The sequence below is a fragment of the Lates calcarifer genome, linkage group LG7_1 (genome assembly GCF_001640805.2).
Source record: "Lates calcarifer isolate ASB-BC8 linkage group LG7_1, TLL_Latcal_v3, whole genome shotgun sequence".
In the NCBI taxonomy this organism is placed as follows: Eukaryota; Metazoa; Chordata; class Actinopteri; family Centropomidae; genus Lates; species Lates calcarifer.
This window is the reverse complement of record NC_066839.1, coordinates 15,672,649-16,163,065: the sequence shown is the minus strand read 5'-3', so window position 1 is coordinate 16,163,065 and position 490,417 is coordinate 15,672,649. Positions and strand designations below refer to the sequence as shown.

Genomic DNA, 490,417 nt, shown 5'->3' with positions numbered 1-490,417 from the left:
TATGATGTCCTCTGAAACCAAAGGAAAAAAGAAAACAGTTGTAAATGAATTGAATATAGTACAAATGTTCATACAAGCTATGGCATTCTAAGGCTGAGCTAAAAATAAATCAGTCTAACCTACATGTTGTCTAATAGATTATAACTAAATGGCATCATAGGGTGATGAACTGTACAGGCTACTGCATTTCTCAGGGTGATTCAAAGCTCAGATTGGTGGACTGGCTTAAATAAATCCCTCTACGACAGGCACTCTAGATCTACATCCTTCCACGACAAGGAGTGGACCCTTGGGAGCTCCCTGTAGTTGTAATAATACTCTACCATTCAGTCATGGCAGAGAATTACATCACTGCTTGGTCAGTCACAGAATTACAAGTACAAAGCCTGCCAAGAGTTATCACGCACAAGAACTGCAGAGTAGTAACATGTGGGGGTCACCTCAGACAGAGCTTTAGGAAAAATGACTGAGTCACACAGAAAAATAACTGCTGTCTAACTGTATTTTGGGCACATGCAAACAGGGCTTTATTTGTTTTGTCTCTATTACATGGTAAAATATGAAAATGTAAGACAGCATCCATTCATTAGATAAAAATGACACAATTTTAAGAAGCTCCCCAAGGTCACTGGTGGATATTAAGCATTGGTTAGAAATCAGTGTCTGCAATCTTTGCAATGACAATCATGGGAAACAAGACCCACGTTTTCTTTAATAGTATAGGCACAAGGAATAACAGGGAAAAGTACTTGCCAACTTGTTTAAGTTCATTTTGTTATTACTGGTCAGATATGTGTATATGGGGTTCCTTCTTGATATATTAGCCTCTCTTTAAGTCGTTTTTGTTGCACTTTTGGTGCCATTGTTATTACTGCATTGCATATGCTGTTTGTAAAATACCATGTAATCGTGTTATAAAGTCAATAAAAATCTGAAAATTCAATCTAAAACAAACAGCTTGAGTGGGACTGCATCATAACAGCATCTGCCATCATGGAGGTTTGCCAGACAGATATCAGGAGCCTGTGTGTTTTGGGGATTAACTCAGGTGTAAATGAGTGCACTGATTAATGTAACCATTTGCAGTGACTCATGCTGTAAAAACTGCTGTGTTCAAAGCAGTACCCTCACAGTCACTGCCTTGGGGATTATGGCCTTAGGTATGTTTGGTTCTCTCAGAGGAGGATGTCTTCCACCCTCCTCTGAGTTATTTTTCCTAGAGTATAAAAATAAAATCTAAGCTGAAATGAAATGGAACAGTAAAGAAACAACTGTTCAGAAAATATGGCATATATTGACGTATATTTACGCTAACATAATGCGGAGACTGGGTGCAACTACAGACAAGGCTGCCAAATAAAGTCAAAGTAGATACAGTCTACTGCGTAGCTTCCAGACCAACGCTGGGTCCAGGAGAGTCGTGATCTGCTGGCATGTTTACAATGATAACAGCTAACTCAGCTAAGTGACTTGCAAGAATTATTATTATTACACTGAATGTCACGTGTCGTCTCCCTCTGCTTTAATACACAACTTAATTAAACTACAATGTGTTGCCAGTTAATATATGGAGAACTAACTGGATGTATGTCTGTATAGAAACAGGCTGCGTGCCAACTTTGCTGCTCTAACTTAACGCTTGCTAGCTGTTTGTTCTTTGGTGCAGTGCTGTCTTACCCTCCAAACATCCCTCCCAAAAAAGAGCCGGAGGACTTGACTTTTTTGTCAGCGTCGGCCATTAGCTGAATTGCTTCCTTCTCTTTCCCGGAGTTGTCCATTTCTTTGCTGTAATTTGATACACGCGTAAAGTGAGGCAGAAAATACCCGCAAAGGATTCAGCTGTGTACAGTGAGGATTACAGTCGATGGGTTTATTTAGCGTAGGCGTGTACCTGCTTGTAGCTTAGGCGAGTACCGTGGCATCGCGGGAGTTGGAGTGCCGTACGCGAAAAACACACTTGGCTTCGTGGCAAAAGAAACTACAACTCCCAGTGAAACACGATGCTATTTTAATATTCCATGTTACGTAATATGTGATGGCAAGTCTCGAACGAATATTTTACGTTCAGTTTATTTTTTTGTCATTCAAACAGTATCGATTCATATTTTATTTTCTCTTAGATATAAACATAAAATAGCATATCTTATCATCCGAAAAATCATAAAGACGTAATACAAACAATGTACGTTCCTTCTCTGTACAGGCAGAGGGCGCTAATATATTACAACTGACTCGGCCCCCTTTCTTGCTGGAGTCCCAGTATGGCTAATTTATTTTGAGGATAAAAAAACATTCTAAAATACGTATTCATTTTGCAAAATATAGTCGACTTTTTCCGTAGACATAAGATGCAAGTACACTTCCACTACCATTCACGTCGTACTGTAGTTATGCAAAAGTTAATAAAGCTTCGTGAATTTTTACCATATCTTAGAGACTACAGTGTTTAATATGCCTAACCCTTATCGTGCTAGATATTTGCCCTTCCACAGGCTTCTCTGAGTAGGAAAAGCACAGGTGATACTAATAATGTAAATCAGTTGGGGAGAAAAATTACCATTTACTCCAAATCCATTTTAGGTACTTGTGACATTTTCGTTTTAATCAACAAGAGGAAAATTTGTACTTTTTCACATTATATTCTTTTTACAGTGACATTCACTTTGCAGATAAACATTACATCCTATGCTCAAATCATTAACATCATCAAATTTGACGCATATTAGACAGTACATTTCTCAACAGTATATAAGGTAGGTAAAATAAGCTCCACTTCAGCTTGCTACAACTAAAACATGACCTTACATGTTAATGTGCCAGTAATATTTATACAACAATGCTATAAAGGTATGGCAGCCACAAGGATAGACCAAGGCTGCCCTTAATTGGCCTCTCCCTACTCTCAGGTGCAGGTAGTTGTTATAACGAGCCACTCAGGCTCGCACATGAAGAAAACAGCAGAGCAGGAAGCCAGATGGGTGGACCAACTTTAACACATTTACTTAGAGTTAAACACCAGTGTAATAAGTATCTATGAAAATAAACATGCTGGTTACTATTTCTCCTTTATCAGTGTATTTGTTAAACTCACCCCTGCTAAAAGAGTATTCTTGTGAAAAGTCTGATCAGTAACAAATTAGTTTCAATGTTCACTCTGATAACCACTGCCCAAGACAGTCACCATGAGATAATAAATCCACATCATTAGTTGTGCCAACTAATACTGAGGGTACTTGTGTTATCTGATCAATCATTAACTATTATAATGCCTAAACTGCAGTGCCTACAGTGTTGTGTGAGTGTAGGCTATGTGGAGTGAGCCTGTACCTGCAGGACAAAGCAGCTACTGATACAGTCAGTGTGATTCTAATGCCTCCTTTCCTTACTTTATTATCTTATGTAAAATACATACACATGTAGATATAAACACTCTATAGCATAAAATCACAGGTCACTACAATTAGCAAGAGTCAAGCTAATGAATGGCTTTATTACCCAAAGTTTACATCCAAGTTTCTGATTATTACCATTTGACTGTTTGAGTGGTCTAACAGGTTAAGGCAGAGGAAATAACTGCCTTTGTTTGAATTTACAGACCTCTGCATACTAAAGATTGGTCGGGGTAATAACGCGCTTCACAAAATCAAACAAGCCGTCATCAACTTGTAGATTGCTCAGAGAAAAAAATCTTTAATCTTTAATCTTATAAAACCTATAGTTTAAAACTTAGTTTTGTGAATAATTCATATGTTGTATAACTGTGTCAGAACTAGCTGAAAGTGACCTGATAATGGCAATACAGTGATGTTACTGTGAAGCCTCTAAGTATAAGAGCAAAATACAGATCCAACCTCAAGTGTTGTGAAAGAGCAACAAGTCAGAGAGACAATGAGCAAATATAGGTATTGATTTTATTTACATTACCATTTACACTCTTCTGCCCTGAGAAGCAGTTAATATTACACATTAGATTCTTCCATTCTCCCAGGTTATTCACTCATACAGATATACAGACCATGCATGACTCCATCATTAGTTTCTAGTTAAGAGATTGTGCAATAAGACAGATATACAGACAGTATATTATAAATGGTTGTGTTTTGCTGTGCTCAAAATGCAGCATTACCATTTGCATTATTTTAATACTCAAATCATGAATTATTTCAAGTGTACTCTTTGCCCAAAAATTGCCATGCAATAAAAAGTGAAACAGGAAATATAGAAGTATTTGTTCATTCTGTACAGACATCCTAACTCAAGTCTACTCTAATAGATGTTGAGTGAGGTATTGGTGATGTTGAAACAAAAGGCAAGGAACAGAAACAGACATGATTTTTCCCCCTTTAAGGCTGTGGTATATGTGCACTGTTGCAAATAAAACATTCTTCAGTTTTTCCTCAAATCAAGTAAATGAAAACAATAATGGATACAGTACATCCAGTATGCATGCAGAATATAATTAATAATAGCTATTAATACTGAAAAGTCAATAAGCAGGAGTTTGAAGGTGTGGAGAGCAGGAGCGGGTACTTCCAACAGTCCATTTAAGAGGAAATTAATAAATCATGTAGGCTTCTTCTAAGTGCTGTAGTCTATCCACCAAGAGGTGAGCATTCAATAATGGCAATCTGCACAATCATCCAAATGCACATATTCTTGTGCTGTGCCTGGCATGCAAACCTAACCCAGCAATGGATATGCTAGACACACTCCCAGATTATTTGTCACACCTGAAATAGCAATCAGTAACTATTACTCATTGCTATTTGAGACAATGTAAATAACATGTATGTTCATGGCTACATGCACAGAAAAAAATATTACAGCAGGAACAAAAAAACAGCATAATCCTGTATCATCATAAACCCTAATGACAAACAATTTGACATCCTGTTACACGTTTACACCCGTAAAATATATACATTAACTTTTAGCACTTACACTACAGAGAGATGAAACATATTGGCTGAATAAACATCCTCTGTCAGGTTCCACTGTTAGAAGACCTCTGTGCAGACTGTGATGACCCCTTAATTGGTTGTTCACAAAAATGACTGAACTAAATGTTTTGGAAAACCATCCATCTAATTTACTATAAACATAAATAATAAACCTGTTGCAAAGATACATGACAGTAAACACAATATGCAACTGAGTAGAATGGAGTGGAGATGATTTAAGTGGTTTTATTCCTGTAATGATAAATTGTGTCAAAATTTGTAGTCAGTTTTAAAACATATACACAAACCTGATCTGTTGTTTTTGAGCAAGTATACCATGGTCCTTCTGTGTGTGTGTGTGTGTGTGTGTGTGTGTGTGTGTGTGTGTGTGTGTGTGTGTTGTGAGGTCTACTGAAAGGTAGTTCAGGTGTGTTTATGAGGAGCTGAGGCCAGAATCGGACTCAGCGCTGCCAGCACGTGCCTTGGAGGCAATGCAGGGAGCCATGGAGCAGGGGATGGAGTAGCAGGAGCAGGTGGAGCTCTTTAGGGTCTCCTCTGTAATAACCTCCTGCAGGGAGTGTTGCTCCTCTACTTGGAAGATATTTGGCTGCTCTCCCTGGTCCTCGCAGATACTACAGAGAAAGAAGAAGATATCCTTAAATTAGATGAGTGGTAGTTGGTGTATACTGGTGTCTAATGCGTCAGTCGTTCAAAAACCAAAGTGATAGCAGAGCAAGAGTTTAAAAACTATGAATTCACGCAGGTGAGTAGTAGGGCTTGGTGATAGGGTTGAAATGTAAACAGTACATCACAACAATGGTAAAAATATTTTTCCACTATTAACTGTATGAACTGCACATCGTGATATGACACTTGTAAAATAATTTACAAGATAATCATTTTAACTGTGTTCCATTGTTATGCATTACATCAGGCAAAACTTTTGACATCTCACATTTAATCTGTTACATTAAATTACAATTTGCTGGGAAGCAATCGAGTAACTTGATCGCCTAGCACTACTGAGTACTCCAGTGGAACAAAATCTATTGTCAGCATTAACTTTATAAAAATTATATACCATAATTATATCAAATAACTAAGGTCTATTGAGTCATTATTCATTTTTTGGAACTGTGTTTGATATAAGTGAAACAAGAATAGCAGAACTGGGCAAAATGAAAAATATAAAGACTATACCAGTTCTGCTCCCAACTAACTAGCAAAGGTGTAGTGTTACCATACAGCAGCTACAAACTCATTCATGCACCCAGGTTAATGAAAACAACAATATCCACTGCACTGATTTTGGCTAGGGGGATGATTGCACCAGTTGCCATTTTGGCAGTGAGAAGAAGCCTTTTCTAATTGTTTTCAATGAATTAAGAGGATTTTTGTCATCTGAGCAGGCAGGGACCTTGCCTTTTACCCGCCTGGCATGTGCTATGTTTTGTAAGGGAACGTCCAAGGGTGTGACTCACAAAATATGATTATAAGCAGATTACTTTGGGCTTAACCTGGCTTATCAGTTTCATTTGATGAAACTCATACAGTCAAATCCCATGCATGGCCAACACCCTTACCTGTCAAGCCTGGAAACTCAAAACATCATTCCATTGCCATATGGACAGTGACAGACACTATTCTATTAAGCTTAACAAATGTTCACACAGGTACAGTACATTTACCACAGGTATTCTGGCTTATGTGTAGAGCAAATGTCATTCATGTGCTACATGACATTGGATAGGTTTTATGGAAAACCTGGTCCCCTAGTGAGCTCTGCATTCTCCACAATGAGTCAATGATCAATTAAATGCTTTATAGTATGATACAGGTGGTTATGATTTGGATTCAAGCCATGGATGGGATTAAGGCCAGCCAATGTTAACAACAGAAGTTGAACTTGCACACAGATTCAAAGTACCACATGTCTTGGAGGGTGAACTCAGGGGAAAAAGTCCCCTAGTATCAATTATCAACTCCATATCTTAAAGTGAACATGCTCACAGAAGGAAGGTCATGGTCAGCCTTGTGAGCAATGTAATTTAAGATGGCAAATGTAATGATTTTTGTCAAGCAAGATATTCTGATTGTGTTCAACTAATGTCATGAGACAAGCTGCTAAAGGCTTCATCAAATGAAGACAGAAAAGTGCAACTCATTTTCAAGCCTACAGAGAATCCCCCCGTGCAATCACCCCTTTTCAAAGGAAACAACTGCAGTACAGGCAGGTCATATACAAACTTAATAGGAAAGCAAATAGCAAATAATAGAAAATATATTTGTGAAAAATATGCTGTGACATCTGGTGAATGACTACACACACAAGGCTTAAATGCAGTTCTCTTGGATCAAGGTTATTCGAGACAAATGCACATATTGTTTGGTTCATACAGAAGCCAGTATGTCGAGTAACACTGTCTCATGCACTAAACAAGCCATTCACGCTTGGTGCCACTTTTGCTTCAAAAAATAAGTATTATCAGGTAACGTACCAAGCACAAGATAAGGAGGCCTTTCAAAGAGTACTCAAAAACAAAAGTCAGGCATTTAAAAAAAAAACAGGAAGTGACTTAGCTATCAGCTAGGGAAACAGAAATGATAAACATGGCAGTTGACCAATCAAACAACCGTGTTTAGTACAGTCCATTTTTCAGGAAAATCCAAAAAGCTAAAAACCATTATAACTGAAAAATCAAGTGCTGCACTTTTAAAGCGTCGGACATATAGTACTCTGCAAAGGTTTAAGGTACTTCAGATGTTTATATTCTTATCCTTCTCACGATACCTTCAGAGAGACATCTGATCTGTCTAGAATTCATTCAACTGCCTGACAACCATCCAAAACATAAAACTAGAGTCATTAAGAGAAAAGGATAGGGGCCCTCCAATAGATGGTGGGGCCCCCACAGAGCCCTGATCTCAATGCCATGGAGTAAGTCTAGGATTACATAAAGAGAGAGAAGACACTGAGAACTCAAATCAAATCAAGTCTCCCAGGAGAATTGATGCAGTTTGAAAAGCAAAGGATGGTCACACCAAATATGATCTAATTTAGGTTTAACTGTTTACTGCAATTTGCATGACGTTAACTGACAAAAATTTCTGGATTATTTTTGAGACCATCTTCACTTGTCTTTTCCTGCCTAAAACTTTTGCACAGCACTGTATGAGAAGTCAACCGTCTTGCATCATTGTCAAGGAACATTATGTAGTTCCTGCTGCATTTTAATGAGTAAGATATGGACTTTCAGGCAATATTTGAGGGGTGGAACCAAAAAACCAGCCAAGGATTGTAGAGTGAATAAATTAACAAAACACAGACAGGAACCAGAGAGACATTACGGGAATCTGGAGGACTTGAGTCAAAATATGGCACCAAGCATTCACAAATTCTGTAAAAAAAGAGGCACAGTTATAACAACAACCTGGAGATGTTAAATGATGTTACATCTGGAATCTTCAGCGACTAGCAGGTTGTCACATAGAGTTTAAAGCCTATAGTCTGCTGTCTGCAGGGGCCTGTAAATGCCTGGGCCAAAGTCCAGACATTAATATAGAGCAAATGTCATGGTATAGTGAAACGCAGAACTGAAACAGCTGAGCAAACAGACTCTGATGACCACACATTTCGGCTAATACAAGAGAAAACTATTGCACCCTGCTGAAGACCCAAGCTTTATGTAACAGCACTGGAACATCTTGTGTACCAATTCCACACTTGCATACAAAATGTTCAATGAATAATCAAACCATTTTCATCAGCAGCTGTGGTAGGTGCCAAATGATTAACGTGTCTGCCAGTGCCTGATTATATAACCTTGAATCCTGAAAAACTGCACTGATAAACAAGGACGTTGTAATCATACAGTACAGTGGCATGACAAGGAGCAGCACTGTGAATGCAGTAATCAAATTTATGAAATCAAAAGCCCTGCTCAGTAACCCAGTGGTGGCTTCAGACTGAACACAGACAACAGGACAGGGTGTACTGTGCAGTTTGCAGTACAGGATGTTGAATAGCAGCCAGAGATTGTAGCTGAAAACACAATTATGAGAAGATTTATCAATGTGAAAATATACTACAGTGTGTTTTTATTAGAAGAACAAAACAAAGGGTTCAAAATAATCTCACTTTTGACTGGAGAAGTTTGTGCTACATAATGCCACTTTACCCTACATATGAACACTGGGTGTACAGTACATGGTGATCCGTGTTTGGCTCTGTGTGTTTCTAGTTTACACTACAAGCACGGAGGTCTTCAGAAGCTGCAAGGCTGCCACAAATAAGCATGTTGTATTTTAACCTACCTATCATAGATCAGCCCATCAATACCCTGCTCTCTCAGCGTCCGTCTGTTCTCATGGTCATTGTTGTCATCTCCCCAGCTGAACACCACCAGGCCTTTAGACTGGGCATCCGCAATGAAGGTAAGATTCTTCAGCAGCTCCTCAGTATGGGCACTGATTCCCTGCAGGAGCAGCCAAAGAAGTCCAGTGAGAAAAAAGTGGCCTTGCTTAATTTTTTCAAGTTCATCTCCAAATAAAATTCACTTATCTACTCACTCTCGTGTTGACTTATACAGTGGTACAGTTCTCATAACACATGGTAAGTACGCTAATTCAGCTCCAAATATGGCTTCAACAAAACAAGTGATATTGTCAGATTATGCTGTTGAAACTGTCTGGAGTTCATTTTTTCCTTGCTAAAACCACTTGTGATTTCTTAGAAACAGATGACACAGCTCTATGCTGTCTGACTTGTTTGGTATGTGGACTGCTGTTACTGCTGTTGAGGGTGGCGGCATATTTCTGCAGGTCCTTTGCATGGGGGCACTGCAGCATTGCTCAGTTAAGAGAGGGTGCAGCTTATTCCAATACAGGTGAAATATCCTTTCGACGTACAAATCCTGCTACTTTTAGAAATAGGAATTTGATTACAACTGAACAATAACAATCAAAATTTGTGCACTAAAACTAGCGCAGCACTCAAGGCTTTTTGATTTAGCTGCTAAGGATGAAGAGAAAGTTTCATATCCTAAATCACATTTTCTTATTGGATTGTCAGTCCAAATCATCACGTTTGCTTAGACCATCTATTGACACCACACTACATTTGCATTAAATGCTTATGTGGAAGTTATAGAAAGTCTGGAAAATCAGTGGATACATCATGATAACTATTTCACCAGCTCACCAGAATATTCTCGCTCTGGGCGAAACTTATGGCTATCTGGGTGGTCTGGCAGCGGATGTCCATCAGTTCAGGATACCTGTCTGAGATTCCCTGAGTAAGGAAGAGGATGGGGTACTTGTTCTGCTTATGCCGCACCCTGAGAAAAACATGAAAAAATGTCAGGAGCTGTGGGATGGAAGCTATATATAACTACATCCTGGAGACGTAGCATCTGTTCACTGGCTAACTTGGCTTTTCTTCAAAACTGATTTGTAAAGAACAGGAATCTTTTAAGGATGTTCACATTCTGAGATGACTTAGATAGTTTCAAATGTCTTTATCTAAACTGAAACTTTTTCAGAAGACATTCTACCATTGTTTGTCTGAAACATTTTAACGGTGGAGAGGGAAACTGAGTTAGGCACACTGACCCAGCATTAGTATACTATTTTTAAAAATCTAATTAAATTAAAATAAATGCAAATAAATACAAGTCATTAACTTCATTGCCACGTAAGGGCAATTGTGCTTACATGGTGCAAATATCCGGGTCAAAGCAAGAAAAGACGATGCGTCTTTTGCCACCTTTCTGCAGAACACAAGACAGGACAGTGTCGAGGAAGGTATTCATGTTGAAGTAGGACGACAGGTTGCCATCCCATGACCCATCCTGGCAACACAAAGCAATAATCAAATCAATTTATTATGAAAAGAATATATGATTTCACAATAATCTTATTAAATCAAAGTAATTGCTACAGTCCACTGTTAATCACCTTCATCTGGCAGATCCATTTGAGCTCAATGTTGAAACCCACATGCTCAGGAATAGCATGAAAGATCTGCAAAAGAGGCGTGAAAAAGGTTACTCATTGATGTTATTGTGACATGACAAAATACAGTGAAAAATACAACACAAAGAAGAGAAGCAGGAAACATTTGATAGACTGATAAACAGCTAGTTATTTAACAGGTAATGCACAGCAACAGTGTCATTAAATCTGGGTGTTCCAGGGAGCTCCTAGTTTCACTGTTCATCTAACTATGTGTGAAATTAAGGGGAACAGCTTATTAGACAAGTTATTTAATAATAATGATCACCATAAAGTATTTTACCTGTGAGAGTGAGGGGAATGGCTGATGCTCATCAATTTCATCTTCATCGTCCAGAAGATCTGAACAACAAACAGAACAGAAGACTGCTCATGCACATTATCTGCGGAGCTTGTTATACATACAAAGGCATTTTGCTGATATGCAAGATGAGGGCATACAGGTCTTTAGAAAAAACTAAACATTTCTAGTAGATGCATACCTTTGTTATCGTTTTCTTTCATTGCGGTAACATGGGCCAGCTGTGCAACAAAACATAAGCATACACAAACTTCTCAGTAAGACACATTCTCTTCCTTGTTCAAGCATGTCTATAGGTCACAGGGACCGGTTCTGTCATAAATGAATCTGCTTTTGTTTCCCTCATCACTTGGGTATGACAGGTTAGGGTTGGGCTAGTTTCAAGTGTTTAATTTGATTCAAGGTATTATTAAAGGAGTTAAGTGGAAGAAGTAATGCCTGACATTTTGCATTAGCTAAATAAAGACACTGTTATGAAACTGCTCTTTGTGACTGTGCAACTACAACTAATTTCTAGACAAAGATTTGCTTGCTGTTCATTTTGTCATTTAATTCATCTGGAAGATGCAAATTTCCCAATTGTAGGGCCCTAATCTACAGACATGTTGACTCTTGTGACTATTACCAGCCCCATGGCTGTAATGATTATCTAAAGAGCAGCAAAGATTTATTTCCATGTATTTGTCTTTAACTAGGCAAATACAACTTAAAATTTGCACAGTTTTGGCCATCATTCCAGGTTTTTACCTTCAGAAGCTGCAGCTGATCAAATGTCAAGTCTTTGACTGGCACCTCAATGAGCTCCAGCGAAGTCTTGTCATTTTTCTGTCAGAGGGATAAAAAGAATTACATTAAATGTTGTGATGCACATTTGTTTATGTTTACCACTTTCCTGGGAGTCACTTCTATATGTCGGGCATCAAGCACAACAGGCCTTAAATTTACCTTCTTGGTAGATATGCAGCATGTCAGATCATGGTATACAATAGGAACAGCATCCTTGGAAAGGTGAACATCAAACTCTACATAGGCTGCACCCTGCATGTACACAAATAAAACACAGATGAGGCAGAAGTCACATTTAAGGGTAATGTTTACTCATGAAAAAAAATCATCTGAGTAACTTACATGTTTGGCAGCACTTTTGAATGAGGCTATTGTGTTCTCCCTGACTCTGTGGTGCCTGTAAAATACAAATGAAAAAACAATTTTGTTTAAAGGGAGTGGATGTAGGTGTGTGATATTGACACACAAACTGTTGTGCTATTCACTAATATTTTTTTAAATTTCATATTCTATTTGCAAAGCACACTACTCTATCTCAGTCAAAGACTGTTGTTATGACTCACTTGGCTGCATGTGTGCTGCCAGCTCCTCTGTGACCCACATTCAGAGCACTTCTTTTCTTCCAATACTTGGTGAATGAGGAGCTCATGTCACACTGCAGCCCCTGAATTGGCCGAATCACCAAGTAATCCACTAAAACAGAGTAACAAATTACAGTAACAACCAGGTTTTTCCATGTACAATGTGTGAAGTCCAACAGAAGAAGATAAATATCTTCCAAACAGGATGTGCAGCTTCTCCCTTTACTTTGCTTTCACTTAGATTATTGTCAACCAGCGTGGAATTCTTTTGTACAATATCTTACCTCTAACTTTCCCAATGGTCTGTCTGGAATTTCGACCCATTATGGGAAGCGTGACTACTCCATTGTCTTTGCCGCTCTCCACAAAAGAGGAGGAGAGGAGACAAGCTGTGCCTACATGTCCTGGATGAGCATCCCCCTGAACAACATGCTCACTCAGATCCTCCTGTAAACAAACAAATGAGGTACAATTATGATCAAATGAAACCACATAAATCTAAATGTGATGACTGATTTCTTCCTTTTTCACTTATTAAGAATACAGATTTGTATCTTTTTTTGGAAATGGGTTTACTGGTATTTCAGAGGCAGCATTCCATGAGTTATTACCTCAAAGAACTCAAAGGTGAGCTCTAGGTTGTCTGGGTCCATGGTGTGGATACTGTACTCAGTCCACTGGGAGGGCTCCAGGGCGTACCCACACTCTGGCTGTGAGTGACGCGACTTATAGCCATTGGCACTGATCATACTGATTTCCAGGGTGGTGGTGATCTTGTTCCAAGATGAAGGACTGGGCACATCTTCATCATCATCTTCCTCCTCTTCAATGCCCTCTAATGTCAGCTTGATCCTGAAATGAGTAGGGAAAATACAGAGTAAATAAACAGATAGTCATATTGAGCGACACACATTTACAGAAGAAAGTGCACTATTGTTGCATTGTGTTCTACTTGCTTTTCTTACTATAATTATGTATGCAGGACTTGAGTTACTCTTTGGTAACAGGCAGGTAGGGTAATAGTAGCACTGTAACGATCCATCTCATGTTGCTTTCAAGTAGAACTTTCTCTGGCTGGTGTTGAAATCAGCCTTGGTGTCACCCCTACCTGAAGCGAGACTTCTTGAATTTCTTCTTAGTGATGGACACCGGAGACGTCTTAGAATAGTGCAGACGCAGGCGAATCTCTGTCTGGCATGTGAGCCACCCAGAGTCAACACAATTCACCCCATCTGTAGAAAAGAGAGGGACGCAGGCAGGAAGCATTTGAATTTGATGACAATGTATATTCTCTTTGTGTCCTGTGAATAGCAACCAGACAGCTAGTGGCAGCAACAAAAGCAGCGAGGAAACAATTGTTTTGTTCTGATGTAATGAACGACCTCAAAACCTCTGCAGTACAAAACACAGGAAGTGACAAAAATGTGGTCTAAGGGGATTTCAGTTATCCTGAAGGATTGGGCACATCAGTAAGCATTATAGTGTTTTTTATATATGTAGTGCATTAAAGAGGCATTACTTGTATCTGATGGAGTGTATAAGTAGTGTAAACCTATATAAAGTAATTAAAGCAGAGTTCCTTAGTTACAGTTGTGTTAGTACCCCCCCCCCCCAAAAAAAAAAAAAAAAAAAAAAAAACAAAACAAAACAAAACAAAAAAAAACTTACTGTTAATTCCAAAATGTCCATCATCAATATTCTGGTGCAATGCTGCAAAAAAGGAAAAAGACATTAGTAACAGGACAGAAAAATCTTAGCAGTACATAAATTGAGGACAGATCAAAACAGAGCATTCCCAGTCTTTTGCTAATTTTGAACTCTTAAACCAAATGCCAAATTTAACCTGCCATTGGTTTGCTCTGAATTTGATTTGCCTCAAATTCAAGAGAATCCACTCAGCAATAAGATACATTTGTTTGAGCATATCATTAGGGTTAATGTAGCAGGGTTGACTTCAGGGTTGAATACAAACATAAACTTCATATTTGTAATAAATTCTTATTCTAGTGGGGAAAGCATTAAGTAGGATGTGAAGAAAGTGGAGAAAAAAAAATAGGTGGAGTGACAGGCTGAGGTGAAAGAGGACATCAAGCAGGGTGTGGCCATGGCTTCAACTATTCTTCCTATAAAGCTCATTCTGAATGAGCTTTGTCTGTGTTAGGCAAACACAATGGGAGTTTAACTAGAGAGAGAGGACTACCATATCAGGTCATGACATATACTGCACTGCAGTGCTTCCTCTATGGCTATAGATTATTCCAGCAAGTGATCCCTGATCTTTGCCAAAAGAATACACACACGAAATCCATTACAGAGGCTACTAGTAAATTACAGACTGTGTCTGGGGAGGAAACACTGCAGTCAGGTCGCTGTATTTTAATTTTAATTTAATGTTACCCAAAATAACAAACCCAAGGTCAGATTTATCAGAAGAAGAAAGAGTAAGAACTGACTCTACGTTACTGTCGATGGGCACCTTTTACATGTAGTGCTAGGGGAGGGGATGGGAGGGGGTTTGAGTATGACACACTTTACCAAACCCAACCACACTAAGCACCATTTTTTGTTGTTCTATACCTGTGGGGCACATCGTGCGGGGGTGATGATGGGTCTCCCACATATTGACTATCACTTGACAGGGGCCACCTGCACTCTGCAATTCCAATGTTTGGCACAATGTTAGGGTTTTCAAATCAGATACATTGTACTACTTTTCAGTCTAGTCTCAAAGCTGCCTTTGGACCAGAGTGTGAGAAAGGAATTAGAGCCGGTATAGTCACCAATCCCCATCTAGGGCAGTCAGCCACCATGGGTTGAAATCTGAAAAGTGGATTTGTTAGTGAAGAATAAAACACATTAAGCTGATCTCTTTATCTGTAATAAAGCCATGATTCATTATAGCAATGATATGGGTGTAGCAACTCTTTTAGATATCTTCCCTTTAATTAGATCATAATAGAGTTGAATACAATATTCCATGGGGGAAACGGTATCCAACACTGCTCAGTTACACTGCTCAATTATGAAAAACATGGTACATGAGTTGTGTATTTTTAAAAAAGGTTTGCTGATACAGTAATTTCTTTTTTTTTTTTTATTAAAACATGATGACTCAGATTGCATGACTAGCCACAAAGAGAAATGTTAAACCTCTTTAACCTTGCGTCAGCTATTGTAAGCAAAGGGCACGTTTCAGCTCATGGGAACTTTGAGCTTATACAATTTACATAATGAGGCATCTCACAAACACAAGAGGAAGTTAAGTTAGAACAGGCCTTTAGTCTCACACAATGTGAGCTCCAACCCTGGAGTTCACACCCCTGGAAAACCAAGAGAGAATACTAAGAGAGAAATAGATACACATTTTCTTGTCTCTTTATTTTCAGGGACATTTGATCCCTGACTTATCTGTGTGTGTCTATAGATAGACGCTCTTACAGGAGGCTAAGGCAAGGCTCACGTGTTTAGATGTGTTTAGATTAGAGCAAGCCAGTTGGCAGTTTGTCTGGATCTGGTTATTCTACAACACTAACCCAAGGCTGTTTCTAAGGACGTAAACAATGATGTAGACAAACAAGTCTTATGAGTGGTCCTAGCTTAAAATGTGGCAAATGTAATGCTCTCTAACACACACTTTCAGTGCAACAAAAAAGAGCCAGGACGACCTTTTTCTCCCCTGCATGCCGATGAGCTATAAGAGGAAAGGTACCAACTGACAGAAAACAAAAAGCTGAAATCATCACAGCGCAAAACATGTAACAATACTTTGACATTTACAGTAACATTGAATTGAACAATATTCATCTTTCACAGTGTTAGCCAATACAGCTTTCAAAAGATTATCTTTGACAACTATGAGCTAATAAATCTGCAATGTCTAAAGCTATGCCATTTTACAGACAGGAGACTCTGCTCACCTTTGACTCCAGAAAGTAGCCTTTGAAATAGCGGTACTTGGAAACAACTCCTTTTGGTACAGTGATTGTTGTAGTCCATGTATTTCTGTCAGGGAATCAACATACACATTGTATTTTAAAAAAAGCTAAATGCAAAAAAAGCAGACCACCACTTGTAAGTAATCTGGTACAGAAAAAACACACACTGTCATGTTTTAAAAGCATGACTTTAAATCAGTGAGGCATTGCACCAAAGTTTAACCTACCCATCATTGCCATCAGGATGTAATGTCACAGCTTTTTGATGGCTCCAGCATCCCAGGGCTTCACAGCTGCCAACAACAGCAATCACCTCACCTAGAAATGTTAAAACTGACCTGTTAGCTGCTATAACTTCAACAGCAGAAAAAATACAATTACGGCAAATTTTTATAGCATACCTTGACAATATTTTGATTTAAACACGTTTGCAATGTCTCCTTAAACAAGGAAATGCTAACAAGGGCCACAAGTCATTTAACATGTTACAGCCTAAATGTGTGCAAACGTGGCAATTCCCGAATTTTCACATCCTCAATTTCTTCCAGGAACTCACTAAACTATGAGGAAGATGTTTGTGCACACATATAGCTCAAATAATGACTTCAACATTTGGGGATAGATAGAGTGATCTTTTGATAACAAAAAACACTTTACAACTAGATATCTGTGAAGACAAGCAAATGACAATGTCTAATGTCAAACACCATGCTGTGTGTCGACCCCCTTATCTTTACTTGTGTCTACAGTCAAGTCTAACAGGCATACCTGGGGACGTTTCTCCTCTGACAGCCAGAGTCACCTGAGTGGTCTCCATAGTTGACACAGGTACAAAGATTGGCGGTAGAAACAAGCTGCAAGAAAGTAAAGGGTTTTAATTACACGTTCTTAAACCTGATAAGCAATGCACTGTGTGTGTGTGTGTTTTTTGTTTTTTTTTTTGTTTTTTTGTTTTTTACCATAGAAAACATCACTTGAGTAGTAGTTCAGTCATCCTAACAGTTGCTAACTCGAATAACTCGGCGCTAAGTGACTAGCTAGGTACCAACCGGTGAAGCGGAGAACACCAATACATAAACAAAACAACATCTAAGTTAACTACCTTCTTACTTTTGGCGGATATGTGTCAGCTCTTGGCAGCCTCGGAAGACAGAATATCACAGCGAAATCATCTGTCTATCCCGCTGAGAGGCATCGGTCTGAGCGAAAACAAACCTGACTCGCCGGTCCACCGTTAGCCATCGCTGCCCTGTTTATGAAACAGCGAATCGATACTAGCTTAAACTAAAAAAAAAACCCAGAAGGAGCACAAAAAGAACGTCTGGTGTAATGCAGTAATTACAAAACTGCCGAAACTCCCCACCAGAAAAGATATAATCCGAGTATTAAACGTCAACTGACCTAGCTAGGACAGATGAGACTAAACAAAGCGAAAACTGTTATAAGCTACGCGACTGTCAAGTTAACCAAAAAGAAAGTATAAGACTTCCGGTATATACTTTCAAAGTAAAACGTTTACTGACGCGCTTCGATGTAGACCTGTTATATAGTAAACCAAATTATTCAAAGAAGGAACTGGAATAAACAATGAAGCAGTTGTGAGTGGAAATTCTTCCATATATATTAATGTAACGAGAACTCCCGTGTATTTTCAAATACTGTAACGCAACACAAAGCTCGCTGTTGGGAGTATTTATCAGATCAAAATAGCTTATTTGCTAATACTGAGAAAAAATATCCCGATGACATGAAGCTGGCAGAGAACACTGGGTAAACTCTGACAGCCTATTACAATCATAGACTGTATATGAAGAGTGCCGAGGCAATACAATCTCACTACCGTAGCCTGCAATGATGTCTTGGTTTCAGTTTACAGGTTCGCAATATTTCTGGGAATTTGGTGGGATTTAAAGCCGTCGGGAGAAATTTACATTCTATGATTATATACAATTATACTGAATCTTGAAAATCCCCCGTGTCTCTCAGATACAATTCCTCCAGATGAAATGTTAAACCCATTCTTACGGACATGTGCCACTTTTATTTTGACGGTGTTATTTCCATATTTCGCGGTGTGTTCTAACTTCCGCTGGCTACTTTACAAAGCTGGTTCATTCCGCCCTACTCCGGATTTGGGGTCTGTCTGCTATGATGCATTAATGTACATTTGGAAACGCTGCAATTGCGTGCTCTGCGCAAGTGAAAGCAATAAACAAACGCTAAAGTCATACCCTTTGCTACCAAGATGTTAGGAAAAAAAATAAAGGCGACACACTTAAGGACTTTTGGCGTTTTACGACTTATTAGCCGTAAACATTTTTTTTTTCTTTTCCAATCTCTTACTACAATACATTGTGATTCGATGTAAATTTCTGGAGCAAAAATGTAAATATTTATTAAATATGTATATAAAAGTTATAACTTTCGTTACTAAATCAATGTTGTTTTATTTACGAGTAAATGACGAAATATTACGAGAGAAAAATCTGATTTCCATCGTGTTACCTACGGCGTAGAAGTTTACGGGGTGTACACAATGCGGCATCAGGAGTTTGTTTATGTTTGCCACGGCCAGGACACGGAAACTCTGCAGCAACGTTAAAGCGTTAAAGAGAATGACACTGCGTGGAACAGAAGGACTTTTCTGCGAAAGTGTTTTCTTGTATAACTGAAATGTGATAACGTAAGTCAGCTGTTTGTCGCTGGCGGGTCAAGGACAAATGATCATTTTTCACTTACTGGCTCGCGGGGACAGACAGTGATCAGGTGACGTGGCCTTTAACCGCAAATATCCCCTTTCAGGTTCATATGCACCAATGAGTTTAAATACCGTCAACACTCCCACTTCACAATCCCTAAGATAAAATCATCTAACTGGAAGTTCAGGTTTTATCATGAGAAACGTCGCCTAAGGATAGATATTAATATTTCTCCTAGAAATGCGTAATTCAAAGGACATGGTTAATTTATGAACAGCTTTGACTCAGAGGCTGATGGATGTGATTAATTCTGCATCGGGATGATGTCATTTTTGCTACACTTCCCAGCTGTCCAAAACCACAAACTTGAGCTCTGAACTACTCTATGAAGATAGGTATTGAGTGCCTTGCTCAGACACTGGGTAGCTAATGAGGCATACTCTGGTCACCCAACTGTCTCTCTTGTCAGCTAGATCTGATTAGTGTGTATTCTGTTACTGAATGAAGGAACAGTCTAATTACTATGATCTATGATATTTTAAATTTAGTGTGACTCCAGTGCTACTTGACCTTACATATTCTGAGTTAACCAAGGCATGGATGGCGCTACAATAATAGACCCAAACTAAGTGTTTTAAATTATACACACATTACACAGTTACAGCGCAGAAACATTTGAATTTCACAAGAGTAAAAAGCATTTTTTTGATGACAAATCATAAGAACATATTAGTACATTAGTGCAAATGTCCCTGTTTATTCTTAGTTTAATTATCAATATCCCTTTAAATATGGTTGGTCTGTAAATAAAGTAAGAAATACATTTTGGTCAAAATGTTGTGAAATAACTCTTAACCATATTTGTGAATGATACCATTAAAGACTGAACTACCTTTTGAATCATAAGCATGATACTTATGATTACTATGCATACAGCCTCCAGACTCAAGACCAAAGTTAAGCCTGTAGCCCCCTCCAGTGTTCAAATGAAAATACTACACTGTGCCAGAGGGGGACAAAGGAGGAGAAACATTGCAGTAAAATTACAAGCAAAGCACACATGCTCAGAAAACACACCAGCAGGACTAAAGCTTCCTTACAAGTGCAATCCCTCATTTCAGTCATCCCCGTAATCAGGAATTACAGAATCCCTCTTGTTTTGGATGAGGGCAGATACAGGGGAGTACTAATGAGTGCAACGAGAATGATGAGACTTTTCATTTTGGGATGAGCAGCTCCTTAAAGCAGGCTGTCTTCATTTCTTCTCTGGCTTTGATAATGAACACCAAAGGGACCCCGCTGTGATGATGAGGCAGGTGCAGGTCTTGAGCTGGGAGAGAATTATCTATCTGACCTGAGAAAGTCCTTAAAATCTCTGATCTGGATGTGTTAAGAATGAAAAGTTTGGAGAGCTAACTTGCTGCCAGAGTGTTGATTTGGCACCGATTTCTCTGGTGTCTCTAATGGTGGATCAGTGCCGAAAAGTGGCATGAGATGGCAAGAAGGAGAACAGAGCGAGAGAGAGAGATGTGAGGACTTGATGTCACAGTAAAGGAAACAGAGAGAAATCATGATGAGTGAAGAGAGACCACAGCACTATGAATATTTAAGGTGATTTCTCAGCACCCACTGGTGTGCTCATCACAGACTACTTTTATCAGTTACAACCTGCTAAGCTCATTCATTTACATGTGGGTTTTTCTCTACACATGTTTCTGTCATTGTATTAGATTAATTATGGAGTAAAATGTCCTTGAAGCTGAAGCCAAATTACCACAATTATAGCTGACTCTACAACTGGTGGCTAAACGAAAAAAGTATGCCTAGTGTAGTAAATCATAGTTGCTACATAGTTGCAAGTTATTCTCAGTGCTACTGATCTTAATACCATAATTTTGCTTTTTTTTTTTTTTTTTTTTTTGCATATTTCATGAAGAACACAGATCTAACTTACTCAACTGCAATTGGTATATTCTTTAAACAAGATATGTTTTAGCTAACCATAGGCTGGAAATCTTATGTACTTTCTCATCATTGAAAAAGCACTAGTACAGGAGGTAGCAGCCATGATGTTGGGCACATGGTTGGAGCCACAATGTGGCATATTTTGTTGGAGGTGAGGATCACCCAGCTGCGTATCTGGGATGCTACAGGATGGGATGTTTTCATGAATAATTAACAGAGAATGACATTATTCCCATAATTTAAAAAAAAGGAATGAAACACTGGACACTGACACATAACAGTTAAAGCTAAAGCAGAGGATAAAATGATGAAATGAATTAAAAGTCACTGCAGACTCCTTCTCAGTGGGCTGATTCATTCAGTATTTCTGAATACTGAAGAATCATAAACTATATCTGCCACTGAATTTAGGAATTGAACAGACCTGACTCTTATTGCCCTCTAAAAGAGCCCAAGGCTTAACCTGACTTATACTGTAATAATCTACTATTGTTATTGTAACAAGTTGCTGCTGTGTGAGGGCATGAGATAACTCTTGTACTGAATAGGAACATATGGATATTCTCTTAATGTTAAGCTAAGAGTTAAAATCAACAGCATATTTTATTCTTGTGACGCTAAAATACAATGCTAAGAGCAGAAAAACAGGAGTTAATATTGGAATTGTAGCCCACAAGGCAAGGAAGAAATATTAAGACACTACATAACATATCCTTGTAGATTTCAAATAGAGATCAGTCATATGAATGAATATGGGCACACTTAGAATATATTTACATATGTGTGTATTCACTGAATAGTTTTTATTTACCCTGCTTGTGTTTGAATGAATGAATCATCGGGAGTGTGTGGAGCACATTTCCCAGCATTATGGTCCCATCTACCGGTCATGAATATACAATATCACTCTCTCCTTTTCTCTCTGTCATTTTTTCTGTTTGTCTCTCTCCCTGATCTCCTAACTCCATTAGCAATAATATGTATGTCAGAAAGATAAACTTGGCAGTTGAAAGCTTTCAAGAGCTTATAATAGATCCCATAAAGTGCCTGAAAGCTGAGAGGACGGATGATATACTGTAGAGTTCAAAAAGAAAATAAAAGCAATTTCTCAAGACTAGAGTCTCAGACAGGAAAAAAAAAAATAGTGCTGGTAAATTTGAAGCCATCCCTGATGAGCAGCGAATTGCTGAGTTATCATGATCATTTTCCATTGAAATGCAGATTGCTGGCACAGCGTTACATAAAACCCTTGTGTGAATTACGGTGTGAAATTCCTTTCCAGAACACCACCTCACAAAATTAAATATTCTGTAATGTGTTCTCATTGAGGCATAAAAAAAAGAAATCCACAGAAAATATGAGATTTTTAGGTTGCAACTCACACTCAGTACCCTGGACTATTGTACCGTCCTGAAATAACATTAGAATGTGCAGCCAACCATTGACTGGTGGACAAAATGGGCTTCAGGGAAAACTGATGGCTCCACAGATCAAAGCATTACACCATATCCCACCTGCCTATCAAAGCTGGTTAGACAGAGGAAATGAAAAGAGAGAGAAAGAAATGAAGGCATGAAAAGCAAAGAGAAAGATTGAGTAGATGTGTTATCTCTGTTTGCTTTTGCAAAAGGAAACACAATAACAGCTCGAGGGTTGCTTCTGTGGGTTTTTAAGCGGCTGTCTGGATCTGTGTGGAGATAGGGCTGTGTGATAATAAATTTACCCAAAGGCTAAATTTAATTTCCTTTGAAAGAGGAGAATGAAGAGCACATTATTCTAGTTTTCTGTCTCTTATGTGTGATCAGCTGTGAGTTATTGGAAGAATCCTGAGTAATGGTGGAACGTGGTAGCACTCTGATCGTTCAATATTTCCCTTTTAATTGGTGTTGACAGGATGTGAGTGCTAAAGTTCACACTCAGATATTTTTATTTCTCTCTCAGTGTAATAAGTCTCACATGGTGAAAATACAATTTCCATGTTAACATTTACCACAGTATTGACAGTTTTTCTACAAAAAAAACCAAAAAAACTGTAGGACTAAAAAAAGAGATTAACTTAATTTTAGAAAGAGAAAATGACCAAGATTATATTTTGCCAGAATATTATTCAATTTTAAGAAGCAGCCAGAGATATATAGCATAAAGATCAAAGCCATGAAAGTCTTGACAATATTTCTGTGGCTCCAGAGTGGTAAGAAACAGCAAAAAGTGCAAGTTGTTTTAATAAATTATATAACAACCTCTGCTTTAGACATTATAGTGCTATTTCATCAATGACCCCTGTGTTGTGCTCATTTCCATGGCTCTGTGACATGTTGTCGTCAGACTTGTGCTGAGATTTCTGGCCCCTCCATGGGCAGAAAGGGATGTAGCGAACCCAAGCCTGGGATGAGAGGCAAGAGGTTATGCCAAAGGGGAGGTCATACACCTCCTCAGTTCCCAAGGTGTTGCCAGAGTCCTCTATATGCACTTTGCTCCACTCTAAGAGGCCACGCTCACGTTTAGTCCCTGAATGGTATCAGAAAGACTGTTAGAAGAATAGACCACATTTGTCTTTATAATGACACACATAGTTTATATTCACAGACTGTAAAATCTGTGATTTACATAATGAATGGCATGCCCAGAGGCTACATGGAACTGCTGTAAGTATGAACATATGAATTGAAAGCAGTGTGATTCAGTGACAACCTTTTGCTTCAGCTTACCAGGAACTGTGTTATCGAGGAAGAAGCCAAGGAAACCTCCCACGAACATATGGGTGGTCAGCAATATGTGCAGCACTTGGTCCAGCTCTTTCACACCTGAGTCACACACCAAGGATGAGAAAGTGTCAGTGTGATACAGTCAAAACATCTTAAGACTGATATACATCACTTACTGCTCTGATCAAGTTAAGAAACTGAATGCAACTTCAGTTTGTTTGTTTTTTTTTTCAAAATGACAGCATAATAGTTCAATGTCAGCTTATAGTAGTTAAGGTGAAAGCTGTTAAAAAGTAATGACATTGTCTTGTCAATAATACCTGTTGCTATAAAACCAGGATTCTCCAAGATCCAGTGTGGAATGACGAGTGCACAGAACATGGAAAAACCAAAAACAAAGATATTCCTGGAGGAGTTCATGTCTGTGGACTGTAATATGAGACATGTCAGAAAAACAATCAGCAAAATAGCATTTGGGAACTGAAAAAAAAGAAAGAAAATGTCACGTTGTTCTTTACCTGCAGATTAGATATTCCAGCTGCAGTTATGACTCCAAACATGATCAGGAACATCCCTCCAATCACAGGGGTGGGGATGGTTGTGAAAACAGCTCCAATTTTACCCAGCATGCCCATCAAAATCATGAAAATTCCACTTAGGAGAATCACCGTTCGACTACCCACCTGTTGTCACGCAAAAACTATGGTATAGATTGTACTGCTCATTTGACATGTGAGTGAAAGTGACAGATTGTATGTAATTTTACAATGTTTGGTATTCTGAATGGTAAACTCTGGAGTTGGACATTGGTTGCAGTCAATATTGTTTTGTGCGCTGTACCTTGGTAATACCGAGAGCTGCCACATTCTCACTAAATGAGGTAGTGCCATTGCCTGTGCCAAAAGCCCCTGCCAACAAAGAGCCCAGCCCTTCAACGCCCCGGCTGATGGCGTGCTTGGGGGGAGGAGGTGCCCCTGAGAGCTTGGCGCATGAATGGTAGTCGCCCACAGACTCTGATATAGAGCATATTATTCCCGCCATCATGCCAAACACACCTGCCAGGCTCACAGTTGGCACCCCCCACTGACCTGAATGGGGAGTCAAATTAGTGATTGGTGAAGAATCTATAAAAACATTTTTCAGCAGTGTCATGTTTTCTTGTGAACTTACCTGGATAAGGAAATGTGAACCAGGAAGCTTCGTTCACCACATTTCCCTTCACATCAGTGCGGGCCAGGTAGCCATATTGAGCTGGATCAGATGGTAGGACATCATAGATGGTGAGGAGGTAGCAGACTAACCATGAGACCGCAATGCCCAGCAGAATCTAATCAACATCTAATATTAGTATCAGTGTCAGTGTTTTCAGTGTCGGTGTTGCTGTCAGTAACTTAAAGTTTTAGAGTCTAAACCTGTACAAGTGATTAGCTCTCACTTTATCTCTCAGTATTGGAGCAATAAGAAAGAGTAGTGACTTTCCAAAGAACATACAGGCATTATCTGGAAGATGTAGAACTTCGAGACGTGCAGTTTCTTGGTTTTGCTGTATGAAGGAACAGGGATTGGTATGCGACGGAGATACTGGGAGAACAGGATGATCAGCACTGTGGTCCTGCATGTATGAGAGGAACTGTCATTAGCATAATGATGTGCAAATTTGTGATTGATCTTATACTCGAAACAGGCCAGTGATGACACCATCTCCACTGCAGGAAAATCTGTGTCTTGTTTTGGCTACAGTTTACCAGGCAGAATTTAGTTTGTGTAATTTAAGACTGTGACCTCCTAAAAGAGAAGGTGTTCTTGTTCACAAAGTAAAAATGTTTCCTTCCCATCCAAGCAAAGAGGCATTTACCATGACAGCAAGTGGTTACATACATAGCAGAGATGCCCCAGTGGCTGCCTGTCTTGGCTCCGGCTGACTCGTACAGTGACAGGCCTATGAGGGAGACAGTGGGGGCAATGGTTAACGGTCCAATGAAGCGCATGAGGAAACCGATGAGGCCAGAAAAACCGACCAGGATCTGGAGGAGAGAGGCCACCATGATAGAGCCCTGCAGCTATGGACAGGAACATAATAATGGACATCATTAGCATTGACATCAGCACTCTTTCTTTGGCTGGGTGATAAGACTACTGTAAACATGATTGGTTACCTCCCAGAGTGGAAACCACATGAGTTCACTGAATTAATCATGAGTTCTACACAGGCCTTTGTTGACTTGCTTTTATCCAAAGCTGTGAAGGGACAGTGTTTGTGTTGGCTCACCATTCTAATGCGTGACTGCCACACTTCTATGAAGATAGGTGAGGAGGTGTTGACCAGAGTGGTGTTCTGAGTCCAAGCTGGGCACTTCCATTCCGGCATGGACAACATGGCCATGGCAGGCGTCACCAAGGCAAATGTACCCCCCTGTAGGATGGGAAGCCTACACAGTGTGACATAAACAGAAATAAATCTCTGCCAGAACAAATCAATCAATCACAAGTCCATCTGAAAACAAAGCAGGTAAACAGTATTTGATAGACTTTTAGTTTTTGTTCTTGAATCTTTTGTTGGAGTTAACCAAAACTGTATATCCAACAACATGGCCATTAAAGGCTTTGAGAATGCTAACATGCTGCCATTTAGCAGATATAATATATACATATTCAACAACTTAATTTAGTGCCCTAGCATGCTAACATCTGTTAATTACTGCTAAACCCAAAAGTATAGCTGTGGCTGATTCTTTGTTAAAAAATAAAACAAAATGTGTGTGTGGTGTGTATATATATATATATATATATATATATATAGTAGAATTACATTTTAAGCCTTATTAGTTTAAGTTATTTTACTAAATTGTAATGGAATTTTTCAGTTCACCAACTTGAAGCTGCATTATTGAATTTTTAGGCAATTTCAAAACAAGCTAAAGAACACACTGCCTTGATATATTACCTTGAAGAGTTGCTAACATGTTAACAGACACTTGCCTATTTAGACATGAAGCAAGGTCGGCATTAATTTGGATATGTGTTTTGGTCTACCTGTAAGCCCATGTATTCACTCTTCTTTCAGGTCTGCATTGGTCTCTGCCAACTGCTGAGGAAAAATATCTGGCTCTTCAGCTGCTAGCTTGGATTTGTGAGAATTTCTAGTCAGCTAATGTCATTTGTTTGTTGTTTGGCGCTGGACAGGTTTTTTGCCAAAAGTGGCTGCATACTGCTGCTTGAAAACAAGCTGATAAAACTGGTGAAACTGAACTCATCCGTAAATGTGACATTAAACCAAAAATAATGAGCTAAAAGAAGCTACAAAGCTACAGAGTTGGGGGATATATCTATGGGTCAGTCACTGTTAGCTCATTCACATTAAATACAGTCACTTAATTAATTACTCATACAAAAAAATCTTGACTATTGCACCTTCAATAAAATATTTCTATGAAATGATAAAATAAAGTGTAAGAGTAAGGAAGGGTCCCAGTTTGGGTCTAAATTAATGTATGTAAACAGAGTTCATCCCAACAGTCTTGCCAATATTTCCATACAGCATGGTGAATGGTGTAATGAACAAGTAGCATCATTATGACCTGACACCGAAGGTGACCTGTAGCAGGGTGCACAGGCCAGAGACGAAGAAAATAGTATTAATGAGGCGACTCTGGGTCAGGCTGTCATGTTGCAGACACAGCCCCTCGGAGAGAATGAGAGGGATGGAGATGATCCCACCAAATGCTGTCAGGTAATGCTGCAGAGGACAGGAGAGCAGCAGTGACAGTAATGAGCTGATGGCATTGATGATGCCACCACAAATATCACACACATTAAGATTACTGGTCCATACCACATTTAGAGTCACTGGTAGGTATGATATGCTTTTGCAGTGTTGCAATAATTATGTTTGCATGCTGAAAGGAGCAGATATTTTTAACTTAACTATTTTTAATATTTTTAACATTTCTCTGTGGAATAAACAGTGACAGTAACCAGGAAATCCAAAAGACATTCAAAGACATCATGTCACAAGTTAAAAACTTAATCTGCATGCTAGTATCAACAGTGGCAGGGTTACACTCACCTGAATGGCCAGAAAAATACAAAGGTACCAGGGAGGAACATCGGTTACACAATAGGTCGGTTTGTTTCTGTCATCCTCTGTTACACAGCTGCTCCCATCTGTCTTACCCACCTTTTCTCTGGGTTGATCATTGATTTGTTCATCCATCTGCCAAGTCATTTAGAAAACATTCAGATCCACACATAGACACAAATAGATAACAAATAGATAACAAAAGCCTTAAGACTTAAGTTAAGACACAACAGAATAACTTGTTCTCAGGTGATTTTTATGACTGGTACACACCAACAGTTCATATATATTTAATAGTGAATTACTTGGAAGTCCACTGAAACAACAAGATAGTTCAGGTGGGTAGACAACATAGATGGCAGATAGACATTTCTTGACATTGTGTCTCTCTAATGGTTGAAATGTGGAAAACTCTAAAGCAAAAAAAAAAAAAGATAGAAAGAAAGAAAGAAAGAAAAATATAGAGCTTTACAAGCCTACTCAAAACATGTAATAATAAGATATATTGTGATGTGTGTGTGCTGTGTGTGGGCTGGGCTGTGTGATCATGAGAATTTCTTCAGAAGTTGCACAACTTTTAGAAACTTTCAACCCAAATTACTCTCATATGTCCAAACCTTTGCCCACTAAGAACCAGCACTAATTAGGACTTGGTACAGTGCAATCCTTACTATTTAACACAATACGAAATCACAGACAATGTTTTGTCTGAATGCTTACCAGTGCCTGGTGATGCTGACATCCTTTAAAAAGAATGCCTGAATTGAGTATATTTTACATGAATAAGTCATTATACTCACATCAAATGCCAGATTGTCCAGTCCACTGTTTTCCTTCCCTGAAGCCATTGTGACAACAGTGTAACATAAAAACTAGGCACTGGTTTCCTGAGGCTGAGTTCTTCTGAGTTCTGGTGATTTGAGAACTAAAGACGGCCACCAATGCGGAGTCAGAGGAGGAGGAAGGAGTTATCTTCAGTTCAATCAGAAATTTCTCCCACATTACTAAATGAGGTAGGAAGGTGAAGTGATGACATCTTTAACTGGCCGGAATGTCTTGTGCTGTAAACATGATAATACAGCTTGTGCTGTAAATGTGATGTGTCCACCTTTGCACACTAATCATTCACAAAGTCAGTTTGTAAAGTCAGTTTGATGATTGATAAGATAAGTGAATGGCGGGATAGATATTTCATAATGGATCTAGAAGTGAAAAAAGGTATGTTATATACAACAACAGGCTGCTTATTACTTTAATTTATTCAATTCATGTTGAAGAAATTAGGAAAGTAGGAAGCTCTTAACTAAATGCTTGGAAAGAACACTGACAGTTTCAGCTTGATGGCTTGTTTGATCACAGTGAGCGTTTAAGCGCTCACCTCAAACTGTCACAGTCAGCTGACAGGACAAAATTGGGAAGATTGTTAGATAAAGAGACTTAGGCCTTCAAAGAGATGATGCTTCCTTCACTTAGAGGGGGAGAAGGAGTTGATATTATCTCTCTGTTTGATGCTGATAAATGTGTCAAGGCAGGTGCAGCAGAGCATCCTGGGAAATTAAGCGTGTAAAAATATGCTCCAGTCTCTGGTTTTATAGCAGAACGGATCCTAACACCGATAGGACAGCGACACAGTCAGCTGTCGTGCTTCCCCTCATCACTTGTCTTTGGGTTTCTGTGTGGTGTTTGATATCAGGTCATAGTAACCCAGAGTCACTTGCTCCCCAAGGCTCATGTCTGCAAAATCCATCAAGAGGACGTGCACAGTATCTCCTCTATTCTCACTAAGTTGAATTAAAGAAAGTAGAAACAGCACTGCAGGATAAAACAATATAAAAGTCAAACAGACACACCACTTATTAGCCTCAAAGTAGAGAGGAACTGATTTAAACTGGGCATGGAGGAATAATCAACAGCAACACAGGGAAGCACTTTGCACTTTGAAATATTCTTTATTTTTCTAATAATGTTAATATGTACTGGTTCATTTGCAAAGTGTAGTTAGGCACAACACTTAGGGAGTAATTTATTTTCTAAAAGACGCTCTTTACAGAACACCAAACTTTAATGTCATCAGCCAGGATCTAGCACATCATTAACTCCCTGCGACATTTTTAATAGATAATGCCTCTTTATCATTTTTATGACTTATTACCAGGCAGGTTAATTTTTCATGTTTTGAGTTTAGAGAGGCAATTCAGGCAACCTCTGGGGAAAAGCAGTATTCTGTTTTGAGATTTTACTCAGTTTTCAGCTCATTAAAACACAGGAGTGTACTCCTTAATTAGTAATGCTGTTTGTATTTTGCAGGAGATTGTTCCCACTCATTGCAGACTGTACATGAAAAAAATAAAAAGAATACAGCCACAAGTGACACAGTGCTTATAAAACATACTGCCCCCCCCCCTTCTTCCCAGTAATTCCCCCTCAGGAAATGTCACACATCACCAGCAGCGCTGCACCAAACAAACACGCATCATCATGTGCTGTGTGATATTTTATTATTTAAAGTATGACAGCTGTGGTGATGCAGCCACATTACATTTGCTCTTCAGATAACAGTAGTATGACTAAGATTCATGTTGTACATGTGTAAATACATTTTACACAGTTGTACAGACTCATTCTGACACATTCTGATGGGGAAAGGTAGGAGGCAGAGATGTAAACACAGTGGTTAAAAGCAGCAAAGAAGATTCAGTCAGCAGACATTGCAGCAGATGAAATATTTGTCCATGCGGCAACAAGCCATTGTCTCTCAGTAGCACCTGAGGAAACAAGTAGTTCCCACCAAGACTCCACATCTTCATGGAAACTCTTTGTAGCAACACATGGCAGTATGTATCTGTTCATTCTTGTGTGAAATATTAAGAGTAGCATGTTTCATAACTTGCATATTTTCAAATGTGTATGAGAGAACTTTTTAGATGCTGGCCCAGCAAAGATGAAATGGTTCTTGAAAACAAAGGTTTAAAAGGGCGTGTACATGTTTATCTACTTAGTAGGGAGGTTACCATGCTGTTACTGTTCCATGGACATCATGTTACTTTAATGTTATCACTTCTCATGCATCTCTGTAGGACTGATAAGTGAGCAGTGAGGCATTCATGCTTTCCTTCAGATGGGCCAGTAGAGACTGACTCCGTCTGAGGAGGATCTGCAAGTTTTACATCAAACATGCATGTGTTTCTTGCCCCAACTCCTCAAGCTGAGTAAAATTAGATTAAAGGCTGAATAGCTAATACTTGTGTCCAACAGAGAACCCAGACCTTTTCAAACCAAACAAGTGTCAGCACCAATCCATTCAGAAGTGAGTCAGGGAGAGAATAAACACAACTTTGTTCCCAAACTGCCATTGATCTTGACACCAGTGTGTGTGTTGTTGCAGAGAGGAAGGCTCAGTGCTATTGATTTAAACATTAAACTTCCTCTGTAGATTTTCATTACAAAAAGAAACAGAATCCTTGTAATGAAAATTAGAATCTGAAATGTTTCACAGCCTTTTTTATGCTAATTCTTGTCCTGATTTTAGTTATTTATTTAAATGCTTTTGCTTTCCTTTTTGTATCACTCCCTTTGTACCCAAGCAAGAGGCTCTTTGTGAAAAGTGCTACATAAATTAAGGTTTAGCCCATTTTATAAAAGCTATACAAAATATGAAACCATGCACGTCCAATACATACACAATCTCTAAATTCATTTTTGTCATTTCAGTGTTTTTTTTTTTTTTTTTTTTTTTTTTTTTAAGCGAACACAAATGGATCACAAACTGAGGCAGCAACCCTTATGTGCCTTGAATATTAGGAGTCAGTCTGCCCCACAGACACTGTGTCAGATGTCCACTTGGAGTCGATCCAGGTTTAGTGGTCATACACACCAAACAACATCCAGAAAGTTATGTAAGTGATTATTTTATGACTATATTTACTATTCAAATCCAGGACAAAGTTTGCCTTTCAAACCTAAAGGCCTCACTGAATGTCACTAAGAGGTCAACTTTGAGGCTCGGTCTAAGGGTCAATTAAAAAAAAAAAAACAAAAACAAAAAAAACACAGCTTTACACTTGACAACCTTTAAACCTGAGGGAGAATTGAGACAAAATAATCCAATTCTCTCCTGCTGCTGTCTCAGTCCTGAATCTATACCAGTTGATGTTATCACCCCTGTGAAGAATGCTTAACATCAGTGTCAATTTAACCAAAGAGCTGAAGGTCACAGCAGGAAAGATGCTTCAAGGCAGCATCAGTCATCTTTAATATCATGTTAATATAAGAGACTTAGATTATTAAGATATTACATCATTCTGTCTATTGTATCCTAGGGAGCAGTGATAATTCTATAAATCATTCTTCCTTTGTAACCACAGCTTATACATTTTTACATGTTTTCTTCAAAACTGCTACACTTTCCTGCGATAAAAAAGACACCACTTAGAGTATACTGAAATGTTTTACAATCCTACTCATCAGCCTAAGAAGATAAAATTGTTCTTGCAGGCATTTTGTGAGTGGTTTTCAAGTCCTTAATCCAGAATTGAAGTCCTAATTATGCAACACAAGATATTCCCCAAAGAGGAAACGGAAAGCCAAACAAACCAAGACCACTGAAAAGATTACCTGTAAACTGCAGCTCTCCAGCAGACTGTCTGTGTCTTGGGTGCATTTCTTCAGCAGCAATTAGTGGGGGAAAAAAATCAATGACACAGAAAGCCTGTGGTAATTTGCAATTTAAGGGAGCTCTTTAAAAAGAATGTCTCAAACTCAACTAGACACAGGTCTGTCTGTGCAGTCAGAGACTAGCCGTTAAAATGTGCATTTTGATTTATGGAAAAGCTAACTGGGTTTTAACTAAAACTGGATTTTTAAAACAACATAATTTCTGCTTTTGTTTACTGTGACTATTAAGAACAAACAGACTAAGGAGGAGTCTTCTGTTTAGTGCGCTCTTTCATGTGACATATTGGAGTCATATTGGCATAGTGCTGCTAACAAAGCTGCAGTAAGTCAGGGTTTACTGAAACAGTGAAAAAGGGAAGACTTGTGTGTTCCTTTAAATGTCTCTTATATTAGAAAAGGGGACATGTGCCTCAGCTTTATACGTAAAAGAAGAAGATCTCACACATCATATAATACAGTTCAATAGAAAATTATTAAGGTTTTAGAATTCGCTTCTCAGCTTGGCCTCACACGTTAATAAACTGTTTGATGGCCCTCTGTGGGAAGTTTGTATCGATCTCATCTTCACAATAGTGGATCTGCCCGGCTGATTGAGTTGTGTAATAGGGCTAGTTTGCATGAACACATCAGAATCAATAGCAATGATGAAAACCCAAGAGAGGGAAGCATATGCAGCAGCACTGGCCCATTAAATTTTCATTCGCTGCAGAGGTTTGGCACAAAAGGTTTGTAAACATCCTCAGATGTGTGGTGACCAATCTTTTGTTATGTTGATGATGAAAAATAAATGATGAGAAGCACCAGGAGGAGCAGCAATGTTTCGACTACGATAAGCTTTGTGTCTAAAAGTCATGAAAATGAGGTAAATACCATATTAAACTAGTTTTAATTATCTTAATAATTGAAACATTACTTCTTTCAGATTAAATTAAAGAGGCTTACTTGAAACCAGCTGTACCACTGGTACACTGTGGAACTTAAAGGCCCTAAAAACATATTTTCTCAATTAGCTCCCTACTAGTATGGGCAATTAGGTCCTACACGAACTTTGGTAGTTTTACATTAGATATTTCTGAGTTTGTGTTTTTGTCTTTATTTTTTTCACTGGTTTGAGGTGGGTGGGGCTCATTTGGGGAAACGTAATGTTGAGTGGCAAGAAAAAGGATGTGAACATCTTGGAATGATCTGGTTTTCTGAACTTCGGGAAGAATTTTAGACCACTCTTCCTATCAGTGTCAGCTCAGCCATATAGGATGTCTGCTGTGAGCGTTTCTTGAGGTTATTCTACAGAACTCTATTGAGTCAAGGTCTGGAATCATTCTGTAGTAGATTTACTTGTTACCTGTTGCATCACCCAGCTTCTACTGAGTCTCAGCTGGTGGACTGCCACTCATTGTGTGGAACTTAAAATTGTAAAAGAAAAAAACAAAACATAAAACTATAACTATGCTGCACAGAGATTAATAAGGGTGATAAATCACACCCCTCTAAATATTTGCATTTCCTTCAGTGTGAGCTATAATACACAGATCTTGCTGCTTGAGACATATTTGCTCACTGTGCTGAGTAGTGTTGACATTGCATCATCCATAACCCTGTGACTTTCATTAGCACATTTCAGTAAACAGCTAACCGCATTAAAAATCAGCTGGGCCCGCAGTACTGGAAGTGCTGCTGGTGTTATATCCCTCAGCAGACAAACCTCTTGGGCGATCTGGCTGGATGTATGGGTTTTGACATCCTCCATGACTCAGACACAGGCTGTCAAAATGTCAGCCAGTGTGATGATATTGTCTGGAATTGATTTTCTTCTGGATGTGAAGCCAACACAGAATGAGGGGAAATGGAGTATGTAGCCAAACATGATCACGCAACCACAATCATGACCTTTGACCAATTAGTTTGCTCAAGTTGCACCAAAACATGCATCTTCTCATTTTACCCTCTACATCATCCTTTACTGTGAACACATCATGCGTGGTGCAGTGCAAGTAGCTCAGTGTAATATGTACCACACCCAATCCCCTCAGCAGCCGGTGTTACTGGCCCTTGTAGGGGAAATTACACATACTATACATGCAGTCAAGTCTGGAAATCTTTGTTGCATGTTTGAACCCAGTTAATGTATATGTAATCATGTTGAATTTCCACATGCAAAATGAGAGAGCTTTAGCCTGCTGCTATCTCTTTAGAAAAGCTATGATTCAGCATCAGTCAGCAGCAAGTTTACAACAGTAGAAATAAATCAGAAATGTTTGATTCGGCCTTCAACTCCCAGTTCTCAGCAGATAAAATGTGGAGGCAGAATTCCTCCGGGGAACAAACACTGATAAAGAAATGAACACAGAGGGAACTGTTAAGTCAACTAATTCCTGACAGTAAATCTTCTGAGGGTGATGGAGTGCTGTGTAACTTTCTGTGGCAGGCGTGGTTACCACTATAATCTTAACTGTTTTACTGTGTTTATGGCTTTTTGTTTAAGGCACTGAGCCCATATGCATATGTGTGTGGTTACAAAATAAACCATTGAACCATTATTCCACTGAGAACAATATACTTTTAGAGTTGCCACAATATTCATAAAGGTTGGCCTGCTCTGCCCCATTCATAATTTATTCACATTTATCCTCCCTCAGTTGACCTCATTATTATTATAGAAATGAAACAATTTTACTAAAACACAGAAGGGATTTAAAAAATACTTATGGGTTATGGCAGAAGAACTCCAGTGTGCAGTCCCTCGAGAATGCTATTCACACACACACACACACACACACACACACAGATCTAACTTTTCAACACTGTCTTAAGACTCAAGTGGACTTTCAATTTTATTTCCATGGGTCACCTCAGGCTAAGGATATTTAATTGTGGAGCTGAATCATATTTTAATTCAAAACAGAGAGTCATAACTGTAATAAATAAGCAATACATGTTATAATTAGTGTCGGGTAATTAGGATAATTCAAATCCCGTATTACACAATAAATCAGAGCTGAATCCTCTTTATCAGCCATTTCAATCTTGCACAGGCCTTTTCAGTCCTATTGAGTATTGTATTGAGAAAGCGCCTGCTGCTGTAATAGTGATGCTAATAGCGTCTCGGTTACAGTCTGGGAACACAGAGACATTATGTGACAACTGCTTTTAGCTAATCAATTTGAAGATTTCTTTGGGAATGAGCTACATTTAAGTATATTATCAGCTGACATGATAAAAATCTAGTGGTCCTGTTTTATAACCTAATCTTAATGCCCTGTCTTGAGGGGGGTCCTTATGTGGATACAACTAAGAATCAACAGCCATGCTAGCAGCTCTGTGGGGCTGTGATTTGAGCTAAATGATAATGTAAGAATACTAACATGTTCACAATGGCAGTGAAATGTCATTAGTTTTGCAGGATTTGGTCATGAACCAAAATAAATAGAAATGTTGGTCTGATGATGGTGTCAGATGAAACACCAAGTGATCACCAAAGCCATTAGGATTCATCTTACGGAGAACATGAATGTACGGACAAAATTAAATGGTCATCCAGTTGTCAAAACATTTAACTTAAGACTACAAATGAAAACCTCACAGTCTCACCAAGTTCATACCAATCCATTCAATGGTTGTTGCAATATTTCACTAAAAACAAAATGGTAGGCCTCAAGGAAAAGTCAGTGACTCACCAAAGTCAGCAGGGTTCATCCTCTGGGAACCAAAAGTTCTAATGTTTACTGCAGTTTTCAGTTTTGTTTTTATTACTGCTTTTGTCATGAAAAGAACAGCAAACACAAGGGGCCCCTAATATACTTCTTGGGGGCTGGAAACAGCAGTATATTACACACTTTCTTGAAAGTTTACTCTTTTGGTTTTTTGTGGTTTGAATTACTTTCTTTTTTATTAAAGTCATTTGTTAATACTTTTTGGTAAATGTGCTGTCATATTGTTAGAAAACTATTTCAGCAATTATCCAAATAACATCATATTTCAAGTTAGAGATGGATAAATGTTTGCTACTTAGTGAGAACTTCTCTTTAGATCTTACATCAGATTGTGCTGAAAGACAAATAATAAGTGGCTCCACAAAAGAAAAATTAAACCTCCTACTTAACAAAATGTCAGACAGTAATTATACCTTAACCAGACGGACGTCAGCAAGAGTAAATGGAATTGACCACAGATGACCGTAGGGATACGCCCCATTGTTCTTGGAATATTATCAAAGTCTCTCAGTAGTTTTGAGCCAAACATAAAGCTTGTCCCCACCAAAGATCAAAGCCCAGCCAAGGCTTTCATGCAGTGCATTGCATTGTGCTCCATCATCATTGTGCTCATTTTGTTCATGCATGTAAATGGTTGTGATGAAAGGGGTTGTGTTGTTGCAGACAGGGACTGATCTGAGTCGTGCTCTCGGAGCCTGTCTGAACACATTGAGCTTACCCCACCACCACCACCACCACCACCACCTTTTGCTGCCTGTAAGCTCCTATATTTTCATGGCTCACTAAAATATTAATCAAGCCTGGAGCACTAACAGTAAAGGCCACAAAAACACATACACAGCGTTCACATGTGAGTGCACGCACATTCACGAGCACACACACATTGTTCAGAGCAAGGGACTTGTATAATTTAGTGGTTCAGTGCCTTTGATATCCAGTAACTGGATGGCTCACAGTGGAGTACTGAGGCTCAGTACTCACAGACATGACTTCCTCCTCTGGGAACGTGGAGGAAGCTGCAGAGCACTGATACCCTGCTGCTGCCGCTGCTGCTGCTGCTCCCCATACACAATACATGTAAAAACTGAAAGTTGTCCTGCTATCCGTCACACAAAAGACTGGGTTCACTGGCTGCTTTGGATCAGCGCTTATTGCTTGGATGTACAATTCACCATCTGACATTATTGTTTTATGCTCTGACCAGTAATTATTTCAGTTACCATAATGGAGGCTGTCTGCAGTAACAAAGATAGATGTCAGGGGTAACCAGTCATGTAGGCATGAGATGAACAGGCGAGAGAGCAGATTTATGGAGCGGGATAGGAGCAGTTTTGCTTGCAGCTGTTGCAGTTTCTGGGCTTGTAGTTTCCAAGACATGATTGAATTTGAATGTGCTTTGCCACATATATTAAGGTCAGCACTTGTTGTGTAAACATCTCATGAAAAAATACATTTTCTAAGCATCTACAGAGGCCCATATATGTAGATGAGTTATTTTACGTTTGTGCCATTCCGTGCTCATAACTCTCAAATGGGTCACTCTTCGACTTGTGTTTTTCTTGTGTCTGAATGAAAGCATATACAGTATGCACTGGGGAAGAACAAATTGCTGTACAAGGAAGCAAGAAAAAAAAAAATCATGCAAAGTGCCAAAAAGGAAGATGCCAGTAGTTGTCAGTTTGAATGTTCTGAGCCACGCTGAGCTGAGCCCACTACGCTTGGGCTCTGTTGCTGCACATGTCAGCTCATCCCAATCCAGGGTTTCTTATGAAGACAGCAGCAGTCACTGATTAAGCCACTGTTCATGCGCAGACTAGTTTCATGGAAAGTTGGGAATTAAAAGAGGAAGTCTGAAGTGAAGATCAGATTACTGTCCTTTCACATGAACAAATAGATCTACAGCTGTATGTGTGTGTGTGTGTGTTTTTTTTTTTTAAGGTATTGCCAGTCACATACTATACTTGATCAGAACAGCACTGTATCTGCAACTAGAAATTATCACTGGTACAGTGAGTGAAATTGGACAGTAATGGCAGAAAAGACACTCTTCTAGTGCATCTGTGTCACTTGGGTCTTCACCAGAACAGCTATTGATCCAAGTCTCCATTAACTAGCTTTCCTCTGCTGGTGCTGAAGCTCACTGATTCCCATGGGAAACTGGATGGGATGTGCTGAAGGTTCAATGAGTTCTGGAGTCAGTTGGGTTAATTCTGACTCATTGCCTTTACATGTCTACCTTTACTTTGTTTAATGTATGGTACATTAGCCTACATTGAATCATTTAAGCCAACATATAATGTAGGACAACATTGCAGTTGAGAATAAAGAGGTATTACATAACTTCAGCAGGAGTCTATTCTGAAACAAACAAACAAAAAAAAGATATCTTATTCTGAGTGAATAAACCACAGGGCACTATATCATGAATATGTCTGCAATCTAATGCAATCCAACAGCAACAACAGACCTGCAATAAAGAGGGCTACATTTGTGTGTGAGGATAACAGCATCAGCAGCATAAACATAAGCTGAGCTTTTCTCTGGCATAAAAAAGAACAGTATCAATCATCACGAAGTAAAGTTGCAGGGTTAAAGTATCAGATTGAGTAAGACTGCACGAATCTTCGTGATGTTATGTTCACCCCAGTGTCAGTCTGTCTGTCCTGGGGCATCTCATGGCATTTAACTCAAACACGCCAAGCGGCCTTTTTTTTTTTTTTAATTCCAACGTCTTCTTAAACCTGTTTAAAACAATCACCTGAACGAACTGTGACACAAACTAGGTTAACCTACTAATCCCCCCCCCCCCCTCCCCAAATGCCCACGTTGCGCGTGCATCAAATTTCACCCAAGTCACTCTCTTCGCAGGTCTAATGAGTCATGACATTAACGCAGCCTAAAGCGATCCACCCACGCTTCTCCAGCCCACTCCTCTCTTTATTTGAGGCGCTCCTCTGCTCCAGCCTTCAGAGCAGCAGGCGCCCAGTCAGCGCAGCTCTCTCCTGTCGGGAACGGGAGCTGGTGCTTTACATTTTGTTGGATTTACTCTCATCTCGCCAAGATGAGACTTGTTTTTGTTGTTGCTGCGGTTGCGGCTCTTCTGACAGGTAGGTGAAAGAGTGTCGGTTTTCCTCTAGCAGAGTGCTTTAAGTTAGTGGGATCAGTTCAGGACCATGGACAGTGACAACGACGAGTCCTCTACTTGAACGCATCTAAGCCGTCTCTGTTTGCAGTCTCAGTTTTGACAGAAATACTTTTTTTTTTCCTAATGCAGAAAATCTAGCGCTTCCAGTGGGAAAAGAAGGGCAGAGAGAAGATGTGGTATGCTTTTCTAATACAATTTGATGATTGCAAAAATAACTATTACAAAAAATGAATTTTGAATAAGAGCTACATATTCAGTAAATTTGATTTTTGCAGGTGACGAGATGTTTGGTTGAAGTCCTGTCCAAAGCTCTCAGCAAACCGGACTCTCAGCTGGATCAGGAATGCAAAGACATTCTCCAAGCAGGTTCGCAGCACAAGGGTTTCTGTGATTTTTCATGCTCATGCAGCCTAAATCAAATCAAATAGTGTAATATGTAGTGCATGCATGTGGACTGGGAGCATGTATATTTGAGGAGATTGCTGTTTGTTGATGCGGCACTCTTTAACTGTGAGGTTGCTGAGACACTGAGGAGTTTCAAACAGATAAAATACAGTCACACTGACAATCTCGCCAAACAGCTGGCGGCATAAATAGAATAATTCAGATTCACAGCTTTCATGCCTTCTCCAGTTAAGAAAATATACTCAGTGTAAATTTGATCTAGGCTGAAATCATATTACAAATCCATCTTTACTTGGCCTTTAGAGCTATTCTAAGTGGATCTTTACACCTCTTTTGATCTTTCTTTTTCACTGTCACAGGGGTTAAACATGCCCCACTGGACAAGAAGAGTGAGGAAGGGACAGTGACTCAAGAGGTAGTCAAAGGTCACCCTGAGGCAAAAACAGCAGATGTAAAAGACATTGAAGCGCTCCTGAAATCCTGTGGAGGAGAAGAGGGAAAACCCCGAAGACGAGCGCAGCCAAGAATCCTGGAGTCTGGGTGATGATAAGGAGAAGAGACGCGAGAACGAGGAGGAAGAGGAACGGGAGAAGAGGAGCAGCTGGAGGCCCAGATACCAGCAGAGGAAACACAAACGTGGCGAAGAAGAAGACAACGAGCGCAGCCAGGAGAGTTGGGGTGTAGAGGAGAAGAGATCAGAGGAAGAAGAGGAGGAAGAAGGTGAAGATAGAGAGAAGAGGAACTGGAGGCCCGGAAGGTACCACCAAAGAAAACACAAACGAGATGAGGAACCTCTAGGAGAAGAGAGGGAGGAGCCAGAGGAGGAACGTAGCCAAGAGTCCTGGGATGTAGACAAAAGGCACGGGAATGAGGATGAGGAGGAGAGATATAAGCGCATATGGAAACCCACACATCGCTACCACCACAAGAAAAAGCTCCACAAACGCGGTGACGAGCCAACCGAGGAAGAGGAAAATGGGGATCGCAGCCAGGAATCTTGGGGTCTTGATGATGAGAGGGACAAGAGGGGCTGGAGACCAGGAAGGTACCACCAGAGGAGACAGAAGCGTGATGAAGAGCTCTCAGAGGAAGCCAGGGAAGAGCCAGACGAGGAACGCAGCCAGGAATACTGGGATTTTGACACCGGAAGAGATAAGAGGGACTGGAGGCCCGGCAGGTACCACCAGAGGAGACACAAACGTGATGAAGAGCTCTCAGAGGAAGCCAGGGAAGAGCCAGATGAGGAACGCAGCCAGGAATACTGGGACTTCGACACCGGAAGAGATAAGAGAGACTGGAGGCCCGGCAGGTACCACCAGAGGAGACACAAACGTGACGAGGAGCTCTCCGAAGAAGCCAGGGAAGAGCCGGACGAAGAACGCAGCCAGGAGTACTGGGACTTCGACACTGGAAGAGATAAGAGAGACTGGAGGCCTGGCAGGTACCACCAGAGGAGACACAAACGTGATGAGGAGCTCTCAGAGGAAAAGCGAGAGGAGGCAGACGGGGAGCGCAGCCAGGAGTACTGGGGCTTCGACAAAAGACATGGAAAAGAAGAGGGAGAAATAGAGAAGCGTGTGTGGAAACCAACACACCGGTACCACCATAAAAAGAAATTTCACAAGCGTGGCGGAGGCTCATCAGAAGAAGAGGACGAACAGAGGGGTGATTCAGAGGAATATGAGGAGGCTGCAAAGGACAGGAACGAAGCTCTGAGGTACCTCTGTCTTTCATCATGTTTAACAACTTCTACCATTAAATTGTGCATGTTTGTATTTTCCACCCCCGGAGCACAGAACACTTCAGAGTTCAGTAATGCCAGCCAAATCAGCAGGGATCAAAACAAAATTTTGCACAACAAAATTAACACACCCCTTGAGCATGCCTCATGTGCTGACACGAAAAAAAAAAAAAAAAAAACTGGCCTGTTTTTCAGGTATCTGGCAGAGAAGCGCAATCCCTGGATTTACAGAGGCTACTACCATCCTGCCTGGTTTAAAAGGGATTCAGATGAACACGCTGCAACCTCCAACAAGGTAGGCATGCTGAGATAAATCCACTTTTCACCTATATATATGAAAAAGAAACAATATTAATACTAATTATGTGATTAAGCACAAAGATTAAATCTAAAAATGTGTATGGCAGGTAGTTATTTTGTCTTAGATTGTACAATTAAGACATATTGCCGGTCCTGTCTTGTGTTCAGATGGATGAACTGGCCAAGTTGCTGAGCTACAAGATAAACCAGCTGGCCAATCATTCTAATCAAGAGGAAGCAAAGAGAAGCACGCACCAGAGACCACTCACCCCGCAGGAGGTAAAAACTACGCTCACTAAACAGCAAAATTACCTTTATAACTGATGTGAAGCTGTATCTGCTGTCATGTTCACTTTGTTAAACCTCTAATTAGACCACTGAAGTCTAGAAAATGCACGATGTTATCCACAGTACAGACTATAATTACTCTGCACAGAATCTCATTTGTCTGATACTTGTACTGATGAACAGTATAGTATGTGGCAGCCAGGGTTAGAGAACATACATGCAAATCTTGAAAACTACAGTTAAAGTCAGTCTACCCTGAAATATAATTGAGAAAAGATAAATCATTCACTCTCCAGCCGCTTCCATAAACAGTTTCCACCATATATTCAGCTGACCTAGTAAAGCCATGAAGCACATACCTCTATCGAAGTGTTTTACTTGGGGAGAAAGCAGCCATGCTCGTTATGGAAATCTCTAGTCTACATGGAGATGTTAGGATGTTAGCCTTCAGAGCCACAGAGCTTCAGTGAATATGCATCTGTTCAAATGAACATCAAGAACTGCCTCTCATGAGCATGTCCCATGAAGGAAAAGTCTAACTAGTATATTCATGGGCAGTGACTCGTTCCTCAACTCTAACATATTTGGTATCTGCTATTGCATATCAGATCAGCAGGACTTCCCAGGTTGTATGTCCCCTTTCTCTCTTTGCTCTTACCAGCATTCACGACTGCTGCAGTAATCACACCAAGACTATCACGATTACAGCCTCCCAGAGCAATTCAAGTCATAATATGCCCATTAAAAAGAGAGCTTTGGCCAAGGCATATCTTGCTGTCTTGTCACATACAGTACTTTGACGCAGAAAAACAAATTGTGGAGGAGGAGGAGGAGGAGGAGGCAGCGGCATGGTGATTTATCAGCTCAAGGAGTAGGGGAATGCTTAACCTAAATGACCAATTCAGCATATTATGCAAATTTTGAAGCAGGCCTGGGAAAACAAGTGAAATTTCTGATTGTTTAACTGTCCAAATGTTGTATTTAGTTGCTAATGTATAAATACTGCATGTTTTTCAGGAGAAAGAGCTGGAGAACCTAGCGGCTATGGACTTGGAGTTGCAGAAAATCGCAGCCAAATTGCATGACAACAGTGCATAAGCCAAGATGAACAGCATTTCAAGACACTATCAGCTATCAGTGGATTAAAGCTGCTGTCTTAACTGTACGTCTGTCAATTTAGTGTGCTTACAGTGTTACAAAAAGACAAAAAAATAACCCTGGAGCCTTGCCAAAAACATGAATATCAACTTGTTTATCATCGTATTTGTGATATTTTGATGTTATCTGATTAATCAGCATGGGAATGGTTTTGATGTTTATACATATAAAGAGAAAATATGACAATAATATATATCTGAAACAGATTATTAAAATAATTGTGTTCTAAAGAGTTTGTTCAGTCTGCACTCAATAAAAGGAGTTATTCTGGGACCAAACAAATATCTCTCAAATTATTTCTTAATGGAAAAAAAAAACAATGTTCACATATCAGGCTCTTCAGTACTACTTTTTTAATTCTGTGTAGATACAGATGCAGCCCACAGTGAAGCTGCATAAGCAACTGTATCATATAACAAATGGCACTTTCTGCAGGGATAACAAAATAAAAACGTTATAACATAGATGCTGGAGAGGATTAACTGGAAAAAAAATAGTGTTTTTACACCTGGTCTCGAGGCATGAAACACAAACCTGTCACTTTACTCTCAACGCACAAAAGATTATTTCAGCAGGTCCTTACATAACACATACACTGAGCTCAGAGAGCCTAAACTGGCTCACAATTTACTCCCCAGCATTACGCCTTCATCCGCACTGATCTGAATACACAAGACGGGAGGTAGTGGTCTGATGAATGCAAACCAGACACTCCCTCTCCCTTATTCCAGATGTGTCAGATCAGTTCAACAGGAAGGGAAAGTCAGTGCTTGAGGAAAAAATCCCTATAGACCACTAGAAATGTGCCCTGAAAACATGTGATGTTTTTATATTTGTTTATCCCTCAGTGTCTGTCAGTTTCAGTCTCTTTGGATGCCGGTTCCTCAGCTCGCTGGAGCCTGCAGGTTTGGAGCGGTCCATGGCAATTGTTGTCCCTGAGAGGACGTAGCCCCCGCCCCCACTCATCAGTAGCAGAGGATGTGTCCTGTTAGGCAACACCTAAGGACATTACACAGAAATATAGTCGGGAGACATTAATTCTATGGGAGGGGCTTGGGGAAATAACACATTGGTCCTGAGAGGGGAGAACCTTTGAGTATGCAAACACATTGTTTTTACCCAGTTCCTACTTCATATAGAATTCTGAATGGAGGTCCAAGAAAAAAGAGCAGTGAGAGCACATGTAATTATGTGCAACACTGTTGAATCAATATTGAAAGAACTGCAACAATGATTTTCCTCTTGTAGAAGCACATGACAGATTTACTTGACACTAAATCAAACAGTGTATTGACAGAAAACAACCGTTCTGATAGCCCCGACTTATTCAAGTAATGAATTTTAAGCAAAAATGTCAAACATTAGCTGGTTTAAATTAATCAGATGTGAGAATTGGCCTCTTCTACATATTCTATGTCATGGCAAAGTGAATACTGGTTGGGTGTAACAACTAAATTGATAATGTCACTATAGGCTGTGGGAAACTGTCATAAGCATTTTAAACTATTTTCTGACATTTCTTTGACCAAACATTAAATCAAAAATCGACACATGATTTGCTAACGAAAATCATTGTTATTTATACCTCTAGACTTAATTTGAAAAAATCTCTAAACAAGTAGAGGATTAATGCTATTCACTATTTAAATTAGTTAATTGATTTTTTAAAATTGATTATTTGTCGACTTGAGGGCAGCAAAGTAAGCTGTAAAGACAACATGGTTAGCAAACAGTTGTTTATTTACACATCCAGCAGACACAGAGCAGCATTAGTGTCTTTATGTCCTCCTGACGAATGTAAGTCCAATATTCACTCTCCTTTTAGCTCTGTGGTTCACTTCACTGAGAGAAGTGTCTGGCACTTCAGCAGCTAAATGCTACGCTATGTTTGACAGCAAGTTGCTTGCTTTGTCTGTCTGCTGTTTGTTGCTGGTGAGATAGCTGTGAAACCAGTTCTTGAACCCTTCAACTTTAAAACCAAAACAAAGAGCTTAAAGATGCTAAAACAGAACATCAGGCTGAGGGGAATTGCTGAGTCTGGGGATAATTCTGTCTGTGTTTATCACAATCAGTAAGAATTTTCACATGACATAATCATTTGATTCATTCATTTTGATTTGCTGCTTGAAATGTACAAAAAAAAAATCAAAAACAAAATGAGACAAAACAACTACGAGCTTACCTGATAATGTCTGAGCCAGGTGTCTGTGAGTCTGAGGTTGACTGCACCGCCATGTTCCTTGAGCTTTGTGTAGCACTCGATAAGGGGCTGCAGACATCGAGGGGGAAGAGATGGAAAGAAAAGCATTAAGGAGGAGGACTGCATAGCACACGAGCCAACACACACACACACACACACACACACACACACACACACACACACACACACACACACACACACACAGAGTGATGTTTTTAGCAACATAAGCACAACAGAGGTAGTAAGTGCAGGGACGTGACAGGCACTGTAATTCCTCGGCAGTGACTGGGACGGATGAAATAAGGACATTACCCACTGGACCGCTAAGCAATAAAAACCTGTGCACAGAGGCAACTAATGAGAGATCCTTCTAAGATAGCAAATTATCCTCTCTCAGTAAGGGACATCAACAGTGTTGTGTGGTTATAGTAATTGCCACTAATCATGATAATCTTACCTCTTTGTATTGGGAGAAGACTACAAAAGGCCTTGAGGGGGAGAGGAATTTGAGCAGGCCCATTAGGACAGGACACGGGTGAAACCGACTGGCTATAACCAACCTGCCATTAGAAACAAACAGATGATCAAGCAAACCTGTCAGATATGAAATACACTGTCAACAACACACTTTGTTATTGGAAATGTGTAGGTAGGCAATATCGTAATTTAGCATATATCAGTGCTGTATGTGACTTATTACCTGGAAGACCTAAGGATTTAGTACCCTCCTACTGTGGACATTCATTTCATATTCTATAAAGCTGAAGGAGAGTCAGTAAAAGAGGCTGATTTAAGACAGTCTGGGAAATTGTCCTCTGTTGTAGTTTTTATGATATAGCTGCTATGGTGTAGAGGAGAGGTAAGTCAATAGGCTAACCAGATCAATACTTCTTCTGGCTCAGATGTCAGCCTCACAATGCTTCATCCATCAATCACAAAAAAGCTATAAAGCAAATTCTTCACTTTATAGGACAGGAAACTGCAAAGCAATCATTTTGTTCACCTTGTAAGGGCATCGCGTGTTAATAACTGTGCATGAGCTCAGAAGAAGGCACATGATTTATCATGACTTTTATGGGCATACTTAACAGTACTTTAATTATTATTAATCAATTTTTCATCCCTGTAGATCTATTCTAATTACTGTTGTTGACTACATGCTGCAATCCATGACAAACAAAACAGAGGTGGAAGAGAGAGAGGCTGATGCTGAAAAGAGCAGAACAGTGCAGGAGAAGAGGCAAAAAAACAAACAAACAGAACAAAATCTGACACCGACCCGTCGGCATTCCTGCCTTCCAGCAGGGCGGCGGCAGCTGCCAGCTTCCTCCGTTTCTCCTCCAGCTTCACCTTTTTTTCCTGAGCCTAAAAAAAAAAAAAAAAAAAAAAACATAAAGTAAGGGCACTGACTCTCTCTTTAGGTCTAATTTTGACATTTCTTTTTGTTTTACCATCTTCAAACAAGAAGTATAACCTTATTATTATCCAAAATAAATGATTTATATCAGGAAGGAAAAAAACTGATAATCTGCCTCACAACAAATGATTTTATAAAGATAGTGATTAGTTCCTGTTGAGTACAAGCATAAAAGGAAACAAGTAAAGAAGATTTTTGAATGTGAGGTTGGTAAATATCAAAACTATATACTTTAGCTTCTTTGCGCTTCTCCTTCTCTTTTTTCTCCTGGTCCTGCCCAGAGTCATCACCAGTACTGGTCTCCATGCTCTGTTCGTCTGGACCCTGCTGCTCTGTCCCAGGCTGGTTTTGCTCCTCCTCTACAGCCATGTCAGACAGCTTTTCATCTGGAATTTTGGAAGAGGTTATTAATATCAGTAAAATGTTACAGAATTAATACATATCACAATGAATGACTCATTTTCATTTTTCAGGATATTGAGTGTTTGTTTTATTTTCTGAATGATCTGATTAAAATAGCTATTATAGAAACACATGCAAATCTTAGCATTTGTTCAGTTGTAACAAGAAACTGTTTCTTCAGCATTTCAGCACCAGCTTGCTATAAGCTATAAACATCTTTTTTTTTTTTTTCTTATAAAAAAGGCACGTCCTACCAGCATTTGCGTCTTTGGCAGTGGTGTCCAGAGTGCCTGCCAGCAGAGCGTTGACATGGCAGATGGGAAACTCATGCAGCATATCGTGAAAATGTGCAGGGAAGCCAAAGCTCTCCACACCCGCCCGAACAGGACCACCTCCTGGGTACATTTGGATCACTGAGCCATAGCCTGAATGAGGAGGAAAGAGAGGATAATTATGCAGAGGGCAAAGAAAAGGTTTTGTTGAGAAAGTTCGGAAAAATACATTCTTCGTGCAGAAAAAGCTCAAATCCTTTAGTCAAATAGATAATAAAAAACAGCAGAAAAGTTAAGAGGACTAACGTACCCCCCATTCTTTCCATGACAGCTCCCAGCACGAGGCCAGCACAAGTTTCAAACACCAAAACTTTGCTGCCAGCGTGGATGTTTGCTAGAGTTAACATCTGGGCAAGTGTGTCATACCGGAGGTGGCTGCATTACACAGAAACATACACATTATACACATTGTCTCTTTCTGCTCATTAAAAGATGACTTTCACACATCCTGCTAATCCCTGTGCTGACTCACCAGATCTTCCCTGGTTCCCGGCCATGGTACATCATAGCCAGGATGCGACAGGACGGTTTTAGAATCGTCACAGTACTTTCATACCTGGAAAAGCACAAGATAGGAACAACTGATAACACTAATTACAGCACTCTGTATTATCTTTACTCTGTCACAGATTGTGCTTGTATAAGTAGAAGTGACTCACTTCTTCTTTTTCTTCTTGATGTACTTATCCTGGGCATACTCAGTCTTAACTCTGAACGTGGAGCTGTTCTCTACAAGCTGCTGAATGATTTCCTGTGGAGCACAAACACATACTGTCTCTAAGCTGGTTTTGTCACGCTTCATTATTTTATCAGATAATTTAAAATAGAATTGGCATTCCTCTGAGATGTTAATCTTTAAAAATAGGTCAGAAATATCTGACTTCATGTTTAAAAGTGCAATGTATCCACCTGAATCAGCAAAACCGTAAGTTTTAGCAAATAATATTCAGACTACGTTAGGCAGCAGATTATTAAAAATTTTGGGTGAAGGAGTGTGTATTGACTGTGTATGTGGATTGACTGAAATTAAACTATAGTGCCCACAGTCACAGAGTGTAACAGCATGGCTCATTTTTATATTCATAAATTCAGAACAGGATATGGCCAGCATTATCCTTTAATAAACAGACCCCAAACCTGGTAGTACCATGATTCTCTCCATTTCATGTGTGTAATTTCAAGGTTATTGATGTACCTGACCCTTCAGACCTTGCTCTTTGAGGGTCTCAATGTCATCCCTGGTCAGTTTCTGAGATTTTCCATCATCTACAATGTTTCTGTTGTCTGTGCCTGCCTCCTTCGCATCTGGAAAAAAACATATAAAGATATCATTCAAAGTGAAAATTAATATTCATACATACAGTGTAGAAATAACATATTTAATACAGATGAAAATGCCACTGGAGGCCTGAAATAAGTCAGCTATATAACTCAAACATTAATGTGACTGTTGTGTGGCATATAACAGCAGGTTACACACCACTAGCGCTCTCTGCGTCCTTGTGCTTCTGTGGTTGCAGGTTCCCTCCAGACACAATCTCAAATGTGGTGCTGTACAGCTGACCCACTGCATTGTCCAGGAAGAACCACTGTTTCTCAAAAATCACCTTCCTGTGAGGAAAACAGAAGAAGAGCAAATAATAATAAATCAGTGGAATGGCCTCAGTGCAGCATCCATTTTACAAACATGTTTCAACATCCACAGTCTTCGTGGGAGTTTCATTACTATCTGTATATTTATCAGTGCCTGGCTTCTTGGTGATGTGACATTAACAATCATTTATAAAATACAGTTGATTATCTATCACTACTAAGAGGTCAGTTATGGTTTACCCAGCCTCTCAAGAAATTATAATAAATGTAGCACTAATTTGAGTTCATGTTTGGCTAGTTAAAATGCGTATATCTGACAGTTTTAGACTTACTTCCTTGGTTGAATTTGCATAGCTTTGTAGATATCGCCTCGTTTCAACACAACATAGTCACCCTCTTTAATTCTGTACTGAGAATCGTCGTCTCCGTTGTCCGCCATGATAAGGCAGATAAACTCAATTCACCGGTGAGCTGCGAGGTAAGCGTTCAGCTAATGATACAGAGACGCCGTTGACAAGGCACAGTTCAAAAAGGCACTACACCACCCTGAAGTGAAAGCAAAATACGACAAATTACTATTTCCACGTGTTAGCTTTCATTTCCCTAGCTTCTCAGTACGACTAAACGATTGCAGATAGTGCCGTGCTTCAACGTAGTCGTCGGTGATTCGCTGGCTATGCGTTGCTGAGCTTGACAGCCAATAGGAGTGAAGTGCGATGACTCTAGGTAAAAATGTAGATTTTAGAATCATCGATAAACGTGGATTACTGTCAGATATACCTACGAGAGGGAGGGGGCGCTAAAACTGAGAGTTTAGCCATGGTTCACCATGCCATATAATTAATTCACTATGGTAAACATGTCACTGTGTCTTGCGTACAATTGATGAAGGTATATGGCTGAAGCTTTATTTATTATTTTTTATTAATGAATAAAAATATTTATTTTAGCTCAAACAAGCACTACACAGCACCTGTGAGTATTTCCATTTTTTTCATTACTTGTTTCTGTTTTCACAATATATCAGCATGTACACAAACTGTATCATCTTTATAAAGGGTGGAGTATAACTGTGTATTTAAATATCTCTATCTAGTATTTGTAATATATTACAACATATACCAGTTTATTTTGACCAATTGTAACAAATATTTCCATATATTGTATTTTCCACCGACCATTTACCATAAATATGTGAATAATTGAGATATGGATTATGTGCATTAATTCTGGGCATTTATTTTTCCAGTTGAGAATATGATAAATTCCTGAACACCATACTGAACTCAAGCTGGAGGTTATACTGAAGAGTACACTTAAAGCCCAAACTATTAACATAAGAGCTGATACTGCTAGATTGCCTTCCAACACAGTCAACAGTTTTTGGGTGCGCACATGGCAGATGTGTGACTACGTCATCACCCAGCCTGGGTGGGTGCGTTTCATTTCCCACCATGGGGCCACAATCTGGTGTTTTATAACTGCCTTTTAAATGGTGTGCCAACTCCACCTGCCCACCACTAGTGTACAGCAGTGTAGCAGTGAGGCGGTTGAAAGAGCAGAAGAGAGCATCCTACACAGCACAAGAAAAACATGATTTGGTCAAACTGGAATAAATGATGTAACCTGGGAGACATCTTATGTCACTAGGAAGTCTCAAGTAATTTTCAGTTGACCCAGTGTTCAGACAGCAAGTCACAGTAGCTTCAGTCAAAACCTCTGAGTTCTACTAGTTGTATTAAACATAACATTACTGTAGTATTAAGTTGTTGCGTTAAGCCAAAATGATGACTGTAGGATGAAATATGTCAAACATCCTGACTGAAGTTCAGCATAGGGCAATTTATAATTACTTCTTTTTATATTTTAATTCATCTTTGGGTTGTGTATTCCCAATATAGAACAGATGACATGCCAAAAATACATAGGTTCAGCCACCCTACAAGGTAAAAATAAAGGAGCCATTGAAGCATCAGAATTGAAGCTGATCTGGTTTCTCAACACTAAGAATGTATTTTCTGAAGTTTTCAGTGTTGAAATTTTAAGTCGCATAGTTTATGAATTCAAGACATCCTCAGGGTTGTTGGGGGTTTTGAAGCTTGTATTTTCAAGCTGTGTGGCAGCTGTTAACAATGAATTCTGTTTTCTATGAGCACAAAATATCATTTAGTTTAACCTTCAAGATAAAAACTGAGTTCAGTTTGCATTTCAGCAGTTTTTCAACAAATTTGAAACAAGCTTTGAAATATAAAAACACCCTTTAATAATCTTTTACAAACATTGTGTCTGTTTGAAATGAGGACATCTCTTCACCTTTAAAAAAGCTTAATTCTTACAAATATATCATTGCAGTCTTGAGAGAAAGACAAATCTTCACAACATATTTACATCACACCATTATTTTTTTAGTGCAGGGTACACTGTTATAACTGATTACAGCAGGATATATATGTGACAGGAAAATGATGCTACTGTTGTTCTGTGAGTGACAATGTATCATTTCTCTGACTGTGATACAGTATTACATTTTCTTTGGCAGTGATGTGCTCAGTGTTTAGGGTTATCACTGCAACATTGAACTTTCACATTGTAACATGTACGTAAATACACTTCTATATATATTTGACAAAGCACAATACTGTGTCTTGTCTCATTCCTGGCCTCCAGTAAGTTTATGGAACAGTTCTTCATCCAGTGTCTCATTCTGGTCTTTAGCTCGTGTGGACAGGAAGATGTAACCGCCAATGAACTCATGGACCACTTTGCAGTCACAGCTCAAACAGCAAAAGGCTATTGTCACATTCTGGTCGAACTCTATGGTTACCTGGAATTACATTAAAGATTCATGTCATTCATGAGGTAATGCTGTCTGTATGCATTATTCCAATAATCATAATATATCATAATATACTGTATTGAACAAAATTCCTCAGCCCACCTGTCTTATCTCCCAGTTGACGTTCCACTGCTTCATGTTGGCAAACCTCCATGTAGTGACAGGAAGGCCGGAGGACATGTCAATACGAATCAGACGGTTGTAGGAGATCCCCAGAATCTCATCCTTCTTACCGCCTTTGAATCTGAAATGCATATAAAAGGCTAACCTCTCAAATTATCACTCATAAATAAAATGCTAATGTATCAGATGCATGTGTATTACACCAATACATCTATAAATGCACTGTACCTAACAATGTAGTAGTTGATACCAAACTCTGGAAGTGACTGCCAGGCCTGGATAAAGCGCATCTTGGCATCCATTAGGGACAGCCGTGCTATGTTCTGATGGGCCTCCAGGATACGTGCTGTCAGCTTGAAACAATCACCAAAGGCAGATTTAGCAAACACATTTCATTAAAACAGTGATGCAACACTGATGGCTGCTGGCAAAGTCAAGTATCTTGCACGTAGCCCTTAAACAGACCTGTTTGGTCTTGTGCTTCTTGGCGTAGCGTGGAGAAACAAAACACTCAGCGTTCATCTCCATGGTGTCGATGTCGGGAGTCGCCTGACCAGGAGGGGGCGCCAGGCTCTTCATTTGCAGGAAGGACTGGATGTTCTTCACTTCTGACTTGTAGGAGCTGTAGGCCATTGTCTTGCCTTTGGAGGCGAGGATGCATGCAGCTTTCCACTTGGCGTACTGTGTCTCCTGCAGCAGAGAGAAAATAACAGTTACGCAATGAGTCCCACATTTGTTTATGTACACTGTATTATGCATTATGTATATGTTAATCACAAAAAATGCTCAGAAGCATGTAGATCAGGGGATGGGACCCTACATTGTCACATCGGATGTACACCTCATTCATCCCATCAGCAACTGGGAGCAGGAGCTTGATGCCAAACTTCTTGTCTGTGACATTGACATCAGGAACTACCTCACAACCTGTCAAATGTGGAGAAATATGTTTTATTGACTTTAGCTACAGCTAAAGTCACGGTGGCGATTCAAGGGAGAGTACAGCAGAATTTTTGACACTGGTTTGGACTACAATCATTAACATTAATTGTTTTATCTTATGACCAATACCAGGATAAAATAATGAATCTAATGCATTATCTATGATGTTACATCATCTTGTATGCCCCTCCTAATCCCAACTGTACAGTCATATGACCTCATATTATTATTAAGAAATGAGAATCTGTTCTCTTTCCTGGTAGGGAAATGCTAATGCTCACAAGGATGCTTGAAGACATAATTGTGAATCATGGGAATGCTTAAATTGAGGGATATTAATCCTAAACAATACAAAACACATGAAATAGTGTTCCCACATCATTAATTTTCACTGACCTCTGAGGTGAAACTGCTCTATGGGCTCTCCACCAGCAGCCTCCTTGTTCTTGAAGTAGGAAATGGTGGTGTCCTTGAATACAAACCAGTACTCTTTGTACGGCCGCAGTGTCAGTCTTTTGGGCCTTATTTAAGACAAAAAGAGAAATATTTTTTAATTTTTTTTTTGCCTGCAATACAGTTTATGACATTATAAAGTAAGAGTAAAAGAATGAAGACTGTAAGTGGAATAGAATACAGGTATTAGAGGTTTTATGAGGTACATCTTTTAAAAAAACAGCACAGGCTAAAGTGAGCAGCTTGACAGAATTCATCTCCTTTACAAATTATCAGATGGCCAACATGTCATTGCAAGACAAAAGCAAAATTCAGAAACGTAAATACACACACTACATTTATGTAGAGAATATTCTACTATTCCCATCCCATAAATTGTCTCATGACTTCCTCTTCCTCTTAGGACAGAAAAAAGTAATATCAGAGACAGGTATTTGAGATTTTACTACAGTAAGTACCAATGGCATGTTATCTTCATGTGATACAGTATAATGTGTATAGAGGTGGGTTTACCTAAATAGCCGGAGGGAATCTGCCAACTCTGGAATGTCTGTAATATCTTCCTGGGGGTGGGACAAGCAACATTCAATTATCCTGTGTCTTCTCGTTACATCACCATGTTAGGACATGCAATCACCAGAGGCCTAGCTATCAACTACAGCTTAAAAACAGGTGTTCTACTGTACCACACCAGAAAACCTTGACATTATGGTTAATATTCACTCCAGTGTAGTCCCGTGTAAAAAAAAAAACCATATGTTTACCAGAATTCTGTCTGGGAGTCCGCCTTCAAGTGTCACCTCCAGGCTGGATAGGGCAGCCTCAACTTCATCTATTTCAGGTTCATTGGAGTTGTCCATTGGTTCACTTGACATAGTCAGCTTACAAATGTGATACTGAAAAGAAAAGAAAAAAATGTTTTTACTCCTTGCTTTCGCTAAGACTAAACATTATTTTTGTAAGTAACAAGTATAAGTCATTATGAAGTTCTGTAACAATACTTAAGAGGTTATGCAAGGCTGGCATGAGTCAGAGGGAGGTTTGAGCGCAGCCCTGTGTGCCAGGCACTGCATCTATGTGTAGGTGAGTGCAACACTGATCTCCTTTTGAATCACTGTGGGACAGTGATTCAGAAATCTGAATCACTGTCCCAACAGTTGCAAAATAACAGCTGAATGGATCAGAGAGGGGCTGTAGACACAGGGAATGTCACAGCTAAAACTTTAAAGTTATGTCATGGCAACCATTAGTTCCTTAAAGCAAATTTTTACCATACTCCTTTTCCCGCCACTCAACCTCTCTTCCTATACCTCTCTCTTTGTCTCTTCCTCCCATCCCTCCTCCTCAGTGGAGGTTTTCTCATATCTTGACATGTCCTCATCCAGACCCACTGCCCCACATAGATAACACTCTGGTCAGCAATACACATACTGTATATACTAATTTAGCACACATTACTGTGCCACTGGAAATTGTTGCTCATGGTTACGAGCCACTATGAATCAGGATTTTTATAATTTACTGTGGATACCATTAGCAAGTTTAATTCTAAAATACAAAAATGCGTGCAAAAGTTAAAGCTATATCTTTCATAACAAATAACAGATATGAGTGTGTGATTTATACAGTAAATCTGTCATCAGTGGTGTGGTCTTAAAGATCCAGATTTAAGCACTTCTCTCGTGATGGTCAGCCATATCTATAATAGTGACTGTTAAAGTCCTATTAGCTGACACAGTGGCTTAGTGGTTAGCCTTGACACTGCAAAGCAAGTTCTTTGTAAAGGAAACTGGTCTTTTTACACCTTGCCTTCTGCTGCTCGCTGTTGGGAAAGGCTAAACCCACTGCTATACTCTAAATAAGAATAAGAAGGTATGGAAGATGGTGTTATTATTAGTTGTTAATAGTAGTAGTTAATATTTACACTGCCCAAAAGTTTAAATATATAGGACATTTTTACAGTTTTACACATTTGAAATACAGCCTACAAATACAGCTTACCACCTACAGATATCTAAACTATTATTTTGGTTTTACTGGCTTTGAATTGTAAACACATATATATCACTTTTACAACTGTGATGAGGTAATGTTCCACCTGTAGTGAAGCGAACATCAGCATTTCCTCCTCAGTGCAATCTATCTCCTCCAGCAGGATGGACCAGCGAGCCTGTTCATACAGCTGGGTAATCCTGACAGCATCATACTAAAATACAAAGACATGTACACAGACATACACACTCCAGTTAAGTTCAAGAACTTCAAACCATGTCTGCCCTGCTGTTATTTCAGCGGGTTTCAAATGGATCATTTTGGGGTCTCTTACTTTGGGATTGAGGTCAAAGAAGACATTGTACTTAAAACGAAGCAATAGCTTGTCTTCATCTTGAATGTCTTGCTCCATGAGAGAACGAGACGAGTCCAACCACCTGTCAATCACAGCAATAACCAATCATATGAGCTGTGGACAGAAATGTCATCCGAATATTGTAACACGACCAACTTTGAATCAACAGTGTCACTGAAAGTTTTTCGTTTCTACCCTGCATTGTTGACTGCTTTGTCCACTAGTGAGAGTGGCTGGTACAGCTTGGCCAGCTCAGCAGGCGGCAAGTTTGGCTGAGATTCAGCAAGAGGGTTTTCTCCAAACCAAAGGCTGGTGGCCGACACCGGCATCCCGTTCTCTGGATCGTAGGTTGCTGTCATGGTCTTACTGTACATGGGGCCTTTGAGGGAAAAATAAAAGATTATTAATTACATTCCATTAATTACCAAAAAGTGAATTTTAAGAAATTGCTTGGAGTTGGCACTTTAAGTCCAAATCAACTACCTGACAGATAGCATAGGTGGTGAGTTGAAAGAACTTATGAAACCAAAAGAATATTTTTAAAGAGGAAACAAGTGTTTTAAAATAAAAATCTGATAGAAAGGTTGAGAGAGATAAAATAAAGCATGATGAAACTCAAAGGTAATAACTGGGTCGACATTAAAGGTAGCAGAGATTAAAGGTCTTAATTAGAGTAACTTTTAGTTTGGTGTAGAATCCTTCCTGGATATTCAGTCTAAGAGTGAGAGAGTGGGTGTTCCTGAATAGAAAATCCTTAAGAACATGGCAGCACACTGAACAATTCTTTCAGATCTCAATGATGAAAACTGAGGCCTGGTAGACCTCAGTGGAAAACATATAAGCTGCTTACTTCTTTTCCTACAGGCAAAGTAACACATAGATATAAAGATGTTATCCTCTCTAAGGTTGAATCTGAATTTATCATATTTCAGACATTATGAAGCTCCATAAATTTAGTTGGTCTACTATCCAAATCCCATATAATAAAAATTACACTGACTATAACAACCAATAACATTTGGTTTGAAGTTCAAACAAGAAGTTATCCCATAGCCCAGTCCAGCAGACCAGATTCTTTAACTAGAGTTTTTCTGTCATGCCCCCCTTCAGAAGCTGAACAAAATAAATAAAACACTAGTATCAGAGACTACTCTTGTTTTCTTAATCTATCCAAAAATAATCAAATTCATAGATTTTTTTACACAGAGGAAATTTTGATTTGTCATAGCAGGAAAAGCATTGGTGGACCTGATCATATTAACATTCCAACCATTACTGCAATGCAGCAGTTAATATTTTCTTAGTTACACATGTGTTTTACAGGTCAAAATGTTTCCTTTTATAACATCTATCTTTCTACTATCTAGAAATGTAAAACAATGTAATTAATCTGATGTGACCCATAGTCCAGTTCATAAATCCATCAGTGTGTCATTGTTGTGCACAACAAGTTTAAATTATTGTGGAAAAGTCATGATAACGATTACAGTTTCCATCTCTGCTCATTTTAATCATGATGTGCCCCATCAAATGAATCTTTTTCTTTTCATTATGTGAGTATTAGTCTGAATCTTTCCAGAAACACCACAGACTGCTTCTGAAACAAGATTAGGTGGTTCTGTGATGTGAAACTTTCTTTTAACCTTGCTAAGAAACAGCCCTGTGTTTCATAGTACCTGTGCCTCCTGGTCCCCCGCTAAGTAAATCGATGTCCCAGATGTCATCCTGTGGCGAGTTCTTGTCTTTCTTCTTCTTCTTCTTGGATGGATCATCTGGGGGCTTCAGCAGGGACAGTTCCTCTGATCTCCTGATGTCTGACATGGAACAAAAAGTAGAAGGTGTGAGGGATCAGTAAGAATATGGGAGTAGGGTGAGCCTTAATTTTAAATCACACCAGTATGTTTCTGTCACAGCAAGTCATTACAAAAGCAGCTAGGAGAGAGGGGTATTCTAATCAGAGGAGACAGAGGAACTCACTGAGTAATCGACAGATCTCTGACACTGTCTTGAAGACCACAGTGGAGAAGCTCACTGTCATTTTGATGGTTTTCATATTGGGAAGCTGCAGCAACAAGGGTTTGTGCTGGGGTGTGTAGCGCAGGAAAGCATCAGCCTGTATAGAAAAATTATTTTAAATCCTGTGAGCTACACATGCAAAATCAATATATATGTTCTCTCCTTCCTCACTGGGCTGATTTGGAAACCTTGTAGTCTTGTCCAGGCTATGGGGAGCCTCCCATGTCCCTTTATGTTTGCTTTTTTCACATTTGGTATCAAGTTGGAATTCTTTTAATATCTGTGTTTGCACACAAAGGGTATATGTAGAATTAAGAGATGTTTACATAGTTAGCCTCTTTTTGAGGGGGAACTTTGACATGAAAATGTACATTGTATTCATTTTGCAAACATTTTCCTGATTTTTTTCAGCATGACTTCTGTTGCTTTAACAGTGGATCTTCTCTACAGTTCTATGGTTCTTTGAGTTAGAATTATACTTGGCTGTACAACCCATGTTTGAATTACAAACCCAAAAAATGGTTCGGGTCTAGGCAGAGGAGGTTTATAAAATTGATCTTGCTAGTAGGCAGGATGAAGCTACAATTTTACTTCAGAAGCTTCCATGGATGGCTCTATAAAACAACTAATGGTTCTCCCTGCCCTAAGGAGCTCTGAACACAGAGAACTGAATTATCATGGCTCTGAATGGAATATTCTACTGTGCCATGAGCATTCAAATAGTTTTTGACTTTTGTAGAAATACAAACTGAATTGTTTTTTTTTTTTAATCAAAATATTGACATTATAACCAATCAAAGATCAGCACAACAATAAAAACAGACTAAATCACTTTGGCATCTCTATATTACCTGAATTCCATACTTGTCCAAGGTCCAGTGTGTCTTCAGCAGCCAGCATTTCCTCTGTTCCCACCATAAGGCATGGTCTGACCAGTCCTGAGGAGCCCCTGCAGACAGACAGATTCAGTAGAACATATTACTGCCTTTATTAGTACCATATTACTGTCATATTTCAAGTTTAATGGGTAGTTTGCACCAAAAGTTACTGCACACATTTATATGTCAAGTTCATGGGTTCTTGAGCTGGAGCTCTGGTTTTTATAGCTAAAATATTTCAACAGCTACCACTGCTGCTACCAATACAAGCACTTCCTGTGCCCAGTGTTGTGTAGGTGGCTGAGCATGATCAAAGTGTGGTTTTATGAGTCTACCATCATCTCTTTTGGTCCTGGGCTAAAATCTGTCACTTGATGATAAGCCACTATAGTCATAATAGTCATCTATTATGTCTCTTGTTCTTTACACCACCTTACTCAAGTTGCCTTTATACTATATTAGCTCCTCCATGTTTATAGAGAATTGTAAAGAGATATTAGATCAGATCCTGGCTGAACTTTGGCCCCTAAGGCTACACAAGCCATTGCACTGTAGCAAAACAATGGTACTGCGGTGTAGAAAAATCCAGGGCAAACAAGGGTGTGGCCTGACTAACAGACCTGTTGTAGCGGCAGGGAGAGGGATTGAAGCCCAGCCCTGTGTTAAACTTTTTTTTTTTTTTTTTTACAAGGAATTCAAACCAAAGTTGAATGTTTTAAATAAAAGCAATTAGGAGAGAAAGAGAACTGAATTCCTCTAATGTATTTAAATTAGATGCTACACATATAATCCAGAATGTACCATGTGCTATGAGTTTTTCACCCATCAAAGACACTTACTGATCTTCTCCACCAACTTAAGCATGAGGCCTCCAATGTGTAAGTCTCCCTTCACCCTCATCTTAAATTTCATGGACTCATCTCCATCTTTTTGATCCACCTGCACAGACAGTTCCCATGATGTTTCTCCAATCTCTGCTGCTGTGATCATCGCCCTGTTCTGAAAATACAGAGGTGAGACAGAGCATAGTTTACAGATGCTTTATTGCTTTAGATATCCCTATCACAGAGGGACACTACAAGGAACACTGGAAGGAAAAACCTACAGCTATTGCTAATTAGATACATAGTGGGGGGAATTCCACTAAAGGATGTTGATTCATTGCTTGTTCTCTTTTGTTTGGAAGATTAGGAAACATCTGGGATGAAAATATGAGTCGCTGGATTAAGTGTTTCTCAACATCCTGTGGGAACGTTCAAATTAACTTGGCCAGCAGTTAACAAATATAGATCTCCCAGCCTTTTCTGTTCCAAGTGGCCTGCAATGGAACAGATTTAAACCAGCTTCTTCTGCAGTATTTCTGCAATGATACTGCAGCCCCTGAAGTACTCCTCTCAGCCGATCCATTTATGAATAAGATATCAGCAAACACACAGACTGGCAGATGTAGTGGCTTGTGCCAGCAGGAAAAAAAAAAAGAGATGAGACTGCAGAATACACAGTACACACAACAGACACAACACAGCTGAACAGCTATGCACATAAAAGGTACAGATATGGTGGATGGTTGTTGGATTTTAATTATGAGAAAGAGTGAATGGATGAAAGACACCAGGCAGGTAAGAAAGGGGAGAAGAGTGGAGGAGGAGCAGGGAGGGTACAGCTGTGGAATGTGTGACGAGCAGAGACACGAATCTAGTGCAGGAGAGACCATGAAAAAAACAACACTCTCCACACACTGCACCAATCTCCCTGCATTTCTTTACTATGGAAATCTGGTGAACAAAGAGATGTAAACTCATACACACACTTGTCTTGACTGGGGCTAACAACAGAAATACCTGTTGGTTGCTAATTGTATGTATACACTGTGTAAAAATGTGTTGCTGGCAGGCTAGGTTTAATGAACACACTCTGCTTTCTTTGTGCTGCTCCCTCCCTGTGCAGCTGTAGGGTACAGTTAAAAGTTTGAGCTTGCATGTCTGCTGAGGGAATACTTGTTGAGATGTGTTAGGGTGTGATGAATTGACTCCCAAAATATTTCACTATATTGCAAAAACAGACCAAAAGGTGATGGAGGGTACAATGATGCAAACAACAGAAAATCAAACACATTTTTCATACAAAACAGTCACTGTTTTAAAGAGCGCTCACATTCTAACTCCAAACTGATGTGAACAAAAGTTTTATTATAAATCTTAATCTATTATTTTTGATTTATGGATAAGCATTTAGGACTTAATACAAAAAACAAAAAACATGAAAGTGAGCCATGTGGAAACAACTACTACTACTAGTGTTGGGCCTCTCATTTGAGCCATACACAACAGATAGCCTACTACTGTTAAGTGTTACTATTCACAGAATACAGTGTCAGCCCAGCCTTGGTATAACAATAACGGTACAATGAAGTTGTATAAATCAAACATTAACCCCTGGTTTATGTAGGCCTACTACAGACACATAACATAATCGCAACTGGACCAGGGACATGAGAGTCCTCCTTGAATAAAGCCCAGGTGGATAATGGCCCATGAACTAACGGTAACGTTTTCCGCGCCGCGAGAACCTGGAAGTCAAGAGTCTGAAACCGCTCTTACCTTGGTTCAGAGTTTTCTGAACGGTGATCTTTTCCTAGAAATTTCCTGTGAAGTGAAGTGACCCAGGAATGAGCCTTCCTTTGGGAGTAAAAGACGTAAGACACGCCCAGTTCATACAGGTAGACAGGGAGAGGTGGAAACGTAAGAGGAAGTGGGCAAATAAAGGTGAGTTTGTTCACACGACAGTGGTCGTAACACTGATATGTGAAGTTTAAGTTAAGTTTAGGGTGTAATTTATTTCACCGGCTTGTGTCGGGCTACAGTGTTGTTGTTTTGCTCATATTATTTACTAACTAAAATGACTACCAAGGTGTATGACATACAGAGCTTGTCTGTAGCTAGTAGCCTCACGTGTACCCCAAAATTAGCGAAGATAAACACGGTTAACATTAATGCTTGTTAATGTTACAAGTTGTGGTAATAACAACAATGCAGTAAGCTAATATTCCCTGGAAAACATCGCTGTTTGCCATAGCCGAAATAAAATAGTTGTGTTTAAGAGTGATTTAAGTGTAGCAAACTATAGAAATTAACCAAAACTTAAACCGGGACAAAAATGATATAGTAGTTAACAACAATCATCGTAGGTTAGCGTTGGCTTAATAAGAAGAATTAGCTCTTTTATTGACGCAGGTGCAATGATTAGTATTCTTAGTTCGGCACTGCAAAATAAGGTAAAGTTATACTTAATTTGGTTAGGCCTTTCACTGGCTTACCACCGTCTAATAAACCGAGAGCACGCTGAATTTAAACTGAATACATACAACAATCAGCCTGTTGAAACAGCTGTGTATTAGTATTTGTGCTTCCTTAGGTCCAAAAAATAATCTAGAAAAAAAAAAATTAATCAAGTGCAATTCTAAATCGCAGGAATACACCTTTAAGAAAGTAACAAACTAATTATGCTAGCAGCAACTGTGCTTCATTAAAAAAAGAGCTCTCTATGTTGAAATACTGTTACAATCTTTAAGTTTCTTTTTTAAGTTTAAATATCAAATCAGGGGTGTTGCTTCAGTTTAAGTGGATTTAAAGAGAGGCCCACAACATGATGAATAATGGTTTACCTTGGATGAATCAGCCCACCTTTCTTAATGCCCACATCACACCCAATGAACTAATCAAGATGAATCACTAGAGAGTGTCTTTTCCACAAAATAATATTGCCAGCTCATGAAACTACAATAACGCATCAATAAAACTGATGGCTAGCATTAAAAAAAAAAAGTATTTGGACAGATGGTGTCCTCCTGATAATCAGCCATCCACACAGTGTTGCAGCTTTTAATATGTAGGTGTGTTTCTTACGCAGTCTGTGCATCATGTAGACTTCTCCTCTGTTACAGTGACATAGTCATGAGGTGAACCTATGTGTGAAGCCTGCCACCCCCTGGTTTCTGTTGGTAAGCTCATACTATATCATTTTGCCTCATGTTCCAAATGAAAATTATGTTCCCAGGGGTTTATCACCCAGCTGGAGCACATCCTGAAGTTGAAGATTGAGTTATGTTTTGCAATGAATGCCTGTATTTTGAATAAACGACAAACTCTAAATTACAACTGAAAGTAATCCATATTTGCACACAGTCAGCGCTAAGTTTACTAAAAATGCAATATTTCAGTCACAGACTCTTCTTGGGCATCTGATGTCTCAGTTACAAAAATAACTTTTTTTTTGCATGATTTCATTTTCCTATTCCCCTGTCTACCAGGTGCATTAGGCAATGCCCAATTTAACATATAAATTAAGTCTTGGGGGACAAAGAAATTTTTTGTTGATTAATCATTTTTATAGTCTTTAGAAGGGAAATGAGCTCTTAGTTATTAGTCATACTGTAACTGGAAAATGATTGTCATAACTCCAGCATCACAGGAATAGTCACACAACCATACAATAGTATTTTAAGGATTCCGATGCATGAATGCATTCATCAGTAAATAATGATTAAATAAGTCTGTAGAGACACAATGAACAGTTTGACATTATGCAGTTAAATTGAATAATTGGTTAGTAGAAGCGGTGCTATGGCTATTAGTGGACTGGGATTTTCTTTCATCCGAGACAGCCTTCTTCAGCATACTGTATTAACAGAGCTCATTTGCTGCCACATAGTGGCGCCATCAGATCATGGCTGAGTTGGAGGGGCGAATGAGCTGAGAGTTTGTGAACCAGTTTGGTCATTGGAAGACAGCTGGGAATTCTAGGATCTGAGCTGTCTGTATCACAATATTAAGTGTCAATTTTCCAATATTATAAAATAGTCCTTTAAATGAACATAGTTATAGTAATGGACTGTTTTTGAGTAACGCTGTTAATGTAACTGACCTGACCATCTTACTTGTGATTTTTGCCATTTCAGTAAAAAACCACCACAAATTATATTAGAAGACACCAAGAGCAGTGTCTCCTTTTTTTGATGGAATAATGTTTTTCTTTATTAATTAAGTGATGAATTTGTCTTTATTTTGCCTATTCAGGGACGACAGATGTCAGCGTCAGCTGCAGAAGAACACCCCTAGAATTGGTAAGTATTCAAGGACATTTCAGCATGGTGTGTGCTTGCCAGAGCAAGGGCTTAAACTTGGATGCTCCAGTTGAGGGACAGTTTCTTTGACCACTTGGCCATTTTGACCACACCCAACAGAATAAGTGTAGCAAACATGCCTTTGAGTCTGTCCAAGCTCTCTGTTCCAGCTGAGTGTTTAGTGCTGGCACATGAAGTCGTCTTGAATCCTTGTGTAAGAGCGGAAATGTAAATTCCATGACAAAAACAAACAAATAAACCCTGAGCCTCATAAACTGTGTCATTGGTGGACAGACACATGGAAAATAACATCATTTGGACCTGTCAGGCCTGGATGGAGTACAGACAAAGTAACACCATGTCTATGTCATCATGACACCTGTGGTTCTAATGGCAACCTAGTACACACAGTCTAAGCTCAAGTAAAGGACAAATATCAGCTTTACTACAGTGCCTGGAAGAATGATAAAATGCAGTCTTTAGAGTGATGAGGAGAGAGAGAGAAGGAAAAATTTTGGACTGTGGTTTTAGACACAATAAATTACATCTACTGCCTGAAGCTGGTCTGAACCTACTTGGAAGCGGGTGGGAAACAACATCTGTAGAAGCCTTTGCCGGGTTTCTGTATTTATGGAAAGAGAAACCTCCCGGTGACCTGGGAACACGCTTACCCAATTAGCAGCCTCGCCGACGGATCAAATGGAAGTGAAAACATTCACTGCCGTGACGGAGACGCATCACAATGCCCCATTCATGCTGCTGAGCCCCATGCTTTTGGGGTGAGGTGGGGTGGGGGGTTGTTCTTCTAGGGATGTAGTGGGGAGGTAGGATAGACGAGAGGGACTAATGAATGCAGCAAGAAACTAACTTACCTCACCACCTTCTTTGACGTGTCGATTGAGACCTCATACATGGTTCTGAAGTAAACACTGTTCAAAGGTGTTGTTTTCATAAGGCTACCAACCACTGCTCACCTTGGCGCTCCACATCCCCTTCACCTCAGCCCCTATATGCCCACTGACGCTCCCACCTCTACCACCCAACACAACCACGGGTCTTGTCCTGTGGGACTAAGGCTGGGGGGTCAGGAGGCCTGAGAAACAGCACTGGAAGTGTCTTGACAGCACAGGGCTCTGGGGAATAAAAGCTACGCTGGCCCATGGCCTGCAAAATGTTACAGCTCTGATTCATATTCTCTCTTTGAGGCTGTCAAAATCATGTCTTTTTTCTGTTTCATACTTACTTTACAATGTGAAGTGGTTTATTCTTAAGCCACTGACCTCCGTAACTGTCATGAAATTCCATACCAGTTCCCATTTAAATAAAAAAATAAAAAGCTAAAAAGGACAACCTGCACCTGGCAGGTTATTTGTTTTACAAATGTCATCATAATGTAAAATTCTGTCATGATGAGAGTCAAACAGACCCAGGTGTGATGGTCAAGAGAGGAGCAGTGTCTTAGAGCAGACAAACTAAATATAGACTTTTTGTTGATATTTGCCTAAATATTACAGACCACTCCTCAGATAGACTGCACTGGCAGGGAAAGCTTAGTATAAAGTCTCTTTTATTTCTCAAATTAATTGTTTGTTTATATGGGTGGAGCTATAGCTGCTTTAGTAAATGGCATCTTACGTCGTTGCTTGTGGATGTTTCCATTGAAGCTTATAAAAACGTTACCAAGCAATGTCCAATGCCATTAAAATTCTAAAAACAAAAAACTTTTTAAAAAGTGAAAAAGAAGTAAAAACATGCAGAAAGTTCATGTATTTTCAATTACATTTGAACTTTCCATACGACACTGCCAAGACTGATATCCCTTTTTTCTATTCACCTCTCCTTGCATGGAAACATCTGATAGAAATAAAACTTTTCATGGTGTCAGGTCAGATAGCCATAAATACAGGTTGTCAGCGCAGTGTGACCCTCACATCTAGAGGAGAGGCTGCTCTGAGCTGTGGTTTGGAACAGGATATCACATGTTTGAATATTGCACTTCTTTCTGAAAAGTGGCTACTGTAAAACAACTTCCATTACAGACTATCGCTTTACCTGTCACCGGCAGTATTTCATCCCTTTGCTGCCCAGAGGGATGAAAGATATAGAGGAACACAGCCATATGGATAGTTTGTGATCATTCACCTCAGGAAGATACTCTGCCAGTTTAAGGTTGAAAGAAAGAAAAAAAGATAAATTGTCTTTTTCAGGTATTAAGCCCAATGAGGTCACAGGTCACTCCTTTTTGTTGGTAGGATTTATGATGGAATGCTGTTGTGTACATCCAACTGTCTCTATCCTTCTTTGTCAGTTTCAGCAGGTGCACATAAGTTTGAAGCAGCTGGCATTTTTGTGTGAATATCAAATGTTTTGAATAGAGCCATATGCAATGCTGTGACTTTTATTAGGTTTGTCAGAGCACACAGAGACACAGTGGGAGCATTGCCCATATTCTGTTAGAGATAAAATAACACCTTTCCTTGCAGGTCCTGTATGCGGAGGATGTTGGGTGATTTGGCCACATGTGCACGGAAGCGTTTAGATTCCATCCAGCCACGTCCTGTGCTACAGAGCGACATGGAAGAAACAACCCTCGACACTGGCCTTGAAGTTGCCGTGACTGATCTCACAGGTAAAGCGTAAAAGGAAGCAGGGCGTTGTGTTCCTTTCCTCCCCACATCAATTTGCCAACTGGTTGTGAATGGGTGCCATTTTGAAACATGCAAATGTGGGTAGCCTCTGCCTGTATCAGCTGATGCAGGTCAGTGTTGTTTTTGGCTGGGCCTTAAAGGCCTGAGGGGAGAAAGACGTACTGAGAGTTAGAAAAGGTCGCATAAACTCTAGCGGGATTACTTTACCAACACTTTCCATGGCTGAGATCCTGTGAATGGATCCATTGTGGGGTGGGTCTCTGCTCGCGGAAAGCAAACCCTGTCAGGATCCAGTTCATTAGCACCTAGTTTACTGTTTGAAGTTAGTTATTTATCCGGTGTCTAAAGGGGAACCCCATTCAGACACATGTAAGTGTGTGTGTGCGCATGCATGTGCATCCATGCACAGGCATGTGATGTGTACTTGTACATACGTACAGTACTCACAGGATCTACAGGGGGTTTCCAGAGCAAATTGCTCAAGAGCAAATAAAACTTTCCATGGTGCAATAAAATGTATGGAGAAGGAACAGGAGGGACATTGGTGCAGCTCTGAAGGTGGGAAACAACCTTGAGAATTTGTTGAGAAAATATATACATAAGGTTTTGATATATATAAGTTCTGACAGCCACTGACCTTGACTCTAAATAAAAAATAGTATCACAAGGATAGGAAATCAGAAATGTTAAACAAAGTACATCTACATTACATTGTTATATTTTTCAGGAGGCACTCTTCCTGAAAAATGAACAATGAGGTTATATTACATAATTTTATTTTCACCATTCAATATGAAATGGAATTGGTGTTAGTAAACAGTGCTTGAAACACTGTTTACTTGTGGAATAACACTGAAGCAGCAGCAGTCCGTCCTCCTCTGAGTTATTCTACTGTATTTCAAACTATCATGTGAGTGTGCTTGTGTGTTTTCTCTTCTCTTTTCTTTTGTGATTTGTTTGTTCTTTGGAAAGCATCCTTGTGCCTCTGGTCAGACAAAAGTGCCGCGTTGAGCAAAACCTCCACTCCACTTTTATGGTCTGTGTGGGCCGTCCTATTTGTACATGCTTAGAGCAAATTAGACCAGCAGCTGCGCATGGCCGTCCCATTCCATGTTGGCTTTTTATGATAAAAATATGCTTCGGTAAACCTCGCAGCTTGGATCCAGAAATACGCGGTTCATTTCTTCTGGCACTGACACCTCTCCATATTTACAATCAGCGCTTCCCTTTTCCGGCATAAAAAGAGAAAGACATAAGGAGACAGAGAGACAGAATAGAGGGGTGGGAGTAAATGAGGAGGGTGGAGAGAGGAAAGAGGAGGGGCAATAGGGACCACCTATGCAGATGTTTTCCACATGTAGAAGGAAAACAAGCTGTAGTAAGATGAGCATGAGAGGGAAGAGAGAAGGCTGCACCTGTTGTGGGGTGATGATCTGGCCACGGGTGACATCAGTCCTCGTAACGTGTCACGCTGCTTGAGTCATTAACCAACTACAAGCCAGTGAAGGTTGTTTGTATGTATTTCAGAACATGTTCTCAGTTTGATGTAGTTTGGAAAGTTAAAGAAAAGGGAGTGATCACATGTTCAAAGAAGTTGGTAAAAACAAAACATTGTAAGCTGCAAAATAACTAACTTGATGTGAATAACTTGAGTCAAGCAGGGCTTTTTTGATATGATTTGACTAAATGCATATACAGGAAAACAAGCATTTAAAGAAAAATAGTAAATACAAAAGCACCGGTTTATTTTGTGTTGGTATTTATTGAAATATGCAGTTAAAAAAAGAAATAGTTGAACTAGTGTAGAGACTTCTTTCAAAACTCTTTCTTCCCTACATCTTAAACTAAACTGAAACCTGTCATGAGATCATCTGTGTGTGCCTGTACATGACACATTCTGAAATGAGGTGTACTTTACTATTTAATATTTAAATCAATATCACACACCTGCCTTATTTCCATTGATCAGTCAAGTCTCCCTTTATGTCTTGGATCAGTTGGGAAAGGTGGTAGGTAAATATAATTTCTGACAGTGTGACAGGAATAAGGAATAGTCCCTGTTCGGAATTGAGTTCTTAGGCTAATCATCCATGATTACAGCCTTGGAAGCCAAAACACACTCCATGTGAAAGAGGTTGTTTTCATCTGCATGCTGCAGCAGCGCGGCTGGCTGACAGTGTTACCTATTCTCCTGAGGGTTCTCACTCTCCTTCTGCCTCTATTGGACTGGCCTGCAGCAGGTCTTGTAGCCCCCAGGGACTGTCCTGGGAGACCTGGACAACATTGGCAGCAGGCTGCTTAGTGGTGTCATTTCGCCATGGTAAGCTATGGACAAAAGCATCTCTTGTTGTCACAAGCTGTTTGTGGTGCTGCTTTCCCAGCCCTGTGGAAAGGAAAGGACAGCCAATGACCAATGCCAAACAAACCTGCTCCAGCTCACCTGTGCAGTGAATGTGGAACCGAGTGACCCAGATCTGGATGGAAACCATTGCAAATATTTCCCAGCAAGGTCTGTGGAAGAAGCATTTAGCAGGGCCTCTCAGCAGGGAATTTAACTAACTGTAAATGACTCTTACTCCCTTCAGTTTGTGTCATCTGTTCCTAAGAAGTAGTAAACAGTCGGTTTACCATCAAACCATGCAGCACGTAGCCCAGTGCAGTGCAAGGTGTGGACTGAAATGCAAAAAGACTTTAATGACAAGGATGATTGTGTGTTTATCTCACCACTTGTTGAAGAATTTATTGCACAACAGAGCAAGTAATGAGAATGACATTGTGATTAGAAGCAGAGTTGTTGTTGATGAGCAGTGAATCTGTTTATTGCCTTGTCTGTGCAGTGCTGCTGGCAAGGCAGACCTCTTTTGCCCAAACTACAGCTCAGTTTAGAAGCGTAAGCCATGCTGCAAATATTTGGCTTGGCCACAGAAATTGAATTATATTGGCACAGAAAGCCTAGAAATAAAAAACAGCAACCTTGGGAACAATTATGCAAAGTGAAACACAGTTAAACCAAGTGCTACTGGTTTTCCTTTCCATCCAAAGGAGAAAAAAAAGAAAAAGGTGCTTTAGTAAAGTTTATCTCCCTTAATAAATATGTTGACGCATTTATCCTTTCCATGACAACTGTAGCTATAGCTCATTTTTGTAGTGTTGTATAGCTTCTTGGTATTACACATGGCCTTTAAAGTGAACACATCTTCTGGGGAGTTCATTCATGTGAACCCAAAGCTGTGGTGACTTGATGGTCCATTTCAACCACAGATAAAACCCCATAACAAATAGCATTTAATAAATGTTTCCTCTGTTTCCTGAGAACATTTTATGCTCTGACAACACAATAAATATCATTTGAGATAAACAGCAATCATGTCTGCGCCTACAATGAAATAGATAGAGGATGATTTATGCATCAGTTAAAATATTCATTTCTTTTCTCTTCTCAAACTTGCTGCAGAGCAGTAAACAGAACCCAGCAGTATGATGGTGTACATGGAACTGGCTGATAAAAGTGATTATAGTGCTATGTTTTAACAGGTAATACAACCACTCGATACATTTTTCTTCACAGTGTTGGGTGTTGTAACTCTGACATGGCTGTGTGATACACAGACAGTTTTTCACTGACCGTGTAAAAGTTTGATTAATGTTTCACCACCTGTGACAGCCAACTGGCAAACAACATCTCTGCAACCTCTGAACAGGATGCATAGACTGAGTTTGCAAAGTAAACTGCAATGAAAGCCAGAAGGATACACTACCATACAAATCAAATAGCAATTATAATATACTGATACCCTAGAAAAATCGTATAAATTCACAAGTGATAGAATAGAGTAATATAATATATATTATAAAGTATAAAAAATAGTGATAGAAGGATACCTTGATATATTATATATATATATATATATATTTTTTTATATATATAATATATATATATATAATATAAAAAAAAAAAAAAAAAAAAAAAAAAAAAAAAAATAAAAAAATATATATATATATATGAATATATTAAAGGTATAAATGTGATGTAAGAAATTAAATGATGTAACTAAATATGGTCACTGTAAAAACACTAAACCAATAGGAATACTTGAGGAATATTATACAGTACTTTTTTCAGTGCATTACTGCTATATTTATCGATAATGCGGTTATCTGTTAACAGCTGAGTCTGCCAACATTAGTGATAATTCTGTCAAGCGAGAGACCAGAATTCTATCTCAAATCTAACTGTGGATTACAGGAAACTGAAACAGCAGTGTCTAGATTTAGGATACTTTTGGAAAAACTAAACCCTGCGTATCTGCTGGCATTTAACATTTCAACTTATAATAATCCCAAATACTGCTAACACATTGAGTGTTTAATTTGGATCAAATTATGAAGCATTGAGCTCTGCACCCCACTAACCACAAAAAATAGGGTTATTGGTTTTAATGATGGCCTCATCAGTGAGGCATTGACTGGGTCTTCTCTCATTAGCCATTGAAGCCCCACCTGCAGAACACAGGAAACACAAACTCCATTGCTCCATTGACACAAACACTAACGCGGCTAGCCAGCTAGCTAGCTAACCATCATGCAAACCTTTAAGCCAGCTTTGTTTGCTCACAGCTGAGGTTCAAAAGAAAGGCAGGACCAGTGCAGAAAAGGGCCAGCTTTGACAATTTTCACACAAAGGGAGCACTGTTGGCTAACAGTGAGCGGCCTGTTTCTGGGAGGTTTGCACTGTTCCTGGGGCCCATTTCATGGAACAGTTAGCAAGGCCAAAGGCAACCCATGGACTGGAGTGATAGTTAAGGCCTTCGGGGCCAAGCCTGGGTCTGGCCCTATAGCTCTCCCCTCTGTCCCCCACCCAGTTAGGAGGCTTTTACAAAGTCAACTGGGGACGCTGGGTGCTGCAGGTGTCCTCTCATAAAGACCCACATCAAATGGGCTGGCTGGCTGACTGACTGAGCTGGCATGTTAGATTGTTTTTTTTTCCTTCTCACAGGTCTCACAGGAAAAATCAAGACAATAATAAAGTGCCATGTACTCAATATAAGAATAGTTGAATTGTTAGTTGTAATAATGATTTTCATGTGTAAATTAACTAAGCCAAGCAGTTAGTACTTGAACTGTGTGTGGATTTAAAGAATGCTGTTGGCTTCGGTGGTCTTGACTGTCAAGGAAGGTGTGGTTGACTCATTCAGGTTAAAGCAAAACAGTCCAGGCAATTATTAATGGAGAGATTAATATTAAAAAATAACCTAGACCTCAACTTGAGCTGCTGGTACAATCCATCACTCTGGACTGGGCTAAGGCCAGATCATTAATTTCTTTCTACGTAACATCCACAGTGTTTTAGAGGATGCTTCCTCCAGCTGCAACTGCAGTTGCAATGGCTATCAAAAGGAACAGTCTCTGCCTTCGTTTGATTTAGCCTTAATGGAATGGAGAGCCTAGAAATACGGCTTGCGTGGTGAGAAGGGGAAAGAGGAAGAAAGCATGCGAGTAAAGACGAGAGAGAGATTAATATCCAGGCTTCTCTCCTCCTGACCACAGAGTGGGCATAAAGAGCCCGGCGCCTCATTGATGTCAGCCCTAGCTGTGCCTGTCCTGTAGTTTTCAGTTTGGTTTGGACAGAACAGGCGGCCTGGCCTACAGGGGTTGGGAGGACAGGGCCCAGGGTTTCCCACATCACTCAAGGGCCTCTGATAGGCGGTCACACAGACCGGTAATGACAGGGGGAGAGATTTAGTATTAAAGTCTCCTCTGCTGCCTCCTCTGCTCCTGTCTGACGTCAGACTGTTAAATACGGGGATGAGAGCATGGCATGGCCTATGGGGAAGGGAGTTAGACCTGTCTTAAGTATACAGCTTTGTGTGAGTGAATCCTGGCTAGGTTCCCTTGGAGTGTTGCTAAGGACACAAGCTGTGTACAGCAAGGGGGAATTTGGGATTACAGTCAATCATTAAAGGGATTTACATCTGCCATAAATATGAATTCAGTCAAGGTAAATGGTGATAAGATTGAAGGAGGAGGGACTTCCATACACTAACACAGTGACTCATTCTAAGTGGTTTGTAATTCAATGGGTGGACTCTGGGTTAGCAATACAATAATGTGGGCCAAGACTACCAGTTAAATTATTCTTCATAGTCTTTAGTTATTCGGAAGTCCTGGCTTTCCATCTTTTCAGTTTTTAACCACTATCCCACATACAATGTTGAGGGTTTTTCCCTGGTTATTTGTAGAGCATTATAACATTTGAGCTCATGACTAATGAACTTGGAAAGCCAACTAGATGGCTGGAGACTGTTTTGAAAATATCATATTCTCAGACGACATCATTGTCTTTGCCAGTTTTCAACTCATCCATAGAACCAATACCTAAAGCAGCTAACCAACATTAAAGCAGCCGATTGCTGCACCTGCACCCACAGATCATCACACCATTGTGGCATTTAAAGAAAAGGCCTCAGTCAAACACGCCCCCTGACCTTGTCCAGCTAACATAAACTAATTAGGCTGGCTCTGAAAGGAATGGCCCGCCATTGGATTAATCAGCCTCCACAGATCTGGACCATGCAATTCTGTTCTGGCCAGCTCTCCCCACCTCATTATCTCACGTTTTCAAAGGAGCGCTAGGAGCGCTATGGCAAATAGCAGAAGGGACAGAGAAATGGAGGAGGTGGTGGTGCAGGAAGGGGCTTCCCCAATTCCTCTCTTCTCACATTGGACTTAGAAAGGAAATGTCAAGCGTGAAGCTCTGAGAGTGGTCAGTACCGCTCAGTCCAGCAGGCAGCACAGAGGGGGCCTTTGTCCACCATCACTTAGCGCCAATTACAGCCCGTCAAAATAGTTTTTCTGCTGTGGGGCGACGTGTTAATGGGCCCGACGTTGGGTGTGAGGAGCGACCTTGTCCACACACACCAACCAGGGGTCAGGGGTTAATAGGGCCCCTCTGATGTGGCGGATGAGATTTCGGCAACCTTTAGCTGGCAAGGGAATACCAGGACAAAGCCTGTAGAATGTGATACAATTAGGTGGACAGCTAGCCATCCTGAAAGGAGTTGTTCCGTAGAAGTTGGATGGCTACATTAGCTAGGAGCAGATGGGCAGCCGGACGCTAGCCAAACAGGTGCCATGGAAGGTCAAAACCTCTCACAAATGCAAAAGAGGACCCAGGTGAGGATGCGAACACCAGCCAAACTCAGGGCTTTATTTGGAGTGAGCAGCAATTAAAAATCCTGTTGAACAAATGACTGCTGTTCTGGACACAAAGAAGGTCCCTTTGTACTTGTGAAAAGGTCAGAGACCATCCAGTGTTATGTAGCATTTCTCATCCCAATCCTGAACCCTTGGAGCTGAAGCCTGGCTCAACCAGAGGACTGGGCCAGCAGGCCTGTAGACCGCCCTCAGCCAAACTTAGAAGCTGTCTACGCTCCCATATGAGAAAGTGAACTTGGCACAATTGGCGTCTGACCTATACTGTGTTTCCTGAGTTTAAGTAATCAGTGATTATCTGATGCAAGATGAAAAAGTATTGGCAAAATTAAATGTTCATAACACTGAATTGTGCTACGTGTGCTTGGTCTGGGCATGTGAGCACAAAGCCAGGCCTCCGCTTACACCATAAGTGTGGGAACAGAACCAATGCCAAACTACCCATGGGCCCTTCGAACACTCACAACACTCTGCCAGGGAGAGCTGGAGATTTTTGAAAAAATACCCTACACCACACTAAGCAAATCCAACCACATGCAAGCCTGTGGGAACTAGCGGATGACATCTATCCGCATATAAATACTCTCAAAATACTTTCTGGACTTATTGGTCTACAGATCGTTCCCCCCACCCAATCCTCTTGGAAATGGTAGTGGTGATCTGGCCCCCAGCTTCATCTACTTAATGTTGAAATAAAGGAGGTGATTGAACTCAGCCTCCAAATTGGATTTGTTTAATCTGCATCAAGTTTGAACATCCTGTGTAAACACAAGCGTGTGCAGATGCCGGAAACACCACGGCTGGAGACGTAAATGCCCGTGGTTGACTTTGGCAGAGAATCAGAAGCATAGAAGGGGGAATGAGGCCTGAACAGAGGCTGGAGAACTTCCATTGTTACTAGAGGGTCAAAGGGTACTTAACAAATGCACAAATGAGTACATTGAATTGGTATGGCTGATTATGGGTGACACGGTGACAAGAATTTTACAAAATTTTATCATTTTGATCATTTACAGATAAGCATCACCCACCAAGTATAGCTTCTCTTGAATTAGATTATTATTAGCAAGTTTTAAGTGTTACTAGACTCACAGCCTCTGGGAACAAAATCTGCAACCTTTGCTCACAGCCTTTACACCAAATTCTACTTTGGCAAATGATGTGGAAGCAAAATTGAATAAACACAAACATCATTAAGAGTTCATGTGTTCCAGTTAAACAACCCTTTTCATTAGACTCTCATTTCCTTAATGGCTTTGCAGCCGCATTTCACCCCTGTGTTAAGTCACAAATCACTGGCAGCCAACATGATATCTTTTGCCCTGTTTTCCTCTGAGATAAGTGAGAATATGACTTTGCCTTGATAGGATTTATTTGCTTTACAGCAAAGGCTGCACCCCCTCAAGCCCAACTCATTAGGGAGTGTGTTTTGGGGAAGGGGGAGGAGAAGTGAAGGTCACTGTAGGTTAATTCCAATCGCAGTGCCTCCTTGAAACAGCGTGACAGCATGTCTCCTCTGCTCACAGATTGGATGAGTTCTCAGCTATCAGACTGGCCTGATGACAGCATGTGAAAGATTAAGTCTCTCACTCACATAGACACATTTTCCTCCTCCCTGCATATATGTGTATTGTGTTCATTATTAGGGGATTTGTACTGTGAGTGCACATTTGTTTATTGTATAGGTTATTCAGGATAGTAATGGTTGTAACTGCTAAAGGAATTGTGGTATTATGTCTTCTGCAACAAAGGCAATTCCAATAAATCAGGTTCTAAACCTAATTTGGATGTTTTGACAGTTTGACTGTTTTATGTGATTTGTTATGTCCAATGTCTGGCTGGGGTGATATGGGATTGCGCTGCCCTTGTTCTTGCTGTGGTCTTTTATTGTTTTCATCAACATAAGCTGCTGCTTTATGACTTATCAAAGTACTACACCTTGATCTTGAAAGAAGCAAAGAGAGCAAAGAGATGAATGAAAAAAAAGCATGAGGGGAAGAGATGAGGGAGACAAAGGAGTGACCACAGAATGGTGAAGACATAACAGTAAAGAAAGAGAGAAGGTATGTGAAAAAGAGAGAAAGAATGTGAGACAGAGTGAAAAATAAGAATGAAAGGAAGAAAAAAGAAAACAAAGACAGGCGAGAAAGAGTGAGATGTGGGCCATTCATAAGCAGACTTCTCCAAGGGATCTCGGGCCAGCACACCTGCTACTATTCACTTCAGAGGAAATAGACACTCTGTGGAAGAGAGGCTCTTGGCCTCGGGACAAAACCGCTGCAGCGCCAAATTAGAAACAGGAAGGACTGTGGGTAAGGCTCAGATTAAAAACGCACTCCCCACATGGACTCAATATACTGCAGCCCTGATCCCGCTCTGGAAACCCAAAACCCAACAGCACTATTTTATGTCCCAGTCAACAGAACGCCCGCTGTTTGCATAGTGACAGTACAGAGATTCAGTCCAATGTCAACCCCTGAATGTTGGTAAACTGAGGCTCTCTAAATGCTGCCCATTCTAATGAGGAAAACTCGTTTCTAAGTATACTTTATCAATTTCCACAGTCACAACTGTGGATACCTAATAACAGTGCATCACAACTGCATTTTTACCAAGACTGCTTTGTCCTAAACAGATCATGGATATACTTTATATGAGTTCAGTCATGCAGAAATTATGTGGATGTCAAAGAAAACCAGATTGGCCCTGAGTCTTCATTTTCTCTTGCACTGGCCTCTTTCTGGTCTGTACCATCTATCAGCATCAGAGCCAGATGGTTGTGACGCACACACCAAAAAGGAGGACACAGCACTGAGTTTCCCACAGACGACCATTAGAGCAGCTAATGTTGTCAACAGGCAGCTAGCAAGAACTAATGATCCATAGCACTCTTTATAAAGGAGTGAAACTAGCAAGAGGTCTATGAATGTACCACAAAAGGAAATGAATATTGATATATGGCTGCTGCCTTCCTCTTGCGACCCTTGACCTCTAACGGGTTTTGCCTCTGCTGACTGGACCTGTAAGGCATTTCCTGCCCGTTCACTTACATACTCATTCAATCTGAGGGAGAAAAGAGCAAAAAAAAAAAAAAAAAGTTGGTTTGGTTAAAAAAAAACATCACTTCTTACAGCCCAGGATAAGGGAAAAAAGTATGCACTCATTCTCATACAATATTTCCATTTACTCATGGGCCTGTCCAAGTAGTGTGTTCCCCTCAATCTATCATTTTCACTGCGGTCACCGATGGTAGAAGGGCCTACTGTAATTATTCCTACAGATATTGAGGACATCTAGAGGTTGTTTCTCCTCACTGGAAAACAGAAATACTCCTTTCTCATAAAGGTCAAGTTTTCATTATGTGAAGCTCAGTAAGGATTCACAGAAGGATTCTTACAAGTAATTGAATACACAGACACAAGGAGGCAACAAAAGGACATATTTGTATCTTAGAAAAGAAGGAAGCAAAGGAGAAAACAATAATCACAATAATCCAGTTTTGGAAATGAATCCATGTTCCATATACCACTGTCCTCTTCCTCCACTGTCTGTGTGATATGTCTGCAAAGCCGTTGCCTCACAGAAGAGGTCATCACTAAAGCCATGAAGGACCACATTCACCACAGGTCCGTTGACTGATGTCTGTCCCAGGCATGCTGATGGATGTACACACATAAACACACACGCATGCATACGTGCATTACGCCAGATGGGGAGTGTGCTCAGTAGTGTGACTCCAAGAGGAAAACCTGCCATGACATCACCCAGGGGAGTGCAGGTGCAGGGCTGGGACAGGAAGTGAGTCACAGGAAGCTTGGTGAGGCAAACTTTGCCATGCCACTGACAGGCTGTGGGAGAGCGGGGTGACGGAGTGTGAGTTACACTTCGTAGCAGCACTGGCTGGAGCCCTCAGGTTATGGACCTGCTCTTTACACAAACAGACTTCTCTCATCTGCCTCTGCGACCAGCTTGACGAAGCCTCCTTTGAAAATAAGTGCTGCATTTTTTAAATTGTTTTTCCCACATACCAAAACCATACAAAAACAATACATAGTATTCAGATTTTCAGCTCCCTTGTAGGAGTTGCATGATTTCTCAGTATTTCTTTTTGATTTGGTGTACAGAGCTGACATCTGTGCATACTACAATTGATCAGTAGTTTCTAATTGAGCATAGAGAATATTGCTCTATGCTTTTATAAATTTTACATACTTTATACAATTCATATACAGCACATTATATAAAACAGCAATGTGAATACAATAAAGCACACGCTCACTGGCTAGAGATTGTATGTACACAGGTTGGAAAATGTTCAAAAAGTGTTTGCAAGCATTCCATTTGAACATTTTCCAACCTACATTGCTTCAGCACAGAGATGTGTGACAGATGTACTGTATAGCTGGATGGATGGATGGATGGTGGAGATGGTGTGTGTGTCCTTGACAATGGCAGTCCAGTGGTTTATACAAAGCTTATTACGCTAATGAGAAAAGTGTGGGGAATGGATTTGTCCCATACCACCCAGGGAAGGAGAGCCTGTTTTCCCTAGTGCACTGCATCTGGAAGCAGCCTCCTGGTAATCTGCACTAAGTACAAAAGGTTCAGCACCAGCTTGTTCTCATAGACCACCAAGTGCGGCCCCCAACTCTATAGCAGGTCTCCTTTCATATCTGGGGATCAACTGATTCTTGGTGGACTGGGTTCTAGACCTGGAGCACCTTAAGGTGCTGCATCGACACTTTGCAACTTGCAACAATGATATTAGTGTGAAAGCTCTGTAATCCTAAACTGTGAAGACATGTACTATGCTCATACAGAGTCAAATTTACTTTACCTCTCTTATCTGTTGCTGCTGGGCAGATAGAGGGGGAGAGAGGAGGCTTTGTGGTATCACCCAAGCAGTGTTGGAGATAGGTTGTTGCCATCTACTGGCTAATGACAAAAGTTTATATAAGCATAAACACTTTATACTTACATAATGTAACAAAGAAATAGTTAAAAATTAAATAGTTAGAAAGTAAATAACATAGACAGGGGCCATCAGTTTTAAGTCAGATTGAAGAGTCTTCAAGATCTAGGCCATACTGCCAGACTACAACTAAGTCCAGTTGCGTTCGATTTAAATTTCCTTGAGATAACTATGATGGATGAATGGATGGATGGATGAGATGAATGAGAATATCCACAGGCTTGAGGCCATACTGAACTGCAGATACATATTTATATATAGAAAACGTAGAGATATTGGGGTGTATGCGTGAGAGAGAGAGTGTGAGCATGTTCTGTTTCATATTGTAGCTATTTGACATTATTCACGGTGTATTATGAGCTTTTGTCGACTATCTGTCATCAGACAAAACAGATGAGCTTTTTTATCATTGCCAGCACCAAATGAGAACATTACTGATTTGAAGTTGTATGCGCGATAACGTATTAGATTTACTGTGCTGGAGATTGACATTTATTTAACAGGCATGCTGGGGGATGTCATGTAGCTCCCTTTGATTGATCTCTTCACTTCCTGCTACAAAGATGGAGGCCGCTCCCGTAACCACATAGCCCCTTTCAAGTTCAGGGTGTAGGAGACGCCCTTCGGCAAAGTTCCAGGATCGGTCCAGTTCACCCTTCCCCCCCAAACCTAACTGTAACCATCAGAGGAGTAAACATGACACTGACCTTAGATCAGTGTCTAGAGGCAAATCCATCCTCAAGCCTGTTTTCGAAGCCCATATGTGGTCCACATGGAACTCCTTCCTGTATCCTCTGTGGAAATGTGTTAGTCCACAAAGTGCAAGATACAAATCCTGAAGTCTGTTGCTATTTGATTACAGAATAACAGTTGGAAATTGAAGGAAAAGGAAAATTAATTACCTAGTGAAAATTTACCCAAATCCTCCTGCATTTTCTCTCATTCTATTTCATATATATTTCTGTATTAAAAACACAGAGAGAAAACAGGATAGGGAGAGAACTGCACTCTGTGTCCAGATATGAGAAATGTGGGAGTTCTTGGATGAGACATGAACAGCTCTGATGTTATGAGGTTGTTTCCCCTGCTGCTGCCCCCCATAGTCCATCGATAAAAAAGTGTTTGGCTTAAGTTCTTGTCTGTCCTCTAAGGTTTCATTGCCTTGTTCTTGAGAGTATTATAATGGCAGACAGCCTTTTAACTCTGTTCTATAGCTTAATAGCAAAACTATTCTACTGTGAGTGTAAGGCTATGTAATGGTCTCTTCCATTCAGCCCCAGCCAGAGGTAATGATTTCAGCATGTCACTCCAGGCCAGCTCCACTGTGATTGCATGGATGATTAGTTCTTACAGTAATGGTAGTAGCAGAACATATTTCAGAAGCAGGTTAGTGATAGTTTTTTTTGTAATGTTGCTGTCATTTTCCCCATGCGTTTTAATACAAACATACCAGCATTTGAGAAGTCAAAACAAGTGCATTTGTGGCACATGTACTTACAGGTATGCTGTAATTCATATGCTTGTACTTGCAGACAAGCACGCGGAAGAATGAAAGATTGAGATTGTATATACGTAAAAGTACTATCATCTTTGCAGTCATTCTGGAAAAGTAATTTCCATATTTTCTCTGCTTCTGAATCTGTGGACGCCCGTCTGTTTGATGTGTTCAGAGCTGCAGCACAGATGCCACAGTCTTAGCTATGCTGGACGTCATCTCGCTGGCTGTTCTCGGAATACAGAAAAAACACCATGTGCACCACCTCTAAAATTAGTGTGTGCAGCACATGAAGGAGAAAAGATCCGAAGTTAGAAAAGACTCTAAAGTGGCTGCTGTCTCTCTTCACTTCTCTACATTTTCGTGTCCCACCTTGGCACAAAGCCAGTTGAGATCTCCCATAGCGACTGAGTCCTCTGTTTCATCAAAGATACACGGCATGCCACATACTTTCCAATTCTGGGCCAGCCAGAAATCTGGAAATCTGATTTTATAACCCTTATGATTTGGGTTGTTTGGAGCTGCAGATAGTTTTGGTGTGGTTTGCTGCGCACCAAACAAAATGAATGTGCCCTGCCACGCTAGTAGGTCCCAGCTCCCAGTGTTATGCTCATCAGTTGTGCGGCTGCTCTGTTGTGTGTTTGTGCGTAAACAAGGACAGCGAAGGACACCTTTAACTGATTTACCAGATGTTCATGGAGAATGAAGGGGGAAATCTGTTTTCAGAGTGACTTTGCAGAGGTCTGTGTAGCAGGTGAAGAGAACCTTGCCAAGTACACATATCTCACAGTTGTGCTTTTATAACTAAATCATGGAGTACACAGTCTCACACAGACTAAATTTTTAGCTCATCATCAATTCTTTCATGCCATGAAATAAGTTGTTTTACAGTCCATGTTGTGCACAAGTGGGATAAACAGAATAAATTCTGAAATGCAAACATGTTCTCAGTCCCAACCAGTGGCTGACCACACTTAAAGCCACTCGTCTGTGATGACGTGATGAGCCTGGAAGTCAGTCAGTAATGGTGGAGATAATAGGCCCTTATTACTTTGACCCCTGACCCCTGTTCTTAGTGAGAAGTTTAGGAGTGGTCCCTGAGGAGCCGTCTGATAATAATGTGGCTCTAAAGTAAGAAGCCCCAGAAGTCAGAGGAACAGTGGCCAACTCACAGTACAAATGCAACCCAGTTCAGCTGGGATCGAGTGCAGGAGGGGAGTTTCAGGAGTGCTACCCATGTGTCACCCACTCTGGGAGCAGTATTTCCACCTAACCCAATGAAAGGTTTATGGACTGGAACTATAAAGGCAAACCACTAAATCTCACACTTTTTTAACACAAAAATTTCCCCCCATCCCACTCCTGATGTTATTCCTGAACTTCTTGGCAGATATTTTTGGGGTGAAGTTTTTTATTGTTGATTTTTATCAAATGTTCATTAAGTGTGCCAGTGAAGTGACTTCCTCCTGAAGTCCATTAAAATGGTGCTGCTACTGACATAGGTATGTGCAGCCCATGTGCGGGGTTGTGGTATGGTGGGATCCACAGAGTTGAAATGGACACCAGATGGGACCAAGGGGGGTGGAAATGCAAGGTAGAATAAAATAACACATGCAGAAGATTGAAACTGAGCTGTGGTAGGAGAGGAGGAGGTGCATGTGTGTGTGTTTTCATGTGCATGTTGGGAGGGTATAAAATAATTGGATAGTTGCATCATCTAGAGTAAACGGGTGCTGTACACCCTTGGAGGATAAGAATGGGTAAACAGACATGATCTGAGGCCCATGAAAAAAATGTGACATTTTAGTGTTTTTACTGCCTGTGAATAAAGTCTCATGGCTCCTTCTAAATGTTTTGATTTACATTTCCTATATAAGTAACAAGCATATCTTTGTTCAATGCACATTTGTTTTTGAAGAGAAAAAGCCCACCAGGAAACCCTTGAATAGATGATTGAAAAAACAACCACGTTGGTTTTCCATGCAAGCGTATGCATGTGTCTGAGATTGAAAACCAACATTCCTTGGTCCCAATGTGCGCTCACATAAAAAACATTCTATTTAGAGCATTTTGAGCTGCCTTGTGATCCCTCCAAGCCCTTTCTAATGCAAACACAGCAGAAAATGCAGTCAGTCAAACTCTGCAGAACTCTCCCTCACTGTTTCTCTTCTCCCTCTCATTATCTGATCTGCTATTGTGGCTACACTATAAATTTTCATCTGTGTCTTTCTGGAGCAGTTTTAGTCAATTCAGTTTGGTCTACGTATTACATTGTTCCCACTGAAAAAACTGGAGAATAAAGATATTGACTCAGGTGTTCATACTTCAGGCTGTCTTACTGCAACATATGATATGTTTTGTTTTTGCCAGCCAGCCACCCCCGCTGTCTTAGTGAATAAAACATGACTCTTAAACTGTTTTTGGTGTCAGTGTATGGTATTGTTTCTGTTGCAGTTCATTATCTGCTGCTGCTGAGTCGTTTCGTGAAATATTCCTGGATTTTTTTTCCTTTAGTGCTGCAACACATCAGAGCCTTATGACTCAGACACGACAAAGGAAGGCAGCCAAACTCTGAAGTGGGGCAGAATCTGTCTGAGCATGTGCAGTATGTGGACAGGTGCAGGTGTGTGTTTGTTTGTCTTTAATAATTAAAGTGCCGGTAGGCTCCTTTCTTGCTGAGGGCCTGTTGTCTGTCTGCCATAGTTTGCAAGCTTTCAGTCTCAAATCTCATGATAAATAAACCTTGTGCCCTGTCAGAACTTCCTCAGAAGTGCTGTAGATTCTTTTTTTTTTTATTCTGTAATATGGGTTAGGGACAGAAAAAACAAGCTAGTTTTTTGAAGCGCCTTCCCATGGATCTTTGCAGTGACATGTAATGCATGAAAACATGCTCTGGTGTTTTTCTAATCCTCCCATGGGAGTCTATCACATTTGTGGGCTTGTAAGTTGTCACTCCCGTCCTGTGACCCTACACCCCACTACAGTTCATTATACCAGTGGCACCCTGACCTGGCCCTGTCACTTTCCTCTCTAGACTTCTATTGTTGTTGGTTTCCCATTACATTTGCCAAAAGAGTTCAGTGCTTGGTTTGCAATCAGTATAGTGTGAGCTTCTTGTCATGTGTTGTATTTTTGCAGCTAATTTCTGTCAGAATTTGAAACTTTGTTATTCATGTTAACCACTCATGTTTGCCCCTGACACAGATACATCAACAGTGGCTGGTTCACCCAAGCTGATCTTGGAAAATTGGAGTGACCATGTTTTTTCACGATAAATACACATTATTTATTTACAAATAAAGTGGTTATAATAGAAATAAATACAAAATAAAAATCTGAGCATTATTCTTCATGTGGTATTGCACCCATTTCGAAATGTACATCAGAAATACATTTTCAAAACCAGTAAAGGAATATTCCTCTGATTAAAATATTTATTTTTCCCAACTTTTACGTAGACATAAATATATTCATATATAGTTTTTTCTTCTTCCACAATAGCTCTGTTTGTCTCTCTTTCATATAAATAAACGTCTTCATTGGGAAACCGGGTGTCCGTAATAACCTCTGATGTCTCTTTCAGTCTTTCTTGCCCACTCTCTCTTTCTATCCATACCACTGTCACTTGCTCACCGGCAGCCACATCCCTCTACCACCATGTCCTGGTAGTTTTTCAGGATGACCTTCTCATATTCATCCAGGTAGAGCAGGGAGATGGGGCTGAGGTCAGTGGGCACACAACAAGCTCTGGGGATGTTTGAGTTGACTGAGTTGACCAGCGTCTGCACAATGGCATGATTGGTAGAATTGAGGTGGTCTGCTAGGGGGAATGGACATTCCCCATGGCAATAAAAGGCATGGTAACCAGGGGGTGCCACTATCCACTCGTTCCACCCCACATCACTGAAGTCCACATAGAGGGCATGCCTCTTGCAGCTTGCCTTGTGCTGTTGCTTTCTGCGTTGTTTGCGGAGTGCTGCCTGACGTTTTTCTCGTGTGTGGAGTACTGAGTCTCCACGGCCATCATGGCCGTACGTCACCAGCAAGGGCCGAGCCTGAGGCCATGAGTCCTGGTCCTGATGCAGGGACCGGCTCACCCTGACATGCCTACTACGTCTCTGGGCATGCTCCCCATCCATCTCCCCTTCCTCTGGGTGAAGTACCTCCACCATGAAGCCATGGTTGTGGCCTTTGCCGGAGGTCCACTGAGATACAGCGGGGCTGACATCAAAGCTCTCCCAGCGGCTTAAAGAGTCCTGCACTAGCCGAGTGTCCAGCAGACGTGCCAGAGGCTCCCCACTGTGAGTGGCAGGAACTCCGAATATCTCATAAATGTTGATGCGATGGAAGCCACCAGCAGTGCTGCTGTTTCTGGAGCTGTTGTTAGGGGCTGCAGCTCCCATGACCTGATCCCTGTAGATACGTAGCTCTGCAGAGGTGATGAGCTCCTCATCAGGGATAGAAGTGAGGTTGAAGTAGAACTGCTGGGTTGTTTTGCCTTTCAAGCTGGCCAAGGCCTCCATAGACTCTACAAAAGATGAGAAGACAAACATAATGTAAGACGATAGGGGTGTGAAATGCATGCCAAGGATGAAACAAAGAATTTATGCATGGTACAAGAATGAGAAGCAACATCTATGATTAAAGTTTAGTTGGCTTCATGGATCCACTGTAAGAAGAGAAAAATTGGAAAGTATGAAGGGACGGTTTCTCACATGGCTTCTTTTGCTCCCTCTCATTCACACACACACACACACACACACACACAAAAAAAAAAACAAAAAAAACTTGGAGCCTTCTTTCTGTGCAGCCAGCCAAGCTGCCACGTGGTTATAGTGAATGGGTGTGGGCCATTGTCATACAGGCATAACACATACATCAACACTTTGCGTGTATGACTCAACATAATAGCAGGCAAATTCTCATGGAGATGTAATAACGTCATTACTGCTGATAAATTTACCTGGTTAAATGTCAGAAGATGAAAGCAGTGTGCTTCCATCTATTGATAAGATCAAACATGCTCACTTCCAATTGCACGTTTTGCTCAACAAGAAGTTGCTGCTGGATATAATTCCCACTATCTGTGTACATGAAAATGCTGTACCATGTAATGCATCATCAAAGATCAGTATGGACAAAAGAGTCATATGGAAATCAGTTTAAAGTTAGATTAGATGCTAGATAAACGCTAACATAAATGCCAACTGTTGCATTAACCTTTGCAGAACTGGCCAGCACTTTAATATTATTGAGAATGTCTATAGACCACATTGATAGTGCAGTTATATATGTCTGTATGTGTGTGTGTGTATATATAATATATATATAGATATTGGTATTCCCCTCTTTTGTGTACAATCTCAGTAAAAGCTGCAATTTTCTTTACTGCAACTTTGAACTCTTACTTTATGAAGATCATAGACAATCTATAGACACTCTTTTTGATCTGTTTGGTGTGGTAAAATAAACACAAACTTTGAACTCTGTGCTTTAAAGGAGGCATTTAGGAAATTCCACCATCTCATCCTAAACCTCCCTCCAGAGGCACAAAGACCTCAATTAGGCCTATCACTCCTCATTTGGTGTGGGAAAGCCCCTTGTCTCTCGTTCCCTCTCGTCTGTCCCCAATCCCTCTCTTTCTTTCCTTCCTCAGCCCCCAAATCCCCTTCTCCTTCTCTTCTCTTAGCCCCAAATCCTCTTTTCCTTCTGTCTCCTTCTCTGTCACTCTTTCTGTTTTGCAGCAGCGCTCTCACTCTCTCCCTGTCTGTCTCTCCTCAGAAGAATGGCTGTGTGAACAAGTTGAGGCTTGTCAAAAACGTGTGAACCACAGAGATGAGTGTATCAACATTCCTAATTTCTTTTTGCGCTGCATGCCAAAACAAAAGATAAAGGCTAATGTTGGGTCATTCATCACGGACCTGTCTCTGGCAGCCACTTCCTGTGTAATAGTGGAAATGTTCTATTTGGCATGGAAAATGGTCATTTTTGAAAACCGATAGCAGTGAAACTAATTATCCAAGTGAAATTAATATCAGCAGACAGATGTGATGGATGATTCGAGCTGTTTGCTTTGATGTGCTGCAGTTACATCTGTAGATACATGCTTATTATATGGAGAAGCCATCAACTGCACGTCTCTTGACGAGGGAAGACTTACACCCCTGTTAGCATAGGATGAAAGAGCCAGGGCAGCACATGTAAACACACAGTCTGAACACATTTGCAATGGCCAGTGGTGTCAAGGTGTGTGCTGGCCGGGTGCAGAGGTTTCCAGTAGTGGGCAGGGAGCAGTCACTCAGCCCAACTGCCCGGGCCAGGCTTGTTTGTAGTGTGTCAGTGTAGCCACTGGGTGTCATTGCACTAGGCCTCTGGAGAGCACCCAAGCAACCACTCAGCCACCCCTCTGACTCACCCCTGATGGAAACTTCCCCACTCAAACACTTAGTACTCTGTATAAGAACTTTGTGTAGAGCCCCTATGGACTCAGTAACTTGTATGTTGTAAAAACTGGAACATGGGCCATAGGAAATTGAATGGTTGATACAGATGGTATATGTTTGACAGTAAACATTTCAGTCTTTTTTTTTTAATCATACATAAATCATTTTAATATTATGAATAACTGCACCTCTCTGCTGCTCAGCAGTTAAACATAATATATAAATAAAGAATTTGTTATATTTAATTTTCACCTGTTAGATTATTTAAGACAATTTTGAATAACCCACTTCATCAATAACATTGTATAAACACAAAGTAGGCCTACATGACTGGTGAACTAATGCACTTTACCCAGCCCCTATAAACCTTAGGTGTGTGACCGTTATTCATCTGAGCAGCATATGTTGCCTTGGAAGTAAAATGCAACTGAACTGAAGCACTGAATTCAACAATCAGTGGATATCCAGCATATAAACTAAGTGAGCAATTATGGTGTTATTGGAACGTGCGTAATGGCGCACAGCGCGGAGAGAGGGGTGATTTGGAAAGAATAAGGCGCGCAACCCCTCCTCCCCCCTTCACCAAGGACTAATTTCAGTCCTGTTAAAAATGACTCAGAATTCAGTCTGACACGATGACTTTGTCATAATGCGTGTTAGTATAATGTCATGTCGTGTGTTATTGAAGTAACGGGGTGATGACTATCACCTGCGCAAAGGCACACCGCCCTTTATCCTGCTCCTGTGGTGCGTGTCTGGAAAAACTGTTTTCAGAGCCCACGCAAACACCATCAATTATTAAGAAACAAATTACCCCAGGGATCCCACTGCCCCTTGATGTTTCTGACGCCTGTGACAGCTCCGCCACGGGGAATGTTTGCTTAAAGGTTGCATCACTGCATTTATGAGAGTTCATTTAATTGTGCGTGAGATGCTTGTTTGTAAATCCTGTCAGTGACTTTTAAGCTATTCCACACTTATTTAAGAGTTACAAATAACTTGGACGCGTGTCACCTGTAAATGACTAACCCTCCATAAAACAGTGAAGACTCTGAAGTTCAGTCTTGAGGCACTGAGTCATGTTTAAATATAGGTTTGGCTTGTCTGAGAGAGCCGATGAGCTCTCCGGCTGACAGGTAAAGGTATGTCACTAATACGTACCTTCATGGTGAAAGCTTCTAATCGTGTTGGCCTTGCTGGCGGCTCTGTCCGCGTGTTTCCCCATGCTCTTGGGTCGTTTAGTGCTGTGGTCTCCGTTTGCTGAGTGCATGCGGTAAAGGTCCACCATGTACTGCGGCACCACGGCTTGCTTGCTCGGTGTCGGCCTGCGCCTCAGTCCAAACATATTGAGAAGCCGAAGCTCAAACTCGTTGAGGAAGCTCTCCGACTGCTCTGGGGTCTGCTTCCCGGATTCGCTGTATTTCCTCCGGCCGACCTCGGGGATAAGTCCCGTAGCACCTTCCAGCAACACCTGAGCGAGCAGCAGTACCATGAGAGAGCGGACCACGGCGACCATGATCAGTCAGTCCCTGTGGAGAAAGTTGGTTTCTGTCAATACACTGGCGCTGAGGTATTGACATGAGGTAGACGCAGCAGGAGCTTCACTGCAGTATTTCCCAAACTGTGTGTGATCCCTCCATACAGTAGGAGTGATTGAAGGAGAGCAGGTTAAAAAGGGAAGACACCTCTTCACTTTGAAGTAGAACAAAAAAAAGGGGGGGCTGTGAATAGCAAGCCCGTCGGCAATATAGCGCGTCTAACTGAGGCAGAGGATTGATCTTAACATGAACAGAAACATGAAAATATCAAGGTGAGGTAGTTATGAAAGACACGACCAAAAAGGGGGAATGAGGAGAAAGACAAATCAAAGAAAGTTGCGGGGGAGACTGCAGACAAAAAGTCTCCACTTAGAAAAGATAAGAAATCATGTTAAATGAAATCATATGAAAGGAAATCCAAGTCTGCATAGCCCGAAAGATCACAAGAAGCATGAAAGAATGTACTGAGGAAAGAGTTAGAATACACAGCAGCAGGAGAGGCAGTCAGACGGTGCTACAAGCCTCTATTTGCAGAGGCTTTGACGGTCGTGTATAATCATAAGGGATAGAGTTACTTCAAGAGGCTCGCAGGTGTTAGATCTGACGTGCGTACCAGGGCCAGATGTAGTCCGGGACAGGAACATCAAAAACATAAAAAAAAAAAAACCTACGTATCATTTGAATAGTACAACTTCCAACGAAACAACGTTTTTTTTTTACTATATTTTTTCTTTTCCCTGTGTTTTCCCCGAGGTTCAAAATGGGAACGCTTTAACTTTTACGCACACACCCTATAAGCTTATATAGAGGAGAGCTGACGAGTCGCAGTTGTAAAGTAAACGTTTCCTCATGAAGCAAGTTGTTTCACACATGCTGACATTATTAATATTTCATTTCTAGGGGAAAACGTCAACAGTTTAATAAAATCTATAAGCCTTATTTTACCTGACGAGGAAGCGCTGTGTCCGGTCGTCGTTCCACCTTTGGGCTCCGATAAATTCCACATTAATTCGTGTTAAATCCACGCTGCTTCTCCTTGGGGGACCAAAGACAGCCCATGCCCTTCGCCGATCGCCTCTCGCACATATTCTCACCAGCTGCAGTTCGGGTTAGGTCTTGGTCAGTACGGAAAGAAAAAAAAATATGTTAAGTCTATGAGGAAGCGGGCTCGCGTAGGCAGGACCGATCTAAGTATAAAGCATCTTGGTTGAACATCTTCGGACGAGAACAATTCGCTGAGACAAAAGTTGAGCGGAGCTGGCTTTTTTGGAGAGATAAGCGCACTCAAGTGTCGCTCCTTTGGACCTTGTTGCTGCGAGTCAGGGAGCGCGTCGCCTCTCCTCTTTGCGCCACAGTGTAGTGGTTCAATTGATTGGTGCCTTCTCTTGCCCCAGCGACTCTTTTTGTCGTACAGTGATGTCACCAAGGGGCTGTCAATCATTTGTCCTCTATAACGCACCTCCTGTGGACTACTAACCCGGAGGCTCCAGACTTTTTCAAGTCTAACGATGTCAAATAAGCACACATTAGATCCAGGGAACCCTATTTTGATAAGATTCAGAAACACCCACAGGAATTGTTTGTTTTGTAATGGGCTATTGGAATAGTCACAATTGAACAGTCTCCAGCATGAATATATAAATATTCGTGCTATTTACATTAGAGTGAAATTTGTTTATTCCATAAAATGCAGGGGGGGCGCTTTGATCCATGTGCCCCCCCCCCCCCCCCCCCCCCAACTTTGAAATAGCCATTGGCATATATATTTGAAATAATAAATAAATAAAATCCCTATCCTTACTACAAACAACTTTTTTCTCTTGCATCTTTACATATCCTGGAAATTCACACCATAAAAATAGCTCTAAGTCAACAGTTAAAACCATACTGTTGCTTTTAGTTGTGTGTTTTTGGGTGATTTTCCATAGGAATAGCAATCGCCTGTTTGCGTAATGCTTTTAAATAACATCAAAATGGCTTGTTACAGTTCCTAGGAGGTGTAATATTTCTGTGAATTTGACCACACTGAGCAAAAAATATGTAAACCCATGCTTTTTTTCTTAAAAAAGAAATAGATAATGGCTCAAGAGGTGTTAACGGTAGGATCAAACATGTTTAGCTTTTGGAATAAAGCTAATAGATAATGGCATCACAGTACGTTGCTTTTGTGGTTTTAAAGGATTAGACCCTGCGGAGGGACTACCACATCCTCCTGCTGAACTTCACTGTGTGTGTGGGTGCTTGTTCATGTGTGTCTGACATCGGAGCTGATTTATCCATGCTTCCTCCTGGCTGGATTAATCTTTTCATTTCATTCCAATTCACAGCAGTTTATCAATATATCAGTGGCAGATTTTGGCAGCATGTATTGTTGTCTCATATCTACAATACTGTGTGAGAGCAAAGTGAGTCAGTCTCATGAGAAACCCCATCAATTTCCTAGGAAGGCAGGATTTTGTTTTTCTTTTACTTTTGATAAAACTCCGCACTCAGTGCTCACACAGTATCATGTCTTAAAGAGGCTGCTTTGTCCAATACAAATGGTGTGTATCTAATCTTTTTTAATATATGTAAAATATTTTTCACTTATGTTGAATGATTCATCCAGGCTTGGGAAAGTACCTGCTGCATTTGTATAGTGCAAAGTCTTAATGGCACTGAGAGGGGTAAGAGAGACTTTGCTGCGTTGTTTTTGGCCTGTGGGGTGTAGTCAACAGTTTGGGTCATCTCCATAAGAAAAGCCCCCACTGATTCCCTCTAGTGACTTCCATTAGGTGATGATGGTGGGGCAGGCGGCTGTGTTTTGGGCAAAGCACCTGGCCTGTTTTCTTCGCAGAGATGGCAACAGATTAAATCCCACAGAGATCACAAGATATCTTTGTCTCCTTTCAAGACAATAACATTTTATGAGGGATAATCCCAGATCATCCACTTAGCAATTAAAATACAGAGAGGCCCGTAGGAGCATGCCATTACCTGAGTGGCAGTGTGCAGTTTCTTGGCCTTGCCTTGGCCTTCCCTCTTTTATATTGTTTTAATAAATATCTTAGTTTACATTTCTTTCCACATTCTTTATTCTTTGTATTTATACAGAATCAAGGTGACGTATTGACTCATATACTTTCTTCCATTTTTTTTCCAATTAGGTTACTCCTCTCCACTCCATTCATTCATTAATTTATTCTTCCCTTCATTCATAAAGTCAGGGTGTGGGACAACATGTTAATTCATTCATACTGCTTGGATTTGCTCTATTGTTGTGTTAATCTGTTGGCATTGATAGTTGGGTCTCTGCTGTTGCCAAAACACCACTTGGTGAACCTAGTGCTCTAAACTCAAGCCCAGGTAAAAGCTGCTCGGCATTTAGATGCCTGTAGATTGGAGGATAAGGCCTCACACAGTAAGCCGTGAGTATCTTTAATTACCCGAGTGAGAGGATTAGAAAGAGAGGGCTTTATTTGATGCCTTTTCCCTCTTTTTCTTTCTGTATAAGTGTGTGTGTGTGGTTTGAATGAGAGGGCATGTGAAGGTGTGTGTTTTGAGTGTGTGTACATGCACACTTTGTATGCGTGTGTGTGTCTGTCTTGGCACAGCTTGTGTCAGGCCAGCACTGAGGAATGTGTCTAGCCACGGCTGTTGAGGGACTTGATCAGTGATGGCCAGAGTGGTTTGAGAAGATCATGCGGCTTTGCTACTGTATATATCATTGTTTTGAGCCAGATACATCATGCTTATCTAATCGCTGCTGCTGATCCAATTACATGCTGATTGAAAGGACAACATCACAGAAACCCTGGCAGCCAAAGAGGGCAGGTAGAGATATGCTATCTGAAACACAAATGAACGACCTACTGAGGAGGACTCTGAGAGGTTAAACTGTGACTCAGCCAGACAGTGTTATCCCTGCGCAACCATCGCCATCACTGGTGTCATTATTTCCTTCCAGCACACATTTGTTTGTTCGTGATAGCAGTAAATAATCTGAAAGTTGCAACGTCAAACTCAAGGCCAAGATAGACGTGCTCACACATTTGACTGTGCTGTAACACTGAGGAGCCACATGGCCCATTAGAATGCTAGTTTACAACCTTTTTTTTCCCCACAATATTTCTAGATGCTCTAGCTCTGTGAACCTACTGCTTATAGGAAGAGGAAACATTATTCAAATGAAAATGCAGTTTTGTCAAAACAAGCACACACACTGTAGAGGGTTTCCCACACTTATGTTAAACCTCCATTCCATAATATTTCTATAACATACAGATTGTACTAGTTTTACAATAGTTTTTATGAACCCTGTTTCAGTGTTTTTTAATCCACACAAGAAATCCTTAAAAACAATGCATTAGACCATCTGTACACCCTCATAACAATTATTTAGCTGTAGACCATAGTTATCAGCTTAAACTGGAGTTCTTGGAAATCCTTTTGTCCCAGCGGTAAGGTGGAATACGGCAGGTCTCTGATCTGACCCCCAAGGCCTCAGAGTCTATGCTTAGGATCAGAAATTTCTCAGACCCCTGAATCACTCCACTTTGTCTCATCTCTCTTTTTTCTTTATGTTACGTTCTGACCTTTGTCATCATAATTTATTGTCCCTTTTTGACAAGTGGAAGACAATATGGGGCTAGAATTCAGGTCAGTGGAGCTCGAACACCGGACTACTTTTGAGTTATGACACACACAGACCCTCACCTGCATATTATATATTTTTCTAATCATCTGAAAGTTGGATTTCTTCATTGGTATGTTCCATTCATCCTTCACCTTTGGAGAAATCATCTTCAGTAACCAAAAGAATAATATACAGTAAACCACTATCATGTGCTTTTGCTCGCAGGTAATAGATGTATCTTTTTCTTGTATGGAAACCCCCTTAAGGGAGAACAATGTGCAATACATAAAACTTAACAAAAGTATAATGAATCTATTCAAGGGGGAATGTTTGAGGTTATTTGAGGGAGATTAGGATAGAATGTGTTTTGTTGTTTTAATACGTACATCCTGAGGAGGAGAAGAAGACATGGTTTATTGTTCTCTGCTCACCAGGGTCCTGTACATGCTCATTTCTTTGCATGCCACAGTATGTGCACCGTGTGTGTGTGTGTCCATGCGCACATGTTATGCTGGATGTGGATGGTGCGGCCTTCTCTTGTCATCACGTACATTCCAGGAGTCAGGGGGCAGACGAAGCCCTGAGATGACACTGCAGATCCAACTATTAGCCTTTCACCCGCTGTTAACAGCAACTTGGCTAGACACAGGGCCTGCATTCCTCTGTCTTGAGCCAGCTGTAGTCTTAACTCACAGTAACATGCTTACAAGGAGATAATCTTTTGAGATGTTGCTCAAAATCAGGGAACAATTTGTTGCTGTGACTCACCCCTAATTCCACACTCAGGCTAAGTTGTCTTTTTAATTTGGAAACCAATAAAATCTTCATCAATCCACATGTGTTTGACAGCAGAAGCACGACTTCTGGGCAATGCCGAGCACGTGCACGTGGTGCATGAAAGAGATTGTGGGGAAACGGGACACATTTCATATAGGTTAGTCCCGAAATGGAAACCCACCAAGGTCAGAGACGGCCAGCTAGAAAGCCAGAGTCAATATTTATGGATACTGAACATGTGGCACACTTCTCTACCCACTAATTTGAGCAACAAGTCCACCTCCAGATTATATGGGCTCTCAGAGATCACAAGAGAGGGTCCAAACCTTGCTTGCATGTTTCAAATATTGAGAAGCACATTGAGGTTGGTCGCTGACTAGAAGCTGCACATAATTTGGCAAATTGGCACACTGTTTATTTGTTTGTGTTTTAATTTCCTGTGTATATAGGGGACAACAGAGCTTTGATCAGACAGTGAGGGATGCTTCTTTATCCAGATATGCAGTTTGTAATTATCAGTATCAGTGGCATAGATATAATTGTAATTATCACATTGTGAAATTACTTTTGTTAGGCTTAAGCCAAAAAAGGAGAATTCCATATTTAGGTTTTAAGTCCTGTGTCACTTGTCTTATTTTAAATAATGCACACACTATCTTTTATTCACAGGACACGTTTCTTTTGAAGCCAAAACCATGTCCTTATTGCTTGTTCTTACACATAGTGAACAATGTGAAAACAGTTTGATGCCTGATGCTTTGACTATACAACAGTAATAACACTGCACAGCTATAAAATCAGTATGCCAGTAAGAAACATTTAGTCCTGTACAGACCTCACACTTTAACAACTTACAATAGGAATCATATAAACACATGCTCCATTTGGCGAACTAGTTGGGATGAGAGGCAGCTACTTCCATTTTAGAGAGAGAGAGAGAGACATAAATACAGGGATCTGCCCTTTGAATGCAGCTCCACTCATAAAGACACCACGCGTCACTCAATTATACGTCTGCTTGATTAGAAGGTTGGGCTACATAAACAGCCAGCGTCAAGATTTACATTTTACTGCTTAAGCACAAGCAGCTGTTTACAGGCCAGGGAAGGAAGGAAAACACTTAGCAAGTATCTATACATGAGAGAGAATCAGAAGCCAGCACATTTCCGCAGAAGATGGTTTCAATTAATAGTTGTTTATGTAGATCTAATGCAATACTTGGTTGGAAGAGCTGATTGCTTTTTGAACTTCAGTGCTACTGATTCTGAGTTTTAAACATGTTAATATGTGTATGCAGCTAAGTTAAACTGCAGCGCTAAATGAAGCTTGTTTCCGTGCAATTGCAAGTCCTTTAAAGGTTCAGGAAACCAAAGAGACAAATAGAAACATCCTGATAGAAGTGTTGTGACCTTCACATGCAAACACAAACTGACAGCATTTGCAATCACTCGCTGGATAAGATGAAAGAGCAACGCGCTTCATATATTTCATCTGCAGTCTTGAGCCATAAGCAATAACATGCTCTCCAGCTTCAAATGTTCATCACTTTCACAAAAAACATTTCAGCTGCATAAGATGAGATTAGACCATTGCATGACGTAAGAAGTTGCCTGAATCTGTGGGTTTTATCATTTGTGAGATACCGAGAAGGTCAGATAAAGCTGAACATCTTATATCAAGCAGAGCAAGGCCAGTATATCACCATTTATAAGATATCTAGCACCAAAAGCTATGAAGAGATATTTTTTTTAAGATATTGTTAGAGAGAAACACATCATTACCACTAATAAAGCAAAACCACCATAAATGCTCTCAATTTTGAGTAACATATCTCAACTTCGTATATCCAGGTTCTGGCTGTGTTTCTTCAATAGCCAATAAGAATTGCGAATGTTATGTTCCCATTTCACCACCTTGCTACAGTCAGCCACGCAGTTCCTCTCAGCTATATTTTAGCTTCTTTTATGACTCACAACTTCACTGTGGGACCAGCTCTCATTCTTGTCGATTTAAGCAGGCAAGTGTTTTCAGTAAAAAAGCTCTGAATAAACTACCATACAGTGCCTGTCCAGCACTGAACAGCCAACATAAAAAGTTAGCAACTGGCTTATGAACAAAGTCAAGTGTTTTACTGCTAAATATGAGGATGTGTTCTAGGGAGCTGGCAGAGATCAAAACAGAGCCTTACGAGTTAATACTGGACTTACATTTGCTAAGTAGCCAGAAACATTATTCCAAAGGAATGAACTTAAAGGTGATTATGGTGATGTGTTGATGTGTATACAACCTGTTTTACTGCCCCCTAGTGGCCAACAAAATTATTTAAATCAGGTTTAAGGACGCGATTAGAGAAACTGGAAACAACTAAGCTACACTGGCGTTGCAACACAAAAATTAGAAGAAGAGCAGAAAATGACATGTTATCACATGCTGGCAGTGCTGTCGCTAATGTTTTATCACAGCCTTTTTATAGTCTTCAACATTGTGTTTTCTTTTGAAGCTAAATAGGTCATCTCTGACGTAGAAAACAAACAAATTGTAAACCATATCTGCTGACTAGCTGAGGTTGGTAACTATAAAATTATACATATATTTTCTTCCCCTTGGTTTGAACACCTACACAGTTATTAGTACTGCTGTGTATTGCAGGTGTGATGAAAAAACATCAACATCCATATACAAATATATACAGCTATAGCAAAATGCAGATATTGGCTTTCACATGGCTGAAGTTAGTCCAGAACAAACCCATTTTATTGTCACATTTCATTATCATGGTGTCCTGCTGAGTCTGATCCCAGCCATACAGCCTGTAGGGAACAGAACAACAGGGTTGTCTAACAGGGGGAGAGAGGAGGCTCGTAGGCTATAGGGAGAACCTGATTGTACTCTGGCATCCACAGAATGACATTATAGCTGTGTGGTTTCATGATAATAATAATCTTCAGAGCAGCTGTATAAACATTTAACTGACATCCACTCCCTGGGCATGCAGTATGTATCTTTAACTTCTACTAGGGCCAGTCTGATGCAACTATTCATATCTCCGCCCATCTCTCTCTCCCTCTCTCTCTCTCTGTCTGCTTGAGATACATGATCCATGTTAGTATTTGCTGTAAATGTCAATGGAAAATGAATGCTCACATCACATTAAGTTTTCAACATTTGAAAGAAAAGCACATCATGTTATGAGAACAAGCTTAGCGGGATGATTTACAGTGTGGACTCGCACAGAGCTGCGACAGTTGTCTTGTTTCATTCACTTTGAAAAACTTGGAAACAGTTTTCAAAAAAATAGGGACTCAAAAGAGGCCAATAAATTTAGACAAACCCTTGCTCTGGCCCCTCACAATGTAGCCTATTTCCTGGTAACATCTTGTCTTAATTCGTGGCAGTTTGTGTAAATATTTATGTCACTAAACTAACTGTTCTGTATACAGTAAGCCCCCCAATCTTCCTGGAATGTGATTTAATTGGCAGTTTCCTCTGTTTATCCTGTTTCATACGGTTATGGGTGAGCTTATTGTAATGAATTATCAGGTAGATAAAATGTGGCCTTAAATTAAATGTCCTTAAAGGAAATCAAATGAAGGTTAATACCCATTTTGTGCCCCCTGTCTGTAATTCACGCTCTCTCATCACATGCCAGATTACCATTATGTGTCATTTGTAATACAATAAACAGACTCCAGATGGCTTGGATTCTCTTGAATATACACAGAGCAACAGAAGCTATGGGGAGAGCTGCTGTATTTTGGTGTGTAGTCACTTTGCTTCAGATGGCCAGGCCAGCTCTCTTTCAGTGGCTGGCGTATTATATCCTGAAAAACTTGCTTACTCAGTCTCATAATGTGAGACAGAGAAATGAGGACAACCATTAAAAAAGGTTCAGGAATTGGAGATTAGTGTGTGTTTTGTCAGTTACAATAAGAGTAGATGACTAGGCTTGAACAAATGCAACCATATTGAGAGTTTTATTTCGGCACTGTTCCTCCTTGATGTTTAAATTTGTCAGGCTGGCAGTGTAGTGAGCTATATCAAAATAGTTCCCTTGTTCCTCACACATCTTTGACATTGTGCAGTGGAGCAGGCAATGTAAACGGAAGGCAAGAAATTAGAGTTTCTGATCTCCCAATTCATCTTGGCTCTTGCCTTGTCATTGCATGCTGTGCTTTTTATATCCGTATCATGGAGTTTTGCCACAGCACCATAAACAGACGTGTGTGAAGGCTGGTTCTTTTCCAAAGCACACTAAAAACATATGCATGACATATGAGATGTCAGCTGCTGACATACCTAAACACCTCTGTTATGATGGCTATCTCACATCCGACAGTGATTTATCTGTGATTATTTGGCCTCTCTGCGTTTGGGGCAAGGGACAAGGAAAAGACCACTCGTTTGGTTTATGCATGGATCATTGAGGAACACTGGGCCTCTTGTCAGTATGTCGAATTTTACCCCAGAATGAAACATTCTATTTTCCTAACCTGGTTAAGTAATCACATTACCTAAGACTCCATAAAGTGGAACAAACAGTAGCATATAACCCTGACTTCTTTTTATGTGCCTTGAGTGACAGATTGGTTTTCATCAAAGAGGCAAGCAAAGAAGTTATATAGTCATTTTGCTATGCTAAGAATACTAAATCGATCCTCATATGTAGAACATCTGGTGAAAAGCAATTTCCACCCAAGTGTTTTAGTATTTCCTCCTAATTAATTTCACATGTACATGACAAGAGTGAGCGGCCTCCCAGAACTAAGGCACAAAAGCCAGCTTTGTTTCACCATTAGAAAAGTCATCTGTGGTTCCTGGTTGAAAACTTGCTGGTGCTTTGACGCTTGAAATCAATGCTGAAAGCAGCATTTTGTGGAGAAAAGTAGCATCTTGCGCCTCAGTGGCACAGGGAGCTAAGGGTTTACCTTTGCATTCGGTCAATTGGTGATTTGTGGAGCAAGCAGAGCATATCAAGCAGAGTTGCATGAAACAGGCGAAGGTGAGAGAGATAGAGAGAGAAAAGGCGCAGAGCCTGCACAGGAATGAGTGAAAAGTGAGTGCTAAGCTTCCAATCCAAGCCATAATGAAGGAGTGTAGGTTAAAAATGCAGAGTATTAGAGGCAGTTCTTGGATCTGTGTGTAAAATGCATGAAATTGTCTGTCCTGACTCAGAGAGCCTTAAAGTAGGTATTATGTGAAAGCAGTGGACAGGGGAATCCCCATTAAAATGTAAATGTCATTTTTCAGTTGATCCTCCTTATATGCAACAGCTTTACGGGGAATTGGCAAACATAACAGCATGTCATGATGATGATCTTGAAGTAGATTAACCATTAATATGATGCCATACAGTATATCACAACTGTCTGGGAGACAGGCGTCTCAGCTGTTGAAAGGTGATTGTGAGACACAACACACCTTGTTATTACTTGTCCAGATGACAAGTCAAAAGAGCTCCTAGAACATTGGCGTCGACAGATGAAAAGTTGGCTTCATCAGATTAATCATTAAAGTGAGAGATATGATCATACTGTGGCATTGTTTTTACACAATCTTGATGCTGCTCAATCTGAGACCTCTGTTTGGATAGGGCGCCTGGGACCACCTGGATGAATGCAACTTTTGTTTGCCAAAACCGCATATTTCTCACCTGAAGGTCTCTTCTTTACAACGGGTTTCCCCCCCAGAGAGTCTGAGAGTCTGCTTTTCATCTCCACATGCTCTTCATCTTGAGAGGAGATGTGATGCATGGCTACAGAAGAAATAACTGTCCAGAGGTAGCTAGTGGAGGTCGTTGTCTGTACATAGGTGGAGAAAAATGGGTGGTATTTACCCACACAGATGCAGAGGTGAGATACAAGCAGGTGTTTACAAGAATGTTTGAAGTTGAAGGGAGATGGTGTGTTCTGATTAGAGCTCTGAGGAAGACCGACACTGTAGGTGTTTCTGCTGACACAGAATGAAAAGTCCTTATCCCTTCTTATCTTTTCATTTCTTCCTCCCATCTGCTATGTGTTTTTATAGCTAAGCTTGACTTTCAACTCAATTTGGCGCTGGGAAAGCATGACATATTGCCATTCCAAACATATTCTCTATTTGCCTTTTTCTACTACCAGTGGAATAGCCGCTGTTGGGCTCCTGGGAAAGAATCTGTCACTCTAACCTCCAGGTCAGTAGCTGTGTTTCTGTTTGTAGAATAAAGAGTTCAAGGATTTCTATTGTTCCAGAGATTGCTGTTGCCTCCTCTTGTTGTGAAGTTCAGCTGCTGCACCCAGTGCTGCACTGGCCGCAGCGAAGAAGTCCTCCTTTCTATTGCAGCTTCAAAGCATTTTTCCCTGGGCGGCAGAGTTACAGGCTCTTTGTGGCATGGGTTATTTGTCAGAGGGTTTGGAGAGTGACTTGTTTCACTCTGTTCTCTGAAAAAGGCCCGTGCGTGAGTGCTTGAGCAGTCTAAAGTTACAACCATGATCCCCAGTATTACAACTCGATGACTGACAGGAAAAATGGGGTGAGCTCTTTTGCTGGGCTCTAACAAAAACACCAATAAGAAGGAGAGGGAAACAACAGATTAGACTACTGATCTCAATCTGCTCTCCTTTGGTTATTGGGAAATAATAGCTCTGAAAAGGAAGTCATTTAAAAGGGCCTTTAATCAATTCTCCTTTGACGAGCAAGCGGCATGAAAGGCTGTAGTGAGAGGGAGAGGGAGAGCGTGCTCCTATAGCTCTGAACAGTTTGGTGTGGGGGAAGTACGGGAGAGATGGGCTCTAATTTGTGTTCTCATGGTGTCCAGGCATCTCCAAAGCACTTGATCACCACCACAGCAGGCCTTGATGCCATGTGTGAGTGTAAATGGTTCCAAGGCTCCCTGGTGGTAAAATCGCATTGCCAAAATGACCACCAACTCTAAATGAAACACTACCCCTTTTTTAAAAGGTCCCATTCAAAACCCAGTGGTTTTTTTTAAAAGGCGCATAAGGTAGCAATTTCCCTCAAATATGGCGTAGCCCAATAACTGTTGAAGTAACTGACACCATGTCAGGGTGAATGAAAGGATTTTTTACAATATGTATGAAGCATTAGCTAGATCGAAGATAGTAAAAATGGTATTAAGGAATGTTATAAGTGTATGCAAATGCGTGCAACCTCAGGAGTTGTACTGTACTACATTCTGGTCGTTGCTGTAATTCTTTGCCTCTTTTGTTGTACCGTTACAACCAGAGTAGAAAGGTCTGTGTACTGAGTGAGTGAGCACTTTGTTCATTCCAAGGCATGCACAAATCTGTTTTAAGTTCAAGAGAGGAGGAACCCTTTAATTTAAAGCCTAAAAATGAAGTCATTCATTCCCTGCTAAACTGCACTGTGACCCATAAGGTTAGGTAAACAAGTGTCCATTGCATTACTGTCAAAAAGACCCAGCCCCTCACTCTGCCATGATGTAAACTCCCGCGATCCTGTTACAGTTGCATGAGGGGAAACTGGAGGGATGGCAGAAAGGAAGGGAAGAAATGTATTCATGTGTGCTTTTTGATGACAGAGGGAGGGAAAGTCAGTACCTGAGGCTGTTCTCAGGAAGGTGTCCTACAAGGAAAAACTCTGTCTTGTTCCAAAGCAGAAAGCTGAGGAAGAGAGGACAGGCCACAATGCGCTGAGCCCAGCAGGCCTGCTCAGATCTATTACCAGCTCCAGCTCCAGCACGGGCTGGAATGTGAGGAATCCTACTGGGCTGGGGTTCTAGTGCAGGGGTCCAAACCTCACATTGCTGCTCACACTCATTTTTCCTTCTCTTTTTGTATTGTATTTGGATAGGTGATTGTAATGTAGCAGGAATGTAGAGTAACAGTTCTGGGGATAGCTGTTAACAAAGCTGAGGCTTTACCCATGAAGTGTACAAGAGATCTGTTCTGATACATCCCAAAAGGTTGGGAAAAAAAACAGATTTTAAAGATTTAAAAACAAGGTTTTGAGATAATGTACCATAAAATCAAAGAATGCATCTGTTTATTTAAAAAGATGGATGAACAACAGCACCAGCCTTGGCATGAATAAGAATTATACCTTGGACATCGCTAATGTGACACTAATTGCTTCTTAGTCTGTCAGAGGACAAGAGAGAAGAGACAGAAAGACAGAGGATGAGAAAAAAAGCAGGAGAGAGAGTACTGGGTGCTGACTGAGGGCAGTAATGACTGCCAATGGAATGCCTACACCCATAATCCTCTCTGTCACTGCTGACAGATCCTCTTGACCTCTGAACTCCCGATGTAAGGAGGGAAAAGAAAGGAAGTCACAACTTAATAAAATTACCTGGTGGTTAGCACTTGTTTCTGTGTGGCAGTTATCTTTGGTTGGTGGACTGTTGTACGTGAGTAATATATCTTAGTGACACTCTCTCAATATTCCAATTGAGAATCAGCAAGATAAAGTTTAACCTCCTGCTGGTTTGGATATGCCCTTTGATTGTTGCTCTGCGCATGTGTGCGCTCCAACACATAAGGTCAAAGGGCAAGGATTTTGTAACAATAGCAGTGAGTGTGAACACTGAGATACACAGAAGTGATATTTCACATATCAAAGCACCATAAAAACAAAAATCCAGATATTTCAGATGGCCATCTTTCTCTGACATGGGCACTATAATGCTTTCCTGTGGTTTGCCTAGCTAATCAGTTACATATTACACAAGCATCTGCAGACCTGACAGTGTATGTGTGTGTGTTGGAGGCACACTGTGATCTATATTTCAGCAGGCGGGCTAGGTCTGAAGACATGGGCCAGAGCTGTCAAAAGTTTGTCATCGATTCTCTCTGCCTTGTCATCAGTCTTATCTGATGGCACTGTGTTTCTCGCTCCATGTTCTCCTCCCTCATGGCTAATGGAAACACAGACTCCCTGTGCTCAGGAAATTCAAGGGAGGGCCTCCAGAGGGCCTCTTAAACAATTTGTGGGTTTCTTATAAAAAAATTTTCCCTGTGCTCTGGACACCAAGTGGTACTTTGAACAGAGAAGGAGATGTGTGCTGTCAGTATACTTTCAAAATGCACTGCAGGATAGATACATGTACTCAATTACATAGACTATCCTTTTGTTGATTGATACAGTTTGGTCAAACTGCCTTGCGACTTTTTTGGAAACTGTGTAGAATTCAAATTATTATTCTCGTCACTATTTACATGCACAATACTAAGAAAGTAGCTTTACGTTCTCATACTATGCCATGTAACATATGAAAATAGTAGTCAGTAGTATTAAACCTTCTAAAATTAGAAGTGGGGTGTAACTGATCGTCCTCAACATCCTGTAAACACTGTATCGAGTAAACTGCCACCCATCCACCAACAATACACATTTGCAACCTGTATCTGTTTGGACAGACCTATGGATCATATAGGCACTATAGGATGATACTACTGTGCACGTTCCTGTGTCATCATCATGTTTCTGGCCCTACACTCTTCCTCCTCCTGAGTCTGCTGCGCTGACAATTCGTTTGACAAACATGCAATCACCGTAGTTACAGACAGCCCCTTTAGTTAGGGTAGCGCGCAGTGTGAATTATGGTTGAGATGGAAACCTTTGAATTATGGGTAAGCTCTGAAGTGCCTCTCGTCCAGGGAAAGAAGAAGAAGAAGAAGAGGAGGAGGAGGAGGAGGAGAAGGAGGAGGAGGAGGAGGAGGAGGGATCTTTACAGACTTGTGCCACAGAGGAGTGCTGACAGAGACCTGGCTCGGCAAACTGCAGCAGAACCAGAACAACAAGAGGCTAACCCAAACACGGACCAGCAGAACCGGAGAAACCCAGCCTGGGCAGGGTCAGACGGTGCATCTCACCACGGAACAGTGAGGGAGGTTGACGGCGCGTAACCTCTCTCCAGTCGATCCGCCATTTGCTCCAGCCAGCTCTGCGAACACACGCTTGGAAAACAGCATTGCAGGCATTCCTGCCTAATTGTACATTTGTCCTCTTTCAAAGGGAAGAAGTGTTAGGCCAGATACAAAGAATCTTGGGATAGGGCGATAGGGCCAGCATCCGTCCCTAGCCTCCTGAGGGCTATTTAAAGGTACAGTAGGCTGTATTTTCCGCCGCACAGTGAGGCACCCACCCTTCCGCCTGGCTCCATATTGGAACCAGATGCTGCTGGATGCGAGGCCCCACTAATTTAAGTGGACAGGGCAGATGGAAGCGACTCGCCCTGCATGCATACCACCCCCTGTTGGCTTTCATGTGATGAAAAATCTCTGCAGTATGGCGGGGGAGGTCCACTCAGTAATACACACATGCGCCATACACACACACATATTATTACAGCATGAACACACATTGACATACGCACATGGTCTTGTACTTTCAGTAACTGCTGTACACAACCACCGAGACATAGCAACACAACACACACACACACACACATATCCAAACACACACAAGCACTCTGGAGGTTATGTTGGACTTTTTCAGTTAGAGAAAAAGGGTTGAAATAGCAGTGTAATCATGACAGTAATTTTGATGGGACTGAGCAGTACTGTACTGTTGTGAAATTGAAAGCAATGAAAAGATACATTTTAGTACAAAATCTGTTCTCTAGGTAATGTAAAAAGAAAAATCTGCACATGAAGAGAAAAGTTTTGACAGTCTCAAAAAATATGTGATATTGTTGGCAAGCATGTTACTAGTTGTTTGGCAGCTTTCTCCTTAAAATTTATATTAAATTCCATTCAAAATCTGAGTCAGTCCAAAAAAATTTGTGCTAGCCTCAATAGAAAAACACCACCCACTAACTTACTTATAAAATTTCTCTGTCTTGTTTATATTCCAAATATTCAGCAAGTGCTGAGGTCTCTTCTCTCAGCTGTGTATTATGCTCAATATCGCCACTAGTTAGAGGAGAAGTGGTAAAGCCCTGTCTGCAAATGCTCATCACCTGGTAGGAAGACACTGATGCGGGGCTAAGCCTGCAACCTTATCCCGCCATAAATTACAACAGCGCCTAGCAACCATAAGAACTATTATATTGTCCCTCGGTGTGTGTAAGCGTGTGTGTCTGCATTTGTGTGTGTGTGCAAGTGCGCATGTGGTGTGAGTGCATGCGTATACTTACGTGTATGTCTGCATAAGAAATAGCCCTCCATAGTGTGTCCTTTGTCTGGTGAGGTGACAGGTAATTGAGTCAAAGAGGATGGAGGAATTATGGCTGGGAAGCAATTTGAAACGTTGCAAGGCTTTAGAGCCAAACCCTCACTGGTGGTTAATTGCTGTGTGACACAGCCACATGCAGTCCCTCTGCTGGGTCTAACTTAGCGTGAAATGAAAATGTAATGCTTATATCTTTGAATACAGTTTTTCAGTGTAACAAAGCGAATCAAATATCTTTTTATAGCAAAGGCCTTTCTCAGGGTTCTCATAAAAAAGCCAAACTGGGACTCAAAAGTTTGACAAAATCTATTTATTCTCTCTGCTTTTTACTGTGATAATCTCAACATAACCACTGCATAAAGTGACCAATCAACAGAGTTCCTTTGTACTGACAGTCACTTACACACACCCGTAGTCTCATCCCTTGGGATCATCTGGTGAATGTACACTGTGAAGAGAAAACTTGCAGATTGGACAGGAAATTTCCTCTTTGATAGCGTATGTTTGTTTAGCTGGACTCGGTTGACCTGTGTTGACCTATCTCCTCAAGCTCAGCAGTCCACAGCCAGAGCCCTGCCTTGCACCCACAGCCATCCACTAACAAAACAAAATTTACTACGCTGCTTTATAATACATTATCCAAACTGTTGCTTTTCTATGGTACTGACAGGAAGTGTGTGCATATAAAATGGACATTCAGGAAAAACAAGAGTGGAACGTCTGTGATTGCTGGTAAAAATCGATGTGTTGATTGCAGAAATTTGTTACTCTTGTCTCAGGAAATGCATTAAAATTGATTTTATGGCATTACTGATTAACTAATCGAATGAAACAAATCAAAATCAAAGAAATCAAATATGCTTTCAAGCAATGTTAAACCAACATTATATTTGAAGTTAGTCTTCTTGTACTTTACCTATTCCCAGTGTAGTATGCCTATATTTTATGTCAAATACAGAGGCAAAGCTCATCAGAATTTAGAAATGCATCAGATTAACACTGTATACTGTGTTAAAATTGTCACAGCTGTATGCCCTGTTGGTGTTGATGAATCTGGCTTTGTGAGTTTTTTGCCATTGCATGACCTCAGGGGCATGATGGTTTTTGATAACTCCATTCACGGTGTATATTAAATAAATGTGTTGGGAATCCCCCTCCAGGTGTACAGTAAAATATGCCTGAACTGTGTGGAATTACATGTGATTATATGAACGGGATTTGTGCCCAAACCCACAGCTGACTCTGAGAAAATAAAGTAGGTGACTCATTCAGAATTAATGTGCTGTGGACCCTGAATCCCTGTGTTAAGAATGAGGGCACCTTTTGACCAAGCAATCTGACACACACACACACACACACACACACACACACACACACATATATGCATACATGCATTAGGGAACGCACACAAACACAGAAGGGTTAAGGGGTTGCTTTGTTATCATGCAGGTGCCCTGTGGCTGTGATTAAGCGATGTTTTCACTATCCCTCTGGTGTCCTAAAGCTTAGCTAGATGTCACAGCTATGGCAGGAATGCTTGAGGAGAGAGGCCAAGAGGGGGTCACAGCTAGGATGTAAACATCAACATTTTCTTTCTTAAAGGGATTTAGGTACACTTAAAGGGAAAAAGCTCTACCATAGCACAAAGCCTGATCCCTAACTACACACCTGGCCTTAGGCACAGACCTATGACCAGCTTACCTCCACCTAATCCTCCATTTAAAACCATCTGTGGGGCACAAAACTGACCTTAGATCAGCATCTTACTGCAGCCTAGGCTTTTTCAACACTAGGTTGTTGCTGCATGTTGGGATTGGGAGAAGGGCTTTAGCTACAGATTGCTATCAGAGCAGACAGGAGTTTTACGCCCTCTCTGGAACTGTGCCATAGTGGGCCATGGACAATAGACCCTTTGTGCATTGCTGATTGGCAGATCTACTCATAACAAACACACTAAATAGTAAAGTCACAATGGGAGGTGCAGGGGTCTGATAAATACTGGTTTTCATTTAGACACAATGATGTCTTTTGCTTCATCTCAAGATGTCAGTTTTGAAATGACAATTGGACATTGTGTAACTTAAAGACGATTAGGGGAATGCCATGATATAGGCAAGCTATGACTATGAAAACAATAAATGGCAGAATAGACATAAAACATGTTTCTCTCCAGTTTATTTCTCTCCAGAGGAGAGCCCACTTCTCTTTTCCAGCTGTGTGGAGATGGTTTGAATTAGCCCCACCATCTCCCCAGAGGATGAACTGTAATGATGCAAATTTAGGGCCTTTCTGACAAGACCTTGACACTTGATATGTTGGTCAACTCCCCGTTCCATGTTGGTTTTACCAATCCATAAATATTGAGTCCACAGGGACTGGTGGAAAGAAAAGAAAAAAAGACAAGAAACAAGGAGACTGGATAAAATAGCTGGACTCTTTTCTGTTGTAATGTTACAGACCTGCAGCCCCATCTACTGTTGCGCCACACAACAGGAGCCAAAGTTGCCCAGAGGCACAGATGTCTGGGGTGAGCATGTCTCTCAACCAAAGCAATGCCCAGCTGGGGAGGAAAATGGTCAAATGGATGGCAATCAATTTTAGCAAGACATTTCTTTTCTGTTTGTCATGTGTTGTTATTGTTCAGAACTGTCCTGCAAAAATGAGATTTCAGTAGCTAGATCTCTTTCTCTCTTTCTCCCTCACTCGCTCAGACTCTGCCTCAAACATGTGACCGTGGTTATGCTAACACAGCATGAGATGTGAACCATTTTTAGGCTGTGGCCACAACCATGGCATCTGCAACCCTTCCACTGGCCTCATCTGGAAGTTGCAAAATCTGGATTGGATGTGGCGGATGGATATATTTAAGTAAATATTAATCCAAACACAGAAAAGCAGGAGTTTTGTTTGCAAACCTGGAATGTAATAATGTCTGTTTTCATGACAACTTTAATGACTGTATTTATTTTGTTTGCTTGCAAGCACAACAATGTAAATAAAACAACACCATGACAACTGCTACCAGGCAGCCACCCTCATGCCTAAGAGTGCGGCTAACCTACCACCAAAACATAAACATTGTAAGACACAAAAACATGCAAAATGTAGTTCCTTCATCCTCTCCATTACTTCTCTCTGAGTTCTGGTCACTGAGGGCTAATTTACTGCAGGATCTTTGCAGACAAACTATTCCACTTAAACACTGATAGTTACTCCATATCTGCATAGGTGTAAACCGAACAATTACCTATTTCTCAGTGGTTTGAAGTAGCAGTGTTTTCCTTCTGTGATCATTTTGACATGCAGTTAATTAGTTCTTTCTGACAGAGTGAAACTGGCCCAGCTGCAGCCCTGCAGGTGAACGATGTCCTCTGCTTCCTGGCTGTGAAAGGGCTCTGTGTGGTCTTAGTTTCTTTACATCATACCAAAAGGTGCACAGATTGGGAACCTGTCATCTGTGTTGCCATTTGATATTCAAGAATACTTAGTTGATTGTTGACATTACCAACTGACCTTTTTTTGTTTTTGATACTCTCTGTGTGTGTGTGTGTGTGTGTGTGTGTGTGTGTGTGTAAAGCTTCTGTCAAGGTATATAGTATCCACAGCTGTGAGGTAACTGTGCCTATAATCTGTCTCACCAGAGCTGTGTAACCTGAGTTAGAGTGAGGTTAAGGGTCAGTTATTGAACTTGAATTACACTGGGAGAGGCCTCCCTCGGCCCCTCACCACCCCTCTCAGCCACCCCGTAGGGTTTGTTTGTTTTCTCTCCCAGTCTCTCCCAGAGCTTACCCAGTCCTCTGTAATGAGTATTTAATACACACCCTCAGACATGTTTACACTACATGTAAAAGCACTGGCTGTGTGATCTTGCAACACACTCAGACATGTGTGTCAAAGTATATGCTTGTGCATGTGTGTGTGTGTGTGTGTGTGTCTGTGTTGTTGTGTGCATGCGTATGTATACATGCAGGCCTGCGTGTTCCCTTTCATTCCAACTCCCACCCTCTATTTTCCTCATTTCTGAAGTCTGTAGCCTGAGGGGAAGAACACCTGCCAGTTTTTTCCCTCTTCAATCTCAGATAAGACAATAGAAGTAGTAGAGGTGTTTGGTTACACACAGAAACAGAGCATGGAATGAGAGATATTAAAACCTCCCCTGTCTCGCCCACAAGGTCGCTGCAACACTCCAGGTGTGAATAATGTCAAAAAAACAAATTTTTGTGTCAGTAGAGTCAGGTTGGGGAGCAAAAGAGCTTGAGAGTTTTGCTTTAAACTCATAATTTGACCTGAACCACAGGCCCTGGGCCCCCTCTGCAAGCTGTTAAGTTTTTAACATATCATTTTTCACTGCACATGTTCCGTGTTATGTTAGTTACCAGGAATTTGGATTGAATGGACAATGAAGTTCCTGAACCTTGAGAGAAGGATTATTCTTAATCGTAAGCAGAGGAGAGCCACCAGGGTAACATAAAGTTATGCTACAGCACTCTCTGTTGGTGAACTTGCTACATTGTCCCATTAGAGGCCTTGGAAGTCCCAGAGTGGCTTTGGTCTTTTTATAGTCAAGAAACCACATCCCTGGTGCCTTTGAAGAGCTCGTATTCACTAAGTAGTAGTTAGGCTTGCCAGTACTTACTCACTATTTTATAAGTATGAGTGGTGGAGGAACCCTTTGAACTGTACCCATTTAGAATCCCAAGGCTGATGGTTTCATAATACAGAAGTAAATAGACTATAGTCACATAATTAGCAGGGATGCCCGTGAATTACTGTTGAGTGTTTTCCCTTGCACAGGTGGATAAGAGAAATAGTCAAATCCACGTGGCTTAATAGCATTTAATCCCTGTCCCTGTAGTTGGCACCCAACACACAGTATGTTGATTTTGCACACACATGCAAGCATATAAATTTTTATCTTGACACACACTCCCAGCTCAGGATGTCAGTGTGCACCAGAGACTGTAGACACATCCTGCCCAAGTGTTTGTCTGAGGAGTGTTGGGTGTCTCAAACCACACTAGAAAGCAGGAAACAGGAAACAATAAAATTTGACCAATAAAGCTTTTCAACTCCAGTAAAACAATGACCACCTAAGTCTAAATTTGACAGTGTCCCATATTATTATATTGCTGACACATAAAAAGTTTTGCAAACTTCAAGTGTTTATTAAACAAATGATATACAACAACCTGACATGTCTTTTTATGGCTAATAACTACCTTTGATTGAGTGTATTTGAGTGAAGTCATACAGATTTTGTCATTCTGTTTTTGCTATTGTAGCTATCCTTCCAATATACGTGGGTGTATGACATCATTGTGGGTATTTTATGAGCACAACTGCTTTAGGGCAATATTGGATTTTTGCATGAGTTTACATCAGTGTGAAGAAGTTCCTTGATTTGACTGGTATTTAATTTAATGCAATGGAGAAGCCAGAAACAGACATTCTCATCTGGTTATTTGTACAATTAATCTTTCATGATATATCATGATAGTTACTGATATGTGCATTACCATTACTAATGAGTGTTTTATCCATATCGCCCACTTCCAGTTTCACTTAAGTGTCTTTTACACAGTTTGTCCTGCTATAATTTTCAAATACACTTGAAAAAACATCATGAAAAATAAATTATAAAATACAGTTTCAGTCACAACTTTGCAGAAGCCTTTTTTATCCCATGCATTTAAGCTGTTTAGGGCAGCACAGGTCGTGCAGTGGTTAGCACTGTCACCTCATAGCAAGAAGGTTCCAGGTGAATGTGAGTGTGAATGGTTGTTTGTCTATATGTGTTGGCCCTGCGATGGACTGGCAATCCGTACAGGGTGTACCCTGCCTCTCGCCCAATGACAGCTGGGATAGGTTCCAGCCCCCCAGGGACCCTTAATGGATAAGCGGTATAGATAATGGATGGTATGAATTAAAGCTGTTTACTGTATGATAAACATTTACCATTATTCAAAGCTGTATTCAGAAGTTATTTGCCTGAAGGGGAAACCATTAATAATTTTCTAAAGTTATGCCTAATTGATTCACTTGATACATGCTGTGTGGTAGACTAGTGTGAAACATGCTATCACAAAGTGCACTGGCAAGAGAGATCCAGGAGATGCTGCTAATGTACTGCCTTTATACCGCATGATTCTGGTTGGGTTCATTGAGAGGACAATGCGGGAATCAAATCAAACAGACCCTTTGCCATTCCCAGAGGCTTTGGTTATACATTCATATACTGTAGTCCTCAGTGCTCTCACCTCATCACTTCTTAAAGACCAGACAATTGATTTCAAAACAGTGATTCGGATATTAAAAACCATCTCAAATTTATTTGATTTGACTTTGTGGCAGAAACAGAAATGTTTTTTTTTTTTTGCATCCTGTCAGATTCAGTCAGCTCACTGGCAAAATAGTCAATATCCTCATCAGAGCTACTAATATTAATAATGGAGTGCTAGTTAGTTTGAATTTTCCCAAAATTTCATATGCAGATATTTAGTCAAGAGGGATATTACTGTACATGATTATACCATTTAAACTCCAAGTCAGTCTTGGCGTCTAGAGCTGACACAAACAGTTCATGTATTAAGGTGAAAGGACAGAAGGTCTTGTAGCTTCAATATGCTGGGCTTTGGCCCATAATTCAGCAAAGTTAATGGTATGCTGAATGTGCTACTTGGGAGATATCTTGAGGTAATATTGATAATGAAAGCTCCGGCAGGCAGTCATTTGAGAACACCTGTTCCTCATCATGTACATGTGGAAACACTAATACATTGCTGCACCGACACTCTGCCACTATTCATTCTGTCTTGTGGCAAATCAGCCATCCCACAACCACACCAGTAACCAGTGTAAGGGCCTAATAAAAGGTACTGTACAGTATATGTGGCAGGTTCTGCCTCACTCTTGACCTTCTCTTGAGGGTCAAGCATGTTCAGAGTGCAAATGGCATCACCACTGACCTCAAACACACCTTGAATGCTACAGAACCCTGGGAACCCTTTTCTTGAATACCAAGAAGCTGCAGCTCCCTCATCAGCAAATAGTGAGCCAACCAGTGCTCCTGCCTTACATAAAAATGGAATATCAACCTTGAGCACTATCAGCTTTGAACATGATGATCATGCTCTTAGCTTGGGCAATAGTCTTTCCTCAAACATTGACATCAACACACATATCTGCTATTGTCTGAATTGTGCCTGCAAAAGATTAATGTGGGAGAGAGAGTCCTTTAAGAGCACAAACTACAGGTACATATGTCACTGTTTCTTATGACAGTTGTCGTTCCAGCAGAAAATAATTCATCTTTACATGATTTCTCAGGGCTCCTAAACCTTTCAGGGTTCTGTAGGCCCCAGGTAGTCTGAGTGGAAGTTATTTTTTTTTTTTGCTTATTTGATTGAAGTGCAAAGTAGCTCCTGCATTTTTGCTTAATCTTGTGGCTTTGGTGCCCTGAATGACAATCACAGTTAATGACTTTATCATTTCATTTGATATTATACTTACATGGTGCACAGTCTGTTAAATTTCTGCTTAATATTGTTGTTTTCTCCAACTAGATGGTTAAGAGCATGTCTGGGTAAGCTAAGCAGGGGCCCACAGCTCATTGTTGCCCTAGGGTTAATCCAGCCCTGCACTGAAGAAAGTCAGTTTAAGAAGAAGCTGCTCTTTTTGAAATGAATCTTTACGACCGCACCCAGGGGACAAGTAGCAGTTCTGATGAGATTGATCCCCTCCACCAACTAGGCTGCTGCTCTCACTTGTCAAAGAACATTGTAAAACACAAGCTATGATGTGTGTGTGGTTTTGGGTCTCCTGACACACTGCTTATTTAATAAATGCCCTCTTTATATATCATCTCCCTGGTACATCACTGACTGTGTTTCCTACAGCAACATCCATATTATTAATTTCAACCAAAAGGAAAAAGAGATACACAACCGACAACTTGGATGACTTCATTGTAAAAGCTTAGTGTTTCTTAGAATGAAATAGGAAATGTGTGGTCTTAAGTGCTTTATATACTGACAATGCAATTATTTCTCTTTACTGTAGACCTTCTCGTCTTTCACACGAGTGCTGTGACCAATTTTAGAGCTTGTTGGAACCTTAGGGCTGATAGGAAGACAGATGATGGATTCCAAAGTCTGAGGCATGGAGGATAACAATGACTCATTTGCAGAATAAAAACATTTGTGTCTCTGCATTGGTATGACAGCATCTTGTTGTTGTTCTTGCTGAAATAAGTGCTCCTACTTTGGAATTGTGACTCCTTAGACAATATTGTCTTTAAATTTGATTTGTTTAAAATCTCATGCCTTTGTTTCTTTCCCATCTCTCTCTTGTTTTTCTCTCTCACACACAAACTCCAATCTCTCCCTCACTTTCCCAAGCTGTCACTGTGACACTATTCGGGGCCTGGTCCCCAGACTGTCACTGTTAATCAATCATTAATGACAGGAGGCAAACTCAAACAAACTCCTATTACGACTGACATGAAAAGCGCCAAGCAGAATTTGACAGGTTTGACTAGTTTGACGTGTTTGACCGTCAGCACCGGCCAGTGACTGACCACAGAGACACACAGAGGGAAAAGTGCTTGGAGGACTCGAACAGTCTGTAGTCTCTTTTTGGAAATGGCAGAAAATAAACAGTGTGGGTGGTACAAAGCCCAGAGGGGTTCTATGTTTTATTTAATAAGAAAGTTAAACTAAAAAAAAGTCCTGAAGGCGGTGACAGACTCTTGACTCATAGAACTTTGAAGAAGTTTAGTCATGAAGAAGTAAAAAGGCCCACAGCCGTGTATGGGCACTGAAACAGACATCAGTGTCCATTCTAGCTGATGGGTGTAGACTGATGTCTTAAATTAAAGAAAGCACCATCCTCCATAAAGGCATGAATGTAAAAGGTTGACATCTGATGAAGACAGATAACAATATCATGATGTCAGGACCAAATCCAGGATTTTATAAATACAAAGTTCATGCTTCCAAATTTCCTCACACCCATAAGAAATGTTTGAGTTGTTACAAAAAAATCATGTTTTATTTATTCATTCAACTATCCTACTATACTGTATTTAAATTTCATCTTGCTACACAATAGTATGAATAATATTTCAAAATCTTCTTGAACCCAACCCAAGATTATGACTGTGATGGAAAAAAAACAATTAAATCCCTCTGTTTTATGGTTATCATATTGAGTCAGCTGCTACACTCACATCCTGCTTCTCTCGCTGCAACATCAAACACACCTTTTTTGATTATGGCAGTGTGTCTAAGCTGTCTGTGGTCCTCATGCTGCCACACCATTTATCTGAGAACACTTGTCACTGCTGCTGCTGATAATATAACACACCTTCACCCTGTATCCACCTGTAGGGTCTCAAAAGGATTGATAATGTTGACATATTCCTACAGTAGGCTAATCCTATCAGGCATATAACAATAAGGTTGTTTTTAATAGGGACTCCAAAACACAAATTCTACCACAGAAAGAAAATCTTATCTTGCATTATGCATTTAATAATTTCTCAAGGCAGCATTAACCAAACAGAACTGTTGTTTACACCTGTTCTTGGTGTGACATCACTCCAAGTTTTTCCACACTCCTGGCGTCTCATCTGCTCAGAGCCTGGGGCCATTTGTGCCTATCATACTGCCTAGGACACACGGAGGCGCTAGATCACTTCAAGCATCGATCCTGTCCCTGCATTGACTTGTACAATTTGAAACCAGACGTGCAACTCATTCAGACCCCCCCTCCCACCTCCCTCTCTCTCTTTCTCTCTCCCTCCCTCTCTTCGTCTTCGCTTTAGCTGCATGTCGCTCAGTCAGTCAGTCAGTCAGTCAGTGGCCCCGGTTCGCTGCGCCTGCGTCCACCTCCACAGCTCTCCAAAGCCGAGACGCGCCACCGCCGCCGTCAATGCGGGCATGACACAGTGGCAGCATTAGTGGGCTTCCGTCAGCCTGCTTTTAAGAAGATTACAAAAGGAGAGGAAGATACATAAGAGTAGAAGAGAGTGAAGTGACTCATTTCTACCCCTGCCGTGCGTCGAGAAGAGTAGATGAGTCAATGGCAGGGGCACAGCCTGGAGTTCATGCGCTGCAGCTCAAGCCAGTGTCCGTGCCCGAGAGCCTAAGAAAGGGCAACAAATTTATGAAATGGGATGATGTAAGTAATGGCGAAAGAGACCGGCAGTGAATTTTCTTTTTTCCCACTATCGGCTCATTTCTGCACGCTTTATTTGCATGCATACACACGCCACTAAGATGTATTAGACAATCCATAGGCTACTCATGCAACAGTAGCCGATTGATGATAATTGTCAGTGGAGCGTTGATTGACAGGGGCTGCCTGCCTTTGGCTTGCTGGTTAACGTTAAAGAAATGTATCCGCTGTAGAGTCTGCTGACATGTGCCTTGTTTACATTTAACAATTCACAGTAGCCTAGGCTATGTGTATGTGCGCGCGCGTGAGTGAGTGCTCGCGTGTATGACTGTGAGAGTGTGTGCGCCGCTCATTAAATCAAATTCAACATTTGAACTAAGCTCGCCCCTCCCCCCCTCCTCTGAAAATGTTTTATCAATTAACTACAATTAATTAGTGTATCGGAGCTCAGCATGCGGCTCTCAGTGTAACCACCAGGCAAGACTTGAATAACGATTGTCTTTTTTTCTCTCTCTTTCGTTCTTTTTTTGTTATCATTCTTCTATACTACTGGTAGTCTAGCTGTATTGAAATGACCTTGATTAAAATTGATTGCACACTGCTGTTGAGTAGCCGGTGAAAACATAGCAGTAGTAGCCTTTTAACAGCCATGGCTGCACTGCACCTTCCTCAAACAACAAATCCACACGTCCTTGTAGTAGTCCAATAGAGAATGAACATATAGCGGCTGCTTCTTAAAAACTGAATTTAAATGGAGTGACCTTACTGTATTTAATGGTTGACTTCATGTCATATACTGTCAGTATAATAGGTCTTATATTCTGAAAGGACTTCTGCAATATTTGTTTCACATCTTTCCACAGATCATCTCATTTGAATAACTGCTTGCATTCCTCTGGTTTCTCCAACCTTGCTGCATGTTTATTGTGTGAGCATTTGAATATGAGTGCGTTGAGAGTGTATGAATATGTTCATTCTGGGAAACGCTTTTCGTGCACTGAAAATGCAGACGTGTGCACACCTGTAACTGCTGAGTGAACAGTTGAATACTGTTATTGTCTTGAATAACAGAGGGAGAATGAGATGTTTATCAAAGATCCCAGTGTATGCAAATCATACACGTCGATCACCGTAGGGAGTCGGGTTTTGATGATAAAGTGCTGCTGTGCTAGTTTTATATAAGTGACATTCTGAAATATGATTTTATGAGATCATCTTAACAAATACACACAAGTGAAAGATTCATATTCACTGAGCTCAGGTGATTCGTGCACAGCACAGATGGCATTAGTGGAGCAGTGTTAAAGGAGTGTGAATGTGGTCAGTACAGATGGCAGTGGGGAAATTATGCACCCTTACAAACCTACCACTCTGTCAATCATCAATCTTAAGCTTAAAGGAGAGAACTCAAGTATTTCCTTAACTTGTAATTACTAATGAGTACTCCCCCCTTCAGCTCTGTGGTTGGCATGTGTGAGAAGGGTTGTGCGTGGTGTGTGCCTGTTTCCCCTAACAGCCGTGTTTGTGTACTGCAGTTTGTAGATGAGGGCCATATCTCCAGAACCAACTGCCCACCAGGCCTTTCCTGCAAAAACACACACACTCAAACACAGACATACACATAGACACTTTCTGTTTCATTTCCCACGCACTCTTTCCTTCCTCTCTCCTATCTGTATCATTTCATGGAAAGAATCACAGAGGAACTGAGAGATAGACACAGAGAGAAACAGCTATAATACATTGTCAGTGGAAAAGGATTAAATTAACTAATTTTGTTCTTATCATTGCTTTGCTGTTGGGCTCTATTCAAACCTCTTTTTGTATTATTCAAGCAACAGACAATTCCAATATCTGAATGAGTTTAATTTTTTTTTATTTCACTCAAGATGGGGTTTTGTTTTTTCATTTCAGTGCAAATTGCAGATTTTGTCTCACTGCTGAACATTCAGTGGAGACAATAAAGGTATAAAGTTTTAATTACTATGTAGAGATGGCATACTGTACTGCGTGTACAACAGCCATGGGTTTTCAAGGGCAGAGTGTCTGAGAAAGTAAAGAGAAGCACTGCAGGCTTCAGTGCACATAGCACTTGGTGGTTGACTGTTGAAAAAGAATAGAAGAGCAATCAGAAAACCTCTTGAAATGTTTGCAAAAGGCTCAAAGTCCCAGACCTCCGCAACCTACCTCACACAGACATGCACATACACACCTTGTACTTTTGTTGCTGACACTTGCGCACAACTGGCTGCTGCTGGAGCTCATGAAATACCTGTTTGTGGTTTAAAACATTGTCTGGATTTTATTACTTATCAGTCACATGCGGCACATTGAGCAGCAGTGGCTGCTCTCTGTTATGAGAGAGTGGAGGATAGGCAGACATCCAAATCTGTGAACCCTTCATCATAAAGATCACTGACAAGAGACAAGCTAGATCTGAAATATGTGAATGGTGATCCCAGGTTCATGTAAACACAGATTTTTGTAAGCTTACTCTTGTATCAGGCCTTTTTGGTCTGGTGTGCATTGAATAAGATATAATAAGTTACCACTGGGGAACCTAAAATCCCTTAAAAGTCATAAGATGTGTCATTAGCATAGAGAACAAAAATATGCTGAGTTCAAATCTCCTCTCTAACATGCCCCCTCAGGTGATGGCTAATGGTAGACTCTTCTCTGAAAATAATGGCAGCTTCTCCTGTCTGGCATCGGTCCCTCAGGGTGTTTGCACTTTTGCAAGTCAGTTACTAATTTCATCTTAATTCAGCAAAGAGCAGGCCACCACCTAATGTCTTCCTACTAATGACAAATCCTCAGAATAGTGGAATACAATAATAATCATGTGCAGTACCACTTCAGAGGTAGCAATCTCAGCAAAACACTCTGAAGTCTAATCCACAATGTTATAGATAGTTCTGTGTATCGGAAATGTTCAGACCCATGAGGAAATCTTTGAGTCCATAATGGCTTAATGTGTTTGTAGCGGTGGCCATGGAGAGTTGGGACATTAAGGAAGAAGCTGGTGAAAATAACTGCTCTCACATCATTAGGCAGATTCCCAGTGGTTTCAAGCCATCTTCTTCCCATCTAACTGGCATCACAGATGATCCATTAGTCACCACATCTTGCCCACAGAGTGAATTCTTGACTTGGTTTATTGGAAATATAAAAAATGTACTGTAAAATTATTGATCTGACTCATTATCATTTTATAAAGTTTTCTAGGAGTAACTGCTATGTTCATTGAGGATGGGAAAGAGATGTTTGTCAGTAAAAACTAAACTGAAGAAATTGGGCTGAGGATTGTAACTTGACTAGAGATCAGAGATGTGTATGGGGCTGCAGTTGTTATGAGACGCTATATCTAAGAACTGCGAACATGAGCCCTCAGGCTGTAAGTACTGTGTGTGTGTGTGTGTGTGTGTGTATGCTGCATACGTTCGGTGGTATGAGCTGCGTCTTTTGTCATTCAATCAAGCCTGCAAAGATTGTGCAGTCATGTGAACAGAACCAAAACGATTCCTCTTGAGTCCCTAATAGATTTCGCGGGAATGGTGGGTTGCCATGGTAAACGTCACTATAGCAAATGCCTCTGATGCGGCAGGTTACCATTTCCAGCACTGAATGGGTTATTCCCTTTACTTTCCTTACACCTCCCCTTTTTTCTTTCTTTCTCTTTCTCCCTGTCTTTTCAGATTCTCCACGGGTTCATAAAGGGGTGGGTTTCAGAATTGGTCTGTCATGGAGCAGGTGTGCCAGGCTCCATAAACTGTGATTGTCTTATTTAGACAGTATGAACTGATTCCAGAGTACTAATGGTTCTCTACACCTCAGCATAGACTCCTCCGCTGTCTGCTAGCTCCCAGCTCAGCCCTTTCATGATACCCTACACTGCAAGTCGCAGAGTTGCACCCAAACATGACAGGCATGTAGCAGATGCAGGCCATTAGCTCTGTCTCCCAGTGCTGTGATAGGGACATCATTAGAAGCCTTGTGAAGACACTTTGAAGATTTTCTTGCTCTGTACAGCAAATGCAGCTTCTGTCACTGTGATCTCACAGCCATGGCTGATTGAGGAGGACAATACGCTACTGTTCAGCTGAAACACGGCCACTGTGGACACAGGAGGAATAAAAAGCAATGGCTCGTTCTTTTTATAGAAGCATCCAATAATATCTGGCATTGCCATGTATGCCTCAGGGTCAAACTGCGTGTGAGTGTTTGTATGTGTGAGGCTTGGAGCCGTCTGTATGTGGGAACTGTGGGAAAGCATTTGTCTGTTACAAGAGGGGAGAGATGGAAACATCAGCTGTGAAACGACCAGCAGTTCATGATAGAAGTCGTCTCAAATACACACACACACACACTCACAGTCACACACCCGGCTACTTGGTCATTTGTGGTGATGCCAGGTCATGGTGGGGAAAGTACCCTAGAAGGAAAGGATTGTGTGTATGCTCACAACATAAACAGCACTTTTAATGTCATTTCAGATTCTGGTATGCATGTAGTATTCCAAAAACTATGCTTTGATCCTGAGAAATGAATTAATTGGTTTACCAAGAGAATATTCTGCCACACACAAAAAAGCATGCACTTACATAAAAACACAGGCAGTGATACACAGACGTAAGAGGACACACATTGACTCCAGATGTCTTTCTCTCTGTTTTCCACCAGGATTCTACCACTGTGACCCCGGTGACTCTAACAGTCGACCCCAAAGGTTACTTCCTGTATTGGACTGACCAGAACAAGGTGAGGCACCACACCTACAAGAGCAAGTGAACTGTTTTGGTCTGGCCAAACACTGAAATGTGCACTTTTAAAGTTCACTTGAAACCCTTTTTGCTGTCTTAACTTTTTAATTGTTAGGTTGCAGTCAGATCAACAGCTACCCAAGAACATAACACAACAGGCTCAGTATGGATGCAGATAGAAGATAAGATTCAAACCAGGAAGCCCAAATTTAAAGTTTATTAAGCAGCGACACACCACGAGGCAGTTTATACTCCTTTGAGCCCTGATTCATTCACAGCAGCAATAATTGTTTTCCTCCATCTGAATTTGAAATGTTATACATCAAATTAGCACAATGCAATGAGGTACACGATACAAGGTATTCCACCTGGACTGCGTACTTGCATATATTTGATTCGCCAACACAGTGCACAGTGCATTGCCTGATAGTTTGCATTGCACTGTGGTGGAAGCAAAGCCAGGACTAACTTTTGCACTGTTCTCCCGACATATTTATCTCTGTACATATTTATCTGCAGTGCTTTTTTTTCGGTCTGACTGCTTTTAGTTAGTAGTGAAGGAAGTAAATCCCAGAATACATTAAAGTGCAAGGAGCTCTAGTGTTCACCAACTTGTAAACACCCAGATAAGCAGTAAAGTAGATTCTGTTTTGTTGTTACCTATAGTGAAAGTGAAAACTACCCACCCACAATCAGAGAAAAAAATTGAAAAGACCTTTGTGTTTACAATTTGTATACAATATAATCTTGCCTCACAATGCAGGTCAAATGTCAGAAAACTGATTTCCACAGTATTTGAATAGCATGGAAACCATGGAAAGTTACAGTGCTTCAGGAAAGCTGTTATACGACCACAGCAAAGGTATCGTTTGTTCACACGTTTCACAGACATTTGCCTGGAACCATCCAACTTTATCATGTACTACTGTGATCGCATCATTCAGTACTCATTACCATGGCAACACCAACAGAATTCTGTGGCGGCCACGTAAGGTGTTCCAGTTGTAATCATGGTACACCTAGGATTATTAGAGAAGGATCGGAAGCTCTCTGAGAAGCCTTTAAGCACTTGGAAATTGTTTCTGTTACTGTGCTGACATAAATACAGACCCATGCAGTTTGAAGATATATTTTTATTTGGCATCTCTAACATTGTGATGCTTTACAGACTGCTTTCAGGATTAGCTTGTGTCTTTGATTTGCTATTCCTGTTTTCTTTCGTTTTTGTTTGTTCGTTTTATGAGTAGAGTTTACAGTTAGCTTGTCTTTTATTGGTTGGCATTTTCGAATTTGTGCTTAACACAAACACTGCACCCATCTTCCATTCATAATCTCATCGCACACCAGGAAGCAAGGTTCTTGATATCCATTCTGAATTAAGCCACTAATAGAGCAGTGGTGGAAAAGAGTCAGAAATCTGAACTGCTGCACCTGCGGTGCTTAACCTGACACCTGTGAGAATATTCCACAGTGCATTGTGCTTTTTCTGTGCTCCAGTTATGGCTTTCATAATATCCAGGAACAAGGTTGTGAAATTTAAGATGCTATCAGACTCAGTCATCTTATCAAGCACTTCCTCTCAGTTTAACCTTGAAAGTGTGTACATAATTTGCAGAGGCTATGTCAGTTTGCTCAAGTTGTTTGCTTAGTTTTTTTTATATTTACAGTTTGAGTACATGTCTGCCTAACCAGCACCCTCTGTTCTTTAAAAACCAATCCAGCTCCAAATAGCTCACCGGGCGTAATGTGTTCCTGTTCTATTTGTGTGTGTAACTGTATCAGCACCGGCAGTCAGAGGTAGACTAATTAATAGCTGACATTGATTTTATGTTTGCCTAGATGAGGGTATTTCACTGAAGCCATACAAGAGCATAGACAGGAGTGCTGACCGAGATTTTACCCCTGTACACACACCTCTATACACACACACACACATACACACGTCATTTATGAGTGTACTATGTGTGAGTGTAGTGTTTGGTAAGGGAGACAGGAGCCTAATATGCTGGCAACCTACTATGAATTAGTACACTATATGTGGAAAAATGGGGGATGTTTTAGGGCATATGTACATTTCAACGAAACAATCAATGAGGAAGTATGTTTTGAAAGAGAGAAAGAGACAAATAGAAAATCAAGGAACACTTTTGATGTCTGGCTTGCTTGTGTATGTGGAAAAGTGTGTGTCTGTGGTCACAGATAACAAGCACTGAGTGTGATTCTCCACTAAGAGAATTGAGAGAGGCTCTTTGGCATGACTTTGTCATTATTTCTTGTGTCTCTGTCATAAGGCAAGGATTTTGAATGATGAGGCTTTTGTCTGTGTGTGTGTGTGTGTGTGTGTTTACACGTGTGGGTGTCTGTTCTGTCTCTCAGCATTGAGAGCAGTCCTGCTGCACACATAATAACTCAAATTGATACCAAGCATAGCCCAGACAAAACTCTATTAGGGCATAAAGAAAGGCACCCGCTATATTCCTCAGTGCCACAATCAACACAAAAGTGTGTATGTATTTATAAATATGTCTTGTGTCATGTTTTTGCTTGCATTTTTTCTTGATGGTACTGCACATCTGTTCAGCAGACCACTTTAAACAAGCTACAATGCTCTGTCCAGTTGTTACGTGTGTGTTTGTAAGAGACTCAGCATGATGGCCTGCAGAGTAAAAGCATTCCTCAGATTCTTCAGAAGCACAGCAGAACTGTATTCAGTGTGCCTACTGTGCCTACTTCCAAACACACATTGTCACAGATGGATACAGTTTTTACTATTTACTGTATTCTTAGTTTTACTACTTCCTGGGAGCCTTGCGTTAGGACTTTTTTTAATGTAACAAAAAGAAAAAAATAATTTTATTCATAATTATATATTATTTATTCATTATATTTTTGACTGCTGTGTCAAATGCCATTTTGAATGACTTTACACATGACTTGACAAAATCAAAAAAGACTAGCAGCTGCACCAGACTTTGATACCACTGACTTGTGACTTCACTTGGACATTTGCCTTTTGACTCAGAATGACGTGAAATTCTCTCAAAGCCCAGTGATTGAAAATTATCTTATAAAAAAGCATGTGGCAAATCAACTCACTGTTTTTCTGACAAGGGATATTCTTTTGAGTCAGCCCGAAAGAAGCCAGTGACATTGCACGAGCGAAGGAGTGAAAGGTGTTTTTGGCAGTGGACATCAGATCGACTACAGATGATAACTCAGACAATCAGAAACTTTGTTTGAAATTAGAGGTTGCACAAACAATTGTAAGATGAGGCTAACATGGCCAGCTTTGTCTAAACCTATTGTAAACTAAGAGCTTGCAGTAATTATTTAACTTTGCTTGGAATCAAATTGTATGAAAACAAAATCAGATCAATGAACGAATGAATACAGCCGATGTGGTAATGGAAGTTTTCATCCAAGTTTTCTTAGCATTAATGTTATCTCTAAGACTCAATAAGTAGTCGCAGATGTCTAACATTCGCTATCTGTTAGTGTTGGGTAGCCCAGAGTAAAATTAGTTGAACGTAGCCTATGTTCCTAATGATTAGATGACAAAAATAATAAAATTAAAACAAAAAAACTAAGCACTTAGACTTAGACTTAACTTACTTCATAGTAGAGAATTGAGATGCACTTGTGACTTGCAAGGCAATGACTATGTTTGCATGTGTGGGAGACATTGAGACAGAGAGTAGGGGGAAAGGTTGTAGAAGGACTGCTGTTAATCCCAAGGTTTCTCTTTTCCATCTAGTGGTGAGGTCCTCTGTCAGGGTCTGATCCAACTGTGGATTTCAGCCATGTTTAAGGTCAGAAAGGCAAAGTTTAGTTTTGACGGCAGCTGAAACGTAATGTCAGATCTGTTTAGGCATGCTGTTCTTTGCTTTTTCTTTCTGGCTAGCCTTTTAGTTGATGACTCAAGACTTAGGGATCCCTCTAGTCTTATCTTGATGCTTTTGTTGAAGTCATAGTAACTTTTGCTGACAATATGGCCTCAACTTTGGAATGATAGTATTCTGTGAAAGACTTGTCAGAACTTTAACAAGATCCTTTAATTGATTCTTGATGGAGCCTGTTAGGGTAATCGAGGTGACTTAACAATGGCAGAGAGGACATCTTGGACCCAGAGATAAGCTTAATTTGATTTTTCACGTCCCTCCCTCCACTGGTGGACGCTTGCCAAAAGAGGAGCTTGAACAATGCTACTCCTGTTGAAGATTAGAAGTTGAAGAAGTTGTTAAGTTAATATCATCTGATATAGTTGAGGGCCATTACACAATCTGTCCTTTTCCCCAGTGGATAAAAACAGGTGCAAAGTGTATGCATTTTATTGTGATGTGAGCTCTGTCTCCATTTCTGCACACTGCTGTATTTTTAAACAGGTCACTGCTATGTAAACTCCCACAGTCATAACTCTCCCATGTTTGTATGTGTTTGGTTCAGAGTCCATTTGGCTGGCTTTTTATGTTTCTGCATGCTCTCTCCTTCACCTTGAAAGACCCACTGTTTTGAATACACACACACACACAATACACACACACACACACACAAATTCACAATGTGATGTACAAACACTTTCTCAGATAGGGGAAGAAATATTTGAAAATAACTACAATGATGATGATGGTACTGACAGTGATGATCCTGTTGGTAATGAAGTGACCGTGACAACGTCAATAACAATGAAACTAGTGAAACAGAGGTGTGTTTCAAGTCAGTGTAAATGAATATCACGCAGTGACCTTATGTCAACATATTCCCATACTACATTAGAAATTCATTAACAACAGCATCATAAAAGTTTGTAGAAAAAGTCACTACAGGTGTCATCATTGTAAATCAGCAAACTGTAGTTACAATTCAGAAGTTGGCACATTTCCCACAGTTATAAATAACAACCCTTTCAAGTTTAGAAAACATCCAGGTGAGGTGCTTTCCCTTAATTGAGGAAATGTGCACCATATGTAAGAACAAGGAACATGAACATATTCCTAGCTTCCTTATTCAGAGTTTTGAAATAACACTGTCTTTTAGAGTTTTGCTAATTGGTTAATTGGTTGACATATTGTAAATTGCAGCAGTGATTTGTGAAATGAGGCAGAAATAGCCTACAAAATCATCATCAGTGTGCCTCTGACTTACTTTACATGATCAAATATTGTAGTGACAGAAGTCACCATGTCACCATTTCTACCCTCCACCGTGGTTGACTACTTTACATGTCTTTTACAGTGCCATGATAACCAGATAAAAGCCTGAGGCATTTAGACCATGCTCCTTTGTCCAATTATATATATATATGTTTATGTAATGCCTCAAATAACAAACTCACATGCACCACTTGTTGCCAGCACCCAACCCAACACAACCATGCACTCACTTAGTCAAATGTGTAAACACCTCAATGTACACTAACATTCCTGTAATGTCCAACCAGGAACAGGTGCTTCTTTAGTAGGTTAAAAATAATTTCTGCTCCTGTTGGTTGAGCCAGCTTTCCAGGGGAGGAGCTATGCAACAGTGAGAGGTGGACTGACTCAGTCAAATTAACAGCCTTTTGGTTTAGTTGCCATGGTTGCCATGCGACAGCACACACCTTGGAAATGTCACATTCTCTTTCGGCCCCCGCTCATATTCTGGAGAATGGTGCGGCTTCGAAACTGATATCATTGTTTCCTTGTCTGTGTGTGTGTGTCTGTGTCTGTGTTCATGTGTTTGTGCATTTATGTGTGTTCTCCCGAGCAGGCTGTGGTTACAACAAAAGGTTAAATGCTTTCTCTCGGGAGATTTATGTTTCAGCAGTGTGCCAATTTCGGGACATTCACAGGACAAGCACTCAGCATATGGCAGTGAATGATGCTCAGAGGTGAACGACAGTTCACCCCAGGCCAAAAGCAGACTCACATAGTTGGCAGCTGGTGTGTGTGGGACATTTCTGAATGAGCCTTGAATTGACCTAATCCAGAGCATGAGTAAGGCCATCTTGGGTTAATGTTAAACAGCATACACATTTGATGCACAAACACAAACACACACCCTCTTCACTCTGCTCTGTCATTGCAGAGTTCACACATCTGTTTCCCCCAACACAGCAATTTTCTGTGATTACCCGCTGCTGCTCCTCCACCTCCGTCAGCACTATATGGGAGTGAGAGACAAGGCATAAATCTGAAGCCAATCTACTGAAAGTGAATTGTGACCTCTGCCAAGTTATAGCTTGGTACGCAGAGGCCCTATTTCATCTGTACCTGTAGTGACAGACAGAGACAGAGGGAGAGAGACAGAAAAACAGAGAAAAGAAGAAGAAAAAAGAAAAACAATACAAAGATGAAAATGATGATGAACACGGTGAAGAAAGTGACTGTTGTCACATCCCCTTTGTTAGCTGTGGTATGGTAGTTCACTGAGTCACTTTCAAGGCACATTAGCATTTTGGTGACATAATTTAGGTTGACATTTCATTTGGATTGGCTTAAAAGAGATTGGACCTTTGCTGATGTAATATTGCCATGCCATTGTTAAAAATGGCCAGCTCTGTAGCCAGTAGAAGTCACTTATTTCATTCTGTGTGCAGTTCATTCATCTTCTGTGCTAATCTGTCTGTCATATGCTTCCAGCCCTTCAATCAATTGCCCTCATCAATTTACCTTTGCATTGTTGAATATCAATTAGATATAACTATTAAGCCATGATTTAGCTGTATCCAAGTGATATCTACCCTTTTATCAAGTATCCTGTCAATGACAGTGAGCATACACGGGTTAAAATGGCAGCAAACACTGAATCCACAATATCAGGATAGGCATAGATGACATGAAGAAATTCTGAAATTATGAGTTACAGCTATCACTTCAACTTCATGGAAACGTGGTCCAGTGACAGTTGATGGGGTTCATCAACAAGGGACCGTGTATCACATCTGTAATGTAGACGCATTAAGCACCATATTGCAAGTGTTTTTGCTTTTTGACTTGACAAAGTAGACTTTACAGGTGTTGGGCTACATCGCAAAGCAGCACTGAGCTTTGACTCAAATATCTCATGTTTCTCTTACACATGTCCTACATAGGTGAAATAAAACACTTTTTAGATGACAAGTCTAAAGTTAACCATCCTGCTTACAGGAAGTGTAGCTCTGATGATTGCCCTCACACATTATTACCTCTTAAAATACTGAGCTCTGGATTCTCTGCTGTGTCTTGCTTCAAAAAGCCAGGGTTTTGCCAAAAATGTTTTTCTCATGAATGCTGAGGAAAACTTTTCACACAGGGTAAAATTGCTCAGGTAAGATGTTCAGACAGAACTATTACCTGCTGTAGATAAGCAACACTGAATGATTAAAGCTTACTGCAAAAGGTCAGGCCTGGGTTCAGGAGCAGAAGAAAAATTGTCATTGTTGCCATTGCAGCATTTAAATATTATGACAGTTAAGACAGACACTCCATACGATGTTATTTAGGAACAGCAAAGGTTTCTACAACAAAATGTAACACAAGGATAGCTTTTTTACGTCTTGCAGTTTTTAATAGGTGGCATGAACAAATAGTGTGGCTCAGAGCACCCACCCTATAACAAGAGAATGTAAACTGTTGACCTGTCTGCTCAGCAAGGAATAACTTTAATGTAGAAAAACAGTGGCCTGTATATACGTGTGGACTTTATTAGAGGTACAAGTCAAAAGCAGAAAAGGAAGTGTTAAAAGAAGAGAAGCGTTGCCAACCTCTTTTGGATTAGCAGTTCCTGGGCGACTTCTGAAGGCTTTGTTTGCACTTGAGTTAGCCCTGTTTTTCTCTTTGAATTACAATTAGGGCTTCTTTTCCACACTGTGCTGGTCTGCGGGTAAACAAATACATGCTCAAACATTCAAGCATGCACACACATATACACACAAAGTAACACTGAGGAGGAACATGGTTCTGTTCGTTTCCTCTCCTGAACAACTGCAGCCCGTTCACAAAACATGAAGCTGCAGATCCGGAAAGAGGGCTTTTTTGTCCATTTAGAGTCTTTTGGCTCATTAAAGGCTCTGCTGGTGCCAACACTGTTCAGCGTGAATCTCAGTGCTTCAGCTGAGTCTGCCAAGGAAATGGAGGTGACTTAGCGACAGCAGCAGCTTTGACTGGGCAGCTCAGAAGAGGAGCTAAGACACCCTGGATTCAAGTGATAAGCTTAGCCGGTTGCATGGCTTGTAAGTGATGTTGATGGTGCAGCAGCGACTGAAAGATAACCGTTAATACAAGCCCCTAGATGGTAACAGTTAGGGATTTCAAGAGGTTAGACAAAATAATAGGAACACCATTAAAATGTAATGCAATCCTAGGATAGAAATAGTTCATTGAACGGTAAGACATTTCTCTTATTTTGTTCCTTCAGTGTATTACAGTTGCCTCTAAACAAAATGTTGACTCTGCTCAAACTGATGTTTAAAGGATAACACTGGTATAATTTTAGTATTCTCCTATCACTGTTATTAATCTGTTGTGTTCTTGCCACAGTCAGAACATGCAGCTGTTCCACTTGTGTTCCACTGTTGTTTTGCCCCATCTGCTGTACCCCAATGAAATACTACCAGGACTTAATAACACAACAGTTAGACAGATCTTTGCAATAGTATGCAAACTGTACCATTGTGTGGGAGCTAGAAGAGATCATTGCGTGTATTTATCTCTCTCTCACTTTGTGTTTTTGGTCAGACACATCACTGCTGAAAAGTAGGGAAGTGAAAATGGTATTTGAGTTTGTTTCGAAGACCCAAACATAATTAAATACAGCTGATAATAATCATTTTATGGCTGTGACATAAGTAATACTATAAGTAGTAGACATAAGTAGTACTATTACAGGCTGTAAACTGGCACAGAATAATGTATTCTATTCAGTGTACATTTTGATGGCCCTGTGTTGTAAATGTGACTGAAGGAAATAAGACAGTATTAGAGTAATTCATCCTAAAAAAAATCAAAATCTGAGATCTTGATTAGTCATAGATGATATATGAGTTTAGATCATAATAGTTTGTATAATATACTTGTTGTTAGACCAAGTGCTCATGTACAGTATGAGTTACTGCCAACAAACAGCTCATGTTGGCCCAATCAAAGGTGTTCTGTCTGACAGCAGAGTGAAGAGGATGATTAAGCTTCTCATTGTCTCATGGGTCCAGGTATTTATAACATTTATGCTGGCCTATTTCTGAGCCACTTATTCAAAAATGATCTCTATTGTGTTGATTCCTTTCATCTGATATAGTTCACACAGAATGCAGTTTGACACTGAGTGCTCAGTGTATGTATGATGGAGGTGCTGCACACAGTTACAGGAGTAGAAAGGCAGAGCAGGAAAGTAAGAGTGTCTGAAGAAAGAGAGACTTACCTTGTGTGAGGATGACTTAAATAATTACACTGCCTTTCTCTTTAGCTGTCTTGTTCCGCTCACTTGAACATTGTCAAAAAACCTCTCTTATTTCAAGCGTAAAAAATTTAAGGATGCCTCTCCGCTGCCGAAGAAAGGGCTTAATGAAATTTTGATGTGAAGCACTGAGATGTATGGTTAACGGTGATGCTGGTAAATTGACTTTATCTCCACTCAATAGACTGCAGTCAGCTGAAAGGTCTGCTTCATTCTTACTCTCCCTGTTTTTGTTTGTGTCTCTGTCACCGTCTTTACTTCTGTCTGTCTTTCATTGCCTGCTGTTACTGTCTTTGGATATGCTGATTACTTCTTCATTACTGTCTGCCTGATTCATATATTGAATTTTCTGCAATAATAAGATGCAGTGCTCGAAGGGCAGCCACCCCTATTTCACACCAGTAATTTTTTTCTTCATGAAATAACAGTTGCAGCACTTTTGTATTAACAACTGTTGTTAAAAGCTGATAAATAGCTCATCTTTGCCAGAGCCCACCAAATTGCTTTTTCTAATACCTTACTGTGTGCAAGGAATACAACTCAAATTCATATTCTCTATACACTAAGGTACAGTATTCTTAAAGGCAACTGTGAGTAATTTTATCACAGGCGATAGATAAGCTGAGCCAAACGTGAACCTTGAATATTTGAACCTTTACTGTGAAATGTCAGAAGTAAGGCTCTGTCGCTCATAGGCCCTCAGGCAGCAGCTTTTGCCAGAGTTCAGAGTTGTCACTCTGTCATAGCCATGATTTGAATAGATTTAAATGTGCAGCGGCGGCCAGGCTGCTTGCTATAGCTGTCAGTTAGATATTTGCATGGCTGAGACAGAGCTGAGCTGTTGCTTGAGCTCTGCATCACAACACAACTGAATCAGTCAGAGTCAGCTTGTTTGCGCTTGTTTTTTTGTTCCAAGCTGTCTGCAGTGCACCAGCTGAACAGTGATGCTGCGTGTAGTGCAGAGTATGTCATAATTAACATGTTTGTCTTTATGTTGATGCTCTGTCTGTTTGTCTGATTGTTTGTCTCTCTGTCTGAGTGTCTGGATGTGTGGATTCAGCAGGTTTCAGACACTGTTAGATGATCCGACAAACACTTAGTTTGAACAAACCGACACCTTTAGTCATATCAAGCTTTGGTTTGATAATCCTCCATGTTTGTATTTTGCTCCATGTCTCTGAATTTGACCTGATTATAAACAATGCATATGCTTATAAACAAAAATAATGAATGCATTGACTCAGCCACATACTCTCAGCATTGTTTTACCCACTCATATGTAACAATTATATGCCTAGAATATGGATATATGTTTGTACAAACAGTTTGTAATTTAATCTTTTATTTTTTCCCAATTATGATTTTGCTTGACTTACTGAAGCATTTCATAATGAAATAATGGTTTGACATTGATTTTTATGGTCACCAGTCAATAAAATGTGTAGACTACTGGAGAGCTGTGGTTGGTATGTTGCAATGCTGTGACCTGACATTTATATAGTGGGTCAGAAATCAGAGGTTATAGTCAGCCACAGTAGTTTATAGAGCTCTGATAACTGTTTCTCTGCGTACAACTAGCACAGGTCAGAAGGGATGAATTAAATCTCTCAGTCACTGATTTGCTGTATTAGTTGTAATTAAGCTTAATCGATTGCAGTATAGAATTTATAGCTCAGCCGTTTAAGCAGTGATGTTTCTTGTAAAATGTAAAATTTAAAAAGACTGTTTTATGAGTCACCTGGTGCACAGAGAGACTGACTCTGTCTCTCTCTGTCTTTTTTCTTCTGCCATTCCCTTCCTTCCACTTCAAATGCTAACCCAGCCCAGTTGCCATGACAATCCAATCCATGCAGCTTGTTTTTTGATGCTGCAAAGTACTCAAAACCCCCCTGCTGCTGTGATTTGACTGCCATCTGCTGTACCAAGCCAGGTGGCTGCTTTCCTCAGGGAGCTCTTTCAAATAAAGGCATTCAGCCAAAAGACTTTGAAGTCCCACTGTAGACAAGCTCTCAATAAGAGAACACACTTCCTTCCTGTTTCATCCCAGGCTTTGACAGGAAAGCTTAGATGGAGCACAACCTCATGTTGCTCATCAGTTTGTTGCGCTGCTAATGCTGGAAAAAATATATAAATATATATTGAGTGTAATTTATGATCCTCAGTCCAATTAATTTCCTTTCCAAATAAAATAGCAGTTTTTTAGTTGTCAAATTAGGGGCCTGGAAGGAAATATTCAAAATATATGACTAGATGGTGTTACTGAAAGCTTGTCAGCTGACACTAAAGAAAGAAACACCCTAAACAGATCTTACTCAATAACAAGTTTAATACTGGAGGAGACAAACACATGTAAAGAGACAAACATGTTAACATTCAAGCATTGCATCAAGGAGTAATGTAGAGTCTTCAGTTCAGTACTGGTCTTGATACTGTTGGAATAAAGCCAGGATCAAACTCCACAGAGGACCAAAGCTGGGATTTGAACCCAGGTATAAAATCTTGAAGTGCTAAACACAGAGCTACCCTGCTGTCTTTTATGATTCAAAAATAAATAATTTTAACACAATTGACTTTCATATGTTAAATACAGTGATTTCTAATCTAACACTAAATGAAGATGAATTTTTTTTTCAGCCTTACAACCTGTAAAAAAACGTGTGGTAAGGCAAAGAAATCTAGATGAAACAAGTATGCATCTTCTTTTTTCATGCTGGGTTTCAAAGGCTAGATAGCGTAGGAATACACCTCTCTTTTGTAAAGCAATTTGATTTATCTTTAATTTTCTTTGACTGTGCAGTACAGGTCACAAGTTCACCCAGTAATGAAGTTCACACATTCTTTTCTCTTTCATCTACACTGTCGCTGAGAGCAGAGATGATGAGAACTGAAATTAAAAGAATATTGAAGTCATGTCTTAAATTATTCCTTTCTCCTCCAAAGAATGCTGTCAAAATTGACAAAAGGTAAAGTTAGCTTTGATGGCAAATTCATGATTATTTTTTATTTAATAGGTGTTGCTGCTCTTTCATGCCTGCATTAACAAAATGGTTACTTTTCATCTGCTCATGGTGGGAAGGTTGATGTTAAAAGTTAAAGAAAACATCCAGTTCACGAAACACTTTTTTTTAAAGCCATTAACGAACAACACAAAGGAGTACAATATCACATGAAAAACTTACGCAACAGGCACCAAGAGCACATTATGTAGAGCACATAAAATAGGCACTGTTAAGCAGATACTGTATGAAATTTGACACACTCATTAAAGTCTATGCATCACATTCAGTAATGTTCCCCACATATAACATGTAATTTCATACAATCATTAGACCACACTGAGATGAGTTACAGTATTGTTAAAAACTATTCATTGCTAACAACACTAACAGTTAAAGCTTAGCACATATCTATAGTTTGTGTGGTTCTAGGTAGAATGAGTAGCCAAAGGCACTTTTCTGTTTGGTATTAATGAATTACAGTTGTTTTAAGTGAGAGAAATGAAATAAAATGTCAGTATCTCACAGTCAAAGGACACAAATGCACCATGTCTGACCTGCAGGCATTTAGTCTTATGAAGACATTTTGCTTTTCATCATGCTATTTTCTTGCTAAAAACAGAAAAACCATAGTGCATTTTATCCTTGTGTAGATCTGAGTAGTCAACAAGATTATCAGTTCAAACTAGGTTTTCCATATTCATTGAAAGGCCTCAATGAATTTTATTTAATTCATTTTGCTGGAGGAATCAGGGCAGTGGATGGCTTACATTGAAGTCCCATTTGCTGATAAGGCAATTATAGGCTTTTTGCTTTCGAACAATTTCCACTGCTTCCTGCACATTAAACGAATGACCAGTTGCTCAAGTGGGCGACTGGAAAGAAGAGGTTTTTAACTCCATTTCAAAGAGACAGATGTAGAGTGGTCAATGAGATAGTAAGTATGGATAATCACAGAGAGCAAAGAGTAAGTTTTTTTTCTGCTGGCTGGTCTTGTTAATCATTTACAAGCATTTTCAGAGAGGGCTACATATCTTGTGTTGAATTATACTTGTCTCATGTGAAGACAACTCTGTCAGACAGATTTTACTTTGTATTATTGATTGCTTTGATGCAGACTAATTGAAATAATTACATTAGATGTGCTTCTGATGTTTAAGAGGACTGTAATTCCCACCTGCTAGAGGTTTCTGGGTTTTCATGCCACCCTGCTGCTTTTCATTTTAAGCTGAATTCCTTTGTACTCTGTAGCAATTATCTTGCTGCTGTCTCTCCATTTCCAAATGTTCGTCTCAGAAAGCTTATTAACAACACACTGAGGGACTTATTTTGGCCTTTATTGTAGATTATTAACATCTCTACATAGACACATGTACAGAGTGGATAAAAGTTGGGAAAAAAAACAAAGGCATCTTGTTAAAACCAAATATAAAGCTCAAGGAAGGGCAGTTCCTCAATAGAAGGCATTACATTTCGAACCACAACCCTCTCTAACAGACTTTTTTAGGCTCTGCACATTCTTTACTCAGGCATATTACCCACAATCACAGTGTAATGTGTATCTTACATTGCAGACATGACCCGTCACCTCAGTGTTTATTGGCTGGTAAATATAGTGTTGGGGTGAACTTAGAAAGTTTTCTGACAAACAATCACTCTGTTGTCCATCCCCGAATTTCCCTCAGACTCCCCTCTTCCTTTTGCTGTTCCATTTCCGCTCGAGCAACTAAGTGTGTCACAAATGTGGGTCAGTCGCCTTTCTTTCCCCACTAAAGTCAATTCAATTTGGTGGAATGATAAGAAGGTATCAAATTTAAACAGCTTGGAGGTGCTCTGGGGCAAGACAAGAAGCACAGCAGTCTGCCATACTTAAAATACCAGCTCCTCTCCGAGAGTCTTCCTCGAGAGAGTTACATGATGGGAGAGAGAGGAGCAACACTTGGCCCATTAGAAGAAAAGGAAGAGAGGGACATGGAGAATTACTTTTCATCAATACATTAACAGACGAGGTGAAATCCAGGATGTCAGTGAAACCTTTTAGACAGACACTTTTCTCCACTTTTCAACCTCATTGTGCTTCTCATTGTTCTCTGCTCTTGTCTCTGTATCTGTGGCTTTGCTCTATTATTTGTATCAAACGCTTTTAGGACCTGTTGACAAACATATAATTGCCTGTGGTTTCTTTGACAGGAAAGAGGATAAAAAGGCACACGGCTCACAGTCAGCAGTGGGTTGAGTAGAGCTTACCCGATACATCGATCTGGTTGATACTATACACTAATTTGCAGGCTGATTTATGTGTTTGTTTTCTAATGATGCTGCCATGACTGTGGTGGCACAGTTGAAATGAACGCAGTTTGACTGACAGTGGTAGCATAGATGTTTGATTTAACCACTTGGCAATCACCTGCTCTGACAGATGAAGGTAGTCTGTGTTAATGAGGAAGTTATCCCATTGATGGAAAAGACAGTGGTGTAAAACTAAATTGTATTATAGCAGAGCTAGTACTTCCAAAATGTTTTGTTCTTATGTCTACAGTGGACTTAATTACCTTATTTATACCCTGAGTACTTCAGGGAGGAGGGTTATCGTTCATATCCATTACAGTCTTAACAAAGCGTTGCTCCTAACAGCAGCACGCTGCTCTCAGGTGTCCAGATCTCTTGGCAACCAGTTAAAAATGACAAATGGACATCTGACAGTGACACTTCCACTCCGTGATACCCGTTTTTTTGCATTGTAAACATATGAAGTACATACTTTCCTAGAAATAACGAATTATAAAATGGAAAGAACCCTGCAGGGAAACATTTTTGGCTTGCTGACTGTATGGATCACCATCGGTCTTAAGTGTTTTTTGTGAATTTTATTTATTATTTTAGGAGCAATTGATAACAGCCCAGCCCAGTAAATATAGTTTAGGTGATTTGCAGGTGGAAAAAAGCTAGCCTATAAAAGTTTATAGGTAGTTTACATTATTATATTTTACATATTACAATGTAAGCATAGGTGTATAGAAGATAACTGCTAACTCCGTAATCCTGACATATTTACTTCTACCTATAGCCTGCATTAGTCTATAGGGTAACTTAAGTTTATCATAGATATATTGGTATCAACATACTATATGCTGAAGGTTGAAGTAACCTCAAGTTGCAGCACAGAAAGATTAAAGATATGTTTGAGGTGTCACCATTACATAGTTTGTCCGCCAAAGATAACCTACAGATTTATTTTTCAGTTGTCCCACTCATCTCAGTCACAGCTCTGTGGTAACTAAATTTAAGGGATGCTTATCAAGATTATTCTTATTAATAAAACAAATATCGGCTGCTGTATTGTTGCTGTAGTATGTTGCCCCAAAAATCCAGTGCCAAGCTCTTGTCCAAAAAGCTGACATATTCTCAATAACTCTTCTTTTGTTAAAATGTTGTTTTTTTTAGTGGGTACTGGGTCAAACTGTTCTGTTGATGTCATGGAAATGATACAGAATGTTTACACAGTAGGTCCCTAACAAGTAAAACAGCACAACTTTGGGAGAAAAAAACCTTTCTATTCTGTTTACACTGGCGACTGAGTAAAACATATTTTGGAAAGTTTTTAGTTTTGCACTTAAGCCAGGATAACCAGAGAGTGTTTAATGAAGGATCTTGGAGAGGAAGAGCCGCAGACACAGAGAGGGAGAGACAGAGAGCTTTGCCTCCAGAAAGAAAGTGAAAAATGCATTTCTTTTAACCGTTCGCTTTGTCCTGACTTCAAAGGGCCCACGGATTGCTCTTAGGAGGTGTTTAAATGAGGTGATGTGAAAGATGAGAGCCAGAGCTGAACTGTATCTGCCACTGGCAGTGATTCTCAAAGGACTCCGGTGGGGAACCCCTGCACAAGCACACACAGGCACACTGATCACTTTCAGCCCGTAGACTTGGAGACAGAGATGTGGTGTGGTTGAATGTACCTTTTATCCATTGCTGGAATGCCAGGAATTTAATTTGTGAAAACCTGTAGCCTGCAAAGACAAGGTGAGTTGAGTATTAAGAAATATATATATATATATATATATATATATATATCTCAATTGGTCAGATGCCTAGAGGAAACTACTAAGTGTTTTTTAGTGTACAAGTGCATAATAACGTGTTAGTGAGAGGGAGTTAGTCTGGATGTGTATGTTCTTCACTGTCTGTCACTGTGTGATTATGCGTTCCTGCTTGTGTGGAGGTGTGTGTCACTCACTCCAGGACCCTGAAGAGGGTCTCAGATGTTCCACTGCAGCAGATAAGAGCCATCCACGGTGTGCCTGAAGGAAGCCACACAGAGGAGCAGACTTAAATTGTGTGGAGGAGTAAGAATTTGTGCGGGGGTGGGGGGGGGCAGGAGGGGTCAGGAGAGGATAGGGGAGACGAGTGAGAAAGAGAGGTGCAAGTCCAAAACAGCAGAGACAAGAGAGGACAGAGTAAGTGAAGGAAGGAGGAGGGGAGAAGCAAGAATCCAGCCAGAAGCATAACAAAGACACATAGAGAGAGAACAACAGAGGATGATGGACAGATGAGGGAAGCAGCTTTGCTTTCTCTGTCATCCCACTCAGTTCTGCTATCTATCAGAGAGGAGTACACTCCCTCCAGTATCCCTCACTACACTCCATCCGTCACTGCGTGTGTGAGCGCTTGTCCGAGCATGTGTGTCCACGATTTGATTGGTCTAGCACGCTCCAAGGAAAATTGTGACCAGCGTGAGCTGAAGAGCCGGTCACATCATTGCGCTTGGACCCGGGGTCCTTATCATGACTGAGCACAGCAGACACTGTAGATTGATGATACTGAGGAGTTAGGGTGTGTATATGCACAAACGTGTGTGTGTATATGCCTATAGAGTTGTGCTTGTGAGCGTGTGTTTTAGGTGAAGTGTGTGCAAGCATGAATGTGTGCGCTGATGTATAGAACAAAGATTCCTGCGGCCTTTATCTCAGTGTTGGTTGTTTTGTGGAGCGTGTCGGCCGCTGATAGCCACTATCAGCCACTACCATACTCCTCCACTGCTCAGCCTCAGTGTTTTTTCCTACACAGTCATCCTTCCCTCACTCCTTCCCTGCTGCCTTCCTTGTTTTTCCCTCATGACCTCTAATCCCTGTGTCCTCTCTCCATCTGTCTGACCATGAACCCTACTCAGATTACCAAAAACATGTGATCCCACAACTGTATGACTATATGACACTTGACAGGCTGCTCACGGAGGATGAGGAAGGAAACCGGAATCAAAGTCAATGCAAAAGAAACTGATAAAAAAAAAAAAAACTAATTCTAGCTCAAGCAGCATCAGGCAGGCTAAAGACCTTTGTTGCATGTCCTCCCCCATCTCTGTCTCCTCTAGTTTTCTGTTACGTCTGTACTGTTCTTGTCTAGTAAAGGGGGAAAACAATCCCCGCAAAATAGTAGTGGAAAAGTGGCCATAGGTACAGACCCATCAATTGGGGTCACATCTGGAAAGGCAGGCGTGTGGACCAAGAATGATTGCAGCTGTTAAAGATGACAGGTGAAAGAGACATAAATACAAAAGCAGTGACTCTCATAAGAAAAGCACAAAATCCATCTACCCATATGCAATGCTTTAGACTGTACAACAACGTGTCAACCACACTTTTTCATACACTCTCTCTTGTGACAACTCTCCAAGTGCGTTCCCATCCTTTAAATATCAAAGTGAATTTGGGGGCAGATAAAGCTGGAGTACGACACATCATCGCTTCAAGATGCTCAGAAGCATGCTGGCATTCACTGCACCAAGGGAGTACATGGTTTAGTCAAAGCTTGAGAGAAGCTGGAGACATTTCTGCAGAATTTGCAATAGTATCCAGACAAATAGTGGGAGAAAAAAAACTGCATAGATCCCACATGATGGCTGAGATCTCTGCACCGGCACACCACAGTTTGTTGGCTGAGTTGGAGAACTGTACTCTTTCGAATATGAACATTTTGCAGCAGTAAAGGTTAGAGATAAACTAGCCCAATGTTTGAAACATCCCTCTCTGAGAGGATACATGAGCAGCACCATCAACTGCACAAAAAAACAAGGAGAGTTGAGCTTGAGTCTATGTGAGTTAAAAATCAATTTTACAGAATGACAGTGCAGAATTCATTTTTTAGTGGAGAGGCATTTTACCTTCATATAGCCATTTTCCAGTGAGACTAAAGAAAAAGACACAACTGTGGTGGAGTATATGCTTTTTTTATTATTATTATGTTGCATAGGAATAGAAGTAAGGAAGAGAGCGGGAACAGTGGGACTTGGTAGATGGATGAAAAACAGAGTGAATTAGTTGCTCAGTTTAAATAGGCCCTCGGGCAGCCTTGTGGCAATGCCAGACTTTCCAATTTGGCTCAGGGCTTTTGTAACATGCCATACCTCATTTCTCTCCTACCTTTGCTGTCACTCTCCAATTCATACTGCCTAATAAAGCGTTTAATCCATGGAAATAATTTAAAATGTAACAGGTCCTCTTGTGAGTTTTACATACTAAGCCATCTTAGACTGCTGGTAGGACAGAACAGAACTCACATCCTCAGTGCAAGGTCTTTAGAGGCTGTGCACATGTTTATTTGCACAAATGTTAATGCAGAATGTACCCCAAATCACCTCCCCTCTATATACAAGCTTTCTGCTCTTTTGTCTGGCTGTTTGCAGCTTTTCCACTCTCTCTCTTTAGTTCAGCCACTTCAGGTGAGTAGGTTTGTGACTTTATCACTGTGGGGCTGTTAGAGTCACTCTATAGGAACCCCTGAGTGGAGCGGCAGAGTGGATGTGACTCTCAACCAAGTTCAAGCACAGCTCTCCATGAACCATTTTCCCTCATAACAGTACATGTTTCCCAGCAGCAGAGTGTTACATAAGGGCCACTTGCACAGCACCTGTGCAGCTTTAGTGTGTTTTGTTTCACATAAGTAATAGCTCTGTTTATGATTAAGGGACACATCCGTGCCCAGAATCCTCTGACCCTGAGTCAGTGGGCCTTTGAAGACTCTTATGCGTAGAGAATACATCAGTTTAATTGGTTATGCAATGGCTTATTTAGCTCTGCACCACACAAAACCCAGAATTTACCCTCTATTGTATCTGTTACTTCTGTTGCATTTTAAGTTGTGTGTGCTCTATGTATAGACCAAGCCTCCCTAGGCTTCCAGACAGTCCTGGGATACATACTACAGCAGCTTATTTTGGTCCAGGGGATGGCATGAAAGCGTTAAGGGCCATTCTGATATGTTATACCAGTATAGTCTCGGTGACCTCATGACACAATTTGGCAGCCTGTCAGCAATCCAGTAAGCAAACCACATCTAAATGGCTACAGCCTGATTCAAGACATGGGCATGCAGGGTTGTAGATGAAACATGACATAGTGGAATTAATCATTAAATGCTTGTCAGTGGATTGATGGATTTCATTAAACACATAGATGATATTATACTACTGTACATGATTGTTATTGTTAATTTGAAACACTCCTGAAAATTTGATCCATCACAAATTCCAGCAAGTGTAACTTGTCTTTCTTTCCCACACTGGCCCTGGTACAATAGGCACGACAGTCCTCTCTCAAACATGCCCCCCATTCATTTCTTCTTCTTCCTGCCTCCACTTTCTTTGCTCCTTGTCTCTGTTGCTCAGCAGTGGCCCTGAGTCCTGTGGAGTGCACATCCATTTTGAACCCAGAGGCTGTCAAGCATGCTGTTGGTAAATGAGCAAGCTAACCTGTGGCTGTCAGTCTCCCTGCTCCCACTTATTATTTTCTTCATTTCTACTTTCCATTCCATGTTTCCTTCACCCCCTCTCTCTTTTTTTCTCACACCAGCACATCCCTCCTTTGCTTTTACCACTAATGCTTGTTTCCTCAAAGGGCAAACTCAACTCAAATGCTTTGTTATAAAACCAACCAACATGGCCTTAATCTAACTGGATACACAGTAAGAACTGTTTCATTTAAACTGTCTTTTTTGTACCATTTAGCCTCAAATAAAGTTTTGTATATCACATTTCAGATGCAAGTGAACTCACTGTACTTCAGATTAAAAGATAATAAAGACTGGTCAAACACAAGAACATGGAACATTCTGTATATTAAATGAACAAAGTGCCTGAAGCAGAGTCACATTTGACAACAAAATGACTCACAGATCAATGATGAATTTCCTGAAGTGTCAGATAAACACCACCCTACTTACTTGATACTTGGAAAAGGAATGGGTTTCATTTTAAAAGGAAGGCAGCATGTTGCAGATGTTGTGTGAACAGCAGCTCCACAGCAGAAATAGACAAACAGGCACAGAAAACAGGGCCCAGGGCCAGCACAGGTTAAGCATGTTCATTAATTTCTGTAGTTTCTCTCCCGCTGGTCCTGCTTGCTTCCTGGACGTGCAGTGGATCTTAATAGGCTTTGGATCCCTGCTCACTGTTTTGATGCACACAGAAATGCCCAGAGAGAGGGAGGGAAATAAGAGAGAGAAAGACAGAGCAAGATGGAGTGTGATCAATAAAGGGAGATGACAGAAATGAACAGATAAAGAACATATGTCATAGGAAATAAATGAGAGAAATTAAGCAGGAAAAATAATGGCTGGACTGCTAGACTGAAAGAAAGTACTTTAATTAACTAACTGTGCAGTGTCTGCAGTCATAAATCCCAAGTCAATATTAATAAAATGTCGTTGCCATCAACTTTTATTTACATCAGCACAGTGAGTAAGCTGCTGCTCATTGTTGCAAATGCTGACTCAGACCTCTGGACGTTACAGTAATGGCTACACGTGTTACACTTTAGTTGCTCGCTGCGAGCAGCTTGTCACTCACATCAGGCCGATTGCTTTACCTTTTAAGAGGCTCTATAGGTTAACACTTAACCAATGACATTGAACCAGCTTAGAGCTGTGTTAACTGCGCAGAGCTAGAGGGCACAAAAAAAGGACCCCATCAACAAGCTGCTTCCTGAAGCCCCACTGTTCCACCAGGGCCCCATGCAGAGCTCCGTCTCTCTAAAGTGACTTCAAAGGCAGGCATTTGCAGACCTGATGTAGGCGCTGACCTTTGACTCAGAGGCTCTCTGTGTGCAAACAGGGTACAGCCTAATTGATGCTACACTTTGCAGAAAAGTAATAACTTGTCCTTGTGTACTATAGCTATAAAATACAGTGCTTTAATTTCTGCCTCTTATATGAAGACAGACAGTGGCTGTAAAACTATTGTGGCAAAGTGGCAAATGATCCCTAGTGATCAGTATTCATCACTAATGTTTCTATATGCAGCTGCAAGACGTGCTGGTCTGAATTTGTTTCTTATTCTGGTTTTCGTGGGTTAAATATGCCCTACAATGATATGTGTCATTCATGTCATCATTGTTCCAGCATAGTGTTGCAGGTAGCAGAATTTGAAGAAGACAAAAGCAAAAACAGAACTAATATACACTAAAGTTATATTCAGAATTTGAAATGGAAAATAATCCTGGGTGGCTACTAAGGTACATATGGATTTGTAGATAAGGAAGAAATCTGGGTGCAATTTTCTATCAACCTGATGGCCTTGAGATAGTCAGATACTGGCGTTTGCGGCTGGAGATTGAGTCAAGCCCCCGTCGCTACTTGTCTCCCCAGATAATGCTGAGTGGACACACAGTTCACTCTGGTTAATTTTCCACCTCATGTCCTGGCTGCCTCTCAGAGAGATGGGGCGAAAGATAATCCAGACTGATAAAGAGATGTGGTGACTGAAGGAAAGCAGCAGGGGCCCTCTGCACAATTGCCATTTTGTATATATTTACTGCTAACCACATTACTGGCTATTCAAGAGACAATAGGCTTGCAAATAAGCACAAAACAGTTGATGCATTGGTCATATGAATGGACAGTGTGGATGCATACTGTATGAATAGTAAGTGTCCACTTAGAGATGGACAGAGGTTGGCATACCAGCAAAATGCCAAGTTCACTAAGAGCAAGTTCTTCAAAAATTACATTTTGACTCTAATTAAAAGATTTAAATAAAAGGTTTCTGTCATTCTAAAAGAACAAAGTACACTGTATGCATTGTGGTAACAAGTTTCATGCGTACACATTACTTTATGGTGTCAATATTTTAGTGCACTTATTTTGAATTCTGTCCCACTTTGCCTCTGCATCACAATAGTGTGATGTGTAATGTTGGAACTGTAAGATGGAATAAGAAGCTCTGACATGGCTTCCCACACTGCTGTATCAATAATAAATGGAGCCAAGTTTTCCATTTACTTAAAATGCTTTTACAGCCTTACTTAACTTTTTGGTTAAATCATAATGATGATAGTCATGGTCTTTTCATCTCATTTGAAGACCGACTTTATTATCATGCCTTGTTGTGTTTCTTTGCTATTTGACTAACACACAAACAGCTGAGTATAGCCAAGGTGTGGCAAGGTGTTATGGCAGAGCATCATGTACCAGCAGAGAGGTGAGGTAGGTGAGAAGTGTTTTACATCCAACCATTTTTTTCCTTGCCAATAGAGATTCCAGTGGTATGTTGCAGATGAAGATATAATCTGCCATGAAACCTAATCACCACCTTTTTTGTTTTTTGTTTTTTATGTTTTGTGTCTGGTATGTTACACTAGTCCAGTACCTGGTTTTATGAGGGTACTCTCCAGAACCTATTTTGAGTATTTGTGCCAGATCATCAGTCAACATTGGAAGTTTGTAACATTTGTCCTAATTTTGTGCAGAACACTAGAATTTAGGGCAAAGTGTCAGTAGGCTTCCATTTATCTACACTGAATGACTCCCATGTGCTATTTGGTATTGAGGCTAATGTTGTCCCTATACACTCATGGTGTTTCACACAACACAGAATGCCTTCAGGTGCAGGAGGCAGGTTTGGAAAAGGAAAGGTGAAATGGAAAGAGCCACTGAATGTCTTTGTGTCTTAAACTATGTTTGAAGCCTTTGAATTACCTCTTGATCGACATTGATACTGATTTATCTGTGCATCTTCTCGTTTACAGGATACGGACCTACTGGATATAGCGTACATCAAAGATGCCAGAAATGGAAAGAGCACCAAAACACCAAAGGTAAGCCCACAATTAACATGAGCTGGCTGCCCAGCTGAAGTACTTGGATATGAATGAAATATGAAAATATATTTTTTAGGTGCCCTCTGGTTTTTTGTCTATGCAATAATATGTATTGATTAAATAACAATAGCTTCAGTATTCTTGACATTTTTGTCTTTTGAGACTCTGGGAACACAATGAACAGTGTACTAAGAGGCCAGAGGGAGGCTTATTTTGGGCGATGATATGCTTTGTAAGTGTTTATTTTTGCACAGAAATCAAAGGCATGAGTGGGTGTGAGCCCGACCATGAATCAGACACAGTCTGCATCCATCTAGCCAAGAGCTCTGTTATGGAGAGGATTGAAATTGGTTCAGGTGGTTGTAATGATTGACATATAACCATAGAGCATCTCTGTATATGTACAGAAATGGCAGCATTTTTTTCAGTTGGAGCTGTAATTAATGCAGTTGCCTTACATATAACCCTCAGAACAGGGGAGTGACATTTGGGTACATTCAGGTAACTCATTGTATTTGTGTGTAGTTTCATGTGCATCTGACTCTATGGGTAATGTTCACAATCCATCTGCACATATTTAGTGTAATTTTTATAAAGTGAGGAACTTAAGATCAACTGACACTCAAGACTGACAAACATGATTTGAAATCAAACCCACATACTAACAGTACATGGATGGTTTCCCAGGAAAATACGCCAGTTCAGGGTATCCAAATTGCTATTTCACAGCTAATTAAAATGTTGATGATTGTGTGCTATGAGCAAAGAATTTATGCACACATTTTTGAATCTGGCACACTGTAACTGTCAAGGAATTTGGCACATTCTGGTGCAATCACAGAGCCAAATTCATTTCTTGCAGTTAATTTCCCACTTACCAAGCCTCAAGTAGAACAATAACCAGCATTCTTTACTACTTTCTTATTACATATCTTCGCATAATAAGTCTGTTTAATATAGCTTTTGGACCTAGTCAGTCTAGTGATGTTGTTACATAGCAGCAGCAGTCATCATCAGTTTGACTCGCTGCAGCAGGAGAAGCAGGTGGGGGTCGCGCACTGCTGCTCTGTCTGGGGAGTGAGTAATGATGGAATGAGTACAATAACACAGAGAGGATTCATGCATTTCTAAACAGCTTACAGAGTGATGCTACCCAGGGAGGAGACATGACCACGTGACAGGTAAGATGGTCGAAGCATTGGAAATCCATTACTGGGAGATGGAGCGGTGATGCACCCTGGGCATTGTAATGGGAGCACCAGTGAGACACAGTGTCTGAGGAGTTGATGAGATGAGGAGAGGAAGGGAGGAAAGGGGGGTTGGTTGCAGAAACTGTGGGGAGGAGAGGAAAGAAAGCAGAGAAAGGGGAAGGAAAAAGGCAAGGAGAATTTTTTACAGGAGGACAGCAGAAGGAGAGAGAAATGATGAGAGGAATGGAGAAAGGACACAGAGATAAAGTGAGGTCAAAGCAAGATGTCAGGTGAGAAGCACAGATAATACCAGACAGCAGTTGCTGGAAGTGGACAATGCTTTTCATGGCTTTCTTCTTTCTTCTTTTCTCCTTCATACCCCTAAAGATCTTGTAAGAATGGTGAAGGTTTTGCAAAGATCACTACACTGTTAACGTCAGCTTGAGGAAAAATTCATAAAAGCTGTTCTTTCCTGTCAAACTAAATTCTTCTTTAAAATGATGGCACTGGTTATGCAGAGTTGTTGAAATCAAGTAATACTGATTTTTAAATTAAATTACAATACTGTTGCCGTACAGTACAAAAATACACCATAATGACTTTCATGACAAAATAACACTTAAAGCAGATTTGAATCAATAAAACTGATCAATCAGTGTACTCTGCTCAGTGTTGCATCTAAGTACACGAGAGGGTAATATAAGGAGGAAGCAGATTCAGAAAGAAGTTCCTTTTTTCTATCAGTCTTTCTATTCAAGTCTAACCTTATACTCTGCAAGTCATACCACTTCAAATTATTTTTTTCTGTGTTGTTGAATCTTTTGCCCTTATGCTCCTTCCTGTTTAAACCTTGTGCTGTTCCTCCTGCTCTCTCTCAAGGGCTCCCTTTGCAGCATTCATTCATTCATGCAAATTGCAGGAAACCAACGCACTTACCAAGACAAGATGAGATGTTGGACTCACGATGACATGTCAGTTAAAAGCTTCAGAAGTGCTTTCATTGTGCCGCTCAAGAGTCCTGTGTCTCAGCCGAATATTGTCAGAATCAGATACTATCATTCTCAACAGACTGGCTTGAAATGGGCTCCAGATGGAAAGCTCTTGTTTCTACTACAGCTCAAGTTACTTCATATTGTCTTTGAGCAGCATTGGAATTTCTGCCTGAACGTCATTAAGATTTGGAGCACGCCGCTGTGCTCATCGGGCTCGCAGTGTGTGGGCGACTCGTCTGACCTCTGATGAACTTATGCCACCCTGCCCACAGGCTCTAGCTACTCAGTTATGATTCATACATTTTCCCTGTGAAATCACACACACACACACACACACCAAACACAAATACATTTGACAAAGAAGAACGCTTACTATCACTTGTACATGGCACACACTGCATGGATACAAATCCCACACAGGAACACAAACACCCATGCACTGACTACAGTAACTAAGCACGACAAAAGCAATGTCCTTTGTTCTACGCTGCTCGGGCTGCTGATGCTAATTAGCATGTGTCCACCCCATCATCATTCAGGTTGATTAGATTGGCCGCTTGTCAAAATGACAAGAGGTAACCTTTGTGTGACGGGTGGCTCCAGAAATAAATCACACACCCTAAGGTCTGGTGAGCAAAGCACAGCGCTAATAATCATCCACTTCATATATCCACAAATAGCTGGAAGACTTGCCATATTTCCATGCAGAGAACAGGGGACCTAAGGCTAACAAAAACATGTGCTGTTGCTTCTAAATCTGTATCGTTATTTTTACTTGCTTTTGTGGATATCACAGAGTAGTCAAACTATGGTGACAAGGAAGTGAGTGTCTGTTGCAATTCAACAATTGCAACTCTGTCTCAGGGAGATGAACATGGATTTGTTTTTTCAAAGCTAACCAGGAGTTTAGTCTAACATCAGTTCATGTTCTTTGAAATAAGTGTATTGTTTTACATGTGTTAAAACCCCTGGTTCCAGCAGCAGGCCTCACTGTTCCACACCCTCCATTCATATTGTCTCTTTATTAAATCAGCAGATTAGCTTGTTCCTGAACAGCATGTTCCCTCTCCTCAGCACCAGCCAAACAGCTAAAAACCAATCATACCTGTCATCTCTGGTGAGCACTTTACCTGTCCAGTCCAACTTCTACATAAGTGTTCAGATAACTTCTACTCTCTTCTGCACATCATTCTGCCTCTCTCCACACTGTGAGGGACATATTGTAAGACTCTCTCTGTCCTTCTTGTCTCTGGAAATTTTTTTTTCTGTCTGAATTGTTCTTTCTTAGCAGAACTGGCGAGAGGAAAATGTAATCAGTATCTCACCATGTTGCTTACAGTAGGTGTCTGACAGACGAAATTACATGCTTTCTCTCTATCTCTTCGACAACTAAACAGATATCTGTCTATGAAATTCCCTGCCTGTTCAGTGCCTGTGAAGTTCAGGTTGTAATATACATCTTGAAAATGAAAAACCTTAATGATTTTGCGTTCCATACAGCAGATTTCATTCTCAGATCTTTTTATTTTGTTTTATAATGGAAGTAAGACATCAAGCACAGCTGCTGGTTACACTGTGGGAGGCCAGAATGTGCAGACAGAATGTGGTCTGATAATTCAGATATCCTTATCTTACCCCAGTCTGTGTCTGCCATGTGCAGGTGATTATTTTGTTGTGTGTTTATTAAACAACACACAAGGAATACATAGCTTATCTATCCCTTGATGCACGCATGATCAGACAAGGGTACTGCTGACTGAGTATAGCAGATGGCTGTAAAGACTCTCACACTGTCACTCAAGTTCTTAAAATGTTGGTTGGTTGTGATATTGGTAATACAAGTATACATGCTTGTGGAGGCTTTCACAAAAGGGTTAATCAGATGATGAGAACAAGCTGATGTCTGGAGTGTTGTCACAGAGGATAGTTTACAAAGGTGCATCGTCTGGACAGATGCAGCCACTGTTATCAGCTGAGACACTCATGGTAATCACTCCCAACTACAAAACAAAGCTGCAGAACTACCATAACGGGGCAGTTACAGCATGTGGTTAAAATACCAAATAAAGAGTGTGAGTGATTTTGAAAGATGGGCAGTTCATTATAACTGCTATACTGCACAGTGTAGTAGAATCAAGAGGAATCAAGGTGACAGTGCTCTTTTCCTCCAGAGCTGTTTGTTGCTTCAGACTTTAATTGTGAGGTGAGAGGAAGCCGCCACCAGCTCTGTTACAATCTAAGCTCCCAAGCAGCGAGGACTGCTGCTAAATACAGAGCAGCTTGTGTGTCCCCAGCAGTGTAACAGGATCTGGGAGAGGCCAGCAGGCCATTATCACCACCGCTCTGTCTGGCCAACAAAGTCAGCTAAAGCTCTATCTTCCACAGCAGTAAGTGTTAAACAGCTCCTCCGAGTACACAGCAAGCTACTGTATACTTTAGATCTGCCCTCTGTAGTACACTTATTCTATGTATATTCAAATTCACCTGTGTTATCGGGGTGTTTAAGGCTGTGATTACATAGTTGAGAAAGTAAACATGAAACAGAGCATACAGTATCAGTGTATTGGCACTTATTTTTGGCGCTGTGGAGCAGCGCCTTTCCAAATTCTTTTTCCTTTTTATTTTTCTTGACCAAAAACAGCCCCAGATTCTGAGTAGACTGCACTTTGAAAACAGTTTTTGATGTCACATCACTGATAATATGAAGCTTTCTGGAAAGCAAGGCACTAGCTCAGTTAAAACTAACTAAGAAATATGGGTTTTATAATATAGGTTTTTTAAATACAGTTGTACTAGTAAGGATTGCTTTTTGAATCTCCTCTTTACAGCATGTTTTTGGGAGCATGAAGGCTTTTGTTGTTCCAGTGTTTATTTCCATCGTGTGTGCTGTCTGCTGTGTATAGATGAAGGATGGGGTCACAGTTTGTGCTCCAGCTGCAACAATCACAGTCCTTCAAATCTATCGATGTAAGAGTGGGCAAGGCCTTTGTCTGACCCTGGACACAGCTAGAATGACAAGATGAATAGCATGGAAATAACATGAACACATGCTTGGTGTACTCTGTGCTCCACTGTACACTGTATACTGTCAATATAAGCATCTGCAGTTATGACAGCATGAGTCTCAACTGCAGTTTAAGTTTAAAATCTCTCACCAAATATAACCTAATAACTGCTTTGATATGTATGCATCTACATACATATTGTACATTGTGATACTCAACATTTATAGCAAGTCCTGTTGAGCCGTGTTTCAGCTGATCACTGAGCCAATGATTGATTTACTTGTGTGTGTGTGTGTGTGTGTGCGTGTGCAAAATGGCGTGTGCGGAGTAAGATCATATCTGTGCTATGTAGAAGTGTTATTTTTAGTATATCCCAGTGATGTAATGATGTGTGCGTGAGCATGTGTTGTAGACATAACACGGTAATATATGTGCGACTCCTCACGGCCGCCGTCTCACCCACGTCCCAGCGAGACAAATTGTAATTCAAACCCTGGTCTCACCTGCTGCACAACTACACAGTCCCCTTCAGCCAAAGAGAAATAATAGTTGATCCCTGCTTACAGGCTGACTTGCAGGGATCAGAGCTAACCTATGAGATTTAGTCAGATGGATGTTGGCAGCACATCTTGCTCACACTGATAGCCTGTAGATTAGTGTCACATGGCAGTGTGTTGAAATAGTGGACTTGAGACCATTAGTGTTTTACGCTGTATTAATGATCAAATTGTTAAGATTGACAAACGTGCAGATGAGCACTGATGGTTTGAGAGATGAACAGCTGAATGTAAAAGGAAACTTTAGGAGGACAATCAATGATAATGAGTCTCTCTAAAGGCCTTTGTTAGAAAGGCTGAGACAGAGAGAGATGGAGCGTGTGTCTGTGTGTACACACAGATGTGTGTGTGTGTGTGTGTGTGTGTGTTTGATTGACAGTGAGGAATAGAGAGATGTGTGTCCCTGGCTTTGGCACTAGTTGTGCAGAGCTGAAATTTATAATGAATGGTTTTGGATTCACTTACATTAATTGATTAATAAATAGAAAGAATAATAATCAGCAACTATTTGAGAATCAATGGATCATTTAGGTTCATTAAAACTGATTCATCATTGAAGAAAAATGTCAAATGTTCAGACAAAACAACTAATCACTTTGGGTTATAGGGAATTTTGATGGGAAAAATTATCAAATGATTAATCACTTAATAGAGAAGAATGATGATTGTAATCATTAGCTTTAGCCCTTGACCAATAGTCAAAGCCCATCCCAAAATACAAAGATGCCCATTTTGCTATTACAGAAAACTAAGAAAACCAGTAAATACTAACATTTGAGAACACTCATATGGTAGAATAGAACTGACCCATACAGTGCAATTAACTGAATGAAAAAGGGGAGAGATTTGTATGTAATAAATGTGAATGAATGTAAGTATGGCTCGTTCCTTCTTCCCCAGGCTCTGCTTCGAGACATTTTAGTGCACAGAGGCATGAAACAGTTTGTCAGTTGACAGGTCTGGAGAAAGAACTCCCACACACTCCCATTTTAGATATGATTCATGCACACATACACACAACACTCAGGCACACGCGCAGTCATACTCAGGACTCTTTGTGTTGTGGTGGTCTGAAATAAACATGCCATCACACTATCCAAGCATGTCGCATCCCCTTCCATGCCGGACTTTCCGTCTCTCTCTTCTTCTTCAGTCTGGCTCTCTCAATCAGATAGTCAGTTCAGTCAGTGCCAATATGTGAAGAAGAGATTGGATACTGTTGCTCCTGACTGTCGTTTCATCAGTAGAATTGGCTGCAGGGCAAATGGCAGCTTGCAGTAAGAGGTGATTAAAGTAAACGGGTATATGGACTCATTGATTTTCATAAAAGAAACTGCAGTACCATTTGTCATCAGTCAAAGACAAGCAATTGATCAGCATCACACATCTATGTAACCTCCAGGGGAGCAGCAGCAGTAGAGAATGAGAAAGGGCAGAGACAAAAAAGGAAGAAGAAATAAAGGTTAGCATGATGGACCCGGATTGGTTGGGGTTTGATTCTTTAGTCAACTACTTAGGTGATCCCTGCACACAGATGAATTCCCCTGGTGCGAAGCAAGCCATCTCATTACAGCTCATGGAGAAATCGAAGGTGATGCTCGCTTTCTCTTTGGACTACCACAGGAGCTGCTCCTGTTCCCAACTAACATGAGACTGAGCTACTGGACCAAGATGAATGAGGAAAAGAATGACTGAATAAAAGAACAGATGAAATAGAGACTGTAATGATGAACAGAGCAGGCTGTGTCAGCGCAGAGGGAGAGTTACTTAAGTGGGTTCAGAGATGACTATCTTGGTGAAAAGGCCCAAAGGAGCACAATGGTGCACCTGTGCAGGTAAAGTTCCCAGCTTTAGCAGAACCCCAGATGGAATGTCTCAAACAATTTACCCTAGGAAAAGAGAACGCTGTCCTGAGTTTGTGTACATTTACCTTTTCCTTGTATTATTTTGTTTGGTGATGAAGAGAGTAAGAGAGAAAACAAGAGATATGAGTTTGGTTGTCTGCTTTATGGATCCACCACAACAAATTAGAATCATTTTTCACTCTAAGCTTCACAAACAACTTGTAACATCCAATAATATATGATATCCATAGTCTTGTATTTGTTTCTCAGTTGTCCCAGTTATTGAATTTAGTTAAGTCAACTCTGTGTATTGTGCATTGTATCAAAGAAATTCAAAGAGAAAACCATTGGTTAGATGCAATCACAAAGTCTCATTAAATTACAAAGCAGTTGAGACACACAGCACCAGGAGAGGAAGACAAAACCAGTATCCAACAAACAAACAGAAAAGCAGTGAAAGATATTAAACATAAATTAACTAATTACAAGATGTGAAATGACTGATACCCATGAAAAAAAGTCAAGGTTTTTATGCTGTACATATAGAGGTTGCACTGATGGAGATTTTATTTGTATCATTGGAGGGAAAAACTATAAGTAATATCACGATCAAGCAGCCAGCGGCTTGACTGAAGGTCAGTATTGAAAACTATCTATGTGGAAACAAATGAATTTCTGGACTGCTGCCTTGTGATGACCCCTGTCTTCAGTCCCAGTGCTGGTTTCAGTCTATTCCAGTGGAACTTGGCACTCGTCTCCAAGTCACTTGATGCCCACAGTGAAATCAGATGTGACATTTTGTTAACCCAGCAAAGGTCGTCCCAGTGGAACTGGAGCTGATCAAATAAGAACCAGCCGAGGCGAGAACTCTCAGACAAGAGAGCAGGGCTGCTGCCAGCAAAGAGTCAGCATTTTAGTTTGTGAAGAAAAATCTGTGTTAACACAGACACCCATTCGTCTTTCATTTCAGTTCCTACAGGCAGGGGAAGGTCAGTCCCCACTTACAGTCTTGATAGATAGATGTGCCCACACATTCCTAAACTGATCTAAAATGGATGTTACAAATAAGGATATTGTTAAAATCATTTTTCATTGATTGGTCAAGCTTGCATTCCTATTGATATTGATATGAACCATTTATCCACGACTTTTAGCTAAGCATTTCACCTTTTTATCCATTAACTTAAAATGATTGTTTTAAGTGTTTATCCTCTCTTAGCCATCTATTTAAACCATATATCCACTACCTGTAGTAGAAGTTTTTTGTCCTCTCTACTGACTTGTCAACTCAGTGGCTTTAAGATGTTATAATACATTTACTGTTATAGGTGGACAGGTGTGTAATGTGCAATCAGCCTATTGTAACTGGTAGCTCACTATTTGTTGTGACACCAATTTGTAATCCTATTTCGGTGGTTGTTCTTGTCCCAAACACTAATATGTGGATAATATTTTTTAAATCAAGTAATAATTTCTGGCAGTAGCTGAAGTACGTTTCCCAACCAGGGGTTCTTGTAGCCCTGGTTGGGAATCAGCTGTCAAAGTATAACAGCGATGAATCTGAAATTGTTTAACCTGCCACTGATCATACTGTAAGTCTACAATCAGTGGCAGCTAGCAGTCCTACTATTGACTAATCTCTGACTCAACTTGGCTCTTCTTCTGTGCAGAACAATCAGTGTGTGACTGTCGATGTATGTAACCAGTTTTAAGACTAATGCAAACCTTGCACCTTATTTTGCACCTATTAGTTAGATTAGATTATATGTATAGAGTGATGAGTATCTTAATAAATCACTGCATGACAGTGTAATTATCTCACAAAATTATTCCTGTGTATTAATACCTGGTGAAAACACTAACATTTGAATGAACTTTTAGTGGACACACCATCTGTACACACATATGCAAACACGAATGCACACCAATACACACGTGAGGGTTATGGCCGGTCTGATGGGTCTGTTACCATGGAAACCATAAGGAGAAGAGGATGAACATGGAGCTAACAAGGGCAGGGAAGGTGCTGTGACACATGGTAGATTTCTGCCGTTTGACAGGAGAGCATAGGAACGATCACATCAACCACTAATTAACTCTCTTCTCTTCTCCCCCCCACCTCTCTTTCTCTCCCTATTTTGGCTAAAAAACATACAGCCTGTCTCTCAGTCTAGGGAGTTTGTTTAACTGCAGTAATTGGGCAACATTTGCTGAAATCTGTTAGCTGTTCCAGACTCATGATTCTCAAAGTGATTGAGGGACAACAGTTAAAAAAGTTTTTTTTTTTTTCTTGCTCGACTGAACACATCCTGTTTCATCAATTATCAAACTTTCCAAAACACAGTTTTCTGCAGCATCTGCTCTTAATTACACCCAGCAAATGTGACACTTAATGCTTGCTATTTTGTGCTCCTTCAAATGTTCACAAATCTACAGTAAGCTATTTGATGGACTGGGAGATTCAAAGCTCCATTGGCATGGCTTCAGAACCATTTTTGTAGTAATTTCCTTGAAAGATTTTTGGAGAAATGAATCTACCTTAAAAAAGTTGATGATTTTGGAAGCAAAAGTCTCAAATGACTCATAACTTTAATTGAAAACTATAATCTGCTTGACTTAGCTAATGATCATGAATGCTAATGAAGCAGCACTAATGAAGCAATGTTAATGATCATTGATCATTTCAAACTCCAAATATCTCATTCTGGAAACAGACTGTGCAATTGCATAGTTAAATAAACTTCCAGACATGCCTGCTGGCAGAAGCCAGTTTCTCCTCTTTCCTCTCTAATTTGTTCAGATTTAATTGGGGTGATCAATAGTTCCTCCAAGTTTCCCACCATACTGTTATCATCAATCTATTTCTAACAGATATGTGGTGAACACATTGTGGAGGATGGATGAGATGAGAGAACAGCTCTTTGGATTTCTGCTAATTGCTGACTCTGTCACACTACTCAGCTCCAAACACCCTTAATCACATAGGTGAGACTGGTGGACATAGCACACATGAGTTTGCTTGTGTGATCATTTCTGTGGCTGTATGTATAAATGTAGGTATTAGTTTGTGTGAGTGTATGTGTGTGTGTGTGTGTGTGTGTGTGTGTGTGTGTATTTTAGGGACCTTTCCAACACCAGGACGTAAGGAGACAAGTGACCTTTCTCACTCCCTGCAACGATCCCTTCCAAGCACACAAGCATGCCAAAGACTTAATTGGTTTTCGATAGTAAATCTCAGGAGGGTTAGTAAAGAAAATGTCTGATTCTTAATGCTGCTGCTCCAGAGACCACAGAGCTCTCTCAAACTATTTCTTGCCCAAAAGACCAGAGCAAATGGAGGTGGAAAACTCATTCACTTTTTTCTTCTCCCTCACTTGTTTTTCTCGAGTGAATGATATTGGGATAAACTAAGCTTGGATCTGAGAACTTGGATCCTCAGTCTTTTTTCTTCTTGAATGATTTCACTTTCTGGACATTTGTTTCCACAGGAAGTTGTATTACATTTGTTGTAGCCATTTGTTTGGCCCAAAAAGTCCCCCACTTCCATTCTGGACGCCACATGGTTTGGTAGCTGACAGACTGCAGGTGCTGTTTCACAAGTGTAACACTTACCAGAGATGCTGACAACACTCTATGGAAAAACATGTCCTCTTAACAAGTATTGTAGTCTCATGTGCAGTATTAAAATCCTATTTTCATAAAAGCAAGAGAAAATCCTGCTAGTAGGATAAGCCACTTTCATTTCCGTTTACAAACTTTTTGCTGCATTGCCTTGCCTCTCAAACATTAGCTTTTGTTAACATTCACTGGTAAGGCAGGCCAATCCATTAGCAGCAGGAAAACCACGCTTGGTTCAGAAATAACTTCAGTAAAGGCCTTCTGCATGAAACAGGTGGAATTATTTTATCCAACCCTGTAATGTAATGCACTGCAATTATGGAAACATTTCTCCAAGCCAAGCTACTTAGCTCAAAGGCCTATTGTTACATACTGTACTTCAGGAATCATTTCTATATAGAGCAACTGGCAGGCATTTAGCTAGAGTAGCCCATAATGGTCTCTACCACTAAATATTGTCATGGGCACCAGCTCTCCGTGCCGATTGGTCTTTTGTATATTGACGATTTTTAGAGATATCTACAGAACATTTTCCATATGCACCCTTAAGCAGAAGCAGCTGTAATTGTGTTCACCAAACATGCTGGCAGTTTTCATGTACTCTCCTTCAGGGTACAAAACAGTGTGGAAGAGGATGGATCTCTGATTTGATTTGGCTGAAATGGTTTGGCTTGGCATGGTAGACTGACAATGTTGGAGACAGAAAAGGCAACAAGATTGTGTTTGGGCTGCCTGTTTTGCAAGCATCTCTTATGACAGTAAACCATATATGTGCCTTTTGATTAGAATAATATCCCAGTAAAATAGGTGCATATTCGCTGAGCTGTTACAAATTACCGCAAAGGTTTGTTCATGTTCCTGTTACATCACATTGTTAATGCAGTGTACACTTTGATAGTGGTCAGGTTTCTGGAGTGAATTCTGGAGAGGACTGACAAACAAAGTTTTTATCCAAAACCCCTCTATCTTATTTCCATAATTTCACAATTTCTTTCCTGACCGATGACCAAGAATCAATAGAAGCAGTGACTTTGGTGAAAACTGAGGATTTTTTCTCTCTAAAACTTTTTAAGCACTGTTAGCAGCAGATTACAAGTCAGAAGTTTCTCTGATAATCAATTGCTTTGGATTGTCTGTCTTGTTAACAGACAACAGGCGTTTTGTCTAGACACATCTCCTGGTCTGCCATTAGAGACCGAGACTGGCTAATTAAGCTTAGGCGTACCATAGGTGTCTGTTGTCTGGTACAAAACAACCGTGGACTGATAATCATCTTTTATCAGAGATGGGTCAAAGAATCAAAGCCAATCAGACATGGAGGCCAGTTCCGCATTGAGTGTTGATTTCTCTCATCGTGTGTGTCATTAACACCGTGGCATCTTGAAATGGGATGTCCCCAGATCACTGTCAGCTCAGAGCGTTGGCTCAGACATCGGCCATAGGATTAAATGGCCATTTGAATATTGTTAAATATCCAAGAGCTTGTTTAAACATTCAGTAATCCTTTGTTGCCAGATCAGTGTACAGAGTACACAGATGCCATACCAAATGGGGCGTTATGTGAGGGTGGTAGGTGACTGGTTGGTTGGTGGCTGGCATGGCATGGCCTGGCAGATGGTCTGGGGATGTCGGGACAGCAGGCCCTCTGTGTCACAGCAAAGCTAATGATGACAAAAGGCTAAATGATGGCTACAGACAGAGGATAAGTCACAATTATCACTGCATGATGTTTACCAAGGATCCTTGAATGTTTGCAGAGGGATTTGGGGGCCCAATTAGGGCTGTTTATGCAATTACAGTATGTCACCTAGTAAAATTTCGAAAAAAAAAAAAAATGTGTGCAGTGGTAGAGTGTGTGCTGCTGACAGCATGGTGCTAAACAGCAGTTTCCTCAGGCATTTTTTATGAGGGCCTGAAGGACCCAGCATACTGTGCTGTCTGAAGCACATACCTCCTGACCTTCTCCCCGGAATAAGAAGAATGTAATAGTTCTGCCGTTATTTCACAGAAAAATAATGAGCTTCGACATGAGGGACATTCTGTTTCACTCAAGATCTGCCGTGACAATATGGTTCCAAAATATCTGATTAATTATTTCTCATTGGTAAGACACAATCATAGCTACTTTACAAGAGGTAGCACAACAAATTTCAAAACTTTTCGATTCAATAACTTATGGGCAAAAATACATTTCTCTATAGTGCAGCAGCACAGTGGAATAATCTGCCCACTAATTTGAAATGGGCTTGAAGAAATGGTTACAGTGTACTATGTAGTGTACTCAACTCATAATTTGAATGGATTGTGACCAAGAAAGTGTCACACACAAAGAGTGTTAAAATAGCTACTCACCACCTGCTATTTATTAAACCTGAGCTTCCTGCGTCACTTATGTGTTAATTGTATGTCCAGGATTGTTATTTTTTGTTGTTTGTTTTATTTTTAGTGTTATTATCGATGACCACGATGGAAATAAGCCTTCAGGCTTTTTTGTGTTTTTATCCTTGGTGATTTTTTTGGTGTTTGTAATGACTGCTGTGCAGTGTTGTAATTGTCTTTTAATCATCAAATAAATTCAACCATTCTATCAGACAATACAGTACTGTATTGTAACAGCATATTGCCACTATGAGACTTTGTGAAGCCACATTAGCATTTAACTCAAGTCTCAAATGTTAAAATATAAACTATAAAACTATGTTTGTATTTCAAAAGAATGAGGTTGAGTCCCTATTAATTAATTTCTCTCTCATTCTCATCCTCCTAAATCTTTTAACAGAGATGACGGAGGTGTGGGTGTAGCATGGCAGGTTATGCTTAAGTTAAGCAAAAGATTGAGAATGGCCCATGTAAGAAACTTTATGTATGTATCTCCACTTCCATATAGCTTTATTCTATATGTTTGTTTTCCTTCAGTAAACAGCATCTATTTCATATTGTATAAAGACCATATCATCACCCTGCCTGTGACTAACTCTAATTATTATGTAAAAACAAGAAATGCTCATGATGCATGGATAAACTTGCCTGCAGGGCACTAGCTCTACAATGTGTGTGTGTACTATGTAGCCTTATTTTAGCAGCCAATACTCTTCCTAAGAATTGTAGGCCATGTATTGTATTATTGCACAAGTCCTGTGCGTCATTCATATTACCTTCACAAATCAGGACAAAGCCACATCTCTGGGATGAATAAAGCCAGGTCCATGTGTGTGTCTCCATCAGGAGAAAGAGGAAGCACAGCCCCTTCTCTTCAGCTTCACTATTACTTTATACAATATGTCGACTGCTTCTGATGATACACAGCCCCTCTCCCTTATTCCCCCAGGAATGTCCCCCAATAAACCCAATTGGTTCTGGTCAGAATTATTAAAGATGTCATTGGGGCTGGATTCTGTTTAATGTCCTCTACACAGTGAGGAGCCCAGCATATTGGAGTGTTTTGTCAAGAGGGAGGGAAAGCGGGGGGTTGTAAGTAAAAGATGGCAAGAATGGAAACAGCCAGAGGGGGAGGACATATGCTGCCTCCTTACAGTGGCAGAGCATCTACAGCCTGAATGCACTGTGCCAACAGGGACTCATAAATTATTTACTCTTGGACCCCACTGTGGACATTTCCCCCGCGGGGCCTCTCTCCATGGGGCTCCTGGCTCTTGGAGGGCCCGAGCAGGGTGCCAGAGGGAGAACTGAAGGCTGGAAATGGCCCTCTTTTCAAACAGCCTGATGTACTGTGAGTCTTTGCAGGCCACTTTGGAAAAGAAGCTGGTTTTGATAGAGGAGCAGAAAGTGAAATTGTTTCTAGGTTAATCCTAGAAATACTGGATAAAACAAAATATGGTACTATAATGCTTGTGTCTACTTTCTGTCTGTTCACACAAATACTAATACTGAAAACTGAATTTATTATTGATCCCTTCTTGATTTTTAGCTCCACAGGGAGATAAGAGTTGAGGGTCACTCAGCAAATGGAATACAGCAAATGGAAATTCAATTGCTAGCCCAAAGATGCATCACAAATGTGGATGCTTTTTCCACCAGTCTTGACTGTTTCCGTTCTACCTCTATTTTTGCACCAACTGTGTTTATTAGTCTTTGTGTGGGTGTATATGCATCTGTGCCTTCTTAGATGCCAGTGCACATGCATGTGCCGCTTCCATGTGTGGATGTACTGTACATTCTGATTGCTGTCAGGGCTGTAAGCATTTTCTCTGGATTTCAAGAGGCGCTGGCCGCATTAAATTAGAGCCTCTGTACGACTGCAGGATAATTACTGTAGTTATGTACCTGCCGGTTTCTGGTGCCCAGGAGCTGTTTTTAGTGCCACCCCTAAAAGACTGCCACTTGATGGACAGCCTGAACAGAATGGGGTTCATCCACCTCGCAAATTGATGTGAATGAGTCACAGAGAGTGGGTGGGAGTAATGACCAGAATACCTGGGGCACACTGAGATGGAGGAAGTACTTTTCAGTAGCACAGGGAAAAAATAGCAAGCGAAGTTTTGAATTTCATACTGGTTACTTTGTGTGAAAATAAATGGGCATTTTATCCTGAGTTTATTCTCACTTATTTTTACCTCATGTGTCAGTTATTTGCTCATGTGAACCAAACTATGTTTCTTTGGGTATTCGAAATCTGGAAACATTTGCCTGTAAATTTTGTTTTTGGCAGTGTGCTTTACTAAATACTTTGACCAAGTTAGCTGTGTGTTTGATTTGATTGCCAGCTCAGCTATTTGACTTGTGTGCTACCAAGTTCCCAGTTTTGTTGGGTGCTTGTTCTAATGAGAAGTGCTGAGCTGGTGAGTCACAGCGGTTGATTATTTTTCTCCTGCTGAAGTTCATGTGGTGTATCTGAGGTCAGCTCCCTCCTGTCTGTGCCTCTGCCTTCCTGTCTGCCCAATGTGAGCTCAGCCAGTGAGAGGAAGAGTGCATGCCAGGTAGACTACTTCCACCTCATCAAACCTGCCCCTTGCCCCTGCCGTCTCTCCGTCTTTCCTTCACAATGATTCACACACAGCGTGATTCGTCCTCTTGCCTCTTTTTCTCTGTTTATTCTCTCTCAGTCCCTCTAACTATCTCTCCCCCAGACACCGGCCTGCTCTTAGATGCTCTTGTGTGTGCACACTCTCAAGTGTATGAACACATGTAAAATTTAGCAACCCTAATTTTGCTGCTACATACAGAACATGTGCCCTTGTAAGAGATTATTATGCAGGTTACATTCCCAGGAACTGAGGTGCAAAGGGATTCTGTGACAAAGATGTGGCTAGTCTCCTCTGTATAATTATCCTTATGCCCTGCCCTCCAAGCTTTTATGTTCCCTTTTAATCCATGCTGGCAGTCTGCTTCCCTACAGGTCTCTCATTCCCTCTGTTACTAAAGCATCTGCTGCAAGAGTCTGTTTTTGGCCCTTAATGGCAGTATAATTTTGTATCCTCTAATGGCGTGTCCAGGTGTTAGATTGAGTTATGATTGGGTTTCTGTGAACATGCACGTTAAGGTTCAAACAGCTGTTAAAAAACCCTATAATAATAAAACTTATTATTATAAGTTATATTATAACTTATAAAAAAGTTATAATGAAGTCATTCGGTAGAGAATGAAAGAGTTTACAGAATGACTAATGTCAACCTTGAAGTTAAGTGCAAAGTGTCTGCTTTGTGTCTATGGCTGTCATGTATTGAATCTGTGCTCATTGTATGACTTGAAAACTTTTGCCTAGTTAAAGAAAAAAACTGATCCACTGTAAGTAAAACCAAAAGTACATAATTTTTTTTGAAAAATGAAATGTTTGCTGGAAGACAGGGTGTCACATTATCAGAAATGTAGTAGTCACTGCTCTTCATATGCTTCTCATGTTACCTTGGTGCCAGAGCAAAGCAGATTTCTCAGAAATATTGTCCAATTTCCTCCCCATTTCTGGAGCATTATTCTCTTCAAAGCCCTGCGGTCAGGATGTGCAGTCAATAGAGATTCTTTTCCTATTTGTCTTTTGGGCAGGTTGTGGTCATGTTGACCATTAAATGAAAAACATTTGTTTAGTATGGTGGAATATCAGAGATTATTTCAAAAATGAAGATATGAAATGACATTGCAGCTATTACAAAACACTGATGGTATTTCAGTTATGTTGCAGTAATTGATGAAATATTTTCTTTTAGGTGGTTCACACACACGCTTATTCCTGCTCAGGAGATGAGTTATTTAAAAAAAAAAAAAAAAACGTGGCAGAGGAAACGTCAGAAGCGCTGAGAACTCTTCAGTGGCTGATTCTTTGTGACAGTGTCTGTCGGGTGACAGTTAAATCAGATGATTTAGTTATCGAGGGGGCTGTGATTTGCAGTCAAATTCTGTCAAGTATTCCTTATGCTTCCAGTGGAGAATGTGTTTCTCCTCAGTGACACGGCAGCCTGAATGAGATGTCGAGAGTTTTTATATGCAGGATGGCAGACTGAATTAGGCATTTCTGCCATTTTCTGGCCCAGGGCTTGCAGGCACAGCTGCCAACACCTGTCAGACATCAGCAGTTTTATTCCACTTAAACACTCTGATTGTGGGTAAGTGACTTTTGTCTTTCTTTCAGACTTCCTCAGAATCTTGTGTAGGTGGATGTCTTTTGTGTTTTGAGGTCAAGAATCTTTGTTCTTAGATGTATGATTACATTAACTTCACACACTTAAAATCACATTCAGAAAACCTGTATTGTGGTGTGGTTCCTGCTACAGGCAGAAATAAATAAATTCAGAATAAATAAATTCATTGTAGTTAGTGTGCTGGGTGGAATTAGAAGTAGCTTTGTGAAATTATGAAAGTTTTAGTAACAGTACCTCAACTTATGAATTTCTGCCTGAAGTGTCCAGCTGCCCTGCAGGTATAATGAAAGTTTGACAGAGGTCTAGCTGTGCAGTAGAATGTCTGATCAGTAAGAGGAATTACTATAATAAGTTTGTGCAGCCCATGATTAGATTATTCATGATAAAAATGAGAAATATAGTGATTGTATAACTGCTCTTTTAAAAATGTATTTTTCACTTTCGCCTCAAAGTCTGTGATGTTCAGTTCCACTGTGCGTCATTAGATGATTAGCATTGGGTGTGAATGTTAGGCCACTTCCCCAAGATATGAAAATGGGTGCCTGTCAGCACAACTTATTGCTGATGAGCTGGCATTTTGGAAATGGCATGATATGCGCTCTCCATCTCCCCTCTGTCCACCCCTCAGTCTCTCGTTTCATGTCTCGCTGCTTCAGGGGTTAATGAAATGCCCCTATTGAAGAGCTGGAATGAGGGATTGTTAAGTCCATATGAGCTTTTAACCTCCTCCCACGCTTTTTCTCAACCTGTGCCACGATGCATGAGCGCCAGTGGCACATCACCACTGGAGAGCTAATCATGAGCTAAAGCTTTGCAATCCTTTGATCAGGATTTTATTTTTATTTTTATTCCCCTCTTAACCATTGTAACCTTCAATCAAACATGTGTAATATAAAGAGATGTTTAGCCAAAGAGGGTTAACACCATCTCAAAATAATTCACGTTAAATCATGATGTTTTGCAGTTTTACACAGGCTTGTACTCTCAGCTCAGCATCCTTGAACTCACATAGCTGTGTTTACTGATGCTTAATTCATGGACAGTTGCCAGTACAGCTGCATTACAGGCAAGAGAGATGGCTTAAAGGAATATAAGTATCATTTCAAGAAATTAACATCCGTTTGTTATATTCAACCAGTAGCAAACCCTTATCCAAGGTTTTTGAGAAGGTCTTTTATGGTTTACTGTTGCAAAGCACACACACACACACACAAAACCAAATGTGTACATACTTGGTTCCTTTCAGTGGTCAGTGATGCATCACCTGACAGCTGACTGATGAAGCGCTGACCTTTTACTCCTGGCCTTGTGGGCAGTTCTCCGCCTCATGAAACTGTGGTGGTCTGAATCCACCGACACTTGAGTGCTCAGATGAATTATGACCCTGTGGGAGAATAATAAAAAGAAAGCAGAGACAGTGAGCCTTCCAGATGAGGGATGAGCGCGGGATGCAGATAGAGGCAGAGAGGGAGACGGATGCCCCAGAATCAAAGACTTGCTCCTGATCCCTCTCCGATTTCCTCACACCTTCCATCTCATCCTCTCCTGCTCTCGTTCATGTTCTTAGATCGTGTTTACAATGCAGTTATTTGTGTGAGGTTTATCTGTGGCTTATCCTCAGTCTGCACACAATGTGTTTCACTCCAAGCTAGAAAAATTAGTGAGGTAGTTTTCAAGCTGAGGAAGTTTAAAATATGGAACTTAAGAGCTGTAATGGGAGCAGACAGCTCTCCTATCCTTATATGAAAGGCTTCTGCTATTGAGGCTGAATCAAACAGGCTGTTTAATCAGCAGAAAAGCTTTAAAGCTGAACTACACAGTGTCCCCCTGTAGCTGAAATGCTCCACACTGTAGTTCCCATTGTGAGGGCGTGAAGTGTAACGTTTTTTTCTAAAAAATTGAAGGTGTCTTTGTGTGTTGGTGTACGCGTGTGTGCTTTTGCATGCAGCATCCACAATCCATTTAGCTGTAGGGCTATTTGCCTTGCCAGATGCTTAACACTGAAAACCTGTAATCACTACTGAGCATTTTCTAAGTTGCTTCATCTTTTACTCTGGGTGTATGGTCAGAGCGGTACAGTCGGTGAGTGGTTAGCGCTGCCGCCTCACAGAAGGTCCTGGGTTTGAACCCCCATTTTGCCGGGGTTTTTCTGTGTGGAGTTCTGTGTGCACATTCTCCCTGTGCTTCCTCCAGGTACTCTGGCTTCTTCCCACAGTCCAGAGAAAGGCGGGTTATGTTAATTGGTGATTCTAAATTACCCATAGGTGTGAATGTGAGTTTGAATGGGTGTCTGTCTCTGTATGTCAGCCCTGCCAAAGACTGGCAACCTGAATAGGATTCAGGGTTCTGCTTTTATAACCCCACCTCTTGCCCATTGTCAGCTGGGATTGGCTCCATCCTTTCCATGACCCTCAAAGGATAAGTGATATAGCTTTTGGATGGATGGATGTGTGTATGGTTACACTGAGATCTTATTAAGTTGTATATGTTGCTGTGAAGGCCCATGCAGCATGTATAGCATATCATTTGTAAGGCAAATAAAGTCAGTGATACAATACTTATGTGTGAGAACAGATAAAACAGCCCTCACCTCCATAGAATATACGTGTGTGTCTGCATATCTGTACAGACTGCAGCTTTAAATATCCGTATGCTTAAAGAATGTGATGTCTACATTTTTGTGACTGTACTGTACATGTGCATGCATACAGATGATTAGGAGGGCCATTTGCGGGAAATAGCTTTAGCCTAGCGAGAAAGACGGGGGGGGCTCTTTCTTCTAATGGGATCAATGTTTCAGTGCTTTCTGTCTTTGTAAATTATGATGTGGCTAATGTTTTAAACATGCTCTGCAGATGCAGCGTAACCCTCTTAAATAAATGACTGCATCGCCAGGAGAGGGAGTTGTCTTAGGATTAGCTTTGCTGAGGGTGAAATGCTCTGTACACTCATGTGACTCATGCTGGCTCATAAACAAGAAAGCACATGTAACAGCAATAGGCACGCACACAACACTTCACAAAAAAATAAATTGACATAAAGGTAATTGACTTAAGGCAGATCATCATCTAGCCACCGTTACGTATCTATTCCCACACATACTGTCGCGGCATATAAACGATAAAAAGCACGTCTGTAACAGTATTTGTGTGGCAGAATGAGCACATTACCCCCAGCTTGATATCCCATAATTTCCTGCCTAACGCCCTAACGCCTGAGGCTTTTTATTGCCCCACCAACAGCATCTTGCCGCTCTGTTAGTTAACAGGGCTAGCCAGCAGCAGGAGAATTGGTATCCTGCTTGTAACCTGCAGTGCTGCTCTGCAGTGTCGGAGCCCCATACATTAAGATGTGCTCCTCTGAATCCCTATACTACACACCCTGAAATCACTTCTAAAACTGTGTTTCTCAAACATCCTTGCATTTAACAAATGCAGACACTTTCAAATATGTAGTGTGGATTGCAACAAGCTACACAGCCTGGCAGGGTCAACTGAAGTGTAGCTGTCCTCAAGAAACCAACCAACATGTCTGTCTTTTACACAGTGTGCTGTGAACTGTATGTCTTGTGAGAGTTGGTTTATTATGGAGGGAAAAAAAGTACTTTTCACATGACTTCTGAAGAAACCATAACATCAATTTGTACAGCAGCGGCACCTTCTTTGAACGAGGCTCTGTTCACTTATTAAAGCAGCTCTCCTCTACACCTAATCAATTATTTCAACTGCCCCAGCACATTTTTGTAAGGGAAGCACTTCATAAAAACATGAAATAATGCCACTACTGCTTGTCCAAAATAAGAATTACAGTCTCTCTATTGTGAAATATCATCTATTCTGCTTAAGTACAGTTTGCATATTTCAATTCTACTGCTGTCCTTTTTTAACATTTTGAAGTGGATCTCTGTGGGTGAGGGGAAAACTCCAGGTTTATAATGTCTCAGATTAACAGCACCTATAATTTGGCATGCACTGACTTTAGTTTTAGATATACTGCATTATAGTTAGAAATCTGTCATGCAGTATATTAAAGGCAAGTGTTGAGTGGCCTGTGTGTAGGTAGTTGGGTTATCATCAATCATTCATATTGACATTTCCTTTGATGTGATGTCCCTGTGTGTGTATTTATGCACACACACCTGTGACTGTGTGTGCATCCGTATGTGTATGCGCGGTGATTTGTGCTTGCTTGAGTACGGTTTTATGCATGTGTGCTCTCATTGGGGATGTGTGTGCATTTGTGTCTCCAAGTCCAAGGTGTGTGCACGTGCGTGTGTGTGTGTGAGTTTAGACAGGTGCCCTGTTGCAGGTTTAATGACCTGAGGTGTAGCTAACTTCCCTTTGCCAATCTGAATCCTTTCCATTGTGCCCAGCAGAGTGTGACTCAGTTTGAGTGCATGGCTGGTAACATGTACAGCCTTGTGACAAACTTTAAGGCAGGAAGAGGAAGTCTGTGCGTTACCTCAGGCTGCAGCTCCACCTGAATGCTAAGTAACTGTGAAGACTAACCATACTGACACACTGCAGCTGCTGACATGCACCATCCACGCCTGAATAAGCAGATGCTCACTAGCATGGATACAAAGATACATGATATACATTCACACGCATACAACCTGGAAATAATAGCCATTCACATCAGTGGTCCGTGACAGTGGTACAGAGGAAGGGCTCTCACACTGAACTATGTAGTGAAACACGAAACCATCCTCTTGCCTAACCATAATCCCAGCCCATCCCCCACCCTTCTCTTGTTTGGCTCTGCATCTCCCATCTTTGTGGTAACTGGGACCTCAGGCATGCCTCCAACAGTTCCCACAATGCACCATCACAAATTACATTTCCCTCACATGTCTGAGCCCCCTCCTCTCTTCTTTGTTCCTCCCTTTTCATGGCTTTACTTCTTTTTCTCCTCTCCTCTCCTCTCTCCTCCTCCTCCTGTATAGCAGGTCACAGCTCTTTGACATCAGTTCATTTCTCTCCAACCTTTTCCAACATAACTGCTGATGTGCTGTGAGTGCCTGCAGCTCCCTCCCAGATGAGCCGTGCGCTGACTGCTTACATGGAGATGAGCTGTATGTTCAGCTAATGGCTACAAGTAGCATCAAAATAGCATCAAATTGTACTGACGTTCAAGCGCTGTAATAAATGAAATATGCATCTTACTGTCGTCTCTTCTTTTCTCAGAAGCCTTTCATCTTCGGCAGGCAGCCAAAGCATCCCTCAAAGGGTACTTTGGCATTGTGTGTTTTTGCAAATTGAAAATGGCTTTTTATGCTGTGATTGATGGGACTGGTGGCATTCAGAATGCATAAGTGGACAGTGATGGATCCCCATAAATAAGCACTTTGTGTCTAACTGATTGGTGGTCAAGCCCAGGGTCTTGTAACTCTAAACTTCCGAGTGAGAATTATCTGGAAATCACTCAGTGACTGAAAACCTGTAATATTTCAGTGGTGCAGTACGTGCAGTTAGTTAACGCTCCTTCGTCTCTTCTTGAAATTATAGCAAGGCATAATTTTTCAAGACAGTAGTTCTCCACGTTGCCACATAAATCTGTGAATGCTTATATGAAAGGCAGGCAGACAGACAGGCTGTCAGAAGGGAGAGATTCTTCAATAGGGAGAATTTATTGCCTCAGAAAAGTTCAGCTGATAATAATGGGCGCCACTAAGCCGCACAATTTGATTGGGGGGCGTGAGGGACGTGTAGAGGACATTTATCAGCGTGACACAGGACACAATGCTCTTTGTTTGATTGGTTAAATTAGTGGGAGCTCATTTGCTTTCACTGCAAAATCCTTTACAGAGCTTTTTTGTTGTGTTAATTAAGCCAGAGCAACCATTTTGTATGCTGCTGCCGTACTGGGCCGCAAAAGGAGAGAAAAAGATCATTGTTATTCCTCTCTTGCACCTCAGAGGCATTGTAGTTTGTTTTTTTATATGATTTTCACTGAAGATGAGCTGTTTAAATGTATATTTGCTAAAATTAGTTTGGTTTAGTTTTCCTCAGACAATTACAACCCCTGAATACAAATCCCTCAGAGTTTTTCTCTGTGTGAACTGGACTGTTGCCAGCACCCAATGTTTTGTCTGTTACAGACAACAGACTTCTTACAACAGACTCCTTGAACCTGCTGAATTTGTTGGATAAAAGAAGTTTGCAGGGAATCAAAAATTAAATCTGAAAATTGCATTGCTCAAGGTGGAGGTAATTCCTTCTCATGAATTTGCAGTGTTTGTGAGAACATTTATTAAAAAACTTTTCTGAGCAAGTGCGATATACTCATGAGATATCAGCTGAATCCACTGATGATTTTTCATGAAACATTTTGTTCAACACTGTGCATGTGCTTTCCTTAGTACCGTCCTCCACAGTTAAGCTGAAAATATGACAAGATGGCAGGATGTTTTACCACACTGAGGACAAGCTGGAAAGCAAGGTTTGAAAATCAGTAAGCTCTCGGGATTTGGCGAGTTGTCGTGGGGTCATGGATAGTAAATAACACCATAAATACCCTGCAGATATTTTGTGGTCTTTTGTGCTTCTTACTAAAAATCTCTGTTTTGTGCCACCAGTGTCATCAGCTCAATGCCTCCAGCACCGTTAATTAGTTTACAAATGAAAATGCCTCCTATCATAGAGCTGCTTAACCCACCTTGTTCACTGCTTTTATAGCTTCTAATATGAAACTTGCAAGTCACATTAAGATCTACTGGGACTGTGGCCTCCCACCTCGCTCCTCACACCGCCTGCCTCAGACAGCTGACCTCTCATTAATCACACAAACAAGCTGTCAGACAAGGTGTGAACTCCAAAATACTGAGAGATCTTGTTTCAGTTCAGTGCATTCAGGGCTGTTTTTGTTATGAAACAACAGTAACCAAAATACGATGACACAAAACAGCACTTCCTCTAAAAAAAATACCAAAAAATTCTGGGTCTGTTTTATGTCATTTGCCTCTCCACTGGTGGAAGTTTTGTTTGAGCTGCTAGGTTGTGGATGCAGGTGTGGGTGAAAGGTAGTCCACTGTTGGCATAAAGGTGGTATAGTTCACAGCGTGTAAGCAGTGTGTATGAGCTGTCAATGATTATGAACTGGGATATAAAAAGTCTAAAGGTTGTTGACCTGTATTGGTTTGCTTTGAACTTGGTTATGACATGCTTTCTGTGTGTTTCATTGTTAAGGAAGCCAAGCTGCGTGAGCTACTGGATGTCAGCACCCTGGCGGGTAAGATGGAGAACAGGATGCTGACAGTGGTGAGTGGCCCTGACATGGTCAACATCACCTACCTGAACTTCATGGCTTTCCAAGAGGAGACAGCTAAGGTAAAAAACTAAAAAAACAAAATGTTATTAAATGAAAACCTTGTTCCTCCAACCTGATGATTAAGTTGAACTGAGGTGTTCCGTGTTTATGTAATATTTCCCTGAAAAGACTGGAAAGCTTCTCAACTGAAAGAGAAAGACAAAACAGAAAAAAAAATCACTGAAATGAAACCTTGAAATGAAGGAAAGGTTAATTAAAATGATGAAAAGGCTGCATAACAATAATTTGATCAGTATCTCAACTTATTTTTTAGGTGATGATGAATATCCGGGATTAAAACAAGATCCCATTTATTATTGGTTTGTCTATTCTTGTTAGACTTTTAATGAAGGGATCATCCTGTGTTGGATCAGGGTTGAGGCTTAATGTGGAAGTAAACTATCACTGTAACAGTGTGTTTTCAGAATTCAAATAGAAATTATCAGCATACAAGCATTAATGAACCGATGATTTAATTTGTTGTGGCAGTTGCAGAAGACACATTACAGCCCTCAGAAGTTATCAAGACTGACTTTGTGTGTGTGTGTGTGTTTTATTTACTGCAGGAATGGGCAGAAGAGCTATTCAACCTGGCATCTAACCTCTTGGTACAGAACATGTCCAGAGAGGCCTGCCTTGAGAAAGCGTATGTCATCTACATACACATGCTTTGCACACACACACACACACACACTCGCACTCACACATACACAGTCACGCAAAAAATGTAAATCTCCAATCCCCGAGATAAATATGAAAATCAGGTCTGCATGAAACTAAAGAACGTCAGTAGTCACCGACATCACATCAGATATGTATTGTATTTTACATAAACAGAAACCCCAGAAAAAAGCAAATAAGGCATCTTATGTAAAAGAGACATACAACTGACTGTAAAGGCAAGTGTTAAACATATTTGCAACATGTACATAAGTGCACAAACTATGCTATAAAACATCATAAACCCTGCTACATACACACAGACACCTCTACACATATGCTCAAATAAATATGTACTGTACACACTGACACAGGAGCTAGGGAGTTGCTTTTTTACAGCTCTACCAGGCAGCCTGAGGGTTTGAGTTTATAAAGGTCACTTCACCTTACACCAATGGGGAGAGAAAGGAGAGAAAAGACAGACAGGAAGGAAGAGGAGGATAAATATAACAGCTGGAAATATGTATTAGGTCATGAACTTGATTCTGTGCATCTCTGTGCTGGCTCATCCACTTCCCAGAGCAAGAGTGCATATGTAGGTTATATTATTGTTGCATTAATGGCATAATGGCACACCAGTGAAAGTGGATCCTTAAACAGGTCAGCATGCTAACCTGTGCTGTGGTGATGTTGAAATGTTAAAAAGGTGCCACATTTGTCTGTTCCAGCATATTACGTAAATCACCCCTTGCCCTCATCAATGGCTCTTTGTCCAGCAAGTCAGTTTTTTAGCATCAGTCGCCCTCACATCACCTCTGATCTTGTATAATAACTGCGTTTGACAGCTTACAGCACCACATTTATATTGATCTGATCGAAAAACAGTGTTCTGTGGTCCGCAGATGATGTATCTGTGCAGGCAGTGACTGAGTGATGATGATGTTGAGTGAGTTTAAATATGAATCTGCAGTGTTGTTTTCAGAGAATATGCTGGGCTCTGCTCGGTGACAAGTCCCAGCTGTCCGATGTTTATCAGCGAACAGAAACCATTAACTCACACCCTTGAGGAGGGTGATTGACTTATGAGACAATAAAAGTGGCCATCGAGCACATAGTACACAGAGAGTTGAACAGAATTGAATAGAGCAGGTTTTGCAGTCACGCTGGTTGCTCACAGCAGCAGTTGTTGTGCACTGCTTGCTTACAAATAAGGCGATTCTTTGTCATACTACTACTGCAGCGTGAGGAGGCCTCATCCCTGAAGTGATGTTGATGTTCCTCTGCATGTGGTTAATTCTCATCGCCACCTCTTAAGGCTGTGATACATTTTTTGGGGGGTGGGGGTGGAACAGGAATCAAAGCAGAACCCAGCATGTCCTCAAACGGCTGTGTGTTTCAAGATGTTCTTTTGAGATCAATGTAACAGAAGTGAGGATACTCCTTGGATTATGTTGCCTTGAGCATCAGTGATGAGGGTTAGAATTGCACTGCATATAGTGGGATGACCCATGACTGTGCTAGAAAACTGGGAATTTATCAGCTGTTGCTCTGTGGTTTATGTTTTGTATTTCATCCCATGCCAGAAAAGTGGATGTGCAGAAATAAATATTTGTATTACCATAGATGAAATGGAAACTGACCCTCTTGATTAGAATTAACTACGGAGGGAGAGTAGAGACAGAACGAAGTAAGAGAGAGAAAGAGACAGCAGTGAGATAAACATGAAAGGAGACAGATGCAAGTAATCTGTTTTCCCCCACTCGTCTTGATGAATAATACAGGCACTTGTAAGGCAGATGAAGGCATCGAGAAACACCTAACTGCTCCCTCCGTCTTTCTTTACCCTCATGCTTTTCCTCCCTCCTTACCTTTCATTTCATCCTTGTTTCCTTTTCTCCGCCTTTTTCAAAAGTAGCTGTAATGATGTCAGCTGTACAGAACTAGCTTTTTCTTGGCCATGACTTTCCGTTTTTCACCTCACATTTCCCTCTCTTGAAAAAAAAAATGCTTCAGACAAAACCCAGTCTGGCCCAGTTAACCATTACAGTCATCTGTGACTTTGCCTGTAGTAGTCAGTCTACTCTATGGAGTGGACACTGTAATGGATATTAATTATTAGCCAGCAGCCACTTAAAGCAAAGCCCATAATGACGGCTCCTGTTGCAGCTAAGCTATTTATAGTGCAGGCTGCGCTGCGCTGCCTGTGTTGCTGCTGCATGGCGGAGTGCTGCCAATGCAAGACTTCCAGAGATTAGCCACAGTTCTAACCTGTCATGTAAACACAGCCAGATATTCATGGTATGCACAGAGAACTCTACACATGCAGTCAGTCGCAGGGTGTTGTATTGACATATGTATGTATTTCACCCCAGTGATGCATGAACTGTCATATGAATTTGCACTCTTGCCTGTACACAGACATGGCAAATGGTGATGTATATCAGTCATACATGTAAAGTCAAGCAAACACACACAGAAATTAAATTAGACCAAGCGCATTACTCACACAGACAAACTGCTGATTACATGTTGTGTAAGGCTGTGTGTGCTCCGTCCAATGCAGATACACTCGACTGAAGCTGCAGCTCAACCCTGAGGGGCGAATCCCCGTCAAGAAGTAAGTCTCTCTGATTCATCCTTGTCTCCCCTGCCACCACTCTGCTCTTTTGATCAATGCATAGCTTCCACTGCCGTCTCTCCTCACTTTCAACATATATACACTTAAGTATACACACATTCTCTGTGTATATGTGTGCATTTCTTAAAGTATGCTCTGATTTCTCTTCACAATATCCCTCTTTTATTCTTTCCATGACTCTTCAGCTCTGCAGTAAAAGCTGCTCCAATGTCGACAGCTGTCCTTTCCTCTATTTCCTCTATTTTTCAAGAGCCCACCCTTGTTGGTTTGTTTGCGTGTGTGTGTGTGTGTGTGTGTGCGCGCGCACACGCGCATGTGCCTGCATGTTTGTGTGTGTGTGTGTGTGTGTGTGAGCAGTAGCATACCCTGGGCAAGCCCCGTTTTGATGTGCCAAAATATGAGAATGTCTTCTGTTTTTTAAATTTAGTTTCCGTTTCACTTATCTGAGCATTTGTCATCAGCTCATTGGAAATCCAACTCGCTTCCATCTCCATTAGTCAAGTTGTGCTTTCAGGCAGGCAACAGTGAACTTCTGCGATAACCTCCCTCAGAGCCGCAGAGGAAAGCTGTGGGTGTTGGCGCAGAGAGGCAGAGAGATGCTCCTTGCCGTTTAGGGAATTAACCTCCTAGCTGGGAGGACATGTCAGTTTGACTAAAGTCAGCTTGACTCTGCTCTCCCACTGAGCATACAGTATGTGCTCATGGATACCTCTGCATGTAATTACAAACAGGCTATGGCCAGCGGAAACAGGCCTAAACAGCCAGTGGTAGCTGTAACGATGCTGGAGTTCATTGCAGTAAATCACATTTATTGTCTATATACACTAGAATAAAACAGAGAACAGCAGCCCAACCACACAGAAGCACTGTCTTTCTCTACACTCAAAATGACAGATGAGGCAGGACAGCATATTCTGCACTGCCTAGTGAAAACCTTGTTTTTCCAAAAGAGAAATAAATCATTCAAAAAGCCCTAGGATTGTCTGAAAAATGTGGTGTCACAAACCAGAAAACAGGGCTGTTTTTCTTACCTCATGAAATGTGTCACTGGAGATACATGGTTTTCACAGCTATGTTGTATGTATAGTGACGTTGCAAACATCTTATATGCATGTCCTTATTTACAAAGGAGAAAATACTAGTTTTGCAACTAGTGAGATAGAATTCGTGGAACTGCGATGTGATAACGATAATGATAATGATGATAAGAAATGACAACATTGTGGATGCAACTTAGTGTGCTCATCTTTATGAATACATTCGGGGCGATGTTGTCTTTATAAACAATTACAAACATTATCACTTTTTATCTACATATGGTGTTGCCATCTGGAATTTAGATGTGTGTGAACAGTAGTAATCAAATCAGCTCACTCTAAGTTGTACATACCATAATGAAAAGTTCTTACAGTGAATATTATTCACAGTGCAGTTGTACACATGAATCACCTTCGCTGAGATACTCTGATTTATCTCATTCTGCCTCTTTATAAGGGAGTGTCTAAAATATGTTAGAAACACTTCTCGGTATAACACAATGTATCGGAAACTACAGCCTTCAAAAAGTTGAATCAGCACCTTTCTACAACAGTTTCAACAAAAAGCAAACATTACTGTATAACCTTCATGAATATATGATTCATTGCAAGACTGCTAGACTGCATTAGCTTAAGCTAGATGTGCCTTCCTGTACCTCTGTCTTCTTACTCTGCATATATTACATTTTCATTTTTAATGTAGTCATGATCTGTGTCTCAATTCTGTCTCTCAACCTGTAATTTCTCCCTGGAGTTTGTGGTTGCATTCTCTCCCACCTAGCTTATGTTTAAGTCTTTTTATTTTCTGTATTTTCATTCCTTCCCTTCATTGTTCTGCTGTTCCAACAGACTTTTCTCACAGGATATCCTTGATAACTATCAATTAAAAGCTGTGGTGAATTCAACAGTTTGAGGATCAGAGTGAAAACTCCTCTATCTGTGTGGCATTTTCTGTTATTACTCATAAGCCTGTGTTTTTGTGTCCCCACAGTATCTTCAGGATGTTCTCAGCAGACAGGAAGCGAGTGGAGACAGCCCTGGAAAACTGTAACCTCCCCTCTGGCAGAGTAAGACACCAAAATACTGAAACTCCCTCTTTTTTCCAGTGTTGTTGTCTCCTTGTATTTCCTCTGTCTCTGAACCTGCTCCCATTTGTGTCCCTGCTTCTCTATCTGTGTCTGTCTCTCTTATCTAGTCTCCAAGCTCTTTCATCTTCTCCATCCATCCATCAGCTGTATCCTCTCAACGTTCAGCTCATTCTCTATTCTTCTGAAACAGCAGCTGATTGCTGCTTTGCTCATTTGTTTGGAGTCTTATTTTCTGGATGTCTGCATGACTTCTCACTCAGAACTGATTTAGCTTTGCTTGTAATGAAACAAAGACATAGACCCAGTGGGAGCAATAGAGATGACAAAAGCTGTTTTATCTTTACCTCAGTCAGATATCACAAGAGAGAAGCTGCCCCCTCATGCATAGAGGTGTAAACAGTCCCCCGACACAGTAAACAATCTTTGTATTCCAGTGGTAGCAAGCAATTTGCATGTTTGGAAGTGAGAAAATGCAGTTTAATGCAGCTCTGAACACATGTTGAAACATATGCACATACAGTAGGAGAGACACATCGTAGCTTTAATGAATGGCTTCTGAATACAAACAGAATGAAAACATACAGAAACACACACACATACACACACACACACAGAACAAGCTATACATAATTAGCACAGGGGGAGAGAGCAGGATGTAAGAACGTGTTGCTGTATGAAGGCCTGGTGGGATTTGCTGTTGTTCCAACGCGCAAGTAATTACAGCTAAATGGTAGTGCTGTTAATCCCTCAAACACACACACACACACACAAACACAGGCAAAAGTACATACACAGCGTTGCTCACACCAAGGTCTTTAAAATGAGTCACTGAGTTTCAGCGGGGCTTGACCTGCATCCCCCTCCCTCGGTGCATCCCTCCTGATCTTCTTTTCTCTGCTCCTTTCTAAGAGTGTTTGGTTCTGATCTGTTTCTTGCTGGCACAGTGGTATTGCCTGCTACTGTGCTGAGCATTGTGTCTTCATCAGAGCTGTTTGACTCTCATAGCTTTATAAGGAGCCCTTGTGACCATACCTTTTTTGTTTAAATCTAGGTGCAAATTGCAGGCAGTTGTCTTCTGTGAATTATTTGAGATGTATGTATGAATACAAGAGGTTGGATCAGCTATAGAGCCTCTCATGGCAATGAGAGATGTGTCTTTATTATAGGCACATCCAGTAGGGATGAGAGATAGGTTAAACAGAGGGCAACTTAAAACTCAGCACAACATGACTTGTTTAGAAAATATGATTTAATGTGCAGAGATGTTTTGGGTGGACTTGATCTAACAATAATCACACTATTGCAGACTATTAACCCCTTTGAGACTTTTCAGTTGCCTATAAGTAACAGTTTTGAAGGTTAAGCACCTGTGCATCACTCTGAAAATACAGTTGAACATGTTTTTTAGATATAAATTATGTTTAAAAAATCAAATCAAAGAAATTGAAGATGCAACAATACCTAAAAGAACCAGTGGTAGTATTTAGTTGAAGTTCCTCCGCAGTGTCTCTGCCCACTACAAGGCCACCTGCTGCCTCATGCATTTGTATTGCACCTACAGTTTATCTAACCATGTTGCTGTTTTCTTCTACAGAATGACTCCATCCCCCAAGAAGACTTCACTCCAGAGGTGTACAGCATGTTTCTGAGCAACATCTGCTCCCGACCTGAGCTGGACCACATCTTCTCTGATGTGTGAGAACCCTGTTTCTCTCAGTTGTCTTTTAGAGAATCTTCCTAGAAAGCAAAAATCTTTGCAACTTCTAAAGAATATAGAAATTCACAGTTTTATTTCAAAGTTATAAAAACTTGAAACATTGTGAGTGGGATTAATTAGATTTCTTTTTTCACCAACCATCTGTTGCTCTTTTCAAAGTAGCAGCTAGATAATGGCTGGCAGACCTCAGTGAGCAATATGGCTTTGCAGGGTTAAGGCACCTGCTTTTGTCCATTAGAGTCATCATAAGTAGTTAATTAGTACAGGAAAGTGTGCTGTAATGGTCCTGGTTGTGACTCCTCGAGCCCGGTTGTGTGGCCGCACGTGCTGCTGAAGCAGATCTGCCCCTTGGCCCAGAGGGACTCAGACCATCAGCCGAGCCAGCGTGCCAGCACGACTGTGCCCAATCCAAGTCATAAATCTAGATTTTAATCACAGTTAAGTGAGATGGCATGAGAGCCAGGAGGATATGGAGATGATAATTTAGTGGAACAGGCATAGATATGAAAGGCGTTTTAATCAAATCCCATAATTTACTCAACACAACATTTTATCCTCTGCTCCTTTGCGTGTCTGTTGCTCTCCCTCTCCATATCTCTTTGTCGTTTTAATTACCACTCCTCCCCTCCATCATCCTCTTCTCATTTCATTTTCTCATATCTCAATTTTTGAATTCTCTTCTTGCTCCCACATATCACTTAGTAACCCTTCCCAAGTTTTCTCTGCTTTTCCCTTTTTGTATTCCCACTAGTCACTTTACTCTCTCATCTCTTCTAATCTCCTTAGGGGGGCTAAGAGTCGTCCATACCTCACAGTGGAGCAAATGACAGAGTTTATTAACAATAAACAGCGAGACCCTCGTCTGAATGAGATCCTCTACCCTCCTCTCAAACCTGAACAGGTCCAGCTGCTGGTGGACAAATATGAACCTAATTCTTCGCTGGCACAGAAAGGTCAGTGGCTCAAATTTCAGTACAAACACAGCCACATTAACATGCTTATGTGTATATCTAAACGCACATAACACACACTCAGAAGCACCTTTTAATGCACAGATGTTTTATGGTGAAAAATAATCCCATAGTAAAAACACACACAGAAACTCAAAGATAAATTTAACCCACATGTACAATGTGGTTATTTAAGGCCCCCAGCCTTTTCCAGCCCTACTAAGACTCTACCCACTCCCAACCCTCCACTTCAGCCCCCACTACCAATAAATTTGGGAAGGGTGTTACCATAGCGACAGCCCTGCTGCCTAGTGTCCAAAAGCTCAAAAAGTGAGGGGACGTAGGGGGATACCAAGGAACAGAATGTTAGAAGTCTGTAAATACCACTCACACACACATGTGCATATGCACACACAATTTATTTATAGGAGTAGCATTACATGAGTAGAATCCTTGAGTAGAGCGTGAAAGAGTGTGAAAGAGAAAGCGTGAAAAGACAGAGAGAGGGAGGGTTGCTGGTGTGTTGTTTGTGCTTCAGGAGAGCTTGAACAAATAGCAAGTGGTAAGTGGAGTGCAGCAGGGAACTTATGCAGCACTGTTAAACACACATGTACATTCAGATACGCTTTCATACACACAAACATTGTTTAGGATGTTTTTCTTGTTATGTTTTACAAATCTTCATTTTGTCTTTTGCTGTAAATCCATTTCAAAAAATGAAACAAAAACAAAACAAAAAACACATCCCATATCTGATCCATACAATGTGCACAGACCAGTGATTTCATCAGTGGACGACTCAAATAATCCTGTGTAAAGATAGCTATGGTAACTGCTGAGAAAGCTCAGTGTGTTAGAAGAGAAGTTTGATATCACTCTCATATCTGTTAATCTTATATAACACTATAGCCAGCAGCTGGTTATCTTGTCTCAGTACAAAAACTGGAAACAGGGGACAGCTAGCCTGTTTCTGCCCAAAGGAAAAAAAAAAATATTGGCCACCAGCACTATTAGTAGTTTGGCAACTTATTGTTTCTATATTTGCTGTCTTTGTAGTCCTCTCAAATTGTTGAATGCTTAATTTGACATATGTGCTGGTCACGTGGTTAAATGTTTATTTTACTTGCCAGTTCACAACCACTGTATTATACTGTAGGCAGCAGTCATCAGTGCCTATTGTTCAAACTATCAATCTACCTGTTAAAAAATTCAAACAAACAATGTAACTAAAAATTACTATTAGTATCAAAAACTGCACTCATGTAAAATAAGTAAAGAAGTAGTTTTAGGTGTAGTCTTAGAGCATCAGGGGTGGCACAGAATAATTTATGAACAACCAGGAGGGATGAGCATAAGGGATCCATCACTCCTGGACATGTTGAGCTTTCATGTTGTCTGAGGTGTCAGTGGACAGACAGCTGCCAAAAATGGAGAACATCCCACTCCAGATATCAGACATCAAGGTCGGGTATGTGCCAATTCAAATTTTATCTCTGCTGGAAGGCACAGATAATTATACACATGTGCCAAAAAGGGCGACTTACTTTACACCATATTCTGTTTATTATCAAGCAAATCTCTGGATAGATTTTTTCTATTATATTAGACCAAAACATTATATAAATAATAACAAATATAGTAATAGATGTTGAAAATACTACTTCAGACAGCACCAAAAACTATACTGCACACTGTGTTTTACAACATCACAGTATGATACATGATTTGTAAAATGTTAATACCTTTGATGTTTTTAAAGCAGTAACCTTTATAGTACTATGGCTCACTAGATTATACAGTATACCTACATAGGGCTGTTGATGAAAACCTTTCGAACTATGCTGCAGGAATATGTGGAGAACAAACTATTTTGTCTGCAGGCTATTATTAAATAGAGTTTCTGTTTTAAAATTAAAAATGTTGCCATGCCGTGCCAATGAAGAGGTTGTTTATCTTAAAAACCTGTTCGGTAATATCATCATTATGCCACTCACATTTGCACATTTTATTACTGATTACACTGAAATTAAATTGACCCAAACTGACTCAAGCAGAGCTAGAGTGCCACTTTCATAATCTCCTCTGATTTAAATATCTACTTTACTTTTTTCCCAAAGTAAAGTAAAGCCTAAATTAGTTGAGATCATTTTTTAAACCACATGCAAGTATCCCGTTTGACTGCCCAGTGTTTGACTCTGATCACAGTGATGTGCTCATACCGTGATGTTGTGTGTTCGTCATGTCCCAGGCTCTCTGGAAGCGTGCCCTTCTCTGTCCCAGTGACAGATTTCCCCATGTGAAGTATTTATCTAGCCGGAGGAAGTGCTGCCATCTGCTCTGCAGAGGGGTCCAGAGCTCTGCATGCTACAATCACACACACATTCAGATACACATGCACACACTTTTTCCTCTATCAAGGACACTCATATATGCAATCAAAAATGTACGTTAAATTATGAGTGGCTATGTGCATATTAAACATGGGCTTTGAGCCTGCACTGAAAAAGCATTACGTGGAATGCAGGAATACACAGTATCCATGCATAAATGCATACACCTTCACTGCAAATATCAAATCAATGCCTTAGGTCTCTGCCCTCCAAAAAGCTATGATTAAGGAAGAAAAGTGAGAAAACACATACTTTTTTCTGCTCACTCTCTTTGTTGCACTTTCTCTTTCTTCTGTCTCTGTTTTACAGCTTGGATTTTGTGAATATAATACCTGTCATCAATCTCTTCAGTGCTCTATCATTGTCTTTGACTACTTTAGTCTGTGCTCACTCAACTGTTCCGACATTGTTTGAAGGCAGATGAATAAAATGCTAAATGAAACAAGACACTTAAAGTCTCTTACATCCAGAGTGGATAGTGGCATATCATCGCATATTTATCTTCAGTGATTGTAGAGAGGAAGCTCTTTGTCAAATTTTGTCAGTTTGTGTCCACTCTTGTCTTACAGCTTATCATTAAAATCAGAATACATTTCAACTGCTCTTTCCTCTCAGCTCAATAGAGTTCTTATTGTGGCCAAAAGCTGAACTTTTTTGATATGACTTGAATGTAGCCTTTCTTACTCTCTTCCCCTATAAGTTCACCTTTTAAATCTCACCATTAGAATAACACCTGTAGGTTCTCACTCAAGTGCACCTCTAATCCCGGACATGTTAACTCCTTTTTTTTCCCTGTTTGACCTACAGATGTCTTGGGATCTGGGGAAACTCTGTGTCTATGTCTGTGCAAGTGTGTGTGGTGCAGAGGTTAGGCCTCAGCCTGGCAAAGGGAGGTCCTGGTAGTCAGCAGGGAGTAAGACGCTGAGTGCGACTGAGCTCAGATGTCACAGACAGCAGCCAGCGTTAATTAGTCCAGCAACTCTGCAGAGGGCGGCACCGCATTAATTAGCATAAAGTGGCCGGAGGGACCTGCTGCACCCGTCGAGCTTGCATCACTTAGCATATTTATCATAACGTCAAGTGAGTGTGTGCGTATGTGGGTGGAGGAGGTTGCAAGTGGTTTTGCTTTGAGCACTTGCTATATGTTGTGCAAAATTGAATCCATGCAGGTATGGTGTGTGATGTGTATGGTAATGTGAATGGAAATTTTAATCTTGGATCTGGATGGTTGGAGATGTGAGCTTTTCATCTATGGCTTATTACTTATGTATTTGCCGTTATTCCTTTTATTGAGCACATTCAGTGAGGACATGAGCTCATTGATGACAGCAAAAAAGCAAAGTGTAACATGAGTGACCTTGATAAACAATCAAAACAAAGAAATAACGTCAAGGGCAGTTCAGCTTTTTCAGAACCTATTATTGACATTATATGGACATCAGAAATGCCAGTGGAAGCAAATGAAGCCTGAAATGTAGAAAATTGTGTTTGTATTATAAACTACCTTGTGAAAACTGAAGACTTTAAATGTATTTATCCACCTTGAAACCTTGAATATTTGTAATTAAGGCTAATAACTGAAGTATACACCTACAGTGTAAGAAACAGAAACACTAAGGCTCAGGTTGTAAGGATTAACCACAAAGGCTTTCAGCAAACAGTGACTTAGGCCTCCTGCTAAACTAAATTACTAATGTAATCTCAGTGTGGCTTTAATTAGTGATTATGAGCATTTTTGTAATGTAACCATTGAAGTATATTAATGCAGTCTTCCAGCTGCTGATTTGAATGCACCTGCAGGACGTGTACACAGTATAGTGTACACACAATCGCTTACTTTTTCTTTTTTCAAGTTATTCATGTCACATATTTCATAGAAGACATTACAAAGTAAAAAATATTCAGAATCTGTGTCACATTGTGTACTACCACATGCCATGCACCATGTTGTGTTTCGTTTAGTTTAAAAGATAAGGCTGTTGATATTTTATATGTTTGTTGTTGTCAACAAATTTTATGAAAAGATCAAAACCACAAATGTGTTTTTCTGTCTGGCAATGCTCTATATAACTTCCCTTCCTCTGTCCATGTATTCAGCCCTAAGGCCATTTCTACATAGTGAAAATATAAATCTTTAAAAAAAAAAGAAAGAAAGAAAGAAAGGTCACAAATAAATAATTTTATTTTTAAAGGAGGTTAAATAATTTTCTGGAACTGCAGGGTGATGTAGTTCTTCTTATTATTAATACACGGTGTACTAGTGAGCATTTACGGCAGCAGGATATACGTGTATATGTGAGTGTCAGCTCACATATACACATCAACAGGGTTCATCAAAGTGAAGGAAACTGTCACCCAGTGCAACAGTGTGTTTTTAATAATGTTTGGCACAAATGGAGACTCAGAAAAATAAACTATTGGATAATAAGACAATGCTTGTTGGTCATCTTGTCAATTTGTTGAATGAATGTAGAAGAATAGAGAGCCAGTCTTATTTTACTCCTCAGGCAATTCAAAGTTCAGGTTTCTGTCTGGAGTCAAAAATTTTCAAACACATCATCTTGACTAACATGTCTGTGTGCTGTGTTGTGCTCATGCAGGTCAAATCTCGACAGAAGGCTTTGCCAGGTATCTGAATGGAGAGGAGAACAGCATCATCCCCCCTGAGAAGCTGGACCAGAGCGAAGACATGACCCTTCCCCTCTCCCACTATTTCATCAACTCCTCACACAACACATACCTCACAGGTACACACATACATCCAAACACAAACCAAAAAGCTGTTGTGTGTGTAAGCAGCTCTGTCTGTCTCTCTGTCTGGTTCACACCTACATAGTCTCACTCAACTTGATTTTACTCCTGACTGATTGCACAGGCGCATCCTTTATTCTTCTACACATGAGCAGATCACTCGTTCATTTATAAATACAATTATGGTTGCACAAGTGAATACACCCGACTTTATACCTCGCAGGTCAGTCAATCAAATGCGCTGGTGCATATCAGGCCCCCTCTCCTGTGTTACCTCTCAAGAGGTTATCCAATCAAGTCATGCCATGAGACTCAATTCATTGATATTCATGAGTTAAATATTTCTTTAGACTGGTAGTCACAGTAACTGGCTCCCGGCAGTGTGTAAGCATGGCAGGCACAATACAGAGGCCATTTTCTCTTCAATGGATATTAGAATTCATCTATTCAAATCTATTCTGGGGGGAACTGGAGAGCATTGAATCTTTCAAGTGGATCAAATTTCTCCAGCGATGGAAAAAATGGAATTTCTGTAATAGACCAGCTTCATAGCCTGCAAAATGAAGAAATGAGAAAAGCAAACAACGGGTTCTTGATTCTCTCCTCACAAACACTGTTTTTCTTTAGGTATTTTCCTAGTGACACACTGTGATATTGTAATAGGAAAGAGAAATTTGTGGCAGTGCAGAAGGCAGTTATTTCCTTGCAGTGTTTATGTTTAACAACTTTAAAAGAAAGAACCATGCAAGATAATTGCACTGACATAGGCTTATCCAACTTATTCATTCATGTTGATGTATTTCCATCCTATCGATCCATGCTAAATTAAAGCAATGCTTCATGCAGTGTGCAACACATGAACTCATTTATTAGAGAAAGTGTTTCCGTAATGGGTTTGGATAAGGATGTCTGTCAGTTGAAGAAAAAGGAAGAGTGGGATGAAAAATGAGAAACAAAATGGAAAAAAGTGAGAAAATGAATGATCCCACCTGAAATGACAACACAGATCTGCCTCTCACTTTGACACAGTTCCCCTCATGTTGCAGGAAAGCATGCTGTTAATGTGAAGAGATAATTGCTTCGCTAATGGTGACCAGGTGATGAGATGTGCCTGGTTCAGATAACGACAGCTGAATTGTTTTTACGGCAGGGAAGCGCCTAATGCGGTTAATGAGCTCTTGAAAAGAGGGAGGACATGCTTTTGTAGGCATCCTGGTACTTTTGGGATCAATATAACAGTTACCTGAAGGTGTGTGTGTGTGTGTGTGTGTGTGTGTGTGTGTGTGTGTGTGTGTGCATGCTTGTGTTTGTTTGCTTGTGTTTGTTTGCTTGTGTGCGGGGTGCAGCCGGTCAGCTTGCAGGGAACTCTTCAGTTGAGATGTACAAGCAGGTTCTGCTGTCAGGGTGCCGCTGCATTGAACTGGACTGCTGGAAGGGTCGCACCACAGAAGAAGAGCCCGTCATCACTCACGGCTTCACCATGACAACTGAAATCTCCTTCAAGGTAAGACAAGGAGAGACGAGTGAAATCGATGTAGGCGAAGGCTTGGGTGGGGGGAGTGGGGAGCAGAGGAATAGTGAGTACAGACTGAAATATTCTTCTTTGCAGATACATTTTAATATTTTTGTCTTCTGAAACAGAGAGGGGGATTCTGGGTAAACAGACCTCATGGACAAATGATGTAATCCACTGCGTCAAACATTGATTGATAGATGAGTTGGACCAACATCTACATCTACTGTGCTTTAGTTTTTAGGTTCAAAATTAGTTTCCATTTTTGGGTCATTTCCAGCAGATTCTATTTGGTAAGCATTATTTTGCCTCCTAGTGCACACATGTAAGTGTGCTGGCAGCCACCTATGTGAACATCTTTAAACCTGCAGGCTTTCACCAAAATGCAAAAGCTTGTTTATGACTAAATAAGGAAAGCAAAGTGTAAAAGTAAGTTCAGTAGCTTAGATGCCTTTGCCTTCTTTGGCATCTTCATACTTCATTCTTTTTCTTGACACATGTATCGATGTTCAATATCGAGCAACACTCCAACAGCTACTTTGTCAGAAATCCAATATAAAAATTCAAAGAGTGACTGGTGTTTCTTTTCATAGTGCAGCCAAACAAACTCCCCTTATTGTATTTTTTAAAAAAAGTTAGTCAGTCTGATTTCAACAGAGGAGTTGGAGGTGTCGCCTGCAGCTCTTCATCTAACAGCTTACTGTGGCTGTTTATGCTTGTTCCTGTACTTCTTTGCAAAAATTAAACATGATCTGCTGATGAAAAAATGCTGAAAAGACTATGTCATGTTTTGCAAGCCACCCTGTGTTTCACTAGTTGAATGTTTTTAATGTGAAGCAACAGCAGGAAGAAATGTTTGGTTTGTAGTGACTTAATGCAGCCCTGACACAGTGTAAACAAAATGAGCAGTAAACAGATGCTGTTATCAGTAAGATAAATTTGGATTGGATTACATTCATGCATCATTCTCCTCTGAATCAGGAATGGTAGGCTCTGCCATTATCAACAAAAACTACAGTATCAAAAGCTTATTAGTGAATTTAAATGCATCAAATGCTGACCATAAATAGAATAAGAAACAGGGTTTGTTTTCATATGAATCTTCAAACTTTAATAGTATTTCATACAACAGGGTATGAAATACACAAAGAAGCATACAGATACAGAGTCAGACACAGAAGATAAAAGTAAGTATAGAGGAAAGCAGAGTCTGGGAAGAAGTGGGGGAAACAAAAAGTGGGGCATGCATGCAGCAGATAGCAAAGCGTAAGGGACAGGGACGCGTTGAATGGCCCTAAAGAGAAGTGCTAAGGGGTGCTTAATTGAAGTCTCCGAAGATGAAAAGACAAAATGCTTTTATAGCATGAGGAGGGTGTGATAATCTCAGGGCAAAGGAGGTGTCAGGAGAAAAAGAAGAAAGAGATGGGCGGATTGATCGATAGAGGAAATTTAGATCTAATGAGAGTAACAGAAGAAGCTGAACAAGCTTAATGGAATTAGTCTGCGAGTGAAATACAGAGTTGTGTATAAGAGTTGTGAATAAAGATGGAAGAAAGCTACAGATGGAGAGGGTTGAGTTACAGATAAAGAATTTTATTGGAGGAGATGGAGCAAATGGAAATGAAGGCATTAACTGAACTGACACTGTTGTTAATGACGGTGTAATTGACTTGGACAATCAGTGGCTTGGAAATCCGATATCAGATGCTGAACCGTCTTTACTGGAGTTGAGCAATGACACCACTTCATGTCTCAGCTCTCATTTCTGTGGACATATCCATGCTGGAATTTGTGGGACATGAATGACTGAGGAAAAAGGAGTGATATATTTAACAGGACATTATTATTCAGAACAATTACCAACATGTTGCATGGTGTTACAGAAGAATCCAGTGATTTTACACTGATATATCCATTTGATACACCTAGCCACAAAGATAAGTCTCCCTGCATCAGCATCCACAGTAGACTATAATGCCTTGCAGCCAGAAGACATGTTGGATTTGGAATGAATCTTCCTATCTCATCACTGTTGCTATTGCCTTATTGATTTCACCAGGTTTGGCCATATTCTCTGGGGGAGGCTCTCAGGCATTCTAGGAAATGTAGAGAATCATAACATTGTGAATAGAGATTATTCTGGCCTGTATATGAGCCTTTGGTGTATTTTGAAATATTTTATTGTTTGTAAATATATGTAGGATATTATCGCATTAACCAGCATTCCTTATTTTTAATGTGCATCACATTACACAAATAATAATTCAACATAAACATAACATTCTGCCCCATGTGTATGCATTCAACAAAATCTAAAGTTATATTACCAATTATTTTTCCTGTCTTTAATGTTTTTAGGAGGTGATTGAGGCTATCGCGGAGTGTGCCTTCAAGACCTCGCCCTTCCCCATCATCCTGTCTTTTGAGAACCATGTGGACTCGTAAGTCAGCAGATTTCACGTCAGTGGTGCAAAGGCTACAGTATGACCTTATTGATGAGTATTGTGTATCTGTGGATGGTTTAACATAAGTAGGCCCAATCAGCCATTGTGTTTATCATCTGTGTAAACATGTGCACAGCTTTAGGGAAAAGCTTCTCATTGGTTGCTTTGGCTTTTAATGGCTCCAAAGGGGTTCTTAGGAGTAATACATATTCAGTTTATATACACTGATATTTAGTACAGAAATCATAATGATTTGTCTGTGTGTTTGTTTTTGTGCGTGATGACTCCCAGACCAAAGCAGCAGGCTAAGATGGCAGAGTACTGCCGGTCAATATTTGGAGACGCATTACTGACAGAACCTCTGGAGAAATATCCTGTGAGTACATAAGATGTTCATACACAACATACACACACATGTGCAAGTGGTCACATACACATTCATGATTGTGTGTTTTCTCTCCTTCTCTTTCGCTGTTTTTTTTTTTTATCACACACACACACACACACACACACACACATGCATACGACATGGCCAGCAGCAAGGGATTCAACAGATATTATCACACAGATGAGTGCACCAAAGAAGTGTCCTTGAACACTGTTGCCCAGAATGTTACCCATGCACATATGCATTCAGGAGACAAAAAAACATGACTTATTGCACATTCATATGTACACACACACACACACACACACGTAATTCATTCATTTGATGACACACACTACTATTTCTCAGTGTTTATATATCTTTTTCTGCTCTCTCTATCCATCTTTCTGACACCCGGCAACATATCGACATGCCCTCTAGCACCTGGCAAAATGTGTTGTCACTGTTTTTCCTCTTTCTGTCACTCCAGGCACGTTCCTAAATGGCCTCCTAGACTTTATCTCTCGCTCTCTCTCCCTCCGGTTTTAATTCTCGTTTTCAATCACAAACAGACACACATACCTGTGGCTGTTTATGTGCCACAGAAGCCAACTTTTAATGAGTCATCCCAGAATCATTTTTATTTTACCTCTCTGTTATCATGGGAGAGACTGCAAATGACAGCCGTGTAAGATTAAATGGACGTGTTTTACGCTGTAATCTAAACATGGCTTTTCTTGGCAGCCCTTTATCTGTCTCTCCTCTGTTGCCATGGCTACCAGTCAAAAGCTTGCTTTGTCCCTTTGCGGCCAAACACCCCCCCCCAACCAAAAAAGGCGTCATTGTGTGTAATGACGCAGGCACTTACGTGAAGCAAATGTAGATACTTGTCACACAAACTCTCACGCAAGCACTCAGGCATCTCACACATAGAATCCTGTACACATATGTACTTAAACATACCACTTAACTCTGTTATTCACCAGGGATGACTTGTCCTTGTTGGTATAACGCTAAAGAGCAGCTAAAGTTCCCAGCAGTCAGATGCAGCATTATCTCACACACACAGGGAGCTCCTCCAGCGCTGCTGCCTGCCAAAGACACAGCCCGCTGAGAATTACAGCCTTCTGACTGGATTTGACATTGAAGTATTATCAGGGAGAAGTCTTTTTGAATGGAGTGGCAGAGGGAAGGAGAAGGAGATAGATACGAGGAGACCGACACCAAGAGAGAAGTTAGAGAGAGAGAGAGACAGAAAGAAAGAGAAAGTGCTATTGAGGAATCAGATTTCTACCACTGGGCATGTAATAACTGAGAAAGGTGAGTTCAATGACAACCACACCCCCTGGCATTGAGACAGCCATGTATACAGCGTATCGAATGGGATATCAGCTCTGTTAGTCCATAGGGTCAGGGGCAGATAGGGTAATATAGCTAGATTGGTTCCAGCTGAGCCTAAGGGTGAGAATAAAGAGGATTACAGTTTTCTTAGAGACTCGAGCGCCTCCTGTATCTCCACTCCACAAAAATGTCATTTGTATTGAATAGGAGAGACTGGTGACAGTGTTTTTAGTTTTTAGTTTTTTTTTTTGTTTGTTTTTTTCAATTAAGCCGAGAACAGTCTGCTCTTTCCAAAAAAAATTAGCTGAAATTGCTTAAAAATTGGATTCACCATGAACATGTTTTCTTGTTTGTTATATGGCTCTCATCACTGCATTCATTATGCTGATGAAGGCTGTATTGCCAAAACATTTTAATTATAACTGCTGACAAAATATGAAATATGTTGAGAAATAAAGCTATTTTTGTTGCAGTTTGTTCAGGCTTGTTGAGGCCGAGTTTTAAGCTGCAGACAGACCAGAACTGGCAAGATGAAACATACTCACATGCTCATGAAAGGCAAGTGATATTGAGAATACTGTGGGTAGAGTAGCAAGCAGAAGCTATTGAAACTAGCATAGGAGGCTAATAACAAGATTCCACAAATTTAAGATTATATACCTTTTTCTCAAACACTTGCTGTTGCTGTTCTTGCATGTTATTCCAACCAAGCAACATCTCTCCGACTCTATACAGTCCTATAATATAAACAAACAATACTTCCTGAAATAAAGGTTTACCCCTCGTTTTCTAAATATCTTGACATCAAAGAATTTTGATATTTTACAGGTCAGAGTTCAATAATCCAAATCTGATGTAGCTTGACAGAGACATGTAGAGGTTACACAGACACCTGAAACGTGTTATTGAATTTGAGTGAAGTACGCTTTACTTACTGTTAAGTAAAATTGGCTACACCTCAGTCTTAAGATACTGCTTTACAAGCCACAGTCCTGTATTCAAAGTTGTATCAAATGTATCTATTGTATATTATATTAATTATTAATTATCACTGATGATGTGTAAGCAGCATCTTACTGTTATTGTTGGAGCCCATTTTAACTCTTTTACACACTGGTAGTTTAATCTATACTGATGCACCATGTTAACATTCTGTTGATTGCTGTAAAATCCTAAATAACTAAAGCTGTCAAATGATCATAGTTTATTAAACATTATTCTCCACTTACATTTCCCTCTGGAATATAGTGAAGTAGAGTTAGTAGCGCAAAAATACAAGTACCTATAAATTGTACTTAAATACAGTCCTGGAGTAGTTTTTAGTTACATCCCCCCACTGGTCAGTCGTCACATCCTGAAAGTAGTGGAAGTAGTGGTTCCTGCAAACTAGTGCATGTGCAAGTGAAAGTTTAAGCTTTTTGGTTATTTTCTGCCTCCACTAATTCTATTGATGCCCTCTCTTCACACCATATTACAATGGAGCAAATAAAAGGTTTGGGGATTTGGGAGAAACAACAATAAATTGTAGTGTAATAAACAGGTTTAGTGCTGTGGATTTGAGTAGAGTCCAGATTATGTGCTTCATCCATTGTTGAACTACTTCCATTTAGGTGGAACTGTTCAATTGAGGCCAAGGCAAACAGGATGTTTTATCTTTATTTCATCACTTCCCAAAAACAACACCAGTCAAGAGGTGTAGATGGATGTGTGTGGTAGCTGGGAGAATAGGTTACTGGACAGAAAATCTTGGCTCAAGTTTGGTGTGTGAATCACTGTTTCCTTGTTCTTGAAATTTTTTAAGTTTTGTTATGTTTATAGCTGATAAGTTGTAAAGGCCACAGTTGTGTGTGTATTCAACATCACTGCTGACTTTCTTGATAATACATTATTAATATCCCTAAACACTGTGATCCAAAAGCAGTGTACCCAATAAATAAATCAGAGATCTGCCTACTTCTAGCCAGCTCCCTTGAGAGAGTATGTGTTTGTGTTTAATGCTCAGTTTCCCCCAAGGAAGCAGCTCTTAGTGTTGACAGTCTAAACTTTTGAGTTGTTACATCAACAGACTTTGTAATGCTCAGTGCTGATCCTCGCGGTCACTAACAAGCTCTACTCAGTAGAATCTTCCATAGTGAATTTTTAGTAGAACAATTTTTTTTTTTTCCTAAAATTGCCATGCATTTACATGTTAAATGACTCACTCCAGTAAACAACTCCTGCAATGAGCTAATTTGTCTCCAGACTGTCATAAAATATGGCTGTAATGGAGTAATCTCTTGCCATATAGCAACATTTTGGAATTTGACAGCCTTTATTTTCATGTTTCTCCTCTACTGAAACAATGTCTTGTCACAAAAAGCATTAACTCATTGTGTGCTTGTGTCTTTATTTATTTACATGACCTCTCTGTGATTTCCATGACTTATTTCACTGTCTCTTTCTACACCGTGTCCAGCTGGAGTCTGGTGTGCCACTACCCAGCCCAATGGAGCTGATGGGGAAAATCTTGGTGAAGAACAAGAAGAAACACCACAAGACAGACGGAAGCACCAAGAAGAAACTGTCGGAGCAGGTTTCTAACACCTACAGCGATTCTTCCAGTGTGTGCGAGCCCTCCTCCCCTAGCGCAGGTACAGCACTCCCTTAAGCACTCAAACACATGCACTCGCATCTTACTAACAGAGCCATCAAGTCACACTTGGACAGTTGAGTTATGATGTTTCAGAAGTAAAATGTAGCCTAACCGTCTAAGTCCATCTGCGCTATGGACCGACACTGCTGTGCTGTCCAGAATCTGAATCACTGGAGCGAAGCGGTGCTATTGTTTATCATTTGTCATTTTCATGGCCCTCTCCATCAGCTGAAGGTATTATTGGCTGTTGCATACGCTCTCTGTCAGGCATATACACTGCTAGTCACTGGGGTGTCTTAAACACTGGCCAGTTGTGGCCTTCAGTGTGTTTGTGTGTGTTCATGCAGCTATGTGTACATTATATTATAAATGTCTGGTGAACTTTTATACATCTCAATTTATGGATTTTTATATTTTCACAGCTGTTCTCCAGTTTGAGTTTTCCCTAATCACTCATATCTACACTGGAGTTGACTACACTTCAGATGTGTCATTTATGTGTGTGTGTGTGTGTGTGTGTGTGTGTGTGTACAAAAATGCTTCAGTGTTTTCCCTTTATTCATGTTTGTGTGTTCTTTCATCTGTAAATGATTATAGACCTTGCAATCAATCGCTTTCGGTTTTCATTGATTGCTGAGTTGAAAGCTTCACTCTTACACTAACACACACTGCCCCCTGGTGTAAGAAAATAAGTAACACAAGTGTTTCACTGTCACATACCATTCAAGAGGTGAAGTGGCGTGCACAAGGAATTTGCGCTGGTTCCTCTGTGCTTACACTTGATGAGACAATCAGGGATCAGTGAAAGGATGTAAGTTTGGTTTCAGGAAGGCCAATATGAGTCTGTGATTCTTCAGACAGACTGAAGAAATATGTATTTAATTGCAGTTATATTAACCTAGCAAATTACATATTATAATGAAATTAGAATGTGGCCTAATTTTCTGTAGTATTAATGCAGTAAACAGGAAAATTGTATTAATTGTAACTGATAAAGAGCTGAGACATTGCAGCATTTACATCCCCAACCACAAATCAAGAAACGGGATTGCGGGATTGCTGTCCAATCATAGCATTCTTTAATCCCAATATACTAACATATTTTCTGCAAAGCTTCCTGTCAGGCTGTGCACAATCAACCAAAAGTTTTGGTCTGCCTCTTTGTGGTCTAGCTAAGAAAGTACAAACTGACCTTGCTGCCATTCACAAAACTTCTTGTTTGTCTTCTTATTTGCCCTTCTTATATGTCTGATGTTACCTGGTTATGAAGCAAGTTGTTTAATTTAAAAGTGCTGCACAAGCACTGAAAAGTAGTTAATGATGTACTGTACTGCACAATGGCAGACTAAACACTACATTATCAACCCTTCAAGATGAAGCTTTATTTAGTTTAGTGGTTTGAGCCTGTATAATTGTAGGATGTTTGTTGGTTTGAGGGTTTGTTGCTGATGAGTATGTTTTTTTCCACACAGGTTCAACCAAAGAGGAGATGGCAGATTCCTCACAGCCCTCTGAGGGTGCTGAGCTCAACCTGAGGCCGCAGGGCAGAAAGTCTATTGGTGAGTCATACATAGTACATGACCTCAGACTGAGCTATAGGTCAGTTCAACCATTATGATGTTAAAATTAATTTCCTCAGTCAGTGTGACCTCAGATTCAGTGGGAAAATCTCTAGCAGATCTCTCATTATGTGGGCGCAGAGGCTGTGTCAGCTCCACCAAAACAATATTGAAATTAATTTCCTCAGCGCATGAGCTCTGTGCGTTCAGCTGTCGGTGCAAGTCTTATTTCTGTCGCTGCTTTACATGTAATGGAGGCAACTGATCCCAGATAAATACTTATTTAAAGGCTGACAGCTTTCAAACCAATCTGTCCACCATTGAGTTTGCATTGCGTTTTTGGAAATGTCAATTAAATTTCCACACATTTAATTTTGCTTCATTTCGCTTATGTATTGTAATTATGTGTGACCAAATCTCTGACACATTTTTCAGGTGAGGTGGAGGCAGAGAGTGAAGATGAAGATGATGATGATGATGACTGTAAAAAGGGCTCAATGGATGAGGTGTGTATGTTGCAAGTGACACACACTTGTGTCATTGTTTTCAAGGATTATAACAGACCTTTAGTTATAACATGGTGTGTGATTGTTGTCATGTACAGGGTACAGCAGGCAGTGAGGCATTTGCCACAGAGGAAATGTCCAACCTGGTCATCTACATCCAGCCAGTCAAGTTTAACAGCTTTGAGGCTTCTAAAAGTATGTGAGAATGATGAACATTTATTGTACACATAGTCACCAACAATCTACATGATAAAAATGATTGAGCAGATATTGCTTTGTTTATGAAGACATAAGCCATCTTAAGATATTTTCTTACAAAATTAGCAAGATTATATGTGTTTCCTGAATACTGTACTCACTAATGTCTCACAGCATGACTGCATCTTGGGAGAAAGCCTGGGAATCATTTTTAACTCTGTATGTCAGCTCAGTAGGAGCACTTTAAACAAGTGTTTTTTACAGCGTTGATAAATCTGGATCTTTATGTATCAATCTATCTAATGCACTTGCTAGGTAATTCTGATCAATTTATCACCATCTCTGTGCACAGAGATCAATCGCAGCTACCAGATGTCATCCTTCGTGGAGACCAAAGCTTTGGAGCAACTAACCAAATCTCCTGTAGAGTTTGTGGAGTATCCTTCTGAGAGTTACCCAATCAGTGCTTTTTACTGCTTTATATAACTCACAGTAATTGATTCTAATTTGGGTTTATGTATGTGTCCATTTACGTGCCCTCTTCCATCCTTTGCTTCAGTGGCTCATCTTGCTGAGTGGAAGTAACAAAAAGATAAAATACAGATTGGTGTTTAAAATCAGTCATTCTTACTTTGAAGCAGTAATACAAGTAGATGTTGTTGTATTAGCAGTAAACAGAAGACAGCAGTTTCAGTAGTACTGGTTGAATTTTCTGATGCAGGTCATGCAGCTTCATCCTTAACACAGCTCTGTTCAGATACAACAAGCTGCAGCTGAGCAGGATCTACCCTAAAGGCACTCGAGTGGATTCATCCAACTACAACCCTCAACTCTTCTGGAACGCTGGCTGTCAGCTGGTGGCTCTTAATTTCCAAACCATTGGTGAGGAAAAAGTATTTTTTCGTATTGTGCAAATCCTTTGCTCCTTCACATTGTTGGAACAAATCTTAGTTTGCATATTAGATTTTTGTGAGTGTTGTTGACCCATGCAAATAAACAGTGGTCATCCTATCTTTATTCCACAGATTTCTCCATGCAGCTGAACCTGGGCATGTATGAGTACAATGGGAAATGTGGCTACAGACTCAAACCGGAGTTTATGAGACGGCCGGACAAGCACTTTGACCCTTTTACTGAGAGCACAGTGGATGGGATAGTAGCCAACACATTGTCTGTCAAGGTGTGTATATGATTGTGTTGGTCTTTTTGTGTTTGTGTAGCTTTGCCTGCGTGTGTGATTAAGCATTCTCTTCACTCTGTCTTGACCTCTTGCTTTCATTCCTGCTCCTTTCTTCCAGATCATCTCAGGCCAGTTCCTGTCAGATAAGAAAGTGGGCACGTACGTGGAGATCGAAATGTACGGCTTACCAGTGGACACCAAGAGGAAAGTTTTCAAGACCAAGACATCTCAGGGCAACGCCATCAACCCTGTATGGGAAGAAGAGGCCATTGTCTTCAAGAAGGTGAGATGAAGTGATCACATTTTTATTGAACAATTGACATGGACGTATATGACATGGATGCATATACATATATATATATATATATATATATGCAACACATGGAGTACAAAATTTTCTTGAGAAATTAAAGTAATTGTTTCTTGGTGGTGTCATTTTGACACAACTAATGTGTTATAGTGTGGACAGTTTTTCACGTGGTCTCACATAAGTGAATGGCATGCATGTATTTTTCCTCAGGTTGTCCTGCCTACACTTGCTTCATTAAGAATAGCTGTGTTTGAAGAAGGTGGGAAGTTCATCGGCCACCGCATCATTCCTGTATCAGCCATCCGTCCAGGTGAGTTTTGCTTTGACACTCCTTCCATCTCTTTCCACTGTCATCCTAAAAATCATTTTGAAAATGCATAGGGGTATATTAACATTTGAACCTATAAAATGTACTGCATATTTAAGAATGCAGAGAGAATAACAGCATAAAAAATGTTGTTCTCTGAAATGTCTTCAACTATTTGAATGCTTTGCTTCCATGTAGGTTGATCCTGTTTTTTCTGTACTAAAAGACGTTAATCTTACTCAAACCCTCCAGGCTATCGCTACATCGGCCTAAGGAATGAGAAGAACCAGTCCCTGACGCTGCCTGCTCTGTTTGTGTATGTAGAAGTAAAGGACTATGTCCCAGACACATTTGCAGGTAGGTCAGGTGTACATATCAAAAAATAAAATGTTTTGTACAGAAGACACTGCAGCATCAAAACCAAGTTCAGTGTTACAAAAAGGCTGCTTTGTCTTCTCCCTGTTCCTCAGATGTCATTGAAGCCTTGTCCAATCCCATCCGCTATGTCAACCTGATGGAGCAGAGAGCCAATCAGCTGGCTGCTCTCACTTTGGAGGAAGGAGGAGAGGAGGAGGGTGACAAAGAGGTGTGTCTTTATTCTACTTGTTCTATCACACATACAGACACGTGTGTCTGCTTATAAGTGTTTGTGTTTATGCGTGGAAAGGCTCTTGTTCCAGCTGGCTGCTCCTCTCATTGTGAGGAAGTAACTGGTTTAGAAAAAACATATGGTTGGGAGAATGAGAAGATGCAGAGAGAGGCAGAGTTCCCTTTCTTTAGAAAGAGTCTATTAAGATGCAATTTAGAAGTAAGCAGCATGAGGAGGTCTTTAATAACACCACAAAGTACTTTAAAACCCACAGCCATCTGCCAGCACCATCACCAGTAGAATAGATGGATTATAAACCACATTTTGTTTCCAGCACAGATCCCCATAGATATTATCAAGGCACTTTGTTTGAGGCATTTTTCATTCCCAGTCCCTTTTATGATAAACTGTACTGCAGCCACAGCTGTAGCAGTGTTGTTGTTGTATTTCATCAAGCCTCTTCCAGCCTCCACCATCAGGCTCTGATACTAGGTTTCCACTGGTTTCCATTGTGACTCTGTGTACTTTCATTGTTGTGCTTTAAGGTATATGCTTGTAGGGGGTGACAAGTTTAATCACCAATGCAAATACCTGCATATGCTGGAATGATGCAGTGTCTGATAAGATTTTATGTGGATAGGCCACTTGTCCATTTTGACAGTCTGACCATGTTTAAAGTCCCATTTCCCATTTTTCGAAATGGGGTTTGACTTAAGATTCATAGACCAAATCAAATTAATGTTCAACAGCTGACAACAGCAGAGATTACAAAAGATGCAAATGACTATTCCGCTCTTGAGTTCTGTAGTTGCAAGGGTATATTGATATTCTGCTGTCTGGAGTTCAACAACAGGTCTTTTTCCTTTTGTTGCATCTAGGCTGTGGTAAGTCTAACCCTGACTATGCTTAATGTTGCTTTAATTGGACTTTTTATATAAACAATTTATGAACTGGCTAATGTAACAGCAGTTTTCTAATACTGACAAACCCGCAGAAAATTATCACCAAACCTGGCAGTTCCCCTCTTCAGAGCCTCTTAGCATATTTCAGTTCATCATTTTTGCTTTAATGGGCTGCAGCGTTAATGTTTTGATTGACTCTCACCACTCTGCTCAACCATTTTTCTAAAATCAGCACAGCAAATACTTCTGATAAACCAGCCATTAGCTACAGCAGCAAAAAGCAGACAAAGTTAGCGACTAGCTGGTGAACATAGTGGATCGTGTAGAAGCTAATGAGACAGATATTTCCCTCAGGAACTGAAGTAAATCAAAACAGAGCTTAAAAAAGAGTGAAAATTAAAATTAATTAAATTTTCCAGGTGGCCAGAAATACAAATCCAGTTGAATGCTAATGTTGCTCCATGTGTGCTCCTCTGTGTAAACAGCTTGCTAACACATTAGCTATATCATTTGCATAAAATGGTGAGGCATCAGTGTTGTGGTTACAGCTTCCTGTGCTGCCCCAGAGTCATCAAAAAACAGTTAGTGCTGGTTTAGATCTTAGTCTGGCATTGAGAATTAAGAAACTACTTTTCACACTAGAAACATATACTTAATAATTACTGAACTAACTGGCCTAATATGATGTAATTCACTGTAGACTGGAAATTAGCCAACTATATGAATCTAAACTAGAGTTGACAGTGACCTTTAACTTTAGTACAGGCTTTATGAACATAATCTGAATGCCAGGCAGCTCAAAGAGTTTTAACAAGTCATGGCTGCTTTTGTTCAAAGTGACATACAAGGAAAGATTGTACTGCAGATATCTTGCACTAATTGGCCATCAAAATTACAGTAATAGCAAGAGAAAGGGTTTTACTGAATTTGTTAACTTGTAAATTGGGCATTATGGCTAAAGTAGCAGCAGACTTAGCTATTTTTAATGGGCTTGATTGAGATTACAAGTAGCCAAGGATTACTGTAGGTGCAGTGCAGCAGGGAATGATATCTGAGATGTGAACAATTTCTAAGACTGAAGTTTAGATAAATTTAGGGTGAGAGGCTGGGCAGGACACAGGGTTATCTGAGGTTATTAGTGAAGAGTACTGGAAAGAAGGGTTGCTCCTGAGGGGCTTCTTTTATCTGATTTGCCAGCTGATACGATTTCCCACAAGGATGGCTGACAGCGAGCAGTTTCATGCTGTGACCATGGCAACAGTCGCCAAAAGAGGTAGAGCATGGAAAGGCAGAGCACAGTGCGGGGAGATGAATGTAGAGAGAGCAGGGGAGGATCTGGCTAGCGTGACTAGAACAGAGATTATTTAAAATTGCATTAACCTTTCAGAGATAAGAGCATATAGTTTGAGATTCAGCCGAGCTGAGGGGAAATTAAGATCTGCTGAGCACAGGCACAGGAAGCAATGCTGAGAGTGGGTTACCAAAGCTATGTCTACAAACTATCCTTCAGGACACAGGTACAACAGGAGACTTCTGAAAACAGATACCACCATTTGAGGGGGTTTTTGTTCTTCAGAAAAAATCTTCTTTGCTTAATTAAACTTATAATAGGCTGTGAATGCTCTGTGACACTGTAGAATGAAATCAGAGAACTTTTAATCAAATTTACGCAAGGAAGATGGGAAAAAAATATTGTAATGGCAAATTTTTCACATGCGCAGCACAGACATGTTGTATTTGTCGCAAGAGATGAGTGTGTGTGTGTGTGTTTCACAACTGTCAAATTCTGATAAATATGTTTTCCATTTTATTGTACTTCATATCCAACTTTATTTTATTACCATATCTAACTAAACAATTTAGCCTTGTTATTTAGAAAGACTGTCTTAATGTGAACAATGGTACTCATTTGGTTTTGTATGTTGTCTTGCCTTAAATTCCAATGCAGAAGTGTAAGTGGGGGGCAGCGTAATCAGTAATCAGTAATCTTTTCTGCGATGGACAGGTGGAGGCAGGAAGTGATGCCCCCTCAGAATCTAAAGTGGACCAGAGGGTAGCGTTGCCTGCAGAGAATGGGCTGAGCCACACACCCATTATCGCCCCCAAACCCCCATCACTGGTCGGCCAGACTCAGTCTGCAGGTGCTGTATACATAACCAGCCTGTAAATCCCATCACCACATGTGCAATAGCTAAAGTTTCACACAAAGTACTTTATAGGTACATTGAAAATTCTATGTGTATTGTTCTTACGTTACCTTAAGACATTACATTCACCTTAGCTAATAGTTTGCTTCAAATTAAATTTGATTTAAACATTAAAATTGCATAATGATTGCACTGTAAGAAAACATGCCTTTGCTTGCAGATGAGAAAATGCAGTATACAGTTTTCTGAAGTAAATATTCAAACACTTAAATTTTGCAATTAATATTCTGCTATTATTGTGATAATACAGATATAATTGAAAAGTTTTAGTCCTACATTTTAATTATGAAAAACACAAGTAAAAATATTTTAGTCTGGCTCAATTATATTGATAATATCAGAAAATATATGCTTTCTTGTATCTTATATTTATAGCTCTGATTTAAATTTGGGGGAAATGAATAAGGCTCTACTCTTAATATAATTATAACTTTTTTTTATCTGTATCAAAACAACATATGAAAAAACTTTCTCTGATCCATTTCAGTCAAGTTCCAAGATAATTTGTTACAGCTTTATTGGAAAACTAATTTGTAAACTTGTTTTTGGTAACCAGGTTCACTGAAGCCATCAGTGAAGACAGAAGACATCATTCACAGTGTTCTCACTGGTAAGATAATGTTTTCAAACTTCAACTTTGAACACTTATATTTACTTATATACTCTTATATCTGTGGTTACTGATTTTGTTGAATTTATTCCTTACTCTATGTGAAATCAGTTTAATATTTCTTTGACCTTTATCTTGTAGATTATACTCAAGAGAATGACTTTAGGCATAATCCGGTGTCAAGAAAATTAAGTGTCCTGTTTGTCTTCAGAACTGGAGGCTCAGACACTGGAGGAGTTGAAGCAACAGAAGGGCTTTGTTCGGGAGCAGAGGAAGCAGTACAAGGAGATGAAGGAGCTGGTTCGGAAACACCACCGCAAGACCAGTGAACTGATCAAGGAGCACACAGCTCGTGTGTCTGAGCTACAGAGCCAGCATCAGCGCCGGCGCTCTGCCCTGCAGAAGAGCCACAAACGAGACGGTAAGAAAAGGTAGGTAGCTCTCCTTTTCTCCTGTTTAAACTGCCTTGCTCTTGGCTGACCTCTTCACCTCTTTCCCTTGTGCTCTATCTACCCACAAAGGGAATCCACCAAAAACACATCAACACAGCAAAGAAAAACAAAGCTTTTAGCCAATGTAGACACAATGAGATACTTTAAGCAAAGCTACAGCTACTAGCAAACATTTTCGCTACATTCTGGGAGGTTTTGGAATAATGCACAAAGTGCACAGGCTTCTGTACAAGCTCTTACAAGAGTAAGACATTCAGTTTTCTCCAAAGATAAGAAAACAATGCAACTATAAGCATTTTGTTGTCAGTCTCTCTATCTGCACACACTTTACAAGTTTTGATAAGGTGATTCTCTTGGGGTATTTAAAAGTAACTCTGGGAAATGCAGTAAATTACCATCTGAAGCAGAAACAGATGAGGCAAGTTTTGTACAGGTGGGAATGCAGTAAAAAGAAAATTACAACACTACATCACAAGTTAACTTGTGGTACATCTTGATAACATGTAGTACGCAGTCCATCAATCTTCCTACCCTCCTCCTGTCTTTCTTCATTTCTTCCTGTCTTTCACCTACACAAACGCATCATAAAATACACAGTGAGATTCACTGTTGCATATTCTGTTGCTCAGAAACAAAGACTACGGGGCAGAAATTGCTCTTGTCAGAGATATAAGACTGAGCTATGCATAGAATAAGAATGAGTGGATAAGGCTTCCCCCAAGCCTTAGGGACACATTCAGGACCCAGTCATCCCACAGGAGTTCATCACACACTGAAGAATCAGAACTCAGCATACGCAGGACCTCAGAGGCCTACTGCAAAAGAAAGATAACACATTTCTACTGAATTACTTTGAGATAAGTGTCATTCATAATGTTTGAAATTACTTCACACATTAACATCAATGTTCTTAGCACCACTGCCTGAGAATGTTCTGCATCCTTAGAGAATGTTATGCAGTTTCATTTCATATAAATATGCATATGACATGCAGTCATTTACTCTCTCTACTTATCACTACCACTGACACTATCACTGATACTGGAACAAGTATTTTAATGTGCGGTTGTTCTGTTTGTGTGTGGCTGTGTGTTTGCGTGTACTTCTCCAGTCGGTCCGAACAATCTCTGTCGACCTTGGACCAGGAGCTGTGCGAGCTGGATCAGGAGTGCAACCAGAGGCTTGCAGAGCTGAAGGAACAGCAGCAGCAACAGCTCCTCACACTTCGCCAGGAGCAGTACTACAGCGAAAAGTACCAGAAACGAGAACACATCAAACAGGTACTGGCAAAAAGCAAACAACAAATAAACACATAACTATTGTTTGGTACACACTGCACATATATGGATAGAAGTCCACATGTCTGATTTCCTGTCGTCGCTGTACATCTGTTGCTTCTTTATGGCCACCAAACTTCCAGCTAATTTCATACTCGTCTCTACTGAACTTCTGTGCCCTTATTAAGCCCCTGTAGAGTGACAGATTGATTTCAATATAAACATTTACATAAATGTTTTCCTTATATGCACTCTCTCAGAGTTAATGATACCTGTCAGGGCAGTGAGAGTTCCCACGCAAACAGTATGCAAAGACATACAAAATATAAACAAATACACATTATAAATAGCAGTAGGATAAACAGACACATATATGCCACACACATATGGGAGCTTGTCCCTACTTGCGTCGGACTTAGTAAAGTGCTGACTGCGTCCTGCTGTCCCAAAGCTCAGACAGGCTAACGCAGATTAATCATATCAAGTAAATGAATAAGTGAATACTACAATAAACTCCAGGTCACCGCCCTCTAGAATATGACAGCCTTCATTCTGCTGCCTGTGCATATGGTCTGTTGTATGGTGTGGAAAAATTAATATCATCTGCTCCAGTACATCTGCACAGTGAGCACAGCTGAGGTGTCAGAAAGGTTTATCCAAGCAAAAGACAACAAGCATAATGGAGATTTTGTTGTTTCCCTGATCTGAATGCAGTTTGATCGGGATCAGAATGTCAACAAAAAGTGATATATTAACTAAAATCCTAAGGAATTAAAAGCAGATATTTCCTGTCTCACTCACTTTACAATATATTGTACTTAGTGTCAAATTATGACTCATCTTTGTGCGTGTGCATGTGTGTCTCTTTTTCTCTCTCTGTCTAGCTGGTGGAGAAACTGACCACTATAGCAGAGGAGTGTCAGAGTGCTCAGCTTAAGAAGCTCAGAGACATCTGTGAGAAGTAAGACTGTCTATAATATACAGAATGCACACATGTTAACACAATCACACAGAAATCCTTCAACATCTTTATCCTCTCTCAATCTTTCTCTCTGTGCTTCATCTTATACAGAGAAAAGAAGGATCTTAAGAAGAAAATGGACAAGAAAAGGCAAGAGAAAATCAACGAAGCCAAATCTAAAGACAAGAATGTGACAGAGGAGTAAGTATCTGTATTTGAGCTCAGTTTGCTTGTGAGTATGGAAGTTATACTTGTATGACCACTAGATGTCACTAAATACTAAAGATTTAGTTCCATTGTGACTGGTTGCTTGGGTTGACTGTCATTAAAATTCTCCCCATAGAGAGAAGCTGGAGATCAACAGATCGTTTGTTAATGAGGTCGTGCAGTACATCAAACGGGTAAGAAAAGACATGACTATGGTGTGATAGAGAATTTGAATGTCACCTCACATTCATGCCATCAGTTGCTAGATTCATAGTTATACAGTTCATAGTAGTGAATAAAAAATCCAATTTGTATTCACTACTATATTCCTATACATAAGCTTATAGTACTTTTTTTATGGATACAGTGATATTGCTGATGACATGCCTTTATAGTATATGTTTGTGTGTTTGTGTGTGTAGTTGGAGGATGCACAGAGTAAAAGACAGGAGAGATTATTAGAGAAGCACAAGGACATCCGCCAGCAGATTGTGGATGAAAGGCCAAAGGTAAGACATTTACTAAGAAACTGTTACATAAAACTTATTTGTGATCTATTGCACACTGATATTTTAATTTCATTACATGCTTATCACAAGGCAGTTTTTGTTACTGGTCTGTTGCATAGCAGGATCTATCATCTGGGTATCAGCGTGCAGGGCCATGTGCTTGGGTCCCTGCATGTGCAAAAAGTAAATACGTTAAGTTGTAGTAGAAATTTGTGTAGCTACAAATAGAAATCCAGCAGCACAAAGTTTCAAACAAAATCTAAACCAAATATATAAATAGTTGTATTTGGTTTGTGTATTGATTTTGGCACTACAAACAGCAGATGTTATTTTACACAGTTCTGGGGCAAGTGTTCTTGCTTTTTACATGTGCATCAAACACTATAACTAAAACACTAGCTGCTCAGTTTAACCACTAGGTGGCAACCTGGCCCAGATTTACTGAGATGCTGCACTGTCTGGCACTGTAGTGCAAAAATGTAAGGTGAGCATTATTGAATAAGAAGATTGTTGCAGACCCTGATTTCAAAATAATAGTAGTATAATATTTTTTGCCCCTTAAGCGTTTATGCTAATATCACAGCATGTCACGCCAGGTTTAAAAGTCAACTCCTGTTGTACTTTATGTGGTTGTCTGAAAAACATCAAAACTATGTTAAAGAGCTGTTGGTTTGTATATTAGTGAAGAATGGCTTGCTTTGTATCATCCTTTACTGTAGCTGCATCTTAGGCTGTTGTTATGTAATACTGGCATACTCAGCTATATGAAACATATCCATGGGTTTTTTGTGAGGTGAAAACTGTGGCTGTGGGAGTTTTAGCATCTCTGCTTGTCTTCTGAGTTGCACACTTCCCAACCTTGTCATTGTGTCATTGTAGGATGGCTTTGCAGCTGAAGAGCATGGTAAGACCATTGTTGCATCCCAGTGTTCAGCATTAATATAGCATCAGTGTGATATGCAAGCTTTTATACACCTGGGCTGCTGACTGGCAACAAGTTAATACACATTGCATCTCTCTAATGGCTGAGACCTGCCAAGCATTTGTATAAAGAATACTATATGAATTATTTTGCATTTTTGATAGGAACAATAAATACAGTGTGTCTGTATTACTGTAATTTAGCAGTAATTGGTATAGCATGGCAGCATATCAGCATAACAGGGGTAGCAGATTGGCCTGTAAAGTGAGATCACACCTCAGTTGGAGTGCTCAGATTTAATCCCACCTGTCAGTGTGTCCTTGAGCAAGATCATCTGTACTAATCAGAGTAAAAGGGAATGAACCTCACTATTTTGGGTTATTAATAAGGTATACCAAATCAATTGAACTGTATATTCTATTAAAGGCATAAATGTCTCAGGCACTATGGTGACACAGCATTTTGTGCAATTTTCTACAGACCCTATGAAGGGGCATAGCTGTCTCACTTAGTACAAGATATTTATGAAATCATAATACCAATTATTGACATGTAGTTTGTCATGATCATAGTACAAATATAATATCATATAGTTCTCCTGTAGTACATCTACTAAACAAAGGGTAGTAACACGTATTTTCTCTTGCAGTTTTGTCTTTTCTTCTTGATCTCTTTCAATGAGCTTGTCAAGATTTTTAATTTAACACAGTGCAAGCCATATTACAGCACACTGCCAGTATAATCAACATGACCCCTAATCACCAAGGAAACACTCTGTGTTGCTGTGATCCTCCGATCATGTTTTTGCTTCTGTTGTTTAATGAAGAGCATAGTCTACATTTACCATTTTTTTAAGACAGGCGTAAAACAGTAAAGTCTTCTGTTGAAGACAGTTCCATAACCACCCACTCTCAAAGTGACAGCTCCTTGTTCCTTTGAAACCACTTCAAGTTGAGTGTGGGAGGTGCACTACAGACATCCAGACCAGTACCTCACATACAGTAGCTCTCAACAGTTTGCCACAAAGCTGCAGTAGGAAGAAATGAAGTAGTGAGACTAAAATGTTTGCTAGAGGGAAGAGTTAGAAAGAGAATGACAGGGTAGAGTCAGATATGATCATATTTGCCTTGTTAACTATCTGCTTGCTGTGTAAATCACTCAGGTTACTGAACTACTCTCCTTTTAATGTGGCCCTGTGGTGACTGCCATCATCTTTTAATAGTTGCTAGAGATTCTTGTCAGTAACACCATCATTACAGTGATTTCACAAGTCAGCATCTCCTCAATATGAGCTGTATGAACTAGTGTCATCAGGGTGTGATCAACGTTGAATTAAGCAGGTTTTCTCAGATCTTAGAGAGAGGAAGATGCTTCACTGTTTTTCTTAATGTTGCAATCAGATTTCATTCTGTTGGCAAATCGCTGTTTCCCAAGAAAATTGTAAGTGATTATCCATCACCTAACCCGCTGTCACAATCACTTCTCTAAATCGACATCCGGGCCATGGCAAATTTAATTCGCCTGAAGGAGGCTATTATATAGCAATCAGCCACCTCTGCATTATCTGTTCTCATGCAACAACAATCTCTAGGCAAAATATACAAGAGATGTCAGAGGACACAACTCTGGAGACAGCTAGCAGATGATGCCCAGGGTTATGTTTGTTAAAAAAATTCAGGATGCTACACATAACACTGGAATAACAACCAAAGTTGAGAATACATTTTTGTATGACATGATTTAGTTAAATTGTGTTGAAATACTGCAACAAAACAAGTCTGTCCTCCAATACCTTAAAGGGGAACAGATCTTAGGGAGTGCTACTACTTGTTATAAAGCCTTTTGTGGCTCCTGAGGGAGTAGGGCGACATCTGATAAATTGCCTCAAACTTGAGTCAGCATTGGTTGGGGTTTAAGACTACAAGTTTGAGAATGAAAAACTATCTGGGGGTGTCAAGTTAGAAAGAAGTGATCTCACCAGACCTCTGTAGTCTGCCTCTCATCTCTGCTTCAGGCTCAAGGCTACGTTAGCTGCTAGCAGCATAACATGCTCGAATCTCCAGCTGAATTGTTTGTCTGAATTGTTGAATTTTGATAAAGAAGAGAAACACATTGAATAAAAAAAGATTATATTTCTGGTTCTCTTTTCTTTTTATTTTGAACTTTCCATCATGAGTCTGATGTTGTTATAGAAGAGCAATGCTAAATTGATAGAGTGATCTTTAAATAAAGAAGTTAAGGCATCTAGGCTGTAATCACTGAAAAAGCTGTTGTTGTCAGCAGGCACCACAATGGATGATTTTCACTTGACAGCCTCTGTCTTACAGTATGCCCATCACAGGAATGGATTTTTAGTACCTCTCAAACTTGCAGTAGTTGTTTTCATATAGTGAAATATAGAGGCTGTTACTGCTTAACTTATGATATCAGTGTCATTAAAATGTGTATCTAACTTAGCCGCAAGCAACACTCTTAAGTTGATCATAACTCAGTATGATATGATCACCAATATAAGTCAGTTAGTCAGTTCAGTCAGTATAGCCTTATAGAGAAAGAGTCTTGTTATTTACATGAATATTGGTCACATTCATCTGTGCTAAATCTGTTAAGGTTTCCATCTCTGTCTAAGATTATGTGGAAGTTCCAGCTCTGACACCATCTGTGTATGAGTGTGTGTGTGTGAGTTTGCATGTGTGTATATGAATATGAGGCATTGTAAAATGCCCAGCTGTCAATAATAAAGGCGCTATGTGAATGTGGTCCATTCACTGTGGTTCAGATTCCCCAAAATGATATTTAGGGCAAAAGGAGATATTGTTGACAACATCTGTTGGTTGGTGCATTAACTCTAAGGAAAAACCTTTATTAGTCCTAAGATGAATGTAAACAGCAACAGATAGATGGACACATAAACATAGAAAGCAAAAGGACTGAAAGACAGGATGTAGAGAGTTCCAGTGGGGGCTAATGGATGTGAGTGTAATAACCAGGGCAGGGCAAATATAAAAATACATTTGTTGTGTGTTTCTATGTTTGGTGTGTGTTTGTCTTTATGAATCAGAGACAGAAAGATACAACATACTTTCTCTCTCATACAGTTCTGACCCAGTTTCTCCTCTGTGCTCAGAGCAGCCACTAATGGACAGCTATAACCATCCTTGGTGGAGACCCTGAGAGCTGAGCAGCCCACAACACTGGTAGTTGTGTGTGTACATGTGTTTACTCACATGCATGTGATATACCCAACCCAACCTAAAAACTAGATACAGAATGTCTGCTACACAAGTAGGCAACTAACAGCTGTTTAGTACAAGCCTCAATAGGCACAATTTCCAAACGATTGAAGCTGGAGGGATGTGAAATGTTGGTGATCTAAGTTTAGCATTAGTGAGAAGCTGCTTTTTAAGATTTTAAGATTCTGAAGTCCTAGTTGGTGATAGTGTGAGGGTCACGTACGAAATAGAAAAAGAAAAAGAAAGACATGGCGAGGTTTGTCGTCACTCCCGGCATGTGCACTCAGGTGTCACTGTCCTGCTAACGATCCAATCAAAACGCCCCCCAGGAGTCAGCAGTACCCAGCACGATGGCGAATGCTGTTTCGGCACACCTCAAGATCCTATATCCTGCCACGTTGTCTCTTCTCATCTTCTCTTCTTATTTTCGAACACAAGGGTCAAGTGAAAGAAATCTACAATTAATTGGAGGAGGAGCTATTTCAAATATTTTCTGAACTAAGCCATTTTGACATCAAATTGGAGTATTTTCTCAGTTTATGTCTGATATACTATAGGTGGTATGATATAACTTTGTACGAATGTGTTCAGTTCACATTTTTGTTCAACCAATCAATAGATAGATGGACATCCAAAGTGAAAAGGATTCCAGCCTCTCTGAAGGTTTTATAGTTGGAAATCTTACCAAGCCATGCTGTAATTGCTCTGAACTAGTTATCCCCTCCACACATTTGTTGGCTGTGAAAGGGATATGAAATAGTGATAAGGCAGTATGTTTCACAACAGTGCTGCGTTGGTGTATGTGTGTGTGGTGTGAACGTACGTATTACGTGCGAGATATGCTGATTCGTTTCTTACTTCAATGATAAGGAGAATAAATCTTGATGGTGTCTCCCCATTGTGCAATCCTTGAATTAATACACAGAACCACACATAAAATGCGCACACACACTCAGTCGTTCGACAAGCAGGAGTCCTGTGCCGTCGTCATGGAAACTCGGGTCCCCCCCCCCCCTCCCCACCTCTCATATCCTCTTCTATCCGTCATGACTCTCTGCAATCTGTTAATTTGGAACTGAGTCCTTGTGACGCAATCCTAGGGAGAGAGGGAGAGCAAACAGGTTGGAGGAAACATGAAGGTCTGGAGTTGAAGAGGAAGAGAGCAAGTATGTGGCCAACCTCTCTTTTCCCATTCTGTCCCTCTCTCTCTCTCTCTGGGTGATGTAGGAGTGGCCACTATGTTCCCTTATCACAGACTTTGATCTGCAGCATCTCTGCCTGGCAGGTTTGCATCAATAATGCACTTGTGTCCATACATACACACACAAACACACACACCACACACACACTATACCCACAGGGAACACTGTGTGCGAACCAGGGGCAGTGAAGTAAAATCCATTGTGTATGTGTGAGTGCGCGTACATGTTGCACGCTTGGTTACTCTTCTGCTCTATTATGCTAGCTGCTATTTTAGATCAGTGCACTAGTGTTCATTATGTATGCCCACATGTGCTAATGAAGCTCCCTAGGGTTATGCTCTGTCTGAGGAACATTCACTACTGAACTCTTGTTGGAAACTGTCCCTTTCTACACTATGGTTTTGAGTTTTCCAGTTTTAGAGTGGGCAACCTTTTATTTATTAAGAGCAGAAGTAAAGAAGAGGTGAGAACAGCACAACGACTGTGACACCTGATAATGTACCAAAGGAGGAGTAAATACAGACAGAGAGGATGGTCAAAATTCAAAAAGAAAAGACCAATGATTACATAAATGTGTATAGTATATTATAGCAGCTAGTTTTGGGGCTACATACAGTCATTACAAATTGGACTTTGTTATAGGTGTCAACTTCAGTCTGTAGCATTTACCCAAGGCTTTACAGCAATGGGGTATTATTGCTTTCAGAATGCCTTGCAATAGCAGATTCTTTAACAAGTAAAAAGTTAGAGAAAGTCATTTTCCATATGCCTATCCTCACTGAATGAAAGAAAAGAAACTGTGGACAAGCAGCAGGGTTTAAAGCTGCATTAATCAATATTTCTATGTTAACAATAGATCAAATTACTACATGTAATGTGAAAGGGGTTGCTTGTAGTGACAAATTCACACATAATCATCAGCCAACTCTGCAGTTTCCCTCCACGCTACAAAGCATCTTTGATCTCTTTGTTTGGATTTTGTGACCTACACCTTTACTTTTTTGGTTCACTGTCACCACTCTCATCAACCTTGTTTCCAGCAGAACAATCTGATAAACCCACTGTACAGACTAAACTTGATCTGGTTCCAAGAAACTCATCTCCAAATGAATTCTATTGTTGCTCAGTATGTGCTAGGTATGTAAATAAGCAACTGTTTGCTAACACATCCACCATAACACCTTTATAAGGTGGTAATGTCTCAGTGTTTTATCTACAGCTATACTAGGTGCACTGAAATGATAAAATTATCATTTAAAGTAACCCATCACTCCCGTTTGTTCATGATAACTATACAACATTATCAAATTTCATTTCACAATCATGTAGCAATGTCAAAAAATGCTACAAGTAGCATTTTCTAGGTAGCATCCACATCTGAGTTAAAGACATCAAGATACTGCCTGGCACATTTCACAGCTAAGCTTCCCTTTTGAACCAGTCCTTTTAGGGGAAACTCTCATTACTGTGCATGCATGATGGAGAGTTTTTTAAATTCCTGGACCTGAAGAGAAGAATCTAAGAAAAACTCCTGATGAATTATCTGAGAGGAGTCGAGAAAGGGCACTGACACGCACACACACACACACGCACACACACAAAGAGAGATAGTAGATGGAAAAGGAGCATGCAACCCAGTCTGAGTAGCTGCGGCTTCCATCCCTCTTTCATTACTGATGTTGTTCTTTCTCTTGCATTGGGCTGCCGCAGTTCATTTTCATAGTTATGACCAATACAGTGGAAAGAATGTAAATGAAGGAATGGTGTTCCCCATCCTTGCTCTCTCTCAGCCTCCACACACACATGCGCACACACACACACACACACATTCACACAACTTATATCATTGCACAGCAAACTGCCTTTTTCTTCAAAATCCTATAATGCCAACAGGTGGTGACCCTGTCATGTGTCATGGACATGGGATCTTGGGTTTAGTCTAATTGGACTGTGTTTGGATATGCAGTATATCTCAAGGTCAGGATACACATACCTTTACACATCACACAGTCTCTGCGATGGCTCTGCTTCGGTGGTTTTGATCCGTGTCACAGAAAACTTTCAGCTTCATTGAAATGGAAAAGCGCATTTTTCCCTCAGACCACCTTATTGTGGGTGTAAGACGAGCCACAGTTAACATAGCTGCATACTGTAGATGCGGTGCAGCGTGTTGCCAGTTGAAGACTTTTTTGGCGGTGCTGCAGCAGGCGTTATGTCACGGCTCAAAGCAAAGAATTAATTTGGCTCTTTGGAGGCCTTCTCCGCTTCCCTCGATAGCTTCTCAAAACGAGGACAGCTGGTGAAGAAGGTCACTGACTGCTGTATTTTAAGAAAGACAGAAATGTGTGTGTGTGTGTATGTGTGTGTGTATATATATATATATATGTGTCTGTGTGTGTGTGTGCGTGTGTGCACATGTGGCTTGTTGACAGATGACAGGTCTTCAGAGATGAGAGGCAGATTTAAAATCTGGCTGGGTAACTGCTGGTGCTGGTTGGTGTCCAAACAGAAACTGGACCACATACTCACACATGCATGTGCAGTACATATATACATATATGTACATACAGTACATATATGTACTGAATACACAATGCAGAAGTACACACAGCAAAGCCACACATGCACACACAGAATAAACGGCAAAGTTCAAATGGACTGTTCTTTCAAACAAACCTTGATCTCAGGTTTTTAAAGCATCACAGTTGCCTCATTACCAAAATTTGACACTTTTGATGTCTCAATTCAGAATTTAGTTCAGGCTTCACCAGCTCCAGGAAGCCTGAAGAAGAAGTCTCACTGACGCCTTACTCTCTTTCGTGTACTCCTGCAAAGAGATTTCCTCACTGCCAAACTGATAAGATTTCAGGATGATGATCATAAAGCTATAGATCGGGAAAACTCTGCAGCTCTAGCTGTCTGCTCTCTAATCCCTCCATCTTTCTATCAATCCTTGAGATTTTTTAGAACTCAAACTATCCCTCGGTGAAAGCAAAAAGCCTTCTTTATCGCTCAGCACTCAAACTCTAACAGACGGTCATCACTGTTTGTTTCTGAGCTGTTGATTACATTCACAGCACACACACACATAGATGCACGTACATAGACATAGATGTCACATGTCTTTCCGAGAACTGCCTGGTGCCCCTCAGACTCTTCTGCCCCATGTTCCCACCTCCTTCTCATGTGCCAGGGTGTCATCATATGGGAGAAAGATGACAGCTTTAATCAGAGGGTGTTTGTGCCTCAGCAGGCAGGGTAAAGGGAGGGTGCACATGTACACACACACACACACACACACACACATGGTGAGCACTGTCCCACCCCTAAGTAGGTCATGCGCAGTGCAGAGCAGGGAGAGAGAGACGAGCTGTGGCGCATCTTTAGCCATCTGGTTGTGATGTGCTGGATGTCCGCTCTGTGAGCCCCACAGAGAGAGAGTGAGAAAGAAAGAAAAGAGGAAAAAGAGCAAGAGAGATGGAGGGAGGCAGAAAGAGGGAGGCATGTTTCTGAGAAGGTGACCTTGAGATGTTGTGCTTGGTGGAGACTTTCGCAGGCTTGACTGTAGCACGCAACATGAGAAAGAACACAAATCAAGAGCTCCTTCATGTCAAGCAAAGATAGACAGCAAGTGCAGTAGCAATTACTGTTATCTGGCCGATTGAGTCTTGAGTCACACTCTTTCAAATGTGCTAACTGCATGTGCCACTTATTTTCATTTTGAGAGTATAGTGAGGGTTTTATAGTGAAAATACTATTCACAGACAGTGGCAAATAGAGCTGACAAAAAATGGTAACCTGCAAAGTAACCTGGAGATTTCTGAGGAGTTATACTGATCTGTGCAAGATGAAAATACCAAATCAGAAAACTCTAAGTCAAGACAACCTGGCAACAGACTGAGAAGCTGCAGTATTAAACTACTGAATACCAGACAGTCATTTTTCCAACATAATTTCCACAGCCTTTGACGGGCTTTGACAGGGCACAGCTATCTGAGCTGTAGTCTCACAGAAAATAAGATATGTTATAACTGATGGAGGTCTGCTTTTACTTTTGGTATTAAGAACATTTTTTGACTTAAAAAAATCTCAATTCAGTTAAAATATGGCAAAAGCCTAAGAATATAACCAAACATCATTTGATACTTGACAGTTTTCAACAATACTATTATGCATTTTGGTTGGTCCTCACAGGCTATTGAGGTTTGATACCCAGTCCATTCTCATACATACAGTACATACTCATCTACATATGCAATCTACATACCTTAATCTCAACCTAATTTACAATATAGCCGTGTGCAGAAGAGATAAAGTACTTCGTAACAGAGTTTCTCATTTTGCTATGCAGTATTCTCAAATTAAATTGATGTGCCATCTCATAAACTGAAGTGGAGAGGACAGAAAATTGGAAAGTTGAGAGAGCATGATGGCAGTCCTTGACCTTCATCCCCTCTTCTCTCTTCTCTCCTCTCCTCTCTCATTCTGAACATTCTTGTGAACATTTCTTCAACAGTTCAGAACTTCTCTCTGGCAGCTGTAAATTTCATGGTTGCTGTATTGACTGGAGGCTAGGTGTAGGTGAAATCATCTAGGAGGAACCTTGTGTTTCATAGCTTTTTCTGTTTGATGTTCCTGCAGGAGTGTGTATGAGTCTCAGACTTTTTGCAGATTTATAGCATCAGTATTACTTTGATTTTTGCTCCAGTTCAGTTCATCGTGCATTTTCTATTAATATTGTTTGTGTTCACTTTTGAGTTGGAAGTTAGGTATGAGTTTGAAGTCAGCCTTTATTCGATTAACAAAGGCTTCTCAGACAAAATATGGATCCCAGATAAATCCTCTCTGAAACTCGCAGGTATTTTCGATCTCTCATAATGCTGACGTGACTGTATTGAGCTGTGAGACTCTGACACCATTCATCTTAGCGGCTTTTCTTTTAATTACTACTCTCCCATGGGAGCCAGTCGGGTAGTTAAACAGAGAAATCAGCATTACAGCAATTATTGGCTCACAATGAAATGAATACAATCTTGTCATCTGTAATCATTGGGGGCGTCTATGCCTGGGAGAAAACAGCTTCTCCTTTCTATTTCTCAGTGAGGAGGGGGGGTGTAGTACATGGTTGCAGAGGGGATCATGGTCTACCTCAGCAGACCAAGGTACCTCTTCAATGCTGAATGTCAGGCATCAAGGCCATTCCCTATGTATTACTCTGTCTCCAGTCTTTCTATTCAGTCTCTATTGTATGTTACAGAATAAAGCAGAATTCTTATGAAAATTATCTTTAGATAACAGTCATGGAAAAAAGTTTTGCAGCATTTACTCTGCAGTGATTGTTCAACAGTTTGAATGACAGTTGAATGTTAAATCCCTCTACTAAAACATGAATAGATCATATTCCTTTTGTCTAGTTTCCAAAGTGTATCCTTAATTGGTTAGATCGCATTTTTGTTTTTTGGGTTTTTTTTTTTTGGAATGCCAGTATGACATGCTGAATCTTACTACCTCAGTCTGTGTATGTCTCTATACAGTACTCACATAGCATTACATTAAGTTTACATGACATAGAAGCAGAAACTGTTCTGAAAACTGTAGCTGTTATACTGATGTCCAATATTTGGGAGAGAGGCTGCTATAAGACTAAAATAGCCTAAATTTTGCTGATGTTCACGCACATGACATTGTGAATGGTTATTGAGTGTTTTCCATTGGTGGCCGTTATATCTTTCAAACTTTAGCAAGGCATTTTATGATTGTTCACTTTATTTTCCTCTGAAATAAGTAATGCAAATAAGTGAAATTAGATGTTGAAATTTCAAATCTGTTGTTCTACACATTCAGACCTGGGTACTTTTCATGATCATGATCCTCTGTTGCTGGTTGTTGAGCAGCCCAACTTAAGTGGGAGGCAGTTTCCTGCTCAATGGAACAAGGCAGTAGCTTATAAAGGGGGAAATCTCTAATTTAGTTTCCACAATTTGCACAGGGATTTGATATTTTTGTCACAAGCTAGTGTGACTACTTGACTAAAACAATAGCTGTGTAACCATTTTGACACAGCCTAAGATGTTTTCAGTCCTGGCAAACTCTGCAAGATTCTGTGAACATCGTCAAGTACATAATGTGTAACACAGTCCAAATTAGAGGTTTAATGTTCTAGTTTTATTATTTTCCCTCACATAGGAATTGTTGGCTGATATGTCTGTTGTTTGTCTGCAGCTACAGAGCGATCTGGACCAGGAGTACCAGGACAAATTTCGCCGGCTGCCCGTGGAGATCCAGGAATTTGTTCAGGACAGCAGTAAGGCCAAGCTTAGCGACGATGGTGTCCATGGAAACCTTGTTAGCTCATCAACAACAGAGAAGCTCAATCACAAGGCGTCGCAGTCAGAGGACGATATGGAGGAGGGCTCCTCGGAACGAGTATACGACACGGCCCTTTAGATTTAACCTCGGCGCTTTGCTTCACACTGGGACACTGATTGGAGCATGTGTTTGTGACAGATCTATGATGACACTGCCCCAACTTTGGTCCTAATTTTAACCAATGGGAGGATTAGATCAAATCTGAGCCTGAATTGGTGAGTAGAGGTCCTCTCTACGTAGAGTGCAGTCTTGTCCAGAAAACCGTTTCATGTAAATAGTACTTTTTGTGTATTTGTATGTTACCTGTATGTTGTCGTCTCTTTCAGTACGGCCACAGGATGTGTTACAAAGCACTAACTATTTGCAGGAAATAACTTACTTGAACTATTGCACAGAGAGAGTAGTTTCTTTTTATTATTTTTTATTATCATGATATTGACAGTAGTAGTGGTCAGTGAGGTGTGTGGTGCCAAGGTTTTGAATTCACTTACGGTGGACATTGTCATTTAAGTGGAGTCAACTTGTACTGTAAAGAAACCACTGCATATTCAGCCTTTAAAGCTTCCATCTTTATAAGATTTAGATTCACTCTTCCATATTTGCACTGAAGGCTCACTACGTAACTATGTAACTCTTTTACTTTAACCCAGAGGCACTGGTGGCTTGCTGGTTCTCGATTTTGTTCTCACAGAACTAAGCCTATGTGTTGCTGCTATTTTGTTTTAATACCATCATTTTTTAACCATTATGTGGTTTGTATGATATTTGGCATGATAATATTATGCAGCGCTCTGTCATTCTTTTTTTTTTTTTTTTTTTTTTTTTGCTGGTTTTTAACAAGTTTGCATTGTTTGTGGGCAGCTCAGCCCAGAGAGGAAGTGAAGGGAAATTGTGCTGTACAGTATCTGCATGTATTTGAACAACTGTAAACGTTACAGTAGCTCTGTAGCAGAGACGTTTATTAAATGTAAATCTATTTTCTCTGAAACATTTAAACTAAACCTGCAAAACAGTGGACCCAGTATGGCTTGATACATTACTGTGGCATTAGCTGAACAGGACTTAAAATAGGTATCAACACACATTTTTCTTCAATCCAACTTTAGCTGGCTCAAGTGAACAGGTTGTTTATTGTATTCTCTACCTTTGTCCCCTTGAACTAACACAAACCAGGACATTCAAACAGAGGAAGAGGATCCTGCTGTAGTTTTATAGAAGTGGCCTTCCTCTTAACTGGTTCACTGTGTACTACAGGGGAATGTGTGTGCAGTTTCCCAGTACACAAAGCAGATGCAGGGGGACAACAGGAAATATGTCGCCTGCTGGCATTATTCTCAATATTCACCCACAACTGGTACTACAACTGGTAGCTGTAGTTTGAAGTGGGGAAATAGTTCAGTTATTTTTAAGCAGACCCCCGAACGCTCAGTTTACATCTGCAGAACACCAGCGTTAACATGATCTCATGAATAACTGAACTATTTCCTCTTTAACACAACTGTGTCCATTCAGTAACCATAAGGGAGCAGTTTTTTACTTCCTAACTGTCCAGTGCCATGTAACTCACTGGTGTGTCATTTGATATCAAATCATATTTCAGCTGATTTTCCTTTTAAAAAAATGTTGAAAGTGAAGGATTACCTGACATGTAAGTACAAACTACTTTTTAAAAAGATATTGATGTGAGAGTCCTGTGCCTTTGAATAGGTTTGCCTTGTTTGATGTTGAATGTGTGAAATGCATCATTGTTTAAATTGCCATTATATTATAATATATGAAGCTGTCTGATATTGAATAGACCGTGTGCACTTTTTAGTACAGTACCACTACTGAGTAATGCTTGTGATAAGCAGTATTTGACATGTGTCTCATAAGAAAAGCGAGACTTCCTTCTTTTATGTCTTGAACCACTTTATTTAACAGCCCCTCCCTCTCATCAACTTAAGTGTATGCACTCTGGAAATGTAAATGTATGTACGACATTAAGGATAAAACATGAAGTTGATTTAAAAAATATATAGTGTAAAGGGAATTTGCCTGTAATTAAAATAAATGTGGCTATTATTGTACTTTACCAGAGTGAAGTTGTGTATCTTTTAATTTGTCATTGGTCAAATTAATATTGTGTTTCATTGTTCTGTGTCATTTTTATTTTTAAACTTCTATATCCATGGATGTGATATAGTTTTGAATTACTGACATTCATCATCATTTTATTGTCTTTATTTTCTGAGCTTCACCCTCCTGTATTCACTTATCAAACAGTTCCTGTTTAGATCTGTTGTCTACTCTTTTCATCCAGTGCGTGATTGTGGGTTGTTTGCATTTTGTTTGCCTTCAGATGTGTCGCTTGTCATTGTCTTGTCATGGCTTATTGTTTTACTTGAAACAGAGATTTCATTGTCTTTCACAGTCTTTGAAACAAGGCAAACACTAGATAATAATGGTGGAGAAAGAGAATAAGAGCATAAAATGTGTGTAACTGCACTGCAGAAAGCAGGCAACATGTGAAACCCAGCTATAGAGAATGTGTTTGGAAGAATCTGTGGGGCGAGTGGGCATGTGTATGTTCTGTGTGTATGTAGGTAAGTGGATATGTATGTCACACAAAGGGGCAGAGGGAAGTGGGGAGAAAGCTTTGATGATCTACTTCCTATCATCTCCTAGGTAACAATATCTTTGAAATAACCCTGAGAGGAACATGAATTCGAGCACTTCCACTTGAGAGGAGCTGGAAATCAAACACAATTGTTATATGTACAGGACAACACTTCTAAATCATGCAAATTTGCTGTGATACTGGTCACTATGCAAGACTATGTGTCATAACTAGACAAGTGAGAATATACATGTGCACGTGCGTGGACATGTTTGTGGAAGATCCACCTAGGTTTCTGTTGAATTTCACATTGAATGGCATCAGCCTGTAGAGGGGAATATTACTGTGTGGACCGACTATGTTTTCAGCCACAGTAATATCTAACTATTTCTCTTGGAGCCTGACCAGTGATAACAATTTTTTACTGTTGACCACATTCTCAATGCTTGTTATACATTATGTGAGTGTTGTCAGAATGTGGCTTGAGTTTTCTGTGTGTAAACTTGCTTGTATCCATGTGCTTGTGTGTGTGAATTTTCAGCTGTGTGTACATATGTGCTTGCTTGTTTGTTTGTGTGTGTGTGTGTGTGTGTGTGTGTGTGTGTGTTTGTGTTTGTGTTTTAGAGACTTCATAAACACTATGTCCTTCTCAGTCTCTGTTCCTCAGCAGAATCCTAACAGGCAACAGGAGATAAGACAAGCCTGGTCGCCCATAACAACCACTGTGACCATTCAGAGGCCCCCATGCATACCAGCAACTAGGAAGTCAGCTAATTAACCCCGAGTTCAGGACGGAAGGAGAGCAGCTTTTTAATAAGAATCTCTGGGTTATATAAACAATGACGCCCCTCCAAACTCCCAGGAATATTATCACCCTGCGTCTGTCCATCTGCTGAATGAGAGATGAGGAGGAGGAGGTGTCCTGTAACTGGGCTTTAATGAGGCATGCCAGGACAGCAGAAGAGAAGAGGACCACAGGGTGCTGCTTAGAAGGTACACTGAGCAGACACACACATACACAGACAGACACATAAACACACAGACTTTTACAGACACGTTATAGTACTACTGAAAGGATCTTCACTGACTTCTTTCAGTCTTTGGCTTTAAATCACATTCTAGCCCTCGCCACTTTGCCTCAAATATTGATAATCCAGACCTAATCCTAAACCTAAGGGATAACCTTAAAGTGATGTTAACACTAAACCTAACCATAATCTAGCCTGGATCACATTTTGATTGTAATTCTAATATTATCCCTAAGACCATGGCCTAAATTCTAAAATGTCCCCTTTAAATGGACGAATAAAGGCACAGTGCCCTTGCTTTGCAGGGTTTTCCTTACCAGTTGATCCATCACATCTTTTATAGACCATTTAGTCCTCAGAGCTCAGAAACACTGGAGCATGAACAGTATCAAGGAACATTTTTTCCTCTAATGTTACAGTGGTTATTTTTGCTGTATCCTGTCAAAAGAGCTGTACAATGTTGCCTGTGGCTTTGGATGAGCCTTCTAAGGTCAGAGAAAATACTCTAATGATGTCATTTGTGTTATTTCAGGTTGGGTGTGGAGACTGCAGTTTTTTACCTTATAAACCAGGGGCAGACTTTGTGATACATGGGTGTGGGAGTTGCATTATGGGAACTCTGGGATCCAGTATTTTTGGAGCCTAACTTTGACTAAAAGTCATGACATCCTAACTTCAGCTGCATCTATATTGACGACTCTTTTTTATTTTTATCTGTTGAACTTGCTGTTCCCCAGACTTTTTTGTGTGCAATCCCTTTAAATTATAATGCAAAGGATGTATATCATTCATCTATAGCTCCCCAAAGACTTTGTCTTATCATTTTACACTGGCAGTAATATTTAATGTATAGATCCTGTAGCAGATTTGCTGTAAAATCTATTACAGCAAAAGTTACAAGTTAGGAAAAATAAGGAATTAGTTTACTATCTATGTATCTGTGATCTAAAAATGAGGAAAATCTTTATCCTCACATAAATGACTTTGTTTTGATGCAGATTCTGGTTATGAATTAATGTCTTAAAGATTCATGTCAGCCTAAAAAGACTCTGTTTAACATGACTGAAATCGAGAAACAAACTGTGCTGCATCTCTGCAATATATGAAGGGATGCCTTCCATAGAAAGAAAAGTGCAATGAACTCACCACTGTGCACCGCAGTCAGACACACGGTAGCCTCTAAAAGAAAAACAGTGCAGCATTACTGTGACTTTACAAAGGGAGGAGGGGGAGCCTGTGTTTGTCTTTATCAACGCATGGCGGCTACAGTAGTCAGCTGTTAGAAGCAGGGAGGAGCTGGATCTGGTTCTGCTGGATGACTCACTCTGTCAACGCAAGGCACACTCATTCACTCATTTGCACACACTCTTATATATACACACACTACACACTACACGCTACACACACACACACAAACGCGCGCGCACGTAGGCAATCACGCGCAGGCACGTTTGGTGTTGGGGGGGCGGGGGAGCGCGCGCTGCCGAGCTGAAGAGGGGTTCCTAATCAAAGCGCATCAGGGCCGTTCATTCTCCACTGGAGGGCGAGTGGTACAAGAGCACCGGGACACTCCGGCAGCACGGAGACAGAGCACACAGTCTGAGGGAGACGGGATAGAGCAGCAGCAGCAGCTGTAAGACACACAGGCAGAGACACAGACAGACAGAGACACAGAGAGAAAATCCCGACCCGGACTCTGCAAAGCATCATTTCTTTCCGCCGTCGGATTAAACCCGTCCCCGTCTCCAACACCGAAATCACGTAAGAAACAAACATAAATCTATTTGAAATGTGTTTCATAGCTGCTGATGGAATATTCAGTTACTGTGCTGACTGCTCCGTTAAACGCGGGCTAGATTGTGTTGAATTTAATGTGTTTAGCTGTAAGACGGATGCTGTGGAAACAGGACCTCTCGTTTAAACTCCATCACGCTAGCTTCCAGAGGCTCACGCCAAATCCTGCTCGCATCATTCAGATATCACACATCCTCTCCCTGCCTGTCTCTGTCACACACCACACACATACACATACACTCACTCTCTCACACACACACAGCTGGAGACTGTAGCCCTTGCTAGCAAGCTAGCTAGCCAGACGCATTAAAATGGACCTTTTGCAATTTGATATCGAATTTACTCTCGCTTCGCTCGGGGCTGTGGCTTCTCTTCCAGGTAAATACGGGACAGCAGAGAGCCGCCGCGGCTTGGAAACTTGATGAAATACAGGGGTTATTGATGTTTCCAACGGCTGGGAGGCTAGCCAGTGGAGCTAGCTGTAGCGGGACAGAGCAGAAGCCAGCCGGCCAATGACAGGCACACTGCACAGTGGCCATAAAAGTCAACGGACTATCCGACACAGACTGGCTTTTTTGGTCTTATGTTTGCACATATGTACTCACATTACGGCTCGCTGCACTGTAACATTTACAGCCTATTGACCTGGCAGACAATAGTCGTATTACGTTAATTTATTATGTTGAACGAGTGCATCCAAAGCTTGCTGCCGCTGCTGCTGGGGCTAGTCGGGTAGGCAGCTAAGTGAATCTAGGAGCTGCAGCTGCCATGCATATACATCCCAGACAGCAAGGTGTCATTGATTCACTGTCAGGGCAAACAAAAGTGCTAGTTTCTGACAGAAACTGTGTTTATGTTGTGTTTATTTTTAGTGTATCTTCAATGTCACATCAATAAGCAGTGAGATGGTAAAATAATATAAGATTTTGATCATATATCTGCCAAAATATTGTTTTTGGTCAGTCTGTTTTCAGTGTGATCACCCCTCCTGCATCACACAAATGAGTGAAAAAGATGTTGAATATCAGATTTCAGTGGTGATACCTTGATACTGATTTGAGGTTAAATCAATGTCAGTTTTCTGGATCTGGTTCTGCTGGTTGACTTGTCCATTTTTATTGAGCGGAAGATATATGTTTAAAAAAACTGTCTGTCTCTGATGGTAGTGCAAATGACAGCATCACTTAGTTTGACAGAGTCAGACAGCAGGTTTCTATTTTCATAACCTGTTTTATCGCATACACCCAGGAGGTAGAGAGGGTTATTTGTTCAGGAATAACCCGTAGGTTTATTTGCAGTTCAAATAGCCCATAATGTATTATTTTGTTCAACATTTCCCTTGGGTTGTCAGCCTCCAAAATTAATCACGGAATGAGTGTAGATTGTACCTTGACAAACCTGTTGCGTCAGCTATTCCACCTGTTCTCACGGACATACTCTGTCCTCTTATACATTCTGAAGCCTGAGCCGTGTTTGCAGAGGAGCTCTTCTTTCTTCTTGTAAAATGCATTGCAGGTGTGTTATATGTATTGTAACAGTTGTTTGGTCGCTATATCTTATCTCAACTGGCTTTTGGATGTGGACCACAGAGGGTGTCTATTATTGTAAAATTACAGAAGGTTGTCTCCCACCCACTTTCTTCCAACATTTGTCCTCTGTTGCCCGTGAAAGACCGCCACCATTATGTAAAGAAAAACAAATTCTGCTTTGGCTTATTGACATTGCCACGTAAACGTTTCACTGGTGATTACAGGGGCAAACATTACCCTCCCTCACCCAATAACAATCCCTTACCTGTGGCTTAAATCCGGACGGTGAAGCATTTTGATGAATAGAGGTGTACTAAGAAGCTTAAAGGCTAACTGAGGGTGTGCAGGTGTTTTTATTTTTTCTCTCTTTTTGGACCAGATGACATTGTAAGTGTTCTGTCTTTGTTGCACTCAGTGGTCAGTAACCTTGATAGAAATGTGTGGTTATTTTCAGGAGGTGCTGCACAACGCAATGGTATCCATTTGTATGTTTATTTGGTAATAGGATGGCTGCATGATTAAGGCTTTAATGATAATCCCTGTTATTTTTGTAAATACTGCTCTGTGATCATGATTATCATCTGCTATTATTAGTTCTAATGATTTGAGGAACATAATCGACTGCGCTTTTTGCATCCTATGATACCTTTTCGTCATCATGCTGGAGAACAACCATTATTACTTTACACATTGAATATTATTTTGGTATTGCTGATATTCTATAATATTCTTTGGAAGAAGCTGTAGATTTATGAGCACTGACTGAACAAATTTTGAGAGATTGCATTGCTAATTTTGCTATGCATCTTGCTTTAAGAAATTGAATATTTGATAGGTGTAACCAGAAACACTGTGGGTCTGGGTCTGTTTTATTCTAAAGTGAAATCATCTTATTGTGTCCTGTTTGAAATGTATAGAATGTATTTTTCTGTATGAAATGCAGGTGGTGGGGTTGCGATTTAATTTACTGTTCACAACTGGATGGATTGAAGGTACATTGAGTTTTTTTTTTTTTTTTTCAATATCTCTGTGTATCTAGCCAGACAGAATAACAATATCTTTTTTGAGCCACAGAGAGGCTAACAACAAAACTAGATTTTGACTCTTGATGAAAGGATAGCTAATAATGGAGGAGGAGGAGGAGGAAAGTAAAACAACATCTCAGAGTCCTGGCACACACATGCCAAGCCTGGCATCGCTTTTACAGTTACAGGTTTTACAAATGTGACTGTGTTGCAGCCACAGATATTACGGTGATTAGGCTATGAAATGCATCTAAGGCACACGTTTCCTAGTGTTTTCTTCTTGGATTCCTGTAGCGCTATGGTAAGTTTGTAGCTCTAGGGCTTTGTCCAAATGGCAGTGAAGTGAGAAAATCTCTTTTTCTCTGTTTGTATGTTTTCACAGTGGCATACTTGCCAACATCATATTGAATTGCTCGAAGGTTGGAGGTTTATTCTAGTGGGACTTCAGTTGGAATCCATCCCTCTGCTTCCAAGTTTACTGTGTATCTCAGCTGCTTGTTTCTTTTTTGAAGGCTGGCGTGCTCCATCACTCATTCCTTCTCTTTATTTATTCTTGTGCTTTTTCAAAATGTCTTTTTTATTAGAAGTGTCTGGTCTTGATTAGCCCGACTGTCTCTGGTTCTGTCCCTTTGTTTTGATGGGGCTATCAGGTTTTTTTTAATCACAGCGCAGTTTCTTCTCACAGCAGCCTTTACAAAGCTGTCAGTCATGTTTTAAAGCCTCACAGAGAGATCTATGAATGTGGCAGTGCAGACAGACAGCCAGATGGATTGATAAGCCAACAGACAAGCAGACTGGCACTCCGACTGACTGGCTCATTGTCATGGTACTATGTTGAAAACATGTTGAATCACAACCCTCGACATGTCTGCTCCTATTGTTAAAATCTGACAAGCTAAGGCTGCTCCGAAGCTCTTTGTCGATATTGTGATTTACTTTATGTTTTCCTTGGCAGGGGAGCACGGGGATGTGGTATGTGCTCATCTCTCTGTGTGGTTTTATCTCAGGTCCTGTCCTTCTAACTGTATAGCAGGGTTTTAGACCTCAGCCAAATAAGTCCAGATTCAGGCCCCTGTGATTTATGAAATTCTCTCTTCTTACCGTATGTCCTTTTTTGTCTCTGCAGGCCAAGACATGAGCTTCTCCCACTGAACATTATTGATGCTGAACTGGTGAGTTTTGGGGTTGTTCACTGCCAGAGACCACTGCAGCAATACACATTAAATTTTCTCGTGTTGTTTTTATTCAGGGCCTGTTAGGTTCTGCCTAACAGAACCATCTGGTAGCAATTGGTGAAAAGGCTCTCTTCCCAGAATTTACTAAAACACAGGCTACCTCTTCATTAGTTTATTCTTTCCAGAGCAACCAGTTCATGATTGCATATTAATAACCTAATCTGCATTAAGGCAACTGATTAAAGTGTATGCAGTGTATGTGTATGTGAGTGAAACATATGGCCTCATCCTGCCTGTAGGCCTACCTGACAAGTTATGTAATCTGGATGCCTCAGTGTGTCATCTAATGTGTTTCTGAACGCACAAAAAAAGGTGGGGAATTAAAAAACAACAACCAACAAGAAGGTGAGGGATGACGCCTTCTAACATTTAGCACAGATATTCACTTGATTCTTATTTTGCCTCTCTGTTATTCTGTCTTTGAGGTGGCATTAGGGAATACAAATGCTCTCTCCTCTGAAGCATTCGGCATAGCAAACAACTTGCATTGAGATCTGTAAAGGGCAGACATTTTATTGTATTTGTACTGAATGATGAAAGCGAGAGGCCTAATTTTTCACTGTATCTTTCATATGAGACTTATGTGCAACGTTCGCCCATCCACGGCCAGACATCACTCACTGATAAGCAGGTTGCGTGGCTGCTGTTGCTGCTATGTGCTCCTTCAATGCTGAGCTAGAAACTGTAATAGGGCTGAGAGGTGATTGTTCTGTATTAATGATGTAATCTGTATTAATGATGTAATGTGTAGCATGAAGGCTGTCTGTTGGCTGGACCTGATTAATTTTCATATGCTTTAGGATTAATTTTTATAGAGTAGAGGGGTATACATTTTCATCATCCCTACATTATATTTTCTTCATTACAAGTACTCATTTTAGAAAACAAAAGGTGACAGGTTAAGTCTAATTACTTAAATCCTACAAGTGATCAACTTGCAAGTTTTAGTGTAGCATTAACATGAAGTTATTTCAATAATAATAACTTTTGTTATTTTTTTAAGGCAGGGTTGCACAAGTATCACTACAGTCTCTAGTATCACACTAGAGACTTTCAAACTGTAAACTGTTTTTAAAACATAAAACATCATATGTTTATTTGTTACTGTTTTTGGTTGTCCCTGTAGTGTATGGTTCCCACATACCACAGAATAGCACTCATCAGTTTGTAAATATTAAACATGTTTTTAGAACTTTTCACTTTATCAGGTCACTGGTCCTGACCAAGCCTTTTATCGGGGGTTCCCCTCTTGTAGTGATTTTTAGAAATATTTTTTTTTTCGGCCCAAAATTCTCTGGTACTTCCAGACCCATTCAGAATGAGAAGAAACATACACTGTAACACTTGCAGTTCCTGCCATTTTGTACCAGTGTTGCTGCTTGCTATCAGAACACAGTTTTCCTCTTTGTAGTCAGTGAGGGATCAAATGGTGGGCAGTACACATGGTTCATGTGTCTCAGCTTTGTGGTCATGGCTCACTTTATTTCAACATGTACTCAATATAGATAGAACAAATTAATTACCCAGCTTGTAAGAATATTGCAAAATTATGTGAATACAGTAGAGTGACACAAAGCATGAATTACCTATATTGTTTGGATTACATCTGATCAAGTTTCTTTTGAGTAATAAGATTGTGTGTTTTTATGTAACAGAGCATTTCTAATAATGGGCATCTGTGTGTGTAATGAGAAGACAATCACAGAGGTCAGTGTTCTTTCACACATAGAACTAATAGTAGCAGACATTAGGGTCATCCATTGTTGTGTTCAGTAATACCTCTGATAAAGCATCTCTATCAGATTCTTTCAAACATCAAAAACTCAAATGCTGTTAGTGGCAGCAGCAGTCATACGTCAACACTGCCTGTACCAGCAGCAATGTCAGCAGCAGCAGCGGCAGAGTCAACATACCTAAATCAATTCCCATTGCAAATGTTTGCATGGATCCAGCACCCTGAAACACTGTCCTGCCCTCAGCTGCATTTTCAGACCTTGACATTCATTGAAAATATGGATGTGACAGTAACTTGAGGCTGCATCCAGGCAGAGGAGGTGTCACTTTCAAAAGAGCTGCATCTTTAAATGTAATCCTGTAATAGGAAGAAAATGGCGCCTCTGAAATAACAAAACCACAATTGTGTCATGTTCACACAAATGTGCTGAAGCAGCTTGTTTTGCAATATAAAAAGGGGGATGTTTTTCATTAGTGTATCATATATGATTTGTGCAGTTCAGTTATCAAGGATATATGTAGTTTCAAGGAACTAGTTGTGATAAAAGGTTTAAATGTCTACATCTACTTAAGTTGTACTAACTACACTTAATATGGACTCAGTTTGAAAATTTCTAGTCAGAGAACACAGTCTTTCAGGGTGAACAGGTCTCTAAGATACTACATGAAACACCTTATCATCATGGCTGTGCAGTTCTGCTGGTCTGTGACACAGCTAAAAGGCTCAGTAAATCCCAGCATCGCCCTCTGCTCTCTGCACAGATAAACCACTCCACTCTGCTCGCATCAGTCTCCGCTTCAAACACGCAACATAGCTGATCAAAACCTGACCTCAAACTTTACTGGTCCAGATGTTATAGATTAATATGGGAGTGCGCTGTTTGCTGCTTAAAGAAAGTGAGAGATCAGTGATGACAGAGTGTGTCTTCACTACAAGGGTAAATGTTGCTGGAGGGTGAATATAATGACAGGGATATTCTCTGCAGACTCTCAGCCAGCAGCACACACACACACACACACACAGAGAGAGAGAGAGAGAGAGAGAGGGAGAGCAGACAGAAAGAGAGGGAGCCGCTCACTCTCACACCAACAGATGGGAGCTGTAGTGATCAAGTCAATATTTACTCTTTCTTAACAAAAAATTGGCAGCATTAGCTTAGATGATTCAGTAGCAGGCAGTGGGAGCATCCTGGTTTGTGTGAGAGCGGCTTCGAGGAGTAAAACCAACACTTCAGTGATGATAATTGTAGCTCGGCTAAACACGTGCTCTCTTTGATCCCCCGCCCTCGCTCCTCCTTTTAAATGCACACACACTTGCGGTGTGCACATTCACTTTACCCATGGCTCAATCCACTATGGGGATACATGTGAACGCAATTTGCACTTCCAATTAAACTGTCGACCTTCGCTCCAGAATGCAAAACTTGATTTTGTACCATCCTCCCCTGGATAGCTATTATTACCCAGCTAGCCCAATAATAGAGAGAGTAATGCTTTACAATACACTGATGAGGATCATTGAAGTCAGCAAAATAATTGCTGCATTTATCACACTGTTCATATTTGAAGGGGAAAATTAAGAAACCGTAAGAGACTCTTTACTATTGATTGAATTTTGCATATTGTCAGTACCTATTTATATGTTTGTGCATTATAAGCAACAAAGTAAAGTCATATTTGATCACATCAAATGTTGAGCAGGTTGTGGTTTGATGTTTCCCAGAACAAAGGCTTCAATAGGCAGAGACAAAAAAGAGAAAATCAGGGATGGTTGTGGGATGATTGTGGGATGATTTATGGATTTAACCAGCAATATGAAATCAGTGAACTTCAGATGAATCAAACACAAAGAGGTCTTGAAGTCATTGTCAGTGGTGAGAATATTTTCTCAAAACAGCTCCAGCGTTTGTGTGATTCAGAGGGGACGCAGTGCATTTATATTAAGATAGAGAGCAGTGTGAAAGTATGCTGGAGACAGAGATGCTGGAAACAGTAGAATACATCAAGCTAGTGTTAGCCTAAAGCATGCTGCAGAGCCTCTAACACAGCTCCAACACATGACTCGCTGGCCTGATCAGATGACTAGATAAACAGCAGGAATGTTGCTTTTTCCTCTTTCTACAGCACTGCTCTTGTCTGGCTGGGAAAGGAGAGAGGTGTGTGTGTGTGTGTGTGTGTGTGTGGTGTGTGTGTGTGTGTGTGTGTGTGTGTGTGTGTGTGTGTGTGTGTGTGTGTACATACAGCATGTGCCAGAGGAGCATCTTTAAACAGCCCACTACTGTATGTGATAACAAGTCCAAGCAATTATGTAACATTTAGCAGCTGAGCTTATCACTTAACCTGCTCAGCTAAGTTGAAATGCAGAATAGAGAGCACAGCACAATTGTCTCTTATTTTATTATTGACTTACATAATCTAATGGCTGCGAGGGAATGCCTGGTTTTTATGCAGATATCCCAGAGTGGAACATTGTGAAGTATTTACTATGGGGCTAATTTATGTCTATTTGTTATATGTATTGAGAAACAAAGTGGATTTTAATGATGTTTTTGTCAACCGTCCTCATGAGTTTACATCTCATGAAATACAAAATGCTCCCTGAACTCCTAGGCTTGAGAGAAACAAACAAATTTTAGGCTGAGTATAAACACAAAGTATAATGGGCAAACAGTTCCCTCACATGGATTTCCAACCAGTTCCAGATATTTGTCAAAGGCCCCCGGCCATTTCTCATCAGCCACTTCTCGCATGTCATTTAAACAAACCTCTGGGCTTAGCACATAAATCCATTAGATGGCTATCATAACAAACTCTGGAAGTAATGTAAAGTTTAGAAAAGTGTCACAATCAAAGCACATTATAAGAGGAATATTGTAAATCTTCCTCTGGCAAATGCTGGGAGACTTTTTTTTTTCAGAATGACACTATCATACTACATGAGGAAGAATAGGAAATTCCATATGCTGTATATAGCACATATTATATGTACAGTTTTTTCAAGCTGCACTTACCCTCTCGAGCAGCTTCAACTTGCTTTGCCTCCATGCCCCATTAGTTACTCCTTTTTCCTTTCCAGTGACCTCATCTGCTACATCAAAACTGTATGCTTCACATGTATCCAGAATGTGTGACTTGAGAAATCCCATCAGGTCTCATAGAAAGCAGTGAAGTTAAAGAATAGAAAATAATGGGTGACATGAGCAGGAATGAGAGGTCTAAAGTGGTCAGTCAAACATATTGTAGTTGTTGTGTATTTCGCAAAGAGGTGGTTGATCTTTCTTGGCTCAGTTAAAATTGACTCAATCATTCTGTTTATAATAACCCCACTGATGCCAGAGTTTGAATCAACAATTAGAAGAAAAATTGTATGACTGGTTTTATTGTAGCACAACACACTGAAGGAAATTGTTGCAGTTATTTTAACCTGAGGCCTTAAATTAAAAGCCCCTTTCAGGCACACTCTTCATTATATAAATGTACTGACAACTTTATATGTCAGTTTCAGGATCGAATAGGCCCACAAGTCACTCCTGGAAAGGCAATGTCAGCAATTTTACAAGGTCAAACCTCAGATTACATCAGATCTGAGGTAAAAATGTGTTTTTTGTTCTTCCTCAGAAAACATGAGAAGCCACTATAATCATCACACATTAGGTCCTCATCCCCACCCCCATAGGTTCCCCCTTGCCAGCTGTTTATGAATACCCAGCACAACACTTAAAATAACTTATGTGTAATCACTAGAATGTCAGTTCTGGTTGATTTGGCAACACACTTTATTTTATTGTGGTCACAGCAACTGTGACATCAAATATGGCTCGAGCAGCTACTTTATCAGCAAAACAGAGCAACTCGGGTAACTGTTTACAATGTACCCAAACAAACTCCATGTTGTTTTGATAAAGCAGTCAGTCAAAAATAATTGCAACTGTGATCTGATTCCATGCTGCACATGGTGTAAGGAGCTGGAGGTGCAGCCTGCAACTTTTCAATCACATGGAACAAGAAGGAGCAGCCAAGTGAGCTGCTCATTCTTGTTCCCTACTTGCTTGCAAAAATAAAAATGTCTGATGAAAAATACCAAAGTGGCGATGTCTTGTCTTGTAGATGCATTTTTGGTGAATGATTGGTCAGAGCTAACCTTAGTCACAAATAGCTTTTTCAGTGACTTCTATAGAATAAAAGCTGCCCCACCCACCCCCAGGTGTTTCGGCAGTTGAAAACTTTAATGTACACTAGCAGCAGTAGGAGATGTTTGGTTTTCATTAGTAGTAACTTAATACAGCTGATACAGCTGTGGAAGAGTGAACAATGAGACTGTTATAATTGAAAGCAAAATTAAAAACAATAATGCTTAATTACATGTATTCTGCGTTTCCTGTGAACCTGCTGAGCATTAGTGGGCAGTTTGAATCCAAAGCGGGAATGGCAGACTCATTAACACTGATATCTAATTTACTGTTTATAGTGGAACTGACAGAATGCCAATACATTGAATGGCTATTGCTGAAAAAATGCATAAAATAGAGTATCTAGAATTGGGTTTAATTTTCATATATTTTCATAATATTTAGGATTCTTTCAACATGTGAGCAAATACAAATTACAAATTTACTAAAATCAGCTTATGAAAGAACTGAGAACAGTTTTCTTTCTTTTTATCATTCCAACTCCCTTCTCTCTCACACGTACTAGATGCTAAGTATCATGTGTGAATTACACGTCCATCTGTAATGAAGTTTGACAGCCAAAATAGTGTCACTTAAACAGATAGATGTTACAGATTTCATGGCTAAAAAACACTTTCTGCTTTCTGCTTTATTCATACAGTATGCCATGTAATACTGGCAGAAATTATGCTGTATAATAGCTATCAGTAGTTGTTGAGGTTGAATGGTTTCCTGTCATTGGTAGTAAAGACCATATCCTTATGACAGTGGCCTTGGATCCTGGACTCCATCACTGCAAATGTAATCCACGAATTAGCCAGCACATTGGTGGAAGAGGAGAGGTGCTCTCCCTGTGTGTCTGATGAGTGTGTGTGTGTGTGTGTGTGTGTGTGTGCACACTCACAGAGAGAGAGACCTAGACCTAATTTTGTCCTTGTGTTAAAGACAGTCGTCCATCATTCTCCAAGGCAAAAGGAGTGATGTTCTCTGTGCTCTCTCTCTCTCTCTCTCTCTCTCTCTCTCTCTCTCTCCTCTCTCTCTCTCTCTCTCTCTCTCTCCCCCTCTCTGACTCACTAAGTAGAAAAACTCTGCTGCTCACCTTTTCTCTATGCCTGGATTTTACTCTCTCTGGTTGTCTCTCTCTCTTTGGCTCTTTTTGACCCTCAGGGAGCTGGCTCCTGACAGCATCATACAGAAAAGGAAGAATTGAAAAGTCAAAGTGTATGTGAAATGTTTTAGTGCGTGTGCATCTCTCTCTTTGTCTGACTGCCTCCCTCTCTTCCTCCACCGCTCTCTGCTTCTCTCAGGACGCCTCTCCTTTTGTCTTTACCTCCCATTTCAATTTCACCCACATTCTACTGAGAAGACAGTAAGAAAGATCGTTGTCTCAAGTCATTCATTCAGTTCAAGTCAGTGCTGGTCTTTTGGTTGGTTTGTAGTTTTGATATGTCTGTAAAATACATAATGTATTATATTTGAGCCACTTGCATTTAACATATTTAAACATGGGGGAACAGGGAAAAAATATGTATAAAAATATGTATGAATATTAAAATAAATTCTTCTAGTTATTTTATATCTTCACTGGGTAACAGCACATTGTAAAATAAGAAAAAAAATACTAATAATAAAACCTCAAGTGAAACACCTTCAAAACAGAGTAGTGTTTTGGAGGATTTATGAAGAAACTGAAATGCAGAGATGCTCCACATGTCTGAATGTATGATTCATTTAGAATAGGTTCACAATCCTTATGTTCAAGTATAAATGTTAGCAGTTAACTGCAGACAGTAGGACCTATTTTTACAGATACCATAACAGGTGTTGCAGTTGTTGCACAGTTGCTGCACAGCCAAAAAAACTGTCTAATAGTTGTTTTGATCTCTTTCAGCGGCTGTTAATTATGAAAAGTGTATCCAAAAGTAGTTGCCCGCAGTACATTAATTTATTTTGCCCATGATTTTTTCTTGTAAAAGTAACATAATTGGTGTTCTCAAGAGTTAGATATGAAGAGTGATACCACTCTTATATTTGTATGATAAATATAGAGCTACCATCAGTAGCTGGTCAGCTTAGCTTAGCAACAAAGAGTGGAAACGGGGATTTAATAACTTCCTGGAGTCTTGCCTGGCAACCTCCCAGTGACAACAAGACAAGATGTAACCTCCAGTAAAGCCGCAGCAAGCCATTTTTACACTGAAGTTTGTGTACAGATTAAACTGAAAAATATTGCATCTTACTCAGTGAGCTCTAGATGTGTTGATAGGCAAATTTTGTTGCTTGCTAAGTTATGCTATCTTGCTGCTTGTGGTAGCTTTATATTCACTGTGCAGAGATGAGAGTGGTCATACTATAACAATAATATTTACTACATTATGAATCCAGTTCTGTTCCTGCAGTTAAATAATTTTGTTGTTTTCTTGTTTGTCCGGATTTCCATCTGACGGAAACGTGCTTTGAAATGAAGATAGAGAGAATAAACCTCTGCAGAAATCACTTTCCAATCTGGTGACCTTACGTCAACCCTCTTAGGAACCCCACCGCCCTATGGGGACACAGCTGTATGAAAAACAGGAGGCGGGGTTTTCTCAGAGTGCTCCTCCGGTCAGAGAGTTGGTGTTGTTTGATTTCTCCTTCACAGTGACTCTCAGAAGGGCTTTATAGAAGAGAAAGTTATCTGACATTAGGGGACAAAATGAGCGTTATTTTCTCAATACCCTGACAGGTGCTGTTCATGGCAGCAAAACAGCCAACAGTGAGTCCCACAGAGAGCTTCGTGTCAGGCTACGGGTTGGGTCGATTTCCTGAGGCGGGGACATATGCTGTTAGCTCTTGATCCACCCAGTCATTCTCTTCACATCTAATCTAGTTTATAAGAGACATTTTGGAGGTTGTCATCATCCCAGTCATTGTGGTTACTCTTTTAGCATATGAATATATATGTATACATGTTTATTTTTTAGATGGCACTACTCTGCTTTACTTTACAGCTATGATTAATGACACTTGTTTTACAAGCATATTTCTCCTGTATGTGTGTTAAAGTTTGTGTGTGCATGTGTGTTATTTTTAGATTAGGCTATTTCAGGTGACATGGATAATGTCACTTCCCCTGCCATATCCCATCTTGTAATACCTGTGGGAGTGTGTGTGGTTGGCTGTGTTAACAGTGCTGTCCTTTTAATCAGCACCCCTGTGTGTTTCCCCTGTAGAGCTGTCATTGGTTGAGTGATGATGGTAGAGAGGTGCTACTGTTTACACCATTTAAATCCTCTGGCAGGCAGGGGTGAGATTACCAGCCTCTTACCTGTTGCCCTAATCAAAGGAATTATTACCGCGCGGCTGGATGTTACTTGGAATAGCACCCTCTAAAAATACACACATACTCTAAACACACATGCAGAAAGGGCAGAAGGAGAGAGCTCAGGTAGCAAAGTGCATCCATCCTTTGTTTGATATTTTGTATCCGTCACTGGACTATACTGGCAGTGGTGCTTGCTGGGAGTTTCCATGGTAGTACTCTTGTACTCTAGTTTACTGTTGTTTTTATGGATAAAGGATACTTGGTGAAAAAATAGGACCAAAACATGGTTACACAACTTTACCTTAAATAACTTACTAATGCTGACAGTGTATACTGTTTACTGCTTTCATTTCACCTGTCTAAATCAAAAAAAGCTTTGGACAGGCTTTGAATCCACAGTCAAGCTTCAAGAACAAATCACAGCAATTGATTTTATATTTGTACTATTAACTTTGAAGGGATCTCATTGCCTTGCTACTTTACAGAGTTAAAATTTTAGTCTACATAGGGGCATCTTAGCTGCTCCACAGTCCAGACTGAAGACTAGGGATGGCTGAGCCTTTGCTGTGACAGCCCCTAGAGGATCCTGTTGTCTGTCTGTCTGTCTGTCTAGGCCTTACTGTCATGTTCTCACCAAAATGCTCAGCATAACATAAATACTGAGCTCTGTATACGTGACATGGCTTCCCTTTTTTGGCGTAGAGTGTACCCACTGATCCTCTCCCCTGGCTCAAGAAGCCTGTGAACAGCTCTTGTCCAGTGAGGCCACTTGACGTGGAATATTTGATCCACATGAGCTGCCACTGTGGGAGAAGCCCATCCACAATAGGGAGAGAGAGAGAGAAGGAGAGAGAAGGCAGATGACTTCACAGATGGAGGAGGATCAATATTTAGCTGATCAATGGCAGATTACCTGCTGAAGAAATATTGACTCGTAAAATCAGTCGTTGATTACGCATTGATTTTTTTTGTTTAATTCCCTCATCAAGTAAATTGTTATATGTCAAATATTCCACAGCATACCCTTGTGACCCTTTGGTATTTTACATGGGCTACTCATAGAATCATTTCATTCATAATCCTGTTCATTATGATATTATGCAGAGCCCGATTAGTAAACAAGGACCCCTTCATTGTATTACATAACCAGTGTCATAATTTTCCTTTCAGCACTTTTCCTCAGTAATATACTTTTATGTTTAATGTGGTATATCCTTGTGGCTATTTTGGTCCATATTTGCTTTATAACCTTCTATTTTATGGGCATACATGAGATTCAGATAGTTAAGCATTGCAGGAATGGTTTCTTTGGGTAAGACCCATCATTCAGGAAATGGTTCTACAGGAAGTAATAGGCAGGGAGCTTGTGTAAATGACCAAATAATGAAAATGACAGTGACAGACTTTTCCAGGATATCATCTTTAGCGTGGATTGATAAGCAGTTGGGTGGCTTAACTTGCTGCCTGTGTGAATATATGTCCAAAATGCACTGAAATTAAAATAAAAGTTGTAATAAATATTCAGTCATTAGATTAGTATTGCTACATTGTTGTTCATATAGGCATAGTGAATTAGATTAATATAGAGTAGTTCATGTTAAGTAGTTATTGAATCGCTTTTGTTTCATCCTCTTCAAAAAGTACCTGGAAGATGTACTGTATGATAAGCCTTCTGCAAAGCGGAGCAAAGGAGCCAGTCACAGGATACGTTTTTTTTATTGGGCTTACAAAAAATCAACATTAATAAGCCAGGATAATCCTAGATGTAAATAAAATCTGCAGAACAGCAACTTTCCTCACTTAGTTGTTGAAATCTATCCTGGGCTGTCTATCCTTATCTGGCAAAGTTTATCTTGCAAAGTGATTGTATAAAGAAACCATTACCGCCACAGTTCCTGTTCTGCACTAGGCAAAGCAAGATGGAGCTGTGACAATGAGGTGAGGAGAGACACAAGCAGAACATGGTCACTGCTAAGTACCGGAAATGTTGAGGAATTTGTCTTGTCTTTGGTGCAGACATAAGGATATAAGATGGCTCGCCAAGAGGAGGATTATCCCTCTTTCCATCTATAGTTTTGTTCTTGTTTCCCTCCTCCACTCTGTCTCTCTGTCTGTCCCTTTGACCCAATCTATACGCTACATTTACATTTTATGCTTTTAGCAGACTCTTTTATCCTCATTGATATACCTACCACGCAAAACCTACGGCAGAACAGATGCGGAGGTGGTGCCGTTTGTCTTATTTGCCAGCTCATTTCCACCACTGACGAAGGCGGCCTTTCTTAAGGGAAGCAGCCTCCTATTAAAAGTTTATTTAGCAGAAGCCAGAGGAATGATTAAAATTCTGCACAAGCCAAATAGGATGAGGAGCGCGAAGGGGGGTTGCAAGTGATTACACCCCAGTGTGTGTTGTTCACACAAATGCTCGTGTTGGGATGTGCTTGTGTGTGTGTGTGTTTATGTGTCAGTGCCTCCCCCGAAGGCATCACGAGCATCTGTAGTATTACAGTAAGTGTACAAGATGAAGCTGAATAATGAAGCCAGCAGCATGTTATACATATCTGCAAATTCAATGTCATTCATTTCTTTTTAATTTTTCCTCTCTCCCTTTTCCTCTGTTCATTTCTTTCAGAGTGGTCCAGTGCTGTCCTCCAGTGTTTCCCCTCCCCTCAGTTTTCTGTCCCTCTGTCTGTCACCTGGTAAGTACATTCAGATTCACCTCCCACGTTTACAGTGCAGTACAGAGGCTTGCAGTCTTTTTCAGCCCTTTACATAATCACCGGGTCACTGCCTGGCTTGAACTGCAAATTGCTGTCACCTTTATAAAATAGAGCATCATTTCCTGTGAAGGCAGTGTGATGTGACAGCAGTAATGTGGTAGGCACACAGTATACATACCTCAGATGAGTGCAATGAGTATTAGTGGGTTGACAATACTTGATGTAATGGTTACATAACGTCAGAAATCAGAGTGATTAATACGCAGCTTTAATGAATGAAAAATATGCACAAAGAGCACAAAGTTAAACAATATGCAAAAGTAGCAACTCAAATTTAAACAGAATTTCCTGTTGGTGTCTGCTCCTCAGGTGATATTTGTGACACCTTGTTCCCCTTATCCAACCTTTACCTAATGTTATTCTACCTTCAGAATTCTGGACAGGTCTGTATACCTCTCTAAATGATGACAGAGCAGCTTAACAGATCAGATTATGGTACAAATAGCCATTTACAGATGGTAATATTGTCAAACAAGAGACATCAGTTGCCAGCTGTCCTTACAGAGGCCTCACACCTGTTGCACATCAGTCCAATAAAATTCAGTTTAGATCATTATATATATATTTTTTTATGCAGGACAGGTGAAACAAAGTGTTTCACGCAAAAGTAATAACAACATGTCAAGGTGTGCAGTCAGAGCACTTTACTAAAACCTGGTGTTTGTACCAGGGTCAAAGGTGGAGTTTGATCTTGGTGCATGCTCATCTGCAAATATAGGATCAGTATGGACTAGTTTTCTGTCATCCTCTGAAGAAGGTCTTACAAGTGAGGAAACCAAATGATAAGAAATTATCATATGTTGATCTGTGTAAATTTTTTGGAAATAACCCACTGTTTTCCTGTATAACTACTTTAACAGGGTGTGGCCTGGTGCCGCCATCTGTTGACAACAATCTTCTCAAATTTTAAATGGAAAATATGTAGTGCAGAATTCAAATGTTGGAATACACTAGCATTGGTTACAGGAAGCTATTATCTGTATTAGAGAAAAGCTCAGTTTCTCCATGTTAAAATGGCTGCACATCTTAATATTCAGCCAGGTGCTTTTTGCACGTACCCGGGGAAAGCAACAACACAAACCAGCTCTAATGTATAATTCCCAGCTATCTGTTATCGCCAATTACAGGGCTTGTTTACTAGAATCGAGGGACTTGGTGGATCTGTTTTTATGGCTGTGCATGCGTGTGCATGCGCGTGTGTGTGTGTGTGTGGCCAGGGCTTTTAATGATGGGGGTAGATGGTCTCTGTCTAGAGATGTGTGCTCTGTGGTAAGGCCTGAGGGGGTGGCTGGGCTGGGTGGGCTAGTGAGTCCTTCTTTCTCTATAAATACACACTGGGATCCCATTCAGAGGCTGAAATGTGCCTGTTTGTGTGTGTGTATGATGTTTGTGTGTGTCCGTCTGCATGACGCTGCTGCAGCCAGGCGAGCTAGAGGCTATTACTGGCCAGCAGGGTTGCTATGGAGACCAGTGGTGTCAGAGAGGAGCAACATCTGTGGAGTGTTTGTTTGTCAAGACAGGTTTTCCTCTTTCTGTCTCTGTCTTCTCTCTTTCTCTGTCAGTCTAGTAGTTTAAAACTCACTGCCTGGGAAAGACTGATGCTGACTGAAGAGCCTGATGAAAAATCTACAGTTTCTCATCATTAGTGTTTTCAAACATTGGTAAACATGGCACTCGCACGTGGAACCGATTTAAAAGCTGTGATTTCTTGGGCAGTTGTTCAGCTGCCTATGCTCAATCATGCTCACAGTAGGCCCTCAGGCTGTGTCAGTCAGCAGGGACTCAGGGACTCTTTTCACTGGGTTTACGCCAGTGGAAAGCTCAGATTCTGGGGAAGCATTTAACCCCTGCCCCGTTCCTGGTCCTTCTCTCCACGGCTCCCCTCTCTATATGGACATGTTCTATTTCCACAACCCTTTTCTCCTGGCTGCCTTATCGGCAGCTCAGCAGGGCACAAATTCTCCTTTAATAGGTACTTATTTGGGCAATGGGAGAAATACCATATTTTTGAGCAGCCCCCAGACCCTCCCCCTGAGACAATGAGTCTCCTTGTCTCAAACTCTCAAGCTTCTGGGTATTACTCATTTCTCTTGCTGGGTTATCCTTCATTTTTCTGTGTCCCCCTCTGAGATGGGCAGCAGTATGGAGAGTGGGTAGAGGGCTGCATCTTTGACTAACATTTCAGATGTGACAGTGCACTCCCCAAACTGAATTTCTCCTTTTGTGTTCCGTTCATTTGTGGGCATTTTAATCCCCTTAATGCATTGTCCCAAGTTCCCTATTGTGCTGTTTTGCAGTCGCCTGCACACACAGGTTTTCATGAAGTCTAAGAGGCTTGAGTTTATCTAAGAAACATTGAATCCTTTTCAACTTGAATTCAGAGGCTTAGCAGGCACTTCACATAGGTCAACCAGAATATGTTGAGCGTGTATGTGTATCCTCACTTACTTCTTTGACCATGTTTGGGCAAACCTGCCCCAGAAGAGCCCTCCGCAGGGTATGTGTAGCTGGGCAAACCAAACCTTCGACCTTCTAATCTGGTCTAAATGAGACCGTCACACACACAAGCGCAGTGCCACACAGTGCAGTGCAGGACTGAGTCTGTGATGTAACAAAGTAATTTTGGGATAATTTGGTATTTTCCTTCTGCAGGCATCCCTCTGTAAAGGCCAGTTACCTAACTCCCCTGCTCAAATTAACAGGCTTTTTCAAGTTGCCCTGCACTTACCTTCATCACCTCTGAGTGAAACATCAATCCATTTATGCCAAGATTAGACTAAGCCTTACGTTAGATTCTGGCTGTGTCCTTACATACCTGTGGGAATATTATAAAACGGATGTCAAATAACCAAAGGTGCTTCTTCTTTATAAACTGATTCCGTTACAGGCCAACACAGCAGGGACTGATGCAGTGTTTAGAGAAAATGTGAACTACTGTATGTTAATTGGTGGAATATTTCAAATCATAAGACCAAAAACGATCCTAATGCTTGTGTTCAGTTCAAAAACATTTTCAGTGTTACTTCTTGAGTTAGAGCCTTGAACAAAATAGAGGTGAAACAGAAGATAGTTAAGTCTACTTCAGAGGTGATTGAGGTTCTTTTTTATCATCATCAGTCTGTCAGAACAAAAAATGTGTGCTGCTGTCTACACAGGCTCCACACTCCTCAATCATATCCACTGTCCATGCTATTTTTAATATTCACAACCCATGGTATGTCACACACTTTTTAAAATCAATTGCATACACTTTGAAGTCTCTCTAATACCAGTGTTCCGGTGTGATGTTTCTATTATTAACCAGACACGGACACCATCACTTCCTTGAAAAATGGTCTTTTCCATATTCCATTTGGTGGCTTCAGCTACACATATTCATCATGGAGCAATGATTGAAGATTTCTAGTTTTATTTTTAGATTAATTTTCCCATACACTACTTAAAACATCACTGAAATAAGGATTCCCTAAACAATGTAAAAGTGTTTCCTGCATTGCTGATAGTTTGTTCTCTGCCTGAAGTCTTAGCCCTGTATTGTTTTGCTCTCTTGTAATTTGTCTGCCCTTATTAACTTCCTTGTCAAATTCCCTATGCACCCATTATACTTCCAAACAAAAGTAACTGTGATTCGCTGCCTGTTTAGAAATTGTGAGGGAGGTTTCAGAAAGCTGTGTACCATTCTAAGGGTTGGATGAAGTGTGTAAAGCCTGGCCACTCACACATTACACACAGGGAACTCCCTGACTAAGTGCAGACAAAACACACACACATAGTCAAACATGCAGTACTTTAAATACCTCTGGTTAAGATTGCTGATAACCAAGGGACAGCCCTTAGTCCTCTCTCACTGCACCCCCCCCCCTCCCCTTCCTCTTGTACCCTCTAAGGGGCCTCAGTGTTCCCTCAGTGAGTCAGTGAGGGAAGTCACTGGCCCTCGGGTCAACAGACTCTCACTGATACACACACGCGCACACACACACACACACACACACACACACACACACACACACACACACACACACACACACACTAATATCCATCATTTGGGCTGTAGGCCATCATTTATTAGGTGGATGCTCCGTCCATTAAGCCATGTGTTAAATTCTTTGTGTAACTCAATTTGGCAGAGGGTGGATGTGGATGACTATATATAGAACTCTTTGAGTATGTGAGTGTGTGTGTCCTAGTATGGGTGTGTGTTTTGTGAACTAATTTACGTCTTAATCTCCTGTTCAGTAGGGATGAACCCTGGTGACTGACCTGATAAAGGTCTTGTGTTTGAAAGAGAGGGAGATCCTACTGTTGTATTTGAAAGTGTGGAAGTCTTATTCATACTGACATCCGTGCGCATCATAAATGATATTTGTGCACGTGTGGTAAGTACTTGTATGTGCCCATATCTTGTGTCAGACAGTTGACACAGTTGGGCACTGCAGTCAGTGTATGTGACTGAAAGACAGCCAGTTTCCATCCAAGGCTCAAGTCATTTATATAACCCAAGACCAAGGAGCTTGAGTGAGCAGGGTGATGCTCAACTATAAAAGGCAAGACGGAGGTTAGAAAAGGGTCATTTGGCTTGGAAAAAGACATTCTTCCATTCAACAGCATAATACTTCCTCATCCATAGTCCCAGAGAAACAAATGGTGATTATGAAGTTTTGTACATACAGCCCAAGAAAAGCATATATTATCCAACTGACATCAGAAGCTTTTTTCTTCTCTCTCTTAACTGCAATTTACCACAGTGCACATTTGCTGTTTTCACTGAGCTTAACACATTCAGACTGAGAGAAAAGTGGGAGCTGCCACATACGCTGGCACAGTCTACAGTTTGCCAATTGCCAGCTCCACTGGAGCAGTTGTTTAGCATGAGTTGTGTGTGCCTTGCTCAAGGGCATTTCTATGGTTGTGTTTTTGAAGGAAACATGAGTGGGTTGCAATAGTTCTTGTCCTTATGATGAGTCATGGGGCAAGAACAAACCTTTCAGGCAACAGACGTCTTCACAGTGAAGAAGTCACTCCCATGTTAATTCACAATAAACACAAAAAGTGCCATCAGTAATAGATTTGTGTGTAATCCACTCGTGTTTTAATGAGGTCTGTAAGGAGCCTGTAATAAGTTTAAGGGGAGGCCACTGAGTCCTGTTTTTCTCAGTAGTTGACAGAAGAAAATGTTGTTTCAAGAATATAATAATCATAATTGGGATCTTCTCATCACAACTCTGCATAACTGACCTCAAAGCTAACACTGTCTTCTGAATAAAAGTTATTTACATTCCCCTCTCTGGGCTTAGAGGACTAATTGGCTAAAGAAAACAAACTTAAACACACACAAGCTGACAGACACATTGACACAAACTTACTTAGAACACAGACAAACATGGAGACACCTACACAAACAGAGAATATGCAGCTACATGCACACACACACACACACACACAAACACAAAGTTACACACTGCTGGAGGGACCACAGAAACCTCAGTTAACACTCAACATTCAGTGAGCAAAGTGGAGCCCAAATGTGGATCAATTGAAACAAGCGAAAAGGGAATTTCAGGGAATTTCAGCACTGATTAGCAGCTGGTTTCACCATTCAGCTTTTCACTGTTCCCTCAGTCTTGCAGCTCGTATTTCAGTGAGAAATATTGCTCACTGCAGCCAGGTTTTCTGTAGTAACATGTAGCCTAGTTGGCATGCTGCATTAGGCTTCAGTTAAGCATGGGGAGGTGTGATAATTAGTAGAATTAGAGATCACACACAGGTCATACGCAGGCACACCTGCACACAGGATCTCCATACTTGTTAAGGTAAGTACATGTTTACTCAGCAATCTCTGTCCCCTCTACACCGCCCATCTGTTAAGTGACTAAATGAAATGTAAAAATGGATGCAGGCGATAGCAACATTGATTTCACTGCCATATGTGCTGTTTGCTCAGAGAGGTCTTGATGTTAAAAATAACTGTATTCTTTGTTATGTGCTCTCATTGAATTAAGGACTGCTTTTCTCCAGTGTAAACAGTAGAATTTTTATGATATTGCTCTGTGTGTGTGCATGTACAGCAAACTACAGTCAAATATACACCCCTCTGCTAACTGGATTAAATTTGATAGGGCAGAATTTAATCTAATTCATGGTAATGAAATTGAATAACTCTGCCACCACTAAAATGTTGTAGTCTGTCTGCAATCTTGAATGAATGTCACATCAGAGCGGCAACCTGTTGAAGAGTGGACGTGTGTGCTCTTTTTTTTTCTGTGTATCCTGGTTGGTGCTTGTCTTGCCGGAGGTCATAACGTCATAACGACTGTTTAACTAAACCAGTTGACCTGAGGTGTGTTTTTTTTTCTCTTGCTTTTCCTCTTAGTGTGAATACTAGAAACATGCCACAATTTCATGTACACCATTCAAAGCTTGTATGCAGCTTTTATTTAAATCATTTTAGAAAGGTGTTGATGCAACAAAATAGTTAATTTTCAGACCATAGTTTGTAGCATTAATGTGTTGGACTGGAATAAATTACAAGTTGTTCCAATTATTTTGTTCCCATCTTATGTGCTGATGAGCAATTAGGTTTCATGACAGGAGCACCTCACAGTGTAATGCTTCTGAACACAAGCACACACAAACTACATCCTATGACCTTTCTGACGTATTTTACCTTAGATTTAAAATGGCTTTTGTAGAGGTGGGATGTTACTATGCCCTACCTCTGTTGTTCTGACAGACAGGCACATACAAAGTACAGTACAACACAGTTTCTCAGGTTTCACCTAAATGGAAAGTGTAGTGTGCTGTCTACAGGGTTTGGAACCCTCTGGTCTCTGGGTCTCTCCTCATTTCCTGCCCTTTGCAGCCCACCCCTGCTGATCCTGCTCAGTGCTGGAACCCTGCAGGTGTGTGTACTGTTATGTGGGCACTCTAGGGGCTCTGTTTTCTTGGCAGGAACTTGTGCAAGGTGTTCATATCTTGGTGGAAACTGGCTCTGGCATGTGGCTCTGTGGTTAACCTTATGAAGTAATGTGTACCAGGCTGCTGTGAAATAACCACACACAGATCTGTGTTTTCAACACACATCAGACTGGTTGGGTATAATCTATAGTCTCCTGATTTACATGTGACATCTATGGATATACACTTTATTGACAGATCTTGAGACAATTAAAAGTTTACTCTCCTCTCCAAACATTGCTGTCTTTCTCTCCTCATCCAAAACCAATTGGAGTAGAGAGAAGTCACTTGCGTCATAGCTTTCTTTCCAAATTGTCTGCCAAAGTGGTGTTTAATATTTCATTCTTAAAATGCAATTTTAATTGCAATATGATGTCATGCAGCACAATTATGACTATAATTATAATTTTATTTCAGTTTAATAGTTATGAGTCATGAAGAAAGTAATATTTTAGAAAAAATATTCATTGTAGGTCTGTAAAGAGGATTATAATGGAAATTGTCAGTTGATTCAGAAGGCTATACATATCATAATTCATATCTTATACTATTTAGTCAGCAGCAGTAGAGTTATTATCACGTGTAAACTTAAACGCTGCCTTATTAATCACCTAAAGATTAAACATAGGGATTAAGACTGAGTGACATGCTAACACTTACAACACTGATATTCAGTTTTATTGAGCCTTTGCCAGCACATTTCTAATGCAACTTGCTTGCAACATATTGTACAAACATATGCAAATTTGTAGAGACTTATCAAATACCATGAAAGCATAGTTTGAATAAATGGCCCCAGTGGGATCTTACCTCTAACCCTTACAGTGTTAGTATTGTGCCTTGTGAATTGAAGTAAACAACCTGTTTGTGTCGACTGACAAAGCTGGCTGAAAGGAGTCGTGTGGGAAATGATCTGAGTTATTTGTTAGGGTATGAATGTGATCTCCAGAGGAATATGAGGCATTGAAGAAAATTGGTCAGAATACATGTAGAATAATACACTACACAGTCAGTGCATGAGGGGCCTCAGTGTATAAAAAGTCTGTTGTTTAAAAATGTGGTTCGGTATAAAATATGTAACCACTTAAAACTGTGTTATGGTTCATTGTCTACTATGACTGACTTGGTAACTGATGACAAAATCTAAGACATAAAATGCAGCTCTGAATTTGGATTGGACCTTATGACTTGAGAGCATTGGTTGAAGTCACTCTTTTGACATTTCAATCCGTGATCATGATGGGCATGAAGGAAATTGTTCTTAGAGGCAGTGGATTTGTTTTGCAGAGAGTCAGTGTAGGTGAGTCAGTAGATGTGTGTGTCCTAAGATGGTTTCAGCCTCAAGGGCTGCTCTGACCCTAATAGTGAGAGAAGGAGATTGATGGTATTGTTGAAGGAGAGGCACATTAAGAAACAGTGTAGGGGGTCCGAACAGGAAACTCTCTATATCTATGTCTCTCTGTGCCTTCCAGCAGGCATGCAGACATGGGTGTCATGAGTGATGAAAAAGCAAAATACTAGTTTTAGTTGTATCTCTGTATTGCTATAGTGCAATAACAGAAACCCCTCTATCTAGAATTACATGTTTTCATGAAGTCAAGAGAATCCTAAGTAAAAGATTAGAGTGATGTTTTTACATGTCACCCACACACTCGCTGCCGCAAGACAAAGTAAATATCTCAGACAAACAGATAAGAGGATGTGCTGACACTTTGTCATATGTACAGTTTAGATTAGAGACCAGGATGCAGCAGTGTGACAGTAATTTGACTGTATGTACATGTGCAATAAAAGAGACTTGTACATAGGCTAAGATAGATGGAAATTAAGTGCCATGCTACTGTCATGCCAGACATTAGTGTTACAGTGTGTTTGACTTGGGTGTGGAACGGTAGTCGTAATTGAAAAATGTTCTACATTTCTGTTTGTGCACAGTATGTACACAAAGCCTGGCTTTTGTTTAAACAAACTCCTCTAAGTTCCTAGAATCCAAGACAAGTGAAAATAATACAATCAGACAGTACACACATATATCAGCGATTCCCTATATTGTTTTTCAACAATGAACAAAGCTTTAATCTTAATGTGAAAATGCTGCCTGCCTCCTTTTTCACGAAGCCCAGCTTCCCAGCATCAACAGAATGTTTGTGTGCTAAATCATTCATTTCAGTCCTCAGTTTCACTTAATCTGTTAATTTATCTTCCAGTTATACAAATAACAGAGTGCTGTGTGTGTGTTCTGCATGTGACTGGTGTAGATCAATCAGAGGTATTGGAGACAGGTATGCATTCTTAGGTGCTCATAGCAATGAATGACTGGGCACTGTCAAGTTGTGGAAGGAAGGGGGTGAAATAGCAGTAAATCATATTTTGTTAAAATTGGTGCATACATGAATGCCTATAGGTAAACTAGTGCTCTCAACAGTAACTGGGAAAACTTAAATTAATATTTTGTTGTTGTTTTGTTGTGTGCTCTTTGAATGCTTTGTATTCGTCTAGCTCACCCTGTGCTGACCAGAGCAGGTGGTAGGATCCAGCTGGTGAGGCTGACAAGGTGAAATGCCAGCCACTGATCAGTAGTAGGAGAGAGTAGGTTGCAGCTTGCTGTGAGGTAGTGGGGGGTTTACTTCAACTTTATGTTGTTTTATTAAACCTGCCCAGGTTTGTTTCTTGCGTCTGATTCATTTTTATTTTGGAAAATAAACAAAACTTTTTTTTTGCGTGGATTCTGTGTACACTGCTGCTTTCTTCGACATCCTCCCAAAGTTAAAGTTGCCTCTGCAGGTTTGAGCACAGACGTTCTTTTTTTGACCTTGTCACATACACAAACCAAAACTGTTTTCACTTGTTTTAGCTGATTGGATCTTCTCTCAGTACATGTAGCTCTTGATTAACATCTAGGGTGGGACAACATACACATTTTATCTTTTTTTTCAATAGCGAAGGTCCACCCACATTCAACTTGAAAAAAGGTTTAATGAGCCAGAGTAACTGAAAATGCCTGTGTGTGTGAGCACAGGGCCTTCAAACCAATCTCTCTTCTTTTAATCCACACATCCTCCTTGTTACTGAAGTAGATGGCAATTAGACATGATACCTTTCACCTGGCTTCACCTGCTCATTAATGTCATGGAAACAGCAGGTGGGCCCAGCATTTGGTTACCAGAAACTGCTCTCTGTCCCAGGAGGTAAAGGAAATGCAAATTTGCTCAACTGCATTGGAGGAGGTCTTCCCTTACTGATGTGGGAGAAGAGTGAGGAGGGACAAATATACCACCTGATAATCTGAGCTGCAGCTTTAAGTTTGAAATGAAAATAATCCTATTTCATCTTTTCTCAGAGATGGTCAGGTGAGTTCATACAGGTGAACCTCACTAGCACTAATTAACCTTTTTCTACCTTATGTTTGAATACATCTGCATATAATGAACTTAAAGGATGCTAAACTAGCACTAATAAGAGTGAAGTGCAGCTTATGAGTTAATGTTTTGATTTAGTAAGCAGCAGGGATGCTAGCCTACACTCTGGAATAATGGGGAGGCAAGTGTATTTCTTCCATTTGTTTATCTCAAGATGCCCCTCTGCAAAACACTTCAAAGTGTAACAATTTGGGAATATGCTTGTTTTCATACCCACAGTCAGATGAGAAAATCAATTCCTTTTCATCTCTGTGCTTAACGCAGAGGTCCAGGAGCAAAGCACAAAAATGAAGTGGAGAGAAAGCTTTGGCCCAGCTCTGTTAGAAGTGAAAAATACACTCAACAACACTTCCAAAGTTGTGCTCAATGCTACACTGTAAAAATAGATAGTCTTGTCTTTGCTAGTCTTTGGCCCTCTCCTGCTATGTTTAAAAACGTCAGCTGCCATTTGTTGTTTTCAGTCCTGAGAGATACAAAGCCACAATTCATACACAAGTAAAGCATTTAGTACACGGTCCAGCCTAGATCTAAGATGTAACTTAAGGATTTTTTAGTCAGGCCATACATGGTCAGGCAGTGAGCACCTGGGGAATCACTGTCAGGTTGCAAGATGAAGACCATCATATACATAACATTTGTCTTTTGCTCTAACTCCAACCATCTGTTTGACATCGAGTCTGACACTGAGTAAAGAAACAGTGTTTTTCCTACTTCTGAGGCTACAAAAAGAGATGACGGCAGGAAAATTATGTTTAACTGGAATTTAAATACTTGTAATGTTTTTTGTCTGCCACTGATGGAGTAGCTTTTTTTCAGTTCAGCTGTTACGACTGTTCAGTCCTGTTCCAGCTATTATGAATCAGGGTTCAGTGGAAGCCTTGGCCTAATAGACTAGTGTATAATTTGCTTACAGTATTATTATGCCCTAGCTTCACACTGGACCACAATCAAGGTAAGAGAAAAATAAGTAGTGGACAAGATAGGGTTGGTTTATTATTAAATGGTATTCTCTTATGTTTTATTGTAGTGATAATATTGGCACTATAGCTAGAAGCCCTTTTTTAACCTTTTTTTATTAGGGGCAGTTTCGCCAAAAGGAAACCTCTCTTTTACAAGAACACGCTGATCACATTCTCCCAGTCCCACACAGCAGCTCCACTGGTGCAGTTTTGGTTAAGGACATGGCTCGAGGCCTTGCTCAAGGGCACCACAGTGGTGCTGATGAGGGAGGGGCAAGTGCTGCTTTTTCATTTTTCTCACCCAGATTTAATCCTGAGAGCTGGCAGCCTTCCAGTTACAAGCTTGCTTCTCTAACCTTTAGGCCAACACTGCCCATATCTTAATTCCTGTTTCTCAGAATTTGAATAAGAACTTATCTGGTTTATTTGAAAATTAAACTCTTCAAAGGATCAAAGGAGGCATCAAAACAAGACCTGTTTTTCCACTCAATTTCCTGTTGTTTCACTTGGTTAGACTGAGCTGCAAAATGTGTTATTTTTAATGTAAAGCCCCTTGTTTTAATAACTGTTTTGGATTATGCACTACAGGATAACTTTGGTTATTGCCACATCAAATGGTGCCACTCTGTGTGTGTTGTTCACTTGTGTCCATTTGAGTGTGTCCCCAGCCAACCCTTTCCACCACTGGCTGACTGATGTAGCTGTAGCCTAATTTTAGTTTATGAGGTGTGGGACCGCTGGGTGTTACCCTAGCTGCCATTTTAGATGAGGAGACTAGGAACAGCGTGCCTCACGGGGCTCCTATCTATCGCAATTATCTCATTGTCAGGGGTTGGACAGGGGGCTCGGACCTCACTCGCTTCCTTCAGCTTCCCTCGGCTCCTCACGTGCACGTTCACACGTCCAGGAGCTCAGAGCCCCGGTGTGCACACTGGCATGGCCTTACAGAACCTCAGCTTGCCGTGCTGCTATTGGACAGATTTCATCCCGCTGAGGAAAATGTTATCTAATGCATACTGTTGAGAGTGGCAAGATCTAGGCTAACATCAGACAGGACAGCACAACCCAATTAGTCCAAATTAGATATGTGATTTGTCCTATCTGAATAGTTTTGAATCCGATTTAGGAATATATAACATTTCTGTGAGATTCGGTTTAGTATTATTTAGTGATCTGTACAGGGTGCAACCTTTACACTAGTCTTCTCTCTGTCTCTCTGTGGGTTGTGTTATTGGCGCCCTGCCTTCCCTCAGTTCTTAATCTCCACAGGAAGTGTGCATCTGTGTTTTCATTCCCCTGACAGGATGTGTGTGTCTGTGTTACAGTCCCCTGGTAGCACACCACAGATGGTCGAGGGCTGGGTTTGATGAAGTTGGCCCCTTGTTTCTGTACATCTCTGGGTGTATTGACCTGGCCTGTAGCGCTTGTGACGTGCAGGAGATCTCACTTTTGTGTTGGCACCCAAAATGCGCTAATCCCTACTGCAAATGAAAGGAGACAAATTTCTGGTGGGTCCACCCACTGTAATAGAGTTATTGTGTCTATTAATGAACCTGCATGTCAGGGTGAGATTAGCTCTTATTAGCTGCTGTATAATTGTGTAGCCCTCCAGAATCACTCTGTATTTTGTTAATGACAGCCTACAGACAATCTCTAAACCCTTGCTTCATCTGTATTTGTCATGCCGGGGGTGGACAGTGGCCCACCCAGCCAGCAGTTTTGTGTAGCCCCTGTTGATGTTGTCTCTGATGTGTGTTCCCCACATCAAAAGCAGACACCCCCCCTCCCCCCACTGTACTCACCAGCCTGTCCCCCACCCTCTCCAGCCAGCCTCTGTCACACACAGCTGTTTCACTCGTCCATCTCTGTCTGCCCACCGCTGTTCTGTTTTATCTCTATGCTCCCCCTGTCACATCTCTATATCCCATCTTTCTGTCTCTCACCTCCTTGCACCGGTTTTTTTATCTGGCTCTTACTTGCAGTTCGCCACTTTTATTTTCTCCTATCTCTTATCTGTCTCTCTGCCTATTCATTTTCCCTGTGCTTTTATGCCCCCCCCCCCAATCTTTCTCTAACACTGTCCCTCTCTTTGTCCCTATTCTCTTTCTGTACCACCCCTCCTCTGTTTCACTCTTTGTCATTTCATCCATCAACATCCAGTTTCCCTCTGTTTATCCCCGGGAGGAAAATTGGTGGTTTCTGCATGAAATGTGGGACTTCAGTCTCTGCAGGGTGCCCACATGCACAGACACACACACACACACACACACAAACATTTACACCAATAAAACTTGTAGTGAAGACATAAATAAATCACACCCTCAGTACACATTTGGAGTATTCTTAGAGATAGAATTACAGACATGCCAATTGGAAAGTACATGCTTGTTCTGTTATGTGCAATTTTCTGTATATACAGTATGTAATTGTTATCACAAAGGAATCTTAGCCCTATGAGTTGAAAGACCAGCTAATCACAATTGAATTACACCTCAGAGTGTTCCTAAAATGACTTAATACCAGCTGAGCACTTAGACTATATATAGCATGTCACATTCTCAAGTGTGCCTCTCAGTTTTGCCTGACACATTTGAGGCTGACGTAAAGGGAGCCTATATTTGGGTGGTGTCATCAACAATATTACAGTTTCCTGTCAGGACCTCCTCCCCTCCCTGAGCTGGGTGTCTTGTGTGACGATACACGTGCAGGTGTGTCACATGAATCAAGCCTGACTTGCTTTTTGTGTTTGAGGAGGAATACAGTGCACGCATTCAGACTGTCTCAGGCCAAGTGTGAGATAAAAGTAGACTTAATGGAAAATTCCACCCTTTGTCAGATATGCTCAACCTGTTTTGTTCAGTCCCACCTATCCTTTGATAATCATGCTGTGCGCCCACATTCCCTCGACCTGCCTTGTCTACTTATACTGTACATATTACAATTCCATTGCGTGTAGTGAGTGTACTGTTGGGAAATCTGGTATCTCTGCATCTTTCGCAGTGATTGTTCCCTTTTTAACTATGTAGGAGATGTCTTATAGCATCTCACAATTGCAAATCTTTGCTAGTCACGTCCAAGCTAAGAAAAAGATTTTAAAACATTAAGAAATAGTCCTAGAATTGCAAGACTCTGCTTTTTGGCAATTAGTTTCTAGAGTTTGTATTCCCTCAAGCATGAATAGAAAGAATATATATATATATATATAAACTCTGGATTGGAACTCAACAACCCAGCAATGTCTATCTTGATGCTTAAAACGTTGCTCTGTAAGACTTAGTAAACTGTGTTTTGAGAGGTTCTGGAAGATGTGAGATATTTGTTCAGAACTTCTGCTGTTGGGCTGCCAGTAACTGCATAACCAAGTCATTGTGGTTAAGACCCGAGGAAATGAGATTTTATGACTGCAGTGATTGATTTGCGTCTACTTTGACAAATTTTTCATAAATGCACACTAGTCTAAGGCCAGCACTGTATCTTGTTACTTGATAGGTCTTCATTAGATCAGACCAAAAACACTAAGTTGATTTCAGACTCAAGTACTACATTTTTGAGCTGAGATGCAGGATACAGTAGGTTTTGTGAAGAAACCTTGTTCATTGCACTGAATATTATATCTGAAGGCAAGGAATGTACAGGTTGAAAGTATGTGCATGGACAGCTGACAGAATTCATAGCTTTTTTCATCAGGTAAACCAGGGAAAGAAATGACTTCAGAGAGATGAACCACTGGACTGAGCTTAATTTGCCATATATGTTAGAATTTGACATTTGAAACATCTAGGTTTTCTACATCAGTGTTTAAACCATGAAACCTGGCATCACATCTTGTTGATTAGTAAATGTTTTACATGGAGTTATTCTACTTTTCACAAGAGGATATTTTTGTAAGAGCCCCTCATTGCACAGTAGCCATGCTCAGTGATTTCAGCATCTTTTTGTGAAATACAGGAAAGAGGAAGACAGATATTTACCTCCAGATAACCTCCATGGGTTTTATCACATGGATGTTAAAGATTTTTATTTTTATTTTTTTACTAATTCATGATATCTTGTGTCCAGGTTTGTGAGCAGCCATGACAAAGTCCTACGAGTTCAACTGGCAGAAGCACCTGCCTGAGTTCATGCAGGAAGGCGCCTCCTTCGACAGGTTTGATGAGGTAAAAATGGTGTATTTCTCTGGTTTTCTTGATATATAAATAATGAAAACAGCTCCAAGTGTAGAGATGAACAGCCTTGTAACCCATTTATGCCAGATTTGTGATACATTATAGCTTATAATGACATTTTCTAATGTAGTCAAGAGTTCTGTTTAATATTCCTGATGAGCACATGAATGCTTAGCCTGTGTTTCAAGCTGTATGTGTTTGTCAATAACACTGCTGATACTGACAGAGGTTATTAGTCCTATTATCATCCCTCACCTTAATGACCATCCCCGGGTCAGACATTAGCATGCACACTCACACACACACACACACACACACACACACATATAACAGAGCAGAGGCGTCTCCTTTACAACCTGACACGTCATAGTTGTAGCTCTAGCTGAAGGCAGGCTTCATTGATCAGCCTCATTAAGATGCTTTGCTGTGGCGACTACTTGTCTGCTACACGTTCACCGAGCGTCTTGACCATCACACTGTGTGATCTCAGTGAGCGAGCATGTACTTCGTTTTTACATGGGCCATTAATAATAACTTGTCATTTGCTAACACAAAAACAACATAATGAACACCAAAAGATAAAAACTGAAGTAAAAATTTGAATAAAGCACTAAAAAGCTATTTGAAAAAAAGATTTTTAAAACTGAATAAATCATGGCTCAGTGATCACAAGCAAGTGTATTGCCAGTACCAATATAATTAAAGAATATTTGTTCTGTGTGTGTGTCTGCATGCACAGTTAATGACCCTTTGTATATCTTCCTGTCTTTTGTCCACATTTCCTCTGACTAACTTAATCAGGACACTTAGCTAGGACATTTGCCGAGCAAAGGCAAAGTGTGTCACACACACGCGCGCGCACACAAACGCACAGATGTACAGGCACCCTCGCACACATCAGGAAATCCCCTCAGTCCTCTCCGTTTATATGGGCATCAGCGAGGGGAGGAGGATCCCTCTTAGGCAGAGAAGAAAACTTGAAAGAGCGTAGGGAAAAGCATCATCAAATCCACTGCCATGTCAAAGTGAGCCGTGAAACTGGGCCGGCATGCCTCTGAAGAAAGTCCTCAGTGAGTTGCTGCTGTGAATATGAGCCAGGCTTAGACAGGACAGGGTCAGGGCTGGCCTGAATGTTAATAAGGTCAACCTGTGCCAGTCACCTTAAAGGTTAAAATTAATGATGTCAGCAGGGATGTACCACTACCCCCTTACCACTGGATTTTATTATTAATGAATCATTATATTTTTAACAACACTAATTGCTGATATTATTTCTCTTATATCAAGAGTAAAGACAAGAATGTCTTTGATAATGGTTATATCTTGTATGATTGTCAAGTCTTGTTTACAGTTAACTTAAACTAGTGAACATCTGAAGGGAGAAAGACTGATTCACTAACAAAGTGGGTTTTTGTTTATCAACCTCTGACCTGTTGCTCATGTTGTCAATATTGAGTAGTAATGTGTCCATTTTACAAATGATTTTCATTCTCTGTATCTGTTTGTGTGTGAGTGAGTGAGCGAGTGAATAGCTGCGGCTCAGTTGCCTGGCAAATACAAAGCCTGCAGGGGACATCTGTGTCGATTGAAATGACGTACACTATGTCCACCCCCCCACAGACATAGACATGCTCTTTATCGGTCCCACACACACGGGCAAATACACTAAACAGCATGGATTTTTTTTTTTTTTTGCCACAAAACATTCTCCACTGACTGAAACCCCATTGAGTGACAGATGGTAGAGACAGGTAATGTGCATGTGTGTTTGTGTGTGTGCCTGCGTGCCTGTGTCTACACATCACTACCTGGAGTCTCTCAACACTACATGTCTTATAACTTTCCAAAATGTCCAAAATGTCCAAAATGTCAAACTGTCAAGGAGTGATTGGATGAGCATTTTCATGTTCCATAGTGCTTTTGTTATAATAATGTTCCTGTGATGGTAGTGGCTTTTTCTTGCCTTGTCTTTTTCGGTTTTTGTCTCTCACTCTATCTGACTAACAACTTGTCTCTTTTCATCCTGTTTGTTTCACCTGTATCCTTGTTTTCCCTGACCTCTTTCTGTTAAGCTTTACCTCTGTACAGTAGGCTGTCAGTGAGTTTTTGTCTTGGACTGAGATACGTCAGATGAATATGAGTCCCGAGGTGGGGAGGTCAGAGGTCAAAGAGATCCTCAATGATCGGTCAGAAGCCAGAGGGCTTCTTCTGCGTGTGTTTCATTCATTTTCTCACTGGTAATCAGTCACTTAGATTAAGATCTGGCTGATGTTTGGTTTCCATGGGGACTGAATGGCTACATATTGACAGACAGGTGATGAAGGCACACTTATTTCTGTTGTTTGTTCATTCTAATTTCTTTTTGACAAAATGTTATATAATACTTGTAGATATTAGTGTAAGTCCTACACAAGATGGTAACACAGCAAAAAATGATCTAGTCTTACCTGCTGAAGATAGCTGTTTTTTTTTTTTTGCTGTTAACAACAATATTAGAAAATGGTTATACTTTGAAGTGTGAAGCAGCATAAGCCTATTATACATGCAGCATTAGGGTATTTACTCTCCCCTTGCATTATCATAACTTACACTGTGGAAATACAAAAAACATGAGAACATGAAAAACATGAAAAATAAACTTATATTGAACACAAAAATCTAAATTAGGATATAGACAAATAAGAATATGGATTAAAAAAAAACAAAATAAGGAAAGTAGAGATTGAAATCAATTACCTTGCATTATGAATAATACTGAATTTATTCACTGCTGAGCAGCAGTTGGTCCAAAGAGACACAGTGGCATGACGTGCAGCAGTTCCTGTGTTTTCATCAGCCAGCCAATGGCTCATGTTGATCTCACTTGTGAAATACTTGAGGCCATGTGTGTGGATGAGTGTGTGTTAATGACTCAGTCTGTATGTGTGTGAGCGTTTTACATCCCCTTGATGGTCATTCATGTGGTTATAAACAAAGGGTTTTTTGTGCATTGTGTTTACGTTACTTAGCTTAGCTCCCATTGAACACAGTTAATAGATAGTGCAGTTGTTTTGTGTTTTCCGTTCCTGTTTCAAAGATCTTTGTAATGGAGGGAACAAAATTAGAGAGAGGAACAACAGACAACACACACATCCACACACACTGACCTAAACTTGCCCAGGCACTTAGGAAAAGAATGTACACATGTTGAGTAGGAGCTGGACTACCATAACCAGGGGTCTTTATCTGTCCACCCCCACCAAGAGATGGTTGGGTCCTCAGCTAATTGTTCCTTTGCGTGTGGAAGGACTGAGTGTTCCCATAAACCTTTTAGCTTTAGAACAAGCTGTCTGATACTGTAACAGTAGCCTGCTGTATGTTCGTAACAGTCAGGACTCATTTGGGACCATCTCTTTCATAGAGTTGGCTTCACTAATGTGCAACTGAAGCCTCTGTCATACCTAATTCAGATAAAAGAGAGTCAAGCTTTTAACTGCACTTATAGCAGTCTCACTATTTCCTAAATGGAAACAGGATTGCTCTATTGGTTTTTATGGTGGTCTTGGATGACAGGATAGGACAGTAAGAAGAACAGCCAAATAACAAGCCAGCTTAGTCCTATTTGTAGCAGTGTATCTCATGGCAGCAACATCCTGAAATAATAAATTACGTGCATGTGCATGTGCGAGTGTGTCACACTGTTCTCTTACTTTTTTTTAACACTCCAATATTAGAGTTGGAGTGACCCAGCAGCCATCTCCTATTCTATTTTTGTCTCCTATTTTTTTTTTTTATCCTTCTCAGATGTGTGATTTGATCAAGATTAAAACACACACACACTGACACAGTCATTCGTCAGCACAATCACAGTTTCCAGTCGCTGATTGAATTGAGTGAAAAATGTTTGGGGAAGATAAGCAGGCCAATGTTTGTAGATTTTCTGCTCCAGCACTCCTGATGAACTGAATAGGGGTTGCTGCGTTTTTCTTACCAGCTGATAGATGGAAAGCTATGGTAACGTGTGTAGAGTAGCATCGTAGCAGCTGGGCCAGCACACTTTTGGATCCTTGTCAGACACGTATGCATGCACACACACACACACAGATATGCATCTCGCCCCCTGCCTCTGTTGCACAGCACTGTGTTCCAGTCAGATGATGTTTGCATTTAACAATTCACAGCAGTCACATTTATTTCACTTTGTGTTTGCCTTAGCATTAGGTTTCAGCTCCTCTGCTCACAACATGTATGTGTACATACTAAATGTATTTGTGTATGCTTTGCATGTGTGTTTTTGTGTATGTGTGTGTGTGTGTGTGTGTATGTGTCCTTAGGCAGACAGGTACATCTTAGAAAATGAATTGGAGCTACACATGTTTATCTGGTTGCATAAGACTTCTGTGTGTCAAACAGGTTGGCTCTTTAATGTCAAATAAAACCTTGTGATTGATGAAGGCCCCTCTCTTATTAGAAACCTTTTCTCCCCTCTGCAGGACCCGTACATCTTTGAACCCAACTGTCAGATGAGGGTGGACGAGTACGGCTTTTTCATCACCTGGAAGAGTGAGGGAAAGGTACGACCTCCCACATCGTCACCATTTGTGTACTTTCTTGTCTGCTAGGGAGGTCATGCAAAGAAAAAAACTTGAACAGGATATGTTATGCCCTGGAGACAGTATCTTGAAATCAACAGAGAACAGGGTCATCTCCTGGTGTAACATACTAACATGCCACTCCGTAAACTACATCCTACCACTGTACCACAACATGTAACTTAACTTCATTGAAGAGGGCTTGTAGCATGTTTAACATTCAGATTGTTATGTTGTTCTTTGTTAAGTTGTATGTAACAAGGGAATTTGAATAGGACTTATCCTTATAAATAGCTACTGGTGATTTTACAACTCAAATAACCTGATAGTTAAAGCAAATGGATAAACACAGTAGCATGATAGAAGAAATGTGTGGGATATTGCATGAATAAAATAAATCTACAACATCTGACCATAAAGGCCCCCCAAAATGAAATTAACTACAAATCATCTTCCTAACTGCTGACATTTTCCAAAGCTTACAAAAGAGTTTTCAGTTGATTTCCAACCTTCCAGGGAGCCATTCAACTTTAGACTTTCAGAGAAGACAAGTTATCCCTCATGTCAGCATTCACTTTAGCCTGCTTTTATTTTTCTGTCAAAGTTGAGTTGCTTGTACAGTGAGTGTTTGCAACACCATTATGTACTGACAGCCTTGTTTTTGAAATGGCTACTAAAAAAGCCAAACACTAAACAACTATTCATCTACCCTGTAGATGAATGAATGAATGTACCTGTTGATTCTGTGTAGGGTTACAGGTGGGTGGGGATTGTCCACCATAAGTGTTGGCTCACTGAGAATCACACTTAAACTTAAATTGAACCAATGGTTGTCATAACCACTATTACTAATACACAAAATATTAGGCATTGAAAACTTGATTATGAAAAAGACGTGGCGATATTGACCCATGTTAATAACTTGTCAGATGCTGAGAGAGGCTGTGGTGTTGCTGCCACATACTGAGTATTAGAAGTAATGGCAAAAATCACAAACTACATTGCGAGCCATCTGTCTTTTTTTGTTAATCTTCTCCCCATCCCTCTCTGTCTCCCTCTACACCTGCTGTCATCCCTCCGTCTTCCTCTGCCGTCTTTCCCTCTATCTTTGTATCTGTGCATCTCTCCTGCAGGAAGGCCAGGTTCTCGAGTGTTCGCTCATCAACAGTATTCGTGTTGGTGCCGTCCCAAAGGTGAGACCTCAGGAAAAACAATTTCCTTGCTCTCCTCTGCCTCCACAACATTCACACTGTCTCTCTCTCTCTCTCTGTGCCCACCACCCACCCAGCATTCAGTCTCCCACGGTGACAGTCCTGGTAAAATCCGAGGAGACTGCGACGTCAGGCACGTTATTCATGCTTTAATTAGCCGTGGCCTCAGCAGCATTTTCTGTTGATCGATCTGGGACTCTCAGCTGAGTTCTCACTGCCAGGCTTCTCTCTCAAATACCAGATTCACCAGAGGCATTTGGAGAACATAAACATGAAATATTTAACTCATCAATATTTATACACCCCTGGCTGGGTTTGGCCTCAGGTTGTCTCTGAAACTTTTTTTTTTCCCCTCACAGCCCTGGCTTGTGCTTTTGACCCAGAGAGGAATAATGAAAAATTGTGCTTCCAGCTCTATTATGATGGGCTGTCAGAGAACCACAGGGTTAAGGAGTTCAGTCTATGGGATCAAAAGCTCACAGATATAAGACGTTCTGTCTCTGTCAGAATTACTTTTCCTTATCGTGTAATAGGAAACTGAAATAGCCAAAACGTACCATCAAGCAGAACGAGTCTGTATTCTCAGTGCAGCTGGCAACCAGTCAGTTATTTATTTAGCTGATATGAAGCCAGATACACACACAACCACAGACCTGTATGGTTCCTCTGTATATTAAATATTGATCTGTGCAGGTTAGCCGTGACAGTGACACATGATATCGTAGAATTTGGCAACATGTAAACCAGATGAATTATGAAAGCTGTTACAGGAATACCCATGTGGATGCCTGCCTCTAATTAGTATGCAAACCTGTTAAGCCACTAAAAGTCAGAGGCGTGACAGAAGACACTGTTGTGTGCTGTGTACATAACCTGGTTGTGTATGTCATGTTGACAGCACGAGGAAGGTCTGCTTGTTTTGTCCTGCGTGTGGACGTGTGTATATGTACATGTGTAAGGGCACGTATACAGATTCTGCAGGCTGATAGCCGCTCCTCCTGTTTGTTCAAACGCTGCCTGCTGTTGTGTAAGTAGCAGACTAAGAGCAGACGATGGCAGGGCTTCTCCTCAGAGGTTAACGTGGTTACCCGAGCTCTGAGAGCTGTTTCACATAATCCAATGAGCGAGCAAAGATGAATGGCGTTGGATGATTGCCGGCTGGGGTTTTAAAACAGAAGTGCCTGTTGCCTGTTGCTGCTAATTCAATCATACAACAAAAATACATTATCTTCGTGGTGACGATGGTGGCAGACTGAAATCTGATTGAAAAGATGAGAGGGAGGAGTCGTGCTGTGTTTTTAACAGTGAGAGAATGTTTTCATGGATTTTCTGTTTTACAAACTGAGCAGGAGTTTGCAGTCGTTTCAGGCTGAACTGTGGCGAGAACTGTAGATTATTCTGAGGAGAATGTATAGACATTTAAAATGTCTTATAAAGCATAAATATTAGAATAGATTGTTGTAACTAATTCCTATTTTCTTATTTGTAATATAATGTAGTTTCAACTGAAGACACTAGTTGAACCAATAATAGGTTTGGTTTTATTTTCATGATGTCTCACATCATTAGCTGCTCACATCAAGCACGACCCACATGCAGATTTATTCTTAAAATAATAGCCTGCTGGATGGGGTTAATATGATGTCAAACATTTTGGATGTAACAAAGACTTTAATATCCCAGTGTGATTTCTCTTGTTCAATTATATATTGTTTCCTGACCTTCATTATGTGTGCTTAATCAGAATTCAAATCAGTTTGTTCTTTGTGTTTTTCTACTTTAGTTATTAAATTGCTCCTTTTAGCCAGGTAGCAATGAAATGGTTTATGTTAAGTCTTTGGTTTTCTAGTCTGAAACCTGTTGGTTTATCTGTACTGGCTTTTACATTAAAACCCAAACATTAAAGACAACAAATCATGTTTTATTGTCAAAGGATTTGTATTCTCAGAAAAAACTCTATATGTACAATAAACAAAAACCATACCTTGTATAGCTCAAAAAAGCTTGTAATAGCAACAACATCTTGTCCTATGTGTCACTGGGCTGTGATTCCCAAAGGCAGACACACAAACCAAACTACCTGGTGTTTTACGTAGAACTGACAAGGTAACATCCTTTTAACATTCTGATTTACAGTATGTGAGTTACAGTGTTACTCACCTCTCTGCAACAGCGTGGGGCTCATTCACAGTCACCTCCACTAACCTTCTCCAACCTGCTTCAGTTAAGTGGTGTCTGAAGTGTTGCTTTCCAGTACTGCTGAACACATCTAAATCTGGACTCAGTGGATCTCTTCAATGATCTGTCACATTGTTGGGATCAATTTCGGCAGCTATGATATCTTTTGGATTTAGTATTTTACTTACTTTACTTTACTCTACTTATTTTTACTGCAGTGAACATGAGTTCACGTGGACAACTGGACAACATAACACTTTTTGCTTTTTCTCCTAGTTGCTCTGTGTCTCTCACCGCATTTCTTTCTGACGCCATCTCTTTGCCAACTAAAACACTCTTTTTTTTTTTTTTCTTTCTCAGGACCCAAAGATCTTGTCATCATTTGAGGCCATTGGAAAGACAGAGGCAGACTTGGAGGGCTGTATCATCTGCATCTGCAGTGGCACAGACCTGGTCAACCTGAACTTCATGTTCATGGTGGCAGAGAACCCAGACACAGCCAGGGTAAATACATGCATTCACAGTATTTCCACAGCTCAGTGCTTTGGCTCTCTACACTCAGTGACTTAGGATGTGAAATGGCACAATGATATGCTGTAGTTCAGATGTTGAGATTAAATTTGATTGTTCATGTCGATGCAAAAGTCACAGTGCGTGCAGCTTTCTCCAAACAGCATTGAGATGTACTCTATCTTCTAAAACAAGTTCATCTGTGTTTCTGCTTCACACACAGATAGATCTAAACATAGCCCCTTCAGCGGCTACATGAACTCAGTTAGCCCCGACTTAACTAATATGGCACTTCATGAAAATATGCTACAACCTCAGCAGAACTGCTCAAAGGCCCAAGATGCAGTTGAGGCTAACATTTAGATGTACGTCCTTAAAAACAAATGTTCTGAAAACAAAGCTAGCATAAACTCTGCATGGCACCTAGAGTACCCTCTAATTCATTCAATATTTCCACAGTACGTATGGAGAATAAAAGAACAGCCCGACACAGCAAATATTTAATTCAGAAACAAAGCAAATTGGCAGGTTCATATGCCAACTCCTACACAAGGCAGAACTGACCTTGGTGTATTCTGATAAATAGACACACTCAGAATGACTCATTTTACCATGTCTCACCTAATCTCGATCTCCTCTCCTCCCTCCTGCACTCCTGCTTTTGCTGTTATTTTCTGATCCTTTTTGTTTCTCAGTCTCCCCTCTCTTTTTTTTTTTCTTTCTTTCTCTCATTTCCTTCCCACTCACCTAGGGAAAAAGCTCTGAGAGAAATCTGACTGGCTGATTGAGCAGAGAAACACCTTTCTCTTTATCGCTCTCTCTCACCTTTCTCACTCATTTCTTCCTTTCTGTTTTGGGGCTCAGACAGATGACAACCCTTCCTCTCACTCTCTCTCTCACTCCCTTGCTTCCTCTCTCTCTCTGTTATAATCAGCAGATATTATTATTGCTGACCCCTGCTGGCAAACTTTCAGACACTGTACATGCTTTGTACAGCTCACAATATACAACTATATATTTGGATCAAATTCCAGTTTTACGTACTTGAAGTGATCTGGATTTGAAGAATGACATCACATAATGAAAACAATTTACACTAAGAGAATTAACTCCTGTGTTGGGACATTCTTTAAAAATAAGGACGGTATTATTCTATATTTTCCTCACTGTCATCCAAAAAAAAAAAAAAAAAAAAAAAAATTCAAAGAAAAGGTTAAATCCAATAATAACAGTTGCTTGTTCTCTCAATTCTTTCTAACTTATATATCCTGTCTGTTGCACTCTACAAGCCTATTTGTTCCTATTAAAGACTTAAATCTTTTAAAATGAGTCACACATGTATGGCTTAATTTTGTAAAAGGCTTTTCCTAAAGCAGCTGGGCACTGTAGTTTTTATAAAACACTACTTATTTGTAGGGGACTATTTTTAGCTGCAGATTATTAGCCATTTTGGTATGCTAGTGAGTATTTATGGCAGCAGGATGGTGTATGAGGGAATGACTGAAAATAAGCCACAATGGCCATGTTCATTGTTACTGTGGAATTTGTCACCCAGTACTGTACAATAAGTACAGTCAATAGTCAAAGGATGGTACTTTGACTTTCTGGTGAAGGATAGACTGGTTTAGATTATAGGCTTTAAGCTTTAAGGCAAAGGAAACTTGTAGAGGAAAAGTAAACATCAGCTACTGTATCATCTTTTTAGTGACAAATCTATTTTGGCCCAAAGGCTTAGCAGTTATTGAAAGACACAAAGCCAAAGCAAGAAAATGAACTTTGACAACTTCGAGTTGAGTACAGTTTTTCTCAGCCTGAAGCTTGTCTGCCAGATAGATAGCTCAATCAATCCAGAACAAATAACATACAAAGAGTTTGTGGTGAAAATAAAGGCTGAATTTATGTAAAGTTGAACAGAATTCATCATCCACATTTGTTGTTAGTCCAGGACGATTGTTTAAGCTCTGAGAAAAGTAAAAAGCGCCCACTGGCAGTGACTAACACAAACAGAATGATTGAAAGTCACAGCATGCTGCTGGCCTTAATGAAAATATTTTAAGTATTGTATTATATGATGTCACTTCTGACAGAAAAATGTCCCCAGGATCCAAAACCACAACCAGCTTCAAACTGTATTTGGTGCCAGCACAGAAGTCTTATTGGGCACCACAGTGTTGGTCTTTAGGCACTTCCCATGAGAGGGTGTTTTTCTGGTGATGGGTGTTATAAATGATGTTTGCACTCCGGAGAGCTCACTGCCACAGGGCTGCCAATGATATTCATGCAACAGCCTTCGGCAGGGACGTTTGATAGTTGCAGCACAAACACACACACACACAGTCACACAGATCCAGGTATACGCCCTCATCCCCCACAGTTTAAAACACATTTATTCCTTCTATTTCTGTCCCCTTCTCTCTCTGTCTCTCTCTCTCTCTCTCTCTCTCTCTCTCTCTCTCTCTCTCTGTCATGCACACACACAGATACAAACACACCGTGACACCATCAGCACCTCCCAGCATGCAGGTGGCCCTAAGTAACAGACCTTGGGAGATGAGTTATTTACATCAGTAGACACACACTCACACAAACACACACACGGCTTTACAGACACCACATGCCCAAACAGACTACCCCTGCTGCACCCTGTTATCTTGTTTAATGTTTTTATAATGATGTCAGTAATAATTTGCTGTGGAGGTGGAGGAGAGACAGAGTGCAAACAGGGAGAGTTGGAAGCAGAGACATTCAGAGACAGGAGGCCAGGAGGGTCAAAATTGCTCAGATGATCATCCATTGTGTCGATGCAGTCAGCAGTGTATTCATGTAAATCTACAGGGCCCTCTCTGGCTATTTGTTTACTGTTGCTGCTTGTAGCCTTGAGACAGCTCACAGTGTTTATCACTGTGTGTATATTTTCATGTGTGTGTACGTGCATGTGTTTACTGATTGTCCTGTCAAAACACTCGCCCATGCGTGTGAATTAAGAGGCAATTCATTTGCTTGTTTATTTCCCCAAAGACACACACTTCTAAACACAGTACACACTTCTGGGTACCCTCTGTGCTGCTGTGTGTCTGTGGGCTTCTGTTGGTCAGTGTGTTTTCAGAGGATAAGGGTGTGTGTGCATGTGTGTGTGTCTGTCTGTCCTGAATACTTTCACTTGTTTGTTTGCAGAAATGGATCGAGGGTTTGAGGTCAGTGATTCACAACTTTAAGGCCAACAACGTCTGTCCAATGACCTGCCTCAAGAAACAGTGAGTGCATTTTGCTGCACACTTTCCACACGTCTTAATTACTTTAATTCTATTTTTTGAGTCGTGCTCTAAACAGTTTTAAGCAGTTTTTTTCCTCTCTAAATGTACGCGATGTAATTGTGGTGAGAAATCAGCCCATTTCCTTTTCTCATTTAGTTGGATGAGAATGTGCTTCCTGACCAACGTGAATGGGAAGATTCCTGTGAGAGGGTGAGAGTACATTGATGGGATATTTGTCAACTGCTGTGCCACTTTCTGACAGAATCCATTCCATTCTAGTATAATCCACTCATCTTTACTCTTGCGTGTTGCTGTTCTGTCATTTTCTCCTTCTGTTTTATAGCATTACACGCACATTTGCATCAGGGAAGACGGAGAAGGGGATTTTTCAGGCTCTGAAGGATCTGGGCCTTCCCAGTGGAAAGGTCAGACAACCCTGACTGTACACAGTAGGGTTCAGATGGGTCTCTGCTATCTGTGACTGTTGAAGCTGTTGCTAACAATTGGCGGACTTGTTTGTTTTTCTCAGAACGACGAGATCGAACCGTCAGATTTCACCTTTGACATTTTCTACGCACTCACACAGAAGATCTGTCCTCGCACAGACATAGAGGAACTCTTCAAGAAAATGTGAGTCTCCTTTTTTTTTAACCTGCCTGCATTGTTTTGTGTAACTGTAATGTTCACTTATTTTCGTACCTAAAAATAATGAATCTTCTAAATAAACAACTTACAGTAATATCCTTTGCATTGCATTATACCGATGTTACCCAGTGCCTAAATAGAACAATGATATCCAGTGTTAAAATATTCCCCAAGTGTGAGCTACTGCATCCTGATGGAAATAATCAGGACAAATGTTTCTGCGCCTGCTGCACTAACTATGTCTGGACAGCCTAACCTGCTTCCACAGTTCAACATTAATTATGTTCAACCTAATGACAACATTTAAAAAAGAGAGACGATTAACATGTTGTTACTAAAAGTGTAACATTTAAGAATGATCCTCTTTAAAGACTGCTTTCTAATTTTAACTGACTGACTGTGAATGACTGTCAGGGTGTCTATTTTAAGAAGCATAACGTCTTGTTTTTTTTTTTTTTTTCCTAATTAATTCCTTTGCAGCAATGGGAACAAAACTGATTATTTAACTGTAGACCAGTTAGTCAGCTTTCTGAATGAAGTAAGCTCTTTATCATTCATTAACTTCTCTGTGTATTTGGCTTGCCCGTGCCCCTTTCTGCAACTCCCCTGCTTTACCCCCATCTCGCTCTGGGTGGAAGTTGCCCCTCCAGCCCGGACTGTGCATCAGCCGAGCCTCATTAAAACTCCATTAATGAGACGGACAGAATATTTAACTTCCAGTCAGCCTGCAAGGGCAACTTCAACCAACTGCCCTACTCTGCATGCCCGCCCTCCTCTTATTCCCCATCTTCTCCCTACCGCGGCTTGCCTCCCCGTGTCTGATTGGTGTTGCCATGGCAACGGGAAGGTAGAGGTTTCCATCCTGTTGCTTCCTGCTTGGCTCATCTTGTTTCCTGCTGTCTGTGTATGTGCTCCGTGGCCGTGCTCCTTGTGGGCTGAATACCTGCTTAGTCCATCCACTGTGCTGCTTCATGCCCAGTCCTGTGCATCACGCTCTGGACCCGCCAATGGAGCCACAGCTTAGAGTAATTTCCCCCGGTTTACCGAGTGGGCAGTGGTGTTATAATGATGTTTTGATGCTGTTGTTTTGCTAATGTAGAGCTGCATCAAACCCCTCCAACATGTCTTCCTTTGCTTTTAAGCAAACACTTTACCACTGCACCTTTTAGTGTGACTCACAGTTTATTGTGAATATCTTACATTGAAATTGTGTTTGTTTCAGTTTAGACTTAAGTGCTTTCTATTAAAAGCCACTATAATGATAGAGAACAACTAGATATAGAAAATGTATATTAGTCCAAATAAGGAAATGACAAATCTTGAAATGAGTGCTGTTAGTACTTTGTCCCGTGTCGCATAATTAATTAATTAATTAATTGACCCCTGTCCTGTGTGTCAGTGCAAAATGTATTTAATCTTTGATCCAATTCTTCTTTGGAAATAACTGTGTGCGCGCACATGTGTTGCTCTACAGAACCAGCGTGACCCAAGGTTAAATGAGATTCTGTTCCCGTTCTACGACCCTAAGAGAGCCATGCAGATCATCGAGAAATATGAGAGAGATGATGAGCTGAAGAAGAAAGGTAAAAGGGATGCATGGACAGAAACAGGACGCAGAGAGAAATTTTAGGCTGTGCTGCCACCTGCCTGTGTAACTTTGAAGCTGCAGTGTGACACACCAGATGATTGGCAAAGTTCTCTGCTGAAATACTTAAGTTACTTTCAGCCATATTGTTCTTATTATCTTGACAAACTGACAAAGTTAGGTGGTAGTGCTACTCCTAAATTACTCCTAAATTATCAATGGACTTTTGACACAAAACGGGGGGTAAGGATGCTGTAGCCACCAACTAATTATTCTAGTATGAAAGAGACATCCTCCTGTGTCCTCTTACCCAGGTCACATGTCCAGTGATGGCTTCTGCCGGTACCTGATGTCAGATGAAAATGCCCCAGTTTTCTTGGACCGGCTGGAGCTGTACCAGGAAATGGACCAGCCACTGGCCCACTACTTCATCAGCTCCTCCCACAACACTTACCTGACAGGCCGACAGTTTGGAGGGAAGTCCTCGGTAGAGATGTACCGTCAGGTTCTACTGTCTGGATGCAGGTATGCAAGTGTGTCATGGTTTCTGGAGATGGTGGATACATGTGAAGGTGTACACACACACACACACACAGAGAGAGAGAGAGATAGATATGGTATGTGGATATGCTCAGGCTGTTATTAATTCTATGTGTTTACTGTCCTGTCAGATGTGTGGAGCTGGACTGCTGGGATGGGAAAGGAGAGGACCAGGAGCCTATCATCACTCACGGCAAGGCTATGTGCACAGACATCCTGTTTAAGGTGAGAACACACGCACACACACAGCAATACAGTATAGTATAGCTGTGCTGTTTACTTTAACAGTTGCAGGAGTCTGTTTCCGGCTGCCTCACGATCTCTTAATGATATGTGCCTGCCCCCTAGTGTTGAAGTCATGATATTGCATCTATCATTGCTCCTTAAACCCTTATTTTGCTCTTCTTTCCTATGTTTCTTCTTTTCCTCTCTTCTTCCTCCTCTCCCAACAGGATGTCATCCAAGCCATCAAGGAGACGGCATTTGTCACTTCAGAGTATCCTGTTATTTTGTCCTTCGAAAATCATTGCAGGTAAATGTGCCGTCAGTAATAAGCAAGGGTGTTAATGTATAATGACTTTGTTGTTATTTACAGGAAGGTTTCATAGGTATACAGTACATGAACACAGTTTATTCTGCATGTGTGTCTGTCACCAGTAAACCACAGCAGTACAAGATGGCTAAATACTGTGAGGAGATCTTTGGCGACCTCCTCCTCAAACAGCCTCTGGAGAACTATCCGGTGAATACCATGCTCTTGATCCACAGTGATTTTATTACAACAGGATGATGGTGAGCCAAATTTAAACAGATGATTGTGTTCTCTCTTCCAGATTGAAGCTGGCCGCCCTTTACCCTCTCCAAACGACCTCAAACGTAAAATCCTAATCAAAAACAAACGCTTGAAACCTGAAGTGGAACAGAGTACGTACACAATTCATCCCACTGAATCTGTTCATTATGACTTTGTTTCTACTCTTATCTTGTGTTGTAACATTTGTCTTTGTGTGTAATACAGAGCAGCTAGAGGCCTTTAAGAAACACATGGAGGCAGGAGAGACCAACACCCCTGCCATCATTATGGGAGAGGAGAATGAGGATGACACAGAGAATGGTCAGTCTGTTTGTGTGAGAAATGTGAAATGGCTAATTGTAATACACACTGGGTTCATCATGGACCAGAGGTTATGCCTGACCAAGTTTCTTGTATACCTGAATGACTAGTGGTATAAGGAAGAAGGTGTTTCAGGTTCACATATATGCAACACAACACCGTATCAATGATCTTTCAAAAAAAAATCACTTTAACAGACAAACACTCATTTTAAAGGCTTTTAATTTACATCAGTGTTTACAGAATAAACAAAAGATTTTCATGAAAATATAATTGGTGAAAATATGTGCTCCAGTATTAATTTCTTTGTGTCTGTGTGTATGACTTTAGGAGAAAAAGAGGCTGAGGATAAAGATTTGAATTCAGAGGCCCCCAGTCTGTCAGAGGCAACCAGTGAGAAAGAGGCCAACAGTGTTTCTCAGAGTAACACTGTCAGCTCGAGGAAAGAAGAGGAACGCAGCAACAGTATCAAGAAGGTGGGTTGGCACTGCAATGATTAACTGTCCTCTGAAAATTAACTGTCTGACACTGCCAGGGGTACAGTATCTTAGACTTAGTGGGAAATACAATTTAGAAATGGCTTCAGAAGTATACACTGTAGTTGAGGTCAGTCAATGGGAAAGTAGAAGAGCATCTCTACCTGCAACTGTGTGTCCAGAAGCCTCCAATTCTGAAGTTCTCACTGCAATAAAAAGAAGAAAAGTGTAACAAAATTAGAATTAAAAACTGTCTGAAATGTTTAATTATTATAAAAACTCAAAATATCCTTACCAGGCCCTTTCCCAACATTAGATCCCACACATTTATCAACTAAAACTAATCTAGAGTAGAGACTGTATACAGATTATACAAACTGAAGGTGGTTTGAAGTTGCTTTTAGGAATTGTCCACATAGCTCATACTAATAACTGTTTGCTTGTGGCCTTGGGAGGTTCTCGGTGAAGCAAACCTGTGGATGCCTCTGATTATAAGCAGCCACTTGGTACACCTACTGGTATTAAGTTGAAAAATATATATATTTAATATAGCTATGCTATACTGCTATGCTATAATGACAATGTATTTTCTCATGTATCTGACTAACACCCTAGATAATACATATAAAGTAGGAAATTGTGGTGGATCAATGATAATGTTATTATGAATTAATGATACATCACCTGTGAATGAACCACAGAGATGATATGAGGGGAAACGTCTGATTGGATGTTTCTGATGGGTTTTTATTTTTGCTGTGTTTCCAGGTGCCTGATGATGAAGTGACAGAGATTTCAGAAGCCACAGAAGCAACAGATGCCACAGATATCTCTGAAGCATCTGACCAAGACAATAACAAGAAGGCAAGCACACATCTACCCCCACTTGTTCTCTCTCACAAACACACACACACACACACACACACACACACACACCTAATCACTACTTATAAAAAAAACAAATGTCATGTCTGTGCTAAGACATAAGATTTTGTGTTTGTCAACCTGTCCTGTTTAGGGTGGGGATGTGGCAGAAGACTCTGAAGAGGCTCTGATAGCTCAGTACACCTACGTAGGAGCCACCACTAACATCCACCCATATCTCTCAGCCATGGTCAACTACGCACAGCCTGTCAAGTTCCAGAGTTTTGATGTAGCAGAAGGTGAGCTTTGACTTACTAGTCATGTATTTTGCAATTTTTTAAGTTGCTTCTACAAAAGCAAACTTCTTTAAAGTTAAAAGATTGAAACTACTAGAGTGCTTTCTCTTTGCAGGTCAAAATATTAATGCCAAACAAATCCAGCTCAATTCACTGCTCTTGATTCTTTTTTCTGTCTCTCAGAGAGGAACATCCACCACAACATGTCATCCTTTAACGAGTCTGTGGGCCTGGGTTACCTGAAGACTAACGCCATAGAGTTTGTCAAGTATCCTTTGAGCTGTTGTGAAATTGACAGTTGCACTTCATTTATCTGAAAAAGAAAAAGCCTTGAAAGCTAGAAAAATATAGTAAGGAGTAACCAAACTGTCATGTGTTTAATTTGCACAAAATCCTTTCATCATAATGAAAAATTCAAGATGACTTAAATTGAAAATGCTGCTATGTCCTACTATACTGCAAAGTAGACAAAATGCTTTAATTAACAAGGGAATGATCATCACTACTGAGATTTACACTAGTATTCACTGAGCACATCTAAATTTTCCACACCTGAACACACCTATGCAGCTTCCTCATAAAATCAGAGTTAACTTAATAAGGTCACCTAAATGAGAGTGGAGTGGTGGGTCAGAGCTGATGTTTTTCAGCCATATTTGTTTCCACTCTGCTGCTGGAAAAGAACTGGAGGCCTCTGGAGGCCGGTGTGCCTTTGGACTGTGTGACTTGGCCTGACACTCATACACACACACGCGTGCGCATGCACTTGCCTCCTCTCTCTCTCTCTCTCTCTCTCTCTCTCTCTCCTCCCTCCTCTCCTCTCCAATGGGACTGCTTGACCCAAGCTGTTCACACTAAAAATAGTCCTGCAGTCTGTTTGATGCACACACTCCAGTCCATACACACATGTGCTGGAACACACATGGTCTCCCTCGCTTTTTTTTTTTTCTTTTTTAAAATTTTCCTGAGCGTCAGTGCAGCTACAACAAGCGTCAGATGAGCCGTATCTACCCCAAAGGGGGCCGGGTGGACTCCAGTAATTACATGCCTCAGATCTTCTGGAACGCAGGCTGCCAGATGGTCTCACTCAACTTCCAGACCCCAGGTACCACAACACGCAACATGGGACCTCTGACCTCACACACACACACACACACACACACACACACACACACACACACACACACACACATAGAAGTGTTCCACATACAGTACTATAAACACACATGCATATACAAATGCAAGCATTCAGTCAACCTTTTGATCTAAGAAAGTGCAGCATGCACTGAACTTCTGACCTCACATATTCACACATCATAAGCTTCTTACAGTATCCATGTGTAGTCTTGATGAACATGGACTCACTAATCAACAACCCTCACTACCCAACTACCCATATCATTCCATAAACAATGTCCCAGCTACCCTAGATAATCCACAGATTTCATTTGTAATTACTTGGGTTTTTAAAAAGTTCTAATGAAAAATGTTCAAGATCTGTGATCCAGCCTGAGTTGGGTAAACTGACTCGAGTCAATATTGTTGATACTGTCAGAGGCAAATGAGGGGTGCAGAAATTTGGGAAACCATGCTGGTATGGACAAGTATGTCCACAACAAACTCAGACATTTTCACCATATTTGTTACATAAAAATGTATCCTTCACCACACACTGACACTGGCCAATCATTGTCTTACATAAGCATACACACTAAGCCTGTGGAGACGCAGTGAGTTCTTAGTCTCTGCAAGTGGTTTGCATGTCATTTTGCAGCATCAGGTTATGCCTGCATGCACCTGAGTATGTGCACACATACACACACATCTCCTACTCCACCCACCCACCTCATCTGTTTTTCACTCAGACGCTCTCTCAAAAACACACACACACACACATTTTCATAAACTGCCACATACACACCTATACAGTGAGTGATGCCTGTTGTAAAACAGCTGCTGCCCTATGGCCAGAGGCGAGAGGGGTCAGACCATATGGCTTGCTGGGAGCAGAGCATGTGCAAAGTTCGGGCGGGGGGGGGGGGGGTGTCACACAAGAGGTGGAGCTTCTGTGATGGGGGGATAAATGGTTAGAGGGAAGAAAAACAGATGTCAGGGGAAATGGAAAATGCCTCTCTTTCATTCTGCCAAGAAAAAGCTCAGTAGAAACAAATGCAAATGAATGAACTGTTTTGTTTCAGATCTGATGTTTGTGTGATGTGAGAACCTGATGTCTATATGTGTGAGTTCTCATCCTCTGTTTGTTTCTCTCTCTCTCTTTCTCTCTCTCTCTCTCTCAGACTTGGCCATGCAGTTGAACCAGGGCAAGTTTGAGTACAACGGCTCCTGCGGGTGAGAAAAGCTCCTCTTTCCTGTCCTGAGCTCATTTCCATCCGTCCCGTCCCTCCCTTCTCCGCCCCTCTCTGAAACTCATCAATTAAAGCTTGTCACATCTCATTACTGGTTGCCAGCGGCGACTGTAGCTACTGTCTACCCTGAGAGCCAATGAGTGCTTTGGAGAAGCGAGCTTCTCTTCACTTGCCTGTGAGGCTCTCCGCAGTCATCTATCTCCTCCTTTCCCCATCATTGTCTTCGTCCCTCAGCTCTAATACTGTCCCTGAGGGCAGAGATTTAACTGCTAATGCTGTAAATCTCATATGTGGGGAGATCAGGGCTTTTGCAGACACCCATCATTACTAATGTCACTCTGATGGGCCCCCGGTTAACACACAGAGGTCTCAGTGCCTTCTTATTCCTTATAAATCATTAGAGAGCATCAGGAAACTAAAAATGTTTTTAGAAACAGTATTTTAATTTTAGGACCAGATTTTACATCAGAACATCAGTGTTACCTTATTTGATCTTAAGGTAGATTGATTCTGCTGTGTGAGCACTTTCCTCCACTCATCTCCTACGTGTCTGTATGTATGTATGTATATATGTGTGTGTGTGTGTGTGTGTTAGGTACCTGCTTAAGCCCGACTTCATGCGGCGGTCAGACAGGATGTTTGACCCTTTCTCAGAGACCCCAGTGGATGGTGTCATTGCTGCAACCTGCAGTGTACAGGTCAGCCATTACAAAAACAGTTAAATCCTATGAAAAAAATAAAAAACACAGTAGTTTAATAAAAACTTATTCATGAAGGTAGATGTACTGTCATATTTATACAAGGCATAGTTTGTCTTATTACACACATGGAGACCATTATCATTACATTATTAATATTATACTACATTTCAATTTTGGGTACTCCAAAGATGCAGATGGTGTTTGTGTCACGAATCAAGGTCCAATAATGAATAATGAATAATGAATAATTACTTTTTAAATATTCCTGTGAAATGGAAACCTTTGCATATCAATATTGATGCTTCTCTTTTTACCTCAGGTGTTCTCTGGACAGTTCCTGTCAGACAAGAAAATCGGCACATACGTTGAAGTTGACATGTACGGGCTGCCGACGGACACCATCCGAAAGGAGTTTCGCACACGAATGGTGATGAACAATGGACTGAACCCTGCGTACAACGAGGAGCCCTTCGTCTTTAGAAAGGTAGTGAGAAGGGCAGGAGAGGGGTTGGGTGAGTCAGGGGAGGGGCTAGAGGTGAAGATGATGGATACAGTGAGTTAAAACAAATGTTAATGATTCGGGAAAAGAAAGGGGGGAAAAGATTAAGGCACAATTAAAGAGAAGAGAGGTAGAGGGGAAGAAAAAGAAGAAAGTAATGTAATAGTGGTTAAAAATCTAGAAATGACTATTCCACAGAGGAAGAAAACTCAGAGAGTGATTTGGGAGAATGATTGTGGTTATTTGCAAGAGTATCACAAACTAAAAGAGAGTGGGACAAGAGAAGGAAGAACAAGGCATATAAGTATTTTAACCCACAGGGGAGGAAAGGAGGAAAAACAAAGGACAGCTTGAAGAAAGCAAGAGAAACACAGAAACAATTAGAAGTGAAAGAGAGGGAGAGAGATGGGAGATGGAGGGAATGAAAAAGAGAAAGAGTGTGTGTGCGTGTGTGCACGCAATAGTGCTGCTCTCAGCAGAATGAGGAGTCTCTCAGCCATGACTGTGACTCCAGCTTCCTAACACACACCATCAATCACAGCCTGCCGCAGTGCTGCTCTGCTCTCACTCACTCACACACACACACACACACACACACACACACACACACACAAACTTACACAGTGCTATCGAAGAGGGGCATCATGAGCAGAGCTGCTGGCAAGACTCGTTTCTCACATCTACTCACACAGACACAAATGCCCTGAAATACTGCCACACCTTTTGCATGCATGCATACACAGCGATGTCAAGATGACTCAGAGCAAACAATACACACCAGCAGCACTCACACACTGCACATCAGCGAGGCTACATTTGCGTAAGCATACGCACAAGCAGCGCTTCCACCCATTCATCTCCAGTGAGTATTTTTCGGACTTATCTCTTACCTTCCCCCTCGTCTAGGTATTAATCATCCTCCTCTCGCCGTTCACTTATCTCCACACACAAGGCCAGTTAAGACTCTCGCTCCCACTCTTTTTTTTTTTTCCCAAGGGTGCACACACAGACACAAGTGACATACACACACATACATACAAGATAGACTCCACTCCGTGGATATGTACTAGCTGTGGAGATGGCCTTGTCAGTCCCAGATATGCTGTGTGTTGTTCTGCTATCACACCTTTTGCCTGTATCACACTGTGACCGTCCCCTGATAGTGTCCCCCTGCAGTTTCATCCTTGACCTTCGCCTTTAATGATGCTGTCTCAATTTGGCTTAAAAGACAGCCCATTTTACTGCAATGGCTGCAAAATAGTTTGTAGCTTACCTATTTTCACACCAGAATGAGTTCCACAGGGACCAACTTCTGATTGTGACTTTTATTTTCCGTCACACTTTTTGTCCTCACACCCGTTTGCTCCCCCTGTTCCTCACCCCATCTTTTCTTTTTTGTTTGTTTGTTTTTTTTTTTTTTTTTTTTTGGGAAATTCTGGTTCCTTCTCTCTCACCCTCCCTCCTATTTCCTTTCACCACCCACCCCCCTCCCCCTCCTAGGTGATCTTACCGGATCTGGCAGTACTGCGCATCGCAGTCTACGACGACAACAACAAGCTGATTGGCCAGCGCATCCTGCCTCTGGACGGCCTGCAGGCTGGCTACCGTCACATCTCTTTGAGGAACGAGGGCAACAAACCCCTGTCGTTGCCCACCATCTTCTGCCAAATCATCCTCAAGACCTACGTGCCCGACGGCTTCGGAGGTGAGGGGAATAGAAACACACACACACACACACACATTAATTACAAAACTCTGTCTATTGCTTTATGTTCTTCAGTGTGTAAATGCAGAATTACAAGTTTGTTTCACACTGACATTCTTTGTTTTGCTGCCTCAGTTTATTCATGTCTAATAAGAAAGTGACTTCTGTAGGGAGAGGACAGAAAAAAGGAGAGCAATGAAGCTCTCTTCCCTGCTTACTTACTCTTTGCATTGGTCTGCTTTAAGCATTCAGAGTAATGGCATGATGATGATGACAGTGAATCTGCAGTGAGACAGTTTAAAACAGGCAGAGGCATACAAATGAGCAAGACAATTGCAGTTGTCATTAAATAAAGCCAAGGGCTTGCACTGAGGAACCATTACTGTAACCATTAGCTTTCTGCCAGAATCACTTCACTGTCAGACCTGCAGCATTGTACTAGGAGTTCAAAATAGAATCCTTTTCTTAAGAGGCAGTGTTATTTGAACAAAGTAACATCCTAGCCTGGTCTTGACCAGTATACTTTCTCAGCATAATGAGGCAGAGGTAGATTGTGTGTCTCTCTGGAGCAGGAGAAAGCTTTAATCTAACACATTTGTACACTGCCTTTCTTATTGCTAAATAACATTTTAAAATAGTTTGTGTCATGAGGGATATTTGGACATTTGCTGAGAATACACTTAGAAAAACACAATCCATGAGGTTTATCAATTAAACTTCTCTTCTCCCTAAACTACACTAAATAATTATTTGGTTTGTTTCAGCAATTGTGGATGCTCTATCGGACCCAAAGAAGTTCTTGACCATAGCAGAGAAGAGAGCTGATCAGATGAAGGCGCTTGGGATTGACACGGTATGCAACCAACACAAATGCACACACACACCATGAAGCTTCAGACTGAGTTAATGAAGAGGCTGATCTCCATAGTATTTTGTAGAATTATTTCTGATTGACAGAAACCTAGGCTACAGGAGTACTGCAACCATGATACAATAACATAATCACTTTCCACTTAAATCTATCCCCTCCCTGTTGTAGAACGACATCGCAGACGTTCCCAGTGGAAGCTCAAAGAATGACAAGAAAGGAAAAGGTAAAGGAGACACTGTGAAGGCCAGTGTGACACCACAGGCCAGCTCAGACATGGCCCAGACCTCCAATGCTTCCCAGAATAACACAGCAGAAACCAAGAAAGGTATATACTGACTCAAAAACATGCATATTAACATATACATATATACACTGTGTAGATGCAGATTTTAATTTCCTTTACCTCTGCTGTAACAGATACTGCACTTGTGCCTAATGTCAGCATTGAGGACTTAAAACAAATGAAGGTTGGTATCCCAACTCCTGACTCTTAACTCAGTGACATGGCTTCTGCAGTTGACTCTGTAGAGATGTACTAAATGTGGAGGAATAAGCAAATATGCAGAGGTAATAATAGAGTAATATTTGATTGTACTAAAAGGTGCCAGCTATTTTTCCACTATCTCTTGGTAAAACTATAACTACTATAATTACCCCTTTCTACCAATATTCAACTCAAAATAACCTGATTAAATACTTCAATAGAAGTAACTACCATATACATGCTACCAGAAAATGTCTATACCCAGCCATTATGTTTCCCCAGTCTGGTATGTTCACAGGCTCTTCTCTACATGGCCTGTGCAAGCTAACGAAAAATGTTTCTCTCCCACCACAGACGTACCTTAAATTGATTAAAAAGCAACAGAAGGAGCTCAGCGCTTTAAAGAAGAAACACTTGAAGGTAGGTGATTGATGTAATGCAGACCTGTCTGTTGATAATGCAAAGAGGCTCCTGCCTATTCTGGCAAGTTATTGATGCTCAGAGGGACAGAAACAGAGCCAGGGAGGCGGTTCTTCCTTTCATCTTCTACTGACCATTGCTTCATCTCTGTATTCACTTATGCACACACACACACACAAAGAGAAACACACAATCTGTCCATTACAAACACACATAGATGTAGCCATATAATTAATGTTTTAGAAGAAATTAGACTTGCTAAAGTTGTGTTCCCTTTGACCACAGCTCACCATAGAGACAACGGTGGGTGCTGGCTCATTCATTGCAGCTGATTAATTATCACAGTATTAAGTCCTACTGTGTAATACATGTATAATATTACCATCCAGACCCATCTGTTGACTGAATAAAGATGATGCTGGCTCATTACTCAATGTAGACAACAACTTATGAATGTTTTTAAAATAATAATCACTGTTATGTATTGTAGCTGCTTGTTTTGTTAGGATTTCAGAATCTATTTTAGGCTTTATTCTCATGTCTGCTCAAGGAAGAGCTCAATACAGGTTGATACAGTGTTGATGCAGATTTAAACTGCACCTCCACAGTATAAATAAATACTTAAGTGATACATGTTGTCTTGTTTCAATAGGATCAAAATATAATGCAGAAAGCCCACTGTACTCAGGTGGAAAAGATGGTGTCTCTGCATGATAAGGAGAAGATCACCCTGGAGAAACTACTGGAGAAAGCCATCAAGAAACGCGGGTAAGTGGGGGGGGGGGGGGGGAACAGCATTGTGTGCAAAAAAAAAAAGGTTAGGGGGGAAAAGGCGCAGTAAGAGCACAGTGCAGTAACATTATGGCACTGTATTGCCCCACATTTGCTCCAGGATTACCAGCCTGCTAATCTTGGTTTCCATCTTCAGTGATTGAGTCAAACAGTGTCAATTGTGTTTAAAGCGCAATGTCAGACAGAAAACTATAACGACACAACTTAAATGCACAAGCTTTTGGCTAACTGGAAGGGCATGTAAATTATGATCAATAATACCGGTCTCTTAAAAACCTGAACTGTCCAACTGATGTCCTTCTTTTGGGATGAAAATACTTCAGTATTAATACTTTAAGAGTAAATTTCACTTGCATGGTATTTGTAATTGGTAACTGTCACTGTCTATTTTCTTTCCTTACAGGGAAAACAATTGCCAAGAGCTGAAGAAGGAGACAGAAGATAAAATACAAACACTAGTCACTGATCACAAAGCCAAGGTGAGACTGCACTGCGCTTCCTATCCCAAAACTAACATTCTCCCTGCAGTTATTTGCTACGAGGATGACTGTAACTGTGTGTGTGTGTGTGTGTGTGTGTGTGTGTGCGTGCAGGTAAAGGACATCACAGCACAGCACACTAAAGAATGGTCAGAGCTGAGCAGCAGTCACGGCAATGAGGAGCAGGAGATGAAAGACAGCCACGTCACACAGCAGTGTGAACACCTCAAGAAACTCCTGGCCACTGTCCAGGAGCAGCAGACCATGCAGCTCAAACTCATCCATGAACGGTGAGAGGCTCACACACACATGCATGCATAAACATCCATTCACTGTGTGTGATCAGACCTAGAAGGGCAGTAGCCCTGTGATTTCACTGCTAAACTGAAGCTTCAGTTGCTTGGCTGTTACTTACAGCTAGAAGTTGTATTTTCGTTGTAAATGTTGATTGCAATCAAGTTTCCTTGCAGTAAATGTGGTTTCCTTTTCCACAATTTTAGGCAAAGCAAAGAGATGCGCGCCAACCAGGCCAAGATGTCCATGGAAAACAGTAAAGCCATCAGCCAGGACAAGACCATCAAAAACAAGGCTGAGAGAGAGAGGTGAGTCACATATACAGTATACTGTATCTATCTGTTATTATGTTGTCATTTTCTAGTATGTTTTCTGTTGAATGGTCATTGTAATGTAGTAACAGTTGCATTGGTACTTTTAACAACATAGTCTTGTTGTCTTTTTGTTGTTTAGGAGAGTGCGAGAGTTAAACAGCAGCAACACCAAGAAGTTTCTAGGATGAAAGGAAGAGGGTGAGTTGTTTACTACAATTGACTTTTCAATATTTAGCTTAAATTACACCAGGGATTCTCCTTTTTTAGTACACTGTAACACATTACCAGCATACAAATGTTTGGATGTGTGTTGGTACTTAAGTAATTCAATTTTGCCCTATAAATACAATAAAACATTCTCATCTTCTAAAGAAAAATATGTCTGGTCTAGAGATCTCGAAGATAGTACATTTTCACCTTAACAGAAAATCTCTAAATATCACCTTTGTTTTTTGTTTATTAACATATTGAATATTAACAGTATTAAGATATTTTGCTTTCTTAATTGCAGTGGTCTAGAAATCAAAGCATGACTGAACACAGTAACAAAAATTATATCTTTTTTCATTTTGTTGACTAATAAACTTGTGATAGAGTGCAGACCTGGGTTGCTTGGGTTGGCAGTAAACAAAAAAACAAAACAAACAAACAAAAAAAAAACTACAGGTTAAGCAATGTTGTTGAAGCTGGGTTGAAGTTTTTGGTGATCATACTTTGTATTACCCAATTTATAGAGCTAAACAGTGCCTGAATGGACATAATTTATTGCCTTTGCCTGTGTTGTGTCTGCAGCTGGCTATGAAGCATCAGAAGGAAATGGAGCAGCTACAGAAAAACCAGAGAGAACAGTTGGAGAAACTGGAGAAGTTCAATGAGCAGGTACAACACTCAATACCAGTGAGAATTTCACTGACCAATATACTGTAGATTTTAGAAGAAAATGACTGAAGATAACTGACCTGTCACCCAACTTACCATTATTTGATAGCTGTTCTTCACCTGAACTGCTGAACTGTATAACCACAACATTTATTAGACCCACGTCCCAGTACTACTGCAGCTCTCTGGCTGATTTCTTCCCTAGACAATGGCTGCAGTCTGTATCATTTGTGGTGTAATTAGTTTTGCAGGAAGTGTTCCACAAAGCTGGCATCAGGACTGTCTTAAGAGACTCCAAAGAGAAACAATGCTGGTCCAGAAGAATAAACACAAAGTGCATATTAAAGAATAATATGCGGTCTATGTAGCAACTTACTGTTGCACTTTCTTCTTATAGTAGCATAGGTTTGTCCTGATTTTACAATGTCCTGTATGTAAACCATATCACTCTAACCCCCACACTTAAAAGTGTACATTACAAATACTAGAAGCTAAAGTAAAGTATAGTTCACTTTGTATATCAAGGTCTCATGTTTCCATCTCTGCCTTTTATTTTGCCATCTGTCACACTCCATTACCTGTACATATTTAACCTGTATGCACATATTCATTTGTTTTTAATATGATTTGCTTCTTCTGGCACAGCTTTTGAAATCACACCATGCAAACAAACAGGTTCAAGGTAGGCATCTCCATCTCACTCAACTCCACCTTTGATACTATCTCTGTCAGCATCACCTCTTTGTCAGTGCATCACTTGGTAATCATGCTTCCTTCCATCTCTTAACCTTCTACCTCTGTCATGTTATTTTTTGTCACTGCAGGTTTCTGCTGAGCCTGTTAAAATCTGTATTTCTCTGCCATTTAAATTACTACTGTAGTGAGCAGTCTTGAAGTGAGTCACCACTGAGTGAAGCAGGAAAATAGTACACGACAGGGCTGTCTTTGAATAGATTGCAAGATTTTTTTTTTTTTTGAAAAAGTGATTCATTTTCCCACATTTTTAGTCTGCAGCTCTCAGGGTGTCAGCAGTGCCAACTAGCAGCTTGAGTCATTTATCACCATGACTCACCAGCTATTACTAAGCAAAAACAGCTAGCTCGCAACCTGCTCCACTGTGCTTTCACTCCAGCGCATAATCATTTGCTTTCATAATATGTGACAGTGTCTCAGTGCAGACTTTTTGTGGCAGCTATTACATGTCACTCTTACGCATGTGGTTTATATTAGCTGCAAAAGTATGCCATAATAGTCACCCAACAATATAACATTCAGAACTTAAATTCAGATCAAACTTTCAGACGTCAACAATGGTAACAAATAGTGTTAAATTGTGTGAAGTCTAGTTTCTGTATCTGTGTGTTTGTTCATGTTTTTTGTCCCTTCAAAGGCCAAGGACATGCAGCAGATGGTGAAGCTGGAGGAGGAGATGGACCGCAGACCTGCCACGGTGGTGTGAGCGACTGAGACTGAGACACAAACACACACACACACACTCAATAAACATACACACACGCAGGTGCAGAAACACTCCACCATGGATAGCCCTCTATAAGCCAGAGACAAAAACCCTACCCACATCACTGTCTCTGTACTTTTCTGACAAGTTCACACACAAACACACAGTAGACCTCCTCACCATTTTTTTCTTCTGTTCATTCACCTGTACTCCCTGTCTTCTACACTCTTACCCCACCCACTAACTTTATACCACTGAGCCATTGGTGCTTATCACTTTTTGACAGAGGGTTTAACCACTTATCGAGTAAGGAAATGTTACCTCGGAGATGACGTGACAGTCAGACGCATCCCCTCCTCCACTGTATGTAGATCTAAATTTTCTATCACCCTCACTGTTCTCTGCAATCTACTGGCAACACAGCTGCAGCTAATGGTGGACACACACACACACAAACACATTCACTCACGGGTCGGATGAAATGGACATCCGTTCCCTTTTTGACTCATTTGTTTTTTTGTTTGTTTTTTTGTTTTTTTTTTTTTTTTTAAATCGGTACCCGATTAACCACTCCAGAAACAGCGTGGATGAGGGGAGAAGAATATGTATAAGATTTGTCATTTCAGCACAAATGAATAAACTTTGTGAAGAACACTGTACGCTACACACTAGTCCTGTCCTGAGCACTTTGTATGTAATAGGCCATCATAACAATGTGGAAAATGTAGCAGTGCACTACTAGAACTACTAGTTTTCTGTATTTCAGTAAGAATGTATTTAAAAAAAAAAAAACACTGTATGAAGGAGAAGCAAACCCCCAGTGTCACTTAATCCTACAATGCAAGCTGTTTGACTTCACAAAAGATGTATTATTGACTTTTTTGTTGTTCAACAATGTTACAGCTGACTATAAAAATGCTTAATTGTTGAGAAAGAAGACTATACAGGGATCACAAGGGGATACTGTTCACTTTTGATTATGACAGCCGATATCTGTCAAATGTAATTACTATGAGATACCCAAGAGATGGTGTAATAGCTGTGTCCTTAAATTTTTTTTTTTTTTAATGCAATGCTCAACTTCCACAAGCTGCAAAACTCTTTAATACAACAATCTAAACTCTAAATTTGGGGCTCAAAGTCATGTAAACTATGCAAAAAAAAAAGAAGAACAAGTTATAGCTACAAACTGAGGAATTATCAGACTAGTTACAACACCCAGTTGAAATTATGATGATATAATGAGCTGGACATCAACTAGTAAGTATAAGGTTAAGTATGATTACAATACGATTCTTTGCATTGAGGGGTTTTGCACTTAAACTCAGAGAGCTGTCAAGCCAAGGCTGTAATACACTGCTAACAAAATGAATCCATACTTGGCAGCACATTAATTCTGCTGTATTAGATTCTTTTAATTGAGTGACCCTTCACCATCAGACAAAAACTTTAGTCGACACAAGTCAGCACCATCTCGTCTCATCAGTGTCCTACTCATTAAGGCATTGTTGAAGTGAAGTGCTCCCTCAATAGCTTCTTAACTGCACCTTAGCAACCTCAGCTAGTAATCCTCACCTTTCCCCTTGCCTTTGGTCGGGGGAGATCAGACAAAATTATTACAGATCTGTAACAAAGCCTGTGACATGGCTGCCACACACACTATCTACACTGGGGATTTCAGACAAGGCCTGTATCCCTCTGTGTCCCAGAATGGTTCCCCTTTAATGTAGCAGTTTGTGAGACTACAGAAGGTTTAAGGAAGCACTACCATTGTTAACACAGGTGATGCTGCTGGACAAAAAGCCTCTGCAGAGGGAGAAATGTGACATAGAAGTACTATTATAAAGTAATGCTGTGGGTACTGTAGTATTGTGCACATATGATCATGCCAGGCATTGACATTGCATGGCCTAACACTAACAAAGACAACCAAAATGACAAACATCATACTATGATATGAAAACACACAAGAACGTCAGCATAAAAGAACCACTAGGTATTTTGGCCTTTTTAAAGATTTTTTTTTCCTGTTGTTTTATTCTGCTGTAATTCACTTAAAGGGTAGACGGGATGTTCTTGTATATACTGGAATGTATGTAGTTAATTTTACTTTTTGACCAGTTGTGTTCTGTCATTCAAGGGCTTGGGGATAGAGTGGGTCTGTTGGAAACTGGGGAAGGACATTTATCAACCACTGGGTTTTCTTGTTTGTTTTTGTTTCTGTTTTCCAGTCTGCCCTTACTGCACCACACAACACAGTATAAAACTCTCACCACATATCTAGTGCAGAGATAAACGAGTAAAAAGTGCTTTTAAATTTTATTCCATTGCTTTCAAATGTGCCACTCAGTGTCTGTTAGGACGTTTAAATTATTTTATGAATGATAAAAATGCCAAATTAAGGGGTTATTTATATGAAGATATATATATATATAAATAAATGAATATATATATTATATATATTAGATATAATGTGTAGTTTAAGATAATTATGTTTGTTAGAGGCTTTTTTGCACTAGTTGAATGTTTATGTTGTGTGATTACATGTAACCTTCGGCTCTAGTTTGTCTAAAAAGCAGATTATTTTTGCAGAGCGATGTCACCGATTTGAGTTCCTCAGTTTCTACTGTATCTCCTCTTTGTTTTCTATTTGAACTGTAGCTTGTCAACAAACCATTCTGTGCGTGTTTTTGTATTTACATTGTATTGTTGAACTTATAGCAATGAAAATACTGTTGTTATCCAGCTCCTTTAATACTGTTTTATAGTATGTGTACCAATAAATCCAGGTGTAAAATGGGACATAACCATGTGGCTCATTTGTGTTTTCTTGCAATCATGGGTCCCAACATCACCTTAGTGTTTGACTGTCCATTTATTTATCTGGCCAGAAACCATAAAATAAACCTTTTGAATTGATTATTCTTTAAGTGATATTTTAGGGTGGTAGGAATATTTAAATAAAGTGCACCACAAGTTATGTTTCTAAGAAAATCTATTTTCTTTGACTCATTAAAACGTTATTCTAATTAGACTCTTCATTCTGAGATCTGATCATTGTGTTTTGAAAATGTCTCAGGTGGAGTCACACTGTCCGTAGGCCAGATTTATTGTCAACGGCGGGAGCGTGCAACGCGCGCGCGCACACACCACCCACGCACTTATTTACCAAACAATGACCACTGCCATCTAATCACATTCAACAAGTGCAGGGTGTATTCATATCCCAGATCCACTCTTGAACGCGGGCGGCTTCAGCGCTGAAGCTCTTTATTGTCATTATAAGCAAAGTATTTCCATTAGAAAGACGAACAAAGCGCGGTAATTATGTTTGCGTTGCCCGGCAACTCCGTGGCTTCCCCTTCACTATATAACAGGGGTTGTGTGTTTGTTTTGTCAGCACTCGTTGGGGGACAGGTTTCCAAACGTGCTCCAACTTAAAGGAAGATGACATTTCTCTAATACGTTTCTGAGCTATTTCAAAATCATGCTCAAGGCTCCCGGGAAGTCTGACGAGCAAACGGGCACCAAGATCCTCTTGGAGGCAATGTCCAAGGACAAAGTCCACCTGGCAAGGTTTGTTCTGGACGCGCTGGACGGGGAAATAGTGGACTCCAAAACCGAGGGCGCACAGACGCCTCTCATCTCATCTGTCCTGCTGCCTCATAGCCAGACTCGGTGCAAGTTTTTAGAGCTTCTGCTGCAGAGGGGAGCCAGTGTCAACTGCCAAGGCGACAACGGGCGCACCGCGCTCAGTTACGCCTGTGAGAAAGGCTACCTGGATGCTGTGAAGCTCCTGGTCCGAAACAACGCAGACCCGGAGATAGTGGACTCCTGGGGGAACACTGCTCTGATGTACGCAGCAGTAGCAGGTCACTCCCACGTTGTCGAGTTTTTGGTGAGAGCTTTCAAGAGGCTGGGTCTTCAGATAGACAGGCAGAATAAAGTTGGCAACTCTGCTGTTGAAGTGGCAAAGTTTCTCGGCCACACAGAGTGTATCTTTGCGCTCACAAACAACTCCAAGAAGGGCCGTGAGTCTGAAGGTGGCGCTCAGGGAAACGCGCAGTCGCGACTTAGTGTGAGAGGCTGTGATGAAAATGACAAGGTTGACAGTAAAGTTGGACAGTTAGTGAACAAACTTGAGGTCCTCAAAACATGTAATCATGCAGATTGTGTATTGGTTCAAAAGTGCACATGGCAGCCAAGGCCTCGGATAAAACAGAGCAGGCTACCATCGATGGACTCTATAGAGGAGTTTGAAAGAGAGAATGACGGCTCTTACTCGCCTCCACAGGATCTGGACTTCTCCGCAGTCTTAACCCCAAAACCCCCTCCACGAACTTCCGACCATTCTCCCAACTCAAAGCATCATAAAACCGGAGAAAGGCTGACCACCTCTGATGATCACCTACCCCCTCTCATACAGAGCTGTGACGCTCAGAAGTCTATTTTCCTCTCACCTCGGCCCAGCAGAAACATGGCCAAACCCTGCGCGCCCTCTGCCCTGGGAATCTTACTGACTCCCATTCTCTCCAACAAAAGTGAGAGCGAATCAGGGACAGAAAAGTCAAAAATGTCAGATTTCGGTGTGCCCAGATTTCATGACAGCTATTATCAGAAAAGATGTAGTCTGCCAACCAGTGTCCTCAGCCCCACACCTCCGGAGCGCACACTAGTGCCTTTGCGTAAATCCAGAACCGTGAGGAGGCGCGAAGCCTCCCCCTGCAAAGCCGAACCTCCTCAGTTAACCGCACCGGCCGCCGCCACTTCAACCACGACTTTCTCAGTATTAAGCAACAAGCTCTTACGTCGATTTACCTCCCCGGAATTTAAGAAGGACGTTAAAGAGTTGGAGGATGACCCGGTGTTGACTCCAGGACGGATTCCGCGATCAGAAACTTTTCCCCAGGGCATAAAACATGCCCAAGTTGGCAGTAAACCAAGCATCGACAGCATCAGCTCCGTCAATTGCGAGTTTGACTTTCATTTCAGAGTGCCAAACTCTTAAAAGCCGCAGAGCGCCGTGCGTAAAACGTGTTTGTACTTATGCGCCGCTAATCTCAAGACAGTGTGGTTACATTTAGACCTGTTTCCGTGAAAGAGATGATCTGTTCCGTTCAATCATGCCACTTTTCTAAAATCACATCTAAACGTGTGTCTACGGATTCTCACTGACCTTCAAAACTGCCTCTATAGAGGATTAGAACATCCAGACAGCGTCGATGTCTCATGTTCTCGTCACTGAATAGCGCAGTGATGACAATGCATCCGCCCTCCAAAAGTTTCTGTGTTACACCCGGACGCTTTCAACTGAGGGATGTAGGGAGCCGAAGTCTTTTAACTACAACTGGAAAATTAACGGTTATCGCTACAAAATCTGCATAAACTATGTGCATAAACGCCTGCACCTGCCAGCTGGATACTGCAGCTACAGAGTGAGGCGCAATGTGGAACTTCTAGTTTCAATGTAGATGGTTGCGCCTATGTTTAGCAGCGTTTGTCACCCCCTTTAGAGAACGTGGGGGTTGTACCGAAGGTGGAGGGGTGTTGTGCAATAACAAATAAATCATATAGATATTACTCAACATTATTTGTGTTGTGTTGCAATCTATATGTCTCTGTATCTTTCGGATTTCTGTTAGGTGCACTGCCATCTTTAATTTTGCTTCTTTTTTTTCTTCTTTTTTTCTGATTCTAATGGTTGCTGCAGTGAATAAAATCTCACCATCTGGAATAAACATGGTGTCCTGTGTTCGATGGGTGTGTGTGAGAAAGAGAAAGGGGGGCACTCAGAGACTATTATTGTGCACTCTATTTACTGTATATTTTTTTAAAAGGGCAATGTGCCGTTCTGCGTGTCGTTTTGTCGGTTTAGTTTATATCTGAGTTCATGCGTCCCGCAGAGAAATTATTAAGAGACAATTCAGGCTTTAACGTCTCAATAAGCACCAAGTTTAGTCTGATGTTAAATGAGCCTTTTATGTGTGGGCAATTAGTCTCAATTACGTTATTAAAGCAACAGAAAAAGTACGCCCTAGTGGTTCCAGTGCCAGACTCACTTGTGTCATAACTTCTGAAACGTTTCTGAGTATCTTGACACAGCAACAAACATCCCTCTACCAAACATGACAAGTTCGTTCGTGGGAGTAAATGTGGTAAGATCTCGCCCTATGAATGATAACATGAAAAGGATTTTAAGTCTACGTGAGATTGAGTGGATTTTTGCAGCCCTCATTCTCACCCACTCTCAGCTGCAACCGTGCAGAAGTAGAGTTTGAGAGAGGGAGGGAGGGGGTGTTGTCGGCGTTTCCCTCCAGACATACATCATTTCAGCCCATCCTACAGCTGCTGCCACAGAGATGGAGACTACAGCATTGCGGGAATAACTGAGACTGCATGCCGAGTCCGTCCTTACAGGAGACAAATTCAGTTGACGGACTTTTTCTTTCAAGGCGGACCATTTATCCTGACTATAATAATGTGTAGAGGGAGCTCAGTCCTGCAGCTGTCACTGGGTTAAAACCTGTCAACCTTGCAGAGGGAGGTCGGTGTGGACAGCCAGAACTCCTCGGTACCGGCTGCTTCTGCAGCGCAAACCGGATCTCACGTCCAACCTGGAGACATTTTTGCTGCATTCACGATGATCTGAGCGTGACTTCTGGGCGCTGAGTAGAGGCATCCCTCCTCTCGCTCTCTTCCCCCCGCCTTTCTTTCTCTCCCGCCTCCCCTCTCCGGCTTCCTTTCTCTCTTTTCTTTTCGTGGGTTCAGCACAGTCTGCCCAGTCAGATAGCCCCCTTTTTTCAGCGCTGGGGAAGCTGATAGAGATGGGACGACTCGGTTTCAGCACCACGGAGAGCGCCAGACTTCTGCTGCTCAGTGTGTGTGGTAAGTGTGTGTTTGTGTGTGTGTGTGCGCAGCTGTCGTGACTCCTCACTGCAGTGTGTGTGTGTGTGTGTGTGTGTGTGTGTGTGCGCCTACCTACTGTGTTAAAGCATGACAGAGCACCGCGTGTGTGTTGTTATATTTCTATGAATTGGCATATTTCACCTCTCATTTTGTCGTCACATAAATCTACAAGTCGTTCAGACATGATCAGAGTTGGGGTTCATCACTTCCTGACGTTGTTTAGACTGCAGCCAGTGGCGTGCTGTTGCTCCCCTGAGACTGCAGATTTCAGTCTCCAGTGTTTTAACCCGATTTTGACTTTGCCGTGAGGAAACAGGGATGATATGGCAGTGATCTGAAGATGTGGGGGACCTTGAGCTAAACTCAGAGTAGCCTATCACGCCGCTGCTTCTGCTGATTCTGCATGTTTTAGTGTGTGCGTGAGCCCTCATCTGTTACCCCCTTGACAAAAGCGCCCCCCACCTCCAACTTTTCAATATTCTGTTCTGTTCCGTTTGGTCCCCAGGTGTGCTGGTGCTGTCCGTGGTGCTGGCGGAGCAGGAGGGGGAGAACCTGTCTGGTCTCTCCAACAACCCGGACAAAGCCATCTTCGCGGTCCGGGAGAATGGCACGACATGCCTGATGGTGGAGTTCGCCGTGAAATTCCTCGTGCCATATGACGTGCTCGCGCTCAACGGGATAGACGTAAGGAATCCCCCCGTGCATTTTAATACACGTGGATGCTTTATAAAATGAAAGGCAGAGGTTGATTCAAGTATATAAGCTGCGGAAAATGTTGCCTTGTGTTGCGGACACTAAAGGTTTATCCGTTGTGCGTAACGGTGGTTTCAGCGCTGAAAAACGCGTGTTGCATGCAAAATATTTTGACATTTATTTTAATTGCCGGTTTTTGCTCATGTTAATAAAGGAAATGTATTTTATTTACATTAGAATTGGATTTTGGAAACCGTTTTTGTTGTGTGCAGACGTGCGTAAAATGCTGTCGACGCATTAAATCCCATCATCAAGAGAAGGGAAATATTTTTTAATATCAAACTTTTACACCAGTCATTAAAACTATTGTAATGCGCTCCGTTTGTAATAACCAGTTACTCAAATAATCCGGTATGTCTTCTGGATATTTGATTGTCCTATGACTTGGTGCGTAAAAGTGGGAGTCAAATGCTACAAACTCCTTGCAGCGACATTTCAGTCCATAATCTGTCTCTGTCTGTCGACTTTCTCCACCTGCTTCTTGTATCTTTCTGCAGCTAATCACCGAGCAGGCGTCATTCACTCTGCCCCGTGGTGCAGAAATCGAGGGGAAATGTGGGACCACGGAGTCAGAGATCCACATAACCTGGAAGAACAACGCCTACACTCTCCGCATCTACTTCTCCAAGGTGGGCGAGAAGAGGAAACCGATATACTGTCTATACTGTATCATCATATGCAACTTTAAAAAAGGAACCATCCTCTGGAAATATCAAGACGCCAACACATCGCCATTTAACACAAAAATGTACTTTTTCACAAATGTACTGCCACTTTGATTTTTATTGAGGAATTTGAAATGACAAAGTACTGTCTGATGTTTCAAATTTTCGTTAAAGTCTGGCTTTTTCCTTGAATTAAACGGTATTACCTACCGTACTATCGGATTAATCTATATTTTTTCTAGATAATGTGTATATATTTTAGTAGAAATGAATGACTACATTCATCAGAAGAATGTTATGCATTTTTTAAAAAAGTTTCAGCAGTGAATGGACGTCTAGCTTGACTTATCAGGCTGCCGTGTGGCCTGCCTCTCCATGCACTGGAAAAGCCCGGTTTGACGCTTCTGTATGTGTGTGCGTGCGTGCGTGTTTGCAGGAGTTCCGTGACAAGGGCATTGAGGTGTGGAAGATTAGCAAGGTCCAGTTCGTCTACGACACCTCGGAGACATCGCATTTCATCAACGCATACAACCGTGAGTCTCCCGTCGAGCCTGTGTACAGTAGCAACTCAGCACATTTCCATCCCGCCTGCTTTGATCGCAACTAGCTCTCATTCATCTCACATTAGCATTCAGCTGGAATTAGAGGGTTGACTCATGCAGGGATTCACGATTTTCGCCCACGTAGACTATTCAGTTTTGAGTTTTAAGCAAAATTATTATTGGTTTCAGATTTTTATCCTGCGCCTTTCAGCTGACAATACAATTATTATTATTATTATTATTATTATTATTATTATTATTATCATTCATCATCATCATCATCAGTTGTAGCAGTAGTAGTAGTATGCCATTCGTAATATGAAAAAGACGGGTGAATGAATAATACGTTTTCATCATTTTTTTGTCAATTTGCAACATTTTAGGTGTCTTTTATATGTTTTTATTTAATTATCTTACTTAATTTAATCTTATTCTATTTTATTCTGAAGGATTTTTTCACCTGTTTTATTGTTTATACTGCTTTTGGTTGCACTGGATCCTCCTAAATTATCCTAAAATATCAATCAAATCATCAAAAACTATTAAATAGAATCTCATTTTCACATAAGCCTCCGTAAAATGAATGGATCACACACACACACACACACACACACACACACACACTTTGAGCTTAGTCACATCTTCCTGCTTATTTCATATTCACTAATTTCATTTTTCTTTCCAGCTGGAAACACACAGCCAGCACCCACCGCCTGTCGGCCCTGGTGACCCCCGCCGGGCGCTCCTATGTGTGCACAGCACAGCAGACCCTCACCCTCATCTCTAGTGACCACCAGAAAGGCATCACTGTCTCCATGTACGACATCCAGATCCAGCCCTTCGACATCGCCTCTGACTTCATGTTCAGTGAACGTAAGAACAACATACCCATGGTACCTTATTGAGAGAGCAAGTCAACCTCTGCCACACACTGCCAATGTTTTCTAGTCACACATCATGAAAAACAAAGATGGTGATGATGAGAAATCCTGGGGTGAGGGTGTTACAGCCTGACATCTCACGGAGGCACGCACACACACACACACACACACACAGTCACAGCTCTGGGGGGGTATTGCTGCAGTATGAGTACTACTTTGAGCTGCAGAGAGGGTAACGAGAGAGAAAAGAGGGGGTGGGGATGCAAGAGAGACAAAAGGGACGCAAAGAGAGAGAGAAAGAGGAGGAGAGGGTTGGGGGTCATTAGGACTTTATGAGTGCAGTCATATCCTTGCCCTCAATGCAGCTTTTATAGACATACTCAATGAACCTGGCTGTCCTCTGTAGCCAATCACCTTGGAAGAATCATTTGCTCTGAGCTGCTGTAAACTAGGCTGTGCTATGCTTCACTGCCTTCCTCCTAGTGTGCATTACTGCTGCTGTCCACAATGAGAAACACCTTCAACTTGGAGCCACATACATATACTGTACAGCTAGTACAGACAGTTGTTGTTTTGGTGTACTCCTTACACACACACACACACACACACACACACACACACACACACACACACACACATATGAAAATGTGTGTGCATATTAACATACATGCATGCGAGCACAAAAGATGAAAAGAGGGAGAGGAGAGAGAGGAAACATCTGTCTGAAGTTTGTCATTTCGCAAATAGAAACCTCAGGAACAGACACACATGGACAGTAACTCCATTATCCACTCACAGATTGCACACAGACATGCAACACACTGCATGCACGCACACATGCCTCTAACATTCTATACTGATGCGTGACTAGTCTGTAGGAGGCCAAATGATGAGCATGTGGTTCATTACTGAATTCTACTGAAGATAACAATGACAGTAGAGCAGAGTGATGTCTGAAAATTATATCACAATAGTAATAATACTTTTCTAATACTGATTAATACCATAGCATTCTTTGGATTTGCCCAAAGCATGTTTAAATGGTAGAAAAAGAGAATCTATAGAAACACTAATTCCTGAAATATTATATCTACATTATATCTATCATCTCTGTGGACTTGTGGATGATACATTATAGCAATTATGTTATATATTAACTTTGGGGGGGAATACAAATCTAAAAAAAAGTATAACAAATAATTAAGTCACTTTTGAACAGTGCATTGACTGGCAGTTAAATAGAGTTTTGTAAAATGATGATATTATATCATCACAATGCAAATACACTTAAAGGCATTACAAAAGCATACTGAATTATCACTCATCCCTAAAAGCTAGTACACTGCATTCTGCCAGTTATGTTCAGTTTCCTCATCTTGCTGACTGTGGTCATTATTCCACTCTCTGCAGCCTACAAGTGTATCACCGACCAGCGGGAGCGCCTGGAGGAGACCCTCCCCCTCATCCTGGGCCTCATTTTGGGCCTCATAATCGTCATCACAGTCACAGTCTACCACTTCCACCTGAAGCTGACAGCCAACCAGCCCCAGCTCCCCAGAGATCGCTCCATGTACAAGAACATGTAGTCAGCAGCACAACGGCGACAGCTCCCTCAGCTCTCTCCAAAGCTAACCTGATAAAAGACTTGTCTCCTCAATGTCCCAGGCCCAACACCACGGAGGAAAAGTGCCCTGCCCTGGACTGATTCCCTGACAGAGAAATGTGTGTAGCCTGTACTGCAGGCCCAATGGAGCTTTCACACGACTAAAACACAAGTTAATGGGACAGCTTGGGGCCTTGCATGGATGTAGTTGGAGGGTCGACCCACCAGAATCTTAATGCCATGAATTCATATTCTGCATTACAGTGATAAGAATTTTAATGAAAATAAAACATTCATTTCCACTCTGACGTTACAGTTACAGGTTACCTGTTATTTTCATGATATCACTGGGACCTATTTTATCACTTAAGCCATTTTTATCCAACTTGTCTTTGAGAGAAATTTCAGATATTGCCTGAGCTTCTGCTGTCATTTGCCAACAGTCTGTCATCCTCTCCTCACCCTCTCTTTCTCTCTCTCTCTCTGAAACTGCTGCTATATAATTTCGATACCTATTGTTGGTTCTGTATTTGCTGACCTTAATATATTTTTGTTCAAGAATCCCCTTGGATTTCATTTTTGAATGCTGCCATAGTGTTGACAGTGGACAAGTCTTGTAGTGTGTGCAGTGCAGTGGCATTCAGAGTCATTAAGAGTTGCAATGTTTTTGCTTTGATTTCAACAAATCTCTTCTCCACACTGATGTATGGAACATATCAAAGAAAAAAAAAAGAAATACATAAACATCTGACAAAAATTCTGTACTAAATAGTGAAGAATTTATCAGAATGCCATATGTGTGTTTATGAAAGTACAGAGGTTATTGAATTAAAAAAATATGTGTGTATAATATTTTCAGAAACAAAGTCTATGCATAAACCTCTGCCGATGCAATCTTGTGCAGTATTCTTCTGTTCATTGAAATAAATTGCTGGAATCGTCTCTATACCTCTGTCAAGTTATTTCTATCATCTATCAAATTACTACAGTACATTCTCTTCAATCTTTCGACCTAATAAATGTCAGTTTCTTTCCTATATTGGCTTGAAACAAATTAACTATAGAGTTCAAATGAAAAACAGTGAAAAAGGTGACTGATACACCTGTCAGAGGAGAAGCTACAGGGATGAGGTATTGATTTTGTTGTCTGAATCTGGGCCTTTGAAGGAAACGGCAATACGAACAAATCTAATTGAAAATAAACAGAGCATTTGTGTCAGCTACACCTATTTGTTTCAGCAGTGTGGACATCATACATCATCCCAGTCACAACACATCAAAGTCACAGCCCCTTAATCTGGTTTTTCACTCAGCCGGGGCACTTCACTGTTGGAAATGATCTTTATGAAAGGTCAACTCCAGACCAGAGGTACCCATTCTAACTTTTCCAGATCTCCACCTCTAACTGCCATTTCAAAAATCCGACCAAGCACAGATTAATCCTACAACATCTGTAACAACCACAACATTATGAGAGGCCAGGAGTGGTTGTAACACTGTCAGGGTGAACAGTCAGGGATAAGCTCTGGTGGTATCTTCAAAACTGTAGAGCTGACACAATAAGTCAACTAATCAATTAGTTGATAGAAAATTAATCAGCTAGCAACTATTTTTATGATCAATTAACCATTTTAGTCAATTTTCAAGTTAAAGTGCTGAACAATCAATCTCTGGTTTGAGTTTATCCAATTTTAGAATTAGCTATTTCTTGGTTAGGTTGGTTAAGTTTTATGCAGTTGATTATTTGAGAAATAACACTAAATAAAACACATAACAAAAAATAGCTGCAGCCATATCATTGTTCTTGTTGTGAGTTCAATGACTGAGTTTGATTTGCAAGATTGAAGAGATTTTGAGCTGAGAAATAAGATTTGATAAGATTGGGATAATATTTTAGAACTGCAAAATGTTATGTAGTATCAGTCAATTAGCTCACACAATAATTTATAGGTCTAATTATTTTGTAAAGAAAACAAATTTATTAAATTATTCATCAAAAGTATTGAAGAAATTATACTTTTACCAGTATTTCAGCATTTCCCCCCAGCTAACCTTACAACTCATCCTAACAGTGACTTACAGGATGTTGTAGTGTTAATGTGAGTGATAGAGGTAGCTTCTGCAGAAATATGGAGGATGTCACAATCCTCCATCATCATCCAAGTGATTGTCTCCCACATTTGTCCACTATCATGTCTTAAAATCAGTAACATCATGGCCAGAAAATAAGCAGGATAACAGATGGTTACTGTTACAGCTGTAAAAACTATGTTGCTAAAGGTCTAGCTGTCTTAACAAATCTAAAACTGCGCATTTGTTAATTGTACAAAGTATGCAAGTTACACAAAAGCCACAACAATTAGAAATCGCCTAATTTTATCTTGCGTTTCCATTTAATTAAAAAGACATTTACAGACCACAAAATAATGCAGATGACCTCAAATCCCCACACATCAGCCAACTCATGTGGCTGGGGTTGCCATGGCAATACTTGAACGATAGAGCAGCAGAGCAAACTCACAGCCAGAAACCGTGCTTCAGCAACTTTAACTAGCATCCTCAACCCGAATACAACAGAGCCTGAGAAATGACGCAGCTCATGTTAAATCACACCAAATCATCGAACAACGACTGGCGACAGAAAGTTGGGTATTCTCCTACTAGAAAAGAGAGTAAGAGGAAGGTCTTCAGCATGCTGCTCAAGCTGCCAGCAAGTTTGCCTACACATTCACCCAAGGCAACAATAACGAAAGTAGCAAATAAAGTGGCACTGCCAGCTCAAAATTAATGTAGAAAAACTCACCCGTTGCTGAGCTTCAGAATCCCACCGGAGGTAGTCCAGCTTGTTTCGTTTCCGGTTGTAGCCGAAATATGCGCTGGATACAAATATATCCTTCATTTGGAAGTAAGTTCCTCGGAAATTTTTATGGCGAACAGTTCTTCGACACAGCTGACATTACGCAGAGGTTTGCAACTAAGTAGCAATTTCCTCAAATCTGACAGGCTAATTCCGCTGATGACCTGTCAATCACACATCGAAGGGTTATTTAAAAAAAAACATATTTGGACATTTCACCGTCTGTCATAAAGCTCTTCGTCGATAGTTAAGATTAAAATCCTGCGTCCGCCACATTTTTCACAGCAGACTTACTGACTTGTCATGACAGGAAACGCACAGGTGTAGCAAATGTTACTAATGATAACTCTGTTTCCGGAAAGCCGTGTCAGAGGACCGGCATGCATTGCACTAGGACCCTTGACCTTATATCTGAAGTGAATGCAGCCAGGGCCTTAACCAGGATTTTATTAAAACCTCCAAAATCCTTCAGTGCCACTGACCTAAGAAATTTTTTACTCGACCCCCAAAACACTCTTATTATTATATAATATTATTTATCCATTTAACTGTTTAATTATACTTTATTGGTCTAAATGGTGTTTTATACAGTTGTCCACACTGCCAGAAATAGCCTATAAAATTAGTGAAGAAATACTAAACTATTTCATTTTATTTTAATTGAACTGAATCGTTTTGCCCAAAAGCAGTAATAGTTAAATATTTACTGGCTCAAGAATGCCACAATTGGCCATAAAAAGCCTAACAGTAATTTGTCACTGAAGAATGTAGACTGAAATACAGACCTAAATTTGCTAATTAATTAATGATATTAATTATGTGCTTTTCCTGCTGTAAAGTGTCAAATAGTCTGTGTGAAAAATGTCTAAAATAATAATAAAGTTTGAAAAAACATGGGAAAAATGAAGCTATTTATACCATTTCTCAGAGCTGAAAGCAAGACCACCAACCTTCATATAGTTAGATTTTTGATTTACCTACACCTTTTAACATGACGTTGAGTCTTTGTGAGTGGAGCAGTTAAATGTGGTGTTCTATGAATATGTGGATGTATTATATTATTCACTCTAACAGTAACTCAATGACTCTATAGTCGTCAGTTTGATCCTCACTGACACCCTGCAGTTCGACTGGCCCCAGCTTTTATTTACTGGGCCGTTGGCAGAGGTATCTCTCTCTGAGAGAGAAGCTCCATTCTCTGTCCGAGCTAGATCAATATCCCATTATAGTGTTTCAGAGGGAAGTGGCTTAGAGGAAAGAAAGAGAAATAACCTCATATATTATGGCAACACCAATCCATGGACGTGTCTTTCTGCTTCTCTGTTCAGAGGTGAAGTTAGGGTGAAATAGTTGAAAATGAGAATTGTTGAATTTAGAGAATATGGAAGACCAAAACAACAAAGAGAAAATAAACTGTTGATGGCTGAAAGGAAGTCCCTTTGCATAATCTGACAGGGTGCTGTGTAAAAAAAAAAAAACCTTTGCTTGATATGAGACACTGAGAGAGAAGAGGAAGAGAAGACTGTAGAGGGTAATGAAGGAAAAATCCATGCAACACATCTCAATGTTTTTATGGGCGTTTTTTAATTGAAACCAGCTTCACTGATAACAAACATGCAATATCACTGTACAAGCCAACACCACAGATAAGTGTTACTCATTCAAGTCTTGACACATAGTCAAGGATTAGCCTGCAGCACACACACAAACACACGCGCACACGCTTTCAGATGTTGTACAGAGATAAACACGCTCTACCTCTTTTGCTCTTTGACATACACGGACACACACTCGCAACGCAAACACACACACACACAGACTCACATACAGTCATATTTACATATCACAGTGAATGATGGGTAAAAACGATGCAGGGAGGAGGATTACACTGTTCTCCCGGTCCAACCAGAGATGAGAATGGCAGCACAGTTTCCAGTGATAGCGAGTGTGTCTCTGACTGAGGTGGGATAAGGAGTGAGATGATGACAGTGAGGATGTGAGTAGAAAAACGAGACCTTTTATCAGCATCCTAGAATCTGTGCGGTAGGCGGGCGTCTTGGATGGGCGCCTCTTAGCATTTAGAGAAACAGGATGAGACTCCTAATATAAAAGAAAACAGGTCTGCGTGGAGTAAATCTTTTTTTTTTTTTTTTTTTGCCAAAACCACTCAATCTGTGCTACATTTAAATGCATGGTGTAATTACAGTATCATAAATACAGGGATTCATGGTTTCATAAATAGGTTTGGGGTATTGCTTGGATGATATAACAACTGATATCACTGTCTGCCGATGCGCTTTTAGAAATGTAAATCAAAACCCAACAAAAAAATAAATAAACAAAATAAACAAAAAAAGGCCACACTACCAAAAAATAAACCTTCAATTCCAATAAATAAATAAATACTTTAAAACGTCATACAAAATTCTGACATTACCCTTTTTCCAACATTTAATGGAAGTTCTGTCTACAAATGTAAGATAATAAATATATTTAGTATTTTTAGTAACAGTTAGGTTTAGGTGGGTTTATTTGGGATATCTCTTATATCTTTAAGCAAAAACTGGATTATAAACAGTAGGAAAGATCTCTGCAGAAACTCTGTTTAATACTGCTCATATCACAATGGTTACGACACGATAAAATACTGCAAATTATCAAAACTGTACAGAAAAACTTACAAGTTTCTCTAAAATACATTTTCACTGTTAGTGCGTGAGAAGAGAGATACAAGAGAGCTTGTCTCCGTTTGACCAGCTGAGCAGCAGCCTGTCCTTCACATGGACTGATGATGCAGTCAGTACCAGTCAAAAAAAAAAAAAAAAAAAAAAAAAAAGGAAAAAAAAAAACTCCCTCTTTCTGCACACAGCTGATTGTTCTGCCCTCTGCTGCTCTGGTCTGGTCTGGAGCAGAGCGCCGGTCCTCAGGGTCCCTTAAACTCGTTGCAACCCTCTGACACTGTTGCTGATGGCTACTACAACTCTACATGGAGCTGAAGACTCACAGTCTAAGGAAGAGAGAAGACTGCAGCAGGGCGAGCCAGCCCACACGTTTCTACTGGACGTCTAGTGAGTTCCTCTGGCACAGTGCGCTCTTCTACTCCAGTTCGTAGTTTCAAAATATTAGACGATTTTTTTTTCTTCTTTTCTGTGTTGTGTGTGTGTTTTTTAATGTATTTCTTATATTCCTCTAGCTAATCTACGTCACGGTTACAGGTGTGAGTGTGTTGAGCAGTGGAGTGTTTTGGCTGGGTGAGGGCAGTATCACCCTGGTAGTGTGTGTACAATATGTATGTGGGTTTTTTGTTTTAGTGTAGAAGAGGGCAGGTTTGGGCCAGCAGGTCAGCGGTGGCGATAGTGTCTCATGAGGGGGACGATGCAGGAAGGGAGTCCTGACAGCTTGAGGAAGGGGTGCTGGAGGAGTTCCTGGGCTGTGGCTCTCTGAGAAGGCTCCCTCACCAGCATCAGGTCCAGGAAGGATCGCAGCACAGAGGACACCTGGAGGTTATAAAGAAGTACTTTAACTCTGGTCCTGTATTTGATCTTTATTATGGATTGCAAAGGGAAGTCTACTGCTAGCACAAATATACGCAAGAAAGATCTTGAAAGATAAAGGAACTTGGGCTGCATATAATTTTTCACGTAGTTCTACCTTGTGTGACTCTTTTAGCCGTGGAGGCAGGTTGTCTCGTATCCTCCTCATGGCCTGCAGAGGGGGCTCATTAAAGTAAGGGGGCTCTCCATCCACCATCTCAATCACCATGATGCCTAAAGACCAGATATCCACCTGGACACACACCAGAATATTCATTCTCGTCAGTGCAGTAAATTATCATGTACATTATTTGGTATACTATGTTGCCTTTTGTGTCTTTCTTTAGCTTCTATCCCTCGATGCAGAGCTGTGTGTTTGTGTGTGTGAAGTCCTCACCTCAGTCCCATAAGGTAGTCTTGAGATGACCTCTGGCGCCATCCAGTATGGCGTGCCCACGAGAGACTTCCTCTTGGGCACTTCTTTGGAAACTTGAGCACAAAAGCCGAAGTCTGATAGCTTGATCTGCAAACACACACAAACACCGTGCTGCCTTCAGCTTCCACTTTCTATCATGCAGGTGTCTCAGCATACAGCAGAGAGTGTATTAGTTCAGAACCTCTGTGTTTGGTGTCAAGAAGTGCACTGACCCATTGTGATAAAGAGCTTTTATAGAAGACACTAATCTCCTGTATTAGTGGCTAATTATCCTTTAATTAATCATGTCTTATCAGTGCGTTCAGAGGCATTAGGCAGGATTTAATTACTGGGGCACGAGTGGTAATTGATGGTGATGAGTTTCTGGCACTGGCTGTTGACAAGTAGCACCCATTGAGAAGGTCAGTGAGTGTATGAGTTGAAATCATCAGTGACAGGAACAGGGGTAGGAGCACTGGTTAGTAATACCCAGGGTATTAGTAAGATCCCTGTTTAAATGGGGATCTCCTGGTTTAATAGCATCCCAAAGGAAGGAGTGGGAATGGATGATGTATCTTAACACACACACACACACGCAAAAAGAAACACATGACACAGTTGCACACAGACACATTTATTATATGCGCTTACCCTGCCATCGCTGGTCAGGAGAATAGAGTCGCTCTTAATGTCGCGGTGGATGACGCCCTGTGTGTGCAGGTAGGACAGAGCCCTCAGCACCGACAAACACACTGTAGCGATCTGCTCCTCGTTCATCCTGTGAGAAGACACACACACACACACACACACACACACAAAATGTGTCAGCAATAACTATGAAAGTAGAAGAACATGTACTGTAGGACCATATTTGACATGTTGAAATTTGTCTTGTCATTCACCTAAAAACCATCCTGGTGGAAAACATTATGAGGTTTTACTTATTTTCATTTGTTGTATTTATCAAATCACATTTAATTTCTCAACTATTTACTGTATGTATGTATTAATATCTTAATTTACTTTTTTTTTCTTCATAGTATTAATTTACACAGTTTAGTGGTCAGTAGTTTAGCATTTTAATCCATGTGTTGTCTGTATTTTTCTGTACATAATTTCTTTGTGGTGTATTGTGGAGAAAGAGAATGGAATAGCTAATAATATGGCAAAGTATGTTTCCATATAATAACACAGTTTTTTTGAGGAAGAAATGACAATTTCATCCTAAAGATGTTAGAATCCAACACAACTGATATAGAGCAGAGATCTGGTTTGAAAATATCCCCCTGTAGCCTGCAGCGGCTGTAGCTGCGGTGTGCGGAGCAGGCGGGAGGGTCCCATATGGAGAGATGGGGCAATGCAGTGAGTCTGACTGAGCTCACACAGAAACTCACAGCTCCACTGAACATTAACATCTAGACCCAGCTGGCCAGGCCATGCTGTGTGTTTATGAGTGTGTGTGCATTCACAGCCGCCATCACATACAGTACATGTGCAGAAATAGAGACACGCTCATTTGCAAGAACAGGAAGGAAGGAAACACACATATACATACAATACAAACACAGCTACGGTCATGTTTGCTCTCTCTAACTCTTAAACTTGTCTAGTCTCTCTTTTTATCTTTTCCCTAAGTTTAAAAGATCCCGCTGTTGGAGTCGTCTCTTAGAAACTTGCATTATGTGAAACAACCCCCAGGCCACACACACACACACACACACACACACACACACACACACACACACACACATGCACACATACATACATACACATACATACATACACACAATTCACACTGCAGGCTGCAGCAGATTTTATTGTCACACATGTATGCATTTACAATCACAAGAGATAAATGAGCCTTCTGCTAATGGAAAAACAACTGGCTAACTCAAAGTGAATGGGATGGAGACATGTATACAAAAACAACTCACCTCTTAGATAATCCCCCTCCCCTGTTTCTCTCTCTCTCTCCTCTCTCTCTCTCTCTCTCACATACACACACACACACAATTGAATGCGGACAATCAAAGGGGAAGCAGGCTCGCTGAAATAGAAAATTGTTTCAAACACAAAGTAAAAAACAATTTTAATGAGCCTGTAAAGGTTGTCAAGGAGAGAATTACACACACACCTACATGCACACAAACATGCAGGCACACACACTCACACCAGCAAGCACTAATACATATGCTTTTGCACTTACATTGGATAAAATCCCTGTGAAGTGCAGCTCATTAACCAACTCAAAAAGTATAATTGAAATTTGAACGTGATTGAAATAGTTCAGGAGCAGGGACGGCCATTCTGCCACTGCTGACTCTCTTGTATGTGTGTGTGTGTGTGTGTGTGTGTGTGCGCACACTAGATGAGCGTGTGCTCATGAATCTCGGTGTGTGTGTATTTGCTGCCAACAACCCCAGCGAGCTGATGAAGCTTGCACAACGCGAGGCAGGCAGCAGTTCTTTCCACAACAAAAGGCTTAACAGAAATAGCACAAAGCTTTCACCTGGACAAATATGGCTGAAATTACCGGGAAAAAAACACTGCTGTATTCTTTAGATTATGACTCTGGATATATATAATGCCCAATAATTAAATAAAGTGGTTATTTCGTGTGGCTACTAACCAATCGAAATCTAATAAGGTGATTTAATGACATCTAGCTATTAAGTTCCATTTAATAAACATGCATTTTCTAATCTTTCTTTGTCTTTTTGTTCTGATTGGTGATATTTGTTAGAATATCAGTTTAAATATTGAGAAGATTTTGTTCCAAACATTCACATTTATTTCAATATTCAACAAATCCATGTGGAGTGACTGTGAGTGATAGATGATGAAAAAGAGAAAAAACGAGTGAGTTAAAGACAAACATGTGCCCAATAATATCCTGTTTACTGAGATTTCCATTAGTACCTCTAAATGCACTCATGTGCATACTGAAACTCTCTCTCTCTCTCACACACACACACACACACACACACACACACAAACACTCATTCAACACACAAACAGGCATACATCTGTGTGGGAGACTGTTCAAAATACTTCACGGCAGCAGCGGTGCTCAGCCTCACCAAAGCGTGTTATTAGCATCCGACACCGCGCAGCGCTAATGCTGACACTCCACGCAAATGACTGTAATTAAACACCAAGCACAAAGTAAGCTTAAAACAATGAGGCGGCAGCATCGAAACACGACTCAACAACAGAGAAGCAATTAGAAAAAGTTGGAGAACAATAATCCCTAAAACTATCAAAGCCAGGACTGGATTACAGCCCATCTGCTCGTTCCTCCCGGTCATCTTGTGAAATCATCCATCTCTGTCAAGTTTCTGATGTGTCGAACAAAACAAATCACCATATGATTTTTAACACATACTAATTACCTGAACATCACATGTATTCAGTCATTGTGTCACAACTGATTCATACGACAACAAGCACAAGGCTGAGGCCTAACTTTTTGGACTAGCTGTTATCACGCCTAAGATGCCTTTAGGCAGATTACCTTTGGTCAGAGCTGGTCGGCTCTGTTTCCAACCTTTATGTTGAACTGATCATCCCCTGGCCGTAGCTTCATACTTAATAGACGCATATGAGAGTGGTAAGTAAGAGAAGAAGTGTGTTTCCCAAAATGTCTTTAATAGGTACTCCTACTCTAATACCACTTAATCAAGAAATCATTTTAAGAGCTTACTCATTACATTTAAAGTGAAGGTCCTGAATCCCAGTTATATTTCAGTGTTTGACAATTAAATTAAATTAAATTAAATTAAATTAAATTAAATTAAATTAAATTAAATTAAATTAAATTTAAATTTAATTTAATTTAATTAAAAATGCATTTCAATTGGTTCAATCGGCCAATTGTGTTGGAGTGCTTGGACTGAGGTGTATCTGCTTACATGTCTAGTCCTTATAACTCCCTGTAACTCTCTTACTGTTATGGTTACTGTTACTCTTTGACTATTTCCACATCATTTTTGGTATTTTACACCACAGTATCTTATACTGTACTTCTGTAAGGTTACCTGGTGTGAGTCACAATGTCAGTGAGTGCCCCACCCTCCAGGAACTCCATGACGACCCACAGCTCGTCTCCCACCAGGTAACTGTTGTACATGTCCACAACGTTCTCATGATGGTAGTCTCTCATAATCACCACCTAAAAAACAGGGAGAGGAAGAGAGAGAGAAGAGAGAGAGAGAGAGAGAGAGAGAGAGAGAGAGATAGAAATGGCTTTTAAAATATATGTACCATTCAGTTTCTGTTAACATGATGTGTTTTTATTGGAATGTCACATGATACAGAGCTATCACAAACCTTGGCCTGTGAATTATATATTCTGATATGAAAATGTACACACACACACACACACACGTATATGCAATACAATTATTGCATTGGAATGAATGCACATGAAATATGTTACAAAGATACAAAGATGATCTACTACTTCATTACTTTATTAAATTTATTCATGTAATTTCAATAATATATTAATTTAACTTTCCTTTGTTTAATGTGAACATATTCTGGAGGCATAACTATAAAAGGATTACATTCAGCAATTAATAGGATTACATGAAGCAAATTAGCTCCCAGCTGAACACCCACAGCTTCAGATCTGTGTTCACTGTACACGTGTGTATATGCATGGATGCATGTTAGCTTCTTCTCTTTGTCTCTCTCTCGTATACACACACACAAACATGCGCGCGCGCACACATGCAATACTGCTACATAAAGGAGGAAATCCCAGGTTTTCCTCAATTCACATTTTTATGCACAACAAACAATCATGAAGTTTCTCTGCAAATATGATTTATTCCAGTGCAAGTGCAAATGATATGGAGCTCATTTTTCAATAGTTAGCATACCGTAAATAGAAGCAGCTATGAATAAATTTGGTGCCTAGGGTTTTCAGTGTGAACACTACTTAATTTTTAGTAAATAAATGCAATTACAGATGCAAAAATGTGTTAGTGGTTTGATTACCATGAATATATGTCAGGGAAATAGAGGAAAACTGAACTTGCGTTTGTTGTTAATAAGCAAGCTAATGTAATGCTGTGGGATGGGGAGATTTATTTTTATCTATTTGGCACAAAATGAGACATCTTTAATGATGCTATTTAAACCAGTTTCATCTCTGCTGCTCCTTGTTTAAGCTGTCAATACTCAGTGATAAATGTTAGCTCTGATCTCACATGTGAGTAGTGAGCATCATGCTCTTAATTTCTGTGGGTCAAACTTAATCACAGTAATAGCAATAGAATCACATCCAACTGTTATTGTGTGTAGTAAGAATCCCCAGTGATGTTACTCTGTGTTAAAATGTGCAGCTTTAGGTGTGACTATTCTTGAGATAAGTGTACTGCAGTTACTCTGTCAGTTTTTCACACCTCATTAAAGAGCAGCTCTCTCCTCTGCTGTTTCCTGAGGTCCATCTTCTTCACAGCCACCTGCTTGCCGCTGTGTTTCTCACTGGCGATGCACACGATACCTGTGGAGCCCTCGCCTATCTTGATAAAGCTGTCCAGGTATTCCCGAGGGTCGCCTGTGGGAAAAACACAACCATAGCTCAATTAAAAGGACACATGAGTCACTTTCATTTCCATTGTTTATTTCTTACCTGGGTTGACCACCAGTTGAAGCGCAGCTCTGAACTGCTCATGGGAAACTCTGGAGGGTTGAGTGTCCGAGCTCGACCCCCAGGAAGGAGGGGGATAGGCCCCTGGTGGGATGTAGGGTGATGAAGGCTGTGAGTAGGCCCCCTGAGTGAAAACATACATACATGCACAAAGTGAGAAGAAAAAAAAAATTAGAGTAGCAATAAAACTGTCCTACATTTATTGTCTTTGGGAATATTAGATTTGTTCAAAAACTGGAATTAGTTTGGACTTGTCTTAATCTTGTATGGCTTACCAAATTCATGCAGTAAACACATCTTTTCAGGCCTGTGCTCAGCTTAATTGCTAATGCATTTTTTAGAAAATTAAAAAGGTTTTTATATGTTTTATATTACTTTTAGAGACATTAAAGCTTCCAGCCTGTTAAGGAATACTTAATCCTTTGTCAAGTTTGACAGGATATGCATGGTTTTCGAATGGACAAAAAAACTTTTAATGTTTTTTGTGACATTTCTGGAAAAAATCTACATAAACAGAAGACAATCATCAGCCCTGACTGAAGCATCTCTATACTGGTTGTCATCATTTTTATATCTGAAAATCAATGAACATACTGTACCTGAGGGGTGTACGGGGGGCTTGGCTGGGAGGGGGGATGATGGTAAGGTGAGGGTTTGTAATGGTGAAAGACAGGGGGGTAGGGCAGGTGTGCTGGGGGATAGCCAGGCGGCTTGGTGTGGCTCTGAGGTAGCTTAAGAGGCCCTCGGGGGTAGGTGTCACCACCCATAACCTGGGGACTTCCATCACGTGATGAACGCTCATAGTCACCCTGGAGGAGACATCACAATTGATGATCAATGATTAATTGACAGGGCCCTGAGACTTGTGTACTGTACACTGTAGTATTCTAGTGTGTAGTTACTATGTTTAATGCATCAGTGTCCATACATGACCAAACACACTGTCCACAGTAAAATGCCCACTCTACTCCCAGGTACATCTGCAGGTGCATTAGCCCTTGACAGACTTAATGGAGTTCATTTAGTCCACAGGACAAGGGCCATACTTTATCATTAGGACCCCACAATGCTCCTCAACTTCTCCATTCATCAACCAGGATCCCAGGGAGAATCCAGATCTGGGACACACCTCTTCCTCAAGATCCCAGAAACAAGTGAGTCTCCTTTAAAGTGTTGGAGCACACGTAGGAATACTGGTACACACACACACACACACACACACACACAGAGTAGAGCTTAACTTAGAGAGACCTATTAAAAGCTCAGTTGTATGACTCAGCTTAAATGATCTGACTCATAACAGGCCTGGTGCACACACACAAATGTGTGCACACACACAGACATAAACATTGAGGAGAATCTCAAACCACACACCAGTAGTGATTTCATAACTCAGTGACTTTGTAGTGAGCATCATACTTTGTCAGTTTATAAAGGTGGAAGCTGTCCTGCTGGGTAAAATGGCCATGGCTAATTAAAACCAGGAAAAAGCTAGAAAATGTTTTTTTTCCATTCTTCATTGGCATTCCTAATGCACAGGATAATGGATGGCCAAAGAAAAGTGATATAAAAAATAGAAATGACTTGGCTAAAGTGATTAAATCCATTCCGGATGTTCAGCTTCTTTATAAAGTGTCAGTCACATTAACTGTAGTCAGGAATGAAAGGGCTACAGTGTGCATATACAAAATTGTTTTTTTTTGTTATTTTATTGTATTTAAATTCATCTGCCAAAGTGATAAATTAAAGATGCAATGGCAAAATATTAATAGTCCAGGATGGACTATACAGAAACTAATGTACTGACAGTAGTGGATCGAACTGACTCCATCCACGCAGAGATTAAATTAAATTACCTTTGCCACACCTTTCAAAAATGCTCTTAAACCAGCATGTTATTTTTCAATCATAAATTCTCAAGAGACTGAGAGAATAATAGAAAACTCCCTCTCCTTCTCTTTCCTATTATTTGTTTCTCTCCCTGTGCCTATAAATCTTTTTCTTTTACACTTACACAAAGAGACACACGCTCAAACACACACATGCATAGACAGGGCAGGAGGAGGAGCCCCGATGTGTTGGGATGGTGTATAATTACATGGTATGAACTCTTTTAATCAATCACTCAAGGCAGGTGTGTGTGTGGGATGGAGGGGGGGGCTGCTGCTGGGACAGCCCAGTCCCCCCTACTCCACCTCCCCCCCTCACCAACCATCATTGGCCGGCACCGCTGGCTGGCTGTCAGCCAGGGGTCTCCTGATCCATGTTGGTTAAACGTGCATTAATCTGAGTTTGGCAGGGTAATCAACAACCTAACTCAACTGTGAAATTGAATTCCGTGGTGGAACATCGTTCGGCCAGTTTTATGCTAAGGCTGCAGAAAGGGAAAGTGCCGCAACATCAATTTGTCACCGAGAGCTGCAGCACTGAGCTCGCACTCGCCACAAAACAGAGAGAGAGAGAGAGAGGGGGGGGAAGAGAGAGGAAGGAAGAAGAGAGGGAGTGTGTACGTTTGTATCTCTGTGAGTGTGTGTGCGCGTCTGCGTGTGGCCAAGTCTCTGTGCTGTCTACTGTTACATCCCCACCGGCTCCCAACAACAGCGGGGGAAAAAGAAGGATTTACTTCAGTGGTGTGAGTGGGCTGAATGAGGGAAAAGGAAGAAAAGACAGAGAATGAGAGAGGATAGAGAGGGGTGGGTTTGTTACAAGGTCCATGAGCCGAGAAGAATAGTGATTCTTAAGCTGCCAGATGACTCCTTGTTTTTTTTTTTTTTTCTTCTTACCACTGCTGAGAAATCTCCAAACACCACAAGGGTGCATTGATTCCACAGCTATCACTTCATTATACCTTATATTTCATTTGATTTAAGGTCAGGATAAACAGCACAGAACATCAAATCAAATATTAAAAAATATAAAAATATACCTTTTTTTTTTTTTGTTAGCGTTTTTAGCATTTTTAGCTTTTTGGATCAATATACAAGCTGTGGATGAGACCATATCCTGTTAAGTCCTGAATCTTTACACTGCCTCAACAAACTGCATATTTCCAGGGAAGCAAATGTGCTTCTTCAAGCACAACAACTCAGAAAAGGGTAATAATAAACAATATGTAAGAAAAATGACCTTCTCCTGAATCACTTTCAATCCTGCTACTCTTGCATTCTCCAGAGTTGTTTTTTTCTATGAGTGGCTATTTACTGAAGCATGCAGGTTAAATGGTTTTTCATCAAGGCACCCTGGGATCTACATCAGCAAACCCAGTTTTCCTCTCAGCTGCTGGACTCGCTGTGTGTGAAGGAAGGATATTGGAGAGCCGTGATAGCAGTACACACTCCTGTATAATGGACCTAATGGGGCACTGAAAGCTTTGGAGAATGATATAAAGAATATGCAGTGCAAAGAAATGATAAGGGCACCTTATAGAATGAACACTATATGACTTACCCCTGCTGTTGCATTGACTGGCAGCATCTTTAGCCTCCTGTTAATATAGTAACCTAATCTAAATATAGAATCACCACGATTAACTTAAGTGGAAACATATGGTTACATTATACAGCCACTAATGCATGGAGGATTTGTTTGCTCTTGTTTTGCTTGGAGTCTCTGCATGGAAGAATCTCTTGGGTGTCTCAGTCTAAAGTAATAACAGTGAATGTGTTTCTTACTCCATGGGAAGCTATGAGCTATGAAACAGGTCAGGTCATGGTGCGGGGCAATTTTACTAATCATAAAATTTTTAGTTCTATATTTACTGTCTATTTCTTGTTCTTTTGGCTAGCTGCTAAATGCGATTTTACCACAAAATTTGCACATCACTTTCATCACCTTGAGGTGCTAATCTGTGAAAGCTGCTTATTTGTTCATGCTTCGGTGACACCTTTGGTTAGGAGCACCCATAATACATTCATGTATGGAACTGTTTAAGATTCATATCTGCATCTAGTTTGGCTAGCTACAGAACACACAGAAGAACCTTTTGGGCATCATTTGCAGGCATAACACACCACTTCTTTGCAGATAAGACACTGCTGTGTAAATCTAATCTCTCTTACAGTTTAACTTGACACAAAGCTTCTCAATTAGATATTTAATTGCCACTGAGTGACAGCAGCAATCTTAGTTCTTATTGGCCCACGAAGCTAATATCATACATTGCAAATGTAATTGTAAATTATAGTATAATTTATAGTATAATTATAATCATACTAGTGATTATATAATGAATTTTTAACTGGGATTGCAATTTATGTTGAAAGGATGTTCACTACATAAAATGAATTATGTTCTTATTATTCTGCAAGCCTGTCTGCTTTTTTTTTTTAACATAAGTTGAGGTATATGATTACAGCAAAACCACACATTGCAGGTTATCACACATTTTTTATCAGTTCTTCTCTGATCTAATTTCTTCCTGCCATGTCACTGCCTCCTCTCTCTTTATCCCCCACATTCCTTTGTGCCTCTCAGTGTCCACTCTGTAATTCAGAGCCTTCTGGTCGATGGTCAGTAGTACGAGCATTAATTGATCTGTGTGCAGAGGCAGTGGTTACTGAAGGAGGGGTAATTCTGTATGTGGCAGCGCCTGCCTCCTCTGGGGAAGAGTAGATTAGCAGCTGACACTGTCTATCTGGCAGGAGGGCCATAAAAAAATGTATAAAGAGAGAATGTGAGAGAACTAGAAACGCAGGGAGACAGAGAAAGAAGAAGGAAAAGGACTGAATATTTGAAAGAGACTGCAGGTGGATGGGAGGTGGGACTAAATGTGGGGATACATCTGTGTAATTTTCTCTGAAATGTTTCCTACAGGCCTGTCAGGGTTATGTGGAGTGCCTTGTTGAAACACGTTTCATGGACAGCCACTATAATTTGGTAGATTATATGATATGCTCTACAGTTTAGAGTAAACACTGCCAAAGTCCCTGTCACAATTATTTTCATAGATGAATAGGCTTTTTATTAAAAATTATTAGTAGAGTGCATAATTTGTGTGTTTTGTTGAAGTTACCTTAGCTATGGTCTGTGAGTTAGCGAGACTCTCCGAGAGGCGAGGGTAGGTGTAGGAGCTGTATGGATGGGCCTGTGGAGGGTTCTTGAAAGCCCCGCTGGCTGCATAGGGGACATTTGGCTCCTGCAGCCCAGAGCCTGATCGAGATCGCTGCCTGATAGCCGGCGTGGGGCTGGTCTGCGTCACGATAAGAACTCTTGGGTCGCTTTTCATATTCGTCCCGCAGGCCACCATAGCTCCACTCACTGTCCGGATAGTTGATCTGTTCACTGTGTAGCGAGGCACGAGACGGTGTGCCTACTGAAGTGTCCCGGTAGTCTTGGCTGGACGAGCCACCCACAGACGCCCGATAGTAGCCACTGGAACCCACCCCACTCCCCACGGTGGAGGCCACTTCATCAGCAGAGCGGCCTTTGCTCTCCAGGTAGGTGTGGTAGTCCGGTGGCAGTTTGCCGTAGTCAGATTTTTGGGGCATGGCATCTGGGTAGAAGGGGCTGCGTATGGGGTGCGAGTGGCCATTCTGCTTGGTGAACCGATAGTGCCTGCCCACAGCCCAGTCCCCATCTATGGAGAACCCTGGCTTGCCAGCATCCAGAGAGAAGTCCCTGCTGGAGGTGTCTAGATCACAGGAGTAGCGGGAGTAGTAGTGGTTGAATCCATTCTCCTCTGGGGCGCTGGGATGACCAATGCCCAAGGGTTTGGAGCTGCTTCCAGCCTGATGGGGACCTGGTGGGCTCTCTTTACGCAGGGAGTTGGAGCGTGTTACTGAGATGTTATCAAACTCCTCCAGCAGGCCGTTGATGGATGCATCTTTGGGTGGCCGGTTCCCTCGGACAATGGTCTATGAGAAGAACAAAGACATTTACACTTAACATGCAAGAGAGCCTGCTGTTTGAAAGTTTGATGGAGATAGCCCTGATACTTTGGGTTGCAGTACATTCAATTTCAGTTTAATCATTCCTGGCTGAAAACTGAATGAGATGAATTGAAATTCCTAATTAATCAACTTCAGTTAACTAAAAACACATCGATTTTCAGGCTGGAATTTCAATTCATGTGTATCAGGGCTTTGTGACAAGTATGAAATTAATCATCACTTGCAATCAATGAACGCCGGCGTTTGTCATCTGGAAGATCGGCAGGCATCAGTCTACACAACCACTAGTTGTTGTGAGTTAGGATGCAACTAGAAAATGCATGGAGATAAATGGCGGGATACCTTAGATGCTAAAAGGAAACCGATGGTGGATTGAAGGAGCTAATTCCTGCTCCATTTCCCTCGCAACAGATTAGCTTCATTTTCAGTGGGCTGATCAGAGTACATTAATAGTCGTGACGTTTGGTTTAGAGCTCGTGAGGTGCATGAGTACACCAGCATGCGCTCGCACACACAAATGAAGGAAGAGTGAGGAGTAGAGACAGACTGAACGCACATACTCACATCTGCTTCAAAGCAAAGGCAGCTTAAACATCAGGGGTGCTGCTTATCCCCTCCTACCTTGTGTTAAGCCTTTTACACGGCCGTGTCGTGAGTCATTGGGAACTGGTGCTACAGCAGTACTCATTCACCTACACTCTCTATGCTGTTTTTTTTTTTTTTTTTTTTATGGACTGCGAGGCTCACCACCACCACCATACAGTAAAAATCAGGAGATTGATGGTGAAAGCCAGACACAGCTTTTATCTACTCTACCTATTGGACATTACAGGAAAGACCCCATTAGAACAATGGAAACATGTTGCGTGACTGCTGAGCGCTGAGGGGAGGCCGAGCTGTGAGGATTATCTGAATTTCAAACTCTTACATAATCGATCTGAGAGCTTTTTGTCATGATCCAACAAAACCTCAAAATTTTATTTTTGTATCTCTGACTGTGGTGTTTTCCTTGCACTACAGCCTCCAAGTACCTCAAGTATTAAATCCTTCCAGTCAGCGTCTTGTCAGCTGTTATATTTTGCACAATCCACAATCTGAGTTCTCTTACAAATCCTTGTGTGCTTCTACATTCGTAATTTCTCTTCCTCTCCTTGCTTTACCTGGATTAATATCCCTGGTGCATTTCATGAAAGTACCCCTCATACTTTAGGCATTTAGTGCATTTGAGCCTTTATGGTTTCAGTCAGTTTTCAGCTCCCTATCCACAAAAATTACCGCCCACCTGTCAACGCAAATTCATGTGGGTTTCAAGCCCAGCAAATATCCTATTCCCCACAAATTCTCAGTTATATTCCCTCAAATATCATCAAATGAATGAGTTTGTTAAAGATATAACAGTGGAGTAAATTAAAGCTAAACTCAATTCAAGTTGCTAAATTAGGTAATTGTTACCCAGAAGGCCTGATCCATTGGGACAGCTCTTTGATTCCCACTGTGGGAGCCTTTACTAGCCTTTTGTGAAGGCATATAATGACAAACCCATTGTATTGTTCACCTCTATACTGTAAATACTTGTTAGCCTTTTCCTTCTTTCACATCTGAAGTCGTTTGCTGAACCGCACTCTAAGACCTGACAATGTCACATCAGCAAGTTCTTAGACACCCTCTGACAGTGCGCACACCTCGCTGTCCATCACATACCTGTCATACTTGTCTCTGCTGTAGTTTGTTGATGTCACATGTGCTGAGGCAGACTCTCAGAAAAGCTGGGATAATCATCAACACGGAGCAAACATTGTGCTGACAGAGGGATACATCTGGACTCCTTCACTTAGCTACCTGCAAACTGCCTTGCTGTCATCTACAAGATTGTGGCTCAACCAGGCTACCACAGTTAATAAAAACAGTATTATCACTTCTTTATACATGATTGATTCCAATATAAGCTGTCTCTTTTCATTTCCAGCCACAGGAAGGTCTGTGTTTTGCTACAAGATACATTTTATGGTAGAGGTACTTTAGTTGAACTAAATCTCCCTTGCTGCCTCATTGTTTCACATTGATGATTTTAACTGCGAAGTAACAAAAAGTATTAAAAACTAGCAAACAGACCACCACATATCTCCCTGTTTCGATACAATGTAACATTCAATTTCTTGCTCAGTGTCATTATTGAAACAAAGGCTAATGACAGCTGTTTGAATGAATTGTGCAGGTAACCATGGTAACTGCCCTTTTCCTTGTATCCTAACTAAATGATCATTTTTAGTTGTTGCTTGTACCTGCTAATTTTCTCTCTTTCTTTTTTGCTCTTCAGAAGCTTCTGTTGTCACTAAAGCTAGTTCTTCCACACATTGTCTCTCTCTTCTAAACTGTTACTTGGTATACCTCCCCTCTCCCTCTTTAACACTCCAGTTGCTCTCCTCTGTTTGAGAGCCATGGGCTGTTTGGTGCCATGAACTGGAACCCAAGGTGAAATGGCCTATAAAAGCAGTGAGTAAAGTCTAGCTGAGAGGCTGAGGCTGCAGGACGGATGGTCTTTTAAACAGGTTGGTGAGTGGAAATCTATTATGCTCTGGACAGATGTTGCAGTACATAGAACAGGCCTGGGCTGACATATAAAAATCACAACTCATATACTTATGAAAAAAGTCACATGGCTCTGCTCCTGCTGTTAAGCTCCATTTTCTTTAAAAAATAATGCTCATGTCGTATTAATGTTGTTAACTGATGCAAATAAAACTGCTACAGATAGTTAATGCTGCTGTTATTGTGATGAGAGTTATTCTCACACTTCCTCTAAACTGTGCTGTGAGTTGGCTGCGAATGGCGCGCTTTGTGTGAATCCCAAAATGAGGCCGAGTCACATCATGTTCCGCTGCATGGATGTTGGTGATTCAGAGCTAATTCAATTGGCATACAACAGTAGGGAGTGTCAGTTATCTAATAAAACATCATCATCTCCATTTGGTCCATAATCAATAACACTGTGTCGAGGAGCATGACGGGCACAGCGGATGGAGAGAGAAGTCAGAGCGAACAAGGCAGCGAATGAAACCAAGGAGGTGACGCGGGGATGGGGGTGGGGGTGGGGGTTGCAGAGGGGAGTGGGAGACAAGGTTAATTGTGTGCCAAATCACTGTCAAACGGTCGGCATCAAGCCTGAAAATCTTTCCATTAATTTGAATTAGGGGGCTGATACTGGCTTCCGTGCCCCCCTTCCCCCATTCTCCTCACCCCCACCCCCACACTCCTTAAAGCTCTGGGAGCCTTGTGCACGGGTCGTGTTCAGCGGTGGCTGTGACAGCAGCCATATTTCACCGGCGTGCGGCGTTGGCCTGTCCTTTAGTGATAAGCTGTAATAGATCTACTCTCTCCACTCACCACGGCCAGTTCAAGGTAAGCACGGGAGAAAAAGGAAAGGAAAGGAGGGGAGAGGAGAAAGGAGAGTGGAGAGGAGCGGAAAGGAAAGGAAAGGAAAGAAAATGGGAAGATGACAGATGGGAGAAGAGCAGAAGAAATAGGAAGTATGTGTTGGAGAAATGACCAAAAAACAAACTAGATGGAATGATATAAAACTAGCGATAGAAAAGAGAAGAAAAAACTGAGAAGCTGCTGAAGAAAGCAGAAAGGAATGGGTGGTGAAGGGGTGAGGGAGGGAGTGTCGTAGAGAAGGGAGCCATGAAAAATGAGGCTCGTTGGGAGATAAGGGGGGATTAACCTTGCTGGTAATGAAGGGAGGGTGTGATGGGAGGATGGAGGGAGAAAGAGAGGGAGAGATAATTAATGAGCTTGCCCTTCCTGTGACTCTTAGCTAGAACCCTGGTTTGGAGGCTGCGCTTCGCTGGCCAGCAGGGTCCCGGGACAACTGAGGGGCCAGAGGAAGGAGGAGGAGGAGGAGCTCTGCTCCTCTGCTGCCTGGATCCTATGCACTGCAGTTTCTTTTGATTTTGGTTTCTGCTGTCTGCAGCAATCTGCATTCAAAAGCAACTTCCGCAAATTTTAAAGCTGAAGCATTTTGAAGCACATTACAATCAGAAGAATTCACAGGTGAATTTAGTCTGAGAAAGTTGGCAACTCTTAAAATGTAGCAAATATAAAATGTCAGACATGCCAATCCCAAATCCCCACAGCCCAAGGTGGCGCTAACTGTCTTATTATGTGTAAGTGCAATAACTTGAACAACTGATATAATACTAGTTGTGTTGCATGGCTTAGTTCAGAAGCTATATTCCAGTGTATGAATACTTTTACCTTCGCTTAATTTGCTATCCTGCACCTGCATGAAATACAGGCAGACACACACACAATCAAACTCATACCCATATATATATACATTGCCACTCACACACACATGCACAACAGAGGCAGATGTGTAACTCCTCCCCTTTGTGTGTCTTTAGTCACACATGAAAGCTCATCACCTACCACACCCCCACTCGCTCTCTCTGCCTCTCTCTCTCTCTCACATACACACACACACACATACTGCAGAACATCGCCTACTCAACACGCCCACTCTCAAACCCCAGTCCTGTCCAAACTCAAACACATAGAAATCACGTCACATGTTTTCTGACATGCCGTGCTGTACAGTAGAACATGACCAAACATGCATTAATACAACAGGAATATTTCTTTTCATCCATCTCCTCCTCCACATCTCAACATTCTCCCTCTTTCCATATTAAATCCCAGGCACCATCTCTACTCTGTGAATTTCTGTCACGACTCACACTGCAGAGAGCAAGCACGCGTGGGTATTTATACACACGCACACACACACACACACACACACACAAACCTGGTCAGCACACACATACATCTCTACTACTACTGCTGCTGCTGCTCCTGAAGTACAATATCCTTCTACATCAGTGACCAATTTGTGAACAGAAGCTTATTCACTGCCGTCTGAGTGAGATAATATCAGAGAGCCCTTGAGACAGCAGACAAAGACACTACTCACGACTTTCCTTTGAGTGTCTCGATAAGAGCCAAACATGACCTACAGTACTGACTAATGAATGATCAAATAAAGCAACTAGCCACAGCTGATGCATCAACAAAGAGTAAAGACGTTATTTGTATGAAATGAGGCATCCATCATTCACAGAGTGATAAAAATGGCTCAGTGTATTATCACTGCTTTGGATCAGGCTCCTTTTTGATCTAGGTGATACTGTATAAGACAAAGGCTCTTACCTTTATCAACAATGTATGAGTTCACAGTGAACATAACATGGATGTAAATAGATAATCTCATGATTCAGGTAAGTACAGAGATTAGGAAGTCCTTATCCTCTAGCTCTCTCTGCTGGATGGAAGTGGTAAAAGCAGCATGCTGCTAAAGCTAAAATGCTATTTAGGGGTCCAAGCACTGTGGAATTCTAATATATTATTATTAGCATTAATAGTAATAGTAGTAGTATTTAAAAGTGTGTGGATCTCATTAAACATGACATTAAACCTGGAAAGTATGTTCAGAGAGTTACGCACTACTCAGGCAACAAAATTTATGTCAGCTGGCCTCATGGTGGTGCTACAATAACAGTTTTCATGAACAAGAAACTAAATTCTTTTTTCCCTGGATTCTGTGGATGATTTTGCATCGCCACAGAATAGGAACCTGGCCTCTCTGAGCACAGGGGTACCTGTGCTGACTGACTCTTCCACTCTGTCCCTTAATGTCTGCTGCAGTTGACTGGGCGCTACAGGCATGACAGGCTGCTCAAATAATTTGCCCTTTTCCAAACTGATCACCAGTGCAATAATTCATAATGGTTAAGTTTCACAGGTCATTAGGCTATTCACTTTTCACTCTTTGACTTCAGTGCCGACACTTACAGCAGAAATATGCAATTCTTTTCAAGAATATTTCTACTGAGATACACACACAGAGATGCCTCAGTGGTGATTCTAACGCTTAATTCCAATTCCCACAATTTGGTTGTGGGACATTAAAATAAATAAAATTTTAAAAATAAAACATTTTGTGTTCAATTTCATTTTCAAAGAGAATGAATTTTCCTTTGACGGTTCCTGGAAAGAGCTATATAATACAATAGTGAGTACAGGAAGGAGTTTCTGATTTCCAGAGAAAAATCCTTGAAAAAACAGCTCCACTGACCCCCAGTAAATAAATGTCTGCTGAACATTATACTTCCATACAATCCATATTATGTTGAACTGTGTGATTGCCTAAAAACAAATATTACATGTTTTCCCTGTGCACTGAGTAAAAGGGCCTCATATTATAGTACTAAAAAAACATGGTTCATTTCAGGAAGTGTCTCATGATTTTTCATTTACATGTCAATCAGAGAAGTTGTTAAGAACAGTCTGGGAATGTTCTAAAGATCTCAAATCTTATTCACCATGTAAATATATTTTCATGTATCTCCTCAGAGACAGTAAAAAGTTTTTGTGATGTGAAACATCTGAAAATGAGCCAGAGCAGTTTTCCCATGGCAGCAGCGTTTCATCATTGTTGTGTATTAGCCTGCGAGAAGCAGGAAGTGGCTTGTCCTCTGCTGCCCTCTGCTGGTCTGACTCAGTATTTCAAATCTGAGCCTAGAACATTTATTGTGAATTAAATAACCATGCAATAAAATGATGTGGATGTTAATTTCACTGATAAAGGGACAAAGTACAGTGAGGCTTCTGGTAATAAGATTGCCTGAGGCACATATCTCAGATCTCAGTTATTAATTAGAACGACTAATCCTGACCTCAAAACGCAGCCGAATATGACCTCAGATCAGTACGCGGGCTGACAGGTTGACCCACCTGTATTACTTAGCAGAGGATTTCACTGAACAGTTTCACTGAGTTCTTGACATGTTATTAGCTGAACTACAGATGAGGTCTTAGCAAATATGAACAGGATTAGTCAAGGAGCGGATTTTGGAGCATTTCCATGATTAATAGGCTGTGAGCTGACCTGTTTCCTCAGGCCATCCTGCTGCTTGTTAGTTACAGAAGCTAATAACCATCATCTGAACATGCTGAGGAGGGGCTGTACACACAAAGCTGACTTGACAATCATTCTGCTACAGCCTGTTACAGTGTCCAGGTGTATCTGTATATTGTATGCATGCATGTTCATAAAAGAGGAAAGAGAAAGTGAAGTTTAGAAGTCTTTGCCTTTGATTGAGAATCTTTATATAAAGAAGCTAAACATAACTTCTAGCATAGTCTAGGTGTACTGACTCCTATGTGTTATAAAATAAGGACTACAATTACTGTACACCTACCCAAAATGGCATGTGTCATTGTCTTTCACCAGAATTCTTTTATTTCATATTTTAACTTATAACAGATAATGTAATAATTATTGCATATTTTACAATTGATATCACACAACTGAACTGAATCACACAAAGGCTCAAACATTTGATTATAGTCATCACTGAATCCGTTATGTCAGGCTCTGTATATTGGAATAGACCTTCTGTTTTTCTTGTGTCTATTAACTTGTCATCATACATTTCCAAAATAGAACAAAGTAGAATATACTGTCACTGCCGCCTCTGCTAGTCATTCTTATACATCATTTTGACACGTTTAAGGCCAAAATTTTACTCAGAGCATCTTCATATGTACTGGAACATCAGTCTACGAGTGAACTGCTTACAGAGCTTATAGACAGGAGGGGTCACATGCAGACATTATGTTACTGTGAGAGGTCGCAAGTCCAAAAAGAAAGCTTGGGAACGACTTCAATAACTGCTTAGATCCCAATTTCTATATCTCAATTTCTGCAGGTTAGGGATTCCCTTTTTTGGTCAAATTTGTGTATACTTTTGCCTAAACAGAACTTGAGGAAATGACTGGTGGTGTTCAATGGGCTTAATTTCTGTGCATTTTTATGCAATTTTTGTGTGTATCAGTTTGTATAGCACTTGTATCACATATATGTGCATTTATGTGTATCTTGCTGCTGTAGGCAGATTGTGGAGCCCCTTACACAAGCGGGTGAGTATTTGAGGCTATGTCTTCCTCCAGTGACATGATGCCTCCGACCCCCACAGCTCCTGGCAGCTCAGACCAGTGTGACCCAGTCACCTTTGACCTCAACTGGGTAAAGCCTCAACAACAAGCTCTGGGATCCATGAATCACACAGGGTGAATTGCATGGAATCAGGGATGATTTCCAGCAAAATGGATTAGTGGTGGAGGCATAATGAAATACAAACATAAAGTCAGACCAAATCCCCTGACCTTAAGCATATTAGTGCAGTAAAGCCTGGACACCCATCTTTTTTTTTTTTCCACCGCTCTAAGCACTGGCACATTTAGGCTGATTCAGAAACATAGCTGCAGAAATTTCTAGAAAATATAATAATAAGACAGTAAGTAGAACAAACAAACTTCAGTACTCTGTCTTTTCCAGTGTGATCAATTATGTGATCTAAATGGTTTCTGGCGAGGTCTCTCCTTTCCAAGGAGTTTCCAAATGAGTCTGTCACTGTCTGGGAAACTTTCTGATCTAAAGGAGGAGAAAGGAGAGGCGACAGAGAGCAAGAAGAAGAGGAGGGGATCAATTAGATGTCCCTCAGTTATCTTCTTGTCAACTCTGAGACAGATAAACAGACAGCTGCCCACTAGAGATTAATTACACACCAGCACTCATTAATCGGAGCCCTGTCCACCAGTTATAGGCCCCTACAACACATCGCTGCCCCTACCATCCTCATCCAACACTCACTTTATACTCCATTTTCCACTCATTAGGCTGCTCTCCTGTTGTCTTTGCTTCTCATTATTATTCCACTTTTACCCCTCACACACAAACACAAACGCTTTCACCTTATATCTTCCAACTGCAATTGTCAAGGTCACTATCAAACGATAGACTGAAGGCACATTTTGAACATGAATGAGTTCACTGTACTTTGTGCCAATTAGAAAACACTGGCATGCTGAAACAGTGAACATGGTAAACATTACACCTGTGTAGCTTTGCTACTGTGAGCATGTTAGCTAGCTGACATTAACATTTAGCTCAAAGTAACAGTTGAATAAGGTGCTATAAGTAAGTAACTAAAATTATTAACACTGTGAAGAAATAACAGTTTTGAAAGGTACCTTGAAGTTATCTTGTTTTCTTGTGATACAACTTTGTACTTCAAGGAGGTGATAGTGAGTCACTATAGCACCCAGTCTGCCCTGAGTTCAGCATGAGAGGACTCAGAAGTCGCACTGACCAGAGAGCATATTCTAACCTCAATCATGCTGAAAATGGAATAGTAAGTGCAACAATGGCTGGAACTCTTGGCAAGTGGCCATTATCACCACAAGCACCTGCTCCGGGCAAGAAAACCACATTTGGAAGGAAAGAAAAGAAGTACAGTCTTACAGAGCTCTAAGCATAGCCATAGACTGCTGATAGACTTTTGAGATTGATATTGAATGTGAAAAAAGTAATGAAAACAGTAAAGATCCAACACTCATTTTGAAATCAAAACATCAAGTCAAAGCCACGTAGAGTATAAACCAAACTAATGAGATTTTAAAAATGTAAGTTTATGAACTTAACTGTGATCTGTTTGATTAAACTGTCTTGTTTGTGAGGACAATATTATCTTTGGACATTTATGAGTGAATGAAATAATTTTGTTATGAGTTTTGTGATCTGGTACAGCCCATCAAAACAGATCAAATAATGGCACAGATGAGGCTTATGAAATAATAGAAATGATGCTCACTCTAATCTGTCCCCGAAATGATGATAGATGGATCAAAGAGTGATTTGCATCCAGTATTCTCCCACAATGAAAAAGGAAGTGAATGAGTTGAGCTGTGAGTTGTAATTTGTCATTCTGGCCACACGAGGATACTACAAGTCCACTCAGTAAATTACTTCACACCAAGTGTGAGGTACCATGTGCTGACTGAGAAACAAAGAATGCATTACAGAGCCATTTCATATTCAGGGACCCTAGTTGATGACACTGCTTTTCAAATGCTGTGCTTCACTTCAGAAGGATGCAAAGCTTCACATTAAAGTTATAAAAGCACATTTATACTCACTCCACAGAGTATTAATGTGTTCAAGAAGATTGAGGTTTTGAAGAGTCACCCCACAGTTTCTCATCAAGAAATTGGAAAGCACTGCCAATTCCTTACAAACTTGCAGCTTTTAAAGTATGACACACCAATTATCTCATATATTTTTTTCCTGCAACAATCCTTTCCTATTTAAAATTCACAGCTTAAATGTCCTTCCAAAAAACCCACATTCAGACACTGAAGGATGGTTGTTAGCCAGGACATTTTGAGCTGCCCTGGCAAAGTACGGCACGCGTATCTGAAAGCCAAAATTCCCCCGCCGACTGTGGCTCTGAAGCCTCCGTGAGAGGTGATTTGCAGAGTGTGACTGTGAATGGCAGCCTGCGAGAGAAGACAAAGTGAGAAAGCAGAGGAGGAGGAGCAGAGTGGAGGAAGGAATGAGAGGGGTCTAAATCAATGCCATCCACTTCAGCTCAGTGCCAAGAAAGACAGATGCTCTCTCTATCTGTTTGTGTGTGTGTGTGTGCGTGCCTGCACAGACACACATCAATCAGGAGTTATTTTCCTTCAAGTCTATTTCTGCTTTGACCAATTTCATTCTAGATCAATGTAAGATGGAATGGAATACATACTGAGTTGAATTCAAATTAAACGTGAAATTAAACACATATTGATCACAGCGTCCAACTTTCTTTGCTGTCCATTAAGAAGTTGAATGAATGCCACAGTCATTGTGCATGACAAGCTAAAGCACAAATGCATTCTGGCAGATTTTGAGGAAAGAAATACTGTGTGTGTCTGTTTGTGTGTGTGTGCAGCTATATCTGATGAAGGAGGCACTTGTTGCAAAAACATTATCAGATAACTGTCTTATATGTCTTATGAAGCTTTCATCCAAAAAAAAAAGAAAAGACAATTTTTAATGAAGGGACATGTTAGAAATTTTGGACCTGCTCCACATTTAAACACTTGTCTAGACCTCATTCACTCTCAGTCTGGACAGTCCACTGCCTTGGAGATCACCCAATATCATTAATACACACTGCAATAAAACGCCTTCTCAAATTTGCAACTCTCTGCATGCACATGTCAGAACCATAGAAGCCCACTTCCCTTTTCAATAAAGACACAAGTTTGCATTTCTGCCCCTGAAGCAAGGACTGGGTGACCCTGTTAAATCAGAAACACTATCTCCCTAAGCTCCATTTCCATATGTATACATACAGCAAACCCAGCAAAGCTACAAAAATAACTCTGCCACGCAGTGCTTAGAGCACAAACCTGCCCTCTCTGAAGAAACATGAGAATACAGCCTGCTCCCTGTGCAGTTATAATTCATGGAATGTCACAGTTAAGTGTTAAAAATGTAACAAAAATAGACACAGGTTTTAAAAACAGTCAAATATGTGACCCTTTTAACACCTGAACTCAGTAGTGTCAGCACAAAACAAGAGAATAAATGCTGAATGGAGCAGTTACAATCTTACCTGCACCATCAGTGTTTGGTCTAATATGTTTTCATTTAGTGCTGGGAACTGCTGGCAGTGAGAGCTGAGACCTGTTGCACAGACAAATCTGCATAGCCAGCATACCAGCATGCAGTCTTGGCTGACAAGAAACAGAAACAGTCGAACACCCCACCTGTAACTGTTTATGAATCGTCTGTGCCTGGGGTTTTAACACCACCGCCCCCTCAGTCTTCACCGCTCTCACCACCTGCCTCTGCTCCGGCCTCAGCTGCCTCAGCTTCCCCGGCTCTCTCAGCCCCTCGGTCCCCCTGTTCGCTCCGGCCCCGATCTCTGCCGCTGCACGCCCCCCCGCCATAGTTGAGCAGCCCTGCCCGGCTGCAGCTGTATCCAGGCTGGATCGACTGCAAGTCTGGTGTTCTACACCCACAGCGACCACCCATATGAGAGCCCCGATGATCGAGTTTCCTCCTCTGTCACCTGCTGGTGGGGGGTTGTGGGGACTGACCCACTAACATTTACAGTAGTGCTGTGCCAGTTATCACCCTGCCTGTCATGCCCATTGTCACGTGCTGTTATTGTTACTGTGCCAGTCAATTCCTTTGTGTCAACTATGTCTGACCATGTCCAACATGTCCAATTCAGTGTCATTTAAGATGCTGAAATATGACTTTCACTGATGAATTTAAGTTAAGACGTGACCAAATTAAGCAAAACACTAACATCCTCTAGCTTACAGTTTTGGGTGCATTCTTGTTGCATTATTTGCATTATTTCTTTCTCCAATGTGATGTAAGGTTGAGATATTTTCAGTGCAGCTATAATGGGTTTGACAGCAGAGAGATGTTCAGCTACCTAAAATATCACCAGAGCTCTCTCCACCTACACTACCTACAGCACATGAAACCCACAGCTCAATGCAAGAAGTTTAGGCTTGGACTCTGGAGGCTGTCAGCAGCCATTTTGGGAAATGTTAGAAATCACAAACAGGAGAAGAGGAAGAGAAGACGGTGCTCAAAGAGCTAAGGCACATCAAAATGTATAGTGTGTCCTCGTTGCATAATAACTCCTGGAATACACTGCTCATCAAGGACAACTATATCTGAAAATGAGTCTATCCAAAGTTGGATTTAACCTCTAAGTCTTTATCACGAATAACATCATTATGCAAATATCTGATTCATATGCATGGGTCTCCCTCAGCACAGGATCAAAGCACATGCGTAAACGTTAGTTCTAATGGAAACCAGTGATGTTCACACCCAACATGTCGTACTCTCACTTGCCACATGGTTCCCTTCCTGCAGCCTCAGCAGCAGACAGACTAAACAACACCATCTCTTAAATACCAGTTTGTTCATTAGTACCAACATGACCCTTCATGATGCCATCTTCTCTGACCTTCACTTAAGTAAGAAACAGTTTAAAATGTTACATATGGACAGACAGCTTTTATTCACCTGTATTAATAACCACACTTACAGCAGAAATGAAGCTCACTCACTCGTTCCAAACCGCCTGTGTGCCTTTAAATGACTCCATTCATCACTGCTCTTATCTGATTAATTTGTGGAAAACCTGTGGATCTACTCGCGCCACTAAACTATTCTCACATTAACTTCCCACCCACACGGTGAGACTGAAGCTGATATCATTGTGAAGTCATACACTGATAATTCAAGCTGAAAATGAACTACCTTAGGTTTTATTTTTAGAAAATAAGTCAGTTAGTGCTCTGTAGTATTTGCTGTCAAAGGCAGTGAGAGTAGTAAGAGGAATTCTGATATCAGGAGATACAAGGGTGTATCTGGGCTTCATTCATGTGGGGAACATGTTGTTTAAAGAAGGGGGAGAGCATTAAGGAGAAATATTCACCTTAGATCATGATGCGCGTATATGTTATTCACTTATTATTCCTTTTCTACAGCTAGTATAGCACTAAGAGGAATAAGCTTTTCTTTTTTTTTTTTTCTAACTGGCTTACCGATGCTGATGTCCAAGCCTGGAGGAAGGTTTGATAAATATATTATTTAAATTGGTTTCAAATAAAAACATTCATTGGAGGAAAGGTGGAAATTAAATAACATTTCTCATTTAGCTCTTTGCAACACACTGACACCAACATGTACTATATGCATCTTTACTTGGTATATTGCTGTCTCTTTGTCTGAGTTGGCAAAATCTGGCATTGTCTACCATTGTCCTGACCTTGTGTAAAGGATATAAACTTTACTGCTGCTATTTAATAGAATCCCATTATAACAGCTGTGTTGTTAATTCACTCCAGGCACATCCTCCTGCTACATTATTTTGTCACAGTTATACTGTCAGGTTATTATGGCTTTGACCCATTCTCTAAACACTGCTAATTGATTGCAGTGTTGGTTATGTAGGAAATAAATCTTGCTCTTTTGTTGGACACATTGTAAGTGTCTCTGCACCTTCTAAAAGCCCAAATGCAAAGTAATGCAAATGACACAAGCAGAGGAAAAGCAAAAAAAAAAAAAAAAAAGGTAGCAAAATTGAGGCAGGAAATTCAAGAAACATAAGTAGTGCAAGAAGAATCTGCTCACACTAAACCTCTTTGCATTTACATGTTTCACCTTTTCTACACAGGTTATTCAGTTTCTCATTTACAAGAATCCAGACATCTAATATTGGCCCATGGCTGAGGAAACATGAGCAAATAGGAACAAGGAGATAGCACTAACAGGCCCGAGCACTCACACAGACAAACACATGCATGCCAACACATACTGCGCATACACATATGTATCTACAAACACACACACACACACACACTCACACCATCATGGTAAATTACCTCCTCAGCTCCACAGGAGTCGGCAATTTGAGGGTGTCAAAGTCAAGGTGCAACATGAAACTGCCATTAATAATAGCCGCGGTGATGCCCCTGCTAGTGCTAATCAATGCAACACATTAACACACGTAACCCTGCGTCACACGCACGCCCACTCACCCACACCCACCCACACACAAGTACACATCTGAACCATGTACGTCAACATCACACTGAGAAATGAGACATAAAAATGAAGATGTTTTGCGCAGACATAGTATTATTGCAGTTACTCATGCGCCAAAACACACACACTCAAAATTGTCAGAATGCAGGAGCTTTAAGAGCACAATGTTTAAAACATGGAAATGCTGTTAGGGCATGGTGTTACCTTAAACTTTTGGATTAGCATGCGTGCTGAGGGCTGATGAAGGGGGAGGGGGGAGAATAGAGATGAGAGCCAAAGCTTAAAGCAATACTAGTGCTCAGCTGAGATGAGCAGTCTGACAACAAGGCTACAAGCCTTGTGAATAAACAATGAGCGCACAAGCCAGAGGGTAAAGGTAGTAGTTATTTCAGCATGATGACCATGCCGACCTCTCTAACTGCTCAAAGTGTACACACGCACACAAAAGACAGGCAAACGCACACACACCATGTTGACCTTTTACTGTACTCTGTCCCTCTGTACTGTTTGGAGGTCTGACAGACTGGAAACCACTTCATCCATGCTCACCTGGTGTGTGCATAAACACACATGTACGCGAAACACACACACACACACACACACTTAGTACACAGAGCTGGGGGAGTCTGCCAAGCAGAGGAAGCCTTGCGTCAATCAAGTGTCAGGGCAACCAGGGGAGAAGGATATCAGGCCATGGGTGAGACACTATAAATAACCCAGCCCACCTTGGTAGTCAGGGTCATGCAAGCACACGCCACACACACACACACACACACACACATACACACACACATACACAGGCATATGCATTCACATATTCTCTCATTTGATTGACAAAATGCCATTAAAAAGCACAAAGGAGCAACTAAATACCAAAAAAATCTGAGTGGTTATATGAAAGTAATTTTTCGTTTAGTGTGCAAAGACAGGTTTGTAAGTGCAGAACAGGTTTTGACAGAAAGCAAGACCTGAGTTGTGTAACCACTGTCACAACATTTGAACAAACCACAGGGCTTCCTTCATTTGCTTTTTCAAACTAGCACACTCACACACGACTTACACGCAAATTTTGTTCGTTTTTAGTCTTTCTCATGCTGACAATGAGAGCAGAGCAGGATCGTTTGGATTTGATGTAGGAGTGAGGTGACCCCAACTTCTAAGTAACATCAAACTACTTCCCACAGTGGTTTCTCAGCTTTTTTATTTCTCTAAAAACACTCTGACTAGAGCCTCATTCAGATGGGATTTTTTCCTCTAGGGATGACTGGGTGATTTCGACATTGCATGTGCTGGTTACTTATTTTACAAACGCACCATCCCCATCCCAGTAGTAACTACAGTTGTAAATTTTTACGGAGTATCTCTAAGTTTTAAAAATATCCTTTTGAAATATCCTTGTCTATTACGAACTGACTCCTGAAATTTGGCAATGCAATGACTTTGGTGACTGAGAAGCATGACAAATATTTTACTGTCCACCTCCACGATTATTAGTTCTTTAAATATTGAGCTATAAAAAGATACGACAGATATAGGCATGTCCTGTTTGAGCCTTTTAATTAAAAACTGTTGGCAAGCACCATCTAACTCTCTCAAGTACTCATCGCCATAACAGCTGGAGAAAACTGAGAAGATGAACATGCAAAAAATCTGAATTTCACTCTCAAAGCTTGTTTCACACTTGAAACTATGCCTGTGCACACTTGAGATACTTGTTTTGTGCTTTTTCTGTAGTTTAGGCATCAGTAAACACACATCCACGAACAGATTTAAGGGTTGTAAATTTCAAACCTGCTCTATAAAACATTTGCAAAACACTTGCTTCCCATCCATCCAGAATATATCACATCCTTTCGACTCATTCATGTTTGATTCATTCCCTTGACTTATAGCCTTTTATTAGGTTAGATGACAATAGAGAGGAGAGCAGAGCAGAGGAGTAGAAGGGAGAGGAGAGGAGAAGAGAGGAGGAGGAGGTAGTTCGTCTCGGCCAGGCTGTAGGCCGGTTTGGCTCAAGAGGTGGATAGTAGAAAGGGTTCTTCAAACACGTGCAAACCCTTTGTGACCTATTTTCTGGTGGCCTATAGCAGAGCAGAATCAGTTGTCATGGCAACATGCATTTCACATCTCAGCACCCATCATCATCACCATCATCATTATCATCATCATCATTATCAATGGCGCTCCATAGCAAAAGGGAGAAACAAGGGAACATGCTGCTACAGTTTAAATCTGATCTTTTCTGGGGAGGCTCATGCGAATGAAACAAAAGGAGAGTGGAGATGAAGTCTAAGAAAAGACTTGGCAGAGCAATGTAGTTATGTCATGTGTGGAGTCATTCTCAAGTCTTTCTCCCTGTTCCTGCTGACACACCACCTCCACCTGAATGCATGGCAGCAGGCAGTGGAGGAAAGATGTGGAAGCAAAACAGCGGAGTTGTGAGTTGTGTGAAAGCGACCAACGGGGAAAAAAAAATAAAGAAGGGGGTTAAAAACAGAAGGGAAGAGGAAGTCATACTTTGGGCAACGGCGTTTCGGATGACCGGACTTTCTTGGGAGATATCTGTGAAGAGAGCAAGAGAATTATTTTCTTGTTTCCCCCTCTTCAGAGATATCTCCTGTGGCATATTGCTGTTCTCTGTTACAGGACTTTTGCGGATGTCTGAGCACGTATTTTCCTGTCAGCAAGACCTGTAAGTGGTTCCTCAAGGACGAATATATATGTTAGCCTGGTGATTAATGCTCACAATAGTGCATTTTGTGTCATTGTTTAAGATGTATTTAAATGCACCCAAGTGCTGCAGTGTTATATATCAATTTTCAATATGAGATGGAAAAACACATTTATGGGGCGAGTGTTCTTCACATATTATCAAGGTCAACAGAGATGGGGTACGCAGGTGTTGTAACACACACAAGACAAAGGGGACTAGATTCAAAGCTGAAGGGCACTGGTCCACTGAAAGATTTGAATATGGGTCACGCAAGCAGTAAGATGGGACCACAGACAGTACAATGGAGGAGACAAAAAAAATATGCCACAGTCTAAGCAGTGACCCTGTGAAGACCCATGAGGCCTAACACAATCTCCAGTATGCAAGAAAAGGCCATAACAATACAAAATAATCATATGTTCTGCAACAACCCAGAGAAAGGTGCACAGAAATATTAATCTTCCAGTTTAGAAATGACTATTATTACCTATAGCCCTTTTTCAGTTGATCATATACGTCAGTGAGATATGTTAAGAAGAACCAATGAACAACAACACATCAGAGGAGACACTCAGAAGGTTCAGAGACAAGAGGAGACACACAATCACAGTCACAGGGGACATAAGGAGGAGAAATTACACAGGAAAATGAAAAGGAACACCAGTTTGCATTAGGGTTTCTGATGAATATGGCATTATTTAATGGGAAAGTTTAATAAGGTACTGTCTTTAAAGCTCCATTAAGCAATTTTTGACCAGCAGGGGCAGAACATCTATGGGTTCATGGAGTTCTTGTGATAAATATGTTAGCATATCTGGCCTATGTTTTGTTCTTAACTCTACATTTTTCATAGTTTTTTGGGTCTGTTGTCTTTCTTTGATGGTCAATAGGATAGGACACAACATGCATTACAGGCTGACCAGGCATGTTACAGTAAATGTATGCCTCTGACACAAATACCTCACTCTTCACCTGCTTAAATTTCTACTTTGTGACCTTTTTGTTAACCTCAGGTCTTGAGCAACAGAGAGCTGAGTTGGCTGTTAAAGTGAGACGCTGTGACCTTTGCTGAACAGTGGACAACAGTCCAAAGACTGTCTTGAGTCAGTTACATTAAAGACATCAACACTAGGTGGCTTGGCACAGAGTGAATGGAACAGGGCCACATGCAGGAAACAATAAAGACGTCTCCTAGTGAGACATCGTGGGTGGTACTACTTTACTTTTGTTATGAAACCACTGAAATATAAAATGCTAAACTAATGTAACAGTAGTTAGAGTCATGAACCCCTGAGTGTACTGAATTGAGAAAGGGCAATTTTATTGCAAATTCAACTCTTTATTTGTAAAAGGAAGACTGTTATTCTTAAATGGTAAAAACATGCTAAGTCTGGGACTATGAGGGAGTCATTAAATCTTTCTTTAATATCAAAAAACTGCTTAATGCAGGTTTAAAGCAATATCATTCACAATGATATAACTATAATCTCATATATGAAATGGAAATATGAATAGTGTGAAGTGGCCAGATGGCACTGGAGAATTATCTATTTTGCCTTTGAGGAAAGACAACAGAGTGTAACAAGTAGAGGATGGAGTGGTGAGAGACAGAGACAGTGAAGTGAAGAAGTGAAGACAAAGTGAGAATGCAAAGACAAGTAAAAGGAATAGGTTTGGCACAGTGGAGTAAAGACATGAGGATTGTTCAAATATAAATTCATACAAATACACAGAGAGCGGATAGATGTGGCTGAGAGTGGGGGAGAAACAGAAGAATGAAGAACAAAAGAGTTACAAAAATGCAGAAACAAAAATGGGGCAAGCAATACAGCAGAAAACGTTACTGATTTGTCCCCAGTGCTCAGGCCTGATGCCCTCTGTCCATTCACACTCTACCTTCATTGGTGCCAGCTGGATGGGGGTGATGTAGGAGGGGTCCACCATGGGCTTGGGGCGGTTGGCAGTGTCCGCCAGGAGGCTCTGCCATTGCTGCGGCAGCCCGGTGAACTTCTGCTCCCGCGGGTCGAAGCCCGTGTGGACCCGGTGCTCAAAGTTAGACGGAGCTGAGATCTCCAGCCGTTTCTTCTTTTTCCCAAACATGCTGGAAAACCCTGGCAAACCTGGCAAACCAGAGAAGAGAGCTGTAGACTAACACTTACATAGAGAGATGGCACTCATTACTGCACTGCTACACTTGTTTTGAAGGGCAGTGCAAGTTATTCCCCTTGTTTTGGCTTTTTTTTTTTCTCAATCTGTGCTTCCCAGCCTGTTTAGCACCATGACCTTCCATGTATATTATATATGTGTGGTATGTTATATTTAACTGTACACGGGAGGTGTGACACCACATCAGGCTGAGTGGATGCAGACAAGTGTGTTATTAACCTAGTTTGAATCACAGCATTATCAACTGAGCACTTTTCATACAATATCAGACATGCATTATATTTCATTTGTTGCACACAACAAGGCACAAGCAAATATGGATCAAAGCTTTGACATGTAAATAGTATGTACTGTTCAAGGGTCTTTAAAGATGCCGTTCAGTTATTAATAATCATGTGAATCCAGGTGAAACAGTTTTTTATAGTGAATGCAGCTGATGAAGTTGGTAAATATGCCATTAAAAAAGTTTGTTGCCTCCTGCTCAACTTTATGAGCAAACCTTAAAAAGCTCTATAAAACTTGTTTATCTCATAAAAGTGAGAAAAATGTAGAGAGTGTAGAGAGTTAGTGTGCAGCAAAAACTATGCCTCAGGATCTTTAAATATCTAACCAACCATCTCTAACTTGCCTTTCAATGCAATATTGAGCCTTGCAGATAGCACACTGTGGTATACCACATGGTAAGGAATCTACAAAGGTATTGGCACTCTCATGAAACAGTAAATATAAAGTCAGGCAATAATAAAACTGAGCTAATAATCATTCTGGTTATTATAAAGTCAGCACAGCAATTAATTAGGCCTTGCTCACCATGCCTGCAAGCTGCACGGTTAAAGCATCCCAGATCAGTCAGACTGATCAGACTGGCTGTAAGTGTCAGTTTTATACTGAATGATGATGGTGATGTTTTATATCGTGCTGTGCTGTTATGTTCTTTGCCGCTCTGTAGCATGCTAAACTCAGTCTTATAATGCTGCAGGATACAAACAAGGAAAGAACAAGCAAAAAAAGTCCAAACATGCAAGAAAAACCAAGTGTCCACTTTGGTTATATAATATAAACATCAGGGAAAAAAACTAGCTGGTGCACTGAAGCAAAAAGAAAAAGAAGAAAGTATGCCAAGTTAGGATTGTGGGTACTTTATGTAAGGTTTGATGGTGGTTTACAGTATGCACCTACTCTCAGAGACACATTGTGAATGGCTGCTGCACTGCTCCTGCCTGCTTGTACTACAACACCAAGAGGAACTGTGTGGAAATCCCATCATGGTATTAGTGGTTTGGGTGGATGCATGATGTCCAGTCATAGGAACAAAATGTCATGCTGTTGTTGGTGTCGCTGTGAATGGAATCTATTGTGTCACTCCTTTCTAGGAGGCATTGTCCTCAGAGAAAAACAAAGTCATCCTTCTTCGCCCCCTTTCCTATTTTCTCTCTCCCCCCTCTGTTATAGCTTTTGCACAGATAATGTTTGCTGTGCCAGTCCATACAGGCCACTCATTCCTGCATTTAGACACATGCATTATACATATGTGTTATGCACAAAACAAGCAAGAAACCTCCACTTAAGCAAACACATTGGAGGGTCTCAGCAAAACCACTTGAGGTCTCAAGTTAATATGAAAGTATGTATAATTTGCAGCAGCTGTCATGTCCAACAGTTCTCTGTGTAACTGATGGTTGACTACACCCCGTTCTCCTTATCTACTGTTGCTGTCAAGCTTTCTGTCAGAATGAAAACTGTTGTTGTTGCTAGCAAATTTTATCAGCTTTATCAACTTTGCACCTTGACTCACACAGAGTAGATGATCCAGTCCTTAACAGGTAGTTCTCTAACAAAGTGTAACCTCAGAAATAATCTAGTTAGCTAATCTCTGCCTTTAAAAATAATTCTAAGTAACTACTGTGGGTATCAAGATAGTTAGCCTGCTACTGTATGCAGCTTACAGAATAGCAGTTGAGCATACTGTTTAATCCATTCCTTACACTTTGGCTCCTGTGCTTTTAGGACTGTACACCACTTCAAGTGGAGAGTCAGCTGCTGAATAAGATCAGACAAACATTCCGGTTAGTTGCTAAAAAGTATTAATTAAGTCTGCATAGCAGTGCGCTAAATCAGTCTTAGTTGTGAAAATGACTAACTCTTTTGACTTGGCAGTATCTCCTGAGTAGATGTAAAGACAGAAGTCACTGAAGACTTTATTTCTAAATGTAACTTTAAACAGAGAAGGCAAAAAATGTAATTATGGAAATCATTCTCAATCATTTCCTTTGCTGCCCGGCAGGAGAGCCAGACAGACCAAATTAGTGACCTCAAACAGGAAAGATGAAGAGATAGATTGATGGGAGGAAGGCGGGGGGGGGGGGATGGGGGGAACAACGATGAGAGCAGTAAGGGAGCATGGTGGGGAGATTAAGGGGAGATCTAGAAAGGAACAGATAGAGGAAACAAGAAGAAAGAGCCAAAAATGTTAAGAGCGGCAGAGAGAGGATGGAAGCAAGCTGAGAAGGCTTAAGGCTTTTGTGATGCATACAGTGCAGCACAATCATAGCACAACAGATTATTATGCGGAACGCAGCTGCCTTTAGAAAGCTCAATACTGGTTTAAAAAGGTGTTAAGTCATAGATAGAAACCTCTTCCCAAAGGCATGTTTACACAACTCTGCCCTCTATGTTTACACTGCAATGATTCAATTATGTATTACATCAACCGTGAAAAAGGTTGGAAGAGACATGTGATTAATCTTTGTCTTCCTCCCAGGCCCATCACATTGTCTGATTCATAAAATCACGTGACTTAAATACTCTCCACAGGTATCCCCTTAGAAAACCAGCAAAAACAAATGCCTTACAGTCCATGGCCCTCATTATTTCCATTTTATGCTGAGCAACAAATCTCTTATGCAATGTGGACACATCAGCAACCCTTTCCAATTTTGGCAGTTGTCCACTTAAACCTTCACAAATTGACCCAAGGTTACTGACCTTGCTACTATTTTTAGAGCATGTAAATAAAATGGCTTCTCCAAAATGAAACACTAACATGTGGATGTTATGCTGATTAGAAATGAAATTCTCATAATAACTCCAAGACAACATCAAGGAAAAGGCTGAACAATAGCTCCTCTGAGAGGAAGAGTCTGACAGAAGGCAATGCTTAAATATTCTGTAAATATCAACTATAAAGTTGCATTCAGCAGTCACTGCAGTGAAACACACAGTGACTAAATAGGGCTTGATCGCAGCCTTGCACTGACTCATCAACTGACACATGCAGTAGCTGAAGCCCTTGTTACCTTAGAGCAATATACAAACAAAAACAAAAACACATCCCATAATGTTGGATCCAACTATGAACCAGATCTCAAGTGTAGTGGAAGTGATCATCAGACTGGGTCTAAAAACTGTCTATGAGCATGAGTAAGCTTAAGTAAGTTTGGGGGAGTTTGTACTGTAGGTGCACCCAAACCAGGCTGGCATTTACAACACAAGAGAAAAGTGTAAGAAACTGATTCATATGTTTGTCTAGTGTCATTTCAGCTGCAATCATCAGCATGTCCAGGTAACTAGCTTACTATACCTACAGTAACAATGTTAGTGCTGCTACCAAAGGCATTTGGGGCATGTCACTAGGCTACTACATTATTTTGTGAGGTCACAGAAAAATACCTGCTCAGGACTGGAACATCTGTTCTGTAGGAGCCAAGTCAGAGATTAGAGTAACATTAAGAGCTCTGTCCTGCTCTTTATTTAGACATTTACATACCAACAACTCTCATTTCTTGTCTGTGTTTCTTTAGCCAAACTCATCCCATAAGTATGCATTAAAGCATGTAGAGTATCATCTTCTATAATATGCATCCAAACAATCCAAGGGCTATATCAGAGTGACATTTTAACTACACATTTTAGGCACAGAGTTGTCAATCAAATCACAGACACTAGCTAACTAGCTTTAGTAATAGTCATCATTTCAGCCAACAAAATCCACAGTTGTCTGCTAAAAATGAGAAGCCTGCTCTTGTGAAAAGCTTGAAGCAGGGTTGAAGAGTGAGGCAGGGTTGACTGAACAGTCAAATGGGTTAAGCTTGATGTAAGTGCTATGTCTTTTATTACTATTAATTTCACAATGGACAAAATATTTTTGGAACCCAATGTTTCCCACTCTGCAGTCTGTAAGCAGCCATAGAGAAGATGGAAGCCCCTGACCTAGATAGGTACATCTTGGGAATGAGATTATTAAAGGCTAGTAGGGCTTAAGTCGTCTAGGCCAAGCTCAACTGCTAAGAGACACAACAACACATGCGCTCACACATAAACACAGCACTGAATGCATGTTAAAACAGCAGATGGAGCTGCATGTTTATGCACTCACAGAGTCCAAACTTACTCCTGCAGAGCTTTTAGCAGCTGCCCTCTAACAACAGTCGAAAACAGGTTTAGACTGAGATGTACTTTAAGTGTAGAGGCCTCTGGGAATTGCCTTCATGCAGAGGCCAGAGGAACTACTTACTGCACAACTTCTCTTGGCTGCCACATAAGCACCTCTTGAGCTGTAATTTATGGGCAGATTGTAAAGCACTTTGTGAAGTTTCAGACTAATGCCTGCAAGGTTATTCTGCCAAAGAGTAACAATGTCACTCTGATGAGAAATTGCACCTGGTAATATATGGCAGAGATTATGAAACTCCATTATTCTACAGTACATGTGTAAGACTGGGGTGAGCTATGACTGTGTGTGTGAGTCTGTGAGTGTACTGTATGTATTCCCTCATAAACCACAGCTCTAAGGGCTCTTGAACTGAGTGGAGCTTGAGTAACTAAAAATGTAGATTGTTCTGTCACATGAATATGTGCCCTTTGAACATGTGAGAGCAATATATTTTGATGTTCCTGTCATATTCAGTGTGGTGTTGTGAGAGGCATTACCTAATGTGCATATACATAAACATCCTGTACACGCAAAACAGAAAGATGCTAAGCCATGCAGGGATATATGCAAATATATGTGTGCATATTGGAGGCTAACCTGTACATATACACACATATGCATGTATATCAACACAAACACACAAATATACTTAAAGGGGCGACTAGTCCCAGGGCAGAGATCCTGACTCCCAGGCTGATTTGTCTCCAAACCATCTGTCACCATCTGAGCCTCCACAGGCATTTCCCCTTTTGTACAACAACACCTCAACAGACACACACTTTCACTGAAACCTGCACCCATGCTACAGCAAAACAGGGAATCTGTGCATGTGTGTGTGTTGGTGTTTGTGTTGTATGTATACTGTGTCTATTTTTGGATGCTGAGCGAATGTTAGCGTTCTGCGGCAGCATGGTGTATTCATGTGTTTTCAAAACACCACATTAATTTTGTATCCTTTAGATTGTAATTTAGAAGCATAATTTGGTATTGAGATGCAAAGCATTCACTCATGCACAAATATGCAAATACATTTCATACATAATTTAAAATGCAACATGAAAAGGACACAAATTCCTCCTGATAAACAAGTCGAAGGAGGGGTAATGTTCTCGTCTTCACTTGGCACTACAGGGAAGAGGAGGAATTCCTAATTTAATTAAAAGGTCAAATGTTTCAGTGCTGAAGAACAAAACCTGATGGTACATTTTTGCTCAAGGTATTATCATTTTCCCAGTACAGCTTTACTGGGTTTAAATGACAGAAACTGCACAAAGTGAGAGCAAATTTGTTTCTGCGTCCTCATCATTAGTGTCTTCGTACTGTTATCCCTCGTCTCTTTTGTCCTGCCCTGCCCTGCTGTCTGCTGTTCACTTCTGTACCATTTGCATTCACTTGTTCTCTCCAGACCTTGCTCCTACAGATGATTTAATTGGCTCAGAAACTGTTAACACAGACATGCATTTCCCCTTCCATTACCATGTAGATGTATTTGTAGAGCAGTAAACAACTTCAGCTGAAGATGAAGCTTTTTATCATCTGCACACTATTTCTTTAAATTTTTATATCGACCCACACGCAAACTCATTAAACCACTGCTCTTACCTGGAAACAAACTGATGGTCTCTTTCAACCAATCAAAGTGCTCCGGATAAGCCATGAAGAGACAGTCCAGGACAATCAGAGCCTACTCAGATGTGCTTTGATGTCAAATTGCACTCCCCATATATCCATTATGCACCTCAATGTTCTTTCAACAAAACATCAAACAGCGAATCCCCCGCTTGAACCATGATTGCTGAATTATGAGCCAAAAATTCCCTAGAGGAGCGACACTTCAGTGAAGTCATCGAATTGACAAATCAGGTCAGATCCAGGACCCCCTGCAGCCCCCAGCGAGCTGCTACTACTACTGCTAGCCTGCTGCTGCTATGACTCTCCCTGCCTGCACGCTCTGATAACTCCCAATGTGAGATGCACAGGGCACGAAAAAGTGCCTACGCCAGCAGCTCGGGCCAAGTCACGGCCAGACAGTTTAAGCCCAGACCCATCCCATTTCACTTTCATTGTTTGTCTAACTGGGTCTGACCGGCCGCGTCCCAAACTGAGCACCCTCTGACCTTCACTGTCCTCCTCCCACTTGTCGGTCTGTCAACAGAACCACAAAAACAAGAGAGAGTAAGTGTCCTCTGTGTTCTCACAATCCACTGTACGGTGTTTGTGTCCTGCTTTCCCTGTCAAACACATGCACAGAAAAATGTCTTCCACTGATGCCAGCATGTGTGGATATCAACTTCAGTGTCAGGAGCTGCACCACCAGGCGCCCTCTTTCACAAGGCAACTCACACAGAGGAAGACAGATAGTGTGACGGAAGAGATAAGATGGAAGAAAGAGAAAGAAACAGCTGGTCCAGTCAGCGGCTGTGACAGAGTCTGGCCATTTGCCGATGCTAAGGGGACATTTAGCGGTGGCAGCCACAGACAGGCCCCGTGCTGAGGGCAAACACACACTCACACAAGGAGTGCGTGGCTGTCAGAATCACATTGTACAGTAATGTCCCCTCACAAAGAGAGAGCTTGCAGGTAAAGGTAGGCATGGGCATGGTATGGGAATTACACAGTGTCCTTCTGCATGGCTCTGGGCCAAATTACAATATGGTAAATTATTTTAAGAGTAAAGAAATCAACACTTTTTACAGTGTTGTCTGCCAGTGATGTCAGTGACATTGTCTACAAGAAGTCAGACTTCGCGCATTGTTTCTATCCAATCAGTGACAACTCTGAACAGTGTGTGGCCTGTTCAAAAAAGGTGGTTAGATAACTACTGACAAAAGCAAACAGCTGACTTATCTGTGAAATTACCTGCTTTTCTGAATTAAATCTGACTGTCAAGCACAATGGAATACACACACACACACACACACACACACACATATATATATAGGGCCTGCATGGTCATGGTAATGTAAGTGTCAGCAATAACTTTTATGAGTCACTGATCAATATCAGGACCTGTGTTAAACACGTTCATTTGCAATTAGACCATTGAGCAGGAGTAGCCACGGTGAAAGTCTGCAAGGATCTCTTTTATTTGTTGTAGGTGCAGCCTGAGCTTCTTCATTGCACCTCATAATTGCTGCCTGGATTGTATTCGTTGAAAACGCATGTTCCAATCCATGAAGTGTGACATATTTACACACTGAAGTCACAGAGAGGAGATCAGGGTCGATGGTTGGGTGTACAAAGCAGAGCTTTGACATCAGAGGCTGAGGTTCACATCCCGTCACCCACATGTTTCGGCCACTAAAGCACTTGGTTAAGACTGGTTGCCTAAATATAATAATGAAAACATGAATCACTGCCAGTAGCAGACGTTGTAAGGAGTACACTGGTAGACAACATTTTGCAGATATACTCAAGAGCATTATTGTGTTGGCAGTGAGCAGTTTGATATGTTCATGTTTCCAGACAGGTAAAGGGCATTGATAATACAAACCATGTACACATTGCATGTGATATGATTCACACAAAAAACTGTATAGGGTGTATATTGAGCAAGACTTTGCTACAAGAACAAAATTATGAAAAGTGTGTCAAATTTAAATCAATATCTATAGGTTGTCTGCTTTAGATATACCACAACTTATGGACTTTTGATATCAGCCAACTACTTTTCCATTATGGGAGGGGAGAGTGTGTTTGATGGTTAAAAGGCTTGTGCAGCAGACACACCCCTCTACAAGTGCTACTGGATATAAATACACATGCCACCTTCAAGGGTCTTATCTTCTCTCTCTCTCGCTCTCTCTCTCTCTGCCAAACACAAACACACATGCAGAGGAGTAATGTAAATGCTCTAGAGGTGGGGAGGTGCAGACTAAAAAGAGAGAGCGACAACTAGAATTATGGCGGCTGAGGCTGATTTGGCTATGCTAAGAACCCCACACTTTAAAGACATCAATACAGCACCCTCCACGTGGCTAATGGGCAGCTACATCATAGCTGTCACAAGACGAATGCTTGTTAGGGAGATAAATGATAATTCCTGCAAAGTATGTTAGTGCAAAGTACAGGCTGTTGTTATTCTCTGGTGGTGTAATGTTTAGCAACATCAAAATCACTGCAAAAGACAGTCAGAGAATTTCTGAAGGGGAGATATCCGATTCAGACGGGGCCTTGAAGTCTCTCACTGATCTTTCACTATCGAGGGAAAGGATCAGCTAAAGTTGTTGTTGTCTCCTCATGTGGTAACTTAATGGATGAATATAGCAGAGAGAGGATGGGGAGGTACTGAGAGATCAGGAGAGTTATCTAAATGAGATCTCTGCAGTCCTGAGGACAGAGGAGTGTGTGTCACTGTCTGAAAAAGAGTGTGCGCGCATGTGTGACCATGTGTATTTGTGCAGCTGTGTGTCTTGGCATTAAAGCAAAGGGCGACCTAAAACTAAGTCTTTGATAGTGTCACTTCCATTCAGTGAGTTTTGTGTGGATCTAAGACAAAATCTCACTGGAATATTCAGTGTTTATGTGACCATCCATTTTATGCCACTTATTCTGGTCTAGGTCTTCTGCTGGACCCTTACTAGATTAGCCCAGACAACCTTTTCCCTAGCCACGCCCTTCAGCTACTCCTGAGGCTTTCCACAAGCTAGATGGGAAATGTTATCCCTCCAGCATGTTCTGGGTCTGCTTCCAGTTAGTAGTGCCTGAAATACCATCACAAGCTTCCCTGTCTCCTTTCAAAGTGAAGGAGCAGCGCTATGTAAACATCAGGTCTTGAACCCTGGTTCAGTCTCAGTTATCGTTCAAATGATTTATTTCCATTTTGTTCTTTACTGGAAGTTGAACTGCGCAGTTTAACGCACTCAAAACAACAGAAAGAATGGATCAGTTGAAAGCAGTCTGCAGCTGTGGGGACCCCCTTATACAAAATTGATACAACCAGGCCTTATATTTGTTTTGGGGTTTTTTAACCCATATTTATTTGCATTTTGGAAAATCACTAAAGTCGTTAAAGGAATGCCAAATTAGCTATTAGAAATTCCTGTTTGCAGGCTGCCCATGAATGCACAGACAACTATCACTGGATTACTTTGAAACTGAGGAAGACTTAAAAATGTGATGGTTTTAAGACAAGTTCTGGAGTTTTCGTGAGAATTGTTTTTCTATGACTTCTAAGTGGATGTTTATTTGCATTGGACATCAGATATAATGGTATCCTTAACCCTCCCCTCCCTACCTTAGTTTAAAGAGCTGGTTTAGAGAGTAAACACCAATTGTGACTAAAACTTAAATCTTTTCTTCAGTAGCCATATCCAGTGGAAAAATAAATACATCTGGTTTCAGTAACTCCTGACTGAAACAGACCCTGAAGATCCAGTTCTGCCTGACTTTTAAATAAACTCCACAAGACCTGGGGAGTATTGACTTTTTGAGGTTTTTATTACTTCAAAACAAATGGTAATTTACCTATTGCCAACAGTATTTTCTATAGTCAACAATGAAACATAACACAAATAAAGGCATCTGTTTGTGAAAGACAAAGTTTTTCAATTCTCTAGTGATGCATTGTTTCCCTGCAACCCACTTCCTGGTTCGAGCCCAGACTTCGAAAAATGCAGCTTTCCAACACATTCATTCAGAAAGAATTTGATGGGGAATAATAACACAACACCACAACAGAAACAATAGACTCCACAGTGAATCAAATAAATAGAAAAACAATATAAAACAATATAACCAAACAATACAATATAAACATAACACGAAAGGTGGGACTTGTCAGTGTAATTATTTGTACACAGTATGTACAGGAGTATTGCTTGCTCTGACACCTGTTTTGAGTCTTGCTGTTTGTAGTGGTTGTTAGATGTTCACATACAATATAGAAAATAGCACATAGAAAGTCCACTATACTGTACACCTCAGCCAACAAGCAAAAGTAGATAAGGACATGTTCCTTATCTGCAACACGCGAACCTATACACTGATAAAGAATGAAGGAATAACCATTTCTCAGTCCTGCTATCAACACTATCAAGCACGTGAAAAGAAGACTCTGCCATATGGCATTAGTTTCAGTGCCCCAGGGCTAACATCTGTATGCAGACAGCATCCACATCCAGACTGAAGAGACAAATGTTTCTTTTTTCAAAACTGAGAGCAGTCTTTTCATAGACGCCATTTCAATGAGACGCAGTCATACATAAAGAGAATGACTGGCAATGCTGCAGGGAACTCTGTGACTATTTGTTTATGTTAGCATCTGGATGAGTGTGCGTGTGTGTGCTGTATATGTGAGTGCGTGTCTATGTGGATTTGGGATGATGGTCAGCTATTGAGGCCCAATGAGCCACAGCCTATATATCTCTATAATGTCCAGACACTTCAGATGCTGCACATGAATTAATGATAGAAAATATGTGATTATAGACTGTGATTATGGTATCTGGTGAAACAATGCAACTTTATAATCTTTTCACTAAGAGCTTGATTCTATCAATATGTGTTAATGGTGATACCTGCCTGCACTGTACATACTCGCTCACAGTGCCAAAGTATCTAACACCCTCTATTAGGTTTTATTGCTATTGCTTATTTGCTCCGATGCACATTGTTATCAGATATTAAAATGGTGTTTAAAACTATAAACTACAGTTTGATATAATAAACAGTTCAACAGTAAGTGTATGGTTGAAGGTCCTCTAGGGAAAGAAGATCCTACAAACCTACTGCAGCACTCACACCTTCAGAATGACTTGTAAATCTTAATCTCTTGGTCATTTCATTGGAACTGCTGGGATTAAGGTCTCTGCTTAACTCACTGTCCCCAGCTGTCTGACAAATTAAACCCAGACCTTCAGGTCACTACAGGTATTTAGGATTTATTGATTTGAAGGTCAAGATGTCTGGGGTAAAACTGAATTTGGTTGAAAGGCAAAGGTTAGATGTTAAGGTTACACACAGTTGTTGTTTCAAGAGCACTTAAATGTGTAGCAGGCCCTAATGATACACTGAAATCATGTGATTAAAATAACGTTGAAACAACGATTACCTTGATGTCTTTTAATCAAGTATTTACCAAATCTCACTCACTGGTACAGAGGTTTGAGAGCAGTTATCATCAACTCTGCAGTACACCTCAGCTCTATTGAGTGTTTTATCATCTTTCAGCTCACGGTTTCAGTTTTACAGCCCATAACTTTACAGACTGGTTCACTCTTGCAGCTCTCGTAGCTTCACTGTCAGCCAAAGCAGGCAGCGGTTTTTAGCAAAAAAACTGATAAACCCACTGTTCATTATCTACAGAGCTCTAAACCCAAACAAAGCCAGAAGGAGAGTGAATATTTGACTTATGATCATCAGGTGACCTCCAGCACATTTAAAAAAAAATCAGTGTTAATGTTGCTAAATGTCTGCTGGCTGTGTAAGCAGGCAACTGTTTGCTAACAAGTTTGTCACAACCTCCTTTGGGTGACAATATGTTAGAGCTGAGTTAACAGCTTCTTCTACTGCCCCAAAGTGGCAAAAACAATCAATTAATGCCACTTAAATTTATATCATTCGAATGATATCATCATGTATTATTTGTAATTGATAATCATCATTTGCACTCACTTTACATATAATCCTATTAGTTAAAAAATATTTTGAATTACTGAATTATTAATTACATGTTAACTGAAATGAATGCTGTACATTCAGCATTAATGATTACAATTTGAAATAAATCATTAACCATCTGTAACAAATGATGCTTGAAAAGAAACCCTACAGCCTCTGACCATTAAAAACGGTGTACTTCCTGCTGGTGGTTTTTCTAGGCTAAAAGCACTCTGTTCTTTGAAAGCCTCCTCCTTTCCACCCCATTATCTACACAAGGATGTTAAACCCTCAACTTAATCGTTCATTATTGATAGCTCGGCAAGAGGCCTTCCCTCCTGGTGTTATGGGAAAATGGTTAAGGCTGAGATGTAAAAGATGTAGGTTAAGGAGTTGTGGAGCCAGCCAATGGCTGGGCAGAGAGACGTGGGCCGTGCTTATGTGTGTATTGTTATGTGTGTATGTTCTCCAGCCTGAAAACTGCTGGGGCACAGTGTGCGTGCCTACCCACCATGTGTCCTGTATGTAAGTGTTTAATACTGTCTCGAAAGCAGATTCAACAGATCTCCCCACATCAGCGGCAGCCATCTTGGTTGTTAATGAAATTGCTTCAGAGCCACTCCTATTGGGTCACTGTATGAGACCCAACCCATTTTAGATAAATGGTTATGATTGGCCTCTTACTCTTCCTTACACACTACTTCAGCATAGGGGAATCCAAAAGCTTAACCTGCCATGCATTGTTATGGTTGCTAAGCTGTGATTGGAAAATTGCTGTTTAGAGGAGGGGTTTAGTGAATGGTCAACTGATAAGCATGACAGCCCTTCGTCAAACAGCCATCAGACAGCATTTCAGTCTAACTGAGACATATGATTGTCTGATTCTGCTCGAGCTTTCTGCCTCTTAAAAGGAAGTTTTTCCTTGCCACTGTCGCCTAGTGCTTGTTCATGGTGGGAACTGTTGGGTCTCTCTCTGTAAATACCTATTTTAAAGTGTATGGTCTAGACCTGCTCTACTGGTATATCAGCGGTCATGCCTCTGTAAAAACTGTGGCAAGACCTGCTGTTTATGAGCTGGATAACATGACTCTGACAGCATATCAATCCCTCACATTTCAGCCAAGGACACAGAGCAAAACGTCAGCTTTGACAGATGATGCAGCCTGGGATTTTCACCATAACAGCAGAGGACTATCCAGTTTACACCACAGCTCTGAGCCACTTCTAGTATTAATCCTCAGAAAGCCACAAACATGCAGCGGGAGAGGGACCAGTGTGACCTCGTTTTTAAAGTGCAAAAGGTCATGTGACCACGCACTTGTGAACAGAAAGGAAAAGATAAAGAACATGGGTACAGAGGAAGAATAATGAGGAGATAATGTTCAGTGAGCAAGCGGGTGAATCAGAACATCTTGATCTTGATTTTACAACAATGGCCGACTCCATGTGCAGTATCTGACTCACTTACCAAAATATTATTGATGTGAAACGTTACTATAAAATCATTTACAAATAAGTTTAAGCCATCTGCAACCTTATGCTAAAACAATAAAAAAAATATTCCAGCAGGAATGCATCTGTAATTATATCTGTATCTGCTCTACATAACAGTACAGTTGCAACCATAGCAACAAAAACAAATCTGACAAGATTGCTGTTCAGCCTCAAATTTCATAAATTAAATGGTTTCATGCTCTCTAAATTAAAAGGAATGTTGCTTAATTGTATTGCTGGTTAATTGTACTGGGGGGGGGAAAAAAACAACACACACTCACAATGCAGGGAGTTATCTCAACAACACAGTCCAGTATGACTCACAGCTTCACCATTAGCCCACACATGGGAGAGGAAAGATAAGTCTAACCTACAAACAGAGTAGTGATACTTATAAAACATTGATCAGACCACCACTACAGTCTGTGGACCAATCATTTGCCATCATTTCCTCTTTATCTCCTCCCCCTACAATCCATTCACTCTCTATGGCATTTACATCCCATTCCCTCCTCTTCCAGCCCACTTGTCTTTAGCTGCAGATGGTAAATGGAAGCTTGTACCTGTTGACCTACATTACTGCTGTCTTGCTAGGCCTGAACAGAGGAAGCTGTTTCTATCCTACTAAGAGCTCAGTAATGTATGGGAGAACCTGGATACAATCAAGCACATACTGTATGATAGCGAGGAGATAGTCCTGTTCAAGTCACAGCAGGAAAGATGGGAAAAAATTAGATTTCCCTACAAAGAAAAAGAGAAGAAGCAACTACAAATGAGGGAAGAGCACAAATGCAGGTGTTACCCACATGTAATGTGTCTATGGTAGTCACAGAAAAAGAAGACCATTGGGATAAGCCTCCCATTGGCCACTTCCTGCTTTCTGTGCTTTTTTCAAAGTACTGCGTGTTGGTCAGATTCAAACATTAAACTTCTTCAATCCTAAGAAGTGAGAAGCTCATCAGAGAAAAGGTTGACAAAAAACGGTGTGAGTGTTTTTTAAAGATATTAAAGTCACTTTTTCAAAAATTTCCATCTGAAATGACATGCTGCATGTTTGTTGTCTGACTGGTGGAGATAGCTATAGGTGCAACTCTATTAAATGCTCCCCAGAAACAAAGCAAGGAGGAAAAGTTGTATTACAAATAATGCTAAAAGAGGTGAATTAATACAGAGCAAGGCAGGAGTACTGTGAGGAGGGCACCAAATGGTAAGATGGTTTTCAGTGACAAGAATTCAATGAGTCTGGAGTAGCTATTACAGGTCTGATGTTTACATCTGGCCTGACTGAGGGTTAATAGATAGTTAGTCACACAAGTTACCCACATGCTCTCTCACACATTTTACGCCACAGTAGCCATTTTAAAGCAGCGAGTATTGCTCAGCACCCTAAAAATGTTGACCTACATCTCAGTGACTTTCACAAGGGAGGAAACGATCCCCTGGAATTATGTGAAAATAAGGTCCACTGCCATTTATGGCCAGAAAGTCGATGCTTATTGGTTTTAGTTTGTTAAAAACAATGTTCCCCACAGGCTCTACGTGCTGTCCAACATAACCATATCAGCATGATACTGGGCTCTGCAACACACTTCTCCAGTGCTGGCAGGCAATATAAAACCATGTCTAGAGAGACATACAGTAGACACTGCATATCAAACATACATTACTTCATAACATATTACACTGGATAGAGCACAAGCAAACACAGAAAAAGCCAAAGAAAAACAATGATATTGACTGATAAAAAAAAAACAATCAGCTCTATTGACAATACAAGTGACAATTCAATTTAGGCACTGGCACAAAAACAATATACAGTAGTTGCTCAATAAAAGCTGCAATTAACCACCGGTACAATACTCAGCCAGTCCAACAACAAGCACCTGATTCAGCAGCACTCAACAAGACACATCTGCATCACTCCTCAGCCCCCTTTCATCTCAGAAAGGTAATGCTGATGTTCACTTTACTTTTGTCTTTGAAATATTCCCTTTCATTTCAGCAGCCTTGCCTTTCTCTAAAGGAGCTTCAGCTCTTTGTCTCATGAATTCTGTGTTGATGCAGTTTCAGTTTGTGTAGGCACTTTGATGAACTGGAAGAGGTTGACACATTATTGTGTTATGAATTATAGAATAATAAAATGTAGTGAAATGTATGTATATGTGATAATCGACAGAGAGGTCAATGGTCAAAAACATCACCACTGCAAGCTATCCAACAGCCCTGCATGTACAGGGTGACTGTACACAACAACAGAGTTTGCAGGCCACACAGAGTGAGTCATGTTCCAGAAAACCAAACAAATACAGACTGACATGACAAAGACAATGTGTTCAGATTGATCTATTGTGTCCCATGTTGAGCATGTAAGCTGATGCAGCTGAATACCAGTGTGGAACAAATCCTCGACCCCTCCATAGAGGGGAAAATGATGAATCAATACAGACACACACAGGCCTATTTTCTGGTTTACTTCAATCAAATGAAGTTCAATAGTAGCTGAAACAAACATTTGAGGATTAACAAAATCTGTTCACTATGCAGAGTCTCTAGAGCACTAAACAAAGTGTCTCTTTGTTTTCTGGAAGATAAAACAAATGGCAGATGTGATTTTTGTTCTCAGAAACATCGGATTAGTACAGTAGCAGGGTAGTGCTGTAAAAGCTGAGAATTTTGACTACATATGACTTTTGACTGGTCTCCTGACTACAGAGTCTCTTGACTACATGAAATGCTAAATATATCTTCTCTTCTCTCTCCACGAAACAGCCTCTGAGCTAATGTGGGCTGCTAGGCAGTGGTGGGTCGGGGTGTGAAGGGATGACATGCATCCAGTGGAGATGCTCTCATCAGCGGATCTCAGCTGCACGGCGTTTGAGGCTCATCCGCAGACTCATACCAGTCCACATGACTTCACACACTGATGCTCACTGATAACGTTCCCAGGATTAGGGCCACTGTGTGTTGATATGACAGTGTGCGTGCATGAATATGTGTGTGTGTGTGTGTGTGCAAGTGCTCGGGCCTAAGATCCGTGGAAAAGTCACGGATATGCGCAACCCACATAGCCACTGATTCCTGCCAGGAGCACCCACCAGCAGCTCTGTGACCAGATTCCACTGAGTGTCTGTGACAGAGGTTCCCAATCTGGAGGTCAGGAACTGTCAAAAGGGTCACGAGATGATTATCAGTGGCCGAAAAAATAATTAATTCAAATCTTGTAAACAAAATTCTTGTTTGCAAGTAGAGACCTTTTTATTTAATAATGGTCACAAAGTTTTAAATTATAGAAGAAAGTAAGTAAAAAATGAATAGCCAATGGAAAAGTCAATTTATGTCACAACTTGGTTCTAACACAAGATACATGCAAAGTGATATCGGCCAGAAAAAGACATTTCAAATGCTCTAATGCTCAATTTTTTCACAAAAGGTGGAGAAAAAGTGTCTTGTCCTGATGGTACTGAAGTGTAAAAGGAGTAAAAGCCTTTTCTGTATTTCCCTGGTTGCTCTGGCTCTATTTTTCTTTTGCCTTACTCACTGAATCCAGGAAGAAGAAGTAAGAGCAGATAATACTGTCAGAGTTCATTATAATCAGAGTGAGGTTGGGTGTGTTCTTAGTCTCAGGCATCACCAGTTAAACCTATATTTACCTCATCTCCTTTTTATTGCTCTTTCTCATTGCTCTCATTGTCTCACTCTCTCCCAGCTTATCACTTCAAATCATTCATAGTGTTCTAAGTATAATATGATGATAAAGTTCTCTCTAACATCTAACTACAACCAGTAAAATACAAATTTCAGATAAACAGGCTTTTAGATAAAAAATGAATATGCTCAACCCATAGGCTATAAATACACTGTAGCACATCTGCATACACTTCACACAGCTGTACTGACAAAGACTATGATTGGCATGAGCAAGATGAGATTCAGCAGCCATCATGATCACGTCTGTTTTCTTTCAAGGACAGTCTATCAAAAAAGACACCTACTGAGAGCTACCTCCAGAACCAAGGGGGACATTACTAACAACTACAGTAGCAGATGGGGGCAACATGTTGCATTAGCACAGGTCCCCAGAAACATTAAAAAGTCAGCTGGAGACAGCGTTTTCAAGCTGATAAAATTAGCTTTTCACCTGCTAGAAATCAGAGGTCTGCTTTTGTGTGTCACTGTCTGAAATCAAGGACCCATTGTCACATAAAATTACAATGAATTTGAAAAAGATACCATCTTTATCACTGTAAACTGCAAATGTGTTGAAAGCTCCAGAACAGCAACAAAATGGGCCTGGTGAGATTGTTTTGTCAAAAAAAAAGGTAAGATGTTTTAAAAAGAAACAATTTTGCACATGAAGATATCCACCAATATCCAGAGCTACTATTTGTAAACTGTGACAGCTCTTAGATCCATTTCCTACTGCTCACGCACACACACACACATACACACTAACTCACTTCAGAGGGATTGACTGGAGCTAGCTGAGAAAGTAGCAGCAGCCATCATTACCTTGTCTGCTTGTAAACCACGAGGGCCAGAGCAATCATCACCCTTAAACACAACGTTTCCTGTTACTCAGTGTGCGCGAACACACACACACACACACACACACAAACTCACACTCGTGCATGGTCAATTTCTGCAGATGGATAAATTACAGGGAGGGAAATGCACAGTGGCACAGCCCTCCGAGGCGGAGGAAATGAAGAGGCTTAGCTGGGAGGATAATAGAGTGACAGGGGGAAAAAACAAAGCCAAATAATTCATAATGCATTGTAGCATGCTGCATAACTGCACAATAAGGAGAACTGCCTTTTTCCTGGAGCATTACAAAAGAGACGAGACAGCTGCTTACAGGGCTGAAAGAGGTGAAGGACCTAGTTTCTACTGCTGGCATTTTAGGTGAAGGAGGTCATGCTATTTTTAACCAGATAATGTGAATGGAAGCAACTGACTACTGTATATGTTGCTACATGAGAAATGTGAATGCATTAGTGACAGCATAATTGCCTTATCTACCCACATAAATTCAATGATAATCACTTTAGAGATACTTTGCTAACCAATTAGAAATATGAGCGTAACTGTTGCCATCAGAGGGATCCACCATTTTGTTTGCTCTGTTGCAGTAAAACTCACAACAAATAAAGAAGTGCATCCCATTTATATTTCAGCAGCATGCGGCTTCCTCCTCCTCCTCCTCCTCCTCCTCCTCTTCTTCCTGCATCTCACGGCGGACTTAGGGAGTTGTCTTTTTTTTCCCTTAAACACACAAGGGGGTTTAAAAGGAACTCGTGCCTTGTGCTTAATTAGAGCTACGCTGGCAGCGCTGTGAATGCTGCACAACCAGAACTCTGCAAGATTTGCTGGAGCACCTCCGAAAAAAAAAAAAAAAAAAAGGAGAATAAGAAAAAAATAGAAAAACAGCCCAGCAAACAGGCACACAGCAAAGCCCCATGGAGTACATACAACTAACAAGCCTATATCCTGCACATTTAGCTTCTCCTTACACTTATAGATAGCTACATTTAACCCAACTAGGAATTAGCAAGTCAGTCTAAAAGCATGAGAATGTGAACTGCTGCTTCGTCAACATCAGTTCGTCTGCAAAATCTTTCTGTGAAATGCTACTTGACTGCAAACAATGATTTTACAGGTGCATAATGTAGCTGTAAATTGTGAAGTGAGTAGACCAGTAATTACATAATAACAAACAGTTAAATATTTTATATCGGTCTTACAGCATCACAAGTACTCTACAAATGGGGAAGTATATCAATCAATCTAATGGGCACACTAGACGAGCATTAGCCTGCAGCTGCTGCTCTAACAAGTTACACCGCGTTAACATGCCACACACGTCAGAGTGGATCTCTTTTTTTAATATATATATATCAGCTAAGTCTCTGCATCCCTCTTTTGTTGTAATTTCCTGCAGTTTCATGCCCAGGCATCAAAGAGAGCACAGCTGTGTCATTGGATGAATGCTTTAATCTATTCAGCCAGCGCATCTGTGTGCTCGGTCTTACGCTACGTCATTAGCCGCGTGCCTTAATGTGTGTATTTGTGTGTGTGTGTGTGTGTGCTTAAGGTTAAGTGAGTATTCATGGTGAGTGCATATGCATTCAGTCATGCACACATACAGTATGTATGAGTCTGGGTACATATGTGCTCTCACATGTCTGTGTGTGCTCTCATGCACTGACTCACTAACAAAAAATGAAATATACACAATGACAAACACACACACAGAAGATGACATGAGGGGATAATGAGGGACTTCTCTTTTTTTTTTTTATGCCCGAAGTGGTGTTGAGCCTCCAGCTGAAGGCCATGTTAAGACATCACATCATAGACACTAATCTATGTGATGGTCAAGTTTCCAAGCAGTGGCTAAATTTAGGACATATCGCTGGTTTTGACTTGACGTGGGATGAGAAACAAAATTCCTCACAGTCGAAAGAGGAGGGAGGAAGGAGAGATGGTGAGAGGAGGAGTGGAGTGCTGCAGGAGATCCCCATAAGCCACACCATCCTCCACCCAGTACAACTGTATTAATACTGTTTCGACACAGTTGTCCAGTAAAATGTGTCTGTTTGCATTTACTGATATGTGAACACATCCACTGTGTTGACTGAAAGCATGGCAGGAATCCTGATTGCAAAACTAACTCTGGGAACTTAATGGAGTCAATTTTTATAGAGCCACAAACCAAACGTTAGGATAGATTAGACTGTCTTGGCTCATATAAATCATTGTCAACTGACTGCGTCCAATCAGACAGTCATCTATTCTGTATAATTAGCTTAACAACAGGATGCTATTTATCTTCTGTAAGGCTGATTGAATGGATTTCACTCATTTGGTCTGAACAAATGGAATTCCAAACACTTGCTGGTCAATGGAAGAACACCAGTTGTCCAGTTTTAGCTCAACAGCTTTGACTAATTATAGTGTGATGTATATTCAAATAAGGTCCTAACATTTGCGAGCTTTCGTCCTTCAGGACAGCGATTTTCCAATCACGGTTTACCAACACTAACTGGGCAAAGCAGGTGTGTCAAGCTTTGGATTTCTCCACATGTTGAAGTGGTGTGTATGGCACTGTAGTAGTACCAAGAGGCATGTCATTAACTATACAATAGCTTGTGGGGTTACAGGATACACTAAAAAAGCCACATTCACAATTAGCACATCCACTGTATTTGGAGAGGTTTACACTGCAGCAATCAAAGTCAAACTTGTTATTTGAGACAACTTGCCATCTACCAAACATTGCTTACTCCTCTTATATTTATAATACTAGGACTGACTATCCCTATGCATCAATATGAGAACCATGCTCACGTGTCTTTCCATGTTTTCTACATGGATCATCAACTGGCTTTAGCTTCAGTCTTCAAGCATGTCATAGCCATCATGTTTATATTTCAGACCTCTTTTTCATGATTATTATTTTAAACTGAAGTCAGCCACAGGTAGCATGTTCAACCTACTAATGGAGTCAAAATTAGCTTAATTAGCTAGCTACCTGGCTAAATAAAGCTAGACAGAAATGAAAACGCTGCTTTCTTCTACCTCTGTCTGAAATTATAAGATCCATCTCCTTCAAAAATTACTAAGAATATACTGAGTGATAAACCTGCTACTATTATCATTCAATAGCATATGTGGTAAACAAACATGTAAAGCTTGATAGGCATAGCAATAGTAACTATTGGGTTGGGGCACAGTGAATGATCAATTATACTGAAATGAAACTACTGTATGTTTGAGTGAGAATGAGTTCAAAGGTTGGATTGGGTTGGCTCAAATACACAGCGGTCAGGTCTGGGTCACTGTTGCACATTGTCTGGTATTTGCCTCTCACATGGAGGAAACAGTGTGGTTGGTGAAGAGGAGGCTATAATGTAAGCTTCAGCACGACAGCAGCCTGCATCTTCAACCTCTCAGTTTCCTTTGAAGTCTCCCCATGGGGGTGTGGGAGCTGGGGGTTGGTAATGAATCAAGCTGAGCCATAATGAATGTCCTTATTCAAGTCTGCTTTGATGATATTCCACCTGACTGATCTCAAATCACAGAACAAAACAGCGAGTGCTTGCTGACAACTGTTACGAAAACTATACTGGCTGGCAATATGATGGAGAGCGTTAAGCGACTTCAAGGGTCCCTTCAGGATGTTTTACTCTGTTTCTTCCCCTTCTTCCCCTTCTTTTCTTCTTCCTCAGTTACTGGGGAAGGATGAAATCAGATGAGAGTGTCTACACTTGCATAAAAAGTCCAAGTCGCTCCTGGATGGTTGTCATGCCTTTACAATACAGCTTTTTCAGTCGATAAGAGTAGAGTGCATTTAAACAAATGAGCATAATTTATTGTTGTATTCTTGTACTGAGACCTGGTTGCAAATATGCACATGTGCAGCTATTAAAATATTTATGAGCTCTGTAGACTGATTTATAAAATGTGAGCCATGGTCCATTCACCAGTGCATTGTGTCCAATCCATCAACCACATTAAAACATCATAAAAAACACTGAACTGATCACCACAGAACAATAACCCTGTTAACAAAGCCAAAGTAATAAATACATTACAAGCTGCAGTCTCACTTATCTCACAATTCATTGCAAAATCACTGTCAGAGCTGCTGCATGAGGCCATAGAAAAAAGCAAAATGGATTTTTTCCTACTTCATATGAGATGAAGTGCAGCGGTACTATCTACATGCATTGTCAAAGTCTGGGGCCCATCTGGAAGCCTGCAGCTATCAAGATAGGTAGAAAAGACTGCCAGGAGTAACAAAAGAAGTAAGTAATTATAGAGAGGGATCTCATAGACAAAGAGTGCAATAGACTGCCAACGGCATTTAGCTGTGCATAGGACCAACTGCTGCTGCTGCTGCTGCAGGTTATGAGTTGTGTTTATGACTGCTTGCTATGCAACTTTTGTTTTTTTGTTGTTTTTTTTTTTCCCTTGGACTTGTAACACTGCAGTAAAACTTGTTTTTTAAGCTGCAGTAAAAACCAGGTCTGTGTGAGGATTACACTCAGAGCTTCAACCAAAAGTAGAGTGTTTTGAAATATAATTCCTTTTGGAAGGTAAAATTTGGTCTCAGAGATGAAATATAATATTTGCTGCTGCCAGTTTGTCTGAAGGTAAAGCTGAACACATAATAAATACATGTTTTATTGGACAGTTAAACAACAGGGCTGCCTGTGTGGACTTTGGGGCTCTACTATGTACAGATATACTGTATATTTTAATAAATAGAAATATATATAAACAAAGATGAACAGAGACAGTGTAGTCTATATTAAATTTGGCTTCATTTTTAATACATATTACACACTGGATAACAGGTGTATCTTTTACTACACTCACTGTCAAACTCTTTGGGGGAAGGGTGCAGACACAGCAATAGGCTTTCTAAGGCTGCCCATTCTAAACACCTATCGCTTTAATAGCGATTAAACTGGACTTAGGCTCCAACTGGTTACTACAGCAGTTTACTAGTACATGCACCGGACCACAGACACACACACACACACACACAGAGGAAATGCTTGTAGTCGCACAAGTTTACAACAGATTTAGGCCTATTGTATAAAGAACCATGCAGTGAGAATTTCCCTCCTTTTTGCCAACATACAGGGAAGCTGAGGCGTGTTAACACACACGTTCACCACACACACACATACACACACACTTTCACAGAAATAGCGTAACTCCTTCAGCCTGGAGGGTGGGTGACAGAGCTCTAAGGGCCAGCGCTGTGTTGGGCAGCAGCAGAGGCAGATGCAGCATTCAGTAGCCTGAGGGCATCACTGGGTATTCAAGCTTCACTGGACCTCTTCATCAGTGCCCTCTGATGCCTTAGCCCCCATGACCAACGACACACACAGACACACACACACACTCTTACAGCACAGAGCCAGTCAGGCCTTTCCAGCTTTGGACAAGAGGGGTATTGGGAAAGAAGTAGAACAGCCTCATTGAGTGCAGACACACACAAGTTAAACTGAGAAAACTGGAGAGGATGTAAGCTATGGTGGACTGTGTCTCTTCTACTAATTCTGATTCAGGGGAAGTATCTAGGTTAACTCTTTCTTTGTGGCTGTGTGTGTTTATGTGTGTGTTCTCAGCCTGGGAAAGGACACGGCCATGACACAGCTCAAATATGGTCAGCACAACATTTTAGATCCATGACAAACAGAATTTTGACTGGGTTGTTGAATGTCAAATGACTCAAGATTATGTGTCGATCTTCTTAGATTTGAACAGTTTAATTGTCATTTAACCATTTGTATTATATGTAATATATAAATTGTGGTAGCATATAATGGAATGTATCCATTCTCCAGCCCAGATAGACACGAGCTTATATGCACACACACACATTGTTCCTTCCTATATTTCTCTAAATTGCTTGTGTTCATCTCTCCTCCTCTGTCATAATGTCTCTTTCATACGCTCAATCTCTCCCTCTGTCTTCCCGACTATCTCTCACGCAGACATGCGTAGATGCAAACACACACATACACACACCTCATTTTGTTACTGACATGCCAAGTCATGCAGAAAACACAAGGGAATCTTTTTTTCTCTTCTTCTTCTTCGTTTTTTAATCCCAGGACAAAAACAGCAAAATGCAATAACCTGGGACAAAAGTGCTGACATATGAAGATGAGGCTGGCATTCAGGCAGACTGCTCGGTTTGCAGCTGAAATGAACAGAAGCGGCAGACTGAGAGAAAGCAAGACTCCCTACACAGATAGATAGACAGACACTCCTATATTTCCTCTCCAATAAGATCATCCCTCTCCATGGACTCTTCTCTCTCTGCTAGTTTCTGGCGTTCTGATCCTCTTATTCTCTCCCTTCCCCCTCATCTCCATTCTTCACTCCACCATTTAACCCCTTTTTTATCCCAATACTTAACCCATCTGTATTTTCCTCTCATCCTCACCTCCTGTTAAACCACAACCATCTCCAGGCTGCAGCTTATCTCTCAATGCTCATCCCCATCTCCTTACAGTCACCTGTAATGCTCTTCCTCTTGTCTGCCCTTCCTCTCATATCCTTTCTTTCCTTTCACGTCTCATCTATTCTGCCATCTTCCTCCCCCTCCATACTTCTCTCTTCATCTCTCCTCTCTCCTCTATTCAAACCTCCTTAACTCTTCTCCTTGATTAGCGAGATCGACCAGCGCAAGTCCGCCAGACACTTGGTGAAAATGACCAATGAGTCTTCCGAGAGGCTCCCGTATAAATAGAAGGCTGAATCAGACCTTCAGTTACAGATAACACATTCCCAACCTTGCATTTCAAACACTATTTGACCACAGAGCGAGAGAGAGAGAGAGAGAGAGAGAGAGAGAGAAATGTTGGCTGGTCACACATGAGGTCAGGCTTGAAGGTTGAGGAAGCAGCAGCACCAACAGAGAAGGCGTGCACAGCAAAGCAGAGCCAGATTTTCTTCTTCTTCTTCTTCTTCTTCTTCTTCTTCTGGTCAAATTATTCAATGTGTGACTCCCTCTGACTCTTATGTAATTGTGAATTTGTGTGAGCAACGGACGCTGCCTCCTCATAGACACCAAGAGCAGTCTAGTGCATAGCCATAGGGACTAAAATAGTTAGTCATGTGTTCATTATCGCTATCCTCTTTTAAGCGTTCACCCCATATCCAGAAACATTAAACGGAAGAGGACCTTCGAGTGGGTCTGTGAATGTGTGTGTAGGTGTGTGAGTGTGTGTGAGAGAGAGAGAGAGAGAGACGGAGAGAGAGAGAATGAGAAACAGAACGAGAGGGACAGTGAGAGAAAGAGAGAGGGGCAGAGTATGAAGGGGATGAGGTTGTGGGATTGTGATAACTTCAAAGGTTATTATTATTATTACTGCAGGCTGAAACCATGCTCTGGCATCCCTCAAGCTTTGATCATTATGTAAAGCTGTTGTGCTTGGTGCTGGCACTGAATACATTACAGAGTGGATAACCAGGGAGTGTGCAAGCAAGCGCACACAGACCAACACATTGACTCAGCTTCTAAGTTTCCTCCGATTTTAAAATAAACACACATCTGTTCACGTCTAAAGGACAAATAAAGAGGACCTTTAATCTCACCTTGACGTGCGGTCTGGACAAGAGGACGCAGATGTAGCAGGCAACAGTGATACTTAAAGGGACACTCCACCAGTCAGACTCGTGAGGATCGGTGCACTAGGCACAAGGACTACTCATCATCCTGTGAAAACAGCTGTATAATGTGTCACTTTGTGTCAACTTTGAGAAAATAATGACACCATCAAGGTTATCTCAGCTTCGGCTTTGTGGACAAATCTATAAAAAGCCTGCAATAAAACACTTGAGACGTGGAGTTTAGAAGATGTGAGTGTGACGAGGAAGGTGGCGTTTAAAGAAAGCTGCCATTGAGATGCAGAGGGGGAATTGTAGCATCCACTGTTTTTGGAGTTTGACCCATACATCTTATGGCATCAATATTTACCATTCATTTTTAATCTCTCTCACAAGTACCCTACTATAATCCTATATTGCTGGAGTGCCCCTTTAATAATTTGTGATTGATAGCAAAGAGCTTTGCTTTTACTATAGCAGCCACCACTGCACCATTATTATAAGAGAGAAGAACAGAGGCTAAAGTGCAGCAATTTAGCAGAGGGTAATACATCTTAATGGTCAGTCTAGCCACCATGGTTTATGACACACATTCACTGAGTTAAGTTATAGTATGACTATAGAGGCTTGGAAAAGGTCATAGCATTACTGTTTTTATGAAAATACCAAATACTCAGTTATTGATATTTTTGGCTGTTTATAGGGCTGAAACTAATGATTACTTTCATAATCATTAATCTGCAGATAAAATGCACATATGTTCTGCAGGCAGCATAAAGACCAAAATGCAACTGCTTTCATTGATTCAACAGTGAATAAATGCCAAATGAAACACAACCTCAGACATCATTATCCAGCCTGTAATTAATGAACTGTTTGCCTATAAAATACCCCCCCCCCCCCCAAAAAAAAAATGCTTGATATGAATGATGATATCCTCCGATTTTATCCAGCTAACAGTCCAAAACCCAGAGATATTCAGTCCCTATCACATAAGACAAAGAAAAGCTGCAATGACTTACACTTAATTATCTACATAGTTGCTGATTCATTTTATGCAGATCAATGAATCCATTAATCGACAACTGTTTTAGCCCTAGTTTTTTGCATTAGGATAACTGAGGACTGGAGCTCATAGTTGGCCTCCTTTATACTGACATCCCCTCTTCACAGAATAAGCACATAGGTCTATCACCAGCGAGCATTATCGGTCTATGTTCCATGTTCTAGGACAGAACACAGGCCTCCTGCCAGCTTTAGAGGTTCTGCGCTCCATGTTATTATTACCCCTATTAATAGAGTGTTGCTGTTGCTGACGATTATGAGCTTAGGAGGGGAACCCCAGCTCAGAGGGCCTAGCCACCACTTTTAATTTTCGTCTCCACATTCTAATCCGAAAGCCACATTGAACTTGAAAACAGGCCATCTGTTCCTGCCCTTACCTGGCCTACATTAGCCTGAGCACACTCCAACTCTCTTCTGGCTGCAAGAAGAAGAAGAAAAACACAGGCAGTGCAAATAAATGTCTTGCACTGTCATCATCACTGTCATACAGTAGAGCGGATACAGAGCGGTGCTACAATAAAAGGGATGCTGTCACAGTAAAGAAAATAAAGAGATATGGCAACATGAGAGCTTCAAGTCCATGAAGGATATAAACTCCAGCACTTTGCACCATACACACACTGTGAGCCCCTGCTAGATTATAAGGCTGTGGGTGCATTACACTGATTTTTTTCCTCTCGACCACCAGCCATCGACAACAGTCCTTCCTCGTTTCAGTGACAATGACAGAATCCAAGGAAACCAGGCATAAACAGGCCTTCAGAATCTGTTTGCAACATGCATATGCTGCTATGCCCACCCAGTTCAATACCAAGGACAGCGGTCGACGCGCGTAGAGCCTGACAGCCATGACAACACACGCGCTACAAAAATGATGATTTATTTCTGCACGGATGCATCGTAAGCAGCGGCACAAACATGTCCTGGATGACACTGCTGTTTCAGTGCGAGGCGTTAAACCCGCGGACAGAGAGACAGAGACACAAACTAAACCCCTAGACAAGCATTTCGCCTCTTCAGAGCGGCTCCCCCCCCTGCAAGAAGGAGAAGAGGTAGCAGCCACATTTGATTTTTTTTTTTTCTTTCCAAAACGGCGGAGTCAAAGCACGCCTGTCAACTAAAACGCTCCGGACTCACCTGCTTGTGTTGGGGTCGAGGAGCTCACATGTCCCGTCGCTTAGTTTGGTCTGTTACCGTGGATATTGTTGTTGTGGTGGGCACCGTTATGTGCCTGCCAGCGCCATGTTATTATCACCGAGTGGAGGACTGTGCGGTCCTGTGCGCTACATCCGGGCTGTTGAGGAGAGCGAATGAGCGCAGTTCGTGGCGGCGGAGAGGGCGGGGAGCGCTCTGGAAATGTAGAGCACCTGTGCAGCAGAGCAGGGACAGCTTCCAGTCACATCCGCGTTACTGTGCCTCAGTTAGATACACGCCTACACCTGCGTTAAAGACGTTTGCACAGGGGGGCTCCCACCTGAGAGCGGCTTTCCGTTCTGTCCGCTAGGGAAGCGCTGTTGCCAAGGGATACGTGAAGAGATTCTGGATTAGTCAAAGTAATATCTGAAACATAAATGTAATTAATAGTGTTATATAACATCCAGCTTAAAAAGTGTTGATGAAAGGTCACGTGAGTTCTTGAAAATGTAAGTTTGGGAACCACTGACATAGAAGTCAGAAGGGACAGCGATGAGGGAACAATATATATGTTTTTATTGTTTAAATTTTAAAGTTAAGACTCCAACAGGGCTGATAGTTATATGACTGCATCATTATTTCAGTTATTATGTAAATATTTATTCATGGCTGCATTGACCTGTCAGGCCCCGGGGGCAAAACTGAGCCCCCTGTCACTGCACTCTCTACACAATGTGTGTGTGTTTTTATGCTGGAATAGTCTCTATTTGATTTGTGGTAATCAGAGGTCTTACAGATGCTGATATATTTTGGAACAGGAGCATTCCTCAAAAAAGTTTTTTTTTTTTTTTCATGTTAAGGTTTCATATTTAACTGAACAGTTGCTTCAGACAAAAACTGAGCCTGACATCCTTTGAAATGCATTTCTGTATCAAGCTGTCACATCTCTGCTTCTAATAAGTATCTTAGTATATATGTAAGTGTTTTTCAAGTGAAGCCAGTCACAGGCTGTAGCCCCAGAGCATTGGGGATAGACACAGTGGGACATCCTCTGCAGGCTCTGACAGTGTCACAGCCCTCATTGATCTCCCATCTCTGTTTCTGACTTGCCATTTGTAGCACAGGGCTCTTCCCCAGACTACAGCAAGTGAATGTGCGAGGGCACGAGTCAATTTCTCCCGCTGTGGCAGAAAAGTCCTTATGTCTGAACTGTCTGCTTAACTGAGGGAGAGAGTAAGAGAGAAGGCAGAGAGTATCCTTCATTATGCCAAGGTCTAGCTCATTGTGTTGTTGTTAAACACAGGGATCAATGAGGGAGCTGCTACCACATGTCCTTCTTTTTACCATCTTCCCTCAGGCTCAGCTGCCTGATAAATCTCACCAGTAGACTTGCTCACAAGGAAACATCTTCCCCTCTCTATTTCCTGCTGATCTTACAGGTGAAGACTTTAAAGATCACCACATCCCACCCACAGAATGAATCAGAAGTGCATTTCTGCTATATTCAACCACCATAGATAGATGCTTGCAAAAGTGGGCACGCACATCACAATATACAATAGACACACTCTTCCTCACCATGAGATCTCTTCCTTGCTCCAGTGATTTGTCATTTGTGTGATGATACTCTCCTCACCTCCTCTGGCTCCCCTCCCATGTGGCCTCCCCACCACCCATAAATCCCCATGGGAAATGTGAGCCCAGACTGTAAGCAGTGGGAACACCCTTTCAGCTATTCCAGGCTGAGCCACACTTATTATGGGCTTTATGGACAGCCACATCTATCCTTCTCATATAGCCACATGAGGGGAAGGTGGGGGAGCCTAGTAATGTAGTTTAGTAAATGGATCACTCTCAATCATAATACTTGAGTTAGAGATGCTGTCTAGATAGAGTTTAGGATGGGATAAGGGAGATCCAAGATAAGTGAGCATGCATTGCATAAAAAACACTATATTGTTGTGGTAGCTTTTTAAGCAAGAACTCAGAAGTGACTCTTCACCCTAGATTTATCTCTTGAGTATCAATTAGTCACATTCTCAGAGGGTGACTGTAAAAGTATGTAGTTTCTTCAAAGCTAAGGGGACAGTGATAGTTTCATCTTCAGCTTTATTACTATCCCGAAGCAAATGTGGTTTGCAGGCGGGTATTAACACACAAGTCACAGGAATACACTGACGTCAATAAACACCAACCATCAATAGTCAGTGACGTAAAAGTAATATCAAATATACAATATATGTAAAAATGATAAATAGAAATAACAGAAAAGATAAGTCAAATCATTTTTTATATAGTACTTAATCATAGCAGAAGGTCAGTTTCATATAGAGCAGGTCTCAATCGTAATATTGTTTACAGAGACCCAACATTCCCTCATGAGCAAGCACTTGGCAACAGCAGCAAAAAAATATAAACACTGCTACTATCTTGTGCATCTTAAAATAAAAAGGGGAAGACAAGAACAATGCCAAATAAGAAGCCAAATAAAATGCAGTTCCTGGTAGGATAAAGTTTACACTGAAGCTGTGAATTGCCATACTTGGAATACAGCATTGACTGTTGAAGGAGTGGCAGATTGCAGAAAATCCTATTGCCTTTCATGGAACAAGGAATACATGGTGAATGACTTCAACTCCTCCCCCCCCCCTTGTGAAAATTTTCATCCCCATCTAGTGGTGGATTGTGGGAGCACACAGGTCACTACGGTGCATCCAACAGTAAGTTGTATTAGTGGCTGCTGGTTATGTCTGAAACACAAGCCAAAGCATCTCATTAATCCTGATATTAAATTGATCTCATCGTGGTCCAGATGTGATGATGATTTTAACACACACACACACACACACACACACACACACACACACACACAGAAATACACACATAAACACACTCAGGCCCCTGCTAAAACGTGCTGCTGTCCCCATGGCAACTGTAGCAATATTGTTTTCTTTGAAACCATCAACCTCACTCTTACACACTCTCTTTGATTTTATCGCTCTTGTTCACTCATTCCATGAAAGCACAAAATCATCTTTAGCTCTTTTTTTTTTTTCTTCAGTAAGAGCTGCCACACAGCCACAGGTTATTGAAAAACACTACCTCCAAGAAAACCACTCCTTTGTCTAGAGGCAAACACATAAATATCACCTATTGTGAGCATTACCCTGTGAACTGTTGCTTTATACTCCAATCATGTAGCTATTTTGACTTTATTAAGGGAAAAGTGGTAAAGAGGAGGGAAAATGGGAAGAAAGGGAGATAAGGAGGTTGCAGCTTACTAGTGTTGGAACAAGGCCCAGAGCTTATCAGAGGCTAATGCCACCGCCGTTGCTTTGGAAAACCCTGCTCCTGCCAGAATGCTCTCTTCTGCCTAACAGCAGTGCACCTCATGGTTGTCTCCTTTTTCCTCAGCTCTCCCATTGGTTGAAACCACAAAAGGAGATCTCCTGCAAGTGACATCATTACTCCCTCTCCCATCGTACAACACATGTCATGACCACATGGTAAACATCCACTCAAATGAAGCTTTAAAATTCGAATATTTGCTCCACGTGCGTGATTTTTTAATTAGAATTTTTTACCACATTATCGAATAGGAACAGATTGGGTTGAGTGCATAGCAGGGTGGAGTGTTGCCACTTCTAGCTCTTGACAGGCTGACAGGCCAAACAGGAGACTAACCGTGAACCAAATGTTATGGATTGTTTCTTGGCAAGACTTCTGTTCTGACAAGATGTAGGCCAAGCAAAACAATTCCCCACGATCCTCACAGGAAACTTCGTTTTGCTGTCTTCTAAAGCCTGGTCACTATGCTGGTGAAAACGACAATGTGGGCAGTTTTTCCATTCCAAACTCTCTATAAATGAGTCATTTTGTAAATACAGTAATCAAAGATCAAGTGAAGATGCCTGTCTCATCAGAGGTGAGGCCTTGATCCTCCAACCTGGAGTAAATGACATTACTGCAACAGAGCAGCAGGTAGTGAGTGAGTATATGGCCTTCAACCACATAGGCCTTCAGACACTGTTTCATTATGACATCCAAGGTCGTTGTGGCTGATCTGGTGCCCTGCAAACAGGAATACAAATTTCTCCAGGAAATATTTAGCATTAGTTCTATGAAACACTCATTAACTGTAGGGTCACCTTTTAAAGTGGACCCTTTTTGTCCACCTGGGGGCAAAGATATATATATATATATATATATATTCTATTCTATTGGTATATAGTCGTATATATATATATATATATATATATATATATATATATATATATATATATATATATATATATATATATATATAGAACAGTGACACATTATCACCATATAAAGTTGATATGAAAACATGTTAACAAACAGTTGCCTTTTATTATTATTATTATTATTATTATACTAGTTTTAGCTCTGTTTTGGTCTCCCAGGTAGGAGAGAAGTATCTGACTCTGTTCACTAGCCAGTCCCTAACTTTGCTCCTCTGCCGTATAGCAGCAGGCAGGTATAGCACACAGTGGGTTTATCAGGGTTTTTCGCTGCTTGGTACTGCTGGAAAGATGTAGATGAGAGCAGTGAGAGTGAATCTTACAATCAAAACAATGAGCTGAAAGACACAAAAACTCTCTTTAGAGCGGAGGTGAACTGCAGAGTTACAATAATTCTCTGTGGGTTTGTTTCTACAAGTGTCCATTGTAGGTATACAAATATTGATTATTGCAGTTTTAAGTTGTGCTCAACAAAATGTCATGCTGCTCTAAATGTCAAATAGATATATCATTTACACAGTATACTGACAACTATATAATTACTCCTGTAACATTTCTCACATTTCAGTGTTGGCTGTAATACACATCAGTCCCTGCTGTGCATGGACAAGTAACAAACATTTGTCTGTTTATCATTTAATTCTGGGAATACTTAATATAACTACACAATTTGCCTTGTAACAGCTCGAAGGAGATGATTAGACATTAGGATCTAATCATCCCAAATGCTCAATTCAACAAATGCAAGTACTACCACACAAACACAAGCGCACACACAAAGCCAGAGGCTCCAACTTCCCAAACTGTCCAATGTGTGATACTGAGAGCCATAGCTGGGTCTCTGAGATCGGGCTACACGGTGCTCTGATACACTCATGACGAACTGATGAGTGCACACGTGTATGTGCACATGTGACTTTGTATTGTATATAAAGGTATAACTCAGTATAATGTGCTATTAGCCCGTTAGTGTAGTGTGGTTATTGACTGGTGGTGGCAGAAATGTGGGGCAGCATTATGGAGGTTTTTATAGAACTAATGATGATGTGTCAGACCTCACCACACACTTTGTCAATTTAGCAGAATATTTGTCACACGACTTGCTATAGACTGAAAATGTCAGAGCATCAACACAGCAGTTACAGTAAATTCTATTCACTATATACTATATAAAAGATGCTCCTCATTCTCTGTCTCCAGATAGAGTTTAAAATTAAAGACCCAGCTGGATAAATGTCAGGCGCTAAATTCTCTGAGGATTAAGTCTTAGCAGTCTAAGACGTTTCTGCAATTTCTGACATTTTTCAGCTCAGATGATAGGCTAATCTAATAATAGTGTGAGGACAACCAGAGCAATTGTGTGACTCCACGTATGTGAGTGTTATTTGTCACAAAGTCGTCGCCCTGGAGATTGACAGTTTGACCCTGACATCTCTCCCGTTTATCAGATATATCAGAATCAATATTTTAACATGTTAGAAGAGGTCAGCTCTGCCACTGTGAACTCATTCATCAATCACTGAGAGAAAGGTATGAAATCTGAAGTATGATGTTGACGACTGAGCCCGGTGCAGGGAATTAACCTGGGGATGAACCAGGCAGTAATGTCTGACTTTCCAGCTATCAATGCCTGAGTCATGTGTAGCCTAGCCAGATATGGCATTAGTGTTCAGTCCCATGACTGCTTAACAGTGAAGTGAACCACACTAACACAAAAAACAGGTCACTGTGCTGTCAGTGGATCTAGTTTAGATAATAAAAAAAAAATGGCTATGTCACCTGGCAGAGATTACACAGCATTTTATATGGCCTGTAAATGTCAGTGTTTAGATATTGTATCCAGTCTAGTATTTAATGATTTGATTATTCAAGCTTCCTTCCCTTTAGTTTTATTTCATTAAAGACCCTCATAACTTTCATTAACAACTGAAGTCTACACAGGCAGTCTCCTGAGGAAAAAGCAATAAAGAAAACATGAACAAAACAAAACAAACAGAAATTCAGCTGCACATTTAACAATTGAAAAATACATAGAGACGTATTACTCACCATATCTCATGTAGATTTGCATTTGCATGTTGTAACGTGAGGGTGTGTCTCTGACAGTGGAGTGATGGAGTGAGGAGTGACCAAGTGCTGAGAGAGTTTGGGGCTATAAAAGAGAGTTGCTTTGTGTTTGTCTGCAAGCTGACTGATTTCACCCAAACTATACCACGGCCTGCAGCCTGCTCCTGCACCTGAGGACTAAAGACAAGAAAAGGTAACTACACATTTTAATTCTATCTGTGGCTGCTAATACAAGATGGTTTATATTTCTTTGCATCAGAACTAAAAAGGTTCTTCACATTTAATGCTAAAAGTTTCTGTGGTACCAGGAAAAGAATGTATTCCGTTGTCATGGGTTAGTGTCCTGCTGTAGTTTACAAAGTGCAAAGATGCACTAAACAAATGGGTGATATAATGTTACATATAATACAGATGAACATAATTTATCTTCATATATATAGCTTATCAGTCTGATTGGTGTGCATTAATTGCTAATATTGGTAATGAACTACAGTAAATGATGAATTTATACTATACTAATACAACCCATTATTTATTTAAAACAATGGGTTGTATTTCTCATTAAACATTAAGCAGCATGAAATAGTAAGTCTAGGCAGTTACTCTAATAACTTAGCAACAGTAATTGAATCTGCAGTCACAAGAACAACCATATATATGAGTGGTATGGAGAGGACACCAAAGAATCATTGTTAGTGCACATTCTTCTCTGAGTGCTCAAATAACCCATGGTCAATGTGCTGCTATGTTGACTGTGTGACTCAGGAGGCTTTCTGCTGTCATCATTCAATTAATGCATCCCACAGTGTCCAATAGACCTTAGCTTACAATGTATAACTATAATGGAGACTCACAATCATCCAGTGCAGCATTTGTTTGCTGACACTTTGACTTCTTGAAAAGCTATAGAGTCCTCTGGTGGTCACCTGGAGAACTATTTCTTTTCCCCACAGCTTTTAGAAGTTCAGTATGTTTGTAGTGCTATAACTTCTTTTTTTTTTTTTTTTTTTTTTTTTTTTAAGTGAATACATTTTTTTTTTCTGACAGGCAGCATGGATGTAAGTACCTCATCAAATTCTCAGATCTCTACACTGGTAAGAATGACACAAATCATTGTAAAAGTTTCCTCCTCATTTTACCACCTAAATATGAATTCTTAAATCTTTGCTTATGTCAAATGGGCATGTTTGCAACTGCAAGTTGGTGTCCTCCATCCTGTCCACTCTTTCTCTTCCCCGTATCTCCATCCTTGCCCCTGACCCCTCTATCTCTCCCTCCTCCTCCTCTCCTCCTCCCTCTCAGCATTCTGATGCTCTCTGTGGCAGCTGCCCGCCCTCTGGCTCTGCCCCACAGGCTAATAGCCTTTGGCCCACTCTGCCGCCGCCTGGAGCTGGGTTCCCTGCGTGGCCAGGACAGCCCACCCAGCCTGCACCGTGCTGGACTGGACAGCCAAACACGCCCTGCTGGCCTGGGACACAGCCAGCTCCCGTCTCTGTCCCTGCACCAATTTCAGTCCCAGCTCCGGTGCAAGCCACAACACCAGCTCCTGCACCAACCACAACCATAGTCCCAGCTCCAGGACAGCCCTGCCAGCCTTGCTGGCCAGGCACCCAGTACCAGCCTCAACAGCCACCAACTCCAATTCAAGCTCAGGTCCCTGCTCAAGTCCCGACTCCAACTCCAGTCCCAGTCGTAGCACCTGCTCCTGCTCCTGCTACCAGCATCCATCCAAATGTAGCAGGGTGGCCTGCCCACCCTGGCTGGCCTTATAACCCAGGACAGTCAGGATGGCCTGGACAGAATCCATCTTTGATGCCTTCACACTGGCTTCCACCAACATCTGGACCTCTAGTAAGTCAATTGCAAGGAATCCCACTTACCTACTGAAAATGTTAGTTGATTGTCAGGTGGTTTAATGGTTCTTCACTGTTTTGGTGTTCAGAGTGTGCCATACAACTTGAACCTGGCCCGTGGGGTGTATGACAAGATGATGATGACCATCTTGGGCCATGTGAAACCTAATGCTAAAATGTAAGCTTATTCATATGTACTTACTGTGTCTTCCTATGCCATTCTATTTTCTATTTATCCAGTTTTCTCCATAATCTCATAACTCATATTGTTACATTTCAGTTAAATCCAAAACCTTACCATTAAGTGAAAGACAAATTGTAAACATCAGAGATGATACAGTGTAACCAGTTTTGGTCTCCCACAGGTTCACAGTGAACTTTCTGAGAGGCAATGACATTGCCTTTCATATCAACCCTCGCTTCAGTGAGGGGGGCAAACAGGTGGTGGTCCGTAACCACAAAGTGGGTGAGCGCTGGGGCCCGGAAGAGAGGGACCTGAAGGGACCCTTCCCCTTTGCTCTTGGGAGCCCATTTGAGGTGAGGAATTGTATTGCATAGTGGATTAAGGAACTGGGCTTTAGGATGCTATGTGTAGCATGCTAACATCAATAAATGATTTCCATGTTTGTTAACCTGCAGGTGTTGACATCTGCTGCTATACTAATCCACCAATGCTTTTCCAAACAATAAACAGAAGCTACTAATCATTTTAACCATTGTCTCATTTGTTTGTGGCAAAATTTTATGTTATGTTGATGTTTCAAAATTCTACACATGGTGCCTTTAACTGACTCCAGGTCACTTTCTCATGGTTAACATTAGGCTAACGTTTGGAAAAGATGGAAAGGGTTGGAAAATCGTTTGTGCAAGCGAGTCCTAGATAAGGGAACTGCTGTACTGCAGGGAGGCTCCTGGAGGTCAGTGGGGGTCTTGTGTTGTTCAATAACATCAATAACAATTACGCTTTACAGGCATCACCAAGAGGTGACTGAGCTAATTCTGTCTGTGTCCAGCGCTGTTTACTGACAACTGTAACAACCACACTGTGTCTCTCTGCTACTGCACCATAGCTTTAAGTTAAAGTTTTTTGGATTCTGCATCGACAAAAAAATCATCCTAATTGCACATTGGTTATCCTTTGGCACAACAGAAGAACTGCTTTAAATAAAGCTGTGACTGCAACTATGTATTTTTCATCCATTGAGCATTGCATGTTTCATAATTCATAGTCTTGGTGGAAGTGCTACATTGTTGGTATTCTGCTCTATTCCAGATGAAGATCCTGTGCACTCATGAGTCCTTCAGGGTGGCAGTGAACAACATCCCTCTGTTTGAGTTCCGACACCGCGTCAGAGAGCTCAACCAGATTGACAGAATCAACATCCTGCATGATGTCGTCCTCACCTACGTCAATGTGGAGACACTCCCATAGCTGCATAACTCACTGTTATTCATACAGTACATATACCAACACATCAAGGACAGATATGTATGTATCAGTGTGTTGTAAATGCAGCAGAGATGAATAAAAAGAAATACATATAGAAATTAGTCCACACACATACATACACACAGCCCATTAATACATTATATTGTAGAGGCACTGCACTTCCCTATATCATGGTGCTTAAAGACTGAATAAGTGTGTTAGTATGTAATGTAATATTAATAAGCACATGAGCTGAGCTCATTATGTTATGTGCCACAATAAGCTGCATAGCTAACCATTTAATATATATGAAGCATTTCCCTACACAGATGCTACTGCTATTTATTGTGTACAATCTTTCCTACATTATTAAATTGCAACTAATATAGAACTGCCTGAAAACAATGAGGGTCTGTTATGGCTCAGGTCTCTGGGGTTCTGTTAACTGTAATGATTCTTAGATATAATTGTCAGTCATAAAATAAATAATCAAAACCAACGTCTCCACTGTTTATTTCTGTAAGAGACCTTGAAAGACAGTGCAGTAATTTGAAACTGTATAACAGCAACAGAAGAAAAATCTCTCTCAGAGAAATCTAAAATCCCAGTAAACATTAAAACTAGCACTATGAAAACTTGCATAAATATACATAAGGAACATCAACTAACAAAAAATAATTACTGTCTGATAAACATTAAGCAATAATAGCCAAAGTCACAGCTACTTTTGCAACAAGGGAGACAGAATTGGCAGAAAAATATGAATCACATGGCTGACAGAGGTAGCCCGAATCTCAGTGGCAAACATCTTTCCAGGTCCTTCATCTTACACTTAACCTCTAACTTCATACCTTAATATCACCAGTTCTATCCTCACACCTTAACTTCACTTCCTCTAACCTACCTTAACGTGCTCTCTCCATCATGGCCCTCTCTTTTTAATACATAAACAGAACCATGTTTGGCCCACAAGCAGTGGGCCTGCGGATGCCACTGTCCTGTTTGATCTGGAGCAACATGTCTAGACTACTGATCAGACTGAAGATTGGTATGAATATTTATGCCAGTGTTACTTGCTGTAATGACACCCTTAGGAGACATTTGATTTTAATTCTAGGAGCCCTACTACTGGTAAGGATTTGGGATGTTACTGAGGCACAACACTTCATAACCTTTACCAAAAACATAACTATAATGTATACACTTTAATAGTGCCTAATACCACAGGATGAATTTGGTAACCAGTTGTCTGCTCTCCATATGACTTCATCATCATTGTCCCTCTAGTGTCTCCCTTCACAACATTTTGCCATCATTACAATTTAAAAATGTAGAAAACAGGCAAAGACAAACTATGGCATCTTGAAAAATAAGGCAACCTTTTCAAGTCATTCTTATTTCAGTGCATAATACTCAACATCTATTTTCTTCAGTTCCTCTCAGGAGAAAAAAAGTTCAATTAATAAAGTTCCAAAAGATCTCTGTGCAAATAACAAGTGTGCAATTCACAGTGCTACCGAGCCTGCATGTGCCTGGCTCCTGCTGGTGTATGTGCATAGCAAATGTCAGTTTATCTCCTCAGGTCTTGGTATCTAGTCTCCTCTCCACAGACTTCAGCAGCAGCTCAGCGTACTGCTCCAGGAGAGCGAGGGCCTTCTCTCCCTCACCTTTGACCCCCTGGTTCACTTGGGGCTCTTCACACTGCGAGGTCGGGTGAGGCAGAGAGTCAAGCTCAGCCTTCACCGTGAACAGGGCCTCGGACAGGATTCTCTTCACCTGCTGTTGATCCTCACTGGGCTGTCGGCCGCACTGTAGAACCTGGTTTAAATGAACCCATAAACGTATAAATCAGTCTGCCAAGCAGCGAGTGAGACAGACAGACAGACAGGCTCTTTACTCATGTGTCTGTCTTTTTCATCTGTTCATCACATTACAGATCTATAAAACTCCATGTGTTCCACTGAAGCAGGTTTCATGAAATAACATCATGTAAATACACTCAGGTAGGGTTGCAACAAATGATTGTTTTCTATCATCAATTAATCTGTCAATTATTCTCTAGATCTAAAATATAAATAGTGAAACATAACTAAATATTTTCTGATTCCTGTTTCTCAGTTGTGAGGATTGTCTGCTTTTCTCTGTCTTATATGACTGGAATTTGAATATTTTGGGGTTTTAGATTGTTGGTTGGACAAAACAAGACATTTGAAGACAGTTAGTTACCTTGTACTTTGCCAACATATAATGGTCATTGCTGATTACTTTCTGATGAACCAAGGAGATAATCAACAGATAAACTGATGATGAAAATGCTTGGCAGGTTGCAGCCCTAAACATAACCATCACAAAAGCAAAGGCTCCATCTTTAAATTGGTTGTTTTGACCTATGAATGGTCAAAGACTGAAAAGTATTTAGTTTCTATCATATACAACAAAGAAATGCAGCAATACAGTGGTTATGAAAATAATTATCTGATTGATGAATGGATTACAGTCAAGTAAAAATATGTATGAATATGTGAGCTAATTAGTATGGAATTCTTAGCAGCAGGTTTCACAGAAGTAAAATGACAAATGGGCATTATAAGAATATGTAAGATTTAAAAGAATAAACACAATTATCTATCTATACATGCAACTTATAATAATAAGAGGAAGATGCGAGTGACAGCAATAACAGACATGTAATATCTCTATCTATTCCCCCATTGCTCTCTTTTCCCTGTCTTTCTCCTTTATTCCTCTCATAACCCCCGATCTCTACTTGTTCTAGTTTTCACACACAGACATACAGCCACACACACACACACACACACACACACTGACCGAAGTGTACAGCATGATGGTTTTCCTCAGACTGTTGTGAAGCTCAGTAACAGCCTGCCTACAAGTCTCCAAGGTGATAGAGTGATCTGCAGAGAGCGAGTGAGAGAATGACTCTTTCAAGTGTAGCACAGCATGTGGCAAATCAGAGCGTGCACAAAGACACACATACAGTACAGCGCTGATACACACAAACACACGTACTGTTATCGAGTGAAGTAGGTGCACAGTGAATGTTGAGCAAAAGGTTAAAGAGCACTAAAAGAAGAAAAAAAAAACGGGAAAAAAACTTGCTAGCAGAAAAGAAACTATAGAGGAAAAAAAACATGAGGAGGCTGCTGCACAGAGCCAGAGAGCAGCAGCAGTGTGAGCTGTGAAAATGAGAAAAATGATTTCACAGTTTATATCCTCCAGCAAAACACAGTTGTAGGTACAAATGTGGACTGGGTACCACTTAATGGCATTTGTGTGTTTTCAAATTGAAATGAAATCTGTTGCCTTTGCGAGGCAGTTATCATTCACAAAACAGCAGGCGGGGAAGCATGAAGAACAAGATGAAGAAGTCATTTTAAGATCCATCTCAGCATTTCAACTCTATTAGATACCTTTATTTACTGAGTGAGCACTGGGAGGAAAACATCCGGTTAACTGAGGCTCTATATATCATAGCATAATGGTTTGATTATGAGGTACAATATCCTGTGAGCAAAACATGGGGAGTCCAAAATGGAAAGGGTCTCTCCTTTTAGGAGGCATGAATGTGCTTGACAAATTTTATGGCAATCAGCTATTTAAATTTTGATATTTCAAATGTCAAGTTTCAAGTCTGTCGCAACACATCTTGGGTGTTTTGTTCAATAGTAATTTATGTTTTGAGCAGCATGACAGTGCTGGCTCAATTATCTCAAAGCAAAATATAATGTGTTTCAACTTTTGAAGACACAGAGACCAAAGAACAGATGACACTGAAATAAACCTAAAGAGATATCTCCCTTCATCTGTGGACTCACCCTTGTAATCACAGTACTGACAGCAGGAGGGTAACAAGACAGACGGGGGGAAATGAGACACACAAGCAGACTGACAGACAGGCTGCAAGACAGAGGATAAGCAGTGTGAAGAGATGCAGCGATGAAGAGGAGGGGTGTTTGTGACAGACAGGTTAATAATAAAGTCCTGGAGAGTCAGACCTGGCTGGGGTTCAGCACTCGGTGTGTGGGTCTGTTCGGGCACCAGAGGGCACTCTTTAGCTTCAGCCACCTGTCCTGGATCCTTGGCACTGGGAAGAAATGTCAGAAATGTGTGTCAGTTGCTGTATTATGCTAATTCTGACATATTGAATTAAAAGAGTAGAATGAGAACAAAAGCGAGATCTATGAAATTTAATGGGCTTAATTCTGCAACACTCTCATGAATATGGCAGTTTTTTTTAATTCTCTGAGATGATATTAGTAAAACAGTTGCTAAGAAATCTTTCTAGCTACTTGTAGCTATTAAAACTTGCCAAAACATGTAGATAGCATTAAGTCAAAATGATGTTAAAAATACCTCTCAGTAACTGAGCCTCTCCTCTGCTTCACTGGTAGCGGACTTGACGAGGAAAGATCCAAATTTAAAGACAGGTGTCTACCTAGTGCTAAAAATAACAAGATAAACACAAAGCAATACACGTAATTAGGAATTTAGTTCCATAACTGTGTGTGTACATATGTGGCACATCTATGGTATAAGGCTGGCTGTCTAACCTTGTTTGTTTCCTGGAACATCACATCCAGAGTCTGTTGTAGGCGTAGAAGCCCTTGAACCTGAGCTCGGTTTTACCTCCAGACAGAGGCTGCGTCGAGGGCTGAGAGGCTGCTTGGGAAGCGGGATGCGAGAGGGTGGGGTGTTCTGGGTAAGAGGAGCGAGTGAAACTGTCGATGTAGGATGGGGGAGAGGAGCAGGGGAGGGACTGTTCAATGAAGGACACGATAAGATGGATGATGATGATGATGAGACAGAGGAAGGGAAAGCGCTGACTGGAGATGAGGTGAGCAGCGGGGGCTCGACCTCCAGCGCCTCAGATGACACCCTGCCCTTAGGGAAGGAGGGGGAGCAAGGCGGAGTTCCCATCTGGATACCTTCTCCCAGAGAGGAAGACCGGCTGTTTTTGGCCATGGAGCTGGCCGTGGGGTTCATGTAGGAGTGCTGGGGCTTGAGTCTGGGGCTCTCCCAAGGCAGGGGGGACTGGGGAGACTGTGGTGAGCCAGAGGAGGGTGAAGATAAGTGGAAGGGCGGCCTGGGAGTGTCATTATCCAGAAAAAGCTGCTCAGGTCTCTTGCGTATCTCCTTTGGAGCTGGAGAAAGGATGAAAAAATGGAGATTAATGTGACTTGTTTTGAGAAAACAAAAGCACATTAACTGAATGACATGAATTAAATCATATAAATTAATTATTGCAGAGTCAGACTCAAGTATTTTTGCATATTTCACAGTAGATCATAAAAATACCTGACCCCATTATTACAGAAACAGTAGCAAATATGTAGTGATAAAACTAAATGATGATGAAACGTACAGTCTGAGGCCAGGTTCTGGGCAGAGTGTGATTTCTGTAAACATGTGGTTCTTTCCATAGACAGCGGAGCTCTGGATGGAGGGTTAGACGTCCTCCACAGGTGGGATCCTGAAGTCTTCTTCTTTTGGGGTCTCGGGGTAGGAGTACAGGCCCTCTCTGGAGCATCTGCCCTACTGAGATGCAACATCAGCTTTAAGATCACTTCACACCCAATTATCCATGGTCACAAAAAGGTAAAAACAAGCCAAAGTAAATAGCAGTTGTGGTGATTGATGTCTTCATTTGTGTCATTTTACTCGCGTCTTGTTAATTTGCATGTGCATAATTAACTTTAAATGAGCGTTCAGTTTCTCCCTGCTTTTATTAACCCCTATCTAGTTGGTATTTAACAGCTTGATTGTGAAAAATGGGCTGATTGGTACAGAGTAAAAATGTCTAAACATCAGCCTTGTGTGACCCCAGAAACGTCTATTGCAAATGTTCTCTGTGGACTTATCAATGTTTTATTTATTTGTATAAACACAGCACCTTTTGTGCTTTTTGAACTTTTGCATTTATGATTCATTAATCCAAGTCTGCCAAACCAGCACTTATCTAAAAATAAAGCCCTTGCAGCTCCAAGCCTGTCTTTCCTTCTTACTTTGGCCCTTGGTTCCTGCCAGGGGACACAGGGGTCTTGTCTTCAGTGTTTCTGCTCTGGCTATCTTCCATCAAAGGCCGTACTTTTGACACTGGGGGCTTAGCAGAGTGGCTGCCTTGTTCTTTTCCATGCACTTTGGCAAATAGAGGCACCCCCCTACACAGAGAGAAGGAAGAGTTACAGGAGTAGATGAGAAAAATACACAATGTGAACCCTAAAATATGTTGGAGGAATAGTTTGACAGTTTGGCAAATGCACTTTGTGGCTTTCTTGCAGAGGATAAGATAAGAAGATTGACATCGCTCTCATGTTTGTTTGCTAAATATGAAGCTAAATCCAGCAGCTAGGTAGCTTAATTTAGCACAAAGACTGGAAACAGCTACCCTGGCTACCTACTGTGCTCAACCAAGAAATAGTCAAGTTCATTAACCTCTGTGAGCCACAGCATGTTGTTTTTAGAAGTTAGTTGTTGTACATATTAAACATACAAAACATATCATGTTAAAGTGAGTTACTGGACAGAGCCATGCTAGCTGTTACCAGTCTTTGTGCTAAGCTTAGCCAGCCACACATTTACTGTACGGACCTGAGAGTGGGCATTTTATTATACTGAAAATGATATTTAAGGAATGGTTGGGACCGTTTGGGAAACAGGACAAGAGTTAGATGAAAAGAATACCAGTCTCATGTCTGCATGCTAAATATGTTGGAGGCAGCAGCTACTTAGCTAGCACCAATACTGGAAACAGGGGGAAACAGCTAGCCTGGCTCTGTCCAAAGGTAACAAAATCCACCTACCAGCACCTCTAAAGCTCACTAGTTAACACATTACATCTTGTTTGTTTACAAAAGCTTAAGTGTAAAAATGATAGTTGGCTGTTTTATGGGGGTTTGTGTATTGGATTATTTCTTGGCCAGGAGCAGTTGCCAGGCAACTGATGAAGCATTCATTAGTAAGCTAATGCTAGTAGGTGGATTTTGTTACATTTGAAGAGAGCCAGACTAGCTGTTTATCCATGTTTCGAGTCTTTAAGCCAAGTTAAGCAAACTGGCTGCTGGCCTGTAAATTCATATTTACTGTGCCGCACAAGAGAGCTATCTCTCTGCAGGAAAATGAATGAGCATATATCCAGAAAAAACTATTCCTTAGATTAAACAATGGTTTACAGTTAAATGTCTAGCCACCCATTCTATACGCTGTCACCCATGTGGTAAATCATCATTCACTATAAATACAACTAAAAAGGCCAAATATCAAATGATAAATGTTCTCTTACACAAAATTACCCAGAGACTTAACAATGTCATTTTAAACTGACAGCTTGGCTGGATCAAAATGGTACACAGATGGTTTAGCAGAGCAGTATGCGTGAGTCCACATGGGTTTGTAATTGTAGCTGTGAGTCCACACTGATCTGAAGTGGTCAACAGTACCTGTTATTATGTCCTCTGGCCAAGAAGCGTGATGACATACTGAGCCTTGGGACTCTGCTCTGCTCAGCTGTGGACAGACATCAGGCATTAGAAACAAAAACAAAAACAGAGACAGTGGCATATAGAGAGGAAACACACCCAGTGACAAGAGAGAGAAAAAAAAGAGAAACTATAAGAACAAGAGAAACCACCAGACTAATCAGTGGTGTCTGTGTGTCTTTGCTCTGCTTTACCTGTGCTGCAGCCTTCTGCCAATGTCTCAAAGTTCTGCTTGAGGAAATCTTCTTGACTGTGATCAGTAATATCAGTCACTGTCCTCAGAGCCTCGTCCATACTTGTCACTTCTGCCTTTTGCTCCTCTTCCTCCCTCTCCTCATTCTCCTCATCAGAGGTGTCCTGGCTCAGGGACTCCACATCTGCAGAATCTGAAAGCAAAAGGAAGAACATGTACAGCTGAGAAAAATAATACCCTTTCCAGACCCTCTTGACCTTGGCACATCTACTGCATAGAACAGGTATATACCAGATAATCCTTAACAAATGACCAGTTAGAACATTGAGGCTTATGTGGTAGTACTATCTGACATATTTCTATCAGGTCTGAAACAGAAAAAAATCCTAGCCTCTGTGTGCTCAAATCCCTCTCGGCAGGTATCAGCTTTACTGTATGCTGAAGAGATATCACAGCTTTCATGTACATTTTAGTCTTTCATTTTAAATCCCACACTTGACACACTTTGAGAAGACATTTCTATGCAAACAGAAATGCAGACAGATAAAAATACAGAGATGCAGCATACAAATGTGACTTTGATACCTATTTAAAATTCCTTAGTGTTTTTATTCGCGCTCACTCTGCTATTGCTCTGCCTGCTAGCTGTAGCAAGAAAATCCATGAATGAAAGCCACTATGTGTGTGTGAAATGTGTGAAATTCTTAATGATTTTATCATCTTAAATTTAGAAATGTATAAAATTCCTTTCATTATTTTGAGGCAATAGTTTTTGCTTGTTGAAAAATGGTAAGGGGGAGCAGCATGCACTGCTGTCAGCCACAGTGTCCTTCCAGATTCTGCCACTAGGAGATGCTCAAGTCAGAAATTTTCAAATTGTACACATGAAGAGGTGGCTTTAAATACCAATCTTCATTTTTTGCGCCATTGTGTTTTCATTCTAGCAATGGTAAATTATTAAATTAAATACATTGGAACTACTTTAACTGCATCTCCTTTATTTTGTCTCTTATTGTTGTTGCCCTCACCATCCAGGACACAATCCGGGCTGGGCTCCCTGCTGTCGTAGCCCAGGGAGCAGGCACTGTCCGGGCTGCGACTGTCCTGGCTCTCACTGCGGATCCCTCGTCCTTGCATCCTGCAGTGCTGCTCCTTCACAATGTAATCACTGACGTATGAAAACACGGAGAGGTGGAAACAATGAGGAACGGGGCAGAGAGGGAAACCTTAAACCAAGAATAGAAAGGCACTTTTGTTCTCTTTCACGGTCATTGTGATCAAAACCGTGTGCAGCAAGCAGGGATTTACCTGCCCTGTAGACTCGCGTCGTCCTCCTGCTCCTCGGGGTACACTACCACACCATCACTCCCCATGATGCCCTTGGACGGGTGTGAGGACAGCCAGTCAGCGTGTGGCCAGGGCCGATGCCTCTTGGCTCTCTCCTCCAACTGCTGCTGCTGAAAATGAGCACAGGTGACTTAGTGCGACAGTGCAACTACACACACATGGATCCATATGAACAGCTCCCTCTTTCTCTCCCTTAAACATCCAGTACATCTATGCATACCGTGGGCTCCTGGAGGCTGGACGTGCTCTGTCTCTCTCTGTCATGAGGGAGGCAGCTGGGGTTTTTCTTGTGAGCAAAGGTCTCCAGCTGCCTCAGGTCCAGCATGGATTTAACCATCAGCTCCATAGAGCCCATGCGATGAGACCAGCGCCTCCGAGGACGCTTAGCAGAGTCGGGGGTGACCTGGCTGATGACTCCATGCTGTAAATGAGGGTTGGAGACATATATGTTGACACAGTACACAATGATTTCTATAGTAAACATGCCAACATATCATACAGCAGTTCTGGGGATCCAGATGAGGTTGTGTGATGTACTTTTTAGTCCCCTGACTCTTCCTGTGTGTTTCAGTAGGAGTTTCACATCACTTTTGAGACTCAGCAGGGTCCCCCCCCCCCCCACCCCCCACCCCCCACCCACCCACCCCTTACATCATGGAGGATTTAATCCCATGTGTGGTGGAGTGAAACCTGAGATCCTTAAGACACGACAGCCCCTCTGAAGTACTGATATAAAACTAAAAGAGACAGTAGACATGATCAGCAAATGTTCTGTTCCTCAGCTGTCCAGTCTATATTCTTAACTATGTACTGTCAATAAAAAACATCAAATATTTAGGAACTGAATCAAGAGGAGACATGTATTGTCAGGTTGTCTGTATTTTTATTTCAATAACCTAATAATAATAAACACATACACCCACAAGCTTACTGCTATGAAACAAATATTTTATTATTAAGTTGAAATTTGAATGGAGAAAAACATTCCATTTAAACCAATCACTCTTTTTTACACTATGTATAACCACTTGCCTTTGTCAGTTCCCAGTACTGTCCTTCATCTGAGCCTCCTGTTGTATGAAAGAGCACAATAATCATCAAGTTATAAAAAGAAGAATCATTACAGATACCATTTTTATTCCTGGATTATTGGATTTTTCAAAGTCTGCTGCACTCCACCGAGAGGTTAAATGTCAAGGACACTGCAGCAGGGCAGATGCTCAGAAACATGGTTGCTAGAGGACATTCCTCTGCTCAGTACTACGCCCTTCTAATTCCCTTGATAAACATCTGGATTAGAGTGAGCGCTGTGTTTTGTATTCTCGTTCAGTTCACAGTCAGACAGTACCGGTGTCGTCCTCTCCGTGGCTGCTGTCAGTGGAAGTATTGGTCGCGTTGTCCTCGGGGTCGTCGGGGCTGGCGTTCTCCGTTCCGTCCTCTCCCTCGTGCTCGCGGTCGCTGTCCGAGGACAAACCGCTCAGAGCGGGGGCACTGTGCACCTCCCGCCTGGAGTAACACAATCAGAGACAAAGTGATGAGCACTCTGGCGGTCATTAAGTGTGAAGTGGGGGAACGTTTTCTCCAGGTGGCTACTTCATGATCAGCCCCACATTTATGGAATGAATGTAATCAATGAAAGGTCAGGAGGGTAGTGTGTGTGTGTGTGTGTGTGTGTGTGTGTGTGTGAGAGATCACCTGAGACTGGGGGTCTTGCAGGGCGGCATGTTTGGGTTTTGTCGGAGCTGGCAGAGCCTCTCTCTCATGCTGATTGTCAGCTCTGGAGCCAGTCGCCACACAAAGATACAGCTAGGAGATAAAAGCATTCAGGCATTAAAAATTCAGCATTTCATTTCAGCATGACTATTGAGGAAACTGTCTGCAAACACATTTCCCTGCTCATTTCCTCTCGCAGCAGAGGATGAAGATGATTTCAGTTTGGGCGCTGCTCCTATCCTGGTTTTATTCAAAATTTGATTTTAAATTATTCATATTTAAATATCTCACTGTTATTACAGCCCTAATTTTAAATATATGACTAATACTTGTTTCTCTTTTCAGAGATATGACATTATAGTGATTATTAAAATGCTGGATTTTCTAATACAGTTATGCACACAATACTGTCTCTCACCTGTCACCTGACACAGAAATCAAATACTTGCAGTCGTTGGTAAACTTCATCCCAGTGACAATCTCTGCAAAAAAAAGACGGCTGGTTAGTTCTATGATTATTCCTGGCAGTGTTAGATGACAGATCATATTCCCCACTGCTATAAAAGTGTCATTTACTCACTGCACAGATTGGCTACATGATGTGTATGTGAGGTGTAGGTGTGTGTTCTGTTACCAGAGTGTCCAAACATCGTGGCAACACACTCCCCAGTGTAGAAGTCGAAGATGCTGATGTTTTTATCGGAGCAGCTCGTGGCCACATATTGACCCGAAGGATCGATCTGTACCTGCCAGACCAAAATACAAAAGCATCCTGTTTTTTATGAACTGTGTGTGCAGCAAGAGAAAGGATTTTGGAGTGTGGACGTTGGAGAAAAATGTTACCCTGAGCAGACTGCCATCTTCACTCACTGATCCTTTATAGAGTTTCTTCTGTTTGCCACTGCTGATGTTAAAAATCCTGCAGTCAGAAGGAAGCAGAAACCTCAAAATCAAAAAATGTTTACCAGTCGCTAACCTCCCTCTCCTTCAAAAACGCATACACACACACACACGCTCACCTGATGCAGCGGTCTTGGCAGCCAACAGCTGCATACTTGCAGGTGGGGTCTACGCCCATGTCATACAGTGTGGTCTTCCTCACCATATGGTGGGAACGCCTGAACTCTGTCCCTCTGTCAGTCTGCAAAACAAAAAGAAACACTGTCAGGGCTGTGCAGAGGAGGAGAGCTGCTGTAGCATTAGATAGACAGATGCTAAATGAACACTTGGCATATAAGAATTTTCTCTCTATATTAGAATTATAATTTCTTCCTAAGCAACCCATCTAAAAGCTTGCCTAACAGCATTGATTACTATAGCACACATGACCTTTACACATCTAAAAGCTGCAGAGATCACTTTGAATAAATATTAATTGTGTATCTAACATACATATAGTTGTTATGCTTTAAAAGGCACTAAAGACAGAACATATATAAGGTATTTGCCTCAGTTAAAGTTTGGCTCAGCAAAGACCCAGTGTCAGTTAAAATAAGTCATTTTGTTTTTGAATTTTAGGCCATTGAAATTCTCTTGTTTGCACATTCAATCATACAGACATGGTCAGAAAAGAGGACTATTATGGTTCATTAGGAATCCTTGAAAACACAGAGCATGATAACGGACAGAGCAGAAGATGCTCATCTGTGTTTTGCAGGGAGTGTAGACCTGTCATAACAAGTTTCTAAAATGAGTACTCCATAAATGTCTGGATGCTAGGGAGACGTTTCCTCAGGACTAACAAGCCAATGCTTATCGTGCTCTACAAAACGTAATGTTCTGAGTCACAGCCGTGGCCTGAATCGCATCTTAAATTTAACAAGAGTGTTGTAACTTCTGCAAGTCTGACCGAACAGAAAACTGCTCCAGTAACCCAGAAACAAATCTAGAGAAATGATGCCGCCTTTATCGCTTTAGTTATACAACTTGTACTCCAAATGCTCCTTTTGTGTGTTCCATGCTGTGGATTTGTTTTCACAAACAGAAGCTAAATGGAATTTGTGTCTGTTGTGCTGCACTGTGAGTCCCTGATGGGAGGAATTAATGAAGACTTTGAGTCAAAAGCAAGGAGGCAGCAAAGAAAGCTGAACCGACATTAGCTCCTTACTGTGTCTTTTATGACCAGAAAGTATGTTTTGAGGAAATGTTTTATTTGGTGTGTCATGTAATCAGGTAATCCTGCTGTGTGCGGAGCCAAAAATGAAGCAGTAAATTGGGACAAACCAGGACTTTTACAGTGATATCAAAATAGCTGCAGGAGAAGCTTATTGGTTTTATAAAATATTGGAAATATTAATATTGGGAATACTGGGGAATGTGGGTATATATTACAAGTATAGTATATAGTATGTTCTAGTTTAGGTGTATAACAAGCTATTTTTAGTTAGTGCATGAATGTTTTTATCACTGGCAAAGATATATGTGCATATTAGATAATCTACAACCACCTATATTTGCACCGTGCTTGATAAAGGGATCTGAGGAACTGAATCCTGCTCAGACATGTCTCACCTTGTGTGCTGTGCGAAAATAGATGCTCTTGTCTGCCCCACAGCTGATCATCCTCACCTTGTTGTCATTGGCTGAGGAACAAAGACGGTTACTGCAGGGTGACTTTTTGAATTTGTTTTTCATTTTTAAATCCTTGCATTGTGTCCGTAGGAAGGTCAGAAATCCTGCTATCCTTCATCAAACCGCTATTCCTTGTATTTTCCAAATTGACAATCCAAGGAAAAGTCCAGTGACATGGGAGATTTGTCAAAAGAGTATGGTGTCAAAAATCTAAATAGGAGGCAGCAACTGATGCAAATCTGTTCCTTGCGAAAGAGAGAACAAAGCACAAAAAAATAAAAAAGCACAGAACAAAGAAGGCTTTCCCTATAATAAATAGCACTCCACCTGACTACACATGCATAGTTGTCATCTATTATTTAAACAAACAGTGCTGCGAGCGGAATAAATGGGGGACATTGTGTGGGACTGAATGGAGATGAAAGCAGAGATTAAGAAAAGATTAGCTGTCAGATGTTGACAGTGTCTCAAGTGGCTCACCAGCAAAGCGGACGGCTGTTATGGATGAGGAGTGCTCATCGAGTGTCTGCACCAGACTGTAGTCATCCTCAGCATCCAACACATGGATCAGACGGTCCCTGCTAGCTGTGGCCAGCAGCTTCAGACCTGACAGCAATAAGGCAATTTCAGCACATATCATATGGACAGCCAATGTGCGAACACTCTATGAACAAGCTATTTCCATGTTCAATAGCACAGTCGCATATGCACACACTGACCTGTTTCTGGGTTACTGTACTCGAGGCAGAGTATCTCAGCATCATGGGCCACCACTTTCAGAATCTCCTCCATGCTGCTGAGGTCATGGACCCTGGAAATGACACATTTTTTGGAGGGTGCTTTTGCTTTGAGGTGACAGGCAGTTAAAATATTTTTGAAAGTTAACTTTCAGTCATTATCAGGCAGTCCTATGCATCAAACTCTTTGGATAGTCCGCTATCTATTTTCTAATTCCAATCTGAGTCTTCATGTCTTACCTCAGCATCCCGTTGCGATCTCCAGATGCCAGGTGTTTGCCGTCTGGACTGACACAGATGGTCCGGATGCCTGTCCTGCTTTCTGTTGTCTGCCCATCCCCTGATTTATCTGCATTCATGTTTGTCATGTACTCTGGATCCACTAATGCAGCAGTGTTTCCATCTATGTAGATTATATTCAAGAGATCCTGTAAAACAATGATGGATAGAAAAAACTTACCATATGGAGAGTATACACTTCTAAAATGTCAACATTTTCCTTTGTGACACATGAAGATATACAGACACTGATGCCTCACACACAACTCACACTGCTGAGGATGTTTTGAAAATTAACACGAGTTTGAGACCAGTCCTCCATGCGCCACTGTCTGATGGTGTTATCAGCTGAACAACTAAAGAATGTGCCCGATGACAAACCAGCACCCATTTCCCCAGGAACATCTGGGAACACCTGAGCAAACACAAGAGAGAGGATAGGTAGAATTCCAATGCTGTGAAATACATTTAGATTCACAATGGAGCACTATCATGAACTATAATAATACAATTTTACTATTAATTATGCATTGCTTTTGACTGCCTTTTATTAAAGTTAATATATAAATTCTGACACACATGAGAACAATATTAATATACATTCAATGTAATTACAAACAACAGAATATAACAAAATTATTCATTAGTGTGTTCCAAACTGGTCCCATGATCAGTTAGGCTAATGAACTGCCCAGAATGTCCCTGTTTTAGCATAGGGGTGGTATTGATCAATCCCCCAATTCCAGTGAATCAGTAACCTAATCAATAGTCAAAACACACTTTGAAACACACTGCATATGTCACAGTTCCTAAAGAGCTGTGTCATTCACTTCCTCCTGCATGTTTACCTCCAGGTCCCAGACACAGGCAGCATGGAACAAGGCAGAGTGCACCTTGCCCACCCTGCTGACATCTCTCACATCCCACACATACAGACTGTGGTCATTATACACACAGCTGAGCCAGTGACTGATGGGGTCATAGGTAACAGCAATGGCAGCTGGGTAGTGGACATCTGTCTTGGTGGAAAATAGGTGGCTGATGGGAGAGAGGTTGGAATACATGTTTAAAGATCAAGGCGTAACAGCAACAGATGTTTTCTTAACGATAGATAAATTTTGACTCTAGACTCATTTGGGAGTAGTTTACACTGTGAAATGGTGCCACTTAAGACAGGAAGCACTATAAATAGAGAGCGTTTGATCCTTGAATGGATCACTGCCAAGGACAGGCTGTGTTACTCCTGAGCTCTTTCTCACCTGGCCTTGGTAGCGGTCGAGACATCAGCGCCGAGGGGGTGCGGCCGAGGTAGCGTGCAGATAAAGTGCAGGTCAATTGGACTGAAGGCTCGCACCGTTCCATCAGCGCAGCCACAGAAAATCATATCCTCAGACAGAGACAGAGATTGGGCCACACTCGTCTGCAATGCAGCACACAAAACAACAGGCACATCAGCTCATTTCATAGCTCTGTAATTTACAGATTACCCCAGTGGGGCAAGAGAATTCGTTCAAACTAATGAAATGGTAAACAAAAATTGGATAAACTGAGACCTAACAATCAGTGGTATATGGAAAAATAAGTGGCAGTTTCAAGGAAATTGTTTGTGTATGTCACATGAAATTTTTCACATATTTTTAAGCCTTAAAATTTGCCAAATTTTATCTCTGCAAATAACAGATATCATAATTTAGTCCAGGTGAGTCCACAGGAGTCCTGCCTGTCAGTAATAGTAAATGTTACAGAGGAACACATCCTGTACGTGTCCTTGTTGCTAATCTCTCTTTGATCCTCAGGAGGCACAGGACAGAAGCAGGAGCCATACACCTTCATCTTCACCTCTTGATTAAACACCACAGCTGGACACTGACCATAAGCATTACTGGCTGTACAGCACTCAGAGTAACGGATACATTAATATGCTGTGGATTTAATACAGGTAAGGGCAAATTAGATGAGCGAAATTAATGAGGTACACACCTGCTGAATCAATAAAAAACACAATGCATTTGTCATGATAACCAGTAGCGTTTTTGGCAATTGATAATAGTTGATTTTTAAACCACTTTTGCCAATGTTATTCGTAAAGGAATAGCTGGCAGCAAAAGGATTATTTTGAAGTTAGAAAGATTACCAACACCACTAAAAAAACTAAAAACAATGCTGTTCTTTAAAGGGGGTGTTTGTAAGTTTTCTCTGCCACCAAACGTGGTTTCTTGCCAGGAGCTGGTGATGGGGACGGTGGCTTGCCAAGAGCTTCAGCCATTGTTACATTTATGACACAAGATGTTAGAATATGCCCTCTAAGCAGTGCTACTTCCTCAGGGCAGTGTGGATGCTACAGTTAGTTGCTATTGGAAACTGACAAGACAGGCTAGCCAGGCGGGGGCAAGCTGATTAGCATGCTAACTTCAGTAGAAGACGTGATAGAACTTAAAGCAAAACACTGACGTTGCTTTGCACTGCTGGAGACAGCATTTGGTGAGTAAAGGAAAGAAGTTTGATGCTGAACTCATAACGTTTCCTCTAGACTGGTAAAAAAACAGCTGACAATGCTAACGTTGGCTATGTAGCGATAGCTTACAAATAGCTCAATTAAAGAAATTACATCAACAGCTAAGATAATGTTTAGCTAATAGATAGAGTGACACAGCCCAATCACTATCATTCAATCACTTTGATAAAAATTGAAGTCTTTAAAACAGTACAGTACAAATGGCCCCTTTGTTGCTGTTGGATACGTCCCCTGTCACTCACCCGTAGGTCCACCCACTTGTCTAGCATCCTCTTGCTGTTAAACTCACAGAGCAGGCCAGAGGAGGTAATGCAGAAGGTGGAGTCAGATTTCGCTCCCCGCCCACAGGCCACATCACAGAAAAAGTTGTTCCTCAGCTCTCCCAGCAGCCCCGAGCGGCCCAGCAGAGGGACGGGAGCACTGGCCTAAATACCACAGAGGGATGAGGGTTAGCTGATAAAGCTCACACTGTGGCGTTTAAAGGAGAATACTGGTTATATTCACACTTAGAACTCAGTCATTTCTCTGTGTGTCCAATTTTCTTTTTTCTATTTTTAACATTACAACTTCTTGGTGTGGAAATTAACTAACAAAGAAAGGTCAAATGAGAGGGTAGCAGTTCTGAGTTGCAGTGATTACACACTAAGGTGAGGACTATTGTGTGAAGATCACTGATGTGAAGACACTCTGCTCTGGAACAACGAAATAGCAATGAAGTAGTGTGACAAAACCTCCTGCATTTACTGTGATAGTTTTTCTTGCTTGGATAATTTTCAAAGCAATGAAGCATTTCCACACTGCGTAAAAATGTTTGGCAGAAAAGAAGATTTTTTAGATTCCAACTCTCAAGCAGCTCTAAAGCAAAGGGAAGGCTGCAACCCACAGTATATGACACAAACATATAACACTATCTTTTATGGACAGAGAAAACCAGACCAGCATTATGTAGCACAAAGGGACACATTTCTCCAATTCAGTGTAAAAAAAAATTACAGGGATGTGTTTTATCAGTACCTTGCTGGCCTTGCAGTGATCCAGATACCAGAACTTGACATGTCTGTTGCCCACAGTTACAAAGTAAGAGCTGTCCTCAGAGAAAGACACGCCTGTCACCTTACTGGACACCTTGTTAGCTGCTACAACAACGTCTTTCTGCAATAGAACAAACCAGCAATACATGTAAAACATTACAGCCACGGTAAGAGGAGCTGGCTGTGGGCTAAATCTCCTATGTGCAAAGTACCTTCCATGCCCAGACGTTGACCATCATGTCATGTTGGTTTCCCACACTGACAATGTATTTGCTGTTGGGGGAGAAGGCCACGCATGAGATGCCATATTTATGCTTCTGGAGCTCTGCCACCTGTCTCTGCTCTGCCACATCCCACAGTCTCACCGCTGGCAGGTGACCGCTCTGTGTGGAGGAGGAACAAGTGAGTTAATTATCATTAAAGAAAGGGCTCATTTTCTGTCTCCATTCTTTAAATCCACTGAAGCAGGCTACAAACAGTAGTCACCTGTAACTGCAGTCTATCCAGCTCTCTAAGAGATTATCCCCTCTGACCTGCTCACATTATTCTCCTCTCGGGGATCAAAAGGTCAGCAGGCTATTTGTGTAGTCTCTTCTTTTAATATGGTAGAACAACCTTCTAAAGGTCAGGGTTAATAGGTGAGAATAAGGGGAACCTGAAGGGCACTGAAAATGGCTGACCTTTAACTAAAGACAGAGCAGCATCCAAGGGAGACAGATAGAAAGAAGAAGAAAGAAGATGATAAACATATCTGCTGTCAGTCTGTCCTTTATGTAAATTAGCCACTGTTTGGTTTCTTATCAGTTTGTTCACTCAGGAATATTTTACACTCCTCTCTTCTTTCAAGGCTTACAGGAAATCCTCTAACAGAGCTATGATGCTCATAGCTTTGATCACTGAAACACAGCAGTTAGAAAGAGAACCATAATAATCTGGTAGTTAAATAAAACATCAATCAACATTTGCAGTGTAATATTGACCAGTAAATGTGTACATCTAATAGTTTCATATAAAATCAGCTGGGCTCCACTATCATTTTTTTCTTCCATTACTTGGTATGTGGTGTGAGTCTACAAGATTTGGCATTTTGGTTTCTTTTAAATGGCAGCAGAACAGCCTATCTTCGTTGTTTGGTCTTTTGAACTTTGGTCTCTGCCGTCATGGCAACAACCGCGTGCCCATCCACTTGCACGGAGAAGTCTTTAATCGGCTTTGATTGGCTGTGGGGGGGATTAAGATAGCGTGTTGTATTGAGGCACATGCTGTAACTACAACACAGTGAGTGAAGACACTTAACTGACAAGACACGTTATTCAGTGACAAAACTTGAGAAAAGCAGTGAGGATATAATAAACTGTAAAGACTGGAGACTACGTAATCACCACTAACTAATTGTCATTTTGCAAAAGGCCTTCATGGTTATTTGAAGTTATGCTTATACTGTGGATGGCTGCAACTTGGACGGGTCTAATTAGCTAAAAACTGCACTAATCATCTACTTGAGAGTTTGAATGGTGCTGCGACAAGATACAGAGAAAAATGAGGCAAACAAAATCACAGCAGAGCCACAGAATAAGGCTGGCTGACAAGTAAGAAGACTCACCTCTCCTGTTACCAAGTACTTGCCATCAGGGGAGAAGGACAGAGCTGTGATGGTCTTTCTGTGAAAGTGAGAGAGACAGAGACAGACAGCGCAGTATGACTCATGCTCTGGTTGACTGGGAGTTTGGACAGTTTAATGTTGCTCTGTATTTGTGTCCAACTCACCTTGAAGTGTTGATAATGTGGTGCTGTCTGTTCTTTTTGGGGTTCAGCAGGACAACCACACACCTACATAAAGAGAGGAAAAATGTAATGATCCACATAAATATCTGAATTTGAATAGGTCTTGCAACTGTATGTATATATCCCTCATGCTGAAGCAATAGCTTGGTGAAGGTGGAAAATTTCAATTTGTAAACGTTCAAGTGTTTTTGTATTTATTTAGTCAAGGTGTTTGGAAGAAATGCAAACACTGAGTGGAAAACACAATTTTTCACTTCAGTTAACAAATGAAGGACCGAGCTATGATTTCACAGTGCATACTTATAGGATAGCTTATTGCACCAGCGCTACTGATTATACACAATGACCTTATAGACGTTTAACTGTGATGTAACACAAGAATCCATATAGTATTACTCTCACAAGAGCTAATATACATAAGTACGCCTAAAGTTTACTAATCTCTGTTAATCTGTAATTAAACTTTATTATGTGGCCTCTTTAATATATTCATTAAATGTGTGCTGAGGTGAATCAATATTAAAAACACTACTAAAATGGTAGGTAATAAAGCCAATTAGAGGCATTTCTGAACTGTAAAGCAGAGTAGCATGAGCTAACTTAGCTTCAAACATACCACATTTCAGGCACATTAATACAAATAGTAAAACTGTTTAATATCGGACAGGAATAGTGTTACATTTTAGGAAACACAATTATTATGCTTTCTTACTAAGAATGACATGACAAGACTGATAACACTCTCATCTGTTAACCTAACCAGCTACTATTGGTAGCTTCAAATTTACAGACAAACATGAGAGTGGTGTCAGTGTTTTAATCCCAAGTACAGGTCCTAAGAGGTCAAGCTAATCTTTTAGGAGAGCATTCTGAAAAATCATGACAAAATATGGCAAAGAGAAAACAAACTCTCATGAATCACACTAAATGTAACACTACCCACCTTTGTATCAGTGTTTTTGCTGGTGATTTGTATGCTCCAAAGTGAAAGCTCTGTCCTGCTTCATGAAGTGTTTATTCAATTTTGCCAACCCTTAGTGATTCATCAACCTTAAATGTAATTATTCTTTTCCATATTCAACTAACCAAATTATTTCCTGTTAATAAAACTTCCTCTTTACATCCTGTTCAAGAGCAGCACGCAGACCAGCGATGGGCCTGTCCCTGAACTGACTCCGGGCCATGAAACTGCATTCCTAGCACCACAGCTTGTACAGATTTAAACTGAGATGGCAGGTGGATTACTAGACTGTTTGTAATTTGGAGAGTTTAGAGCTTGTTAAAATCACAATCAGAACCAGATACACACACCCACATACGTGCACGAGCATCCATGCCCTGCACATACAGACATTGTTCTCTCGCCCTCGCTCTCTCAGAGACACAGTCACAAACACAAACACTCCTTGACAGCAATAATGTAAACAACTCTAATTATGCTCTTTTTTCTCAGCCATTGACCTTCTTAGTATTAATACAGCTTTGTGAGAAGATTTGAGAGCAACACAAAAGAGACTCAGTGCCCTGTTTCTGTTACAGCCTCGTGGGACCAACTCTGCTTGTTTTTAAACTCTGCCTTCACCCCGGTGGTGCTGCAGCTCTGAGGCCCTCGAGCATCACCACTGTAGATCTACAGTAAATCCTCCAACCTGCAGCTCACACGTCTCTGTTTTTTTTCCTGCACTGAGCGAGTTAACATAGCCAGTCTCACTGTTTGCACAGAAATAATAATCCTACACAGTGCTCTTTACATCACTGTATCACTGAGAGAGTCAAAGGAAGCCTCCCTCAGGATAGGATAATAAAAAGCTTTGGAGTTTCTCTGATGAGAAAGCCCACAGAGCTCTCCCCCTCAGTTCCTCTGAGATAGCACGGAGATAACGGACACACAGAAATATGCACACTAACTGTCTGTGTGGGGTAGATATGATAAGGAAGTTGGAGTGCTGATAAGTCAAAGGTCAGATGTTTAGATAATGATGCACAAACGGTCTCTTTCTCTCTCTCTCTTTCTCTCTCTTCTTACCCAGCAGGGTAGGCCACGAGTCCAGACCGGGGGTCACAGGTCAGTCCGCTGTTTCCTGAAGCGGTGATGCCCAGAACCTTCTCCAAAGTCACCTGCAGAGACACAAAGGGACAGATAAGTACAGAACTCAAGCAGTGATGTAACTAAGCGCCCTCATCAATGAATCAAAGACAGAAATAGATCGTTGTTGTGGTTGCGACATGTGAAGACGAGATGTGTCCTCTCTAAATACATACAAATAACATGACACGAGGTAGTTCTATCTCCAAAACACTGACTTTTCCTGTCACTTTTTAAGATACAATGATTATCTCCCCGGAATGTGATGATTTGTCACTTAGTTTATGCACACCTGCACAGAATCTTTGGATTTGTTCAATGGTTTCTTATTTTCTCCATGATAAACAAATAAGTACAAAACTTACATGCAGCAGGGGGCATTTCCTTGATTCCACATTGGAGTTTAAAACTAAAATATATAATAAATGTCATCATCACCGCTCTTTTGGGTGGTTGATGGATGTTAGTTAAATAACTGACGAACAATAAGATGTGAAAGATGAGGCTTAACCTTACAGCTAAACAGGGGATGGGACAGCTGGCTTGGTAAGTCATGCTGTCTGTCTTGGGATTTATAAATCAGCTGACTGCGTCATTGACTGGTCTGGAATAACATATGAACATACCTGAGTCTATAGCGTCCTACTAACACATATATGACAAAGCACAGTCAGATGGCAGGTAAGCAATCAGAAACACAGTTCACAGTGTAACTGACGGATTTATTAGTGGGTAATAAATCATTTACTCATCATAATAAATCAGTTATAAACCATTACTAAGAGCAAATTTTGGGTTGCCAGGTTGTGAAAAATCCCTTTTATTTCTGTTTATACTTGTTTGGTAATAATGCAGTTATAATCGTTAGTTTATTTTAAGTTTTGTGTTTGTTTAACTTAATGCTTAATAAAGTTGTTGGAGCTTATAATTATATATCATAAAGATTTATTAATCTATATAATAAGGCCATTAGTTGTAACTTTAGCTTTATTGGGGAAACTGTAGTATAGAGTAGTACCTTGTCCTGCAGTTCAGGTAAACTGTTGAACACAGCATTCTCTGTATGTAATATATGGTTGATTTGACACTATGAATAAAAGAGCAGTCTGCAGTGTTATAAAACTGCTCTAGGCTGCTTCTTTTTTCTCATGACAAGTTATTTCCCTCAGAAACTAAACTTGTTGCACTTGTACAGAGGGATAAATGGACACATACCTTGCTGGTGAGATTTTCTCTCCTGATCTTCTTGTGCTTGGTTGATGGAGAGCGCAGTAAATTCCTGATGCGACTTTTGATGGTGAATCCATCGCCTGGCATTTTGTCTGCAGCCCGTAACGATCCCACCCAGCCACAACCACTACCACCACCACACCTCCACCAGAGACAAACTGTGGAGCTTTACAGAGTCGGACAGTGCTGCAGCTGCCGGGACATGTGGGCGCTAATCTTCTGTGTAGGTTTACTGTTTGTCTCTCTCTCTCTCTCTCTCTCTCTCTCTCTCTCTCTCTCTCTCTCTCTCTGCTGTGGCCGCCTGTCGCTTCACATCGAGCACTTCTCCTCCAGCTTCTCTCCACTCCTGCTCTGATGTCGCCTCCTCTCAGCGCTACAGTTTCTGCTGGGACAAGGAAGGAAAACCCGCTGCTCAGCTGTTTGCCTGCTTGACATCACCAGCTTAATCTCGACCTGCACCGGTCTCATGATTACATCAATGATTGCTTTTGTTGCTGTTGCACCTAATTGATTTAATAGGATTAAACAGAGAGGCCGTGGGCAGCCTCAGCACTGAATGGCGGATGTTGGGCCACCACAGCTCTTTGTTCCTCTGCTGATTGAGCGATAACAGTTAACTTATCTTTTATATACATATTTGCTTCAGTGAATCATTTACAGTTGTATTTACTCTTCTTTTTTCCGGGTTATATTTTCAATTTCAAATATTTATCTTCTACTTGCTGACATGAATCCTAAAAACAATCAATCAGGTGATATCTAATGGTAATATATCCACTGTTTAGTATAAAATGCAAAGTAGTGGCAGTGATGGAAAGGTATTTTGATAATGTGTACATAAACTTTAAAACACAACAAAAGTTGTCAGTAGACAGGGCACTTTATCTAATTAGCATGCAATAAAGCCAGACACCGCCATTAAATCCAAATTAATTTACAGGCAGCCAACAATTATAGTGTGTTACTACTTCATTATCATCACAGTCAGGTCGTAACATTATTTACATGAGTGTTGCATTTGAAATTTAAAATGTTATTTCCACTGAACTGACCACGTGCTCTCCTCGACTAGCCTTCCTGTAAAAACAAACCACGCCCCATGATACGAGCTGTTCACTTAAACACATACTGAGCTGACAGTTTACTAAACCAGGCTAAAACAAATTTTACTGAACCCAGCCCGGCCGTAAATTCTCTTATAGTAAAATTTCTACCCAATTTTTAGTGTTGACTCAAAGTGCAGCTGATTCCACTCTACGGTGATTTTAATTTTGTGCCACAAAGTAGCAGTGTGCAGTACTGTGACTGGAAATTGAAAACTTAAAAAATGTAACAAAATTGTGGGAGTTTTTTTTTTTTTTTTTTTTTTCAGTTCAAACAGTTCATGCCAGACTCCATGTCTGAGCAAATGTGCAACAGAGGTAAACAGTATATTGCGTACTCTTTTTTTATACATCCCAGAGCTTTGAATTCTCACTTTTCCCATAACTTTTCCTACCTTACTGACAGGCAGTAATTCACACTCATGTTAAGAAATACCTTAAACTTGAAAAAGTAGTTCATCACAGTGGAGTCAGCTGTCAGTCGGCACAAGATAAACCAACTACAATGGATTGAACTGATATGGTCTATTGGGCGTAACTGAGTGCGTTCTGTCCACACAAAAGGCTTTAATTATTACTGGTTTGGGCAACAGTTACTGAGGATGAGATTAGTGTAAAATACGTCTGAAGTGTAAATTAAAAGAAACAGAAACCAACTGTGTCAAAACAACAATATGTAAATTCTCTTCATGGCACCAGAGTTGTTTCTTCCTGAGGAATGGTGCTTGATCACCATTTACATATAAAAAGCTAAATTCTATTTCAAAAACACAAAACGCCTTTTTTGATAGACTTAAGTGTGCTGTAATTGCATGTAGTTTATTGACTTTAAAGGCCACAAAATTTTTCACATTTTCAACTTAGTAACAGAACAACCAGTGTTTCAAAAATCATCCATGAGAAAAATATACTGCAATTAAAAAAGAAATACAATATTTACAGATTTTTTTTATAGATATAATAGATGGCTAATAGCTTTTATCTTGATTGCTTATGACACATCAGGCTTATGCATATTATTGAACTAACTCCCCAAAATACAGATCACCACTATTACTATACAAACCAGACGCTAAAAACAAAACATAAAGTGCTACTACAGAGGATTTTCACTGAATTAGTGACAAAAACAGAAGAATTTGAAGGAGGAAATATGCATCCAACTAGCTCTTAGTAAAAATGAGAAGACATATGTTAATGTTTACATTTTACAGAGTTAATGACACAGTGTATTCTCTGATCCTATTCAGGATACAGATATTTAACTTACACTGTAAGGCTTAACATATTAGATGACACTTGTGGCATCTGTACAGTTTTATTTTCATTTGCATAAGACAGATTAGTAGTAGATGACTTCAACAAAAACATAATTTTAATAAATCTTAATCTGACAAGAAATAACATGAAACATGAATGTAGGTGACATTTGTAGAAGAAATGTACCTCAAAAATGATTGTGGGAGTTACCATAAATTTCATTCATACATTCAGCAGGTCACTTAATGCTTTCTCTTATACTCTTTATACCAGAAAACAGCCTGTCTCTATAGTATCAAAGAAGTTCACTGAGTTCAGTGTGCTAACATAAACAGAAAAGAGCAGCATCAAGTGTTAAACTGTGTTTCTGGTCCTTTGGATTTACACACAGGCACATTTGGTGAGGCTTTCAATGACCTATGTAATGTGTTCACACTAATAAACAGAGCAGGAGAGAGAAACACCTCTCTCTCTCTCCTGGGAAAATGATGCTAGGACAGATGCAGCTGCCTCTGAGATTTGTGAGGTTTCAGTGTGAGACTAACTGAGGTTAAATGACTGTGTGCATTGGCTTTTCTAGTGACAGGAAGAAATGAGAACTATTCAGATTCAGATTCAAGCTCTGGTTCCAGTTCCTTTTCTATGTCTATCCAAGAACGTTTCTTGGCGCTGGGGAAGTCCTTCCCCAAAGATCCTCGCGTTAACGGCCGCAATGTGTTTACTTCTCCAGGTGAGGTGGCTGCTGCTGGGCTTGCCTTGGGTTTAGTATCAGGGCTTTTATAATGAAAAGTAAGTATGACTGGGCTGTCCTCGTTGGATTTAGATGGGCTGCTTCCTTCCTGTGCACCCCGTCTCCACGGGTGTGCTGACTTCTTCTTTGGAGGCCTTCCTCTGCGACGTTTCACTGGTACAGGGTTGTCTGCTACATCACTGACCCTTCCTGGGGTGTCCTCAGCTCGTGTCTTGATCGCTTTCAAAGATTTTTTTTCACTCTGTCTCTCTTCAACTAGAATAGACGTTTCACTTTCACTGACACTTTCTCTCGTCTTGTCTACCGCATTACATTTTTTATTTTCACTGACAGGGAGAACAGGGTTCTTCCGTGGCCTGCCCCTGGGACGGCGGACTACAGGAGGGTTAAGACTGGGCTCTGCCTTGACTGAAGTAGGAATCTGACGAGAATGGTTAAAACTCAAGCAGGCAGCTGGCAGTGTTTTGTTCAAACCTACTGCTTTGCCCCCCTCCTGGCTGTTCTCCATAGCTTGTACAGCCACTGAAGGCACATAGATTGATTTGTTAAGGAAGGTGAGCTCAGCCAGGGGGACTGTTGAAGATGTAGTTTTGTCCTCTTCCATAATTCGGCTACTTCCTGAGTCTGAAGGGTGGTCAGATGTGGAGCAGCTCTTCTCCTGTTTCTTAGAGCCCACGTCAGAAGGCTGTGTATTAGCTGCGGTGCTAACCTCACCTTCTTCTCCCTTCTTCTTAGCTTTCATAACCATTAGTGTATAGAAGCCTTGACCAACTGTGAGGGAAAAATAAATAAATTGATTTGATGGTATGGTATAATAACACAGCTAGATAAAAGAATTTCAAACAGGCTATAGACAGGATGACTTAAGTAATGTACCAACTTACTTGGTTTCAGAGATGAGGGAAGTATGAGTCTGCCGTCTTAGAGCGAATCAGAGGAAGAGTAAACGGCTGTGGGGGGCACACAGAGGGATTCTGGGAATTGGGTGATGAGGATGTAGTTGAGGTTACATCCTGGGCTGCAGTGACCTGAAGTGTAGCTGGAACTGATGGGACCTGAGCCTGGGAATTGGGCATGGTGCCCTGGTCTGCAGGTGCTTCCTGTTGGTCCTCAGACTTTTCCTGATGTTGACTGACTTGGACTGAGGCCACCGGTTCACCTGGCTGATCCTCTACCTGCGATGGGGCTGCGGTCACCTCTGCCTGGTTTGGAGAGGACACTGCCTCAGGAACAGAAGGTGGTGTGGGCAGGGACATGGGTATGGGTGTGTTTACTCCAGACTGGGCCCTAGTGGAGGTTAGGCTGAAGAAGCAGGGGTATGATCTGGTGTACATTGTTTTGGGCTGCAACTGTGTTTGGGTTAGTCTGAGATGGAGCAATGTGGACATCGGGTTCCGACGTTTGCAGGAGAGCAGCTCTGGACTGGAGTAGATGGGAAAAAGGTCTCCATTTAATCATCATCTCCTTCATTTTCTGCTTCTTGCAAATATCCTTCAGCTTGTGTTTAATCAGCATCTCCGACTTTCCTAAAAAGGTGACATTTCACATGAAACAAGTTGCAGTGAAGACATTTAAATACACCACGTGGATGCACATCACTTATCCTCTTCATCCAGACAAGAGCAGCTGCATTTTATTTATTCAATTCAACATCTTGACCTGCAGCAGCAGAAACTGTACATACCAGACAAAACAGAAAGCTCCTTCACATAGTCAGCCTGCCTTCTGAATCAGCCTGTTCTTCTCCTCCTCCAGACATTTGGAGGTCTCAACTAGGTCTTGGATTTCCGTCAGAGCCTAAAAACATGGAGAAACCCAGAAAAGTGAAGAGTGAAGATGGTGACTTGGAGCTGTGAATGAATTATTATGAATGATCTTGTCTGTCTTGATCAGGTATAAACACTTAAGTGGGCAAACAGTTAATTTACAGGACTGTTTGTGTGGGCAGCCATGCACAAATCTAAAACATGCATACAGTGATATGGAATTCATCAGCTTTGTGTGACAATTATCCCTCATTCTTGTTCTAAGGTAACTGGCTGCTAAAAAAAAATGTATATCTTTAAGTCACAAACTTTATGTGCACATTGGTAAAGCAGTTTGTACTACCAATCATGACAACTAACATTAGTTTTAGCAAGTTAAACAAAGGTGTCATTGTTAAATAAATTTAAAAATGACAATTTTCCACATTTGAAAGCAATAAACCAAGAGTTATTTATATTTATAGACTAAAAGTAAGCTGGCAAGCTCTGCACGTTTGACTGTAAATCATGTGCAGCTAAAACTGTTAAGTGTTAAATGCAATTAAATACCTACCTTCTCCCATAGGGCCATACAGCAGAGATAAAATAGTTTTTTCCTTCATGTTTTTCCTAATAGGAAAAGGTTTTCTAGTAGTGTGTGGCCCCACCATAATTGAAAAAATACAAAACTGCCAGAGCATGATGTGGGACTGACCAGTGAGAGGAGACGGAGCCTGGGGGCCTTGGGGTCACTCTGAAGGAGAACCTGGAGTTTGTCGAAGAGGTTCCGCTGTTCAGATCGTCTTTGCCTTTCTATCACTATGTGGTTCTTTCGCCTCTTTTTTTTCTTAGACTCATCAAGTTCATTGTCCAACTGATCCTGGTATGGAGAGAAAGTACTTTAAACCCTTATATTATAGCAGAAAACCAACGAACCGTTCCAAGTTTACTGAGAAAAAGTAATTAAATATGAGATCAATATTAGCTATGTTTTTTAAAAACTGGATCGTTGTGAGTACAAGAATTCTGTACCTGGATGTTGAGTTCCCTTGCTGATCCAAAATCATCACTGGAATCTCTGAAGGTAAAGAAGAATATAGCATATTCAGAATTTCAGAGCCAAATTCAAGCTTTAATACTTTCATACCACATACATCCTTATATATCCTTTCATTCACAAGCACACACATTTACACATGTATTACCGTATCACTGGCTCCTGTGATGCTTTCATAGCAGCTTCCCTCATTTTTGCGATGGCCATTCCTTGTCTTGTTTCCTCTACAGTCTCGATGTCAACTGGCTCCTCCTGAAGAAAACAACATTCAAAATGCAGTTTTTAGAGCTGTAACAATGACAATAATTACAACAATCACAGGGTCAGATATGTTGATAGAATTCACATTTTATATTTAAAAGCCTAAGTAATGTAAATATTAATTGAAAAAAGAACATTTATTCCTTAAACTTACATCTTCGTCACCCTCTCCACAGTAGTCTGAGTCGGAGCTCATGCCATCTGAAGCCATATCAAGGTTTGATTCCACCTGCCTGCTGCTGACTTCATCACTCTCATCCTGAAGGCATCTTCTCTTCACATATCAGCTCAGGTGAGGGGCCAGGCTTCACTGATTTGGTGCTTAGTAGGTCCACACTGAGACAATTTGTATCCAAATCAGCTGCTAATTGGCTAAAATTAATTAAAGCATCTCTTTGCGGTGGGGCTTTATCGACACCAGCCATTTTTGTAGTGTTTACAGTTTCTGATCGTTGTGCAGCTCCATCGGCTCGAGGCTTTGGGAGCTGAATGAGGGTGAAGCCCCCAGGCAAGGCAACTCCTGGGAGGTTCTGGTCTCTGGTGCCCTGGTTGGTGGGAGGACAGATCCTGAATGAATATGTTCCACTCTGTCCAAGGAAGCTGGGGGTTTTCAGGGAGGGGGAGACGGTGAGAGAGACAGGCGAGGACGTGGAGCTGTTCTGGAAGGGACAGACTGAGCTGACTTGGCTCGAGACGAATGACTGGGCGGGCTTTAAGATGGACTGTGAATGCTGCGGTAAAGTGAAGGATCCTTTTCTCCAGGAATCAGGCTGCAGCTGAACTGAAGTTCAAAACAAGGCAGAGCAGGGTGGTGAGACAAAGAAATAATTATCTTGCTTGATTATTACAATGTTAAGACATCAAAAGATCAATCTTTAAAGCCAAATCCTGAAGAGAATCACATTTATCTCATCCTTACACCTGACTGGAGTCTCGCCAAAACTGACAGTCTTAATTTTATCCAAGACATCTGACTGATGACAGAAACTAGATTTATAAGCAATACATTTAGGTGGTGGTAGTTTTATTTCCTTGGATGATTTCAATATCCTGCTGTAGCCACAGGTGCGTGCATGTGTTCTCTAGTTGATTACTTTTCCCTCCTTTGGGAGGCAATCAGTTTGAAACTACGTATGCTTGTGCTATGGTCCAGGAACAGAGACAATCTTACCTGGTGGTTGTGCTGATGTCTTCAGATCAGTGGTTCTCCTTGCAGTGATAATTTGAGGAACTACTGTGCCTGCAGCCTTTATGTGTAGAGTACCAGGAGTGTTGTTTTTCTGTGCAGGGTCTGGTTTCTGAGAGTCAGCTAGAGCGTGCAGTCGGCCTGTGACATAAGCTGCAAGGCGGTTAGCTGGATGTAGTGATCCCATGTTGCCCAGCAACAGTCTGGCCTGGTTGTAGGATTTGCCATTTACCTGTAAAAGAAGAAATATGTTCTTATTACGTGATTATTAGTTAAGTTAAGCCTTCAGTCATGTATTATTAGGTGTGTTTCCACCCCATGTAAAACCATAATAGGTAAGTGGCATCTTCTTGAGCCTGACCTGTATAAGTCCATATGCTTGGCAGCCTACAGGTTTGGTCCTGGCTCTCAGTCTGCCAGCAGGTAAAACTCCACTCAGGAAGGGTGTGACTCCAAACTGCATGTCTAACTCTTCAGTGTGGCCATCTTCATCCTGCGTATCCATGTTCCCATCAAAGTTTTTATTGGCAATCTTTTCTTCATCACTGTCATCAAACTCATCGTCCTCATTATCACTGGATTGTGATGGTTTACTGATGTGTACCTAGAAGAACAAGTAGAACAGGAGATTCTTTAGAGCAATCACTGAAAGCTTAAAATATTCAGCAGCTGGTCTACTTTGGATTAGCTGTTCTTTGTAACTGGTCATGTAAATAGCTAAGAAATAAAGGCAATGGACCAGTAAGTTAAACTGCAGACACCTTCCTTATAGTGGTAATAACGCATTTTCTGAAACAGCTATAACTTTTCAAATACCACAACATACAGTAGATACTGGACAATGCTACACAGATGAACTACTCTTCAGACACCTACCCTGTAGGTGACAGTGGAGCCACTGGGCTTCTGCATGAAGATCTTTGCAACTGGGCGGATGCGGTATGGTCCTATGCAGAAACACTGAGACATCCTATTCTGATTCATGCGTCGACATAAAGCATCAAGGACCATTTTCTGGTCCTTCTCCCACTGACATAGTGACTGGATCTGTATTTGCTTCCTTGCTCCTGTTTCATTGGCTGTGGATTCCTGACAGATCTTTGCTGAGAGAAATGAGATAATATAGGTATGTGTAGCAACACATATTGTCATTAGGTATATCCAGACAACACAAAGGGCAAAACATTTTCAAAGAAGAAAACACAAAAACTACAAAATAAACTGTAGTCTAACTTTCAGTGGCTGGTGAACTTCTACAGCACAGTTTAGATTACATTATGTGTTCATTGCGCTTGGTCCATTTCTTTACCTGCATTCTTAAGAGGCTTCACAGTTCTGTGGGAGAATCGTGGCAGGTCCTCAGTGGTCGCCCTCTGCACTTTTGTTATGCTGTTTGCTGTGGAAGTGTCAAGGATCTTTGGCTCTAAGGTAACTTCAGGAGGAGGCTTGCTGTTGAACTCTCGAACACGTGCACATGTCATCATGCTCTCCAAGTATCTATACACTGGGTCCTTGTCCTCCTCTCGCATCTGAAATGATCAATTTTAATTAAGTTTCACATTTTAACAAAAAGGACAAAAGGTAGGGAAAAAGGTTTTCTGTACACTTAGAAAAACAACCCCACAGCTCTCATGTCTAATACTCTAATAAATAATTTGCCATGCTTACAAGACTGTTATAAGTAAGATTTATAAAAGCCTCAATCAAGTAAGAGAAAGATTTTATTTTACCAGTTGCGTAGGACGAATTACACTGCTGCATTTTAGTGCCTTTGCAGGACTTTTGGGGGCGAAGAGCGGCTCTGGATCCACGTCATGAATGGTGCGGCTCCATAGTTTATTAGCATGAGAGCCTGGGTGAGGTTGGATTGCATGTTCCATATTAGTCATAGCTGGGAAGGGATAAAGCATCTCATTAACACCTCTTAGTAACCGTGGTTCAAAACTAAACTGAACATGAAACAGAAGCTCAATTTAACCATCATTAGTAGTAATACAGCAGTCAGAATAAAAAAGAAAACATACATCAAATGGTATCAAAATAACTTGCTCTTACAGTAAACAGGCTGGATCTGATGTTCACTCTCCCCCTCAGTAACCTGCTTAGTGATCTTGCGTTTGAAGCAGGCACAGCCAAACATACATTCAGGCCGTCTGCAGTGGAGAGGACCTCTGTTCAGGTTGTGGAGACTGACACACACACAGCCTAGTCTGCAGAACTCCTCAGCACATTCAGGTCCCCCAGATTTAGGCTTTGGACACGAGGCTACTTTCAAGACCTGACCAGGCAATGTCTGATTAAAAGCAAAGGACAGCATTTCTTACTCAATGATCTACATTTTACATTAAAAAAGCAGAAATTACTTTCAAAGTTTTTTCAATACAAACAAATCTGACAAGAAACATCAGAATGGACACAGCCCATCGTTAATATCAGTTCGCTTGCACAGTATGTCGCATACCTTTTTCGTCAGGATTACAGACAGAGCCATTGACAGCCTGTCAGGAGTCAGCTGTGTTCTGCTCACACCCTGGTTCAGGGCTTCAGTCTCCATCTGCAGCAGTTTGAGCTGGAACTTAGTGAGGCCTGGAGGTCTGTATGCTGTCCCTTGGATTCTGCCAAAAGCTCACTGTTGGTTTCTGGTTGACCCCTGGGTGGGATGTTGATGATCTGAAGAGGGAGAGGAAGAAATGAGTAAGTAATTACTGTTGCTTATACTTTGGAACCACAAAGTTATCCTGAACTTCTAAGGTGGAGTATTGTAGCTGCAGATTTTAAAGAAATCCATCCCCCATCAATTTTGTGTTTTGGTCTGATGTGTGAGCTAGAGGTGAGTGGGAAAACAAGTGGTTGTAAGTGAAGGTTTGTGGGATAGGTCAGTTAAATTATTAAATACTGTACCCTTGCTAGTTGATTAAACTTATTAAAACTCAGTGAAGTGGGTTATAAAAGAATCTAAGAATTAATACAAATTACAATCTTGTCCTTGCTTACCCAAACGAAACAGCACTACTGTAACTAGACCCTGAAGCAGCATTTGCACCAATTGTCTTCAAAGCTCCCAGCTGCGTATGTGAAGATGTTGACTGCTGCATGGACCGAGCTCCTGCATCAACGGGGGTTGCAGTGCTTGCCAGAGGAGGTGCTGGTGATGTCAGGGCAGAGTAGAGGAGGGGTTTGTGGGAAAGGGGACAAGGTCTGTTGGCCCCCACTGGGACTTTGGAAGCAGTGTTTCGATGCTTGAGTACGCTGTCGAGGGTCTTTACGTAGCTGGAGCTTTTAGCAGGCAGCTGATAGGCCACCGAGCCCTCTGGGTTTGTGGAGAAGGCCGCAGCCCGCTCACTGATTTGCTGAGCTTCACTTTCCAAGTACTCATCCAACATGTCGCTGCAGAAAGCAGATAGGTTCTTTTGTAATCCTTTTGGAGAGGGAGAATAAAGAGACTTTAATTTATCAATTGAGAATAATGAATCAGACACAAATATATTCAACTGGTTTCAGTTCAGTTAATCTTTTGGTAATTAGGATGACTGTACTAATCCTATGGCATGATAAAAGGGACACTGCAGATACTAAAATGAGACGAGCAAACCTCACCATCAGAGTTACAAGATGTTTCTTTGCTTTTTATGAACTTGTTTTTCCATCCTTTTATTTTTGTCATGTCACGTGTCTTCCCTGTCCGGGAAATGAAGGGTAATCCTTTATCTGTGAAGAAAAATACTGTGTTAGCCTTTAGTTAAAGGACACAGCACACTAACAGTCAGTGCTTCACAATGTTAATTCAAGTGCTGCGGTGGGAACGATAATTTCTCACACTTTGATCGCTGTTTCATTCTTCTTGTTGCAAAGAAAACTACATTTATTTAAGAATACAATGCATTCATTGAGATGAAAATCTTGAAAATGTAGAAATTGTGCCACATCGCACGATACAGCTGTCCTCTGGGCAACAAGATTGGAACCACTATTAACCACTTCCTGTGGTCTTGTTGTCTGTGTTTTTCATGTAGTTTAAGGAGGTAAACTGTGTATCACTTGCACTTAATAACATTGTGGATACTTGGTTATGTTCTAAAGTTGTTTTCAAGTATGACCATAAGGAGGAGGAAACGTGCATCCTTATTGTGCAGGGTTTTCTTCTTTACGCATGCACACACATACAAATCCTTTGTAACACAAATACAGGAGGTGATCTTGAAACTGCACAGTGCCAGACCCCCCCCCCCCCCCCCCCCCCCCCCAGCCTGGACTGACAGCAATTTCTGGCCCATGTGTTCAAAACACAAGCAGTCCATTTCAAAACCATTTCTGGGTCATATTCTTTAACTACAAACACTTTGCATCACTACCTCATTTAAGGCATCTTGAAAGCTCTAATCTGACATGACTGACAAACCACAGGTGTGCTATTGTAATTTACCCTACTAAATACATTGGGCTACCTCGCAAATGTCCTGTCTAAGTTTAGAGAAAGACAATAAGGGTTTAGACTGTTTTTCACTGACATTACTCAATCACATTTGGTGGACTATCTGAAACAATAAACTCAAAGTTGAAACTTGGGGTTTATTGCTTATTTTCTTACTATGACAACACTGTCACAATTACAAATTATGTGTACAAGAATGTACCTTCAGTAAAACATGCACAAATTGTCAAAGATCAGTCCATCTTACCGCCAAGAGACACAGCCATGGCACTGTCTTGTTCTGGTAGGTTCCTTGGAGGCAGCGGCAGACGAACCCCCAGATACTGCAGGTCAATGGACATAGTGGGGTCTAGGGAGCTCAACTTCAAGCCCACTAAAAAGGACAAAAGAAAGAGAACATATTCACATTACATCACCTGCTACAACCTACTCAAACACTGGGATGTTTGTATGTACTCACCTTCCTGCAGCACAGGATGGATGACCTGTCTGTGTTTGAGAACTCTGAGATCCTGCAGCAGGATAACCTCCAAGCGAGTGATCTTCTCTTCATCAGTTTCTGGGATCACCTCCTCTGAAACACCACAGAAATGTTTACAAATAATCATGAATGTGACATTTCCTTCACAGTTAGGTGAGTAAAATAATACTAGGTTAGAATAAAATAACAAAAGTTAAATTTAAGATTTTCATATCATTCAAACATTTAAAATAAATCCAGTCTCTACATTGCTTACCTGTTTGATCCAGTTGCTTCTGAGTTGTTAGGGAAACTGGAGATACAGATGTTGAACTCTTGGCTGGCTTGTTCCTGACATGAACGTCAAGAGCTTCCTGTGACACAAAAGAACATCATAACACTTTTACCAAGGTGCACTCAAAATCATTCTGGTACACAGCCACAAATGCCATTTCAGAAGTGTGTACAACATCAGAGGAAAATCAGCACACCTATTTGACATGAGGTGGATCACTGGAGGAGCCACCATACCTAGATTATATAAAAATAAACTCTAGAGAGACATGCTGATATGTGCTGAGTTGAGTGTAGTGTTTTACCTTTGAGGTGAATGACACAAACAGCAGGCCCTCTACATCATCCAGCTCTGGTTGCAAAGCGACAGTCAGTGATGGGCTGTGGACTACAGTGGGAGAGGCAGCAGCAGCAGTTTTCCACTCTCTTCCCCGGGAATTTGCCCAACGTCTGTTGATCTTCTTCCTTCTCTTGTGGCTCCCAGGTGATGACCTCGGGGTAGACGTTGAGGAAGTCATTACTTTGAAGCCTTGCCGCATCTTAGGGGTTACACTGATGGCGTGGTTTTCTTCCTGTGCTTCCACTAGTGCCTGTTTTTGGACCAGCACAAGCTCACCAAGGGCATGCTTGCCTCTTATACAGGGGACATATGGCTCATCCTTACTGCCAGGGGTAGACATTATGGGCTTCAAGACCAGTCTAGTCCCTTTTCGTATTTGAGGGAGAAGCAGAGTTGGTGTGATGCTTTTTGCTGTAAGACACATAAAAGGGAGCACTGTTTATGGATACTAAACACTTAAACAGTAAAAAGGATTAAATAACAATCTCATTCAAAAATATATTGAATTGTATTGACACAATATATGGCGATGGTATTGTACAGCAGGCACCCATTTCCCTTCTTATGTCTGTGTACTTGTCATGGCAAAACGTGTTCAAATTTTAACATATGTGCCTCTCATCTTAAAGTCTCTAGAAGAAAGTAGAAAAACACCTCACAATATAATGTAATCCCATACAACAGGCTAAATACTGCTTTTGGTTATGTTGAAATTGGTTACTTTTTATGTGACCCCCAAGAATTTAATCTCATTAAGTACCTTTAAAAAATGAAATGCCTTTTTTTTTTTCAATTAAATGATCAAGTTGCTTTATTTCGTGATGTGTATAATGCATGTTTTGCTCACTTATTACTGCAGTATATTTAGCTGAAAGCAGTGAGCCTGCAAATATTTTCAACAACGTAACAATATGAAAACATACCAGATATATGCATAGTAAACATTTTTTTCAGTTGATTGTGACAAAAGCTCACTGAATTCAAGCATTTCAACTTGTCAAAAAGTCTCACATAGTAGCTTGTCATAGTGTGTAACAAAATCAGATGTGAAAACATAAAAAAAAGTTACCATCAAGTCCACAGCTCCCTCTTTGCTTTCATTTTGTTTCAAAACAGAGGACGGAGTGTTTGTCTTCACCACAGGTTTGGCCTCTGTAGTGACTGTAGTGACCCTGTTGAGGCGGGGGTTATTCCCATCCTCCCTGAAGCCTTTTGCAAACGGATTATGATTAATTTTCAGCTGAGTGATCCGAAAGTTCTGATAAGTTGTCACAGCCATAAATTCAGTTTGTGGAAAAGTAAAGGTCATGCTCTCTGGTCCCATAATCACAGGCTGGTCAGGTGTGGGTGTGACCCCATCTGGGACAGGTATCACAGTGTAACCTAGGAATGTAGCGATGCATGGAGTGTAGGACGATATGACCCTCCTGGTCTTGGGGATTATTGGTCAGTTTGAGTTTGTAGAAAGACACTAAGCCACCCATCCACTCTGAGCCTTTGCAGGGTGAGTAATGGTGGGAAAAGGCTCGGATCAGACCCTGGGCCTGGTGTTCCGCTGGTCCAGTGACCTCCCATTTGGATGTGCTCCAGCGGTACCTGTACTTGTCAGATGGAACTATGGACAGGACCAGACTGTATTGGCACTCAGGATCTAGGCCAGCCAGGCGGTAACGGCAGTAAGGGAACATGCGGCGCCCCTGTTTAGTAAGAATCATCTCAGTTCCACAGCTGTAGAACTGCTTCCACACACTGTTATTCTCCAGAGTAACACTGACACCTTTGAAGGTCAGCACAGCAGGAAAGTCATTTTCCACGTCTGGACTGCCAAATGTGGTAGATGGCAAAGCAGACAACAGTGGTAGTGATTCGGAAATGTTGATAATGCTTGTCACTGTACATTTCAAGGAGTCTGACGCTGATGCTATATGTGAGGTAGCTGGGCTTGTTTCAACAGTCCCGTCTAAGGTAGTAGGTGATGTTACAGCAGGCTTGGCTGGGCTAGCTTCAGCAGGTGAAGAGAGAGCTGAGCTGCAGTCATTACTTGCCATGGAGACAGCTCTGTTCTCGATCACTGTCTCACCAGTGAAATTAGTCACAGTGGTAGGAAAAGGAATTGCTGAGGCAGGGGTGGTAGTAGGAGAAGCTGAGGAGGGATCGTTAGTTAAGCTCCCCTTCTCATCCTCAACTGCACAGGGGTCCTCCATGGATGTGAGTTCAGGGTCTGTAGCAGGCATCACCAATGGCTGTTGACGTTCCACCTCATTTGATACCTAACAGAAAATGATGTCATAATAATATTATTTACGCAGTACAGCTGTGTTCAAAAGGTACAAAATACACTACAGATCTAATCAGACAAGACAGAACATAAAAATCTGAATAAACATAAAAAGCCAAAAACAAACAGACATAAAATGCTCATAAAAGTTACCAGAAGCAATTACGGCTCATTCAAGCAGAGCAAACACTGGCGAAAAAGAAAAACAGAGCCAAAAAAGACGAATCAAGAAATGTAAACAAACTGAAATATTCAGCAATCATTACAACCTACAGTGTGCAACTCTACTCCAAAAAGGTTTGGAGAGAAGAAAAATACTTCAAAAGAGCTACTGGCTAATTTGCAGCTAGTTGTAGCATCTGAAGTGTTGCAACATGGTGCTGTTCTAGGATATACTTGGCTGCTGATAAACGTAGTCTTAATTTACAGTGTAACCATATGTTCTGTGAAATCAACTGAAGAAGTGAGATGACTAAAGTCAATCTCAAACCATTGTTATCATATCATACAAAATTAAAGGGCATCCAACCATTGGTTTCTCAGGTTCCTGGCTGTGTGAATGTTGTGTAAGCTAAAAGGCACCTGGACCAACTTTCAGGATATCTGATCTGCATGATTCATAGAGCAGCTCTTTGTGTCCGACAGGAATTCCAATAAGAATCAAACAATTGGAGAGCAGTTTTGGGATAGACCATACCCTCCTGAAAAATAAATTACCCACTAATGGAGAAATTATCATTTATTTACAACCCTAAGTCATACAGTATGTGGTCCTTTAAAAAGCTGGTGCTGGATGTATGGACATATAAAACTTGTATTTATAAGATATATCTACCCCGACTAAACTACCTGATTGCCACTTATGCAGGGAGTTGAGGAAACTTAAGTAAAATATTTCTTTAATTAGACCTTAGTGTAGCATCATACCAAGAATGTAATGATTTGTTGTGATGATGTTGCATTCCATAATTTATGAATAAATAAATAAATAATAAATTACATCTGGTCTAAAGCTTTAAAAAAAAAGGGACCAATACTGAGGTTCTGAGGAAAAAATAGTGTTTGTGTGAGGTGGTGGGGGGCGGGGGTATGCCCCCACCCACTAGAACAGCACCCATTAAAATCAACATTATATCAACATATGTGACTCAATACACTTGAATTAACAAATACATACAGGAACTTACGTTTGAATATTTTTCATGTTCAGACTGAGAAAAGTGGACTTTGCCTTCATGAAGTGGGCTACGAGCTGCGAGACCACTTTGGTGTGACTGACCAATGGCCTGTCTGTTATCACCCAGCTGAAGACATGGCTGAAATGCTCGGACAGGCCCGTATTTTAAGTACGGATAGCGAACTCAAAACGGACTCTCTGTACAACGTTTTCCACCTTTGCAGTTCAAATGATTAATTTCCGTCGACAATAGAGAACAAGCTAAAAAGGTAACCTGTTTTGCTGTTGTTGCCCCCCCCGGGTCAATTTACTGATCACACAGTCACACCAACACACAGAGAGATGCAGTCGTCTAAAGGTGTTAATCGGCCAAACGACTGCCTCAAATGAATTACCACCGGCATGTCTACAACATCAACTCCTAACTATTCTCCGTGTAACTCTTTTTCCTACTAAAATATGAAGCCCCGCTAAGAATTTAAGTTGTTTGACAACAGCTCTCTTCCTCACACACCGCAGATAGGAAGGCCGCCCGCTCCACCACTCACCAAGTTGGAAAAGTTGCAGGTTTCACTAACGCCTCACCTTCCAGCGTCGGTTGAATACCTCGTGGCCAACGGGAGCGACACAATAATAACGTTCACGGTAAAAGTCCAACTGTTGCACGTCGTCGTCGCCGTTGAAAGAGCCTCGCTGAATCCCTCGAACATAAACACAAACTGGCAAATGGAGGCCGAGAGCCACGCCAGTGTGCTCGTATCGACCGACCCGAGCGTGCACGCAGTGAAGCCAAAGCGCATGCACAATATCACCCCCCTTCAATGGCGCGTGATTCCCGGGCCGCAAGCGCGAGGAAAGCGGGAGTCCACCATCCCGGAGATTTTTTTTTTTTTTTCGCTTGTTCCCACCTCGAGCTGAGTCCGCGCGCCGGTAAGGACAACTCTCAGCAAGTTTGCGTGAAAATGTTTCGGATGTGTAATTCCTGTGCTGAGAGCGAAGACCCGAGGCTTTCTCTTCCTCCCTTTGTATTTCCTTTACTTCTTTTACCCTTTCGATCACATTTCTATTCTCACCCTCTCTCAGACACACACATACACACACTCTCCTCTCTGCCCCTCGGTCTCACACACATACACACACATCCGTGCTCTCGGGCTGTGACGTAACACGTTCACCATGGCGGTTGAGCTCCAGTAGCCAATGCGCAAGCTCCCTCCCGAGGATTTTTACCGACCTGTTTTTGCATCATGGTGTCAGTGGCCTGAAAAAAAGACCACAACACACTGCCAACAAAAAGTTAGTTTGAAGCATTGAACAACCAGCGCAGCTTCATTGTTCAAACTCCCTTGAGACAATGTATCAACACTGAGCTGCACGGTCTAAATCAATATTTTCTAGTTTACCTTTTCTATAAAAATACGCCGTAAAAACAACTGTGACCGTTGTTGCTCTGATCAAGATGGCGGCGGGACATTGCAGGAGTATTTGCCTTAATAAAACTGTGGCATAGTAATTAAATAAAACAGCCACGTATATTTTAAAGTTATTCTCTCGCCCTGTGAGGGTTTTCACTAAATTTGTTGCACAGGCAGATGTAGCATGGCGATTGTTGGGTAGTGGCTATTTACTGGATTGCTTTTACATATTTAAAGGTTTTGAAGCCCAAGTCCTAAAGTTTAGTCTTTACTTAAAGAAAAATCAGACTCAGAGTGTCCCGTTTAACTTAATTGTGGCCTAGTTTTAACGTCTAATGCACACAGGGATTGAAATACTATAAATACGGGCTAATCTAACCGAATGCTTGCTCTGTTAATTATTTACCCACAACCCAGTCTTTAAGGTATAGTGCCTTTAACTGAATTTCGAGGTCGTAAACACAAGATGGAATAAACTAAATAAATGTATGTTTACATTTCCAGGAGGTGTATCACCCTCATAATTGTGTATAACCTTTATTTTAGTCTACATATGAGGCATAAAACCTCCTCCTGACGATAATATCAACAAACCAAACAAATAAGGACATTCTGACCGCAGCACACTATTTGGAGCCGATTCTAAAATGCATTATTGTTTAATTTCAGTTTTAATTTTTTGCAGTGGAGTGAAGATGGCTTTAATGTCCATCACAGGTCTGAATTGGCGTTGAGGGGAGGGGGTTGGCTTGGCTTTATGGTCCAAACTGAGTAAAATAATTCAACAAAACCAATGAATAAATGTGGCGAGTACGCATCACAGCTGTTAGGTATGATAAGAAACAGGGATTTAACGCCTCATTACATTTCCCTGCTGAGTAAGAAATGATATTTGAAGCGTTTGTATTTCTCGCTTGTGGCATTAAAACAAACAACTTGACTTTTCTTTAAAGAGTAGGTTTAGTGCGGGTTTCTAACCCTGCCTGAACAGATAATACGAAGAAAGTACCACAATATCAAACGTAACATGTTATTAAACAAACAAGGCGGGGTCTAACCGGCACTAGGAAGTGGGAAAACAGCCTACATGAACCGACCCATCGTTAGTGTTCCACGTGGAGATCTCGTGTTGATGCGCTGCAGCTTGTTCCTGTTGGGCAGCACCTCAGACTCACAGCAAGAATGACCAAACGTGTGCAAATACTCGGCTTTGACAAATTCTAAACAAAATGCTTCTATTTTGTCGTAAGGGATGGACTTTGAAAGGCTCTCACACGCATCTCACACGTTTCATATTAAGACAATACAATATGAATCTGCACAAAGCAACAAAGCAAGTGGGTCTCTCATATGAACCACGTGTGTATGGCTGTAATATCCACAGGCACTTTTTCAATTTTACCAGTAACAATAAATGTGTTTAGATGAACAGATGAAGATGTGATATATCAAATGTAAATATACTTGCAGCTGTAATTTAAATATTATATCTAAAATGATAGAAAAAACAAACCAAGGATGTTACAGTCACACACACACACACACACACACACACATTGCTGCAAAACCAGAGAGGAATAGATGTTTAAAACACATCATTTTGTGAGGATTTATTAAATATTCAAATATTGTTTATTTTTCCTAATAGGTAACTAGAATAAAAACTAACATCTTTATCATTTAACCAGTCTTGTGACACTGTGTAAATTCTGATTTATGATCATCAACTTTATTCTGAAGTTGTTGATAGTGCAAACAGCTTTAAATATCTTTATAAAGATGCCAGAGCAAGACCTCTTTATTGAGTATGTCTTTGTTATTTTACTTACATAACAAACAGTATAGTATGGACTGACAGCTACCACAATGTGATGTCACTGAAGCAAAATCAGCAGTGGCAGTGCAGACAATGAAAAGTGCACAGACTTTGTGTGGCTTTTGTGAGTTCTGTCACAACTGTCGAACTGCATTTAAAATTACCATGAGCAGGCATAATATTTAATCTATCATGACCATTTTAAAGCCAGTGTTAATAAAGGATTGCTTTTGAATTTAGACAGTGGACATGATGTATTGTTTAACAGTGACCTATATTTTGTCAGGATTATATTTAAGGCCCAAATTAAGATGTCAAGAGAGAGAAAAATAATGACCCAGAGTCACACGCAGCCAGGATCTCCTCAGTTTATAAGAGACACTCATACATCATTGTGACAGCAACAGTATTTTCTTTGGTATGTAGTGTAATTTTGGCAGCACACGAGCAAAACAGGCTGTTTTAAAGTTCATTCAGTGTAGATATTTTTGTAACTAATAATTCAAGAGGCCAATTTAACTCCATATTAGCAGAGCTTTAATATCAACCTGCTATCATGCAGATCTAAATACACCTAGCTAAATTTGTCACAAACAGATTCAGTGGGTCACCATGACTAATATGTGACCTCAGTACAATTTCACTTTCAACAGGAGCCAGTGAGTCTTTTCAGTGATGTTACAAAGCTTAACCACAAACTTCATCCTCTTCTTGACTCACATCAAAACAGAATCAATATTAATACTAGACTTACTCTAACAGTCAGGTCAAGGGTCTCAGTACATGACATGCCATTAGAACAAACCTTTCATGGATGAGAGTGGGTGTCAATAAATGATCACTTCAGTGTTGAGTGGCATACCTGAACACACAGCTTCACATCTTATCCAAAAATATAAAATAACAATGTTTACATTTCATGGAGAGAGCAGTAGAGGATGGTGAAATGTCACAGGGTCAACCTATGAATGCTGCTGGTTCTTTGTGTGAGAGAGTGAGCCACAGCATTGCTTCTTCACTCAGCTTACTGTGCTGTAAACATGGGTCATGTCGAAGAGTAATGCTCACTTACAAGTGCAGCTGTTATGTGTAGAATTGTATTGTAAAACTAAGGCAATGTGTGAGTCTGCGTTTATTAGAGTGAAGCGGTGACTTGTTACATCTTTAGTGTTTATTTTAGGTTTACCCTGCACCACATGAGATTGGCTTGCCCTCCCCCTACTGAAAGGCAGTAAAAGAGCCTCTCTAGACATGAAAACATTTGTTTTTTAGGGGTTATGACAGGCATTTGATGCTTTTGTCATTCAAAATATTGCCATATTTGAATGACAAATACTGCAATATGCAATATGGCTGATTTAGAAGGTTCTGAAAACTATTCTTGAAATTGCAAAAACAGCATTTTGTATTTCAGGAACTTTTCCATTTCAAATCATATGTAAATAAAGGTATGAAATTATAGCACAAAGCAATGGTAGGCTCAAAAACCTTTGTGATTTGTTTTGGTTAATATTTCATTACTAAAAACAAGACATTGCTGCAATTTCAAAAGACATTTTCTGATTGAAAATCTGACAAGTCTGGCCTGACAAAAGCTCTAAATTACCTCTTCATCAGGTTCTTGAGAGAGAACAGGTTATTCCCTATCCCGTACACATATGGACTGATGGATGTATAGGAAGTTGAGATAAAGAACTCCATTTCAGCCCAAAAAGGAAAGTCAGTGGGGCTGAAGGTCAGCTGAAAGATCAGGTAGAGAGTCCAGTCTACCTGGAACAATCCCATGGCAGCCAGTATAGCTATCGTGCTCCGCTGAAGCCTCGGACCTTTACTCTTCTTGCTGAAGTGGTTTGACCTGCTCACACTTACCACTGGTGTCACCGTCTTCCTCTGGCTCAGCAGCACCATGATGATAAGACAGCTGGTGACTGTAACGATGGCCAGGGGCACCAGGTTGCACATCACGATGAACACGTATTTATAGAAGCGGTTGAATGTTGGACAGTAATTATCACTACACTGAAAGAAGTCTGGAGGGCATCTGCTTTTGTTCCCTGTGGTGTTGACTGCAGGTTCTTGATTTATGACAAAAACGGGGAAACTGAGGAGCGAGGAGAGCATCACACAAAACCCGCTCACCATCCAGGCTGACCTGGCGCTGTCCATACAGATTGGGAGGTTGACCCTCTTACTTGCATCTCTCAGCTTCTGGTAGCGGAAGATGCTGATCAGGACGGTGAAGAGGATGCTGGTGATTTCACCGAGCACAGTCAGGAACTTGAGTGAGCGACACAACCAAGTTCCGGTGGTGGCGGAGGACGCCTCAAGGATGATAATGTCATAGATGTTCACGATGAGAATTTCCTCCAAGTTGGCTGTAGCCAGTCCCAGAAGAAACAACTCAAAGGACTTCACTCTGGAGATCTTAGTCTGAATGATGGAAAGTATGAGAAATATATTACCACTTAGTCCTATGCAAGAAATGAAAATTCTTAAGCTCAGGAGGTTGGCAGAAAAATCATCCATTGTTAATAGTTAGATCTCACAAAAAGTCACCTCTGTGTTCTTGCCACAGAAGAAGGGAGAGATATGATTTGTCGCATCACTGACCCCCTTGTTATCAAGTCCTCAAAGGTGGCAAGAATCTAGATTGGTGATTGGCTGTGCTTATTATAGAGAAAGGAAAACAAGCAGATGCTGGAAACACTGAAGGGTGGGAGTCATTAAAGTTTTACCTCTGAGCTTTTCAAAGCTTCATCTGGAGACCAGCACTGTGTCTGATTTACAGCACTGACATGTTTTTCCACTGGCTGACATCACCAAACGCAATTCCTGCATGGGCAAATTTATATCCTTTGACGCTTGTTCTCCATCTCATTTTTGTCATTTTGTGGTTTAATTGGCACGCTATATTTTGACTTACAATACACGACTCTGACATTCCCAAAAAATCAACATAATGACATCTTTGTTAACATCTCCCCTATTTCCCATTTGTAAGCAGTTAACTCTAGCAATGTTTCTCAGCCTATTAATTAAAGGTGTAAAAAGTTTTGAGAGGATATGTCAAAGCTGTTAAAACTCAGCAGTGGTAGCAGTGTGTGTGTGTGTGTGTGTGTGTGTGTGTGTGTGTGTGTGTACATGTAAGTATATTCATATACACCTTTATATATGTGTGTGTATGTGTAATTTACCTGTATTTATTACTTGTATTTATTTTGAAAATGTGTGTTGTTAAGAGACGAAATGTTTGCATTCATAGAGCTCACAGTTGTTAGTTGCGTCTCTAACCATTCGTAGTGGTTGAAATTTCCTGTTTCAGAGAAAGAGAATAAATGTACCATAGAATATGAGAGAAGAAAAACTGCACCTCCTTGCAAATTTGCTTAATAAGGCAAACCAGTACGATGATGCTTGGATAAAAGCACAGTATGCTTTACTAGCTAATCCTATTTCTCATAACTTTCACATAACTTTTAATGTAGGGAAATGAAAAAGGAAAAACAATATGTCTGGGTGTGTCAATACTTCTCTTCATGTGTGTGTTGGGGGACAAACAGAGGAAAAGACGTCAGAGGACAGGGGCTTGTGGACCCTGCTGTTGACACAGGACCAGTTCATGTTCCAGCTTGTCTCCTCTCCTCTTTTCATGCACTGTCTAGTTAGCAGACGTTTTCTTCAACTATCCTGCATCCTGATTCAGCTTAATTGTGAATCCCACAGTGTGTATGTGTGTCTGTGTGTAATTAAGAACAAGCCCTACACTGGCAGTAAATGGGTAAACTAAGTGTTACTTAATGAGCCTGGACAGCTTAGGAACTTGTCATCCTTTTTCACCATCCAGTAATTGTCAATCAGAGACTTGATCAAATGGCATATTTCATCCTCATGTGCCCTACAGTTAACTGATTGCTTTTAATCTTATGTTTTTTCGTATGCTACAGGCTTTCTTTTTATTGTAGTCCCAATCCCATTGTTATTTCAGTCTAATACAGTGAGATATAGTTGGGGTTTTCCACAAATCACAAGCTCTTACTTTGTAGATACACTCACCAAAGTGTGTTTTTTGGAAAACCCCTCTTATTAGAGTGAAAAGACAAAGATAGTTTTTTTACGTTGGCACCACAAAAAACTATTTTAGTCACTACCACATAAATAGCCATGCTAATAGCTACAGCAGGGCTACAGCAGTAGGTTTGTATTTGGGCAGGCAAAGAGTTGCTTTGGGCTACATTCTAATGTCAATGGAGTTAGCATGCTAACCTTAGTTAAGTAGCACTAAACACAAACTACAGCGGAGGCCTGAAGGGAGTCTCATTAATTTTATAGGTAGTGGGTTATAAACTGAATCAAATCTGAGGTAAGTTAAGGTTCTTACAATTACCAAAAATACCTGAGAGGGGCATGAATGTGTAATCCAGATTTTATGGCAATCCACTCAATAGCTGTCGAGACTCGAAACCACAAGTGTCAACCTCATGGTGGCGCCAGAGCAAAAGTCACCAATGGATGCTTCATCCTTTGGGGACCAAGAATATGTGTACAAAACAAAATAGCAATCCATACAACAGTTATTTATCTGTGTCAGCCTGATTTGACTGATACAATAGGCCAAAGAGAATCCTCAAACTGCCCTATTACCATGAAAATAGCCTAGTAGTTCTAATTAGACCAAGTGAAAACACCTCTTTGAGTGTACAGGGCCTTTAAAGTTGCAGCAATTAGTATGTGGGAGATCAACCAATCAGCCCCAACAATATTCACCTGTGTTGTATGTACTCTGCCTTTAAGGTGACTGAGAGCAGGGAGAATTACACTGAGAAAGATGCCCACTGTTATTTTTCCCCATTTCTCTTGAACTAGACAAAGAAAATTTGTTACTTCATTGGACATCACATTAAAGTCTGTGTCTTTCCATGCAGCTGAAGCAGCAGACGTGGGTACAGTAAGTCTGAGGCCTTACTCAGAGCTCCACTGGGCTCCCACTCCTGAAATCACTATTTAGACCTCAAGTTTCAACAGCTTGTGGTACAGCTGATTTTGCCATTGTGTTACAGTAATGACTGTAATGTGGATGAGGACTTCTCAACATAGAATTTTATGTCAGTGTCACATGTGGTGTTGAAATCCTGTGTTAAAATATAATTGATATCAACTGTCACAAATATATGTCTTTGGGGAATTGTAGTTTTTTTGTATGTATGCATAATTAAATTAAATTATGCATATTTTGAAATAGTCCTTTTTCACAGAAGACATTTTGAAAAAAGCACAGGTGTGTTGTTATCAATGCCTGAGATTTGTAGACTATGATACATTTACTGACTTGGATTATTCAGAGTGGAGATATGGACTTGGAGACTGAACCCAACATACACATGACCTTGATCATTTGAACTCAAATCTGAAAAATGGGACTTAGGACTAAACTTGGACTTAAGCCATGGCACCTACAACACTGCATACAATTTAACCAAATGGTAATATGTGGGAGCTGCTGTTTTTGAATGTGCTTGCCACTTTGCTTCAGCTACTGTTCAAGAATTATACTGCTTGGTGGAAGATTTACATTTAATTATCAGTGAAAATAAAACACACTTGACTCTTGTGGTGAAGTCCTAACTGTTAAAAAAAATCCCTTGTCTGTGGAGTTAACAGTACAAAATAAAACACAAAAACTGAAAGTGCATGGTTGATTTGGAAATTTATCAAGAATGGAGTGTGAGAGAAAAAGCATTCTACAGTCTATTGGGAACAATAGACTTAGAGAGAACTTGATAAATATGAAAAGCCTTGACCATTCAGGATCTCACAAGCACAGTGGGTGGCTGTGTTGTAAATGTGACACCACCTTTCAATGGGACAACCTGGATTCAAGCTCCACCATCAGCAAGTGTCTGCATTAAAATGTCCTCAGCAGATCACTGAATCTCTCCCAGACTGAGGGTCTCAGGGAAAGAAATTTTTGCTGGGTCCAGGAAATAGAGACTAACCTGTATTGCCTCTGGTGCCAGAATGTCTCTGTATCACTTAGTTTTAGGGCAATTTGATGAAACACAGCTTTATTATAAAGAGCACTGACCAGCCAAGGACAAAAGCCATGGACATTAATGCAGGGTCCTAAGTTTAAACAGCATTTTTATGGAGCTTATTCCTGGAAAATGTTTAGAAAATGAATAGAAATTATATATCACTATGTGACAAACTATGAATTTGGGGGTTTGGGACTCAACCTGGTAACCTTTGGTACAACCTGTTCGGTGTATCAAACATTCCATATACATTACTGTAAATGATTACTACCATATTCTTATTTGCCTGAGTTAGTTTATGTATTAACCTGCTTATGAGATGCATAATGCAACAAGCATGCAAAGCCAGTGTCCATGCCGTGTTAATAGCCTCCATACATTGCTGGCTCCTTGCTTTAGGGGTAATGTATGATTATACAGAACAGTAATTACACCCAAAAGTGTTCAACTTTATTAGGAATATACATGATTTGGGTTACACTCATATTTGCAGTCCTTGGCATGGGGGCCCCCGCAAGTACCACAGGAGTGGTTTTCCTGGCCCGCACCACACTTTGAGGCACACTGTGTTTGTGTACAGGTGCTTCCAGACTGCCTGACAGTCATCGCCGTGTCCAATTAATGCCACAGCGCATCCCTCCAAGAAAGTTAACGGGGTGGATCCAACGAGGCAACCCTTGCCTGCAGTTACGCGTGGATACGCCTTTAAAAGACTCACCATGTTGCCATCACATGCTTCAGCACAGAAGTAGGATGAGGATGTTCTTCTTCTTGTTATGTAAAACACGTTTGTTACTTATATTCTAAAGGAGCTCGGGAGAGACTTTTGCCGTGGATTTCTTCACTTTGTGTGGCAGGAGGGGGGCCCAGCCCTCCCGTCTGTCAGCGCTGCAGTCAGCCAGTCAGTCAGTCATGTTGTGCTGCTAGTTGTTGTTCAGTAGCAACACACTGACTGGTGCGCAAACTGAAAGCTGCGTTCGGTGTTAATGCCAAGTGACGGATATAAGCGACGTGTGTGTGTGTGTGGGCTACTGACTCTGTCTCCAGCAGCAAAGACTCGTGGTTTTTTGCAGCCGTGCTGGCGTTGGAAGAGTGGATGGGCTAGAGAGGAGGAGAAAAAAAACAGCCTGAGCAAAACCCCTGCTCGTGTCGGAAAGGAGTGTTGCCTCTTCTTGCGAGAAGAGAGTTGTTTGCTCCGTCTCTTCTCTCCCCTCGTCGATATTAAACGGGGTTCCCCCGAGTGGAGTGGCGAAACATCGGCGACATTCGTGTTTATTTCCTCGAGTTGAGCTGCATCGGTCAACCAGTCGGACGAGGCTGACTTGCCTTACCTAGCCATTTGGAAAACAAGGTGCCCTGACTGGCTCCTCACACCGCTGAAAATCATACGAGATAGTGCCAGCTACAGAGAGCTACGTTACGGTAAGTAGCTGCTGCTCCACATTATCTTTTCTCATTGAGCTCTCTTTTTTTCTTTTTTTTTTATTCAGGCAGAGCAGGGGTTGCGTGGCCAGCTTTCCTCTTTTGTGTATGCTTTTTAGTCATGTCTGGGGGGACGTTGCAGAGGCAGATAATGGCCATGATGATGAAGGAGATTCCCAGGGAGTGGTACTCTGTCGGACTGGCCGTACAATGTGTGTTATCATAGCCCCCCCTTGCCTCCCCCCCCGCCGCCCCTCCGCTTCTAACCCCCCGCCCTCCTCCTCCTCCTCCGCCGCCACCACCACCAGCACCAGCACCGGCAGCAGCCACCAAAGTATAATGCCACAGCGATAATAGTGCTCTGTCCTCGGAATAGACTGAAACAAGGTCAATGATAGGAACACAGTAGCCTGTGAGCTTACTAATATTATGATTGGCTGGCTGGATGCGCTTTGTGTTCACCTGGATATCAGTCCCCACTGTGTGTATGTGTGTGTTGGTGTGCTTAGAGCTGTGTGTTAATGTTTAGGCTGTGTGTGTGTATAAGGGGTAACAAACTTCATGGTACTGAACGCCTGTGGCATTTCTTCGGGGTTGATTTTTTTTTTTTTTTTTTTTTTGTGTGTGTGATTCATATCGGGCCTTTAAGGGTTACTCTGCTCAGGTAAATGAGGGGGCTTCACAAATGCCAAAGCAATTAGCCCACATCACATTTTGCCAATTGGGTCATAATGGCAATGAGCTCATAACGGATGATGCTATTATGACATCATAGATAAACCCCTGAGGCTTGGGGTTGTCAGTGGAGGACCCTCAGCAACATGCACTGCTGAGGACTGTTAAAGAGAAAAGTGGGCAAAGATGTAAAAGTGCTCCAGTGAGTGAACCCCCCCCCCCATCAGTTCCTTTTGCCAGAGAGAGTGAGTGCAAATAAAACCCAGATTAAAGTAAAACACAGAGTAAAGCGTTGAAAGTATCAAGTATAAATATTTCAGCGCTTCATTCACAGTAGTCCGTTAAACCACACAGTTGATCAGGCTTTGCATAAGGAAGGCCTGTGTGATGGCACTTTGCTGTCTGCATGGATATTTAATCTGATTGGATGATGTTAAAACAGCATAATTGTTGAATTCCAAATCCTAACTCTTTATTTATACTTCAGTATATTGATTACACAATAAATGAATATATTAATATTTGAAAAGAAAAAAAACATTGTACAAATATTTGATCAGCAATGGAGGAAGAAGCATTCAGATCCTTCACCCACCAATACAAAAGTGTAAAAGTACTCCATTACAATAAAAGGCTTATATTCAAACTTTTACACAAGTACAGAAGTATTAATATGAACTTTACTGTGACTGACTATCTAATAAGACATCATTAGAGAGTTAACATGATGCATTCATACCAATAGCATTCTATTGTTGCTGCTGCTTACTATTTAGTCCAGTGGTTACCAACTTAGGGCTCAGGTCTCCACAAAAGGTCACCAGATGAATCTTGGGGTCGTAAGATGATTAATTAGGTAGAGAAGAAGAATGAACAAAGTTATTTTGATTTTTGACTGAGTCTTTGCTTTCATGTGAAATACAGGATAACTTCACCTCTTTGGGCCTCAAACAGTAATTAAATGAAACCATGTGAGACATTTAGAGGGGAGATGTGTCGGTGGAAGTGCTGAGGATTCATGGACATCTGAACCGTACTAAACTGATTTTCTGTCAGCTCATTGTGTTGTTTATGTAAACTCCTAATTTGAATCTAGCAGTCAAATAAATGTAGACTAGACAGAAATATAGTATTTTCTTTGAAATGTAGTGGAGAAGAAGAGGTGCTTCAGAGTGTACTTAGGTACAGTACTTGAGTAAATGTACTTAGTTACCTTCAGAAGCTGAACTAAAAAAATGAGGTTGGCTTAATGTCAGAGGAAGTGTAGATTTTAGTGGCTCAGTTAAAGGAGAAGTTCCTCAACCAGTCACACATTGAGGCATTGTCTTTTCCATATGTTTGATCACACAATATTAATCTTTAGCCTGTATGCAATGCTCTCTCTTGTTCACACTATGATGAATGACTTTTTTTCTGCCAAGTCTCATTTTTCACAGTTGTCATGAAGTTATCCCGCAGTGTAAATGGAAAAAAAAGAGATCTCCCCGGCCTCTCTTTGACACACTAGTTTATTGTAGTTGAACATTAATCTTTTGGCGTTTCTTCAGCGGGCTCATACTTCACCTCGCTGTACTTCTTCGACCACATTTTCTTTTTGATCCAGCAGACCGCACCCCACCTCACTAAAACATCATAAATGTCATAAAACTTAATATAAAAGTGTTTTAATGACTCACGCCTAGACCTGCCATTAAATAGCCATGCAGGACTAATAACAGAGCCATTACTGTGAAGGCAATCCACTGTGAATTAGCAGTGGATTTCTGCCAGCACACAAATCTAATGCTTAAATCATCAATGAAAAATAGGCCATTAGAAATGTTTTTTGGATTAGTAGCCTGTTTTGGATATTATAAACATCTTTACACAGAGCCCTCATCTCATTCTATGCTTATGCTTATTTTCACATTATTTCATTCGAGCTCTGTTTAGTATGTCATCATTTGATTTTGCTAATCATTTACAATACCTTGGCCTTAATTTTACTTTATGCAACGTTCAACAGAAATACCCCACCATTTAAAGCTTCTTTGTTGAAATGACAATAAATTTAATTTCATTTGGGTGTTAACACTTAGTCAAATAATATTTTGAACATCCATGTGTGTTTACATTGGCTGTCATTTGAGTAGCTCCATACAGGAGCACCCTCATTAACCAGGTTAATGTTGTGGTTGCTTGGTTTCATTGGAAGAAGCTTGTTTATGTTTACTCACTGTCATTGTCCTGAAGAAGCCTGGTACATATACATGTATGTATGAGTTCAATTATCTGAAATTAATAGCATCTGTCTGACTGTTAAAACTCTAATGTATTTTATTTGACATATTTCATGGTACCTCATCAGGACTTGACCTTGTGAGTAATGCAAAGTCTTAACATGTGTGGCACTGGTCTTTCTACAGGGCTGTATGTTTAATTTCATAATTAACCCACAGTGGCCCTTTAACTATAGAAGCCCTGCCCTGATTATTGAATTAATTTTTAATGCCCTGCCATGCTCTCGGTCTGATGCTTTTATGTGTGCTGTCAGTTTGAAATAGCAGTGAGAAGTGGGACAAACTCACTCTGCTTTTCTTGTAAGAAACTAAAATTTCGCCTCCCACTCTTCTTACAATCTATTCTAAGTGAAAAGATGTTTACTAGGTTATGTCTATGAGTGGACTTCTCTTTCATATTAGCAGCCCACCAATACATAGTAGTGAATAAGAGAATTAATACACAGAATACTTTTGCATTTGAATTCAGGGAGGGATGGCTGACCTTGAGTGGCAGAGAAATGTGATTTTTTTTTTTTTTTAATGTTCTTAGGTTGTAAATGATATGAATATAGAGCATTTCTAATTGAGCGTTAAGTGTTTTTGTGATTTTTTTTTTTTCACACTGATCTGACATATGCTGCATATGCTGATTTAAAATACAGTTGTAACAGCTGCTGCCAGTGAAGCCCAATTTGTCTCTCTAAGTGTCTCCTGTAGTCGGAATTTCTTCAGTAAATCACTGCATGAGCAAACTAAAACTCTGAACTCCTAACTTAAAGTGATATTTCTCACAAAATCAAAAAGTGTTATCAGCATGAAACATTCAGCCCCTGCAGATTTGAAAGGCAGCTGCTGAAAATTGTAGTTTTCTTCTCCACAGAGAAGAGAGGCTGCGTCAGTGGTGATTCACAGTGATTATAATTGATTCCATCATATCCAAAGTCTCGAAACGTCCACAGACATGTATCCTGAAACTCTTGCAGTGTAAGCAGCTTCTCCACCTTCCACCCTTTTTCTACAGCTCGCTCAGTTACTTCCTCTGTAAACGAAAACCAGACTCACGGCAGCAGGGCATAGCAGTTTTGTTCATGTCTCTTTATCTTCACTATGAGTGTGACAGTAGACCATTAAACTTGTACTCAGCCATGCCACAGTGTAGGGAAGTGCACAGAGCAGTTCTCCTGATGTGCAATTTTCCTGTCAAACAACATGTTGAGTTCAGTCTGTGAAATCTTGGATTATGGTTTGATTAATTATTGTTATTGTATGTCAACTTTGATATAGTTAATGTATTCTTATGTATAGATAATAGAGATGGACATATCAAGCAAAAATTCTGTTTAATATTCACTGGGACCTATTCTACCATTCTATAAATCTCACACTGCCACACAAGTTTCAGCAACAGCTGGTAGTTATGCTTCATTTTTCCTCTTATTTTGTTGTTTAATGGTGGTTGACAAACAGCTTTTGGGTGCATTACTGCCACCCCCTGGCAGTATTAATGTGTTACTTACTCCTGGGCGCAAGGAAAAATATATTTTTAAAACAAAACAATAGTTGCATAAACTATTCCATTTTCATGTCTGGTTAGAAGTATATTGATTGATTTGTGTTTCTGTCCACTTGGCAAATTTAAATCCAGCCTTCACTCTCCTTTTAGCTTAGTGTTGGGCTCTATCAGCTCCTAAAGGAAACGGCGGTTAAGTAGTTAAGTACTTATAGATGTTCAATGGTTAGCTGTAATTTTTGCTGGGTTTTGATGCTGGGTAGATTGTGTTTGACTCATTATCTATATAAAAATATTGATCAGTGCAGCTTTAAATATACTAAAAGGTCAACATCAATATTTGGTCTGACATTAACTGTGATGAACAGTGTCTAAATTGAACAGATTACTTCCACATCCTTACCTTTCGATACCACGGCTTCTGGCATTAGTGCTGAGTATTGGCTTTCAGTATGAACAGAAGTCCTGTGGCTACTGGCAATATGAATGTTAAGAACATGCTGAGCATGAGGATGTGCAACAGAGTAGCTGTATGACTGTGTTTTCATTGCTTTCTCTCTGCTGTTAGAATCTATTATAACTACCATGAATCCAAGCTGGCCACAGCCTTGTTTCTCTGAGAAGTAGCAAAAAGGTTTTATAGCTCCTTTCCAAGGTCTACACAGAATGAGTATTCTGTACTCAAAAGGTAGATTGTGGGGTTTTAAGTGTCACTTTAAACACAAAATGTTATTTCTTAGTTATTTACATTATCGGCTATTAACCCCCTATTTCACCCCTGTGGACTAATCCATACCAACCAGTTCATAGGTTTACAGCTTTGGCAGAGATGTGTTCTCCAATCAAATCCTCATTGTCCACTGTTGTATGTAAAGAAATGTATTATTTTTCATATAACAATAGAACTGATTAGATCAGCTTCCCTAAAAGATCGCTATTGATTATTTGATAGGGCACAATGTGACAATCACTTGAGTTACTTTCCCTCAGCACAAAAAGGCTCGGCCTGTAACAGGCTCCTTCTGAAGAGTTTGAATGTAATAACTGCGTATTCGGCTCTTTCATTGAAGTAAGTGTATAATTCAGCTCTCTCAGCTTTTCCGACTTTCATCACTGTTTCTTGTCATTAGAAAAATCTGGGGTTTGGATTAGGTAGCAATGTGGCTGCCCTCATTGATGGCAGGTTCTGATTCTTTCAGATTACATAACATCTGACAAAAAAGTCTGAGTGAAAGAAAGAAAAAAGATTAGTTGATGCTCTTCACAAGCCAGGTGCAATTAAAAACTGAGAATATTGAACAGTCTTTTAACAAGCAGAGAAACCAAGACTCTTGTGGTTATCTGTTTTTGTCAGACTGTTCAGCAGAGTTTCTCTAATGCACAGTGAAACACCAGTGGAAGCTAAGTTTACCATTTCTGTGGTCAAACTGAAAGACAAAATAAAAGTCAGTAACTGTTGAGTTACTAGCATTAGGAGTGAATACTTGATTTCTATTGAATTTACAGATATGTTTACTAATGTAACAGATCACTGCCAAACACTGACAACAGGCAGGGTGTAACAGTTCACAGGCCCAGTGCTGCCACTGCCTCTGTTTTCTCTGAGGGCATGCTTTATGTCAAAACATTAGTTGGTGTACCTTATTAAAAAGGTCTAACTATAAACTGTGTGCTCCAGCTCTGATCACTTCAGATCCCTCCTCATCCTCATTCTACTGTCAGTATTCAGTTTACTCTACATTTCCTTAAGTACTTTACTGACATATAATTTGAAGTACTTTAGTTGAGTATTTCCATTTTTACTTTACACTTCTACCTCACTAATGAGGGAAATATTGTACTTTTTACTCACATTTTTTTCACAGCTATAGCTACCAGTTACTTTGCAGATTCAGATACATACAAAATTAATGGAGTTGCTGTAGCTATAGCTGAGGACACTGAGGTCATGTCCTCTGGGAATTTGAGGTTTGAGGCCCGGGATGAGTTTATAGTCATTTTCAAACTGATTATATGCAAATTTGACTAAGTAATGATCAAATAAGTAAAGGAATGTATTTAGAATTTTATTCGCAGTGTGGCGTTTTTTTAATATTTCAAATTACCCAGTAAACTGAGGAAATCAATATAAATACATACTTTTTCATCAAAAAGAAGGGAAGGGGGTGGACTCATTATATTTTAAATCCTTGCTACTGACCTTGTAATGAACTTCTTCATTATGATTGTTATAAATATCCTATAGCTACATAAGGTATTCAGAATTAGCTCCACTTCCACCAGCTACAACACTAAATGGATGCTTACATGGTAATGAAATGCATAATGAGCAGCTACTTTTCTGTTTTGCTGATAAAACATGTATATCCACATAAATAAAATTCAGAAGGCATGATTTTTACTTGTAACCAAGTAGTCCTAACCTCGTAGTGTGATTTAGTTACTTGTACTTGTGTAAAGAGTGTCTGCTGCTGTCGCTGTCTCAATTAGACAGCATAACCCAACAATGCACCATAGAGTTTGCATGTATTTTCTATAACTGTTGGGCCATGTTGAGGGAACTCATGTGTCATCTCATCTGTTGGTGGTGCAGCCTAATTAGTTGATCTTGTTTCCAACCCCAGCTGGTTTTGGAGAGTTTAACAAAAAAATTCTAAGTACTATATGGTCTCCATTTAATGATGAATGTAACAACTATACATAGATAAGGATATCAGTTATATTCTAGAAAAATTAAAATATTGTTTGAACTCTTTAAAGCCTATTTTCTGTTTGTAATCTGCATGAGTCAGTAAAGATGGGACTTGAGGTGAGTTTTGTGCAGGTTTTCTTTCCTTTACGTCGCAGAACGCCTCACAACTTTGTTGAAAGGGCAGCATTTAAATGCCATATGTCACATGCACCACATGGGACACTGTTGATATCGTTGTGAAAGCCTTGCTCCTTGTTCAGCCTTCACATGAATTTCTCTAGACGTGTTTGAACAGTCTGGTGGTTTTCTGGTCGTGGTTCGGTCACGACGAAAATGACAGGGTGAGGCTGTCTGTCTGCCGTCGTAGCGGGCGGAGGGGGGGGGGGCAGCAACATCCACCGTCCATGATGTAGCGCCGTGTGTTTTTAATGTAGTGGAAGTTACCTCGGATACTGCAAATATTTAGTTTCTTTAACCCCCCCTTCTTTCAGAGTAAACAGCTGTTTGTCCGTCATTGGAGGACGGGGGTGTCAAGCGAGGCTGGTCCGTATGGCAATTGGTTCAGATTAAGTTTTCTGTAAATCGGTGGAAGCGCAACCAGGAAGAGCACACACACACACACACACACACACATCTCGCAGGCAGCGCCACCGACCGTCCTCTCTCCACTCCTCCCCAGCTCTCCCAGTTACGGAGCATTGCCATCGCACCAGTCCGGCTTCCCAGCTCCCCCCTCCTCCTCCCCCTCCACCACCTCCTCCTCCTCCTCCTCCTCCCCTCCTTCACCCCGCAGATTTGTTCGACGGCTCTCCGGGGGCTGGCAGGAGGAAGCGTGTCGGCGAGCCCGTAAGTTACCACCGCGATTTTTTTTTTTTTTTTTGGTTGCTATTTCGCCCCGAATGTTTGAAGTTGTTCCGACTGCCCAGCCGTCCAGAGAGGAGCGCAGAGCCCATTTTTCGCTTCGTGCACCAGAAGCGATTCGCAGGGGCTGCTGCTACGTTGCCATATCCTCCCGGGGCTCAACTAGGACTGTGATCAGAACAGCCACCGTGTCGGTAATGAGGAATCCGTTTAGGAAATGTTATCAGAAGGGGTGACTGCCCTTTATTTTGCTTGGTGTGTGTCTGTGTATGTGTATTTGGGTAGCCCCCCTCCCCTCCCCTCCCCTCTTCAGCCCATATTTAGAGCCTGGCTGGCTACTTCAGATGGGCAAGCTACGTCAAGCTGTACTGTATCCCATCCTACTCTATTCCTCAACCGCTGTATGTATATATTTATGCATGTAGTGTAAATGTATGCATTTAGCATGTATGCAAATCCTCCTCTACACCATCAGCGGGTGGTGGTGGTGTAGATCAAGCTCAAGGCTGCGGTGCAAGTCTCAGGAAAAAAAAACAACAACAGTGACCTAATGTTTGAAATTCTTGTAGCCTTTTTATCTCCTCTTGATAAAACCCCAACATGCCTGCGCCTCGTGTTGAACCTGCCCGTCACCAGCCTGTGACATGGAAAATGTAAATCAAGAGCGCTCTCAATCTGATCCGAATGGGCTACCTTACCCAGCTGGTTATTTATTTTTGATGTGTTCTTTTGCCGGTGTGTTGGCTCCACCTGAGAGTGCAAAGCAGAGGCATTTAAAAGCGAATGAAGTATTCATCACAGGTGTAATGTTAGGCTGATGGGGTGTTTGTGGCTGTTGCATTCACTGACAATGTTACCAAACGATCTGGAGCAGAGTTTTGAGTTTGATTCTGCAAGATGTATCTCATGTTGCCTGTTGGTCGGCTATTGTGGTGTTTCCTGAACCTTTCTGGATTGTGTGACCCTTTAAGATGAAGCACTGTGACCCCTTACTATATGAGCTGTGAGCAATATAGGCAAAGAAAAGTGATTTGTCCTTCTCAGATGTGTTATTTTAGGGATTTTTTTAGAGGCTCAGAAAGGTGGAAATGTTCAGTATTTCACAAGGAAAAGAAACAAATTAGGGACTGTAGGAAAATTACTACAGCAGAGAGAAGTGTCTAAAATAAAAGAGGGTGTGTTATGTATTTTTTGTGTTTTGATAAAGGCAGGGTATATGTTGGGGCAGTGAGGGAGGGTGCTTCAACTTTTGTCTCATCCCAGAATTACGTTTTTTATTGAGTTTGGGGTGAATATATTGCAACGCTAAATTCACCAACAGTGTTAGTGCCGGGCCTGGTTCACTCATTCAGCAGGCCTCACCTTTAAGCTGCTTCATATTCAAAAATAGATAGTGGTAGTATTTTCACTGTTTTGTCATGTTTTCCATAAATGTGTGTGTGTGTGTGTGTGTGTTTTTTTTAATTTTTTTTAGAAAGTGGGAAATGGGGGTCCAAACAAAATATCAATGACAATGTGGAGGCTCGTGCTTTATATGTATGATTCAGCTCACCTCCCCTCCTTAATAACATTTAGGTACAGTCTCTTAGAGAAAAGTTTAAAAAACAAGGTAACACTTTATTTTAACCCCCAACTAAATAAACAATTAATAAATGGTTTCTAAGTAAGTTGTTAGTAAAGTTTATTTGTATAGCACAGAGCAGTCACAAAGTGCTTTACAGCAGAAACATTTAAAAACCACACCATAACAACATAAAAGGAGACATAAATAGGCAAACATAATAAACATACACACAAGGCACTATGCTTTTTTAAACAAATATGTTTTTAGCTGCCTTTTAAGAGATGCCACTGAGTCAACAGTGCAAAGTGTGGGTGGCAGGTTGTTCCACAGCTTAGGAGCTAAAATTTGGAAGACACAGTCACCCTTAGTTTTCTGACGGGTACATGGAATCATAAGTAGACCTCTGTCTGAGGACCTCAGACACTGTAATGTAGTCGTTAACAGTCACAAAGACTTTTATAATATTGTTTATAACAGCTATAACGATAGCATTAATTACTGGTCTATAAACAGTTAATGAATATTTGATAACACTAAATTACATGGTTGTAATCAATTATATAGAATTTCATGTCTTCATTAGTTTTCAAGACATTTATAAACTGGCTTATAATCTTATTTTACTAGATAGTTTTACTTTGTTTTAGGTCCCATTCACAAGGTTATGAATCCTTTGTAGATGATTTATAATAAATTACGGGGTAAACACTTTGTATCCAAACAGTGAAGAAATGTTTTACAACACACTGTAAACTTGTTTTAATTCAATATATATCCGTCATATAATTATTATTAATGATAAACACATTCAAAGCATTTATTGCCCTGAAGGGGGTAAAACTATCTAATAAAATTCAAATCACTCACAAATAAGTTTATGAAAGTATTTAAAACTGCTGAAGACATGTGATTATATTGATAAGTATACAGATATGTTAAACTGTGTTAACAAACATTCATTAACTGTTAATACACCAGTGGATGCGTGATTTATATGAGGTGTTATAGTTGTTACCAAAGACATAAATAAACACTTAAAAACATCTGTTTGCAACATGTCTTCATCACAATGTCTATAAATGTCAGTGTCTCATAAAACACCATTAATTGTTTGTGTACTGCTTCTAAATGCTAAATAAGGAGGTTAAAATACAGTGTTACCACAAAGTAAACTTTTCAGTATCAGAGTCGTTCTCTCTGATCCCCTCCTCCTTAGATTTATCCTGAGACCCATGGGTATGTCCCAGTCCACAGTTTAGAGACCACCAGGCTAATACATTGAGCCTGTTTGTAATATCCTAAGTGACTCTCACTGTGCATGTGGTATTCACCTTTGTGTTTGGAGTGGCTGATTGAATCTCTTACTGTCACTGTATTTCTGTGGTAAGAAAGTTATAGTTCAGTTGGAATCTCAGAGGAGACAAAATTGTTGACAGTTGAATTTCAGTTGTGTGCCTTGATGCTGTTGAATCATTATTTAAATCCACTGGGGTTGCTGTTTTGCACACATATTCTCAAGAGTCTTGAGAAATCTTGCAAGTCTTATCATAAAAAAGGATCCTGGTGAGGCTGCTGTTTGATGCCCTGAGAGGAACTGATGATCTGTTTTCTAACCAATTAGAGATGGAGCGCAGGGCCATTGATCTTCCTATAAATGTGAAATTACTTCCTGAGGATCACCAGGCCTAACTGTGTTTAAAGAGCCAAATTGCCGTTTGGCCAGAGCGCTGCTACATGAGATAATATCTTACAGGTTATTTCTTTACAGCATTTCCCCTCCTACACTTCTCAGCAGTGACCCACAACAGCTGCTGGAAAATTGTCTTTCATGGTTTCATGGCATGAGAAAAGCTTAGTATCAAGGCTCTTGAAGTGGGGCAGTTTTGAGTAGAAAATAGATGTCAGAGAGCTACTTTAAATTAAGAACATTTTGAAATATAGACCTTGATTCTTGAATATGAAGTGAAAACACCTCTGAATTTTTGGTTTGAAGTATGTCATTCAGATATTGAATTTCAGTCTCAGTCAGCAAGGTCACACTATGAAACTGATTAGACCTTGACTGAGAAATAGGCAGCTAGAGTTAGCCTGTCATCCTGTGGAAGGGCAAAGATGAGATGAGGGATCACACATCATTGAGCAGAACACCGTCAAAAAATGTTAGATTATTTTGTAATCAAGGTATAAAAGCCATTAGTTACATTTAAATGTTCTTTCTAGTGTTTTTTGATGATGAAAAAAGATAGATTAATTGTTTACTAATTTACACATAATCAGGCTAAATAAGACATCTCAACTAATGTGAAGTTGCTTCAATTTTCATTAACCTTGGAGTTAAACTTGTGTTGGCTGTTGCCAGGATCACACACACATTTCAGTCTTGGGCAGCCCCCACGCCGCACAAGCCCAGTCAGACTGGGGCAGACAAAATCAAACATGTCTGAAAAATCTTGTCGGGCTTCGGCTGTCAATGAGTCCTCAGTTGGGCCAAACTCTCTGGTCTTGAATGTGTTCAAACTGCGGAGTAATCTGCAGCAGTGCCGCACACAGCCACGCTAGTCTGAACAGATGCCCTGTCCTGCAACTCCACACAGAAAGAATTAGAAAATATTAAAAACTACTTACTCTGATAAAACCTGGGTTGATTGTTGTTTTGTTTTTTTGTGATAAACTGATAGCATTGATATGATCTATATCTAAGCTCATTCAGGGAAAATGTTAAAACTTCACTAAGGCCGTCTTACACAAAGAGATTAGAAAGCACATGCTGTAAATATGCATGTCAATAGTTTTCAAGGGGGGAATTTCATTAACTGATTGTAGCTAATTATGGGAGCTAATCTGGTGGGACAAGAAGCTCTTGTGAGTTTTGGGGAAAAAAACACCTTTATTTCACAAAATAAATGGTGGAAAATTGTATCTGGTGTTTGTGATGCAGAGTCTACTGCATGTACACTTTTGAATGCAGATCTCATTAGGCAGACAATAAATCTTTATGACCTTCAGCATAAAAATGCACAGCTTTACCTTCATTATCTGCAGTTGTTTATGTTTTTTAAACATTTTCACAAAAACTCCCAAGCTAATTGTTTGCTGCTGATTGTGAATTTATTTGCTAAATGATTTCACAGTGAGCTCTGGGAATGTTTATATTCATACGTATGCATGCGATTATCTTCCTCTACATAAGGCAGACTTTAAGACAATGATTAATTTGAAGCCATGAAATTGAAGTAATAGAAATGTCTCTAGGTTTAAATAGGCATTAAGCCAGCCTGTTTATTTGTCTTATTTTCCTCAGTGGAGTTTAATGTTGTAGTGAAGCCTTTTTGACATTTTCCTCTCAGACTAAACATTTCAGACTAAACAATTGGCCTTAACAAGCTGTTATTTGCATGCTGCGTGCACATGAGGTGATAAGGCAATGAACGGAGTGAATGAATGACAGAGTGCATCGGTTTCCTCAGTGCAACATAAAACACACGCACACACACAAACATGTTAAAATGAAGGCAGACAGGTGAACAATAGCTGGAGCTCCTGATCACATAACCATTCAGCTGAATTTACTCATCATCAAGCTTCTTTTTGTATTGAATCAGATGTTGCTGTTGTGTTTGAATCTAAGCTGAGGGCTTACGTAAGATAGTCGATGTCTTTGTTATGTTTGTGTCTTTTTGGCTCCGGCTTGTTTTGATTTTCTTTGTGCCTCAGTACTTTCCACACCACAAAAAACCTTCCAGCCTTGTGTAGTTTGAAGTCATGAAAACAGAAAATGTTCCTGTTAACGGTCTCTTCTTAATACACCTCATATCACTCTCTGACAGTGCCCTGACCATCAGTCCTGTTTAGTCAGTGGGGCCAAAATTGTGGTTCCTGCTGATATTAACAGCTTCTAACAAAGGTTATAAAGATGTTATAAGATGTCAAACATGTGTAGTGCTGAACCAGCTCTCTATGGATCCAATTAACTGTTTTGTTTGTAAGTAACTACTGCTTAGCTCATTGGTTGTTGTTGTGTAGATTTTGTGAGCCTTGTAAGGACATGGTGAAACTAGGACAAACCAGAGTTTTCACCACTTTTTGGTCTCTTATCTCTAGGCCCCGTGGAGAAGCATGTGATGACTCACGCAAGGCAGAAGGGTTCCCTCAGGCAGAGCCGCAGTAGTGCTGAGTGGTGGGACAACTGTCCACTTTGGCCACATGGTGGCACCATGGGCGGTGCCTGGCCTGAGCGCTCACTGCGATTCGGCAGGACAAAGAAGATAAGTGAGATCGTCAAACAAGGGAAGGACGTGGCCAAGGGGATGACTCGCAAGAGGGGGAGAAGAGAAAAATCCAATCAGAACAGAAAACTTGACCGGAGGCGTGACAAGAAACGGGACAGGAAGTTGTATCCATTGCGGGGGAGGACTGGGGGTTCAGGTGGGGAAGGGCTTCAGCTGCCACGTTCTCCTCACCCGATTGGAGGAAAGCATCAGTGAGAAGGAGAGTTCTGAAGAAAGGGAAGGAAACAATGCACGCCGACATTTATCCCTCAAACACAAACCCAAAAAAGGGAAAAGCAATGAAAGAAGACAGGCAAAGTCATCAACCAAAAACAAATCAAAGTCAGTTAGCCCAAGTCATGGTGAGTGTATTCATGTCTTACAACCACGCAAGCGCAGACTTGCCTCTCTCAATGCTGAGGCAGTGAACAGTCTACTGCTTGAAAGAGCTACTGACCCTCAGCCAGCAGCTAAACAGGCCAGGAGACAGGAAGAACCCACAAATGGAGGGGGTTCCCCGGATTCAGATCCAGCCAGAACTGGTGTCCCTGGAGGTCTGAAGGCTTCACGAGGAAACACCAGTAAAGTCTCAGCGTCCCACAGACTTGAACTGTGCCAAAGCTCTAAGCGAGTCAAGAAGGCCAAAGTCAACCGAGGTGATGAGAGCAGGGGGATGAGTCAGGAGAGTCTGGATGCCCCCGCCCCCAGACGATTGGCTGGACTCAATGCTGCAGCCCTGCTGAAGTTAACCAGCTCTTCTGCTACCAGTAAACAGAGAGTAAAGGCTGCACCCACAGCTACTATCACATCAGACTGCAAGGCTCCTGCTGCAGCCTCAACCCCAAAACAGCACTCCAGAGTTAAGCTCAAACACAAGGGGCGATCACAAAAGCAGAGGGGAAAAAAGGCCCCACCCCTGCACATTGGCTGCACAGCCTGCAAGAAGAAGGCGGACTTTGAGCCCAAAGTAGAGTGGGAGCCTGGCAGCTGCACCCATAGACTGACCAAACCAGGCTACCAGTCACGCAGCATGCTAGCGTACCCGCTTAAGCAAGTGAAGGAGGAGCAGCTGGAGACCGAACTGAGCCCTTACTACTGCTGTCCCCCAGAGGGTTCAATGGAATACTGCCACCGCTTGGCCTTCTTCCTGGGCCAGCAGCCCTATGGAGAGTCAGACGATCAGCCTCTTAACACAGCCATGACCCCTGTGAAGCGCGAGTGCCTCGTAACCTCACCGTCCCTGACCCACTCGCACCCGCACACAGCCCTGACCCTCAGCCCTCACCCCTGCCTCTGCACCGCCGACCACTGCTTCTCCAGCTACTACGTCCACATAGCTCACCCGACACACACTGGAACGACATCGCCGAACCTGGCCTCACGACCTCTGAACTTTGCCCCTTCCAGTTTGTGCCCTAATCGGATGACTGGCTCCAAGCTGCTGGGTCCGCGGGTGTCCCACGCCTCGGGGCTGGCCCATCCCGCCTACTGCAACTCTGTGGCTTCGCCCTGTTACGGTGATGCCTGCGGGATCGGTGGCTACACCTGCAGAGCCATGCCTCCCGTCACCAGCAGGGGTTGCTCTTTCAGCACAGGATGCACTGGATGTACACACAGCATCAAAACAGGTGAGTGGGAAATGGAAATTTTTTAAGTCATTCAGCTGGACCAAAAATGTATACAAGAGCTCATTTTAGGCATACACACAAAAGATACATTGTCTGTACTGACCCATGTCACAAGCCATAGTCTCATTTGAGTAAACAGTCAGCATCATGTTAAACCAGTATCACAGAGACTGCTGAAACAACCACATGTAGCATTTTCAATAAGCTATCTAGCAACTTGTGTATTTTCCTCCACTGATGCTTCTCTGATTCACTCATCTTAGGCCCTCTTTGTATAGCTGCTATTATGAAAGAAACCTTTATCCCAGTGTTATTCTTGGAGTTATTACTTACAGAACTTAAGATTCCTTTGTTGTTAAATGTGTGCCTCGAGCTAGTTGTGTGGCCCAACAAGTGTGAACATTTCTGTTTTTTGTTGTCCTTTTTTTTGTTGGCATGAGCCTTGAATGTGTCCATACCCTGAGGCTCTGGCTTAGATATTTCTTGATAAGGAAGCTCGTATGTAATGTTGTGTTCTATATAGAAGGACTGATGAACAAGATAAGAGAGAGGCAGATTGTTTTTATGCTCATCTACAGAGGAACCATGCAGTTTGCTCAGAGCCTCCATTAGCCTCTGGTCTAACCAGACCAAGTAAGGAGCAAAATACCTGAGTGTATTACTTTATTAAGAATTCAACTTTTCCTCTCATCTGTAAAATTTTCATGTCTCAAAAGTTACAGTGTCCCGGTTTAAGTGCAAATTTGATCGATTTTGATTTCTTGCTGTAGTATTTGAAAGTGTTATGTTCATTCTTTACTTTTCCAGAGGGTTACTCCTCCCCTCAGGGTGAACACAGCCCCTCTCTTCTGGTTCCCCCATCCCTGCCCATGTCCAGCTGCCCTCTATCCAGCGTGTGCCCACCTCTACCCAAACTAAACCCCACCTGTTGACCCCCCTGTCGGGGCGAGACCAGCCTCAGGCCAGGTTAAAGCTGGCCAGGGAATGCCCACAGAGCACCAAGCCCTCCAATGGCTCCCTGTCCATGGGCCGCACACGGCTGCCCCAGAAACAGCCATCACCCGTGCCAAGCCTCAGCAGCACTAAGCAAAAGAAAGTCAGCCGCAGACGTGCCACCAACGGCTGGCGGCCTGTTGGGGTGCCCACGGAAAGGGAGGTCTTCATTGCGGTAGGTTATTTGTGAGTGTGTCTGTGTACAGTGAAGATGAGCTACAGATTATTGAGCCATCTTGTCTGGTTGTTTCTCTAGTTAGACTCTTTCTTGGGTTTAGCACTACCTGATAATACCCTGGTGGTAGAAACCTCAGCATCCACACAGCTGGCTGGCAGAAAGAAAAAAAAAATCAGCTCTTGGGGGGAAAAGATAATTGTGTTTTGACCACACAGCTTCGTGCGAACAGATTCCTTTTTGTCTTTATAATGAGAATTATATCTGTCCTTGTCGGTGTGTATGTGTGCTTGTGCATGTGCCTGTCTCAGGGAGAGGATGAGACGGCCCTGCGGCAGTGTTATGAAGGAGTCGAGAGGGACGGTGAAGTGATACGTGTCAGAGACACTGTGCTGCTACGATCAGGCCCCAGGAAGAAATCCCTCCCATACGTTGCCAAGATATCAGCACTGTGGGAGGACCCCAAAACAGGTAAAGGAGATGAGGAGAGGGAGATCATTGTAAGATATGAGGGTTTATACGTGTGAATGGATGAGGGATAAGGGGATATATGGCCAAGGTTGTTTGCCTGTACCTATGCATGTGCTGTTTGTGTCTCAATTTGCTGCCTCAGGAGAGCTGATGATGAGTCTTTTCTGGTACTACCGACCTGAGCACACCCAGGGAGGCCGAGATCCCAGCACACACTGTGAGGTGAGGCTTGAATGGAAGCAAAGAATTGATTTTTCCCAGTGGTTAAATGGAAGGAAACAGTAACAGCAAAGTGAAAACCGTGTGTGTCCCTTCTTAAAAATAGATAATTCTAACTCTAATTAACCTGAAAACAAATGCTTGACAGGGGATGTGTACGATGAAGTATTTAGGGAGTACTTGACATCCATATGAACCAAACCAACCAACCAATTATGAAATAAACAATCATATGGATAAGTATGTAGAAAATGAAATATATAGTATGAAAGTAAAACCGTGGAATAATTGTTACATTTTAAAAGTTTAAAAGCTAATTATAATTATAAAATGTTGTTTCCTCCTGCTTCCTTTCAGAATTGTAGATTATTACTATATTAGATATGTTATTATAGACATTTATATTGTATTTATTCATATGATTATTTAACTAACATTACAATTATATTATTTCATATTTAACAGTTTTCGCTTTCCTATAGGTCTTTTATAGATTTATTTATTTTTTTTTAATTCACCTGATGAAGCTATCGTACGTTAGCTATACAGTACAAACACATACTGGCATTCATAATGAACATATAATGAAATAAAGACACATTAGCATCATTCACTGTGTCTTGATGGTTTTCCTTTCTTTATTTTAAACTGAGAATTTCTTGTCAGTGCTGCTGTGTAGAACATTTAAGTTGTACAGAGTGAATTCTTAAACGTCAAAGACTGTTTGATAGACATTGATTCTTTATGTTTCTTGATTATGTTCCTCTGTTGAGTAAGTTTATTTTTGTCAATACTGTCTTGTGTTTTCACATAGGTTATAAATTGGTATAATGTGTTTGAGTGTAAGAGGGAAGATTATTTCATGTCATTTGCATTACTTGTATCACACAATTATTGGTGTGCTATAATAGAAATTTTGTAGTTATCATTTGTCAGTTCATTATAAGTAAGTGTTAATGCATAATGTCCTGATATACATAGGAAAATACTGTGCAGGGAGGTGAGCTAAACCGCCCATCTGTGCACAAATATTTAGACCCTGACTGCTGCTGGAGACATCATTATCTTTCCCTCAGCAGACCTGAAACTGTTGATAGTTGGTTAGCTCTTCAGTGAAACCACAATGCCAGATGATGATACCTCTGCCACCCCAGTCTTAGACAAACAAAGAGTAAGAGAAGGGAAAATTTTCACTGTGCAAAAGTGAACACAGCGAAACACCACACACATTTCTGTTCACGATGGATGTCTGCAGCGTGTGTTGAGTGGAGCAGCATTTGTGTGTGTGTGCGTGTGTGTGTGTGTGCGTGTGTTGGCGCGTAGGATAGAAACACAGAGGCACATGCCTATTCTATGCAAACAATTACGGTTCCCTCTGCGTTCACAGTCGAAAAGCGTTGTCATTTCGTCAGCCTTCAGCCCGCACAATAGGAAACACTTGTGTTGATGTGACATTGTACACCCACTGTTGGTTTCAGAATGAGATTTTCGCCTCTCGGCATCAGGATGAAAATAGTGTGGCCTGCATAGAAGACAGATGCTACGTTCTCCCACTAGCCCAGTACTGTAGGTAAGTACACACACGCACACACACACACACACACACACACAGAAATAGACAACAGCTATTGTCGTTAGCAGAGAGTGTATTCAGGAGACTTGAAGTCTTCCCATTTAATTAACACCTCAGCTTCTGAGATATGCAGTGCGCCTTTTTTCTGACTTTTTTTTAATCACACATCGGTGACACTGCAACTGTTAATGAATTCAGCGGTACACAAGGCCATGAGTATTTGCTTAGACATCCTTTGCAAAGATCTGCTTCGAGTTCAGTGGCTTGCACTTTTCAGATAATGCCACAATAGCATGAAGATTTTCCCCCTCTCCTTTTTCCCTTTCCTAGATTTTGTGCCTTGGTGAAGCGGCGTGCCGAAGGCGCCCCACCTGGCAGCGCCAGCATGGTGCCCTGCCGCCCTGACTTCGCCCCCCCCTCCCACCGCTGTGTGCCCACAGACGTCGACCCCGAGCTGGTGTATCTCTGCCGGCACGTCTATGATTTCCGCTACGGACGCATCCTGAAGAACCTGCAGTAGAGGGTAGCGGGGTTGCTGCATCTATGAATTAATCATCACGATGCTCCCGCTCCTGCACAGAGGGGGAGCCGAGGGACTGAACACCCCTGTCTCTTCTGCTGGGGACCTCACGATCAGGGGAGGGAAGGGGGGGATGATGGGGGTGGGGCTGGGTTGGGCGAGGGACAGATGACACATTATGAAGCACAGATCCCTTTAGTCGACTACAGAAGGGGTTACAATGTGATAGCTTAATCCATGTCAGTCAGAGCACCTATATTTCCTGGTTTCAAAGAGTGAGGAAGGGACTTTTTGTTCATCAGCTTGGATTTTTTAGCTATCACAACACTCTGAGGTTACATGGAAGGTTGTGTGTGTCCTCCCCCTCTTTTGCCTGCCAGGAATGCCGAGCACCAGGCAGAACTGGGAGACTGTCAGGGCCGCGTTTCCCCCAAAGCGTCTTAGCACAACAATCATGTTTGTTCCATTTGTAAGCCAGTGGCTCAGGGATGGTCCGCTGTTAAGGTGCTTCCGGGGGAACACAAGCCTGCACTGTCAGCTCAATGTTAACGGTGTTCAACCAACCAGGGTGAAGGAGCAACTAATGGAGAGTGTCGTCTTATTTCTCCTGATTTGAGTTTGTCTCTGCGTGAGTGTGTGTGTGTGAAAGAGAGAGTGGGAGAGCGAGTGTTGTCAGTGTGGATAAATGGATAAATGTGGGTATGTGTGATGGTTTTTTAGGAGGCTTTCAGGCAATCAAACCAAACAAGCAGCTTCAGAGGAAGAAGCGGAGCTCTCTCTCTCTCTCTCTCTCTCTCTCTCTCTCTCTCTCTCTCTCTCTCTCTCTCTCTCTCTCTCTCTCTCCCCCTCTCCCCCTCTCCCTGTCCTCCTCTCCTGACACTGACAGAAACATTTTCATCTCGAGTGATGCTCTGCGAAAACTAAAATACTGTACCTGAAGGTGGGGGTGTGTGAGACAGATCTCTTTTTTTTTTTTTTTTACCAAACTCAACTCTAGAGCAGGGCTTCTTTAACTTGGGGTCAGGACACCAAAAAATTGGCTCTAAACTGATTTTATTAACAAAAACACACACACGTCAAAAGCCCCAGTGAATCTGCAAACTAATGTTTCATCTCAGCCCCAGTCCTGGTTTGAGGAAGCCTTGTTCTAGAGAGGCTTTTACAAGGGTCCTACTTACTGAGGAGTTGAGACCCTCCATAGCCCTGTGAAGGCTTAACAAGAGGAGGGCCATCGCTCATCTGTTTTTGTTTTGTTTGTTTTTTTGGTCATAATTTTTCACCTTTGCTGTTCCCTGTGACTTGCCTTATGACTTGCAGGTAGAGCTTTAGGCAGCTAGTCTCACACATATGACTAGGAAGTGGTAGAATGAATGGGTTTGCTGTTGTCCCAAGAAATAGGATTTTGTTGCTGATCGCCTGACAGCTGTGACATGATCACTGGAGACGCACATTGAAAATGCACTGGTTTAGGGCTGCAACTAATGATAATTTTCATTACCTGTTCATCGTTTTGTCGTTAAAATGCCACTAAATATTGAAAAATGGATGCCCAAGGTGACATTTACAAATGGCTTGTTTTTTAAAACCCAAAGCTATTCAGTTTTTTATCATATAAAAAAAGACAAATATCAAAGCTTCACATTTAAGAGGCTGAAACCTTCAGTTTATTTGGCATTTTTAGATGATTATTTGATTATCAAAACAGTTGCAGATCAGTTTTCCTTCAATCAACTGATTGTTGCAGCTCTACACTGGTTAGAAACACAGCGCACTTTTCATGTTATCAACCGGCTGTGCTCTAGCTGCTCACCTTGCATCCCAATGTGCCACAACATCTGGGAAATGTCTGTTCTACCCGCTCTAATTCTACACCCACACTGATTATACTTCCTCCTCCTCCTCCTCTCCCCACCCCAAGATAAACCAAAGGATGTCACACAAGCCAGAGTCCCCATCTCCTCCCTCACACTTCTTCTTCTCGTCAGCACTTCTGCCCTCGTTCCCTTATTATATTGCACTAATCCATTCCTTAATTACAACAAACAATTTTTTTTTTGTTCTAGCTACTAATATCTCCCCAGGGGGAACATACTATGTATCATTTATGTGTTTGTGTTTCGTAGAGAAGGAAACAGTGAGGATGTCATGGCTGCTTTTGTCAGTGCAAACTGTATATTTGTATTCTTTCACCAGTAGAGGAGTCGGCCAGCGTGTTTGTCATGTTGCCTGATGCACAACCTGTTGAGTCCCATGGAATATATACAGTATATGTGTATGTATATATATATATATGTGTATGTGTGTGTGTGTGTGTGTGTGTGTGTGTGTGTGTATGTATGTATGTATGTGTATATATATGTATATGTATATGTGTATGTGTATATATATATATATATATATATACACACACACACACACACACACACACACACACATTACTAGAGTCATTCCATTTGATTTTTCAATCAGCTCTGACATACTTATATAAATATACACTATATATTTATGTATGTATCCACACTGTTAATGTGATTAGATTTCAAAAAGGCATCTGGATGGAGGCCTGACTCGCTGTGCGGACAAACATAGTACCATGTTAGACATGTATTTGGATTGAACAGGGGTGGGGGGTGGGGGTGGGATGTGCGGGTGGGAATGTGCGGGTGGGAGGGGCAGGGGGGTGTCTGATACTTAATTGAGTTGTGGTGGGTTTCAAACCACACTCTTTTCATTGCCTTTTAACCTGCAAGTGTTTTACTGTCACTCAGAAAACGAGTAGTGTCGGAGTGTGTGTACCTTTAAAAACATAAAGAGTACCCGATTGCTTTCCTACACAGCAAATGCCCTGATCTTCAGCATTGGATAAGCCGTAAAAGTTTTCAACTCTTTAAAGCCATCTTAAACTTTTTCTCTATTTGAGCAGCACCCAGAACACAAAATCAAATCCTGCTCATTGGGTTTTTTATTTCTATTAATGCCCAGATTCCTCAAAGAGGTAATATATATTCTCCTACTTTACAATTTCTCCTTATTAAGAATATTTTATTATGTCGATTTCCTAAGATGGCATATGCAATATATTTTTAGACTTACTATTTTTGGAAAATGAACTTAACAAATCAAGAAAAAAATATGCATTATTTTTTATTTTATTTCAAATTAGTTTTAAATCATCACAGCGTTAATTGAGATTTGACCAAATGAAAGAAAGAGGAGAATGAAGGGAGCTGATGCCATCGTAAAACCTGAGGCTGTGGATATTAAGCAGCGAGAAACTCCCTTCCAGGCGATTTCTAATGAAGTGTACATATCTGAATCCAGGAAGCACCGGGCACTCTTTAAACAAGCAGACAGCCAATGCACAGTGTAGTATTTTTTCAAGATCTGTAATAATTATATTTAAAGTAAGAAAAAAATATTTAAATGGAGTAAACAATACAATATATTAAGATTTCAATTTAACTTATTTGGAAATACTGTGTCTAATTGATTAACTATATCCTGTTTCTTTGTGCTCCAGGATTGATGAGTTCTGTTTATTCGTAACTTATGAGTTTAGAGATTAAATGATTGAGTGGCGGTTGTTGACAGAGATGTAAATGTTGTTTACTTTATATCGTTTAGTTGTCGGGGGGTGGAGATCAGACCAAAGCACACCCTGGCAGACAGGAGAGCAGAAGTGGACACAAATCACAAGCATTTGTCAAGTCAAGTCTGACCTGAGACCCATGGGGCTTCTTGCTCTCCTGTCCAACCTGACTGACCTTAAGTGTGACGTTTGGGAGAATGCCGTGGCAACATGGTCACCTGATCTTTTATTGATTCGTCCTATTAGGGGAGAGACAGACGGTACACCTGAGACAGGACGGGACGTCCTCTTAGCTCCAGGTAGTGGATCCCCTCAGACTAGTTTAGCTTTTCTAAATTTAGCCCAATATTGGCAGGAATTAGGGACTGTATAAAAATTACTAAGAAGGGTGGGGTGGTCAGAAAAGTTGGAGGTTTATATACTTTGATTATCTGGTCTAGAAGGGTAGTGTATATTATTAGTGAGAGCAGGAGAGGGTGTTTCAGCTTTTTCTTCTGCCATATTTTTTTTACTCTTTCAGGGGCAAAAATATTTTGGCGCTTTTTTTGGTAGGGTCAACCGAAAGGGGAGGTTTCCAAAGAAAATATTCCTCAGGGGGGATGGGAGGGTTTTTTGTTTGTTTGTTTTTACTGAACTGCATCTTTTTTAGATTATAAAATATAGGATTTAGGCCCCCTCTCCATACCAAATAATTTTTGTACAGTCCCTTATTCAAGTCATTAAAGCAACAAGGTTTTCCAGCGAGCTGAGAGGAATTTTAGGAATTTTAATATAATTAATGAGTAGATCAAATTAAGGATTTACTGAACAGCTTCTCCCACTATCCTAGTCAGCTGTCTACTGTTGCCTTCTCCTAAATGTGCATTGATAGTATTTGGCCCCTAGAGGGCAGGAATCCTATGTGTGCAGAACGGTCTCGCGCCACAGTCCCAGAGCTGCTCAGCACTTTCCTCTCCCCATCCTATTGCCTTGCATTGTTTTCTAATGGCTACGGAGAGAGATGCAGGGACTTCCTGGAAAAGGAGGTTAAGAAAGCTCTGTGAGGAGGTTGCCATGAGTCATCCTCCCAAGTGCAGGTCAGCCCTGCAAAAAGCATGGACTAGACTGAATGTTATTATTTTATGTAACTTAATTTCCTAGCAGCTTTGCATGGACACAGTTGCATCCTTCATTACCATGACTACTGGGCAGGGCCAGCACTTGGGAGAAGGCAGTTTCTGCATACATATGGTGCCCGCAGTGGCAGGGGTCAAACACTGAGTGACCTTTACTGATGCCTCACAGGAAGTGTGTTCACTCCATGAGTCAAAACAAAAGCACCCGACCAACCCATGAGATTCTGCTTTCTGTGTGGTCTGTATTGATGCTTATTGTCAACATATATTTTGATATATTTGGAAAAAACGGGGGATGTACAGTAAAAAGTCTAGATATTTTTGGAGTAGAGAAGCAATGTGTGTATCAGATTATTGTCACTTTGTCATGCTCTCTGAAAATCTCCTGGATTTTTTGGAAGAATTATATAACATCCCTACTGATTTAATGTTCCATTGAAAGAATATTTATAAATTTTAAGTCCTTTGTGAAAGTTCTGTCTGTGGGTTTTTCTTTCACATTTTGTAGTATATTTTTTGGTATCTGACCTGAGTATATGTTATGTTCCTCTATATGACATTATATTGTATCAAAGGGAAACTGTTCTCCCTACATGTGGTTAATAGGAAGCCAGTGCAACCAGCTGTTATGCAGCATAATCTCCATGGGAGGTCAGTAGTGGGACATTATGCACAAGTTAGGGTCAGACCCTCTGTGACCTCTGCATCTAAGTGCTAAATAGGACATATATTATCTGGTCATCTGTTCATTTTAAGACAGAAGGATTCAGATTTCACACCTCTCCTGTCCCTCTTCCAGGTTTCCTCAGTCAGAGTCATTATTTGTCTTTAGGCTTTATCCCTTGTTCAGGCTGCAGGGCGTTAGGAACATCCAGTACATGTACTCACACCATAACACATAGCTGTTACACAGGGATAACAGCAGCCAGAGAGGATAATTATTATCTTACGCTAATGTAACTAGCCACACACTTTAACCTCTGAGGTCCAGTCTGCTCTAAGACTATTGGCTGTACGTACTCCTCTTCATATATAGTGCACAGGAACATTGACAGTAGCTTAAAACCAAGGGGTGGGTGAGATTCTGGTATGTTAGCATTCAACATCTGGAGTAGATTATCATTACATATCACCTTAAAACCAATTGAACAAAACAGATATCCCAACAAGTCAGGGCCGTTTAGTCCAAACATTTTAGTAAAAATAACAACTTTAATACTGAACCTTATTTATACCTTGTGTCAACTTTTAAATGTAAGTTATTCTCTGCAACTTTAAAATGTATCATTCCATTACATTTATCCCTTTTGTTGTTTACATTACCAATGTTTATTATTTATCTTATTTTCCTCTCAAATTCGATAGCACATCGTGTCCGATTATATCTCTATTGATGCAACAATGATCATATAAAAATTTTGATAATTTATTGTAGCAGCATTATAAACTATTAGTGTACCATAGCTGTAATTCTAAGGAAAAAAATATAGACATGGAAATACATATAAAGGACATTTACTCAAGTTACTTTGCTTGAATATTTCCATTTAATGCTATAATGATAATTACACTCTGCTACAGTTCAGGGGCAAACATTGTACTTTTTACTCCACTAGATTATTTGACATCTTAAATTAAGTTTGCAGATTAAGATTTACATACAAAACAGGAGTTTATGAAATATGAAGCAGTGTTGAAGATGTAATACCAGCAGTGTATAAATTGTTCAAATCAGCTCCATCATGACCCACTACAACAGTAAAATTCAGCTTACACATTAATCACATCAGTAATTATAATCCAATAATAAAATAAACAATAGTGAAACGCTCTCAGCGGTCATTATTCAGCATCATGAGCACTTTTAGCTTTAAAGTTTCATGTGCCTTCTGGTGATAATACCTACATACTTGTACTTTAACCAAATTTCAATGCAGGATTTTTACTTGTAATGAAGTATCACTACTATCACTACTTTTACTTCAAGTAAAGGATCTGAATACTTCCACCTCAGCATTTACAGAAATACAAAATATATGCAGACATCACAGGAACTATGACTGTGCAAGAAGAGGAAAGAAAAGCAATGAAGGACAAAAATATGAGAGATGAGTATAAGAGGAACAGAAAGGTTGTGTTTTTAATTGAAGTTAACATACAGCATGTGCCATTTCCATCTTATCACTGGCCATGGTCAACAAGAAATAAATATAGTGTGAGGCATTTTTTTTTTTTTTTTTTTTTTTTTAAACATTCTGGGGATGACTTCCACTATGTGGCCAGAGAGCTTTGACAGGTCAGCAAACAGAAGCATCTGGTGGAGAAAGAATCAATCCCAGTGAATGCAAAATAGACAGAAACCCAGCTTACACTGGGGGAGTCCCCGACACAATCGCCTAACTGGCTTTTCATCTGCTCCTGTTGTCTTTCTCTGTTGGTCTAATTACCACGTCCGGCTTATTGTCCTCTTGATGACTGTAATTAATCAAGTTCTGCTCCCTAATCTCTGAATCTCATCATCCTTACAGTACACCAGGGCTGGCCACACCGGATGGTAGCCTGATGTAAGCTCTTTTGGGGAGTGTAATTGTGTACTTGTCTGTAAGTTTGCGTGCAACAGCAAATTGCATGGTCCCACCCTGCTGTGTTTTTTTTTTTTTGTCAGGAGTGTGTGTGTGTGTGTGTGTGTGTGTGTGTGTTTTCTTAGCACACAGGTCAGTAATTGTTACTCATCCCTTTCCCTCTTGAAGCAGTAGCTGTGCGTTTACAGACAGGAGTTATGCAACTTATCTTTCAGGAAGTTATTTTGAGACCTTTAATGTGAAAGTGTTTGCTGTTTATTAGGCCTCCCTGGCCCCTGTCTAGATGTTGTACAAGCATGGATGGATTACCAAACAGGCCTACTGGACGCAGGCCCAGAGGCCCGAGAGGTCCTGACCCCTTGAGCCCAGAGACCAGAGCATCTGGTTAAAAATCACCAAAAAGGGACACAAAAGGACAAAAGGGGACACAAAACTGTTAAAAAGAGACAAACCGACAACAAATAATTGCACTGTTTGCAACTGTTTTTGTCTCTTACAGGTTGGGGGTCCTGTATTGGAGGGACAGGGGGGCGCTTGAACGTTTTTGCACCCAGGGGCCCACTTTCTCATAATGCATCCATGTACAAGACACACACACAAACACACACCACAGACTCCTACTCTCTTATAGTCTTGTCCTATCTTGAGCTTCAGATGGCTTACCAGGTCCTTAATCTGTCCTTTGAGTGACATCACCCTCTCCCTGCACCCTTCACACACACACACACACACATCACACACATTCCTTACAGGACAGCGAGTGAGAGGGAGGGAGGGAAAACAAGAGGTGGTGTCCACTGGTGGTTTAGGGAAGGTGAATTAGCCCAGCAGTGAAGCGCACAAGACTTAGTAGGAGCACAGAGGATCGCTCAGACACACTCTGTCAGGGCCATGGCAGCAGGCACAGCAGAGGGGGACACACACATGGAGGATCTGGTGGACCAGGGTCTGGGGATGGAGGAGACTGTCCACAGCCTGCTGAGGAGGCCCTCGCTGAAGGAGAGCTACCACAGTGATTCACTGCTGGCACCAGACACTGACTTCATGACAGGTAGAAAGACAAGTGACATTAAATGTAAAGGGACAGTTCACGCAAATTCCAAAGAAAGCTGTTTTCTCACTTACCTCTTGTGGTATGCAGCCAGGATGATAGTTTGGTTTTTATTTGCTCACTGCAATTTCTGCCTGACTCACAATACAATGGAGATTAATACAGTTTGATTTATTGTTTGGTGCCTAAAGCATTGAGAATTACTTTCATTCTCAGGGTGTTTATCGCAAAACAAATAAAAAACCACGGGCAAGTGACAACACTGAACTGAACCCTGTGTTCTGTATAAATGAAATGCATCTGTACTTGTAACCAACAAAAAGACGCTGTGCTATTACACTTCTTGTCATTTAACTCAAAGTGGGCGTTCATAGAGTACATGTATGGTTTGGACAGGTTTGCAGGTTTGAACAGATTTGTTCATGTTGTTTCTGTTTTGTAACCAGAAAAAGTGAACTTGAAAAAAAAAAACATAGCTGTATGCAAAAAATAAAAAATAAACACAGGCATTCTGCAAGTATCACTCATTGACTGAAATAATCTAATCGAGGTTGACCTCTTTGACTCTGAGACTCAAGTGGCACAACAGGTGTGGCTCACAGGACTTGATATGACAGTTTTAAATTGACAAAAATGTCCTCTGGGAAGGATTAACAGAAAATGTCTCTCACTCCATACAACCTTGGAATGTCTTTTTTAGTGATAATTATGTTTTAATTGGGATCATGAACACCCTTCAAAACCTGTTGTGTAATACAATGAGTGAAGAGCTATTTGTCTTCATTGCTGAATTGCCAATACTCATGCACTTCTGGTTTTGAACAAGCCAGTTAGATTAAGCACTAGTCCTGCATACCTGTCCAATGCATCACATGCCATTCAGTCAGATTGTGGGTGTTATGGAATGTGCCTCTGCTGAGGAGATTTAGGGAAATGCCCTCCCGTCCCCTCAAGGATATTAGTATCAGTGGACTAATAAGTGAAGGATTGCTTGTGCACACGTGGCCTGTGTGTGTCAGCATGCAGAGTGCTGATGTGAGCAGACAGATGCTGTTTCTTCATTCAAGAAACACCATCTGCAAGCAGAGATTAAAACACTCCACTGCTTCTCTGCGTTGCAGTTATGCCTTGATGTATTTGCATTTTGCTAAGACGTATAATAGACATATGAATTTTGAGACCGTTAGCGCTGTGAACATGTGTGAATGTGTGTGCGTGAATTACAGAGATAGACTTAATGTAAGTGTTTGTATGTGTATTTACATTTGCATGAAAGGCGCTCAGGGAGCCTGCCTTTTCTTTGTATAGCTGAGTTAGTGCAGAGATTGAGCTTTGGGCTGCTAATTCCCTTTTACAGCACTGGGATTATGTGCTATTCTAATCTCAATCCCATATGGGGTGTATGGAGGTGGCACGAGGATGATGTCACAGCCAAGAGGAGACACAGAAAATCACAGGCCTACACTGTCACAACTCTCCATGAGAGACAGATTACAGATGGCTGCATGCTTGAATGATTATACTGAAAGTCTTTGCCCACAGCAAATCATTGCTGTCAAGAGCGAAAAAAAGATTTACAGCAAGAGGGGCGGGAGAAAATCATTTTTGTCACTGGAGAGCATTTTACGCTGTTTACTTTTAGCTAACTATTGATGATATTTAATCACTTTGGCTAACTATTTTGACTGTATATCCATTACTTTAAGATAACTATTTTTCAACCCTTTACTAATTTTTCTTTTAGCTATTATGTCAACTTTTTTAAAATCACTTTTAGATATTTCAGTTATTTAGTCAGTACTTTAAGATAACTATTTAAACAATTTTTACTTTAACCATTACTTTAAGTTACCTTTTGAACTGTTTACCCTTTACCATTTCTTTAGTTAGTATTTCAACTTTTTTATCACTAGCTAACCAGCTTTTTCAGCTGTTTTTGCTTTAGCAATTTTGACTGTTTATCCATTACTTTTAGCTAACTATTTGAAACATTTATTAATTACTTGTAGCTTACAGCTGTTTACCTTAGTTTTGACTATTTCCACTGTTTACTCTTTACTCTTATTTCTTTATTTCAATTGTGCATTTCCTTTAGCTAAACTTTTCTGCAGTTGTTTTTTTGGGGGGTATTCAGGTGTTATAGATAACTAATTATATGGATATCTTTTGCAAGCAAATTGAATTTTCTATTCAATTAGTGGAACTACCACACACAAGTACAAGTACCTCTGGTTGGGAAACAGCATTTTTGTGTAATGCCTCATCTCTTTACTGCACAACATGTAGAACTGATTCCTCTGTAGGTGTGTTTTTTTAAACCTTAGTGTTCAATCTCCTCCTCCCTGTCACCAGGAGCGACCTGCATTGTAACCTCTGTAACTCTGTGGATGAACAAGACGTTTACTGCAGCACATCACAAGAACAGGCCACATTTCAGGTTTATTGCTACTGTTTCCTCTCTGTGTCTCCATCTCTCACAGTGACATGGGGCTTATGTGTGGGGGCGGGGTCAAAGAGGCTCAGTCTGAGGGATTATCATTGTAGTCTGCACACCCACACACACACTCACGCACACATACACACGCACGCACATACACACATGTTAAGTGCACGCAAACACACGTGCACAGACAATTTAGGCTGAATTGGACGACTGCTGAGTTTTTAAGCATTATCAGCCCCACCCCCACCTTTATACATGCACACACCCTGAGCAAAAGGGCTTTAAGCTCTGTCATACACATCACTGCGTCCCAGAGTGTATCAGGCGACCACCGAGGAAATGTGAGAGGATCAAAACATCAGTAACCTCATCTCCTGCTGCAGATGACTGGATGCTGTAAACAGAGACGGACAACACACCAGAGAGGCCGATCTGTTAGCGTGTGTATCTGTGCATGTATGTGAGTGTGTGTGTGACATAAGCGCAGCAAAGGAGATGAGATCTTAGTGGACACCAGCCAGTGGATCAAAATCAGATGGAGGGAGAGCCAGCCTATCTGACTGGAGCCAAAGGAGGAAAGAGGAGCGAGAGGGTGTGCTCACGAGAGGAGAGGAAGAGGAGGAAGACGTCTGGGGCGGTGTTGGAGGGCCTGGCCGGTCAGCAGAGGCACCCTGACTGCTCATCAGCGTCCAGTGCCTCCCACGGTATCCACCTCTGAACTTTGTTACTGTTGCTGGTGATGGCCCAGGTGTACTCGTTGATTGAAAGAGAAATTATAGTGTGTTTATAACAGCTGAGAGTGTTTTGCATGTTTGCTCAGCTACCTTTGTTTACATGCTGCTGTGTGATGACAGTGTGGATGATCTGCTGTGTCCAGCTGTGCTGTGACCTCATTAGCCTGATTTCAACTGTACAGACACGAACAGGAGATGTTAAAGCGCTTATTCCTTTCTCTGATTATATATCCTGTTGCCAAAAGAGATGAGCCTTACACAAGCTTTTATGGTAGAATTTCACCCAGTAAATAATGCCTTGGCTGAGGGTTATTTATTTATTCATTTATTTTGCTCATGTTTGGCGTAGATTCAGAAGCAACTGCAATTTTAGTGAGCAGATAGCTTAATAGCACTCTCTTTACTCTGTGACTGGAGGATTGCTTTCTTTCATGCTTAAGATCTTCTCTTAACAAACTCTTGTGTGGTTTCAGTATGAGTCAGCTGCATATTCATTTCTTTCTTGGCATCTTTCCCTCCCTCTGCGTGTGTGTGTGTTTGCGTGGTTATGTATCTAACTGTCACCCTCTGAAGCATCAGTTGGTTAACAAGGTCTTCCTGACTGTTGCTCTGTGATTTTTGTGAGTGCTCTTTGTTTTGCTCTATTAAATCTGCAAATTGAAATATATCTAGAGTATTTCATCAGTTATGTAATGTCATTGAAAAGCGTAACAAATGAATAACATAATCTTTGTCCTGGCTTAAACATGTCACACAATCTATCTATCTATCGATCTATCTATCTATCTATCTATCTATCTATCTATCTATCTATCTATCTATCTATCTAAACATCCTGTTTTCTGTTACGCCCTCAGATGACCGCAGTTCAGCAGCCAGTGGGCTGGATGTGGCCGACCGGCTGACCTATCTGGAGCAGAGGATGCAGATGCAGGAAGATGAAATCCAGCTGTTGAAGATGGCCCTGGCCGACGTCCTCAAGAGGCTCAACATCTCTGAGGAGCACCAGGCTGCCGCTGCTGGCAGGAGAGCATCAGGCACTAAAGGTAAACAAAGATCTGTGATTGGATTATTGTCATTATCCTCAAAGTGTCGGTTTGTGGATGTACAGCAGCTTTTATCTTGGAGACCTGTTCTGTATATTGGAGGTGACATTGATTTCTTTTATGGATCATTGATGCTGTCCTCCTGTTCTCAGCAGCTTTACTACAGAATAAGTTAAGCCAGTGTTGTTCTTTGCTTTGCAAGTACAACTACAACCTCACTGAGAGAGATATTGGTTAATCACAGAGTTGTCAGTGTATCATAGCAACAGGCATGATGCATTTACAGTACATAAATACAGGAACAAGAGAAGATTTACAATTAAATGGATGTTATTACATTATTTTTTCACTTTGTTATAATTCTTTTATTTCTAAACCTGAAGGATCCCTGCTAAGATGTTTATTTTTTAGAGCTACAACAAACAGTTGTTATTTTCTTCTTTCTTTTCTTAATTTTTTGGTCTTCAATATATCAGAAAAAAAATGAAAAATGGCCATTACAATTCACTCAAAGGCCCCTCAAACCAATTTTCTCAACCAGCTTCTCAGTAGTAGTGAATCCAACAGAAATACAAGAAAAAAGGGAAAAGAAAATAGATTTGAACAAACCATATAATTACATCCCTTTACACACCATACACAAACACACATACATCATATTCAACCCCCATGCATTTGTGTGTTCCCACAGCCAGGCCAGTATCTCTGGCTCTGCCCTCCAGACCGCCCATGGTGACCTCGAGCTCTACCTCCCTGAAGAAGAGTTCCACGCTGCCCTCTAGCTCCACAGCCAGGAACTACAGCCCAACGCCGCCCCGCAGGTAAAACATTGCTGCTCAGTCTGCCTCGAGACAGATTCACACACAGAAGTTAATCTCATGTTTAGAAATATTTAAGTGGATCATGTTCTATGCTTTTCTGATAGAGTTTCATTTTTTTAAAGCGTGTCATTACTGATACTGAGAGAAAGCTGTCAAATGATACATTATCTTTATCAGTATTCGGTTAAAATGGGTGATTAATTTCACAATGGAAAAAAAAAAAATCACAGTGGCATTCCTCTCATCTCTGACACACTCGAGGTAGGAGGAGGAAGCTGCTACACACAGTATTAATGTAAAACCGTTTTAATGAAGCAGCTCACAATGAAACTTCGGCCTCAGATCTTTAGCGTCAGTTCTCATCATCTCATGTACCAAAGCAATCAGCAGACACCCTCCATTACCCAAGAAACACTGCACATGGATGCTCGATAATTATCCCAACACTCGCCTTTATTTCAGAGCAATAAAGCAGGCAAACCATTTTCTGCACATCTCTTCCTCTCAATTACCTTTCAAATGATACTGCCATTAGAAAGCATTAGTCAGAGAGCCTGATAGGTTCTCTCTGTGGTACCTTAATGTGCCGCTGCTATATCTGGGGTATGCTGATATTACTGCACAGAGAGAGGTAAATTTCCGTTCACTTAAGAATGTCAGTGTTAGGATGAAGTGAGAAGCATCATCATCATCATCATCATCACTGGCGTCATTAGCAGCACTGGTTCATTTCCCTCCACTTTTATTTCATCTATCCACTAATTAATCACATCTTACCTGCTGTTCTCCCTCATATTGATTCCCACTTCTTTTGCTTTTAATCTTTGTTACTCAGTGCCCCTAGTTGCTACCCACTCATCTGTCTTTTCCTCTTTGTGTCAACTTTAAGTGGCCACATCTGTTTTCTTTCATTATCTTTTGCCTGTATATTAACAGCCCCACTGACCACCTCAGTTGTGAGTTCTTTATTTTAAATTCTAACCAGAGGTTTCCAGAAATAAATCAGTCTGAATGTCTGTAAGGGCCTCTCAGGTTTTACAGTATTGTTCCACTCAATATGTGTGACACAGATTTGTGTGTCAAAGCCTTGATGACAGCATATGCACTGTCTGGATCTTCAAAGATCCCCTCAGACATGTCTTCAGGCATATAAAAATAATCTGCTTTGAGTACTGATTTGTATCAGATATGGGCTTTCCATTAAAAAATTCAAAGACATTGCTACATTTTTAAAAATTACATCTACTCCTTTTTTGGAAAATTCAGAATCCTATGAATATGTAAATACTGTTCATTTCAAAAGTTTAACTGCTGGACATGAGAGCTCTCCTTCTTCTCTGAGAAGCATTTTCTCAGTTTATGTTAACTGGAGGTTTCAAGTTTCCTCATGTCACCTGTTGCAAAGTCAAGTCGTGATTGGCATCCAGATTAGTCATGATGTCGTATAATCCTGCCCAAAGATAGAAGGTAAATGTGAAAGCACTGTGAAGCTCCAAAAAATACGAAGTGAAATACAATTAAGCAAAAGACTGTTTTGAATTTTTAAGCAACTGAATGCGTCAGAGTAAGTGTTGAAATTTAAAAACTACTGAATATATAACATTGAAATATTCATGTGATTTTAATTAATCTCTTTGAAATTTTCACAGAAAAACACTTTTTAAACACTTGTATTTTCTCCATAAGTTTTCTCCATTTGTCATTTCCTGTACACTGAGAGGGTGTCAGGAATCCTCCTCTGTTGCAGCCTCAGTTTGTGGTTTACACTGCAAAGCTTAAAATAAAAAGCAAAAAAAGAGACTAATGATCTTACGGCACTTGTTTTTTTTTTCCCTCCAGTGGTGTGAAGAGCCCCCTTGGTAGCGTGAAGGACAGTCCGTGTAAGACTCCCAAAACACGGCCCACCTCTGCAGCCTCAACATGTAAAAAACTTCAGGACGAGTAAGAAGCTGTTTTTGTATTTCTAAACCTCCAGACTAAATCTGAGACTCAACCTGTCCTGTGCTGTTATCTTGTTGCCTGTCATCGTATCACCAAATATAATGCTAAAACTGCTGTTTCAGAATATCACAACACAGTCTCACCACATCACGTGTCTTTAAATTCTTCCCTGTTCTCTTTCTGTTACTGTAAATGTCTGGGGTTTTTTTTTTCCATGTACACTTCCTGCAAAGCCAGGGTGTACATACTGTACATTTTCCGTTGATTTTTGGGCTACTCAGTTATTCCTGACCAATCAAATTGCTAACAAATCTCTCAACTCAAATCATGGTTATTTCCAACCCCGACATCTTCCTGCATGTGAAACACACCTCAAACCACAGAGGAACATTCTACATTTTCAAGACCTTTAACTGTTTAGTCAACCTGAAACTGACACATTACAATATGATGCATGTACTTTGCTGAACTCTTTTTCACATTTACTGACACTCTCTTTCTGTGTCACTGTATATCTGTTTCTCTCTCTTTCGTATTATAACAGCAGCAAGTCCAAGGAGGCTGCAGTAAGTGTAGGTAAGAGAACACTTTCTCTGGTTTCCTGTTGTTGTTTTTCTCCCCTTCTGTAACTGGCAGCATTCAGCCTCATAACAGGAATGTGAAACAGCTACTGACTAAGCCTCTATAAAAGATAAGTGGAGAGATAAGTGATTGAGCAATGGCGGTGGTATTGTTAGCTATGTTTAAGTGAATCTCACCTCTCTGTTTTTGTGTTGTTTTGCTGCAGGGACAAGACGCGTGACACACTGCAAAGGTAGGCTTCGCCCCTGACAATACAGGAAGTACTTTGATGAATTATTATTATTTTTTTTACATTTAGGATATCATATAAAGCTATGAACTTTGTTTTTGAGTTGTTATTTTATGCTCATCCGTCATTTCTTCACATCTCACCATGACTCATGTGCCTCCCTTGCACCCCCCCTCCCTTTTTTTTTTTTTTTACTCCCTCTCTTAAAATATCCACCTCCCACCCCCAACCCCAACCCCCACGCCACCCGACCTCCCGCTCTGTCTGTCCATTTCCCCTCCTCACCTCATTTCACCACTTCACTTAGTGACTATGCAGATCTATCTGAGCCCCCACGCAAGAAAGACTGGGTCTTCTGAGACCGCCAAATCTGCGTCTGCCGTGCCCACCAGCAGCGCCGCGCCCAACAACCCTCAGGCCAAGGGGGGCAGCAAGCCGCAGACGAGGAAAACGACCCCATCCTTCACCTTGAACCTGCAGAAAACCACAACCAGCCAGAACACGCAGCAGGACACATCCAGCCACAAGAGCCCCATCAAGTCGCCCAGCCAGTATTTTCAGATTTGTTACTGAGGCAAAGGAATAAAGAGAGATTTTCCACGATTTTGTCCCTGCTGTGAGTTTACTGACTCACACAAGCTAATTATTAAAAGCCTCAAATAAAGACTTTTTCTTCCACTGTGGAGAAAGAAGAAACTGATTTTAAAATGGGGGTGAGTGCACGTCTTAAATTGCAGGGATGACATGATTTTCCTCTGTAGGTCATTCTGACTTTGTTGTGTTTGGGTACGGCACAACACGAGCACTTAGAGCATTTCAAAACATTTCCATCAGCAACTCTGAGTAATTAAATTTGTCAGGATAGCGTTTTATGGCTTGATTTGTTTTAAGGTTAGTATGAAAGCTTTAATGTGTTTTTAGCCTCCTTGGAGTGTTGTCATAGATCCATTTCTCACATGTTAGTACCTGCTTATTGTTTCAGTGAATGCCTGTGTTTACCTTTAATGTGCTCCTCTTCTGACAGCATGGATGTTTGTCTGTGGCTGTCTTTGAGCACTGACCGTGTGACGCGAGAGGGAAACTGTGTTTTTGAGTCTGTCTCCATGTCTGTTTGCTGTGATGTCTCCAGTTCTGTAGTTGATGTTCTGCTTTAGTAAATACACAGGATGTACCAGAATCAGCCAAAAGGCTCATTCTAGATCAGGAAAAACAATAAACAACTGTGTTCTGATCACCGGTGCGATGGCTTTTCTTTATACTGTGTGAGGAGTTGGGGTTGTAAGTTGCCAGTAGCTGTTAAACTAAAGAAGTGACTGACTAAATGGGTTGCGCTTTGTGCTGCATTTTCCTGGCACAGTTACGTCCAATCAGCCCCTTGAGAGCTAGAAAAGTGCGGTCACCTTAATCTGACGGTGAAGCAACTTCTCTGGTGATGGGAGCGATGTTTAATAAAGTGACTGCAGGGCAAAAAACTGATGAGCAGGAAATTGCTGAAAATCATTTCATGTGCCATAACCTTTTCAGTTGGATAAACAGACAAATGTGGGGAAACCTGGGAAATACTAGAGCTGGGACCAGTGCATTTTCCACTGCCACTGCCTGTGAGTAAAGCTCCATAAGATGAACCTTCAAGGATCTGAATAAAGCTCAGGTAAAGGTTAAGGTGTTTCAAAAGTCTTATAGTTACTCAGCACATCAGTCCCATTACTGTACCAGGTTCTTGTGTTGTTCCATTGACACACGTTTTCAGATTAGATTGAGTTGATGCATCACAGCGGGTGAAAAACCATGAATCCAGACCATGTACAAACCGTTTTAGCTTTGTTTGGAAATACTATAACACTCATGTCTGTCACTGTGACCGTTCATAAACTTGCGTGAAGAATGCTGAAGTGAGTAAGCTCCATGTATGCTCGGCCTCAGCACCCTCCTGTGGAAATAAAGGACATAGACCCAAACAAGGACACAGTAACAGTGATGGGTAACATCATGTAGGTGTTAAAGACACATCAGTGGGTCCAAATCTATTAAACATAAAAAAATAAAAGTTTCCTTTAAACAAGGGTTTAATGTTTTCAGGATTACCAAGCCAATGTGTGGCCAGTATGACCTCATTCACCATGGATAATAATAGGAATTCTTGTGTCCTTTGGAAATTAGGAGGACCTCTGCTGGGGAAAAAGGAGAACTGTTACAGGTTTGAGTTTAATGTTTAAGATACAGCACAAGCACATTATCCCTCCCATTGCCCTTCGTATTGCCCTTTGTATTTTTTTCTTCTTACTATTATTCAAAAACAAAAGATAACCGCTTCAGAATCACGAATGTCATGCACAACAACAAATCCTACTACACACACACACACACACACACAAAGGCACATTATCGGCCACTAGATCACTTTGACCCAGAGGACAACGCAAAGGTTATTATAACAGTGTGTCATGGGATGTGTATACACAGTAAAAATAATTCACATGGTTTAACTTAAAAACGTAAGTTAAATTTCAGCCTTAAAATGTGATTACATTCAGCTTGAGGATAAACATAGTTTCACCTCAAAACATTAAGTTACAAGTTGTTTAAATAACAATTATTTTTGGTGTTGAAAGTTGATTCTGAGCTATAATAGCTAACTATGTTACATTATTCATTCATGAAGACTTGCTTTATCTTGTCAAACAATTCCAGACAATTTAAACACACAATTATAAGTTAAGATAACTTCACCTATATTCAACTGAACATAGGTATGTTTTTAATTCTCCATATCTTGACTAATAATGGCATAGGAAGGTTTGCCAGTAAAAACTGCATTTATAATTAAAAACTAAACAAAAAACATCCATTAATACACAGTATAATCTATTGTATGCAAAGAGGAACTATGCAAGAAAAACACATTACACCTGCATTATGCTATAGTCTAAATCCAATTGTGATGGAATCTACAGGGAGTGATCTGCAGGGAAAATTTTTAGGTTGTTTTAACTGTGATGTGATGTATTTTCAGGCTCATAGCACATAATCAATGTTTTGCTTCATGCAGAAATTACCCAGAAAACCTGAATTATGAAAGCAAGGTGATAGAATGGGGATGCATGACTAACAAGAGAGAAGACTGTCCAAAAGAGGAATGTTGAAAAAAATGCCTCTTTTGTGAGAAAGCTCAACACCTCTGCTGTCCTCCATATACACTGATGGAAAGAGGCAATCTTATTGCAATGTAAAACCATTATGTCACATAATTAAAAAGACTGGCCTCAGTCTTGAAAGTCGGGGTGCAAACACACAAATGTGTAAGTGCATTATTTTAGACCCTGAACACTAATGTGGAAAAAATCTCAGATGGACTATGAGTAAGGAACCCACAGACCTGCCTGCCAAGGAGGAGAGAGCACAGGCCTAGCTCATGTCCTCAGCTGAGTTTTAACTGCAGCCGGCTGTCCTCCACATGAGGAGACAGCAGCTGCAGAGACGCAGACAGAGACAGATGTTATAGCTGGTCGGGCCTCTCTGCTGACAGGTGTGTGTGCCACATACACTCTGTTGTTTTCTACTGCATATGGTATCACTCCATGACTTCTTTTTCAATGTTACAATTGTACAGCCACATGTAGTTCTGTTGTACAGGCTCAGCCATCAGTCAGATCCATCAGTCAGAGAGCTGAGATGGGAACATCATGGGAATAAAACCCTAAAACAGGAAGTGATGAAGGAGAAAAAGATGAAAGAGCAATGATATAAAGTCAAATAAAAATACTCATATGGAGTATTATGGAAACATTACTCTTACACACACACACACACACACCATACAATAATATATCTATCTCTGTGGGGTCTTAAAGGCTTATAGTATTTATGGTAATCGTGGTATTTTATATCCAATCACATCACAGAACAATAAAATATTTCAGATTATTTTAGAACAGAGTGTGTGTGTGTGTGTGTGTGTGTGTGTGTGTGTGTTATTTTTCTCTGGAAACAAAGCAAACAAACAAACAAACAAAAACACATTTTATTCTGACAGAACTTTTTCCACAAACAGGGCGGTGTGCGTTTGTTTTTCATACCTGCCTGCACGGTAGCCGCATCACCACACCGAGGGCGCTACCGTGCAGCAAAACCATCCAGACTCGAACACTTCAGCAGCCTGCTCCCCCACCCCCACCCCCACCCCTCACTCACTCTCTCTCACTCTCTCTCCCCATCCAGCCTCCCAGTGGTTGAAGGGAGGAAAAGATGGCACCTCAGAAGCCGCTGTCAGACACTCCGCCCGGCTTCTCGTCCTTCGGACAGCGGCGTGCCGCCCTCTGAAATGGCCTCAATCGAACCACCAGCCGCCTGACAAACACCGGAGAGCAATTGTGTATTTTTTTAAAAGACAGACCTGAAAACTGTGGGCATCCGTGTAGCATTTTCCACACCCTGTCGCCTTTTTCCACCCTCAACATCTGCCCATCCAGCCGGCTGCAGGCTTCGCTGGCAGCATCGCTGTTTTTATTAAAACACCCAGAACTGCTGCTGCTGCTGGATCTGAATCATTTTTAACTCGAACTGAACTCAAGGGCAAAGCACTGAGCAGACAGAACAACAATATTCATCTCATTCAAACGGACAGGAGAGGAAGATGAGGTAAGCAGAAGCACGCGTTGCTCTTTTGCTGCACAAAAAGCGCAGGCTGCTGTGATTCTACTGCGCATTATTCTGGGATATTAAAGGATAAAGCGAGATAAGCCTAAACATCCTATTAACGGGCGTAATGTTCGTTTTATTGGCGCAGGTTCATTCAGAGGCCTGTGATTTACATGTCACCGCAGCACAAAAGGTGTATCACAGGAGCACGCGCCTTTATTGACCGGCAGGTCACCTGTTGGCCGACAGAATATACACCTTTAAGAGGAGCGGCTGGTCTGAGAGCAGTGTGTTAAGATTCCCACAGCTACACATTCAGAGCGAACAGGCTTTGACACGAAACCAGCTCTCATCTCTGACTCCAGCTCGCTCTGTGATGTGTCACGTGGAAGGTTGTCTGCAGAGAAAAGGAGGTGTTGTCATGGAAACCAGACTATGCTTATACTAATTGGTAATAAGTATTATGATACTTGATGCGACAGAGATATGATCACTTGGCGTACACAGCAGTCGCATGTGTTTCTTATCGAGACACACCTCTGCACACACACACGCACTGTGAAGCTGAAACCCGCACGCGCATGCACGCTCACACACACCTTCCCAGCTGTGAACCAATCAGCCGAGAGTATTCGTTGCAGCATCCAGACACAGCTGTCTCAGAGATGCAAGCGCCGGGTTTACTGGCTGACTCTAAGAGCCTATCAGGTGACACGTTACTGTCCAGGGCCCAGCCTCGCAGCCAGTCAACAGCAAGCCTGCTGCTACACAGCGAGGGTGGGGCACCAGCGTTTGGCACAGGTTCACCATGAACAGGAGGAACCCTGAGCTCAGTCTAATTGCTGCTGGCGCTGAAATCAGTGTGTGAGAGTATGTGTTGCTCCAAGGTCAGAGTGTGATTTTGCCACGAGTGCCCACAGGTCAGAGAAACTCTCCCCCCTTGGTCTCTCTCTGTACTGCTTCCATCTCCACTGTCTTCTCAGCTCTGTTTTATACTGATAATACCAAGCACACTCAAGACAAAGATGCAGAGTGATTTGTTCCAGACAAGAAATCATTTTGCACATGCAGAGGCTGATAAAAGACTTGCGCCTGTGCACATCAATCAAACCACAATCTTATCTTGTCACTGTCACTTTATGAGTATGCTTTATGTTGTCAGTCTTAGTATGTAGTATACAGCTTTATTTCTACATTTTGAAGGAACCTCATCAACACTGAATCACACTAACTGCAAGATGTACTTACACCTGTGTGGATCTAATGTATATAGAGTCATAAAACAATGCTAGGCTAAGAAGTGTAACCACAGAGAATCTGTGTTTTGATCTGAACTGCCCTGACAAGCTGTCTGCTGATACACTTGTTATACTCAGTCTTGTCTGACGGCTGCTTAAACACACAGCTGTGATTTACGATGAGTGACTGCGTGCTTTACGGACGTGCTCTGTAGGTGGCAACATAGACTGTGACTCACCACAACAAGCCAGCGCTTCATACAGTGAGTTGCGGCTCTGCTGGATGCAGCTGAGTGTTCCTTTGCTTGTGGTCTATTGTATGCATCTGTACCTGTGTCGGTCTCAGTGTACTGGTTCTGTTGATTGTGCGTGTATATGTGTGTGTTTGCAGCAGTCCTGCTGTATACAGTTGTTTTGTGCTGTGATCTAATGAGCATTGACCTCAGTGCTTTGAGATGTTGTTCAGGGATTTTTTAATAGAGGTCAGATATACTGCAGCAGCAAGGGCAAAGGTCATTGCTAGAATTTGGATTTAATATCAGCATAAAATGCAAATGCATTGTGTAGAGTCTAAAACAAATGTTTTCTAGACAGGAGATCTAGTTTGAAACATTTCTCATGCAACACTCTGGCTTTGCAAACTTGTGTGCTCTGTTGTTTAAACAGAAAGCTATCAGCCATATTATCTAATATGAATATTTGAATTTGGTTGTAAAATCAGCCAAGGTTCATGCTTGATAGATTTGATACATAATCTTATTTGGGGTTTTCGTCACTGTATCTGTTTCTCATTTGTCCACATTAGTTTTATCAGTTTCAATTATCTCCAGCTGTGGAGAGGTGGAAGGTGATGTTGGTCTCTGGGGGGAAAATCCTGGGACAGTAAAGCCGGGGGTTGGTGATTCAGGATTTGGGTTGACGGGCTGATCCCTGACTTGATGGAGCCTGTCTGTCTAATTCCTCTTCTGGAGACTGAAGATTTTAACTTCCTTCTCCACTATCTCTCTCTGTTTTTGATTAATAGGCTATTGTACCTGTTAAGCTACAGTTCTGACACAATGGCAACTCATGGATTTATGATGATGCATTTGTACAGTACAGTAGACACCGGCATGTCTTGACTGCTCATACATAACAGACCGTAGCACTGAAATGGGACCACACAAACCTGATAACACAGCAGTCTTTTCCTGGACACAAAGATCTGAAATTGGTTCAACTTCTAGATTACTGGACGAAATGTTGCGTTTCGTACCATTTCTAGTGATGAGAGGAATGTTGTTCATTACTGATACCCTCTATTATACTTTTCACAGCTTCATCTATTTTGCATCTTTGTACTAACGTGATGCACAGTTGACATGTTACACAGAAATCATTCGTAACAGATTCATATTAATGAAAAATCAGTGCTGCAAATAACTGCACAAGCCTTGTGTGACTGATACATGTTAAGTGGCATATATGTAACTAACCCACCCCCACCCACCCCTGTCATGAGGTTTGACTGCAGGATTGATGTGTGGTGCTGCCTGCAGCCTGAGCCTGCCCACCATCCCCACCTTCTCCATTTGCATGGACTGGAGCATTTCATTATGCACTGACAGTGATGTGCGGGCTCTATCGATCCCACATCATCACTACTGCCTGATGTGAATTGACAGGAGCAGTTGGTGGTATGTGTGTGACCCATATGAATACCAACATTAATAGTAACTGTGCGCTATATTAATGCAGGACAAGGGCAAACACACAGAGGTGAACTCAGTTTAACCCGAGATGCTCATTCATACCAGCAGTTTCATGCAGTGTGGAGGTGAACGTATGAAGAGGAGAAGGGGCTTCAAAGAGGTTGCTGGTGTGAGAGAGAGGAGAGAGGATTATGTGCATTTTCATAATACACTGACACTGTAAACCAATATTCAGTGCATCTGGTGCCTGACCTGAAATAAATCATGGAAATGTCATGGTTTATGTCCTGCTGTAGCAGACTGTCACGAGTAGCCGTGGAGGTCAGATTTCTCTTTCAGTGCATTGTTCTCAGAGCACAGCTGTGCACTTTGAAGTCACACAGGTGCACTCTTGATTACACCCTCCTCGTAAAGTTACAACCTTAAAGTTGAGGTATTTCCAACATGTTGTTCCAGACATGTTGGAAATTCTGACTAATTCTGAACAGCAGGTTATGGAGGATATAATCATCTCATGTTCTCTCGACATGGCAAATGCTGCGCTGCTTTTTAAGATGTTTATGTTACTAAAATGTAACAAGGCTTCAAACTCATTAAAGCACCATCTGGTGAATAGTTAAAGCTGCTACAATAAATATTTTTGTATGATTGTGAAAGGGGTTGAACCCACACATATTTGTCACCTGATTCGCCTCAGAGTGTTTTAGCATCTTTGTTATTGACACCGTTCCAGTTTACTTTACTGTTGTGGTTCGGTCTCACCGCTCTCATCTCATCGCTGCACCAAAAGGCAAGCAAAGTAAGCGATAGCTGGTGAACACAGTGGAGCATTTAGCAGGTAAAGAGCCAGATATTTTTCTCATGAGCTGGTGGAGACAAAAACAGAACTGAAAGAGTGATAATGTCGCTCTGTATGCATTTGCAAAAAAGTTAGCTATTTCAACTTAAATGGTGACAGCATGTCAGTGCCCCAAAAAATATGTTAATGCAGACTTAATTATATCAGTTTGAAATGTGGCTTGTATTACTAATACTAGTTAATGCAAAAGTTTTAATCAGAAGTAAAGGACAATAGCTTTAAGGCTACAATAGTAGATACAAACATAAAGTCTTTCAATCCTCACCGAAAAATCACAAATATATGACTAATTTGCAATAAGTGAATACCTTTGGAAAGCAACTTAATAACACACAGATGATGGTTTTGTGTGAATAATGAGAAATTGTTCTAGACAAACATATTTGTACAGTTGCGAAATGTATCTGCAGAACTTGAACTGGCAGTATTTTTTGATTGTTTTCCCTATGTTATTTGCCCATAGCATGATTAACTTCTAACAGCACTTAATGTTAGTGTTGTTGGTTAAATACTGAAAACTCGGACATGAACCACTGGCCAGATGTGCTGTCCTGTGACACCCATCATCCACCCTGACCACCTCCCTCTGCCGTCTGAGCAGCACAAGAGTGAAGCACTTTGGGGACTGGTAAAAAATGCCACTGATCATAAACCAGGCAGCAAGACAGGCTCAGTTTTGTATCATAAAAATAAAAGGTTGAGTCTTTCTACTAAAAGCTATGATGTTTTTATTGCCTGTCATCAATTTTGCATTCATTTTGCACTTGCCAGCCACACTGTAAACCAAGTTCCATGAGAAGGACGTTGTTAATGGGGCAGAAACAAGAATGCACAGACATCTGTGTTCAGCTGTGGCAGCTAGTTGTTTAGTTTCTCTGCTTGCTCAGGGAAAATCAATGGACCTCTAGTGACTTGTATATATTTGTATGTTGCAGAAGCTGTAGCTTACAGATTGCACCATGATGCCTGTGCACGATGCTGCAGCCACATCACATCTGTGAGTAATAACAGCAACATTTGTCATAATGCAGCCCGACACACTCGACACAAAATGGAGAAGGATGTCGTGCACTGTGATACATCCACTGTCAGGTGTGAGGTCACATGTCTTGTCTCTGTTGTGAATCTGTACAATAATACAGTGCATTCTGGGTGACAAGTGTGGTTTATGAGTCATAATTATGTACAATGAGGCATCAGGAGACAGAGCGTGTGTGTGTGTGTGTTGTGTGTGTGTTTAAGAGAGAGAGAAGTAATCAAATCTTTGTGAATGAGAGGGAAATCACTCCCTCCTCCTTTTACCCGCTCTGTCTCCCTTCCCCCTTCTGTATCTCTTGCCAGCTCCCATTGGTGTGTGGCGTAATTAAAATGATCAGCGCTCATGTGAGTCAGAATGGTGTGTGTGCATGCTACGTGTTGTGTGTGTGTGTGTGTGTGTGTGTGTGTGTGTGTGTGTGCATGTGCGCACATTTGTTTGCAGCTGAAATTCAATCCCCGGGCCTGAGAGGATGAGCTAGAGTGAGTTAACCGAGAAGACAGGAAACGTCAGAGATCTTTAAATTCCTCTCTGTCACACCTCTCGCACTCATTTAATCCCTTATCTTTCTCCACCTCACTTTACCTCATATGGCGTGACTGCATACAGGTGGATTGTGGGTGTTTGTGAGGATGAAGGGAGTGGGGAGTCAGATTGGATTATACAGAGCAACATGTGACTGGATAGCCAGAAGAACATACAGCGTAATCTGTATGTATTTGGACAGCAACACATTTTTTGTTGGTTTGGTTCCACACTGGAGACATTGGATTAGAAATGAAACACTGACAATGAGGTCACAGTGTTTATACCCATATTAGGACAGCTGTGTAGAAATCACAACTGTTTTTATCCACAGTTCCTTGCTTTAGTCAACCAACTGAACAACTGGGCTTCTTTGGGTGTGTTTCGTCTTGTCGTGCCTTCAAGGTCACGTCTTATATTTGTGTCAGTGCCAGTGAAGCACGAAGTCATGAGGCTGAAAAATCTGAACAAATCAGAAGCATAGCCAAAAAGTATGTGTGTTAAAATCAGTTAATAAACCTGGTCCCAGTGTAGTAACACAAAACAAATGACCTGGAATACCACAGAAGGTAAATGTAGTGGATGACAGAGGAGCAGAACTGACCAACAGGTGAATGAAGGATGTGTAACTTCTTAGTGTGTGTGTGTGTGTGTTTGTGTGTGTGTGTGTGTGTGTGTTTGTGGGTGCAGTCTGTGTACACAGTGTGTGAATGTGTCTACATCATCATCCATGCAAATGTGTGACTTGTCTACTCAGTGATAGTGCCTTCACAAGGAGTGTGTATTAACGTCTGAATCATTGTATAAAGACATACAACTATGTCAGTATGAAGTTTCGTGGAATAATCTGTCACTGTGGAGCAGATGCAGAGGTTTCCTGCATGATTTTATGCTCTTTCACAAAGCTTGCATCACAGAGGTGCCAGATGTTGGGATGCAGCCAAGACGACTGTACAGTACATCTTCTCACTCAAGCAGAACTAAGTGTTGATACACGAAGACGTGACCTGATATATGAAAATAATGAGGTGGGAGGCAGAGGCAAATAATCCCACCGCACAGTTTTTTGCATTATAGCCTGCAGTTATGTGAGTGCACTCTTCTCCTGAATTTAATGCCACCCTTGCCCACAGTCTGTCATCAGCATCATTGCTCCCTCCATTTTTGCTTTATGCGATTCACCCATTTTCACCCCAAAGCTCCATCACCACCCCCCACCCCCCACCCCATTCTGTCTTGTGCTTCCTGCCTCACTCCATCCCTCTCTCACACATCCACACAAACTCTCACTCAGTCATGCTGTGTGTCAGACAGAAGGCCAACCCTCCTGCTGTATGCTAATAGCCAGGTTGATACACTTGCACTTTGCTGCTCTTTCTCTCTCTCTCTCTCTCTCTCTCTCTCTCTCTCTGTCTCTCTCTCTCTCTCTCTCTCTCTCTCTCTCTCTCTCACACACACACACATACAGTCAGTTGAAACTGGAGGTGTGTGGCTGTGAGGATTAGAATACAATCTGCTGCCGAGGTCTAACCTGTGAGAGAGAGAGTGAGAGGGATGGAGGGATGGAGGGGGATGGGTGTACACTGTAAGTGTAAGTGGAGGATGGATGTCCTTTCACCCTTCCTGTTGTGCCTCTCATCGTTTCTCTTTCCATCTTTTTCTCTCCTGCCCTCTCCCCTTTTTCCCTCCCCCATGTTCTTGCCTTCCCCCCGACTCTCTCTCTCTCCATCCAGCTTATCTCCATCCCACTCAGGCATTTAACTCTCTCTACCTGTCTGTCCATCTGTCTCCTCTATCCCCTCTCCCTTGCTCCACCTGTTTTGTTTTTCTCCAAGCCCCTCCCTCATCGGTCCATTGTGAAATCAGTCTTAGCCTCTCCCACATCTGTGACCCCTGATCTGTCAGTCTGCTGCTGTTTTTCCTTCCCTCTCAGTTTCTCTCGTGTTTTCTGCTCGCTGAGACAGTTTTTCCTCTGCTCAGATGGAGGCTTACACTCTCACATTGTCTGTTGTGACAACTAGAATACCATGGTAAACAAGTCCTTCTTTTTGTGAGCAGAAAAGAAGAGAGAGGGATGAATGACTTGAACAACGTGCGGCCTTTCCCTGCCTTTTCATACAGAGAACAGATTCATGTATGTGCTGCAATGTGCTGCTTCAGTCAGTTTCAAAGTCAATGTCCTCAGTCACTGAAGAGAAAACTCTTTAACTGGGTGGTAACAGTCCTGTGTGCAATCTGGGTAGGCACACACTGGCCACTGTAACAGTTGATGTGGTGTATAAATCCGGCTGAAACCACACATTATACTCACACATAACGAAAGTCATTCTATGTAATAAGGGATTTTGTGTCACATTTGGCTTTTGAGACTTTTGAGATTTTTCAATGCTGCCAGTTCCATCATTTATGGTGTAGTTTCTCCTGTTTTCCAGAGACAGATGCATGCACTTTTATAGAGAAAATGACACACATGCCACAGATTTTAGATTTCTGATTTGCGTCAGAAATTGATTAAATCATCTCACTGCTTTGGCAGATTTGTTTGGCTTGTACAAAGAAATCAATGTTTTGGCTTTCAATAGGAGACTAGATGCGTAATTATGGAATCAGATACAACATCTGCCCAGTAATCACCTGACCTGACAAGCATTTAGTCTTCTCCAGTGGAAGATAACCAATGCCTCATGATGTCCTAACAAAAAACTAGACCTCTTTCTCTTACATGGTGAAACGAAAGCAGAGTTTGAAAGACAGGTGTTTACCAGGTGGTGGAGGTCTAACAATAGATACTTTTGAGTTGCATTATGGGAAATGTGGGAACCTGTGTTTTTGGACACACTGATTTTGACCATTCTTTGTTTAACGTGTCTCTTGTGAGCCTTTACAGTTTATGGTAGTGTAATGCTGAATTTAGTGCCCCTCTGAATCTATGCAGAAATTGCTGTGGAGCTGTAACGATGCCTCATTCCTGTGAGAAGGCTACATGATGCAACTTATTGCAAGCTGATATTTGCAACTTGAGGTAAATATGTTTTTCCAGGGTCTGACAAATGTGAACTAATGTCACGTGGATACAAGAAGAACAAGGGTGAAATTTTATTGGCACAAAGATTTGTGGCCAAACACCGTTGTCGGCAGGCGAGCACACTGCGCTGAATTGCTGTCAAATTGCTATGTCCATTGCCGCCCACACTGATTACAGAGCAAACCGTGTCATCCAACAGTTCTATAGCCAGTCCAATCAATCAAATTGCCCGTTGGCAAAACACAGCAGGGCAGATGTGGGTGTTGTGAGCGGGTTGAACTGTACTAGAAAGAAACCACGGGTGGGATATTTTCCTGGGATGTTGGAGGATGTACAGTAAATATGGGATGGATTTATTGGTTACTGGCAAACTGCTGTGATGTGGAACCTACCAAGAAGATTAGTGTTATGGCCACAAACCATTTATATCACATATAATCTACATGCATCTGGGCATATGGAGCAGGAGAATATTAAAGGGACAAATGTTAGCATTACACACTCAAATTTAGTTGCTTATTGTTTGTCTGACCCACATCTCACATGACGCACATGTGAATGCATTCTCAGATATATGTAGAACACCCTGGTTTACATTCATTGTGTTCACAGCCAATTGAGCCACATGTTAGCAAGCTTCAACAGAGGCATGTATTGCCTCCTCTCTCTCCACCTGTGTCCCTCTCTGTTAATGAACATCCGGCGTAGGCTATCAGATCAGTGTGTGTACGTGCTCGTGTGCTGAGTGTGTGTGACCGCGTTGCGTCCCCGAGCTCCAGCCGAGCCTGGCACGCCACCTCAAATCAGATGCGGGAAAAGATGGGAACCATCAGATGAATTAAAATCTGTTGCTCCTCCTCCTCGCCTCTCGCCCCCCCCTCCCCGTGTGGGCTTACGCATCCTCGCCTCGGCCAATCGCACAGCCCCGGAGAGGAGACCAGGGAGGAGGTGGGGCGGGGGAGTGTGAGAGGAGGAGGAGGAGGAGGAGGAGGAGGGAGAGAGGGGGGTAGATGGAGATGGAGATGGAGGAGGAGGAGGAGGAGGAGGAGGAGGGGCAGGACCAGCAGCCTCCGGGGCTGGCGGCCCATCGCTCTTGTCACAGCTGGGAGGGGAGGATGAGGGGAGGAGGAGGGAAAGGGGGGAGGTGGAGGGGTGGGGTGCGGAGAGGGAGGAGGTAATCCAATGAGACACAGAGAGGAGAGGCAGTGCGAGGGCAACGCCTCACAGCACCGGGAATCTCTCTCTATCTCCATCTCTCTCTCTTTTCCCCCCCTTCCTCTGTCTCTGAAGCGTAAAAACCAAAGGACTCTTATCTCCCATTCAGTCTCTGCTGTATGTGGTGGAGGGCTTAAAATTGCTCTCATATTTTTAAGCCTGTCTTTCCCCCACAGTACAGATTTCTCCTTCGTTTTTAACTGAATATTGCTTCTCTACTATCCAAAGGATGAATTGGTGACTGAAAACCTGGATTATTTTTGTTTCTCCTGATTCTTTAGGAGGCAGCATCTTTCACTGGAGTCATCTTTGTTCTTGTGCTCACAGCTGCTGAGTGTACAGTGGCTGCTAGTGGGGAAATAGGTTAGTGTGCCTGTTTGGTGCCGGGCAGCAGAGGTGATTGAATGTTCAGTGCACGGAGGAGATGAAGAGGAGGGGGATGAATTCCTGGCGGTAGCGCTCTGTAGCCTTGCGACCATTTGGAGGGAAAAGGTGACCGGGGATGCTTCTGCTGAACTCCGACCTTTGGTGAAAGTGTCAGCGCCAGAATCGAAGAAGACAAAGGGGAAAAAAAGCAACTGACACGATAAATACAGACAATTTTTCATTTTTTTTTTTTTTTTTTTTTAAACGGAGCAGGGCTGACCTGTGTGTCTGCTGTGTGTGGACAACATGGACATCAACCTTCAGTCGCACCGATTTTACTTCCCCCAGATCTACTGTGCTGAACCGGGGGCTCAGCCGCAGCTCACTGAGTTCAAAGTCAGGTAAGCTTCCAAGGGCGGGAAAGGTGCTTAAGATAGATCCATCAATAGATAAGAGATCCATCACTCACTCCTGAATGGTGGAGTCACCCAGGTCTTGCGTCTCCATTCGCTTTTGTCAGTATCAGGTGCCTCTTGGATCCACCCAAAATGTAGCAATGGAGCATCACGATTGTCCAACAGATCCCCAGCTGCTGCTACAAATGAAGCGTTTCTGTGTATGACGAGTGCTGCTGTGAGCGGCTGGTTGCCCTTGCAGGGGGATGGGGCTGCATGCTAATGTGTTAGCTAGCTGTGCAGGAAAGTGTTAGGCTCCTGGGAGAAGCAGAGGGCATTGATGGCCTATGAAGGAGCTTGCCAAGTTTGGACAGAGGGGGTGACAGTGCCGCAGTTGTGTTATATTTGCCATCCAGGGCCCTGTGGCCGCTGTAGCCCTCTTGTCAGCTGTCTCTGTGGCTCTTTTGTTCTCTGTGTTTGCGTATCTCTCTCCCTCTCTCTTTCTTTTTCTGTTAATGAAAGTGCTCAGGGTGGCTTGTTGCTTCCACAGCCGACGCCTGCCGTCATGGTTGCAGAGCGCTCAAAGACGCATGCTCAGATATGCAACAGCTTCCCTGCTCTTTGTCTTGTTGAGATGTAATTGTGCAGGATGGAGCTGTTGCATTCAGGCGTGCAAGAAGTCAGGCCTGATGGTGTGTGACATCCACACAAGAAAATGTTTGTTTTTTCACTTCAGTGAAGCACACGTTACTATTTTTGCCATATGTCCTTGTATCCATCACCATTCATCCATCCATCCATCTTTGCATACATAGCTTGAGATGTCCTTGTAATCTGTTGTGTGATACATTTGAGGATTCCTCTTCTAACAGCTCTGATTAGTGCAGCTTTAAGAGACTCAGCCAGAGTTTTGCCTCACTAAGCAGCTTTTGGTTTGGCCGGCCGGTGCTCCAGGCTGGAGCAGCTTTATGAGGCTACAGCGTGTCACTATCACAGCCTGGCCGAGCTCCCTGATGGCACCACGGGAGTCTGAGGGCATTCGCAGAAAGGCAGCATCACCAGGGAGAGGAGAGGAAAAGAAAAGAACACAGTTAAAGTACCTGTGTAGAGTATTACAAAGGAAGGGAGCAGAGCAATGACTTCATCCAGGTTATTTGGTTTATCCTGGGGCATGACTTACTTGATCACATTTTTAACTGTAATGCTACCATACATGTTATGTTCCCAGTGTTTAAAGCCTAATAAACATTTAAACAGGTTCGATCCGCTACAGCCCCAACTCAGTGACTTTCTGCAAAATGACCGCATCAGCAAACATCAGGAAATGTCAGCAAATATCAGTGTTTGATGAGTATGTGTAGACAGCAGCTTTAGTGAGAAAAAACACTACAGTCTCGCACATTTCCGGCTGTGCCTCACACCTCTCATCTTCTTCACTGCAAGAGAGACACATAAGTGAGGCACACACATATATATATGCACACACACACAAACCCTGTGTGCAATCACAGAGATTAAAGAGGTTTAAAGTGCGATGTGTTTCCATAAAACCAATTCAAGCCCTTAAGCAATATTAATTTTCCACAAATCTGATTTTATGCAATGAATACTCACTTTAAAAAGCGGAGAGAGATTTTATTGGACACAAGCATAAACAAACACTCTGCTGTAGCTATTTCTGTGCAGACTAATCATGTTTTTATTTTTCCTCAACTTAGTTCAGCTCACTATAAACAGGAAATGGATACAGCTACACAGCAGCATATCCATATTATTAACAAGGCAGACTTATTAGAGCTGGCGTGAGAGGGAAGAAGAAGAAGAAGAAGAGGAAGAGAGCTTGGAGATAGAAAAATGAGAAACCAAGAGAGACAGAGAGGGAGAGGAGAGAAATGAGATGAGAGGGAGAGAAAATAAAGAGACCAAGGGAAAGAGGGGGGATGGTGAGAAAAGCAAAGCTAAGCAAAAGGAAGGGAGAGTGGATTGTAAATGTGAGAGGGAAACAGTCAGATGGATGGATGTGGAATTAGAGGAGAAAAGAGGAGCTGGTGTGATTGTGGAAAAAAATATGAAAATATGTTTGAACATGGTTTTGGCGTGGCACACACCCTGGAAAAACCTTTGTGAGGGATCCTGGGATATTAGAGACAGCCTGAGCTCCATGGTGACTGTGGTAGACTTAGCCACAGTATAGCCAGATAACCATGACAACCAGTACTGGCCAATCCATGAGAGCACACATACACATACAGTACATGTATGCACAGAAATGCACACACACAAAAACGCATACAGAGAGAGACCTTCTGCCTCAGTGCCTCCTCAAGCTACAGGCAGAAACTCTAACCTCTTGGTAATTTTCTACAGCAGGTCATAATTTCAGTTTAATGGTCTATGTATTTTTTCAGCTGCTTGTTAGTGAACAAAGCAGTCTGTTTTGTTGGGCAAGTGTCTCATTTTTATTGGCAGAAACCAAAACTATAAAAAATTCCTTACATTTTTCAAATACTGTGGGGTTTTTAAATGTTTTTTGTGTCATAGAGAAAAAAAATACAAAATCGGAAAAGTGTCAAATAGTTTCAGAACTACACATTTCCTGTTGTTTTAAGTTAATTTTTACCAATGCTAACACTGACAATGATATCAACGAGGCTTCTGTGCTGAAGCTAGCTATGAGCTAGCTGTTAGTTACCAGTCATTAGCTGTTAGCCAGTCTTCCATTCAGATGTGATAACACAGTGATATAGGTTTTTTTGTGTGGTGGAACTTCAGTACACATGATTTTGGCTAATTCAACTGCTACTAACCACAAAAAATAATGAAAAATTAATTTAAATTAATTTTGTCTTGTAGTCGTTTTTTGTGTCTCAGAAACAAAGGCAGGAGTAGAACTAATGCCAGCACCCAGGAGGTAGTTCACCTAAAGGGAATGCAGTCGTTAGTGTTACCAATTACACCTGTGCCTTTCCTGCTATGACATGCTAAAATGTCTGCTGTGAAAAAGGTCTATTTTGTTTTCCGTTTGGAAAACTTGTGTTTGCCAAAGTTATCAGGTGGGTGTCAGGTTCCCACAATTCAAGGAGCTAAGATTTATACAGAGAAAAGTTGTGAATAGAGGATGGTCTCTTTTTTTCCACTAGTTCTCAATATCTGATTAAATCAAGATATCTTTGGATTTTCTGGACCTCTTCCATTAAAAAGAAAGGATTTCAGTTGTACTGGCTGATTCTCCCTTCAGCTCACTCATTTCATTCACCTTGAAAGCCTTTGACTTAAATCCAAGAGCTGCTGTAATGTAAGTTATTGCTTGAGGATTAGGTCTTGGGTTGATGGAAGGGCTTTCTGTTTTTCAGGATTCTCAGAGGAGACCAAATGTCTGTATTATTCTCTCAGTGGAGTGTGATCTGACAGATTAGAGACGGTGTCCACTGCACATGCATGTCAAACATAAGACAGCATAAGCATAAGACTGCTGAAAATTTATGAAATATTCTGGGTCAGTGGATCCACTGACTGATGATTTGTGGCACAACAAGGAACAGTACATGACCGCATGTCTACTATAGATAGCATTGTGTATTTTCAGAGGAGGACGAGTCTGCCAATTACAAATGCTTGTGAGTGTGCGTTACGCCAACTATCAGGTCCTCCTGCAGTCTGCAATGGAGAGCACTTAACCTAATGGCATTCAGCAAACACTCAACTGTAAAATGGATCACATGTAAACATGTCTGCGGTGTGTGTGTTTGTGCATCCGTGTGTGTTTGTGTGTGAGGCTCCACAGTAAGTAGCAGCAGTTAAATGGCATCATGGGGGAGAGCGAGCTCAGCCTGAGGGCATCCCGCCACCCTTTCCTTCTTTGCTTTCTTCCTCCATGGATGGGAAAGTCTTTCTATTAGGTAATCTGAGTGTTAATGCTCCAGCTATGCTCTCACCTACAGTCTCCTCTCTGCTGGGAAATTCTTTTCCCCTCTGCCAAATGGAGACGCATGCATTTTTTAAAGCCACCCCCGCTCTTCACTATACTCTGTATCTTATGTATCTCTGCCTCCTTCATTTATTTTTCTGCGTCTGTCTTCATTTTTTCTCTCTTCTCCCATCTTTTTTCTTCTGTTTTCAGTCTCCTTTGCTCCTTTTTAGTGCTTTCACTTCTGCTCAGCATGGGGCCTGAACGTCTCTACCCAACTGTTTCGCAGGCTCATGCCTGGGCTGACTATGAGAATGACTGACCTCCTTACATGCATGTGCACACATTGACCAGTGGAAGTCAACAAAGTTTGATCCCTCTAGTGTGTTTACAGTAGCACTCAGCTTCAGTTGGAGGTAGATGAGGATGGCCTGGGGCTCTAGATTTGGTATTAAAAATTCCAGCAAACGCTCATTAAGCCAAGATCAAGATTCCCACGAAGAGTAAACAAGACAGGAATGTCTGGCTCCTTGCAGGACTTGAAGCTTTTAATGCCACACACAAAGCAGAAATGAAATATTATTTGAAGGAGCAGTTCAACATTTTAGGAAATATATTGCTGAAAACAAATATGTAGGTCCAGCAAACAGTATATTAGCATAGCTTAGCATAAAACGTGGAAATAGGGGTAAAGCCTGGCTCTGTCCAAAAAAATATATATATATATATATATTCTATAATTTATATTTGGATCAAGCCAGGCTAGCTATTCCCCCCTGTCTTTATGCTAAGCTAAGCTAACCAGCTGCTGGCTATAACTTCATATTCAATAGACACGAGAGTGGCATATGGATCGTCTCATCTAACTCTCAACAAGAAAGTTCAGTAAGCCTATTTCTCAATATGTCAAATGATTCCTTTGAAGTGATCGTCATACACTTGCAGGATTCAGATCTCATCTGCATGCACCTTATCAAATCTCAGCTGTGCGTCAGGTTGCACTGAGTTCACAGCAGATTAACTTGTTTGTTTAATGCTGAAGTCAACTCATCAGGGATCTATTGACCATGTGTTGTCTCTGGCGATGCTTCTGTTATGTCAGAGGATTTGGTCGTCTTTGCAGAGACATAAAGGACCATCCCAAGTCTAAATCCTCCGCTGCTGAGGCTCTCAGTTATTTTCCACTCTGTTCAGTCTATCTGATATAAGCCAAGCGAGGTCAGACACAGACAGTCCTCTTTTTAATTTCTGTTGTTCTGCCTGTCGTCCTGATGGTAGGTTAAGTCTGGAGGGTGCCAGACGATGTAAGGACAGTGGCTAGGAGTTAAGACTATCCAAAGTATGCTTGCCAACTCACTTTAAGACCTTTTGTACCAGCTATTTTACTGATGTGACAGCACGCCTCTATGAGTTTTTAAATTTTGTACAACTGGCTCAAAACCGCAGTCAGCAATTAACATCCTCTTTCAAACCTCCAACACACCACTTAAGCTCTAATCTTAAAGCAAGACTTTCTCATCCATAACACTTAATAATGCATGCAGGTATTGGCCAAACATAAAAGTTGAGAGCACCTGATCTCACATTAAAACCTCTTGACTCAGCCCTCCCCAGCAAGATTTCCCCCACTGCTGTGCTGCTTTTTCAGAGTCTCAGCACTCGCGCTCGGAGTTAAGGAAACTCTTAAATGCTTTATGCGATCATGCAGAGCAGCAGTAAAAGAAACCTCATCCTTGCACTCTCCTCACATGCTTTCAGCTGGAATTAAGCCATAAATTCATGCCTGTTTTATGGGACCGGAACGTGGCTCTATTCTTTGTGGCCATCCCATCTGACCTCCGTGGACTGTCAGAGACGTTTAAGGCTTTATTAGTGGTTTGAAAAGAGAACAACAAAACCCTCAAAGCAAGCTAACATGTACTGTAAACACAGCAAATACTTACAAACATGCTTTACGGTCTGTGGAATCTGTAGTGTCTGCCTTCGAGGCAATGGGACAGCGGTTAGAACTCATACAATATTTCATAGCAGTACACACACTGACTGTCTCACACACACATACAGATGCATGTACCCAGGATAATAGACAGTTGTAGCCTCATGAGACAGTTATTTGATGAACAGAGGATGAGACAGGACATTGTGTAGTAATCTTGCAAAGACAGGGGTCTGTAATTAAAATGCAGACTGTCTGAGGGCTTATGTTGCTGTTTTTTTATTTATACCTTACTGCTCATTCATCTTTTCTTCACAGCCATATTTTCTAGGCCAAGCGAATATTCCACTCCAGTTGTCATGCCAACAGATTAGCGTGCTCTTGCATGGTCTCAGCAGTCGGCAGTAGAGTCTAGGACTGTGTGAGTGTGTGTTCGTGTGCATGTGATGTCCTCTGTGTGTGTGTGTGTGTGTGTCTTCTCTGCAGGGTCTCCAGGCTCTGTCATACATTCAAATACACACAAGTTGAGGACACTAAAATGTACGCGCACACACACACTCAGGAACACATTGATTAGCACGCTTTTGAATTACTTTTGTAGCAGATTTAACATCACATTGAGTTGTACAGCATCAAAATAAATGTAGAAATAAATACTTTGTTACACAGAAAATAATGTTTAGAAAGTCTTGATATGTAATGATGGGTTAGAATATGGTGTCATAAATGTGTTTTCCTTATTTTCCCAAGCATATTTTAGCTTTATAGATGGATGAATGTAATTTACTATCTTCTAGCTTCTAGCTTTCTTCGGATGATGGAAGGCCTAGGAGGAGCTTGTAGGAGGCTCAGATATTTCAATATTAGCACAAGCACTAAAATAACCAGTCAGAAACTCAGAAAGCCAACTAGTTTCAAGTCTGCAAGCTGATCTTTCCACCAAAACCAGTCTATTCCTGTCATAGTACCTGTTGGTATTTCTTCATGAACTGCATGACAGTGCTAGGTGAAAAAGTCATTAGTTATCCTCTTGGGACCTTGAATACTTGTACCGATGTAGCTGCCAGTGTATGTCACTCTTAACCTCAGTCACCCTTGTGGTGTTTTTTTTTTTTTTTTTTTTTTTTTTGCCAATCCATCATATGTTGAGCTATTTCACAGAATAAATAAACTGTGACCTGCCAATGGAGCTGCAGAGAATTTTGCCAAAATGAGTGGGATTTATCCCCAAAGGCCTTGAATACCAGCACTAAATTTTATGGTAGGCTGTCCAATAGTTGTCAAGATATTTCACTCTGAACCACAAATGTCAACCTCAGTGGCACTAGAGGAAAAATCAGGGGATCTCCAAAGTCAGTAGACTTGGATGTCTGAACCACATTTCATGGCAACAGCAACATCCAAATGTTGTTGAGATATTTTCTCTGGACTTAAGTGGTGGACACATTGCTTTGCCTGCATGGCTAAAAACACAAATAAATGCAGTTTAGTATCTATGGGCTATAACATGCAAAAACAGCTGTATGTTTCTTTATGTTGCTATTTTCTGGTTATATCATATTGACAGGAAATGTCCCTAACTGTGCCACTGGTTTAAAATGGTGCACAGTTTGCTATATTAGCCTGCACAATAGCTTGCAAAAATTGGGCCAGAGAGGGATGATTTAAAACTCTGGGTCCACAGAGATGAAGTTTAAAAAGCTCTGTTCTATTTTGGTTCTAATATGCAGTGTCATATTCAACAATAATGCTGTTACTGAGTCACGGTACAGCTTTCCCATGAACCATCTTCTCCACTGGGTCATAAGACTGCCTGACCTTAACTATAACATTTACACAAGCACACAATGATAGTGATTTCCATACATATAAAACCTAATTCAGCCAGGGTTAGTTATTTTTAGATTTTTCCTCTGCAAGTTGAGCAGTTTGGGCTGTTTTATAACTGTTTGTATTAGAGCCGGCAGGCTGTTTGAAAGTCTGCTGTCAGTGCAGGCCCATTTTTCTCTCTTCTGAGTCCTCTGTCTCATTTTATGTCTCCCTCCTTCATTTTTTTTCCACCTCCCCCCTTCACTACCAAAACCTCAAATACGCAAGCAAGCAAGCTGCTTATGTAACTGGCCTGCAAACCAGCCTGACAGTTTACTTTCTTCTAGCCCATTTTTCACAGATGTATGCATAAACATGCTTCTGCACATAAACACACGGTGATTTATAACATGGGACAGAAACATGTGCACACACAAACACACTATAGTGCTATACTTCGGCTCCCCTCTTACAGGAATAAATGAAGGCATTCTTTTGGAAAGTAAAAAAAAAAAAAAAGTCAAACTTGAGTTTCAGTTGCAGGTACTATTATATATAGAGGGCCTATGTGATGTGGATCTCAATTGTCAGTGTGTTCACATCAAATATGCTCTACACAGCAAAATCAAAAGTGTCTTTGATTTTCAGTGTCAAAGTCATTTAAACTCTTGTTAAAGTCTAATTCAACTATAAGATAGTTATTCCTCAGACAGTGTCAGTGTTGATACAGAGAGTTAAATGACATACTCTGCTAACAACGTTTGCTAATAACATCCGTGTCCTCGCCTTGCAGTAACGGCATGTTTTGGGCTTTTCTGTGTGGAGTTTGCATGTTCTCCCTGTTCTATCTCTGTTCTCTCCAGGTACTCCAGCTTCCTCCCAGTGTTAAAAAAGAATGGATAGTGTTAACTTTTGACACTACACACTAGTGTTGAATAAATTCAACACTCACCTGTGTTGACTAGTGTTAAATTTCAACTATTGAGAGAGTTGCTGGAACTCCGTCATAGTGTGGAGTATTAATATTATTATTATGGAGTTTTAAATCTATGTAGTGTGGGCCATTATAGACACTTTCAAAGTGTTGAATTTAACTCAATAGGTGTTGAATTCACACTACTGATTTTGCTGTGTACCCACACATTACATTTTTTTTATTGTACACCATTCAGACACATACTTTTTACCACTAAAGGTTATATGATATAATGTGTAAACAGGGCCAAATGTTGTTAATAAATAAACTAACTGCTAACATGGAGCATGGTAGTAATAAGTATCAATAGATCCCTGTGTTTCTTTCATGTGCTATGCTGTTACACCCCCTCTGGTATTTTACTAGTAGGGTTGTACATTTTTTATAAAAAAGTTATTGAAAAGTTTTCTGAGCCAGCAAGCTTGCTCGCTCTCTGTTAACAAACTAGTTATCTCTGCTGCTGTCTGCTTCTAGTGGAGTCTCCTTGTCCTGGTTGTAGAATTTTTCATGCACAGAGAATACATTTGCATGTCAAAACTTTTTGATCATTTTACAAAGTTTCAGGAGAACAAGGTCCCTGTACATTTTTGCAGAGCAAACACGGCTGACGTCCAACACAGCAAGCTCTAGTTTCACAGAAGCTGCAGCAGCAGCAACTGGGACAAACTCTTTCCTTCACTGATTGTGCATCTTTCCTAAAATAACTATCGACAGTAGATGAGTGTTAAGAGACTCAGATGGGAGCAGAAATTAATGTCATTTAACCAAAGTGGCTCCTCATTATGCCAACTGGCCCCTGTGGTTGGACCGTAGTGGCGATTTAGCTCAATTTAGCCCATTTTCTATGAAAGCTGTGGTTTAGCTCAGGCTCAGTCTCACTGCTAATGTAGCTTTGCCCTGGCATGCTTATAAATGTTTAAGCTGTCAGCTGTTCTTCTTTCTGCTTTATGCAGCTTTGATGTTTCATGCAGATGATGCTCACACTCGCAAAAACACACACACATGCATATACAAGAAGTTTCACTGTGCATCATTTTTGGCCAGTGTACAGGCAGAGGATTCTCCATCATTTTCCTCCTGTCTAGGAAAACAGAGAGTGTTTTGTAAAGGAGTTAGACAAAAAGACAAACAGTTTGTGGTGACAATTGTTCTGCCAGCTAACCCTCGGGATTTGGCTGTTCTCTCTAAGCAGCTGGCTGTGGGACACAAAGACACTTTCTGTGATCCACACTCCTCCTCTTTCATTGCTACTGAACCACAAACACAAAAAATCTTTACTACCTTAAGGTATCCAGTGATCAAGTGTAGTGATCAGCAGTGATGGATAAATGGGCTGAATATAAATTGATTTTCTGTCTAGTCATTCACTTTAAGGGACTGTGTGTAAGCTAACATCTCCTGAAACAGCAGTGAAGGTGACAGGAGAGGTTGGAATGAAGTAGACTCAGCCTCATAGTCTGCAGACAGCAATATTAGCCAGGACTGTTGGATCTAAATCTTAGTCTGGAAATAATGGAGCTGATCGTCTTGTCTCAAGGTCGCTGCTGCAGTGTGTAATGACAGTATCAAGGCTAAGAGAATGGGAGTGTTGTTTTTGCAAATGAGAAGCAACAAATCTCAGAGGAGAATTCAAAATTTGGTTTGCAAATAAGAGAAAAGTTTGCGTGTGAGCCAGTGTCTCCACCTTGGATCTAACTTCATGTTTTAAGATCACACAGATATACACACATATCTTATTTCTGTTTGACTGGCAAGCTAAACGACTGATCATCTTCGCTGATGAGTGAGCACAGTCAATTACAGTACGCATACATGCCATTTAACTATACTTTATACTTTACACACTACTGACTGTACATTAAGTGTTGTCATGCCTCAAATGTGGAGAGTATGTGGAGAGAGGTTTTTTTTTTTAAGTGTGCTGGTTGTTATTATGGTAACAATATATTTTATAGTTACAATATATTTTTTCCTGATATCCTGTCATTTTCGCCAGAATGGCAAATGGGCCACAGCTCTGTGTTGCTTTGATTGTCATGTTGTTTTCAGTGTTTCCATCTCTATTTTTAGTGGTGCGTCATCACAAGGTTTGATATGTATTAACCTCCTGTTCTGGATTCAGCAGCATCACTGGTCAAGCTAATCCATCAGATCAGTTTAGGACATTTTGATCTCCTTATGACAGTCACTGTTCCCTACTGGCAATTCTCCACTCATGGACAATATTGTCTGTTTGTTTGCTCATGCCTGTGACATGTCTTTTTATTTTATCTATTTATGTCATTAACACTTTCTCTGTCTGATCTAAGCCTATTTGGTCCTTAAATCATTGCTGCACTGAAGCCATGAATCATGAGGTCAGAGGTCAAAAATCTTATTTGGTTGCTACAGTTGTCTATAACCTGTTAAGAAGGACTTTATGACAGTGCTGTTTGTCAACACTGTTGCAGAATGAGACAATGAACTGAGAAAGAGTAAGCTTGCCTAAAACCACACCAAAAATACACCTAAAATTGACTCTTTGAAACAGCATCACCAGTTCAATCCAAAGGCAACTAACAGTGCCTTTTGGAGGTCCTTAATTCAAAAAAACATTTCTTGCTTGAACGTCTCTACATCATAATCTCTTGTCTTGTCTAATGTAATTTTTAGTAGTTGACGTATGCTGCCTCTGCCTACTTTAGCACTGTCAAGCCAAAGACAAATTTCCACTGGTGTGGTCAGAAAAAGTTTGTGTTTCTGTTACATGAAACCTGATAAGCACTACCGAGAGATAACGGGCCAAACGTTGCAGTATCAATCACACACTGCTGGTTTCTGTGGTTTCACAGTGTCAGCGATGTCCTTCACAGGCACCAAGTGTGTTGCCTTTGTTGTACATGAAGATGAGGTTCATCAGAGACAAACAGAGGTTTAACTTTCAGGCTTGCAGTAAAAGGTGAATTCACACACTACTTCAAGACCAGCCACAGAAGAAGTGATGCGTGTGATTGGTTATGTTTCCCTGTGGAAAACCGTTTTCTCCATCATAATATCCACTGGTCAAATCTTTCAAACGAATTTATTTCGATCTTGGTCCACCGGTGTTTTGGTTACCTATGCATTCCTCAGACACTCTAAGTGGAGTGTAGGTTAAGAATCTATAACATGAATATACCCAAATTTACATGCATTTGCATTTCTATTTCAAGCAGACGCCTCTTTGTTGTTAGCGCACCACTGCCTTGAGCACAGAGGCCCCAGAAAGTAGAGCAGCACAATAGCTTTGATGTTATGATGTCTGTAGGGTGGTGTAAGAGCTGCAGCCTGCCTGCCGCGTGGACACTGAGATGTATACAAGGCCCTCTGACAGCACAGATTAGTGTAAGAGACAGACTGGGGCTGACACATGAAAACATCCTCACAGCTACACACGCTGACAGCAGTGTTTTCGCACAGAGAGAGCAGCACAAATGAACACGAGAGAGTGGAGTGACAGTTATACTGTCTATTTTCTATATAATGTTCACTAACCAAAGGCTCGTAACTGACTCAGAGCAACTGATATTACAATTTTAGTTCCTCACTAACTGGCTCGCCTTCTGGCTGGTGCTGATTCATAGAAACACACAGAAAAATGAAAGGAAACTGTTCAGAAAGTCAAACATCCACTCACATTTTCAATGAAATTTGCTATGCAAAATGACATTACCAAGCAGTTATTGTGCTAAATTTAAATTCCACCTCTGTCTGTTTTTGGCAATTCATCAGCAGCAGAGAGGATCAAAGTGCTAATTATGTTTTCATGCTTCAGGGGTTTGTTAATGTGTATATTTCAAACCATATTTTTATCTCCTCTCCTCTCCTCCTCTTTTTCTTTCTACCTGTGTTTCCTCTGAGTCAAAAGCGTATCTCTCTCCTGTGACAGCTCAGTAGTTGTGCCGTTCGTCTCGGATCAGAGGAGTGATGCTAGCAGAGTAAATTTAGTGCAGGCAGACAGGAAGTTTGGATCCAGAAATAGAGAGGGGAACTGAACACTTTGACACTACCAGTTAGAGTTAAAGAATGTGACTGGTCCAGGTGTGAGCAGACTGCTAATATTCTAATGAGTGATGAAAGATCAGCTAAATACTTTTGAAATGCATTTGACCTGCGTGGTGCAGATTTTATGCAAGTGTGATTTATTTATTTTAATGTGTGAGAGACAAAAAGCGAGAAAAAACAAAAATTATAGAAGGAGTTTGGCATCTCATTAACCCTGAAATGATCTCTGACCTGCAGAGAAACATAGTGGGTTTGCTGTGTGTGAACAGTATGTGTTTCCTAGTGTGTGTACATTTTGAAGAGATGAAAGAGAAAAAGTTTTTTAGCTATAATTATTTTTTTCAACCCTGCAAACATTCAGCGGAGTGGATGAATAATACATGTGTTTATCATTACCAACCCTCATTAATCTGACCTTAGATAGACACACTAACCTATTAACTTAACATGTTTGTGGCTGCAAAAGCTATTAATACTGATAGCATCATATTATTTTGTTATTTCAGCTACAAATCAGGCTGCACAGGACACTGAAAGGTATATTTAAAGTCTACTACACCATCAATTTTCTGCTTTCTTGAAAGGGAACAGACTGTGATTCCACTGTGCGTGCTGTTTGAAACTAAAAGTCTTTTCTGCTCTGAGCAAGTTCAGTACAGTCAGCAGTTGCAGAGCTGAAGATCAGAGTCTGGGAGAAGAGCTGCATCCATAATTTGCACAATGCCCACCATTGCATTTCTCATGCGTGTGGGTGCTGTCAGGGTTCGTGTTGCATTCAGTAGCCAATGGGTGTAGGCATCATTGTCTGTACTGTCAAGGTTACGTGGTGATGTTCAAAGTCAATAAGGGATGAGGTTATATAGACTGAAAAATAACAGTTTCAGGGTTCAGTCTTTGATAGTGAACAAGCACCTTTTACACCTGTACATGATTCCCCTGCATCAGTCATCCCGCTCTGTGATTGGACCATTTCCAACTAGAGGAGAGGATTCCTGAGCAGCTCTCTGAGATTTCTCTGTCTGCCCCTGTCTGCTTGAATTTACTGTAGTACCAACTAGTCATGAGCAGACCAAGGAGGATGGCATTTAAAGTGTGTGGCTGTGTCCTGTGCTTGCATATGTGTGCGCATGCCCATGCGCTGTCAAGGTAAATTCAGAAGCATCTGATTTATTCATGCTCTGTGGAGCAATTGTTAATTTTTCAACGGGTGTGACGTGGAGCGATCTACACTACTGATAGGTTCCTGCATTGTGTACACGTGCATGTAAGAGTGTGTACTTTAGTGTGTCCGTCCTATAACTGTCAGTCAGAGGAACTCGCCTCAGCTCCTTCACAGCTTCTCTCTTTTCTCTCCACCACTCCATCTCCTTCTCCCTGTCTCCTCCGTTTTTCCTGCTCAAGTCTCTTTTAGCACAAGAACCTCATTTATTCATGCTTCTGGGCCTTTGATGCCATTTTCAGCTAGTTGCCAAGAACTCCTTTTTAAAAATTAACAGAGTCGACAAGTTAAAGAAAATAAATTAAACACATAGTTGCCCTGCTGCTCGGCGGGCTGATTTCAAACGCGTGCACATCAAAACCACTAATGCAAGATAATGTATGTAGAGAGTATGATACAACCTGAAAGAAAGTTATTTATACTTCTGGTTTAAAATGAATGCAGCAGGGTATTATATTGAGCTTTTTTTCTTTTGTTGTGTTATTTGAATGGATTCTGGTCCTACAAGTTTCAATTGCCTCTTGCTGCTTTCCTAGGCAAGCAAGTATTATTCTCTTTATCCTAATATTAGCCTAGTGCTTCTTTTCATGAATATATGTGTTGCTGTGCGATACTATTTGTGCACAAATCAGGCACACACACACGCAGTTTTATTCTATGGTCATGTTGAGGTAATTTCTATCCCAGAATAGAGTCATTTTTCCCATTGTCAGTGCTTTAAAATCTCTCTCTCACTTAAAACAATAGTTTGACAAATAGTTTATTGGCTTTCTTGCCAGGGGTTAGATAAAAAGGTCAATACTACTGTTGCGTCTGGGTATTACGTATGGAGCTAAAGCCTAGAGGCGATTAGCCTAGCTTAGCACAAAAACAAAATTGAAGCAGAGGGAAACAGCTAGCCTGGCTCTATTTAAGGTTCAAAAATAAGAATTTATTTATACTACTTACCAATTAAGGGTTTGTAATAGGTTTGTTTTTTCCACATAATAACATTAAAGTAAGAGTCTACAGCCAAGCTAGCAACTCTCATCACTCTGTACTTAGATACTGGTGCTTTTGGCTAAATGTTTACATCAGCATGCTGACATGCTCACAATGACAATACTAATAGTGCCGATTTTTAGCAGGTATAATGTTTACTGTGGTGTTTTGCCAACAAGTTATAGCTGAGGCTGATGGGAAAATCAGCAGGGGATCACCAAAATTATTATAATTCATGCTGAGGGAGATATTAATGTCTGTAAGTCCATCCAATACTCGACACTTCTTTCAAATTTCAACCACATGGTTGTGCAATTCCTTGAGCCACATCACTTGCATGGCTAAAAACAACTTAGCAATTTTAGAGGGTTTTATGCGCTGGAACTGTTTATCCATCAGTTTATCCTCTGTGTTCATTATTATTATTATTATTATTATGGACAGAGGCAGGTTAAGTGTTTTCCCCTAATTTCACTCTTGAGTGAAACATGATAGTTGCATCAGCCTTCTCACCTCCTGCCAAGATGGAAAATTAGCATATTTCCCAAAATATTGAACCGTTCCTTTTCACAGTTTTCACTTTGCTTTCACTCAAATATCATTGCACTGCTTCTCTCCCTGCACCTTATGCTGCATCTAGAAGCCAAGACTTTCCCCGCTTTCTCTTTTTTCCCCTCCTTCTCTTCTCTGACGCAGCTCTTTCGCTCAGCCTGAGGGTTTGATCCACTAATTTTAGCTTGGCAAAGAGGCAAAGACACAGATGGGACTCTTCTTGTTAATCTCATTTGCAAGTCAAAATTGTTTCTCTGTCCCTCCCCTGTGTTTTTCCTCTTCAGCCCTCATACACTTGCACCTTGAGCTTCTGTTTTCCTCTTCACTCTGCAGAGATTCTTCATGCACCTTTTGTCTGTAAAACACATCATGAAACTCCTTGCGATTGGCACTGCTGTTTACAGTATACTGAAATTTGTGTGTGTGTGTGTGTGTGTGTACATGTATATGTGTTACATTGAGAGAAAGTGGAGAGAGCGAGAGCCTCAGTGGGCTGTGATAAATGCAGTCAGATGGGCAAGCAGACAGACCAAACACTGGAGGCTACACACACACACACACACACACACGGCACATTAAGATCGCCTCTCATTAAGAACATCAACAGATGCTGGACAAGCACTTGATTACACTTTGGATTAGACTATTAGCGTAACACAGGATTAGAAGACTAGAAGAGTTGTTGCCCTGTTCACTGTAATTATAATTAGTAATGTAATTTACATCCTCAGACAAATACAGGGCATCCAGCTTTATTGTTGAAGGAACATTTGACCCTAAAAACCCTCAGAAAATGCTACTGAAGATAATAGTAGATAGTAATATAGCTGGATTATAGCTTCTGAGCTTTATTAAATTGAACAAGTCGGTAACTTGAGAAACATGTTGAACATTATTATTATTAAGTTGATGATATCAAACTGCATAAAAATATCCAACAATGGTTTTCCTTAAATCAGTTGTTTCACACACAGTCTGTCCATAATTATCTCTCTCTTCTCTGTCTGTCTGTTTCACTCCCAGTGAGCAGAGTATCTGCCAGGCGCGGGCCTCGGTCATGGTCTACGATGACACCAGTAAGAAGTGGGTGCCCATCAAGCCCGGACAGCAGGGATTCAGCCGCATCAACATCTACCACAACACTGCCAACAACACGTTCAGAGTGGTGGGCGTCAAGCTGCAGGACCAGCAGGTAACAGCAGCTGTGACACATGGGCTGCAGCTTGAGAAAAGTGAAGATAGGGTGTTACTAATTACAGCCCCTCAGTCACCAGAGAGAGAGAGATTTCATCGCTCTGCGGGAGGATTGCAACACACAGAGCATTCAGGCTATTTTAGATCGTGATTGTGTGCTTTCTTTTGAAGTAACACGCATGAAAAAGATACTGCAGTTGTCACTGAAAGGAAGTTTAACAGCACAAAATGGTGGTTTAAAACAGACACTTGAGCATGTGTGCAAAGTGTGCACCCTATAACTATTATTCTGTGTGTCTGTGTGGTTGTGTGTGTGTGTGTGTAGGCTTGTTCCACTATATTTGTAAATTCCAAAAACCAACATGAGGTATGGGGTTGAACAGCTTGATGGGTACCAAAATGCTGGATCCCACAGGGTTAAATGGCTGTTTTAGGGTTAAAAGAATGTATTTACATTCATTATTTATGTCTCTGTATAGTACAGATTTCCTATGGAAGCAATGCAAGCATTACATATATATTTGATTCTTTAATAAGACAGAATTGCAATTTCAAAAGAAAAATACAATTAAACCAATCAACCTAAATAACAAAATGAAAATACTTGAATGACACATTTGGGCACATATACCTAAAGTCCTCAGAATAAAGGAAAGTAAATTATTGTATAGTAAGTATTGATATATTTTTAGCACATTCTCCAAAAGGATGTTGGGAGTAGATTTTCTCTGTTGCTTCAAAAAGCTGTTCACGTAACCAATGTATCCAAAAAATGAGCAGCTGTGGCAAAAGTCATGGCCAGCAGTGTACATACTTAAAACCTGTGACAGGTGATCATTTCAAAGCTTTTTACAAGTTGTGCGTCCCATGAACGCTGGTTAAAAAAAGTTTAGTTTTTTATCTACATTAGACAAAACCCAAATCATTAAATCCATACAGATGCATTCTGTGGTATTGAAAGGTCTTTTTCTCAAAGTAACACAGAGTCATGAGAATAGCAATCATGTTTGTATTTATCTCCGCACCCTGCCGATGTTGCTGCAGATGTTTATCACCCTGAAGATAAAGAAGATGAATGGATGTTTAAGATAAACGCTCCACAGTGAAAAATCTGTTTGCAGTCATCCTTTAGTAAACTGCAGCTCCTCTTCTCATCTGCTCTCCCCCTTCTTCCTCTCCTATAGGTGGTAATCAACTACTCCATAGTTAAGGGCCTCAAGTACAACCAGGCCACCCCGACCTTCCACCAGTGGCGGGATGCCAGGCAGGTCTATGGCCTCAACTTCGCCAGCAAGGAGGAGGCCACCACCTTCTCCAACGCCATGCTCTTCGCCCTCAATGTCCTCAGCGCTCAGGATGGAGGTGTGTTTTCCCTCAGGGCATCACACACACATTTCCTGCACAAATGAGCACATATGGAAAAATGCTCAGGAAGGCTATTATGGACAATTTCCTTATTTTAGGAAGACCTCACATACTCATTATTACCTATTACCTAGCTCCATCTTAACTTCCTTCTGGAGAATCAGCCCCATTGCAGTCATATGGTTAATTCAAACACAGCTCAGGAATTTTCATGTCAGCAGGTAAAATGCTTGTCATCATTCTCATTGAAGGTCATATTTGGGACAGGAGATGTGCTTTATGTGAAAACAGTAAAAAAAGAAATTTATCTGAAATGGCAACTTACTCAAATTACTCCAAGAGATGGTAGTTGATGCAGTGGTTTATAAATGTAGCCAAATATTAATATGGTCCGTATCAATAATACAGCAAAGATGTCTGATAATTTAGACTGCTGGTGCTCTGTCACACATCTTGTCATACAGTGTAGAGTTTCCTACCTCCCTCATGCCATTAGGAAATAAATATAATTTCAATCATTTTACACAGATACATTCTTTTCTCAGGCCATAAAGCAGCTGAAGCAGATCAGTGAAAGTGGCACTTGGGCTGCCTGCCAGTGCCCAATTTGGACACGATCACTTACATATTTCAGTATTGTAGACAGTTTGCAGCTAATTACAGACAGAATTTATTTGTTTCTTGTAGTGTGCTGGTGTTTAGGATTCAAATATCTTGCTTCCACACCTAATGATGAAGAGGATTATGAGATTTCGAATGTGAAATTTTTAAAGCAATCTGAGTACAGTCCTGTAGTTTGAATGAAAATCTGACTGAGGGGAGAACTTTATTCCTATTGCCTTCCACCTCATTTCTTCTCACCTCTCTATTTCCTGCTATCAACTACACGCCTGAGTCTTAGAATGTAGATTAGCTTCATTTTCACACCTAGTCCTCCTCTACTGGGCACTTTGGAATATAAGTCATGACACAGCATCCTCAGCAAATGATAACTGAATATAGGTACTGACCTACAGTGCAGCAGCAAGTCTTTTTAGAGTGACATATGCTGTCAAAGTGCAATGAAAAATGTATAAGAGTGCACTGCAACCAATCACAAGAATATCCCCAGTCTTTAATCTACTCTAGACCTTTGACATTTCATTGTAGAAAAACCACGGGTGTAATTTATAACGGTGGAGTGGCAGTCAAATCCTCTTGAGCTCTGTGTGTGCACGAGTGTGTGTTTCGTATAGAGACACAGACACAATATAAACTGGAGAGTGATAGAATTAGCGACTGAAAGACAGAGTGAGTATCACAGCTTGCCAGTTATGACTTCAGCAGCAGCAGCACTGTGTCTCCCCCTGCAGTCCCCTCAAGCCTCTTAATTAGAATGAGTCATTGAGAAGATCTCCCCTGGGTGCTGTGCTAGAGAGCAGATCTTTTCATCTGCCTAATAACACGGGACGGGAAACAAAGAGGCTCAAGTGACAGCAGCCAAAACCAAGTGCACAAATACACAAGAGAAGGATACACACACTCGACAGATAGATAGACTGATAGCCTCAGTGTTTTCAGGCCTGCTACAATACAACAGTGGCTCCAGCTGCATGAAGAGATACAATCTACGCACACACACAAACAGAAACATTGCTGAAAACACATGAATAGCAGCTTTCATGGGCATGCATGTGTGTGTGAATGAGCGAGATAGTTTGTGTGCTGTTTCCTAATTACCCCACCACCCCAATGAGTATGATTTCAGCACAGCTAACCGATTACATAAGACACATTTACACCTTGTGAAGCAAACATCAGAATGATGTCTGATTTTTCTTGCTCTCTAAGCAGGTGTGCCTACACCCTCTAGTGGTAAGGAGGTCAAAACCTGACCTTTCCTCCTCCTGAGATTGTGATCGAAATAATAGACAATAAATTCACTAAACACCAGTGTGTGGGATTATACCTGAGCCTGTTTCACACTGGGTTAGTCAGAAGGGCATTTCTTATCATTTGGGAGTGTGAAAAGGCCTATTTGGATGTGTCGACCTTGTCTTGAAACTTTTGTTAACTTCTGCTCCAGTTTTGAAATAATGCGCCAATTAATGTTTCCAGGTTTTGTTGATTTTTTTTTAATAGTCATTAATTGAGTAAATATGAAATGTGCTAATTTGTGAGTGTTGATTATGCTGAGTAAGCAGTTTTAAAACCCATATTTTGTGTATTAGTAACATGTGATGGGCATACTATATGTCATTATTTTTGACATTTGATAGAGTAAATGATTCATTGACTAATGGAAGTAACTATTTATAGTTTGTAGTTGACACAAATGTTACCACTAGATACATTTAGTAGTCATTCTGGAGCTTTTGATCATATCAGGCAGTCCTTCACAGCAGGTGGAGTCAGAAGGAAATGTTAAAATTCCCATTGTTACCATCTCTTAAAGGATTTCTTGTTCATGGTAGGTTAAGATTTAGAATTGAAAGTTGATTCTTAAACATGAAAAGAGCAGTTGACAAAAATCTACAGATTTATTTAGAATAAGTTTCAGCCACATTCTGTGTTTAAGTTTATAGTGTTTAACCTTTTGATGTCCATTTCTTTTGAGTGCCATTTCAATATAACTCGCCTGACAATCCACATGTATGAGGCTCTGTCTGAACCAGGGATACATGTGGATCAGCTCGCTGTAATATTTGTGTGTGTAAGTTGCATCAGGCTGCGCAGCCTACAGACAAAGCTGACCTTTTGAAACATTAACCAGAGATGCTCGCTACGCTGCTGCTGCCTGGAGGTGTGGGTTACAAGAAGATGACAGATGATACTGTGGCTGGGTGGAGGAGGGGAGAAAGGCAGGTGAGGAGAGGGAGATAGAGAGGGAGTTGATGGAGGAGGGGGAGGAAGAGGAGGAGGAAGAGTAGCTGAAGGTGAGAGATGGTCAGCAGGGAGTGGGTCTGCCAGTGCCTCTGTGTCTGCTACAGCCGGTTCCTCTTCTTCAGCATGTCATGTAGGTAGTAAAGCTCTGTGTGTCTGTGCCTGTCTGAACTTCTGCATGGTGATTATTTATTTTATTTTATGTGTTTTGTGTGTGTGTGTGTGTGTGTGTGTGTGTGTGTGTGTGTGTGTGTGTGTGTGTAATTCGTACTTTAACAGTTACAGTGTCCATTCCTACAAGTGTGTGACTCACTGACTGGACAGCTAGTGCCTGATCAGCTGCTACTATAATGTCATTTGCCAAATAATGTAAATAAACCCAGCTTCTTTCAAATGTCTGGCAGGACAGAGTTTACATCTACATATTTTTAAGTTTAAAAAAAGTAAAGCCAGATTACACCTCTCTGCTTTGATGACTGGCAGTTCCCAATGCTTCTAATGCTAACATTTACATGTTTATTGATTTTAATTTAAACTGTGATAGATTACACTAGTTTAGTAGAAGATTTGGTAAAGGGGAAATTGCTAACTCAGAAATAGTTGGACAAAATAGGCTTTTTGAGGATCTTACCTTGGTCTCTAAAACTCTGTGATGCTCGTTTTCCACATTTTCTTGACATTTTATGGATCAAGGAAATAACCCCCGTCAGACCCCATGATCATTGTAATAATAAAATATTAATTGGTCTCAACCAACAACAATAAATTATTTTAAAATCTGAAAAGATGTTTTAAAATCTGAGTTGCAAGGAGACAGAGTAAGACAAGACAACAGAGCAGTATGGCAGACAGACAAAACAGGATGATGTTTGACCTGATGGCAGACATGACCAACATACACTACAGTCTACATATGCCCTGTAGGTTTTAAGAAAGTCTGCTTGGCCTTAACTTAGCTGTTAAATATAATACATTTATAAGGACAAAAAAGACATATTTAAGGCTTAGTCATGTGTGTAGTTAAATTTTTTCTAAAAATCCCATTTGAAACAAAAGGTGTCTATGACCATTAACAGTGGACATGAAAATATAATAAATAGTTGCACTGACATAAAAACTTAATGCAGTCTCATTCCTACAACAAATTCTTAGTAGTGAAAAACTCAGGTCTTGAAAGCAATCGAATGAAATAGTCAAACGACTGATTTATTATAATTAACATAATCATTGGTTGCAGCCCTGTGTGCTACAAATAATGATATGGAAACAAAGCTGTAATATGTCTGCATGCCTGTAGTGAAACATTGTGTCTGTGCTGTTGTGTGTGTATAGAGTGAGGTATCTGATAGTAGGCATGAGTCAGGTCTTTTGTAATCCTGTGGTATTTTTGGGTTACTGTTACTTGATCAATGGCAGCCATTAGCACCATCATCCCGCCAGAGAGTCACTTCCATTAGAGATGTGAGCAGTGGAGAGGATCGCCAGTGAGTAGTGACCCTGAAAAGGGTCTGACTGTGTAGAGCTTTAAAACTGTAATGTCAGGGACACCTTTCATTAGACAGGAGGGTTACAGACTCTTTAGGAAGGCAATCCCAATGAAAGATGTTGGTGTTTTTTTTTTTTGTGCTGTTTGACAACCACTCTCCATTAGCATTTAGTAGCAAAGAAATCATAAATCAACAAAATAAAAGTCTTTTCACTCCTGTAACTTTTAAAAGGTTTAAGACATCGCATTTTTCAATTCCCAAAAAAGGCCAGTGCCCAGACACAAATGTGAGCGTAAATTCTGAACCTTTCCTCTGAAGTTGTTCACAGGAGGAACAATGAAGATTAATGTTGTCCCAGAGGAGTTCAGTGATGTGAAAACGTTCACTGAAAACCGATGATTCACTCTGATTTGATTGTACTCCCTGAGCTGATGTCCTCTTGTCCTCATCTTATCGTGTCTTCAATTAATTACATTTCCTATCAGACTCCTCATCTGCAGGTCTCACTTGTGGTGTTAAACGGATTACATTGCAAATGCCCTGTAGTTCCTATCACATCACAAGCAAGAGGGTGGGGGGGTACTAGAGAAAGTCACAGATCTTTGATTGTGAGCCTCCTCTCCTGTGATTTCTGTACATCAGTAAACTGACTTCAAGTCTTTTAGCACAAAATAATGCCATGCTGATGAAACCAAAATCTCTCCTGTCTGCTAACTTTGACCCCAAGAACAGATGTACAGAAGCTGCATTTTGTTGTCCCTGATTCAACATCTGCAGCCGACAGGATTTCTTCTGCTTCTAATTAAGTACTGTCTGCTTGTAGGAAGCAGCTCAAACAGACTTCCTCCACCCACTCTGTTTTTACTTTTCCTAACACTTAATCCACTAGCTGTGTGTCGGAAAGTGGCTTTTCATCAAAGAATAATACTCATGGGTCCGTGTCTGATTTTTTTGTGTGTGTTTTTTGCTCAATTTGGCATTTAGGTGAAAAGAGACAGATACCCAGACAACACTGTGTGCACATGTGTGAGAGATGGGTATGAGGTTCTCAGACAGTAGCTAGAATCAAATAGACGATCATGTATCACTAAGAGAGCATTGTGGGTAACAGGAGTAAACAAAAGAGCAGTGTGACGGCACAGCGAAGTACCTTGGTCTAATGTGCAGTAGCACTGGATTATGTTCTGCTTGCCAGTAAAAGTGGATGAATCAATTTTTATTCATTTACCTAGAGTGGGGAATTAATATGCTTTTCATTGCACATTACTCATTACAGAAGAAAAGGGACATAATGATCAACCGCTGTTTAATTCCCTGTCATTTGGTGGTTAATTGTCTTGACTGGCACTAATTTTAATTAACATTATAAAGCTCATAATGGATTATTGAGGTCAGCTTCCCTTTATCTGTGTTTTTTCTCTTTCTCTGCTTTCATTTGCATCTTTAGGTCCAGCTGTCCAGCGCCAAGTCCAGAATGGACCGACCTCAGATGAGATAGAAGCTCAGAGAGCGAGGTAAAATTGATCAACTGAGAACACACTGTTGAAATGATCAGTGTTTTAAGTGTTGAAAGCCCTCTGCAACATTAAAGCTGTATCAACTGATTTTTGGATGTTTGGTAGTGGAAACAAAATATAAACACAACACTGATATCACTGATGTGGTGAACTAACACTTGATAATTTAACACATCCAGGAGATACTGTCTAGACCAATATTAGCATTCATTTGAGGTCACGCTTTTGTCCACCTGGAGAATCTAAGTCCAGTATTCATTCTCCTTCTTGCTCTGTTTTGCTCATCAACAACTGCTAATGGAAGTCTCTTTATCCACTAAATGCTCCCTTATGTTTACTAGCTAGTCACTCACTTTGTCTGTCTGCTGTTTGGCGCTTTCTTGCTGAAACCTGCTACCTCTATTTCCACTATGAGATAGGTTAGGATGAATCAAAACAGTAAAGCTCCAAAACAATGAGCTGAAAGAAGGTAACACGCTCCATACAGCTGATGGGAACTGAAGTGCAGTGGAAATTCACTGTGAATATTAGTGGATGCTAGCATACTAGTGACCACTTTAGCATATAAGTAGTTATATATTCATGACTAAACATACTAAAAAATATTCAATGCTTATGTTAGTAAAAATCTGTTTATTATAAGAGTTAAATGCTCACACACTGAGAGGATCAGATTTGAATGACATTGGACTGGAGAACAAACAACCCCACAACTATCAGATTTTGATTCAAAAGTTGCTAAACTCTGATTGGACAGAAATTTCTCATGTGAAATGAACAAAACTGTTCTTACAGTGACAGAAGATTTGTGTGTACACCTAGGATCACATCACCCATAAAAAAAAGCTGAAAC

The 490,417-nt window shown here is 40.9% G+C and overlaps 19 protein-coding genes and 1 long non-coding RNA gene across 33 annotated transcripts in view; 9 read left to right on the top strand and 11 right to left on the bottom strand.

Annotated features, from left to right (window-relative positions):
* Positions 1-1,896, bottom strand: part of napbb (N-ethylmaleimide-sensitive factor attachment protein, beta b) — a 7,864-nt gene extending 5,968 nt beyond the window's left edge. Inside the window, 2 exon segments of the mRNA XM_018696249.2 lie at positions 1-11; positions 1,678-1,896. The exon segment at positions 1-11 is cut by the window's left edge and continues 69 nt beyond it. Coding sequence (XP_018551765.1) covers positions 1-11; positions 1,678-1,778 — 112 coding nt within the window. The 5' untranslated portion in view covers positions 1,779-1,896.
* A 2,001-nt stretch (positions 1,897-3,897) lies between these two features.
* Positions 3,898-263,244, bottom strand: gpcpd1 (glycerophosphocholine phosphodiesterase 1). Of its 5 annotated transcripts, XM_018696226.2 has the most exons (21): positions 263,240-263,244; positions 17,666-17,702; positions 17,324-17,409; positions 16,783-16,873; positions 16,538-16,622; positions 15,198-15,273; positions 14,289-14,330; positions 13,729-13,852; positions 13,232-13,472; positions 12,905-13,067; positions 12,603-12,732; positions 12,382-12,436; positions 12,199-12,291; positions 12,001-12,078; positions 11,435-11,474; positions 11,236-11,294; positions 10,896-10,961; positions 10,653-10,789; positions 10,141-10,276; positions 9,255-9,415; positions 3,898-5,572 (listed from the first exon to the last, which is right to left on the bottom strand). In XM_018696226.2, exons 3-21 carry the CDS (start codon positions 17,370-17,372, stop codon positions 5,374-5,376), a joined length of 2,025 nt encoding a protein of 674 aa, XP_018551742.1. In that variant the 5' UTR covers positions 17,373-17,409; positions 17,666-17,702; positions 263,240-263,244; the 3' UTR covers positions 3,898-5,373. The 5 variants fall into 5 exon arrangements, with proteins under 5 accessions (XP_018551742.1, XP_018551741.1, XP_050927928.1 ...); XM_018696225.2 differs by lacking the exon at positions 263,240-263,244 and having other exon boundaries at positions 17,658-18,022; XM_051071971.1 differs by lacking the exons at positions 17,666-17,702; positions 263,240-263,244 and adding an exon at positions 17,515-17,536.
* Positions 23,075-29,025, bottom strand: LOC108896941 (solute carrier family 23 member 1). The gene is made up of 12 exons (XM_018696266.2): positions 28,803-29,025; positions 27,991-28,137; positions 27,503-27,660; positions 26,194-26,353; positions 25,803-25,984; positions 25,416-25,536; positions 25,095-25,251; positions 24,765-25,012; positions 24,443-24,607; positions 24,245-24,353; positions 23,928-24,023; positions 23,075-23,727 (listed from the first exon to the last, which is right to left on the bottom strand). The coding sequence occupies exons 1-12, from the start codon at positions 28,848-28,850 to the stop codon at positions 23,474-23,476; spliced, it is 1,845 nt and encodes a 614-aa protein (XP_018551782.1). The 5' UTR covers positions 28,851-29,025; the 3' UTR covers positions 23,075-23,473.
* chgb (chromogranin B) lies at positions 39,284-43,705 on the top strand. Its single transcript, XM_018696259.2, is given in 8 exon segments — positions 39,284-39,493; positions 39,661-39,707; positions 39,807-39,897; positions 40,296-40,426; positions 40,428-41,653; positions 41,873-41,972; positions 42,146-42,256; positions 43,283-43,705. Coding segments are annotated over 8 exon segments (1,833 nt in total). The 5' UTR covers positions 39,284-39,447; the 3' UTR covers positions 43,364-43,705.
* Positions 43,762-50,003, bottom strand: trmt6 (tRNA methyltransferase 6 non-catalytic subunit). Its single transcript, XM_018696258.2, has 12 exons — positions 49,700-50,003; positions 49,255-49,385; positions 48,970-49,079; positions 48,434-48,525; positions 48,247-48,330; positions 48,025-48,149; positions 47,697-47,867; positions 47,272-47,426; positions 46,903-46,988; positions 46,081-46,183; positions 45,606-45,692; positions 43,762-44,422 (listed from the first exon to the last, which is right to left on the bottom strand). Exons 1-12 carry the CDS (start codon positions 49,804-49,806, stop codon positions 44,261-44,263), a joined length of 1,413 nt encoding a protein of 470 aa, XP_018551774.1. The 5' UTR covers positions 49,807-50,003; the 3' UTR covers positions 43,762-44,260.
* fermt1 (FERM domain containing kindlin 1) lies at positions 51,607-61,676 on the bottom strand. Its single transcript, XM_018696261.2, has 16 exons — positions 61,563-61,676; positions 59,802-59,961; positions 58,936-59,033; positions 58,046-58,181; positions 57,745-57,882; positions 56,264-56,447; positions 56,048-56,150; positions 55,820-55,927; positions 54,486-54,617; positions 54,235-54,284; positions 53,665-53,789; positions 53,147-53,253; positions 52,792-53,016; positions 52,555-52,679; positions 52,306-52,447; positions 51,607-52,191 (listed from the first exon to the last, which is right to left on the bottom strand). The coding sequence occupies exons 2-16, from the start codon at positions 59,950-59,952 to the stop codon at positions 52,018-52,020; spliced, it is 1,998 nt and encodes a 665-aa protein (XP_018551777.1). The 5' UTR covers positions 59,953-59,961; positions 61,563-61,676; the 3' UTR covers positions 51,607-52,017.
* Positions 62,901-66,707, top strand: LOC108896938 (uncharacterized). Its single transcript, XR_001963215.2, has 3 exons — positions 62,901-62,962; positions 64,038-64,084; positions 66,568-66,707. It is a non-coding gene; the product is annotated as an uncharacterized LOC108896938 (long non-coding RNA).
* Positions 83,271-89,785, bottom strand: bmp2b (bone morphogenetic protein 2b). The gene is made up of 3 exons (XM_018696262.2): positions 89,338-89,785; positions 88,016-88,383; positions 83,271-84,939 (listed from the first exon to the last, which is right to left on the bottom strand). The coding sequence occupies exons 2-3, from the start codon at positions 88,368-88,370 to the stop codon at positions 84,041-84,043; spliced, it is 1,254 nt and encodes a 417-aa protein (XP_018551778.1). The 5' UTR covers positions 88,371-88,383; positions 89,338-89,785; the 3' UTR covers positions 83,271-84,040.
* On the top strand, positions 114,754-215,550 carry LOC108896922 (1-phosphatidylinositol 4,5-bisphosphate phosphodiesterase beta-1). 5 transcript variants are annotated; one of them, XR_007813628.1, is made up of 35 exons: positions 114,754-115,093; positions 119,771-119,848; positions 143,270-143,338; positions 168,328-168,468; positions 169,015-169,094; positions 171,672-171,725; positions 173,775-173,850; positions 175,466-175,566; positions 176,375-176,541; positions 181,529-181,675; positions 183,026-183,183; positions 185,551-185,633; positions 185,928-186,012; positions 189,800-189,974; positions 191,449-191,535; positions 191,971-192,041; positions 192,140-192,236; positions 192,592-192,676; positions 192,997-193,121; positions 193,265-193,419; positions 193,538-193,702; positions 193,940-194,039; positions 194,289-194,393; positions 194,507-194,622; positions 197,533-197,668; positions 198,291-198,344; positions 198,556-198,775; positions 199,908-200,076; positions 200,958-201,034; positions 201,146-201,235; positions 201,378-201,435; positions 201,664-201,750; positions 202,630-202,654; positions 205,771-205,869; positions 213,330-213,346. XR_007813628.1 is itself a non-coding variant. In XM_051071970.1 (35 exons), exons 1-34 carry the CDS (start codon positions 114,995-114,997, stop codon positions 205,844-205,846), a joined length of 3,582 nt encoding a protein of 1,193 aa, XP_050927927.1. In that variant the 5' UTR covers positions 114,754-114,994; the 3' UTR covers positions 205,847-205,869; positions 213,330-213,456. The 5 variants fall into 5 exon arrangements, 3 of the variants coding, with proteins under 3 accessions (XP_050927927.1, XP_018551752.1, XP_018551751.1); XM_051071970.1 differs by having other exon boundaries at positions 205,800-205,869; positions 213,330-213,456; XM_018696236.2 differs by lacking the exon at positions 205,771-205,869 and having other exon boundaries at positions 213,330-213,567.
* LOC108896906 (1-phosphatidylinositol 4,5-bisphosphate phosphodiesterase beta-4) lies at positions 218,499-281,485 on the top strand. Its single transcript, XM_018696206.2, is given in 40 exon segments — positions 218,499-218,864; positions 222,578-222,623; positions 234,526-234,592; positions 250,065-250,162; positions 254,644-254,724; positions 255,876-255,935; positions 258,492-258,635; positions 261,816-261,895; positions 262,052-262,105; positions 262,239-262,320; positions 262,425-262,525; positions 263,021-263,078; positions 264,015-264,123; positions 264,440-264,650; positions 264,797-264,890; positions 265,118-265,197; positions 265,323-265,407; positions 265,499-265,589; positions 265,684-265,779; positions 266,110-266,255; positions 267,024-267,119; positions 267,274-267,418; positions 267,599-267,683; positions 268,396-268,520; positions 269,713-269,764; positions 270,377-270,479; positions 270,802-270,966; positions 272,482-272,686; positions 273,451-273,539; positions 273,726-273,882; positions 273,975-274,024; positions 274,396-274,461; positions 275,114-275,229; positions 275,657-275,732; positions 275,847-276,022; positions 276,233-276,334; positions 276,480-276,522; positions 276,524-276,538; positions 277,133-277,219; positions 278,610-281,485. Coding segments are annotated over 37 exon segments (3,678 nt in total). The 5' UTR covers positions 218,499-218,864; positions 222,578-222,623; positions 234,526-234,592; positions 250,065-250,078; the 3' UTR covers positions 278,679-281,485.
* A 3,521-nt stretch (positions 281,486-285,006) lies between these two features.
* Positions 285,007-290,970, top strand: lamp5 (lysosomal associated membrane protein family member 5). Its single transcript, XM_018696207.2, has 6 exons — positions 285,007-285,563; positions 286,090-286,268; positions 286,835-286,966; positions 287,439-287,539; positions 288,230-288,417; positions 289,836-290,970. The coding sequence occupies exons 1-6, from the start codon at positions 285,503-285,505 to the stop codon at positions 290,009-290,011; spliced, it is 837 nt and encodes a 278-aa protein (XP_018551723.1). The 5' UTR covers positions 285,007-285,502; the 3' UTR covers positions 290,012-290,970.
* Positions 290,971-294,448: 3,478 nt separating this feature from the next.
* Positions 294,449-334,367, bottom strand: pak5 (p21 protein (Cdc42/Rac)-activated kinase 5). Its single transcript, XM_051071968.1, is given in 12 exon segments — positions 294,449-296,382; positions 296,537-296,671; positions 296,816-296,941; positions 297,485-297,611; positions 300,871-301,004; positions 302,245-302,399; positions 302,475-302,616; positions 303,092-303,301; positions 307,504-307,689; positions 307,691-308,344; positions 327,457-327,680; positions 333,761-334,367. Coding segments are annotated over 12 exon segments (2,304 nt in total). The 5' UTR covers positions 333,816-334,367; the 3' UTR covers positions 294,449-296,226.
* Positions 334,368-362,016: 27,649 nt separating this feature from the next.
* Positions 362,017-365,692, top strand: LOC108896931 (galectin-3). Of its 2 annotated transcripts, XM_018696257.2 has the most exons (7): positions 362,017-362,104; positions 362,959-363,005; positions 363,214-363,762; positions 363,854-363,942; positions 364,130-364,301; positions 364,587-364,681; positions 365,038-365,182. In XM_018696257.2, exons 2-7 carry the CDS (start codon positions 362,964-362,966, stop codon positions 365,039-365,041), a joined length of 951 nt encoding a protein of 316 aa, XP_018551773.1. In that variant the 5' UTR covers positions 362,017-362,104; positions 362,959-362,963; the 3' UTR covers positions 365,042-365,182. The 2 variants fall into 2 exon arrangements, with proteins under 2 accessions (XP_018551773.1, XP_018551771.1); XM_018696255.2 differs by lacking the exon at positions 364,587-364,681 and having other exon boundaries at positions 362,018-362,104; positions 365,038-365,692.
* Positions 365,693-365,743: 51 nt separating this feature from the next.
* LOC108896925 (mitogen-activated protein kinase-binding protein 1) lies at positions 365,744-388,411 on the bottom strand. The gene is made up of 33 exons (XM_051071967.1): positions 388,162-388,411; positions 386,887-386,978; positions 384,843-384,905; positions 384,679-384,736; positions 383,288-383,458; positions 383,059-383,196; positions 382,287-382,469; positions 380,789-380,949; positions 380,378-380,567; positions 379,801-379,944; positions 379,491-379,678; positions 379,233-379,324; positions 378,994-379,119; positions 378,454-378,524; positions 376,962-377,083; positions 376,786-376,861; positions 376,577-376,688; positions 376,361-376,424; positions 375,925-376,035; positions 375,578-375,735; positions 375,262-375,296; positions 374,450-374,650; positions 374,191-374,339; positions 373,911-374,050; positions 372,884-373,075; positions 372,651-372,717; positions 371,244-371,372; positions 370,573-370,749; positions 369,765-370,390; positions 369,568-369,655; positions 369,210-369,298; positions 368,023-368,108; positions 365,744-367,011 (listed from the first exon to the last, which is right to left on the bottom strand). Exons 1-33 carry the CDS (start codon positions 388,261-388,263, stop codon positions 366,772-366,774), a joined length of 4,641 nt encoding a protein of 1,546 aa, XP_050927924.1. The 5' UTR covers positions 388,264-388,411; the 3' UTR covers positions 365,744-366,771.
* Positions 388,412-390,077: 1,666 nt separating this feature from the next.
* Positions 390,078-398,673, bottom strand: magl (MAX dimerization protein MGA-like). Its single transcript, XM_018696238.2, has 15 exons — positions 398,534-398,673; positions 398,001-398,209; positions 397,595-397,832; positions 397,270-397,430; positions 396,849-397,068; positions 396,416-396,642; positions 395,901-396,143; positions 395,525-395,771; positions 394,508-395,134; positions 394,241-394,344; positions 394,068-394,113; positions 393,751-393,915; positions 392,975-393,087; positions 392,175-392,816; positions 390,078-392,061 (listed from the first exon to the last, which is right to left on the bottom strand). The coding sequence occupies exons 2-9, from the start codon at positions 398,091-398,093 to the stop codon at positions 394,608-394,610; spliced, it is 1,956 nt and encodes a 651-aa protein (XP_018551754.1). The 5' UTR covers positions 398,094-398,209; positions 398,534-398,673; the 3' UTR covers positions 390,078-392,061; positions 392,175-392,816; positions 392,975-393,087; positions 393,751-393,915; positions 394,068-394,113; positions 394,241-394,344; positions 394,508-394,607.
* Positions 398,674-401,283: 2,610 nt separating this feature from the next.
* LOC108896924 (T-box-containing protein TBX6L) lies at positions 401,284-405,765 on the bottom strand. The gene is given in 4 exon segments (XM_018696240.2): positions 401,284-401,478; positions 402,138-402,440; positions 402,442-403,335; positions 405,106-405,765. Coding segments are annotated over 3 exon segments (1,215 nt in total). The 5' UTR covers positions 403,300-403,335; positions 405,106-405,765; the 3' UTR covers positions 401,284-401,424.
* A 3,588-nt stretch (positions 405,766-409,353) lies between these two features.
* LOC108896898 (uncharacterized) lies at positions 409,354-410,277 on the bottom strand. Its single transcript, XM_018696192.1, has one exon. The coding sequence runs from the start codon at positions 410,275-410,277 to the stop codon at positions 409,354-409,356; it is 924 nt and encodes a 307-aa protein (XP_018551708.1).
* Positions 410,278-422,930: 12,653 nt separating this feature from the next.
* LOC108896939 (bromo adjacent homology domain-containing 1 protein-like) lies at positions 422,931-436,965 on the top strand. The gene is given in 9 exon segments (XM_018696264.2): positions 422,931-423,189; positions 428,870-429,191; positions 429,193-430,664; positions 431,472-431,569; positions 431,572-431,832; positions 432,144-432,303; positions 432,446-432,525; positions 434,001-434,092; positions 434,426-436,965. Coding segments are annotated over 8 exon segments (2,655 nt in total). The 5' UTR covers positions 422,931-423,189; positions 428,870-428,889; the 3' UTR covers positions 434,616-436,965.
* A 5,207-nt stretch (positions 436,966-442,172) lies between these two features.
* On the top strand, positions 442,173-451,980 carry LOC108896897 (echinoderm microtubule-associated protein-like 1). 3 transcript variants are annotated; one of them, XM_018696190.1, is made up of 7 exons: positions 442,173-442,952; positions 446,987-447,175; positions 447,867-447,996; positions 449,836-449,937; positions 450,485-450,513; positions 450,725-450,751; positions 451,056-451,980. In XM_018696190.1, exons 1-7 carry the CDS (start codon positions 442,793-442,795, stop codon positions 451,319-451,321), a joined length of 903 nt encoding a protein of 300 aa, XP_018551706.1. In that variant the 5' UTR covers positions 442,173-442,792; the 3' UTR covers positions 451,322-451,980. The 3 variants fall into 3 exon arrangements, with proteins under 3 accessions (XP_018551706.1, XP_018551704.1, XP_018551701.1); XM_018696188.2 differs by lacking the exon at positions 442,173-442,952 and adding an exon at positions 445,760-446,099; XM_018696185.2 differs by lacking the exon at positions 442,173-442,952 and adding an exon at positions 445,764-446,099 and having other exon boundaries at positions 450,482-450,513.
* A 2,983-nt stretch (positions 451,981-454,963) lies between these two features.
* evlb (Enah/Vasp-like b) overlaps positions 454,964-490,417 on the top strand; it is a 42,603-nt gene continuing 7,149 nt past the window's right edge. Inside the window, exons 1-4 of one of the 3 annotated variants that reach the window (XM_018696270.2) lie at positions 454,964-455,386; positions 482,163-482,331; positions 483,518-483,695; positions 489,495-489,561. In XM_018696270.2, coding sequence (XP_018551786.1) covers positions 455,382-455,386; positions 482,163-482,331; positions 483,518-483,695; positions 489,495-489,561 — 419 coding nt within the window. In that variant the 5' untranslated portion in view covers positions 454,964-455,381. Of the gene's footprint in view, positions 455,387-464,913; positions 465,743-482,162; positions 482,332-483,517; positions 483,696-489,494; positions 489,562-490,417 lie in introns of those variants that run through there. The other 2 variants (XM_018696268.2, XM_018696267.2) reach the window with 2 other exon arrangements.

What these genes read in the sequence shown, in the direction of transcription:
- gpcpd1 (XM_018696226.2), bottom strand. Translation starts at nt 17,372, where the DNA reads ATGGAGACCACTCAGGTGACTCTGGCTGTCAGAGGAGAAACGTCCCCA. An exon ending in GACCCGGATATTTGCACCAT is followed by an intron (nt 10,277 to 10,652) that starts GTAAGCACAATT and finishes TGTTTTTCTCAG; the next exon opens with GGTGCGGCATAAGCAGAACA. An exon ending in CCCAGAGCGAGAATATTCTG is followed by an intron (nt 9,416 to 10,140) that starts GTGAGCTGGTGA and finishes CTGCTCCTGCAG; the next exon opens with GGAATCAGTGCCCATACTGA.
- LOC108896941 (XM_018696266.2), bottom strand. Translation starts at nt 28,850, where the DNA reads ATGGCTTCAGGGAAGGAAAACAGTGGACTGGACAATCTGGCATTTGAT. An exon ending in GTATTTTTCTGGCCATTCAG is followed by an intron (nt 27,661 to 27,990) that starts GTGAGTGTAACC and finishes TGTCCTCTGCAG; the next exon opens with CATTACCTGACAGCATTTGG. An exon ending in GGCAGTCACGCATTAGAATG is followed by an intron (nt 25,985 to 26,193) that starts GTGAGCCAACAC and finishes TCCTGTCCATAG; the next exon opens with CTGCAGGGCTCTATCATGGT.
- trmt6 (XM_018696258.2), bottom strand. Translation starts at nt 49,806, where the DNA reads ATGGCGGACAACGGAGACGACGATTCTCAGTACAGAATTAAAGAGGGT. An exon ending in TGTCATGGAAAGAATGGGGG is followed by an intron (nt 47,868 to 48,024) that starts GTACGTTAGTCC and finishes CTCCTCATTCAG; the next exon opens with GCTATGGCTCAGTGATCCAA. An exon ending in AGAAGCGCAAAGAAGCTAAA is followed by an intron (nt 46,989 to 47,271) that starts GTATATAGTTTT and finishes TTTTTTTTTTAG; the next exon opens with GCTCAGGAAAAAAAGGTGAA.
- fermt1 (XM_018696261.2), bottom strand. Translation starts at nt 59,952, where the DNA reads ATGATCACAGCAGCAGAGATTGGAGAAACATCATGGGAACTGTCTGTG. An exon ending in TCTTTGACCTCAATCCCAAA is followed by an intron (nt 55,928 to 56,047) that starts GTAAGAGACCCC and finishes TTTGTATTTTAG; the next exon opens with TATGATGCTGTCAGGATTAC. An exon ending in AGAGCAGTTTCACCTCAGAG is followed by an intron (nt 53,254 to 53,664) that starts GTCAGTGAAAAT and finishes CACATTTGACAG; the next exon opens with GTTGTGAGGTAGTTCCTGAT.
- bmp2b (XM_018696262.2), bottom strand. Translation starts at nt 88,370, where the DNA reads ATGGTCGCCGTGGTCCGCTCTCTCATGGTACTGCTGCTCGCTCAGGTG. An exon ending in TAGAAGCTTTCACCATGAAG is followed by an intron (nt 84,940 to 88,015) that starts GTACGTATTAGT and finishes CATCTTTTGTAG; the next exon opens with AGTCTATGGAGGCCTTGGCC.
- LOC108896922 (XM_018696235.2), top strand. Translation starts at nt 114,995, where the DNA reads ATGGCAGGGGCACAGCCTGGAGTTCATGCGCTGCAGCTCAAGCCAGTG. An exon ending in TTCTTCGCTGGCACAGAAAG is followed by an intron (nt 176,542 to 181,528) that starts GTCAGTGGCTCA and finishes GTGCTCATGCAG; the next exon opens with GTCAAATCTCGACAGAAGGC. An exon ending in AGGCCATTGTCTTCAAGAAG is followed by an intron (nt 193,703 to 193,939) that starts GTGAGATGAAGT and finishes ATTTTTCCTCAG; the next exon opens with GTTGTCCTGCCTACACTTGC.
- lamp5 (XM_018696207.2), top strand. Translation starts at nt 285,503, where the DNA reads ATGGGACGACTCGGTTTCAGCACCACGGAGAGCGCCAGACTTCTGCTG. An exon ending in TCTGCTGCTCAGTGTGTGTG is followed by an intron (nt 285,564 to 286,089) that starts GTAAGTGTGTGT and finishes TTTGGTCCCCAG; the next exon opens with GTGTGCTGGTGCTGTCCGTG. An exon ending in TCGCGCTCAACGGGATAGAC is followed by an intron (nt 286,269 to 286,834) that starts GTAAGGAATCCC and finishes ATCTTTCTGCAG; the next exon opens with CTAATCACCGAGCAGGCGTC.
- LOC108896931 (XM_018696255.2), top strand. Translation starts at nt 362,964, where the DNA reads ATGGATGTAAGTACCTCATCAAATTCTCAGATCTCTACACTG. An exon ending in CACCAACATCTGGACCTCTA is followed by an intron (nt 363,763 to 363,853) that starts GTAAGTCAATTG and finishes TTTGGTGTTCAG; the next exon opens with AGTGTGCCATACAACTTGAA. An exon ending in GTGAAACCTAATGCTAAAAT is followed by an intron (nt 363,943 to 364,129) that starts GTAAGCTTATTC and finishes GGTCTCCCACAG; the next exon opens with GTTCACAGTGAACTTTCTGA.
- LOC108896925 (XM_051071967.1), bottom strand. Translation starts at nt 388,263, where the DNA reads ATGCCAGGCGATGGATTCACCATCAAAAGTCGCATCAGGAATTTACTG. An exon ending in ATCACTGCAAGGCCAGCAAG is followed by an intron (nt 382,470 to 383,058) that starts GTACTGATAAAA and finishes TGTGGTATTTAG; the next exon opens with GCCAGTGCTCCCGTCCCTCT. An exon ending in AGTACTGGGAACTGACAAAG is followed by an intron (nt 374,651 to 375,261) that starts GCAAGTGGTTAT and finishes CCTCATTTACAG; the next exon opens with CATGGAGTCATCAGCCAGGT.
- magl (XM_018696238.2), bottom strand. Translation starts at nt 398,093, where the DNA reads ATGGAGACTGAAGCCCTGAACCAGGGTGTGAGCAGAACACAGCTGACT. An exon ending in CTGTAATCCTGACGAAAAAG is followed by an intron (nt 397,833 to 398,000) that starts GTATGCGACATA and finishes GCTTTTAATCAG; the next exon opens with ACATTGCCTGGTCAGGTCTT. An exon ending in GACATCAGCACAACCACCAG is followed by an intron (nt 395,135 to 395,524) that starts GTAAGATTGTCT and finishes TTTGAACTTCAG; the next exon opens with TTCAGCTGCAGCCTGATTCC.
- LOC108896898 (XM_018696192.1), bottom strand. Translation starts at nt 410,277, where the DNA reads ATGGATGATTTTTCTGCCAACCTCCTGAGCTTAAGAATTTTCATTTCT.
- LOC108896897 (XM_018696185.2), top strand. Translation starts at nt 445,931, where the DNA reads ATGGAGGGAGAGCCAGCCTATCTGACTGGAGCCAAAGGAGGAAAGAGG. An exon ending in GAGAGCATCAGGCACTAAAG is followed by an intron (nt 447,176 to 447,866) that starts GTAAACAAAGAT and finishes GTGTTCCCACAG; the next exon opens with CCAGGCCAGTATCTCTGGCT. An exon ending in ACGCGTGACACACTGCAAAG is followed by an intron (nt 450,752 to 451,055) that starts GTAGGCTTCGCC and finishes CACTTCACTTAG; the next exon opens with TGACTATGCAGATCTATCTG.